The 576,716-nt window shown below is 42.4% G+C and overlaps 3 protein-coding genes and 5 long non-coding RNA genes across 11 annotated transcripts; 5 read left to right on the top strand and 3 right to left on the bottom strand.

The window, feature by feature from the left end:
* Positions 1-5,400: 5,400 nt before the first annotated feature.
* Positions 5,401-11,603, top strand: LOC111097582. The gene is made up of 5 exons (XR_005365134.1): positions 5,401-5,495; positions 7,586-7,710; positions 8,234-8,353; positions 9,013-9,144; positions 11,534-11,603. It is a non-coding gene; the product is annotated as an uncharacterized LOC111097582 (long non-coding RNA).
* Positions 11,604-14,644: 3,041 nt separating this feature from the next.
* LOC119873583 lies at positions 14,645-132,849 on the bottom strand. The gene is made up of 3 exons (XR_005365327.1): positions 132,798-132,849; positions 101,379-101,430; positions 14,645-14,758 (listed from the first exon to the last, which is right to left on the bottom strand). It is a non-coding gene; the product is annotated as an uncharacterized LOC119873583 (long non-coding RNA).
* Positions 83,349-86,794, top strand: AVPR1A (arginine vasopressin receptor 1A). The gene is made up of 2 exons (NM_001198658.1): positions 83,349-84,306; positions 86,508-86,794. The coding sequence occupies exons 1-2, from the start codon at positions 83,349-83,351 to the stop codon at positions 86,792-86,794; spliced, it is 1,245 nt and encodes a 414-aa protein (NP_001185587.1).
* Positions 132,850-246,043: 113,194 nt separating the features above from the next.
* LOC111097817 lies at positions 246,044-280,270 on the top strand. The gene is made up of 5 exons (XR_005365133.1): positions 246,044-246,089; positions 247,412-247,570; positions 255,020-255,138; positions 277,477-277,572; positions 280,135-280,270. It is a non-coding gene; the product is annotated as an uncharacterized LOC111097817 (long non-coding RNA).
* A 1,327-nt stretch (positions 280,271-281,597) lies between these two features.
* PPM1H (protein phosphatase, Mg2+/Mn2+ dependent 1H) lies at positions 281,598-535,476 on the top strand. 3 transcript variants are annotated; one of them, XM_038549879.1, is made up of 10 exons: positions 281,603-281,897; positions 378,247-378,412; positions 400,564-400,908; positions 410,408-410,520; positions 449,972-450,056; positions 466,505-466,623; positions 489,528-489,591; positions 492,357-492,464; positions 510,435-510,586; positions 524,811-525,544. In XM_038549879.1, the coding sequence occupies exons 1-10, from the start codon at positions 281,656-281,658 to the stop codon at positions 524,851-524,853; spliced, it is 1,437 nt and encodes a 478-aa protein (XP_038405807.1). In that variant the 5' UTR covers positions 281,603-281,655; the 3' UTR covers positions 524,854-525,544. The 3 variants fall into 3 exon arrangements, with proteins under 3 accessions (XP_038405806.1, XP_038405807.1, XP_038405805.1); XM_038549877.1 differs by lacking the exon at positions 524,811-525,544 and adding an exon at positions 530,855-535,476 and having other exon boundaries at positions 281,608-281,897; XM_038549878.1 differs by lacking the exons at positions 510,435-510,586; positions 524,811-525,544 and adding an exon at positions 493,068-493,304 and having other exon boundaries at positions 281,598-281,897.
* On the bottom strand, positions 496,943-512,704 carry LOC119873582. The gene is made up of 3 exons (XR_005365326.1): positions 512,542-512,704; positions 500,240-501,922; positions 496,943-497,600 (listed from the first exon to the last, which is right to left on the bottom strand). It is a non-coding gene; the product is annotated as an uncharacterized LOC119873582 (long non-coding RNA).
* A 9,787-nt stretch (positions 535,477-545,263) lies between the features above and the next one.
* LOC111097581 lies at positions 545,264-552,405 on the bottom strand. Of its 2 annotated transcripts, XR_005365325.1 has the most exons (6): positions 551,726-552,405; positions 551,181-551,330; positions 550,961-551,081; positions 550,241-550,408; positions 547,404-547,556; positions 545,264-546,710 (listed from the first exon to the last, which is right to left on the bottom strand). It is a non-coding gene; the product is annotated as an uncharacterized LOC111097581 (long non-coding RNA). The 2 variants fall into 2 exon arrangements; XR_005365324.1 differs by having other exon boundaries at positions 545,264-547,556.
* A 20,504-nt stretch (positions 552,406-572,909) lies between these two features.
* Positions 572,910-575,766, top strand: LOC119873560 (translation initiation factor IF-2-like). The gene is made up of 3 exons (XM_038549563.1): positions 572,910-573,080; positions 573,200-573,551; positions 573,731-575,766. The coding sequence occupies exons 1-3, from the start codon at positions 572,910-572,912 to the stop codon at positions 574,006-574,008; spliced, it is 801 nt and encodes a 266-aa protein (XP_038405491.1). The 3' UTR covers positions 574,009-575,766.
* Positions 575,767-576,716: the final 950 nt, after the last annotated feature.

Here is a 576,716-nt window from a genome sequence, read left to right as displayed (position 1 = left end):
AGCTTGTCTTCTGGTTTGTTTTGGCTCCTCTGTGGCACTCCTCTTTATATCCCAGGTTGATGCATCAGGAATGTTATGCAGTCAATGTAACATAAGTCATTCAGCTTGAAGAAACTGATTACCTACCATCAAATTTTGTAGTCAGGCTGGCAGGGTAATGTGGGGTATGCTCAGACAGTGGCTAAGTCTCGTCTGGACTTCTAGACTCCAGTGTTGTCATAAGCATGAAGTAGCCTGTGTCTATCTACCTGATAGTAAGAAAACTGGGGAACGCTCGAGGGAGTCCTGGAAAGAGCTCACTGTGGGCCTCATTGACTTCCACAATCACAGCAATATCACTTTGCTGCTGTCTGTTGATAATGTCATTTTTAAATGTTAAGTATTAAGCACTTGGTGCTCCATGACATGTGGTGTTTTGCAGCCCAGAGGATTTATTTGCTCAAGCTCATCATAACATATTGCAGACAAGGCAGTAAGTTATTCCTTTTTATTATGTAATTAAAATATTCACATGGCTAAAAATTTTTAAACAGCTTAAAACAATATATAATGAGAAATGAGTCTCCCTTGTACCTATTTTGAAATTTCCTACGTAACAGGCATAGATAGATAGATGAGTAGATATAGCCACATCTGTAAATATGCATAATAAATCTTATTCATACAAAGGGATATTCTAAAACCATTAAAAAGAATAAAGTTGATCTTTAGATGCTGACATGTAAATTGTATCTAAGAAATATTAGTATAATGTAGAAATGTTTCTTTCACCTAATTATATTTTTTTTACAAATTCCTATGTATAAGTATACTCTATTTTTTAAAAGATTTATTTATTTATTTGAGAGAGAGAGAGAAAACGCACAGGGGTGGGGGGTGGGGCAAAGGGCTAGGGAGAGAGAGTCCCAAGCACACTCCAGCTGAGTGCAGAACCCCACACGGGGCTCCATCTCAACACCCTGAGATCACGACCCTGAGCTGAAACCAAGAGTCAGATGCTTAACTGACTGCACCTCCCAGGAGCCACTCTTATTTAACCAATTTTATTTTGATGAGCATTCAGGTCTTCCCAATATTCTACAGTTAACCTTTTTGTACAGTATCTTCATACTCCATAGGTTATAGGTTTCTGGAAGCTGAGTTACTAGATCTCAGAGCAGAGGTCTTTTGCTCTCTATAAAGAGATCCTATGAATAGTGTATGACTAGGTCTGATTCCGTACATCTTGCTGGCAATTGATATTATCAAATGTTTTCATTTTTATGAAAACACATTACTTACTAGTATTTTTTAACAAATATGTTTGAGAAACATCTATTTATCCACCACTTGTATTTGTTTGGTGTGAACTCACCTTTTGCCCATTTATCCATCTGGTTGTAATTTTTGACTGATTTATAACGCACTTTCATATGTTAAGGAAATTTACTGCAGTTGAGGAAGCTAATACTAAAAAGTTTTTTCCCCTTTATGGTTATACTTAGTTTATGGCATTTTTCCCCCTAAGGATCAAGAATAAAATTTTAATTTATCAGGTGGTCAAATCTGTCCATCTTATTTTCTGTGATTTCTAAGTTTTTATGTCTTGCTCAGAAAGACCTTCTCCAATCGAGCATTATGAAAATATTTGCCTGTTTTAATGACTTTATAACTTTGTATTTCTTATTTAATATTTGAGTCATCTGGAAAATGTTATGTGTAAGGAGTTTGGATCAGTTTTACTTTCCTAATGGCTAGCCTCTTGCTCCCACAACCTTTATTGACTATTTTATCTGATAGAGCATTGATATGAGGTTCCACCCTTATCATATACTAAATTCTAAAATGAATTTGTTTTCATTTCTGAACTTTCTATTTTATTCCATTGATCAAATTAATTTACATGAACTTGAACAAAATATTTTCCAAAGAACACTTGAATGTCCTTTATATCTCTGGCTATTTCATTTATCTATTGCTATGTAATAAGTCATTTCAAAGCTTAATGGCTTAAAACCATAGTTTATTATATATCATGAGTCTGTGGGTTGGCAATCTGGGGGTCTTTCCTGGGATCATTCTTGTGGCTGTAGTCATCTGACAGCTCAACAGGGAGTGGAGGTTCCAGATGGATGCACTCACACATCTGGTGATTAGTGCTGGGTATCTGCTGAAAAATCATGGTTCATTCTCCTCTCATGGCTTTTGATCCCCCAAAAGGTTATTCTAAATTTCCTCATATCCCGGTAGTCTCAGAGTTCCAAGAACAAGCCACAAAGCACAAGCACTTATCAGGTTTCTGATCTCCCCACACTTCCCACCACACACATTTACCAATGTTCCATTGGATAGAACCATGTCACATGGCCTAACTCAAGGCCATGTTTGCCAGGTTGGCAAAAGTGTCTAAGAATTTGTGGACTTTTAATCATCAAACTGACCACTAACTCAATTTCATTTCTAATTTTGTATATTTTTGCTTTCTTTCCCTTATTCTCATTGAGATTGCTTGCAGTTTATATATTTTATTGTCTCAGGGATTCTCTCTCCAGACAACTACCTTGGGTAAATTTGTTCAGTCTAAATTTGTGTGTGTGTCTGCATGAAATGTATATGCATTTTTCTTATTACATATTTATATATTTTATTTATGTGAAATTATATGTAATATAATATATATATTCTCCCCCTTAAGAGCATTGCCTTGGCTTGATTTTTATTGGTCTTACTTTCATTATCCTTATTTTCTAAATATTCTGCTATTGCAATTCTGATTTTATGTTTTGCATTGCATTAGATAAAGAAACTCAGTTTTTGCATATTTATTATGTTTTTATGATCAGAGACTGAACTTTGTAATAGATTGAAATTCTAGCAATTGTTAAGCTATTAATTATGGTCTAATTTATGACCCATTTTTATAAATTGGAAACAATGAATAACAAAGGGCTATTCTATATTTTTAGGTGATAGCCTTTAATGCGTGTGCATATTTCATTGATAAGGGAAACTTTCTAGTACATATGTGTATATAAATATGTTTGCCTATGTGATGTTTTTACTGTTTTGATATTTTAGAGATACAAACATGAATAATTCATAATTCATAAGGGAATTTGTATACATATAATATTGGTCATAAACTAGTCCACAAAGATTCCTCAATTTCTAAATTTAAATTCAATACAAAGTATAACTTCTGATTTTAATTAACAAGTAATAATAAAAATACAATACAAAAAAATCCCTTTCTTAAATAATGTCATTCAAAATGGAAGTCAAAGGCAGCCTGGGTGGCTCAGCGGTTTAGCGCCTGCCTCCAGCCCAGGGTGTGATCCTGGAGACCTGGGATCGAGTCCCACATCAGGATCCCTGCATGGAGCCTGCTTCTCCCTCTGCCTGTGTCTCTGCCTCTCTCTGTCTCTCATGAATAAATAACTAAAATCTTTAAAAAAAAAAAATGGAAGTCAAAATTGAAATTGTAGAATATTTAGAAAACAATGGGAATGAAAATAGAATGAATAGGATATGCATATATCCATGTCCAAACACATATATATTTACACACATATATATGATACATATGTATATCATGTCATTAATTTTGTCATATGGATTCTTTATGTCTTTGCTTATGTTTAATTTGTATATCTATTCATTCTAGTATTTCCTGCAGCATTTGCCTTAATAATTTTGATACGTCATTTCATAAACACTAAGATTTAATCTTCACTTTAGATTGTACTCTTTTTCATAATAAAATTCCTTTTTTCGTCTTCTTTACTGCTTTTTGCCTTGGACTCAAAGTTTTCTGATGTTAATATCATCTCTTTTTCTGGCAGGGGGTTGAGGGCAATTTCCTGGTACGTGATCACTCTGATATTTATTTATTTATTTATTTATTTATTTATTTATTTATTTATTTATTTGAGGTAGGAAGAGGGAGAGAGAAAATCATAAGCAGCCTCCATGCCCAGGGCAGAGCTGATGCAGGGCACAATCTCACAACCCTTAGATCATGACCTGAGGTGAAATCAAACATTGGTCGCTTAACTGACTGACCCACCTAGGCATCTCTGCTGTGATATTCTTTATCAGAGAAATTCAAAAACTTAATTTATTGACTTTGGCTCTCATTCATTTGTTCCAGAGCATGAGCCACCTATGGCAAATTTCTTTTTGTTGCTTGGGGCGTGTTTTCCTCCCACTGGAGTCTTCACCCATCCTTTTCTTGGTATGTTTTCTCCTTTTTTTGTATCTTCACAATTTTGATGATGCAACTCAGCAGTGGTTTGATAGAAAACCTTGGTGAAAATTGAGACACCATAGAAAAATTTGAAACTTGATTATTTTTTCTTCTCTTAGTCCAAGTCTATGTTAGAAGTACTCTGATGTATAGTACCCGGTGCTTACTGTTACCTTAGCATTTATGTTATTATAATTACTTCGTCTGTATTTCTCATTAAATCATTGCTAATTGGAGAATAGTTCCAATACTGCATTACAGTTACTCCAGGGGCTTACTGAAAATAAAGATGGTTGGGTCCCTCCTCACATCTATAGAATCTACCACAGCTATATCTATAGAATCTCCACATCTATAGAGTGGAGCTCAAGCATCTGTATTTTATTTTATTTTATTTTATTTTATTTATTTTATTTATTTTATTTTATTAAGATTTTATTTATTTATTCATGAGAGACACACACGGAGAGAGAGAGAGAGGCAGAGACACAGGCAGAGGGAGAAGCAGGCTCCATACAGGGAGCCCGATGTGGGACTCGATCCCAAAACTTCAGGATCATGCCCTGGGCCGAAGGCAGGCGCTAAACTGTTGAGCCACCCAGGGATTCCCCAGCGTCTGTATTTTAAATCCAAGTCTTAGTAAGCCCTTTTGCATAAACTCTGAGGTTCTTGGAGTTATCCTGATCCTCATGATATCCCTAGACTTTAATATAGTGCCAAACGTTAGAGTAGGGGGTCAAAATATCAGTACAGAATAAAGAAGCAAATGAATAAAGATGTTATGGATTACATGTACCTTCCTTACAGGATATATGTTAGCCAGAGAAGGTGACAAAGGTAGTTAAATTTCAGTTTTCTCTTTTTACCTTTGCCTAGCCTTGGAAGCAGTGTAATGTTTTATGAAGTCTTCCCATGAGTTTTTTCTCTGGTTTTATCATCATCAGGATCCTAAAGAATTATTTCAATGAAATGTACGAAAATGTTTCATGCAATGAAAACCCTGTACTGAAATCACTTGACTCAGAATGTCATTTAGTGATTGATAACTATTTGGCTATAGAAGGAGCATCATCAGCAATCCATCACTGAAAAATTCTGACAGACTTTGCCTTTAGTTGGAACAGATAGGAGAGGATTGCAACAACCATAATATTGTGAAATCCACTGGCACTGGTCTTTCAGACACACGTAGAAATCTCCTTTCTATCTCCTACTCTCTGAAACTCTACCTTTTCAGGAACTGTAATGATGAGACCCTGAGATTACACATGTAAGTAATTAAACATTGGGCATGTACTCATAAATTACAATTATTATTTTTCAAATTATAAATAAGTTGGGAACAAAATAGGAATAAATAATTATGTCCAGGAGGCACTGTAGTTTGATAATCGTAGCTATAGGCAAAGATGATTTCAGTGTTAAATATTAGGTTTATTATGCAGAAAAATGTTTTGACTTATCGAATGAGCACTTGGAAAAGTGGGTAAAACTATATAATACAATATAAATCCAAACTTACCAATCAAAACATGTTTAATTAAAAGGGTTCTGGGAATTAGCATGAAGTCCTCTCCAAATGCCTGAGTGGTGATCATAGAGGAAGAGGGGGTGTTGCCTAATTTGGCAGAAGATTCTGTTCTCTTCAACAAGAACGGTCAGCACATCAATCAAAACAATTGATAGGATGTGTTGAAAATTCAGAAGCATAGGACCGTAAAAGTCCTATTGGCTTAAGCAAATATATGCCAGCGAAGACCTCATATAAGAGCTGAGAGAGAAACAAGCTCCACATCAACATGGAGACAAGATTCTGCTGTCTTTATTTTAGTTTGGCTGAAAATCTGGTTCCTGGCTACCGTTACCCTATGCAATAAATACCAGAATCAAAAATAAAATTTGGGAATAACTTTGATGGGTTGTGTGATGAAATGACACACAATAACATCTTGTTAGATGTTTCATAACATCTAACAAGACTTTTTAAACTATGGCCAAATCTGCCTAAGTGATCTTTTTTGAAATTTAGCCTTATAAATATCACATCTTCAAAATCTCTATTGGATAAGCTTTGACCAATCTGACCTCCTCTTCAGGTTTCAACCCAAAGCAACTATATAGCTCATGTTTAGTAGATAATCACTTTTATTTTCTCGAGGAGAAACAAATATTTTTAGGTTTTTTTTGTTGAATTCATAGAGGCTAGATCAGATATTTTCTTCTACTATGTGGATTTCCATTCCCTCAGTGAATATAAGCTAGCAATATGTTGGTCACTCTTTCACATGCCTGCTATGTTCTGTAAAGCTATTCTGACTTTTCACTTTCCATTTCCATTTATTTTAGAATGTATATCAATTCTGTGGGGGAATATCCCCAAAGAGGACTTACTTTCTTTCCTCTTTCCCTCCCCACCCCACCCAATAGTTTAAATGCAAAAATGGCTTCTAAACCAAGCACAGCAACAAATAAATATATTCTTTCAATAAAGCATCACATTTCTTTCTCAAACACACAGATTTTCGCGAGGCCTGAAGTTCATCAACTTGATTAAAATGTACATTGTGTCTTAATATTTAGGCCACAGAATAATCATTAAGATTCAGAATGTTTTAGCACCACTGAATCCATACCCCTTCAGGTCCAAGTTTATTCTAAAATAAATTGTGATGTAGAACAATTTTCAATTCACAGGGCCTAAAATCACGATTATTTATAGCACTCATTATTTGCTATTTCATAATAATCACAGTGCCATTTGTTGAGTAAAAGCACCATAATAAATTCTTTACACACACCATCTCATTTTTTATTGTCTTACCTTCTTTTATCTCAGCACTAAGCAGAGACACTTGAACAAATGGATATAGTGTGAGTGCATGAATTAAGACATATAAACTTGATTTCAGATTGTTTATAATTATGAAGATGAAACTAACGGCAGATTTTTCTTCTGAAACTATCAGTTGGCTTTTATGAAGCATTTATTAACAGCAGGTACTGTTGACTACCCAAGACAAGACATGCTTTGTCTTGTTTCATCTTCAGAATAACCTTACTAGGTAGATACCATTATCATGATCCCTTCTTGCAAGATCCAGGAGGTAGAGACACAATGTAGCTGTAGGATTAAGCAGTTTGCCCATGGGCATAACATTCAAGTGTAGTAAAATAGGAGTACAAACCATGTGACCTAGCACAGAGAATACAGTTTAACCCAAATGCACTACCGTGCCTCCCAGTGGCAACGTTGGTGGGATTTACATGATGAACACAACTCCCTGATGCCAACACCTACTATCCCCAGGCCCAGTGAGAAGGAAAGGAATGATACCCTCGCCCAACCCTCTCTCATCCCAGCAGGTTGGCAGTGCTGCCAGTAGAGAAGAGGAGGGAAGTATGTCAAAGCACTCCCTGAAGCCCTGAGAAAACTGGACCCTGGCCCATCCGAGCGGAAAAGCAATCAGCAATAGTTGTAGAATCTGGTATGTGCACATGTGTTTTCCTTTTATAGAACTGCCCCAGATTGAAAACAAGCCCATTTAAAAGAGGTTACTTGGGGTCGTCATGATTCTTCATAAGGTTGGCTAGGCGTTCAGAGACTAGGCTGACCAGAGAAAAGTGACTCCAAATCTTTTTGAAACATGCCACTACAACATTTACATCCTGACACTTAAATACAGTACTAGAAAATACATTTAAACCACTGTGTTATAATTAAGTTGCTGATTCACATTTAAGGTCTATGGCATCAACTAATTTAGAGTACAGTCAGGGGAGAAGGCCTCAGTATAAAGAGGTGACCGCAAGGGAAACCCAAGGATATTTTTCCCTTGGGTCCCTTTAGCAAAATATTTCTTTTGTGTTTTTAATTATCCAAAACAGAAATTCCTCAGAAAGAGAAAAATACAAAGAAACAACTTCTATACAGGAGTCATAAGCTAATTTATCCTTCATTAATCAAGAATCATTTATTTACACCTTTTGACCTAATAATTCCACTTTTAGGATCTTTCAGGATTATCATTTAGATCGCCAGTCATAAAGATTTGTATTCTGACATTGAATTGTAATCCAGATTTTGTAACTCTGTGGGAGAGAGGACTGTTTCTGATTCTTTCTTTTGAGGTAAGTATTTGGTGTTATTCACTGTGGCACTATTTGTAATAGAAAAAAATTAATGATAGAGAAAATTTTAGTAAATTATAGTCATTTATACAATGAAGTATTCTACAGCAATAATACATCATGCTATCAATGACTAGGGGCAACAGGAAGTGTTTCTGATATTATACCAAAGTGAAAAAAAGATATACAGTATGATCTCAATTTTGTAAGAGAAAATTATATATGCATCAAAAAGGACTAAAAAGAACATATATTAAAATGTGATATTGGATATCTCTAGGTAATGAGCTTATGGGTGATTTCTTTTTCTTATACTTTTCAGTCTAAATCAATTTTTTTACAATGATGATATATTATTTTTCATTTTTACCAGAATCAAAATCAAGAGAGTCATTTAGTTTATTTTAGGGAAAAAGGAAAATCATTTGCTTAATTCCCTCAATTTTGAATACTTCTTTCCCAGTGGGAAAAAAAATGGTCTTAATGTAAAGTCCATATTTGCATTATGAATATGAAATTATTCCCAATTATTTACTCCTTAAAATAAGGTCTTCCAAGTAACATACAATCATGAAGTAAAACCAGTTGTTGAGAAGTTAACTGGGTTGTTTTCACAATAATGCAGAAAAGTAAATATTGTTATTTGCTTCATGTTACAGAAAAGGAAACTAAGGCACAGAGAGACTCAGTAATTTGACCATGGCTAGCAACTTGTAGATCTGGGGTTGAACCTAAGTACCCCCTTCACAGACTGCCACAGGAGATGTGAGAACCGACCCAAAGTTTTAACTGTATGCCAATGCTTTCACGTGAACTTTCAAAATATGCAAGTGAATAAATTATATACACGATCCTTTAATTTGGGCTAGAGTAAATAATGATTGAAACATTGTGTAATTATATAAATATTATGAGTTCCTGCTTCGAAAATATTTCACAATTTATCATCTGAGTAAAGTATGTCGACTTAATGATTTTGAATTTCTGATGTTTTCTCATTCCAATTTTCTTTGATTAATTCTGAGTTTATTGATAGAACATAAAACATGTAAGGCATAATCAATATGCAATGATTTTTTAAAACCTTGATTATGAATAATTAAATTGGGTTAGAGTGGATTCTGAGGATGCTGTGTACATGTATATTGCCAGTGGGAATAAAAGTGGAGGATAGCTTCTGAAATGTTAGAGGAGTATGATACAATTTGCAAAAAAAAAAAAAAGGATGAGTTTCAAGTTCAAGCTGTGCTCAAGAAGGATATTATTGACACTGAATACCAAATAGTGACTAATTCTCTATCATTTTGGTCAGTTCTGGAATGCAACATATACGATTTTTTTTTTTTGCACATTTGCTTTCCTGATTTGGATTTTCTAAGACTAATCTAAGTCAGAATTTCTATTTCTTCGGCCAGATAAACTGATGGTAAGGTGAAGCAGTCCCACTCTTTTTAAGAGGAAGCAATCACCTAGGTATTTACACTGTAGATACCATCAATCTGTGTCTTAGGACTCAGGATATGTGTGCTCTCTACACTAAACCATGCTACACATGACTGAACTGGAAGGAGAGCTAATCCTTGATAACCTAACTGACTGAAACTGACATATTGGAACAGATGGAACAAAAGTAGCAATTCTTTTGATTGTAGAAATCTACTCTCAATCTTTTTTCCACCCCAACACACCAAGGGATATGACACATCTCACTGTTACCAGTGGGTCACTAGAGCACAGATCTCATGAGGGATAAGGGAAAATAATAGGTATATATAATCCTGAAGGGAAGATATATGTGTTTTTAAAATCCCATCAAAGAGGGGCAACTGGGTGGCTCAGTCTGTTAAACATCATACTCTTGATTTTGGCTGAAGTCATGATCTCAGGGTCCTGAGATTAAGCCCAGCCACTCAGGGAGTCTGCTGGAGGATTCTCTCTGCCCCTCTGCCCCTTCCCACCACTTGTACCCAGAGGCATGCTGTCTCTCTCTCTCTCTCCCTCTCTCAAATAAATAAATAAATAAATAAATAAATAAATAAATAAATAAATCTTTAAAAAATAATAAAATAAAATATGATCAAAGGGATTTGGATCAACCACCTAGCTCATCTTAGAAAATGACTCAGTGATAAAGCAATTTCTAAGGAGCTAAATTCCGCACATTCAGTGAACATTCTATAAATATTCATCACAGATAATGAGGACCGTTATTATTGTCACTAATAACAGTTACTGCATTCTCTAGATTTTTTTTAAAATGTAGTACCATAATCATTCTGAAGAATTGTGCCCCTGTTTATGCTAAAGATTAGTTTTTATTTTTAAGTGTACGAGGGCCTTATAAAATAAGAACCTTTAAAACTATTAAAAGATCATTTTTATTTCATCTTGTTGAATTCCTGCCTCTACTAGAGATCTAGAGACACAAACACTGTTTTTCAAATACTCAACAGGCATCACCAAAGAAAATTGTTAGTTCAGGCTGCTATAAAAAAATACCATAGACTGAGTGGCTAAACAACACACGTATTTCTCACAGTTCTGGAAGCTGGCAAGTCCAATACCAAGATGCGGGCCAACTATTTCCTGGTTAAGGGCCTTTCCTGGCTTTCAGAGAGCCACCTTCTTGCTGTTTCTCATTAGGCAGAGAGAGGGCGCTGGTCTCCCTGTTCTTAGAAGTACGCTAATGCCATGATGGGGGAACCACTGTACTGACCTCAAATAAAACTAATTGCCTCTCAAAGGCCCCACCTTGAAATACCATCACACTGGGATTAGGGCTTCAACATGAATTTTGTGGGGGGACACAAACATTGAGTCTACAGCAACAATAATATACAAAATTCAATCATAACACTAATAGTAATACATTATTTGCCCATAAAATGTCATGGATAAAGAAGCTTGCTTCTATTTGTAACTCTGTCTTAGTTTCTTCTCTCATTTGTGATAGCATTTTTCATAATGCCCCAACTAGGGAGTATGAAAGGAGGAAAAACTCCTAAAGAAGGATATTCACCCAAGGCACCTGGGTGGCTCAGTGGTTGAGCGTCCCTCTGCCTATGCCTCTGCCTCTCTCTGTGTCTCTCATGAATAAATAAATAAAATCTTTTTTTTTTACAAAAGAAAGATATGCACAATTAGAGGTATTATAATACACTCTGGTTTGATTCTAACCAGGTCCTTGGAGTCTTGGAGCTCTACATTATGGAGGAGACAGCCTTTTCAATGAGGTCCTTTGGAAATTCAAGTAAGTAAATGACTTAAAATTAAGTCTATCTAAGGTGGACTACATTTACATAATTCTGAAGGACTTTTTCTCATTAATTGAAATTCTCTCTTGTCCATTCTTCCTCCCTCCTTCTCTTTCTCTTCTCTTTTTTTTTTCTTTTTACTTTTACTTTTTTGGAAATGATAGAACTGATGTGTTTGGTAGAAGTGAATACTGTCTCTCCAGGATAAAATGGTGGTGGCATCCAAAGATATATTAGCTAGCAATACTACAATTTTCAGAAGGAAACACAAAGGAGTTACTTCAATTTAATTGCTTTATCAAAAGATAATTCCTGCTTCTTATTGTCTCAAATAGGCCCTAAGCAGTTCCTATTAAGAACAGGTAAAACCAAAGGATGTGCGCAGTGAGACACATGACCATGAAACCTAATGTTTTGTAAACTGAGCAGAGAGGTTTCCAAGCACCTCAATTAGTTCTCCCCCAAGAGTAGCATAATGTTCAAAATCATTGCAAATGCTCATCAGACTAAAATGAGAGAACAGTAGAGAAAAATCTAATTGCTTCAGTCTATCTAACATTTTAGTTTCTCTATAAAGAGATGAAAAGAATATGCATATGTAATTTTAGGATATCCTCAGGGACATTTTGTTTTTGGACTGATGTTAGCTCACTCAGACCACATACAAAAACTTTCCTACATAAGACTTGAGAGACTCAACAAAAGGTTAATTAGCGGAGACAAATGCTGTAACTTCAAACAACAGGTGACTTGTGCTCAGGTGTCTGGTCTGTTATAGGAGCCCTTATTTTCTACCTAGATTTTTTCTTCATCATAATTAGAAAAATTACTTATGATATCATTGTGAAATTATGGGAGAATTAAGTATCTTTGATACTCTACAGGACGTTGTGTGTGATCCTAAATTTTCTAATTGATGGCTACATTGTAATTCCCTAACTCTACTTAAATAATTCACTGAAACTATAAATCCTGTTCCTTATATATAAAGAAATAATCATAGATCAAAACCAAACGTACATAATTCTTCTTGTTCTATTACGTTTTCCATATAGGCTCATACTTAATTTTCCTAGTTTTTCTAAGCTGTCTCCTTAACATTTATTGAGTGATTTGATAGAAGTTCTTTTTATCTCTATTACTAAACTAAATGGCAGAGCAGCGAGATGGAAGAAACCTGAGATCTTTCCAGCCCCAGATGTCCACCTCCCCTTTGACTGTTTTAGAAAAGAGAAAAATAATTCCTCCCCTGTGTAAGCCACTGTTCTCTGAGGCTCTTTGTTATAATGACTTACCATGTACTCTAACCCTCACGGGGGAGGATTTTTACAAAATTCTCTCATTCTGTTTCAGTTTCTGAATGTCTCCTATTCTTGTTGGGTACTGGGTATAAAATGGTGACCAAATCTAATCTCAGTCATCGTAAAACTTAGAGAACAATGGAGGAGAAGCACATTATACAAATAACCACGCAAATAAACATAGAACTACAAACTGTGACAAGTTCCATCATTTAGGGACATTCAGGACAAGAAAAGTCCCCTTGCATGGGATGACTTCCAAAATACTTGAAATCTCAAATTCTCACTGCTTCTTACATAGAAACAATTATTTCTAGCATTCCTCTCACGATGGGTTTTGGAGTTTCTTTATAATTCTGAGTCATTACGCTAAACTTACCCCCTTCTTGATATTCAGTGACTCAAATGGCATTTATCAATTCAGATGTGATCCACCAAGAACAGAGTTTGAGTCCGTATTAGTTTTCTATGGCTGCTACAACTAATTACCACAAATGTAGTAGCTTAAAACAATGCAAATTTATTTTCTCTTTTGAAAGTCCAGAATGAGTCTTATGGGGCTGAAATCAAGGTGCTACAGGATTGGTTCCCTCTGGAGTCTCTAGGGGAGAACTTGTGTTCTTGCCTTTTCTAGCTTCTAGAAGCCATGACATTCCTAGGCCAGAGGCCCCTTCCTTTTGTCGTCACATTTCTTCCACCCTCCACCCCGCCCCGCCCCTTCACTTCACATTTTCCTTCTTCTGCAGTCACACCTCCAACTCTCTCCTTGTAAGAAGACTTCTTATAAAAATTATAGTTTAGGCCTACCTGAGGAATCCGGGATAATCTCTGCATCTCAAGATCCTTAATTTAATTGTATCTACAATGATCCTTTTGCTATGTAAGATAATATTAATATTCATCGGTTCCAGGCATTAGGACTTGAATATCTCTGGAAGCCATTATGCAGCTGAGCATATACTCATACTCCAGGCTACAATTAAATTTATTAGCAGAGAAAACTTCAAAATTATTCATACACATTAACAGGCATCTGGCTTTCCCTGTACTTATGTACTTAGGTTTTTAGTACTCAAGTGAAAGACCAGATATTCAGTATCCTTATTAAATTCTGTCTGTGGAATTTAACCCATGGACTTTTCGAATCCACACTCTTTCATATGGCATATTTAACAATCAATCCACTTCATCTCCAAAGTATCAAAGGATTTCAACCCAAGTTGATTTTGTTTGCTTTTAAAAGTCTGATACAACAAAGTTTCAGTATATGCAGGCAGGGGAGTATCAGAGGTCAACAGCCCTGAGACCAAGGCTGAGGAAAACAATAAAGCTAGCAGGAATGCTACTAAAGAGAGTTGCACAAAGTCCCTTCACAGTCGCCCCAGACCACTGTTCTCCTTGGTGTTGGCATCATGGGACTCCAATCCAGTGTGTGGGCCATGGATATGGAAACCATTTCTCAGTAGGGATAGCTAAGGCCAATGATTTCAGGACTTCAGTTACAGCAGAATTTGGTGTAAGACTGAGGGCATAGGCGATAGAGTTCAACCTTCTCAGGGCAGAGAGCTAGCAAAATCCAAAAGATGAGCCCACCTGACTGAGGTTCAGACTAGAGTTTCTAGCCCAGGGAAGAAGGGTACTCACCAGAAAACCAAGACAGAAGTCCAGTCGTGTTACTGAGCCAACATGGAAGGAGGCTGCAGCTCAGCCAGTAGGCAAATGCTCTACTGTGTCACTTACCAGGCAGGGGTGATGAAGGCCGTTTCAAGATTCCACTCTTCGATATGCTGGTCAGGCCTGAATCAGAAATCAGGGGACTGAGACTCCGGGTTGGAAGTCTTGGAGAGTGTCTGGGGAAGAGAGGGATGCACCCATTACAGAATTTCAGCCCTACAAGACGTGTGGAAAAGGTGCTAGTTCATTACCTTTACTCTTTAAAATGTATCTACCCTTGCTCCAACCTCTTTATCAGAGTTGGAAAATTGCCCTCTGCCCCTTAAGGGCAACACTCTGGCAAAGTATTTAAGATGCTCCGGGAATAACAACTAAGATGCACCTAGGGTGTGTAGTACTCTTCTAAGTGCTTTGAAGTATGGTAACCTATTTAATCCTCACAACCCACAAGGACTTATTTTACAGATGAAGAAATTGAAGCATGAAGAGATTAAGTAACTGGATCAAGGTTACGTAGCCACTAAAGCTTTAAACACGGGCACTTCCCTCCGGGCCATACTTGTAGCCATCAAAATATGCCACCTCTTTTGCACAATTGCTTCTTGGCACCCCTTGCCTTGTGCATGACCAAAGCCCAATAAATATCTGCTGGATTGGCAGACAAATGAGGATGGATGCCTTACTGAATGAATAGATGAAAGAAACCCCAGCTTGGAGAATTCAAGCTTTATTTGATCAAGAAGACCTCCTGAGAATCTTCCTATTAAGCATGCCTCCATAAAGCAGAATAGTGGCACCTCAACCCGTCTTTGCTGTTTATTACCAAATGCTTTCTGTGAAGCTTCCACAACTAAAATAGGACCAATTGGCTAAATACCACAAATAATATATGCAACTCTTTTTTTTAATTTAGAAGTGAAAGGGAACATTAGAATAAATGGAAAAAGAATGTTCTGAGCCAAACATAGAAAATTGCCTACACTCTTCCATTATTCTGTTTTTATGTGTCAGAAATAGTTCTTTAAATACTCGTTATTCATGTTTCTAGCAAAAAACAGAGTGTTACATTCTGACTTGAATGAAAGATTGGAGGAGGCTTTGTCATCAACATCCTCCCTGCTGGCATAATTATTTTCTTCATTACATTGTAGAATTAAGTCAAGATTATAAGTGATTTATTTTTCTGGCATTTTATTTTATTTTTTTTATTTTTTTATTTTTAGAATTTCTGGCATTTTATAACACTTGGTGATAGACAGTTCTCCTACTATTTTTACTTATCTTATTTTGGCATTTTGATTTTTCTGGTTGAGTTGATTGAGCATAATTCTATTAGAAGTGTTCTCAACAAATAAAGAATTTTCCCCAGGTATCTTTTGTACTCTAATGCTCTAAGAACACATTTCCATCTAAAGTAACAATTCTCATCCCAACAAATATTATCCAAATGGGCCGGAGTGAAAAATATCTTTCTAATTCTTCTGAATCAAAATCCTTTTTTATGTAATGTGGGAAAGAAAACATATAGGGCAAAAAAAAAATCAGACATTTCCTTAAGCATTTAGGTTTTCATCCAAGGATTGTTAGCCTAATCACATAGCATGGCAGAGTGTTTGAACATATTTAAATCTTATAATGCAGTAGATTTTCAAATAATTGAAGGCTGTACGGTGCCCTTGATAAAAGTTACTTTGTACAGAGACCGTGTGGATTGACTTTCGAGAAATTATTTGCTTGTTTTGTGGCTTTTGGCTTCCAGCCCGCTTAGCTTAGGCCTTGTCTGGTCATCTGGCCATATTTTCACAACAACTCAAGTGATAGGATCTTTTCCAGTATCATTTGCAATGCCTTGCAGCTGTCCTTGTTGCCTGGCTATTTACCCAGACAGAGAGCAAAGGGCAAATTGTTTTTTTCAATTGAACTCAAGCAAAAAACACAAAAATTTTCTTTATTTTTAGTTTCCAGTCCCACCTAGGTCATATGTAGATTTCTTTTTTACCATCTCTTCAACAACTAATGGCTTGATGCCCTGATCTCTACGTCAAGGTGGTCTTCTATAGTCATTCTTCCAATTATTCATTCACTAACTTGTTCATTCAAAAAAAATTTCATTGAGTGCCTAACATGTGTCTAGTTCTACAACATACAAGTAAATAATTATTGGTCATTGCCCTTGAAGACTTGACAGCCTAGTAGAAATGAGAGATGTGTAAACAGGCATCAGAATGTCATGTGCAAAGTGCCAAGTGGTATTAGAGAGGTAAGTAGGAGTGTTGCGGGATCTCAGATGAGAGAACAGTGGGGACCGTGGAGGCATTGGGAGGGAGGACTAGGAACATATTTTGATTTGGGGGAACTTTTCAATGGTTTTGATTCATTTCCATCATCATTATATTATGTATGAGGCAACATATGCTAGAAAGAGAGCAGACTCGAAACCCAGTTCTGCCCCCTACTACTTTATGTCTTTAACAAATTACTTAACCCTTCCATGCCTGGTGCATTAGAGCTTTATCAGGATTGGATAGTGGCTGACCCACTTCCAAAGCCTCTTTCTATTTACGAGAATGTTCTCATTGCCTAAGTCTTGGTGTTGGTCAACTTGTGCAAATAAATAAATAAATAAATAAATAAATAAATAAATAAATAAATAAATAAATAAATAAAATAATAAACAAGACAATGATACTTGCTCTCCTCACACTCCTGGCAACTCTACTCAGCCAATCCTCAACCGCTGAGCCACCCATGAGTCCCAAGTTTGATAAATTCTTTATAGGTTTTGGATGCTAACCCTTTTAAAATATATATATAAATTTATTTTTTATTGGTGTTCACTTTGCCAACATATAGCATAACACCCAGTGCTCATCCCGTCAAGTGCCCACCTCAGTGCCCATCACCCAGTCATTCCCACCCCCCACCCACCTCCCCTACCCTAGTTCATTTCTCAGAGTTAGGAGTCTCTCATGTTCTGTCTCCCTTTCTGATATTTCCCACTCATTTTTTCTCCTTTCCCCTTTATTCCCTTTCACTATTTTTTATATTCCCCAAATGAATGAGCCCATATAATGTTTGTCCTTCTCCGACTGACTTACTTCACTCAGCATAATACCCTCCAGGTCCATCCACATCGAAGCAAATGGTGGGTATTTGTCATTTCTAATGACATCCAACAAGGCTTTTCTTAGTGGTTCCTGCCACCCAGCCTTCAATGGAGCTCATTTTTAGGACCTGATTCTCTAGCTTTCCTCACATACTTCCAATAAATTCCTTTTCTGATTAAGTTAGCCAGGGTTCCTTTCTGTTGCTTGCTACCAAGAATGCTGGGTAAAACGCTCAGTTAATGCCTCAGTTAAGGCTTTGTTCATTCATGGTTTTGTTGATGAATTAAAATGAGAAAGTGGGTGAAGTCCATAATGCAAAGTATCTGGTACATGATGGATTCGTTATCAGTGTTGGATTCTTAAGCTGTTTGAATCTTGAGCCAGAGTAACCTGACAATCATATCGCCAAGGCTTCTCAATAGGTACTGGATAGTGGGGATCAAAATACTACTTCACTGGTAATTGTACCTAATAATAATCAATGTAGAGCTTTGGTGGAGCTGGTTTAGAGCATATGACTTTAGCTTTGAGTGGTAAAAGACTGTTTCACATTTTTGAAGCCCAAACTCAAATTTAGAAACCTTCCAATATCCTGGTTGACTATAGGTTATAAAAATATTACCATCTTTCTCAGACAGGGAAGAGACAGAGACCCCCGTGCACTTATATGTGGTGTGAAGACATCCACTAGTGAATGTAAGTGTGTACATCTCTCTCTCTTTGAACTCCCTTTTTGGACCTCAGGCATAAGGAGTTGAATTACTCACTACTCACCCACACACCACTGTTCCTAGCATAATATCATTTTAGCCTGAATGAGGCCCCTCTCCTGTTTCATTTTAATATAAATATCACCTTTGTTCTCAAGTATCGCTTCCTATTCCACCCATAAGCATGCTCTAAGATGATTGATATATGTCCTTTACATATCCTAGTAGACTATGTAGCTCTTGTTGGGTATGTGCTCAATGTACACAACATTGTTGAGCTATAAATCCCTTAGGTTTATAGAGATTTCTTAGGTTTCTTACTGTGTTAACACAAAACTTACTGGTTTTTTTTTTAAACCAGACAAGACTGTTTTAAAGATTGATTAGCTTGTTTGTGTGTTTGGTACTTCTCTTTTAACTACCGCATAATGCACCCCACAGTATGCATCTACCACATTCTGTTCATCCATATTGCCAAGGTGGGTGAAAACTACACTGCCTCCTATTCCTACTACCTCAAATATCACGAAGACAAACATTCTTGTATCTATATATGTATATGTATCTTGTATCTGTGTATATGGACCCGTGGAAGAGTTTCTCTGACCTACACCTCAAGGGGTTAATTTTTGGGCTATAGGGCATAAACATATTTATTTCTCCAATATTTATTTCCAGAATATCTATGACCATTTACACTTCTGCCAACAGGGCATGAGGGTTTCTATCTATACACATCTTGAACACTTAGTATCATGCACATTTTAATTTTTATCATACAAATGGGAGTAAAGTGGTATGTTATAAATATCTAAATATGTATTTTTCTGATTACTAATGAGTTTGAGCATCTGTTCATGTACATGTTAGCTATTTCCCCCTTGTAAAGTATTTCTTCATATCTTTTGTTCATTTTTCTATCTGCTCTCCTGTATATACATGGGACCATTAATAAGCTGTCTATTTTGTTCTGTTAGTTTGTCTTTTCCTAAATTAGTACTGTACTGCTTTTATTTCTATGACTTTGTACTGTCCCTTAAAGGGTAAACATCTCAACTTTGCTCTCTATTTTCAAAATTAACTTTTTATGAACCTTTATGCTTCCACATACTTTTTATTTTATTTTTTTTTAAATTTTTATTTATTTGTGATAGTCACAGAGAGAGAGAGAGAGAGAATGAGGCAGAGACACAGGCAGAGGGAGAAGCAGGCTCCATGCACCGGGAGCCTGACGTGGGATTCGATCCCGGGTCTCCAGGATCGCGCCCTGGGCCAAAGGCAGGCGCCAAACCGCTGCGCCACCCAGGGATCCCCCACATACTTTTTAGAATGAGTTTGTAGAACTCTTAATAAGTATGGTGGAAATTTATTGTGAGTGAATAGGTAATGACTTTTTAATATTAATTATTGAAAAAGTTAGAATTTTCTGTTTTTCTACAAATTTATATATTTCATCTGGGCTATACTATGTATTTGCAAATAGATGTCTATAATTTTCAATTAAGTTTTAGATATTTGTTTTGTCTAGTTATTTTATCCTTTCACACTGCATTTTTATTTACATTTTCTTTTTATATAATTTGTCTTGCAAGAGATTTATGCATTTTATTAATTCTTTCACAGAGTGATTTATGAAAAGCTTTATAATTTTTCCTCTAAGGACTACTCTAGCTCTTCTGCACAGTTTGACATGTACTATTTTGTCATTTGATTCTAAATATTCCATTAGTTCTCTAATGATTTCTTCTTTAACTCTAAGTTCCACAGTATTGTACTTTTTGTTTTCTGTAGTTTTTAGTTTTCAGAATGATTGGATTTTATTAGCCAGATTTTTGCTACTAAATTCTAATTTTGTTTAAAGATTTTATTTATTTATTCATGAGAGACACAGAGAGGGATTTTTTTTTTTAGGATTTTATTTATTTGTTCATAAGAGACACACAGAGAAAGGCAGAGACACAGGCAGAGGGAGAAGCAGGCTCCATGCAGGGAGCCCGATGCAGGACTTGATCCCCGGACTCCAGGATCACATCCTGGGCCAAAGGCAGACGCCAAACCACTAAGCCACCCAGGGATCCCCTAATTTTGTTGTCTTATAGTTAGAGGATATAATATCTATAATGTTAATTCTTTGGATATTATTGACAAATCTCTTGTGGCTTTGCTTATGATTTGTTCTTCACAATTGTTCCATTTTTGCACAAAACAAACACAAATTTATCAATGCCTATATAGATTTATTACTTCAAACTCAATGTATTATTCAAACATCTTGTCTTTGATTATATTTCATCTGATTGCTTATCAATTTCTAAGAGGAATTTGTTGAAACCTTAACTATAATTATTAATTCATCTCTTTCTCCTAGTAGCAATGACTTATGTATTTTAAGACTATGTTAATGATTTTATGTATTCTTATCCTTTTAACCATTTTTAATAACTTTGTTTCTTATAATTTTTTATTCTTGGATTTTACTTTGACACAAAATTGCTACTCATATTTTTGTGACATCCTCTTCCATTTATTATTCTAATGATCTGTCGCTTTTTGTTTTAAGTATGCATTATTACTGCCAGTCCTTTATTTTTTCTGATCTGAAACCCTCCGTATTTTATTTATTTTCTATTTCAAGTTCTTATTTAAATTCGAGTTAGTTAACAGATGGTAAAATTGGTTTCAGGTGTAAATAGTGATTCATCACTTACATATAACACCCAGTGCTCATTACAACAAGTGTCCTCCTTAATACCCATCATCCATTTAGCCCACCCCCCATCCACCTGTCTCCATCAACACTCAGTTTGTTCTCTATTGTTAAGAATCTCTTCTGGTTTGATTCCTTCTCTCTTTTTTTCCACCTTCCCCTATGTTCATCTGTTTTGTTTCTTAAATTTTACTTATGAGTGAAATTATATGGTATTTGTCTTTCTCTGACATGTTTAGCATCATGCTGTCTAACTCCATCTACATCATTGCAAATAGCAAGATTTCATTCTTTTTAATGGCTGAGTAATATTCCATCAATGAATGAAAGACCTAAGTGTGAGACAGGAAACCATAGAAATCCTAGAGGAAAACACAAGCAGCAATGTCTTTGACCTCAGCTGTAGCAACTTCTTACTAGACATGTTGCTGGAGGCAAGGGAAACAAAAGCAAAAATGAACTATTGGGACTTCATCAGATAAAAAGCTTCTACACAGCAAAAGAAACAATCAGCAAAACTAAAAGAGCAACCTGTGGAATGGGAGAGGATAGTTGCAAATGATACATCTGTTAAAGGGTTAGTATCCTGCTTTGTTAGTTTTCCCCATTCTCACTGGTGTGAGGTACGACCCAGCAATTGGACTGCTGGGGATTTACCCCAAAGATGCAGATGCAATGAAACACCGGGACACCTGTACCCCGATGTTTATACCAGCAATGTCCACAATAGCCAAACTGTGGAAGGAGCCTCGGCGTCCATCGAAAGATGATGGATAAAGAAGATGTGGTCTATGTATACAATGGAATATTCCTCAGCCATTAGAAATGACAAATACCCACTATTTGCTTCGACGTGGATGGACCTGGAGGGTATTATGCTGAGTGAAGTAAGTCAGTCGGAGAAGGACAAACATATGTTCTCATTCATTTGGGGAATATAAAAAATAGTGAAAGGGAATAAAGGGGAAAGGAGAAAAAATGAGTGGGAAATATCGGAAAGGGAGACAGAACATGAGAGACTCCTAACTCTGGGAAATGAACTAGGGAAGGGGAGGTGGGTGGGGGGTGGGAATGACTGGGTGACAGGCACTGAGGTGGGCACTTGACGGGATGAGAACTGGGTGTTATGCTATATGTTGGCAAAGTGAACACCAATAAAAAATAAATTTATATATATATTTTAAAAGGGTTAGCATCCAAAACCTATAAAGAATTTATCAAACTTGGGACTCCTGGGTGGCTCAGCGGTTGAGGATCTGCCTCCTTTGGCTCTGGTTGTGATCTCGGAGTCCAGGGATCAAGTCCCACATTGGGCTCCCTACAGGGAGCCTGTTCTGCCTCTCTCTGTGTCTCTCATGAATAAGTAAATAAAGTCTTTAAAAAATAATTCATCAAACTTGACACCCCAAAAATAAATAATCCAGATAAGAAATGGGCAGAAGATATGAATAGATATTTTTCCAAAGAAGACCTCAAAATGGTTAATAGACACATGAAAAGATGCTCAGCATCACTCATCATCAAGGAAATACAAATCAAAACCATGATGAAATACTATCTTACATCAGTCAGAATGACTAAAATTAACAACACAGGAAACAAGTGTTGGCGAGGATGTGGAGAAAGGGGAACCCTCTTACACTGTTGGTGGGAATGCCAGCTGGTGCAGCCACTCTGGAAAAACAGTATGGAGGTTCTTCAAAAAGTTAAAAATAGAACTACTCTATGACCCAGCAATTGCATCTAGGTATTTACCCAAATGATACAGAATACTGATTTGAAGGGGGACATTTACCCTGGTGTTTATAGCAGCATTATCAACAAATAGCCAAACTATGGAAAGAGCCCAAATATCCATCAGCTGATGAATGGATAAAGATGTGAGATATAGGGCAGCCCGGGTGGCTCAGCGGTTTAGCGCCGCCTTCAGCCCAGGGCGTGACCCTGGAGACCCCGGATCGAGTCCCACATCCGGCTGCCCGCAAGGAGCCTGCTTCTCCCTCTGCCTGTGTCTCTGCCTCTCTTTCTCTCTCTGTCTCTCATGAATAAATAAATAAAATCTTAAAAAAAAAGATGTGAAAAAAAAAGATGTGAGATATATATATATGGCATATATATGCAATAAATTGTACTCAGCCATCAAAAAGAAACACTGCGTTTTCAAACATTGTACATTTTTAGCATTATATCAGAACTTCTTTCTCTGTATTGTTTTCTATTTTCTACTTATCTGTGTTTTCTCCTTTTCTGCCTTCTTTTTCTTTTTTTTTTTTTTTTGGTAGGGGTAAAATTTTCTTCTACTTGTTTGAAGATTAACTTCTTAAACTTAATACTTTTATCATCCCCTCAAAGAAGACAAGTGATTTAGCATCCTCTCCATATCCTCAACCCCTTCTATCTCATTCCTTGTTCTGGAATGTCATGAATATACTCTGTGGTCCCCACTAATCTCCACTAAATTATTTATTCATCTTCTTTTTCCTATATATTACCCTGGATTAATGTATCTCTGCTGCTGCTCTACTTCCTACAAAAATGCTTTCATCTTTGCTTGGAAAACCTTCTTTTTATTTATTTATTTATTTTTTATTTTTTGGAAAACCTTCTGAGGCTTATGTATCTAAGAATATTTTTATAGTACTTCACATTTAAATTATTAAACTGGATATAAAATTCTATATTCAAAATTTTTCTTTTTCAGCACCTAGAAAATATTACTCCATTATCTTCTTTTTTCCTGTGTCTCTCTTCCAAAGTTTTATATTAATCTTATTTTGTTTCCTTTATAAATGTTTTGCTCTTTTCCTCTGGATGCTTTAAGAATGTTCTCTTGGATGTTTATAAATTTCATAATAATGTTTGTGTGAGGCATTCCTTTTTCTACCCTATTTGTTTCTAGATATATCTGGCTTTTAATTTCTTCTCATATTTCCTATATTATGATTTATACATCTTCATACTTCCTCTTTCGTCACCATGTTTGCTAACTCTTCTTTAAGGAAATATATTCTCTTTTTTCCTGTGACTGTTCTTTGAGAGAATTCTTTGACCAGCTCATAAGCATACTTAAATTATATTCTTTTTAATATTTAGCCCATCTTTTCAGCTGTTTATGTCTACTACAATGTTTTTCATACCCATTATTTCCAATAGGCTCTTCTTATAACTGCATGCTTCCGTGTCTCTTTTATCTCTTGGAGGAAATATTATGTTTATTTCAAATTCTCTTTAGTCTGTTTCATTAATCCTGCCTTATCTAACATCAAACATTAATTTTTTATCTCTTTTATAAAATATATGTTTTCCTCTTATGTCTGGTTATTATTCCTGAGAGTTCATTTTCTTCTGGGGTATCAGCCACTCAGGCTGACAGTGGAGCAGGAGAGCAAAGCACAGGCCCTGCTTACCCACTCCTGGGGACTTTAAGTGGCCAAAGAGGGAGGTGGTTTTCACCTCAGAAAACTATTCTATTCTTTTACCCACTCAACGCTCTTTTCCAAAATTCCAATGCCCTAACTGTAATGTGGCAAAAGGTAGAGTAAGGGGTGATATCAGGGGATTCAGGATCTGGATACGCATTTACATTCTCCAGTCAAGCCTCTGGAACCCTCCTATTAACCCCCCACAGCCCTAGGCAGCTGTTGTTTTTCTACCCCTCGTTGCAATGCTCCAAGTAATGATATGCTCAGAACCATGCAGAGATTCTGAACAAGAATCACTTTAAAGGCTTCCCCAGTACACCCTAGAACCATGGTGACCTCTTCTACCCCAGGCTGCCTTTCCTCCTCACCTACTAGGTCACAACTACTTTGTCTTTCTATTTTATCGTTGGCTTTACAAATTTACACAGATTTACTATGAAATCATCCTCTGATGTCAAGTAGGTAGGTTACCCAATACCCTCTCTACCTTTATTCTTCACCATCACTCTCTCCTCTACCCCCAAAGAAAACACACCCACACATAGGGACACAGTGGGATAGTGTTCTCCATCTAGAAAAACCAACCAAGTAGAAAAGCAAACAAACCAAAAAACCCAACAAACTCTGGTGGGGCAGAGGGAGGAAGTAAAATGTGAAAGATGTACACAAAGGAAGATGCAAGGATCTGTATCCCCTTGCAACTCAATGATTTTGTTTTACAGATTTCTACTTGGAGTAGATCCATTTTGACTATGGTTTTCAACCCCAGCTGTACATTATAATCATCTGTAGTCTCAAAAGTTTCCAAGGTAATTCTGATGTACAGACAGCATTTCAAATCACTTGCCTTATGGCAACCCAGTTATTCCTTATCTTCACCTTTAGTGTGCTGGACAAATAGAAGCTTTGGAAATTCCAAATTGGCTTCAACTGTACAGATAGAACACCACTATTGGCAATGTTACAAATTTGGGGATTTTAGAGGAATCAGATATGGCTGAGACACACAGGGTAAAAGTAAACAAATGCAAACTTCAAGAGAGCTGTCTAGCAAAGGTACTTTGGTGACAATAGCACATAGTAACAATTTATGGTAGGAAAATTTATAAGATGGTAAAAAATCCCAGTGATGTTAGAGGACATCCTTAAGTAATTGAGTAGCACTTTTAACAATCTGCCATTGAGACATGGAACATCATTAGAAAACTGAACTCATAGGCAATATTTACTCTCCCTGGCAAACAAAAACACATATTCATAATAAATGCATCCTTTTTTTTTTTCAGTCAAGAACAAAAAATACCAAAGGCAAGGACATATGATGGGGAAAAGATAATCTTTTCAACAAATGGTGCTAGGAACCCTGGACAGCTACATGCAAAAGAATGAGACTAGACTACTTTCTTACACCCTATGCAAAAATATAATCAAAATGAATAAAAGATGTAACTGTGAGATTTGAAACCATAAATCTTCTAAAAGAAAGGATAGGTGATAATCTGACATTAGCTTTAGCAATATTTTTCTAGAGATAGCTCCACAGGCAGGGGAAATAAAAGCAAAAATAAACTATTGAGATTACACCAAAAGAAGAAGCTTTTGCATAGCAAAGGAAACCATCAACAAAATAAAAAGGCTACAGAATGAGAGAAGACATTTGTAAATGGTATATCTGATAAGGGGTTAATATCCAAAATATTTAAAGAAATTATACAACGCAACAGCAAAAATAATAATAATCCATTAAAAATGGACAAAGAAACTGAATAGACATTTTTCCAAAGTAAACATACAGATGGCCAACAGACACATGAAAAGATGTTTAAACATCACCAATCATCAGGGAAATGCAAATCAACACTACAATGAGATATCACCTTATACTGTGAGAATGACTAGAACCAAAATGACAAGAAATAACAAGTGTTGACAAGGATGTGGAGAAAAAGCAACACTTGTGTACTGTTAATGAGAATGCAGATTAGCGCAGGCACTATGGAGAACAGTATGGAGGTTTCACAAAAATTAAAAATAGAAAAACCCTATGACCCAGTAATTCCACTAGTGGGTATTTACCCAAGGAAGATGAAATGCTAGTTTGAAAAGATGTATGCGCCCCTGTATGTATTGCAGCATTATTTACAGTAGTGAAGATATGGAAGCAACCTCAGTGTCCATCAATAGATGAATAAAGATGATGTGGCATATATATAAATAATGGAACACTACTTGGCCATGAATAAGAACAACATCTTGCCATTTGTGACAACATGGTTGGTCCTAGAGGGCACTATACTAAGTAAAATAAGTCATAGACAAATACCATATGATTTCACTTATATGTGGAATCCAAAAAACAAAACAAATGAACAAACAAAAAGCAGAACAGGTTCACAAATACAGAGAACAAACTGATGGTTGCTAGTGGGGCGTGGAGTAAGAAGATAGACGAAATGGAAGAAGGAGAATGAGAAGTATAGACCTCCAGTTATAGAATGAATAAAGGAATAAAAGACACAACATATGATATTGTAATAGAATTGTATAGTGACAGATGGTAGCTACACTTGTGGTGAGCACAGCGTAATGTATTGACATGTGGAATCACTATGTTGTACACCAGAAACTAATGTAACACTGTGTGTCAACTATACCTCAATTAAAAAATATATATATATATATAAATATCTGAGTTTCATTTACATCTCTTTGTCAATAAATATTTTCCGATAATAAAAATAAATCAAGTATTTTTTAAAAGAACAAAAATACTAATCTTTTTGGATCTATTAGTTCTATAAGGTGTTTTAAGTATCATTACATTAGGGATGCCTGGTGTTTTATTTTTAATCTACAGATAATACATATGGCAGTTTGGTCTATAATGTGAGGGTCACTATATTAAAGAAATGTCCTTTACATGATGTCAAAATGAATTGCCTAATATTGCATCAAAGAATGTCATCTGTGGAAACAACAAGTTTCTTAAAATATTTGTCTTGGTGGCTTAGAATGAATCCAGCTGAACAAAAGTAATTGGTTGCCTTCTAGATCTAGAAATTCATTTTGAGCTCTTTTATGAAAAAGTCAGCAAATATTTATTCTAAGCTTGTATGAACCTCTATGCTAGGAACTACCTGCCAGACATTAAACAGCTTTTAAAGTTGCTGCTCTTCCTATAATATGAATATAAGTATGCTGGTGGATTTTTTAGTTGTATTGGATTAACTCCCTTTTAGGTAAATATTCTGTTAATTCAAAGTTCACATTTCCTATCAAGGATTTTCTATTTTCTCAAAGAAACCCTTCCTCCTCCTCCTTCCCACAATGATGTCTGGGTTCAAAGGTTTAGGCTTTGGGGAAAAGGGACTTTCCTCCTTCTCTGCTAGTTCCCACTGGCTTCTGGTTAAGGTTTTATTAATCTCTCCTCGCCTCTCCAGAGACGCCTCGAAGGATCTCCTGCTAATGCTCTGTTGCTGATAGAGTCAACGTGTCTCCTCACTATATATGTGGTGAGGGAACCTAGCATCCTTGTTGACAAACTTTGTCACCATCATGGCTCTCCTTGGTGCTCAGGTGCTCTGAACCTCAGGCTCTTCCATCATCTGACCCTTGGCTTTGGCTGCCTGCATTCCCAGCCTCTGCCATCAGGTTACCTCATGTCTCTGCTATTGGAGCACACCACAGGGGCTGGCTCCCACCCATGTCATGCAGGAGCATTCGTGGGTCCTGTTTCTAAAGGCATGACAATTTACTAAAAGCCAGTTTGTAGAAAAACTTATTTGCATATTTTCTTAGATTTTTTTGACTGTTTTTATGCTTTTGTTGTTTCCATACCATGAAAGTATATTAATAAGTGTTTGCTTGGGCTCTGCCCAGGCCTTGCTTTCTAGCTGAAGACTGAGAAATAGGAGAGGTCTGGTGGAATGATGGTCAAACTGAAAGACATGAGAAAGGTACATTTAGAAAATGATGGGTATCTTTTTCTATTAACAGGAATATTATGAATACACACCCTCATGAGTACACTGATTTTTATGCACTTATAAGAATACCTTATAGCTTTTAAATATCTCAGAGCTTTTAAAATGCCATCAGATTTTCTGAATATCTTGGGATCCCTGGGTGGCTCAGCAGTTGAGTGTCTGCCTTTGACTCAGGGCGTGATCCTGGGGTCCCGGGATCGAGTCCCTCATCCAGCTCCTGCAGGGAGCCTGCTTCTCCCTCTGCCTATGTCTCTGCCTCTCTCTCTCTCTCTCTCTCTCCTCTCACATGAATAAATAAATAAAATCTTTAAAAAAGGGTTTTCTGAGTATCTCAAACTTATTTGATCTTGCAGAATTTTAAAAAGAACTATTGCTCTGTCAAATACACTTTAGGAAAACTTTCAGTGAATCTGAGTGATGAAGTTCCTTCTTTAGCATTGAGGTTTTTAATGAAAATTATAAAGCAATTTTCCCATTTGTATTCCTAAAAATTTACTTTCTTACAGTCAGAATGCCTCGTGGATTCAATGCTGACTAAAATCAACAAAAACTCTAATATTTATGTGGCTGCTCTCAATTCCGACACCACCACTCTGACCTGACATTCCATCACCATTAACTTTTCCTCTCAACACTAGTGCCCCACATGCTAATGCCTTTCTACAGCACTTCTCACGTTCAATAGTGAATTAAAAATATTATTGATTTGGTATTTGCCACACTGAGTTGGAAAGGCAACGTTTTATAAGAGGGAACCAAGATGCAGCCCGATAAGGTAATTAGCCAAAGTCACAATGCCCCTGTGTCAAAGGTAAAACTAGAGCCCAGGACTCTTGACTCCTCACCTGACCCACACCCATTCCTCCCTGCTTCTATTACACCTGGAGACACATGCCTTTGTATGACATTACTGTCACTGCATGTACAATAAACAGAATTAAGCCTTTAACTACACTTGCTGGGATATTGAAACAGAATTCTTATTTAATTAGTGAAGTAAATAATTTATATATCTTTATTTAGAATTCAAGTCTAATGGCAAATTGCCTAAATTGGTCATAGGATCAAATTAGTTACCACATGTTTTCTCAACTAATGCACTCAATTTATTTAGCAATTTTGAAAAACAAATGATATCTGAAACGATTATCTTGCCAATGAGAAAGCATAAAACTTTACTAAGCATCTAACCATATACTTACATATAAATACTGTCAATAATAATTAAGCTTAAAAAGGAGTATATTAATTCTCCTACAATAGGTCCTATATTGAATGAAAAGTCTAAATATTTTCTTTTTTTAAAATAAATTTATTTTTTATTGGTGTTCAACTTGTCAACAAACAGAATAACACCCAGTGCTCATCCCGTCAAGTACCCACCTCAGTGCCCGCCACCCAGTCACCCCCAGCCCCCCCGCCAACTCCCCTTCCACCACCCCTAGTTCGTTTCCCAGAGTTAGAAGTCTTTCATGTTCTGTCTCCCTTTCTGATATTTCCCACTTATTTTTTCTCCTTTCCCCTTTATTCCCTTTTACTATCTTTTACATTCCCCAAATGAATGAGACCACATAACTATACTCTGTGTAATTTAATCTTCTCTCAGAAAGAGATCCAGAGTTAACTCTCCCTTTATATTTTACATTATCCCCCAGCTGATTGTTTGTTTCATTACATTCTAATTTGGGTCTCAGAAGAAAAGGGAAAGTTATTACTATCTTTCTGAATAATCAACAGATATTTTCCCCCTATCTTTGTCTGCTCACACACAGCAATTATGGCCTAATAAAGCAATAAAAAGCATCTACAGTAGGGAGAAGTATCACATAGAAAAATAACTTGCCATCAACAATAGCTAAATTATGGAAAGAGCTCAAATTTCCATTGACTGGTGAATGGATAAGAAAATGTGTTCTATATCTACCATGGAATACTACTCTCAATCAAAAAGAATGAAATCTTGCCATTTGCAATGATGTGGATAGAGCTAGGAAGTATTATGCTAAGCAAAGTAAGTCAGTCAGAGAAAGACAAATACCATATGTTTTCACTCATATGTGCAATTTAAGAAACAAAATAATGGACATGGGAGGGAAAAAAGAGAGGGAAACTAAGAAACAGACTCTTAGCTATAGAGAACAAACTGGATTAGCAGAGGGGAGGTTGGTGGGGTCATTGGTGAAATAGGTGATGGGAACTAAGGAGGCCAATTGTTGTGATGAGTATTGGGTGCTACATGTGGGTGACGAATCATTAAATTCTACACCTGAAGCTAGCATTGCACTATATGTTAACTAACTAAAATTTAAATAAAAACTTGAAAAAGAAAAGAAAAAGAATTTGCGTTGACCTTATATGGCAACCTTTTGACCCCAAACATGGCATGATGGAATTATTTGCAGGAGTAACTCTAAATTAATTGTAGAACTAAAAAATTACCAACTATTTAACAAGATATATAGTAGAAGAAGGAACAAGTTGTATTGGCCATGTGAATCTAGAATCTAGGACCTGTACCATAATCTCAGTTCTATGGAGGAGGGGGATCAGTAAAGAGGATAGGGTTAAGGGAGAAATAGCAGTCTTCGGTTAACAGAACACCATAATGGATTCAGGATTTTTCCAACTTTGCCTTTTATCATTTGTGAGGTTTGAAAAAGAAGTCACATAGTCTAATGAGACCTGAGCTCCCTCATTTGTGAAGGAAGTGGCTCTTTCAGAAGGCTTCTATGAGCCTGTCCCCTGGTTCTGCTGCCCTGAGCCCCATATGCCTGGGGATAGGTCCTGGCATGGGTAGCCAAGAATAATCTTCACCCCAGGCAGCATAGATGTAAACTTCATCGTGCTAGCACTCCCAAGGTTATTCTCAAGACTGGAATTCTCCACCTCTCTTCTTCCTCACTATACTCCAGCCACCATCCTACCAGTCTGTCAGCAGTGCTCTCCTAATTAGTATCTCTGCACTCGTTTTCTTCCTCTTCCTCCATCCATTTCCACGTAAAGCCAGAGTACTCTTTTTAAAAGACACTTATTTTATTGCGTGCCTCCCTTATTAAAGTTCCTTCAACCTCTTCCCTTTCTTGTAGGTGAAACCCAATATATATATTTTATGTAGGCTCTGTACACAGTGTTGTAACATTGTATGTAGGCTCCACACCTAGTGTGGAGCCCAACACATGGCTCAAATTCACAACCCTTGAATGCTTAACTGAACCCCCCAAGCACCCCAAAACCCAATATTTTTAATGTGACCTATGAGACTGCATGATTTGCTCCTCCTAGCGCTCCAGCCTCATCCTGATATAGAGCTGTAGTCATACTGGCTTTCTTTTTATTCCTCAAAAATAATCCTTCCCCTTTCCTTTCTCAAGAATTTCCACTGCCTGTTCTCTCTTCCCTACTTAATGTCTGTCTTCCAAGCTGGAGGCTTCCTGATGGCTGGACCTGCTATAACCCCCAGCTTCTAACATAGTATTTTGAACATGGTAAGTATCAGTAAAACTTTTCTGGATAAATTGTTAACAAAGTTACGTTGGCTATTATGTAGTTTTAACTCTGTGCCTAAATTATTTTTTTTTAAGATTTTATTTACTTATTCATGAGAGACACACACACAGAGAGGCAGAGACATAGGCAGAGGAAGAAGCAGGCTTCATACAGGGATCCCCTTACCGGTATCCCAATGTGGGACTCGATCCCCGGACCTTGGATCATGCCCTGAGCCAAAGGCAGGTGCTCAACCACTGAGCTACCCAAGCATCCCAAATCTGTGCCTAAATTCTGATGAGTGTCTCTTTCCTGTGACTGACTTTGTGTCTTGATAACTTTTCTAGTTCTCTGCTTACATTCGTCATCACAATTCCTTGCTCTTGCATAGAAGTAAAACAAAACAAAACAAAAGTTGGATAAAAATAATGAACTTTTTTCCCTTTACAATACAGAGGATTCATTTCACAATAGGATTTATAAGAGTTCTCCAAATGTAATTTATGTATTTGATTTAAGTTCTTTCATTTTTCCAAAATCCAATTTACACAATATTCTTTGGAAACAAATCCTGCATGTTTGATCTAGAAAGTCCATCTGTGTTCCTCAGTTTCAAATAAAGGAATCAATGCCCATACAGGTCTAGAGGGTTGGTGGTTTGCCTGAGGTTGCCTTGGGTTATAACCAATGGGCAGTGTACTAAGAAAAAGCAATATTATATTCAGAAAAAAATTGCAGAGGGGCGCCTGGGTGGCTCAGTGGTTGAGCGTCTGCCTTTGGCTCAGGGTGTGGTCCCAGAGTCCCAGAATGGAGTACCACATCAGGCTCCTCTTGGGGGGCCTGCTTCTCCCTCGGCCTGTGTCTCTGCCTCTTTCTCTGGGTCTCTCATGAATAAATAAATAAAATCTTTTTAAAAAATTACAGAGATGTTATATTTAGTGCATATGCTTAATCCATGAATTCCTCTTGCAAATAATTTACTAGAGTTGACAGACACAAGCACAACCTGTACAGTTCGCATAAAAGGCCAGTACTGAATAGATGCTCGTTGATAAAAAGAAGTGAAAAGTTGGGAGCTGAGAGGGAAGTGTTAGTTTGTAGAATAGCCTAGAGTTTTCCCAAACCAGTTTAACTTATAAGCAGAACATGACAAGACTGGTGGGGGAAAATGCCTACCAAGGGGGAATAACTGTTGTTAACATTTAAGACTAATCATTCATTCATTCATTCATTCATTCATTCATTCATTTATAAGATTTATTCACTTATTTGAGAGAGAGTGTGTGGGTGAGCAGGGCTCGGGTGTGAAGGGGGAGAGAGGGGCAAAGGGAGAGAACCCCCAGGCAGACTCTCCACTGAGAGAGTGAGTGTGAGCTCCACGAGCTCAGAGTGGCACACAACAGGGGGGCTTGATCTTACCACCCATGACCTGAGCTGAAACCAAGAGGTGGATGCCCAATAGACTGAGCCACCAGGCTAATCATTTTAAATATGAAACTTGGAGGAATCTTTTCCCTCATTTATTAACCACTAAGCTAAATTAGGTACATTTTTCTTTCCATAAAGAGTTTTAGAAAAGATGTAAAACAAACATAATAAGCCTCATCTCCAAGTAAGTATAAAAATATCCCCCAAAGCTGGGCAGCCCAGTGACTCAGTGGTTTTAGCATTGCCTTCAGCCGAGGGTGTGATCCTGGGGTCCCAGGATCAAGTCCCACGTCAGGTTCCCTGCATGGAGCTTGCTTCTCCCTCTGCCTGTGTCTCTGCCTGTCTCTCTCTCTCTCTCTTGTTTCTCATGAACAAATAAAATCTTAAAAAAAAATTCCCCAAAGTTGATATTTCTTACATTATATTCTAACTAGAAAGCTCTCTTTGCCTCCATCAGTTCTACCCTCTTAATCTCATCTCATATTTGTTCCACATCCCAAGTCTTTACTTATAATTCAGACAACTGTAATTATTATTTTATTATTACTATTATACATTTATTTATATAAAAGTGCTTATTACCCACTGACAAATTTTAAAAATTGTTTATCTTCTAAAGTGCTATTCCCTAATTACACTAGACTGATAGGCCTTATTCTCTTAATTGTTAGAGAAAAAGGGCAACACTACTGTTTTTTTTTTATATTCTCCACAGTGTCAAGAACAGAGGGTCTGCATAAAGATTTACGAATCCAATTAATCAAATGACAGCATAGCTGGGAGTGTGATATACATATATATATTTATATATATATATAATTATAATATATATTTATACTATATATATATATATATATATATTTAGAGGGGTGAGGAGCAGAGGGAGAGAGAGAATATTAAGCAGGTTCACACCCAGCATGGAGCCCAGTGCAAGGCTCCATCTCACAACCTTGAAATCATGACCTGAGCCAAAATCAAAAGTCAGACACTTAGCCAACTGAGCTCCCCAGGCACCCTTGGAAGTGTGGTATTCTCTATGTGGGAATAACACAGCTGAAATTGCTTTAGAAAAGTATTAATGAGACAAATGGCCATCATTGGACATGACCAGAGTTAAGATGCTTGGGTTAACGCATATTCCAAGAAGTGATGTGCATGTACTTTCTTATGAAAAACCAAAATGTTCAGTGATCGATATGAAGCTTCCTCCTCACATTTATACTAATACAAACTATGAATACACGTAAATTCCTTCACAACTCAACCATGATTTGGGTTGTTTCGATCATTATTGTATAAAACTAATTGCTGTAAACATTTTCTTTTGCTCACAATTTTGCGGGATAGGAATACTGCAATGGCTCAGCTTTGTCTCAAATCCATGTGGTGTTGCCAGGAGTGGCTGGAGCTTGAAGATCCCACCACATACAGGATGTTTTCTTCACCCACACGTTTGGTGCCTTGGTGCTCCTTGGCCTCTCCTCCACATGACATCTCATCCTCTAGGGGTTCCCTATATACCCGGCTTCTCACAGCATGGCAGTCTCAGGGTAGTTAGATCTCTTATAGAGTAGCTAGCTTTCAAGAGTGTTCCAAGAAAGAGGAAGTAGGAACTGTCAGTCTCTTCAGCTTTGGGCCTGAAATTGAACAGTATCACTTCAGCTGTATTGTTTGGTCAAGATAGTCATGGAGCTTGCCCAAATTCAAGTAGAGGGGTCATATACCCTACCTTTCAATGGCAGGAAAATAAAAACAATCATGTCCTTTAAAAATCTACCACATAAGTTTACCATTTTCTTGTAAAATTAGGCTTCTGTGTAGAAACTGTCAACTTGTTTAAGATAAACCACATGAGTTTCTGGGCACATTTTGATCTTCACAAATGAACACTCATAGTCAATTTAAATGAATTCCCTGGGCTAACACGCAAAACATTTAGAACTGCTTTGGAGTAGATAAAACCAAGAGATGCCTCTTCTGTGTTGTTCCATCTCCCCCTCAACACATCAGTTTTTCCTGTGTCTTTCTGTTATGTAACCCAGATTTATAAGACGGAATCCATAGTCTTTCAGAAATGGACATCAGAGGTTCAGAATCCCCTGAAATTGTAACAAAACTTTGTGTATATGTAATTTTCAAGGAAAAGACTTACTGTTTGGTCAACCTCTTAGAACTTTTTTCATTCACCAAAAATGTTAAGAACCACTCTGCTAGAGGATTCTGCATTAGTTTTTCCCTCTTTAACTTTCTATTTTTGGAATGTATTCATTGTCAGTTGAAGACTTAGCTGGGAATGAGTCTGGAAGTGGAAGATTCTAAGGAAACTTCTTGATGTAAAACTTCTTGATGTAAAAAACTTCTCTGTGCTACTGCTTGGAAACACTGCCCAACACGCATTGGACTTTGCATCAGCAAGAAATACATGTTTGTGTGAAGCCACGGAGATGTCTGGGTATTCGAGTATAGGGAATAACTTATTTTACCCTAACATGTTGGTTAGTTACAGGAGTTCCCTATTTTTGTTGTTGTTGTTGTGGAATTTGAATAAAGGGCAAAAAGAAAACTAAAAACATATATCCAAAAGTTTGCAATAATATACATAATGAAGATGGGATATAGAGAAAAGAAAAAAAAAGGTTTTAGGGGCTAAGTTCAAGGCTTTGTTAAATGAAATGTTCAAGAGCACCTGAGCATGCAATTATTTGGAAAAAGGAGTAGTGTTTCTATAGAGATTGAATTAGACTCTTTGTTCTTTAAGTTGCAGAGACAAAATTAGAATTTCTGTTTAATTTTGACTGATAGACTGATTTTCTTTGAAAATAGTCCCATAGAATGCATAGAATAAACCATATAAGCTGCCAACTTACACATGCTGTAATGTTTGTCTATGTGTCTTCAATGTATTGCTTTTGTGATTAAAAAAAATTAGATGTTTTCAATGGTGCTTTCAAATAGAGCACTATTTTGGTTTTCTTACTCTCCAATTCTTCATTCCCTCTGAAAGAAGAAAGTCCTACGAGTAGGCAACCAATATCTAGAAAGCTATCTGCACAGACAAGTGTCAACTTCCTATTTTGCATCCTCCCGAGGAGTTTCAAAGAAGAATATTAAAGGCAGAGTTATGCATTCTGGCTCTGTTTTATGTCATTTATAATCTAAACATTCATAGCATCAAGAGTACAAAAAATTCCAGTAAAGGTAGATCTCATTTTGAGCTCAGAAAGGTGAAAAAGGAAGTAATTGATGATAGACATTAATGGTGCTCCACAATTCATGTGGCTCCTTTTTCTTCTCAGGGTATGCAGAAATCTCACTTTCTTATCCTCTTAGATTAGGCATGGCTAACCATGTGGCTAGCTACAGTCAACAAAATGTCAGTAAAAGTGATGTGTGTTGCTTCTGGGAAAAATTATGTAAGACTTGATTCATCTTCCCTTCTTCACTTTGCTGCAGTGACTGGTGACATTCCAGATCACAGAGCTCTTATCATCTGGGTCCCTGAATGAGGAACACATGGAGCAAAGCCTCAACTACCCATGACAGATAGTAGCATGAATAAAAATAAATTTGGATTGCTTTTAATCCCCCAATATTTGTAGGTTATTTGTTGCTTTAGCATAACTTGACTGATCCTGACTGATACATAAACAATGAGGATGGGAAAAGAGTTGACCTTATTTTAAAGTAGAGAATTGGAAGGACACATTCTTGTATTGAAAGCACCATCCTGTGTCTGATATAATACAAGGTCTTTACATTCTTATGAAATTGGTATTAGCATCCCTATTTTACAAAAAGTTTAAGGTCCTGTTAAAAAATCATTCAACCACTGCTGGGTGGCTCTGCAGTTTAGTACCTGCCTTTGGTCCAGGGCATGATCCTGGCATCCTGGGATCAAGTCCCACATTGGGATCCCTGCATGGAGCCTGCTTCTCCCTCTGCCTGTGTCTCTGCCTCTCTCTCTCTCTCTTCTCTCTCTCTATCTCTCTGTGTGTCTCTCATGAATAAATAAATAAAAATCTTTTTTAAAAAAATCATTCAACCAGAAAAAGGATTCAAAGAAGATCTCTGTGAATTTTAAAAAACCAGGTATAATTAGCTAACTAGCTGGTGATGCCAAGAGAGAAGTTATGAAAAAGTTCAAACCTTTTAGGTATCTAGTAATTCTAAAAAGGGAAGCCTATTTAAAGTGAGCTAAAATTCAATTTCTTTAAAAAAAAATTTCTCCATGGATCCAAGAAAGGATCTAAAATGGAAGATAGCCAGTAAGTCAGGAAGCAAATGGGACACACAGTAAATGAAATCACATTACGTGGGAAAACTCCAAAAGGAAAAAAAAATTAAAGAATTTTTCTATAGAAAATTCAAAATAAAATTGTCTCCTTCCTTTACAACAACCACTTCAAATTCTTTCCCAGTAGGGGCAGCACTTTCACAAGACCAATGGGTCTGAAGACAAGGGGACAGGAACAAGCAGCACTTGAACATTCCATCGTGCAACCTTTTCTTGAAATCCTGTAGCAGCCAATCCATAAACTTACTGAGATTGGTTAAAAGTTCATGAAGTGCTACTATGAAAGGAGGCCTGACATCACATGGCAAAGCTGACTAAATACTTAGGAAACAGAGAGGGGAGAGAGGATTTTTTAAATAAGGACTTTACAATAAGAAATGGGATTTTCCAGTGTCTTTAATCACCAGGCAAAACATAGAGAGACATGGTATATGAAAGTTTATGTTGTGCAGACTAGTTTTTATTGCATAAACAGAAGGAATCAAACAAAAATAGTCACAGCCCAAAGCCCAGGGGGGCCATTATAACTGAAGGAGCTCACGGCTGATTCTTAAGAAACAGCAGTGGCAGCCCTAGCAGAGGGGGGCATAAAAAAAGTAAGAGCTGTTCCATCAGTGGCAAAATTCAGAAGCATTAGGATTTCTGTTTTTGAGTGTGTGATATAATGAGGGTAAATTAATACCCTCTACACCTCTTTTATTTGATCAGAAAATGGTGGGCTTTTTACTTTAACATGTATATTTCTATGGAAAAGATGGATTTAAGTATCTAAGAACGAATTCTCCCCCTTTCTACTCTTCTATACCTTGAGTAAATGTTACCTGTCTGGCCTCTGAAGGCATTGTTCTGCTGTACACAAAAATTAAAAATATATTTAATTAAAATAGAGTCTTCAATCAGAATGGTACCTCCCCAACATACTAGCTGGGGGGGGGGGCAAGGGGAGGGGGGAGTAGAAGAAAGAGAAACAAAATGAATAGCAATAGATCAGTAAATATATCTTTACTCTGGCTTGTTCTGTGCTTCAGATTTACTAAAACCTCCCAAAATAAGGAACTCTTATATGTTGGATGTTCATTTAAATGCTTCAGAAAAAAGATTCTTTTTAGGAATTTCAGATGTCAGGGAAAAGGGTGACTATACTTTTTCTTTTTTAATGTTGGGTTGCTTTTAACTAAAAGTAAATTTTCTGAAAGCCTGCAGTACAGGCTTTTAAAGTTTCTGGTAATTTGCTTAGCACTACATGCACAAGATGAAGGGTTGAAAATATTCCCTTGAAACTGCATATCTTGAAAGAGCAGACTCCTCCTTCAGGGGAGAGTGTGGGAGGAGTTTCAGAAATATTTCAGAGTCATTTTCAAGCTACTCAGGACCTCATCATACTGTTTCTCTTTCTGAAGTTCCCCAGAATTTCTCCTATGCCAGCTCAGCTTCCCCCCAAGGAAATCACTGTCCTAAAGCAACTGCTACTAATGGGTAAATAAATGTCAGTTCTCATGGTGCTTTGGGGGTGAAGAAAAGCTGCTAACCACTGGGTTATGCTACCTCATAAAATGTATTAGAATATCTAAAACATTATCAAAGAGAGGCCTTTCTGTGGTTCTTAACAAGAAACACTTGGAAAGTATAACCTCATTTATAAGAGCTTATACTCTTCATTCATTTCATTAGACATCTTAAGATAGGATTATTTTTAAATTTTATCCTTTGAGAGAGTTCAATTTATTATTATTATTTTTAAAGATTTTATTTCTTTATTCATGAGAGACATACAGAGGGGCAGAGACACAGGCAGAGGGAGAAGCAGGCTCCCCATGAGGAGCCCAATGCGGGACTTGATCCCAGGACCCCGGGATCACGCCCTGAGCCAAAGGTAGACGCTCAACCACTGAGCCACCCGGGTGCCTGAGTTCAATTTACTATTTGCAGTAAGAATATTAATACTCTCAGATATCTGGATTTAAAGGCAAAGAAGGGCGAGGGGCCAAGCAGAAACGTTCATTTTCTTGTACGACACATATCAACAGAGTTTTCCTACAACTCACATGAAGTTCCAAGGAGTTTTGAGATCCATTTAAAGCAACAATTGGAAGGAACTGCATTAATGTTATCTCATATCTTGAAAAGCAATGATGCATCCAGAGGTACTTGAAATATCAACCGGTGTGTTTATTACTTTCACAAATTCCTAGCTTTCCCAAGTTGCCCAGCAGCCCCCTGCTCCTGTGGTAGAGAGCAGTCATCCACTGCTCTGAACACATGTGGAAGAGGTAATGGGAGGAAAGACCAGGAGAATCTTGCCATTTGCAATGACATGGGTGGAGATAGAGAGTATCATGCTAAGTGGATAAGTCAGTCAGAAAAAGACAAATACCATATGATTTCACTTACATGTGGAATTTAAGAGACCCAACAAATGAGCAAAGAGAAAAAAAAGACACAAAACAAGAAATGAACTCTTAACTATGGAGAAGAAACTGATGATGACCAGAGGGGAGGTAGTGGGGAGGATGGAGGGAATAAATGATGGATATTAAGGAGGGCACTTGTGGTGAGCACTGGGTAATGTATAAAACTGTTGAATCACTATATTGTATACCTGAAGCTAATAGAACACTGTATGTTAACTACACTGGAATTAAAATTTTAATTAAAAAAAAAAAAGAAAGACCAGGGGAGGTGCAAACCCCTCCTGAGACAAAACATCACTTGGCTTAGAACTTTAAAATAACAGCTAGGCTCATAGCAGATAAACAGTATAAAATCCAAAGAATATTTCATTTGCAAATGCCAGGATCTTGAAAAAGAAGAGGTTTTTAGGTTTACTTTTAAGAGCAAAGCCTGCCTGGGATAGGAAATAGAGCTTACCATGCCTTGAATCACAGGGTGGAAAAGGATTCTGGCTGTAGGACTGGAGAAGAATTTTTCCACCCCATAAGGACACTTCTAGATAGCAGGGAGGAGTTTGGAAAGACTTCGGAGAAAAGATCCAGACACTTGGACCTTAGCGTGGGGCCCTCTTTTTATGCCCACCGCATTTTAAGTTTGGAATCACAAGGAGGAGGAGATAGAAACTCCTAGATATATTTGGAAATTCTAAAGTAGAAGAACATTGCATCTGATTTCAAGCTTGGAATTCTGGAAGGAAAAGTCCTTAAGGAGTATCAATAGACATTACTCAGGGTTGTAGACATGGGTAGACATCAATAGACATTACCCAGGGTGGAAGCAATAGAGTGTACATGATACTACAGTGTTTATAAGCAGAAAGAATCTGTGACAGCCCACTGGGCTTACCTCCCTATGAACATAGAGGAAATAAAAAGAGATTTTTGAGTGCCCAAGGCAGGAAAGAAGTAGCTTAGGACTTACAGGAAACTTAGCAGTCAGTCTTCATGATGAAGGGTAGGGAACCCCGAAGTAGAGACTGAAGGGTAGGCAGTCAAGCTGAGGACAGGTGATGGATCTGAGTCTAGAAGGAGGAATCATATCAGCAAGAAAGGAGAGGAACCAAAGCAAAGGGAAGCTCCGAGTGTTCCTCCTTCACCCCATTCCTGGAGCTATCACCATGCCTTGCCTCCAGCAGGAGAACAGAGGACCAGCTAGAAAAGCCACAGACCTCAGCATGGGATGGTAGCAAAGATAGGAGTCATATCCCCAAGATATGGGGGTTTAGCAACCATGAGGTTGCTAAAGTATTCGTGTTTAAAAGATAAAATCATGAGCCTCAGGCAAATGTAAAATGAACATTAATAAGTTTGTTCAACTTATTAATTGATAGAACTGGGAAGATGATAAAATCTGTTCAGAGTAGAATTTGAAGAAGAGTACTACATAGGCAGTTAGGAATGTTGAACTGAATTTGCTAGTAGATGCAAGATTGATTATTAACCTCTAGGACCATAAAACACAGTGACTGGAGTTATCCTTTTTTATAAGGTAGAAATCAACTACAATTCTATTGGGCAAAATTCATTTTCATTGTTAAGGACAAGGATCACTTGCATTACTATCAGTTTCCAACAAGGTGATTTTTGCTTTTTACTTTAGCATTAAGTAAAATCACTTTTGTTAGAAATATTGTCTATTTCGTGGATGAAACTGGAAGGTATTATGCTGAGTGAAATAAGTCAATCGGAGAAGGACAAACATTATATGGTCTCATTCATTTGGGGAACATAAAAAATAGTGAAAGGGAATAAAGGGGAAAGGAGGAAAAATCAGTGGGAAATATCAGAAAGGGAGACAGAACATGAGAGATTCCTAACTCTGGGAAAAGAACTAGGGAGGGTGGGAGGGGGGTGGGGATGACTGGGTGATGGGCACTGATGGGGGCACTTGATGGGATGAGCACTGGGTGTTATTCTATATGTTGGCAAATTGAACACCAGTAAAAAATAAATTTATATATAAAAATAAATAAATAATAAATAAATGAAATATTGTCAATTTTACAGAAAGAAAGTATATATTAAGGATAAAATCGTCAAGGAATTTTATGATTTTCTTCCCTTGGTGTGACTTTTTGCATGGCAATGGGGAAGTTCTGAGGCTTTAGGGGACTAGCCACTCCTTTTAAGTTTTTATTTAAATTCCAGTTAGTTAACATAGAGTGTAATATTAATTTCAGGTGTGTAATTTGGTGATTCGATACTTCCATACAACACCCAGAAGTCATCACAAGTGCCCTCCTTAATGCACATCATCTGTTTAACCCACCTCCCTACCCACTTCAGCTCTGGTAACCATCTGTTCTCCATAGTAACCATCTGTTTCGTGGTTTGCCTCTCTCTTTTTAACTCCATGATCATTTGTTTTGTTTCTTAAATTCCACATATAAGTGAGATCATGTGATATTTGTTTTTCTCAGACTGACTTATTTCCCTTAGCATAATATTCTCTAGCTCCATCTATGTCACTGCAAAGCTGAGATTTTATTCTTTTTTACTGAGTAATATTCCACTGTATATATGTAAATCACTTCTTTATGCATTCATCAGTCAATCAACATTTGAGCTCTTTCCATAGTTTGGCTATTGTGGATAATGCTGCTATAAACATCAGGGTGTATGTGTCCCTTCAAATTAGTATTTTTGTATTCTTGGGGTAAAAATACCCAGGAGTGTAATTGCTAGCCTGTAGGGCCATTCTATTTTTAAATTTTTGAGCATCATCCATACTGTTTTCCAGAGTGGCTGCACCAGTTTGCATTGCCATCAACAGTGCAAGAGAGTTACCCGTTTTCCACATCCTTGCCAATACCTGTTGTTTCTTGTGTTGTTGATTTTAGCCATTCTGACTGACCGGTGTGAAGTGATATCTCATTGTAGTTTTGGTTTGTATTTCCCTCATGATGAGTGATGTTAAATATTTTTTCATGTGTCTGTTGGCCATCTGGATGTCTTCCTTGGAATATGTCTATTCATATCTTTTGACCATTTGTTCATTGGATTAGTTGGTTTTTTTTTTGAGTGTTGATTTTTATAAGTTCTTTTTTTTTATAAGTTCTTTATATATTTTGGATACTAACCTTTTATCTGATAGGTCATTTGCAAATTCTTCTTCCATTCTGTAGGTTGCCTTTTAGTTTTGTTGATTTTTTTTCCTTCCCCATGCAGAAGCTTTTTATTTTGATGAAGTCCCAATAGCCTATTTTTTTAAAATTTATTTTTTATTGGTGTTCAATTTACTAACATACAGAATAACCCCCAGTGCCCGTCACCCATTCACTCCCACTCCCCGCCCTCCTCCCCTTCTACCACCCCTAGTTCGTTTCCCAGAGTTAGCAGTCTTTACGTTCTGTCTCCCTTTCTGATATTTCCCACACATTTCTTCTCCCTTCCCTTATATTCCCTTTCACTATTATTTATATTCCCCAAATGAATGAGAACATATAATGTTTGTCCTTCTCCGACTGACTTATTTCACTCAGCATAATACCCTCCAGTTCCATCCACGTTGAAGCAAATGGTGGGTATTTGTCGTTTCTAATGGCTGAGGAATATTCCATTGTATACATAAACCACATCTTCTTTATCCATTCATCTTTCGATGGACACCGAGGCTCCTTCCACAGTTTGGCTATCGTGGCCATTGCTGCTATAAACAGTTCCTATTTTTGTTTCTATTTCCCTTGCCTCAGGAGACATATCTAGTAAGAAGTCCTATGGCCAATGTCAAAAAGGCTACTGCCTGTGTTCTCCTCTAGGATTTTGATAGTTTCTCATCTAATATTTAGGTCTTTAATCCATTTTGAATTTATTTTTGTGTATGGTGTAAAAAAAGTGGTCTAATTTCACTCATTTGCATTTTGCTGTCCAGGTTTCTCAACACCATTTGTTAAAAAAGGCTGTCTTTTTTTCTATTGAATATTCCTTTCTGCTTGTTGAAATTAATTAACCATATAGTTGGGGGCTCATCTCTGGGTTTTCTGTTCTGTTCCAGTGATCTATGTGTCTATCTCTGTGCCAGTACCATACTGTCTTGATCAGCTTTGAAATACAGCTTGAAGTCTGAAATTATGATGCCTCCAGCTTTTCTTTTCTTTTCCAAGGTTGGTTTGTCTATTCGAGGTTCTTTTTTCCATACAAATTTTAGAGTTGTTTTTTTCTAGCTCTGTGAAAAAATGCTGATGGTGTTTTGATATGGATATTAAATGTGTATATTGCCTTGGATAATATAGACATTTTAACAATATTTGTTCTTCCAAAACCATGAGCATGACTGTTTTCTCATTCCTTTGTGTCATGTTCAATTTCTTTCATCAGTGTTTTATACTTTTCAGAGTACAGGCCTTTTACCTCTTTAGTTAGGTGTATTCCAGGTAGCTTATGGTTTTTGGTGTAGTTGTAAATGGGACTGATTGCTTGATTTCTCTTTCTGCTGCTTCATTATTGGTTTATAGAAATGCAACAGATTTCTGTACATTGATTTTGCATCCTGTGACTTTACTGAATTCATTTTATCACTTTTGGCAATTTCTTGGTGGAGTATTTTGGGTTTTCTATATAAAGTATCATGTCATCTGCACATAGCGAAAGTGTTGCTTCTTCTTGCTGGTTTGGATGCATTTTATTTCTTTCTGTTGTCTGATTGCTGTGGCTAGAACTTCCAATGCTATGTAACATAACAGGGGTGAGAGTGGACATTCTTGCCTTGCTCCTGACCAAGGAAGAAAAGCTCTCACTTTCTCCCCATTGAGGATGATATAGTTGTGCGTTTTTTGTATACAGACATTATTATGTTGACTTATATTTCTTCTAATCCTATTTTGTTGAGGGTTTTTATCATCAATGATGTTGACTTTGTCAATGCTTTCTCTGCATCCATTGAACGGATCATATGCTTCATATCCTTTCTTTTACTGATGTGGTGTCATGTTGACTGATTTGCAAATCCTGAACCACACATGAAGCCCAGAAATAAGTCCCACTTGATTGCAGTGAATGATTATCGTAAGGTACTGTTGGATTTGGTTTGCTAATATTCTATGGAGAATTTTTCATCCATGTTCATCAGGGATATTGGCCTGTAGTTTTCCTTTTTAGTGGAGTCTTTATCTGGTATCAGGGTAATGCTGGCCTCAAAGATTGAATTTGGAAGTTTTCCATTGTTTTCTATTTTTTGGAACAATTTAAGAAGAATAGGTATTAACTCTTCTTTAAGTGGTTGGTAGAATTTCCCTGGAAGCCATCTGGCTCTAGACTTTTGTTTGTTGGGAGATTTTTTTATTACTGATTCCATTTCTTTGCTGGTTATGAGTCTTTTCAAGTTTTCTATTTCTTCCTGTTTCAGTCTAGAAATTTATCTGCTTCTTCCAGGTTGTCCAATTTGTTAGCATATAGTTTTCCATAACATTCTCTTATATTAAATATCTGTGGTATGTGTTGTTACTTCTCTCTCCTCTGTGATTTTACTTATTTGGATCCTTTCTCTTTCATTTTGATAAGCCTGGCTAGGGCTTTATCAATTTTTTTTTCCCAAAGCCCCAGCTCCTGGTTTCATTGATCTGTTCTCTTGTGGTTTTAGTTTCTATATCATTTATATCTGCTCTAATCTTTATTATTTCCTTCCTTCTGCTGGCTCTAAGCTTCATGTATTGTTCCTTTTCTAGCTCCTTTAGGTATAAGTCTAAGTCATTTATTTAAGATTTTTCTTGCTTCCTAACGTAGGCCTGTATTGTTATAGACTTCCCTCTTAGGACCACTTTTGCTGCATCCCAAAGGTTTTGGACCACTGTGTTTTCATTTACATTTATTTCCATGTATTTTTTTAAATTTCTTCATTAATTTCCTGGTTGACCCATTCATTTTCTTAGTAGCATGTTGTTTAACCTTCATGTATTTGTGGTGTTTCCAAATTTTTTCTTGTGGTTGACTTCAAGTTTCATAGCATTGTAGTCAGAAAATATGCATGGTATGATCTCAACCTTTTTGTACTAGTTGAGGACTGATTTATGGCTGAGTATGTGATTTATTCTGGAAAATGTCCCATGTACACTTGAAAAGAATGTACATTCTGCTCTTTTAGGATGGAATGTTCTGAATATATCTGTGAAGTCCATCTGGTTCAGTGTGTCATTCAAAGCCATTGTTTCCATGTTGACGGTCTGTTTAGATGATCTGTCCATTGATGTAAGTGGGGTGGTAAATCCCTTGCTATTTTTGTATTATTAGTTATTAGTTCTTTTATGTTTGTTATTAATTGATTTATATATTTGGGTGCTCCCGTGTTGGGTGCATAAATATTTACAATTGTTATATCTGCTTGTTGGATTATGCCCTTTATTATAATATAGTGCCCTTTTTCATATTTTGTTACAATCTTTGGTATAAAGCGTAGTTGTCTGATAGAAGTACTGTTCCTCTGGCTTTCTTTCAACATCCATTTGCATGGTAAATATTTCTCCATCCCCTCACTTTCAATCTGCGGGTGTTGTAAAGCCTAAAGTGAATCTCTTGTAGGTAGCATATAGATGGGTCTTATTATTTTTTATCCATTCTAATGGATAAAAACACAAACATATCCTGTGTCTTTTGATTGGAGTGTTTAGTCCATTTACATTCCAAGTAATTATTGAAAGATGTGTATTTAGTACCATCATATTACTTGTTAAGTGGTTGTTTCTGGAGATTTTCTGTTCCTTTCTAGTCTTTGTCACTTTTGGTCTTTCCTTTGCACTCAAAGAGTCCCCTTTAATATTTCTGGCAGGGCTGGTTTAGTGGTCATGAACTTTAGTTTTTGTTGGTCTGAAAAACTCTTTATCTGTTCTATTCTGAATGACAGACTTGCTGGATAGAGTATCCTTGACTGCAGACTTTTCCCATTCAGCACTTTGAATATATCATGCCACTCTCTTCTGGCTTGCCAAGTTTCTGTTGAGAAATCTGCAGCTAGTTTTATGGGTCTTCTCTTTTAAGTTAAGGACTTCTTTGATCTTGCTGCTTTTAAGATTTTTTATTTATCATTATATTTTGCAAATTTAATTATAATATGTCTTGGTGTTGGCATGCTTTTGTTGATTTTGATCAGAGCTCTCTGTGCTTCCTGGAACTGGATGTCTGTTTCCTTATCCAAATTAGGGAAGTTTTTAGCTATTATTTCCTCAAATAAATTTTCTGCCCCCTTTTATCTTCTTCTGGAACTCCTATTATACAAATGTTATTACATTTGATGGAGTCAGAGTTCCCTAAATCTATTCTCATATTCCATAATTCTTCTGTCTTTTGTTCAGCTTCATTATTTTCCATTAGTCTGTCTTCTGTGTCACTTTTTTGTTCCTCTGCTTCTTCCAGCCTTGTGTTCATTGCATCAAGCCTGTTTCCTATCTCAATTGTTGCATTTTTTCATTTGTGACTGATTCTATTTTAACTCTTTTATCTTTGTGGTAAGGGCCTCCCTGTTGTCTTCCACTATTTTCTCAAGTCTAGCTTGTATCCTTATAATTGTTGCTTTCAATTCTCCATCAGACATGTTACTTATATTTGTTTTGTTTAGATCTTTGGCCTTGTTCTTTCATTTGGGATGAATTCTTCCATCAAGGCAAGAAGTTTCTGCCTCCTTCTCTGTGTTAGAAAAGCCTATTAGGTTTCCTGCTCCTGCTTTCTGTAGGAGAGATCATATAGTACCCAGGGAGCATCTCTGGTGTGTGCTGCATGCACTCTGCTGTTGTATTTTGATTGCTCTATATCCTTCATCTACAGAGGCTCTCTTTGCCTGCATTGGGTAGTTTTTGGTCCTTGGCCTGAATGTGATGATTTTAACGGGGTGTTCTCTGGTCTTCTTATTAACTAAGACCTGATACTACTTTCATTAGAACTGAAACCCCATAAAACTCTCTGGTCAGGAGACATGGTATGGGCAGGGGTTTGTGCTGGTCTTCTGGAGAAGAGCCCACTGTGCTGAGACTGAGGCAAGCTTGACCAAGGACAGTCACACCAGTGTGCAGGGGTGTGGGACATGGTATAAGTAGGTTAGGCAGCCAGTGTTGGCACTGTGCTGTTTATTTCAAGTGGCTCTGTGTTTATGCTGAGGGGCAGGAAAGGGAAATGGTGCCAGGCAGCTCCTTTGTCCCTGAGGCATTTCTATGAATGTTGCCTCTCAGGGAAGCATTCCGTGAAGAGCAAATAATCTCCCCTTATATGTCTCAGGTGTTTTTCTGTCTGCTTCTAGGTTGTTTGCTGGCCTCCTGTCCAGGAGCAGTGCAGTGCTCCACCCCAGACCCACCCCAGCCCCACACCACCTCCCACACACACCTTGGCTCTATTCCAGCCAAGCCTGCTGACTTTTTAAAACTCCAGACTTTAGGAATGCAGTGTGGATAGGTATGGACAGGTGCTTGTGCTGGTCTTCTGGGGTAGGGACCCACCATGCTGGGACTGAAGCAAGCTTGACTGAGAAGGGCAGTCATGCCAGAGAGCAGAGGTATGGGACTTTTGCCACTTCTTTTCTTACTTTTCTTACCTTAACTCTCACTCATGTGGCTGCAGATGCTTGAAGTCCTCCTAACATATAATAAAGGTTTTCTTTCCATGTTCAAATTCAATATGATTCAAATGCAAATACTCACAGGAGTAAATTAAATATTTAATTTCCTATTATGGTACAAATGACTCCAAGCTATAAAAGAGGCTAGTCAATAGAAAATTGATTTAAGGTGTACACAATAACAATGCCTACCATTTTACAAAAAGCACATTCAGGAATTCCTTTTCCCTATTTTTTAAGTCTTGGACAAATTTTCCTGACAGCCTGTATCATGCCTCTCTTGAAGCCAGCAGGAACTTGATAGATAGTTTTCCACTTATTCAGAAAAGTACAAAAAGCCCCAAGGACATTAGATTGTCCCAAGCAGAAATGGTGAAGAAAAAAATGTGGGTACAGATGGGGATGATGAGGCACTGGACTATGAAACCGAATTTGAAACTAGAATCAACTGTGCTATCTAGGATTAGTCACGTTGTTTCTCACCTTCAGTACATAAGCTATTTGAGAGCTAAGTGATGCCCAGCTATATCAGGATAGAGATAATTACATTCCTCTAGTGTGTCCATGAGGTGACAGGATTGTGGCTGTCCCCTTAGTGTGATTCTCTCTTTCTGAAGGGAAGAGAAATATAAATTACTTGTCTCACCCCTTCTGAGATCTTTCTATTTCGTATATCTCTCCCTGCCCCACCCCACACACAGAGTGCCCCCTGCCCCTGGGGCTGCACATCTTAGCCATATCCTCTCATCTAAGACTTATCAGTTATACTGATACATAAGCAAACTAATATTTTTTCCCATATATCTGACTCTTGTTCTTATATCTCAATTACTTCTGAAGACAAAGGAAGTAGAAAAGTATTGTTTAATTATCTCCTAAAACCTAAACAATTACATTTTTACTTAGCCAAGTTTGAGACTGAAAAACTCAAAGAAAAAGATTTTGATACAAGAATTCCAGTATTTAATTAATAACTGGAAGACAGAAGATCCACAGGAAAAAAAAAAAAAAAGCAAAAAGCAAAAAAGTATCCTCCTAAATGTCAGATTCCCCCAAATATTTTCTGTTATTATTTTGTCTTCTCTGGCATTTCATAATTACAACCACCTTTTTAGAAAATCCCTCCTTATTTAGTTTCCTCAGCATGGAAAAAAAAAGGGAAAGAAATAATAAAATATTTATTTTATAGAATTTATTTAGAACTGAAGAATACAAACATATTAAAATGGACTCTATCTTCATGGGCTTCCATGTCATACAGGATGATACAGGAAATAGATGTATAATAAATAAGATTTTATAATAAATGTGGGCCATTAAAGTGATAAGAGAAGGCTAATTTTGTTCTTGTTTTTCTTAGTTTTATATGAATTTCTTCTAATTTAATTTTTCCAGGAAAAACATTGAATGTACATATAAAACTAGGTTTAAAAACAGTGGGAGCATCGTGACAGAGAAAAAGCAATATAAAATGCAAATAATATCTATCCTGTTGTTCTGAGACTCATATCAAATAACGTATCTTTAATCTTTTAAAATAAAAGGTAAAGGGGCGCCTGGATTGCTCAGTGGTTGAGTGTCTGCCTTCTGCTCAGGTTGTGATCCCGGAGTCCTGGGATCGAGTCCCACCTCAGGCTCCCTGTAGGGAGCCTGCTTCTCCCTCTGCCTGTGTCTCTGCCCCTGTGTGTGTCTCTCACTAATAAATAAATAAAATATTTTTTAAAAATAAAATAAAAGGTAAAAGTTGATAAAAGGTTATAAACAATTGGCCTATTTTCAAATGATATTACAATTAACTATTAACATTAAGCCACTGCCAATATGTATAGTACTTCAAGTTAACTTACAAAATTATAGTTAATAAAAATATTTTTTACATTTCATAGTGAAAACATATATTCTTGTATATATGTATTGATTTGAAAAGTAAATTATAGAATCTTAGATCACATATACGCTCTTTGTTCATTTACTTGTTCATGGACAATTATATTTCAAAATACTTGTTATTTTGGACTTGCCAATTATTTTTTCCAATTATTGTTTAAGTCAGATTTTTTTCAGTGGTTCAGATACTTGTTTTGCAAAATTATATTTTCCTCTAAGCCACATCACTGAGCTTACAAATTACATTTTAACTAATATTTTTAAATTAGTTAATTTGTTTGATTAAAATAAAGTAATAAAACAAATGTTTTTTTAAGTACTAGTTTTGTTTTCTAATGTGACTATAGTGTACTGGAATATATCCTTATTACCAAAAGTGATTGCCAAACCCAGGATATTCTCTCATGAAGCACTATTCTGGGGTTTTGCAAAGGCAATATGAAATTTATAAGATTGAAATTTTGTAAGATCTTGTGTAGCCTGTTTCTAGAGTTGCCTGGCTTAGTTGGCCAATATATGGGTTTTTGCACTGAATATCCCAGTCAGATCAGAAGGAACTAGAAGGTGAAGCCTAAATTTGCCCACACAGGGCAGATAAAACAGTTTTTGTCAATAATTGTTAAGAGATGTAAGAAAGCATCTCTTTTGAAGCCCAGGAAATAGAATCTCAAGAGGTCTTCAGATAATCAAGAGTTACTGCTGAAATCAAAAGCCTCTTAAAAAAAACTTTTAAAAAGCCTCTTGCTCTCTCAGCCCTGTCTAATTATGAAGACAAATGGACTCTGTGACAGCTATTGCAAGAACATGGCAATAGAAAAAATGTTTTCTACCTAGACCAGGCTATTGTAAGGCAGACAGCAAACATGAAGAGAGTATTACATTAGAAACAGTTAGTGGAGAGCTTAGTCTTAGAAGAAAGAAAATCCACAATTAAAATCTGACCAGGGCCACTACTAGCTCTGTGGTAATTTATTTAATGTCTAGACCCCACAATCTCATTTGTAAAATGATGGTTAACCCATCTATTTGCATTTGTGAGGATTAAATAAGATAATGTATACAAATGTACACTTCGGCTACTTACAGTCAGTAAATACCATGTATTATTTTTACTATATAATTTCTAAGCGCTCAAAGAACAGAAGGGTAAAGCCAATCATTTCAACTGCCGATCAAGCTTTCAGGTCCTCTAGATATGGTATCTATACCATGGGTATCATTTTTATTTATTATAAATAAAAGATTATCCAAGGGTCCAGAAACCTAAGTGTACACCATTTACACAAATAGGACAACTACAAGATAAATTATAATTATATATAATTCACCAGAGAATCTTTTTAGATCCAAAAGTAACAAGTATGAGCTGGAAAGTAGGGTAATTGTCCCCTACTACTGATCAAAAAATTAACCGGATTAACCTTGGTATGAAGAATCAGGTTTGACAACAGCCCAATTTGGCAGGTTGAGTTCATGCTATTCAAAATATGGCATCACCTGGATAGGCAAACTGGATTTATTTCGTGTGCCATTTCCATGCAATTTAGAGTGGCTTCCTTGCATGCTGCATTGAGACAGATACACAGTTTGGGTCTGAGGTCAGTGGAAAGCGGGTAAGCATCCCACAGTAGTGTGTCCTTTGGGCAAAGAACAGAGATGTGGCACCTAAATACCAACTGTTTGACATCTCAGTTCTAGGCTATGTTTGGAAAGAGGAGACACAGCAAGATGACTTAATCATCAGGTTATCTGCAATAGTAACTTAGAGGTAGAAGATGCTAATGAAGTATCAGCAAAGGTAGCTGGACAAATTTTCATCCAAAACTGAAGATATGTTTGAGATTGTATGACTTAATCTAGGACCTATAGGTATATTTTAAATTCAATCACCTGGAGAGACCAAAGAATTAGCAGGTTGCCACCAAAGAAAAGAAAATCAAGAAATAATTAGTTCCATGGGCCTGCCAAACAAAAAGCAAAATAAAACAAAACATATTATGTATAATAGTTTATAGAAAAAAAATAATTCCAAATATGAGGAACCTTAAATTGAAAGCCACAGGGGGAAAAAAAGGATATCCCTAATAAAGTTGATGACTGAGAGAAAAGAATTTCCAAAATGCAGTTGATTTTCAAAGGAGTTGCTTCTCAAAGGTCAATTCTAAATATCTCTGTTCTGATGTGAAAAATAATAAGCATTTATTTAATGGTGTTTAGAAATTCTCTTGATCAAGCTAACTGGTGGTCATAAAAAAAAGGATGCTGTTTCATATTCCAGAATGTTGCTAGAAACAGGATGCAAACATAATTAGAAACAAATTTCTCCAAGTCAGAGCAATTTAGAGTGAAGTAACAGAACCCTAGCTTCTGGTCTTCTTCTATGCCTTCTTCTGTGAAAATTTTTCAAGAGGTTCATTAGCAACTGGTTTACAACAAATATATAGAGATGATGCATGAGCATACTCTTCTGAGACTGAATTTCCAAACAATCTTCTCTTCTTACATGTAGCAAGTTATTAGAAATTTTGTCAAAAATCCAAAGTACTCTTCATAAAAAGACTGGGCAATATCAGGAAAATCTAGTCTGGTGGAATGTTTTTCCAAAATTGGCTTGATGGCTTTGTAATATAGCAGAAGGTATATTACATGATTTTTGAGCTAAATTCATAAAAGGCATAACATTTTATAAAAGTTACTGCTTGATTCTATTGGGACATTTATTCTTGGAATCAAATCAAGCCACCATGTTGGCTAAGTAAGTGAGGCTTCAGATAATTCTAGTTCCTATTTGTCAATTACCACAGCCTTCAAGTTTTTTCAGCTAAGACTGCAGCATTGTGGAGGAATGACAAGCCATTTTTGCTGTTTCCAATTTCCTAAACAAAATCTGTAAACATAACGAAATGGTTGGTGTTTTACAACACTGGGTCTAGGTGGTTGAAGTAACCAGGACAGATTTGGGCACCTGGAAGATTGACTAGTGCTTTGAGAGTGAGCCTCTGGGGGAACCTGGAAGAGCCCAGAAGGCAACAGAAGCCTGAAGAACCTTAATGGGGCTGTCAGTGAGAGCTCACAGGAAAGTCAGGAAAATGCTCTTGGAAGCTGGAGGAAAGGACAGTATGTAGTAGGAGGAAATTTGGCAACATTAGTATCTGAAGTATCATTAAAAATGAGAAAGAGTCCTAATAAATGTAATTATCTAGTGAAGAGAAGGCATTTCCAAGTAGAATGTCAAAAGTGGAACCAGGCTCTTTCTCATTACCTATATGACGAGAGAGAGATGAGCTAAAGAATAAATGATTAAATACAGAATGAGATTCCAAGATCTTTGTTAAGACCTCAGAAAAGTTTAAGGCAGTTTTTTTTAAAGATTTCATTTATTTATTCATGATAGACATAGAGACAGACAGACAGACAGACAGAGACACAGGCAGAGGGAGAAGCAGGCTCCATGCCAGGATCCTGGGACTCCAGGATGGCGCCCTGGGCCAAAGGCAGACACCAACCTGCTGAGCCACCCAGGGATCCCCCTTAAGGCAGTTTTAAACCTTTTCATCCTTAACCTTCTTAAAATAGTCCATTTGGGGACATCTGGGTGGCTCAGTCAGGCAACCAACTCTTGCTTACGGCTCTAGTCATGATCTCAGGAAGTCATGATCTCAGGAAGTCGTGATCTCAGAGCTGTAGGATCAAGCCCTGAGTTAGACTCCATGTTCAGCCCAGAGTCTGTTTGAGATTCTCTCCTTCCTTCCCTTTTATCCCTCCCCCTGATCTCTCTCTCTCTAAAGTAAATATTTTTAAACAATAAAATAAATAAAATAGTCCTTTTAACTATCTTAAGTATGTGCTTCTTAGATCTTTGCATTGAACAATAGAGCTTTTAAAACTCTTAAGACCATTAATGTAAAGAGATTTCTTATTCCCTCAATATTTGTGGTGGTAACACTTACCTAAAGGAATAAACTATAAATGAATATACTGGCAATCCATAGATTATTAAAGGAACTGGTTCAGGATACCTGGTTCAGCCACCCAGGTATGGCTCAGGGGTTGAGCAACTGCCTTTGACTCAGGACGTGATCCTGGGGTCTGACGATCCAGTCCAGCATCAGGCTCCCCACGAGAAGCCTGCTTCTTCCTCTGCCTATGTCTCTGCCTCTCTCTGTCTCTTGTGAATAAATAAATAAAAATATTTTTTATTTATTTTTTTTAATTTTTTTATTTATTTATGATAGTCACACAGAGAGAGAGAGAGAGGCAGAGACACAGGCAGAGGGAGAAGCAGGCTCCATGCACCGGGAGCCCGACGTGGGATTCGATCCCGGGTCTCCAGGATCGCGCCCTGGACCAAAGGCAGGCGCTAAACCACTGCGCGACCCAGGGATCCCTAAAAATATTTTTTAAAAAAGAAATTGGGTCAACTTAGATTATAAGGGATAGAGATTGTACAAAATGAGAAGTCTTTGGATCTCTAAACTATTATGGGCAGAAAGAAGATAAGGAAACTAGTCAGGTATAAACACAGTCCCCTTTTTATGGAAGAGGAATAGTGACTCAAAGTACAGAAATACTTTGAGGGAAGAGAGTCCAGAGACATGGAGAATAACTCCTAGGAATTAGCACTGAGCCCTAATCAAGGAATTGGCTATATGTACCTAGCTGAATTTCAGAATTGCTATGGATCTGTGACTTTTGCGTGCTTCCTATTTTTTGACTCTTTTAGTATTGGAATATCTACAGCTTCTCTCACACCATTGTGGGGTTAGGAAGTATGCATGGAAAGGGTAGAGATTCAGATAACTTATCTCTTTAGTTCAAAGGTCTTTAGATCAAGTGGACCAGTAATCAAGAGGCTGTGCCCAAGGAACCAATCTAAGGAGGGCTCATTTAGATATTTAGGACCTGATATAGATGACAAATGCTGAATTCAGCCTGATGCCATGATGGGATGAGAGAGATCTGGGGCCTTGGGGAAAGAGAGAAGTATATTTAAATGTGAGAGAGGTGTAGCATGTTTTCCAAAGATAGCCTCAATAATATCTTCTATCCCCTTTGTTCACCTTTGACACCCTCCCATCCAGAGGTAAAGCTATGTTCCCTCTTTCCCTATTAAGATGGGCTTATGACTAAAGCACAAATGACATAATGTGACTTTTGAGGCCAGGCCAGAAAAAACAAAAAGCTTCCCCATGGTTTTCTTGAGGCATTTGCTTTTTCAATCCAGTCACACTGCTGTGAGGAAGATCAACTACATGGACAGGCCATGGATAGAATAGGTCCCATCAGATGGACATCATCAACCCCCATGAGTGAGTGAGTCTTTAGATGATTCCAGTGCCCAGCCTTAGAGACTTCCTAGCCGAGATCTCAGACATTGTGGAACAGAGATAAACCATGTGCACTTTGTCCTTTTTGAGTTCCTGGCCCACAGAATCCAAGAGCAAGACAAAATGGTTGCTGTTTTACATCACAAAATTGGGCAATTGTTATGCAGTGAATGCAACTGGAAGTCAGTTTTGCATGGAGTCTTATAAGCAGTTTTCATGGGAAAAGCATTCATTTCCTTGGGAAATGTTTTAAACTTTATGTGTATTCTAGGAAATCTAAGGGATTTTTTAAAAATATGTTTTGCATCAATATTAAAAGGGATGTATAACTGTCTGATGGGAGCTGGGGCAGACATCTTCAACCTTCCTATTACTGTCACTTTCATCACATGCCTCCTGCCTGCCTTTTTGAACAGAAAGCAAAAACAAATTTTTTTTGAGAAAGAGAGCACAAGATGAGGTGGTGGCAGAGGAGGGGGAGAGAGAATCTTAAGCAGGCTCATAGAGCCTGATGCGAGGCTCAATCTCATAACAAGGAGATCTTGACCTGAGCCAAAACCAAGAGTGGACACTTAGCAGACTAAGCCACCTAGTCTTCCCAAATAGAAAGCAAATTTTTAAAAAATTAAAATTAGAAAGGGGCACCTAGATGTCTGACTCTGTTAAGCATCTCACTCTTGGGTTACAGGATTGTGAGATCAGGCCCCCTCTTGGCTCCTTACTGAGAGCAGAGTCTGCTTGAGATTCTCTGCCTCTCCCTCTCCCTCTGCCCCTCCCCTCATTCTCTCTCATAAATAAATTAATTGATTAATTAATTGATTAATAAAATCTTTTTTAAAAAGTAAGAAAAAATAAAAGACACATAAAAATAGTTAAATATTTAAGTACTAAAACATTAAGAAATGCATAAACAGAAGATAATAGCCTTAATAGTAATAGCTAATAATAGATAAGAGAACTCAGAAAGCTATGGAAAGAATGGGCTGTAGAAACAGAGAGACCTGGAATTAAATTTGTACTCTTTCTGTCATTCATCAGTTTCATGATTTTTGTCACACCACTAAATATGTCATTGAGTCTTAGTTTCCACACTTACAAAATGGCAATAATATCTGCCTTGCAGGTGATTGCAAGAATTAAAAAAAATATCTAATCTGTTTATGGCACCTACACAGTATCTGGTACAGAGCATCCTATAAATAACATTGGCCACTACAATGACATATGAACTAGAAGTCTTTTCCTTTGTAACTACAGCCATGAAAATGAGGTGTTAGAAGTGCCCACCTGGAGTCTCAGACTGCCCCGCTATGCACCAATTCTAAATCTCAGTTAATATGGTTATTTCATAATTTTGCACAGATATAGGTCATTTTGCATAAAAACCTACCTATTGCACAGGGCGGTGGTGAAGACAGAACATAGAAATTTGTGTGGAAAGCACTTTGTGAATTATGAAATACTAAAAAACTCAGGTATTATTCTTTTTTTATCCTTATTAGTCTTTAGACCAGTATTGAGACAGCCTATTACTTTTCAGTTTTTGCCTGTTTTCTAATATAGAAGTTCTCACACACATGAAAAATAATTTTGTGAGATTAAAAAGCATGGGAATGGAAGTTTGTGCATTCTCTTATAAATGTAATTTATTTAAGCAAATGGGGCTCTTAGCTGATTTCCCCCTGTGACGTCAGTGATAGGTGATGTTTCTAAAATGTTTTACTTCATTGTGGCTTGAACCATTTTACCAGCATCTTCAACAAATTAACACTTTTATCAGAATATCTGTTATTAATTAAATACTGTACCTGGTTTCTCCTTACTTCAGTTTGTAATTGAATCTCACATAGTAGCAATAGCTACCAAAGCAAGAAATTGTACATAATTTCTCTAAAACCTGTCAATTATACCAAAAAATAGAGTTCCAAAGTTCAGGGAAGTTGTTGGTATTCATGACAGGTCTTCAAGCAAAATCAAAGTATTCCATCCTTGGATAATCCACAAATAACTAAAGAAAATTGTTATATTAATTATTTCCCTTTTGAACCTCTCAAAACCTCAATCCCCACAAGAAAAAATAAATCCCAAAATTATAAATAAAAATTTTAACAATATTTTTTCCTGGTGTATATCATTTTTAATCATAATAGGAATTTTATAATCTATATCATATTACAACACGCCTTTTTGCTTGCCAGAATGCCAGTTCTTTTAGGTGTTTCTTAACCAAAAATAAATCAATTTAATAAGCAAAAATGTTTATTTAATGCCAATACGCTAAATGGTATTGCTATCCAAATTCTTTGTAATATCTGATTACTAGCAGTATAATATTTTCATTTAGATTGTTGATCAAGAGGATTGTTGATTGTTGAAATAGAGGATGGGGAATCCCTGGGTGGCTCAGCAGTTAAGCACCTGCCTTTGGCCCAGGGCGCAATTCTGGAGTCCCGGGATCGAGTCCCACATCAGGCTCCAGGCATGGAGCCTGCTTCTCCCTCCTCCTGTGTCTCTGCCACTCTTTCTCTCTCTCTATGTCTATCAAAAATAAATAAATAAATCTTAAAAAAAAAAGAAATAGAGGATGCTCATGGTCTGGGTGAGATGTGTTGCAGCCAGGACTAGATGCCAATTAACACGGGGTTTGGGCTCTTTCCCAGGAACAGAATGCAGAACCCTCTAAGGGATGAGCCTCACCTATGAACATCTCATTCTGATATTCAGATTCTGATCTAGCCCGTTGTCTCCTCAGAGAAACAATGCCTCTGCCTCCCTGTCATTTCCTACACTAACCCCAATAGATATGAAGTAGAAAGGGCACCAATTCAGTGAACACATAAACCTGGATCAGAGAGACAAACTTGTCTCTAACTTTGTATTATCTTGGGCAAGTCCTTTAACAACTAAGCCTCAATTTTCTTATCTGTTAAAATGGGGATAATAATAATAACCTAAATATTTATGCATGGGGAAGCATAAATAATGATATATGTTTTCAAGCACAGCAGACCATGGTGTCCTAGGTGTTAGATAGTGAAAAAGCACATTTCCTTTGTATAAATATGTAACAGGGGGGCTTGTTTCCATGATGAAAATAAACATCCCAAACTATGTTGAATGGAATCCTATGCCCATCTTAAATTTATTCTCCCCTTAGTTTTACTAAACTCTGGATCTTTCTACAAAGTTGATGTCATTATTATTAAAAGTGATTCAGAGGCTAAATAGAATAAAAATATCTCTGATCCCTATTTCAATCTCTTAAAATCCAAGGATTTTATCATGTAGGCCAATAGTTTTCAGCCTGAGGTGATTCTGCTGCACAGGAGGGCCTTTGGTAATACCTGGAGACAATTTTGTGGGTCACAACAGAGAGAATACCTCTGGCATCTGGTGGGGAGAGGCCAGGCATGACACTAAACATCCTCCAGTGCAAAGAACAGTTCCCCAAATAATGAATTATATGGCCACAGTTTTGATTGTGCCAAGTTTGGAAAATACACTATAAACCATTTCCATTAATTCACTCAACAAGTAATTATTAAACAACTCTGGTATACCAGACACTATGCTGTATGCCAAGATAAACTGAAAAGAGAGAAAGAGATCCTGAATTTAGAGTTCACGTAGTGGGGAAGAAGGACAATTAAATAAGCAGTTAAACATTGAATATGGGAATATATTTTGATAAGTGAGAATAAGAACCACATGTCTAGAAAAAATTATGGTCTTACAGCCATAACATAAAACCATAGGAGTGGTTATTGTAAACTTTTATAATCAATGACAATTCCATAAACACATAAGCAAGTAAATCCAGAACCAGTTTTAAACCTACCTAACTGATGAGTGACTACTCACTTCAGTGAACATGCCTCTAAAAACCAACCAGTGAGTGATAGCTCATGTTTTCAAAGTCAGCAACCAGGTGAACTCATGCCAGGGAACTAACTTCTAAAGTTAATACCAACCCACTACTGCCTCTGTAGCCAACCAAAATACAAACAAAACATGTATCTAAATCTTATGCCAATCCACTTCTGATTCTGTAGCCAATTCAAAATATTCTTCTGCATCTAGTTCAAATCTAATGTCCAAAGCTTAGGGAAGATATTAGAAGTTGTGCTAAATCCTCAAAAAAAAAAAAATCAAAGTATTGTACCACTGAAAATAAACCCATAACTTCAAATCTTTCCTGTATTAATCACATCCCTTCTGAGCCTCCAAAAGCACTTCTTAGTGAAAAAAATATAAAAAAAAAAATCATGGCTAAACAGACACATGAGAAAATGCTCAACAACACTCGGCATCAGGGAAACACAAACCACAATGAGATACCACCTCACACCAGTCAGAATGGCTAAAATTAAGAAGTCAGGAAATGACAGATGTTGGCAAGGATGCAGAGAAAGGGGAACCCTCTTACACTGTTGGGGAGAATGCAAACTGGTGCAGCCACTCTGGAAAACAGTATGGAGTTTCCTCAAAAAGTTGAAAATAGAGCTACCCTATGACCAACAATCACATCGCTAGGTATTTATCCCAAAAACACAAATGTAGTGATCCAAAGGGACACCTGTACCCCAATGTTTATAGCAGCAATGTCCAACAATAGCCAAACGATAGAAAGAGCCCAGATGTTCATCAACAGACGAATGGTTAAATAAGTAGTATGGAATACTACTCAGCCTTCAAAAAATGAAATCTTGCCATTTGCAATGATGTGGATGGAACTAGAGGGTACTATGCTGGGTGAAAGAAGTCAATCAGAGAAAGACAATTATCATATGATCTCACTCTTACGTGGAACTTAAACAAAACAGGATCATGGGGAAGGGAAGGAAAAATAAAACAAAATGAACTCAGGGAGCCAAACCATAAAAGACACTTAATCATCAAAAACAAATTGAGGTTTACTGGAGGGAAGGGGAAGTGGGATAACTGGGTGATGGACATTAAGAAGGGCACATGATAAAATGAGCACTGGGTATTAGATAAGACTGATGAATCACTGAACTCTACCACTGAAACTAATGATATACTATATGTTAATTAATTGAATTTAAATTTTAAAAAAGAAAGAAAAATTACGGCTAGAACTATGTTAACTATGTTAACAATGTTTTCTTCTAGGTTCAATTTCTTTTTAACCCAAGACCCTTTGTTAAACCTGAAATACCCCCCACTACTCCAGCCTTTCCCTTATAACCCAATTCTGGTATCTAACACTGTCATACACAACACAACACACATGAGGCCAGTTGAAAACTTCAGTTCTAGGGATGCCTGGGTGGCTCAGTGGTTGCATTCGGCTTCGGCTCAGGTTGTGATCCCAGGATCTGGGATCAAGTCCCACATCCGGCTCCTGCGAAGAGCCTGCTTCTCCCTCTGCCTATGTCTCTGCCTCTCTCTCTCTCTCTCTCTATCTCTATCTCTATCTCTGTGTGTGTCTCTCATAAATAAATATTTTTAAAAAGAAAAGAAAACTTCAGTTCTTGAAAGATTGGTCATCACTACACTATGTAAAAAATGAATGAGGAAAAGGAGGTTGATGAGTGGAGTCAACTGTGAGAGAGTTTAACAGATAGTCCAGATGAAAGAGGACTCTGGGACACCTGGGTGGTTCAGTGGTTAAGCAGCTGCCTCTGGCTCAGCTCATGATCCCTGGGTCCTGGGATGGAGTCCCTCATTGGGCTCCCCACAGGGAGCCTGCTTCTCCCTCTGCCTGTGTCTCTGTCTCTCTCTGTGTGTCTCTCATGAATAAATAAATAAAATCTTAAAAAGAACATGGAAACCTCAACATAGAAGTACATGCACTCAGCGTCAACACCACTTAATGATTTACTTCATAAAGGAATAGAGAGTTGGGAGGAGTAAAGGAATGACCACATGACTCCCATGTGGGCCTCTGGGTTGTACCACTCACTGGGGAGCCAAATATAGAAGAAAGAGGGTATTTGAGGAAAAGATGAGAACAGTTTCAGATACATTAAATTTGAGTGTTCTGAAGGACAAAATAGAGATATAAGGTCAGAGGGTGAATATTTAAATATGATTCAAGAAAAAAGTCTGGGCTAAAGACATATTTGGGAGCTTTCACATATAGATTGTAATTGAAGCCATAAGACCAAATACGCTGGCCAGGAGACCAGGATTACCCAGGTAATCCTCTGCATTTGTGCTTTAAAAGCTGTGGCATAAGGATGATCATTATGACCGGCATATCAAGATAAGTAAAAGGTATTGGACTTAAAATGATGAAAAAAATATGACTGGACAGGACCAGAGTCCTTTTCTTTTAATTGAAGCTGACAAGGGACTTTGCCAATTCCCAAGCAAAGAAGGACCTGGAATTAATATAAAGAAATCCTAAATATCCTTTTTAGTCAACTTGTATATATCTAATTTAAACCAAATCAATCAATACTTATTTCATGCATAAACTATGGTTTACCTATTTCAAACTGGGAATTTCTTTTTGAGCAATAAGTATCTTGACCATATTTCCAAAATTTCATTCTACATTTTTCCTCCAAAGAACTGCTGGAGCTCTAAAGAATTTCACATGAAATCCAAAGATATGCCTTCTGCCTAATTAGAGGTCACTGCTAAGAAGCAGCCACTTAATTATTTCTGTGTCTTTTGTAAAATGTTGAAAATATTACCTGCTCTGTCATCCATGTTTCTTATGCAATGAGCAATTGTGAGAAATTCCTCTTTACCCCTACACTTTTATCCAGGGATGATTGTATCTCTGCATGTTAAGAAATAGTAGCCCTATAGATATTTATAAGACATGACTGAAATAATAATAGCTACATTTTATTAACAACTTACTAAAGGATAAAATACATTACTCCACTCAATCATGAAGACAGACACAGGTAAAGAACTTAGGGCTCACAGAGTTAAAGAATTTGCCAAAGTCATAGAACTTGGAAATGGTGGTGTTTTTTACTATTAAGGCGTATGACTACTATAAGGATCATACTCCAGCCTCTTATTAGCTGTGTGGGTGTGGGTGTAGGTGTGTGGTTGTGACCTTGGGTAAGTGTTTATCTGTGTTTCAATATTCTCATCTATAAAATGGAAAAACTAATGCTACATACATCATATGGCTTTTGTGGAGTTTAAAATGGTTAATTCATATAAAGAATGTATACTAATTTCGGCAATATGAATGTTGAATAAAGCTATGATGATGATGATGATGATGATGATGATGATGATGATGATTTCATTAGACTTCCTGACTTTCTTCTAGTTGATCCTAAGTAATGGCTGAGTCCCTAACTGAACTGATGAGGAGGAGGATAATAGTGATAATACTAATAGCCACATTAATAAGGACCTACCATACTCTAGTCAGCCTGTTAGATACTTTGCATTAGATATCTGTTTCTCCACAGAAACTCTGTGCCCGATGTCAGCATTTTGCCCCATTCACTCAATCCTCAGGAAAATCCACACTGATTCTCACTTTCATTATTTCACCAAATCAGCTTTTATATAGGTCATCAATGATCTGCCTAATACTAAATCCAAAGAGCATTCACCGTCCTAATCATGATCTCTCTGTAGCACATAATATTTGAAAACTCCATCCTTGAAATCTGCCTTATTCTTTAATTTTGTAACACCACACTCTCCCATATAAAGTCACTCTTTAATCTCCTTTCCTGGCTCAATAATGTTATGCATTTGTTTCATGAATATAAAGAATGAAAATACATCGTTCTCCATCTGTGTTACTATCTTTTCCACACAATTTGCTCTGTCCTCTAAAGAACTGTAAAATTTAAAAGTTCAGAAAAAAATTACTGTCTAGATACTGAAACTAGAAAAGATATTTCAAATAAAATGTTCCAAGTGGCTCTTCATAAGTAAAAATAATACCATTTCAAAATACATAAAGCAAAAACTGATAGAACCACAAGGATAAATAGACAGATCCACAATTGCAGCAAGAGATCTCAATATATCTTTCTCATAATGGATGGAACAGACTTGAACACTTTAAGTCGCTGTAACCTGATTGACATGTATAGAACAGTGTACCCAACAACAACAGAGCGTATGCTTTCCAACTACAAGCAGAATATTTACCAATATAAATTCTCCTGAACTGTAAAATGATTTTAAGAAATTCAAAACATTCAAAGTATGTTCCAGAACCAAAGTGGAATTAGATTAGAAATTAATAACAGAAAGATCTCTGGAAAATCCTCAAGTATTTCAAAATTAAGCAACATAGTTCTAAATAACAATGCGCTATTTGTTTTTGAAGGAATCAAAAAGAGAATGAGAAAGTATATTTCGAACTGCAAGAAAATTAAAATACAAGATTTGTGAGATGCCACTACGGTAGTACACAGGGTTTAAATTTAGAACATTAGATGCCTACATAAGAAAAGAAAAACGGTCTCATACTGATGATAAAAGCTTCCAATTTGTGAAAAGCAAAGTAAAAGCTTACTTACTCTAAACAAAAGGAAAAAAGTCAGCAAAAGTAAGGAAACAATAAATACCAGAGGAATACTTAGAGAAATATTCAACAGAAAACAGGACAAATAATGTAGAAAATCAATAGAAAAAAAAATTGGTTGTGGTAGAAAGAATTCTGAGATGGTCCACCAAGATTCAGTGCCCTGGTCTACACGGTCTTCAAAATCCCCTCTCCTTGACTGTGGGCAGGAAAGATGAATAGGATAGAGTATCTCTCCCAAGATTATGTTACATTTATAGCAAAAGAGATTTTGCAAGTATAATTAAGCTGCCTAATCAGTTGACTTTGAGTTAATCAAAAAGGCAGTAAAAGTCAGGTGATCCCTTAAAAGGGCTAAGCAGCAGGAACAGGCATCCTCATGCTGGTTGAAGAGGATGCCATATGGCAAGATTCTGGGGAGGCCTGTAGGAACTGAGAACAGTCCCTTGGCTAACAACTAACAAGAAAATGGGTATCTCAGTCATACAGCCATAAGGAGATGAGTTCTGCCAATAGCCAGTCAGCTTGGAAGGGATCCCAAGCTTCAGATGACCTCAGAGTCCTGGCCAACACCTTGATTTCAACCAGATGACCGAGCTGTATCATGCTCAGATTTCTGACCCAAAGAAAAAAGAAGATACTGAATTTGTGTTGCTTTAGACCACTAAGTTTATGGTCATTTGTTATGAGACAACTAATACAATGGATCTTTGAGAAGACCAATAAAATTGATGAACCCCTAGTCAGAATGATCAGGAAAAAAGATAAAATGCAAATTAAGAATATCATAATTTTAAAAAGAGAATATCATGAATAAGAAGGGTACAATCACTTAAAATTCTACAGATAATTAAAGGATAGTAAGGGGATATTATAAATAACTGTATGCCAATAAACTCAACAACTTCGACAAAATGGAAAAATTCCTTTCAAGCACTATGAAAGCTCACCAAAGGAAAAATAGATAATTGATAGACCTATATCTATTAAATAAATTGAATTAATAAAAGAATAAATTGAGAATTTCTCAATTTATAAAGGAATATGTGTTTTGGTACCCACATATTTCTCAATTTTTCTACTTTTTTCTACTCTAAAACCTTTTTCTACTCTAAACAGCATCGGATAAATCTCTTGAAGTGTTAATGTAGACTCCCTCTGTCAAACCTCTATATCTTCTCCTATACGGGGAGTGGCTCTTTGACCATTCTATTTATTCTATGGTAATTGATCTCTTTATATTTTCTCTCTCTTCAGGAGTCAGTTTTGGTAAACTATATTTTCCTTAAGATTATCCAATTTTTCCATGTTTTCAGATATGTTTATATAGATTTGAAAAACTTGACATACTTAAGAAATTAAAAGAAGTAGCTTATGATTCCTTTGGTTACCTAAATATCGACATTACTTTTTCTTATTTTCCTCATTTACATTTTTTCTTTTTCTAAAGTTAGTCAAAGTGTGTCTATTTTATCTCTCCTCCCCACCACAACAGCTATTTTTAGATTTAATTCTTATTATTTTTTGTTTTAATTTACTTACTTTCCATTTTTGAAATCATTGTCCTAATTTCTACTTTCTTTACATTTATATTTTTTTTCTTATAACTTTGGTGGTTAAGGTTTAATTCATTGATTTTTTTCTTCTTGCTTATTAAAACAAATGTTTAATGGTACAAATTATCCTCTGAATATTTCCTTAGCTATATATATTATGTATAATATATAAATATATTTTTATTATATGGAAACTAAATATAGATAATATATCAAAAATGTTATGTGTGACTATCATATTATATTATATATAAACATATTACTTTTATGTATAATTTCAAAATATATAGTCAATAAACAAATAATTATTAAATGTATATAGCTAAACTTGTGCAGTCACTCTGGAAAACAGCATAGAGGTTTCTCAAAAAGTTTAAAATAGAGCTACCCTATGATCTAGCAATTGCACTGCTAGGTATTTACCCAAAAGATACAAAAATCCAAAGGGATACATGCACCCTGATGTTTATAGCAGCATTATCTACAATAGCTAAATTATGAAAACAGTCCAAGCATCCATCAGCTGATGAATGGATAAAGAAGATGTGTATATATGTGTGTGTGTGTGTGTGTGTGTGTGTGTGTGTGTGTGTATAGGAATGGAATATTGCTTAACCATAAAAAGAATGAAATCTTGCCATTTGCAACAACATGGATGGATCTAAAGAGTATTATACTAAGAGAAATAAGTCAATCAGAGAAAGACAAATATGATATGATTTCACTCGCATGTGGACTTTAAGAAACAAAACAAATGAGCAAAGGAAAGAGAGAGGCAAACCAAAAAACAGACTCTTAAATATAGAGAACAAACTGATGGTTACTAGAAGAGAGGTGAGTGAGGAGATGGGTAAAATAGTTTATGGGGATTAAGGAGTACACTTATGCTGAACACTGGGTAATGTATGGAATTGTTGAATCATTATATTGTACACCTGAAACTAATATAACACTGTATGTTGAATATATTAGAATTAAAATAAAATAAAATAAAATGAAATTTTAAAAGAATGAAATCTTGTGGTTTGTAAAAATACGGATTGAGGTAGAGAATATCATGCTAAGTGAAATAAGTCAGAGAAACAAATACTTCACTCGTATATGGAATTTAAGAAACAAAACAAATGAACAAAGAGTGGCAGGGAGAGAGAAGCAAACCAAGAAACAGACTCTTAACTACAGAGAACAACTGATGGTTACTAGAGGGGAGGTGGGTGGGGAGATAGAGGAAATATTGGGGGATTTAAAAAGTTGGGGATTAAATGTTGGGGATTAAAAAGTACACTTACCATGATGAAAAAATAAAATAAAATGATTTTTAAAATTCTCTTCCAGTGGTGATAACCAGGTGAAAAGTGTGTCAAGAAACTTCTTGTTTTAGAAAAGTTTCAGCTAATATAGTCGCCAATACACTTATAAATTCCCTTTAAAATACCCATGTAGATCGGGGCACTTGCGTGGCTGAGTTGGCTAACCATCTGACTCTTGGTTTTGACTCAGGCGGTGACCTGAGGGTCCTGAGATCAAGCCCTGTGTTGGGGTCAGCACTCAATAAGGAGTCTGCTTGAGATTCTCTCTCTCCCTCTCCCTCTGCCCCTCTTTCACCCCCTAACTAAATAAATAAATCTTAAAAAAATAAAAATAAAAAAGAGATAGCCAAATAAAAATCAATCACCAGTCAAAAGGTAGTAATAAGAAATATACAAAAGAAGAAATATAATAAGTTAGAAATATTTGAAAATATACCTAACCTCACCAGAAGCCAAAGAATATAAATTAAACTTAAAAGCATATTAAATGATGAGGCCAATGATAAACTGGGGAAAACATCATAAATATATAAAGATCTTAGAAATTAAAAAGAAAACTAGGAATACTATAAGGGATATGCAAAAATGTGAATAGCTAATTTGCAAAAGAGAAAATATAGTTAGATATTTATGAAAATATTTAACCTCATTTTTAATCAAGTTAACACACATTAAAATAATTAAGTATTTATTCATCTATCATCTTTGGACAGATTTTCTTTTTAATGAAGAGATTCCATGCCCAGAAAGCAGTGGAAAATGGTCTTTCTCATGAATTGCTGATTAAGTTAAATTATGATATGCTGTATAATTAGGCTGCTGATAATAAGATCAAATTTTATATAACCTTTGATTCACTAACTCTAGTTACAGAAATTTAACCTTAGGAAATAAACATGAGTGTGAGTATAGAAGTATCTTTAAGCAACATTGTGTGTCATGGGTGAGGATGGGGAGAAGGCTGGTGAAAAATCTATCAGGTCAAAACTTTGTCCCCCTAAACATGAGAAATATATAAAATAAATAAATGAGGTGTGTCATAGGATGGTTCAGGACTATCAAGCCATGAAATTCACAGTATAAAAGAATACTCAATGACATGGAAAAAAGTTCATATGTGTTCTGAATTTGAAAAATCAGGTTATAATATATATAAGATAGCCTAATTCAAGTTTTAAAAAATATGAACACACACTGAGAAGCATAAGCAAATGATAACTGTGATTATCTATAGATGCTGAGAGTGGTAAGAAAGATTTATAATTTTCTTTATATTGCTCCATTTTCAAATTTTTATAAAAAACAATTGTTCTAAGCAGAAAATACAGCTTTTACCATTATAAATGAATGCAACAGCTACTTTTTCTTCTTCCCTTTACTCATAACCATATTAAAAGTAATGTTAAAGAGGTGTTCCAGATTTTTTTTTCTGCTTAGGTTTTCTATGTTGAGTGCATCAAGTTATCACTCCATTATGGGAAAATAAATCCATACAGGATTTGTTTGTGTGAAGTGAAGTAGCTATCTATAATCCTATATGACAGTGAGAAATTCTCATGGAAAGAATAGTTAAATTCTTGAGAATATGGACTGGCTTTTCAAATACAAAGTTAAACAGAGATTTGGGGAAGCATGAAGGTCTTCTCTTTACGTTAGCTACATATGAATTCTTCCTTTTAATACTGTATTCTATGTAGGAATGAATAAAGAACATCAGATATCCATTCGGCTGCAGGTACTTAGGAAATTGCAATGATGATGTATTCATAGCTGTTTTATCTCCTTGACTTACCATGTAATCAGAGAACATTTCCAGATCAAAGTCTATCTGAGAACACTGAGATAAAGCCCCAAATATTTCAAGCCTATTTTATTTTACATCCATACATTAAATATATTTAGAGAAAACAATCCTTAGAAATTTGCACATACATATTGAGGTTACGATCCAAACAGATTTGACCATTTCTCAGGCAATAGGTCTGCTTCATCCAGAGATAAATTAATTGTAAATATGTAATTATCACCATGAAAATCCTAAGACAAAATAAAGTGCAACAAACTCCATATTAATCACAGTCTTCCATGGTGATAGGAAAAGAAGCTTTTAGAAAACCTGAAGCCATTTGGCAAGTGTGTGTGAGAAGGCAGACAGATGAGGCAGGAGAGTGGATAAAGGATAGGAAGAGAACCAAATTGTCAAAAGCGGCTACTGTTAAACCTCAAGAAAGAAGAAAGAGAAGCCAGAAAAGTATTTTAAAATTTATTTTACAAAAAAAGTATTCACAGTAGATAAGAAGATAACAATATGATCACAATTCTTGATGTCAGCACCCTTCAAAAAAATATAAATCCCCAGAAAAATAAATGAAAACAATTGCATTTACAATTTCACCTAAAAGAATAAAATACCTAGAAATAAATTTAACCAAGAAGGTGACAGTACCTGTACTCCAGAAACTATAAAACAGTAATGAAAGAAATTGAAGATGGCACAAATGGAAAGATATTCCATGCTAATGGATTGAAACAGTATCACTATAGTGTCCATACTATCAAAATACTTTGGTATTTGCTAAACAAAAGCAATCTACAGGTTTAATACACTTCCTATTAAAATGCTAACAGTGTTTTTCACACAACTAGAAAAAAAATAATACTAAAATTTGTGTGGAACCACTAAGGACCCTAAATAGCCAGAGTATTCTTGAGAAAGAACAAAGGAGGGGTATCACAATCCCTGATTTCAAGACATACTACAAAGCTGTAATAAAAACAGCATGGCAGATATCTTCTCCCATTCTGTAGGTTGTCTTTTAGTTTTGTTGACTGTATCCTTTGCTGTGCAAAAGCTTCTTATCTTGATGAAGTCCCAATAGTTCATTTTTGCTTTTGTTTCTTTTGCCTTCGTGGATGTATCTTGCAAGAAGTTACTGTGGCCGAGTTCAAAAAGGGTGTTGCCTGTGTTCTTCTCTAGGATTTTGATGGAATCTTGTCTCACATTTAGATCTTTCATCCATTTTGAGTTTATCTTTGTGTATGGTGCAAGGGAGTGGTCTAGTTTCATTCTTCTGCATGTGGATGTCCAATTTTCCCAGCACCATTTATTGAAGAGACTATCTTTCTTCCGATGGATAGTCTTTCCTCCTTTATCAAATATTAGTTGACCATAAAGTTCAGGGTCCACTTCTGGGTTCTCTATTCTGTTCCATTGATCTATGTGTCTGTTTTTGGAGAAGATATTTGCAAATGACATATCAGATAAAGGGCTAGTTTCCAAGATCTATAAAGAACTTATTAAACTCAACACCAAAGAAACAAACAATCCAATCATGAAATGGGCAAAAGACATGAACAGAAATCTCACAGAGGAAGACATAGACATGGCCAACATGCACATGAGAAAATGCTCTGCATCACTTGCCATCAGGGAAATACAAATCAAAACCACAATGAGACCCCACCTCACACCAGTGAGAATGGGGCAAATGAACAAGGCAGGAAACAACAAATATTGGAGAGGATGCGGAGAAAAGGGAACCCTCTTACACTGTTGGTGGGAATGTGAACTGGTGCAGCCACTCTGGAAAACTGTGTGGAGGTTCCTCAAAGAGTTAAAAATAGACCTGCCCTACAACCCAGCAATTGCACTGTTGGGGATTTACCCCAAAGATTCAGATGCAATGAAACGCTGGGACACCTGCACCCCGATGTTTATAGCAGCAATGGCCACAATAGCCAAACTGTTGAAGGAGCCTCAGTGTCCATCGAAAGATGAATGGATAAAGAAGATGTGGTTTATGTATACAATGGAATATTCCTCAGCCATTAGAAACGACAAATACCCACCATTTGCTTCAACGTGGATGGAACTGGAGGGTATTATGCTGAGTGAAGTAAGTCAGTCGGAGAAGGACAAACATTATATGTTCTCATTCATTTGGGGAATATAAATAATAGTGAAAGGGAATATAAGGGAAGGGAGAAGAAATGTGTGGGAAATATCAGAAAGGGAGACAGAACGTAAAGACTGCTAACTCAGGGAAACGAACTAGGGGTGGTAGAAGGGGAGGAGGGCAGGGGGTGGGAGTGAATGGGTGACGGGCACTGGGGGTTATTCTGTATGTTGGTAAATTGAACACCACTAAAAAATAAATTAAAAAATAAAAAATAAAATAAAAACAGCATGGTACTGGCACAAAAACAGACATCTAGGTCAATGGAACAGAATAGAGAGCCCAGAAATAAACCCACAATTATGTGGTTAATTACTCTTTGACAAAGGAAGCAAGAATATGCAATGGGAAAATATCTCTTCAATAAATGGTGCTGGGAAAACTGGACAGCTACATGTAAAAGAATGAAACTGAAACACTTTCTAATACCATACACAAAAATAAACTCAAAATGAATAAAAGACCTAACTGTATGGGACGCCTGGGTGGCTCAGTGGTTAAGGGCCTGCCTTCAGCCCAGCGCCTGATCCTGGAGACCCCGGGATCTCCCCACAGGGAGCCTGCTTCTCCCTCTGCCTGTGTCTCTGCCTCTCTCTCTCTCTGTGTCTCTCATGAATAAATATATTAAATCTTAAAAAAAAAAAAAGGACTAACTGTAAAAACCATAAAAATCCTTGAGGAGAACAGAGGCAGTAATTTCTTTGACGTCAGCCATAGCAACATTTCTCTAGATGTGTCTCCTAAGCCAAGGTAAGCAAAAGCAAAAATAAAACATTGAGATTACATTTTAAAATGATTTTTGCACAGAAAAGGAAACCATCAACAAAACAAAAAGACACCTTACATAATGGGAGTAGATATTTGCAAATGATATGTCTGATAAGGGGTTAATACTCAAATTACATAAAGAACTTATACAACTCAACACCAAAAAAAAAAAAAAAAAAGCCCTCCAAGAAACCAATAATCTGATTAAAGGTAGGCAGAGGACCTGAATAGATAATTTTTCCAAAGAATACATACAGATGGCCAAAAGACACATGAAAAGATGTTCCACATCACTAATCATCATGGAAATGCAAATCAATACCACAATGAGATATCACCTTATACCCATCAGAATGACCAAAAAAAAAAAAAAAAAAAGACAAGAAATAATGAGTGTTGGTAAGAATGTGGAAAGGAGGAACCTCATGCACTGTTGGTGGGAATGTAAATTGGTACAGGCACTGTGGGAAACAACATGCAGGCTCCACAAAAAAAAAAAAATTAAAAAAAATTTTTAAAAACAAATACCATATGACCCAGTAATTCCACTACTAGGTATTTACCCAAAGAAAATGAAAGCACTAATTCAGAAAGATACATGCTCCCCTATGTTTATTGAAGCATTATTTACAATAGCCAAGATACGGAAGCAAACTAAGAGTCCATTGATAGACAAATGGATGAGGGAGATGTGGAGTACACACACACACACACACACACACACACACACACACACTGGAATATTACACAGCTATATAAAGGAGAGGATGATGCCATTTGCATCATTTGCCTATGGATGGACCTAGAGGGTATTATGCCAAGTGAAACAAGTCATACCGAGAAAGACAAATATCATATGATTTCATTCATGTGTGAAATTTAAGAAACAAAACAAATGAATAGAACAGAGCTTTAAACACAGAACAAATTGGCAGTTGACAGAGGGGATATGGGGTGGCATGGGTGACATAGGTGATGGGAATTAAGAGTACACTTACCTTGATGAGCACTGAGTAATGTATAGAATTACCGAATCACTATACTGTACACTTGAAACTAATATAACATTGCATGTTAACTATGTTGGAATTTTTTAAAATGCAAACCTTTTCTCATGTGAAAAAGGGAGTTATGGATACAAGGGGCAGACTCAATGATCCAGCTTGCTAAAAGAATATCTTTTTTTAAAAAAAGATTTTATTTATTCATAAGAAACACACACACAGAGAGAGGCAGAGACACAGGCAGAGGGAGAAGCAAGGTCCTTGCTTCCGGGTAAATTTTTGTTCTTAATAACTGATTTTTATTAGTATTTTATACAGCAAGCTATATTTCTCAATTCAATGTTAATCCTTTTTTATTTATTTAAAATTGGTGCCTAACATTACTTTAGTTTTGGGTGTACAACATAGTAATCTGATCTTTTAAGTCGTTACCATCTATCACCATACAATTGCCCCCTTGATTCATTTCACCCACCCCACCAATCCCCTTCCCTGATGATAACCAAAATCTGTTCTCTGTATCTATGAGTTTTTCTTTTGTTTTTAACATTCCACAAGTAAAATCATAAGATATTTGTCTTTGACTTATTTCGCTTATCATAATTCCCTTAAGTTTCATCCATGCTATCACAAATAGCAAGTTATCATTCTTTTTATTGGATGAGTAGTATTCCATTATATATATATGTATATATATGTTATATTCCATTATATATGTACCATATATATACACACACTATATATGTACACACACTATATATATGTGTGTATATATATGGTATATATATATATCCATTGGTGAACGTTCAGGTTGTTTCCATGTCTTGGCTATTGTAAATAATGCAATGAACATTGGGTGCATATTTCTTTTCAAGTTAGTGTTTTAATTTTCTTTGGATAAATACTCAGGAGTGGTATAGCTGTATCATTTGATAGTTCTATCTTTAATATTTTGAGAAGCCATCATACTGTTTTCCATAGTGGTTGTACCAATTTGCATTCCCATAAACAGTATGAGAGTTCCCTTCTCTCCACATCCTCTCCAACATTTATGATTTCTTGTCTTTTTGATACTAGCCATTCTAAAAATGTGAGGTGAAATCTCATTGTGGCTTTGACTTGCCATTTCCCTGATACTGTGTTGTTGAACATTTTCTCATGTGTCTGGTGGCCATCTGTATGTCTTCTTTGGCAAAATGTCTGTTTAGATCCTCTGCCCATTTTTTTTTAATTTAAATTCAATTAGCCAACATAGAGTATATAGTTTCAGATGTAGTGTTCAATAATTTATCAGTTGTGTATTATACCCAGTGTTCATCATATCACGTGCCCTCCTTCATAGCCATTTTATGTTTTTGCCATTGAGTTGAGTTCTTTACATAATTTGAGTATTAATTTCTTATCGGATATATGATTTTGCAAATATTTTCTCCCATTCAGTAGGTTGCCTATTCATTTTGTCGATGATTTCCTTTGGTGTGCAGAAGCTTTTTAGTTTGATTAGTTCCATTTGTTTATTTTTGGCTTGTGTTGTCTTTGGTTTTGGAGTCCAATCCAAAAATTCAATGCCAAGACAGATGTTAAGAAGTTTAGGGCCTATGTTTTCATCCAGGAGTTTTATGACTTTAAGACTGCCTAAGTTTTCTTACAATAGTTTTATAGTATCAAGTTTTACATTCAATTCTTTAATCCATTTTAATTCATTTTTTGTGTATGGGGTATGATAGTAGTCTGATTTTAATTTTTTGCATGTGGCTGTCCAGTATTCCCAGCACCTTTTCTTGCAGGAACTGTCTTTTCCTCATTGTATATTCTGGACTCCTTTGTCACAAATGGACTAATAGGTTTATTTCTGGGCTTTCTGGGCTATTCCATTGATCCAAGTGTCTGTTTTTATGCTAGTACTACACTATTTTTTGATTAATATAGCTTTGTATTATAGTTTGAATCCAAGAGCATGATACATCCAGCTTTTTCTTTCTCAAGATTGCTTTGGCTATTAATCTTTTGTGGTTCCATATACATTTCGGAATTATTCACTCTACTTCTGTGAAAAATATCCTTTTAGCAGGAATTGCCCTGCATCTGTAGATTGCTTTAAGTGATGAGGACTTTTCAATGATTAATTCTTCCAGTCCAAGAGCATGGCATATTTTTCCATTTATTTGTGTCTTTTTTGATGTTTCTTATCAGTATCTTATAGTTTTTAAAGTGAGGTCTTTTACTTTAGTTAAATTTATTTCTAGGTATTTTATTATTTTTGAAGCATTTTTAAGTGGAACTGTTTTCTTTATTTGTTTCTGATAGTTCATTATTAATGTATAGAAATGCAACAGATTTCTGCATGGCAATTCTGTATCTTGTAACTTTACTGAATTCATTAATTCTAACAGTTCTTCAGCAGTCTTCAAGGTTTTCTATATATATTATCTTATCATCTGAAAATAGTGACAATTTTGATGACTTTTAATTTTCTTCTTGTCTAATTACTGTGTGTAGAATTTCCAATATTATGTTGAATAAAAATGGGACAAGTGGGCATCCTTGTCCTGTTTCTGATCCTAGAGGGAAAGTTTTTAGCTTTTCACCATTGAGTATAAATTTGTCATATATGGCCTTTATTATACTGAAGAACAGTCTCTCTATATCTACTTTTATTGAGGATTTTTATCATAAATGCATGTTGAATTTTCTTAAATGCTTTTTCTGCATCTATTAAAATGATCATATGATTTTACCCTTCATCCTGTTAATGTGGTATATCACATTGATAGACTTGTGAATGTTGAACCATCCTTATATCCATGGAATAAGTGTACATATTTAATGTGTACATATTTCTTATATACTGTTGAATTTATTTTGTTAATATTTTGTTGAGGATTTTTGCATCTATGGTTATCAGGAATATTGGCCTATAATTTTCTTTCTTCCTTTTTGTGTGTGTGTGCGTGCACACATGTGTGAGTGTCTGTCCTGGCCTGGTTTGTGGTGTTTGGTAATGCTGACATTATAAAATGAGTTTTGAAGTATTCCCTCCTCTTTAGTTCTTTGGGAAGAGTTTAAGGAGGCTAGGTATTTAATCTTCTTGGACTGTTTGGTAGAATTCACCAGTGAAACTGCCTGGTCCTGGATTTGTGCTTATTGGGAGATTTTTGATTACTGAATCACTATCCATACCAGTAATCAGTCTATTCAGATTTTCTATTTCTTCCTGATTTGGTTTTGGAAGATTGTATGTTTCTAGGAATTTATGCATTTCTTCCAGATTGTCCAGTCTGTTGGCATGTAGTTGCTTATAGTAATTTCTTATAATCCTTTGTATTTCTGTGGTGTCAGTTGTAACTAACTTCTCCTCTTTCATTTCTGATTTTGTTTATTTGAGCCCTCTATCTTTTTTCTTTGTGAGTCTAGCTAAAGATTTGTCAATTTTGTTCAGTTTTTCAAAGAACCAGCTCTTAATTCCATTGATCTTTTCTGTAATCTTTTTAGTCTATATTTCATTTATTTCTGTTCTTGTCTTTATTATTTCCTTCCTTCTACTACCTCTGGGCTTCATTTGTTCTTTTTCTAATTCTTTTAGGTATAACCTTAAGTTGTTTACTTGAGATTTTTCTTGTTTCCTGAGGCAGCCCTGCATTGCTATAAACTTTCCTCTTAGAACTGCTTTTGCTGCATCTCATAGATTTTGAGCAGTTGTATTTCCATTTTCACTTGTTTCAAGGCATTTTTTCATTTCCCTTTTGATTTCTTCATTGCCTCATTGGTTGTTCAGTAGCAAGTTGTTTAATTTCCACATGCTGGCATTTTTTCCCAGCATTCTTCATGTAATTGATTTCTAATTTCATCCCACATGATCAGGAAAGATGCTTGATATAATTTCAATCTTCTTAAATATATTGAGACCTTTTTGTAGCCTGACATATGACCTATTCTGGAGAATTTTCCACGTCCCCTGAAGAAGATAGTGTATTCTGGTTTGTTTGTTTTGTTTTTGTTTTTGTTTTAGATGGAATGCCCTGCAGATATTTCTTAACTCCATCTGGTTTAATGTGTTGTTTAAGGCCAATGTTTCCTTACTAATTTTTTTTCTGGATGATCTATTCATTGAAATAAGTGAAGTATTAAGGTCCCCTATTATTGTACTGCTGTTACTGCTGTTTCTCCCCTTAAGTCTGTTAAAATTTTCTTTATAGATTTAGGTGCTCCTGTGTTGGGCGCATAAATATTTATGAATGTTATCTCCTTCTGTTGGATGGACCCCTTTATTATTATGTAATGTCCTTCCTTGCCTTCATTACAGTTCTGTTTTAAGTCTATTTTGCCTGTTATAACTACATCAGCTTTCCTTTTGTTTCCATTTGCGTGGAACAACTTTTTCCATCCCTTCACTTTCAGTTTTTGTGTGTTCTTAGATTTGAAGCGAGTTTCTTACAGACAACATATAGATGGGTCTTGTTTTTTAATCCATTCATCTATTCTATGTGCTTTGGGGAATTTAGTCCATTTACATTTAAAGTAATTATTGATAGGTATGTACTTATTGCCATTTTGTTCATCATTTTCTGGCTGCCTTTGTAATTGTCTTTATTCCTTTCTTTTTTTGCTCTCTTCATTTGTGATTTGGTGACTTTCTTTAGTACTATGTTTGGATGCCTTTCTCATTATCTTTTGTGTGTCTACTATAGGTTTTTGCTTTGTGATTAGCCTGAAATTCACATGTAACAGCCTATATGTAACTATAGGCTATGTAACCACATATGTAACCAACAACTATGTTAACCATATTTTTACTTCCCTCCCCTGCAACATGTCACACTTTGATGTTGCATTTCACTCTTTCTATTTTGTGTATCTCTTAACTGATTATTGTAGTTATTGTAATTTTAGCACTTTCATCTTCTAGTCTTCATACTGGCTTTTTAAGGGCTTATTCCACCATCTTTACTATATGTTTGTCTTTACCAGTGAGATTTTTTCCTTTTATATCTTCTTGTTAATGGTTAGTACTTTGTCTTTTGAGCTTAAAGAAATCTCTCTAACACTAGTTGTTAGGACCAGTTTAGTAGTGATGAACTGTTTTGGATTTGGCTGGGCTAGAAAACTCTTAATCTCTCCTTCAGAGTATTCTTGGTTGGGAGTTTTTTCCTCTCAGCAATTTGAATATATCATGATGTTGCACTGGATATGTTTTAAAATCAAATATACACTAACCTGTTCAGGATTTGTGAAACAGAATTCTGACTAGAGCTATTTAAGAGCTTTCCAGATATAATGCTAGCTCTCATCTTCATGAAGATATTAGAGAGATGTAGGTGCTCCAAGATGCTTTCTTAAGAACTCTTCCCTAATTTATCCAGTCACAAGTACTTTTTAAGTTTCACATTCCTTCAGCACTCAAACATCAGTTTCCATTGCAATGTTTGTTAATTCTTTCTTCAAATATATTAAGTGCTTGTAATGTGCATGAAAGGCAGTAGGGCATACAGGTTAGAAACAATGCCTTGACTTCAAATAGATGATGTATGATTCAGCTCAGCCACATAGAGCTTTGTAACTTTGGCTAAGTTGCTTCACTTCTCTAACCTTTGTTTTATTCATCTGTAAAGTGAGATAATAATGTGTATTCCTATATACAGTATCTTTTAATTATTATTTTAAAGATTAAATGAAATAAGGAATTTAAAGCTCTTAGCTCTTGAGTCAAGAGCTAAGGTAAATGCTCATATTATCTATTACTACTTCCACTACTATGACTACTACCTTATACTTGGTTTACTGAAGAGGAAACCAAAGATATAGAATGACCCTATAGGTGCCAACCCTATAGAATCTCCTAGTCTTAAAGGAGAACATATCATACACCAATGAAATGCTAAGTGACCAAATGAGTATGCTATATAAGTCTTTAAAATCCAGGAACATAAGACGCACAGATGGCAGCACCGTATAGTGATTAATATTGTAAACAATGCTGGAATCAATTGCTTCTGTTTATTTTTTTTAAGGGATTTTATTTATTTACTCATGAGAGACATAGAGAGAGAGGCAGAGACACAGGAAGAGGGAGAAGCAGGCTCCATGCAGGGAGCTGGATGTGAGACTCGATCCTGGGACTCCAAGATCTTGCCCTGAGCCTAAGGCAGACGTTTAACCTCTGAGCCACCCAGGTGTCCCAATTGCTTCTGTTTAATTGCTGGTTCTATTAATGACCAGATGTGTCACCGAAGTCTGATTATTTATGCTTTCTGTCCTTCAGTTTGTTTAAATGTAAAATGAAATAAGAGTACATCCCACATAGGGTCATTGAGAAGATTAAATGAATGAATACTTAAATGAAGAAATAAAGAAAGCATTTTGACAGTGCCTGGCACAAAGTATTTAGTAAATGTTAGTGGCCATTACATACTTCTTTGTATCCAGCTCAAGACTTAGCATAGTGATGTGCCAAAGATATTTGTTGGTTTGCTAGAGGTAATGGTATAAATACCAGACCATAGCCCTGTAACTATAATGCCATTAATTTATAATTGAAGAGGAAGGAGTCACTGTGGACTACAGAAGTAAAATGGGTGCTCCTGAAGACAATCTCTTCTGTTTTCTCACTAAGAAAAAGGAAAAAAAACTTCGACAGTTTAAGGAGAGAAGAGAGGACATATGAATAACAGCTATAAAGCAGTACATAACGTAGTATGATATATTAAATGTGGCCCATTATATTGGGTATCCCTGCCTCTAGTAGAGTAGCTTAAACTTGACTCAAACCCCCAACTTCTTGACTTGACTAAGTCCAGTGGTGGTCTCCAAGCATTCTGGAACTCCAAGTACCTTTATTCAGTGTTATTCAAACTGTAGCCACTGATACGTGTTAATCACTGTTCCTTGAGGAAACAAAAGGATGTGGGTTTTCCATGGTTAAATAAGTTGAGGAAACATTGATGAAGTTTAACAGATTACTCAGAGTTTCTTTTAACGTATACACAGCATTTCCCCAATGTATTTGACCATGGAACTCTTTTCTCACAGAAAACCTATCAATATCTTCTATTGCACATAAAGAAGTTGGAGATACACTGCCTTAATTGGAAGGAAAAAACTTACTGGCAAAATAACAGGTAATATGGAGGATATTTACATATTTGAAAAAAGGAAGAATTAATGTTTTGAATACCTATGACATGCCAGAAATGTAAATAACCAGTTATATAATCCTTGCATTATATTGTATCTGCATTATATTTTATCACCAAGATTTTATGGATGAAGATTTTAAAACTCAAAAATTAAAACTAAGTCACACAGCTAGTAAGTAAAGGAGGTAGCTCCTTCCATTGATTAAAGTACCTAGCATCTGGGTACTTTGAGCACCTAGAATTGCACGCTGGGTGAAAGGAAGGCTGACAAATAAAAGAGAAAGATTACTCCAGGGTATGTATGCACACCTTTCACTTTGTCATCATTTCACTCCCCAAGTATGTTAACCAAAATCTACTTAGTGTAAGACAGAAAAAGTAGTAAGCCTTAATAATATAAGAAGTTCAGAGTAAATGCAAATTGCTCTAAGAAAAAGCACCAGATGCCACAGAAAATATCGATTATGTTCTTTTCACATTTTAGGACCAAAATTCCTTTAACCTTCACTGAAAAGATTTCACAGCAGGTCCAGTGAGGTACATGAATAGTGAGTCTTTATTTCAGTGGTCCTGGTTTCCTTTGAATATGGAACCAGTAAAATTAAGACAGACACAGTTTTTAAACTACACGGGTTAAGAAAGGTACTGGGTTCTGGAATCCACATTGAAAATTTTTTCCATACGTGTCCTGGTATATATATTCTATACATATGCATAATCAGTATTGTTGTTCACTGAATATCATGTAACTATGCCCCTCAGGTGCAACCCAACAAGTTATTTTTATAAATTGGATATATTCATACATTATATTTTTATAAATTGGATACAGTTTCCTTATTGGTTCAAAAGGACTGACACAGATGAATGATTTCCTCAAAGACCATCACACTATCTTTCTGAAATAAGCCCAAAGACTTTAATTACCCTGAACTGCAGATTTTCTCCCCTCAGAAAACCTAAAAGCTCAAAGGTATAGAGCCAAGAGCCATGAAATTGCTGGGTTCTGGCCACCTTGGCAATACCCAGGGACACCGGGGTCAGACAACCTTATTTCTCATGAGGAGTACTAGGAATATAATTTGTGACTTAAAAGGAAGCTCATCTCTCCGAGTCGGTGACTGTTACCCATTGCTTGGAGGATTTTCCAGAAAGTTGGCCTGAAAACCTCTGACTCATTGCCATTTCTGAACTTGTTAAAAAAAAATCTTTTGCCTCCTAGGTTATCTTAGAGAAAAGGGGACAGATTTGCCTGCAGATTTGAGAGCATTTCCCCACAACAACCTTATCAGCAGGTAAGGCAGGTACTTCTACTGCCACGTCTAAGCTGTGTAAACTGAGGCTCACACAGCCACAGTGAAGCAAGACTCCAGGGACCGAGTCCAGCACTCCTAATGTGACAACCTTGGCAATGGACACGCATCATAAACTGGAGGGCAAAGTTGGAATCATCACGGAGAACTGCACCTCGGAAGACCTTCTGGTTTCTTTGTCTACATTTCACTAATTTTTTTTTTTCTGAGACAATCACACTTATACCACAGTTGCAAAAACATTAATTTTCTTTTTTTATTTTTATAAATTTATTTTTTATTGGTGTTCAATTTGCCAACATATAGAATAACACCCAGTGCTCATCCCGTCAAGTGCCCCCCTCAGTGCCCGTCACCCAGTCACCCCCACCCCCCACCCGCCTCCCCTTCCACCACCCCTAGTTCGTTTCTCAGAGTTAGGAGTCTTTATGTTCTGTCTCCCTTTCTGATATGATATTTCCCACACATTTCTTCTCCCTTCCCTTCTATTCCCTTTCACTATTTTTCATATTCCCCAAATGAATGAGAACATATAATGTTTGTCCTTCTCCGATTGACTTCTTTCACTCAACATTAATTTTCTAATCAAAAAAGTCATGGGCGTATATAAAGCGTTTTGTTCCCCCCCCCCCCACCCCTTGGTTAAATGAATTGAAAACAGCTCCCCGTCGCTGTCGTTCGAAAAAAACCTTCACCCAAGTTCAGGACGCGGAGCTCGGGCGGAGGGATTCCCGCGGGGCGCGGGACGCGGGCCCTGCACCTGCCGCGGGCGGTCGCCGTCTACCTGCTAGTTAACAGGTACCCGTGTCGCTTCCTGCAAAGCGCGGGGGCTACATCCTTCTCGCTCCCTGGCTCCCGTGCCCTGCACCGTGCCGGCCGGGCCGCATCAGGCCGCCGCTCCCGGTCCATCCAAGGGGAGGTCCCCACGACCCAGCAGTGACCCGACCAAGTCCCCACAGCCCGCGGTGGCCCCCTTTGCGCCCATCCCCTGTGGGATCGGGCTTTGTCCGGAGGAGGTCCCAGGAATGCAGTTCAGGGAAGCTCTCTAGGCACCCCGCGCACCCCCAGGGAGCCAGGAGAGCTTTAACCTGCAGTGGAGACGCGCACCGCAGCCGCCCTCCCACCCCGGGGGGCCGCTTCGGAGACCTGCGCGCGGCCTTCAGGGCCTCAGACGTGGGCTGGAGGTAACAAAGAGCAGGGTGACCTTTAAGTCACCCAGTTGTTACCCTCCGGGGGGGGGCAGGGGTGGGGAGATGGGGACCCGAGGGGGAGGGGGCGCTGGCTAGCTGCAGGGGTGCAAACCGCAGCGGGAGGAGGCGGGGGTCGCGCTCCAGGTTCCCGCGCAAGGGCGCGCGCCCCGGGGGCGGCCTCGGGGTTGCAGGGGACCAACCCCGCTGCTGCGTCTGCTGGGATGACCACCGGGCTTAAGGTGGCTGTGGCCGCGGCCCCGGGGCAAACAGCGCCAAGGCACGTCCAGCTCTCCGAGTCCCGGCGAGAGGAGCGCGGGAAGGCGCCGGCACCCCGCCCCCCGCCCCCCAGCCCCACCCCCGCGGCGGTGATGCACTGAGGACAAATCACCGACGTCGAGAGGCCGGGGGAGGAGGGGGGGACAAAAAGAGGGAGGAAGAAAGCCCCCAGGAGCGGGGAGGCGAACGGGAGACGGCGGGCACCGAGCAGCCTCCGGCCGCTGGGGCGCTGGAGGGGGAGCGCTTTCCGGGGAAACCGAGGCCGCGAGCACCGAGGGTTCGCAGCGCGCCTCCCCCGCGTCCTCCGAGTCGAGGGGAAGCCGGGCGCGGAACGGGGCCTCCAGGCGACCGAGCGCAGCCCCGCGGGCGCTGGGACAGCGGACCCGGCAGAGCGCAGCGGCCTCCGCCCGGCCGAGCGGGCGCTGCAGCCGCGGCATGCGCATCCCCGGGGGCCCCGGCGCCCCGTCCGCCGGCAACTCCAGCCGCTGGTGGCCTGCGTCCGGCCGCGGAGCCAACGCGAGCGGGGACGCGGGGGCGCTGGCGGACGGCGGCGGGCCCCCGAGGGACGCGCGCAACGAGGAGCTGGCCAAGCTGGAGATCGCCGTGCTGGCCGTGACCTTCGTGGTGGCCGTGCTGGGCAACAGCAGCGTGCTGGTGGCGCTGCACCGCACGCCCCGCAAGACGTCCCGCATGCACCTGTTCATCCGCCACCTGAGCCTGGCCGACCTGGCCGTCGCCTTCTTCCAGGTGCTGCCGCAGATGTGCTGGGACATCACCTACCGCTTCCGCGGGCCCGACGGCCTGTGCCGCGTGGTGAAGCACCTGCAGGTGTTCGGCATGTTCGTGTCGCCCTACATGCTGGTGGTCATGACCGCCGACCGCTACATCGCCGTGTGCCACCCGCTGAAGACGCTGCAGCAGCCCACGCGCCGCTCGCGCCTCATGATCGCCGCCGCCTGGGTGCTGAGCTTGGTGCTCAGCACGCCGCAGTACTTGGTCTTCTCCATGGTGGAGGTGAACAACGTCACCAAGGCCAACGACTGCTGGGCCACCTTCATCCAGCCGTGGGGGCCCCGCGCCTACGTGACCTGGATGACGGCTGGCATCTTCGTGGCGCCCGTGGTGCTCCTGGCCACCTGCTACGGCTGCATCTGCTCGCACATCTGGCGCAGCGTCCGCGGCAGGACGGCCCTGCGCGCGGGGGCGGCGGCGGGCGCGGTCCCGAGGGGCGTCCTGCGGGCGCCAGGGGCCAGCAGCGTGAAGACCATTTCCCGCGCCAAGATGCGCACCGTGAAGATGACTTTCGTGATCGTGACCGTGTACATCGTTTGCTGGGCGCCCTTCTTCATCCTCCAGATGTGGTCCGTCTGGGACGACGGGTTTGTTTGGATCGGTAGGTGCAGGGGGGCTGGGGGGGCGGGAGGAGAGCGCAGGTCCCCCGGGGCCCGCGCTGCTAAACTTCTGCGGGGGCCCCGGGGGACGCCTTGGGCGACATGAACCCAAAACGCAGTTTCTGGGCGTCTCCACCCGCGGACGTTTGGATTCAGCAGATCCAGAACCAGGCCCAGGAATCTGCTTTTGCAGCTTGCAAGGATCCCAAGACGAATCCAGAAGCTGCGCCCTAGGGTCAGCCTGGCGACCGCAAAGGTGCCCGCCCGGTGACTTCTTGCTGCATCTCTAACCGCGGCGCGCTCACACCCTGCGGTCAAGTCTACCGGATACACTGTAGCAACTACTTTCTGCTAGTTTGTTAAAAGTATCACAATCAATACAAAAATTTTGTAGAAATGCGCCCCCCCCCAAAGGACAAGGATAAACGGACCTATTTTCCTGAAGATTCTTAAGTCAATAATTCTAATTTAGTATTTACTAGGTTTACAAGGTTCCATTTCTTATAATCTTTTCCTTTTTCTTTTTTTTTTTTTCTAAAAATTACTGCAAGATTTTTTTTTCTGGTATTTTAAAGCAGGACTATTGCCAGATTTTTTTTCTGGTATTTTAAAGCAGGATTATTGATAAACTCTAAGTTGGATAAACTAATTAATTTGTCTTTCAGCACTAACTTAACCATACAGCTACAGCCTCCGCACCCAGCTCTTGCAGTAGCCTGTGGAGAATGTCCTCTATACCGACTAGTTTGTTTGATTTTCACTCCTCCACAAACTGAAAAAACGAACTTCACAAGAAACCTACCCCCCCCCCAAAAAAATAAAACATTTAATGTTGAGTCTTGAAAAAAGGCATTTCCTTTTAGTAAGAAAAAAAAAAAAAACTTTTCAAATAAGATACATTACAGGAATGTTACCCAGTGGCTGTAGCTGGGAAATAGGTATCTGGAAAGAACTGTCTCCTTTTGTTGTTTGGGATTGGAGTAGGGGGTATAGGTGATATACTTTGGAAGTTACATCTGCAAATAAAACATTTGAAAGTGAATTTATTTCAAACAAATAAAAATACTCGAATGGCTATAATATTACTGATAATAAAGAATACAACATAAATGATATACTTTTGGTTTACCATTTCCTGTCTTGCTTGATCTTAGCCTCCTAACATTACCAATCAAATAAAAAAAACTCAGTCTAATTATTCCTTTATAAGGATTTAGATATAATTTCTAAAAACTTCTCTACTTGTGCCTAAGTATGCTGATGAGTTTCATTCTTTTTGAATACAGCCTTAGCCATGGACCATGATCACCATTAATAGTAGCATGTTAGCACAGAGTATGATGAAATAACCTGCAACTTATTGTAGCATAGCAAGAGTGAGAAGATTCAAGTTTATATTTAATAATCATGTAAAAGTTAGCACTTGCTGATTATTCTTTAGAAAAAGTATATTATCAGTGTTATAGTTCTGTAAAAGCTTATAATATTGACACAGTTTACCAGTGCAAACCAGCATAAAATATATCAAAAACTTGTTGGAATTTCCTAATTCAGCTGTTCTTAATATAATTTAATTGTCCAAACCACAAAATTGGTTTTCTTTTAACATCAAAAGGAGCCACAGAAAAGTAACCAAAAAAGACAAAACCCAGCTCCACTAACAAATAATGCATCCTTCGGGGACCTATTACTATGACCCTCTCATGTATAGTTTTATTACAGAATATGTTTAATAGTAAAAAATCTAAAACCACTAAACATGGTCCATATTGTCATACTTTTATTTTAGTTGTTAGGATGAATAGACAGTTTTGTATATGTGGCTATAGACTTTTGGAATTTCATTGAATTTCAGCCATTCTGTAAGCACTGTGTCCGTTACCACATACTAGTGCTAGTATATAGAATACAAAAATCCTAAAAATAAATTATCTGATATTCTTAACTTTTTGAAAGTCCCATTCATTCCGCTGAAATATTTTTAAGTGGCTTAAGATATTTGAATTGATGTCAATGCATCTTGCTTATGAAAATATTTGACAGCCAGCAATTTCCGTACATTGGTAAACAATATACTTCATTTTCTATATCAACCCTTTTTTTTTTTGCCCCTTTTAAGAATCCATAGAAAAATGAGTTTATCCGGTGCACATTTCCTTGCTTGTGACTGTTTAAATAATCTCCGCTTATGTTTTTCGTACAGAATCAGAAAACCCAGCCATCACCATCACGGCATTACTGGCTTCCCTGAACAGTTGCTGCAATCCCTGGATCTACATGTTTTTCAGTGGCCATCTCCTGCAAGACTGTGTGCAGAGCTTCCCATGCTGCCAAAACATGAAGCAAACATTCAACAAAGTAGATTCTGACAGTGTGAGCAGAAGACAGACTTCCTATACTAACAACCGAAGCCCGACAAACAGTATGGGCACATGGAAGGACTCCCCTAAAACTTCCAAGTCCGTCAAATTCATTCCTGTTTCAACCTGAACCCACATTCACACAGCCCACCTCTTGTAAAGAAAGGACTTTGGGGTCCACTGGCTGAATCCAGCTAGAAATCATGAGAAGAAATGAACTTATAGGTGATAAGTGTAAAGCGATTTGGTGAGGACAAAGACTGTATTTCTAGTTGCATTTTCACATTGCCTGGACCAAAAGTTATGAAATGTTTTATATGTGATGTTAATAAAACAAACAAACCTGCCACACTAAAGTTTGCAGGCCGAATTCCCAGAAATATAATAGAAGTTATATTTCTAAAGGAAAAATCATCACCACCCTGGCTTTACATTCTGTTGTTGGTTTCCTTTCGTTTCTTTTATTATGGACATAACTAAGGCCTGATTGGTTTAGAAGTCATACGGTGTAGGGGCCTTTTTTTCTGAACAAAGTGAGCTCATCGGCAGTCTTAGTGTTTGAAAGGAATTAGAAGACATTTCAGAGAAATTGTTTTCATCCAGTAAGAGTCAGTTTCTGCATCTGAAAATGCAGCCTCACACAGTGTCCTGGAGATGGGAAGGTGCCTTGCACAGGCATGAGTACTTGGGGCGTACGGAGCAGGGATGCCTGGTTCACAGCAGCAAGAGGAAAGTTCTGTTCAATGCTGTAAATCACCTCAATTTCTAAATGGTAACTTTAGAACTGGCGGTTCCCTCATGTTTTACCAATTGTAGAAAGCACAATTATTATGATGCTAAAGGTTAGAGAAAATACGGTCAAATGGCCAACAAAACCGCTGTTCTCCCACCGCAAGGCCATTTGAAAGTCAGATTTGTACAGGGAAAGTCAGATTTGTACCAGGAATATTCGATTTTATTAGAAGAGTAGAAATGGGTTATCCAAGATAACTATGTAGACTTTCTCTAGAACACTGTAAACATGTTTTGACTAGTGTTATAAACTATCCTGTGTCACGCTGGTTCATGTGTGGGGTGTCCAGATATATAAATAAAAGAGTCTTCTAAAGAGTGACTCCAGATTGAGACACTTGGGTGCCTCAGTTGGTTAAAGGCCTGACTCTTGGTTTCAGCTCGGGTCATGACCTCGGGGTCCTGAGATCAAGCCCTGCGTGGGGCTACTTGCTCAGCATAGAGTCTGCTTGTCCCTCTCCCTCTGCTCTGCTCTCTTGAATAAACAAATAATCTTTTTTTAAAAAGTGACAGGATATAGAATGCCCTCTCATTCTTAATTGAAAATAATTTAGTCCTTCTTTCTGTCTCCTATCCATTTAACAGTTACATAGCAGCCAGAGGCATGGCTGGGTAGGAGGAGGGTAGGATATTGGGGGGGAAAAAAACTATTGGGCACTAGTATGGCTTTTTGCTACTAATGCATGACATTGGCAAATTACTTAAAGACAAAAATAAAATAAAATTTAAAAAATTACTTAAAGACACATAAAGCCTTCATTTCTTTGGCTGTACAATGAGGTTGATAACTCTTCACAGGATTGTTGTGAGAACCAGATGAAATCAAGGGTGTGAAAAAATCTTCATGAACTGTCGAGCGCTCTACGAATGTACCAGTTACTTTTATTATAGTCTTATGATAGTCTTAAAGTATAGACTTTATTATAGTCTTCAGAATCGCACAGCTTTTTCCTGTTTACTTTCCATTAACCAGAATTTGTTGGTTTCATGTCTGGGATACAGAATCCTAAAATTTAAATATAGCTCTGCTGATTCACTGGAAAGCATTGCCAGCGGCCATGAAGCCGGCCTCCTGCCTAACCACAATTTTCCAATTTAAAGATAGAACTTACTTTCCTGTAAATGCAGGTAAATCAGAGCCAGCTGAGAGTATCAATTTCTTTTATTTCTAAACAGAGATAAATTACAGCACTACTTGGCTGTTCTGACTGCATTTTTCATTAATGGAACCCAAAGTTTTTTTTTCTGAGCTATGCTCTCTGGCCCTTCTTCTTAGAGATCATGCAATGATTTGAGGATACATCATGAACGTTTTGCATCCCTTCGAGGAAGCAATAGTTATTTTAACAGCATTACTGTAGTTTTGTTTTGTTTTGTTTTACTTTGTAGATAAGAAGCTGAGGACTGGATGGCACTGTGAGAACCTAGGAGCTTCAATTTCACTCCTCTTCATTCCTTTGCCTTTCCAAATTCTCAGGCTCCGCTATTCCCTGGATTGACATGCCTAAAAAAAGTTTGCGAATGTTTTATAGAAATTAGGCCCGTAGGTTTTAGAATTCTGCTTTTTAAAAATAGCAAATATGTTTCTTAAAGGGCACCAGTCAAATTAATCAGTTCTTCATTATTTGGGTCATAGCAGCATCTCAGTAACCCTGCCCTTGTGCCTCTGTCAGCCCTTGTGGCAACTTGTCCTCAACACTTCAAAACTAAAGCCCTTTCAGTTGGTACAAAGGTGAGCCCATCCAGTTCCAAAATAATAACCTGTGGTTTTTGTACTGATTGTTTCAAAATGTTGACACATACATTCAGGTAGAAGTATTCAGTTTGAATCTTATTTGTAGGAACATCTCTCAAATAAGGTACATATCCACCTACCCAGCTGTGTTCTCTCCTTTTAAGTGCATCAGGAGGCAAGATAATACTAAAAGGTAGTGGGAAACCCCAAGAGATCCAAGTGCTATTTCTGCACTAGGCAAATAGATGGTCTTATTCTCTGTGATTTAGGCTGAGAATCTTAACCTAGCTAGGTGCTAAACGTCCTTAATGTTACATACCTGGAATGGCATTTATATGTCCCAACACAATATTCCAAATTGGAAGAGTCCTGTGTATTTCAGAAGAAAGGAAACTTTAGATGGCTGGGAAGGAAAGATTCCTCTTTCTTGAGAGAGGAGAAGATCTGAGATATTATGCCCAGTGAAGGCTTGCAATCAAGGATAAATGTGTTATGTCACCTAATTTTATTTTGCAGAATTATCTGCGGGAACACTCTGCAAATATACAATATTACTGCATCTGTGTGTGGGTATGGGGGATGTAATTAATAAGCAATTCACTGGTAGGGAGAAACTGGTGGTGGTGTCTATTGGGCATTTGAGAACCAATAATTGTTGATGAAAAAGGAACATTTAAAAATATGTATTAAGTGATTGATTTGGGTTAATTTGGGACAGGATTTTTAAAGTGTAAAAGTAATTGTGAAGGAAATCAGTGAAATTCTTTGGTTAAATATATACTCGCTCTACATACAGAATTTCTATCATCATCAAAGGAGTCTTACATCATAAATAAGGGAAGGGTGTGGTTTTTAAAGGGAGGAAAAAACTCAAATAGACTTAATAAGATCCAGTATCCTCCTACACTTACTACAGTTCTTAGAATGGACAACAAACACAACCTTAATCTATTATCTAATTAATCAAATTAAGTTTAAGTTTTCCAGACTCAAAAAACTGCATTTTTGCAATGCAATTTGATACTTGAAGCTTTAAATTATAGCTTCAGAGTTTGATTTTACCACTAAGGCATAATTAGAGCCATCTAGGAAGCAATTGAGCCTAATCTTTCACTCCAAATATCAGTTTAGGCTCCTTTAAAACTGACGTAATGGGAATCCCTGGGTGGTTCAGCGGTTTAGTGCCTGCCTTCGGCCCAAGGCGTGATCCTGGAGACCCAGGATCGAGTCCCATGTCAGGCTCCGTGCATGGAGCCTGCTTCTCCCTCTGCCTGTGTCTGTGCCTCTCTCTCTCTCTCTCTGTGTCTCTCATGAATAAAAAAATAAAATCTTTACAATAAAATAAAATAAAACTGACGTAATCTGGGCCCTTATGGACTTTCACACTGGAAGCTACACTTGTATTTAGAGTAAGCCCAGGGCAGAGCCATCTGGGAGGTACAGAAACAGTCACTGTATCTCTGTCCTCTCCCACCCTGTGGCCCCCTTTACCACTCAGTGCCGTTTACCAACACTTGGAATCATGAGTAACACAGGACAATACATATGAGAGAATGAACCTTTATTACAACTTGACCTCAGCCAATTGGAAGAAAAATGTGAAGACTATCATAGAAGAGTTATTTCCTTTAAGTCCTCAGGACAGACTAAACAGGTTGAATCACACAAATTGTGTAATCCTACTTCATGCACAGACATTTTAAGAATACTGTTCTAACTCAGTTTTTAATTAAATTATCATGAATGAAACAATATATACGGCCCATAGCATGTCAGCATCAAAAATGCTGAAGGTCATAGATTAAATGCCATTCTTTTTTCTTACTGTATATACTTTTATATCACGTCTTTTTACACTGATTTGTATTCTAAATAAAAACAAAATGTTGGGATGCCTCGGTGGATCAGCGGTTGGACACCTGCCTTCAGTTGAGGTCGTGATCCCGGGATCTGGGATCCAGTCCCGCACCAGGCTCCCTGCATGGAGCCTGCTTCTCCCTCTGCCTATGTCTCTCTCTCTCTCTCTCTCCCCGTGCCTCTCATGAATAAATAAATAAATCTTTAAAAAAAATGTTGAGTGAATTAAATGTTTTTGTGTTCTAAATCTGAGAATAAATCTGATAGTAATATCATAATTGACAGTTATTAATAAATAGTATAAAATAATTATATATAGTATATATTATTAACATAAAATTATTATTATAACAAATTCACCAAGAATTAATATATTCCATTTTTGAAACTGTTTTTCAAATGTTATATATCTCCTAGTTTATTATGCTATATAGAAGAATTTTGATGTGTTTTCTTGAGGTAATTATATGATTCTGGTTTCGAGGGATGTTGAAATTGCTTGCGATTGTATCTTGATAGTCCTTTACAGGAAAGAAATGGCTTGCCACATTACATTGAAATAACTAGTGTACTTATCCCCTAATTTTATGGTGTTTTGGCTTGAGTCTATAAATAAAAATATCAAATTTATTTGAAATAATTCTTTTACAATATAGTTTAATAATGAAAAAATTGGGGATCCCTGGGTGGCTCAGCGGTTGGGCGTCTGCCTTTGGCTCAGGGCATGATCCAAATTCATGAATCGAGTCCTGAGTCGGGCTCCCTGCATGGAGCCTGTTTCTCCCTCTGCCTATGTCTCTGCTTCTCTCTGTGTCTCTCATGAATAAATAAATAAAATATTTTTAAAATAATAATGAAAAAATTTCAATTTTGCTGATTTTGAAAAAAACAAAGTAAGATCTGTTTTATAGCTTGTAGCTATTGATAAGTTTATATTTCAGCACAAAACCATTCATGTTTATATTATTTGACTACAGCAAGAACAGGTAAAATTTTGTAACTGCTTTTTCAATAAATTATAATCATGAAAGCACATAATTTTTATTACAGTCTGCACTGACAACAAAAATAATTGAGTTAGCTGAGGTCTTGTGTGTTGTCTCAACCCAAAAATGTCATCTCTACTTGTTTCTAAAGTTGGTAAGACTGACTTCTGGCCCCAAAGATCAAGACTCTTCCCATTTACAAGTCTTTAAAATTGAAATTCTTTACCCTGTGGATTCATAAACTCAAATCACACTAACTTGCAACTTATGCTGTTACATTTCTTTTTCTTTTACAAGTTAAACCCTAATGGCATAGTCTAAAAGGCTTATTTTGGGTTTGGCTTAAACTCTAGAAGCAGTGAATGCCCAGAATGGAAGAAAGGGAATTTGAAGTCTCTATTTTAAAATACTGTTATTTTAAAACTGTTATTTTAAAAGACTTATAAATGCTTAAGAATAAACTGATTTCTGCCAAAGCATATTTCCATAAGATCCTATGAATCAGGTAAATTTGAAATAATAGCTCCATTGTATAGCAGAAGACACTCATAAAGAAATATGTCTTTACAAACATTATATGGTCTCATTCATTTGGGGAATATAAAAAATAGTGAAAGGGAATAAAGGGGGAAGGAGAAAAAATGAGTGGGAAATATCAGAAATGGAGACAGAACATGAGAGACTCCTAATTCTGGGAAACGAACTAGGGGTGGTGGAAAGGGAGGTGGGTAGGAAGTGGGGGTGACTGGGTGACGGGCACTGAGGCAGGCACTTGACGGGATGAGCAGTGGGTGTTATTCTATATGCTGGCAAATTGAACACCAATAAAAAATAAATTTATAAAAAAAAGAAATATATCTTAAAAATTTTTAATTCATTCATTCGTTTTCTACCTTTCTATCTTCTTAATCTTTAGAGTTGTGTTTCTTCCCTACTGCTTTTCAAGGTATGTCCTCTTCATCTTTACATCTTCATATAATAGATACTTTCTATAGTAGCTGCTTAATTAATGTAGATATTTTAAGTGTACATATATATTTGTATACAATAAATACACATAACTACAATAAATACCATCTACATTATACATATGGTAATCCACATGTTAAATATGTTAAACATTTAGGTGTTTAAAAGTGAAAAGCTTTAATTACAAGAAAGAGCCTTGTGTCGTGAAATAGTACTCTAAACGGGGAATCAGAAGTCTCAGTTTTTCTACCACTGATAGCTGATTCATCTTTGGAAAATAATTTTGATAAATCTGGACATCCTAAGTGATATCGTATTGGTTGAAAAAAATGAATTTATAGATTCAAATCAAAACGTAAAAGGATCTTAATAGAAAGGCTTTGTCAGCACCACAATAAAGGGCACTTGTCCCTAGGTTAGTACCTATATCACCCTGTAGGAATTCAGCAGAACTTAAGTCAAAGTGTATATTTATTTCCCTGCTCAAAGCCTAGCTTCCATGGTTTACCAAAGTTTCCGTGTTTTGACCACAACTGCACCCCACAAACTTGTGGTACCTAAGTATCCGCTGCCTATATGGATGCTTCAAACCATTAGTTTTCTGTGCTCACTCTTTGCTTTAGTATCCAAATAAAATGTTTCACTCTCATCGCACAAAATGTTTCACTCTCATTGCACACGCTGTACACTCTGTGCCTTTCTCTAGATCTAAGTGGAAGCCTGAGAATTATCATGAATCTCTGCTGCTGTTGAACTCCCAGTCCACAGCTCCTTAGTTTACTTCTCAGGACTCCTTTTTTCTTTACTCATTCCCCTCTCCACCTTTCTTCTAGCATCTTCCCTATAAGCGCTTGGCTGCCCTACATGATGGGGTTCCCCTGAAGGATGGGGTTAACATAGGACTTACAATATGCCTCAGAACAGACTGTGATTCATATTCACTGTCCTGAAGTTCAATGACCTTTCCTTCTTTAATCATTCTTCCCTTTGGCATCTTGCTGGCTGCCATCTTGCTTAAGCCTCATCTCTCTACCAAGACCCCAAACCCCTATTTCCCCAACTGCTAGAAATGAAAATTTTTTCCATTTTAGTTTGTAGAACTATTTACATTTATTTGACTAAAGCACTCTTACTCAGACTATGCCTTTCCAGACAGTGCATTGTCTTTAAGGGGTTTTCTCAAGCAAAAGAGCTATTCTCATTCCTTAAGAAATGTTGTTTTTTTCTAGATCAAAGAGCTCAAACTATACTGAGCTTCTAAAATAACTTTTTTCTTCCCTTCTTCACTACTTGTAACATAGGATGCATAAATAATTCAGACTGCCCTTTTTATACACTTGTGTAACTTTTGCACAATTGCTATTTCTTCTTGTCGAGTAGCCCTCTAGTCCCATAGGTGCACAGTTACAAGGTCATCTCAAAATATTGTACCAGATACTCATCTCATAGATTCTTAGAGGGAAGCCAACCTAGATGCTTGAGTTCTCTATTTCTTCCTGATTATTGCATGTGTATTTTTGTTCATGTGCAAATTCTATCACATTGTTTTCCACAGCAACCAAGCAATAAGCAACTACACCGGCTAATGTTTATATGTATATATCATATATACGTACATATAATACGTACTTCATATATGCTACGCAAAGTTAATAGGTTTTATTTTTTTAGCAGTTTTAGATGGATAGCAAAAATTGAGTGGAAGACGCAGAGATTTCCCATATACCTCTCCCCATATATTCACAGCCTCTTCCATTATCAACATCCCTTTTGTTACAATTGATGAACCTACATTGACACATCATTATCACGCAGAGTCCATTGTTTACATTAGAGTAAACACTGCACTCTCGGTCTAGTAAATTCTGTGGCTTTGGACAAATGTAAAATGATATGTATCCATCATCATAGTATCATACAGAGTAGTTCCACTGCCCTAAAGACCCTCTGTGCTCTCTGCTATTCATCCAGCCTCCCCTTCCAGCCCCTGGAAACCACTGATCATTTTACTATCTTTATAGTTCTGTGTGTTATATTTTAATATCCTCTGTGCCCTTAATGCCCTCGCCTAGATCGTTGCTTCAGTTCGCTCAATTATTCTTTTCTTATAAAAACAATATCACATTGGGACGCCTGGGTGGCTCAGTGGTTGAGCGTCTGCCTTCAGCTCAGGGCATGATCCTGGGGTCCCGGGATCAAGTCCCGCTTGGGGCTCCCTGCGTGGAGCCTGCTTCTCCCTCTGCCTGTGTCTCTGCCTCTCTCTCTGCCTGTGTCTCTGCCTCTCTCTGTGGGTCTCTCATGAATAAATAAATAAAATCTTTAAAACAAAAACAACACAGTATCACACAAAACAGATTCAAAAATGACTCTAAATTATTTTAAAACGAATGACAACAAACAAAAGTCTTGCCACAGTGAGTGCAGACATTTGTCAAAATCTCTGTTAGAGGAATTTATACCCTCTGCTCTTTCTTCTTTCTCTCCACCTTCTAGCTGCCTTAAATCATCTTCCATTTACCAATTTCTACTTTCAGCTATGGCTCAACTTTTAAGCACTAGACCAAATTGTCCAAATGAACAAAACTCTTCCACATTTGAATTTAAGTAACGCATCTTGCTCCTCAGGTCCTGTTGCCCATCAATGAGAAATCCGAGGCCCAGAATATGAAAAAAAATGTTTACTCTTAGGGAGGACTTGAAAGCAGCAAAAAAAAAAAAAAAAAAAAAAAAAAAAAAGCCTATAAACAGTGAGAGCCTTTAGGAATTCAAAGACTATATTTGGAGATAACAAAGAGCTCAGATAACCTTCTTATCCAGCTCTACTTTTAAAGAAAACATAAAATGTTGTTTTGAGGGTATTTCAACTGATAGTTAGCTTTCAACTGCTTCATTTTGTAGAAACAACATTCACTAAGGCATCCAGATGATTTGCCCAACCCCTGATCAAAAACAGTGAAGAAGGGAATCCCTGGGTGGCTCAGCAGTTCAGCGCCTGCCTGTGGCCCAGGGCCTGATCCTGGAGACCTGGGATGGAGTCCTGTGTCGGGCTCCCAGCATGGAGCCTGCTTCTCCCTCTGCCTATGTCTCTGCATCTCTCTCTTTCATTCTCTCTCTCTCTCTCCTCTCTCTCTCTCGAATAAATAAATAAAAAAAAAACACAGTGAATAAATAATGGTTAAGATGCTTGGGATGGAAACAGGGACCCTAATGATAAAGACAGAAGAGGAAAGTCGACAATTTGCAAGTTTTCATAAATACGTATAAATATCCTTTTCCTCCCATTTCTATTTTAAGTTACAATATATCAGGTAAAATTCTGAAGGAATTCTAATAACAGTTTAGATGACTATAAAAATCAACCTCTGGGGATTTTTTTAAAGTGGTTTACTTGCCTAAGCAAAACTGGGAATTTCCTTAAGCAAATACATCAATTATTCAATAAAGAAAGGAATATATATATTTTAATCTTTAATATATATGAAGAAATCTTTAATATGTATGAAGAAATCTTTACTATATAGTCAAGGGGTGACGACATACATAGCGTGGGAATGAATGTTTTGAGTGAATGAGATACTGTTTGGTGTCAAACATGGGTTAAGTATGTCCGAGTTAATTGGTCCCCAAAGCATTTAGTGCCTCTCCTGTTTGTGTTATGGGAGTATGAAGCTGTCATTTCAAGACCTGCACTGACATCCCAAGAGATATTAAAAGTTCAGGATCTTAAGAAAATAAAATGCTAATATGATTTATAGTTTCATTAAGAAAAGGAGCTACTAACATTAGCTTTACCATTCCAATTCTATTAATGAACTTGTCTGTAGAAATTAGAAGTGTATGACCAGGTCAGTACTTCTATCGGTAAATGAATCATTAGGGAGGGTCTTAAGAATTTTTTTCTGATATTTTAGGTTTAATTGGGTGTTCTTTTTCTCTCTTACTCAGACACAGAAAATGTATCTCTGAACATTTCAGAAAGAAGAGGGAAATGACTCCTCATCAGCTGTAACATCTTTTTGTTTTAAAGATTTTATTTATTTATTCATGAGAGACAGAGAGAGAAAGGCAGAGACATAGGCAGAGGCTGAGCCTGATGCAGAACTCAATCCCAGGACCCCGGGATCATGAGCCAAAGGCAGATGCTCAACCACTGAACCACCCAGGTGCCCCAGCTGTAACATCTTTGACCTTGGAAAAGGTCCCTATTTGTAGGCACCTTGCATATGCCTTTCCCATTTACCTGTCCAGGTTTGAGTTGAGTTGGGGGCAGGTTGCTGGAGTTTAAAACAAGTCTCTACATTAGAATATTTCATTTCTTAATCTGAGAACTCTTTCTCTTTCCTCGTAACTGGCATCGGGCATTGATGTCATCACATTATGCTGGCCTGTCTCATCCTATAATGCAGTCCTGCCTTGTACTCTTAGCTTCTGACACCCATTGGCTCCAGCCCACCTGCACCTAAAGATCAACTCTTTCCATCTTGTCCTTTTATTTTTTTTTCATCTTTTTTTTTTTCATCTTGTCCTTTTAACACTGACTCACAGAATTCTCATCAGCCCATCTGTCTCTGCATCCTTGTTTCTCAGACCAGTGCTTCTCAAACTTTTAGTGTAAATAACCTGGGGATCTTACTCAAATGTAGATTCTGATCCAGCAGATTCTGACTACTAGGGACTGGTTGTAAGATTCTAGATTTCCAACATCTCCCCAGGGATGGCAAGGCTGCTGGTCTGTGCACTACTCTTTGAGTTAGCAAGGCCTTATGGGGGTGGTGGGGCTTCTTTCTACATGGCAACGAGAAGTATCATGTAACCATTTTCAAGGTTTCATTCTAGATCAGTCCAGTATCTCGAGTACGTAGCCTCTGAAATGGTAAGCTAAAAATCAAATGATCTAGTCTGGTCAAATGGGAAATGGTTTCTGAGGTTCCTTACCCTGCTCCTAGGGATTTCCATTTGTAGCTACCAGATTCTAGATTGAGAATGCAGAAAAAGAGAATGGATCTGGAAACTCCACGCCTAGAATAAAAGTAATCTTAGAAAAAGAGGAGACTCCCAGGTGCCTGACTGGTTCAGTCAGAGGAGCATGTGATCTCACAGTTGTAAGTTTGAGCCCCATGTTGGGTGCAGAGTTTACTGAAAAATAAAGTCATTAGGGCAGCCTGGGTGGCTCAGCGGTTTAACGCTGCCTTCAGCCCAGGGCCTGATCCTGGAGACCCGGGATCGAGTCCCACATCGGGCTCCCTGTATGGAGCCTGCTTCTCCCTCTGCCTGTGTCTCTGCCTCTCTCTCTCTCTCTCTCACATAAATAAATAAAATATTTTTTAAAAATATATAAAGTCATTAGAAAGAAAGAAAGAAAAGAAAAGAAAAAAGAAAAGAAAAGAAAAAAAGGAAAGAAAGAAAAGAAAAGAAAAAGAGAGCACTCCATATTTCTGATAAAACAAAAAGAACACTGCCCTCCAGTATAGAAGATTTTCCTTACCTAACTACTCTGTGATCACAATCTATCTCATATAGGCTAATCCCCTAGGACCTTATGTTTTTAAGAAAGATACTGGAGTGTTAGATCTTTCCCCACAGGCAAGATGATTGAGCTGTCCTCCCAAAGCACCTGGGCGTAGTCATTTCATAGTAGCACCACTGATCCATTGAAAATGTTCTATCTGATAACAGCCCATCTTTACTATGTTTGTACTGTTTATTCTTTTCCATTCCATTTTTTCCTATTTTAACAATGTGATAACATATAATTTTAAAAATCAGATGATACAAAGATGTTGAAAAGTAATACAGTTTCCCAGGGATAAATACTTCCATACTTTCAAATGATATACTTATTTTTAAATTTGTAGATTTAAATAAATAAAGTTATTTATTGACTTTCTGTTATGGAGAGATTCAGCACACACACCCTTGATCCTTCCTCTTCCAGCTTCCCAATATAATTATACCAATATATTAGTTATTTCAATAATCAGTCTTATACCATTATGATGTAGGAAATAAGACTACAAAGTCAGAACTTATACAGAAGATGATAACTGTTTATAAGAACTCCATTGGAGAAGAAAGTATGGACATTATCATGAGCCAGCATCTGAGCACCTGCATTCTTAGGCTCCATAACACATATAAATTGCAGGCTTTTTTTTTTTTTTTTTTTAACGTGAAGACAACCTAACACCCTAAGATCCCCTCCAAGCACTGGCTTATAGTAAGCAGAGCTGGAGAATCCAGCTAGGGAAAAGGAGACTTCTTAGTCCTCTAATTAGACCCTATCCTATAAATAATGAATTCAAAAAGACTTAAAAGAGGTGCTAAATGTATATATCTGAATGAGGTCACAGCATTCGTCCAATAAAACACTTAGTATACACAGAAAGTCACAGTGCTCATCCAGGGAAGTAAAACATTAAGCATCTGCTTGATAATAAAAATTTGAACTTTTTTCTCCAATTATTGACAGGCAGCACTCATTCTTTACTTGAGAGTCTAATACCTTCATGAAATAGAATATAGACCTAGAGAAAAACTTAAAAATAACTATTATTTATTGCTCATTTTCTAAATCTGATAGATATTATCCTAAATATTACCCTCATAGTTTTATCCTTAATACTTAGGAAAAGCTTATTATTTAGATTAGGAAACAGAGATTCAGAGCAATGTGCCAAAGATCATAAAAGTACCAAATGCAGAGCAAGAATTTAAAACCAGGCTTACGTGACTTCTTGCTTGTACCAGTGACAGTATCCTATTTCAGAGGAATGGGCAGTGTCCTATTAGTGTCTCTAGCTTCTCTTTATGTGTCATTTCCCTCTCTTCTACCACAAACGTGCTCAAATAAACAATTATGCAATTAATCACACCTCAATATAGGTCACCTTTCCAATGAAGTGTTAACATGTTAATAATTTTCCTTATGAATGAAATGGATGGTCTTTCCCCCTATTAAAATTATCTAAGGCCTTGGGGCACCTGGGAGGCTCAGTCGGTTGGACATCTGCCTTTGGCTCAGGTCATGATCTCGAGTCCTGGGATGGAACCCTGAGAAGGGCTCCCTGCTCAGTGGGGAGTCTGCTTCTCCCTCTGTCCCTCCCCCTGCTTGTGTGTGCTCTCTTTTTTTTTCTCTTTTTCTCAAATAAAATCTTTTAAAAAAATTTAAGTTATCTAAGCTATTAGCAGACTAGATAAACTTTTATTTTTGTATTTCTGAAGTCATTCCACCCATGTATCAATCTAATCCCTGAACAGAGTTAAATAGAAATTTGACTTTATTGAGGAAGTTCCCCTGTTCTCAGAAGTTCTATAAAAACATTCCATGCCTCTTCATATTTTAATATTGTTAACTGCAAATGCATGAAACACTGTCTTCATATAATGACAACATCCATTCACTTTATAAACATTGATTGACCCTTAACCAGGATATTGGAGAGTTTTCTAGGCACTACAGGTCTATTAGTGAACAAGACAATGAGGAAGCAAAAGAAATGTGTCAAATGAAAATAAGTGCCATGAAGAAAAATGATACAAAGAGAATGGATAGTGAGCAACTAGGAGCACAGGGACCATTTATATGGCATGATGGGGAAAAGCTCTTGCATAAGATGTTATTTTAAGCAGAGAGGCCTAAAGACAAGGGAGAGAGTCTTGAGGACATCTAAAGGATGAACGTTGTAGGTAGAGAAAGCAACAGAGACAAAGTCATCCACACAAGAGAACCATCATCATCAAGGTGCAGGAGGCTATAGTGAGATGAGTGAGGTAGAGAGTAGCACAGGATTTGACCTCAGTAATGAAGCTGCAGAGACTTCACTGGAAACACTATCCTAGTCTGTCTCTCAAATGCTTTCCATTTCATACTAAATTTCCAAATAGAGACAGTCATTAAGACCAATGAGAATTACTATTATTACTATTGCTATTTAATGTTGCCCTAAAAGTCCTCAAAAAGCAATATGAACTACAAACAAAGGCACAAATATAGAAGATATAGGATTACCATAATTTACATGGAACGTGATTATGTAGTACAAAACCCAAAGAAACCCATTGCAAAGCTACTGAAATTAATACAAGACTATTAGACAAAAGCAGAGAGTATTTTTTATATGATCAGTGATCATAGAGACAATATACTGAAAAAAGAAACCCCTTCATAATATCTACTATCTGGAAATAAACAACACAAAATGTTGGAACCTCTATAAAATTATAAAGTTCTAATGAGATATATAAAAGAAAGTTTAAATCAACAAATGGAATATATGTTTGAATATCAAGACAGTAGAAGATACTGCTTTTCTTAGTGTATAGCTTTAATGGAATTCCAACAATAAAAATCACTTATAATATTTTTTGAGCCTTACCAAATGTTTGAGAGTTGTCCAGGGCCCATGAAAATGTTAACAGCACTCATACCTAGGGAATGGAAGAAGGGGAAAGCAAGAGTGAAGAAGAATATGGGTTTTCAGTTTTTCTTATTTATATTTCAATAATGTTTCCATTTTTTACAATATTATAATTTAAAAATTAACAAAAATACCTCCCTATCCTGACATTTATTTCAAGGCCACTGATAGAAGATAACAAATGTGAGCCCTTACCAAAGTTCTGGAGTGAGGAGAATCTTTTAATTCTAGAAATATTACGAGAAAAACCATAAGGTAAAAAATGAATAGTTTTGACTGTAAGTAGCTCTAAATTTCCTTGTAGTGCCTTTAAAAAACAGCATATTAAGGCATATTTAAACATATTATGATCTCTAACTTTCATGTCTGGAATTTTTCTATGTAGCCCTGAAATATGCTAAGAAGACAGACAGAGGTAAGACCAAAGAGTATTTGTAAGAAACAGAAAAGCAACATCACGTATATGTCCCTTAGATCTGCTCAGAACAAACCTAAGGCCAAAAAATATTTACATAGTCCTGTGATTTCATCTGGTCATGTGGTTAAAAGGTACAGCTCATGGGGTATTAGGAGAAACAGCTATTTTTTAAACATGGAAAAGAAGTTTTACTTTTAGGCAGTGTCTTAACCTGTCTGGGCAGCTGTGATACTACCACCGAGTTAATAGCTTATAAACGAGAAATTTCTTATAATTCTGGGTCAAGGCACCTGCAGGTTCAGTGTGTTGGTGGCAACCCACTTCCTGAATCACAGATTGCTGTTTTGCTATAGCTTCACATGATGGAACGGGCAAGGGATTTCTCTGGGGCCTCTTTCAAAAGAGCACTAATCTCATTCAAGAGACTCCATTCTCATAATCTGATCACCTCCCAAAGGTCCCACTTCCAAATATCATCACTTTGGGGATTAGGTTTTGACCAACAAATTCTGGGGGAACATAAACATTTCAGTTAAAAGACAAACATATTCTGTTAAAATCCATACCTAAAATTATATTTAGCTGTTACCTATTTACCTATGCTATCCTCTCAAATCTGATGGGCTATGAAGCTGCACTGTAGTCTGAATGACAGCCTTGCATTAGAAGGTTCTTTGAGTCTATCCAGAAAATTAAAGGTACATGAGCCAGACCTCATCTAAAACTGAAATCTAATTTACTTAAATAAAAACAGTTGTACTGGCAAAAGAACCTTTATCTTTCTGCTTGTTTTCAACATAACTGCACATTGAGAAAATATTTTTTTATGATCTTAGCATTTTTAAGTAGGGTCCATCTGAAGGTAATATATGAAATAAGAATTCAAAATGTAGCTGACTGAGGTGGGCACTTGACGGGATGAGCACTGTGTGTTATTCTGTATGTTGGCAAATTGAACACCAATAAAAAATAAATTTATTTTAAAAAGTAGCTGAAATTTTTTAATTTGAGGGCATTTAAATATTATATCGCATGTATTTTTAGAGTGTTTAAATTTGAACTTTTCCTTTGAATAACATAAACTTTTTCCTATAAAAATTATTTCTAAATACAATTTTATAGAATTCATTTGACATTTGGCAATTTTCCCCAAAAAAATGTTCAGGCCTCGGCTGTCGGATCAGACTCCCTGGCCATTAACCAATCCCACCCCAGGCCTGGCACAAATTGAACATGTCCCAAATGACACTGTGATTTGGGTTTTACCCCAACAGGAGCCAGATCCACTGCATCTAGGCTATATCTTCTGGCCTTGTGTCTACCTATATCAAGCCTAAATTGATTTTGAACTTCTATAATGTTGTTTTGAGATTTTTTTCCTCAGGTCTGCCTCATCATTAGACCAGAGGTTATCAACATTATATACACATTTAGATCATCTGGGGACCTACAAAAAGTAATACACTCCACTCTAAAACAGAATGATGTCAGAATCTCAGAAGAGGAGCCTGGGCATTGATATCTTTGGGAACTTCAAATATAAAACCCAGGGCTGAAAAACAAGTGCCCCAGACTATGAGATCCTCAAGAACTGAAGCTCTCAGAGTCGTCATTTATTAAGCACTGCCAGCCCCCTGGCCTGGAATAGGCTCTAAATAATGACTGGTTAATAAATGAACGAATCAATCAATAGAGTGGTTAATAGACTGACCACTAAGAGAAGATCAAATGAATGTGTAATATTTCCCTCTTTCCAACCTTCAGTCTTGAAGGAAGCAGAGTGATCTTTCTTCCCTCCTGTATAATAACCTGGCTGGGAAATGATCCTAATGAGATTTTGCATTTACTCTGATGTCTTACAGTCTTGAATTGCCAAAATGTTAGAAGTCGGAAGTCGGAAATGTGGTTTCCTCCCAGCCATCTGCTTGGCATTTTTCTAAGGCTCCCTAGATCTCTTACATGTCTCTCTCTCCAGGTAGAAGTCACCAGCACTTCCCAACACTGCTACTGCTGCCAGCCTTTATTGCTTCCCTGCTTTGAATTGGACCAGTCAGAGGCTCAATATTTCCACATAGCACAGTAGCTATTTGTGGAGAAAGTTACTTCGTGGGTACCCAGACTGCTGCCTCAGGACCCAAGATCCCAAGATCAGGTTCATTTCTCTTGGGTATATACTGTATGTGGGATTTCTTTATATCATAGAGTGGAGGTATCTTAGCTTTTCTAGATACTACTATACAGGTTTCCAAAGTGGTTATACCAATTTATGCTCTCTCAGCAAAAGTATGGGAATTTCATTTGCTTTGCATCCTCTCCAACACTTGGTCCTATAAATTTCAATCTCATCCTCTTTCCTCCCCCTTCTCTCTCCCTTTTGTTAACTGATTTGAGGGATCCCTGGGTGGCGCAGCGGTTTGGCGCCTGCCTTTGGCCCAGGGCGCGATCCTGGAGACCCGGGATCGAATCCCACATCGGGTTCCCGGTGCATGGAGCCTGCTTCTCCCTCGGCCTATGTCTCTGCCTCTCTCTCTCTCTCTCTCTCTCTCTCTCTCTCTCTGTGACTATCATAAATTAAAAAAAATAAAAATAAAATAACTGATTTGAAAAAACATTATTCAGTTTCCATGGTCTGGATGTGATCTCTGGAATTAATACACATAAATAAAACATTGACTGTGGCATTAAATAGTGTAATATGTGGACATACAAACAGGCATGTGATATCTAGGCAATATGGTAAATTACAAAAGAAAAGCTTATAGAGGAAATGTAGAAAGCACAAGGAGGGGGCATGAAATCAATCATCACAGATAATTTTCTAGATTATTTGAATTGTGCTAAGCATAAGATAGAATTTTATCAAATTCTGTGTTTTTTTTCCTGAAGACCAAACCAACTCCAACCCACACTTCCATCATAAAAAAGTGGAGGTTACATGTGATAGTAATGGGTGGAAAGAATCACCGATGGGACAATATCCTTTACCTTTACCTGAACTACACTTGTAAACTTTCATCTAGCCCAGAATGCAGACAAAGACTTCAGTAATACAATTATAAATTGATAGGAGGAAAAATATTTAATTAAACATTTCATTCTCTCTATTCAACCCTCACCCAACAAGTCCACTGATGATTTTTCAAGTTTAGTAGAGACTGCCACCAGCTGTTATAGCAGGTACTAGAACAGAAGATAAACTCTGGGGATAGGCAGAGAAGAGATTATGCCAGAGAAAACCCAGAGAGGAAATATCCAACCAATGCAATTCAATTTTCCAAGCCAAGTGCATTTCTGACTTGTTCTGTTTCACACCCTCTACCCCCCAAAAAAATGTGTTCTAGATGACAGCCTTGTAAAGAGAGTGTGAAAATGAACTCGGCTCTCCCATGATATCCATATGTCATCAGCCCTAGGATATAGCAAGGTCGGTATAGAGGAAACCCCTTTCTCTCTCTTGGGTTGGATCTAAGCACTCAGATGTTGGATTTCTGCTGGCCTACCCACAGGGATCTCAAAGTTCTCCTTTGTCCTCTTCTTTGACATCAGATGCAGAGCTCTCCCATTTACATGAGGTCTCTTGTCTTCCCACACTTAGCATCTTCCTTTCATAATCCATACTGTCTGCTGCTCAAATACTGGTCTACAAAAGTACACTTTAAAAAAAAAAGTACATTTTTAGTCAAATATTTACAATTCCCTTTAGGCTCTCAAATTAGCCTGAAATTTGGCATTCCATGTCCTTGAAATCAAGAAACCAAGATTAATAAAGAATAAGATACTGACTGTGAGCCTAAAGTGAGTCCAGCAGAATCTTAGAGAAGAGATTTTCATCTTTACCTTTTAGGAAAGAATATTGATAATATTGTCCTAGACACAAAAGGTAGGATCAAAAACAGTTGCCTAGGCCAGTTAAAGAGTCTATTCTAGGTGAGAAAACTACTTAAAAACCAGTTTGTTGGGACACCTGGATGGCTCAGTGGTTGAGCATCTGCTTTTGGCTCAGGTCATGATCCTGGGGTCCTAGGATTGAGTCCCACATCGGACTCCCTACAGGGAACCTGCTTCTCCCTCTGACTGTGTCTGTGTGTGTGTGTGTGTGTGTGTGTGTGTGTGTGTCTATCATGAATAAATAAATAAAATCTTTTTTTAAAAAAAAACTAACCAGTTTGTTTGAAATGCACTGTGGATATCATTATGCATGACCCTGACCCTATACATTCATTATGAATGATAAAAACAAATTTTCAGTATCTTTAGCAAAACTTTCTCCATACCTAGGAAAGCTTTGCCTGCTCACAATCCCACAAGCTCATGTTATTTGTTATGTGATGGATTTAACCAGTGATGCTCCTGCTTCCCCAGGTTTTCTAAGACAAATATCATCCTCTAGGATCCCTGGGGTTGCATTCTGTGTTGTACCTCTTACTTCGCCCTTTCTTTTCATACCATCTGCAAGCAGTCGTCCAGCTCTGCAAACTACCAGTCCCATGTTTTTGCAGGTGTTTTCCTTCCTTCCTACATCACTGCCAACACCTAAACAAGCCTTCTCGCAGCTCTTTACTAGAGAACACAAATAATCCTGAACTCGGACCTGAAGAGGCATCAACTTTTCTCTGTATGATGTTGACCCAGTCACTATCATTCCCAAGTTCCCTCACCTTTAATATGAGATTAATAATACATGCTCATGGTATTAATAGGCTTGGAATCAAATATTTACATTTCTAAGAAATCACCCACATAGCCTCTTTCACAGAATAATAGTATACACACAGCAAGCTCTGTTACTTGTGCTCTTCTTACATCAGCTTCATCTTCCTGTTTCTCCTATCTTCCTTTCCTAATCCAGGCCGCCCACTGCTCAAAAACCTCATATTCCAAAAATATTCCTGTAATTATATTGCTTTGCAGCTCACAAATTTGCAATGACTCTCTCTGACTCCCAAGTTAAGCCCTAATTATCTCCACGGCATTGAATGCCCTTCAACTCAGCGACCTGGAATTAGCACAGATGAATAAAACATTGACGTGACTTTAAAACTAGAGGAATTAAAAAATAAATAAATAAATAAAACTAGAGGAATTACATGGGTATACGAGCAAAAACTGTAATATTCATGTAATAGGGTAAACTATGAGGCAAGAATATAGAGGGAAGCCCAAACAGGATGCATGGAGTCAAACATGGAAGAGTCAAATATTAAAGAAGCATTCTGGAAGCCATAGGACTAAACTTGAGTTGTGAAGGGTGAGCAAAAATTGACAAAATAAAGACAGGTAAGAAGGACAGTCAATTAGTCACAGTCTGTTCAAACTCAGTTCTAGTTCTCAATATGAGAAAATATTTACTAATTATATCCTACATTCCTAGAACACTCTAGCTAATGTTCTTTCTTATTTCAATCCCATGGTTTACACATCCAAGCCCAAGAGTCACGTCACCATAGTTTTCTCAGGCTAAATGCTCTTTGCCTTGACCTCTCCTTTACTCTGATGGCCATCCGTGCTTAGGGGCAGCATATGTTCATGTGGTCTTAGGCTGGCCTATAGACGGTCACAGGCTAGCTTTCCAGTTGTTTCACGTTATTAAAACAAGTCTCCTTTATGCATTGTTTTAAGTCATTGGTTTATTAAATGTTTCTTTGACCATATGGAGAAGAGACAGATAAAAAGTCTTTGAGGTTCTTGTGCAAAAGAAAGGAAGAAAGAGGAGGAAAATATTTTATATAACTTGGAAAATTATAATGCTGTTATCCATAACAACCATTAGCATACAATGTCTGGGGATTAAAAGTTACATTCCACAGGAGGTAACATTAAATTTTAGAAGTCTACATATTTCCAAAAGTTTTATTTTATATATATATATATTTTTTTAGATTTTTTAATTTATTTATTAGAGACACAGAGAGAGAAAGATACAGGCAGAGGGAGAAGCAGGTTCCATGCCTGACGTGGGACTCGATCCCGGGTCTCCAGGATCACGCCCTAGGCTGAAGGTGGCGCTAAACCGCTAAGCCACCGGGGCTTCCCCAAAAGTTTTATTTTTTTACATAGACAGCCTTGCAAAGACATTTTCGTGATTAGTTAATAAGGCTGAAGACTTTATTATTAGAATAAAACTAAATGAAAAAAAAAGAATAAAACTAAATGGCACTCCCATTGTGCCAACAGTCTCTCTGTCCACCTTACTATCTGCAGTTCCCTTCACTAAGTACTAGTCTTATAGTTCTGAGTCAGGACTAAGGAAAAGCTACCACTTAGTAAAGATAAGAAAATAACATAAATCAATCTAATGATAGAGCAAGACCATACCAGAGTTCATTTTTCATTCTTGCATTTTAAAGCAGTGCTGGGCTTGCCTGGCTGTGTATTGAATGAAGAAATTAAGACAAAAACCCAACTCAAAAAAATGCAATTTCCATTCCTTAGGAAAATTTCGTTATCAAGGCTGGACTTAAGAGAATAGTCCCCAGCTGTCATCTTCACAGGGTAGCAGAATAAAGCCTTGTGCACATAACAGGCCGAGTCCCTCCATCTCAGGAAAGATGGCCCCTCCACCTGGTCTGTCCATTGAGTCTTGGCCACTGAGAAATAAGGGATGCGTTTGTGACTTTCTAGAAACGATAAGGGAAATGAAGGAGCAGAAACTCTGTCCTGTGCGATCTCTTGCTTCCCATTTTCAAATTTAGTTGTTTAATAACATCATGCTTGGAGCCACCCTAGACACCTTCAGACCATTGGTCCCCTAGGGCCAAGAGAATGCAGGGACACCAGTCTAGACCTCTGAAAACCGGTGAGTGCTCAAACCACTCCTGGCGCGGCCTACCTCCGGACGTCATGTGATGTGAGAAAGGTAAAATTCTCCTCTCTTAGCTTAAGCAATTACATATTGAGGGTCTTTCACTTACTATGCATTGGTCAAATGTACTTGTACTTGACAAATCCGATTTTTTTGAGAAAATAATTTTTGCACTTTTATTAGAATTATTCACAAATGTGAGCACTGAGTAATGTATAGAACTGTTGAGTCATTATATTGTATACCTGGAACTAATATAACACTGCATGTGAATTATACTTAAATTTTAAAAATAAATTAAAGAAAAAGAATTGTTCACAAATATGAATGGCCATGCATTATCAAGTGTAGGGTCTGACCTAGACAATAGTGTCAATTAATGGAGCGTGTTTTGGCTCACCCTTTGCCTCTCAGAAATCTTACTCCCAGGTACCTCAACTATGATACACTCCTGGGGCTTCCATCCCAAACAGTACATGGGGCATTAGCCAGCAAATTTCTCCATGAACATTGTGGCATATGCTAGACTCATATACCACAATAATGATAAAGCAATAAGAGTAACCTGTACTGAAATTTTCCAGGTATCAAGCACATACGTGCACTGTCTCATTTCACTCTCTTAGCAACCATACAAGGTGGGCACCATAATTAGCTGCTCTTGCTGATGAAAAAAAAAAGTGAGGATTTAGAACAATAAAGAACTTTCCTAAAATCTCACAGACAGTCACTGGTATAGCAGAGAATGAAATGCAGGTCAGCCTTACACCAAGTTCATAATCCCACCACTATGGAGTATCACCTCTATCTGAGATAGAATGTGGATCTGTCAGGGGAATTCCTAGTCTACACCAATTACTCTGTTGATTGAATCAGTGCAAAATGATTTACAGGTTTATCTTCTGGTAATTGAACAATTTGCTTATATTCTATTCACTGTGACATTTTCCTTTTACACTAAGATTTTTCCAAGCCTTAGAAATAAATCTACACAGTGAAGTTTAGGAAGGGAAATATATATATACACATATATAAAATAAAAATAAAAATAATAAAATATATATAAATGTATATATATTTCTTATTCATACTCCATTTTATTTTCTAAACGATTTATGCCTGCTCAGATAAATCCATATACCACAAAAGAATTTTTTAATGATGGTGAAATCATTTCATAAATAGAATACAGCCGGGCGTGAGATCAGCCACAGGAACATGTCCCACGCCATCCTGTACGGTTGACGGAAGTGTGCCTCACTTTCTCAGTTTCCTGGCAAAGGGGGAATGTGATCAGTTACAAGAGGCATAATGTTCATAAGCCAAACCAAACCTGCCATTCCTGAGAACAGCTTGTCTTGACAGGGAGGACTGAGAAAATTATCTTCCAGCATCTTCCAAAACAGAAATAGTGCATCTGAGCACTGAGGGAGAAACACAACATATTTCAATACTCTAATGTTTTCTTCCCGAGTACTATGTTTTCAAAGAAAATCATGCCCAATTTCAAGTATTTACAAAAAATTGGACTTTGTAAATCATTTCACTAGTCTTAGAATAATTCCAATAAGGAATTTTGAAGTATATTTTGCTTGCAGGGTAAAATTTGAATCACTGATACATTCGTATTTGGGGGGAAAGTATAGATCTGGGTTAAATTTCGATATTCTGTGTTATGCAGTACTGACTTCCAGAGGAAAAAAATCACTACACTAGTTGTAATAACAGTGTGATGTTTCAGAGCTCACGTTTAGGTTAAGACAGAGCTAGGTTTAAATTTACTAATAGCAAGTATTTACTAATATTACTAATATTTTACTAATAGCATGATATTTGGATGAGTTCTTATTTCATCTTTCTGAATTTTGGTTCCTTGTTTATGTGTGGGTAGATAGATAAGTAAGTGACTAGGTGGGAAAATGAATGAATGGCTGGCTTATTACCATATAATCCAAGCTAATAAAATGCAGTGAAGAAGAGATAGGAAAGAACTATTCATTGTAACTACATTCCAGGGTATATTTTTAAGAAGTCTTGCCAGAGTAGAAAATAATAATTTTTATTTTTTATCTAAATCAGGTAAAGAAAAAAAAAGTTGGGGTGGAGTTTTGTGGTTCAAGGCAGACAAATCTAAGGTTATGAAAATAAATGAATGTTTTTTAAAGCAATCTGCACATTACTAACTAACTTAGCCTGTATAGTTCTCAATTCATCACAGCCCAATGGTTAATGAGGAAGGTTCTGGAATTTCTTCTCCCCGGACAATTTCAAAACTTTTTGCCATCAAGTAAATCCAGGAACACACATTAGTTTTTGTTCAGTTGGTTTCACAAGTTTGTTTTGTTCTTGCTATGTCCCTTTCTGAACCTATGATTTTGTAATCATATTTTAAAAAGTAAATCTGTGTCTACAGTTTACACAGTTATGAGGAGAGAGTGTTAGTGTTTGGCACTGTGATTACCAGTTAATTTTGTAAAGGCATGTGAAACATGATTTTTGCTGCCTGTGTGACTAATATATAACCTTGACTCAATTTCTTCGTTTCCACCTGAGCAATTTAAAGTGGTTTAATACCTCAGAATTTAATAAAATTTTAACTTTCTTCTAGGGCCTAGCTTTCAAAAGATGGCAGCACAATTATTTCAAGGTGGGCAGAGATGGAGACAATCCCATGTCACTTGTGATGAGTTTAAATTAGCTAATCACAACTGATTTTCCAACTAGCTGGAAAATTTGGAGCAACCCAGTACAAAGTTATCAGAGTTTTAACAAGGAACTAGAGGAAATTCCAAAGATGTAGAAGTCAGTTTCCTTTTTAAGATATTTATTACTTGTGCTGCTTTATTTTTAGAACATGATTAGGGCATTCAAGTTTAAAGGTGAATTGGATGAGGTAAAATAATTGCAATGAACTGCAGAGACTTTAAGTCTCTTTCCACAGTTGATACCACTCTAGAAAAGTGGGCAGACTATTTTTTAAGTTAATAAACTGAAGAGGTTGCTATGACTGGCAACTTTTTTTTAAAGATTTTATTTATTCACGAGAGACACACAGAGAGAGGCAGAGACTCAGGCAGAGGGAGAAGCAGGTTCCATGCAAGGAGCTCCATGTGGGACTCGATCCCAGGACCCCAGAATCACGACCTGAGCCCAACGCAGATGCTCAACTGCTGAGCCAGCCAGGAATCTTGACTGGCAACTTTTAAAAGCAAACCTCAAAGGATATAATTCTTTCCATAAAGACAAGAAAATGTGTGTTCATGTTTCTGTGAGTGTGTGTGTGTGTGTGTGTGTGTGTGAGAGAGAGAGAGAGAGAGAGAGAGAGAGAGAGAGAGAGACGAGCACAGAGTACGAACATGTGTGTGTTGGTGAGAGGGGGAGATCATCCCTACCCATTCTTCCCTCTTTTCTGTAATCTTAGCAATCAGGAAGAAATACAGGATGTGATGGAAGCAACTTAGAGATTTTTTTTTAAGTTTTTTTTGTAATTTTTTATTTATTTATGATAGTCACAGAGAGAGAGAGAGAGGCAGAGACATAGGCAGAGGGAGAAGCAGGCTCCATGCACTGGGAGCCCGATGTGGGATTCGATCCCGGGTCTCCAGAATCGCGCCCTGGGCCAAAGGCGGGCGCCAAACCGCTGCGCCACCCAGGGATCCCCAACTTAGAGATATTTTTAAGAAAGTCTTAAAAATCTACAAGTAAGCCCCAATCTGCCATCTAGAAACCTCCCTCCTAGGGCTTCTCTAGTAAGGAGTAGCTTTTTCTGTTCAGCTGAGCACTTGCTGACCTATTCGATTATTCTTCTGATATCTTATTGGGATAGCTGACAAGCTATTTCCAAGTTTGTGCTGTGATTCATTGAGAGCATTTATCATGCCCTTAACTCCTCAGTTTGCCTCCAAATTATCCCTAGAAGTGTTTTACAGGCAAGAAAAGATTCCATTTAAGAAGCAAAGGGATGTAGCCGCAATGTTAAATAAAAAAGAAAGTTTGGGAATACTATGAACATTACAATTCCTACTCTACATTGTTCATACTTCTATACACACACACACACACACACACACAGAGAGAGAGAGAGAGAGAGAGAGCAAAAGAAATCCTGGGGAGGAAAAAACCACAACAGCATTTCCAAAACTTGTTCCATGGAAAACCAATTCTTCAGTATGCCAAATGGTGCTTTTCTTTCTTTTTTTTTTTAAAGTTGACTAAACATTATGAAATTTTCACATTTTTAAAAAAGTTAAACAGGTTTCTTTACTGCAGGGCTGTCTCAAGCTGCAATATGATTGCAAAACTCCTATAATAAAATATGTGGTTGTAGAGGGGTAACTCCAGTATCCATTAAAATAAAGAATTTTCTAGAATACAACCTAAGGTATGACACCAAGCTTCCAAGCTTCCACTCTAAGGGAAAACATCTTCTCATTTTTTTCTGGATTTCTCCCTACTCCCTGAGCTGGGGTAGAATTTTGGAATTTCAGGCAGTCTTAAGGCATGTGTGTAGGGATGGGATATGGCTGGTGTTGCTGAATGATGGGACCCAGCCTCACTCCCATCCCCAGGTCATTGATACACACCAGTTGACATTGAATTATGGATCACTGTTTTCTTTTGCTCCTCGAAGAATGCTTACAAGGCCCAGTTGAGGGCCAGGAATATTTCATAAAACTGTCCAAGTTTCCTCCTGCCAAGGTATGTCAAGAATCATTTCTCAGATCTTCTGACTCCCTTTCCATTTCCTCTGCCCAACTTGGGTAAATCCCTTTCTTAACTGGCCTGGAGGCAGAGGTTAGAAGGATAACCATAGAACCCGTACTCTCAGTGGAATCCTGGAAGCAGATCAGCTCATGAGAGCCCACTGGTAAATATTCAGGAATTTTGCAATCACATAGATTTGATGTTAGTAGCTTGATATTGGCCATGGTGGAAATATTTACACCATGGTAATCTACAAAAGCCACAAGGCAGGACTTCCTGTCCTTCTTCCATAGAGAGCTCATTGCTAAATATTTGTCTTCACTCCCCTGTACTCTTCTCCTTTCTTCTTCCCCCTTTGAGCTTCTGGCCAAACACTTAAAAGATGTGTAGACTCGTAATTTTTGTCCTACCTGATCCCCCACCATCACCAAGTCAGCAAAGTACAAAGTTGTTTCTTGCTTAAATCGGTGGAAGAAGAGAGTCTGGGTGGCTCAGTGTGTTAAGCATCAGCCTTCAGCTCATGTCATGATGCCAGAGTCCCCAATTCATTGAGCCCCATATCAGGCTCCCTCCTCAGCTGGGAGCCTGCTTCTCCCTCTCCCTCTGCCTGCCGCTCCCCCTGCATGTGGTGTCTCTCTCTCTCTCTCTCTGTCTTCTCTCTCTCCCCCCATCATAAATAGAAAAATCAATCAATATAAATAAATAAATAAATAAATAATAAATAAATAAATAAATAAATAAATAAATAAAATCACTCTTCAAAAAATAGGTAAATAAATGGTAGAAGAAATGGGAGAAGAGGGAAAGATAGGAAAAACGATAAATACAAGTTACTACTTCCAGCTACATGGTAATTCCTGACTTTATCTGACCAAGGAGCCTAATTTTCTCAGAGAATGCTTTACTTTAGTAATTGATGGTGGGAGGGAGAGAATCTTAATTTAGAAAAAAATGGTTAAAATTGCATATGCCCACAGATCGTTCAAAATTATAGAGAATATTTAATATGTCTATTCAATTGGTAAAGAGAATTCTGCAAATCTACACGTTACTCTCTCAGTCCAATTTTTGGTTGTAATGAAAATAGCAGGAACCAATAAAGATAACACTGCACTTAATTCTTTTTCTAACATCTCAACACAGTGGAGTGTTAATACTCCTATTAATACTCACTCAACAAACAAACTTTAAGTTACTACTGTATTCTAGGCAGTGTTCTAAACACCGAGAATACAACAATAAACAAAACTGATAAACAGATATTCCTAAAGAGATGTTCTTTCTACAAGACTAAAAAGTTTTCAACCCTATTCTCCTCTCCTCCTTCCATTCTCTCCTTATACAGGCTCATGTGGTGGGAGTACATACAAGCTTTCTAGCCAATCATGTGTCTTACACAGCACTCATTTCATCATTGAAAAGTAATATTCCCATCCCTAACAAACCTGACATCAAAAAGATATGGATGGATCTTCAATGCATAACACTACACAAAAGAAGCCAGTTGGGATGGAGGATACTGCATGATTCCAATTATGTGGCATTCTGGAAAAGGCAAAACTATTAGAGCAAAGGTAAAAAAAAAAAAATCAGTGCTTGCCAGGGATTTGGGCATGAGAAAAAGAATGGAATAGGTAAACACAGGGGTTGCTTTAGGATAGTCAAAGTATTCTCTATAATATAATATTATAGAGAATACTGTAATGTTGGACATAAGTCATTATACATTTGTCAAAACTCATAAAACTTATAGGACAAACATTGAACCCTAGTATGCAATTTTGAAAAAAATCGTGTAGAAGGTTGGGGGATCCCAGGATGGAATGCAAAATGTAACAAGACAATCTAATTTTGTTACGAATGTATGAAACAACCTCACCAAAGGGGGTGGGAGAAAATGCTAACCTCAGTAACTTTGGAGGTGAATGGAGTCTGTAATATGAAAGGCAAAGGCAACTGCCTTTGTATGTATGTATGTATGTGTATGTGTATGTGTATTCATGTATACTCATAAGAGTATACATGAATTGATAAAGTTGTTTCCGATGGGAATATAGGTTAACAATTCTGAGAATTGTTGAGAATATATACTGAGATTGAACATAAAAGTGGATGGCAGACTGTGGGAGCCAGGTTTCTCACTATTGGAGTAGGAATTTACAGACAGGCAGGAGAGAGGGCCACAGTGATCTATGTGGTGAGAGTTGAAGTTGGAGACATCAGTATGAATTCATGTTTATCTTTTTTTAAGATTTTATTTATTTATTCATGAGAGATGCAGAGAGAAGCAGAGACATAGACCGAGTGAGAAGCAGGGACCCTGATATAGGATCCAGGGATCACAATCTGAGCTGAAGGTAAATGCTCAACCACTGAGCCACCCCAGTGCCCCAAATGCATGCTTATCTTAATATTGCTACAGATATTTTCATGTAGAAACATGTATATACACAGGTTAGCATACACATACTCTTGTTCCGTCAACTGGGAGGGCCTAGAAGCAATGACATGCCCGAAGTAGCAAATACACCAACACCTAGATCTATGTATCTCATACCATTCTCCAAAGGAGAGAAAAAAAAAAAAAAAGGCAACTAGCTCCCAGGAAAAATGCCTAATTCTAAGGATTTGGGCAAGAAAAAGAATGATAAGCCTGGAGCATGTCGTAGTACCAGGAAATTAAGAAGTGTTAAGAAAAAATAAATAAAAAGGAAAATAAAAAACTTCAACCTATACTGACAAGGGAATGTTAAAGGGACACAGAAAAGTAACAAAATACATGGTTATTGAATTATAGGCCAAAATATGAAATAATATTCGTGAGTCTGTACTAACATAAATCAACGACTGAATAAATAAATAGGGGAGAAGAGACAAATCTCCCATGCAGAGGGTACTGTACCTTCAGAGAGATGAAGCGCAATGCTTCCCTCCTCCAGTGTGGCCTACACATAGTGACTTCCTTCCAAAGAGTACAGGGTGGAAGGGGAGAAAAGAGCCAGGTGTACTGTATAGAGTGGACTGTTTACCATTATTTATATAAAAGAAGTTATGCTGTTTACATTATACAACAAATTTTATATGAAAGGAACCACAATGAAAATCAAAGGAAAACTGTACGCTCTGGTTGGAAACTTTAGTCAACGTTGTTCCACATTTCAGAAAATTACTTCCACAATGGTGGCACCATTCATTATTTTTAGGCACTAATACCATATACCTTCAGTTTGATTCTGTAGCTGATACTCATATGGATATGAACAAATTTTTAGCCCACACTCTGTAATATCAACTGTAATTTTTAAATTTTAATAATATTTTATTGAAAACTGAAAATGAGTTTTATGGTTTCAACCACAAATCAGCATTTATTGATATGTCTATTGTGCCAACATATTTTTCTAATGAAGATATGAAAGAGTCCAGATAAAGTAATCTGTTTTTCAAGGTCTTGGAAGAAAAATAAAGGGGCACTGGGGTGGCCCAATGGGTTAAGCATCTGACTCTTGATTTCAGCTCAGGTTGTGATCTCAGGGTTGTGAGATGGAACCTCACATGGGGCTCTGTGCTCAGAGCGGAGTCTGCTGAAGTTTCTCTCCCTCTCCCTCTGTGCACCGCCCCTCCCCGGCCCCCACACTCACGCATGCATGCTCTCTCAAATAAATAAATAAATCATTTTTAAAAAGAAAAGAGAAATATCTTGTTTCTTTTAGAATAATACAATGACAAAATGTAGTAAGCCATAAAATGTTAAAGAAAAATAATCTTAACAGTTATACAACGGGATATGGTTTCACAAAAAGAATACAAATGAAAGCATTTCTTTAATTTTGTTGAGCAATACTATTGTTTTGAAAATAATAAGATATGAGAAATATCAAGAATCAGCTGTGTAATTAATAGCAATTGGGCAAATTTGATTTCCAAATGGATAAAGTAGGATGAGGTTTTATTGCTTGCATATATAAGCATCACATGAAATAAAAAGTCATAGGGAAAATGTCATTTTCAAAATTATGGACCTTAGCTAGAGAGGGGTTGTCAATATTAAAACACTTAAAACTATCTTATGAAAAAAATTCCCTTTTTCCAACTTCATTACTGTGTAAAAAGATGCACAACTATAGCTGGCTGGCTTTATAAAAAAAGTAACACCAAATATTTTAGCATTTAATTACACATTCATCAACAAAGCTCAATGGGCAGGAATTTTTGTGAAAGAATGAAGGAATATTGTTAGAAGTGCTACCAAACTAAGAACAATGCCTTGATTCATAGATTATTTTATAAACCAATAAACCATTGGTAACAAAGAAGAGCTTTATTATTATCCTACACATGGAACTAAAATGGCTTTACACAGAGAATTGTTTAATAAAATTTTCTTCGTTAGTAGATGCTACCAGAAACTTTTTACTTCAAAGAATCAAAAATTAAACACTAAATAATGTATTACTAAATTACATGGTAAATTTTTTAGATAGATTTGAAAAAGTAAATGATTTACTTAAGCTGCAAGACTGGAAGAATTAAAGTAGAAGGATCATCATGATATGTATTAAGAAACATATTTTAAAATAATCTTGATTATTTTTAATCACTGACTATTTTCAGTTGTTCTGCAACAGTTGAAGAACAGCAGGCTTAAAGAAACTGATTTGTAAATACTACTCTTATTTGGATACTATTTTTAAAGGATAATGATTAGATTTAAAGATCTCTGTGATGTCACAACCCCTCATTGCATCATCAGTTCTTTGAAAAGGATTTGGAACACCTTAGCCAACTCTTATGTACAATTTTTTTGGGGGAAAGAGGCTGAAATACTTGTTTTAGCATCTCATGCTTCGCATTCAGCGTGGCAACTTCAAAGATAATGTAACCATTTACAAATATGCAACGTGCCATGTTGCCAAAAACATTTAAAATGCAGAGATCTCCTATGATTTTATTAATAAAGATTACTTCAAAAACACTTCACTTTATTATAATACTATATATTTTGAAAATTTTATAAAGGAATAATATGTTATAAAACTTCTATCTTGAAAGTATTTATTAAATTTGGGGGCTGTTGCTGTTGCTGGTTTTTTTTTTATCTTACTCTAAAGGACTATTACACAAATTTTCTATAGTCTCTTTTCTAATTTTCAAGCCAATCTCTATGCACCATCACCTTTGAAGGATTTGGTTGCTGAGATCTTTTTTGAAGACTAGCGACAGAAAAAAATTTGGGCACTGGAGGCGGGCCTGGGTGGCTCAGTTGGTTAAGCATCAGTCTCTTGATTTCAGTTCAGGTCATGATGTCAGTGTCCTGGGATCGATCCCATCAGGCTCTGTGCTCAGCAAGGAGTCTGCTTGAGATTTTCTGTCTCCCTCTCCCTCTCGCTCTGCTCCTGCTCTCTCTCTCTCTCTCTCTCTCTCTCTCTCTCTCTCTCAGATAAATAAATAAATATTTTTAAAATTTTTTTTTAATGTGGACACTGTGTTTGACTGCAGACCCTGACCCCTTCTATACCAGCCCTAGTAGTTTATCCAACCCCCTCCAATATTTCTCCATGCCCCTCTGGGTGTAAGAAAATAGTCAGAGAGAGGATAGTAGAGGGAAGGGAGAAGTCAAGTTGCCTGACAGTATTCAGGGCCAACTTGAGATCAGTGCAATGAAATGAAGCTGACACTACTTCTCATGATTATGTGCTTTTTCCCACCCACAGTCAGCTGCTCACATCTAGGCAGAGTCAGGAGAGAGCTGGATTTAACCAGAGTTTGGATTTGGCTGAAGTATAACCTTGGAAGAGTAGGTCAGGGGAATTGAGTCTGTGCACAACAGATCACAGTGAATGTAATAACTGTAATCACTGCTTACAGATGATGCCATCGCTGTCCTTGCATCTGTCCATGGCCAGAATCAACATTAGTTTCAGAGGATTTATGTCTATGCCCCTGAAACAGAAGTCATCCTTCCACTTTTAAAATTAAATATCCCTTTTTGTAGGAAGGAAAGGAGGAAAGTGGTGCTTGTGTTAGCAGTGAGCACGGATTTGTTTGTATTCTTTATGTAATTTACATAAATAAACTTTTACAAATAAATCTCACATGTAATTCACATAAAAATAAGATTTTTATTGCAAAGTCCTTTTTTTAGATGAGAATTGAGTCACATAAAGTAACAGGCCCATTAGTCAAGGTGACTTGACCGCTCTGTAGCAAGCTTCTTGGCAGAGAGGGGCAAGGAGTCAGTGCCGGAAGTCAATGGAAACCCCAGTCCCATCCCTTGTTTCACAAAACCCCTATTTGTTTTTAATTTCAAAGTAAATAAGTCAATTAAACAGGCCAAGATAATGTCACCTTTTATGTTTGAGAACAATGCTGCTGTAAATCATGTTGTTTAAGGTCATCCCAATGGTTAGATTGTTGCCCAGTTTTTATTTAGTGTCCCATTTGCCCCTCATCGGCAGTTTCCAGTAATAAGACACGGCATTTACTCTTTAAATGAGACACCTGTTGGTGTCAACTCCTCAAGAAAGACACTAGTCAATCCAATGGCAACATAAGCACAGAATGAAAAACACTTTAATCTATCAAGTGGGGAAGGGAACTCAATTGTATTACTCAAAAAGAATTTCAGTTTTCAGATTAAATCTACTAATGCACAAAAGAGAAAAATAAAAAAGGTTGTAAAATCTGAAGGGACCTATGATCTTTTAACAATTGAAAGAGAGATAGCTCAAAGGAAATCATCAGTAAGGACTGGATAAAAGGAGGATTTACAGTTTCACTCAGAATTTCAGCACAGGCATTTGCCAAAAACAAAAATCTCTCCTAGGAAAAAAATGAAAGTATATCAGAACAAAATATTCAGGTGGTTCCTAAAAGTGGTATTAGATAACTATTTAAAATTGAACTTACTAGTGACTTCAGTCAAATACCTAATCACATATTTTTACTTTTTTCCCTTTGAAATACTCCTGCCAGGGAAGATAGTACTATTCCAGATATATGGATTGGCTAAAATACTTTAGAACAAGGATTGGCTAACCCACCTCGTCTTTCATATGACCTGTGAACTAGTTTTTACAGTTTTAAATGTTTTCAACAATTTCTTTAAGAAATTTTTGTGACACGTGGAAATCATATAAAATTAGACATTGGTGCCCATCAGAGAAGTTTTATTAGAACACATGTTTATACATGTCACACGGCACAGACCAGCAAATGCTTTCCTCAAAGGGTGAGACAAGAAATAGGTTAGGCTTTCCAAGGCATACTATCCCTGGCACAACTATCTGCCCTTGTAGCATAAAGGCAGATGTAGACAACACAGAAATGAATGGGTGGGGCTGTTTGCCAGGATAACCAACTGGATTTACAAAAGCAGATGGCGAGCAGAATTTGTCCTATGGGCCTGTTTGCCAACTCCTGGTCTACACCTACTTTTGCACTACCATTGGTGTAGTTTAGTAGGCGCAGCAGAGACCATATGGCCTGCAAAACCTGAAATTTTCTATCTGGCCTTTTAAGGGAAAAGTCTGTCAACCCCTATCCTAGAATATAAGGGAGATCGGGGACCTTGTCTTTCTGGCCTATGACAATATTCCCAGAATTTAGACCAGTCCCTGGCACATAGTAGGCACTTGTAATTACTTGGTAAGTGAATGAACAAATGACTGGAGGAACAAATACACATGAACTTGATGTGCCTGAAAACTTACTGTCCCATCATGCAGCCCATTCCTTTCTGGAACAGCCCAGTGTACTGCTCTGTAGTGAAGTTGAAATGTGTGTCTAACTTCCACCCAAGAGCCCAATTATGGATCCCTTCATTACTTATAAAATCCTAGTCTGTCTGAATGGATAAAGAAGATGTGGTCTATGTATACAGTGGAATATTCCTCAGCCATTAAAAACGACAAATACCCACCATTTGCTTCGACGTGGATGGAACTGGAGGGTATTATGCTGAGTGAAATAAGTCAATCGGAGAAGGACAAACATTATATGGTCTCATTCATTTGGGGAATATAAAAAATAGTGAAAGGGAATAAAGGGGAAAGGAGAAAAAATGAGTGGGAAATATCAGAAAGGGAGACAGAACTCTAGGAACAGAACAAGGGGTGGGGGAAAGGGAGGTGGGTGGGGGTGGGGGTGACGGGCACTGAGGGGGGCACTTGATGGGATGAGCACTGGGTGTTATTCTATATGTTGGCAAATTGAACACCAATAAAAATAAATTAACAATAAGTAAATAAATAAATAAATAAATAAATAAAATCAATTTAGAGAAGAAAGGAAAAAAAAATCCTAATCTGTCTTCTACCTGCAACTTCTTCAAATATTTGAAGATGATTTTCACATCCCTTAACTGTCTCTTTAGACTGAATTATCTAAAGAGTATCTGTAAGGCGCCATCCCACGATATGATTTTTGAGTTCCTTAGAAGACCAGGGCCCCCAGTGAAGATTAATAATCCACAAATGCCTTGTTTTCAAAAACCGAACCATGAGATTAGGAACAAAGGGTCAGTGCAGCCAAAATCTGCTCATGTGCTACTTTGTCACTGCCATGCACGTGGCAACCTTATTCCTCTTCAAATGCCCAGTAAATGATTTGCCATGAGTTTTAAAGGATTTTTTTAAAGATTTTATTTATTTATTCATGAGAGACCCAGAGAGAGAGGCAGAGACACAGGCAGAAGGAGAAGCAGGCTCCATGCAGGGAGCCCAACGTGGGACTCGATCCCAGGACCCCAGGGTCACGACCTGAGCTAAAGGCAAACGCTCAACCATGAGCCACCCAGGCGTCCCTAAAGTATTCTCATCACACAAAGAGCTTACCACACACACATTAGAGAACTCCTCATCTCAGTTTTATTATTTTTATCCTATCTAAAAAGTTATCTATAAACCATAGATACAAAATTATGCTTAAATAACTGATTTTATTCAGCAAATTTGTTTCTTAAACAAGTCATGTGCACTTAAAATGTGACAAATAGCAAATAAGGATAACTTTTGGTTATCCTTAATTTTCTCATTAGCATTCGTACAAGAACCACTTCTTACAGAAACGCGTTATGCACCCTGTGGTTGCCTTGGTTTTAGTTCCAGTCTTTAGAAACACTCAGCCTATTTTTAGTTGCATTCCAGATCCTATAGCTACATTCAGGGGCTTACTTCCTCATTTATATCACTCTCCTAATCTCCTCTCCCCCGAGGCTCTCCCATGACCGAGGACAATTTTAAGCCACTGTGCTCTGTCCTATTACAGTGAATTGAGACAGATAATAGCATTTCTTTCTTTTTTTTTTTTTTTTTGATAATAGCATTTCTAAGATAATGAGACATCTGTAATATAATTTTGCTGTTAATCAATGTATCTTTTACAGCAGATGGGCCATTATGCAATATAATTAACCAAGACATATTGAAAAACCCAAATATCACTCTCTCACCTAGAGAGCTAGAGGGAATTGCAGGAGATTGTTTGACTCTAATGGAATCTGATGGACCCCAACTATAGTCTCTGGGCCCCTCGTAAACAGAGATTCTCATAGTTTGATTCTACTTCCAGGAGAGGATGCTCAAGCGTTTTTCAGGTTCTCTTCCTCTACTGGGAGAGAAGCAAAGAGGGCATTTACCCTGAATGGCTTTGATCTTGGAAACTCATTAAGAAGTGCTCTACAGAGGGACACCTGGGTGCCTCAGTGGTTGAGCATCTGTCTTTGGCTCAGAGCGTGATCCCAGGGTCCCAGGGTCGAGTCCCACATCAGGCTCCCCTCGAGGAACCTGCTTCTCCCTCTGCCTGTGTCTCTGGCTCTTCCTGTGTGTCTCTCATGGATAAACAAATCTTTAAAAAAAGAAGAAGAAGATAAAGAGCTCTACGGAAATAGACTGCAGGGCTAGTGATTATGTTCCCACTTCCCTCACTTAGAAACACTTTCCCAAAAACTCAAGAAAAACAGATTGCAGCTTCAGGCCACTAGCGAGAGTGGTGGGAAGAATGAAGACATTGGATGGAGAAACACCTGAAGCTGAACCCTCCGTCTGCCACTTGCTAGCTCTGCCAACATCTGGGGAAGTTTCTGTGTTACTCTGGGTCTCAGCTGCTGCTTCTGACACAGGACCACCTACCTTGCAGGGCTACTGTGAGGATAAAGTGACGGAAGCTTGTAAGACACCTGATTCACCCAACACAGGTGCCCAGCAAGTGTCAGTTCCCTTCATTGCCAACGAATGTGGAATGATCCCCTTCTCTGGGTTCTACTGAGAACAAAAATAAAGAATAGGGAGAGGCTTCCTAAGACATAGGATTTTCTGTGCTAATATCTTGAGTAAACCAGGACACATTATTCAAAGGGCTGCATTTGGGGGCGCCTGAGTGGCTCAGTCGGTTAAGCATCTGCTCAGGTCATGATCAGCTCAGGTCATGATCTCAGGGTCCTGGGATTGAGTCCTGTATCTGGCTCCCTGCTCAGCGGGAAGTCTGCTCTTCCCTCTCCCTCTGCAGCTCCCCCTGCTTGTGCTCTCTCTCTAATTAATAAATAAAACCAAATGAATGAGAACATATAATGTTTGTCCTTCTCCGACTGACTTACTTCACTCAGCATAATACCCTCCAGTTCCATCCACGTTGAAGCAAATCGTGGGTATTTGTCATTTCTAATGGCTGAGGAATATTCCATTGTATACATAAACCACATCTTCTTTATCCATTCATCTTTCGTTGGACACCAAGGCTCCTTCCACAGTTTGGCTATCGTGGCCATTGCTGCTATAAACATCGGGGTGCAGGTGTCCCGGCGTTTCATTGAATTTGTATCTTTGGGGTAAATCCCCAACAGTGCAATTGCTGGGTCGTAGGGCAGGTCTATTTTTAACTCTTTGAGGAACCTCCACACAGTTTTCCAGAGTGGCTGCACCAGGTCACATTCCCACCAACAGTGTAAGAGGGTTCCCTTTTCTCCGCATCCTCTCCAACATTTGTGTTCTCATTCATTTGGGGAATATAAATAATAGTGAAAGGGAATAGAAGGGAAGGGAGAAGAAATGTGTGGGAAATATCAGAAAGGGAGACAGAACGTAAAGACTGCTAACTCTGGGAAACGAACTAGGGGTGGTAGAAGGGGAGGAGGGCGGGGGGTGGAAGTGAATGGGTGACGGGCACTGGGGGTTATTCTGTATGTTAGTAAATTGAACACCAATAAAAATAAATCTAAATAAATAAATAAATAAATAAATAAATAAATAAATAAAACCTTAAAAAAAAAAAAAAAGACAAAGGCCACGTGTGATAAACTATTCCAAGTTTTAAATACAGGACTATTTGTTCCTTCCTGATGTTGTGAATAATGCTTTCTGTTGGCCTGTGGAGTAGAGTTGAAAACTAAGTATTCATTATTCTGATCATTTGATTTTGATCTCACTTAATAGAAGATGATAACTGCTTTTAGAGTAGTGATTCTTAATGGGGGGCAGTTTTGCCTCCCAGGGCACATTGGGTAATTCTGGAAACATTTTGTTATCACAACTAGGAGAGTGGGAGGGGGTGACTGGCACTGAGTGTGTAGAAGCTAGGGATGCTGAACAGGCAACAGTGCATAGGACAGCCCTTCGTCTCCCCTCCCCCCCCCACCCAACACAACAAAAGAATTAGGTACTCCAAACACCACTAGCACCAAGGCTGAGAAACCTCCTTTCTTCAGGCTAAATAACCCCATCCCCTTCACATTTCTTCGTAAATATACATACAGAGAGCTCATACACAAAAAACTAACGTGGTATGCCCCCACATCTCCCACCATCAGCACTTCACTTTCCTACAGCTCAGTGATTGCGATAACATATGCGTGTTTTAGAATTTGCAAAGTGCTTATATGCAATATCTCACTTAACTCTGACAACAACATCGCGAGCAATCTATGATTAAGAATTCTCAGTATACAGATGTAGAGACCTTTTATCCAAGACCATACTTTTAAGGACTGAGCAAGGTTCAAATCAGACTTTTGACCCTAAATCTCACATGCTTTCCGCTGCCTCCTGCCTCACTTGGCCTCATTCTGAGCAATGCTATTCTCAGTGGGAAAGACCCACAAAGGCAATGGATCCCCACAGAGGATGCAAATGAAAATCACCCAGGGAGATTTTTAAAACACAGGCTGATGGCCCATAAAATCTATTGTTATCTGAATCCCTAAGGACAGTGCCAAGACTTGTATATTTCCCAAGAGCACCCCACGCGTGTTATTTCTTGTGTGTTTTCTTGTTCTGAACACAAATCAAGTAATAATAATCCAGGAGCATTTGTGTGTTAGCATTCCATAACCCCCACCGCCACAAAGAAAGTGAATTTCTAATGGCAATTCAGACATCAGGGAGCCTTGAGTATGGTGGAAATAGTTTTGTGTTAGTCAAGGTTTTTGACTACTCCAAATTGACTGCTATTTTACCTACTTTTCAGACTTTTTTTTTATTCTAGGCCAAAACAATTTTTTAAATGGGGCTATATTTGTTGTTTTTTTCTGCATATCAACTATATCTTTCACATAACATTATACACAATAAATTTCATAACAAGAAACCTAATACATTAAAAAGCAAGACGCTGGTAAGAAAAGTCCATTAAAGGCCCAATTAACATGGAAGGTGGCGGGATGGTTATTCTACAGCTCCTGTGTCTGTACTTCAGGTCCCTCCAGGACCACTTGTCACTTTTCAATTTCATTTACGTGGCTAACTCACACGTGGCCCTCTACCTGGTCTTTTTTTCTTTTTAAATCATAATCCCCCCCAAATGGCCAAATTTAGGTTTATAATGGTCTCTACAGATTGCTTATTCAATATTCAAGTACCTTGTTACACAGTATTCTTTCTGTGATCCAGCAGCATGGGCAATCCCTGAGCACCTGTCAGAAATGCAGAATCTACATTTTTTTAAAGATTTTATTTATTTGTTCATGAGAGACACAGATTGGGGCAGAGACATAGGCAGAGGGAGAAGCAGGCTCCCTGTGGTCCCTGCAGGACCCTGGGCTCACCACCTGAGCCAAAGGCAGATACTCAACCACTGAGTCACCCAAGTGCCTCAGAATCTACACTTTAACACAGTCACTAGGGATGTACATTCAAGTCAGAGGAGCACTGTTCTAGTGGGTTTTCAGTCCATGGAAAGGGGCTTCCCTAATCCACTCATGCTAATTCTAATAGCTCAACTATTCTGAATCAGAAACCCTGGGGGTGGGGCCCAGCACTCTGTTTTAAGAAGCCCTTCGAATGATTCTTGCTGGATATGGTAATGGTGAAGCTGGTACTCCACAAGAGGAGAAGAGGACAAGGCTTGGAAGAGGTTTTATTATCCTCACAGATCCCATACAGAGCCACCGCACACCATGCAGGGTCACAGGGGAAAAGACTAGGTGGTCAGGAGGCAGGTAAAATATATGATTCATGCCTTTTTAAAGAATAAAAATGTATTTAGCAGAATATATTTTTCAAAATATTTCCCACTCCACATATTCTTCTCCATGGTGACCTTGTCATCTCCCAATTAAAGATGGCATCTAATTACCCTCTTTTGACATTGGACATTGGGGCTGGACATTGTAATTTGTTTGACCAATAGACCATCATGGAAGTAATATTCTTGGACTTCCAACACTAGTTCATAAAAAGCTTGGAGGTTCTGCTTGAGCCTCATGAAATGCTCTGTTCTAAGCCACTTCCCACTTGAATCAGAGCCACCGTGCTGGGAGAAGCCCAAGTGACACAGAGAGGCTATATGTAGGTTCTCTGGTTCACAGCCTCAGTTGAGCTCCCAGCTAACACCACCATCAGCATTCTCAACCACATGCAGGAGTCAACTGAGATCACTGGCCCAGCATAGTCTTAGGGTGACTGCAGCCCCAGCTGACATCTGACTGTAACTGCATGAGTGACTCCAAGTGAAACCTTGCCAGCTCAGCCCAGTCCATCCACAGAACTAAGAGAGTATATATAGCCCCTGACTTTTGAGGTGCTTTTGAGCAACAATAACTATCTGGAACAATGGAATGTAAGAAAATATCTCCAAATGGAAAAAAGTGTGGTATTAGTGAGTTAATAGTAAATAAGAGTTGATTGAAAGGGTACAGGGTAGGCAGAGAGCAGGGAAGATCAGGAGCACAAAAGAAGAAAATAAAAGCATTTAAACAATGTCAGAACAGGAATATATTGTCTCCTTTAGAGAATCAATGAGATATATGGCCATTACAAGTTCAAGTTAAGTTTAGAAGGACAAAAAGTACATAAGTCTAGTCTGTAGTAAACCTATTTGCTGATAGTAAATTGTCTGAAATTACCAGAAAACCAGATATTTAAGAATAAAGAAATGTTAAGAATGCAGTTGAAAAAGAAAATATTTTCTAAGTAAAATTATGAGTAGACAAATGAATATTTCTATTCCTACAGAGCTCTACCTACTTTGAAACCTGGAGCATGGGGGATCCCTGGGTGGGTCAGCGGTTTGGCGTCTGCCCATGGCCCAGGGCGTGATCCTGGAGTCCCGGGACCAAGTCCCACATCGGGCTCCTTGCATGGAGCCTCCTTCTCCCTCTACCTGTATCTCTGCCCCTCTCTCTCTCTCTCTCTCTCTCTCTCTCATAAATAAATAAAATCTTAAAAAAAATAAACCTGGAGTAAAGATTCTGTGACCATAAATACTGCATCAGAAAATTAGTGAAGACCATACAGCCCCTTTGGCAATGATTTCTAGAGGACAGTTTTCCAGGTGGACAGGTAAACAAGAACATTTCCAAATGTCAGTTCTTTACTCCGCTGGATAAATACAGCACTGTATCAGAAACTCAAGCTGTGACCCTCTCTTTTCATATTTAGTATTCTTTCAAAAAAATAATGATTCTGAAATTGGATTTGGATGACAATTGCTTTTGAATCAAAACACACACAAAAAAGAATATTGCACAGTGTATTCTTGTCCCAATTTTTATCATGAAACACTGATTCCATAGTGGTTTTCACCATCAAAATATAATTTTATTACATTAGAGCCAACTTGCAAAACATATAAAGCACAGATGAATGTTATTTCAAGGTGCCATTTCGTGATCCAACTTCCCTTTTCCAATTCTTGAATTAATCTCCAAACACTGGTCCACGTATAACAATTGTTTGGCACACATGCTGCTACTCTCCTCTATCTGTGTTAGGAATCACTAATCAATTTTGGCTTTTCTTCTCTCTAAGCAGGGCACAACCTCAGAATTCTTCTCAACACACAATGACCCAGGCTACTACCAGTCAATCAGAAGAAAACTTTTTGTTTCCTTGAATTTCCCACCTTGATGTTGAATCAGGATAATTATCTCTCTATATATAACTATATTTATCTTCATTACTAGCTTTCTAAATTTGGTGGGAAGAAGAAGAAGAGAATCTCCTTACTGACTATATGCTGTGAGATATTATTTTATAGAAAGAATTTTTGTTTTGTATAATAACTGATTTCCCTTTTAAAAACTGCAAACTCTCATGTTACCATATATCATGTGATCCGGACCCCATGGCAGTTAAGATCAAAATGGTGATTCTTCATAACAAACATCAGAAATGTTCTTATTTTTAAATTTTTTTCAACTCATGTAAAAAAGATTGCTGGAGAATTTCTGGAGGATTTCTGGAGAATTTGAAAAATAATAATAAATATTACTTTTTAGAGACATGCATTAACTGGCACTGTACTGTCTAGAACTTCCATGGCAAGAGTCTGGGATGATTTTTCAACCCATAGAATCCATCCAGAGAGCTACACAAGTCTGTCACTAGGGTCAGCTCATAACCCTAGTTGAGTAAATAGGTATATTCAAAGTGGACCTGGGCAAATTAATCAATACAGGGCAAAAAGTAGCCATTTTTTTTTCAGTTATTATTTTTAAGGTACTTTGCTAGTCATCATGGAGAATAGGAGGTATTAAAGTGAGTTTTTCACTACTTTAGTTGGTAATAAATTGAAGAAGTTAAACAATTATCTAAGCAGCATGGTGATAAATAGTATAAGCCCAGGGGCCCCAGTTATTTTCCACAAGGACTGAATTTTTACCTTCTGAAAGTCTCAAGAGAAGCCAAGAGTGATGACAAGAGCCCTGGTACTCGCAACCTACAAGGTCAATGTGTTTCAAATATAGAATCTGTCTGGACCAAGGGAGAGAACATAGAAGACTCCTAACTCTGGGAAACGAAGTAGGGGTGGTGGAAGGGGAGGAGGGCTGGGGGGTGGGGGTGACTGGGTGGCGGGCACTGAGAGGGGGCACTTGACGGGATGAGCACTAGGTATTATTCTGTATGTTGGCAAATTGAACACCAATAAAAAATAAATTTATTATTTAAAAAAAAGAATCTGTCTGGATTGCTACTAAACTCTACTTGGACAAGAGTGAGGTGACTGAGCATCTCTAAGCATTAGTTTTCTCATTGGTAAAATTGAAATAATATTAATAGTCACCTCATAGGACTGCTACAAGATGAACTATGATAGGGGAGCCTGGCTGGCTCAGTCAGTAGAGCATGCAACTCTTAATCTTAGAGTTGTAGGTTTGAGCTCCACATTGGTGTAGAGATTACTTAAAAATTAAAAAATATATATAAAGATGAAATAAGATAATGTATGAAAGAGGTTAGCATGGAGCCCATCATGGAGTGGGTGCTCAATAAATGTTTTATTATCATATCAGCATTATACTGCCAGATGCTCCAGCAAATTGCACATGTTGAAATGGGAATGTCATGGAGGACAGTATTCTTACAACTGTAATTGGTTTGGAGGTTGACCTCTCAGCTGTTTGATAATCATCTATAGATAGTCAATTCCATAAATGTAGACAAAAACCAATGTGACCTGATGTAATCAAGAGCAGTTTTATGCTGGAAATAGCACTTTCACTGTGCCTTAACTAATGTGTAGACACAGGATAGGTAGAGAAGAAAATACAAGCAAGAATACCTTGGGGTACAAGGTGTCTGGAAAACAGGTCATGCATTTGTAACTCCAGAACCTTCTGGAGCCATCAGAGTGAAAAAGGCTTGGGTGAGTTGCCCTGGCTGCTGCCAACACCTATCTGGCCCACAGCAGAAGAGGCAATCAAAGAGCATACGGGGGCAGAGGGGGTTTGGATCATTACAATACATAAGTGACTTGGCACATAGGCAATAGGCCTTCAACCTTAGTTACACACTCTTGAGAGTGTGTGAGCTCAAAATACGAAACAATGAGCAAATCTAAAAATCAACATTCACTAAGAATCTACCAAGGAAGAGACCAAGAAAAATAAAACATACTCCATTCACTCAAGTTTTCTACAATCTACTTAGAGGCCCAATATACAGGTGCACAAGGTGGCACCCAGATTTTGTTACCAGGTAAAAGTGCAATAAAAATTCAGGAAGGAAAGAAATTATCCCAGGCTGGGGTAGTCATTGGAGGATCCATAGAAAAGGTAGGATTTCAGGTGTGCCAGGAAGGAATACACTAGGCTTTGTTTAGGCCAAAAGGAAAGCCAGTTTGGTGCAGGCACAGGTATAGTGTATCAGTAAGAAATGCAGCTTCAATGTCACAGAAGGTAAAGGCAGGAGAGCTATCAGATAGAAGACAGCATAAATGAGGGGAGGGAAGTATAAAGAATCTGAAGGAAAAACCAACTCATGTCTAGATGCTTTATAGGAACCATCTCATTTAACTTAAAAAAATTCTGGGATGTCTGGGTGGCTCAGTGGTTGAGCATCTGCCTTTGGCTGGGGGTGTGATCCCAGAGTTCCGGGCTCCTTGTGGGGAGCCTGCTTCTCCCTCTGCCTATGTCTCTGCCTCTCTCTCTCTGTCTCTCATGAATAAATAAATAAAATCTTTTTAAAAATAATAACTTACTAAAATTCTGTGAAATAGCATCATTTGGGGCTCTCTAAGAATACCCTCAGATTCAACCACATATAAACCACATCATTAGTTTAAACTACCTGGTGTGGCTCAAAGCCTCAGGTAAACAAAAAGGCTTTTAATAAGCAGGATTTTCTGGGGCACTTGGGTGGCTCAGTGGTTGAGCGTCTGCCTTTGGCTCAGGTCATGATCCCAGGGTCCTGGGATCGAGTCCTGCATTGGGCTCCCCGCATAGAGTCCGCTTCTCCCTCTGCCTATGTCTCTGCCTCTCTCTGTGTGTCTGTCAGGATTAAATAAGAAAAAAAATTTTAAGTAAGCAGGATTTTCTAAGAGCCTAGAGATTATTTCTAAGAGGTCAGGCAAGGGCCCCACCTTTCTCTGAAATGTTCAGGGTTTGGACAATGTAAACCTGTTGAGCTAATCCTTCCCTGAACAAATAGATATTATCTTATAGTTAAGCAAATGGATTCTCTGAAAGGTTAGGTTACTTTTGCAATATCTAGTGGATATAAATCTGTACCCAGGATTCAAGTCTACTTTTGTTTGGATCCAAAATCTGCCCTTTCCACTATAACACACTGCTTCCTCCACAGGACACTGAAAGTCAAACAGGTAATCAGATATACTTCTGAAAAAATCCTGGTGTCAATACAATTCTAAAGCAAGGAAATGGCACATGGAAATCAGCGTTCTATGAGGGCTTCAGAGGTACTCTTCAACACTAAGGGGGAAAAATGATTTGCAAAAGGGAAGAGGAAAAACAGTTACCAGCTAAGAGATGTTTGCAGCAATCCAGGTATACCAAAGAAGGGATATGCAAGACATTTCCAAGAAAAGAAATCACAGGGCTTCGCTAAAGACTGGATACTGGGATTTGCCATGACACGGATGCAGCTAGAGTGGATGATGCTTAGTGAAACAAGTCAGAGAAAAACATATACCATATGATTTTGCTCATATGCGGAATTTAAGAAATAAAACAGATGAACTTTGGGGAAAGGGGACAAAAAGAGAAGGAAGCAAACCATAGAGGACAAACTGAGGGCTGCTGGAGGGGAGGTTGGTGGGGAATGGGTTAAACGGGTGATGAGCATTAAGACTTATTCCTCAGCCCTAAAGGTAAGATACTGGAGGAGACATTCACCAATGACCAAGGCACTGGTAGTGTTATTTCCATGTGAAAAAAAATGTTCTAATTCATAGCAATCCTGAAACCCAGTACAGAAAATAAAATCAACCACAGGAGGTTGCACATCTATTAAATTATAAAACTATATTCTTTCCTCATCCTTCTCTGGCAGGGTCACATCTCAGAATGAAGTCAGTGGTAGGCAGTAGTAGTAGTAGTGACACTTCTAGGTGAGTGACTATTTTTGCGTTGAAGCACGTTGTACAGTGATCTAAGGAACCCAAGTTATTCTGGAATAAAAAATACAACTTCGACCCAATCTGTTTACATAGGAGGAGATAGTTTGCAGCCAGGAAATGCCCCTATTAGACACCCCCTTGCTTTCTCTGCCAGGCTAGTCATTACCTTGCTCTGCGGCATCCTGCGCAGTGATCTGAGGGCTCTCGCTGAAGAAAATCTCTGACTTATAAATCTATAAATATGGGACCAGAGAGTTTATCATATCCAGGAAATGTCATGAGAGTAGTTATTACAGGAACTATTGGCCCTCTGGGAAATTGCAGGATTTCTTGGATTCAATTTCTGAATATGAGCCAGAGACAGATCCAAACCAAGCAATATGGATTGGTGACTAGAGAAAGACTCACTAACCCTTCTTCCCTGAGAATATTTTTACCAAAAGGCCCCAATGATTTTGATGATTTGTCTTACCACGTATAGTTCAGTTTCTTAAATACAGAGCATAGCAATTACCCTGTTCTACCGAACACATCACTGAAAGTGAGTCAGAATTCACATTCTTCTGCAACAACCCCTGCAAGATAAGATGTAGATTTTAAGGGTCTGCCTGCTTATTCCTTCTACCTCCTTCCTGGTCCTACCCCCCAGACGCACCATGAGTCAAGCCACTAAAAACTCCGTCGTCTCATTTGAGTCCTTGCACAAGCTGTTCCCATTGCCTGGAGTGTCTTGGCAGGCCTCCAGCTTTTTTGAGAGGCTAATTCTTACTCATCCTTCAGAATTTCGCTCAGAGCCACTGCTCCAGACTGTCTTCTCTGGGCTCCCAGCTCCCATCTGAGAGGTCATTCCCCTTCTGTGCTCTCCAGGCAATCTGTGCTCACCTCTCCCACAGCACTGATACTGAACCAGCCCCATGTCCAGTACTACCACCAGACCATGATTTCTCTGAAATGAACCATGGTATCTACTCCTCTGAGGTCCCCAGGATACCATACAGGTAATATTTAGCACCTAACAGTCGCTAATAAGGGCTATGAAATGAATATATGGATACATACAATTCAATACCTTTAAAGCCACAATCTGTTACTGGAAAATATTGGGAGCCCAAATAGACACGTCATAATGAGGTGGGATCCAAGTACCATATTGGCTTCTACGAAAGATTTCTCTGCTTCCAATCTTGTCCTCACCATCCATTTGGACTCTGCCACAGAATACTCTCTCTGAACAAAAGCCATCCTGTGCATGGTCCTTCATGATCTGGCCTGGATTACTTTTCTGGTTTTGCCCCTCCCCCGATATCCCACTATGGCCTTATTAGTCCACTTGCAGTTCTCAGGGCACATCATGACCGCTCCTTCACAGTGCCCACTCACAGGAAGCACTTGGTCATGGTTTGTTTAACAAGGAGAGAAGGCCAAGCATGTTGTAACGTACTAAAGCTCATAGATTGCAACCGAGGGGGAAAATCTTAGCTACATTTGGGTTTAATAACGTACTATATACTAGGCACTGAGTTAAGTACCATGATAACAAAGGTGAATAAAGCATGTTCCCTGTCCTCACAGAATTTACTGAATAATGGGGTAAAAAAGACACATAAATGGATCATTTATTTTTAATGATGAATGCAATAAAATAAATTGACTATAATAAAATTATGCACAGTTCAGAAAAGACTTCATAGAGAAGAAGATTCTTGGGCAAGTCTTGAAGGATGAATAAGTCTATCAGTTTAAGAAAGGGTGCCTCAGAGGGCACTTGGGTGGCTCAGCTGGTTAAGCATCTGACTCTTAATTTCAGCTCAGGTCATGATCTCAGGGTCCTGGGATTGAGCCCCACGTTGGGCTCCATGCAGAGCGTGGAGCCTACTTAAGACTCTCTTTCTCCCTCTCCTTCTACCCCTCCCTCAACTCGTGTGCTTTTTCTGTCTATATTAAAAAAAAAGAAAGAAAGAAAGAAAGAAAGAAAGAAAGAAAGAAAGAAAGAAAGAAAGAAAGAAAGAAAGAAAGAAAGAAAGAAAGGTGTCTCAGGCAAAAGCAATCAAAGGCATAGGGCCATGAAACAATATGGCATAAAAGCTATGAGTGACATAAGCAAAGGATGATGGTGGCCTGAACTAGAGCAATTGTAACAGACATGGAGGGGAAGGGATCATTTCAGGAAGTAGATATAAACAGCATCCTTGCTGATGATAGAATGGTGAGGGGTGGAGGGGGAAAAGTAGCAAGATGGTGGAGAAGGAGCAGGTATGGAGTGGGGTGGGAGAGGAAAAGAATTCCAGTTCCAACATGTAGACTTCAGATGCCTGGGAGACATCAAGTCACCATGAGCAGTAGATAGTTGATATCCAAGCAGACATGCTGCTGGCAATTTGCTATACAACCCAGGTTCTTATCATCAGAGTAAGAAACCTAAAGTGGTAAGAGGAAATGAGACTGCTCCGGAGAGCACATACAGAAGCAGCAGCAAAGACCCAAAGACACAGCTCCGAGTCACAGAGAAAAGCAAAGAAGGACCAGCCCAGGAAGACAATCGAAGGAAGTAGGAAGAAACTGCATGACCAGAGGTGACCAGTTCATGAAAGTCAAGGGCATAGACTTCAAAGAAAAAGAAACCAAGAGTGAAAATTGCAGTAGAGTAGTCCAAAAAAGATAAGAACAAGAAAATAATCACAGGGCTTGGCAAGGTGAATGCCATTGGGCTGATGCTTATGTTGGAAGAGTCGGTGGAATGATGGGGGCTGATGCCAAATTGCAGGTGAGGAAGGGGAGGCAGTGTGCGCACGATGACCCTGAAGGACGCCTGAATGGGATAAGAAGAAAAGAAATAGGGTAATAGGGGAGGTGGGCAGGCAGGTGGGTCCTGCCGGTGGTGCTTCTGTGGTCACGGGGAAAATTATATTAGGAAGGAGTGATGAGAATATGGGGACCTGGGGAGGTCCCTAAAATGCCCTAAAAATGCCCTCCCTAAAAATGCCCTCCTCGCTGCCTTGTATTCCATATCCTACGTGCCCCCTCAGTCTCAGCCCCGTGCCCAACACACAGGCGTCCGATGTCTGCTCGGTGGGCAGGTGAGCCATGAAGCAATATCCCCCAGGGAGCCCGCAGAAAGCGATCAAGGGACTAGTGGGAGACACTCAACCACAAGAGAGACACTTAATTCTCTGAAACAGAAAGATATGAAGGAAAATAGATTTTCATGCCAGAACTTTCTTACATTAATTTTGTGGACTGGCAAATACAAGTATTTGAAATCTGCTAATTAATTGTCAGGAGTTACTATTTTATTTACTGTTTCAGGATTTCTCAAATAGACATTTTCAGGATGGTAAAATATATTCTTCCCAGACTTCTGGTCTATTTTTCTAGCATATCATTCCGTAAAAAACATTAAGCCCCTTACGAACATGAACCTTGACTTTTTTTTTTTTTAAGATTTTACTTTTAAGTAATCTCTACATCTGACATGGGGCTTGAACTCACAACACCAAGATCCACAGTCACATGCTCCACCCACTGAACCTGCCAGGAACCTCTTCAGACTTAATTTTTTTTTTTTTTTTGAGTTCTGGCTTGCAACAACACTAAGAGGCAGGTACAGAGAGTTCCCACTTACTCCCTACACAATATACATATCCCACCTCCCCCAATTACCAACATCACCAGAATAGAACTTTTTTTTTTTTTCAGAATGGAACATTTTTAAACTAAGAATGCAGCTACACTGACACATCTTAATCACCCAAAGTCCATAGTTTACACTAGGGTTTGCTCTTGGTGGTGTACATTCTAGGAGTTTGGACAAATGTATAAGGACGTGTTCCATTGTTATAATATCACACAGAGTATTTTCACTGCCCTAAAAATCCTCTGTGCTGTTTATTCATTAATCTCCCTCTCCCCTCCCAGCAACTATTAATCGTCTTACTATATCCATAGTTCTGCCTTTTCCAGAATGTTCTATCGTTGGAATTCTAAAGCTTGTTATTTTTTCAAATTGGCTTCTTTCACGTAAGAACATGCATGTAAGGGACGCCTCAGTGGCTCAGCTGATTGGGTGTCTGACTCGATTTTGGCTCATGATCTCAGGGTCATGGGACTGAGCCCTAGTTAGGCTCTGCACTGAATGGTGAGAGTGGAGCCTGCTTGAAATTCTCTCCCTCCCTCCCACTCTGTCCCTGTCCCCAGCTTGTGCATTCTCTCTAATAATAATAATAATAATAATAATAATAATAATAATAAATAATATATGCATTTAAGTTTCCTCCATGTCTTTTCATAGCTTGATAGCTTGACTTTTGTTATCCCTTACAACACTTAGTCTCCTATACTGAATAAATGCTTCATGAATTTATTAATTAAATATTACTACAGTCAGAGTCAATGTGATCATATTGGTTTCAGAACTCTGGTAAAGTGGACTATATACTTCATATAGGAACTTCAAACGTCAGGACTATGTATAGGTTCGATAAGTCAGGAAGTCGTCAAAACATCACAGACGTGACTATGTAACACATTTGATACACATTTGCCTCAAAATGGTCATTGAATGAACTGAAAATGCTTCTGGAAAACACCTACATTTCTTCTCTTTCAGGTGCTCCACTACTAGCATTCAGGGCATGGCACCAAGAGAAAATGTTTTCAACTTTCTCAAATCTCTTACCATCCCCAGACCACAGCCCCCCTCCATGTGCCAAAACTTTCTGCCTCAAACTTTCTCCCACCTGCAGTCACCGAGCCAACATCTACTCATCCTTCAAGATCTGGTACCAATGTCACCTTATTTATAAAGCCCTTCCGAGCTCTGTGTCTCACCCTTCAGTGGCGATTCCTTTATTATGACCCTAATCTGTTGCATTATCATTATTAATCAGATGAGTTCAACCAAGTATTCCTTTTCATGTTTATACGCCAAATACCTGCTACACACAGTGGCTTGGTCCAAGGTGGGAGCTGTAGATGTGGCAAAAAGTGGTTGACTTTAGGTTATATTTTGAGGATAAAGCCAATAGGATATGATGATGTCAACTGGACGTGGTGCATAAAAGAAAGAGGAGCCAAGGCTGGCACTAAGGTTTTTACCTTGAGTGTCTAGAAGTGTGGAGTTCCTATTACCTGACATGGGGAAGACTATGGGAATAGCAGGGCAGGCATTCAGTTTTAAGTTGAGATGTCCAGTAAGCACCCAAGCGGAGAGGCAGTTGGATATATGAGTTGAAGGGGAAAGGTCTGTGCTCTATCAGCTTGGAAGTCGTCAGTATATAAATGTTATTTAAAGCCATAAGCGTAGGTGAAATCTCCAAGGCGTAAATATAAGTAAGCAAGAGAAGAGGCCCAAGGACTGAGTTGACACTCCAGCTCCAACATGGGTATTTTGACAGTCTCAAGTAGTGGCTTATGCAGCAGAAGATAAAGTTGGGGGAAACCAGGAGCGCAATGCTTGGTGTCCTGAAAATTACATAGGGAAATATTTCAAGGGGGAGAGTGTGATCTATCCCGGGGAGGTTCACTGGCTTTAGGAAAGCGGAGGTCACTGATACTCTTGGTTAAAAGGTTTCTGGAGTCATGGAAGTGGAAGCCTCATCAAAGTAAGGGCAGATGGCAGGAGGAGGAGAAGCCTCTGAGATACCATTATGCGGACAACTCTTTAAAGGAGTTTGGGTGTAAAGATGAGCAGAGAAATGACAGTAACTAGAGAGGAATCACCAAAGGTTTTAATTGGTTTTGGTATTTAAGGATGATTCCTATTGCAGAATGCTTAGTATTAATAAGAATGATCTAGCAGATAGGGGGAGAATTGATGAAGCATTAAGAAGAACCCGAATGAAGGGGTGCCTGAGTGGCTCAGTTGGGATCCAACTCTTGGTCTCAGCTCAGGTCATGATCTCAGGGTCATGGGATTGAGCTCCGAGTGAGGCTCCATGCTTCGCTTAGAGCCTGCCTAAGACTCTCTCTCTCCTCTCCCTCCACCCCTCCCCTTGCCCCCACTCTCATGCTATCTTTTGCGCTCTCTCTCTCTCTCAAAAAAAAAAAATCTTAAAAAAAAAGAAACCCTAAATGAAGTTCTAACTAATTACAGGGTAATTAATAGCCAGTGTCTTTGAGCAGCTGAGGATTGATGGGGATCCAGGAGACAAGTGAAGGGACAAGGCTTAGGGATGCAGACAGTAGCAGGACGGAGAGCAGGATGTGGGCAGGTGGGGATAGGTGAAGAAATTCTCTAATTCCTCCTATTTACTTAGTCAATAGGAAGCAGGGTCATCAGATGAGAGTGAGATGGAGGAGGTGATAAAAGTTTGAAGAGAGAGACAATGTGAAATAATTTTCTAAGACAATATTTCTCGGACTTTTTTTTTTTAAGCAGGCTCTACACCCAACGTGGAGCCCAGTGTGGGGCTTGGACTCACAACCCTGAGATCAAGAACCTGGGCTGAGATCAAAGTCGGATGCTTAGTCAGCTGAGCCACCCAGGCACCTCTTGAATTTTTTTCAATGCCAAGTACATTTACACCTCAGCCCAGCACACATGCACATGTAAATGTACCTATGACGAGGGATGAAGTAAGGGGATTGATTATAGGATGTCGAAGCTTGGAATCCAGGCCAGGTATGGCTGTCAAGTGAGGTCACGAGGGAGAGTGAGAGAAGGAGAAAAGCTGGTCAGGTCAGGGGCCTGAAGGTCTGGAGGGGTTGGAGAAGTGAAGACAGCGTCAGAGAGACGGAGCTAGAGAAACAGGCCATGGTGGGAGGGAAGAGGGTGCTTGAAAGTGACGTTAAGGGAGGAAAGTCATTTTTGGCCAACGCAGGGGCCAGTGTGACCGTGGGAGTGACGACTGAGGTACCGATAAAGGACAAGATCCCAGGAGAAAAGGAGTTTACGGAAGCAAGAGCATGGTGTGTTGAAAGAATCATTTATCTGGATACTGAAATAACCAAAATTTGTTACAGGAGTTTTAAGAAGATGATGGCAGTGAGCCAGGAGCTAAAAATATTCAAGAAACAAGGAGGAGGGACAGAAGTCAACGATGAGGCAAGCAGGGGTTGCAGAACAGTCTGATGACAAGGAGTTCAAGCTGGAGTTTTCAGGAGGCAGGAGACTGGTTGGCATGGTGATGGGGGGCCAGAGAGGCCTCCTGGGCCCCTGGCGAGAGGGCCTGGGAGGGAAACTGAGACAGGCAGGGAAGCAGGGTCCTCAGCTCTCCACTGAGCAAAAAAGTAAAAAGAATACTCAGAGGAGTGGACAGCCTATGAATTTTGCAGATGACAGCCCTTGAGCACAGCAACGTTTTCCAAAGTGGGAAGGGGCGAGAAGTGGGCCTGGCTCGCAGCCGTACAGAACCATACGACCATGAGCATCTAGATCAGTGGCTCAGGAAAGAAAGCCGAATAAATCAAACAACTTCATCCAAATACGCTGCACGTACATGAACGCCAGTCCTTTCTAACCACATGATAGAGAAAATTGCTTCGATTCTCTCTTTTCCTTTAGAAGCTGTCAGCACGGTTGACAGTTACATGACATTCTTTACCACCTCTGGCCTCTCATTCTCTTTTAAACAGATTTTTCTCATTCTTTAACACTCTCAGCTCTGTACTCAGAAATAAATGCACTGGATTTAACAATTTAGCTAAATTTCACAGAGGGGAAAACTTTTCACTTAATATTAGCTCAAAAACCAAATATCAATGTCAATGTGAGACAAGATTCCATCAAAATCCTAGAGGCGAACACAGGCAACACCCTTTTTGAACTCGGCCACAGTAACTTCTTGCAAGATCCATCCATGAAGGCAAGAGAAACAAAAGCAAAAATCAACTATTGGGACTTCATCAAAATAAGAAGCTCCTGCACAGCAAAAGATACTGTCAACAAAACTCAAAGACAACCTACAAAATGGGAGAAGAGATTTGCAAATGACGTATCAGATAAAGGGCTAGTATCCAAGATCTATAAAGAACTTATTAAACTCAACACCAAAGAAACAAACAATCCAATCCTGAAATTGGCAAAAAAAAAAAAAAAAAGAACAGAAATCTCACAGAGGAAGACATAGACTTGGCCCACAAGCACTTGAGGAAATGCTCCGCATCACTGGCCATCAGGGAAATACAAATCAAAACCACAATGAGATACCACCTCACACCAGTGGGAATGGGGAAAATTAACAAGGCAGGAAACCACAAATGTTGGAGAGGATGTGGAGAAAAGGGAACCCTCTTACACTGTTGGTGGGAATGTGACCTGGTGCAGCCACTCGGGAAAACTGTGTGGAGGTTCCTCAAAGAGTTAAAAATAGACCTGCCCTACGACCCAGCAATTGCACTGTTGGGGATTTACCCCAAAGATTCAGATGCAATGAAACGCCGGGACACCTGCACCCCGATGTTTATAGCAGCAATGGCCACAATAGCCAAACTGTGGAAGGAGACTCGGTGTCCACGGAAAGATGAATGGATAAAGAAGATGTGGTTTATGTATACAATGGAATATTCCTCAGCCATTAGACACGACAAATACCCACCATTTGCTTCTACGTGGATGGAACTGGAGGGTATTATGCTGAGTGAAGTAAGTCAGTCGGAGAAGGACAAACATTATATGGTCCCATTCATTTGGGGAATATAGATAATAGTGAAAGGGAATATAAGGGAAGGGAGAAGAAATGTGTGGGAAATATCAGAAAGGGAGACAGACCATAAAGACTCCTAACTCTGGGAAACGAACTAGGGGTGGTGGAAGGGGAGGAGGGCGGGGGGTGGGGGTGAATGGGTGACGGGCACTGAGGGGGGCACTTGATGGGATGAGCACTGGGTGTTATTCTATATGTTGGCAAATTGAACACCAATAAAAAATAAATTTATAAAAAAAGAAAAAGATATCAATTCTCTATCAGAAAGTTGTTAATCAGAGGCGCCTGAGTGGCTCAGTGGGCCAAGTGTCTGCCCTCGGCCCAGGTTATGATCCCAGGGCCCTGGGGTCGTTGGTGGGTCACCTGTTTGTCCCTCTCACTCTGCCTCTGCCTGTCGCTCCCCCTGCTTGTGCTCTCTCGCTCTCTCTCTCACTCTCTCTCTCTCTCTCTGTCAAATACATAAATAAAATCTTTTTTTAAAAAAGTTAAACACAAATAAATATTAAATGAAAAAGGCTGAAGTTTGGCACCAATTAATATACTTCAAAGAAAACCTAAATTTATTACAGAGCTCGGGCAGAACCACCTCAAATTCATGCAAGGATATGGCTCATTCATCAAAAAGTTCCAATTTTTGTCATATACAAAATGCAACGTGGGCCCCACCCACTGGACACTTCATGTTACTGCAACGTTGCCCTTCAGCGCAAGGGCGAAAGTTCTCATTCATTCTATATTATTATTTATTGGCAAATGTTCTTTATTGTCTTCTCTAGGCCAGGGACGTTTCCAGATCTTTACAATAGTAAAGACAAAAGACAGAAATCTCTGTCTCCGCGAAGACTATACTTCGTATATGTACTTAGTGTATGATGTGTCTTGTTTTGTCCACCACAATAAACTACTGGCCAAATCTGTTAAATGGGTACCCTGGATAAGGCCGAAGCCTAAGACCTTAAGAATTTGATGAATAAAAGCCAAAATAGCCTTTTAATTAAAAGTTACCAAAAGTTGTCGCTGTTCTGAAATGGAAACATTAATTCACCTCTAAGGCAAAGTGTTCCCTATGGCAACAAAAACACACATTCTGTGTTATCTACTGTCCTCTTCCATTCTTTTTACACAGTTTTATGAACTGACCATATATTCATCATATTTAAATTTTAGTTATTTTCGGGATCCCTGGGTGGCTCAGCGGTTGGGCGTCTGCCTTTGGCCCAGGGGGTGATTCTGGGGTCCTGGGATCGAGTCCCACATCGGGCTCCCTTCATGGAGCCTGCTTCTCCCTCTGCCTGGGTCTCTGCCTCTCTCTGTGTGTCTCTCATGAATAAATAAATAAAATATTTTTTTAAATTTTAGTTATTTTCACTTTTCAAAAATGGTATCATGGTTTATGTGATTGGGGATGGCTTCTTTCCTCATCTCATATTACATTGCTAAATTTACTTATGGTGCAAATGTACCACGGCTCATTTATCCACTCCTCCACTGAGAGCATTTACATTCTTTCCAGGTTTTTCTCTGCCGTAGCTAGTAGTGCCATGGACATGCTGTACATGTTCCCAGGTGTATGCACAGGAGAGATTCTCTTAGCTATATAACTAAAGTGGAATTGCCTGGGTCATGGGGTGTGTAAACGTCCAACAATTGGAGATAATGACAAGCTCTCGTTTGAAGTGACAGCAACAAATTACACGCCCTCCAGAGATTCATAATGGATCATTTGAAACTGAAGCCTTGATATTTCCAGATTTTTATTTGGGCAGTTAACCAGACGCAAAATGGTGCCTCACGGTGGTCCTGATGGGCACCATGAAGGATGCCCAATACGTAGGTCATCGTGGCTTCATTAGCCACATAAATATGCTTTTTTTTTTTTAACCCACTGGTATTTTTTAATAGCACACTAACCATACACAATCAACAAATGGGAGAAAATCACAAGCTTCTTAAACCTTTGCTTTTATGCTTTTCCTCCTTGCTGTGTCAGGTGTGTTCCCTGTCTATCTCCGGAGCCGTGTCAACAGTTAGGGGTTGCGAGGACCTTGGTTTCACCCACACACAGGAGGGGAAATCAGAGAGAAACAGGAGCCATCAGTTGGGGGGCAGCGACCCGGCTTCTCTGCACCTGTGGGCCCTGCACAGGCAGGCGCGTCTCTAATTCATCATCTAATTCATCATCCACGATTTCTGCCCTAGTCCTTAGGGACCAGGGGCCTTCACCGCCCGGCCTCTTCGCAGCTGCACCCACATAACTCCTGGACGCCCAGGTCACCTCCCCACAGAACCACACGTCCTAAGGGCCCTTGGGGTTTGCATCTTCTCCACTGGCTTCAGGACCAATGCCAACATCTGGGCTGCGCTGTGCCAGACCCACAGGTGACCTGGAGGACAGCGCGCCTCCTGGCATCCACCAGGATGACTGTCGCCACCCCTTCTGCTCCTTTGGCCAGGAGGACCAGAGCGCTTTTCGAAGCCATTTGTTTTTTGGGTTTTTTTTTTTAAGATTTTATTTATTTATTCATGAGAGACAGAGAGAGAGAGGCAGAGACACAGGCAGAGGCAGAAGAAGGGTCCACACAGGGAGCCCCATGCGGGACTCGATCCTGGGACCCCAGGATCAAGACAGATGCTCCACCGCTGAACCACCCAGCTGGCTCATGATATATGCTTTTCCTTTGTATCCATAGGAGCCCCCAATGTACTCTTTTAATTCTTTATTTTAAAATAATTTAAACTTACAGGAAAGTCGAGAGAAAAATACAAAGTATTTCTATACATACCCTTCACCCACCGGGTAGCTGTTAACACTCTATCACCTTCGCCTTACTCTCATTTTCTTCTTTCTCTCCTCCTGTCTGTGTGTGCAGACGTGATTTTTTTTTCTTCGAACCATCTCAGAGAGTAACTTTCAACCATGACACCTGTTACTCATCAATACTTGAGTATGTATTTCCCGAAATCAAAGATAGTCTCCCACACAGCGAATGCAACCGCGGAGACCAAGGGAGTAGCATTCTATAGCACCACCGCCAAATTCACACGCTCCATTCAAACTTTGCTGCTGCTCAAGTTTCTTTCATGCTGCATGTAGTTGTCATGCCTCTTTGGCTTCCAATCTGGAACAGTTACTGGGTCACTTGTCTTTCATGACCTTGACATTTCTGAGAAATACAGGCCGGTTACTTTGTAGAATATCCCGCATTTCAAATTTGTCTGGTGTTTCCTCATAATCGCCTCTAGGTTATGCCTTTGGGGCCAGAAGACCATCGAAGTGATCTGGGTCCTTCTCAGCGCAGCCCATCTGGAGGCATGTGATGTTGATTTGTCCCGTGACTGGTGAAGTTAACTTTTATTAACTGATTAATTTGGTGTCTGCCAGATTTCTCTCTCATAAATTTACATAATAAATATTCTGAATTGACAATAATATCTAAATAATCAGTATTTGAGGGTACTTTGATACTACCCTCAAATGTCTACCCCATGCCTATCCCTGTGCTGTCACCCCAATGCCTTAATCATGGCTTCCCATTAAGTTCTGATACCTGATACTTCAGAAGTATCTTGGCCATTTTTGACCCTTTTCTCTCCCACCTAAATTGTAAAATTAGCTTAGCAACCTCCATGATTTTGATTGTAATTGCTTTGACTTCGTAATTCAAGTTGCAGAGTATTGGCATCTTTATTATGTTGTCTTCTTTCCTTATGGGAAGGATAAGTCTCTCCATTTATTCAAGTTCTCTTTTACGTCTCTTAATAAAGTTTTATAATTTTCCCCATGGAAATGCTTCAAAGCATTTGAACAAGTTAGAGCTGAGATTTGGACCAAAAAAAAAGATATAAAAGTATAATCTTCACCTCAGACTGGAGTTCAGTCTAGATTGAACTGGGCTCAGTTCAGTTCAACTTGGAATACTGAAGTCACATCTGTACATGATGAATATTTAAGATTGATGGTGAAATATGTTTGGCTTTAGATACTTCAAATAGAATGGAAGTATCCACCACTTCCTTCTCCACTCCTGACCTGAGACCAGTGTTCAGCCCTCCCTCTTGAGAAATCAGTAGATGCTACTGTGAAGAGACAGATTGTTAAGATACAGTAGAAACCCAAGAAAGAAAAAGGACCTAGGGCCAGAATTCTGTTATCTTAAGAGAAAGATTGCTGCTCTGTGGGGAAAGGTGGCAGCATTGAGCAATGAAGGAAATTATGAGGGGGATTGTGGGAGATCTTCAGGAAACTAGGCAACATCTGGAAGGAAAGTTCCTTGAGTAAGGATTAAGAAAGTGATGGATGACTGTTCCATAAATAGGCCATTGTCACCAACCCACCCATTGTAAATTACCACTCAGAGGGGTGTCCCTATCAGACCAAGAGATCATAAGGCAAAACCCCCTGGTTTCTACTACTGACATCAAAGCCCACCTCACTTTCCTCAGTTCTGGTACAGCTCCTTCCCCAAACACATAAATAACCAAAAATCAAAAATTATTCTTCTAGCCTGAAATTTTGAAAGTAGCCACTAGTTTTCCACTATAGCCACTAAAATTCAGCAACGCATGCTTGTCTTTAAATAGACTCCATGCTGGATCTCACGACCCTGAGATCAAGACCTGAGCTGAGATCAAGAGTCAGATGCTTAACTGACCAAGCCATCCAGGTACCCCAAAATGTCAAATTTTAAGTCATGTAACTTCCTGATGAACTTTTCAACATAATTTAGCCAAAAAACATATTCCAGGGAATTAAATGCGTTGACCAATTACATAAACCAATTAAAGACTGCTGGCCAAAATGATGGTCTGCTTTAGAGTGGTATGTAGGTCATTTCCTATGACAGAAATGAGATGCAGAACTAGTTTCCATGGAGGCAAATTCATGACAGCTCTCCTACAGGTCTCCACCACGGTTATTACCCACATTCTGCCAGTAACTCACTTTGTAACCTGTGGAAGAATGTGATTCACTAATGTGTTTAGATTTAGAAACTGCCAGATAAGTTTTTATTTAACTTAAGCTTATCAAGCACAGCTACAATATGGAGATTATTGCAACCGTCCTAGCCATCAGAAGTCAAAGCAAGACATTATAGTCAGTGGAAGAAAAATTGTGATTCAAGTCAAGAGAGGAAAAAATTAAAAAAAAAAATCCCAGTGAATTCAATCTGAGTGAAGATCTGAAATGATTGACAATGAGTCCAACTGATGAAATATTTCCACCTTCTGGTTGTCAAATTTTATGACAATTTACTTTTTCTTTTCTTTTTTTTTTTTTTACAGAATGTGACATCCATAAATTCAAAGAAATTAAAATTTGTATTTTTGAACTCGTAAGAATAAAGCTGCATACACATGACGATTCTTATCTCCTGGAACCATGGGTGAGAAAGCTCAGAATATGTCACACACAGTAATCTGACTTGAGACTTTTGTCTTTAGCTTAATAAGTTCAGCTAATAGCCCTTGTAAATCACTCTTCACACACACACACACACACACACACACACACACATTTAAACATTTCAGGGCTTAGAAAGTATCCTATATATACCAAATGTGGATAAACTTGGATAAGCAAAGATTGTTTCCTTTTCATTTATCCAACGGCACTTTCCCTCCTGTGGGCAATTTATAATTCTGATTTCATATATTCCATCTTCAGAGCCTTCCTTTTGCTCTTCAAGGAAACAACAGACAAAAATGTCCTCTGGCCTCCATCTTCCCAGTGAACCACCACATTCTTTCTTCCATGTTTGCCATCTTGAGCAGGTTCATAGGAAAAAGAGCAGTGACAAGCTGGGATCAAAACCCAGCTCCACTGCGTCTTAGCTGAGTGACTTGGTGCCTGTACCTCATTTTTCTGTCTATCCATCTTTCAGAGCCATTGTGTGGATTTAAAAATAATATGTGTATAGGGGATCCCTGGGTAGCTCAGCAGTTTAGTGCCTGCCTTCAGCACAGGGCCTGATCCTGGGGTCCCGGGATCAAGTCCCACATCAGGCTCCCTGCATGGAACCTGCTTCTCCCTCTGCCTGTGTCTCTGCCTCTCTCTCTCTGTCTCTGTGTGTGTCTCTCTCATCAATAAATAAATAAATTAAATATTTTTAAAAAATAAAATAAAATACGTGTATAGTAACTGACTCATAATAACACCAGGAAAGTACAGCTAATCTCTTCTTCACACGAGTGCTGTCCTCCACGAATATAATGCTATCCCTCTGCAGCTACATTTTTTTCTTTGCTAATCAATTTGGCCTTTCCTTCTGTCACATTTGCTTTCACAGCCCATTGATATCTACTGTGTGACCAAATGTGTCATGCGGCTCTTTGATTTATTTTTTAAACTAGTAAATCTCTGTAACTGTTTTATATATGACCTGAATTTTAATGCCACATCATTATTTGAGATAAGCACATGAGGAAGAAGCCATCCTGGAGGTCCCCACATGAGCCAAAACATTCGTAGAGGTAGGGGCAGGGAATGGGAAAGGGGCATTATGGAGTAGAATGCAGGGGCCTCTGAGGAAGTGCTGGGAAGAGAAGAGCCCAGTCCAACAATGAAAAGAAGAATCGGGAGTCCAAGAGTACGGGGCTCCTTTCTTTGCTCTGCTCTCCCCATACCACTTGACCCTAAGAATTCATCTTCCTTCTTCAAGCCTGTTATCTTACCTATAGACATGTTATAAAAACTACAAAAACACCCACCTCCTGGGTTCATTGTGAGGACAGGATAACATGTCAGACATTTAGCTGAGACACTCAAAAAAAAAAAAAATGGTAGTGGTAGCAGCAGTATTCATCTCTACGATGCTAAAGGGTGTAGATCATATTTTCAGTTTGTTTTGCTCTGTCCTTTCATTGAGACACGGGGGATGGTGAGATGTGCTGTGTGAGGCAGGCAAAACACATTCTGTTACGGGTGCTTGCTATTAATTGAGAATATTCAGTTCTACTGTAACAAGAGAAAGCAAGGATGGACAAGACTCCTATGACGTACTAAATAACACCAGCAAGTAAGCAAGTGGCTTGTGAGACGTGAGTGGAATTCAAAAGATGTACTGTTAAGTGTCGATCCTTGGCCATCGGGAAGACATGTTCAAGACAGAATGAATGAAATATATGATTTTTTTAAAAGAACGATCAAGAATGTTTACTCATAAAGAGAAAATGATGGAAGGACCACAGCAAAAGTTACAAACCAAACCCCCTTCAGGCTGACAGACATCATCTCTAAACTGGGCAGCCACTGGGGTCCCATTCTGGCTTTGCATCTACTCTGTCCAAGAGAGAAAGGTCACAGCTGCTCAGCAAACAGAGGAGTGAGCTACACCTGAGACCAGCCACCCTTGCCCCTGTGCCAACAAGTGTTGACTCCAGACACTGTAAGCTTGCCAAGTCTCCTTGTTCATACTCAGCTCCAGTCTTTGGAACCACGCCACCATGAGGAAAAAATTAATGCAACAGTTAAGAGGAAGCAGTGGGCAAAAGGAAAGAGAGAAGGATAAGGAAAGAGAGAGGTCATAGAAACAACTGTGTCACACACACTTCCTCCACTGGAGGAGCCTGGGTGGCTCAGATGGTTAAGCATCTGACTCTTGATCTCAGCTCAGGTCTCAGTCTCAGGATCATGAGTTCAAGCTCCAGATTGGGCCCCATATTGGACTCCGCACTGTATGTGGGGCCTACTTAGATAGATAGATAGATAGATAGATAGATAGATAGATAGATAAATGGAAACACAGAATTCAGTTGTGCGGTCCTTCCACTCCATCCTAGGTGTAACCTTATCCCAGATCTCTTTTCCCTTGCTACTGGGTTTATGTTTTATATTGATCCAACAAACCATGTGATGTGAACATCTCAAATTGGTCTGTGAGACTTGCTGCTATGATCTCTGGGATGGCTTGCCTGGAGTGCACTAGGAGTCTAGCATTGCATCAAAGTCATTTCCCATACAACATATTTTTGCTTGGCACCACAATTTCTTTTGCTATAAAAACCGGCTGATATTCTTCTACAAATCCATCAAGTTGCTATTATTCTGAACACGAGAGCAATAAAAACTTCTCCCCTGCATTTTTCTGGTGAAAGAAGTGTGCTACCTCGTTTATGTTTGAAGAACTAGTAATTTCATATGAAATTGCAGCTTTTCCTTCCAAGTGATTGTTACTAGCTACATTCCCTGCTGTTACCTGATCTCTTTTTATCATCATGGAGTTTGGGGTTGTTTGTGCTTTTTTAAACTAATTGTCGGCACACCAGTAGTGGCCATTAACCTCACGGGATAGAGACACAGCCTCCCCAGAAAAAAGCAGCAGAAACTCAAGCTCCTATGGACAATGGCCAGAGCTGGTGCCTGGAGATCACTCATCTGTCCAGTCACATTCTTTGCCTCTCCTCCTCCTTCCTTTTTAGCTTCTTGCATTTTTTACTACCACCTTCTATTTCCCATCTCAGGAACCACATGTAAGTCCACTTAGGGCTCTACTCTGAATCATTTCTCTGCTCTAAAAATTTAGGGTTTTTTCACTAGACCAAGTTTGTGTCCTGGGCTTCTCAGAAAATGAGATCTTCCCTGGGAGATGCCTCAGTCCTTTGTGCACAGGAGCCCCTACCAGACCCACCCCACTAATGACTCAGGCATGTTTATACTAATCGGAATCCCACCAGTAGACCAGTCTTACCCCAAGCTCCGACCTCTTACTAGATGTACATAAAACCATGTATTAATACCCAGGGGGAAACCTTATGAAAGGGTTATTCTGTTTGAGAAGGAAATTTTGGCCATTTTACCTCCATGTCCTTCTTCAGGGTCCCAGGCTCCTACTCCTGGCTCTCCCAGGCAACGTGCACCATCTTGTGTTTCCTTCAATAGAGCCTGACAACGTCAGTTTCTTCAGAATGAAATAGCTACACACATTTTAAAAAGAGAAATCCTTCTCTTGCTAATATTGCCTGCCAGGAAGAGATGAGGGAGAAAAGCCAGTCATCTCACAATCAAGCTTAAGTATAAAGAATCTAGGTTGACGGTTCTTGTACAAATGTAAAGACAAAACTCTCAAAAAAAAGGGGGGGGGGTCATGCCCAGGTGGCTCAGTCGGTTGAGCCTCTACTCTTGATTTCAGCTCAGGTCATGCATGATCTCAGGGGTGTGGGATCGAGCCACCATCAGGCTCCTCACTGGGCATGGAGCCTGCTTAAGTTTCTCTCTCTCCTTTTCCCTTGGCCCCTCCCCCCTCCTCTTGCTCTAAAAAATAAAATAAATAAAATAAAATAAAGCTTTATACTTCCATCGCTCTGCATCAAGCAAACAAGCAACCAACCGATTAATCGACAAGCAAACACTCTGGCAAACAATAAAGGGCATTTACTAGATCATGAACCTGAGAAGTGCAGAGGGAAGGCACTGGATCTGGTCTCATAAGGCTCTGGCTCCATGTTTCCACACTCCTTGGGGTTCTCTTCTCTCTTCTTCATACTGACTCCGTCTTCAGGCTAGCTGCTCTCAGGACCAGATGGCTGTCTGCAGCAACCAGAGCTGCAAGCCACCTTGTTCACATCAGGAAGAGGAACCCTGCTTCTTGGGACAAAAGTTCTGAGCTTCACACAGATTGGGCCACCCTCTGACCAGGATAAAACCCATGGCATTGGTTGGCTTCAACCAGGAGTCCTTCACCAATCCTGGTGGCATGGGAGATGAGATTGTCTGCTAGGGATGGGCAATTGGAGGTGGGGCCCATTGCACCAAAACAACAGGGCTGCTACCCAAGAGAGAACAGCAGCTTCCAGAAGAAAAAATTGGAATACCATTAGAAGGATAAAAGAAAGGAAACTTATGGGCGTATAGGCAACAAACGGTGTGCTGTGCCCACAAGGTAAAAAAAAAATCTTTCAAGGCCTACAGGTGCTCCATATATCTCTAATAAACGTGTTGTCTCGTGAAATATTATCAGCTAATTTACCCCAAGTCCATTATGTGCTTCCGGAAAGTTACTGCGATTGAAAGTCACTTATCTCCTGTTGCCTTATGGCAACACCAAGCGTTTCAATATGATAAGAGGGAGTCATTTCAGGGAGATTAACACAATTCCGCTTCCTGCTCCCCAAATGCGAACTGTTAAGAATGATTATTTAATGTTTTGCTTTAACTACTGGCTGTTGACTTCAAAGACCTGTCACTCACTCAAGAACGAGGTATTTCAGCAACCTTCAATACCTTTCTCACTTAATCTTATTCCCATGCTGTGTTCCTATCAAAGTCCATTTCCTGCTGTAACACCACATGACGCAGCCTTCCAGAAGTCAAGTCCTTCTGTGAGTGTTTTCCGCACGTCCAGCATGCTTTTTGTCAGGGCCAAGTAGAATCAAGACTCAGGGGAGACGGCCTTGTATTGTTTTACAAAGATGTGTTCAACACATCTTTCCCAGCAGTCCTCGGGGGGCTCTGCTGTATCTTTCTCCAGCTCCCCAGCCAAGGGTCTCAGTATTTTCATTCGTAAGACTACTTTCTGCTGAGTTATGATGCACGGTTAGGTCAGAATATTTGCAATTTGAATTCTAGTTCCTTGACTGATTTACCATGTGCACACGTAGCAAAACTTCTTTTCCCAGACAGCACACAAACTTTAGGGTGTGGTTTGTGCTTTGGTGGTAAAAGCAATGTGATGTCGCCACTAGTTCCAATCAGATATGTGGTTAGAACCTGTTTTCTCTCAGGTGGCAGAAGGGTTAGGATTGCCCTGGCAACCAAGACCTGTTGGAACTGTGACATCTGACCAGAGCTGACTGCTAATTTCAATTTCTTGCAAGAGCTGGGATCAGGGAAGAGGGGGACAAGGGATAGAAGATGTGTGTTAAGATGTGCCCAAGATTTGTTTTGGTCAGGAATGTAAGAGACAACTATTCTTGTCTTGGAGACAACTATTCTTAAAAAAAAAAAAAAAAAAAAAAAAAGCTTATCACTTACAATTCCCACGGTGAGGGGCATGCCATGCCACCCAGGGCCATATGGGTTAATAGCAGGGTGAGTCGGGAGGCAGAGAGAGTGAGGGGAAAGCATGGCCCGGAGCATTTACCGTAGTTTCTACAGGAAGGAATGGGCAATGCGAGGTAGGCAAGTTTGAGCAAGCTTAGGTTTAGACGGTTTGATCATTTCACTGGGTTCTGGGCTATGGGCTGGTGTCTAGTTGTGGTAGCTGGCACAGAGGTGATTTAGGGCAGGGAAAATATTGGCTTGACCTGTGAGAGTTAAATAAAGGAAGTGACTGGTGGTATTGCCTTTGGATTGGCTGGCTTGCCTGGGAGGGGCAGTCTCTTTAGGATTAGCAAGACCCCAAGATGTCAAGCATCATAAAATACAGAAATTTTTTATTATTTTTATTATTTTTTAAGATTGTATTTATTTACTTGAGAGAGAGAGAGCATGAGCATGGTGAGGGGCAGGGGGAGAAGCAGGCTCCCCATTGAGCAGGGAGCCCAACATGGGCCAATCCCAGCACTCCAGGATCATGATCTCAGCCAAAGGCAGACATTTCACTGACTAAGCCACCCAGGCGCCCCAAAACACAGAAAAAAATTTAAAAACATGATTAACACAGTGAGGAGAAAGGAGAAGACTTCAGTGTTTGCACTGATTTTATAGGGAACCAGGGCAAGCCTCGCACATGAGTCACATCTGTCCTGGCCCATCGCTGGGCTTTCATAATGTCCTTCCTACTCGCCTGCTCATTCAACACCCACCCCACGCTACCTGGCTCCCCGCCGGGCGCCTCTCCTGAAGAACATCTGCTCACACCCAGCCTGAAGCTCAGGCCTGTGGAGGTTTTTTCCAAAATGGTGTGAAAAGCAACTGATCCTACAGGAAGGCAACTTTGTCATCTTCCTCCATCTCTCTGCCTGTTGTCCCAAACAGAGATAAGTAGGAGGACAACACTCTGGGTGCCAGGGATGTGGAATGGAACACGATGCTGACAGTCGGCCCTCTCCCTCATTCTTGTTTCCAGTCGCCAAGTCCTGCTGATTTTATCTTGGGAATATATTTTAATGATGAATATTTATCCAATAGTGTCTTGTTCCCCATCATCCCTGCTGCTCCAGCCCTAAGTCAGCCCCTCATTATCTTTCATGTATGTGGTATCTCACCCTATCAGATGGGGGCCCCTAAAATGTGGGGCTCTGACCTCATCGGGTGGAAGCCAGTGACAGGAGTGGGTGTAAGGATTCACCTGGGGCAGAACAAAGGAGATAGAAGTTTATTGAATACACTGCACAGGAGCTGTGGGCAGGACAGCAAACGAGAGGCTGTCTGCAAGGAGGTGGTAGGTGAGGGGAACCTGGGGGGGGCTCAGTGGTTGAGCCTCTGCCTTCAGCTCAGGGCTTGATCCCAGGGTCCTGGGATCGAGTCTCGCATCAGTTTCTCCACAGGGGGCCTGCTTTCTCCCTCTGCCTGTGTCTCTGCCTCTCTCTGTGTCTCTCATGAATACATAAAATCTTTTTTAAAATATAAATAAAGGGAGAAGGTGAGAAGGTATGGGGACATATGGAATTCTCCTGTTTTTTGGTAACTGTGCCTGGTTGCCAGTAGCCCATTGGTTAGTTAGGGCCTACGGATATTTTGAGAAGGGTCTCCTGATGGGCCTGTCCGTATTGGGCCAAGGAGTTAGGGTCACTGTGGGCCCTCTTGCCTTGACCAAGTTTCCATTGCTCAAGCCTGTTGCCTAAAAGTGGCCTCTACAACTTAGATTAGGGCATTAACCTCATAAATAGTCTTCCCACTTCTGGTTTTGACTCCCTTGGTTCCTCTCTCCACACAGCTGACAAAATTGTTTATAATGTAAATTGAGCTCCGGAGTCCCATGGCTAAGTCCTGTCAAGGGTCCCTTGTCTTCAGTAATGGTTCTCAGACCATTACTTGCAGATGGGGATAGTTGGTTTTTTTTTTTTTTAATATTAGAAACTTCCAGGGATCCCTGGGTGGCCCAGTGGTTTAGTGTCTGCCTTGGTTCAGCCCAGGGCATGACCCTGGAGTCCCAGGATCAATCGAGTCCCACATCGGGCTCCCTGCATGGAATCTGCTTCTCCCTCTGCCGGTGTCTCTGCCTCTCTCTCTGTGTGTGTCTCATGAATAAATAAATAAAATCTTTAAAAAAAAAAAAAAAAAGAAAGAAAGAAAGAAACTGCCAAATGAAGATGCCAAATTTACCAGCTAATGAAAGACTAAAAAAAAAAAAAAAAAAAATCTAACACAATCCTTTGATAAAAGAAAAAGATCATTTAAAACTACACATACAATGTAATCTCAGAAAAACAGAGTCATTTCCATGGACTAAATTCAGCCCTGTGAAAGAACTCTCTATACATCCTCAAAGCAGTGAGAATTTTGCCCCATGTGGGCTCCAGTCTGCAGCTTCCCACAGTGGGCCAGGCCTCCTGTGAGCAGGCCCCAAGCACCACTCTAGCCTTATCCTTCCCAGTCTGAGCTCCAGCAACTACTCTTCACTGCTCATGGTTCACCCACCACCACCACCTACCCCTTGGCTTAAGCCACCTCCGTGGGTTGTGCCTGGATGGCCTCCCACTGCCACCCCTCCTTGCGTGGCTGACTTTGTGCAGCCTGCAGCACTCCAAAATTGAGCTCCGTCCTTAACAGCCACTTTCTTACTCCTCACATACTCATGTCCTCATCCCTAGAGACGAGTTTAATTCAGTAAAATCCTGTGCATATCAGTAACATGAATAATTCTGAGTATATTTATCTATCTGGGGCCTTGCATAATTATCTGCCTTTCACCTTGCTTCCTCTAGATGGTGGTTCTAGAAGCCAGTGGTCCGTCATGGTGTATTTTCACTCTTCCATCTGCAGTATCTAGCGCAGTGACCCTCAGAACCACATGGGCATTCACAAATGTCTCCTCACTTAAAAAAAAAAAAAGTAAATAAACACATAGCTCTATTTCGAAGCAATATATGATGATGAGAAATCTGAGAAGCCATTTTTAATTCTTCAGCAGAAAGATAATATATAAACGAAGTTCCATTGGTCATATTTCTAGTTCAGCCTTCTTTAGGTGGGTGACACCACCTTCCAAAAGTAGGATACATGCCTTGCTTTGTTTTTCCCCCACATCTCACCTTATTAACTCGAGAGGTCAATCAATCCTCTACTTCAGTGGGGAAGTCGTGTTTATTGTTCTAAGACTTTCACAGTCAAAAAAAAAAAAAAAAACAGATGTGAAACCCATTTTTTGTTGTTGTGTTAATGCATGCCTCAGTGCAATGCTTATCCCCAAAGAAAGTGTCTTTAAAAACGATTAAGTGACCACAGGACACATAACATTTCTTCGGTGGTTTACTGTTAAAACATGTGTGCATGTTGCTGGGAACATTCCTGATTCTGCCTCAGAGCTCTCATGTGAAGCTGGGGATTTGCAGCCCTGGAAGCAGGGTGGGAGCAAGCAAAGGCCCCAACAAGGACTGCACCCCGGCTCTTCCGTGCCTCCAAGTATGGGCCACACCTCAGGAGGTGACTGGAGGCAAGGCCCCCCGACCCGACAGCTTGAGTTTCAAACCTGCATTCCTCACCTGCTGGCCAAGTGACCTTGGACGTTGTACTTCAATTACATCTTCCTCAAAAGTCTTATCTGGAAAATGGGGGACAAATCAGAACGCCGTTCCTAAGGTTGTTGTGAGGATGAAATGACATAATCTGGGCCACCTGGGGGGCTCAGCAGTTGAGCGTCTGTCTTTGGCACAGACGTGATCCAGGATCCAGGATCTAGTCCCATGTCGGGCTCCCTGCAGGGAGCCTGCTTCTCCCTCTGCCTGTGTCTCTGCCTCTCTCTCTCTCTCTCTCTCTGTCTCTGTCTCTCTCTCTCTGTCTCTCATGAATAAATAAATAAAATCTTTAAAAAAAATGAAATGACATAATCTATCTGAAGTGCTTGGCTCTCAAATGCATTACACTTTTACTTGCTGTCCTCCGGCCTCCCCATGGGGACCCCAGCCTCCCGAAGAATGCCACCTGCCACAAACAAATGAAGTGCACTGGCCACTTAGTTCTCCCGAAATTGCCCAGTTTCTCCCACTGCTCTAACTCCCTGACAGCTTATCCCCTCGCCCCCTAGAGCCCTCCAGGTACCACGGTCTCCAGGCACTGTCACCCACCAGTGTCACAGTGGAGCCCCTTCGGTGCCAAAGCTGATTTGGGAAAGCGACACGAAGTACCAAGACATCGATCCCGGTGCCTTAGGGTCTAGTGGAGTTTTTGTAAAATAGCTCCTGCCGATTTTACGGATGATACACCATCATCACTGGATCCCACCCAGTCTATAAGGACAGAACTGAAGAAACAACGATACCTTCTTTCTAGGTCAAGCTACAAGTACTAAGGGGTAAACTCACTCCTAGGACATTTTTTAATTCCTCAAAAAAAATTGGGTGCACTTTTCTGGACAGACCTCCCATAGCTGAACTCAACTCCTACTGAAGACATCTCTACTCAAGAGGGAAGGTTTTCCCTCGCTATGAGGACAGCCTGCAGCTCTTTCTGGATCATTCCAAGGCAAACTCCTTAAAGTACTTGGCAGATCCCTATCTTCAAAGAATTATAGTAGAGACCAGTGGGAAGCTTCTGAGTTTGTAGTTTGGAAACAAAATTCATTTCCCCAGTGAAAGTGGTGGAAGAGGTGACTACTATCTCTCATATCCTAATTCCTTGGTGAGTGCTCTTAAGGTCTGGGCCAAGCTCCTTGGTGGAAAAGGAAGAAGAGAAAAGAAGGAGTCATACCTCCTATCACGTGGATATTATTTATTCCAGGAAAGGCCCCAGTCCTGTGCAGGGTGCTTCCCACTCATCACAGAACCCTCGTACTCTCTCAGCCCCTCACCCCTGGAGAAGGTATCCCATGGCTTTTCACCATTACTGATATTGGGGAAACCAGAGAAAAGGATAATGTTTGCATATACTTTTATTTTTTTTGTTTGTTTTTTCCCATATACTTTTAAAGACACACAGTATGACTTGCCACTGATATTCCCTAGAGAGTCGGTACACACAGATCTAAATCTTTTTTCTCACTACACAACGCTGTCTTTATTAGCTTTCTCACAGACTTTGTCTTCACTCACCTTCACTAGTCTGGGAAATATGGTTCCAAATCTCTCTCCTTTGGATAAAGAGGATCCTTGCCAAAGTATCTCCTATCTTTCATTTTTACCTAAATTCAGGGCAAATAGAAATATAGGCTAAGACTAAGGTAAACGAAAACTAGTCTTAAATTTCAGAGAAAATTCCAAACAACTGTTCCACAAGTACCTTCCTTTATCACAGTATTTCTTCACCAAGGTCACAAGCCCCTGGGTGGCACATGGGTCTCTGGCAGAGCTGAAAGGGAGGATACCATCAAAGATGAGTTCAGTGTTGCTCTCCTGCTGCTGCTAAAACTGCTAGGAATGAGGAGGATGATATTGAGCCCACGTGCCTCACATTGTTTTATATCCTCCCATGAGTCGGAGTAGATACTCACTATTCCCTTCATTTTTCAGAATAAACAAAATCCTAATCCAAAGTGATAAGTGGTGAAACCATGAGTCAGATGCTGTGTTCACTCACCCGTGGGCTGCTGTCTGACTTGATGATAAAACCAGTCTGCCAATGAAAGGAAGAGAGCAGAGGTTGAGGACAGTCTGCTCTCTCTTGCTACTCTCTTGCCTTCTCTCCAATACGTCCTGACATTGCCTACGGTAGCAGCCAGCTCTAATTAGAATGCTGTGGAATAAAACACCATAAACTCAGTAGCTTAAAACAGCAATCACATGCATGTGTGTGCAGGTCAACTGGGGTCAGCTGATGCGAGCTGTGTTTGATGGGTCTTCATTCCAAGTGCAAGTAGGGTCCAGCTCTGTCCCATTCATTTTTCCCAGGCCCGAGGGGCCAGCAGGCATATATTCTCTTCATGGCATTGACATGAGTAGCAGAAGGCAAGCCTAACCCCATATGCCTATTTCAAGCCTCTGCTGGCCTCACCTCTGCTGACACCCCATTGGCTGAAACAAATCTCATGGCCAAGCCTAGATTCAAGCAGAGAAGCAGAGTTGGTTCACCATGAGGTCATAGCAAGCACTGTAGGATACCAATAGAGATGAAGGATTCTAATCAATAATTTAATCTACATACCTAGACAAAGATGCCAACAAAGAATTGACCAAAGGTTTGGTTCCAAGATCTGTAGCAGCAAGGAGCAAGACTTAAGTGGCTGAGAAAGATGGAACGGGAAATCTCTAGAAAAGCAAGAAAATCTCAAGAAAAGAAAGGGAATAACCGTTGGATCACTGGGCTTGCTCTGCAATTGACTTATCACGACACAAGTACTTAACTTCTAATACAAAAGCCTGGCAAGCCTGGCCATCGCAGAAGTTCCAGACACATCTAGCAAGAGCCAGAACTGCTCACTGTCACAAACAGAAAGTGGGAGACAAAGAAAATGCTTTCCCAATTTCTCCATTTCTTCATCGTTTGTGTTCTTTAGGGTGGATTAGCTCTCAAGATATGCAGCTCAAGTGAAGCACCGCTGAAGTGTGACATGTTAGATCCCAACAACTTGCAAAAGGCAGGCTTTGTTGCTTTCCAGAAACAACAACAACAAAAAAGCAACCTTACATTTCCCTGTTACTATATAAAAATGTCAGCTGGATGAGACCATGGGCATTCATCAGTTTAAAGGAATAACAATAAATTCAAGAAACTTCAGTGGTTTCATACAAAACATCAAATGTAGCCAAGCATGAAACACTATTTTGTTTTCTCTTACAATGTTTATGATGATACTGTGGGCGTGGCCCATAATGTTTCTCTGAAACTTAACTGTAAACTGTTTTCTATTTGACAAGCAAATATTTAATTACTTATTTAAAGTACATGTTGCCCCAGGTATTCAGTGGACAGCTTATGAGAATTACAGATGTTAGCAAAAGAGTTGCATACTCTGTCTGCTATCCCAAGATATAATTTCATAGTAAAAGTGATTGGGATAAAAACTTGGGTTTTTACAGAGGCAATGTGGTTTTCTAGAAAGAAGTCTGGTCCCCACTGTGCCATTAAACTAGCTCTACCTAGGGCAATTCATGTATATAGAATTGAAGGCTTTTAGCAACCTGGCACCCAAGAGTTTCTCAATAAGTATTTTCAACTTCTCATTTTTACACTTAGTTCCAGCCCTCTTCCCTTCTCCTCTTCCTGCCTTTTTCATTCCATCACTTTGCAGAGCAATTAATCAATTACTCTTTTTTTAAGATTTTATGTATTTATTTGAGAGGGAGAGAGAGCATGAGCTGGGGAGGAGCAGAGGGCAGGGGAGAAAATATCTCCAGCAGACACCCTGCTGAGCATGGGGCTCTCTCTGAGGGCTCAGTCTCAAGACCGTAAGATCATGACCTGAGCCAAATCAAGATCAGGTGCTTGAGCAACTGAGCCACCTAGAAGCCTCACAACTAATTAAATTCTTTGCAGAGTACACCTTGGATAGTCTTACTCTTCACTATGAAAGGATCCTCTAGGGCATTTTCCAAAACAAAGTAACAACTCTCTTGATACCTGGTGTTGGTGCATTTCCCTGGTATATTAATATATTGCTAATAGAGTAGCAAATTTCTCTTCCACTTATATCAGTCTAATTATAATAGGCTTTGAATGAGCTTATTGAATAAATGACAAATAATTTTTGCTTTTATACCTATAACATTTTGACCACTAGTCTGACTTAAAATTCTTACATATCTCTTACCCTCTGAAGAATCTGTGGGAAAAATTGAGCTCAGAGAAGTTGTTGGTTGTCAACCCAGGACTACCGCTTTTCTGCAATACAGAAGATAACCTAACATTTCCCAAAGTTACTTTCCCCCTATTTTGAGGATTTGCCAGTGAGACTTGGAAGGCAGAAGAAAAAGAGAAGACATTATCTGCTAGAAGTAGTTGCAGTCTGATGCATAGACCAGGGATCAGCAAACTTTTTCTGTGGCAGACAAGACAGTAAATATTTCAGCCTTTACAGGTCATACCGTCTCTGTCACAACTACTAAAATCTGCCATTGTAATGCAAAACAACATATGAGTAAGTATATATGCAATATATAAACAAGTAAGTATAGCTATGTTCCAATAAACCTTTATTTGTGGATATTGAAATTTGAATACCATGTAATCATCACACCACAAAATATTACTCTGTTTTTGTTTTTGTCAACCATTTAAAAGTGTAATTCCATTCTTAGTTCACACACTGTTCAAAAACAGGCGGCAGGCCAGATTTTTCCCAAGGGCCATAGTTTGGCAACCTCTCCCATGGAGGGTTAGCAGATATGATGCACAGTGACTGCTGAGTGAGCTCTGAAGACCCACCCGCTTTAGTGTTTCGGGATGAGAAATGGCTTCTCTGATTCTGATCCCCCAGCCTTTCCCATGGTTTACAAATCCTTAATTCCCTGGATTAAAACCCTTCAAGCTTGAAATATACAGAGTGACTTCTGTTTTAATGACCAAGCTCTGGCTCTTAAGACATTTCACATTGGGAGCAGTTTCCAGTTTTTTTCAGGAAAGCAGAACCAAGAAAATTTAGACTCTGTTCTATGATGTGAATGAAGTTAAAGGAAGTAGTAACCTCATTGCTAGAACAAAATGTGACTTTTTGGTGTACAGCATGCAGTAGTAGATAATTCCTTAACTTTCCACTGCCAATTGCCTGGTATTATGTGCCTATAGGAAGCTAAGTACTACTACTACTACTACTACTACTACTACTAATAATAATAATAATAATGATAATAACAAAAAAACAAAACAAAACAAAAAAACCCACATGACTGTTGCAATAGAATGTTCTAGTAAAAATTTGATGACAAAGACCATGGAGCTGATTAGATCTATTAACACTGCAGCTTGCAGAAGGAAAGTCTTCAAAATTCTCAACTATAGTCAGAAAACCAAAAAGTCTTCAAGACTATCCTAAAAGAACCTTTTATTTCATGTCACAGCAGGGTTGAAATATCTGAAAATCAAAACCAAAAAGTGATCCTATAGTTGGCTGGATGACAATAAAAGTTGAATTCACAGTGACCTTGGTTGAGTCTGAAAGAATAGGGCCAGAAGAATTGGGACGGGGCGCTTGGGAAGATTCCAGAGGAAAGGAGAGGCCACTATTCTCTAGGGGAAGTTGTAGGGCTGAGCAGATGGCGGGTGAGAAGCACACAGCACTGTCTTCCATGCTCTTGAGGACCACTCACTTCAACGTTGGCTGAGATCGTTGGCAGGCGGCCTCTCGACTTGCCCTGTCCTATCCCATCTGACAGGTGGGAAACCTCTAACTCCCTATATTAAAATACAAAGAACAACTTCCATTTTCTTGAGTGAATGCTGACTGATACAGTGACTAAACATCAGTGATCCAAAATACTAGGAAATTTGTTAATGTGACACTTTGCTTCTCAGAACTGTGCAGACAAGAAAAAGTAAGCAGTGTTCCCAAAGCCAGTAGGAATGGGTAGATATTGATGTTTCCAGCCATGGGCACTGGATAACACGTGAGAACCTGTGTATGTGTGCGGGCAGATACCAAGGAAAGAAATTTTCTCTTAATTAAGAGCTTTTAAGGCTTTTCACTTTGTATCTCAAGCCCTATCCCAATGCCTAGTACACTTCAGCACTCAATAAATGTTTATGTAGCATTTTGATTTGCCTGGGCACCATGAATCCCTCCCCACCCAACTGTTATTAACAATTTAATAGCCAACAATTAGCATTAACATTATTTATTCATGAGAGACACAGAGAGAGAGAGACAGAGACACAGGCAGAGGGAGAAGCAGGCTCCATGCAGGGAGCCCAACATGGGACTCAATCCCGGGTCCCCAGGATCACGCCCTAGGCCGAAGTCAGGCGCCAAACTGCTGAGCCACCCACAGATCCCCTGGATAGCTTTTGAATCTAGTAGATTTTTGAGGAAGGCATGCATAACATAGAATTTAGCTATATGTATCCAAATTTTGGGAGAGAGTTTTATTGAATATTTTTAAATTACATTTGTAAACTGCTATATGAAGTGTATTTCAGTAGCACATTTGGAGTCATAAAGTTATTTTACATATCTACCAAAAAAAGCCTCTCCTTGTGATCTTTTGATGCTAATATAGTTCAAGAAAGGATATATAAAAGAAAAATATTTTATCAATCAGCATTTCTGGGTACACAAATATAAACATCTTATGGAAATGAACTAACAAACTTCAGAACTTTTAGCCAATAGAGCACTTAGAAAAAGTTCAACAAAATAGTGGAAAAAGCAAAATAAATCCAGCATGTCCTAAAAGATAAAATAAAACTAAATTTGATCTGTTTATTTCTTTCTGAAGGTGACATTGACCATTTAATCTCAATATTCTGAATTTATTTCCATTGAGAGTAGAAACTTTGAACGTAGGAACTTGGCCTACTTCACCACTTTACTCAGTACCTTGAATATTTGATGTAAGCAAAGCCCTAAGCAAATATACTTTGACCATAGCATGGATAGATGAATGATTTTCTTAATTCTTTTAAGATTTTATTTATTTATTCATGAGAGATACAGAGAGAGAGAGAGGCAGAGACACAGGCAGAGGGAGAAGCAGGCTCCATACAGGGAGCCCGACATGGGACTGATCCCGGGTCCCCAGGATCCCACCCTGGACTGAAGGCGGCGCTAAACCGCTGAGCCACTGGAGCTGCCCAATAAATGATTTTTCTATCTTTTGTTTTACGTGCTTTTCTTCTACTCCACCCCCACTCACTAAAGACTGCATTAAAAAAAATTAAGAATTTCATGTCTGCTCCAGTTACCATTAGCAACCTCTCAAACCATACAGCTAATGCTTGTCCAACATCAGCCCTTGAATAACCTTCTTACATACACAGCAAAGTGCACCTGTGGTCTTTGCAAGCTCCCTAGTTTCTCCTTCCCGTGCCTTCCATCCCTACGACCAACATACCCCATGTCTCAGTAAACATCACCACAGTCCACCAACTATCTCCATAATCCTTTTTTATATCTTTTTCCTTACTCCCTACATCCAGCCACTACCAAGTCCCATAAATTTTATTTCCAAAATTCTTCTCCAGTCCATCTACCTGTTCCTATTTCCATTGTCATTAATCCAAGCCATTCCATCTCCATATGAACCTGACAAAAGGTTTTTAACTCATCTCCAGGCATTCCAACATGGCTCCTCCAAATCATTTTTGTAACTCAGCCAGAGAGATCTTTTTAAAACACTACATCAAGACTGCCTCCTCTTTAAAGTATTTCAGTAAGTATGTGCAGAAAAGGGAATCCTTGTGTCCTGTTGGTGGGAATACAAATCGGTACAGCCACTATGGAAAACAGACTGGATGTTCCTCAAAAAAATAAAAATAGAACTACCATAGGATCCAGAAATCTGACTTCTGGGTATTTATCCCAAGGAAATGAAAATAGGATTTTTTTTTAAAGATTTTATTTATTTATTCATGAGAGACACACACAGAGAGAGAGGCAGAGACACAGGCAGAGGGAGAAGCAGGCTCCATGCAGGGAGCCCGACGTGGGACTCGATCCCAAGTCTCCAGGATCACACCCCGGGCTGAAGGCAGCACTAAACCACTGAGCCACCGGGGGTGCCTGAAAATCAGATTTTGAAGAGCTATCTGTCCTCCCAGGTTCACCATAGCATTATTCACAATAGCCAACATATGAAAACAACGTAAGTGCTATCAATGGATGAATAGATGATGATACGGTGTGTATATATAGACACCATGGGATTATTATTCAGCCATGAGAAAGAAGGGAATCCTGCCATTTGCAACAACATGAATGGGCCTTGAGGGCATTACACTAAATGAAATAAGCCAGAAAAGATAAATATTGCACGTATCACTTATATATGGAATTTTGAAGAAGAAGAAAGAAGAAAGAAGAAAGAAGAAAGAAGAAAGAAGAAAGAAGAAGAAAGGGGGGCACCCGGGTGGCTCAGTCAGTTAAGCATCCAACTCTTGGTTTTGGCTCAGGTCATGATCTCAAGGTCGAGAGATGGAGCCCAGGTCGGACTCCACACTCAGCAGGGAGTTGGCTTGGAATTCTTCCTCCCTCTCCCTCTGCCCCTGCCCTCACCCACATGTGTGCGCACATTTTTCCCTCTCCTAAATAAATACATAAATATTAAAAAAAAAAAAAAAAGGTAAAACTCTTAGAATCAGAGAGCAGAAAAGTAGTGCCAAAAGCTGGGAAATGGGGAGATAGGGAGAGGCTGATAAAAGGGTACACACTTTGAGCTATAGGATGAATAAGGTCTGAGGATCTTATGAAAAGCTTATAGTAGATAATGCTGTGTTATATAATTTGCTAAGAAGAGAATATAAATTTTTTCTCTAAAAAATAAAGTACGTGAGGTGCTGGATGTGTTAATTAACTAGATGAGGGGATCCTTTCACAACACAGATCAAATTATCATGATGTACACTTTAAATATCTTACCGCATTATTTATCAATCGTACCTATATAAAACTGAAAAGAATAAAATATAGCTTTCCTCGTGGAAATACACACACACACACCTTTCAAAGTCTCACTTCTCTATGGCTGACCTGTGCCCACCTCTTTTTGTGTCACCACAGAGATCTGGGATTGAACCCAAGGACATTTAGATAGCTTTAAGGCTGCAGCCTGGCCAGACAGAAAGACTGAGAAGCAGGCAATAAGTAGATTAGTTTAATTCAATCAAGGGGTAAACTAACCTGAGTTTGATTTTCAGACTCAAATCAGATAGAATTAAGATAACATTCGATGTGAATCTGGGACATGTACATCGTGAGAACACACTGCCTGCGGAAGGCATGGAACTGAAAAGATAAAAATCTCATACTGGTTAGTGGCAAGGAGAGAACCATACCTAAGACCAAGCCAAAAATTCTCTGGCCAATCAGCAGCCTCACCGAGCTGGGATTTTTTTTTTTTTTTTTTAACCTGAATTTGCTTGAGAAGATAACCTCCATATTGTTGGAGTGGTAGAGATGTTTCCCTGAAGGGCCAGGGCCACCACATGCAACCGTGCTGAATGCCCACGGCCCAACTCTACAGTCTCCCTTCTTCGTGGTTGTTGCTATGAATGTTGCCCCCAGAGTTCTCCCGGGAACCCTGTGTGCAGCCCCAGGTAGCAGTCTTCATGAGTAAATGTATTTTACCTCCAGAAAGAATTCTCATACTTTTGTATTAGGTCCAAGAATAAATATTTGTAAGCAATCGTTTTGACTTGGTATGGTTACTTTTTAAAGTGTTTTAATATTGAAGAAAAGTTGGCATATTAGGATATCTAAAAGATTAGATTTATAAATCAGTAGGAAATAGCTAGCACACTCAAACTGGGAAAATCTGAGCAAAGCTTTAACAAAGATATTAAAAAGGGATAAATAATACTCTTCAGCTAGTGACAGTGACAGTTGCCTCTCTAGGCCTGAAGGGCATTGGGGTCATCACCTGAACTTAGAGGCAGAGAGAGCGGTGTGCTATTGTCATTTTGAACCCAATTGTTCCGTCAGTGCCTCCTGACTTCTCTAACGTCAGCCCTTCCAAGAAGTTTATTCCCTGTGTTGAATCTCTTTCTGCTTAAGAGACCTAGGCTGGTATTTGAAGTGCCTGCACTAAACCAGGACTGGCACAGATACCGAAAGCAGTTGCAGGGGATAGACCCTCAGGGATAGAAAGGTATAACTGCTGATCTGATCTGATTGCACGGAAGACAGGGATTATCTGGAGACTATAAAAAATGGGACACGTATAGTTCATGTGGTAGCAAAATGATTGCTTTACACTGTCACCTGTGATTTCTTAAAATGAAGTGCCTACGGCAGGCAACGCTTTACCAGATTGTTTGGCAGTTAAAGGGGGTTTCTACGCCCTACAATGAAAGGCTTAGAAAAAGATTTTTAATTTCCAGTTAATGTTTTTAACTTTCATTTTAAAACATGGTCAGGAAACCAGGAATCTCCTTTGTCTGTCTGAACAAATCTCTTCTATCTTTAAACCAGAGGGGTCACCTACTTGAAAATCAATTAGCATATGATCCTGAGGAGTAGAGAATTACAATTTCAGTTTCATTCAGAGACTCATCAGGCTCTTCATGTGAAGGTTAGGATATTAATTGGAAAGGCTGAGACTTAAGAACTGGAACATGGAAAAAAAAAAAAAAAAAGAACTGGAACAGGATGACTGGAAGGATTTAGATGACTCTGAACTCTCCAAACCTACTAAATCCCCTTTAGCAGTTGCCTCTGTTACCAACTGCTGCATAACAGGCCACCCTACAACTTAGTGATTTAAAATAACTAACATTTATTATCTCACAGCTTCTGGGGGTCACGCATGTGGGCCCAGCAGAGCTGAGGGTCTCCCCCAGGCTGCTATCCACCTGTAGCTGGGGCTCTAGTCATCTTAGGTCCTCGCGGGTGAAGGATCCACTCTCAAGCTCACTCACATGACTATTAGAAAGCCTCAGGCTCTCACTGGCTGTTCGCCAGAGACAGACTTCTCACCACAGGGGCCTTTCCAACAAGCAGCTCACAGCATGACAACTGGCTTCCCTCAGAGCAAGCGACCAAGAGCAAGAAGGGATGCCCAAGACAGAAATCATAATCTCTTTGTATCCTAATCTCAAAAGTGGCAAGTGATATTCCATTACTTTTCCCATATTTCATTGTAAAAACCTACTACACTCACCCACATACAAGGAGAGGATTACACAGGGTGTGACACCAAGGGACAGAACACGCTCGGGCCGCTCCTAAGGCTGCCTACCTCAGCAGGCCAAGTCTCTCTTCTCTTAGCTACAGTTACTCCTGCCCTGTATGAAGACTTTGTAACGACCTCATGTGACACAGTAGTAAGTTAACTTTCCAAAGGGGTAACTGCTCATCTCAGGCCCCTCTCCTTTTGCCCCCCTTATTTGCCCAGACAATGGCATGAGCTCCTACCAGTTCCCGAGAACTGACTGTGTTCATCTCTCCCCAAATCCAAGTACAGAGACTTCAGGCTAATGTTTTGGAAATGGCCATGGTGAGTGCTTCCACCACCGGCAAATGCTATAAATCAGGCTTTTCTGAGAGCTGATTTGCTAGCACGCTACTGGCCCCAGACCTACAGATAAAGCCAGGTTCTAGCACACCTTCAAAGGAGAAGTACAGGCTTGGATGCTGGGGAGACAGGGCCAAACTAATTGTAATATTGTGCTATATATATTTGCAGAAATCATGGTACAATGTGTGGGAATGAATATAAGGCTGCTAGAAGAAAGCCTTTGGATCGGCCCAATGTTCCTTTGTGATTGCACTGACCAGATTCCAACTGGATGCGCCTGGTTAAACAGCAGATGTGCTAAAAAGAGAAAGTGGAGTTGGTTTGCTGAAAACTGCACTCGATGGAGCCCTAAACTAAATCGAATGTACAATCAGCGAAATTCCGAATGTGGGGAACTCTATTGGTAAAACCACCCGAGTTCTTTAGAGAAGAAGTTAAAAGAAAAATAAAGGAACGGAAGATAAATAATATAGAAGAAAATGAAAAGCCAATCAAACCAAAATTATGGGCCAGACTAACCTGCAACATTAGGGATGCACCTTTGGGAATTAAAATTCTGAAGAAACACAAGGACATAATCACTGTGAAAATCAAAATTAGCAAGTTGCTTACAGGGTGAACCAGGAGGTCGAGGTTGGAAAGATAGGAAAGTTGACGTCTTGACGGGAAGTGATGGTTACTGAGGTGTTTATAATAATTAGGCTGTAATTATACTTCAGTGTTCTGTGTCATTTTCAGCATTTGTGTTTTATTTTAACAACTTGAAAAGCTAACTAATATAGATATGTGAGTATTGACTGGAAAGAGCCACTCATTGAACAACTATTTGTTGAGCACTCCCAGGGAGGGATGATAGCAGAATGAGACAAAATCTCCGCCTTCACAGATCTTAGTTTCTAATGAGAGAGACAATAGACAAAAGAGAAGATAAGGTGAAGACAATGAAGCAGATAAGGAGGCTGGAGAGTGATGGAGGCTGTATCATAGATAAGGTCACGAGGAGGCCTAGGTCCATGGCATCTGGACAGAGACCCGAGGAAGAAAGGAAGGACGCTCTCAGAGAGGTGGGAGACCATTTAGGCAATGGGACCAGGAAGGCCCCAAGTGGGGGGTGCAATGAGCATGTTCAGGGAGTAGCAGGGAGGCCAGGGAAGAGTAAAGGAAGAGTAAAGAGGAGAAAGGAGGGGTAAAGAGGAGTCAGGGAAAAGTCCTAGAAGAGTGAAAGAGGAGAAAGGAGAGGAGGCCAGGTCCAGAGGTTCCCTAAGGCCAGATCTTACAAGGTCTTAAGGCCAACTGAGTATTGGATGCAGATTTCAAAGCAGTAATGAGTCCATTTTGGGAAGATATGGTATAAATTCATTTTTAAAGTATATACTTGTTTCTATGAAACATGCATTTAAAAAATAACAACATCATCTCAACTCCATTATCACCTATTCCCCTTCTAGTAAATTCACAGAACAGTGGAGCTAACATAGGACAAGTTTCTTGTGCACAAAAAAAAAAAAAAAAGAAAAGAAATCACTACTGCATCTTAGGCTAGCAACAGTGTCTGCTGAGATTTGCAAACAGCCTCCCAGCTATCTTCACCAACCAGAGAACTGTGGCCTCCTCACTCTACTCCCTAAAACAAGTGTCTTTGACCATGGATTTTTTTTTTTTTTTAACCAACTCTATTGGAAACATAGATTGGTTGGGGCTAGTTCATTTCTTTTTACATATTCAATGGAACCCTATTTAAATTAAAACAGATGAGATTGCAAGTAAAAAGTAAGAGTATCTTAACAAAATATGGTAGCAAACACAGGGAAAGAAATTATCAAAGTGGCTTTTGTATTAATTTCTTCTGTCAAGTTTTAAGAGTAAAATGGATGCTCTGTCACAAATTGACCTAAGCCAATTCAGGCCGTCTATAATCGTCACCTTCTCTTTGATGACTCTTGATGCCTCCAAAGACTGAAATAAAAGCTATAGATCTCCTGCCTCGTGACCTTCCTGCTAGATACACAATGAGCAAAATTTGTACTGAATTCTGCTCCACATACAAACATTTATTGCCAGATTGTCAAACGCGGTTCACACAAGAGCTAAAATATCTGTCTAATATTTCTGGCCAACCGCCTATCTCAAACACCACTAATTCTCCAGAGAAGCATTGCTCCAGATATCTCTTATGCTAATTAACAAACTCTACTGCAGATTTAGATAGCAATGTTTGAAATGCTGCAGTCATTTCTTTAGTGTGGATTCCTGAATAGTCTTTCAAATGCTAATTTAACCATTCATGGAGTGTGGATTCTGATTAGAAATACTCTGAATGCTCCAATCACTCCTAGGGTGTAGATTAAACTGGCACACACTATGACATTACTCTGACTTACACTGTGAAGCATTTTTAAATGAATTATCATCGATTTCACAGAGCCTCAGCCTACACTGATCTAGACAAAAGTCAGCTTGGGAAAAGGAAGGTTGACTAGATGACACCTGTGGTCGCCCTCTTTTCGGCCATTCTTTACTGCCTTCCAATAAACATTTGGGCAGTTTCCAGAGAGAGCTTTATACTGTCACCATGTGCATCATGATCAACATAGCAGTTTTGAGTCTGGCCATTAGAGGGTAGTAAATGCCTGCTTATTCAATATTTCCCATTTGAAATCCTGTTTTTAGAAGGAGAGGTAATTAATTACATGCAGCTTAGAGGTTTTTCCCATTTTACTTTTACTTTAAAGCAGTAAAAGAACAATTTTTTAAAGGTTTTATTCATTTTTCATGAGAGACACAGAGAGAGAGAGGCAGAGACACAGGCAGAGAGAGAAGCAGGCTACACGCAAGGAGCACAATGTGGGACTCAATCCTGGGTCTCTAGGATCACGCCCTGAGCCAAAGGCAGATGTGCAACCACTGAGCCACCCATGAGTCCCAGAAGTAACAATTTTCTAAAAAAAACTAAAGAATCTTTGATCCACAGGCAGAAGACCCTTTCCACACTTTGACTTTTCATTTTATTTTATATATATATAATGCCTTCAATATATTTACCTTCTCTAAACTCCATCGGAGATTACCTTATATCTTTATTACACCACACATGCACATATATGTATGTATATATATATAAATATATAACTTGAAATGAAAGTTTCTCCATAAATTCTAATAGAGTAAACTAGGATTTAAAGCAAGGATCCAACATCATTATTTCCATTTGGAGGGGGGAAAAGGAAAAGAACTTCAAACTAAAGCTGTGTGTGTGTGTGTGTGTGTGTGTGTGTGTGTGTGTGTGTCACACTAAAGCTTTTAAAAGACTGTAGATTTCTAAACTAAAATATAATTCCAATTATTCATATACATTACAGTAAGTTTCCAACTTTTTAAAAAAGATTTTATTTATTTGTCTGAGAGAGAGAGAAAGAGCAGGAGCAGGAAGAGGGGTCCAGGGAGAGGGAGGAGCTGACTCCCTCCCGAGCACAGAGCCAGATCCCAGGACCCTGAGATCATGACCTGAGCGGAAGGCAGATGCTTAACTGAGCCCCCCAGGTGCCCCCGTAGGTTCCCAATTTTTAATTATTTGAACCTCACAATGATTTTTGAGGTATTGTTACCTGAGTTTTACAGACTTGGAAAGCAACCCATATAACAGCTGTTATACATGCAAGCAGATGGAACTATCCTGAGGTCCAAAGTCTAGCTTGTAATCCATACCCCTCAATATATTTACCTTCTCTAAACTCCATCGGAGATTACCTTATATCTTTATTACACCACACACACACACTTATTTATGCCTTTTTCTCCAATAACAAGGATATTGTAAGTTCTTTTGGGGCAGGAATCCTGTTCCATCTGTATCAAGCCACAATGACTTGAATATAGTTCATCAAGAAATTGAATTTGCTACCTAAATAACTAAATTGAATTTGCCTGGTCTCCTGGTCTTCCCATAAACTCCTAGGACACATACATACACAGTGGTGGGCATTAGCTCCAACCTGGAGAAACCCTTGATTGCACTGTAAGACTGAACGACATCAGAGAAGCCCACCTACTCTATTTTGGACACAATCAGGTAATTTCATTCATTGGAACAGACCTTCCAAACAGATTGATTTTGTCCTCTAGGAGCAAAAACATATAAGCCCACATCTCTAATGTACAGAGTGTATTCATTAATTATAAATATGCATATCTATTGCATTTATATACATTTCAAAATATACTCAAAAGAGAAAAATAAATATGACATAAAAATATATTTAGGTAATTATATATTCCATTTCCTTTATACTGGCACAAAAATATTTTTTACCTCCCTATATATTATAATATTTTATAATACCAATATGATTTGACTCTCACCTCCATGTTTATAAACTACAAATATTTTTAAAACACTTCAAAACATACACACAAAAACAGAATTTTTAAATGAGTGAAAGATGAATAAAATATTTTAAACTATTTTGTGTCTTTTTTTTTTAAGATGTTATTTATTTACTTGACAGAAAGAGAGGGAGAGAGAGAGTGAACACAAGCAGCAGGATCAGCAGGGAGAGGGAGAAGCCTCCCACCCATGCGGGGCTCCATCCCAGGACACTGAGACTGTAACCTGAGCTGAAGGCAGATGCTTAACCAGCTGAGCCACCCAGGCATCCCTGTATCTTCTTTTTAATGCTACAAAAACATTTTTTTATTCTTGCATGTCTCAGCTTACTGCAATTCAGAGATTTGCATTTATTTGGATACTTGGTTTTAATGGCTATAGAAGCTAGAAGAGTAACTCCATAAAAACATGTCATAATATTTACATCCATCCATATTTGAAATAATGTGTAACAACTTTGCATTTTATTATGTGAGGCTATATTGTCAGCTTTTAATCTCATATTGTGAAGAAAAGTTCACACCAATAAAAAAATGTCAGCACTGCCATTTTCTTGTAGATCACTTTTGCTTGCATTATTATCATTTCTTACATTCTTTGAAAGAATCTCTAAGCCACCGGTCCATTGGGAAAGATTATTCTACATAAGCAAGGTAAAATAACACCTAATTCCCCGGCACTGTCATATGTCCCAAAGCACTGAAAGTGTAGACAGGAAGACCGCCACTGCTAGCCCCTTCCCATGACTTCCACACTGCTCTAAAAGTACCCCATCTACCTCCATAATCTGTGGCCATATGACATGAGAACTGAACCAAGTGAACATCATTCTATATAATTAATATTCCAAATGCTTAAATCCCTTCCTATAACTGTCTTTTTTGAGAGAGAGAAAGAGAGAGAGCAAGAGAGCACTAGCCAGGGCAGGGGCATTGGGAATAAGGGCAGAGGGAGAAAGGGAGAGAGAATCCCAAGCAGACTCCATGTCCAGCATGGAGCCTGACCTAGGGCTGGATATCATGACCTTGAGATCATGACCTGAGCCAAAATCAAGAATCAGGTGCTTAACTGACTAAGCCACCCAGGAACCCTAAATGCCTTCCTATGATTTTAGAAAAAATAAAGAATAAACAATTTCTTTTCATATCCCAATGAATCATTTTGTCCACAATTAAGGCTGACACCCCTCTCCCCCATCTGTCCTCTGCTTTGGTGATCACTGCTAGAAAAGGGGTCCAATTAAATACAGGAACTCCACAACATGGTCTCGCGGACCCAAAACAGAACCAGGTCAACTGGAGGTTTAAAAAAATAAAAGTCACTATTTGTTTTCTATTGCTGCATAACAATAGTACAGCAAACTTAGTGGCTTGGAACAACACACAAGTATTATCTAATTCTTCCTGGGATAGGAATATGGGCATGGTTTAGCTTAAAGTCCTCTGTTTAGGGTTTGACAAGGTTGCAAATGAGGTTCTGGCCAGGGCTGTGTTCTCATCTCATCTGGAGTTTAGGCTGTGGAAGGATCCACCTCCCCACCCACATGGTTATTGACAGGTCTCTGTGATTGTAGGACTGAGAGCTTTAGCGTTTGCTGACTGCTGGCCAGAGGCTGCTGTCAGCTCTGAGAACCTGCCCATGGTGTCTTGCCACACGAGATCCCTCAACATGGCTATTTCTTCCTCACAGCCATAGAGGGAAAGAATCTAGCAAGACCAGAGCTACAAATTTATGTAACTAATCACAGGATCATTAACTCATAATAACATACCCCTATTACCTTTGCCCCATCACTTAAAAGCAAGTCACACAAGTATGTCCAAACTCAAGAGGAGGGGAACCATACAAGTACGTGAATACTAGGAAGTGGGGATCGTGAGACTACCTTCAGGCTCTGTCTTGCTACGTCAGTATTTGCTATCAAAGAGGAAAAGATGCAAAAACAAATATCAAAAATTACTAGTTTTTTCTTATGAGCTAAAACGTAGAATCTACATCTTTGTTAAAGAATTACCAGCGGAAGCATTTGTCAATTATGTACACTTTAGAAGGCTAGTGTTTCACAGTTTTCTCAGAGCAGGTATTCTATTGGCATCCAAGCACAACCTCCTACTTTCTCTGTGCTGTATTTCCCAGAACCCTTCACAGGATTCTGGGTTAAATCTCATCAATGGGAGGTACTCAGTGAAGGTTTGGAAGGCAGAAGGAAGACAGACCCATCCTTGCTCCTAAGCTATGTGGGCAAATATCCTATAGCCGAGAGATTTAGCCGCAGCCTCAAACATTTCATTCATGTTCCCAGAGAGGGGATCATCCTGAGTTCATTCCCGCAATTCCTGCAACTTCCTGAGTCACTGAAAGTTAGTGGTCCGTGTGAGCGTTGATGTCTGCTTTCCCTTACTTTCTCTTCTGCTCTTTTTGCAAATATCTACTTACCTGAATTCAATACTTCCTACTGGAATCTGCACGATAATTTCTGTTTTCCTGACTGGGCCCTAACTCTACCTAAAGTTCCTTTGAAGGATCACCATGTAGAATCTTCTCTAACCCAGTCATAAATATTGTCATCTGTTTAGTGTTTGCCTTTCTAGACCATACACGCACACATACATATGCATGCACACATGAAAAAATATCTGGTATTGCACAGTATTTTTTTTTCTAATGCACAATGTTATTGTGAGTGTTCTGGTCATCTGTTAGTATGTAACAAACATACAAAAACTTAGTGGCATAAAATAGCTAACATTTACTATGCTCGCAGCTCTGTAAGTCAGAAATTAGGGCAGGGCACAGCAGAAATAATTCCTCTCTGTTCCACATGTCTGAGGTCTAAGCTAGGGTGGCTTAAAAGGCTAGGGATGGCTGCGACAGTTTGACTGGGCCATATGTCTGGGACCTTGGTTCTTCTCTCCATGGCATCCGCTGAGATAATGAGGTCCAAGATGGCAGCTCCACGCACATATCTTGTCTCAGCTGGCCTGGTTGGAATGGTGGGAACAGTCAGGCTGGCAGGCATCTTCCTCTCTCGATGCACACCATTCTCAGGACAACTGCACTTCTTACACAGTGGAGGACTTCTCTCCAGAGCAAGACTTGCAATAACTCCTTCTAAGAGACCCAAGAGGAAGCCGTAAAGCTTCTTATAACCTAACCTCAGTAGTCCCAGAATCATTTCTGCCCCATTCCAATTATCAAGGAAGTCATTTAAACCAGCCCAAATTCAAGAGGAGGGCAAGGCAAGACTCAGTCTCCTATTGGAGTAATGGTAAGTAAATACAGAAGGAAGAAATTGACGATGCCACCATGAATACAAGTTACCACAGTGAATAGTATCCCATAACTAGGTTTTTATTTTTATTTTTTAATATTTTATTGATTCATTCATGAGAGACACAGAGAGAGGCAGAGACCAGGCAGAGGGAGAAGCAGGATCCCTGCAGGGAGCCCTATGCGGGACTTGATCCCAGGATCCCAGGATCACGCCCTGAGCCAAAGGCAGATGCTCAACTGCTGAGCCACCCAGGTGCCCCAGCGGAGATTTTTTTTTTAAAGATTTTATTTATTTATATGAGAGAAAGAGCACACGTGCACACAAGCTGGGGCAGGGGCATAGGGGGAGGAAGAAACAGATTTTCCACTGATCAGGGAGCCTGATGTGAGACTTGATCAGGGGACCTCAGGATCAGGACCTGAGCCAAAGACAGACACTCAACCACTGAGTCACCCAGGCATCCCTGTAACTAGGTTTTTAACTCAGCATTAAGTCTGGAGAGCTACTCAAGTTAGTTCATGTAGATCTACTTCATTCCTTCTAATTGTTGCCTAATATTTACTAAGACTATATTATAATTTATCTAGATACTTCCTCCTTTAGGGATATTTAGGTGCTTCCCATTGTTTCTATTTTAAATCATTCAAACATACTTATTTTTGTTTATGTTCCAGTATTTCTAAGGTTAATACTGAGAAGTGGAATTACAGTTTTAGCATCATAGGATATAACATATTAAATAGATACTATCGACTTGCTCTCTAAACTGGTTCATCCAGTTTATATTCTCCCATGAATGCCTGACAGTACTAGTTTCCCTAGCAGTCACTTGATACTATCACACTTTTTAATGTGTGCCGGTTTGGTGGAAAATGATGGATGTCTCACTCTTTTATTAATTCTTATTTCTCGGATATTATGAATGCGTACTACTGGGTTTGTTCTTCTGCGAGTTGCCCATTCAGATCTTTTACCGATTTTTGCATCATAATTTTTTTAATATTTCTATTTATCTATAGAAATCATTTGTCTTTTCTATTCTAATTTTCTTTATCTTACCTATTCAGGGAAGGTTTTATTGAAAGTCCTGGCTATAGGAGCAGAGCTCAAATGAAGAGGAAGGCTTAGAGCTGTGAGGTACAGGGTCGAGTCACTGTTCTACTTCATAATTGAGCTGAAAGTTGTATTCCAGACTGAACCAGAGTTCTAAAGACTCCCCAGGAAAAACCCCATTCTTGAAGTTACAAGTTATGCTCTTGACAGTGTTTCTTAACATGTGGTTCTCAACCAATGACCTCAGAATCACCCACATGCTTATTTAAAATATAGATTCCTGGGCAATGCCCTAGATCAGCTTCCTCAGAATTTCATTAGGGGGGTTCTAATAGTTGTCTGCATTTTTAGCTAGCTACTTACTACTACTCACCACTAAAGTTTGAAAATTACTACTCTAAGAACAGGCCAGAAAGTTATTCTAAAATTGGGGGAGAGTGAGAGGCAGGATAATATGCCACCTCTTGGTTTGCTGTGGAAAGAAACCACATTATTCTAGAATCTGAGAGCTAGCAGCATCTTGGAGGGTCACCAAATCCAGTGGTTTAAACCTTCTTGGTGTCAGCACCACCAGCAGAGATTACCTACATCACTTAAGTCAGAATCTCTGGAGGTTGGGTCAAACATCAGCATTTGTAAAGAGCTCTGTTCTGTGTCAAGTCCCCAGAGTCCAGAACCACTAGCCTAATCTAAACTCCTCACTTTATAGAAAAGGAAACTCAGGCCAGTGAGTTTACATCATTTGTCTAGGGTCTCCCAGATGCTAGTGGCCTTACCTTTCTGATCAGTGCTCTCTCCATTATTTGAGTTCCTCTAGAAGGGCAAGCGTTAGCTAGAAAGGGTTAATGCTGGAACTACTTTGCGAGTAGAGTGTTTTCATAATATTGGCAAATGTTCTTTTCTAAAAATTGATTCTGTACTTAGGTCTGTATTTCTATAAGAACTAAGACGAAAAGCTGCCAGACCTTTGACTACAGCAGTATTATTGCAGCAACCACAGCAAAATTAAACATAAAGGTCTTCTCATTATGTACTTTTTTTTCAAGTGGTTTTAAAAACCACGCATTATCCATCTATACATGAGTAACTTGAATATTTGTACTTTTTTAAAAAAAATAGCTTTACTTTTTTACAGCCTCAAACTAATGTGTTCTCAGACACAGGAAGTAATATAAAATGTAATCATTCCAATTTTCATTCATCCTTGCTGGGTTTTTTTTCATTTTTTACTCTCTCATTTCCCTGTGCTCTTATGTATGTTACAAGTTACCTTTAAAATCCAAGGAGTCAAGGTTCTAGTCCTTACTATGCTCTAGTCGTGGCATATAAGACAATTCATTTAATGTTCTCATCTTCTTTTTCTATTCTACAAGATGGATAAGATAATCCATGCGCTGTTTATTTCACAGGCTCATAAGAATTGTCAAAATACTTTACAAACATAAGCATTTAGAAATATGATCTATCACTATCACGATGTAGTTGTGATAACATGCCTTGGCAGACCCAAGTGTAAGACATGTCCCTTAGAAGCCACATCCAGGGACACCTGGGTGGCTCAGTGGTTGAGCATCTGCCTTCAGCCCAGGGAGTGAGCCCCGGCTCCTAGGATCAAGTCCCACATCAGGCTACTCACATGGAGCCTGCTTCTTCTTCTGCCTGTCTCTGCCTCTCATGAATGAATGAAGGAATGAATGAATGAATGAATAAAATCTTAAGGAGAAAAAAAAAAGAAGCCACATCCAAAGGAGCTTCCTGAAATTGTATGCTTCAGGAAATGTGTTTAGCTTCAACTATAAGGTAACTCAAAGCCATAATTATAGACAGGCTATGCAAAACTGGGAAAACAAAGTTCTCAAAGGAGTTAAAATGTCTTTTTGTTGCCGGTCCATGTCTAAATAACTCCTTTCTCAAGTTCTATACCTTGGTCCCAGATCTTATTGGCCCCAATTTTTCTTTCTCTAACTCTGCCTTATTGCCCCTTTTTCTGTTTTTTTCAATCCTATCCTTCCCTACACACACAAAAACACTGTCCAAAAAATGTTTCATCAATACCCAAGACACTTAATTTAAAATGTTTTCATTGGACAACAAAATGGCTTTTATCAATAGGGTATTATTCCCATATATGGCAAGAACTCCTGTGGCTAGGATAGGAAGGAAAAGTACATACTATAATATAATATAATATTATATTATATTATATATTTATTATCTAGTATAAATAATATATTTATATATATATCATATTATAAAGTGTCTGAACTTACAGTAAATGGGAAGAAACCATGTAAAGAAGACAATATCACTTATCCAGAGGTAATCATGTTTAATATTTTCAGATATTTTCTTCCAGTATTTCTTCTATACAAATTAACAAATATACTTGCATAGGTTTCAAAATTGAGACAAAGTTGTTCATGCAATCTTAAATCCTCATTGTTTTATGATGTTATCATGAATACTGTTTCGTGTCCTTAATTATTCTTCATAATAATTTTTAATGATTTTATCTTATTTCATTGTATAGAAGAACCATTATGTAATTATTTACTCTCTTATTGTTAGATGCATTAGCATAATAAGAATTCTCATTTATTGAACAATTCAATTGTGACTGTAATTATGGCAAGATTTTATCTAAATTTTTTAATGGGTTTTATTTTATAGCAATTTTAGGTTCACCACAGAACTGAGAGGAAGGTACAGAGAGTTCTCATATATCCCCTGCTGCTGTATATGAACAGCCTCCCCCACATCAAAAGCCAGCCCTGCAGTGGTACCTGTGTTACAGCTGATGAACACACATTGACACATCACAGTCATTCAAAGTCCACAGTTTATATTTCTGCTCAGTCTTGGTGAGGTAAATTTTATGGGTTTAGATAAACGTATAATGACATGTACCTACCATTGTAATTTCACATAAGGTAGTTTCACTCCCCTAAAAATCCTGTGTTCCACTTACTTAGCTCCTCCTCCTGCTAACACCTGGCAACCACTGATCTTTTTACTGTCTCCATAGTTTTACCTTGTCATATAGTTGGAAGCATATGGAACACAGCCTTTTTAGATTGGCTTCTTTCACGTAATAATATGCATTTATGTTTCCCCCACATCTTTTCATAACTTGATAGCTCTTTTTTTTTAGCACTGAATAGAATTCCATTTTGGATATAAACCACAATTTATACATTTATTTATTGAAGACGTCTTGGTTGCTTCCAAGTTTGGGCAATTATGAATAGCCACATGCCGGTTTTTGTATAGACAAATGTCTCCAACTCCTTTGAGTAAATGTCAAGAAGAACTGCTGGCTCATATGGTAAGAGTATGTTTAGTTTTGTTTGAAACCACCCACTGTCTCTTCCAAATCCACTATACCATTTTGCAATCCTGCTAGCAATCAGCAAGAGTGCCTGTTGCTCCACTTCCTCATCAGCATTTGGTGTTGTCAGTGTTCTAGAATTTAACCATTCTAATAGGAATGCACTGATATCTCATTGTTTTAATTTGCATTTTCCTAACATACAATGTGGAAAATCTTTACATAGGCTTATTTGTCATCTGTATATCTTCTTTGGTGAGTGTCTGCTTAAGCCTTCAATGTATTTTTAAATCAGGTTGATTGGTTTCTTACTATTGAGCTTTAAGAGTTCTTTATATATTTTTGAATACTAGTTCTGTATCAGCTATGTCTTTTGAAAATATTTTTTCTTAGTCTGTAGCTTGTCTTCTCATTCTCTTGACATTGTCTTTCACAGGGCTAAAGTTTTCCATCTTAATGAAGTAAAGCTTCACAATGATTTCTTTCACTGTGTCTTTGGTATTTTGTCTAAAAAGTACGGACACATCCAAGGTCCTTTAAGTTTTCTCCTGTGTTATTTTATGGGTGTTTTATAGTTTTGCATTTTACATTTAGGTCAATGATCCATTTTTGAGTTAATTTTTGTGAAGGGTGTAAGGTCTGGATCCAGATTCACTTTTTTTGTATGTAGATTTCTAGCATGATTTATTACCATTGGCTGAAAAGACTATCTTTGCTCCATTGTATTGCCTTTATTCCTTGGCAACAATTGGTTGACTATATTTATATGGGTCTCTTTCTGGAATTTCTGTTCTGTTCCATTTATCTATTTGTCTATTCTTTCACCAGTACTATACTGTCTTGATTACTAGCTTTAAGTAAGTCTTAAAGTAGGGTAGTGTCAATCCTCCAACTGTGTTTTTTGCCTTTGATTTTGTGTTGGCTATTTTGGGTCTTTTGACCCTCCATGGGAACCTTAGAATCAGTGTGGCTATATCCACCAAACAACTTACTGAGATTTTGATTGAGATTGCATTGAATCTGTGGATCAAGTTGAGAAGAACTGAGACCTTGACAATATTGCATTTTCCTGTCCGTGGACAGGAAATATCTCACCATTTATTTACTTCTTCTTTGATCTTGTACCTAAAGTTTTGTAACTTTCCTCACATAGATCTTAAACATGTTTTGTTAGATTTATACCTAGGTATTTTATTTTGGGGGGGTGCTAAGGTAAATGGTATTGTGGTTGGTTTGGATATTTTTAAAGACTTTATCCATTTATTTGAGAGGGAGAGAGAAAGAGTGAGCATGAATGTGGAAAGGGGCAGAAGGAGAGGGAGAGGGACAAGCAGACTCCCAGCAGAGTGGGAAGCCCTATGAGGGGCCCGATTCCAGGATCCAGAAATCATGACCTGAGCCAAAATCAGACATTTAACCAATTGAGTCACCCAGGTGTCCCTGATACTGTGTTTTTAACTTCAAATCCCACTTGTTCATTGTTGGTATGTAGGAAAGCAATTATTTTTATAATTAATTTTGTATCTTGCAACCTTGATATGAGTGCTTATTAGTTCCATGAGTGTTTTTGTCAATTATTTTGGATTTTCTACATAAAAGACCATCCCATCTTTGAACAAAAACAGTTTTATTTTTTCCTTGCTTTCCAATCTATCTCTTTTTCTTGTCTTATTGAATCAGCCTGGACCTCTATCTAGTATAATGATGAAAGGCAATGGTGGGAAGAACATCTTTGCCTTGTTGCTGACCTCAGTTGAAAAGCTAAGATTTCTGACCATTAAGTGTGATATTAGCTATGTTTTTTTTGTGGGTAATTCTTTATCACATTAAGGAGGTTTCCCTCTATTCCTATTTTACTGAGTGTTTTTTTTTTATCATAAGTGGGTATTAGATTTTATCAAATGCATTTTCTGTATCTACTGATATGACCATGTAATATTTTTCTTCTTTGACCTGTTGATGTGATGAATTATATTAGTTGATTTTCAAATGCTGAACCAGCCTTGCATACCTGAGAGCTGGCCTTGTTAAGAAGAGCAGAATGATCTGGCACATTCCAAAATGGTTTCTCTCTCCCCTCCCCCTGCACCCCACCAGAAGCATGAGGGGATTTTTCTTGGATATTCACTGTGAGAACAAAGTTGAACGCTTGGAAGCAAAACTCACAAAAGGTGTAAGATGCTCAATGACTGAGCCCCCCCAGAGTTTCTTAACTCTCCGAATTTTCTACAGAGACTCCAGAATTCATCAATTACAGTGCTGATTTTCCCATTCTGGTGCTGGCTTCCTCAGAGTTTTCTGCTTGTGGGTTTCTGCTCTGAAAGGTTGTGATTCTCTCTATTCACTTGTCTCTCCAAGCTTGGAAGCAGAGGTTTGCCCTGTGACCTTAACTTTTGTTATGAATCTAAAAAAAATTATTGATTTTTAGATTTTCAATTTTTACTTGCTGGTACGATGGAGTGCCAACTCCCAAGCTTCCTACATACTAGATTGGAAACCAAAAGTCCTGAACATTTATATAATTTTTAAATTCCAACTAGGTTGAATCATATAAAATATCCAGTATTTGATGGGTTTTGACCTACAAAAGTGGCAATTTCATATGATTCAACCTCATAAATATTACTAATAGTATATGAATACTAAGTTTCAGAGATTAATTACCTGCCCATATTATACAGCATATGGAAAGGCTAAGATTGAACCCACATCCACTTGATTCCAAGGTCCTAATCTTAACCACCACCATTTTATATGATTATATTTGGGTTGTTATACTTATATTTTTAAAACAAATCCTCTCCTTTCTGTATAAATTAACACATCTCCTTCGAATTGAAAATAATGTTGTTTTTACTTCTTTATGTTATATAATACCCTGATGATCAAAAAGAATCATTATTTTCCTATTTGCTTGTGTAACCTCTTTCTTTTTAAACAATTAATTAAGCAAATTGAGCTACTTCAAAGACTAACCATGGAAACATCGCAGAGCACTTCACTTTCCTTAGGTTGAAGATATTCTCTCTTATTCATTTATTTTCTGACTCAACATTTCTGATTGCCTTCTTTGAGTCAGTTATTTTTACTAAATAATGTTATAGGACTAGGTATATTTCCACACAGTCTTCCTACATGTAGACAAGGCCAGAGGAAGGAAACTCACTCAGTAAACACGTACTCTGTGTCATTCATAATGGGAAAAACACTTCACACATTGATTTATTACACTCCCACTGTAATCCTAAGGATTAAAAATTATTATCTCCATTTTGTTAAGGAGAAAATGGAAAATTAATGAACTTGTTTGTGAGTACAGAGAACAAGATGTAGCTAGAGTTTTAATCCAAGTCAGATGCCTGAGTAGATATTGATTTTGTACAAAAAGGTTGGACAGTAATATCCATCTCTAGAGGTAAATAGAAACCAAAACATGTATGTTGAGTTTCAGGTATCTTCTAAATACATCTTAAATGTCCTGAGTTTTTGCTCAGGTGCTTCCTTCTGCACAGTAAAATGCCTTCTACATGAACTCATGCTTTTGTCCGTGGGTTTCCCTAATTCTGTTGCTAGACTGTAACTTTAGGCAAGCCACTTAATTCACTAAGCTTTAACTTTCTCATCTACAAAATTAGATCCATTTAAGTTTTAAAACTCTACAAGTCTATGTATAAGATTCAAGAAAACCACTATCCATCAGACAAAAAGAAAAAGGTGTAACTACATTAGCAGTTTTATAAATTACAGAAACTCCTTATGTAAAAAAAACCCATATATTATTATATTATATAATATTATATATATTATATTATATTCACTGAATATAATTGTTTGCATGGTCATCTGCAAATATATAAAGTCAAAGTGAAATAAAATGAAATTTGGGGTGCCTGAGTGGCTCAGTCAGTTAAGCATCTGCCTTTGGCTTAGGTCATGATCCCAAAGTCCTGGGATCAAATCTCACATCAGTACCCCCGCTCAGCAGGGAGGCTGCTTCTCCCTCTCTCTCTCTGCTGCTCTCCCTGCTTGTGCTCTCTCACTCTCTCTTTTTCAATCTCTCTCTCAAATAAATAAAATCTTTTTAAAAAGAAATAAAATGAAATTTATAACTTACAAATAAAAAATATATTGTATATCTATAAGGAAAAACCTATATCAGGTTTTGTTTTGTTTTGGTTTGGTTTTTCTTGCTTTTTTGGGAGAGTTGTTTTTGTTTTATTTGGGTAAGTGTTTCATTTGTGTTTGAGGGGGGCCTTTGTTTCTGGTTTTATTTGAAGAAATGTTTCATATCCAAGAAAGAGCACTGACCTTGGAGGCAGATAGACCTAAGCTCTGAAATGAAATTCAGTCTATTTCTTACTCTCATATGATCCATGAGAATCCATTTTGTTCAATGTGCTTTTTAAAACAACAAAAAATAACCTAGAATAAGTGGATAAACTCCTATAAGCTAACAATTTACCAGGACTGAATCATAAGAGATATAAAATTTGTACAGACCAGCTACTAGTAAGGAGATTGAATCAGTAATAAAAAAAAATAAAAATTTCCAAAAAAAAAAGTACAGGACCAGATGGCTTCAGTGGTGAATTCTACCAAACATCCAAAGAAATAATTCTAATCCTTCTCAAACTCTTCCAAACATAGAAGAGGAGGTAACAATTCCAAAGTCACTTTATAAGGCCAACATTGCCCTGATATCAAAGTCAGACCAAGACCCTACAAGAAAAAAAAATTTAGAGGCACCTGGATGGCTCAGTTGGTTGAGCATCCAACTCTTGATTTCAGCTCAAGTCATGATCTTAGATGAGATCCAGCCCAGCATCAAGAGTGGAGTCAGCTCGAGATTCTCTCCCTTTCCTTCCCCTCTGCACCTCCTCCCACTTGTGTGTGCCCTCTCTCTCAAATAAATAGATAGATAGATAGATAGATAGATAGATAGATAGATAGATAGATAGATAAATAAATAAATAAAATCTTTAAAAAAGAAAAAATTATAGGACAATGTTCCTGATGAGCACGGATATAAAAATCCTCAACAAAACGTTAGCAAATTGAATTCAACTGTACAATAAAAGGATCATACACCATGATCAAGTGAGGTTGACTCCACGGATGCAAGAATGGTTCAATATCTGTAAATCAGTGTAAGAGATCACATTAACAAAATGAAGGATAGAAATCACGTAATCACCTCAGTAGATGCAGAAAAAGAATTTGACAGGGCAGCCCAGGTGGCTCAGTGGTTTAGTGCAGCCCTCAGCCCAGGACCTGAACCTGGAGACCCAGGATTGAGTCCCACATCAGGCTCCCTGCATGGAGCCTGCCTCTCCCTCTGCCTGTGTCTCTGCCTCTCTCTCTCACTCTGTCTCTCATGAATAAATAAATAAAATATTTTTTTAAAAAAGAAAAAGAATTTGACAAAATTCAACATGCTTTCATAATCAAGCTCAAAAATTAGGTATATAAAGAATACCTTGATACCTCAACATAATAAAGACCATATATGGCAAGCCCAAAACTAATATCATTCTCAATGGTGAAAAGCTGAAAACTTTTCCTCTAATAACAGGAACAAGACAAGGATGCCCACTTTCACCACTTTCATTCAACAGAGTAAAAATCCAAGCCATAGCAATTAGGCAAGAAAAAGAAATAAAAAGTATCTAATCAGAAAGTAAGAAGTAAAACTGTTTTTTTGCAGATGACATGATAGTACACACAGGAAACCTCAAAGGTCCACCCAAACACTGTTAGAACTAATGAATTCACGAAGTTGGATGACACAAGATCAATATACAAAAATCAACTGTCTCAGTTGTGTTTCCATAAACTAACAATGAACTACTGGAAAGAGAAATTAAGAAAACAATCCCATTTACAATTACATCAAAAAGAATAAAATACCTAGGAATAAATTTAACCAAGTTAGGTGAAAGGTCTACACTATAAGCTACAAAACACTAGTGAAAGAACTTGAGAAGGCACAAATAAATGGGAAGATATCCTGTATACACAGATAAGAAGAGTTAATATTGTTAAAATATCCGTACTACCCAAAGTGATATACGGATTCAATGCAATCCCTATTAAACTATTAAACTTCCAGTGGCATTTTTCACAGAAGTAGAAAAAAATAATTTGAAAAGTTATATGGAACTACAAAAGAACCCAAATAACCACAACAATTCTGAGCTAAAAGAACAAAGCTGGAGGCATCATACTTCCTGGTTTCAAAACTATATTACAAACCTACAGCAATCAAAAAACATCATGGTGCTGGCATAAAAACACACATGGATCAATGGAACATAATAGAGAGCCCAGAAATAAGCAAGGCAATGGACAAAGAAAACCATTGTGCACTATTGGGAATTTCCGTAAACCATTATAGAAAACAGTGTGAAGGTTCCTCAAGAAATTAAAAGTAGAATTATCATATAATCTAGCCTTCCCACTTCGGGGCTTATATCCAGAGTAAATGAAACCATTATCTCAAAGAGATATCTGCACTCCCATGTTCATTGCAGCATCATGACAGCCAAGGCATAAAACTAAGGATTCATTGACAGATGAATGGATAAAGAAAATATATATATATATATATACACACACACACACACAATGTTACATATATGTTTCATATATATAAATGTATTATATATAATATACATTATATATAGTTATATGTTATATAATATATAGTTATATAGTTATATATGTATATATAACATATATAATGTTATATATATGTTATATAATGTTATATAATGTTATATATATATATATATATATATATATATATGACTATTATAGTCCACACAATGGACTATTATTCAGCCATAAAAAGAAGGAACCCTATTTGCAAAAACCTGGATAAACCTGTAGAGCATTATGCTAAGTAAAATAAACCAGATATAAAAAGAGAAATACTGCATGATATCACTTAGATGTGGAATCTGAAACAAACCAGAAAGTCAAACTCATAAAAACAGAGTAGTGGAGAGGGCACTGTCATTGGAGTTACACAGACCAGCATTCCTATCCTGGTTCTGTCACCTAATTACTGCTTAGCTTCATTGAACTTTCATATCCTCTTCTGTCAAACTGGGATAATATCTATTCTACAGGATGATGGTTGCCAAGGGCTGGGGGTGTGTTAGGGGGAGGTGGGAGAAATGGGGAAATGTTGATTGAAGGGTACAAACTTGGGGCACCTGGGTGGCTCAGGTCATGATCCTGGAGTGGGATCAAGCCCTGCATTGAGCTCCCTAATCAGTGGGGAGTCTGCTTCTCCCTCTCCCCCTGCCCCTCCACCCTGCTCATGTTCTCTCCATCACTCTCTGTCTCGCTAACAAGCAAAATCTTTTTTTTTAATGGTACAAACTTCATTTATAAAATGAACGAAGTCCAAGGATCTAATGTATAACATGGCAACCATAGTTGATAACACTGTATTGTTTAATTGAAATTTGCTGAGGGTAAAACTTAAGCATTCTCAACAAAACAAAACAAAACAAAAACAAAAAAAAAATTAGTATGTGAGGTGATGAATGTGTTACTGGGAATTCCTTCACAATGTGTACTTATTATTGCATTGTACATTTTAAATATCATTTTATTCACCAGTTACACCTCAATAAGGCTGGATATATATATATCCATATATATTTTGAAATATCTGGAGTTGTCCTTTTTTTTAAGATTTAGTTTTTAAGTAATCTCTTACTTAAAGGTGAGGCTGGAACTTAAAACCTCAAGATCAAGAGTCACATGCTCCACCAATTAAGCCAGCCAGACACCTCTGGAGTTGCCTTTTATGTTTTTAATATTTTATTTATTTATTCATGAGAGACACAGAGAGAGAGGGGCAGGGACACAGGCAGAGAGAGAAGCAGGCTCCATGCAGGGAGCCCAACGTGGGACTCGATCCCGGGACTCCAGGATCAGGCCCTGGGCCCACGGCAGGCGCTCAACCGCTGAGCCACCCGGGCATCCCTGGAGTTGTTTTTTAAGTAAACCACTTATTTTTTAATAGCTATGGAAAAGTAAAATTTGAGAGGTGTACCTTTACCCCCAAAAAAGATGATTATTGGCTTGTTTTATTATACCTTTTGTTAATCACAGCACTGAGTCTTAGAGGGAATCTATATGCTTTCGAGATTTCTGTTTCTCCCTAAGGTAACAAAAGGGTGTGGATACCCAGGAAAACTATCTTCCCGTCATGAAAGAAAGAAAGAAGGAAAGAAAGGAAAGAAAGGAAAGAAAGGAAAGAAAGGAAAGAAAGGAAAGAAAGGAAGGAAGGAAGGAAGGAAGGAAGGAAGGAAGGAAGGAAGGAAGGAAGAAAGAAAGAAAGAAAGAAAGAAAGAAAGAAAGAAAGAAAGAAAGAAAGAAAGAAAGAAAGAAAGAAAGAAAAATAAAAGCCTCCTGTTGCAAATAAACGTTCTCTCAGAAAAGCCTCCAGCTAACTCCACTATCAGCTGCTACCTAAATATCTATAGGAAGGAAGCCACTTTACCTTAAGAATCAATTGAAAAGAAGGTTGAAGAAGATGGAAAAAGGAGCCTGCTTTCATGTTAGAATATTGCCTCTTAAATAAAAGAATACATGTTACAAAAGGGATGTGGTGCTTGAGTATTTGATCTCTTAACCTTCTGACATTTCATATTGAAGAAATAAAATTGATGCCACGGGAGTGTGGCTCAGCTAAGAGTCGTAATGATGGGGAGCCAAATGGAAACTGTGCAGTATTTATTAGGAGGAAAGTAACAGGATAAAAGAGAAGCTGAATATGACAGTATTTTAAAAGCACAGTTCTTAAAAAAAAAAAAAAAGATTTAAAAGGCCTAACATCACGGTGGGATTGCATCAAATCCCCTGTACGGTCATTACATCAAGCTGCAATAAAAAGCTGACCTTCTTTCTTGTTGGATGAGGTTATGCATGTTCAGGCTGTTTAATCAACTGGACATATAACCAAGAAGTAGACACTTGCTATTATGAATAAGAAAGAAAGTTGTAAAGAAGGATCCTTGCAAAACCACCATGACAGAGGAGAATAGGGTTAGCCTATTTCCAAAAAGCCTCTGGTGGCTGCCGCAGCAGTTTAGCACCGCCTGCAGCCCAGGGCATGATCCTGGAGTCCCGGGATCGAGTCCCACGTCAGGCTCTCTGCACGGAGCCTGCTTCTCCCTCTGCCTGTGTCTCTGCCTCTCTCTCTCTCTCTCTCTCTCTCTCTCTCTCTCTCTCTGTGTGTCTCTATGAAGAAAAAATAAATAAAATCTTTAAAAAAAAAAAAAAAAAAAAAGGAAATGGACTTGGCCTATGGTCTGTAGTGGCTGCTCATCTACAGTGAGAAGCATTCAGGAAATTTGATGTTCCCGAATTGTTTGGTAGGTCATAACTGCCTATTTTTATGATGCAGTCCATTCTAGTGAACGTAGGGACTCCCATTGAAAATCTTAAGGAAAAAAAAAAAAAAAAAAAAAAAAAAAAAAAAAAGAAAATCTTAAGGATTTCTCACAAAAGGTAAGTAATAAAGAAAAAGCATACTGATTTGAGACATTGGCATTTGAACCATCTTAAGAATGGCTAACAGACTAGAACCAGCAAAGTGATAGGAATTACATGAGGAATAGGTGACACCTAAAGGAGCATCCAGGGATCAAAACTGCAGAGAAACGAAAAAGCATCTGAAAGGCATCAGAGGCCTTTCCAGGAACCCTTCACCTGAATCGCCTGCCTCCTGAGGAGCAGCGTGGCCTAGTGGAAAGGACGCTGTCATTGGAGTTATGCGGGCCTGGGTTCCCATTCTGGTTCTGCCATTTAATTACTGCTTAACTTCACTGAACTTTCATTTCCTCTTCTGTCAAACTGGGATAATACATCTATTCTACAGGATGGTTCTATTAACTGACGCAGCAACCATGGGTAAAGTACTTACCATGTAGTCCATGCCCAGGAAAGGTTAGTGGTATTATTAGAAGCAATGAATCATAGACTCATGAGATGTTTATGCTGGAGGCATCCTTGATGATCATTTAATGGAACAACATCCTTTTCTAGAGCAAGCTGAGGTCTGGGGAGAGGTTTAAAGACTTGGCCCTACCACTCCTGAGTTTCAGTGGTGTTCAAACCACTCCTCAGAGCCCTTGCAGATCCACAAAGTCTGCGTGGTGGTTGTAGCAGAGTCCACGAGGGGCCTTCCCACGCCCACACAGCGTGCATGCACACACGCGTACGTGCACACATGCCCACACCCCCCTCTAAGGCTGCCTCAGTGTCATGACCACTCAGGAACACATCTGCCTCCACTGGTATTATGATGGGGACACCAGAGCCAAAAACTTATCTGCCAGGAGAGAGAACACCAACATTCTGTGAGGGCCTCAGAGACAGAGGAGGCTGAAGTAGTACCCTCACTGACCCTGGGCACCAGATCCGCTCCATGAAACAGGCCTGGGAGGGAGAGTGCAGGAAACATGCTTCTTGGATTGAACCAGCAAGTGTAGCCCAAGCCATGTTCTAAATAAAGCCAACGGCCTAAATGAAAACGTCATCTTTACTCTGTTAGTCAAGGTTCTCCAGAGAAACAGAACCAGTAGGATGCACAGAGAGAGATTTATTTTAAGGAATTGGTTCATGTGACTGGGGGTGCTACCCTGCAGGGCAGACCAGCAGGCTGGAAATTCCAGAAAGAGTCGATGTTGCATGATGAGTCCAAAGGCAGTCTGGAGGCAAAATTCCTCCCTCCTCTGAAGACCTCTGTCTCAAAGCCTCTTAAGGCCTTCGACTAATTAGATGAGGCCCACCCATGTTACGGGAAATATTGTGCTTTACTGAAGGTCAACTTACTTATTTTTTCTTTAAAGATTATTTATTTATTTATTCATTCATTCATTAATTCATTCATTCATGAGAGACACACAGAAAGAGGCAGAGACCCAGACAGAGGGAGAAGCAGGCTCCCCATAGGGAGCCCAACACAGGACTCAATCCCGGGATCCCGGCACCACCACCTGAGCCAAAAGCAGATGCTCAACCACTGAGCCACCCAGTGCCCCCAAGGTCAACCGATTTAATGTCAATCATATCTAAAAAAAAACACTTCCCTTCACAGCAACATTTTATGTTCAACCAAACACTGGGTCCCAATAGCCTGGCCAACTTGACAGGTAAAATTAACCATCAATTTACCATGTGAAGAGAGATGACATCTCGGGGGGTTTTTGTAGGCTTTTGTGTTTTTAAATATTATTTCCCTGTGCATGCTAGGGTTTTTTTTGTTTGTTTTTGGTCCTAACTCATACCTGTTAATGCAGCATTTGAATTTCTTCACCAGTTAGTTGTTGTCACATAAATAGACCATCCCCCAAAACGGTGGCTGAAAGCATCAACCATTTATATAATTCACAGTTCTGTGGATCAGTCTTTAGATTGGGCTTAACTGGGCAGTTCCAGTCTTGGGCGGATTTACTCGCATGTGTGTGGTCAGGTGCTGGGTCAGCCGAGTGCCTGTTGACCTAGGATGACCTCAACTGGGGTGGCCCATCTCTGCTCCACATGACCGCTTATCCTCAGACTAACTCGGGCAGTTTACACACAGGAGCCAATGGTCTCGAAAGACAACAAAAACCCTGCAAGGGCCTCTTGAGGCCTCAGCTTGCAAAGGCTGTAGAGTAGAGTTACCACAAAGAGACATTACAGAGGGCACAGCTATAGGAATAATTGTAGTCATTTTTGATTTTGAGCAATCTTCCAGAGTTCCCCTCAAGTGCAGACCATCGAGTAGCCTGCCAATGCCTGACACAAAATACAGGGTCAGTGAATACATTCTCCTTTCCCAGTCCTTTCAGTCATCATTTTGAAGCAATTCAAGTTTTTACAAATACAGGCAGGCTATCATTTCTTTTTTTCCCCAAGTTTCAGATATTTATTAATCAGTGTGATAGGCACCTTCCTCCTGTGCTGTTCTCAGCACTGGCAATCCTAGGAAGGTAGGAGTAGAAAGGAAGTTGAGAGACACTTGGTTTATATTTCCCAATCCAAAGTATGATGATCACTGGATATATTTTATAAAGGTGAATATTTCCCTCTTGAAGAATACAGGTTCTTATACATACTCATTCCTAGGCAGCTGAATGCCTTGTAAAACAACGACAACAAAAAAAATTACTGCTATTCCTCTAAATCATTATTTCTCTTTTTTTCATCTTTATCCTTCCCTGCGGAGGCTTTTTAGATATTTTTTTCCTATTCATCACCCTCATGAACGTGTACTACTACAGATATACTGTACATCTATGCTTTATACATAAAAATAATAAGGTATTTTTTTGCCTCAAATTCACCATCTAAGTTTCATCCTATTGGGGATGAGATCACCCTCATTGGAAATACTACCTAAAGTTCTCACAGAAGTTTCTTCTCCAATCCTCAGGCACCTCTGCCATCCCCACCACACCCCCAGAATCAAGCCAGGATGGGCCTCTATCAGCTTTAATCATAAGACAGGGGCTGCTGACACCAGTGCATTTGTCTTCACATGACAAACAATAAAAACAGGAAGATAGGACAAAAAAGTCAAGTGGAATTTCATAAATAAGGTCTTAACTGACAGGAACAAGTCAAAGGGGGGGGGGGAATCACCAGTCATGAGTGACTGTCCATGAATCAGTGTCCAGAATTATCAAGGCCCTAAACAAAACCCATACTTACCTTTAAGGAAATTGAAGGTGTGAAGAGCAAAGGAAATAGCTTTCAAGCCAACACTGTTCCACATTTTCTGATCCTTTTTTTTTTTTTTTTTTGGTGTGTGTGAGCATGTGTGCGCATGCTTGCAGATTTGCATTATAAAGCAATGAAGCAAAATTTAGATATTAGTATTTCCTCCTGATGAGTATTTAGAATCCTTCTAGTATCTTTTATTTTATTAACCTTAGTCAATAATATGCTCCAGTCAATCTAATTTCCAGAAGCAATGTTTTTGTCGATCTGCAAGCTTATTAACTTTTTTATTACTTTACGAGATCTCTAAAACTGATTGTTTAGGAAATAACATAATGAGCAAAACCTCCAAGGATGTGCTAAATTTGCACTTGACATTTAATCAATGTATCTATATGTATACATTTGAAAATTAATTATACCATAACATAATTTTAAAAAATAAATCTAACCATAGGTAATTAGTGTGCTCATTACTAATGAGTTAAGCACCTTCCCAGGTCAAGTTTCAAGGAAATTATTTGTATACTGGCTTTTGGTAAAGTATGATCATCTGTTGGGTTAGACATTATTTTCTCTTATTCTGGCGTTTTAACCTGAATTGAATTCTTGCTGAATTTTCCCAGCAACAAATCTTGTTAGGAATTAAATCTAAAGAAGAAGGACAAAGGTAGATCTAGTGGATGTGAATTATATCCTTAGGCCACTGAATAACATGATTGTCTGTACCTTCAAAGACTGAGAATCCTAAACCAGGAGCCTGGGATTTCCTGGTTAGGCAGGATTAGGTAAACTGCCCTGAATTTCTTGAAGCATGAAGTTCTCAGTTCTCAGTTTGATTCCCCAGTTCTTTGGGCGAGAGTAAGTGAGGTGTTTGGTATATCCATTGTGAAGCCTGTGCTTCACTGGGCTTTAAGCAATGACTGATACAGGATCAAAAATGGTTGCAATTTCAAAAGCAAAAGGAACAAAGAAACTGGGACTCATATCAGTGATAGGTATAGAATTTGTTACCATATTTCTAAAGGCAACATTATCAAAAGCCTAATGTGTGTGTTCCCCATGATCCAGCAAATAGATTTCAGAAAAAATTTTTAAAAGATTTTATTTCAGAGAGAGGTAGAGTGAGAGAGCACAAGCAGGGAGAGCGGCAGAGGGAGAGGGAGAAGCAGGCTCCCTGCTGAGCAGGTCCAGGATTGATCCCAGGACCCTGAGATCATGACCTGAGCCGAGGCAGACACTTAATCAGTTGAGCCACTCAGGTGTCCCCAGAAATTTATTCTAATGAACAATGAATATGACTAAAAAATTAACTATAATGATAATAATTATAGTTTTATTTATAATGATTTCTTTTATTGTAAGCTCCTGTCTCACTATAGAGAAATAGTAAATAAACAAGGGTAGATCCAAACATTTCCGTATGAAAACATAGATAACAAGACTCTATTAAAATATCAATTATAAGTGAAATAATCCAGTTCCAAAAAGACAAATACTGTAGGATTCGGCTTCCACGAGGTACCTAGACTCATCAAACGCATGGAGACCGAAAGTAGAAGGATGGTTGCCAGGGGTAGTGGTACTTGAGGGGGAGTTAGCATCTAATGGACATGAAGTTTCCATTAGGAAAGATGAAAAAAGTTCTGGACATTGGTTTCACAACAATGTGAATGTACTTAACACTATTTAACTGTACACTTAAAGATGGTTAAGATGGTAAATTTTATATTATGTATATTTTGCCACAATTAAAATTTTATATATTGAAAATGTGAGTAGTTTTCCTTCATTTTGTATTTTCTAAGTATTTTCTATAAATGAATTTTCTTATAAGACGGACCTAATTAATATGAAAAAAAGAAAACCCATTTTATCTTTAGTTAATATATTTTTAAAAATATTATTCAGGACGCCTAGGTGGCTCATGGTTGAGCATCTGCCTTTGGCTCGGGTTGTGGTCCTGGGGTCCCAGGATAGAGTCCCGCATCAGGCTTCCCTGCATGGAACCTACTTCTCCCTCTGCCTGTGTCTCTGCCTCCCTCTCTGTGTCTCTCATGAATAAATAAACTAATTAAAATCTTTTAAAATAAAATTATTCGTTGTGGGGCTCCTGGGTGGCTCAGCTGGTTAAGCAGTTTCCATGATCTCAGAGTCCTGGGATCGAGTCCCACATCGGATGCTCTGCTCAGCAGGTAGTCTGCTTCTCCCTCTCCCTCTGCCCATCCCCCTACCCATGCCTGCTTGCTCTTTCTCTCTTCCCCCAAATAAATAAAATCTTAAAAAAATATTATTCTTAGTGGCTAATAACTTTGTATGACAATAAAGAGGGATTTTGGTCATTGTCCCAGAACATATTTTGTCTAGAATGCTCTCCCTGCCACATGTCCCCATACTTGTCTACAGAAGACATATATACTCTTCAAGACCCAATTTGCTTCCATCTTCCCTAAGAAATCTTCCGATATGACCTCAGTGAGAAGCCATTCTTATCCTCATAGCATCCATAATAACAGTAATAATAATGTCATTAGGGGCCTAATATGTAACTCACACTAAGATTAACATATTATTTCACCTCCTAATAATTATAATTAGGTAGGTGTTATCATCCCCCTTATACAGATGAGGAAACTAAGAAACAGACACAAAAACCTTGAATTGTAAAAGAGATGATGGCCCAGGTCCATCTGCTCCAGAACCCACAGCCCTACACTCCCCCTCCCTCTCCTATCTTGCAAGACTATGAAGAACGCTGTGATGACTTCACTTACTTTGTGGAACAGAATTTTCAACCAATATTCAGCAGGAAAATATTTTTCAAATATTTTTTTCCTTTCTCCCAGTATTTCCCATCACATTTGCAGAGATACCAGATTCTAAGCCCCTTGCCACTGGGGAGAGAGACGATCAATCCAAAGTAGGACATGGCTAAAGAGACTCTTTCTGAGAACTGCAGAATAGACAAGATGGTTCCATCAGGCTTCATGAGAAACAACAGACTTTCCCTCTGTCAACACCCCCAAACCCCCCCTCACTTATTCTTTATAAAGGGAGAGAAGGTGCATCAGGCGAGAAGCAGGGAGAGCTATGACCTAGGTGGGTATCTGCAAGAGGGGACCTACATCCCACCTCCCAGGTTGGAGCTGGGTGAATGAGAGCTCTTGATGCCTAAGTAGACGTGGATCACAGGATTTCAGAAAAGTTACTGTGCCCCAGAGGGTAATGAATACCTTGATTTTAGCACTAAAGGAGAGAGATGTGGTCCTGATGGACTCAGAGAAGTGAGTGACCAATATGCAACCAATCCCATGCCTTGGGTTGGGTACATAGGACAACTACCTGTGGCCTTGTGGTAGGAGGCAGTCATGGGACAGTATACCTTACCCTTGTTTTCTGAGCGTCATTAAAATTCAGTACTATTATATATTGTCTGGGATTTGCTTCAAAACAATCTAGGGTTGTGGGGCTATAGGTGAAACAAAAAGTTACAATCATTGCAACTGGGAGAAGAATATTTGGGGGTTCACTGCTCTCTATTATTCCATATGTTGAAAGGTTTTCATAATTTTTTAAAATTTAACTTTAAGATTTCTAATAATATCTCAAAGATCTTAAAAGAAAGATGCCAGCAATGTAGTTTCATTCCAACTACAATTACAGAGGGTCCCCAACTTGTAAGGGTCCAACTAACAAGGGCTGGACTTAATGATTTTTCAACTTTACAAAGATAAAAAAGCAACAGGCATTCAGTGGAAACTGGATTTTGAATTTTTAATTTTGATCCTTTCCCAGGCTAATAATAGGTAGCATGATACTCTCGTGATGTTGGGCAGTGGCAGCGTGCCACAGCTCCCAGTCAGCCATCAAATCATGAGGGTAAACGATGGATACATTTGCAACCCTTCTGTCCCCATATGGCCATTCTGTTTTTCACTTTCATCATAGTGTTCAATAAATTACATGTGCTATTCAACCCTTATTATAAAATAGGCTTTGCGTTAGACAATTTCACCCAAATGTAGGCTAATATGTGTTCTGAGCACATTTAAGGTAGGTGAGGCTAAGCTACGCTGTTCACTAAGTTAGGTGGATTCAATGTGATTATTTTCAGTTTACCACAGGTTTACTGGGACATAATCCCATTATAAGTTGAGAAAGATCTGCATTTTGTGCTTGTCTGCCCTACACCAGTTGAGTTACTCTGAGCCCCATACTCTTCTAAGGAAGGCCACGCCAGCCTGGATCAATGCAAAGACTGATGGGACAATGGATGTTTCAATGATGCCTGCATGATATTGAGAATTCATTTCTTCTCCCTTCTCTCCTTTCAATGCTTTGGGCCTTACATAAACCCTTGGAATTTATTAGATTTAATCCCAGGAGGAAGGTAGGAGCCACAGATCAACTGAGATTGTGTTTCTACAGAATGGAAAAAGAATTAAAGGGAAATAGAGCTATATTTCTTATACCTGAGACTTCAGAAATTCTCACTTGCTACAAATATATCCAGGGTGCCCCCTACATCCTGTCACTGCATAATAAGTCTGCCAATGTCTGCTTCCACTGGTTCCAACAAAACATTTTGCCATACTTCATATCCAGATGAAGTGAGTGGCATATGCCCCAAAGGGGTTTAATGTTGGTAAGTATTCTTAGTTGCTGGAAGTTTTCTTTTAGGGTTTAATCTCCACTAAACAAACCCCACACATCTTGTTATGATGTTGGTTTTACCTTTGTCACCAGACTGTTCTCCACATGAGCTTAAATGTTTGAGCCTTACTTGCAGAATTGTGTGATGCAATCGGATCACACAATAATTTGAATTTAACTGTATCCTTTGCTGCGCAAAAGCTTCTTATCTTGATGAAGTCCCAATAGTTCATTTTTGCTTTTGTTTCTTTTGCCTTCGTGGATGTATCTTGCAAGAAGTTACTGTGGCCGAGTTCAAAAAGGGTGTTGCCTGTGTTCTCCTCTAGGATTTTGATGGAATCTTGTCTCATATTTAGATCTTTGATCCATTTTGAGTTTATCTTTGTGTCTGGTGAAAGAGAGTGGTCTAGTTTCATTCTTCTGCATGTGGATGTCCAATTTTCCCAGCACCATCTATTGAAGAGACTGTCTTTTTTCCAAGGTAATAGAGGGGAAGGGAGAAGAAATGGGTGGGAAATATCAGAAAGGGAGACAGAACATGGAAGACTCCTAACTCTGGGAAACGAACTAGGGGTGCCGGAAGGGGAGAAGGGCGGGGGGTGGGGGTGACTGGGTGGCGGGCACTGAGGGGGGCACTTGACGGGATGAGCACTGGGTGTTATTTTGTATGTTGGCAAATTGAACACCAATAAAAAATAATTATTAAAAAATAAATAAAAATAAAAACTACGATTTCTTGGCAAAAAAAAAATGAATTTAAGCACCAATTAGATTTCGAGATGAAAGAATTGGTTTTAGGTCTATCCTTTAAAAGATGAGTGGGTCATTTTCACCTGGGCATCCCAGATTCTAAATGCTTAACTGCACTTGATAGATGTCAGATCAATGCTAGCTACCCTGTAACAGAGGGTTACAGGGCAGCCTGAGGCAACAGGCCACATATTTGGGGCCCCCGACAGCTGTCACACCTGCCAAAACACAGTGGAAGAAGAGCTACTTTCCTTGACAGAATGGGGCCTACCATCTTCCCAGTGTTTTGGGGGTGCCCACTAGGAACCAAGACAACATCCCCCTTTCCAGTGTGTGCAACTGCTGGTATCTGAGGGTGAGAAACTATATATAACCCTTTACTCCCACTGCTATCTTTTTTCTCGTTTCCTCCCTACCAAGTCTACAGGGAAGAAGAGGCAATAGTAAAACTTGCTTTTGTGTTGCCCGTAACCTGTGAAATCTGTGATGCCCACCATTTTTCACAGGAAGATAGACCTGCTTCTGGTCTCATTCTTGAACTCTGACCAAACACAGACAGACCTAGTTGTGTCTTCAGTAGTGCTGCACTCATCCACATGTACATCTACTTACTCTCCATGTGAACCATAAATTGTATTTATGACTTTTGTCTGCCAAGGTTGGGACTTTCATCTTTCTCCAGTGAACAAAATAAAGCTGATTGGTAATAGGATTTTGTGGCTATGAAGATAGGATTTGGAATCATGCCAACCTGAACAAAATGAACTCCCATTCTACTGCTTTCCAGCTCTGTGACCCTTGATAGATTTCTACTTAGCCTGGCTTTGGTTTCTCCATAAATAAGACAGCAGACTACCCACATTATCATAAGCATATTTTGAGTACTGGGTGTCTAGTATAGAGCAAGTGCTTAATAAATGCTAGCTCTAAGAAATAAATGTACCCAGAAAGGTAAAGATGTCAAACCAAGATAAAAAACCCCACATCTAAAGACATAGTCAAAAACAAACAAACCCACAAAATGGAACGGAAGCTCTTCTGTGGAAAAATATACGTGCTTTGTATCATTCCTGACTGACCAAGAATGAAGCAGCCCTAGAGAGACAGCAGAGTGGGGAGCCACAGCTAGCACCAGAGTTGAAGGTCAGGGCAAGTGAAGCCATACAGGACCAATCAAAAAAGATATGCTCTTTTTTTTATAAAAATGTAGAAGACCACCAATAATGTTGGATTGGCCAGTGTGTGTGTGTGTGTGTGTGTGTGTGTGTGCATGTTAAGCTAAAATGAGTTGCATACTATTCTGATTGCTTTATATATATAACGCATCCAACCTTCAACTAAAAAAACACTGCCAGGGGCACCTGGGTGGCTCAGTGGGTGAGCATCTGCCTTTGGGTCAGGTTATGATTCAGGGGTCCTGGGACTGAGTCCCACACCGGGCTCACTGCAGGGAGCCTGCTTCTCCCTCTGCCTATGTCTCTGCCTCTCTCTGTGTCTCTCATGAATAAATAAAATCTTTTTTTAAATAAATTAATTTTTTTTTAATTAAAAATACTGTCAGCATCGCCATCCTCAAACAGTGGGAATTGGGATACAAACCCATGAAGTCCAGTTCTTGAACTCATATACCTAAAGCCTGTGTTATGTGGCTTCTTGTTTCAGGGGTTTGCCTTGTAACTTGGAAGCTCCCAAACCTCATGTGTCAACCCAGCCTTATTCATCCAGAAAAATTAATCACAAGCTGGGAACCTGGCTTATGCCTCAGTAATACAAATTTAGAAGACAAAATGACCTGGCCACCCCATACACCACTATCGGTATCCTTAATCACTTTTGCTCTAGAGGCCAATGACATCATCTAGATGGTGACACAGGGGAAGACATGGAGCCTGAGGCAACAGTCACAGAACTATTTCCAGCCTGGAAGAAGTACAGGGGCCCCTCTTCCACTCTCAAACTTTTATCAGCTGACAAAAGCTACATTCTCTGTCTCCAAAGAAGAAACAGAGCTATTGAATTCCAACCCCGGTATCTTTTAGATGGAAATGTTGAAGTATTCTGCTTTCTTTGAAAATTTCTGGTTGAAGTATCTGGAGTCTCTTCTCTTTCAATTACTGAATAGTGTATGTCTGACTTGTCTTTTTACTCAAAAACCAAGGCCTATTTGCCAGCTTCCATTTAGGCACAAAATGCACTAGTCCTCCAGTTTCAGTTGGAAGAAAAGGCAGATGGGAACAACCGTTTGTTAAGCAACAACATTTTTATTTCCTCTTAAGCATGCATCCTGATGCTATAGTATGAGTAACAACAAATTCTCATTGTAGAAAAAAACAGTCTTATCTAATTAATAAGTTAATATCTTATCTAATTAATAAGCTAAATAATAAGTTATTATTGACTCTTTTGCCAGTAATTTCCTATAGTAAATTTTTGCAGAGAGAATAGATTCTGGTGTCAAACCCTGGCCCTACTACACATCAGTAATACATAATGCATGACATTAGGTGAGCTTCTACTAGGAAGTTCCAGTTTTCCCATCTGTAAAATGAGGTCTTGATGATAAAGAGTGCTCTTAATGCATAAGGTTTGAGTGAGAACAAACAAGATCTTCCATGTATGTGGCCTAACACAATGTCTGCCAAATGCAGGTGCTTGATATATATCAGCAATTATGATTAATCGTTTGAGAAAAATTACAAAAAGAATTCTGGTTTTATTTCTTTTTCAGCTAAATCTACCATAGATGCTTTGAGATGTTTAGTGTGTGTTTCCTCTATTCGGACTTCTCTTTTGTTGATAATATCTTCTCACTCTAAAATTCATAGTCTTATTCATTACTGAAGGTGTGATTTGTCTGCAGATTTTATATAATAATTGATAAAATAGGACCTTTAGTAACTAAAGTAATATGATGAATTAAATTTTCTCATCAGGAAAACATTATTTCTCTATCTCAAACAGATAAAACAAGACATATCAGTTACACTTTTAACACCTACTTTTAGTTTTCTGATAATAATACATATTCTATTTTCCACATTTGTCTATCAACTCAGAAACGGAATTACATAAATATTTTGAAGAAACTACTAAACACATGCTGGGTTTTTATTAATACTAATTCAGGAGCCTACAAATTGCCCATCACTGCCCCAGATGCTACAAATACAAATCTTCAAAGAATCAGAGACAAGTCAGTAGATATTTATGATAGGGAGCAAGCAGTGATACATAAAAAAATTATACAAAATTCAGAATTCATAAACTGAAGAACCCATAAACTTTATGAATGCAGATGACACAAAGCTCAGAACTGAGACTTGAGGAAAGAAAAAAGGAGAGGTTGAAGGGCAGGAGATAAAAAGGAAGTGGGGAAAACACTACATGCAAAGGCATGGAAGTGTTAGAGAAGTAGTATGAGACCAGAGGTAACAACTTAATCCACAGCAGAAACACATGTGGTCGACCAGAAGACCATCCTGTGGAGAGTCACATGGTAACACTCCTCAACACCTATCCCTCCCTAAACCCTGCCTTTAGTACTAGGACCTTGTCCTGCTTCTGGTACAGAGGTGTTAAACATTCTTTCTCATTAGTAATAGTTGAGTAAGGGACAGGCAGGGCTCGGGAGGGAGAGATAGAGAGGGGCCTATGTGATCAGGCTCATAGAAACCCCCAAAATACTGAAGTGTAAGGAAACCATAGGTAAGAGAACAAGCCAGACCACCCTGCCCTAGGTGGGGGTAGGGAGGGTATCTTTTTTATGACAGTCATCTGTGACCAACAAAGAATAATCAGACCCCAAAGAAGAAGTAAGTCATTAAAGATGTTATCACCAGTCCTTACTCAAACCAAGATATCACAACAATGATAGGGCCACAAGCTCCCTGGTCAGTTCTAAATAAAAGACTGTCAGCAGAGGCCCACATTGGCAGCTCTGCCGGGACCCCTCTCACTTCTGAGAGTTTTCTCTGTATCCTCACTTAATGAACTTCTATCACTTTACTCACTCTCCTTTTCTGTGAGATTCATTCTTCAACTCCATGAGACAAGAACCACTTCAAGTGGGTGAAGTGCATGGAGAACGATCTTGTTCACTTGAACGTTCCAGTGAATTTCAGTTTATTAAAATAAATTTCTGTGTGTTGGTTTGTTCAACACTTTGGGATCAAAAGAATACATACATATAATAATAAGTGCACCTTTTCCAAGAATAAGTGATCTATTCAACTGGAGGTAGTAGGAAAAGTAGGGTCTTACAAAATACAGTGAAGAGTATGAGGACACTTCCAGAAAGGATAGAGCTCCAGCTGGACCAACAACAGGGATATTGAGCTAGTCCATTGCCTTTTTTGTACTTCAATTTCCTCTCCTAAAATTATCTATAATTTGAGATGTGGCTGTCACCTTTCCTCAAGTGAGGGTGATAACACCAAAAGAATCTCCTCAGTTTTGATGGGTTATTTTTTTTTAACTCTCAAAATGAAATATAGATCTATCTTCAAGTATAGATAGAGTAGACATCAGAAAGTGCACATCAGAACATTGAAAACATCGGAAAGCCAAAGGATAACGTACCCAAACGTGTAAAAAGAAACTATGTGGGGCGGTTAGGTTTTTAAGCACAAACATTCTGAATAAGAATGAATAATTTAGTGGCAAAAAAATATGAATAAATGAACAAATAAGCTCTTCCTATTCCTGACATTAGTAAAGTGTCATTTCTCAACCCTCCTTTCCAGGCATTCTCTCTTTTTTTTTTTTTTTAAGATTTATTTATTTATGATAGACATAGAGAGAGAGAGAGGCAGAGACACAGGAGGAGGGAGAAGCAGGCTCCATGCTGGGAGCCTGACATGGGACTCGATCCCGGGACTCCAGGATCGGGCCCTGGGCCAAAGGCAGGCGCTAAACTGCTGAGCCACCCAGGGATCCCCCCTTTCCAGGCATTCTGAAAAATGTAACCTGTAAGATGCTAACCGTACTGCTAAGCTGATTGCAGTGGTGGTGAAGGAGCCAAGAAAAATAAGCAAATAAAATAACTGCTTGAGTTATGAGGCTTTACCCTCATGAGTAGGATTAGTGCCCTTATAATAAAAGAAGCTCAAAAGAGATGCCTCACCCCTTCCACCCTGAGGAGACACGAGAGGTTGGCAGTCTGCATCGCAGAGGAGGGCCCTCCCCACACCCTGACCGAGCTAGCAGCCTGATCTTGGACTTGCAGCCTGCAGAACCGTGAGAAATAAATTTCTGTTGTTTATAAGCCACTCAGTCTCGGGTGTTTTGTTTAAGCAGCTCAGTCTTTTGTACATGGTACATTTCTTTTAGCATGCTGCTTTTGAGACTGTCACATTGTTGCAAGCAGCAGGAGTTTGCTTCTTTTTACTGATGAACAGTGTTCCCCTGCATAGGTTTACCTACATTGTGTTGCTCCATTTACCAATTGGTGGGCATTCAGGTGTTAGCAGTTCAGGACTATGATGAATAATAGTGCGATGAAGGTTCACATCCCCGTGTATGTGTAGACATATGTTTTCAATTCTCTTAGGTAAATGCCTGTGAGGGGAAAAGCTGGATTACACAGTAGGTGTATGTTTAGCCTTCTCAGAAACTGCTGAGCTTTTCTGAATTGACTTCTAATTCAGCATATTTTAATTGCACGGATCCCTTCTTTATTATCTTTGCTTATAAACCAAATTCTACAGTTGGAGCTTTGCTCTGTAGTCTGCAATTTTTCTGAGAATCTTCTTAGTCTCCCTCTTTCTCTCTCACACACATCCATGCATGGACGCACACATACCTCAGAGCCCAGCAAAATCTCTTTAAGTGTCTCTGCCCTTGATTTGAGGTCTTACAGCCAGGCTGAGCAGTGGGAAAACCAAAATGTATTAAATTTAGCCAATGAGTATAATTGACAGTTTTTCACTTATGTGATTAGCTTCCTTTCCAAAGTCAGCCCTAGGACAAAGAACGAAATGTCCTTCTGGACAAACAAGCAAAAAGGCCAACAATCTACATGAAAATGGAAGATGGCCTAAAGCAGCTTAGGCTTAAGTGACCCTTAAAATCATACCAGAGAAGGAACTATCTTTTCAAGGGGAGAGAAAAACAAAACAACAGAAGAATTCTCCCTCAGGAGAAAATACACAGTAAATACTTTAGTGTATTTTACAAAGTCCCTGCATAACTGATTATCAGTCCCCCGAAAAACCTTCTGGTAGTCTCTTCAGGGAGACATGAAAAAGAATATTTGTACTGACAAGCATTCCTCAGAAAGCATTCATCAGAGAATGGATTCCTTGTGTTTTAAGAAATGCTTGTTTCTTTATATAATAATAAATATAGTGATTTTAACCATAGTCTCTTATAAAAAGGCTTTGCTCTGGTGGGGGGGGAGGTAAAAACGGGGAGATACAAGTCCATATCTGCAAATTCATAACAGTTTATTAAAGCTTTCTTTTAAATCAATCTGTAAGGTTGATTTGTCACACCATAAAATACAGCTGGGAATAACAAACAGAGAAGGAAAACAATGCTTTAAAAAGAATTAGCAAAACCGACATCCAGTCTCATTCTCCTACTTCACCTTAAGCCTGCTCTTCACCCCTCGTTCTGTTAAAGAGGATCATCACTTTGTGTCACTTTAAAAAGCCACAGTCTTCCCTAGGCCAGAAATCATATATGCTAATAAAAATCACTTCTGTTACTGAGAGGATTTAGAACTACGCCAAGTTTTCAATTCGTATCCAGGAACAAAACGATGCCTGACTTCTCTGGTTGGGTATCTTTTAAAGAGTCATTTAAATCCTAGAGATAATGTTAACAGCACAATTGTACTAAATTTATCCACAATAAGAAAACTTTGAAAAATGTCCTTGGTGTGCATTTTAGGGAAGGTAGCCAGCCAACTGTCCCCCTCCCTTGCTTCAGGCCCATTGCTCTTTGTCAGCAGGGGCTCCACATGTCCCTTCAGTTGAACAAATGGCTTGGTGTGGTCTATGAGTGGGATGGTTTGGCCTGACCCCACTCTACTCACCCAGCTCTCATGGCCAACTTCAGGGATTTACAGAATTCAGTTACAATTCCTTAAAATTTGTATAGACATCACCAACTGTTAACCTTTAAAGTAAAACTGCCAGTTATTTTACCAGTAATAGATGGGTTTACTGGAGAATGAAAGGGAACTGCAATCCAGGACAAAGAAAGTGTGGCAAAACCACAGGCAAGACCAGGGAACAAAGGAGAAGCGTGTTTTTTTAAGGAGAAAGGGGGTCAACTGGGAAGGCTGTTATGAACTAAATAAAAATCCACTGGAGGAAATTGGGAGCTCCAAGTGTGATGGCTTCTCATTGGCAGAGCTGTTGCCCACGTAGATGAGAAAAGAGTCTCTTCTTCCAGATGGAACGTAGTATCCATGTGCAAGATCAAGTCCAGGAAAGGTCAAATCAAATCAATTGCTGCAATTGTGCGGCTGCGCATGACAGCTACCCCTCCAGAACCTCCACTTTAACAAGGTTTCCCATTTCTAATCTTCACATAACAAATAAGTCAGACTTTTTCTTTCAAGTCAAATTGTATACCTCACACTAGAAGTTCTTCTGAATTCAGATTATATTCAAGTCAAGATTTAGAAATATACTTTGGAAGGCTTGCCTCTTCCTCAGCTATCATTTTATAGAATATACCCATGTTTATAGGGGCTGTGGCTGTATTACTGCCCCATGACCTCATTAGACCCTAGCCCCAGCTCCATCTCCAGAATACTGGACCAAATTGGACACTTGACTAAGGGAAGTAAATTCATTGGCTGAATGTAACCATATGATTCCTCTCTGGAGAATTTGAATCAAGAAGCAAAATGACTATTGCCAAATAGTGAAGAGGATGTGGTACATACACACACACACACACACACACACACATATACATACACAATGGAATATTACTCAGCCATCAAAAATAATGAAATCTTGCCATTTGCAACAATGTAGATGGAACTAGACAGTATTATGGAAAGTAAAATAAGTCAGAGAAAGACAAATATCAGATGATTTCACTCATATGTGGAATTTAAGAAACAAACCAAATGAACATAGGAGAAGGGAAGGAAAAACAAAATAAGACAAAATCAGAGAGGGAGACTAACCATAAGAGACTCTTAACTATAGGAAACAAACAGGGTTGCTGGAGGGGAGGTGGATAGGGGGACGGGGTAACTGGGTGATGGCCATTAAGGAGAGCATGTGATGGAATGAGCACTGAGTGTTATATGCAACTGATGAATCACTAAATTCTACCTCTGAAACTAATAATATACTATATGTTAATTAAATTGAATTTAAATTAAAAAAAATGTTTTTAAACCATCTGGGTTCTCTAAATTTAGAGTTAGTTCCCTAGCATAACCCACTGCAAATGCAGGCATAATTTGACTCCCATTTCATCACTCTATGGGAACTGAGGCTCAGGGAACCAGCACAAAAACACCATGGCTATGAGTGATAAACCATTCTTTGTCCCTGGCCCAAAGTCTGTTGTCTTCTACTAGCATCCACAAAATGGTAGCAGGTTAACTTGCAAGTAGGGTAAACTCTCCAACCCTTCACAGTAATTAACACTTCCTTTTCTCCAGGTAGGAACTTCTACCCTGGGAAAGGTTTAGATGGTAGCCTTTTCATTAGTTCTTTCCACCTCCCCTCCTCACTGGCTGCTTTCTAGTTTCTAAAGGGTTTGGGGAGTGGGCGGTGGGCAGTGGGCGGACAGAGAGGCAAAAGTAGAGTAGATTCTTACCTATCACTGTCAAAAGCTGGTTTCTCCCTCCTTGGGAGCCTGACATATATTTCCATGACTTTTGTTGCATTCTTTAAAGATTCCATTACTAGCCATCACTTCCTAAAGTTCCTCTAACTCAGATGACTGCATCTCTCAACAGGATGACCCCATTATTCCTTTCACATCCCACAAAATCCTATGATCCATCTTTAGCTTCTATCTGCTGCAACCCAATCTCCCATTTGATGGCCCTTCTAAGATGTGTGGATTTTTCCACACCACCAAGCAAGTAACTCAATTCTAACACTATCCATTTGGAAATAGAGTCAGATCTCACAGTCAGATCTCACAGATCTCACATCTCCCAGAAGATGTTCCCCACTCCCCATTCCAGACACCAGTTCCAAGACCAGGTTGTCACCTGTGCTTCTGACCAACCAGCTATAAATTAGCTCTTCAGGCTCAGTTAAGTTGCTACAGCAATTCACAGAACTAAGAGAAACATTTTATGTACTAGATTACTGGTTTACTATAAAAGGATATAGCTCAGAAACAACCAGAGGGAAGAGATGCATAGGGCAAGTTATATGGGAAAGGGCACAGAGCTTCCATGCTCTCTGAGTATGCCACTCTACCAACACGTCCACGTATTCCCCAGACTGGGAGTTCCCTAAAAACCTTTCTTTTTGTGTTTTCGTAGAGGCTTTATTGCATAGGCAAGATTGATTAAACCACTGGCTACCAGCGATTTAACTAAATCTCCAACTCCTTTCTCCTCCCCAGAGGTGGTGGTCATGGGTGGCCTGAGAGTTCTAGCCCTCTAATCACATTACTGGTTCTCCAGGCAACCAGCCTCCATCCTTAGGTAACCTGGGATCTTTCCCAAAGTCACTTCATTAACATAACAAGGAATGGGGCAATGACCAAATATATAGAGAGATATATAGATATATTCTTATTATAAATCACAATATCACAACCCTGTTAAACAGAATCTGATCGAACATCATTTTGCCTCTCTTGTGTGTATGATCCACTTCTAATGCTCAGGAGGCACCTGAGCATCTTTACCCTGGCAAATTTAGGGAGTACAGACTAACTGCAAAGCAGCCTCCTCTCAATCTGCTCTGGCATGAGTCAGCTCAGACATAAATGCTCAGGGGCTGCTCTCAGTTAATCCTGTTGAAACCCCCCTTGGAGGTGGGCAGGGGGTGGGGGTGACTGGGTGACGGGCACTGAGGTGGGCACTTGATGGGATGAGCACTGGGTGTTATTCTATATGTTGGCAAATTGAACACCAATAAAAAATAAATTTATAAAAAAGAAACCCCTCTTTCCTAGGCTCGAAGGGTGAGTCATATACCACCTACCTCTATCTACTCTTTGAGGGGAGGGAGGAACAAAACACACAGCAAAGCTCTAAGAAATACTTTTCATAAATTCTACCTCCTTAATCTTAACCTTTAAATCTTCTAGTGTTTGGAATTTCCATGGTAACATACTGCCATATTTATAACTCATCTTTTCATTTGACCCAGGGTTAGTGGGTTTCTGATAACTAAATGGTCCTTAAAGGAGGGATCAGCTATGATAGTTTAATATCTTGATTTCTGTTTTCCTAAACAGTAGGATTGATTTTGAGATGACACCCCAAGCACTTTAACCTGGACTTTCATGTAGTTTTTCTTCATTTCATGAAGTACTGTTCAAGGAAAGTTGTTCTGCACCCAATTTCAATGTGGGTATGGGGGGTGGGGGGCCGTCCTCCATACCTCCAAGCAATTTTCCAACACTACGTGAGTATCATACAATTCAACTCAATTCTGACACTCTCTACTTGGAGACAACAAATTAAATAACCTAGATGAAAAGGATAAGTTCCAAGGAAGACACAAACTGTTGAAATTGACTCAAGAAAAAAACAGAACATCTGAAGTGACCCTTAACAAGTAAAGAGACTAAATTAGTAATCAAAAAACTTACCACAAACAAAAGCCCAGGGCCATTTGGCTTCACAAGTGAATTCTATCACACCTTCTTTTTTCAAGTTTTTATTTAAATTCTAGTTAGTTAACATATAGTGTAATATTGATTTCAGGAGTAGAATTTAGTGATTCATCACTTACATAGAACACCCAGTGCTCACCACCACAACTATCAAACTTTTAAGGATCAACAAACACCAGTCCTTTACAAATTCTTCCAAAAAGAGGGAACACTTCTCAACTCACTCAAAATTACCCTAATACCAAAATCAAACACATCACAAGAGATGAAAAGCACAGACCAATCTCCCCTATGAATATAGATGCAAAAATCCTTAACAAATCACTAGCAAACTGAACCTAGCAATATGTCAACAGAATTACATACTATGATGTATTAAGAAAGTCCTTTTATCCTGAGCTTTGACATCTGAAGCCTTGCTAAGTCTGGAGAGACTGCTCCCACCAGGGCTAGCCAAATCCTAGAGAGAGTAAGCAACTCATTGCTAGTGCTCCTTCATATACAAACCAACCAATCCAGATCCCTAAACTTCAACCATCTCCTATATCAGGCTCCTACAGATCTCTCAGACTTGGTGCCACTATTCTTCCACTATAATCATCAGAACCACATACCAGACAACTAGAGGCAGCTCCCACATCACAGAACTCCTTGAAATTATTCAAACTAACCAGCCCTAAGCCTACTTACCCTGCTTTGCCCATTCCTTCCCACAATACAATAAAGACTCTTGCTCACCTTTTCCCCAATCCTACTGATCATAGTGCTTCTCCCATGTTTCCTCTCAACCCTCATTACACAGCATGCCCCCTATTCTTGGGAACTGTGAGTTATAAACTGTGTTTTCAATGACAACCATATCTGATCTGTTTGCCTCACCTCATCCTATTACAGCTAATAAATTAGCTTAGCAAGGTTGCAGGTTACAAGATCAATATATAAAAATCAATTGTGCTTTTATACATTAACAATGAACAATGCAAAAATGAAATTCACATGGGACTCATATGGAAATGCAGGAACCCAGAATAGCACAAAACAATCTTAGAAAAGAAAAACAAAATTAGACAACTTGCATATCATGGTTTCAAAAATTATTACAAAGCTAAAAGAAGCAAAACTACGTGGCCCTGGAAAAAGCATAGGGATATAGATCAATGGATTAGAATGGAGCATCCAGAAAAAAAAATCCATATATTTGTGGGCAATTGATTTTGACAAGTGTGCCAAGCAAATTCAATCAGGGGAAAGAATAGTCTTTGCAGCAAACAATGCTGGGGAGATTTGATATCTGCATGTAAAAGGAAAAAAAATGTATTTGGATCCCTACCTCATACCATAATCAAACACTAATTTAAAATAGATCAAAGACTAAATTAACAAGCATTAGAAAAAAATTGTGTAAATTGTCATGATCTTCTAACAGGCAATGGTTTCTTAGAACACTAAAAGCACAATCAAAAGAAAGAAAGAAGAAAAAATAGATTAAGTAGGACTTCACAAAAATGTAAAACTTTTTGTTTCAAAGGGCACTATCAGGAAAGTGAAACGACAATTCATAGAAGAAAATATTTGCAAATCCTCTACCTGATGGGGGTCTAGTATCTAAAATATATACAGAACACTCACAATATAGCAACAAAAAGCAAATAACTCATTTTAGAAATGGGCAAAAAATATGAATTAGCCATCCTGCCAAAGAAGATATTCAAATGATAAATAAGCACTAAAAACATGATCAACATCATTCATATTTAGGGAAATGCAAATTAAAACCATATTGAGAGGCCATGTCACACCCACTATAATGGTTATAATAAAAAGACAAATAGGGGTGTCTGGGTGGCTCAGTTGATTAAGCGTTTGCCTTCAGCTCAGGTCATGATCCCAGGGTCCTGCTCAGCAGGGAGTCTGCATCACCTCTCCCTCTGCCCCACTCTCTCTCTGACTTGTGCTATTTCTCTCTCAAATAAATAAATAAAATCAAAAGAAAGAAGAAAGAAAAAGAAAGAAAGAAAGAAAGAAAGAAGAAAGAAAAAGAAAGAAAGAAAGAAAGAAAGAAAGAAAGAAAGAAAGAAAGAAAGAAAGAAAGAAAGAAAGAAAGAAAAGAAAGAACGAACATGTTGCTGAGAGGAGTGTGGAGATATTGGAACCCTCATATATTTCTGATGGGAATTTTTTTTTTATTTTTTACTTTAATTCCAGTATAGGTAACAGTGTTAACAGTATTGTATTAGTTTATACTACACTATATATAGTATACCTGAAACTAATAGTGATTCTATACATTAGTAATGTGTGTATATACACACATTACACACACACACACACACCGTGATTCAAGAATTTTATACATTACTCAGTATTCACCCTAAGTGTACTGTTAACCCCCTTCACCTATTTTATGCATCCCTCACCCACCTCCACTCTGGCAACAATCAGTTTGTTCTCTATACTTAAGAGTCTTTTTTTTTGGTTTGTCTCTTTTTCATTTGTTCATTTGTTTCTCAAATTCCACAGATGAGTGAAGTCATATGCTATGTTTCTTTCTCTGACTTATTTCACTTAGCATTATGTTTTCTAGATCCAATCATGTTGCAAATAACAAGATTTCATTCTTTTTTATGGCTTAGTAATATTTCTTTGTGTATATATGCCACGTCGGCTTTATCCATTCATCTGTTGATGGGTGCTTGGTCTGCTTTCATAACATGGCTATTATAAATAATGCTGCAATAAACACAGGGGTGTGTATTTCTTTTTGAATTAATGTCTCCACATTTTGGGGGTAAATGCTGAGTAGAATCACTGGATCATGTGGTAATTCTATTTTTTCTTTTTGAGGTATCTCCATATGTTTTCCACAGTTGCTGCACCAGTTTGTATTCCCATCAACAGTGTATGAGGATTCCGTCCTTCTCCACATCTGCAACACTTGTTTTTTTTGTGCTTTTTGAGTCTAGCCATTCTGACAAGTGTGCGGTGATATCTCTTTATGGCTTTGATTTGCATTTCCCTAGTGATGTTCAGCATCTTTCCATGTGTTTGTTGGCTTTCTGCATGTCATCTTTGGAGAAATGTCTGTGCATGTCTTGTGCCCATTTTTTAATTGTATTATTTGATTTTTTGGTGCTCATTTATAGAAGTTCTTTATGTATCTTCAATACTAACCCTTTGTTGGATATGTCACTTGCAAATATCCTCCCATTCAGTAGGTTGTCTTTTTAGTTTTGTTGATTGTTTCTTTTGCTATGCACAATCATTTTATTTTGATGTGGTCCCAGTTTATTTTTACTTCTGTTTCCCTTGCCTCAGGAAACATATCTAGAAAAATGTTGCTGTGTCCAATGTCAGAGAAATTACTGCCTGTGCTCTCTTCTAGGATTTTTATGGTTTCAGGTCTCACATCTAGGTCTCTAATCCATGCTGAGTCTTGTATGTATGTATGTATGAGGCTCCACCCCTAGCATGGAGCCTTAATGCAGGGCTTGAACTTATGACCCTGAGACCATGTCATCTGCAAATAGTGAAAGTTTTATTTCTTCCTTACCAATTTAGATGTCTTTTTAAAATTTTTGTTGTCTGACCTCTGTGGCTAGGACTTCCAGTGCTATATTGAATAAAAGTGGTGAGAGTGGACATCTTTGTCTTGTTCCTGATCTTAGGAGAAAAGGTCTCAGTTTTTTACCATTGAGTATGATGTTAGCTATGAGTTTTTCATAGATAGCCTTTATTATTTTGAAGTATGTTCCCTCTAAATCTGCTATATTGATGGGTTTGATCATGAATTGATGTTGTGCTTTGTCAAATTCGTTTTCTGCATTTATAGAAATGATCATATAGTTTTTATCCTTTCTCTGTTGCTGTGATGTATCATCACAAAATGTTTTGTGATGATCACAACATGATTTGTGAATATTGAGCCACACTTGCATCCTGGAAATAAATATCACTTGATTATGATGAATGATTTTTTTTTTTTTATGTACTGTGGGACTTGGTTTGCTAACATTTTGTTGAGGATGTTTGCATCTGTGTTCATCAGGATATTGGCTTGTAGTTCTTGCTCTCTTTCTCTGTAGCATCTGGTTTGGGTATCAAGATAATGCTGGCCTTACAGAATGAATTTTGAAGCTTTCCTTCATCTCCTATTTTTTGGAATAGTTTGAGAAAAATTGGTATTAACTCTTCTTTAAATGCTTGGTAGAATTTGCCTGTGAAGCCATCTTGGGAGTTCTTGATACTGATTCAATTTCATTGCTGGTAATTGATCTCTTCAAATATTCTATTTCTTCCTGATTCAGTTTTGGAGGTGATATGTTTCTAAGAACTTAATCATTTCTTCTAGGTTTTCCAATTTTTTAGCATATAACTTGTCATAATTTCATAATATCTATTTTGTTTATTTCTGCTCCAATCTTTATTATTTCCTTCATTCTACTGGTTTGGGGTTTTGCCTGTACTTTTTTTTCTAGCTCCTTTAGGCTTGAGTTTAGGTTGTTTGAGATTTTTCTTACTTCTTGAGGTAGGCCTGTATTACTATAAACTTCCCTCTGAGAATTGCTTTTGCTGCATTCCACAGATTTTGCATTGTTGTGTTTTCCTTTTCATTTGTCTCCAGGTATTTTTTAAAAATTTCTCTTTATTAGTTGACCTATTCATTGTTAAATAGCATGTTACTTCACCTCCATGTGCTTGTGGTCTTTCCAGATTTTTTCTTATGATTGAGGTCTAGTCTCATAGAGGTCAGAAAAGATGTATGGTAGGACTTCAATCTTTTTTCATTTGTTGAGACTTGTTTTGGGGTCTCATATGTGATCTATTCTGAAAATGTTCCATGTGCATTTGAAAAGAATGTGTATTCTTTTGGGATAGCTGTTTTCAGATAGAATGTTCTAAGTATACCTGTTAGATTCATCTGGTCCAATGTGTCATTCAAAGCCATTGTTTCCTTATTGATTTTCTGTTTGCATGATCTATCCGTTGGTGTAGGTGGGGTGTTAAAATTCCTTACTATTGTTGTATTACTATGGATTACTTTCTTTAGGTTTGTTTTTATCTGCTTTATGTATTTGGGTGCTTTCATATTGGGTTTATAAATATTTACAATTCATATATCTTCTTGTTGGATCATTCCTTTAATAATTATATGTTGTCCTTCTTTGTTTCTTGTTACAGTCTTTATTTTAAAGTCTATTTTGTCTGATATAATATTGCTACCCCAGATTTCTTTTCACTTCCATCTGCATGATAAATTCTTTTTCATCTCTTCACTTTCAATCTGCTTGTGTCTTCAGGTCTGGAATGAATCTCTTGTAGGTAGCATATAAATGGTCTTGCTTTTTTATCTATTTCATTAGTCTATGTCTTTTGATTGGAGAGTTTAGTCCATTTACATTCAAAGTAATGATTGATAGGTATGTACTTATTGCTATTTTGTTATTTGTTTTATGGTTGTTTCTGTAATTCTTCTCTGTTCCTTTCTTCTCTTGCTCACCAGTTTGCTGGCTTTCTTCAGTGATATACTGGATTCTTTTATTTTTTGCATATCTGGCACTATTTTTTGATATTTGGTTACCATTAAGTTTGTATTATAATATCTTATGCATATAGCAATCTTTGTTAAGTTAATGGTCACTTAAATTTGAACCCATTCTTTACTCCTTTCCCCTCTCCCTTGTTTTTATAATGTCATACTTTATATCTTTTCATTTTGTGAATCCCTTGACTGATTTTTTAAAAAGATTTTAATTATTTGAGAAAGAGAGAGAGTGAGCAAGCAGGGGGAGTAGCAGAGAGAGGACAAGCACACTGCCTGCTGACTGTGGAACCTGATGCAGAGCCCAATCCCAGAACCCCAAGATCATGACCAGAGTCAAAACTGAGTCAGATATTTAACCCACTGAATCATCCTGGTACCCCTTCCTTGACTGGTTTTATAGATATACTTACTTTTACTGCTTTTATGCTTCCTACTTTTATTGTTCCTGCTTATGGTCTTTCTTTTCCATTCAAAGAATCTCCTTTAATATGTTTTATATGACTAGTTGAGTGGTCATGAGTTCCTTTAACTTTTGTTTGTGCGGGCAACCCTTTATATCTCCTTCTATTCTGAATGATAGCCTTGCTGAATAATCTTAGCTGCAGGGTTCTTTTTCTTTCAGCCCTTGGGATTTATCATGCCACTTTTTTTCTGCCTGCAAGTTTCTGCTGAAAAATCAGCTGATAGCCTTAGGGGTTTTCCTTGTATGTAACTGTTTTCTCTTGCTGCTTTAAAAATTCTTTATCACTACTTTTTGCTTTACTTTTTACTTTAATTACTATATGTCTTGGTGTGGACCTCCTTGTGTTGATTTTCTTGGGGGAGGGGGGGTCCCTGTGCCTGTGGGTATGGATTTTTATTTCCTTCCACAGATTTGAGAAATTGTCAACTATTATTTATGGGCTCCAGCCAAAGGTGTATTTCAGGGAGCACATCCACAAAAGAACGTGCAGGTGAGGTGGGCAGTGTTAGCAAGGTTTGTGCAGATCTGCTGTGGGAGGCAACCTGGAGCTGAGGCCTGGCTGGAGGGAGCATGTCCACAGGAGATCATGAGGGCAGGGTGTGCTGTAGCAAGTCACGGTAGAGCACTGGTGCTGGGCTGGTTCCCACAAATATACATGTATCTAGGTGAGGCACCAGGAAAAGGAGATGGTGCCCACCAGTTCTTTTGTTCTTAGAGAAGTCTCCCAACAGTCTCTGCCTTCTCTAGGATATGCACTGAAATTAGTAAACAAATCTCTGATATATCAGGCATTTTTCAAGCTGCTGTTTCTAGGCTATATCTCCATGGGGTTGTTTGTTGTGTTGTCTCTTTAAAAGGAGGGACTTGGTTTCCTCTCACACTCTTAGCTCTCCCAGAGCTGAGCCCACTGATTTTTAATTTTCCAAGGGGTAAGCCCCACTGAGTGTAAGAATTTATAAAATAATGCCTCTCTGACTTTTCAAAGCCATATGTTATAGGCATTTGTCTTCCCCAGGAGGGCTCCATGGTGTGAGAGTGTGTTTCTCTCCCTTCTCCATCCTCAAGTCACCCTTCTCTCCCAGAGATAGTCTCATGGGTCCCTTTAGGTGCCAACTGCACCTCTGCCCTTCTTACCCTCTTCAATGCAGCCTATTTTCTACATTTAGCTATGGAGAGCCTGTTATGTTTGTCTTTGGGTCATTTTCTGGGTTCTTTACACTGATGTGAGCATTATCTAGTTGTATCTTCCATCTTCCCTGGAAGTTTTCTAAAGGGATTTTAAATGGTGTAGCCACTTTAAAATACAGTCTGCCAGTTTCTCAAATAGTTAAACATACAGTTTCCATATGACTCAGCATTTCCACTCCTAGGTAAATACTCCAGAGAATTTAACAGTCTAGTATTAAAGTTACATTGGATTTGGAATATGAATGAGGGAACTTCAACCTTTTTTTTTTTTTAAGATTTGGGAAAATTCAACTGACATAAAAACTGTGCTTTATGGTTAGGTAAAACTCAGTGGTAAATATGGTCCTGATGATTTTTCCAAGGGTAACTGCAAGAAAAGCATTCAACAAAATTCAAAATCCATTTATGATAAAAACTCACGGTGAACTAGGAATACAAGGGAACTCCCTCAATCTGATAAAAGGATTTCTAACTCTGTTTGTGGAATATTTAAAGCAGTTTGCAAAAGATTGGTAACAAAGGTAAATTGCTCACTCTCACTAGTGAGTTTAGTAAAGTTGCCAAATACAGCCAAATACAGTGTCAATATGCAATCAATTGCATTATATATTATCAGCAAGAAAATAAAAAAACAATTTTTAAGCAATGTCATTTATAATAGCATCAAAAAGCATGAAATACTTAGGAATAAGTTCAACAAAAGTTGTGTAACTCTCTTACATTGGAAATTACAAAACACTGTTCAGAGATATTAAAGAAAATGTAAAGAAAGAGATATATCACAATAAAGAATTAGAAAATTCAGTTGTTAAGATGTCCATTCTCTTCAAATAGATCTATAGATCCAACACAACAACAATTCAGCTGTCTTTTTTAAAATATAAATTAGTGAGCTGACTATAAACTTAAATGGAAAAGCAAAGGACTTAAATTGCTAAAAACAATACTACAAAAGAATAAAATTGGAAAATTCACACCATCTGACCTTAAGGCTCTCTAAAAACTATAACACTTGAGACAGTATTATATTGACATAACAATGGACAAATGGATTAAAGGAACAGAATAAAGAGTTCAGCATGACTCATATTACATGGTCAATTGAGTTTTAACAAAGGCAATTCAATTGGGGAAAAAAAAAATCTTTTCAAAAAATGATACTGGATCAAGTCAATACCCAAGTGGAAAAAACTAGATGTCAATACAGTCTTCTTCAGTATAAAAATACAATAAGGGATGGAAAACAGATCTCATGTACAAGCTAAAACTAAAAAAGAAAAAAAAAATCCTTGTATTACAAAATAACAAACCTGACTAGCAACTATTTCTTATGTTGGACAGAAAGCATGAACCATAAAAGAAAAATGGGAAAAAAATGGACTTCTTTAAAATTAAAAAAGATCTGCTCTTCAAAAGACACTGTAAGGAAAATGAAAAGCCAATCCATAGACTAGAAGTAAATATTTGCAATATATCTACAAAGATCTTGTATTCAAAATATATAAAGTATCCCTGCAACTCTATAATAAGTAGCAATCCAATAAAGAATATATGGCTAAAATATTTTAATAGACCTTTCATCAAAGAATACATGCAAATATCAAATAATTACATCAAAAGGTGCTTAACATAATTAGAATGAAAGAAATGAAAATTAAAATGGAGACAAAATTCTAGCCATTTACACTGGTTAAAATTATAAAGGCTGATAACCCCAAGTGTTGAGAAATATGTAAAGTAATTATAAGTCTAATACATTAATGGTGGAAATGTTTTGGAAAATATTTTGGCAGTTTCTTATAAGATTAAACATATACTTCCTAAATGATGCCACAATTCCACCTCTAGGTACTTATCCAAGAAAAATGGAACATATGTTCATTAAAAAGATATATATGCAAATGTTTATAGCAGCTTTATTTAAAAAGCAAAAACTAGAAACAACCCAGATATTCATCAACAAACTACAGTGTATTCATATAGAATACTATTCAGCAACAAAAGAGAACGTTTTATAGGTGTGCACAATTATATGTGTAAATCTCAAAGTATGCTAAGTGAAAGAAGCCAGACAAAAAATAGTACATATATTATGGTCATTCATCTAAATCTGTACAGTGATTAAAAGCAGATTTCTAAAAAAAAAAAAAAAAGCAGAGTTCTGAGGAAATTTCCCTGAGGAGGGAATGAGAGGTGGGGATTGAATGGAAAAAGACACAACAGGTTATGGGAATGTTTTATATTTTGGAGTAATGGGCGTTCTTTACATTTTGATCATGATCCTAGTTACATGGGTGTATGTACTTGTTGGATTTCATTGAACAATGGACTGAAATCTCTGCACTTTACTGTACATACATTATAATAAAGTTAATGAATGAGATACTCTACACCTACTCAAAGGCTAAAATCAAGCAGATCGACAACAGTAAGTTTTGATGAGGATGTGATGTTAAACAGCTGTTAATGGAGAGAGTACATTGGTGGCGGGAGTGTAAAATGACACAATCACTTTGTAAAACTGTCAATTTCTTACAAAGTTAAACATATTCTTTTCCCATAACCCAGGTATTCCACTCCTAAGTATTTTCTCTGGCCACAGAAAGAGTTGCACATGAATATCCACAGCAGCATTAAACATAATGAAACATAAACATAATGAAACATAGCCACAAACTGAAACAACTCAAAAGTCATTCAACACATGATGGAATAAATAAAAGCTATATATCCATCCAACGGAATACTGCTCAGCAATATAAAGGAACAAACTGATAAATATAACAACATAAATGGCTCTCCACATGGAGCAAAAGAAGCCTGACACACAAAAATTATATACTGTGTTTTGTCAATTATACAAAGTTCAAGAATAAGCACTACTGGGGTGCCTGGGTGGCTCAGTTGGTTAAGCATCTCCCTTTGGCTTAGCTCATGATCCCAGGATCCTGGGATCAAGCCTTGCGTTGGGCCTCTTGGTTAACTTCCCCTCCCCCTGCTCACACATGCTCTCTCTTTCTCTCTCTCTCAAATAAATAAGTAAAATCTTTTTTTTTTTTTTTCATTTTTTAAAGAAGAACTACTACTAACTCTATGGTGCTGCAAATAAGAGCAATAGTTACCTTTGTGATGATGATTCACTGGCAGAGGCACAAGAGAATCTTCTGAAGGGATAGTAATGCTCTGCATCTTGACAGGGGTTTAAGATCTGTCCATTTTAGAGTAAGTATATTATACTTCAACTTTAAAAAGAAAAACAAAAAAACAAAATCTCAGCCATGAACCTTTCTGATCCTGTTCAGTCTCTTCCATAGCCCAATCTTAAGGCAGCACATAAAACAATACCTAAAATAAAAGGGAAAAGATACATGTACTTGGCTGGGAAGACTTATTAACATAAATATCACCTCTTATACAAATAATACTAAGTTGAATACATTGTCAATTAAAATCTCAATAGAGTTTTATTATGGCTATTTCGTTTTGATTTGGAACTGAAGGAAAATGCCTCCCCCCTCCTCAAAATAAAGGAAAATAGAAAAAGAAAACCAATGGAGACTTTAAGAAACATCAAGCAGATCATAAAATCTTTATAATCAAAATACATTAGCATAGAAACTGACAAAGATCGGTGCTACCAACCAGAATATATTTTCCATTCTCCCTTATAGTTAGGGGTGGCCATGCTTTTGAACTCTGGCTTATGAGATGAGCATGGAAATGCAGCTTGTCACCTCCAAGCTTGACCCATAAAATTCTCACGTGCTTGGTTTCCATGTACTTTTCCATTTGTGGCTTACAAGAATAGTGATAACTACCCAGGCTTGGGAGCCTCATGAAGATGGAGAGGCCACAAGATGCAAGAAGTCTAGGTCTTTGAATCACTGGTTGGAAGAGGCAACCTAGGAGAGTCCCACCTAGAAACACCCTCAATGGACAGTTTTTACAAAAAGAAAATAATCTTTTCTAACGTCAAATCACTGATATTGGGGCAAGATTTATGTGTTATAGCAATTAGTGATGAAGATACAAATTCAACTCAGAATCAAGGGTAGAGTATACAGTTAATTTTGGCTGTTTAACTGTCTGGCCATTAAGGAGAAATAATGTTAGACCCTTATATGACGCATAGTAATGAATTACAGGTAAAGAGCTGTTTTCTCAAAATAGAACATGTCTTGTGATAGCTCTTGGTAGATACATATACAAACAATGGTTAACTTCTAAGCAAGATTGGAAACTCTGAAGCTCTTTTAAGTGTGGTCATTTAAAATCAATATAAGCATATTTAAACTGTGATGTTACAAGAACTGGAGACCAGGTCATATTTTATGGCACTGCAACTTCTTCCTCTTTGCCCAGATCACTCACTCTGGGGGAGGTTAGTTGCCTTATTGTGGGCGGCCCTATAAAGAAGCCCACCTGGTCGGGAACTGAAGCCTTCCGCCCACAGCCATTCATAGGTATGGACAGGAGCAGGCAATAGATACTCTTCTTTACTCACTTTCCATACATTAGTTCATTTAATTCTTATCCTCTTTGAAGTGGGCTTTATGACCTTCATGTTATAGGTAAGAAAACTGGGTCACAGAAAATTTATTAAACTTTGTTAAGGTCACACCACCCAGTGATGGCGCTGGGCTGAGAATAGAGGATGTTGCCTCTTGAATGTAGGCTCTTAATTACACACGTTGCTAGGTGGGAGCAGAGGGCCGGATAGCTGGAGGGCAAAGGGAGAGGACTATAATTGTATTTTTTTAATTGGCTTATCTTACACAAAGAGACGATTGTCTTAATTATAACTAATTCACTGCAGTCCCTAATTTTGTTAATATTTCCTTCATTCAACAAATATTTAATGAGCATCTACTCTAGGCCAGGCAGTACACTAGATGCAGCGGTAAACAGCAGCGAGGATGTGGCCTGGATCGACTCAAAACATTGACAGTAGTAAGAGATGGAGATCCTCTTTCATCACCAACTTTCCTCAGTTCCTCATAATAAACCTTTTCACCCAGCTAGGGTAAAACAGCATAGGTGGACCTAGCGTTACCTGCATAGACTCAAGTGACCCCAAAATCTAATCCAAAAGGGAGTAAAACCAAGAAGCAAATAATTTTTGATTTGTAAGTCTTTTTGAGATTTCTAAGGCCCAGTACGCGATCACAGCTTGGGCCACAGCAGAAAAGAGAAGTCCTATATATCCTCTGATCCAGGATTTAAGTGATTTGTTTTTCTACACAGAAACTAAATCCATAAATGCACAAATCCGTGCCAATTCCCCTTGGATGGAGCCCTCCTGCAGTGTTATTTGTCAGGGTCAGAGATTGGTCAGAGAGACTTTTCAGAACCACTTTTCAAACTACTTTATACATTGAAGGCAATTATATTAACAAAGTATTCGTCGAAAGACTGTCTCAGAATACCAAGTGCTGACTTTGTGAAAACCCTCTCAATAGGATCCCTTTGTGGAAGCCAAAATATGCCAAGTAAGGGAGCATTTGGTTACTACAGACTCACAGGAACAAACTGTGCTGGTATTCATTCCTATTTCATAAACTACCTTAAAAATAGCATAGGATAACATCTTAGGGAGTTTTGTCTATGGAAAGTACATGAAGGCAAAATAAGGTCACTAAGCGCCTCTCGACAGGAGCAGACAAGAGAGAAACAAGATGCTGACGCCTACTGGGCAGGGCCTTTCCTGTGTTCAGTTTTGTGATTCTGGAGTATCTTGCAAAAAAACCAACAAAAAGGGATGCCCGGTGGCTCAGTGGTTGAACATCTGCCTTTGGCTCAGGTCGTGATCACAGGGTCCTGGGATCGAGGCCCACATGGGTCTCCCCACAGGGAGCCTGCTTCTCCCTGTCCCTGTGTCTCTGCCTCTCTCTCTCTCTCTCTCTCTCTCTCTCTCTCTCTCTCGTGTGTGTCTCTCATGAATAAAATCTTTAAACAACAACAAAAAAGAAGACCTAGAACTTTCCTCTGAAGCAGCACCTAGCACAATGAATAGTATTCATGAATGAATCACTTTCCAACTCCATCTCCTACGATTTACCCTCTTTCTCCTTAAAATCCAGTCATGCTGGCTTTTTGCCTTTCTTGTTCCTATCTCAGGGCCTTGGTGCTTGCAGACTTCTCCACCAGGAATCTGTCCTGGGTTTTCCCAGGAGGCTTCCCTGGGAAAGGGAGGCTTCACATATTTCATGTTTTAAAGATTCCTTCCCTGGCTACCTTCTCCAAAGGAACCCCATCCTCCGGACTCATCAGATTCTCTCCCTTTTCTTTGTTGTATTTCCTGTAGCAGGTGCCACTCTCCAGTATCCTCCCCTTCACTTATTTTTCACTAGCGCCTAGCACCGTGCCCAGCACGTAATAGGCACTCAACTAACATGTGTTAAATGGTTGAGAGAGGATGAGAGAACACAAACCCAGGAAGACTGCCAACTCCCATTCCAGCTCAAGTTAGACACTCCCGTTGGGTTTTCCTCAAAAAATCCACCAAAACCCCTAGTAGAGATTCAGAAATCTTCCTTTTTTTAGATGGTTTATTAGGTGACCAAGTCAGGCTGGGTAATTCCATTTGACAATCATAAGGCCAACAGCAGCTTTTTGCCACCAGAGTTTATTTCCTGCCCAATCTGGGTCAAGGATCAAAAACCAGAAGAAAAGGTGAGAGAGGCCCACTCATTAAGTCAACAGTGCTGGTTGTATTTCTATGGTGTCTCTCGTTCATTCATGCTGTGGACAAGCCACTGAGATATTTCATTGCTTTGGTCTCTTCTTCTCTGGAGGACTCACATGGCTAGTAGGAGGATTCAGGACATCACGTTGCTATAATACCCACAAAGCGCCACGGAAATTTATCAAAAACATCATTAAAATGCAAGTTCCTTCTCGCCTTGCTTTTCTTTTCCTTTCTAAGCCAGGGTCCAGGATTTCATCTCCTCCCTCCCACGAATTACAGAAAGTCACTACCATTGGGTAACTGCAAGCTGAATGGGCCTTTCAGGTACGTGCCTGTTTTGCAAAGTCCTGCTCTCCACTCTCTTGGCAGAGTCTGAAGACCCAGATGCTCCGCTGATCAACACGGTGGTGACAGTGGCTCTGACAGTCTTCTTCCTTTAGTGTCATTGTTGTGGGAATCATCAGGCCACACCGGGGAGGCCAACTGAATTCCACACATTCACACTGCAATTATACACACCCTCCTGATGACTTTGCTCTTATTATTTTTATCATTTGGGGAATCATCCAAGTCTTTTACAAAAATATTTTAAGTGTATCTGCTGATGCACACGCCCCCAGAGATTTTTCTTTTCTCTCTGCTCTCTGCCACCTCCGCATCATTTTGCTTATTTATCAAAACAAGGGGGGTTATGTGCCAAAAGGTTTACAGTGTGCTAAAGCTCTGATAACCTCTGTGTGGCTGCTCATGGTAGCTGCATGGAGACAGGGCCTCCACCTCCCCCCACGTGGAACTGTCAACACAGATGCAAAGAAAATTTAGGCTACCAAAAGCTGATGGGGAGGGCTGGAGTCTGTGCTTCCTGGACAGGTCATGGAGTTGCAGCAACAACCACATCACCACCCTGCAGAAGGAAAAGGGTGGGGTCATCTATCTGTTGGTTTGTGCCCAGATCTGGTGTCCTGGATGCTGAACGCCTACTCTGGTCTTTAGCACATACACTTAGAGCTCTTCGTTTCTCAAACCTGCCACATGCCTTTCCTGATTTAGGGCTGTCAACTAAGTTTATTCTGTTTGCCTAGAACTCTGTTCCCTCAAATCTTTAAAAACTCAATTCCTGGTCATCCTTTGGTGTAGATGAAAAACAATTTTCTTGGGCAGAAGTCTCCCCAGTCGTCTGGAGCCGATCAATAGGTTAGTCAGGAAGTGTTGGTTGCAAGCAACAGAATACAAGAATTTAACAACAAGAATTCATTTTTCCTCATCGAACAGGAGCTCTATAGGCATTTAGTTCTGGATGGACTCCTAGGGTCAAAGTTACATTCGAATGCTGAGTGGGCTTTCTGCCATTTTTTCTGAATTTTCCCTCATAGTCACAAGATACCTACCCACAGCTCCAAGCATCATGTCCTTATACATCAATGTCTAAAGTAAGAAAGAAGAGAAGGGTTTTCTCCTCAAATGCTTCTCTTTTTATCAGGACAGAAAATATTTCCTAAAAGTGCACCTACGCCAACAAACTTCCATTCAGATAACATTGGGTAGAATTTATTCATGTGCCCGTACTCTATATGGTGATGGTGGGGGATAGGGGGTGGCAGTTTCAACTTCTAAAGTAGGAGAATTTTGTTGGCAAAGGAGGACTATGGAGTAGTCAACAATATCCCCGCAGCAGTCTTCCATCTCTATGTTTTCATAGCACTCTGCACCTTTCCTTACCTCATAACAATTGTTATTATGTAATTACCCCTCTGAAACAAACCCTATGAGAGTAAGAATCTTACTTATCTATCATCATACTCCCATTTCCCAGCATAATACAGTCTCCAGGTTCAGTTACATAATATGTGGGGCTCCTTACAGAATGATAAGCAGGGCTTCTTGTTTAAAAAGTAGGACAAATGTACAAACTATACTATTAAAGAATTAAATATTAAAATATAAAGTATTTTTCTTCTATGTTCTCTTGACTGGTCGTGGTGGTTTTTTTTTTTTTTTTTTTGCTACTTAATCTTGTTCAAAATTTTAATTTTAATTTATCACCATGATCTATACCACTCATTTTTATAGTGTATGTTGCCAGGTTCAAATGCAAATATACTTACATTAACTCATATATGGAATCATCAAAATTACAGTTTGTACTTCATAACTCGCACATGCAGATGATATTTTTACCATCCGAGAAGTGCTCCACACAACTAAGTCAACTATTTTAATTCACTTTTTTATATATGCACATTCTATCAACACTGTCTACCCGCAGCTTACTAATGAGTACGGACGGCTGAAAGGAAAAGGAATTGTCTTTCCCTTTCTATATCATCATTTTCAGCAAAACAAAGCTAAGAAAGAATATGATAAGGTTCCTTGATAGTCCTTTTATTAGATACCAATATTCATCTCAGTTTGTAGCAAGTTCCAATTTGGATGGAAAGTGTGGCCTTTGGGGGCTATCACTACCCCTCCATACTTAGTCTTCAGTGTAACATGATTTTCTTCTACTTGTTTGAGTCTCACTGAATTCCCACCCATCATGGGTTCCTGGAACCTTTGTCCTCATCGTGACCATCACAAATGCTATGCGGGAGTGGGACAGCAAAGAACAAGGTATACATACTGAGAATAAGATACACATGTGTGTGTATCTCCTCTGCTCATGATCCATTCTCCCATCAGACTTTCACTTAAAAATCATATGCTCAACCATAAAATTATTAAGAACTTCAAGATGGTGACAGCAAAGCATTAAAGCAAGCAGAGAGTCATTTTGAGCATGGGACTCTCTATGACCACACAGGTCACATGTCCATGAAGCTAGTCTATCTGGCTCATCTAGGTGCTCAATAAATAATGCATGAATGAGTGAGTGAGTGAGTGAGTGAGTGCATCTCTTTGACCTGTTTTCTGATCATTTCCATAGGTTTCTGACAATTCCTCTGAATGAGATCCTCAGGCTCTTAAAGCCTTTCCCTGGTCATTGTACTAAGTTCTGATGGAAGGCATGTGAGGCTCTTGGTAGCTCAAGCATGTAGGGACATCCCAAAGGAAGGGTGAAATGTTAGGTGTTGAAAGAATAAGATGTGCCTGCTGTATAACAATTCTCAGAATAGATGCATTATTCCAGTTTTCACATTCTCCTAGAAGCTTGTTGGCTTGACCACTTCAAAAGATTATGAAACTCTAAGTCAGAATGTATAATTTAATATCAAAAAGAAATATAACCTTGATATCAAAAAAGACGATTCCTCTATTTAAAAACTTCCAACTATATAAAGTCCTTGCAAAATTAAGTTCTTACGTTGGCATTCAAACCAGTTACAATATTGCCCCAATTCATCCTAGTGAGCTTACTTCCCACCAGTTTCAATGCAGCAATCCATCTTAAGTACCCACTGCCCCACTAAATATTACTCATGCTGCCTGGATATTTGAACTTCCTCCATCTCCCGTGCCACAGGTTCTCCATGAAATTGCTATGGACTCTCTGCACCTACCTATGATCTATATCAGCAGTGCCTCACTTTGGCCTTCCCTATTCTACTGAGAACACTTAACATACATGTTCATTTTTTAAAATAAATAGGTTAGATTACTATCTTTTCCCAGGGTTTGAATTGGATACCTACCTGTATATCTCCTTGTGAAAGGTTTTTTTTTCTTTTCTCAGTATCTACAGTTCTGCATTAACCTTTCAAAAGAATCTTTTATTCTTTCTGCTTTCTGTGCAAAAACAAACAAACAAACAAACAAACAAACAAAAAAAAAAAAACAACTCCCTACTGTGAACTGCCAAGCCTCACCCCTGAAAGTATGACTCTCACAAGAAATTCTTTGGCTTCAACCTGTTTGAGAACTAATAAACTCTCCAGATTTGAAAGGGAATAATTTCTTTCCACAAAAAAACAAAACAAAACCAAAAAACTGTTTAACCCACTGAAGGATATTAAATGGTAGTTTAAATTTCTAGGCATGTGTGCAAAAGCTATACTTCGCTGTTTTCCAAATACTGAATTTTACTTCACACCACAGTGTTTACAATATACTCCTAATCTAATTTAAAAACGACTCCCTTGACTTTAAACTTCTTGGAAGAGTTGCTTCCAGTCACAATTTCCACTCCACATTCTTCACCTACTACAATATGCTATAGCCTGCTCCACCCACAAAAACTTCTACTGTGATCTCTGTAGATCCTTCTCCATTCTTTTTCATCAGCTATCAACACAACTGCCCACTTCATCCTTCATGAAATACCTCCTTTTCTTGTTTTCCATGATATCACTTTCCTACTTTTCTCTCACTGAGCTGCTCCTTTTCAGACATCTCTGCTGACTATTCCTTTACTTTCCATCCTCTAAATATTGGAGTGGGCTAGGGCTACATCCCAAACCCCCTTGGATCTCACCCAATCTAATGGTTCAAATTACATCTATAAGATGATAAAAGCCAAATCAAACCTCTAGGTTTGTCTTGGTCTTGAAATGTAACTCTGTGGACTTATATATCCAATGGCCTACTTGAATCTTCACTTACATTTCTCAGAAATAACATGGCCAGAACAACTCAACCCCAAAACCCCTCCCCGATCTGATTTTCCCACAGCTTTACCAAAAGGCACCTCCAACCATCTAGTTTCTCCAACCAAAAGTCTACAACTTAAATTTAAGGCCTTTCTCTCCTTCATCTTCTACATCCAGTCTATGCGGCAGCCCTGTCCTCTCTCTCTTTAAATCATATCCAGAACCACCTACTTCTCTGCTTCTCTCCTAAACCACATTCCCTGTGTAAGTCACAATCACCTCTCACCTGAACTTACAGCAATGCTTTCTTGAACCACCTTCCTGCCTCCCTTGTATACCTTTCTCTCTTATGAGATATTCTCCATATTTCCTTTTAAAAATGTATGATCTTAAAAAAAAAAAAAAAAAATGTATGATCTTGAGGCAGCCCCGGTGGTGCAGCGGTTTAGCGCCGCCTGCAGCCTGGGGTGTGATCCTGGAGACCCAGGATGGAGTCCCATATCGGGCTTCCTGCATGGAGGCTGCTTCTCCCTCTGCCTGTGTCTCTGCCTCTCTCTTCGCTCTCTCTGAATGAATAAATAAACAAATCTTTTTAAAAAAAGTATGATCTTTTAAAATGTACATCAATACATGATCTTTTAAAAATGTGTATCAGATCCAGTCACCCTCTATCCTAATGGTAACTGAAAACCCCTGGATGGCTTTCAATCACATTTATTTTTATTTTTTAAAGATCTTTATTTATTCATGAGAGACACAGAGAGGGGGAGAGAGAGGCAGAGACACAGGCAGAGGAAGAAGCAGGCTCCATGCAGGGAGCCCAACATGGGACTCAATCCTGGATCTCCAGGACCAGGCCCTTGGCCGAAGGCGGCGCTAAACCATGGAGCCACCCAGTCTGCCCCCTCAATCACATTTAGGATAAAACCTGAACTCCTAGCCCCAGTTGGCAAAACCCTCCATGATTTGCTTCCTCTCATCTCTGACTACTCTCCCCTCATCCACCCCATTCCAATCATAGAAATATTCCTCAAACACACTGAGATTATTCTAGTCCAAGAGCCTTTATGCCAGTTTTTCCTTCTGCTTGGCATATCCTCCCAATTGTTCTTTGCATAACTGCATGTTTCTTGTCATTTAGCTTGAGTTCTCCTCCTTCAGGGGAACTTTCCTGACCATTTAATCTACAGTAGCCCCTGCCTACTAATCTTTCCATCCCATCACTCTGCCACTTATCCTATCCCATTTTTTCCTTCCTCCTTTCCTTTCTTTCTCTCCCTTCTTTACTCATTTCTGTACTTCCACCCAAAACTTGTTGCAGAGTATAAACTCCATATGAGCAGAGTCCTTGTATGTCTTGATTACCACTACCTAGATAGCCCTTAAACTGTCCAGAGGACATAGCAGAAACACAGGGTTAATACATTTGTGTCCCTTTACACCCATGTGCACGCGCACGCGCACACACACACACTCTCTCTCTCTCTCTCTCTCTACTGGACTAACAGGATATACATGAGTCATGATTCAGCTATTACAGAGCAGATAAGTTAAGATAAGGCTTCAGAACTCAGGGCTGTAGAAACCAACCTGATGGGCAACCTCTCTGAGCCATCTAAGTCTAAGACAAATCCAGCAAGGGAAGGGAACATGTGATCATAGACTCCAAGAATGCAGTAGGCAGACATAGGGGCTGCCTTCCAACAAAAGCAGAAGTCATCATACTAGGGGCATTCTATACTAGGGAGAGAGGGAGAAGCAGGGTGGTAAGGAAGTGTCTGAATCTCACCTCAACACCACTCCACCCTGACCTGAAACTAGGTCATGTCATGTATTAAAGTCAACAGCTCTGACCATTATCAATCTGCTTTTCATTTTTTCATTCTCCTCTTATTTGAAACTTTAATAGAGTAGCATAAAAGAAGAGAGATTTATTCCCAGTCAAGCAATGACTGGAAAGAATTCAGAAATACCAAGAGTCAAGCAGGTAGGCAATATCAGAAAACACAAAAGCAGGAAAAATGATGTAAGAAAATATATTCAATATAGATTTCTTATAGATTTCTTTTCAACACTTTGAACCCATTAAATCTTGGGTCTTTTAAATTGTTCTCTTAGAACAGTATTTGAGGAGCATCGATCAGTTCTCCTCTTCAACTCCTGAAGCAGATAAGCACATCGCTCCTATTAAAAGAATCATTTTAGATATAGATTAAAGTCTTTCAGAAAATATGAGGTTAAGTCTCAGATAAGCTCTTCCTTTATTCCAATAGCTCAGGGGATATTTTCTGAAATGTTTTACTTATACTGTCTTATCAGATGCTCCAGGAAAAAAAGAGAGAGACCAGTTTTAAACAGTATTAAATATTTGAAAACTAAGTAAGCTTGCCAGTTTCTCATAATTTTTAAGTTGATAAAGAGTAAATAAGGACACTACTGAATATGAAAACTATTATTTTCTGAAGTTTTATTTTTTTATAAAATGCAAACACTCTAACCTTATACTTGTATTTTCCTCATAAATTCATTGACTTAAAATATGCTTCTAGAAAAGGGCAGCATTTTAGCAAAATGACCAATAACAAAAAAGAAGTGAGGCACCTGGCTGGCTTAGTTAATGTAGCATGCACCTCTTGATCTTGGAGTAGTGAGTTCAAGCCCCACATTGGGTGTAGAGATTTCTTAAAAATAAAATATTAAAAAGAATAATGATAAAAAAGAAGCATATTTATGGACATACTTGTACATTTCCATTCTTTTTAATTTGAGTCATTAAAATAAACACCTAAATATAAGAAGCAATGGTCAGTTTTTTAATAAAGAATACAAAGGAGGGGATCCCTGGGTGGCGCCATGGTTTGGCGCCTGCCTTTGGCCCAGGGCGCGATCCTGGAGACCCGGGATTGAATCCCACATCGGGCTCCCGGTGCATGGAGCCTGCTTCTCCTTCTGCCTGTGTCTCTGCCTCTCTTTCTCTCTCTCTGTGACTATCATAAATAAATTAAAAAAAAAAAGAATACAAAGGAATTCCAATAAATGATAGTGAACATCTAGTTTGACAAAAGCGAAACCTTTTAGTATCTATTCACTGTGTTATACTATTTTTCTCTTTCACTCTATCTGTATTTCTGTCATCTCTAAATAGATAATTATACCTATTCTGGAAATAAAGGCCAGATGTACTGGTGATATTAATATAAATTATTATTTTTCCCAGAATCCTCAATATTTAGAATGTTAATTAGCATATTTACATTCACCCAGGGGAAGGAATAAATATTTGGTTTGGATAGACTTTTTGTTTTTCTTTGCTTTCATTCTTATGGCTTTAACACAGGTGGAACAAAAACAGAATTGCTGTTTGTGAAGGGATCATCTGTTCCTCGTGTTTACTCCTCACCTTTAAAGTATAATCCAATCTTGCAGCCTCACAGCTTGTTATTGTGGAAACAGTTCTGATTTGGCCTCCTGATGTGTCATAAAACTACACTTTGTGCTGCACTAGGTCATATTTTTTAAAAGGTGGGAGGCATTATCTTTTTATAAGAGGTACTGCAAATGGAGAAATATGGCACACATAAGATTTACCTTGTGTAAGTCTTTTGGAGAAGATAGTAAATCATGCTAGACAGGAACTATGGAGTAATAGAGAACATGTAAGAGGATCATTATGGGTTAATCAGTGGAGAGTCATCCTAATTGTAGAGGATTCCACGTTATATTAATAATTGCAGGGGAAAGTCCTTCTTTTAAGATTTTATTTATTTATTTATTTGAGAGACAGAGAGCAAGAAAGAGAGCAAATGAGCAGGGGGAGGGAGAGAGGGAGAAGCAGACTCCCTGCTCAGCATGGGCTTGATCTGGGACCCTGAGATCGTAACCTGAGCTGAAGGCAGCCGCTTACCTGCTGATGGAGCCACCGAGGTGCCCCCTGTGGGGAAAAGTCTTTTAAAAGGAAGAGTTAGGGGGTCAAAAGAAGTCATCAAGATGAGAATGTCTGCAGCTAGACGGAGTTATAGCCTGGAGAGCCGGAAGCAGCTGTGAGATTGTATCGCAGAAAACTATATAGCAGAGTGGTGAAGGGTCCTTGTTCTAGACTAGAGTCAGAGAGCCTACATTGGAATCATGATCCGACAATTTTAGCTCTGTGAACTTGCCCAACCTATTAATCTCCCTGTCTTGTTCCTCCTCTGTATAAAAGGTATAATTAGACCTATGACATAGGTATAGGCTGTCAAGAGGGTTAATTAAGCTAAGGTATATAACGTGTCTAACAATGCCTGCCGTAGAGTAAGTAGTCCATAAATGTTATGATCTAGCCATAAATAAAGTCTACAAGACCCAGAGCAGTCATATGGTTTTTCCAAGTAACTGGTTAAAATATGTGTCCTTGACCCTGGGTTTCCACTCCTACAGGGTGGGATATACAAAGATTTGTTAAGACATACTCCCTGAAATTAAGGAGCTAGAGAATAGGGATGGTGTAACTGGGAAGAGTAAAGACTTTTGTTATAGAAACTAGGTTACAATTCCAGAACTGCTCCATAAAGCTATATGACCTGGGCGATATAAACTGGATTTTTCATAGTTTCAGCTTCTTTATTCATAAACTCTTTGAATAAGTTACTCTATGTCTCACATGCATATGGTGGCAGACACATTGTTAAGTAAGTCTTTGATGCATGATTTCTATGGTATAGAAGTAAAAATAAAATGGACTTTTCACATTAGGACAGTTACCTTTCATTTCTCCTCATCCCAAAAGGTGGGGGGAGGGGGGATTATGAGACATGCGGCCTGCCCACAACAATAAGGTTAATTTAAGCTTCGTTTTGAGACTATTTTCAGGATTGTAAAATCCCCTGAAGTAATAGGAAGTAGTCTCAGATGTCACAAAACAATGACCAGGACACACCAACCTCATATAAAGAGGCCTTTCTCAGAGAATGGAAGGGGAAAACCAGCCCAACATGTTGAACAAACACTGCCTTGCATGCAGCCTCTATTTGGCACCTGTACCTCACCTCTACCTCCAAGCGCCTCTTGGCAGGAGCTCCACAGCAAATGTCAAAGCTCTGTTATAGGGAAGTGGGTAGCAGTAAGATTTTAGATAAAGACTCAAAATACAAAACCCAAAAGAATTACTGAATAGTGATCCACTAGTTTGCAATTATCCATGGTAACTGGGAAATACATTGGCAAGTGACATTCAGATATAATTAGAAAAACCTTCAGTGTCAGTTATCCCCTTCTCCCCTCGAACATGTATAAGTGTTGCTAACAAGAAAAAAGTGCCGATTTTGGCTTTCACCTCCATTGTCATAGGCAAAAATTCAGTGAGTGGCAACAAGCAGAGAGCATGACTCGCAGAGAGCATGACTAAGTGCCCAGACTCAAGTCAGCACAACACTGGGGGTAACGGCTATATGTCGTAATTGGTCAGCTCGCTAACCAGAAAAGAGAAGATGACCCACAGAAGCTCAATCAGAATATCATTCTAGAGAGCAACTGCTCTTACTCTATCCTTTACATTTTGACCCATAAAGCATTTCTGGCTCTGTCCATTCTGCTCCCCACCCTACCACACCACCCTCAGCCCCACCCCAGGGCTCCAAAGGGTTTCTTAGAAACTATACCTCACATTAATGATGCTTATTTTTCACAACAGAAATCCAGATGAGCTGGAAATAATCCAGCACAGCTACTTTTCCAGCAACTGTAAGGGGCTCAGTATTTAACAGCTGTCGATAGCTCCCAGGAAGCAGTGCGTTAAGCCAATACTGTGGTACTTGACCCATTTCCCATTATTGCCAAGAGAAGTCATCCATCATTCCTTCACCTCACTAATGCCACCCTTACCTCTCACATAGCTAGTTTTCCTGGTCAGTGTTTATCCTCTTTAAGCCTGGATTCTGATCTCTACTATACTTAATCCTTAAAGGATTTTCAATTTATAAAGTGAAAGATTTCCAAATATCCACTGAAAAGAGGAAGATAATTAAAGGGAACTCACAAACCACAGGGCAAGTCATAAGTAGCATGCATCCTAGGCCTTCAAGGTACCCGGGTCATTTCCCTCTCTCAGGCTGAGGAAGGAGATACAGGGGAAAGCATATGGGTGGACTCATGGTCATCTAATAAAAGAAATTGAACAGCAAAACTAGTGAGCCATGGAATTTATGTATACTCTAAAATGAAAGGAACCTCAAAGATATTTTGAGTTGGAGAGATATAATGGGACAGGACCTCAAAAGTGTTTTGGTGGATTTCAGAATTTTGAAATTGTGCATGTGTGCATGTGTGTTGGAGACCTTGAACTTTATGTCTCCTTTTTGATGGATTATTCTAAAAATGCAGGGTCTTTATGTTTGAATGGTGACTAAGTATTGGCAGAGACTCAAAAAGCAAAGGCCTTCAATTTATAGGATTTTATTTCTAAGAAGCAAACGTGAAGTAGGTTATTTTGGGAATCGAGTCTGAGCAATTTTAATGTGGCATTGAAAAAGCTACAAAAGGAGAGCCTGGGTGGTTCAGACAATTAGGCATCTGACTCTTGATTTTGGCTCAGGTCATGATCTCAGGGTCATGAGATCAAGCCCCACATCAGGCTCTGCACTCAGTGTGGAGTCTGTTTAAGATTCTCTCTCTCCCTCGGCCCCCTCCCCAGCTCATGCTCTCTAAAATAAATAAATAAAATCATTTGGGGTATTTTTTAAGCTATATAAGGTTTTAAAGTTAGTATTTTCTATTTTTAAATATTCTTTTGCATTTTAGCTTTGACTACTACTTGTATTATCTGCCTACCAAGTAAACCACAAGTTTAAGAAGAAGTTAAACAATGTTTGTAGCCCTCAAAGATATCTCTAAGCAATTGCATTACCTCGTTTTCAAACATAGTGTGTTTGTGTACACATGTTCTGATATGCTATTAGCCCTTCCTAGGAACACGGACTTGGGTCTCTAAATATTACACCTGAACATACCATCCTGAGAGGCACGGTTGACTCATAGTTTTTCTTTTTTTTTTTTTTATTCCCCCTGCTTGGCATTATGACTGTTGAGTAAATATTTACTGGATACTGAAACTAAAGTCAGTGCTGAAAAGCCTGTAGATGTCTGTGATTCTTGGAGATCCGCTTCTGTGTGTTGCTTTCTCTTAAAGAGGACACTAGTGCTTCTATCTCATGAAGAAGTCACTGCTCGTGACCATTGCTTTCCAGCTACAGTTGGGTTGCTTTAAGCTGTGCTTCCCTACCTTTTAAACCATTTTTACCTTCTTGGCTTTCAATGCCTTGAACTCATGGCAGGACCAGTAAGAAAGAAACCTGGGGACAAATTATACCAATACATGACTGCCCACCCTTAGCTTAGGGGTTGAAATATATACAAACTTCAAAGGGAATAGAGATAAGGAGGGAAAGTTTAGGGGAGAACCCAGGATAGAAGCATGAGGATGAGGGGCATATGGAATTGAGGGTGGCGTACGGTTCCTAAGGTGGAACTAGCATGATAAATCCAACCCAAAAAAGTTCATGAGGCATTTTATGTACATTATGTCACAGCAGTTGAGTGAAGTAGATAATATTTTTATCTGAGGGATGAGAAAAGGGGCTCAGAGAGGTTGGGTGATCTGTCCAACAGCTAGTACACACGCAGTAGATTATAGAACTTCTAACATCATTTTCATCGGACCAGGCCCACCACTTTTCCCCTGACCAACCTTCTAGACCATTCCTTTGCCCTCATGTATGTAGACTCCACAATTAATATATTCAACTAATATATTCAACTACTTAATAACGGATAAATATAATCACGGGAGGAGAAACTTTCTAGGTATCAAGCAAACTATCATTACTTGTTTTTCTCAACTATAAATTGTACATATGAACAATAAGCTCTGAGAGATAAGTAGGGTGTTAATACGTTGAGATCTCTTACAATGTCTATATAAATTGTTCGGAAGACAAACAACAAGAGCAGCAGCAACAATGATGCAGCCCAATTGCAAAGCCTCATCTGCATGCTTCAGACTCTACAGGAACCAGGACTCTCCTTGTTTTACCAATGAGAAGACGGAGGCACATCGAGTTTGCTAACCTGCTAGTCATAGGTGGTGGCACCTGGAGCACCTTGGTTCTGAGTCCTCTCTGGGCCAATGTGCCATATAACTTTAGGTATGGGTTTTGAAATAAATCAGCTCTAGGTGATTTTATTATCAGTTCAATGACTTTCCCTGTATATATTTTATTATGAATTTATTCCATTTTATATTATGCTTTTGAAGTTTTAATTGGTAAATTCTTGAAAAAATGACATCATTTTCATGACATCCCAAGAGTGTCACTTCCCTAATGATACTTAAAAATATTCATTGTAGGGCACCTCGGTGGCTCAGCGGTTAAGCACCTACCTTTAGCTCAGGTCATGATCCTGGGGACCTGGGATCAAGTCCCATATCGGGCTCCCCACAGGAAGCTTGCTTCTCCCTCTGCCTCAGTCTCTGCCTCTCTTTCTGTGCCTCTCATGAATAAATAAAATCCAATGAATACATATTTTTTAAAGATTTTATGTCTTTTCTTTCAGTTGCTAAAGTAAACATGACCCCAGTGTAAAAAGGAAACTAAAACATTACAGAAATATATGAGAGTTACAGTCCTGTGTAAATTCAGCCCCTCCCACACCACCAATAATCACTATTAACACCATCAACTCACTTAAAAGCATCTCAATTGTAATGAGCTCACTTAAACCTTGAGTCCCAGCAATGACAGAAGGTAGGCAGCACCCAGATGAAGTCCGTCAGTGCAGTGAGTAGGTCACCAAAAGCTTTTTTTCACTTCCATCCCTCAGCCTGTCCCAGGGTCCCCTGTGTGGCCTCCCGCTCAGGCTCAGGTAACAGGGGTGCCAGGGAACTTCCAGTGGTGGCTTTAATGACACAGACAGGAGAAAGAAAGGAGGCCAACGCAGGGCAGCTAAGGGGAGTAAAAGAAAGAGGAAAACGCAGGCAGACCTAGATGCTCTGATGCTCATCAGAGAGATCCAGAAACCATTCTCTTGTTGCTGGTCAACTGGCTCTGAAGACAACTGCAGAGGGGCAACTCGGTCATCTTTAGGCAAGGTTAAATTTATGCAACACATTTTAATCATCACCTACTCATCTATGCCAGGCACCGTGCTAGGTGCTGGGAACAGAAACAGAGCCGTGTAGACATGCGTCCTGACACATGATGCTTATGACACACTAGTGCAGAGAGATGTTCATTAATCACATTAATATAATGTCAAATTCAAACTGTGGTAGCTGTTAGGAAGGAACATCATATAATAATATTTGTAAAGGAACTCGTGTAGATGACTAAATCACTGTGTGCTACGAGTTGGGGGAAGTTCATTGTGACTTTAAAGACGAAGCTCACATCAGTTCTTTCCATGATTCAGGGAGGAAAGGGGAAAGCAGTGATCTCGTGATGCATGCAGTCCAGTTCGAGAAAAACCCGCCAGCTGTGTGACAGACTTAATTTTATGGATCCAGGGCCAAAAGCAATGCTGGGCACCGTTGTATTTGCCCAGCTTCCAGCTGCAGCTTTTGGTACTGATAAAGAGAGATGCAGAGAGGGATCAAAGGGTGGAAATCGCATGCAGCAAATAAGGTTTCCAACTGGCAAGTTAAGAGGCAGATGTGTTTTGCATAACATCAGAGAACAAGACCAAGCTGCTAGTACCGAAACAAGAGTTCTAGAAAGTGGTTGCTGCTATCAAAAACAAAGATAATAACAATGTGATATTCACAGCTTAGATCTGATAGAAAGAAATTTATGGAAGAGTGGTGGGCAAAATGGCCAACAATAAATCAAGTTCTCAAAATCCTATCAGGTGTTTACCTCTGCCCTAAAGAGAAAGAGCTTTCCAACAATAACTAAGAATCTATCAGTAACTGCTCACTTGGTTTGCTACAGGAAAATAAAAAGATTTCTATGTACTGAAATATTCACTGCAAAGAAAGGTCTTTGGCCTTATTTCAGAGTTTCCAGCTCTCTCCCTGGTGGAGACCTTGCTGCTTCTTTTTTTTTTTTTCATCTTCTTCCTTTTTCTTTCCCCATTTTGGCCTCCTTCCCCTTGCTCTAAATATCCATGAACACTAGAAATAAAATGTAAAGACATTTGATCTAGCTTTTTAAATGCATACTAAAATTTTAGATTTTTAAAGAGACCTAATTGCAAACTTGGGACTTGTTCATTCTGCTAATTTTTTAACAGGTGTGGAGATTGAGTCTCACGGGAATTACCAACCATCACCCAACTAAAGGAGTAAGAGCAGAATTTAAAAATAATCTAAACTTTAAAAAAATAATCTAAAATTGTTTTTAAAATCTAAAATTTTTATCTCCCCATGATATTTGCATTCCCTATTACTATGGGTAAATTATCCAATAAATACTGATTGGTACCTGGATAACTGTACAAGATTTGACATGGGACAGACCGTAAGTTTACTGGAGCTTAAGAAGGAGATCACTGAGTGGTCACGGAAAGGGGAGGCCTAGAGGGAGCAGGAAGAGATGAGAAAGATAACACAGTCAGCTCAAGAGAGTAAGGCTGTGCCTCTCTTTCACTGATCTGGGCTGTACAGCACACATATTCTAGCATGCAGTACACTTTTAATCCATGTTGTTTGAATGGATAAACAGACAATGAAGAGATTGAGCATGAAAAAAAACCACACGATATCAGCAGAGTCAGGGAGTTGGGAATGTGCATCCTATTTAGGAGAATTGCAAATAGACCAATGCAGTACAGAGCTGGAATAAAGATAGTGGGAGGGAAGCTGGAAACATTGGTGCCCTTCCTCTGTTCGGAAGTATGGAGTATCCTTGTTTGGCTTCTATTACACATTGCACGATGAATGATGTTTTACTCGTCTGTCCTCCCCTCTACAAGATGAGAAAACTTTGCTTTGAAGGCAAGGACCATGATCTCCATCTGCATGCCCAAAGTTTAGCACAGGGAATGGGCCAGCAAAATGTCAACTTATATTGAATGAATGAATTCATGAATCAGTTTATATTATCTTGTATAATGCTCACAATAATGGTGCACTTGATGTCAGTCTAAGCAGTTTGGATCTCATCTTAAAGGCAACGAGTAGTCAATATGTTTGTTCGGTTGGTGCATAATAGGACGTAAATGCTAAGGATCGAAAGGCTAATGTCATCCTGTAGGTAAGAGTTGGTGGGCTGGAATGATGGCAGTGGACTTGGACAGGAGCAAACCCATGAATGCAAAAAATATTACATATAACCCCAAATATGCATTGAAATGGATACCATGCTCCAAAAACCATTAATATTCTTGTTCTATTTATGTTTCCAGATACCACCTACGTTATAAAAATAGTCCATCTATTTTGAGTTCAAAATATTCTTGGCTCTTACTTTTTATTGTCTAAAAACTTTTACTTTCTGTATAATTATCTAGGGCATTTTTAAACCATGTTCCCTCATATCCTTGAAATCTGACAAGTACACCACAATTTTGTTTAGAAGAACAAAGAAAAGAACCTTACTACTTAACTTGATAATTTCCATTGATTCTGTCAACAGGACCTTCAACAGACAATGAGAAAACAGTAAATCAGGTCAACATTGTTTTTTAGAGTTCCAGCCTTAATTCATCTTAAAATTTTGATATAGAAATAAAAGAATGCTGCGCCACCCAGGGATCCCAAGAATGCTATTTTAAAATAGTATTTAGACACAGATCACAAACATCCAGTTTTTTTTTTAAGAGCCTTAATTGGAGTGGGTTTTTAAGGGCTTACACAATATTTATTTTGCCCTTGACTAGAAGTATTTCCATGACACAACAACCATCTGGTTCTAAAGCAAATCTAAATGCAATTATCAAGGTTTAGAGAACAAAAATTATGTAAAACTATTGATCTTTTGTATACGTGGTACTTTCCAGAGTTAATACGTTCTAGTTGACATGTTTGGAGTTAACATGCTCCTAATACTTATCAAGCATTGAGAATAAAGAGCTTTTCTTGCCAGCTAATATTTATTAAGCATTTATTTATATGCCAGGGAGTGAATTAAACATTTTATGTAATTAATTGTATTTAATCTCAGAATGCCTTTGTGAAATCAGCATTATGATCCCCATTCTGTAGGTGGAAAATGAGGCTTGACAAAAATCAAGGGACTTGCCTAAAGTCACACACCTATAGCTGATGCAGACAGCATGGGATAGAACATGAAGCTAAGAACCCAAAAACCTGAGTTAGAATAGGGTTCCACTCATAACAGCTGTGGGTCCCTGGCCAATTCACTCACTTCCTGAGTCTTGGCTTTATTTTAAAACTGCAGACAATATAGAATAGTGGTTAGAGCATGAACTGTGGAGCCAGACTGCCTGGGTCTGAATCCAAGTGCTACCATTTATCGATTGTGTAACCTTGGATAACCTAACCCCATACTTGAATTTCCTCACCTGTAGAAGGTGGATAATGATGATATTAATAAAAACTACCTCAAAGGACTGATATATAATTAAATGAGTTAATAAAATGCTTAGGACTGTGTGCCTGGCATATATATATATATATTTATATTTATATTTATATTTATATATTTATTTATTTATATATAAATATATTTATATAAAATAAAAATGAAATTCTGAAAAAAACTAGCTAGCTTATTTGGGCATTATCTAACACTTATAGGCATTTAACAATTTCCACAAAGCGTTGATAGCAGTATGGCTTTTACTCATGTCTTTTATTACGTCTTGATTTCATTGTCATTGAATCTTAATGTTAACTTTTCTGACTCATATTCAATGAATATTTATTGCTATGGTGCTTTCATGTTTCCTTTATGTATTTTATAGCAATCCTGGGAGGTATAGGTCTATATATATAGATACATATATTGTGTGTGTATGTGTGTGTGTGTGTGTGTGTGTGTGTGTGTGTGTGTGGTACTGGCTGTCTGATTCTGAAGGCAGAGGTCAGCTCAGTCTGACAATGGGTGATTTGGCACTCAGTGCACAGATACTCAGATTTCCACATAGATATGGTAAACTGACAGAGCACCTGGGTCCTTCTAAATCTTCAGGATCCAGATGTTGCCTCATTTCCATTTCTCCCACATGGGGGAATATATCTCCAGAACACTGAGAATGAAGAATAGGATCCTTCCCCAGAAAATAGGATCCCAGAGGTATGCATCTCATATGTGGAATTTGTGTGCAGTTGCTAGTAATAGAGGTTCAGAAAACTGTGGCTTAAACTACTTCCTGGCAAGGAGTCCAGAGGTAGCCCTCCAGGGCAGATACTACAGGATCATTAAGTCCTCAGGGACTCATCTGCTTAACTGTGCTAAGTGTGGAGAGAAAGAACTATGAGTATATTGGGAGTCATCAGTGAGAGAACCCCAGATTCAAGCTTCAACCATCTTCAATCCTTCAACTTTGGCTTATTAGCTCAGGTGAGGTCCAAAGGGTTCATATCAAAATGGGGCTTTGAGCATCTCCTGGATTTATTCCACTAGGACAGTTTATTCTAGTCCAAACTCTGAGCATTCAACAAAAATAAGCTTGCAAAATCAAGAGACCTGCTGAAACTAATAGTTGACAGCTTCCTCTTGCTATAGCTCTTTGAAGTCTGCTTAAATTTAGTAATGAAGTTTCAGTAGTTGCCAAGCTAAGGATGAGGCCCTAGAATTTAATAGTGGAATAAAGGCTTCAATTTATTGATCACAAGCTTCTGTGTGCCTGACACTTTAGATGCTTTAGTTCTAACATTGAATGTTTACAACAGCTCTGCAAGGTAGGAATGATTCATTCCATTTTCTAGATTAAGAAAATTAGATTCAGAGAGGTTAAATGATGAATCCCAAATCACAGTGCTAATAAACACTAGAATCATTATTCAGATCTAGTCTTTAGTTTAAAATGTGTGTGGAGACGTTTCCTATTACTTGCCAGGATATCAAGATGCCACTCCTTGCCTTCCTAGTTGAACCTCTGCCATCAGAAGGCTAATGCCACCCCTGAATTCTCTTTCATATCTTAATCTAAAGGATGGATCTAGAGACAGATCCAGTATCATTTCAAGCATTTTGTTTATTCGTGCTTATCTACCTAGCACAAATACATATACAAAAGCTAATCTGCGAGATGCCTGGGTGGATCAGCGGTTGAGCATCTGCCTTTGGCTCAGGGAATGATCCTGGAGTCCCAGGATCGAGTCCCACATCAGGGTCCCTGCAGGGAGCCTGCTTCTCCCTCTGCCTGTGTCTCTGCCTCTCTGTGTCTCTCATGAATAAATAAATAAAATCTTAAAAAAAAAAAAGCTAATCTGTTGGCACCAAGTCCTTATGCTTTCCTTGGCTATATATTCCTTATATCAATCTACTTAGTTCATACTCAAGCATAGAAAAATCCCTTCACCAAGTTGAAAGGAAGTCTGCTACCTAGAGAAAAAAAGTCACTAATAATAATATATTATTATTTATATTATCTATATTTGTATTATATTACTAATAGGGTTTCAATGTCAGAGCACTCAGTGCATTCATTCAGTAAGCATGTAGGAAGACTGGCCTCCCTAGGTGAGGTGAAAGAACCACCTGTGGCTACAGGAGGGGCTGGGGCTTAGCTAGAAACCTGGCCTGGTAAGAGTCTTGGGCATCCTAAACATGTCTAGGTCCAGATGAAATAAAAACAACAGGAATAAACTAGGGCTTGGGCAAGTATCACTGCTGAACAAACTGGTGGGAAGAAGAGGCAACCAGATGCTAAGTCTTAACCACCCAAAGGCAAGGAAGAAACAGGATGACAGGCAGGGTCAGGAAGGGCTTTGTGGTGGGGAATTGGAGCATCTACTTAAGAACACCTCCCCCCTTGCCTTGGGTTCTCACTTCAGGGACTAGATAGATGTTCTTGACTTATTTTCCTTGCATCCTCTGTCTTGTCCTTCTATACCAATGCTTCAAGAAGATTGATTTTTTTTAAAGCTTAACCAGTCACTTATGCATTTTTATTTGGTAATGTTTCTATCAGTACAGTACACTAAAACTAAATTTTGGAGACCCTGGATATCATTAGTTTGGATACCTTTAGTTTATTATAAAAGAGAGACAAAAAATTATTTACATGATGAAAGACTTCGCAACTCCACTGGAATGGGCAGCTTCACTTGATGCCATTTCAATAATGATTTATTTCAATCTATATACTTTCTGAGTCTCTAAATAATAATCCTTATAATGTAGAACTATTTTGGTGCCTCCATATTCTGAAAGAAAAACTTTATCTTCAACTTTCATGCTAACTGGTTGAATCCTTCCACTCTTTCCTCTAGAGCCTGATCCAATAGCTATTACTGTTACTTGCAATACTTTGCCTTGAGATTTTTCTGGAAGCATAATGCTTGGTTATAGGTTCAGCTGCACTCAGTTAAAGAGGGGAAGAAACTTTCTAAACACCTGTCCTGTTGTGGCTCCAGCACCCCCTCACCCAGTTGGTACTTGCTCTGATGCTCTGGAGCTGCTGCAGCAGGAGACCTGCAGTCCAACCCCTCGGCCATGTCAACCAAGACTGATTAATGGCTCTCCTAATTTCCAGCTCCTCCTTCTGCACCTTTGCTTCCTCAGCTTCTCCTTCCATTACGTAGGTTCTAAATCCTGTAACACATCTCTCATTCCATGGTGGTTGTGCTTCACTGACTAGTAAATGTCTTTCAGTCTGAATGGGCCCTCGTTCATCTAGGAAGTAGCTATGAACCAGGTCTGTCTCAGCATCCCTCCTATATCCATAGGGAGGAAGGAAAATGCAGATGGCTGGAAAGAAGCTGAATTTCCCAAGTCACTGAAGTAGATATTCTTGGAGTCATCCTCTAGCACACATAGAACTCCCACAATAGAGTATTCTAACTTTATTTCACTCCTTGCCTTTCCTAGGTCCCTTGACTCTCCTACGCTGGATAAACAGAATCCGCCTTGATTTTCTCCAGCAAGCAAGCACAGGCATGTAAAGTTTGAAGAAGAGAAATGCTCTAATGGCAAGGGAGAGTGTTAAAATAAGAAGAAAATTGGTAGTTTACTTGTCAGGACTCATTGCAAGTAATACTAAGTGACCCAATTCAAGTTAAATTAAACAAAATTGGTAATTTATTATTTAATAAATTTGGCAAATCTAATGGTGATCCTACTTGAAGCCTTGCTGGAACTGGGGGTTCGGTCTCTTGTCATTTCTTTTTTTTTTTTTTTTTTCTTCAGAGAGAGAGGGATAGCAGGGGTGGGGGCAGAGAGAGAGGGAGAGAGAAAATCTTAAGCAGTCTCCACATCCAGCATGGAACCCGACGTGAAGCTCACTCTTATGACCCCAAGATCATGACCTGAGCTGAAATCAAGATTTGGGCACTTAACAGTCTGAGCCACCCAGGCATTCCTCTCATCATTTCTTGATATTGTTTCTTGAGAAGAATTGGCTTAACTCTCAAGTAGGCATTCTCATGGTGGTGGAAAAGATGGTTATGGATACATATCCTATAACTTAACTGCTACTATATATAAAAAAAAGAATCCAGCTGGCTTTGACATAAACATTCAAAGAATGACTTTGATTGATATAGGTTGGGTTTCATGCAAGTTGCTAAAACACTCATCCAGGCTCATAAAAGTGGGGTATATTTTTTGGCTAAAACTGATTCATGCATGATATTTGCCAGAGTTATGCTAAACTTCCACAGTAAAAAAGATTCAGAAATAATTCAGTGCCTTCAAGAATATAGAGATACATACTTCACTCTCATGTTTCAGCCTGATGTGATATTCCACATCAGAGGCACTCTGCTCCATGGAGTCATTCAGGGATCTAAGTTTCTTTTATTTTGTTTCTCCACTAGCTCCTAGAGTGTGCATGATCAAACCTGAGTGACAAGCACATCCATGTTCCAGCTTCTGGGAAGGGGAACAAGAGCATGGAAGAAGCATGCTCCTATCTTCAGGCCTTAGCTCAGAATTTGTATGCCCCACTTTTGCCCACAATCCATTGGTACAACTTTAGTTGTATGGCCACTCCTAAAGGCAAGAGAAGCAGGGAAATGCAGTCTAGCTATGTGCCCAGAAAGAAAGTGAAAATGCACAATGACAGTCTTTACCACAGGGCCCAACTGTGGCTAGGAAGAGGAGATGTCACATTCAATCTATATAGAATAAATTCTTCCATGGAAAAGAAGATTCTGATAGAATAAAAGGAATAGTTGTTGTTCAGGGGAAAACAAAAACAAAAACCGATGTCCCCTACAGATAGGTATTAGAATGGTGCATCTAAGGACATGCTGAAGCCCAGCGTGATCAAATGAGCAGGTGCTGGAGTCCGGCAATATCTAGCGAACCAGAAGAGCATTTTTGAAGGTATATGCCACAGAACCCATGTAGAACAGCAGTAAAGCATTCTGTTATTCTTAAAAAAGAAGACTTCTGGTCAACTGAGTTTGGAAAACACTGGGTTAGGCAAAGCAAAGCAAATCTCTTGACTGTAAAAGTTCTGAGTGTTTAATATGCTAATCTCCAAGTTGACGACATTTGCCAAGTTCATGAGAGCTCATGGAGGATGTCAAGGGACTATTTATTGTCCTGAGGAACAAACTATAGGAAAGTCTGCAGCAGTGTCAGCACTTTAGGGCCTAGGGCAGGACCACCCCTACAAGGTTGGTCTGCAAGGGCAGCAAGCCTCAGGGTGCCTGGAGAACTTTCTCTTTAACCATTGAAAAATTAGTATCTGAGGTCAGCCCGGGTGGCCCAGTGGTTTAGTGCCGCCTTCAGCCCGGGGTGTGATCCTGGAGACCTGGGATCGAGTCCCACATCAGGCTCCCTGCATGGAGCCTGCTTCTCCCTCTGCTTGTGTCTCTGCCTCTCCCTTTCTCTGTGTGTCTATCATGAATAAATAAATATCTTAAAAAAAAGAAAAAAGAAAAAGAAAAATTACTATCTGAATTGAAGTTTACACTCTAAGTATAAAACACTGGATTTCAAAGACTTAGTACCAAAAAAAACAAACAAACAAAAAAACAAAGAAAAACAAAGACTTAGCACCAAAAAAGTATACAATACCTTATTAATTTTTTTATTGATTGCATGTTGAAATAAAAATGTTTTAGGTATATCGGTTTAAATAAAATTATTAAAATTAATCTTTTTTAATATTTTATTTATTTATTCATGAGAGACACAGAGAGAGAGAAAGAGGCAGAGACAGAGGGAGAAGCAGGCTCCATGCAGGGAGCCTGATGTGGGACTCGATCCCGGGTCTCCAGGATCAGGCCCTAGGCTGAAGGCGGTGCCAAACCGCTGAGCCACCCGGGCTGCCCTAAAATTAATCTTATTGGGGCTTTTTTACTTATTTTATTGGGACTACTAGAAAATGTAGTTTCATATGTAGCTCACATTACATTTCTGTGCTGCTTTAACATCTTATAAGATCAATCCCCAAAACCAGACTTCCCCGGGTAATTATGTTTTCAGATGCCCTCCAGAGTATTATAATAAAGCAAGCATAACAGCAGGCTTTGGGGAAGAGTTAAAAAAAAAAAAAAAAAGGAAAGCCAATTAGAAAATCCATTAATTAGCATACTTCTGAACTTAAGGCATTTGTTTGAATCCATTTTGCCTCTGCCTTCCTCATATAAATTAGTATCTGTCAATAAAAGCTAATGGGTTTGAACTTTACAAGAATGCATAAAATTTGCATGCTTGTGACTTTTCTAATGGTAAGACAAGATCAAACAAATTTTCACCCAAAGAAAGGCAGCTAAATCAAGATCTAAAATACTTATTAAGTTAGAAAGTGATTGCCCGTCAGGCTAAATCTCCAAACAGCCCTTTATTTATTCTGCTTATTTCTATATTTAGACATCAGCCACATCTTATCTTTAGCTTTAGCAATTACAATAATTCAAGAAAGAAATCAAGGAGGTTGGAGAGGTATATTTTGTATAAAGTTTACTTGTGAGCCTGACATTAAATATAATAAGTATGTGTTGAGGAACTGCTCTGTGCCAACATTTTTGGAACCTTCTAGGGTAAATGCACCCCTGTGCCTGTGTGCATGCTTGTATTTGTAGCCATGTGTGTGGTACATGGTTCAGTCCCTTCTTCATCACTAGCTGATTGGACAAGAGTTTACATCTGACCAAAGCTATACCAATCAGAATCTCTTCTTGGAATTTAGAATTGGAACATAGAAGCTGGACTTCACTTGGTTTCGGATGAGTGCTAGAGCTAGGAAACCAGGCAAAGCAGAAGCTGGGATGAACAGGTGCAGCCCATAGCATCCTAAAGTAATCTACAATAACATCAAGGGAAAAGAATGAAAATGTGCCAAAAGGAGAGCCAAGATATCAAATATCCTAGGAAACATAGAGAAAATTGGGATTTGAACGATTTTTTTTTTAGTTCTTGGGGTCCCAGTGTCTTATGACATCTCTCTATAATTATTACTCTACGATTATTCAGGTTACCTTCAGACATTCAATAACTTCCTACTTATTCATTCATTCATTCATTTTTTGTTTCTGACCTAAACTAGTTCATATGAGTTTCTGTCTTAAGAACAAAACTGATCCTTGCTTTAGTTAGCCAAACATTGGGACTTGCTGTGCATTATGAAATTATTTAATAGGAAATTAGTGAATGCATTAATTATAGAATATAAATAAATATTAATAAAATGATATAATACAGTACCCTCAAAGAAAAAGCTGAGTGATTACCTAGAATATTTTCTATTAAATTCAAACAAATATATTGGTAGTCCTGCAACTCCTATTAATATATTAAAAGTAGTGACAGGAGGAAATTTAAAAAAAAAAAAAACAGTAGGAAAAAAGTAAAAGAGGAAGAAACAAGTCAGCTCTTGACTTTTTTAAGCTTTTTCCTTCCTCAATGTCTACTCCTCACCCTTTGTTTTCATAAGATCCTCCAACAAAAACCAAACTAGATAAGGATCTGAGATGTAGGAATGTATGAATTAGACAGCTGTAAGCATCTAATAAGAGCCCAACATTATGTAAGTTTGTTGGGAGAATCAGCAGGAAAAAAGCACTGAAACCGACAGGGAGGGGCTACAATTAAGGTAACACCAACAACAGAGTCATTACTTGGACCTCAAAAATTAATTTCCTTGCATCAGAGTCTCAGAAAAAGGTTAGGTGTGATAGTATTCTTCACTAGAGCGAGGAGAAATGTGTACTCCAGATAGAATCAGATCCATAACAAATGGAATATGTGGGGGCATCTGGGTGGCTCCGTCGGTTAAGCCTTCAGCTTAGGTCATGATCCCAGGATGCTGGGATTAAGCCCCAGTCAGCTCCCTGCTCAGCAAGGAAAGAGGCCCAGGGAGTGGATGGTTGCTCAAAAGGATCATCTAGTCCAACTCATTAATTTTAAAGACTAAGTTACTAAGGCCAGAGAAGTTCTATAATTTGATCAATGCCACACAGCTAGTAGCAGAGTTATGACTAAGATCCAAAGGTTTAATTTCTCAGTAGGGGGCTTTCCACATATAAATTCTTTCCAATTCTGCACATACCAACATTTTCACTATCCCCAAAAATAGACCAGAGACTTTTATCTCTCCAGGTATAGAGAGAACTAAAGAAAAAAAAAAAATAAAAGATTTGAAGATTGGATTGGTCAAAGGAAGTTTCATCAAGAAAATGGAATTAGATCTGAATTTTTGAAAAATAAGTATGCTTTAAGAAGAAAAAAGAAGGGAACAGATTCCCACTGAGAATGGAGGTATGGAAGCACATGTCTTGCAACAGGATGAAGGTGGGGGGGGTGGGGAGAGAGACAGAGAGAAAGGGCGCTGCTACAGTCTTAGCCTTCATGTTACAAATGATGCTAAGAACTCCTCTTCATGGGTATTCTCTACCAACCTCCACCCATATAGCTCAATAACCATTTATTTTGACTACTTGAGAGGCAGAAATACCAGTGATTCACATTGCTTGACCACCAAAATCTAGTCAGAATTTTAAGAAATGGAAACTTTGCCCCATAGGAGTCTTGTTGAAATGCAGTAATGTTGCATGCTTTTCATAGTCTTCATATTTTAAGAGCCTCAGAAAATGATTCATAACCCAATAGTTTGTACTGATGTTTGGCATCTTCTAGAACCACAACTCCCTATCTGGTCTTTTCTCCTCTCTCTGGCTGCTCTGTCCCTTTATTCTTCTCAAACATTTTCCTAAAGAAGTAATTCAGATATTTTCCCCTCTTTCTTTCTAAAAATAGTTATGCTTTATCAAAGTAATATGTGGACATCATTTTAAGTGTCAAACAGTAAAACTGGGACGATAATGATAAACAGCAGTCCCCCACCTCACACCCTCCCACACACGTCCTGCTTCGCTCACACTCAAAACCTAATTTCCCCTTTTGAAGCATAAAAACAGCACCTTCGAAGGAGTGATGTGCATAGACATTGGAATAAGACACTAGTAGCTTTTCCTGCTTTACGAATTTTCTCTTTACCACGTATCACTGTCCAACACACTAAATATTATACTTTGTTATGTTTATTTTTGGTCTTTCTCCTTAAAATGGAAGCTCCATCACAGCAAGGATTGTCGGTTTTGGATTTCTGCTGTTTCTCAGGTGCTCAGAGCAGTGCCTACATACAGAGGAACTGAGTATCGGTAGAGGTCATATGTTACAGTTCTCTGTGTTGTAAGACTGAGAGACTGTGCACAAAAACCCTGAGGTTGTCCGTGTTGAATGGTGAGTCCTGATCTAGAACATGAGTCCTAAATCCCAAAGCTATTCCCCCTCCTTCCACTGTACTGGGATATTTTCCACCATTTGGTTTAGAAATTTCAACATAAATATCATTTAACAACAGGAGAAATCAGCTGTAGTCAGAAAATGAGTAACATTTTCCCTCACATTGGCCCTGTTCATACACTTAAATTGGTGTTTCCTACTTGTACAATTGTATTAAAAGAAACACACGGGATGATCACATTATATGTGATCAACATTATATGTAAGAACAGAAATTGGGAAATCCCAAATGTTCATCAATAGAAGACTGCTGGGGCACGTGGGTGGCTCAGCCGGTTAAGCATCCCTGACTCTAGGCTTTGGCTCAAGTCATGATCTCAGGGTCATGAGATCCCAGCCCCACATGGGATCCCTCTCCCCTCCCTCTCACTCCCCCTTTGCCCACTCATGCATGCATGATTGAGTGCACACTCTCTCTCTCTCAAATAAATGAATAAATAAAGTCTTTTAAAAAGATATAGAAGAATAGTTAAATTCTTGGTGTGTGTCCAATGGTTATAGTTCAGCAGATGTGAAAAAGATCTATGCATAAGGACTGACTCGGAAAGCACATCTCTACAATATAGATAGATCATGCTCTACAATTTCTTATCCACAATTCCAAAATCCAAAACATTCTAGAAACTAAGTTTGTTTTTGTTTTTTAACTTCAGTGGCAAAACCAAACCAATCGTAAACTCACTTGACAGCAAATATTTACCTGTCCTGACATGAAAATAGGTAAGACTTAATTGATCTCATACAGCATGAATAGAATATTCAGACCTTCCAGTGCAAAACACAATTTAACGTGTTTGTTATGAAGTATTGCCTCCGATCACACCAGCTACGTGATACTCGGTGTGCATACCACACCACTACTCTAAAATCCAAAAGATTCTGAACTCAAATTCAGATGACCCAAAGGCTCTCAATGAGGAATATGGCCTATACTAAGTGAACAAACAAGATGCAGACTAGTGTCTGTGGGATGATCCAATATGTGTAAGTTAAAAAAACCCACACAATGGTTTATGCCTGGAAATTCTGAAAAGAGTACATATTTGGAATAAAAAAAGGAATGCACATTGATTCTGCCTAAGGAATGGGACAGAAGGAAGCGCTAAGTGACTCTACCATAATAACCGACTCATCTCCTGGGGCTGGTGCAGGAGGGAGCTCCTAGGTCTTTCTCTGCAGCACAGCCTCGAGATGATTCTACACCAAGCACCCTGCATCCCTGTGCGAGTCCACTGAAGTTTGCATGCTGTAGTGACGGCAGCTGATGACCCATCTTAAGTCCCATCCCTGGGGGTGGGGGCAGGGTGGAAAGTGAGATGAAATCTCCTTTGACTGGCAATACAGATGGCATCTCCTCAAAGGAGGCAGTGCTGAGACTCTCACAGGGGGAGGGGAATGATCTTCTGGGCAGACAACTAATGTTGTCAGCAGCACAAGGAACAGGACCTGACCTGACCTGACTGTAGATGTGCACTAGCTACATGCCTCCTAGTAACTGAGTCAATGTCGTAAACCCCTGGGCCCTGTGCTCTCCTGCGGAAGGAGAGAGACCTCTATGTTCTCACAGCCCTAACAATTCGCTGACGGACACAATAGCTCTCAGACTCGAAAGTGCATACAAGTCACCAAGGGATCTTGTATAAAATACAGATTCTGATTCAGCAGGTCTGGAGTGGCCTGTACAAGCTCCCAGGTGATGCCAGAGTTGCTGGTCAACCAGACCACACTTTGAGTAGCAAGCAAGGTCCCAGCACACTGCTCTGGCTTGCCGATTAGAAGATGTTAAGACAAAGTTAGGAAAATTTGAGGCTTGAATTACTTGATAGTGATCTGCTGACCAAAACTTCCTTTGTGGCACAGTTTATTGCACACGTTGAAAGTATAGATACAGCCAGTAATGGAGTCTGTCCTTTGTGAAGGCAAGCAGCCTTCGATTTAAGTAATAATCTAATCATTAATCAATAAACCAAGAGTTTTCCATATATTAATACTCCAAAGTATATAACCTAAAAGCTTTACCATGAAATATATTAGGTACTTAAGAAACAAATGATTCTAACTTTGGCTTAGAGCTGGTATAAACAATAATCACTTTTCAAGGTTTTCATGATTCATCTAAACTTCAGAGACTTTTTTTTTGAGATGCAGACCAATCCATTGTTTGATAATACCAGGCCATTAACCAACAGCATTTAGCTTGGGAGGCCCCTGAGGAAGACCTAAATGTTCATATATGGCTGTTCAGATGGGTTTCAATAAATAATTATAATGCAACTAAGGGACCTAAAAGTGACTTGAATACAGAACTAAAAGAATCACAATCAGTTTGTTTATCTAAGGTTGTGCCTACTTTAAGAAACCAAATCCCCTCTGATAGGTTTATTGGTGTTTAGTCTACATTAGGTATAATTTTAGAAGTCAAGTACTCTCACGCCAGACATTTTCCAAATTACACTTTCAGACTAGAAGCCACATCAGAAACCTGAGTTGATTGCGACATTAATTACCCCCCAATCAAACACTCCCCCCTCTGCCAGTTTTCTTCCATTCTGTGTCCTCTCACTAGCATTAAACTGCCATGCCTTGGGGACACAGGAGGCTGGGAGAGCCAAATAAGATAATTACCTGAAAATTATTGAATAGGATAGTGTTCTGGACATTTCAAGTTATAATTCCCTTCAAAGACATGAAGCAGTTGGGAAAAAAATGTTTTAAATCCTCACAAGGCAGCATTTTGTCCTAAGCACATAGCTTAAAACCTCAGGCACCCTGGGATCTTAGACAGTGAGGGCCAAGAAATAACTATAAGGGAAGGGCTTCTAAGTAATAAGACAAAAATAAATAAATGAATAAATATTTAATATGACAAGTGGTAACAAGGAACATCTGGAAGCACTCAGCCCAGCAGGCAGGCAAGCTTTTCCCACTTAAAGCCAGGGAGTGGACAAATTCTCATTGGTTACAGCAGGCCTTTCCAGAAAGCTATCATCGTATGGATGGCAATCCAGTGGAGTTGGTCTAGAGAAGAAGTGTACCCCCTGTGGGTGAAGAGTGGACACTTGAGATTTACTCAGAAACTTTCAAGTATATAATTGTTAACTATAATCACAATGCTATGCATTAGATCCCCAGAACTTACTCGTCTTCTAACTGGACGTCTAGACCTTTTTTTTGACCAACATCTCTCCCCTTCCCCCTTCCGTGGCCTCTGGTCATCACCATTCAACCCTGTTTCTATGAGCTCAACTTTTCGACTTTTCTAGATTCCACATATAAGCGGTATCATAAGATTTTTGTCTCTCTCTGATGTTCCACTAAGCCAAACTCCCTCAAGATCCACCTATGTTGCTACAACTGCCTGGGTTTCCTTCTCTCTCATAGTTGAATAATATTCCACTGTGTACGAATTCTACATCTTTTCCCACTCAATCAAAAGTGAGTAAGAAAATAAATCTTAGGGCAGCCCGGGTGGCTCAGCGGTTTGGCACCACTTTCAGCCCAAGGTCTGATCCTGGAGTTCCAGGATCGAGTCCCACGTCGGGCTCCCTGCCTGTCTCTGCCTCTTCCTCTGTGTCTCTCATGAATAAATAAATACAATCTTTAAAAAAAAGAAAAGAAAAGCAATCTTAAATGCTCCCACCACAAAAAAAAAAAAAAAAAAAAAACAGTAATTATGGGACGTGAGGGAAGGAAGCGTTAGCCAATGGCCTAGTGTGTCAGACTGAATCCTCAGGAGCCTCCTGGGTGAAATCTGAAACTGGCCCCAAGCACGCAGGGCAAAGAGGGACCAGACTGGCAGGTGGCAGGTGTACCAAGCAAGGGAACTTACACACACAACTTGTCTTGGGCCACAGAGATGAGTAGATCTCCCCACTGCTCCCCAGCATCTGAGACATTGATGCAGAGGCCTGAACAGGGCCCAGCCCATGTCCATGCAGGTAGTCCCAACAACGCGTTGGCCTCTCCAGGCTTCCTTCTTGCAAGCTGCTCCAGGTGGGCCGGAAGGTACCTTCCAAGGAACGGCCTATCCCCTGCGCCCAACTCCAAGGTCAAGCGGGGTCACGTCCTCCCGATGACCCGCCAGCACAGGGTAATCCCTCTGTGATAGCCAAGTGTAGCAAATCCTCACGTGGGACACCTTAAACTGACACCACCTTATACGTTCAGTACATCTCAGGGGGAAAGCTGGGGGAAAAGGTGTTCAGTGAAGACACACATTTTGCCAACCATGATTCCCATCTCTAGGTAGATTATTCTCTATAAACTAGAGGAACTCTAACATATATGCCTAAGGGAACGTGCACAAGGAAGTTTACCGAAGCTTTCTTTTCAACGGCGAAGTATTGAACTTGACTTTACAACCTATAAACGGAAGATGTATTAAAAATCTAAGGTATATGCATGTAATGGCAAGAAGCTATTTAGTAGGTAGAACTAAATACAGGCACGTGACTACGTGTAGGTGAATCTTCAAAACAATTGGGGGGGAGCGAGTTACACAGTATGCCTTCCATTACGGTAAACACCCAAACCACCCAAATCACCATCATCTGTTGATGAACACACCCAGGTGTGGTGAGTGGGGAAAACAAGGCTGGAACGAGGGCTGGTCAATCCAAGCACAGCTGTTAATTCTGTAGAGGGAAGTGGTGGGTTGCATCAGTAAGGGTGCTCAGGTAGTTACAGCATTCAACTACGGTGTCATTATGGATTTTAAAATTGAAAGATCAAAGACAAATATGTCAACACATTAGCATTTTAGGCCTGGGTCTGCTAGGCTCTCACCCCATTTTTATCCTTCACTTTCAGCCTTTAAGATCTGCTGCAATAACAAGGGAACCCGTTATTAGGAGCTCTGGGCAGCTCCTCTACTATTCCCTCTGTGGCAACTTGGGTTGATTGGTTGGTTGGTTTTTGATGTGGTTAAGAAAACTGAAAGTCACCATGGGGAACTTTATTTTTATTTTTTATTGGAGTTCAATTTGCCGACATGTAGCATATCACCCAGTGCTCATCCCGCCAAGTGCCCCCCTCAGTGCCGGTCACCCAGTCTCCCCAACCCCCTGCCCACCTCCCCTTCCACTACTCCTTGTTCATTTCCCAGAGTTAGGAGTATCTCATGTTCTGTCTCCCTTTCTGATATTTCCCACTCATTTTTTCTCCTTTCCCCTTTATTCCCTTTCACTATTTTTTATATTCCCCGAATGAATGACACCATATAATGTTTGTCCTTCTCCGATGGACTTACTTCACTCAGCATAATCCCCTCCAGTTCCATCCACGTCGAATCAAATGGTGGGTATTCATCTCTTCTGATGGCTGAGGAACATTCCATTGTATACATAGACCACAGCTTCTTTATCCATCATCTGTCGATGGACACCGAGGCTCCTTCCACAGTGTGGCTATTGTGGACATTGCAGCTATAAACATCGGGGTGCAGGTGTCCTGGCGTTTCACTGCATCTGTATCTTTGGGGTGACTTTTAAAAAAGAGAAAGAGTGGACAGACATCAAGGAATGCAAATATTGGAGAAATGCCACCTTAGAGGAGCTTCCCATATAATTAGACCAGATGCCTCAAATCTGCTTGGAGGGGAAACTTCTAGGTCACAATGAGACTATCCAAACCTACTGGAACCTTAGATAAGAACCGGAAAAAGCTTCAGTGGTATAATGTACTTTATTTAGTAACCTGGATATAAAATGTATATTGAAGAGAGTTAAGAATAGATGCTTCTACAAGAACATGACTGAAGGACGGAAGTGTCATTTAACGCTAAAAGGTTTAATTATAGGGCTATGGGGGGGAGCAGGGGGGGTTTAGTAGCTTCTAGCTTTATCGTGAAGAAACACAGTATTGTTTTTAATTTTCTTTGTTCTCCCTTAAAAACACAGAGAATTTGCATTTCGATTTAACAGTAGTTGGCAGTATTATTATTAGGTCTAGGACATTCCTGCAAGGACAGTTTTGGCGACCGCGGGCTACAAAGGTAAAATCTGCTTTGAAATCAGATTTGTAGTCGAATATTACATCTACCACTTTGCTTGCATGACCTTGGTATAATCTTTAATTTCTCGGAGTCTTACTTTCTCATCTATTTAAGTGGCATGCTTACTTAGCTAATTTTTTCCCACAATGCTGTTATCGGATTAAATAAGGTAATTATGTAAAGTGCCTGGTGCAGGAGGTATGATCTGTTCTTAATAAATGGTAAGTACTTTTGTTATTATTGACAAGAAGCAGGTGGAAATCTTTCCCGAATATCACACAGTATTACAATTCCTGGGAAAAGAAAAGTCAGTCAAATCTTTAAGTTGTGTGATGCAAAACTAGTCTGACTACATTTTTTCCTGAATTACTTCATTTTAATGCAGTTTACTGCATTTTGTTGTTAAATAGGAAGAACCTGTGTCCGTGGATATGTTAAAATCAGCCTGATGATGATAAACTCATCGAAAGCTCATCTCATCACCTCAACTCGTCAGAGTGGCTAAAATTCACAACACAAGAATCAACAGGTGAGGATGGAGAAAGGGGAACCGTCTTGCACTTTTGGTGGGGAATGCACGCTGGTGCAGCCACTGTGGAAAACAGTGTGGAGGTTCCTCAAAAGGTTAAAAGTAGAAGTACCCTAGGATCTAGCAATCGCACTACTATTTACCCAAAGAATATAAAAATACTACTTCAGAGGGATACTGGCACCCTGGTATTTAATTGCAGCATTTTCTACAATAGCCAAATTTTTGGAAGCAGCCCAAGTGTCCATTGATTGATGAATGGATAAAGAAGATGTAGTGTGTATAAACATAGAGTGTGTGTGTGTATATAGTGTGTGTGTATATATATAGTGTATATTTATAATGTGTATACACACACACACTGGAATATTACTCAGCCATGAAAAGAATGAAATCTTTCCATTTGCAACAACATGGGTAGAGCTAGAGAGTATTATGCTAAATACAATAGAGAAAGATAAATGCCATATGATCTCACTCCTTTGTGGAATTTAAGAAGCAAAACAAATGAGCAAAGGGAGAAAGAGGGGCAAACCAAGAAAGGTTAACTATACAAAACACACTGATGGTCACCAGAGGGGAGGCAGGTTGGGGGCATGGGGGAAATAGGTGATGGGGATTAAGGAGGGCACTTGTGATGAACACCAGGTGTTGTATGTAGGTATTGAATCACTAAATTGTACACCTGAAACTAATATTACACTGTGTTAACTGGACTTTAAAACTTAAAAAAAAAATGCATCTCGTATTTTGATTTGATACAAGGAGCTTAAAAACTGTTAGTCAATGTTAATTGAACTACTCTAGACATCAGGAAAATGCCTAGCCCTCATGGTCATAGGGAAACTGCTGAACTATTATGGAGTCCAAATATTTAGCAGTAAATCTTTACTTATTCCCCAGAAGGTGTGTGGCATTTTACCAGGCATTTCAGAGAACTATTAAAGAAGAGTCATGGTTTATGTCTTAAAGGAGTTTAAAATTCTTTTAACTACCTTTTTGAGGTATAATTGTCATTCAATAAACTGCATATATTTAAAGTGCACAATTTGAAATTTTTTTCATATTTTATTTATTTATTTAATCATGAGAGACCCAGAGGAGAAGCAGAGACAGAGGCAGAGGGAGAAGCAGGTTCCAGGGAGCCAGACACGGGACTTGATCCCGGGACTCCAGGATCATGCCCTGGGCCAAAGGCAGACGCCCAACTGCTGAGCCACCCAGGCACCCCTGAAAATTTTGACACAGGTTTTATACCTGTGAAACCATCTCCAGAACTGAGACACTGAACATGTATTTCACCACCAAGAAATTTTTGTCCTGTCCCTTTGTAATTCCTCTGTACTTCCCTGGTTCTCGGCAACCATTGTTCTGTTTTTTTTTTTCTTTCTTTCTTTTTAAAATATTTTATTTATTTACTCATGAAAGACACAGAGAGAGGGGCAGAGACACAGGCAGAGGGAGAAGCAGGCTCCCTGCAGGGAGCCTAATGGGGGACTTGATCCCAGAATCCCAGGATCACAACCTGAGCCAAAGATAGATGCTCAACCACTGAGCCATCCAGGTACCCCAATTGCTTTGTTTTCTGTCACTATAGATGAGTTTGAATTCCCTAAAGTTTTAGGAAATAAGAATTGTGCAAAAATGCACTCTTTTCAGGGGATCCCTGGGTGGCTCAGTGGTTGGGTGCCTGCCTTTGGCCCAGGGTGTGATCCTGGAGACCCGGGATTGAGTCCCACGTCCGGTTCCTGGCCTGGAGCCGGCTTCTCTCTCTGCCTGCCTCTCTCTCTCTCATGAATAAAATCTTTAAAAAAATAAAAAAATGCACTCTTTTCCTCCAGGCTTATTTCATTTGCATAAACATTGTTAGATTGATTCATGTTGTTTCATGTATCAGTAACTCAGTAATTCATTGTTTATTGCTGAGTAGTAGTCTAGCTCACAGCTTTACCATAACTTGCTTATTCATTCACCCTGTTGATCACATTTGAGCTGAAGTCACTTAGGGGCTATTATCAACAAGGTGCCCAAAGCGCGCTTCTGCCTTCTGTGTCTCTTGGGTTCTATCTCCTTGACACAATGCTTTTACACTAGGAAGACCCTAACCCAAAACTAATTAACCGTCTCTTCGTTTTTATTTTTCAATTCATGAGAGACACACAGAGAGAGGCAGAGACATAGGCAGAGAGAGAAGCAGGCTCCCTGCGGGAAGCTTGATGCAGGGCTCAATCCCAGGACCCCACGATCACGACCTGAGCCAAAGGCAGACACTCAATCACTGAGCCACCCAGGTGCTCCTAACCCTCATTCAATGAAGCATAGCAACCCTCATTCAATGAAGATTTCTGGGGGTGAGATTTCGGCAGTGATTATAAATTGTGGAGATAATGTATGGAGAGGGTCACACTGTGCCCTAAAGTGCCTTCCTCCAAATCGATGGCTTAATCTTCCCTCTCTTTTTTCCATCTCTGTTCATCTCCACTGTGCCCTTTCTTCTTCTCGGCTACTGAACCATGAGCTTCATTTTTTCTCCATTGTGCTAGGCAGCTTCACCTTCCTCTGAGACCCGGGGGACAGTTGACACCCCAGCCATCGGCAAACTCATCTTATACCCTAACCATATATCAAAACATGTTCCCAGGCAGCTCTGGTGGCTCAGTGGTTTAATGCCACCTTCAGCCCAGGGCCTGATCCTGGAGACCTGGGACTGAGTCCCATGTCGGGTTCCCTGCATGGAGCCCGCTTCTCTCTCTGCATCTGTGTGTGTGTGTGTGTGTGTGTGTGTGTGTGTGTGTGTCACTCATGAATGGATAAGTAAAAATCTTAAAAAAACAATCTGATTTCCTTAAAAAAAAAAAAAACAAACTATTCCCTAATATGGAGTTTTTACCGTCAGAGGAATTTCAATCTAATTGCTAAGGTAATACCATTGACTCCTTGTACGTTTACTTGAAGCTGCAAGGAAAGATGTAAGATGATGTGAGGTTGCTCAGATTGAAGAAGGTAAAACCTGGGGAAGATTTCCCTGAGCCCAAGTGCCACTGGCCAATAGATCAGACTCTGTCCTGCCTGGAGACCTCCCAGCTGATTGCTGTTACCACGCCTTTCTCTCCCACCACGACTGAGAAAGATATGGAGGCCTCTTGAATGTCTTTGTCAGCACAGATGTCCCTGTAGCATGCTCCCCTTCTCCTCATGGAGAATCACATGGTTTTAAATTTTAAGTGGTCAAGTCAATTAACCTAAAGTTAGTCTAAGAGGACAAATAGTAAAAAGCTCTGGAATATGAGGGTTTGATAATGGGAAAAGGAAAGCTTTGGGCAGAAGCCCAAACTGAGTCCAAGGCCTGGGGAAAAAGCAAGCCAATTATAGATGTTTCGGTGCTCAGGGAGATTAAGAAAGTTGGGCAACAGGTTCCAGGAGCAGGAGGCGCTAAGAAAAGAAGGTGTTGGGTGGCAGGAATATAGTCACTAATAAGCTCAGGTTTAAGGCATGGAAACATGGTAATGGAAACTAGTGTTCAAGATAGGTACTGAGTAAAAAAAAAAAAAAAAGGATAGGTACTGAGTAACCAGGAAACATACCTGGAATCATTTTTTGGTGATCTCACACCAGAGTTCACCCCCTAACTCATTAGCCTGCTTCTACTCCCATCTTCCTAAGCCAGAGTGATCCTTTTAAAACGTCAGACATAATAGCCCTCTGCTCAAAATTCTCGAGTGGCTGCCAATTTTATCCCAAGTGAAAACCAGAGTCCTTATCATGGTCAAAAGGCTCTATAGGATCCGTCCTCCATGCCCCAGTGGCCAGCCACATTGACCTTTTTACTCAACAAACACATTCTTGATGTAGAGACTTTAATTATTCCTTCTGGCCAACATGTTCTTTACCCAAATAAACTCTCTCAAGGGCTTCAAATCTTTGCTCATATATCACCTTCTCAGTGAGGTCCACCATGACCAATCTATTTAAGATCACAGCCTACCTTTCTTTATGCCCATACACTCTACTTTCCCTCCTCTGTACTTTTCATATTTATCATCTTCCTACATAGTCTATAATTTCTGATTATGTTGAAGTAAAATCATTTTAATTCATTTAACCTGTCTTCAAAAACATAGCTTTCAACTTTTACCCTTATTGTTATTACTCTGTGAACCCTGTGAAGTTAGTTCTCCCACAGTCCTTACAGAAAAATGTGAAGCTCGTGGCTAAATATTGGAGACAGACGAGTAAAATAACCCTTCTCAATCAGGCAGGCTATTTTGAATAAAAGCATTCAGTTCTCACATGCTGGGGAATAAAAGCATGGAACACCTACCTTTGTTAGATACTGAAGCTACCTTAGGTTAGCATCATCCTGGTTTCCACATTTTAGAATTCCCAGTCCCTCTGGCTGGGAAAGGATCAAGAAAAGAGTACATTTCTTGGAATCTATAGTCGATAACAACATTGTATGACAAATGCTGGATCCAGATTCCCCCCCCCCCAAAATGGCTTTCCTAAGAGTGTCTGCTCAATAGTGATTTCACAGGATATTAACAGATGTTTCTCAGGGAAAAAGGGGGAGAAGTGGTTCTTCAGTCGATTTAAGAAATTATACAGTCAACTTTAAGCAGATTTCTTTACTGCAAGCTTTTTGGCGATTGCATTCGCTGATATGTAACTGTGAATATCCCAGTGGATGGCATAATATACAACTTTTCCTAAACTCACTAGACCAAAGAAGCCCTCTTGGAAAGAGTACCTTGAGACACCTATTTTATTCATTCAACCAAAATTTATTGAGCACCTACCATGTGCACACATTGCAAGCACCTGGGATTCAGTGCCATCCAGGACACACACAGTACCTGAATTTACGTGGGATTTACAGTCTAGTAGAGAAGACGCACATGAAATGAATATTTGAAAGTTGATGAATGTAATGAAGGTAAAATACAGGCTGCTGTAAAAACATGTAAGAGAGAATGGTGTTTAGTAAAATGAAATGTGAGAAAACCTGACCTAATAGTTTTCATGAATAAATCTTATCCTTAGATGATTAATCACAAATTGTTTATCATTTATTGTGTATGTTACACTATACTGAGTGATATTGGGAAATACAGGTGCGTAAGACATAAACGTTTCTTTAAAAAAACTTTGTTAGCTGAAGAACAATAAAAATTTAAAAAAATAAGCAATGCATGACAGAATAAAATTACATGTAAATTTGAAAGGTTCAGATATACATTAAAATGCTACCTATCTTTCAAAGATAATTATCATAGCTTTGGAAAGCCTTCCCCTACCTTCGAACAGCTACTCCAACTTAGGCTGATTTTTCCAGTACTTTTCACACAATGCCTCATAGGATAGTGATTTGTGTGTCTATCTACCAGACTCGAGTTAACTTTGTGGCACAGACACTGGGTCTTTTACATCCTTGCATTCCTCACAGTGCACAGTCTCTGTGGGAACCAGCAAGGTATAATGGTTAAGATCAAAGGCTTTGGAGTCCTATCAACTGGTTGAATTCTGGTGTTGGTTTGAAACCTCAGGAGCTTCCCAGGTGAAATATGAAACTTGCTCCCATACAATGAAGGCAACGAGAGACAAAAGAAAGAGGTAGACCACTCCAGGTTAGCAGGTGGCAGGTTTAACAAAGGAACTTACATATGACACTTGTCTTGGGCGGCCACAAGACAAGTAGGCCTCCGTACCTACCTACCAAATCTTAAGAGTTTATATAGGGCCTTAAGTGGGTTCAGTTTTGTAGATAATCCAGATGGTCTCCACAACACATTACTCTCTCACTGTGCATTTTTGAAATGAGCATTTTCTCTCACTGAGCATTTTGAAATGCTCTCAGGCTAAGGAGAGCAGTACCTATATTCCATGTCCTCTCAATGACCTCTTCCAACACCTGGCTCTGGCATTTGTTGGCTGTATGACTATGCAAGACTCTTCATTCTTTGAGCCTTGATTTTCTTGTCTATAAAATGGAGATAATAATACCCATATCGACCTAGTCATGTAATTGTTTTAGCAGAGATGAGATATATAAAATAAGTTAGTGCCTGACATAGAAAGTACTCCGTAATAATATTGTTATCACATCTATTATTGCACAGTACCCTGAGAGAAGTGCTTAGGCAATCTAGATGTTGAGAGAAAGGGCAAAGCAGGTCAGGCATTGGAGGACGTGGCCCAGGGTCTCACCTATTTCTCATGAAGTTCCAGTACAAAGACAGGATACTGTCTACTGCGGATTGAGGCCAGGGGACAGCAAGGTGGGATAAATGATGTTGAACAGACATGGAAAAGCCAGATGGTGGAGGTAGAGAGGACTTGAAATCATGCCTGAAAGCTTCAGATTTGATTTAAAAGCAGTAGATAAAACTAAAGACTAATGGGGCACCCGGGTGGCTCAGTGGTTGAGCGTCTGCCTTTGTTTGGCTCAGGTCATGGGCCACGGGGTCCTAGAATCGAGTCCCACATCAGGCTCCCCACAGGGGATGTCTCTCTCTCTGCCTATGTCTCTGCCTCTCTCTCTGTCTTTCATGAATAAATAGATAAAATCTTTAAAGAGAAAAACAAAGACTAATAAAGAAATTGTTTTCAGGAAAGATTAACTTGCCAACCATGATAAATAGGAACTAGATGGAAAGAACCAGCATCTAAGAGACCAGGAATGACAGCCATGTGAAATAATAAGGTTGGCAGATCTAACAAAAGAGTGTTGCATGCTTTTTTACACTGTGATAATTCATCAAGTGAACCAGGACCTGGATAAATGTGGAACTGGGGAGAAATTGCAATGTATGTTCAAGGTTAGTTCATTGCCATGACCTGAAATGCCTAAACCATAATTCTGAGCAAATGAATTCCATGATGGCATGGGGCTTATCATTAACCACCAAATACTACCTCAAGAAACCATGCTTTTCCTTAAGAAATTAACAATTTCAGGGGATCCCTGGGTGGCTCAGTGGTTTAGTGCCTGCCTTCGGCCCAGGCCGTGATCCTGGAGACCCGGGATCGAGTCCCACATCAGGCTTCCTGCATGAAGCCTACTTCTCCCTCTGCCTATGTCTCTGCCTCTCTCTCTCTCTCTCTGTCTGTCTCTCATGAATAAATAAATAAAATCTTTAAAAGAAATTAACAATTTCATCACATAATTAATTTAGTCACCAAACATAGATATCATTTACATAGGAAATTTCCGTGGCTTTTTAACAGGGAACTTGAATTAAATACATCATGGGAAAAGCAGATGAGAAAAGAGTTTGCTCATATTTCTCTAAAGAATTTTTTTTTGGTTTTTTGTTTGTTTTTTGAGAGAGAGAGAGAGAGAGCTTATATGCATGCACATGTGCAGGTAGCAGGGGAAGGGCAGAGGGATGGGGAGAGAATCTTACACAGGCTCCATGCCCAGTGCAGAACCAGGCACAAGGTTCAATCTCATGACCCTTGGATCATAATCCTGAGATCATCACCTGAGCTGAAATCAAGGTTGGACACTCAACCTACTGACCCACCCAGGAGCCCCATTCTAATGAATTTCTCATGAGTTATTTTCAATCTTGCATTTATTTTACAGAAGAAAAAATACTAAAAATAGCTACATGAGAACATACTGTTATAATTGGCCATTTTAAAAGATTTACCTTCTTGAAATAATAAAATACTCACTTTGACCTTGCTCTAAGCTAATGACTCTGAATCAAGATAGAAATTTGAAGGTACATTGTTTGATCTTTTTTCAAGTACTGTGGTTAAGGTCATGGGAACATTGCATCCCTTTCCATTCTCCTTCTTCTCCACTCACTAATCTGGGGAGATTTGTTCTTAAAGTTCTTAATTAGATTATCATTAAAAAAAAAGATTATAATATTCTTTCCCATAGAAATAAGGCTACAGATAAATATGTATACTTAAAGTAGTATTAGTTCTATACACTGGATATTTAATTTCCAGGCTAGACCACAAAAAGTAGTCTAATCATAATATACATAGTATATTACAAATTAATTTTTGACACACAATCTGTTCATAATTTCAAGGCTCTCTAAACAGTGAAAAATCGAGCCATCAACTAGGCAATCACTGTCAGAATGACATGTGGATTCACAGCAGCAAAATGTATACCTGGCCTCCTAACCTTGTATGGCAGATTTCTAGAAATCATAGATTCGCAGGATTTTAGAGCTGGAGATATTTTCAGAATCACCCAAGCCGCTTCCTCATTTTACATCTGAAGAAAACAAGGCCAAAATGGTGAGATGATTTGTGCAGGGTCACTTAACTGATTAGTAAGCAAGTTAGGACTTATAAAGAGCAAATTTTGTGAACCCTGTTTTCAGCTGAGAAAATGCTGAACAAAAATTGATTCATTCCTTTATTTTTCATTCATACATTGAACAACCATTTGCTACATGCATCAAATGTGCAGAATGTTCTATTAGCTGATAAGGTAATTTTAAATATTAATTGGCTTTGGGCACCTGGGTGGCTCAGTCAACTAAGCCTCCAACTCTTGGTTTCAGCTCAGATCATGATCTCAGGGTCGTGAGATTGAGACCTGAGTCAGGCTCTGCACTCAGCATGGAGCCTGCTTGAGATTCTCTCTCTCTCTCTGCTCTCTTCCCTACTCTCTCTCTCAAATAAATAAATAAATCTTTATCAAAAGAATATGAACTGACTTTTGCTCTTAACTAGCTGAGTTTTAATTGGCTATAGTTAAATTTAGAAAGATTTTAAAAAATATTTTATTTATTTATTCATGAGAGACAGAGAGAGAAAGAGAGGCAGAGACACAAGCAGAGGAAGAAGGAAGCTCCATGCAGGGAGCCTAATGTGGAACTCGATCCTGGGATGCCAGGATCATGCCCCAAGCCACCCAGATGTCCCAAATTTAGAAAATTAAACACGAGAGTTACATAGTCAAATTATGTCAGTATACACGATTAAACGTGAATTAAGTTAGACAGGTAATGTGTTAGGAGTTGAGGATGGAGAGGTCAGAGTGGATTTAAGGTGTCAAGAAAGGCTACATAAAAAATAAATTTAATCTACCCATCTGTCCATTCTATTTACATATCCAGTACTCTATTTCCTATATACCAAAGCGAACCCTGGGAATATAAGGATGAAAGGCAATGCCCTTGTTCTCCAAGATTCACAGTCTAGTGGGGAAGAAAAAGAGGGCAAGAAACAATAGGTAGAAGGTTCACATGGAATGTTTGTATATAGAAATACTTATGTTTATTATATTAAATATAAGCAGAGGCAGAATTGGGATTAGAAAGGCAAACAAAACAACTGAGGCACAAAATTTAAGGAAGGACTCACTCTCAAGCCATTGCAAGTACAGAATCAGCTCTTGCACAGACCTGAGAGAGAGCGTCCCCTTAAATTTTGCACCCTGAGCACCTTACTGCCTCACCTTTGTGCTGGCTTACTAGTACTATTTAGTCATCAAACAAAGTGGCAGAATGAGGGCACCTGGATGGCTCAGTGGTTGATCATCTGCCTTTAGCTCAGGTCATGATCTCAGGGTCCTGGATTTGAGCCCTGTGTCAGGCTCCCACAAGGAGCCTCTGCCTGTGTCTCTGCTGCTCTTTCTGTGTCACTCATGAATAAACAATCTTAAAGCACACACAAAGTGGCAGGATGGTATAAACAATGATAAAAAAAACAAAAAACAGAAAACCTTGAATAAAGTCTGAATAAAATCCACCACTAATTACTATGCAATCTTAATTAAGTTTTTCGTATCTCTGGACCTCACCTTTCTCCTCTGCAAAATCTAGGGGTTGACCTAGATTAGTGCTTTTTAGACTGTGACGTGTGCAGTGCATAGAGTCTTCAGAAATGACCCAGGTGAGGAAGGCCTGGCTAAGTAGGGCTCTACATCCCTTACCCTGACTTTAACCAGATTAGCCATATTAATTGCTTTTATTAAAGATGATTCTTACACATTCATTTTTTAAAGGTTTAAATAATTTAAAAGAATTAACCAGAAAAATCAAACATCAGGTTGACCCTAGATGATCTCTAATACCTTTAACAGTTGTCCATTTACCTTTTTATGAGGAATCTCATTCTGCCAAGGTCCAGTGAGAGCAGTTATAACTATAGTTTTAATGACCAGTGGTAGTAGTATCCAAGGGCATTGATCTCTTGTGGTCCTGTGGGGATTATATAAGTCTAATTGTTCCCCTTATGAAGGGTTCAATGACTCTTGATGAATTGGGTGGAGAAGAAGAAATGAGAGATAGGCAGAAAACTAGACCAATTTGATGTTAATCTAGGGGTGCAGTGGAAGTTAACATCTATGAGTCTAATGATGCTTTGGAGTTGAAACCAGGAGGTACTGATACAATCAAGTGTCATGATGCCTCATGAAGGCCATAGTACTTTCTATTTCCCCTTCAGAAACACCACTTAGTCAATGATTGGTCACAAATTGTCACATGTGTGGTGCTTATTGAACAAATCCTGGGCTAACTTTGTGATTAACAGCTAACTATATTATTTGTTCCATTCCAAGAAATTTCTTAGTGATCTCTAAAGACCTGTGAGTCTTCATAAGCATTCTAAAACAATAATCAGGGGATCCCTGGGTGGCTCAGCGGTTTGGCGCCTGCCTTTGGCCCAGGGTGCGACCCTGGAGCCCCGGGATCGAGTCCCACATCAGGCTCCCGGCATGGAGCCTGCTTCTCCCTCCTCCTGTGTCTCTGCCCTCCCCCTCTCTCTCTATCATAAATAAATAAATGAAAAAAAAAATAAAACAATAATCACCGGAAGAGGTCTAGTGGGAGAAAGGAAGAAAAAGCACAGCAGTCTGGCTCATTTCTGTGAGGTGGCACAGTTACTTAAGTAGTCATTGGGAATGTGAGTAAAGAGCATAGCCATAATCTAATTGTATGAAACCAGGATGAGTCATCTCATGCTCCAAATGGTAACTACAAAGGATGACTTTTGTACACCTTGCTTTAGGAACATCAGAGAAAAATCTGTATTGATAATAAACCTCAGCCCTGTGCCCAAATTGGGAAAGGTGCCTCAAAAAGAGAATGAAGAGAGAGTAAGGTCCTAGGGAAGTCCAATTAAGGAAACCTACTTCCCCTTCCTGTCAGCGCTGTGAAGACATCATCTCAGTTAATACAACAATATTAGCTGGACTTTATTAGTCCTAAATGTGCTTAAAGAAACCAAGTTTCAAAGAAATTAAGTAAGTTGCCCAGGTCATAAAGATAATAATAAAAAGAAGTGTTGGTCTTCAAACCAAGGTTTTCCAAAAAAGATTGTTTCTCCAATATAATCCCAAAGAGGTGAAGGAAGTAGTACAGAGATTAATCATTTCCACGGTTAGTCTACTGTAGGGGAGTCACAACTCCCCAAAAAGCACAAGATGAGAGACCAGGGCGTATTGAGGAAAAAGTCAGAAGCTTGTGAAAACCTATTCAGTCACATAAGAGTTCTCTAAGTCAAAGGTAAGGGAGGAGGAGAGGGAAATGAGAATGTGATAAAGCTGACACACAGTTTCCTATAGCTTCTGAAGAGTTGGGGCACGCTTGTTTCGTTCACCATTGTACATTCCAGCACCCAGCACAATGCCTGATGTTGAGTTAATAAATATCAAAGGAAAGCTAAGGAGCTGGGACACCTGGGTGCCTCAGTGGTTTAGTGCCTGCCTTTGGCCCAGGGCATGATCCCAGGTTTCTGGGATCGAGTCCCACGTCGGGCTCCCTGCAGGGCCTGCTTCTCCCTCTGCCTGTGTCTCCCTCTCTCTCTGTGTCTCTTATAATAAATGAATACAATCTTTTTTTTTTTTTTTTTAAAAAAGGAAAGTTGAGGAGATAGACGCATGTACCATCCCAAGCCTGTGATAAGTACACATATCTACACATATAGCTACCACATGTGTGAAGGAAAAATGTATGCCTCTGCTGGGAAAGGGCCACATTCATAAAGCTTCTGCATTTATTGCAAAGCCAACTTTACTCATGGACTGAAGAAGTAATTGCCTGTTGGATGTGTTTCAATTACAAGGTTTCTCCTGACATGGGAGAGACTCTCTTCCTGCAAAGTAAAATCCCTGCCTCTATATTTGCTTATTTCCAGTAAATTTCAAGGTAAATATAACAGGAAATTAGAATATTATTTTCTTTCTTTTTTTAAGATCTTATTTATTTATTCATGAGAGACACACAGAGAGAGGCAGAGACACAGGCAGAGGGAGAAGCAGACTCCTCACAGGGAACCCGATGTGGGACTTGATCCCAGGACCCCGGGATCACAACCTGAGCCGAAGGCAGACGCTCAACCGCTGAGCCACCCAGGTGTCCCTGAATGAGATTATTTTCTAACTTGGTTTTGAATGTCTCTCATATAAGCACGGAATAAACACGTGTCAAGATTTATTTAACTCATTGGTGAGAGAGTTAGAAGGATATTAATGCTGGGTCAATGAGCATTTGAGAAACAATATTTATAGGAAGTGAGTGAGGATAGGATATTAGAAGACTGAGAGATTAGAAACTAAAATGGCTAAACTCCTACAGGGCAATAAAAATCATAATCTTTGAATCTGTTTTTCCTATCAGATGGAAATCATTTGTATCTCTACTGAGCAAAAATCTAAAAGTGAACAAGTGTTATCGCAAAGTATGGGCCCTAATCAACAATAGGGAACAACGGCATGCTCCCCTAGAAAAGGAAGTAATCCTTGTCTGAGCCTGTGAGACAACACTCAGGTGTGATAGAGAGAGAGCAGATAACCACCCTCTTGCCTTTTGTTCCAAGTTTGTAATAATTTGTCTTAATAAAGATTGGGGAAAATTATCTCCCTTCTATCCCCAGTTTTAAAGGGCTGTGAGAAACAAAAATAAGGTTGCATTTTGATCATGACCTGGGGGATATGGTTGTCCCACATACCAGATACATATTTTCAGCTCTGAGAATGTGGCTCATAATTTTCTGTCCTGCTCAGAATAGCAGAGATTTGGTGACCCAGTTCGTCATCAGGGTGCAAGACTCAGATGACTGGGCTCGGAGAAGAGGAAGGAAGAGTTGAGACAAAGGTCTGAATAAACAAGGAAGCAGGAGAGGGCAAGAGCTTGGGAAAGACTGGTCTCCAAATGCAGGGTTTGGGGATGGTCCCTGGGGATAGAAGTGGGTACGATTAGGGGGAAAGCATAGAGGACAAACTTGCTTATCTATGGCACATTTGTTTCTGGCATTCTCCAAAGCAAAGATAGGATTTGTTTGTTCTCAACTGTACCTGACGTTAAGATTTTATTATTATTTTCTATGTGACCCAAAAATCTTTCCCTGAAAGAAAAACAGACATACTGTCTACTTGGCCAAAACATTAATACATATTTAGTTTAATCTAGTCATTGACAGTAAACTTCAGTGAAATAAACCAGGGTGCTGTAATCACTGTTCTTTGTAATTTAAGATAGCCAAATGTTTTACAACAATCAGAATTATATTTTTGTTCCTCATTATTGACAGACGACACATGCCAGTAACTCCTCTACAGAGTGTTCTGACATTATGCAAATGTTTGTGGACCCAATTCAAAAGAACACCATGGTTATTTAAGAGGGTGATACTATCTCCCTTGGTCACACATAGCACTTTTTAAAATTCTAACAAAGTGGCAGACCGGAGCCAGAATTGCCTTTGTTTTGTTTCTGTAGAAAAATGGGTCTACCCCACAGAGTCGTTGTTGGGCTATCATGGTTCATGCTCTTTCCTTGAATATGGCCCTGAAGAGTTAACTGCTGCTTCTGTGCTCGGCCACCATCCTGTAATCTGGCCTTGGATTTGGGCAGCTGACAAAGCAGTGGAGTCTTCCTTAGGGACCCCAAGCTAAAACAAAGAAGCAGATATGTGTTCCCAAAGAAAGATGCTTTTGCTAAGAAAGAGGTAGGACAGAGATGGGATTAGTAGAAAACAGAGGAAAGGAAAACCCAACACTATCCCTCAAGACAAAGAATGAACAAAATCACTCCAGGAAGCATTGGAGTAGGAGAGAACAATCTTAGAATGGTGATCTTTTCTAACACAGAGGATAATCAGAACACAATTCAAAAAATAAAAGAAAATCTCATTCATTTTTTTTACTAAAATCATGGAAAAACAATCAGTCTTGCTTGATAAATGGAAAATTTTAAAGAATTTGTAAAAGGAAAAGCAATGAACATTACAGGACACTAGACAAAAGAATTCCTTCAAATTACAGAAAAAGGAGGTTTTAAAAAAGACTATTTGAGAGAGAGAGCAAGCACAGGAGCGGGGTGGGGGAGGGGGTAAGGTCAGAGGGAGAGGAACAGAGGGAGAGGGAGAAGCATACTCCCACTGGGCAGGAGCCCCACTTGGGGCTCAATCCCAGGACCCCGGGATCATGACCTGAGCTGAAGGCAGAAGCTTAACTGACTGAGCCACCTGGGTGCCCCTAAAGGGGCCCTTTTAAAATTCAGTACTCAGGTGTTTATTTTAAAAAAACAGTAAATGGTGGCAAAAAAATGTGTTCATTTTTTCAAAAGCCCTTCATCTTTCCATACCACGTATAATGAGAATGATGACTTAAAAATAACGACTCAAGTCTTTGAGTTAATATTTGCTCTGATTTTTTCCCACCAGAGAATTGTTTTGGTGAATAATATCCTTGGTCTTTCATATTTGCCAGGTACTGATCTTTCACTAATGATGAGAATATTTAAAAAAAAAAAAAAAAGGCTAACAACAAATGTTTTGATTCCCAATTAAATGTACTCTGTACTAAGAGATGAAAATCAGGGACCTCTAGGTATGTATAACCCCAAATCAGTTGTACATGCCTTTGGAATGAATTTTTTACTTTTCTATGAATCTAGTTCAAGTACGGAGTTAGAATCTTTCAACTAAACAAGTGGAGTAACACTGAAGCCTCAAGAGAGAATCTTGGTCCACTTCATTCATTGCTTCAGACTTAGAGCAGCAAGGCTACCCCTCTCTGAACTCCCTTTCTAGAACACACCTTTCGTGGAGTGAGATGAAGGAGAAAGATGGTAGGAATTAACTAATTTGTTGAAAAGGCTTCTCTGGGTAGCTGCGACAGGGGCAAAAAGAAAAGGTAGTACTCATTACTGGATGGAAATGTGGATCTGGGACATAGTAAATGAACTTCTTAACTTTCACATTTTTAATGTCCAGCTCCTGCTATGATGCATTCAGATTAAAACACACACACACACACACACACACATACACACAAGAAAAGCAGTGAGAATATCAACAGAGGATTTAAAAGTCATCTGTCATTTCCCTGTGGAAAAATAGTAGTGATATTTTTGCATTCCTGTGGAACTCTCTTCAGCAGAAAAATGAGGAATGAGTGTTATCTTTGATTGCATAATTGATATTTGTCTTATCTACTCTTTTTGTTGTTTGTGAAGTATCCAGAGGCTAGAAACAAGGTCTTAATTGACTTTCACACATGGAGTTCTCACTCAAAATTATAGCCACCATTTATTAAATGCCTACTATGTGCTAGGTACATGGTAGGCACTTTAAATATGTTATTCTAGAATATCTCAAAGATTTAAAAAATTCTGAATTATTCTACAAAGTTCCAATACCTAATGCTGATGAGCCTCATTGTCAGTCACAGTATTGTATGTGCTCTGACACATATAAGCAGTAATTGCTAGTAAGCTTCTTCACATTTCTCATCCTACTACATTAAAGAACAACCCAAATTAGTCCTATTTTTTAAAGATTTTATTTATTATTTATTATTTATTTATTTGAGAGAGAAAAAGAGCACGAACAGGGGGGAGGGGCGGAGGGAGAAGAAGGTAGAGAAGCAGATTCTCCAATGAGCAGGGAGCCCGACATAGGGCTCAATCCCAGGACCCCGAGATCATGACCTAAGCTGAAGACAAACACCCGACTGAGCTAACCAGGTAGTTTTTTAAAAAGCTAAGTTTTAACTGTCATGCTTTGCCACCTTTGGTAACTTCTGAAAATATTTTTCTATTGATCGTTTTCAAGAACAAAAGCAAAACACTGGAAACAAAAATTTACTGGGAAAGAACAAATTGGTGAGATAAGATAGTTATTTTCAGATAGAAAACATTGATGTATGGTATCCATGAAAAACCACCGTATTAATGAAAACTGATTCTGAATTTCAAATAGAAAAAAACTAGTAACAGACATTTCCTACATATTTATTAATGCTTTAATAGAAAGATCAAAGACATGAAGTATAGGGGCATTTGAAATACTTTCATATGCAAATTTAGAACACAGTTTTGTTTTCTAGAGGTATTAAACATAATGCTTTTCAATGTATGAATCACCTGACTTGTATAATGAGGACATTTATATTAAATCTGGTAACTTCTGGACATCAAAATTAGGATGCTATGGACACCAACCTAGGTTTAAGAACCTTTCAGCTCTATCCTCTTTTATTCTGGAAAATACTACTAAAATCCCTGTGATATGGCCTTTAAATGAGACACTTCTTCTTGTCATTCCTTCTTTACCATAATTATTTATTCATTCATGTATTCAACCTTTAATATATATAATGTATGGTAAATAACATAGATGTAAAGAGGAAAAAGAAACAGCCCCCTTTTTTCAGTTATCTTACATTGCAAGAGTCAGATAATTTTTTTAAAAGATTGGTTTATTTATTTTGAGAGAGAGAGAGTGCACAGAGGGGATGGGAGCAGAGGGAGAGCATCCTTGAGCAGACTCCCCTCTGAGAGCAAAGCCTGACACAGGGCTGGATCCCACAACCCTGAGACCATGACCTGAGCCAAAATCAACAGTCAGCTTAGCCACCAAGGCACCCCAGGAATCAGATAATTTGAACACAATGCGATATTCTATAACCAGGGATAGAGTTATGTACAGGAGCTTTGGGAGTATAGAGAAGGAAGCTCTTAACCACTAAAGTGATGTAGGAACATGAAAAAATAGGAGCTAACCACTGGATGTGGGTGGGCAGGGCAGGAAGAAGGGCTTGGAGCATTTCAGGCCAAAGAATACAACCTGTCCAGGTGGGGTGAGGACCATCAGATTCTAGAAATGACAAGTAAGGCTGAAGCAAAGGGTTGTTGGAATGCACACAAGACTGACCTGTGAGTAGAAAGGTAATCAGGATCACATCATGAAGGCTCATGGTGAGGAGTCTAAACAAATGGCCAACTGAAGAGTTTAGAAGTGCCAGGCAACATCGCTAGGGCCTGGGTTTCGAAAGCTCCTTTTGGCTGCCATGTGGAAGACAGCACCTCACACGCACCAGCAGGAATCTGCTGTGGGAGTCTGGGTATGAAATAATGAAGACCTGAGCAAAATTAGTCGTTGTGGAATAGTCAGGGGGAGACAGACTCAGGAGGTACTTGGAAGACAGGATCAACAAACTGATTGACACACTGATAGGGGAGGATGAGAGGGAAGGAATAGAGGAACCTCCCAGATGTCTAGACAGGGTAGGTGTATCCTGGTGTCATTAGCTGACACTGTAGTCTCAGAAGAAGGAGAAGCAGAGTCAGGGGAAGATAATGAATCTTATTTGTGATATATTGAATTTGAGGTGTCTGGGAGATACACAAGTGGAGAATTCTAAGTCCCATTAAAACCCTGTGAGTCCTCAGGCATTGAAAGATTGTATCTCCTGCCCAATCCCAGCAGTTAAACCAGAAACAACCCAAAACCATACAGCAAGTACCAGGAAGGCCAAAAATGTTTTATTTTTTTCTAATAAGGACTTTTCAAAAAACATTACCAAAATATAGATTTCAAAAAATATGTTATATATATATATTTATTTCTCTAAAATTTATATTTTTATAAATGTGCTTACCTATATAAATATATTCATATCTTACTTTTTTTTCTGCCTCTGCTTGGCACAAGACAGAGACATGTGCATAAACAGACTGCCTGTTGGGTACTCCAGCCTGGGAGATGACGGGGACAGTGGTCAATCCTACTTCTTTCTCTACAGCTTCCCATGTGCTGAAGAATTCATATATCTGCCCCCAGCAAATGTACGTAGGGTTTTACACTAACATAAGCCTATAGAAATCAAACAGAAAAGGACAGTTCATAGGCATCTGAATAAATCTAGTTCAGAGCTTTTATGCCAACTCTTACTTTCCTTTTTTTTTTTTTTTAATTTTGAGAGAAAAAGAGCAGAGGGCAGAGCAGAGGGAGAGTGAGATAATCTCCAGTAGATTCCATGCTGAGCTCAGAGCCCAAAGTGGGGCTTGATCTCATGACCCTGAGATCACAACCTGAGCCAAAAACCAAGGGTCGGATGCTTAACTGACTGAGCCACCCAGGTACTGCTCTATTTTCTTTTTTTCTTTTCTTTCTTTTTTTTTTTTTTTTACTGCTCTATTTTCTTATTTGATATGTTCCCTGCACGTCCATGTCTGCCTGTCCATTAAGTAAATAGCACACATTTACCCATGTCAGAGTTTCTCAATTTTTAAAAAATATTCATTTATTTATTTTAGAGAGAGAGAGAGCATGCACGAGCAGAGGGCAGGGCAGACAATCTCAAGCAGACTCCCCACTGGGTGGAGAGCCTGACTAGGGACTCGATGCGTGACCCTGAGATCATGCATGACCTGAGCTGAAACCAAGAGCCAGACACTTAACCGACTGTCACCCAGGTGCCCCTCAAATGGCTTTTATGAGAAACCCCTGGTGGGTTTATTCAACTAGATTGTTGGGCCCCACTCCCAGGGGTTCTGAGTCACTAGATCTGGGATGGGGCCAGAGAATGTACTGTTCTAACAGGTGATCCTGCTGCTGCTAGTTCAGTGCAATCTGATAAGCGAATTTTTTTTCACAGTTGAAGCAATTAGAGGAGAACTGAGACAAGAAATTAATTTTTAAAATTCACCAAAATAGACAAAAGGAAGAACTTGCTGAAAGCAGGGTGTGTTCATGATGAAAGCATCATCAGGGTAACTGGGGTGGGATGGGATCTTGCTTTTGAATAAAATATGAGATTATTTGCCATGACATTCCACTTTATTTTAGCCTAAAAAGTCTACTTTGATTCAAAATGCAGTTGATGATAAAAAGGACAAAGCAACTAATTCTGCATTTCCAGACATCGGAAATAGCTGTCACATGTACTTGCATAGAACAAGAATGATCTTTTGAGAGAATAAAAGTAACTTGAGTTTATAGTTCTTAGTCAAGAAGCTGTCTTTAGTTGCTTGATTTCTGAATTTTTGCAAACGACATGCCCTTCTTTGAGCAAACGCCAATTTTCCCACCCAGTAAACAATCTTCATTGGCTACTTTGGCCACTATTATCTTGTAAAAATAATCCTAATAGGCAGGAATTTTAAAATTGCAAGAAAGCAGGGAATAAATCATATTTGAAAAGAGAAATGTATATGGCAAGGTTTAGAAACAGATTGGTAATATTTCAAATTTTTAAAAAGATATTTTCAGTTGAATAGAATTTAGAATTTTTATACAACCTTAGTATGACCCAGGCAACTCCCAACTTAGAAATGAGCTCTGTCTAGAAGTGTTAAATTACTGTACACCGGAAACTAACATAACACTGCACATTAACTAATTAGAAAGAAAATAAAAACTTGAAAAAAAAATAAAAACCTTCCTGGGAAGTCATTTGTTTAGAAGTTGGAACCATTTCCAAATAACATTATTATACTTATGACATTCTTATTTAAGGTTGCTAAGGGGTTTTATGTGCAAATGCAAAGAAAATTTACAAAATCCTCAAGATAACTGAAATACCAGATCGTTGTGCAGAAAAGGTAGAAAAAAATCATTTATTTTTTATTATTTTTTTAGATTTTTAAATTTTTTTTTTTTATTTATGATAGTCAGAGAGAGAGAGACAGAGAGAGAGAGAGAGAGAGAGAGAGGCAGAGACACAGGCAGAGGGAGAAGCAGGCTCCATGCAGGGAGCTGGACACGGGCCTCGATCCAGGGTCTCCAGGATCACGCCCTGGGCTGAAGGCAGGCGCTCAACCACTGAGCCACCCAGGGATTCCCCCCAAAATGTCATTTATAAAATAAACTTTCTATTTGTTGGAATGTCAAAGAAAGTACTCAATGGAACAGGGTGTCTTCATTCCTAGCTGTGTGGTCTTGAGCAAATCATTTATCTTTTCCCAGCCTCAGTTTTGTGGATTGTAAGTGGTAGCCTTGGTTGAGAGCATTAGAAACAACGTTTAACTTATAATGTCGGCTGAGAGCATTGGAAACAATGTGTATCAACCCCCCTCTCCCAGTTGGATACACTGATGCTGTCAGTACAGTAGATCCCCCTTATCCAAGGGGGATATGACATCCCAAGACCCCAGTGGATGCCTGAGACTGTGGATAGTACCTAACCCTATACTTACTATATTTTCCCCTATACACATATACATATGATAATGTTTAATTTATGAATTAGATTCAGTGAGAGATTAACAATAAGAATAGTAAAGTAGAATAATCATAACATAATGTAGGGGCACCTGGGTGGCTCAGTCGGCTCAGCATCTGCCTTCAGCTCAGGTCCCGGTCTCAGGGTCCTGGGATCCACTCCGAGTGGAATCAGGCTCCCTGCTCGGTGGGAAGACTGCTTCTCCCTCTCCCTTTGCTCCTCCTCCCTGCTCATTCTTTCTCTCTCGAATACATGAATAAAATCTTTTCAAAAGCAATATACTGTAATAAAGGTTATGAAAATGTGGTCTCTCTCTCAAGATATCTGGTTGTACTGTACTCACTCTTCTTGTGATGGTGGGAGATAGTCAAATGCCCATGTGATAAGATGAAGTGGGGCGAATGATTCTGATGTTGTGACACTGCATTGGGCTGCTACTGACCTTAAGATTCGTCAGAAGGAGGATCATTTGCTTCCAGATCAGTGTTGACTGTGGGGTAATTAAGCCTCAGAGAGCAAAGCTGCAGATGAAGGAGACTAGTACACCACTTATTACACTTTTATTAACCACCCATTCTTTACCGGGAAGAACTCTAGCAGGTTTCCTATTATTCCATTTAATCATCAAAATGATCCTAGGAGGTAGGTATAGCTATTTTCATTGTTGTAAGTAGGAAAAAGAAAAGGGAAAAGGTTTACATTTTTAATATTAAAAACTAGTACCTAAGGAAAAAAGATACATTTAACTAGAGGAGGGTGATAACCCTGGAATTAACTGTATCATATTTATAACTATTATCTCACTGATTCTTGCAGCTACTCCGTGAGATTGGAGTGACTATTTTTTCCATTTTATAAGTATTCTGATAATCAGCACATTTCAGAGTCTAATCTATAGTAGGTAATACGGCTTGAAGACTCATGTGGAAGAGACACAGGTTGATACAATATTGGTGGCCCTTACAAAGCAACGGTTTCAGTGTAGGATAATATGGTCAAGGGATAGAATAGCCTATAGAAGGGGGTCGTGGGAAAGTAATAAGAAAGGTCAGCTGTAATCCGTTGATTGAATGTACCACATGTTCTGAAAACAGATGGGTGTAATCTAGGGAACTTCTGGATTTGATGGATGTAAAAATTGCAAATGCTTTATCATTCTGTACTCAAAGATCAGCTATAAATTTCTTGGTTCCTAAGGAAATTGTTATTTATAAATAAATAGTCTCAGGGATCCCTGAATGGCTCAGCAGTTTAGTGCCTGCCTTCAGCCCAGGGCATGATCCTGGGGTCCAGGGATCAAGTCCTGCATCGGGCTCCCTGCATGGAGCCTGCTTCTCCCTCTGCCTGTGTCTCTGCCTCTCTCTGCGTGTGTGTCTGTCATGAATAAATAAATTTAAAAATCTTATAAAATAAAATATTAAAAGAAATAAAATGTTTTCATTTAATGAAAAAATAAAACATCAGGGATTTTCAGACAATTTACCAACCGAACCCTAGCACTTGTTAGGCATTAGGCCAGGTACTGGAAATATAAAGATAATAAGAATGTTCTTGCACTGCAGGCCTTCACTTCCTCATGAGAAGACATCGGTAAACTGCCAATTACAACACAAGGAGATTAGCACCATGAGGGAGGCATGAATCTACAGCTGTGAGAGATAGTCCTGGAAAGGCAGGATTCATCCTTCATCTGGCCTGACTTCCAAAGTGTTTGCTTTTTACTTGAATCAAAATGATTAAAAAAAACTTTTTTTTTTGTTCCTGCAGACCCCTTACCCAGCCTCCCCTAATGTTGACATCAAAACTAAGAAATTCACACTGTCACAGAACTGTAGTGGTGTGTCTCCTTTGTCTGTAGTCTGATGGTTTCTCAGTCTTTCCTGTTTTTGTTTTGTTTTGTTTTGTTTTAGGACCTTGACAACTTTTGAAGATACATAATGAGGTGAAGGATTTGGGGAAGCATACCACATAAGGGATGTGCCCTTTTCACTGCATGCTGACAGCAGGTACAGGTCATTAATAGTTCTCACTACTGGTGATATTAACTTGGACCACTTGTTTTACATTATGTCCGCCAGGTTATTCTACTGTAAGGTGTTGTTTTTCCTTTTGTAATTAAATATTTAAGGAACCTGTGATGTTTTCATTGAAGAAATTATCCAGATCTTTTTTTTCCCCTTGAAAACAGTCTTATTGATGGCACATTGTGTGGTCAAAGCTATGGTATTAGAGGCTTAGAAATGAGACTGTATTTATATGAAGAGCAACCAAGTATAAGGTCCATGTATCTATCCCCTAAATGAATGTTCTGTTAAAGTCTTCAAACCCCCATTTTCCAGGGGGAAAGAAACTATGAAAGAGACAAGTGAAGCATATCTATTGATGATTGGGACGTACATATAGTGTGTATCATTGAGGGTCTCTCAATTCCTGTTTACGACATCACTTGAATTCAGGCAATCACTAATCTAAAGCTGGGAGCACAGATACTCCCAAATTTGAATTTGTAATAGGTACGAAAGGCATTTTTTTTCCCCCTGGGGCTGCCCTAAATTAAGAGGAAAATATTTCTCTGGAAAATCCTGTGATGCGACACTGGTCTTAGAGGTAGGTATAAAGACAGATTTATTAGTGATGAACTCTTACACTATAAAAATATTCAAAGAAAAAAATATTCAGGGTCCTGGGATCAAGTCCCTACAGGGAGCCTGCTTCTCCCTCTGCCTATGTCTCTGCCTCTCTTTGTCTCATGAATAAATAAAATCTTTTTTTTTTAAAGAAATATTCAAAGGAGAACAGGTATGAAAGTCTGCTTGCCTGTGTTTTTGCAGAACTAGCCTTGCAAAGCTAAAGATATATCAACACTTTCCCATGACAGACAATACTCAGGTGATAGAGAAACAAGAATTCTCTACAAAACTTTGGTTCACAAATCTGGCTAATATTACCAAATTCAATCATACCGTATATCCTATTTGAGAAAAGTTTTGGAAACACAGGGAAAATATTAACAGTAGTGATCCCCTGGGGAAATTTTTGGCGTCTTTTAGTTTTTCATTTATAGTTCTGTACTATTGGATTTTTTTTTATTGACTTTGATCAGGTCTTAGTCTAAACTGAGAATTAGGAAAAAATTTAAAATATTTATTCATGAGAGACAGAAAGAGAGAGGCAGAGACACAGGTAGAGGGAGAAACAAGCTCCATGCAGGAAGCCTGATGCTGGACTTGATCCCGGGTCTCCAGAATCACACCCTGGGCTGGAGGCAGCGCTAAACCACTGAGCCACCCGGGCTGCCCTAAAATCCTATATTTAGTAAATAGTAAGGCTTGCTGTAAGTGAAATGAAGGTCAGAACACAGTAAATTAGTCTCAATAGGGGTTACTGACATATCCAAAGACATTGATAAAGGGAATTGTTCTACGACAAAAGCTTGAGAAAGTGATTCTAAGTTTATGTGGGACTCAGTGGGTGCCCGAGTATGTGGTTGGTTATTTAGCCACTACCTAGATTTTTCCATTTAGAAGTTTATAGTTTAACAAAGCGAGGGTTTGAGAAGCCCTTTGTTGTTCATTTAGATTTTGCATTATTTAGAATCTTGCCCCAAATTTTAAAATTAGAGAAAGGGGTGCATGATCAAATTATTTTTCTGTTCTGTGAAAAGTAATAAACACCTATTAACAGGAAGAGTATCTCACTGAACATTTCCAAGTTTTTTTTTTTTTTTTTTTTTTACATAATTATTTCCTATAAACCGGAGAACCTATTTATGGAAAAGCCAAAGGGGAAAGTGCCTTAAAAAATATTACAGATATTAAATAGGGGGTCGGTGAGGTTTACCCAGGCCTCACCTAAGAGCAAAAATTCCAATGCCTCTTCAGAGGATTAGGTTCCCCCCAAACACCTGGGCCCCTCCTCCCCACTTCGCACTCAGAAGAATGAAGGCCTGTATTCCCTCCCGGACTCTGAGTGAGCCGGTCAGTGTGTGTAACTCCACTAGTAACACAGAATCCTGGCAAATTAAATGGTAGGTAAACACGGGAACAGGATACAGAACAAGTAAACACGAACAGGATACAGCTTTCTTGCAAAAAAAAAAAAAAATTAAGCCAATATTTAACAAATGTTACCCCTGATGAAACACATTTCATCAGTTGGCCTTTCAGACATTTTTTTAACATTTTTCTGTTTAAGAAAATAACCTACATTAAGCGTCTTAGGAGTAAACAGGGTCGGGATCCCTGGGTGGCGCAGCGGTTTGGCACCTGCCTTTGGCCCAGGGCGCGATCCTGGAGACCCAGGATCGAATCCCACATCAGGCTCCCGGTGCATGGAGCCTGCTTCTCCCTCTGCCTGTGTCTCTGCCTCTCTCTCTCTCTCTCTGTGACTATCATAAATAAATAAAAATTAAAAAAAAAAAAAAAAAGGAGTAAACAGGGTCAGCTTTGCAAAGATACTTTTGTTGCTATGCTGGAGCAACATGTTTGTGCACATTTATTACAGTTAAGTTCCAGGTACAACAGGGCTTGCAACGGATTTCTTAGAGACCTTTTTTCCTTTTTCCTTAGAGAACTTTTGCATATGTGCTGCCGAAGCGAGCACTCTTAGAGACCTTTGGAAGCGTATCCTGGGTTCGAAACGGGGCTGGCTCCACAGATAATGGTGCGTGTGGCGGTAAAAGTTGAAAGAGTAATTCTAGAAATGCCCAGGGAAACAGCTGTTAATAATTCCCCCGTAGCCCCTGTGGGCTTTTTGTCGTTTAGTGGAAGCTTCAGAAAGTCGCGCCAGGTGTGTTTCTCACTTCCACCGCCTTCCCTCCCGGAGTCCACCTGTCTCCGCCTTTCCCCTCGCGCTCGCGGTATTTCCGTCCCGCGAGGGCCGAGGCCGGTGCGCATGGGCGCGTGGGCTCTCCGGCGGGCGCGGCCCCGCGCGACCCCCGCCGCACCTGTGCGCGGCCCCCCGTGACCCCCCCGTGCACCTGTGCGCGGCCCCCCGTGACCCCCCCGTGCACCTGTGCGCGGCCCCGAGTGATCCCCACGTCGCACCTGTGCGCGGCCCCGCCGCACCTGTGCGCAGCCCAGCGCGAACCCCGCTGCACCAGTGCGCGGCCCCGCGTGCCCCCCAGCCGCACCTGTGCGCGGCCCCCCGTGACCCTCGCCGCACCTGTGCGCGGCCCCCACCGCACCTGTGCGCGGCCCCGCGCGACCCCCGCCGCACCTGTGCGCGGCCCCCCGTGACCCCCCCGTGCACCTGTGCGCGGCCCCCCGTGACCCCCCCGTGCACCTGTGCGCGGCCCCGAGTGATCCCCACGTCGCACCTGTGCGCGGCCCCGCCGCACCTGTGCGCAGCCCAGCGCGAACCCCGCTGCACCAGTGCGCGGCCCCCGCGTGCCCCCCAGCCGCACCTGTGCGCGGCCCCCCGTGACCCTCGCCGCACCTGTGCGCGGCCCCCACCGCACCTGTGCGCGGCCCCGCGCGACCCCCGCCGCACCTGTGCGCGGCTCCCTGTGACCCCCGGCGCACCTGTGCGCGGCCCCGCGCGACCCCCGGCGCACCTGTGCGCGGCCCCGCGCGACCCCCCGCCGCACCTGTGCGCGGCCCCGCCCCGCGGCGCCCCCGAGGTCGCGGCCCGCGTGCGAGGCGAGCGCCGCGGGCCGGCAGGGGAGGGGCCGCCCCGGCCTTCCGAACCCGGCGGCCCGCTCGTCACGTGACTGGACGGCGGCGGCGGCGGCGGCAGCGGCAGCAGCGCCGCTCGCCGGGCGGGCTCAGTTCCGCTCGCGCGGGAGCCGAGCGCGGAGGGCGGGGGAGGGCCCTGCGGCCGCCGCGGTCGCCCAGCGGCTCCCGGAGCGCGCGGCGCGTCCCCCCGGCCCGGCCGGGCCGCTCCATGCCGCTCGGCGGCGGAAGTGCGGCGGGGGGCGGCGGCGGCGGCGGCGGCTCGGAGCGCGGGAGGCCGCGGCCCGGGCCCCTGCGGCACTAGCTCCGGGCGCCGCGCCCCAGCGGCCGCCGCAGCCTGCATGCCCCGCGCTGCGCCTCGTCGGGCCCCGCCGCCGCCTCCCGCTCGCACGCGCCGCCGCCGGGCGCCGGAGTAATATGCTCACTCGGGTGAAGTCCGCCGTGGCCAATTTCATGGGCGGCATCATGGCTGGCAGCTCGGGCTCCGAGCACGGCGGCGGCGGCGGCGGCTCGGACCTGCCGCTGCGCTTCCCCTACGGGCGGCCGGAGTTCCTGGGGCTGTCTCAGGACGAGGTGGAGTGCAGCGCCGACCACATCGCCCGCCCCATCCTCATCCTCAAGGAGACCCGGCGGCTGCCCTGGGCCACCGGCTACGCAGAGTGAGTGCGGCGACCCCGGCGGCGCCCTCCCCGCGCGGCTGCAGCCCCCCGGCCCCCTCCCCCTCCCACCCCTCCCCGGCCCCGGGGCCCTCCGGGGGCCGCCGGCGTCCAGGCCGCGGCGGGGGCCTCGCTACGCACCCGGGCAATTCCGCTCCTTGCCCCCGCCCCCGCCCCAAGGACGCGGCGGCTCCGGCCGACCGTGGGAACGCCGGGGTCGCAGCGGCCCGCGGGCCCCGGGGCTGTGCCGCTGGGAGGAAAGTGCGTAGGACAGCCCTGCTCAAGTTCGGAGCGCGGCGGCGACTCTGGTCCCCGCGCCCACCCCACCCCCACCCCAGCATCCGCGCCTCCGCGTGAAGTTTGTGGGGTCGAGCCGGGAGGAGCCGTCGCGGCGCTTGGGGCTGGGGGGGGGGCGTGGGGCGCGTCCGCGCGCGGGGGCGCACCTTTCAGAAGGGCGCGGGGTCCCTAACTCAGCCTCGGCCGCCTGGCGTCTCCCTGGGCGGGTAGCAACCCCAGCGCGGTCCGCAGGCGCCAGTCCTCTAACCCCCCAGCCCCCGGGCAGGGGGAACCTATTTCAGGGCTCTAACGGCAGCGTTTTGGTAATCAGCTTTGGCGATTAAGCGAGCGTTGGAGTGATTTACTATTTCAGGAAGTGACTCGGTTGGGTTGACGACCTGGGGAGGAATGGGGGGACGGAGGGAGGATTTTAACACCCCCCCCCCCCCAGCTACTCCTCCATTGACTATTAAGGAGCATCTTACGAATGGTAGGGTCGGTGGTAATTTTCGCCCTACGCCGCGTTACCAAACTGGGACATTCTGAGGGTGGGATTCAGGGGACGCGAGATCGGGCTTGATCACCGCCCGGCGGCCGCCCCAGCGCACGCCCGCCGCGCGCCCCGCACACCTGGCGGTTCTCCTCCGGCCGCTCGGCCCGCGGGTCTGGGCCCGCCCCCGGCCCTGAGCGGCCTCGCTCGCTGATTGGCCGGCCCGGGAGCCAATCCCCGCTCCGGACGCCGCGGCGCCGCGAGGCTGACCCGGGCCTGGAGGCCCGGATCCCCGGGGCCCGTGTGCTCCCCGGAGCGCGGGTTCGGGCCCCCGGCCCGGTGGGCGCGCTCCCCAGGCCCTCCCTTCCCCCTCTCTGACCACGTCTCCGTGGGTTTTCATAGAGATCGCGAGTTAAGTGGGGCTGGGCGACGGGCGTGGGAAAAATGGGGAGAAAACACGTGAGAAGGCTGGGTGCTTGGCAGCGAGAATTAACCGCAGGACCCGCGCGGCCGAGACTCCGGTGCGGGGCGCGGGGTGCGAAGTTGAAGCTGGACTTCAGGAGACCGGCCGGCCGCTGCGGGGAGAAAGTGCCTGCCCCAGACACAGCATGCACCGGTTCTTGGATGAAACTGTTAAAACAATTTTTGTTTAAAAGCTCATTTAGACGCATTGGAAGCAAAAACAGCTGGGAGGTCTACTCAGATTGCGTAGGTGGGGGCCCTTGTGCCTGCCAAAAGAACCCCGAACTACCTGGCTAGTTGTCACCTGGGTGGGCTTCCCAGGCCAGGGGCACCTGTCCGAGGGGCAGAATGACAAGCGGACAAATGGTGAGAAAGTTCTGGGAAGTAGGAAGGAAGATGTTAAAACACGTGTGGAAGCTACATGGGTGCAAGGAAAGGAGGGCCTCAAACAGGAAGAAAAGGAAAGAGGACTAAAACAAGCAGTTTCAGAATGTTTGGATCCTTTGGCAGGCACATGATGTGCCAAGGACTGTAAAAAAAAAAAAAAAAAAAATCTATATATAGGAATCTGAAATGAGACCGGTAGCTGGGATAGATGGGACTCAGGGGCTCTATCTCCTCCTAGGTGGGCCTCCATTTCCTTATCTCTAAGAAGTTCACCTTTTTCTAGGCCCCGACATGGGAAATGTTCAACTTGAAGGTTACAAAGGCCACTGTAAAATGTTTAATTTTAAAAATTAGTTATAAAAGTAGTACATGATGGGGGAAACAAAGGCAAAAGAAAAAAATGTCCTTGCTGCCCACAGCCCATTGTTAAGTCCTTGAAACAGGCAGAGTGACCTTCCTCTAGAAACTCAACTGCCTCCATGTCAACACTTTCCTAAGGGCAAGAGGCAATGGTAGGCCATCCTCCCAGGATCCTGTATGTCTACTTTAACTTAAAGGAATTTCCAAAGAAATTTTTATTAATCTCTACTCCCCAATATCTACGTTGGCAATCATCCCCCAAGCGTATGGCCCCCTGATGTAGATCTAAAGGTTCTCATGACTAAGGTTTTATCAGACAGTAATGAATGACTTTTATCTAATGAAAGCTAGCCCCCCTCAAGGTCCTGGAAACCTTGCTTCCAACATTCTTTAGAGATTTACTCTAACCCCCTCCCAACTTGAAAGTATATAATCGCCACACCTCACAACCCCAGTGCAGCTTTAATAAAACCACCTTTTTGCACCCAAGATGTTTCTTTTTTTTTTTTTTTTTTTTAAAGATTTTATTTACTTATTCATGAGAGGCAGAGAGAGAGAGAGAGGCAGAGACACAGGCAGAGGGAGAAGCAGGCTCCATGCAGGGAGCCCGACGTGGGACTTGATCCCAGGTCTCCAGGATCAGGCCCTGGGCCGAAGGCCGCCCTAAACCACTGAACCACCTGGGCTGCCCCCAAGATGTTTCAAGAATTCTTCATTGGCCATCAGTTCTGGAACCCAGCATTTCCTACATCAGTATATACTTGTGAATTCAAGCAAAGACCTGTACGTATATAAATGGAGGCACCCACCTCCCCCAACACACACATACTCCCTAGGGGTAACGACTGTAATGTAGTGTTTGGTGTGTGTGCCTTTCGAGACTTATTTGGATGCACTTATAAATATGTATCATGGTTTTTTTTTTTTTTCTCCTCAAGATAGGCTCTTACTAAGTATGTAATTCTATGGCATTTTCAGAAAACACTATGTCTTGGACTTTATTCCAAGTCAATACATATAGAATTACCTCATTCTTTAAAAATATACTTAGTACTAATAAGAGCTAACAAAGTTGGTGCTTACTGTTTAGTGCTTTTACTTTGTCCAGATTTGTATCCCATTTGATTCTCACAACAACCCTTTAAAGTAGGCAGCAACATTTGCATTTGCTATAAAATAGAATGTGTATATTAAAAATAGGATACAGAGGCACTGAATGGTTAAGCAACTTTCCTAGAGTCCTGCCACCTTAGCAGGGTCTGTATTTGAACCCAAGCATGATTCCAGAGCCCACACCACCAAACTGCCTTCTTACAGTGTAATAAATTATGGTGCATTCGTCTGCACCCAGGATGAACCCCCGATGTTGTCCTGCCACCACCCTCTGTCAGATGTACTGTACCGCTTCCTCAAACCTTGAACTATACTTACTCTTCCTGCAAAAACACATCCTGAATGGTCAAAATGGCTGAAATAGGGAAGGGGAGAGAAGGAACCTTGGGGCTAGGATCAGAGGCTGCTGCTAATCCTGCCCTTTGCCTACAGTATCTCCTGGAAGGAGGAATTCCCTTTGTTTTAGAAGGTACCTGAGAGGGGTGGAATTGGTGGGAAGATTGCTCAGGGTGTGGGGATAAGGAGGATTTTAGCAAGTTAAGGAGAATCAGAAGTGGTTTGCTTACTTTTCTGGAAAGTGAGCTACTTTCTGTGCCTTCCCCAGAGGAAGAATTGGCATCATTTGGTGAATGAGGACTTAGAAGGGAGTTGAACTCTGGTGCTGACCTTTTGGGTGACAGAAAAATTAAGGAGAAAAATTTTTTTTTTTAGCCTCTTATTGTTAATCCTTTTCAAAGAGAGATTCTTTATAGGTTATAGACCTGGAGAGAATTAGCCTAAGCTTGTAAGAATGGAGGATCCAGAAACTGAAGACCCTCCACTCATTAATTCCGAATTTATTGGCATTGTGCTGAGTAGAATTTCCTGGCTCCTCAAAAAGCTTTCTTTTGTGGCTGAGAGTTTAAGGGCCATCTGCTAGGTTGTAAGGTTCTGTAAAGCATTACAGTTATAGATAACATCCACAGGGCTAAAAAGCTTTAAAAAAAAACAAAAACAAACCTGCATTAGCAAGCTTTATCTTTTAGTTTGGCTTTGAAATTGTGGACTTAGACTGTTAGGACTGTTCAGAGAGAGGTCATGGAAAACAACAGTCTGACCCAGAGACCCCACAGGGCAGCTACTTCCTTTGTCTCTCCACAACTGTAAATACCCGCAAATGTTCCCTGTGCTTCAGGGACCTGGGAGTTGGTTCAGTTTTTATTGGGTTGGGAGCCCATTTGACCTCTTGCCCGGTTTCTCCAACCTTTCTCTCACCAGTAGTCAGCTGGACTTAGAGATACAAGTAGATGTGGAGTTTGTGCCCAAAACGGGAGTGGTGGAAAATACCAGAGAACATGTAATAGTCCGTAGGAAAGCATCATACTCACATTCTTGTCAGTGAAAAATTTTTGCCTGTGCAGAAAGAAGTAATTACAGCAGAATTTTTCTTAGGTTATTGCTATAACTATATGATTCTTTTTTTCCCCTAGTACTTTTCTTATGAACGTGACCAGACATGGGTACAAAAAGTTACCTTTATGTTCTTTGTGTCTCACAAATTTCAAAATTGTGGTGAAATAACCTTGTTTACATCCAACAAATAGCCCACAAGTATTTAGATTTGTTCTACAATCTGTAGACTGTTCTGTCTCCCCAGCTATTGGCATTAACAATTACCAATAAATCACATCGGTTAGCTGTGCAGTTGTGATGACAGAGAAACCACTATTTCTCTCTTGACCCAAAGCTCAGAAATCCTCTGGCCTTTCTTTTTCCCTTCTAAGCTCCTGGAGCACACTTGCCCCTCTTGCACCTCTTAGCAGAGCTCCTGCCTGGGAACTTCCTGTTTAACTTTTGCAACAGAAGAATCTTGAGTTCTCCACTTCTTGTATAAAGATAAAAAGAAATGAATTGTGGAAGGAGGTGTCCCGTTTCACAAACTTCTCCATAGCATTTATTTGCAGGTGACTTAAAGTTCAAATACATGTATATATGCAGACACACACTTATATAGACGTATACACACCACATTTTCTTTATCCATTTATCCTTCAGTGGGCACTTGGATTGTTTCCATGTCTTGACTACTGTAAAAATGCTGCAATGAACATGAGGGCACAGGTATCTTTGAGTTAGTGTTTTCGTTTCCTTTGGATAGATACCTAGAAGTGAAATTGCTGGATTATATGGTAGTTGGATTTTAATCTTTTGAGGAACCTCCTACTATTTCCCATAACGTCCAAATTTACATTCCCACCAACAGTGCACAAGAGTTCCCCCTTTTCCCCCACATTCTAACTAATGCTTGTTATTTCTTGTTCTTTTGGTAATAGCCATTCTAACAGGTGTAAGTTGATATCTCATTGTGGTTTTAGTTTGCATATCCCTGAGGATTAGCGATGGTGGGTACTTTTTCACATTCCTGTTGGCTAGCTGTGTGTCTTCTTTGGAAAAGTCTATTCAGATTTGCTGCCCATTTAAAATATCAGACTTTTTTTTTCAGTTGGATGAGTTTTTTTTTTTTAATCTGTTTATTTTGGATATTGACACCTTATCCGGGATATGGTTTGTAAATATTTTCCTCCATTCAGTAGGTTGCCTTTTTATTTTACTGATGGTTTCCTTTGCTGTGCAGAAGCTTTTTAATTTGTATAGTCTCACTTGATTGTTTTTGTTTTTGTTGCCTTTGCTTTTGGTGTCATACCAAAGGATTGTTGTCACTTCTTGGCAACAAGACTCACGTTAAGAAACTTACCACCTATGTTTTTTTCTTCTGGGAATTTTATGGTTTCAGCTAGCATTCAAGTCCTTGATCCATGTTGTTTGTGTATGGTGTAAGATAGTAGTCCAGTTTCATTGTTTTGCATATGGTGGTTGTTTTTCCCATATCACTTCTTGAAGAGGCTGACCTTTCCCCCATTGTTTATTCTTATCTCCATCATAAATTAATTGGCCATATATGAGTGGGTTTATTTCTGGGCTCTCTGTTCCATTTATCTGTGTGTCTGTTTTTATGACAATATTTTAATTACTATATTACTATTTTAATTACTATACTTTATAATGCAGTTTGAAATCTGGAAGCGTGATGCCTCCGGTTTTGTTCTTGCTCAAGATTTATTTGGCCGTTTGAGGTCTTTTGTGGCTCCATACATATTTTAGCATTGTTCTAACTCTGTGAAAAATGCTATTGGTATTTTTATACAGAGATTATATTGAATCTATGGATTGCTCTGGGTACTCTGGACATTTTAACAGTATTTTTCCAATCAGTGAGCCTGGCTTTGTATTTTCCGTTTGTATTTTCTTTGCTTTCGTCAATGTCTTACAGTTTTCATTGATAGGTTTTTTTTTACTTCTTTAGTTAAATTATTTCTAGGTATTTTATTCTTTTTGGTATAGTTGTAAATTGAATTGTTTTTTTTTAACTTCTCTTTCTGATCATTGTTAGTGGATAGAAACACAACTGATTTTTGTATATTGATGTGTCTTGTAACTTTACTGCCTGTGTTTATTTTTATTTTATTTTTTTTAAGATTTTACTTATTCATGAGAAAGAGAGAAGGGCAGAGACACAGGCAGAGGGAGAAGCAGGCTCCACGCAGGGGGCCTAATGTGGGACTCGATCCTGGGACCCCAGGATCATGCGCTTGGCTGAAGGTGGCGCTAAACTGCTGAGCCACCTGGGCTGCCCGCATGTGTTTATTCTAACAGTTTTTTTAGTGGAGTCTTAAGAGATTTCTATTTATGTCATCTTCAAATAGTGGCAGTTTTATGTCTTCTTTTCTGATTGAGATGCCCTTCCTTTCTTCCTTTCTCTTCTAGCTTTCTTTTCTTTCTGCCTAAATGTTCTCGCTAGGACTTCAGGTACTATGTTAAATAAAAGTAATGAGAGTAGACACCCTTGTCTTTTTTTTTTTTTTAAGATTTTATTTATTCATGAGAGACACAGGCAGAGACATAGGTAGAGGGAGAAGTGGGCTCCATGCAGGGAGCCTGATGTGGGACTCCATCCCAGATCCTGGGTCACACCCTGAGCTGAAGGCAGATGCCCAACCACTGAGCCACCAAGGGATTCCCACCCCCCCCCCCTTTTTTTTTTTTTTTTTAAGATTTTGATACCCTTGTCTTGTTCCTGATCTTAGAGGATGAACTTTCAGGTTAGCACCAGTGGGTATGATATTAGCTGTGGGCTTGTCATATATGGACTTTATTACATTGAGATAAATTCCCTCTATACCTACTTTGTTGAGAAGTGTTTTTTTTTTAATCATAAATGCCTGTTGAAAATTGTCAAGTCCTTTTTCTGCATCTCTTTGTATGATCATATGATTTTATCCTTCATTTTGTTGTGTATTAATTGATTTGTATTGAACCATCCTTGCATCCCTGGAATAAATCTCATAGTGCCTGATTCTTTTAATGGTTGTTGAATTCAGTTAGCTGATATTTTGTTGAGTTTTGCATCTATGTTCATCAGGAATATTGGCCTATAATTTCCTTTTCTAGTGGTGCCCTTATCCAATCTTGGTATCAGGGTAATGCTGGCTTTGTAAAATGTTTTGGAAGCATTCCTTCTTCTGTTATTTGGAGGTTTGAAAGGAAGGACAAATTATTTTTAAAGGCAGATATCTTTGGGATTCCTGATTGGCTCAGCGGTTGAGCGTCTGCCTTTGACTTAGGTCATGATCCCAGGGTCCTGGGATTGAGTTCCACATCAGGCTCCCCACAGGGAGCCTGCTTCTCCCTCTGCCTGTGTCTCTCATGAATAAATAAATAGAATCTTAAAAAAAAAGTTATCTTTTAATTCTAGATGTTTGGTTGTTATAGTTGTCTTCATAGTTTTCTCTGATTTGTCTAATTTGAACAGATGATTGATTCCCCCCTCCCTTAAATTTATTTTTGAATTATTTTTTCTCTTCCAGGAAATAAACACTGTTCATCTGCTTCCATTCTTTCATTCAATCAATGAAATTATTGTATTCCTACTATGTCTCAGGTATTGATCCTGTTCTGGGCCCATACTATAACATATAGTTCTTGTTCTCAAGAAAATTTTATTTTGGGACCCCTGGGTGGCTCAGCGATTAAGCGTCTGCCTTTGGCCCAGGGCGATCTCGGAGTCCCTGGACGAGTCCCACATTGGGCTCCCTGCATGGAGGCTGCTTCTCCCTCCCTCTGCCTGTGTCTCTGCCCCCGCCCCCCACCCCCGTGTGTGTGTGTGTGTGTGTGTGTGTGTGTGTGTGTGTGTGTGTCGTGAATGAATAAATAAAATCTTTAAAAAAGAGAAAATAATTTTTCTGTCAATAGTCTTTCCCCTTTTAGTATCATTCTTTGAAATTAAAGCGAAATCATGGATTAATAAAGTTGAAAGAGGCCAGCATTGGGGAAGGGGGTGCAGGGAGGGTGTTTGTTTTATTTTTAATGTCTAACTGCTTCTAGGCAATTTTAAATCTCGGCCTCTAAGTCATAATGCTGAAGTAAACTGTTCTTTCCAGCAAGCATAGTGATTAGCTGTCAAGTTCTCTGTACCTGAAGAACCCAAGACCTATATACATATCTGTATAAAGGCATGAGTAAAGAAAGAATTATTCTAACGCTTGTTAATATGGTAAAGAAGACTTTATTCAAGACTATGGCAATGGGCATTTTAATAGGAGAAAGAAATTAGACTCCAAATAAAGTTGGGAATTTACAGCCAGTGAGCAGAATAAGGATATGAGTGGATGGAAAATTACTAAGAGGAGACCTCACAGGTAGGGAGATTCTTGCTGAAGGCAGGTCAAGGGCTTAGACATGAAGGTAGAGAAGGAAACTGATCAGATTTGATTGCTAAGTGGTGACCTAAAGCACCAAATCTATTATCAGCTATTGCCAATTTTTCATGAAATAATATTTAAAAATCAGAACTGTAGGGACACCTGCGTGGCTCAGCTGGTTGGACGTGCCTTCAGCTCAGGTCTTGATCCTAGAGTCCTGTGACTGGACTCAGGGTCTGGCTCTCTGCTCAGCAGGGAATCTGCTTCCTCTCCCTCTACTCCTCCCCCTGCTCTTGTTCTCTCTCTCTCTCTCTCTCTCTCTCTCAAAAATGAATAAAAATAATAAAAACCAGAAGTGTAGAGGCAAATAATCTCATCCAAAAAGCAGTTTTTAGTTTTTTGAAAATGAAATGCTATGATTTTGCTATTTTTCTAGTTTTTCACAGACCCATAAAACTACATATTTTTTCTGCCCTAGAGGATTCCTAAGGCCCTTTCCAGTTTTAAACTTTGAGAGTTCCTGGGGTTAGGCTAAGAACCAGTGTCTTTCCTTCTAGGCTGAGATCTTTCCACTGGGGCCTACTGTCTTTTTTATTGTGGTTACAGTTTCAAATTATCTTTCCCCAGCACTTTATTATGAAAATCTTCAAACAGAAAAGTTGAAGCCATTATACTCTTAGCACCCATATGGCCACTATCCAGATTCTACTATGTACATATTGCTAATATTTGCTTAGTCACTTGCCTAGCCATCAGTCTATTAGTGTGTTTTTTTTAAGTGTTATTTTTAAGTGTAGCCAGTGTAGCCCAGTGGCTTTGATTTATGGTATTGAGGTATTTTCCACAGTAAATAAAAAATGCGGATTAGTAGCTACGATGGTCTCCTTTGAGAAAACCACTAAACGACTGGGTCCTCATCCAAGCCAGGGGAGCCAACCCAGATTTCACTTTTAGTCCATTGGCACCCTGCAAATGATCCCTCAGTCCATACGCTTGTCATAACTTAGCATTCACATAACTGAAAGCTTCAGGTGGGGTCAAACAAAAAATTAGAAATAGATGACCTCTTTGTGTTTCTGTTTAATTAAAGCGGTAGGAACTTTAAAACTCCAGTCACTCCTCCCGTCACCTGCTGGTAGCCAGGCAGGTGACTACTGAGAGGAGTAGTCTGTTTTGTTAAGACTTCAGAATGTGTTGCCTGAAAATTGCTGCTGATGAATAAAGACACCATTGTGCCGATTTCCTTCCTTCTGAGGTACATAATGTCCACGAGGAGGCTTAGGGAAATCGGAGTACCTGCCTCATTGCTCTTTTTCTGGCGTGGGCAGATCAAGATCAGTTGGATCTTCTGGAATGTGAATCATAGTGCTTTCTTTGTTACACTGCTTCTGACTTAGCTTTCTCTGCATGGCTATAAAATTTAAGCGCTTACCTACCTGTATTTTCTGTGTGGACTTTATGCTTCGTTATTTATAAGAGAGAATAATGATGCCACTGGTTACATCTGTAGAGCCCTGGATGCACAATTAAGGCCCTGCCATGCACACTTAAATGTAAGCATCTGCTCTCCATGTAGAATAAAAGAGGAAGATGAGGCCCAGAGAGAACGTAAGTTCCTTCAGAATCTCACGCAGTCCCACGACCCTGGTGACTGTGATGGAATCACTGAACCTGATCATTGACTGTGAAGTTAGCCGTCGATAAAAAGACATCTTGTTCCTATAAACAAGATGTCACAGAAGAGTGTAATATATTTTATTACTAAAGGAAATTAGGAAGCCTTAATCTCCAGGTGGCGTTAAGTTGACGAAGGACATGTTAGCACATCAAATTTTATATAAGAGGATGCTTTTCAAAGCTTTAAAAAATAATTGTTGGGGATCCCTGGGCGCCTCAGTGGTGAGCGCCTGCCTTTGGCCTGGGGCGTGATCCTGGAGACTGGGGATCGCGTCCCCTATTGGGCTCCCTGCATGGAGCCTGCTTCTCCCTCTGCCTGTGTTGTGTCTCTGCTTCTCTCTCTGTGTGTCTGTCTCATAAATAAATAAAAATCTTAAAAAAAAAAATAGTTGAGTGTAATAGGCTTTCTTAGCATAGGTACATGTCCTGAGACCAACAGTCCAGATCTTGCCAAATTACCATCTTAACTCTAAAGTGCCTTTTTTTTTTCATGTTTCAATATTTTTGGAAACCCTGTAAGCCTTAAAACCAGTCTGTACATATTATCTGGTGGCATTTTTCTAAAGTTAATAAATCCTGTGTTGTGCTATGAACACTTAGAAGTGGGTAATGCACTGAGGAATTCTGAATGGGCACGAATCATGAACTAGGTTTTATAAGAGATATCCTCTTAATATTTACTTTGGGGAGTCCTATTCCCCAAGCCCTTGGCTGAAGCGTAATCAAGTTTTGGTGGGAAATTTTCAAGTTAGTGGACTTAGGAGGCCAGGGAGGCTAGCGGCACCAGTGTAGTATCTGTGTGCTGATCCTCAGCTCCATGGGTGCGTGCAGAGACTGGAGTGCACACACCAGTGACTTGCACAAGTCAGACCTAATGCAACCTTGCTGGATGGGGAGTGTCATTAATCACACGGGGCCGTGGGGCAGACGGAAATTATTTGCCACACTGAGAGGACCAAAGTGGTGTGGGTACTCTACTCTCCTCGCAGTAAGTTGACAAATAGACATTCAAGCTATTTAAAAAAGGTGCCTCTTTACCATATGACCTTTTTCCTGTAAGTATGAGAAGAAAAAAAAAATCTCAAGTGATAAATTGATTTTTTTTAAAAAAATAAAAATGCTAAAATAAAAATTAAAAAATAAAAATGCTGTGGATTATTGAATTACTGTATGTAAGTGATCTGCTGTGGTATGCTGGTAGCCATTCTCTGCCTTTTCAATGTTGACAAATTATGTGTAGAACACACAGCCAAAAGAAAATGTTCAGTAGGAAGCAAATTTTAAGGTACAGTGAATGTGAATAGTACATAAGAGGATGTGAGGGGTGGGAGGGAACCCAACTGATATTACCGTAGAAAGAACTATATTAAGAGGATTTTTTTTTTAACATAAAAGAGGAAATAACTACATTTTGTTGCCAATAAGTAGCCTATGAGGATATACTCTAAAATATATGTTTGGGCCAAAACAGCAGTTTTATCAGCCTTTTAGATGGCGTTCACCCTGTGAAGTAGGGTGTAGAGCCACGGAGCCAGACACACGGCCTCTTGGCACCCTTCCCTGTGATTATTACTAATGGGGCCATGCTGCCCTGTTGTTAGAACCAGGTGTCCAGAGCTGGGCCGGTGATTGAGTGCAGCCACAAATGGGCAGAAAAGAGTTGGCACCTCGCTCGACAGCAGCTGGTGTTTAATTTTTAAAATATCCAGGTGTCAGATGGGAATTACATGGGACCATAGTTGAAGCCCTGCCTCTCCTGCCCCCATGCTCCAGGTTATCCAGTCAGTGCTGACCGAGGCCACCTGGCCCTGGCCCGCCTCTTAGAGCGCAGGATGCCCTGCTTTGCCACCTGCAGAGGCACCACAGGGGGTCACTGAGCTCTGGTGTAGCTGGGGTTGCCCTCCACCTCTGGTTCCCCACCTTCTCACTGTCACGGACGCTTCCATTTATTTATCTTCAGATGTATCCCTTTGTGAAGGATTTTAACCAGACACATCATATCTTCTAAATCAGCAAGAAGGGTGGCTGTGATGGCAGTCACACTGAACTGGTGCCATTTGGCCCGAAGCAAAGGATCAACTTTGTTTGGGTTAATGTGTAAGTCCTTATTGCTCTCAGTCTATTTTTCATTAGCTTCTTTTTCCTTTAATACTTAAAATAGTTTAGGTTTCGTTTTGCTGCCTTCCCAGATCCTTGGAGCCTGGACCACAGGCTGAAACCCTTTGGCTTCTGCACCAGCCCTGGGTTTTCAGCCAGGTGTGCTCAGATTCAGGTCAGGATCGTTTTTGTTTGGGATTCAAATGTGTAACACCTTCCTTGAGCATGTCATTTCAAAGTCCCTGATGTCCTTTCCCTTGTTGAAAACTATGTTGTAATAGTTTTCTTGGCTCGCAAAGTGCTGCAAGTTGCCTGAGAGGCCTGATACTTGTCAGCTGCAAGTTTAATTAAACTCGTGCTGAGAATATTATCCTTCTTTTCCAGCAGAGTTTTGACCCTTGGGCACATTTTATCTTGCAGAAAATTTCTATCTTCCACTATGAGTGAGAAGAATTTAAAAACATCTTTAGCTGTCTATTAAACCTGTTAAGATGGAGAAAGGCATTGATTAGTCGGGAACACAATTTTTTTTTAAAATAACACTTTTTTCCCCTCATTGCAGCATTGATATGCATTCATTGCAGCCCTTTCAAATTCTCATGAGTACAGTGAAGAATATGGAAATTATCCATAAATTCTACACTCATAATTCAATTGATAATTTGTGTATATCTCACAGTACATTTGTATTTATAAAACGAGATAATTCTACATGCAGATTAGTTGTTTTTTCACTGCAAATAAAGTGACTATCCATGCAAGCAAATATACTGTCATCTATTTTTTTTCATACTGTCATCTTTAATCACTGCATTGTATCCCATATATGATTTTAACATAGATTTTTTTTTTTTAAACTATTAGGCATCCTGGTATAACATCCTTTTGGATAAGTCTTTGTTAAGCCATAATTTGAAAGGTGACATTTTTCTGGGGAAAATGTTCAAAATGGACTGTCAGGTATTTCTAGTGATGTTATTTAACAGTTTGAAAGGATCAATGTTTCGATTGAAAATTGTATTTGAGAAATGTTATATACTTTACTTTAAAATACTTTACCTACAAAAAAAAAAATACCTAAGTAGTGTTTTTGTAAGCCAGGCTTACTGATTTAAGAAACACTATTGTTGCTTTTTCACATTTAGGATTGATTTTTAGAAAAATGACCCTTAAGGACTGGTTTAAGACCCTACGCTGAAGAATTGCATGATGATTCTGTCTTCAGAGCTAAAATCACTCATTGACTGTCTTGCCTTTGAGAGATCATCGGTGACATCTCTTGGTGTCACTTGATTGCTTTAACTTTTAATGAGTAATCTTGAGGGAGTGTGGGCATTATCATATACATTTTATTTTCTCTAGTACTAAATATGGAGTCCTATACATTAATGCTCAAATATTATGTTGACCTGACATAGTGGACATCATCAATATGGTTCCTCTAGTTTCAAATGAAGGAAAGTTCACTACTGTACCATATAGGCTAATTTCAAATCGTGTACTCAACTCCTGAGGACACAGGAGATAACACAGTACTTGAAAATTTCAGATAGTCATCTGCTCAAATGTTTGTCGGAGGCATTGTATGGTATTCTCTGCATCTGGACTGTCCTGCAGGGAAACAAGGGAAAAACATCTAGCTTTCTGACTCTACTCTGAAAGTAAGTAGTAGAAACCAATCCTGCTGGAAAAAGTAGACTTGGTATAGATGAATGGGCAGCTGGTGATGGGAAGTCCATTTGTCTGGATGTTTTCAGAAACCCACTGACATTTCTGAATATCATCAGTGCTTTCTCTGCCCTGATCTCTTCAGCTTTTTTTCTCTACCTCACTCTCTTTACTTTGTAGTATTTTTGGTATATTCATATGGCCACTGCTCATGAATCTCTGTGCACAAGCTAAGGCATTATTGACTTAGGCATAGTCAAATTTAATTCATCTCTGGAATGGATAATTTATGCTAAAACTTGCACTTTCCTTTTGAATCAAAAACTCAGTCACTCTAGATAATTGGCCCATTTCCATCTCTAACTTCAGCCAGTAGCTTCTTATTTAAAGTCATGTACACATCGATGTGCACTAGGTAGGATAAAGAGATTCTGTATTAGACCTTAATTTCATTAATTTCTGTTCCTGTATTGGTTCTTCAACTGAGCCTAAAGAGCTTTTGTTTTTGTCAGCTATATAGAAAAATGATATTTACTGTATGGGAAATTAAAACCGAGAAAATGTAAAAATATTTATAATTTCAGTTCATTTTTAGTGAAAACCCTATTTTCTAAAACAAAAGCCAATTTAGTAAGAAGAGTGATAGCCACCTACGCTTGCTAATTTCTTTAGTATTTGGCTTAAGACAGGTGGATTCTGACCTGCTTCTGCGTTTCATCTCTTGTACTATCGCACAAGTAAACTCCACTTGTACTCGATGAAGGAAGGCGAGTGGGAAAGGAGAGGAGCACCATCGCATTTTGGTGAAAATTGTTTTGACCTCGGGTTTCCCTTGAGAGGATCTGGAGACTCCAGCCATCCCTGAGAACTGCTGGTGGGGAGTGTAGTCAGCATAACTGTCTCTGTTATTTGTTGAACTGTATCTTACTGATGGAGAAACTTAGCCTACTTTCAGAAAGTTAGAGTTGGAACATAGTTCTTCCACTTTGGACATAAGTGGACATACTGATTCTGAGGTCCACTTTTCCACACTCTGGTATTTCTTCCAGACATGCAGAGTACTTGTGAGGTGTGTACTCCTCTACTCCTGAGGGCCTGTAGGTCGTGTATGTTTGGGCTGCGTTTAAGACTGATGAACAGGGCCCCTGGGTGGCTCGGTGGTTGAGTGTCTGCTTTTGACTCAGGGTGTGATCCCGGGATCTAGTCCCACATCAGGCTCCCTGCATGGAGCCTGCTTCTCTCTCTGACTGTGTCTCTGCCTCTCTCTCTCTGTCTCTCATGAATAAATAAATAAAATCTTAAAAAAAAGAGACTGATGGACATTTGAGGATTGTGTTACTCATCTTTAGCATAATAAAAACTGTAGGGGCCAGAATCCACTATAAAATAGAAATCTTAGGTAAAATACAAATCTTAGGTTGATGGCAGTTCTGGGATTATTTAGTAAGGAGCATAGCAGTGGGTTTGTTTTTGTCTCTTTTTGTTTGTTTTTCTTGTATCATTGCCATACGTTTACTGTATAGTTCACACGGGTAAAGGAGCCAAAGATACGGAGGGTTTAACCTTAAGTGGCATACGCTGTCATTGGGAAGATAAACTCATGAAAAGATGAAAATCTAACCGTAGTGTGGCAGGGGAGTGTGTGTGCTGGGAGGAGATTAGTATCTCCAAGAGGCAGCTTTAGATCGTCTTGGCTCTTCTCCTAACCAGCTTGTGGCTCCAACACGCTGGTTCACTTTTTTTGCCTTCAGTTGGCTTATTTATAAAGTTAGGTCATTGCCCGGGTTCTTTCTGGCGCTGAGGTGCTGAGAGAGTAAGTAGTAGCATAACAGTAGTTGTGGGTGCTACGTAGTTAATTTTGAGTGACTTATATATAGGATCCTCATACACAATTCATAAAAAGGAATGCTTTGTCATCGGCCTCATTTGCTTTGTCTTAAATCTCTGAAGGATCTGTTGGCGGAATAAGCATTTTAGCAAAAGGTGGAAGTGAACTGAAAACTTAATTACATTTGACTTTATGACACAAACTTATAAATCTAACACAAATGGTAAAACAAAGAAGATATAATGGTAAGTAAGCCTCTCGTCTGGGGAGTTGCCTGCCCTCCCCTGTGCAATGCTGTTAAAGGAATGAGCACTAAGCATAGATGATAACATTGTTTCTAGAAAAAAAAAATCTACATATACTTAAATAGCCTGTCGTGGATTAGAAGGGATTATAATTTTAGGGGTTTTTTTCCCCTCAAATTCTTTTACAGTAATGTTGCAGTTACTGTATCTGCCCAGAAAAGTTATGATTTGAAGTGATTGCAGGGAGAACTATTTCGAAATTTTATCAGTGAATCAGGTAAAATTATGGTGGTGAGGATTCCATCATAATTGGTTCCCCTTGCTTCCACTCTGTCCTTTTGGGGCATGATTCAGTTACAGCCAAACTATAATTTGTAAAGTATGTAGATGTCTGAGTAGAGTCTATAAAAAGTTCTTTTTAATGTGAAATTGGTTGAAATCTCTGGATCCTTCCAGTAAAAAAAAAAAATGGAATGAAGATCACAACCAGTTTTTAATTTAGTCTGTCTGCTAGCCCCATGTTGCCTTAGGGTGGGTGACCTGAGGACATCACCGAGGTTCTCAGAATTGTGTGCTGTCGCTTGGTGCAGAGCTAATGTCCTTTGCTTTGGCAGTTAAATTGCTGTGGAAAGCAGCTCTCCACTTGATGTAATTTTAATCAATACTTTGTACTTCTTTGTGGCCCTGTAGCTACTGGATCACTCTATTCTGCTCAGCATCTCTGACCTAAGAGTGAAGGGCACAGTGTCTTGCTTGAAGCTTGGTTTTGAAAACTCACGTAGGTCAAATTATATCTTAAAAGTACTGGGAAGCTTGCTATTTGAAATATGTCACTGCACGGAAATCTTTCCTGCATGTTGAGAGTAGTTCTGTGAATTAGTCTTGGTTCCTTGTGAACTGAACTTCATGCTACATTTCTCTCAAGTGGAGGATGCCTAGTGGTATGTGCATCAAACATTAACCAGTAGCTAGCTGGCATCAGTAGCTTCTTGAAGGTTATCGGGGATACATGGCTAAGGATGGGTGGTTAGAACTCGGCCTACCTTGGCTTCCTCCCTAAAGTTCTTTTTGATACCCTTCTAGGATCTACTTATTTCGCTTCTTGCATCTTTATTCACACCAGAACTGCTTGAGCTTCATTTCTACTAAGATCATTGCAATTAAAATAGGAACTCTTCAAAACCGTGTGCTTCACTAATCTCCTCACAAAAAAAAATGTATGCTCTCAGTGTTTGAACTTAAATTACATATCCTTTTCCTGAGATACATTTATTGTTGCCGTATCTCAAATCTGTGATTTGCCTCACCTGTAAAGTTAATTGTACAGTTTTATAAGAAACTAGTTATTTTATTCAGGAAAGCTACTAGTTGGTTAGGTACTTGTAGGTTGAAGGGAGAGCCGTCTTCATCTCGTTCCGTGTGGCATTCAAGCCTTTGGAGTATGGTGGAGGACAGACACCGAAAGCAAAACAAAAAATGTTTAGATTGTGTCATGTTAGTAGTTTGATTGTTAAAATTACATTTATTAAAATCTCGGGGTGCCTGGCTGGTTCAGTTCAGCGTGTGAATCTTGATTTCGGCTCAGGTCATGATCTCAGGGCTGTGAGATCTGCATTGGGGTACCAGGCTCCGTGCTCAGTGGGGAGTGTGCTTGAGATCCTCTTTCCCTTCTTCCTTCCCCCACTGCTCATCCCCACGCTTGCTCATTCTCTCTCTCAAATCTTTTAAAAGTCTCATCAACAATGGCCATTTTTAAGAAGTCATGCTGAGTACGAGTAAAGCGGACTTTCAGCTAACTTGGTAAAAAGCAGTTAATTTCAATTTTCAGTCAGATAACATTTATTCAATTTCCACAGAATATAAGGCTTTCAAGGTCAAAAAAATGCATTTCCTATCTTTAAGAATTTCACGGTTAGCAAGGGAGGTATTGTGTGCAAAGCTATAATACAGTGATCTGCTGTGATAAAGGAAGTGATGAAATGCAGTGGGAGCCCAGCAAGTCAGAAAGGGGGTTCGGGAGAAGGGGATGGGGGTTAGCAAAGCTGACATTGATGGAGCCCTGGGGTGCCAGGTGGAGGAGGCATACTAGAGAGACAACAGCGTGAGTACGCACATGTGGTATGAAAGTGACATTTCTGGGAATTCACATCTTTTATGACTGTTTGTAGGTATTCATTTGTAGAGGCTCCTCAGGAAAATCCCTCACCTGGAACCTGGACCGCCTGGCACTAGACAAATAATGGTTCTCCCTTCTTATGGAAAGAGTGGGTACCGGTAAAATTTTGATGCTCTTTAGACCTGCCAAGCATGGCTTCTGGAAGCCTCCCTGTAAGATTTGTGCTTTCCTTCATTATGGTCAAAGGAAGCTATCTGAATGATGCCTTTGTACTTAGGGATCCTGCTGGGCTACTCTTGGGATGCTCTACCTTTTGTATTGAGGGGTGGAGGGTAAATGAGGGGCACTGCTTCTCAAGTAAGACCTGGTGGAATGAATGGAGGTCTAAGGTGAATTCACTGTGGACCACAACTTTGCTACAGGGAAGGATATAATGAGAAGGGATATATTCCCTCGTTTGCTGGTAGGACCACCTGGATGTGTTCTGCAGAAGCTCAGTGCAGTCTGTGGTTCAATCACCAAGGAAGTAGAACTAGTTCTGGAGAGCTCCTGAGGGTGCTGCCTTCAGGCACAGAGTTGCAGACACTGCTGATGGGGCCTGCCTTTGACAAGATGTAAAGGGCCACTGGAACCCTAAACCAGTTTTTCTTTTGTCCTGGGATTTCTGATTGGTGGCAATTAAAATTAAAGTTATTCCAGGAAGACTTCTTCTTTTTTCTTTCTTTCTTTTTTTTTTTTTTTTTTTGCCAGGCTTTTAAAAAAAAAAAAATGCAGCGAGGGCAGGGTTTAGAAAGTAGATGGGAATGGAGATTGTGAAGGCCCTTGTATATTGTGATCAGGAACTTTGCATATATATATATACACGTATATATATATGCAGTGAACAATCACAAGGGATTTTTTAAAATTAAAAATTTATTTATTCATGAGAGACAAAGAGACCTAGGCAGAGGGAGAAGCAGGCTCTCTGAGGGGAAACTGATGCGGGACTCGATCCCAGGACCCCAGGATCACTCCCTAAGCCAAGGGCAGATGCTCGACCACTGAGCCACCCAGGTGTCCCACCAGGGATTATTTTTTAGTAGGTGTTAGGGATGACATGAGATTTATACTTGGGGGAAAAAATTGGCAGGCCTAGAGAGGCATGGTGAGCATGAGGTGTGATGTTGAGATGAAAGAAGAGGCGACAGCTGGAAGGCTTCTAGATGTAAAACTGGCAGGTTGTGGGGGCTGGACAGGGAATGAGGAGGAGGGATGTGGTGAAGACCTGGAGTGCTGCAGCACTTACTCTTCTCTCATGGCTTCCACTTTTCTGCTCCCTTTTCAGGTGAGTGAGCCCATACTACTAGTTCTGGTCAATGTGTTGTGAGCAGAAGTGAGGTGTCACTTTGAGGCTGAAGCGTTTCACTGTCCTTAATGAGGAGGCTGTGTGTCTCAGGTGGTTCAGCCAGAGGTTGGTGGGGCCTCTGTCAAGAGAGTCCTTGGTGGGGCTGGGCAGTGGGGGTAGCGTGTAGAATTGTTTATGTCTTCCTTGATCAACATTTTTGGGATAAAGCCGCTAAGATTTGGAGAATATTTATTACTGCAATGTACCCAAGTCTGTCCCAATATGGTGGTGGTACTTTGGAGCATACGTTTATGGATGGAACCTGCAGCGGAAAAGTGGATTTTACTTACTGTGTTCTGTTTTGTATTTGATAGGTGCCACCAGAGAAAAAAATCCTGCAGCCATGCTGGGTTAGAGTCAAGCAGGTTTCTTTGCAGGGTTTTTTAGAGGTTTTAATCCACTGAGGTAAATTTTGAAACTCCAGCCTGAGGGAGATGATGAATTGCTTCCTAAGCCTACGCTGTCTACAAACTCCTTCATTTCCCTCTCCTTTTTTGGTGAATGCACTTAATGACATTTTGAAGAACACAGTTAAGGAAACAGCAGATGACACAGTTGTAATGGTCTAGGTGTGAACTAATTGTATAAACCAAGAAGAATCCTTGAATGGAAAGGAAGGACTTGAAGGGACATTTGAAGGAAGGATGGACAGGAGAGGACTGACTGGATATTTAGAGGAAGAGTAAGGAGGTTATGTTGTTTCAGTTACACCAACTCCTTTCCAGTTGATGCCTTAGCAGCCTCTTCAGTGCCTTTCCAGACCTTTCGTTCCATTCCTCAAATTATCAGTCCTATTCCTGACCCCCTTTGTGTTGGCGGAGGGTCTTCCCTCCTCTCCTTACTGAATCTCTCTCCAGCCCAAGCCCCTTTTCCAGTCCACCTTGGGATGTCTTCATCGTCATGCTCTCTCAGGTGGAGAAATGTTTTGCCAAAAGTGTTAACATCCACCCTCCCCTGTCGCGTACGTTTGTACCTTGTCTTCCATTTCCCCCGTTTGTTACCTGTTTTCCTTTCCATTGCTACTCTTTGTCTAGAGATATGTCAAGTCGTTGCTGTTGGGTCAAACAGCATAGTCTTTCCAGGCTGCATCACCCCTTCGGGTCACTGGGCGTACTGTTGCTCTCTCTCTTCTGTAATGCCTCTATTTCCTTTCTTACAGAAACATACATTGGCATGCCTCCTCTGTGCCAAGAACCCTTCTGAGCACCAGGGACCCAAAGACAAATAGTCTTCTTCCAACCGGATGACACGTTCAACTGAACAAGCCACCGCAGTGGGTTGTGCCAGGCGTCATGACAGAGGTGCCGTACAGGGCATCCTAGGGGGAGACCAGGAGCAAAGAGCTGGGCTGGGGATGTCAGAGAAGGCTTCCCACAGGAGGTGAGGCTGGAACTGAACCTTCAAGAAGTCAGCCAGCCGGTGGAGGGGCTGAAGAGAACAGGTGTGGGTGAATGGAAAGGTCAGAGTAGGGTGCACTTTCAGCAACAGTGGGTGGTCTCCGTGCGGTGCTGCTGCTGCACTGCTGCTGAGGAAGATGGTCAGCGGAGGTCGCCAGTGACATTCTGGGTTCAGATGGTCACTTTAGAAATTCGTTCACTTTCCACATTTTCACTGGAGCAGTAACTGTTGCTGTTCACTCTCTGGTCATTGAATGCTTGTATCTCTTAACTTCAGGAGAACCCTTCCTTCTGGTCCTTTTTCTAGTCATGCTCCATTTTCTTAGAAATCTCCCTTAAAAATACTGGTGGTGTTCCTAAGCTTTCCAGAACCAGATCTGCACCCCCCTCCCCTGCTTTTCACCCTGTTAGCAGTTTTATCCATACCCACCTTCTTTGGAATTTGGGTACATCTTCCTTCCTTCTCTCCTGAACTCATGGCGTGCTCCTCTGCTGTGGTCATCCCTTCACTGTGCCTGCCTATATCGTATGCTTTGCATGAATCTGAATCTGTTTGAAATGTGAGTGTGAATTATGAGAGTTCTAAAGGACGTGGTGGGTGCTCCCTGCCCATGTATCATTCACGAGCTAATGGTTTCTGACAGCACCAGGTGGAAGCAGTTGGATAATGCGGAGACCTCACTGTGCCCAATACCTGTGAACAGCTGGGAAACAAATCTGCTTTTAGTTTCTAGAGCTACACTGGTCTGTTAATGAAATTCTGTTATGTAGGTTTTCTGGGAACATAGGTGTGTTCTTGTCCAATTACATTATGGTGGATTTTTTTTCTTGGTGAGTTGCTATACAGTGAAGAATAACCTGCGTTTGTCTTGTTATCTTTGTTGAAGCAAGAAATTGAGTCTGAATATTGGATCTTTCCAATATTACTTTCTGTAATGCCATAGGTAGGATGTTTACATTTCTGCCAGACTTCCCGTGGTGGTCACTGATGCCGTCCACCGCTTGTTTCCAGTTCTCCTCCTGGGCACACGGCTGTTCACTATCTTCCCTTCCTTGCTTCTGTCGTTCTAGATTGTGGAGGCTCTGTCCTCCCCGTTGAGAAGACATGGAGTCATTATGAAATGAACCTGTGGAGTGTGTGAGAAAACTTTGTTACTGCCTAATAATACAGCCCATTCTTGCGAATGTACTTGGCGAGTTTTGCAGCATTTGGAAAATTAGTTACTGGTTGCCTGGATTATGAAAGTGGTTCTAAATTTTCTTAATATCTCAGGCAGTAGGGACTGTGAAGAAATAATTTTCTGAGTAAATGACTGAGCTCTCTAGCTCACTAAGTTGGTTTTACTATAATGTTTGAATTTCTAATTAGAGTCCTCTAATATAATCACCATTTTGTGGCATTACAGGCTCCCAAGAGTATTACAAAATAGATGTTATCCTTTCCTTTTTTTTACTGAAAAGAGGGAACAGGTGAGCAACTCAAAGATTTAATAAGGATAGTCAACAGATGTTGCCAGGTGCTGTGGGAGACTTTGGGATTAAAGAGTAACCAAAATAAAACATGGGACTTCTAGAATTTAATTTAGCAGAGGAGATAAAGTATTAGGAGATACATGCTATTATAGGGGAAAGCTTAGGGTGTTATGGGTGTTAAGGAAAGATTGCCTAACCTAAGTTGTGGTGTTGGGAATTCCTGGGTAGGTGACTTTTGTTCATTTATTCAGCAGATTTGTTAGATGCCTCCTCCATGCCAGGTAATGTGATAGATTTTGGGCACACGGTAAAAAAGAAAAGCATGATCCCTGCTCTTGCAGAGCTGGTAGTCAAAGCTGAGACTGAGGGAGGAGTGATGATTAGTGGGGATTAGCCAGTGCATTCCCTGAGAGTGGAAACCTATGTGCAAAGACCTAAAAGTAAGTAAATGCTGAGGTCCAGAGGATGAATGCCTTTGCACAGTAACTCCAAACACGCAGAATGCGAAACTTAGGTATTGAGAATCAGTAAATGAATTGGATGAGATAAAAATACATTTCCTGGAAGTAGAATATATTATGAAAAAGAAGTCCCCAAACTTAATAGATTTTGAATGCTACATTTCATTAAGAAACTTGTTAAATGTGTCTTTTGGTAGAATAAAAACTATTACCTACTAGGGTTTAAAAGTTTGGCAAACTAGTAGGGTTTTACAGCTTGTAATAGTGTCAGGTGCGGGGAGAGAAGTCAAGGACTGTGCCAGAGCTTGTGGCCTGAGAAACTGAGTGGATAAACGGTGGCTCCATTTTCCAGGGTTTAAGTCAGCAGGGCCTGGCAGAGAGACTGGTGTAGTGTTCAAAGAAATGGGCTCCAGAGCCCCTTGGCCCAAGTTCCAATCCGAATCTGCTCCCTCTAGCTTCTAGCTGCTCCTAATAGTAGTTTCCACATCTGGGAGCCAGGGATTAGTCCTAACTCCTAGGGTGTCTATGATGATTAAACTAATGTGAGAAAAAGAAAACATGTTGAGTAGTTATTTGAAAGTACGTGTTGAATATATACTTTTCCTGGAAGCTCTTTCCGGTCAGGGTCTGCATCTGTTTTCCTTACTGCTCTAGTCCCAGCCCTTTACAGGCACATTAGTGCAGCAAATCTCACAATAAGGAAATATGGGCATCCTGTAGCAGAGGAAAAATGATTTTCCCTCCACCCTTCTCGGTTCTTGGCTGAGACATACCCCTGTAATAAAAGATTAACAGGAGAACAGCAGAAGTTTAATAATACATATACATACTTGCATACATGGGAGATGGCTAGGATAACTGAGTAACTCCCTGAAATGGCCAAAACTATCACCTGAAGTACCTTTTTCAGCTAAACACAAAAGACAGTGTTGGGGGAGGGGCCAGTTATAGGAGGTTCCCTGCTGAATGGTGGTTATGCAGATTTAAATCCTGGCCTTTTCCGTTGATAAGAGTTTCCAGGGATTTAGTCATCCTCCTGTTCTAGCTAGAGAGGGAGACATCCTTACAAATGGAGATTTTTCTTATAAATGTAAATGACTTTCATGAAAAGAAACCTAGGTTTTCAGAACCTCTTTTGGGTTTGCTGTTACTTAGAAGTAACCGGCTCAAGATAACCTTTATGCCAAAGAGGCAGATTTTGGGGAGGCATATTCTATTCCCCTTCAGTTCCAGAGTAATTGAATTGCCTAAAATCAAAGGGTCAAGAAATAGATGGCTGGAAGTTCCTGCATCTGGCTGCAGAGCCACCTCCCTGCTGGCCACCACTCTGGCTTGGTGGTTAAGTGTCAGGTGGGTCAATTCTGTGTCCTCTGCTTGGCTGGAATATTTAAGGCAGAGAAGTCACGTCTTGAAGCTTAATAAAGCTAAATCTTTGTTAAGTAATGCTTAATGTATTTGTTTTCTAGGGCTGCTGTAAAAATTTACCACAAACTAGGTAGCTGAAGACCACAAATCAATTTTCCCACAGTTCTGGAGGCAGGGAGTCTGAAATCAAGGTGTTGGCAGGACTGAACTCCTGAAGGCTCCAGTGGAGGACTGATTCTTTGCCCCTCTTAGGTTCTTCATGTTACTGCTGGCCTGCCTGGGCTTGCGATTACATCATGCCCGTGCTCTGCCTCTGGGGTCACATGTCTTCTGCCTGGGTCAAATCTCCCTCGGTCTCACCCTAATAAAGACACTTGTCATTGGATTTAGGATTGTATAAAATCAATGGGTCAGGATCTTGAGGTGTTTGTTTTAGCAGCAGCAAAAAAAAAAAAACAAAACAGGCAAGATATTTTGGGTTTGAGTTTTTGTTTGGGCTGGGATGTTTATAGTATTGAATTTAGGGAGTTTACAGGTTTAGCATTAATTTTTGCCGTGGTTTCCATTAGCACTTCAATTTTCAGTCTTTTTGACTTGAACTCTGAGATACATTCTTAAATTGTGCTTTTTATTATCAGTTTTGTTCTATTGGCTCTGCCTTTTTACCCATGGTTAAAATACACTTATGCACCCTTGTAAAATGTGACATTTTAATAACAACCATCATTTATTGAAGAAGCCTGTATTCCATGGGCAGATCGTTAGGATTCTCTTTGATTTGTATGTGAGACTATATCTTTGTTCTTTGTTCATCTTTTCTGTCTTCTGGGGTGGTTTCTCAAGGTTATCTCCTGGGCTACTAATTTAGTTTTTTGTGGTATTTCCTTCCGAAAATGAAGGCTGTAATTTCAGCAATTGCATTAAATTTTTTGTTCATTCTCGTGTCATAGAAGCCATACTTTTTTTTTTTTTTTTTTTTTTGGCCTAAAAACAAGAATCAGAATATTTTTTTCAAATTGGCTTTGGTTTCATCAACTTTTTGGGGAAGTGTGGGAGTAAAAAGAGGATATTTCTCAAAGTTTTGTTTGTAATTATCCTTGTGTAGTATGAGTAAAAGCAAAGCAAGTCCATTTGGTGATTCTTTTCCTATGTTGTGAGTGGGGCTATTGCTAGTCCATATGCAAGCCTGACTTCATGAGTGAATGACTCGTGTGTAGAATAGTCTGTGCGTAAAGACTCATCACTGTCTTGAAATTTTTACAAATTTTGAACAGAGGACCCCACGTTTTCATTTTGCACTGGGTCTTATGAATAATGTAACCATTTCTGGCTATGTGGTACCTATGTCTGAATTTAAAAAAATTTTTTTTAAAGATTTTTATTCATGAGAGACAGAGAGGCAGAGAAGCAGGCTCCAGGCAGGGAGCCTAATGTGTGGGACTCCATCCCCGAGACTCCAGGATCACGCCCCGAGCCAGGATCACGCCCTGAGCCAGAGGAAGATGCCAAACCACTGAGTCACCCAGGTGCCCCCTATGTTTGAATTTTAAAGAGGAACCCATTCCTCCAGGTGGATGCAGCCACTCTGTGATGCCCACCTTGGCCCCCAGCCAGCATGTTGGTGTAGTGACTACTACCTACCCAGCCTTATGTGGCATTCTGGATAGTTAGTCTCTGTTTGCGTATATTTAGAATAGTAAATGACTTTTGATTAGTAGAAACATCCTTTTCTTGCCATTTCAGATAATTTTTTTTCAGATAGGCTTTTTAAAATAAAAATTAGCAAGACTCCATTTCTCATGAGCTGTTACATGTGCACGATCGTATTGAAGCAAATCAATAAGCAAATTGTCCTCTACTTGTCCTCAACACTTATTTTTCTCTTATGTACAATATTTTGAAATAAATGGAATGTTAATTTCTGCCTCAAGCTTTTAAAAATGATCTCAATCAATTAATGTTGCACTAACAGCCTCAGAGGCTGGTGTTAAAGCTGTGACACTCTGCCCTGATTGAAGGTAGCGAGCGCATTGTGAGGACCATCATGAAGGGGGAGTGCTTCCTCTGTCAGCTGCTGGGAGCTGGGTGTTGTCAGCACCCTTTCCAGACCTGAAACTGAAGGGCAGCGTGGTGTGGAGAGCTCATCACACCGGCTGGCGGGTAGAAAACTGAGAACGGGCCTCGGTGCTCCTTGTTGGTATAGGTGTGCTTTCAGATTTTCCACGGGGAGCCCTCCGGAAGGGGTGATCCATCCGGCCCCTAACATGAGAAATATTTATTGGATAAATAGGAGAATTTGACCAGAGCCTTTTTACGGTGCTTTTTTGGAATCTCCGAGTCCAGGTTTTTGACTGGGCGGGGCAGAGAGCCCCAAGGGCACAGGGCATGGAGCTGCGGGGGAGCCTGCAGGCCTTGTCCCCCCCCCCCCCCCCCCCCCCCCCCGCACCCTCCGTTGTTCTGGTGACCTTGGGCGATGGGCTCATTTCCTCCGAACTCCAGTTTCTCCATCTGTAGAAGTCCAGTGATGGTCTCCAGCCGACTGGAGTCCTGGTGATAAAGGGATATGATAACGGGGGTTTCCCCACCGGGTGTTAGGCAGGTGTGTGTGTGTGTGTGGGGGGGCTCAGCGAATGTTCCCCGCCCCCTTGTCTTCCATCCTGCCACGGATACGGGGAGGGCCAGGAGAGAGGGTCGCAGGAGGAGTGCCATCCAGCCTTTCTAAAGAAAAACCTTTCCTTTGTAAGGAGAGCAGTTGCCAAGGACCAACAGAGACCTGCAGGTTCGAGATCGGTATTGGTGTCCCCCTTCCTCCTGGAGAAGTGGGTCAGTGGAATCTTAGGAGCCCTGCTCCCTCCATTCGCCCTCTTCCACATCTAGAACTTCACCGTTGTTTTTAATTACTCTAGGCAGGGATCCCTGGGTGGCGCAGCGGTTTAGTGCCTGCCTTTGGTCCAGGGGCACGGTCCTGGAGACCCGGGATTGTCCTGCATGGAGCCTGCTTCTCCCTCTGCCTGTGTCTCTGCCTCTCTCTCTCTCTGTGTGACTATCATGAATAAATAAATACAATCTTAAAAAAAAATAATTACTCTAGGCACATTAGCATGCCTAGTGCTTTCAGATTCATTTATTTCAAAAGAGAGAAGGAATTTATTGTTATGCTATACATGTCTGATTACATTTATGCAACAAACTGACGCGGAGTCTGCTGTGATTAATTTCCAATTATTCCCATGTCCTACTTTTAATAGACAAACCAGGGAAGGAGAGCGATTATCAACTGTGCAGCATTTCTTTCTCGTGTCTTTTTCTATTGTTGCCTTTATCTTTTGTTTCCCTTGGGGTCATTGTGAGGGAAGAAGTGGACTACTGTGTTTCTCGGTAGTCTTTCATGTGGAGAAGTACAGTTTACACCCTCCGGATATTCTGTTGGTGACCCACTTTTCATGTTTACTGTCCAAGGGTTTTTGTTCAGGGGGAGAAGCTCCCTCTATTTTGTGTACTTAGTGCTTAGGCTATTAAACTGAAGTCAAAAATCAATTTCTTAAACAATTCCATCACTTAAACATGATTATAGACTGAGATTTCGTTTAATATTTTAGACTGCGGTGATTCTTTTGAGTACTCCAAACACTGTAAACGGCACACAAAGATCTGTTGATTAAGAAACCTGTAACCCACCTGAACCCCCGTGGCACTGGCATTTTAGAATCGGTTTATTTATAGTTCTTAAGCTTGTTTACTTTCCGAGGTATGTGACCAGAGATATTTTGATAACTTCTAGTGTTACAACAATATTCATTTTTATTCTTCCCTCGGGATACAATAATACAGCAGTACGTTTCCACAATTACAGAGCCAAATAGTCTGAGCAGCAGAGAAGACAGGATCTAGTTATCAGCCAATTGATTTTTGGTCATCTCTACATTCATCAAATCCAAGCCACTGGTCATTGGGCTAGGCCTCGTTTTATATTTGCCTGGCACTTGTACCTATAAGATTTCAGAGCTGTGCTTTCCATACAGGTTCTAGTTTTTTGCAGCATGATGCTTCCCTCCGGAATGTTTTATTCTCCACATTTTGCGTGGCTGGTAGTTCATAGACCATTGCCCTGTCACCTGGATGTTTGGTCTCTTCGCATCATTGGAAGCTTACATTTTAGTACTATTTTGCTCCAATTAGTAGGTCCATTCGAGGGTATCCTCTCCTAGGATATGAGGAATGAAGTCAGCAGTTCGTGCACCTCTTAGAACATGTAGCTAATTCATCATCTTGACACATTGTTCGGTTTTCTTTCCCCCTAAGGTCTTCCTGTTGTTCTTCTACTCTACCTTGGCTCCCACTAGCATTACTAAGGTCCTTGCACTCACCCATCTCTACTTAAGGAAGTATTTAGTGGATGAAGCAAAACACCCAATACACTTCCATTTACTAAAATTAACAAAACGACTGATAAATTCTTCTCCCTTCTTTGCGTGATAATGACTCCATGTGTGTTTTAGATCGACTCTTCTTGTTTGGGTATCATTCCGGAGTCCTGTCTTTCACATTTGGATTGCTTTAAGACCTTCGATGCCTGTGTTTTCCCATATTAGCTGGTGATTTGTCTTTTCAACCCTACCCATGGCCACCTTGAATGCCTTCTATCTTTTTGGCAGTCACAAGTTGGGCCTTGGCCATCCTTATTTTTTTCCTGCCCCAAGATACATAATTGTTTACTCTCAAAGAAACCCTGGTTTGTTTCTTTGGAGAGTAGTTGGAGACCAAAATTTGGGTGCTGGTTTCATTTAACAAGTACTTATATGAGGTTCACTATGGGCCAGGGATTATTCTAAGCTATTGACATATTATCTATTTATTTTAACAATCCTATGAATATGGGCACTATTGTCCTCAGTAGATGCGGAAACTGAAGCTCAGAATAGATACATAACTTGTCCAGGGTCTTAGAACTAGTAAGTCACAAAGTCAGAATTTGAAACCAGGGAGTGGGACGCCTGAGAGTCTGCCTTTGGCTGAGGGCGTGATCCTGGAGTCCCGGAATCGGGATCGAGTCCCGCATAGGGCTTCCTGCATGGAGCCTGCTTCTCCCTCTGCCTGTGTCTCTGCCTTTCTCTGTGTGTCTCATGAATAAATAAATAAAATCTTTAAAAACAAAACCTAGTTCCTAAGTGATTTTTGTTGTTGTTGTTAAGTATTCAATTTTTTTAAACTCTGCACCTCTCTCCTTTCCTTCCTGCTTCACTGCAATGACAACTGGGCACAGTGCTGGATTTGAAAATCTTCAGTGAGGCTGATTGTTAGTATTTTTTTTTTTCTGCCATTGGAGGGGTTGGAGTGGATGGGTATGCTCTATCAGTTTCCTCTTCTACTGGATCTAAAGGAGCATGGACAGAGCCCTTATCCTTGGTAGTTAAGTAACACCTGGCTCCCAGGCCTAGTGACTTAACCAGAGTCCATTTAATCCACCATTGTTATTCTACCCCTTTCTTCAAATGTCAGAAAAGCACTAAAATATGGAGGATGAGATTGCATCAGGGATGAAAGTCTTAAAATAATTTTTCAGGGTATTTCTGGACCATACGTGTGCTTGACTTCCTGTTGCTTTGTCTTTAGCCAAGCTCTGTGTTCTCCTTTTAGAGTATTTGCCACTGACATGCTTCCACCCCTTCACCAGCTGTTTTTGTCTCATTCTTAAAACACTGAAGAGGCTTTCAAACTTGAGGTTGATGGAGGCATCTCTAAAGAAATGAATCTTACTAGTCAATTCAAAATGGAGGAACTGGGAATCTGATGGTGTCTGAAATTCAGTGGCCATAAAGCTTGACTCTTGCCAGTATATTGTCAGTTTGTCCATGTGTTATTCAGGAAGGGGTGGCCAGTAGCCTTTAGAGTTACTTTACAAAGTGAAATATCCATGATGGGTAGTACGGTTGTGTCCCCCCAAATCCACCATTTTGGTTGCAAAAAAAATGGTCAAATATTTAGTCTCATAGGATTAGTTCCGTCTGCTTGATGGGAATATACTTCTGTGGCCATAGGAAATAGGACTGTACCGTTGTGTCTAAACTGTGGCTGGATGTCTCTAATCATGAGTGGGTCCGTCACCTAGAGTGGTTCTTCACGGATACCATCCACACTATCATTCTACCGCTCTTAGGAGTAACAATAGGGATCCTTGGGTGGCGCAGCGGTTTGGCGCCTGCCTTTGGCCCAGGGCGCGATCCTGGAGACCCGGGATCGAATCCCACATCGGGCTCCCGGTGCATGGAGCCTGCTTCTCCCTCTGCCTATGTCTCTGCCTCTCTCTCTCTCTCTCTCTCTCTCTCTCTCTCTCTCTCTCTCTATCATAAATAAATAAAAAATTAAAAAAAAAAAAAAGGAGTAACAATAATTATTGTAGTCATGAGAGCCTTGACCAGTATTGAGTCCTTCCTGTGTGTCAGATACTTGGCTATAACATGTACTATCCTAATTAATCCTTAAAGTAAATTTATCATGATGGTAGTGTTACTATGTAGATGAAGAATTGATTCTTAGAGGCTAAAGGACTTCTCCAAGGCCTCAGCCAACAAGGGAAGAGTCAGGATTCTGACCCAGGTAGGATGCTACCAGGGTCAGGTGCCCCGTTAGCTTTGCCTCATTAGACTATGTCACAGAGGGCTGGAAATGATGCCGTCCCCTTTGTTGGGGAAATATTCTAGTGTTGGGCAGTTAAAAAACAGTGCCAGAATATTTCTGCTTTGTACATTTTTAAAAATCTTAAACTTTTGTAAAAAAGCATTTTTTTCCCCCTTTTCTTTTTTAAAAATTTTTAAGTAGGTTCCATGCCCAAGATGGGGCTTGAACTCACAACCCCCCAGACTGAGTCGCATGTTCTACTGATAGAGCCAGTCTGGTGCCCCTGTGTATTGATTATTCATCCCTCTGAACTGGTTTGAGAGGAGCCTTCTAATGTCAACAAACTGCGGAACAGTTACATTACTTCTCATCTGCTTTCTTTTTATTATCGCATTTTCTGCTAATCTTAGACACTTGTGTTAGAATCTATAGCTTACAGAACTTTCCCCTGCTTGCCTCAGTTTGGAACCAAAACCTCTTGTACTCGTGCCTTCAGCTTTGAGGGTGAGGCTTTCGGGAGCCAATGGGATGCCTAGATCAGAAGATGTGTCCTCTCAAGCCCACCTGGCTGGGACTTGCTACCATGGTACCCTACAACGTGTTGATAGTCTTTAATTGGAGAGCACACATAGTCAGGGTTCCCTTTACCTGGTAGGAATGTGGAGACAGCTCTGTTCTCTTAATTCAGCTTGATCACCTTAACATCAATTTTGCGTGTACCTATACGGTTGCACTTTTGTTGAGGCAACTTTGATAAAGACACGTATATAGTTTTAGAGCAAGTACCCCTGGCAGCTCCTGGCAGCGCTGAGACATAATTGCGCCCAAAAGGCCTGTGTTGCCTGAGGGCACAGACTGTCACAGCTTCCCTGGCGGGCTGCGGATTTTATCTGTCAAGTGGCAAGGTCTTTATGAAGCTAGACAGTGGGTTCCGTTATTAATGTTCCTTAGTCTTTTCCTCTAATTCAGGTAATTTAAAAATAGAAATAGGAGAGCTGTTTGGATTTGGTTGCTAATGACTGTCGGTTTTTTCTTTTTTTGTTTTTCATTATAAATGTTAAACTCCCCTCCTAAGGGTTTTGAAAACGCGGCTTTGGAGGCTTGGCTAGGACCTCTAGGGACACATGGTGCCAGGGATGAGGATGTTCGCCTTCCACGGAGGCTCTCCGCTGCGCTTGGGGGCAGCATGCTTGTAGGACAGGAGCTCTGCTCTGCTCCGCGCCAACCACCTGTCGCAGGGGAAAAAAAAAAAAAAAAAAAAAAAGAAAATCCAGTTGTGTGGACAGGGAGGTGGATGAGCCTGATGTTTCATAGCTTCCCACCTCCCTCGTGTTGTGTAGACGTGGGATTTTCACGCGCCTTGAGGAAACCGAGGAGCCTGTCCAGGGTGTCGGTACTGGGGGTGGGAGGACAAAGGCCAGAGGCTGGGCCGGAGCGGCTGGGGGCCCAGGGCGACTTGGAGGTGGCCTCACTGCCCCTTGCAGCCCTGCCTCTCTCCCAGCAGACCCGAGAGCCGGGGGGCGTTGATGGGCCGTGGAGGGACGTGCTGGCCACGCAGCTGATGCTCGGGAGCCTCGCTCCCTGCCTGGCCCCCCTGCCTGGCCCCCCTGCCTGCCCCTCCGGCCTGGCCCCCCTGCCTGGCCCCTCCGCCCTGGCCCTCCTGCCTGCCCCTCCGGCCTGGCCCCCCTGCCTGGCCCCCCTGCCTGGCCCCTCTGCCCTGGCCCTCCTGCCTGGCCCCCCTGCCTGGCCCCCCTGCCTGCCCCTCACGGCCTCCGCGTGCTTCTTCCTCAGCCCCTTGAGGAAGTGGGTCGTCAGCGAAGCCGAATGACTTACCAGAGTGGCAGCATCGGGGCCACACCTGCATCCTTTGTGTCCTGCCGTGTCCTGTCCTGTCCTGCCGACCCTCCGGGTGGCTGTGCATACTTTATGGGGCTACCGGGGGCAGGGTTCTTGGAGCTTTGGGGGCTCCCTGGGTGCATCTGGTTGTGTTGCTTTACCTACAGGTAAGGCTGTCGGCCTGTCCCCACACTCCCTGTGGTCAGTGGCAGGTGTCCCTGCGCGGGTCCTTCTGCACTTCGGTATTTTAGTGTACAGTAGAGATGAGGCCTTTTTATTTTATTTTTTTTATTTTTTTAATTTATTTTTTATTGGTGTTCAATTTGCCAACATATATAATAACCCCCAGTGCTCATCCCGTCAAGTGCCCCCCTCAGTGCCCGTCACCTCCCCCCGCCCTCCTCCCCTTCCCCCACCCGTAGTTCGTTTCCCAGAGTCAGGAGTCTCTCATGTTCTGTCTCCCTTTCTGATATTTCCCATTTTTTTTCCTCTCCTTTAGATGAGGCCTTTTTAAAGGGAAGGGTGCACCCTCAAGATTTGTCTATCGCCCTCCTGCAAACTCCTCATCTCTCCATCCATCTACGTTCTAATGTCCGTTGTGTTGGGGTCTTTTGATCCTCAGTTGTCAGGGGCACCGGTTACCTCCTGTTGCACGGGGCTTCCTGTTGTGCAGTGATAGCCCGTAAGCAAACACCTAAGTGCACCGGGAAAGTTTCACGGGAAAGAATACGGTCTTTTGTGGCCACCACCGTGATCCTTTAACATACATGCTCAACTATCCGATGTGCTGTGTGGCCTGACTTCTAAATTAAGGAACGAGAACATTAGTTACGGCGTGATTTGCTGCTAAAAGGTGACCTCTATCCCTGCTCCACAGGCTGATGGTCTGGGTGGGGTTTACCCCTCGGCGCGGTCAACAGGTCAACATGCACTGCACATGCTCGTCAGAATCTCGACGGACACGAAGCCTTTTCGCGGCCTCTGAATTGTCTTCGACCTCTGAAGTCGAAGGTCAGCTCTCACGTCCCTTCCCCTTTAGTAGGAAGGAAGGGAAGGGCTCTCCTGTGTGTTCATGTGGGCAAACTTCAAGCTACATAACCTGAGACGGTGAATTAAGTTTGTGTGAGTTACTCGGGCGCTCAGCCACACGTTGCAGGAAGTTGTTTGGAGAAATGTGGGTTGATCATTACCAAATACATTTTTACTTCTGACTGGCTGCATTTTTGAAGCTTCCTTGTAAGTTCTCCCATTTTCTAAATTTGGAAAAATCTGCGTATTTGAGCCTTGAAAAAGACAGTCTCTTAGCAACATGTAAGGACAAAGAGGATCAAATTAAGTTAATAAGTATGCTATGATTTGTGTATGTGCTGTTTTGAAAACCACCACAAAGGGAGACATTTTTTAAGCCGTTTTATGATATTTGATAAATTTTAAAGTAACAGAAACAGAAGTGGTGTGTTTTTAACTCCTCCTTGCCTTTTTTTTTCCCCTGTATCTCCTCACACTTTGTTTTTGCCCACTTGGAGAGCATAAGTGGGCATTCATAATTAAGAATGAATCAAAACTGTCTGCGTGGAGGACTTTCTGCTCCATACTTAATTAACTTAGAAAACATTGCCTTGATAAGCAGATCAATTTTAAAGAGAAAATAGAGTTTATTTTCATTTCCGACATCTATAATATTTAATCAACCTTGGAAGCATCTTGTGTCCATTATAAATCCATAGATAAGGAAATGCAGAAGTGGCCTGTTCCCATTTAAGGCTAATTATGTGCTACACAGTGTAGCTCTTTTGCTTGTGGGGAATAGTGGGTTGAAGCAGCAGGGGGAGACTTACAGTGAGGCTATTTGCTAGGCTGGGCAATCCAGCAGGGACCCAGGCTGTTTTGCCACGATCTATTAATGACAGCAAACCACAAGGCCAATCTAGATTTAAGAGGGTTGTGAGGAAATGAATATCTCTTGATCAGAGGATTGGCATGCAGACACAAGGAAGAAAGCATTTTCTGGTGTTCATCTTTGGAAATGATTCTTCACATAGGAGTATTCACTTATGCCTCAGACACTGTTCCACTGATTCTGAGGTATACGTTTCTCATGTTTTAATATCTCTGAAATCAGGATGTCATCTTAACACCACTGGCTAGATAGCACTGATGCATTGTTGTCATCCAGGATCGTGCAGATGTGGACATAGCAACTGTGTTCATATTGTTGGTAATACACAGGTCCAAGTTAATTTCATATGAAAGATACTCAGAAATATTAAATCCTGATTCATGGGGCTCCTGGGTGGCTCAGTGGGTTGTGTCCAACTCTTGGCTTTTGGCTCCAGTCATGATCTCGGGTTATGGGATTGAGCCCTAGGTTGGGCTCTGTGCTCAGTGTGGAGTCTGTTTGGGATTCTTTCCCTCCTTCTTATGCTCCCGTGTGCACTTTCTCTCTCTCTCTCTCTCTCTTTCTCTCAAATAAACAATCGTTAAAAAAAAATCACAATTCAACACTAAAATAAGTATTGCACATAAAAAGTCATAAAAACACAGGAACACGATGTAAATTTAGTATTAGTGAAGCAAATTTTTATTGGAGGAATAAGCATGGTTAGTTACCATTGTTTTGCAAATAACCAAGAGTTTTGGGGGACTTGAGACAGAAGAGAAGTAGCTGAAGCTGTGTTACAGAGTTACAGCAAAAGTATTGCCTTCTAGGTGATAAATTAGGCAATTTGAGAATAGGAGAAATCAGTAATCCCATCCTTCAACTAGAGGAAAGGTATTTCAAAGCAATAAGCGCCTGCTGTGTCCAATTCATAAGTTGTACAGGACTGTTGTTGAGGCGTAGGACACCAATTAATCAAACTTTCTGCCAACCTAGAACTGTAACTGCTTATTTTCTGGTGACTTGTGATTTGGGGGAAAATTGAGTTTAGACAGGTAGGAAGTGATGATAGAACTCAAGCATTCTTGAAAAGGCTCTGAGATTTTTCTGGGATGTTAAAAGTGCTGAAGAGATCAAGCATGGGCTATGAAAAACAGTTATTGCTGTGATATTTCCCACAATTGCCAATGGCTGGAAGTTGCGACTATAACTTAATCATAAGCTGTGAAACAATTCCCAAGGAAGAGTTCTCTAGAGACATTAGAACCTTCTTTTGTGACACCTGGTAAGAACGAAAAGTACCAGCCTTAAATCAGGCATATTGAATGTCTGGCTGCCGAAAGGATGTCTCAGAGACAACAGTAGAGTATCAGATGGAAAAAATATGGACATCAACTGAGTTAAAGTGACCCAAAAAGTCAAAGTTGGCCTGTGAACATGTGTTAGGAATAGCTTAACCAGTATATTTTCTTTTTTTTTTTTAAATATAGGTGTATGAGAGAGAGAAGAGAAATATAATTATCTAAAAGCTTTTGCAATAATTATAGTTCTAAGTGACAAGAAAGCATTCTGTTTTAGTTTACTTGGTGGCATTTTTTTTCTTAGTGTGCAAACAGATGGCACATTGCATCTTAGGCCCCATAGATATGTGCTGGGCACTGCGCCTAAAGTTGCTGCTTTCATGGAGTTTCCAGTTTAGGTGTTCAACATGCATTTCAAAATGCACTCTCTCAGAGTGTATAATAAGAACAGATTAAGCACTTACATCCCTTCTATGAAAAAGTAAGCTCCGAATTCCAAACAGCTAAGTCTTTAAGAAATTGTTAGGTTTATCTTGCCTTTTCATACGTGTAGATCATCTATCCCCGGCTAATCAGTAAGTGCTGAGTATATTGTGTAGTTTCCATGAATAACTATTGAAAGATTTCAAGGTAAGGTGAAGCCTTACCTTGTTGGCTATTTACCTTTCAGGGACTGCTGAAAATTCATCCTCCTTGTTTTTATAACAATACCCGTAGGAGGTAAATGTCCAAGAAACTTGATATTTTTTTTTTAAAGCAAACTTTTATTGATTGATTTTATTCATGAGAGACCGAGAGAGGAGAAGCAGCCTACCCGTGGGGACCCTGATGTGAGACTCGATCCCAGGACCACAACCTGAGCTAAAGGCAGACGCTCAACACTGAGCCACCCAGGAGCCCCGCAAACATTATTTTTAAGAGCAGTTTTCAGTTCACCACAAAACTGAGAGGAAGGTAGAGATTTCCCATGAACTCTCTGCCCCAACCATGCACAGCCTCCCCTATTCTTAACATCTCCCACCAGAGTGGGACATCTGTTATAACTGATGAACTTAACATGGCATTGTCACCCCGAAAGTCCGTAGTTTGTTGGTATTGTACATTCTGTGAGTTTTGACAAGTGTATCATGTATTCACCATTAAAGTATCCTACAGAATAGTTTCGCTACCCCAAAAACCCTCTGTGTTCCACCAATTCATCCCTCCCCCAACCCGTGGCGACCACTGATCTTACTGTCTTTCTTCATAGTTTTGCCTTTTCTTAATGTCATATAGTTGGACTGACCCAAAGATACTCAGGTCGGCTGCTTTTACTTAATAATAAGTGTTTAAGTTCCTCTATATCGTTTCACAGTTTGAGAGCTCATTTCTTTATAGCACTGAGTAATACTCCATCATTATGTATGTGCCACCATTAACTCCTCACTACACAAGAACATGGTAGTTGCTTCTGTGTTTTGGCACTTACAGATAAATCCACCGCAAGCATCATGTGCAGGTTTCTGGTTGCGCCTAAGTTCTCAACTACACTGGGTACCAAGGATTGTGATTATTGGATCATATGATAAGAGTATGTTTAGTTTTGTAACTAGATACCCAACTGGCTACCAAAGTGGTTGTACCATTTTGCATTTCCACCAGCAATGAGTAGAGTTCCTGTTGCTTTCCAGCCTCACCAGTGTTCGGTGTTGTCAGTGTTCTGGATTTTGGCCATTCCAGTAAGCGCTTACTGGTATCTTCATTGTTTTAATTTCCATTTCCCTGATGACACATGATGGGGAACAGTTTTTCTTATGCTTACTTGCCATCTGTTTATCTTCTTTGGTGAGTTGTCTATTGTGGTCTTTGGCCCATTTTTAGAATCAGATTGTTTTTATTATATATATGAAAATAAATATTTAATACTATCTTTGTTAGGGAGTTTTAAGTGTTCCTTGTATATTTTGAATGATAGATGTCTCTACAGATACATCTTTTGCAGATATTTTTTCCCATTCTGTGGCTTGTCTTCTCATTGACTTGACTATGTCTTTTGCAGAGCAAAAATTTTAAATTTTAATAAAGTCCAGCTTACCAATTCTTTCATGGATCATGACTTTGGGTTTATATCTAAGAAGTCATCACCAAACTCAATGTCATCTACATTTTTTTCCTCTGTTACTTCTAGGAGTTTTATAGTTTTGTATTTTACATTTAGGTCTGTGATCCATTTTGAGTTAATTTTTGTGTAGGATGTAAGCTCTGGCTCTAGATTCATTTTTTGCAGGGAGATGTGAAGTTGTTCTAGCACCATTTGTTGAAAAGACCATTTTTGTTCCATTGTGTCACCTTTGTTCCTTTGTCAAAAATCAGTTGATTATGTCGGTCTACATCTGTCTGCCTATTCTGTTCCATTGATCTACTTTTTGTTCTTTCTCCAATACCACGTTATCTTGACTGTTGTAGCTTTTTAGTAGGTCTTGAAGTTGGATGGTGTCAGTCTTGCAACTTTGTTCTTCTACTTCAATATTATGTTGGCTGCTCTGGGTCTTTTGCATGAACTTTAGAATCAGTTTGGCTGATGCTGATAAAATAACTTGCTAGGATTTGGATTGAGATTGCATTGAATCTATAGATCAAGTCAGGAAGAATTTATATCTTGACAACAATGAGTCTTCAATATTGAGAACATTGTGATCTTGAAATTTTGAAATTCTAGCTCCGGAATGGATGTAGGTTAAGACTGTATATGGCCAGGCATACACCTGTCAGCAGTTGGCACCATCGTTCTAAAGAGGCGTTGCTAGAGCTTCTGGGCAGTTTAGTTTGAAAACCATGGGCATAGGTTAGTCCAAACCCTCTTTCATATCATATTCAACCTCCTGAAATTCTGCATTAGCATTTAAGCATATGGGCTCTGGAATCTTTTTGTGGGTTTCTAATCCTGGCTGTATCCACTTGCATCGCTTGTAAGATTTTAGGTAAGTAATGTTTTAGTTGTGAAGTGGCATTAATTGTGGGAATTAAATGAAATAATAAGTGCCTCAAAAATTGTGAGTCCTGATTCTACTTATATTTCATTCTCTTCTCTCTCTACCCTTCTTTGGATTCCCTCTAGCTTGCCTTTGAAACTGCTTTTCATAACCTCCCTGTTGACTTCCATGTTGCGAAAACAGCAGTCCCTACATGACTGGCTTAACAGTACGTGGCTCAGTGGCTTACTCCCTCCTTGAAACCTTCTGTTCTTGTGTTGGCTTCTCCAGTAATATCCTCCTAATTTTCTTCTCCCTCACTGAGATGTTGCTTCAAAAATTTTCTTTGCTGGCTCTTCCTCTTTTGATCAACCAGAGCTGGGTTCTAGGTTCTAGTCCTTCTACTCCATTGTCTCTAGATGCCGTTCATATGAATGTTGTGAACGTTGGCTGATGACTGCCAACTCTCTCCAGGCCGGAGCCCCAGATCCTTAAAGAAACAACCTCTTGACAACCACTGGCTTCCTCCTCATGGGTAGAACTCTTGGTTTCAGTGCCTTTGTTCCCTTTTTCCTAAACCCTGTCCCTCCTTCCATTTTATAAATATCAGTAAATGGCACGCCATTTGCCTGGGTAATCAAGTCAAACACTGAGGCATTGCGCTCTATTCTTTCCCTCACCACTCTCCCCCTACTAGCACATTCTTTTGGCTCTACATCTATAATAAATCCCATCCTCATCCCCTTCTCTCCATCTTCACTGTGCTTGACTTCCTTCTTCTGGACTCCTAATAGAACTTCCTACTTGTTTTCCTGCAACTACTCAAACCACCTTTTCTTCATTCTGTTCTCAGATCATTACAAATGTTAATTAGATTGTGTCATCCCATCAGTGGCTTCCAGGCTTCCTGTATGGAGCCTGACCCGCCTTAGAGGCTGACTGGCTCCAGTCACACTGGTTTCTGAAGGGAGGGAAAATTTCTTCTCTACTGTCAGATCTTCTAGCTAGACTAGACTTGAATTTACACAAGACAGATGAATCTCAGATGGGAGATTAATTTCCTGCTTTCTGGGGAGACAGAGGAGGAAGGCCTGAGTGCCCTACTTGCATAGGTTGTCTCTTAAGTAACTTTTAGTTAAAATAATCAGTATACCGGGCACCTGGGTGGCTCAGTTGGTTAAATGTCTGCTTTTGGCTCAGGTCATGATCCCAGGGTTCTGGGATCGAGTCCCACATGGGGCTTTCCCCCCTGCTTGTGATCTCGTGATCTCTCTCTCTCTCCCCCCCCAAATTAATAAATAAAATCTTTAAAAAAATGAAATAATATACCAAAGTGACCCATCTTGGGCTTGCTTGCCTTGGGTCCCCACATCTCCTTTCTGTTTCTTGACTACACTAAACCTACTTCCGCTTCGGGATTCTCTGGTATCCCCTCTAGCCTGGAGCACTGTCCTCACCTTTGTGTTAAAAAACAAAATTCAACTGAGTACATTTTGAAGATCTTTTGGGATTTATTCAGTGATTCATGAATTGGCAGCCTCCTACCTGGCAGATAGAAAGGAGCCCCAAAGAGCTGTATAAAATGGAAGACTTTTATGGGTAGAAGGGGGCCAGACAAGGAAGTTACTGTCAAATAGTGAATTGTTGCAGGCAAGGCCACCTTCCTTCACAGAGGTGGCAGGGGTCCTGTCAAGCGGCTTACTTCACTTGTGCTGATCAGGTGATTTGAGATTGACTGGTTTAAGATTCCACTCTTCCACTCTTGGGAGAGGTTGTAACTTGGTTTGGTGGCATGCACATAGCACAAGTGACTTTATTTTTAACAATTCCCCACTTTTGATCAGATGCTCAGCTTCACTGAGAGAGGTGATAAAAATTTAAAGCATGGGCACCCCTCCCAGCTGTCATTCTGAAGCTCTCATGGTTTTTGGTGATCCTCTCTGGTATTCACAGGTCATGACTTGAGGTCCACTTTGGCTGTTTTCTTCATTCCTTTTCTGACTTTCCAGTGTTGGGGGACCATATACTTGGTAGTTAGTGGCTGTAAACATGCATTTAAAGCATTTGAGAGAGTACATGTGCAAGGGAGACTACTGTGACTGTTCTAAGCTGGATAATTCCCGTTGTCTGGAGTGCACTTTGGAGTCATGGTTCCCAAGACTCAAGCCAATAAAAATCATAGAAGCCAGAAAAAGATCTTGTTGAAGGAGTCCCCCTCCCCCACTTTTAAAAAAAATATTTACTCGAGAATGTGCGGTAGGGAGGGGCAGAGGGAGAGATAGAATCTCAAGCAGACTCCCCACTGAGTGCAGAGCCCTACTGGAGTCTTGATCCCATGAGATCTTGACCTGAGCCAAAACCACGAGTTGGACACTCAATCAACCAAGACACCAGGCACCCCAGGAGTCGCTTTCTTAAGCCAAGTGGCTTGTTCAGTGACCTTAGGTAAATAGCTGAGTTTCAACTTCTCCAAAAGTGTTAATCCAGGTACAGCAAGCGGTGTTGGCCACAGATATCCTTTGGCTAAAAGATAATCAGGGGCTATCCTTTTGTCAAGAACAACTTTGGCCAAAGAGGGTAAAGATTTTTGTTGAACGGTTACTGCTTTAGCATAGATTCTGCAGTATTTTCAAGAGTTGAGATGTTCCTGATAAAAGCCTCATTTGTACTCCTAACCAGAGAAGTAGGGAATCTACCAAAGGGAGCTGACTTTTGAATCATGAATATCTCCTGGTAATTCCCATTTTAGTCTGTGGCTTGGGACAACTAGAAAGGTAACAGCCACGGAAGCCAGTAAAATCTAGGAATTAGCAGACCACACAGGTAGTTTTATTCTCATTACCCTTGCATTATGTCCCTTTTTTTGTGTGAAATCTTGAGACAAGATTCTCTAGGTTAGGGGTTGGTAACCAGAGACAGGGAAACAGAACCTTAAGTAAGGCTAGGGAGCCTGATACAGTAGAGAGGGGGCTGAGCTTATTCCAGAGAAACTGAGACATTGAAAATCAGGGAGAAGTATGTCATGTGCCAAATCCGATAGAATCACCAGTATCAAGGTCAGGAACTGCCGAAACAGGGTTTGTTGTGGTTTTGACTTGAAGGAGCACATTGACATTTAGAAAGGGGAAGGTCAACCCACCAGTAGATTGGAGGTGAAAGGGACAGGAAGAGCAGACTGACTACCGGGAAGTGACTAGCTGAACCAGAAACAAGGAAGATGGACTCTACAGGGGCGCAGAGGCCTAAGTGGCAGGGGCGCCACTGAACTGGCCTAAGATTGAGAGACTCAGTACCGAGGCTGTATATAAGGACCATGGCTCGATATGGCAACTTCCTCATTTGAAGATTATAAAATCCCAAATACTCTGTGACAACTATTTTGAAAGATTTTTTATGATGAAATATTTGTGATGAGCTTTTGCTTTCCTTAATTTGTCACTAATGGTAAAATGTTTGGGGATGAACATTTAGAAATCTGGTGAATTAATTCTTGTCCCCTCCCCCCCCATTTTATTGACTGTTCTAGTAACATATTTTATTCTTTCATCTATTTTTAGATTTAAATTCAATTAATTAACATATAATATGGGGCCCATATAATACCCAGTGGGGCCCAAGGGTAGCTCATCCAGTTAAGCATCTATCTTCAGCTCAGTTCACAATCTCAGTCCTGGGATCGAGCCCTGCATTGGGTTCCCTGCTCAGCAGGGAGTCTGCTTCTCCCTCTGCCCTTCCCCCCTGCTCATGTTCTCTCTCTCTTTCTCTTTCAAATATATAAAATCTCAAATAAAAAAATAATGTATTATTAGTTTCAGAGGTAGAGGCCAGTGATTCATCAGTCTTACATAATACCCAGTGCTCATTGTATCACGTGTCCTCCTTAATGTCCATCACCCAGTCACCCTGTCTTGCTGCCCCTACACCTGGTCCAGCAACTCAGTTTCCTATAATTGTCTCTTATGGTTTGTCATGCTCTGATCTCATCTTGTTTCATTTTTTTCCTCTCTTCCCTTATGATCCTTTATTTTGTTTCATAAATTCCACATATGAGTGAGATATGATAATTGTCTTTCTCTGATTGACTTATTTCACTTAGCATAATACTCTCCAGTTCCAACCACATCATTGCAAATGGCAAGATTTCAGGTTTTTTTGATGGCTGAATAATATTCCTGTGTGTGTGTGTGTGTGTGTGTGTGTGTCTATCTCACATCATCTTTAACCATTCATCTGTCAATGGACATCTGAGTTCTTTCCATAGTTTTTCTATTGTGGACATTGCTGCTATAAACATTGGGGTGCAGGTGCCCCTTCAGATTGCTACATTTGTATCTTTGAGGTAAACACCTGATAGTGCAATTGCTGGGTCATAGGGTAGCTCTATTTTCAACTTTTTCAGGAAATTCCATACTGTTTTACAAACTGGCTGTACTTTCCACCAACAGTATTAGAGGATTCTCGTTTCTCCACATCCTCAACCACCATCTGTCATTTCCTGACTTGTTCATTTTAGCCAATTCTTACTGGTGTGAGGTGGTATCTCGTGGTTTTGATTTGTATTTCCCCAATGCTGGGTGATGCATTTTTTCATGTGTCTTTTGGCCACTTGTATGTCTTTGGAGAAATGTCTGTTCATGTCTTTTGCCCATTCTTGATGGGATTGGGTGTTGAGTATGACAAGTTCTCTTTTTTTAAGATTTTATTTATTCATTAGAGAGAGACACAGAGAGGCAGAGACACAGGCAGAGAGAGAAGCAGGCTCCCTGCAGACAGCCCGATGTGGGACTCGATCCTGGGACTCCAGGATCACAATCTAAGCTGAAGGCAGATGCTCAACCACTGAGCCACCCAAGTGTCCTGAGTTTGATAAGTTCTTTATAGATTTTTGGATACTAACCCTTTATCTGATGTGTCACTAGCAAATATCCTCTCCCATTCCGTTGGTTGTCTTTTGGTTTTGTCGAGTGTTTCCTTTGCTGTGCAAAAGCTTTTTTATCTTGATGAAGTCCCAGTAGTTCATTTTTGTCTTTGTTTCCCTTGCCTTTGGAGATGTGTCTAGTAAGAAATTGCTGTGGCCGAGATCATAGAGGTTGTTGACTGTTTTCTTCTCTAGGATTTTGATGGCTTCCTGTCTTACATTTAGGTCTTTTATCCATTTTAAGTCTATTTTTTTGTGTAAGATGTAAGGGAATGGTCTAGTTTCATTCTTCTGCATCTTGCTGTCCAATTTTCCCAATAGTATTTGTTGAAGAGACTTTTATCCAGTGGATATTCTTTCCCGCTTTGTTGAAGATTAGTTGACCATAGAGTAGAGGATCGATTTCTGGGTTCTCTTTTATGTTCCATTGATGTGTGTGTCTGTTTTTGTGCCAGAGCCATACTGTCTTGATGATTACAGCTTCATAATAGAGTTTGAAGTCTGGAATTGTGATGCCACCAGTTTTGGTTTTCTTTTCCACATTCCTCTGGCTATTCAGAGACTTTTCTGGTTCCATACAAATTTTAGGATTATTTGTTTTGGCTCTGTGAAAAAAGTTGATGTATTTTGATAGGGATTGCCTTAAATGTCTGGATTGCTCTAGGTAGCATGGACATTTTAACAATATTTTTTTTCCAATCCATGAGTATGGAATATATTTCCATTTCTTTGTGTCTTCCTCAATTTTTCATGAGTGTTCTATAGTTTTCTGAGAACAGATCTTTGCCTCTTTGGTTAGGTTTATTCATGGGTATCTTACGGGTTTTGGTGCAATGGTAAATGGGAACAACTCCTTAATTTCTCTTTCTTCTGTTTCATTGTTAGTGTATAGAAAGGAAATTGATTTCTGTGCATTGATTTTTATAGCCTGCCTCTTTGCTGAATTCCTTTGCAATTTTGGGGTGGAGTCTCTTGGGTTTTCCACATGCAGTATCATGTCATCTGCAAAGACTGAGACTTTGACTTTGCTGATTTGGATGCCTTTTATTTCTTTTTGTTGTCTGATTGCTGAGGCTAGACTTCTAGTACTATTTTGAGCAGCAGTGGTGATAGTGCACATCCCTGTTGTGTTTCTGACCTTAGAGGAAAGCTCTCAGTTTTTCCCTTTGAGAATGATATTTGCTGTGGGCTTTTTGTAGATGGCTTTTATATCAAGGTATGTTCCCTCCATCCCTTCCATCTTCACAGTGAAGAGTATTAAGAAAGGAAGTTGTCCTTTGTCAGATGCTTTTTCTGTATCTATTGAGAGGATCATATGTTTCTTATACTTTCTTTTATTAATGTGGTATATATCACATTGATTCGCAGATGTTGAACTACACTTGGAGCCCAGGTATAAATCCCACTTGGTCATGGTGAATAATCCCTTTAATGTACTGTTGGCTTCTATTGGCCAGGATCTTGGTGAGAATTTTGGTATCCATATTCATCAGGAATATTGGTCTGTAATTCTCCTTTTCGGTGGGGTTTTTGTCTGGTTTTGGGATCAAGGTAATGCTGGCCTCATAGAGTTTGGCAGTTTTCCTTCCATTTTTTGTTCTGAAACAGCTTCAGAAGAATAGGTATTAATTTCTCTTTAAATGTTTGGTAGACTTCCCCTGGGAAGCCATCTGGCTATGGACTCTTGTTTGTTGAGAGCTTTTTGATTACTGCTTCAATTTCCTTGTTGATTATGGGTCTGTTCAGGTTTTCTATTTCTTTTTATTCCAGGTTTGGTAGTTTATATGTCTCTAAGAATGCATCCATTTCTTCCAGATTGCCCAATTTGTTGGCAAAAAATGGTGCATAACATGTTCTTATAATTAGATTTCTTCCATGTTGGTTGTGATCCCTCCTCTTTCATTCATGATTTTATTTATTTGGGTCCTTTCTCTTTTCTTTTTGATAAGTCTGTCCAGGGGTTTATCGATCTTATTCTTTCAAAGAACCAGTTTTTGTTTCATTGATCTGTTCTTTTTCTTTCTATTTCATTAATTTCTGTTCCAATCTTTGTTAGTTCTCCTCTTCTGCTGGGTTTAGGTTTTTCTTTGCTGTTCTTTCTCCAGCTTCTTTAGGTGTAAGGTTAGATTGTGTATATCTGAGACCTTGTTTCTTGAGAAAGGCCTTGGGACCGCCTTTGATGCATCCCAAAGGTTTTGAACAACTGTGTTTTCATTTTATTTTTTCCACAAATTTTTAAAATTCTGCTTTAATTTCCTGATTCACCTAATCATTCTCTAGTAGGATGCTCTTTAGCCTCTATGCATTTGAGTTCTTTCCAAATTTCCTCTTGTGATTGAGTTCCAGTTTCAAAGCATTTTGGTCTGAAAATACACAAGGAATGATCTCAGTCTTTTGGTACTGCCTGAGACCTGATTTGTGACCCAGTATGTGATTTATTCTGAAGAATGTTTCATGTGCAGTTGAGAAGAATATGGATTCTATTGCTTTAGGATGGAATGCTCTGAATATATCTGTTAAATCCATCTGGCCCAGTGTGTCATTTCAAAAGCTTCATTTCCCTGTTGATCTTCTGCTTAGATGATCTGTCCATTGCAGTGAGAGGGGTGTTAAAGTCCCCAACTATAATTGTATTATTATCTATGTGTTTAAAAATTTTTTTTTAAAGATTTTATTTATTTATTCATGAGAGACACAGGCAGAGGGAGAAGCAGGCTCCATGCAGGGAGCCCGACGTGGGACTCGATTCTAGGTCTCCAGGATCATGCCCTGGGCTAAAGGCAGGTGCTAAACCGCTGAGCCACCCAGGGATCCCATGTGTCTCGTTTTAAGTTGTTTGTAACAGTGTGTCACTTTGTGGTCATCTGTTGGTTATGTAGGAATAGGAAACAAATATAGCACCACACTGTTAAGTATTGGCTTCCTTTGGATTTCGCCTTTTTTCCACTGATGTCCTTTTTCTGTTCCAGGATCCAGCCAGAACTTGTGATATCTGAATGCTTTCATTCCTAATGAGTCAACATGATGAAGTTATACCTGATAGTTCATGATAAGCAGTCAGCTTGTGCAAATCAGATGTCTGTAAGGGAATTCATTTCACTAATTTGGGGGAAGGGGTGTCATCTGAATGTTTGAGTTCAAGATTTATTTATTTATTTTTTTTTTTTTTAAGATTTTATTTATTCTTTTGAGATAGAGCATGGGTGGGGGAGCAGAGGGAGAGGAAGAAGCTGGCTCCTGCTCAGCAGAGCTTAAATCCAGGACCCCAGGATCATGAGCTGAGACAAAGGCAGACACTTAACTGACTGAGCCACCCAGGTGCCCCCCACCTCCTTCTTTTTAAAGGAGTTCAAGTTTGTCATGTTAACACTGTGTTTGGCTTGAGCCGCTCTAGGGCTCGGTGTTGGTTAGTTTGTCTGTGTTAGGTCCCATCTCTGTCTCAGGAGCCTCCACAGCTGAGATGTCGTGTATGCACAGAGGCTGCAGTAGGATACTGAGAATCTACAAAATGGCCTTAGACCTTGTTTTCCTTTTACCTCTTCTATCTGCACAAGATGCAGCTGTTGAGAAGGGTGCAGTGATGTGAAGAAATGCCTCCTATCTGGTCTAATTCTTGACCTGTAAATTGTTGATCTGAGGGCTGGCGAGATACTTTAAAATGCTCAAACTGCCATATAATCATGCCTGTGACCCCATACCCGGGGCATTCATTTCACAGATGACAGGGTCTACACTGTTAGGTCAAAGATGTACAAGGGGTTTTGTTGTTGCCACGATTGGAATTGAGGCCTTCTCATTCCTAGTACATTCTCACTGTCAGCAACGTAGTCTTTTCAAACATGGTTTGTTGTCCTGCTCATGTCCCAGATCAGGGGCGGGGCTTAGGTGCTGTTCCCGTGGAATTTGCCCAAGAAATGCCCAAGTTGTGCCCTGCCAATCCTCCATGCCCCACTGTGAGGCTCTGGGGAGCCTTTCCACAACAGGGATCAGAGCGCCACCTTATTGGAAGCTTCACAAGCATCTAGCACCCCCATGTTGAGTCAGGGTAAAGGCTGCTACTTCCAGTTCAAAAGTTGGGACAAGCCTAGGTGGGTGTGACTGTGGGAGAGCCCTCAAGTGGATCCATTTACCCAGCCTCGTGGAACCAGAGGTATTGAGATGGGGACAGCATTGGTTCAGTTGGGAGGCATGAGGTCCTGCTTCATAGGACTCATTGATCCCATGACTGGTAATGGTGGCCCGGCTTGTCATGTGTTTGGAGGGAACACAATAGCAGGGTCTCCTCCTCCTTGGCTTGTCTGGGAGGGGAGTTGGAAGTAGGCAGAGGTGAGCCTGATGGATGAAGAGACGTGAATAGTAGAAGTTCCTTTTCTTTTGTGCTACCAGGCTGAGGGCTAAGGGTTGGATGTTAAAAACAGTTCCCAACTTCAAGGTGGGTAAGTTTTAGTGAGGTCACTCATAGAAATAAATATAATAGAGATTTTTTTTTGAGATTTTTATTTATTTATTCATGACAGAGAGAGAGGCAGAGACACAGGCAGAGGGAGAAGCAGGCTCCATGCAGGGAGTCTGATGTGGGTCTCGATCCTGGGACTCCAGGATCACGCCCTGGGCAAAAGGCAGGCCCCAACACTGAGCTACCCAGGGATCCCCCAATACAGAGATTTTTTGATGAGGGATTAAGTGAAGAATCCCACAGAGGAGACATTCAGGCTGTTTCAGAGGGTAAATAGGTATTTGCCAAGCAGATGGAGCTGGAGAATGTCAGGGTAGGGGTGGAGGGTGGGCATGCCAAGCTGTAGAAGTCCCATGTGCAAAGGCCCTGAGGTGTGACACTGCACAGGGGGGTGGGAGGGTTGGGATGTGTGAGGAAGAGTTCAGGAAATTGTCCAGGGTTTCTGAAGAACTTTTTGTAAAAGTTTAAGCTATCTGTACACCCAACATGGGGCTTGAACTCACAACCCTGAGATCAAGAGCTGCGTGCAGTACTGAGCCAGCCGAGTGCCCCTATTTCTGAAGAACTTTTAAATAGAAGTGACACCAAACTTGTATTTCTAAAGTCAGACTTTTTTCCTATTATAAAAATAACTCGAGCCAGAAAAAAACCGTAAAGAAGAATTATTTGCTTTCAGTTTGGGTTTGCTTGTCCTCTTGGCTCCGATACTACCCTGCAGTGCCTTGGGGCCAGGCATTGGTTGCCTCACCCAGCTCTGGCACCTGTTCTGCCTCTCACCACACAAGACTGGCAGTGCGCTGTTAATTAATCTAGATGGAAAGCCCTCCTAAAGTGGCAAGAACCAGGACTGTCCGATTTACTCCAAATTATAGCAGGGCACCCGGCACCTAGTAGGTCTGAAATGAAATGTAGAGTTTTAAGATGCAGAGATAACTGCTGTAGACAGCTTCCCTCATTGTGTATATTGAGCATTTTCTAGTATTTGATCCATTTTGTTTCTTTTTGAGAAATGTTATTTGTCAGATACTTGTCTCATAGGATGTCATGTTTATTTGCATTTTTAGAACTATAACTGTGGTCATCTAGAACCGTGCTATCAAATACAGTGGCTACTAGCCACAGGTAGCTATTTATACTTAAATGTAAATTAACTAAAATTAAAATGTCATGTGATTTTGCTCACATCCGGAATTTAAGAAACAAAACTAACTGGCAAAGAGAAGACGAAAAGAGACAAGCCAAGAAACAAACTTGTAACTGTTGAGAATAAACTGATGATTACCAGAGTGGGGAGGTGGGTGGGAGATGGATGAGCTATGTGATGAGAAGTAAGGAGGGCACGTGTTGTGATGAGCACTGGGTGTTGTGTGGAATTGTTGAATCACTGTAATGTAAGCCTGAAACTAATATTACACTCTGTGTTAACTGGAATTTATTTTTTTAAAGATTTTATTTATTCATGAGAGACTGTCAGAGACCTAGGCAGAGAGAGAAGCAGGCTCCATGCAGGGAACCCAACGTGGGACTCGATCCCAGGATCACACCCTGGGCCAAAAGAAGATGCTCAATTGCTGAGCCACCCAGGCATCCCTAAGTTAACTGGAATTTAAGTAAAAACTTAAAAAAGTAACACATGAAATAAAATGTCAGTACCCCAGGCTCACTAGCTATATTTCGGCTCATACCCAAATACGACTAGTGGCTATTGCATTGGACAGTGCAAGTCTAGAATATTTCCGTCACCTCCAGTTTCTTTTGGGCAGAGCTGTGCTGGAGGGTGGATTGGCTGGGAGAGAAACTGGAGGCAGGTAGACCAGTTAGGTGGTCTTCACATTTTGCCAGGCAAGAGATGAACAGCTTGAACCAGGTGGTGACAGCGTCCAAGGAGAAGGGAGGACTGAATCAGAGAACTGTGGAGGAGATAGAATGACCTTGGTTCAGGGTAAGGTGAGAGGGCAGGAAGAGGACACCTTGATGATCAGAGTTCCACTAGAGCAGCAGATGGAGCCGGTAGGAAGGAGGTAGGTGTCTACATACGTAGGGAGGGACTTCATGTAAGGGATTGGCTTATGCACCTGAGGGCTGGCGAGGCAAGCTAGGGTCCCGGTAGGTGCCATCCTGCCGCCTCTTTCCCCCCACTTCTCCTCTCTCCTCTCTCCTCTTCACCCTGCACTCCCCTGCCCCCCAATGTCTTCTCTCCTTCCCTCTTGCTCCTCCTCTCCTCTTTCCCTCCTTCCCTCTCCTAACTTTCTGCCCTCCTACCTTTCCTTTCCTCTTTTTCCTCTCTGTGCCTTTCACTGATTAAGTCAGCTCCCTCAGGATAACCTCCTTTAAAGTCAGCTGATGAGGGACTTTAATTACTTCTGCAAAATCCCTTCACAGCAGCAGTAAACTAGCATTGGAGGGGCACCTGGGTGGCTCAGTTGGTTTGAATGCCTGACTCTTGATTTCTGCTCAGGAAATGATCTCAGGATCCTGTGATCAAGCCCTGCCCCGCCCCCAGGCTCCATGCTTGAGATTCTCTCTCTGCCCCCTCTCCCCACTCATGGACTCATGTGCACTCTCTTTATCAAATCTTAAAAAAAAAAAATTAGCATTGGAATCGTTTGGGGGGAGGGTATATATGTCCTAGAAGCTGTGTGCCCCCTCAATCCTCCAGCCCTCAGGAGAGACTCTGCCTTGTAGCCCACCTGACCCAGGAACATACTAGAAAGGAAATTCTGGGGAATATGGTTTACCCAGTTTCCCAACCCAGGCAACTGGGTGAAGCCTTGTGTTAGATTAACTAAGATCAGGATTGTAAGGGGAAGATTGAGGTGGAGAATAGCTGATGAATTCAGCTGTGGCCTGCTGGGGTTGTGAAATGCTTGTGGATCATCTGTTCTCATAAATCTGGGTCCAGGAATTTAAGAGCGCTCTGGGCTGGAGACGCAGATGGTGGAGCCTCAACCAGGCATGGTAGTTAGAACCGAGGGACTGCACTACCCGGGTGGGGACAGCAGGAAGAGTGCCTGGAACAGGGAATGTTTGCACCCAGAGGGGCGGGGGTGGGGTGGGGAGTGGAGCCAAGACAGAGGCTGAGCTGGAAACGGTCCAGGGTGAAGCTGAGTAAGGACGAGTGAAAGGGCCTAGTGGGCAGAAGCCTGCAGAGTGGTGCAGTGTTCCCTTCCGTCCCCTGGTGGAGATCCCATGAGGCTGACTTTACAGCTGATCCAGGATCTGAGGAGGAGGAGAAAGAGGAGGAGGACCTGGCAGCAAGGGAACTGGGAGTGCTAATGTCAGAGGGTGCCCCCTGGAGTGCACCAAGCCTGCCTTTTCTGTGCTGCTTCCAGGTGAGAGATTGCAAACTCACATGCCCACCGGGCTCTGGCAGAGAGGAGAAGCCCCTAATCCAAACGTGGGCCTCAGGAGGCTTCACAGAAAAAAGAACACAAGTCGAGATCTCCCAGATGGTAGGAATTAGCCAAATGAAAAGTGGACCTGATACCCTGCCTCCCCAGTCATCCTGGTCATACCTGATGTTTACAAATTCTTTAAAAAACAAACAAACACCTTAGTGTTTTACAGCTAGTCTGCTCCCTACTGGGAGGATGTCTCTTTTGTACTTAATCTTTTGTACTTAATCTAAATTCTATCAGATATGTGTGTATCTGTGTATAATTTCGTATGTGTAAAATTGTTCCATTTTAACCTCTTTTTCCTCTCCTTTTATCAATGAGGATGCTTAAGTAAGATTGATTTTATTCTCTAAGGGTCTTTTCACATAAGCTTTGCATATTAAAGACCTGCAGTAAAAAAAAGCTTTACAGACCCCTACGCAGACGTGGACATCAGGCCTCTAGTGCAGATGCTCTCCACCCTGGCTGCCCTTTGAGGTGTTGCTCAGAAATTTGTCCTCACTGTCCTTTGAGGTGTTGCTCAGAAATTTGCAAGATGGGATCACACCCGCCAGGGAGTCTAATCTAATCGATCTGCAAAGAAGCCTGGCCATCAATACCATTTTTAAGGACCACAGAATATGGTAGGGTGCAACCAGGATTGAACCCCCAATTTAATCATAGCATTTATATGTTTTTTTTTTAATTTTTATTTATTTATGATAGTCACAGAGAGAGAGAGAGAGGCAGAGACACAGGCAGAGGGAGAAGCAGGCTCCATGCACCGGGAGCCAGATGTGGGATTCGATCCCGGGTCTCCAGGATCGCGCCCTGGGCCAAAGGCAGGCGCCAAACCGCTGCGCCACCCAGGGATCCCCATTTATATGTATTTTATGTAGAAGGCGAGAAGACCCTTCACAGCCTACTGAGGAAGATAGGGCAGGACACAGTGAAAGAAGTACTTCCTAGGTAGTGAGACACTAGTCCATTTTCCTTCCCTGCCCCGCCAGGAGGGCAAGAGGTTAGTACAAGTGAACTAGATCAAACCTATATATTGCGGTCTGACTTGTGTACTAAAGGTCTGCGTCCATCAGAGCAGAACCAACTTGCCGTCGCAGGTGACGGGAATCAGAAAATAGTCTTATCACAGATACCTTTAAAGTGATGGTTTCCAGTTTTTTATTTTATTCTAAGCAGCAGGAACATTATTTCAAAACAAGTCTTTCTTGAAACTCCACCCTCTGCCCTCCAGCCACCACCCTTCCCTGAGACCCTTAGGAACACGAAGCTTCCTTAAAACCTAGTTTAAAAACCAAAGCATCAAATGTTACAGCTACTTCTGTCTTGAGTACAAGCTAAACTAAGCAAAAATAGCATCAAATTGAAACCAGCTGTTCCATAACGAGCATCTAACCGTGGTCTATTATTTCCTTTCGAGGTTTCCCCTGTGCTAGAGCCCTGAGTAGAGTATCTTTCCATCTCAACAGTGTGTGACACCCTGATGGGCTAGAGGAGGGGAGGAAGAGCATTTTCCTCCTTTCAGCATAGTGTTTTAAAAAAGGAAATAGCTACTGGGAAGTAAATAAAATTTAGTTTTTGATCTTGAAAATGAATCCATCAGACATACTCCTTCCTTCCTCACCTTTTGAAATGTCTGAGCTAGTGTCCCTGCAAAGACAAAATAATAAACATGTCGTCTTAACCAGGAACTTAATGCCTAATAGACCATTAACCATTCCTGTGTGTTCGGTGTGTTCTGTGCAGTTTCACCCTACAGGGATGTGGGTGTGAATCGTTCCTTCCGCTTTGGTGGCTGTAACAGGTACAGGAGCAGATAGAGGGTTTTAAGGTCATGGGTCTGGGACTGGACCTCTGCTGGGTCGCTTATTAGCAATGTAACCTTGAGCAAATTCTTAATAAAGACACTTGCTTCGTCTCAAAATGGAAATAATCATATATATCTCATGGGTGATTGGGAAAGATGAGGGGGACAGTCCATGTAGACATTAGCAAAACGCCTGGTGCATGGGAAGCTCAACTGATAGTAGTTACTGTTACTCTACAGTACCTGGGAACAAAATGCTTTCTGTCCTAGGAGCTTAAATTTAGGGGAGCTGAGCAGCTGGAAATTATTCATTCATGCAGACTTTATTGATAGCCTGCTCTAGTGCAAGTTCTTGTCGAGGAACTGGAAATGCGAGAGACGGAATGATAGCATTGCCAAAGAAGCCTTCGTTCTACCGGAATGGATGCCCAGGGAGAGTGAAAGAGGGTGGGGTGCGTTAGCATGGGGGAGGGAGCTTGTGAACCGAGCCCCTCAACAGGGTGTTGGGAAAGAGGCAGGAAAGACATTTCAGACTGTCAGGTGTGTCCAAGGCTAACAAGTGGTCAGAGTTCATGAAAGGAAAAATCTAAGAACACATCGGTAGTGTGAGGGATGAGGTTGGTGAAGCAGCTTGGGCAGTCGTAGAAGCTGAGCTGAGAACTCTGCTGACAGCGTTGGCTGCCCCAGAGGTGAGGGGGGCAGCCTAGTCCCCACTGCATGAGGATGTGCTGATAGGACTTCCAGTCTGTGTTCCATCCAGGAAGCCCGCTTCATCTGCGGACACAACAGCCATAAGAACAGCCCATAATAGCAGGCTGCTCACACAGTGTGTTAAGTCCGGGGAGGAAGACACTGCCAAGATTTAAAAAGACTTGGCCAAGAATACGCCTCCAGAATGATTCTCTCAGACTGAGCATAAACTATATTTCTAATCAGAGCAAAATATATACGTAGTTGAGGTCAGGGAACACCATTCGCCTGTTTCTAAGAGACTGCAAGAAATAAGCTGGGCAACAGCATGTTTGGAGGAGCAAAAAGAATTGAAACTTTTCCTCAGGACGGGCATGAGGGTTGACTCAAGCTTGTCCAGATCCTATGCTGAAGGCAGCTGTAGCATGTGCTAAAGAAATGGTAGGTGACGGTTGCATCATGGGACTTGATGACTGTAGGCAACTGGGGACTAGTCCTGAAACTTACACAACAGAGCATCCGATTCTGATCAGGGTTTTCTATATTATTCCTGTCAAGCGGCAACCCCCCACCCCCACCCCACACACGCACAAACCCTGTGAACCCTCAATGACCGTGAACTCTGATTTGAAGGCAATCTTGTTTCACCCTTGGATAGCTGGCTTCTGTTCTTGGAACTAGCTCTACCTTGTGAAGACCTACAGGTGAAGGCTACATGCACCTGTCTCATAGCATATTGTTCCAAGACAGCTGTCTTGCCTACTCACGTTGTCTTTTTCCTGAGTTAATTCTCCTGGAACGTAGTTTTAGGTCATTTTACCCTCTTGATCACTTAACACTGTATATTTTTTTGTACTCCTTTCATTGTTTTAGTTCAGGCTGCTGTAACAAAAACACCATAAAGTGGATGGCTTAAGGAACAAAAATGTATTTATCATAGTTCAGGAGGCCATGAAGTCCAAGATCAAGGCTCAAGCAGTTTGAGTGTTGTTGAAGTCCCACTTCCTGGTTCATAGAGGACTCTTTTCCTTCTCTCCCTGCAAGAAGAAAGGGATGTCTTTTATAAAGGCACTAAACCCATTCATGAGGCTTGAACTTCATGACCTAATCACTGCTCAAGGGCCCTGCCACCAAAATACCGTCACACTGAGAGGTTAGGATTTCAATATATGAATTTTGAGGGGACACAACCTACTCCTTAACAGCGGCAGAAAGCACTGAATGCATCATTCACCAAGTGGCCCTGTTTGCCTTGAGTAGAGCAAGATTGTGGATCAGCACCTTCGTCTTTCTAAATTGTGTCTCGGTCAGTGGAGCCCAAGGTGGAAGCATATTAAGGTTGCTTATTTGCTAAAACCTGCAGAGGTGGTTCTGTTGTTGTTGTTTGATTAAGTAGCATCTTCTAAGTTTCTACTCTCCTACTCTCCTACTCTCCTACTCTTTGCTTTTAACAACCCAAGTTCAGACCTTTTTTTATTCCCTGTGTTATTTCTCCAGCTTGTAAAGGTCACTGATTCCTGATTCAGGGAGATAGGAAATCTAACCCTCACCTCTACTTTTTCCCAATGTGATAAACTAGCCTGTGTGTTGCCGTTCAAGTCAGAGATCATGTCTGTCCGGCTCAGCGAAGAGGTCTCAGGCAGGACATGAGTCAGCCCCCGCCCCACCCCAAGGTGGGCGCTCCTTGGCATGCTTTGAACATGCTTATTATTCATTCTTCAAATTGTTCTGCCTCGATTTACAGTTAGTAAGAATATCATGGGTACCTTCTCAGGGACCTTAGTAAAGGCCAGTTTCCCTGATTTTTTTTTCCTTAACATTTCACCAACGTGGAATAGCAATAAACTTTTCCAACTTTTCAAAACTTTTTCAACTTTTTTGAAATAAAGGGTAAAACCATGCCAGGTGACTTGACCTCCTTTTGAACCAGCTAGCTGGGCTTTTACAATCTTTTTACAATCTTGGATTTTCATTCTCCCTTTTGAATACTCATTTGTTTTTGTTTTTTTGTTTTTTTTTTTATCATTTGTTTTCTATCTGAAGAAAATTTCCTTAAAAAAGCCAAGTTATAAGTTCTATGAACCCCAAACCCCAGAAAAAGCCCTTCCTTAATTTGCTGTATAAAAATATTTGTGGTATTTTAACAAAAGAGCCTGCCCCGAAAAGCCCAATTTTGTTGTCTATAAAATCCCTTTAATCTCCATTTCACTTTGACCTTTAGATTCCTGACTAAGCATGCCTGTCCATCCCTTCTAGTCTCCCTAAATGCTTATCCTCCAAGGTGCATAAGCAACCTTCCATAAAATCACTCACTTCTCATTCATGATTTTGGAGGGTTGTCTAATTAGGGCTTCTAGGCTTCATGAACAGTCTTCTCTTTTAGAATTTCCTGCTCTAGAGTCTTAGCTATGTTGTCTGAGAACTTCCAACCTTGTCTTTGCTCCTTCTTGGGTATATGGCCCAAAATGGCTGCCTCCAAGCAAGAAAAAATAAGATCTCTTCCAGGCTTGAATCTTATGTGTAGGTTAAATAAAAGAAAGTCTCGCAATGCTTGGGTGCTGCATCACCGTCCCCTGTCCTGAGGGCGGTGCCTGTAGAAACTTGGCTGTGACCAATAGGACTCTTATATTTTGCAAAAGACAGCTATCAGAATAGTTGAGACTTGGCTGTGAGCTTTTGTGATCCTCCCCTACTCCCACATATTCTCATCTCTGTGCTCATCATGCAGAAATCCAAGGGTGACTGTTCAAGTGTTATACAATTCGATATTGGGACTGAAAAATGGCAAGGCAGTTTATTTTTCATTCTCAAATTGACATAAAGCTCAGAAAGCTACAAAAATGTGTTTGTGCTATTCTTAACATAATGCCACCTTAATTTTCTTTGAAAGGAAAGGACATGCAAAAGCATGCCTGTGTGGATGAGAATATTTATCAGTTTTGGTCTTGGATTTTCCTAAATAGGGAATATAGTCTGACCTTAGAAAAATGGTTCTCAAGCAGTCTTGAGTCAGCTAGGTCCCAAGTGTTAGTAACATTTTAGAAAGGTTATTGCAGTGGTGTTGGAGGAGTGCCTTCCATATTGGGCTCAAAGTAATTTGGAGACAGCTGCCCCAGCCAGTAGAACTTGACCTTTCTCTTCACTTCAGGTTCTAGCCTTGCTTTTAAAATTTATTTGAGGTTAAGATGTTAAAGGTGTACCCATGGACTTTTAGAGCTCCAGTTCCCTGGTTCTTTGAGTTTGCCCAACCAGTCTTCATTCTCATTTCATGGTCCTTCCTCTCCATCTATGTTGCCACCACCCTGTACCAGCCACTATCTAGCCATGATCTAAGTGCTGTCCCCACTGTCTATTCTTGTGTCCCTCCAATTCACTTTGTAGACTGGATGGCAGCCAAAATAACCTTCTAAAAACACAAGTCAGAGCACAGCATCCCCTTATAGTCCTGTAGTGAGTGCCTCTTACATTTTGGATAAAAACCAAAATTCTTTACAGTCTGCAGTGAGCACATGATCTGCCTCTGGAATAGTCTCCCAGCGCATGGTCCATCTTCCAAGATATTCTTGGCCTCAGGGCCTTTGCACATGTTTTCCTCTGCCTGCTTGCCGCTGTAAGAACCACTCTTCTCCCTCCTTCCTCACCTGGCTGATTTCATACCTCAACTTAAATGTAACTTCCTCAGAGAAGTTTTCTCTGACATTCTTACCCAGGTTAGGACTCTTTGTTACCTTCTCTCATAGTTCTGGGTTATTTTCCTTCTGAGCAATTACAATTTGTAATTATTTGTTATTAAATCTGTGTCCTCATAAACTGAAGTTTATGGGACTAGAGACTACGTTTTTTGTTTTCCACTCTAGCCCCACAACCTTTTACACATCCTGATGTATACGGTGTACTTAAATATTTGTTGAGTGAATATGTAGATGAATAGATTCGCGCTATGTCCATTTTCTATCTTACCATCTATCTTTTAAAGGAGAAAGTGCTCTACCATTGAATCAATAAAAAGAAGTGGATTCTAGACCTTGTTCTGTCGTTTAGCAGCTTTGTCTAACCTCTCAAGCTCCCTCCATCCCAGTTGCCTTAGGTTTAAGTTGGGGATCATGACCTTGACCTACCTACATTGAGGGGATGTTGTAAAGATCAAATGAGTCACTTTGTAGCCTTAAGTTCTTGGGAACCCATGGTAGCGTACCTTTGTTCTTAATGCCATTGCCTTGTTAATGACTAGCAGAGGATAATGGGATCTGAGGGACCTGGAGCTGGGCCTACGCAAAAGCTTGGGAAATGAGCGGACGCCAGGCACAGAAAGTGTGAATGTGTGTGGTTGGGGATGTGCAGAGCTGCATGGGGACATCCAGCCAGGATCTGTGCTAACGCCTCCTGTGGCAGACACATGCCACGTAAGAAGGGTGCTAATGCTTAGTCTTCCCAATTTCCACACCATTTCCCCTGGGGATCCACATGCCATAGTGGAAAGACAACTGAATTCAGAGAGAGACATCTTGAAATAGAGTTCTAACCCTGACACCAACCAGGTCTGTTGTTTTAGAAACATACTGCAACCCTGTTTCATTGTTTCTTTACTATAAAATAGATTGGCAAGAAAAATATTAACTATTTTTATTTCTTAGATCATTTTGTTCTCAGGAAAGACCGAATGAAATAATGTATGTAAATATTCTTTGGAAACGTGTAAGGTATGATATGCCGAAAGTAGTGTTTAAATTCAAAATTGTGGGGCGGCCCGGGTGGCTCAGCAATTTAGCGCTGCCTTCAGCCCAGGGCCTGATCCTGGAGACCCGGGATCGAGTCCCATGTCAGGCTCCCTGCATGGAGCCTGTTTCTCCCTCTGCCTGTGTCTCTGCCTCTCTCTCTCTCTCTCCTCTCTGTGTATTCTCATGAATAAATAAAATCTTAAAAAAAATAAATTCAAAATAGTGGAAAAATTTAATAACTGCTTAAAGTGCCTCCTTTCACATACTTTGTACATACATTTCTAGGCAGTATATTTTAGTTGAGTAATTTCATTTGTGTAGGGTACTTATGAATGCAGTGACTATTTTGTGGATTTGTAGACTCCTTTGGGCAAACATTTTCCATGTCTTCTGATTGGTCTAAGGGCAGTATATTTTGGTCAACATTTGCTAGCTAGAGAGCAACTCTCAACTGTTTTTGCATGTTGACTGACTACTAAAATGTATGCAAATGTAATTATTTTTTTTCGACACAGAAATCATGTAGGGCATTAAAAAATATCTGATAGATTGAGCTGGGATATGTGTCTGCAGCTAATACCATTTTAGTAGTCTACCCATTGATATCAATTCATTTTAAACTATACCAAAAATTTAGTGGCAGTATCTTAGTAAAAAGATACCATCATATTTAATCTTAAGTCATTTATAAAATTCTTGATTTCAGAATAAATAAAATATTAAAATAAGGTCTTAGAATCCAAAAGGTGCCTCATCCTGTTGCCTGTCCAGCTGGTATTGTGTCTTAGTGACTTGGGAGTTGAGAGCAGGCTGTAATGCAGCATCTGGAACCATGGGCATTTCTCTTAGCACACCTGTGTTGGTGGTACCATGTCCTAATTGCTTTTGATGTCGTCATCCTTCTGTCTCGTAATGAATTAAAACGGCCTCCTTAGATGTGGGGGTTCTTAGGCTAGAGCAGAAAATCATTGAGGTTGTGTTGTCCCAATTAACATGTTTATACTTCATTTCAGAAATTCTCATGAGATTGCAAAAGCTGCACATCAGCTTATGAAGAAACATTTGGCAGGAAGCTAAATGCTGCATTTATTTCCACAGATCTAAGTTTTAAAACCTTAGTAAGAGCTTCTGGTATGATTTTGCAAATTTGGAAGTTATTATTCTGTGCTCCATGGTGGAAGTTACAGATGCCCACAGGTCTGCCGTATGTCAGCCATAAGTTCTCTTGTTTTTTTTTAAATTGAGATATAACTCACATACCATAAATTCATCCCTTTAAAATGCACAATTAAAAAAAAATGCACAATTCAGTGGTTTTCACTGTATTTGCAAGGTTGTACAAATAGCACAATTATTTAATTTCAGTGACTTCTCATTGCCTCAAAAAGGCAACAATGATTCCTCGTACTCCCCAGCCCCTGACAACCACTAATCTACTTGCTGTCTCTATGAATTTGCCTATTCTGGACTTTCTATAAATGGAATCACACAATAGATGGTCTTTGTATCTGACCTCTTTCAGCATGTGATTTTCAAGGTTTGTCCATGTTGTAATATGTGTCAGTACATACTTCTTTTTATGGCCAAGTAAGACTCTTTTTAAAAATTTTATTTATTTTAGAGAGAGAGAGAGAGAGAATCCCAGCAGAATTTGTGCTACACACAGACCCGGTATAGGGTTGGATCCTATGACCCTGAGGTACCACTGGAGCCAAAACCAAGAGTGGGACACTCAACTGACTGCCCCACCCAGGTGCCCCTGGCCAAGTGATATTCTATGGTATGGATATACCACATTTTGTTTTTCTGTTCATCAGTTGATGGATATTTGGGTTGTTTCTACTTTTTGACTATTATGAATAATGATGTCATGAGCATCTGTATGTAAGTTTTTGCATGAACGTGTATTTTCAGCTTTCTTGATCATATACTTAGGAGTAGAACTGCAGGATCTTATGGTAACTCTATTTAACTTTTTTTTTTCTATTTAACTTTTTTAGGAGCTGCCAAAGTGTTTTCCAAAGCGACTGTACCATTTTATATTCCCACCAGCGTGTATGTTGTTCCACATTCTTGCCAACACTTGTTGGTTGGTTGGTTGGTTGGTTGGTTAGTTATTGGTAATAACTGTCTTAGCGAATGTGAAGTACTATTTTGTTGTGGGTTTGATTTGCATTTCCCTAATGATTAAATGTTGGGTACTTTTTCATGTGCTTATGGGCCATTTGTGTGCTTCTTAGGAGGAATGTCTATTCAAATCCTTTTCTATATGTTCTTTTTCTCCTCATATGTTCTTTAAGACCCTACTTTTGACATTAAGGCCCTGAGTGTTCCTCAGCTTAAGAAACAACCTGTCATCCCTCCATATCCCTACCTGCCATATTCACAGAACCACACTGTCCAACTGCCAAAGCCAGGAACTTGGAAATCGTCTCTTCTTACCCATTCAGCACGTGTCATCTGTTTACATCCTGTAGATTCTTCTTTTTTTCTCCACTGCTGCTGTTACCATCTTGCCTTAGTCTCTCAACCCCAAACTGAAATGACCTCCTCACTGGTCTCCTTAGCTACAGCCTATCCCTCATCTCTCTTCTATGTTGCTTGTGACAAATCTGATTACTGAAAACTTCCAGGGTCCCCCAAATCCTGTAGGCTCATGGCCAGACCTGAAGTTTACCTAGGCTCCTTCCCTTTCATTAGTTTGGAATTTTTTCAGTACTGTTCAAGATTGACTTTGTCTTTGAATGCCCTCCCAAACTCCAGGTATCTCCAGTCTTGGTTTTATTTCCTTTCATCTCGTTCCATAATACCTTGCCTATATTTTTGTGATAACATTTATCTCACAGCATTGTGTAGTCATTGTGGGTTCTTGTTTTGTAAGTTTGTTTTGTTTTTCCCTCTCCTCCCTCAATGCTTTTATAATTTCTGGGGTAAAGTAACCCTGAAATATTTGTTCAGCACATCTTCACTGAGCATCCATGATGAGCTAGGCCCTCTGCTGATCGAGGGAGAGGGCTTACTGGAAGGGGGTGCATGGGACAGTTTTGGTGGGGGAGGTGTGACAGAACGGTTTTGTGACTTGACTGTGGTTATGGTTACATGATTATTTGTGTTTGTTAACAATCACAAAAATATTCAAAGGGAGAATGTTACTGTATGTAAATTATACATTAGTAGAAATTTGGAGAAAAGAGAAGTAGTGGGAGAAAGGGATAAAGATAAATTATATGAATTCAAGATGAAGCATAAAGCCATGAAAGGAGGATGTAGCAGCTGAGAAGAAGTGTACAGTTTGGACATGAGATCATGAAATCCTTTAGTCACCTCCTTTGGAAAGTTTTTCCAGAATACCTCTAATTTTTTTTTATGGCACCTTTCACATCGGCTGTTGTACTTACTACATTGTATTCTAATTATCTGGCATTCAGGGTATCTAGTCATGGTCTTCAGGTGAATGAGTGAGAAGTGAGGTATCCTCAGGAACTCATTGGACTTTCAGGGCATTTTATGAAAATGCACAAAAAGCTCTTTGCCCAGCGTTTGCCCAGCGTGGGCACTCATGCATATGGAAATAGCCATTTCCTGCTGTGATTTTTCATCATTTCTGGAGTGATTTCTTTTTCCCACATTTGCACCCCCCATACCCCCAGGTATTCATCTTCTGGTAATACGTGCACTGTGTATGATAAGGTCTTCCATGGAAGCGTGAATATTGTTTAAAAGTTAAAATTCAAGCTCATTATCTGTTGAGATTAGTTACTACAGAAATAGTAAATGTTTGACAAGTGGTTAATAAGTTGGTGTCCAGTGCTTGTCAACCTGGTTTTTAAAATTCAGCCATGGGTTTGTTTTGGAGGGAGTGGGTAAGAGTGGAGGTAGGACTGTATCACATAGCCCGGGTTCCCTTTTACTGCCAGAGTGGTGAGAAGTCAGTATGGCCACCAAGGCAGGAAGTGCTTCACTGATGGCAGTGGCAGGAAGCAGGTACCTGCTTGGGACCTACATGTTCTACAAGTTCAGATGTTATGTCATCATTAGAGGGAATATAATACAAAAATGCCTTAATTTCTAGATTCTGTTAAGGGAGTGTATAGTGAGCAGAGGTCCATGATCTCATATAAGATATCTCTTAGAAGAAATTTGATTGGGCTGCCTGGGTGGCTCAGTGGTTGAGTGTCTGCCTTCAGCTCAGGTCATGGTCCCAGGGTCCTGGGATCAAGTCCCACATCGGCCTCCTCACAGGGAGCCTGCTTCTCCCTCTGCCTCTCTGCCTCTTTGTCTCTCATGAATGAAATAAATAAAATCTTAATAAAAAAAAAAAAAGAAAAGAAATTTGATTGAGCTGTTCTTGGTATTAAGGCAAAAAATCCAGCCTTGGTATCATGCAGGTTTAGGTAAACTAGGGCATAAGGGGTCATCATTTATTTGGCAACCTATGCTGCTTAATCTTGACCTTGCCAGAGTCCCACGGTTCTATTGCTCCTTAGAAGTGGTGAGAAACCAAAACCATAACGGCCAAACCAGAACCAGCCCCTCCCTTGGAATGGCCCTGGAATGTAATATGGGCACATTACACAAGTATGTTGGAGCCCAGGGAAAAGTAGCGTGTTTTGCTTCTAATGCTGCCCTTTGGACATCATAAGCAAATTCCAGAAGAATGTTTGCTTCCGTTACTGGATGAATTTACTCATAAGACCTTTCCGGAAGGGGAAGCTGGTTTAAAGTAATTGTATCAGCTATAATGATGTCATAGAATGTTTTGTTTCCCTGTGTTATATTTAGCACTATAATGTCTGTGGGAGGAGGCAGGAAGGTAAATTCAGGAGCAAGATAAGAGGGGCCAAACAATCCAAGGGAAAAGCTAAGGATAAAAAGTTTGAAGGCTCCTTGATCTGGTGTAAAATAGAATTTTCACCACTGCTAATGTGTGGTAAATGACTGATTATCAGATGTGAGCACTGTGGAGATAAAGGCATCAGAGTTAGGATTTAGCATTAAATTAGCACAGACAGATGAAGAGTCTAAGCCAGACTGAATGCTCCAAAGCATTCAGAGCCTGTATTAATAATCAACCCTTCGTAATCAAGAGGCACAGAACAAATTATCATGCTCTGCATTAAGTTGTGTGAGCAGTTCAGGATCAACTCTGCTCTTCTGGTGCATTTTTCTGGGCTGTGAATGAGCCACAGGCAAGGCTGGAACAGGAGGTATTTCTTGAAAAAACATTTGTGGAATGCCCATGGTCTGTGCAGCCCTGAGGTTGGGGGTGGCGGAAACTTGGGGGCGGGGGAACAGCAGAGCAGGGTAATACTGGTTTGGACTGGCCTCAAAGGAGCTTCTTCATAGAGGTGGGTGCCAGGGACTCCATCCTGAAGGATGGCACGGGGAAAGAAGAGTGCTGGGTTACTTATTGCTGTGCAACAGACCACTAGGCTTCGTGGCCTAGAACAAACGTCTATTATCTATAATCAGACATGTTTCTGTAGGTCAGGAATGGGGAACAGCTTATCTGGGTGGCTCTGGCTGAGTCTCATGAGTTTACCTTGTAGATATTTGCCATCACCAAAGATAATCTGGAGGTTTGCCTGGGGCTGGAGGGTCTGTTTCAAGGATGGCTCACTCATACACTTGGCAAGTTTGTGCCAGTCCTTAGAGGGAAACCTCTGTTCTTTGCTGCATGTCCTCCACACGCAGCAGCTAGCTTCTCCAGAGCAAATGGTCCAAAAGAAAGAGCAAGGAGGAAGCCTCAATGTCTTTTTAAAAAGTAAGCTCTGTGCCCCCCCCCCCCATGGGGCTTGAACGCACGACCCCGAGATCAAGAGTTGCATGCTCTACCGACTGAACCAGCCAGTCACCCCTGCCTTGATGTCTTTTACTACTTTTTCATAGACCATTATTTCTACCACATTCCCTATGTTAGAAGAGTCATTGAGTCTAGGCCATGCTCAGGAGGGAGGAAATTAGGCTCCACTTTTTAGAGGTAAGGATGTTGAGCAATTCGTGAACAAATTAAAAAATCCTCAGAGATGTTGAGTGTGGACGCCAGGAAGCAGGGCGGCGGAGGGGTGGGGGTGGGTGGTGTACATTCTGGTACTGCAGACTAGCTTGCTGGAGGGACTGGGCGGGCCATTAACATCCCAGTGGGGTAGGTACAACCAGCAGGACAGGGTCAGGGAGCCTTGCTGGGATCAAAAGACACAGGAAGAAGAAAGTAAGAGGAAGCTTTATGTGAGTCTTGTGACTTTTCTTCTCAGCAGTTCCGTATTCCAGTGACACCCCCCCCCCGCCCCCTATTCTGAGTCTTTGGAAGGAGACACTTGGAATTCACCATAGACTTTGGCTTCTGTAAACACACACTGAAATAGGGTCTTGTGCAGAATTAAGTGTTTAGGAGATTTGTAAAATAAACTGGGGCCTAATAGTCCTAACTTCTCTGCTGAATCCTCTTCTGTTCCTCCTGTGAAACAGTTACTCCTGGTCAAGAATAAGTTGAGTGTTCAGTTGAACTTTATAGGGAATCTGGAAAGATGCTTTTTTTATATTTATCTTTAACCAGACAGAGAAGCCTATTAGAAGTGAGGCCTTTAATAGGAAGAGAGGGAACAAATAATAACGGGCCAGAATGAGTAAGTAATCCAGAGGAACGCAGTAGGGATTCGAAGGAGGGTGAGATCCACGAGGGAAGCCCCTGGAGCAGAGGTTAAAACTAGAAGCTGAACCCTACACGGTGTGTGGTTTGACTAGAGCAGTGGAGGAGTGGAGGGCATGAAGGTGGGATGGGGAAGGGAGAGGACCTACCTGAATAAATGTGTCTCAGGGTGGCACTTGCGGGGTGACAGGGAGCCCGCTGGCGTGGCAGGTTATTCAGGGGAGCAGATGAGATTGGATGAGGTCCTTTTGAAGAGCTCACACCACACCAGGCACTTGTCGGGCTCCTAAATAAACTGAGAAGATGGGCTGAGCCCCTAGGAATGGCTTCTTGACAGACCTCACTAGTGACAGACCAACTTAATTGGAAAAAATGAACAAAAGGAAAAACAATCGTCCACAAGATTTGGCCTTTCAGCTGGACATTCTTCCCCTCTGCTGACAAAAGGCCGTTTATCTGCACTAATAATGAGTTGTCCTCTTTCTGAAATAGGAGCTTCACGTTGCCAGATACTTTGTATGTTACTGGTAGCTCATCACGTCCCATTATGGGTGTTCAAATTATCATCTTAAAGTGTAGCCCTTAAAATAAACCTAAAATATTACTTTGAGGCTTCTTAGACCGAGAAATTATTTCTAAGACTCATGTAGTAGGTTGGGGGGACAGCTTACTCCCATTTGTGCCTTATAGGCTTAACTTCCCTGAGTGCACATTCAAAGCATCCTTCTCAGTACAGCATGGTTATTTTACCCAAATTGCAGGAGCGTATAGAAATGTGTTCCACTGTGATGTGATGATTCCAGTTGTAGAAAGGGTTACTTTAAGAATTTTTTTCTTAATAGGCAAGGAAGAGTTCAGGGCTTAAAGAGAGCCTTAAATTTGCACAATTAATTTTTCCTACATGAATTTCAATAAGAATTTTTTTTCATGTAATTTTAAGTATCTCTTGTTGCAAAATAAAAATAAATTGGTTAATCGAAACTGACAAGAATGATTCTAAATATCATTGGACAAGTTCTGAGTAGCTTATACAACCAGACAAAACCATCAATATTTATGGCAAATCCTAGTTGTGTATGTGAGAATGTTAGCAAAGCAAGCAGCCACTCTGGGTTTGTATTATCTTATTTCTTCAAGTGAAATGTCTATTTTATTCATGTATGTGTGTGTATACATAGATACTCTTTTTTGTTTTTCTTTTATCAATATCGGTACGTATCTTACAAGTCCTGTACCAGTTTTGAACAATAACACCATATCCAACTTACTTTTTTTCTTCATATTCAACTTTCTCGATGCAGACTTGTTCTGTAGAAGAAATGCCCACTTCTTTTATTGCCTGTGGGCCAGGGTTTCTGAACCTTGGCACTTTTCACATTTTGGGTGGGATAATTCTTTTTTTTTCTAGAGAGTTGCCCTGTGCATTGTAGGATGTTCAATAGCATCTCAGACCTTTACCCTTTAGATGCCAGGAGAATCTCCCTTGCTTGGTTGCTACACCAGAATATCTCCAGACATTGCCAAACGTCCCCTGCAATAGAGCTACTACTCCAAACTAAGTCAGTGCTGAAGGGGAGTGTAAGTGGAAAGGAAAATGTGATTATAACATTGTGTATGAATGGAGCAAGAAAAGATCCTTGTGTTCCAAAATTAGGTGTATTGTCAATTTTTTTTAAAGAAGTTTTATTAAGTAAGTAATCTCTACACTCCAAGATTGAGCCACATGCTTACTGAGCCAGCCAGGTGCGTCTGTTCTGTCCATTTTTATTAGGAGCCTCAATAGGGGAGAAAGCTTTGGGGAAGAGTTTAGGATCCCTGAATTCTGCTGTTTGGCAATGACCTATGTTGTCTTCTAGGGCTCTGTTTCTTATGTCTGTCAAAGCAGAGAGTATTGTTAAACCTTTTTCCAACTTTAACATTAATTCTGCTTCTTTCCCCAAATCTCCATTCTCAGCTCTTCCTTTTTGTTCACTTTGATTAAAGCCATGGCTTAAAGCAACAGTAACAGCAATCCTCCAGTGCCATATTAATTTTTTACTAAACAAATGTAAAACTTTCCAAATTTCAGTTTGTTGAAAATGGCAATGGCACTTCTTTTTTCTTTTTAAGATTGTATTTATTTGAGGCAGAAAGAGAGAATAAGCAGGAGTGGGGTAAGGGGCAGAGAGAGAAGCAGGCTCTCCACTGAGCAGAGAGCCCCACTCGGGGTTCGATCCCAAGACCCTCAGATCATGACCTGAGCCGAAGGCAGATGCTTAACTGACTGAGCCACTCAGATGCCCCTCTGAGAAAAGGAATGAATTGAATAAGCAACTTAGCCATAGAGCCAGAACCCCCACCCCTCACAGTTTAGATGATTATCTCTGAAGAGGAATATTTGGTTTCTAAAGCCCACATATATGAGTAACAGAGTGGTTGGAGTTGTAATTATTTTCATTTAGACAGCTCTGTAGGTAGAATTCATTTTGTATATTAGAATTCCAGTGGATTTAAGCCTTCGAGTAATTCTTAGGGTTGTATGATACTATTTTTTTAAAGATTTTATTTATTCATGAAAGACAGAGAGAGAGAGAGAGAGAGGGGCAGAAACACAGGCAGAGGGAGAAGCACTCCCCATGCAGGGAGCCCGACGTGGGACTCGATCCCAGGACTCCAGGATCATGCCCTGGGCCCAAGGCAGGTGCTAAATCGCTGGAGCCACCCAGGGATTCCCCCCGTATGATACTATTCTATCTTGGAGAACAAAATTTCTTTATTAAGAAAATGATTAAATTTTCACTAAAGCACTTTAAAAAGATTGAAACGTGTTAAACAACAACAGATGAATTGGTGCTTTACTGTACTTCCACCTTTTATATAGGAGAAAATGACATCTCTGACTAACGGGTTTTCTTAGCAAACTTTTTAAAGTTGACTATTCCGTGAGTCAGACATTTCTAAAGAAAATATTGAAGTGACTGATTTTTCTTTTACTACCACCAGATTGACTTCATCAGGAAAGGTAACTGTCTGTACATCAAGCTCGCCAAGGTTTTTTTTTACATTTCTTTTTATTGTAAGTTCTTTTCACTTTTGCCCTTACATAAATGATGTTTTAAGAGGCATGAGTTGTTGCATCGAAAGCAGTCTTTGAAAGAGACCTGAAGATCATATATCATTCATGTTTCTGAAAGCCTTGAAGTATAAGGTTCAGAAGTATTCACGGGAATTCACTACTGTCAGACGTTCAAGCTTATTTAGAGTCAGTGCATTCATATACAGTCAGAAGCCTGTATATCTGTGCTTTTGCACAAAAACCTCTCAGGAAGGTCTTCTCAGACCAGAGGAGTCCCTGGAGTCCCTGACTTTCCTGGGAGCAGCATTTATGACTGCAGGCATCTTGCATCCTAGCTCTGATCTCTTGATCTGCCTTATTGCCAGGGATTCTAAGATTTCATCCTTCTTAGCTAGTAGTGCGCTTGCTCTCTAGGGCTTTCATGATCTCTGTGCTCTTACGTTTCCAGGTAAGCTCCAGAGCAGGGTTCCTCTGCAGTTGGGTAAGGCAACAAATGAAGACGTAGGTGACCCATGAACCAAGCTTTCTCGTAAGTGAGTTCTATTTGGCCCCCACAGTGTTTTCAAATGTAGAAATTTTCCACAATATAGAGTCTTGGCTTCTATTCAAACACCAGGTGACTTGACAGTACTGAGCCATATTCCCATAATCAGCTGGAGCTGGGTTCAGGCTATGCTCATGCTGTCCCCTTTGCTGCACGCATCACCGGAACCCCAGATAGAACGTTCTTGCCAGGAGGCATTTGGGCCGAGGCTCTACGGTCATTGAGACCTTCCTTCCATGAAGTCTCAGCAGTGAGGGTTCACTTCCTCATCCACTTGTTTCTGCACAACCATATATGGTTTCTCTTCGGGAACTAAAGAAGCGACTCCTGGGAGTGAAGCAGAAGTTAGGTGTTGTAATGCACGAGGTGTGTAACGCGCAGGAGAGAAAGAAGACGACTTGCAGACAAAGTTGTCACAGAGTCTATACAGCAAGAAACAATTTAAGAACTAGAGACGAGGAAGGAACAAATGCCAGTGGCAGCTGTTGTCAAGTCCCCGTCTGAAGGTTTTGTAGCCTAAGAGGAGAGTGAGATTGTCCAGTTACAGGGTCCGTGGCTTGAAACCTGTCATTTGTTGGAGTGTTTTATTTCAGCGCCTCATGATGCCAGTGGGCATCGAGTGGGAGACGGCTGCCTCCCCAGGCACCTGTCAAGGTCCTCCCCACCCCCAATCCTCTTGGATGCTTGGAGGGACGGTGGTCACTGTAGTCCCAGCTCACAGAGGAGAGAAATGAGGCTCCTGGCTTTGTTTTGCTAGTAAGGGGACCCGGTGGGCTCTTAACCCGGTCTGGTTTGGATTTTTACCTTGATGCTGTTTTCTGCAAACATGTCAGGAAGTTTCCACGCCGCTTGCTTCATGCTTGTTGTTGTTGCAGTAGGTAGACCCGGGAGGGGGTTTTCTTATCTGGAGAGATGGAGGGGTCACAGCCCCCAGGATGTAGGAGTGCTGGCCACGGGGACAGACGTGGAAGGTGCTGGTAAATGACCAAGCACTAACTACCCAGAAGAGGCGGTCCAGCCCGTTAGCCCACCCCGTGTCCACACCCGCAGCAGGTCAGGGCACTGTGGGTCGGATGCGGGGAGTGGCCCTTTGGGAGGCGGAGGCTGTGGTTCTGCTGTGACCCTTAGGTGGGGCAGGAGCGGTGGGAGGCTGTTGCCCGTGCCCGCCGGGCCCAGGAACAGCGCTAGGCCAGGATCCAGGACTTGATAATCGGGGTTATTGCCTCGTGACCTTGGACAGCTTGGACCATTTTTTGTACTAATGCCTCTTCACCTGCTGAAAGCTGAAAACGTTCACCCAAATCGTCTCCAAAGTCCCAGCTCTGATTTTCCACGATCGTCAGGTGAAGTGACATCGACCTGTGTACCTGTTCTGTTTCCCATTCCTTTCCCCCCAACCCCCCAAATAATCTTTATCCAGGTTTTTAGCCTTGTAAGGAATACTTCCAAAAATCTCGGTTGTTGGTTCCTTTCACCGCTCCCGCCCCACCTGGGCAGAGGACCACCTGCACCCTCCCATGCAGCCTCTTGTGTCCCTGAAGATCTGTTAGCATGGGCTTTATGCCTTTAAAAATCTGTGCTGCTGATTTTTTAACATCATTTAAGACTCAGAGAACCCTACTGAGGAAATCCTAGCTCGAGGCCCGACAGCAACAACCAAGGCAGACTTTGTCTTCTGGGATTTGAAGGGCCCAGTGCCCAGGCTGGGTGTTGGGCAATAGCTTTGTTCCTCTTCATTCAGGTAATCCGCTTGCTGACTTCAGATTTTTGAGTGCAGAGTGCTGATGGCTTTTCATATGGGGTTGTTCCACAAGACAGCGGTTCGCATTTGGAAGAGGAGTGAGGCCAGCCCTTGGCCAACCGATGTGAGTGAGAAGCTACTGAGAGTTCTGATTGCTGGCTACAGTTGTGAAAGAACCATCTTTCTGCCATTTGCTCAGTTAACTTCCTCCAAAATGTGACCCGTGCTGTTATTAAAGATAACGTATCCTGCTGTTTAAAATGCAAGTCACGGCAGGGTGTTTTTTTTTTTTTTTTTTTTTTTAATTTATTTATTTATTTATTTATTTATTTATTTATTTATTTATTTATTTATTTATTTATTTATTTATGGTTCTTTTTAAATAGAAGTTTGAGTGTCTTGGTCTACCTGTGGAGGAGGGAGGAGGACAGAAATTTGAACAAATGACTGATTTCATAGCTAGTGATAAAACTGTGACCTGTATGTATTCAGAGATCTGACCTTGCTTTTTATAGATAGACTCCCATCTCGCTGCATGACCCGCCCCCCCGACACACACACACACACACCCGAGTTTTCTAGATGAATGTTAATGAGGAACTGGAATTGAAGATCACATGCTTTGGGGAAGCCTGTTTTCTAATTAAATCACTTCCTTCAGAGAAACCTTCAGTATCTCTTCCAGGGATATATTTCCAACTATGAAAATTACCAGCATGTTGCTACTAACTCATCTTTGGGATTTATAGAATTTTAAATAATTTGCGTTTGTATGTAATTTGAGGGTAAATAGCAAATACGGTACCTTTGTGTGACATGAAATCTTTAAGCTGGCTTTTAAGTTATATTCTCCTTGAAATGCTATTTTAAAGTTTTGGGGGTTTTTTTATTCCTATCCTGCTCATCTTCTCTATCTGGCAGAGCATGAAGAATATTTAAAGTTCTTCTCAAAGCTTTGAATTATAAGTAGTTAAATTATAAAGGTGTTATTGCTAGGCAATAAAACTGTCCACAAGATTGAAGTATATGGTAATATTTACCTTTCTCCCCTTACTTGTTCAAGACCTTAGAAGATTTAGATTAACAGCATTTCACTTTTCCTTTCAAATGAGTAATAGATACAGAGCCCAATAAGACTATAAAGCAGTTTTAAAAAATTTGATTGATTGACTAACTGATTGAGGGGTGGGCAGAGGGAGAGGAGAAATAGAACCTCCAGCGGACTCCCTGCTGAGGATGGACCCCCCCCCCCCAGTGTCCCTAGCTGAAATCAAGAGTGACCGAGCCCCCCAGGCCACCCCTAGGGGGTAGCTTTTAAATCTTGGTGGACCTGGCTGGAAACCAGAGGGGAGTGGGCCACCGGCGAGATTGCTTATCCACCAGCGGCTGCTAAAAAGCAAACTTTAATAAGGTATATTGTATAGTCAGTTACTGAAAACAATTAGAAAAAAAAGAAAGGTTTTCCTCTTGACACTTATACGTGCTGGGGCTGATAAATGAGCACAAGTTTGCCAACTGTGCAAGAAACTCCAGGGATGGGCCTACCAGTCACCGTTGGTGCCTCTAATAACCACAAGATAGATTTGTTTGTGCACGTGTGCCAGTCTCTGGGCTGCACCTTAAGGATAGCACAGAGATGAATAATACCGAGTCCTTACTCTTTAGGCTCTTGTCGCTCTAATAGGGTAGAAAGATACCTTGAGAATGTAATTATAATAGGTGGTCTCTGGCAGCCCCTGAAAGAGTCGAAAAAAATCAATGGAAAGTAGCCATTGATTCCACAGAGAGCTTCTCTGGGACTAATTGAACAAGAACTGGGAAAATGGTTTTTAAAGTGGTTTTGAGTCTGCCCTGAAGAAAGTTGGAGAGCACTGAAAATGCTCAGGGATTCTATCATTATGACCCTTTTATTTATTACATGGAGCATGTGAAGTGGACTTGATTACCAAGTGTTCCTATTGCCAAAACGCTGAGCTTTTTAGTATTAAAACATACCAGGTATTCTTTTATGTCTCAGTGGGGGTGGTAAAACCCTTATTAAAGATTGCAAAAACGGATTCTCGAGGGACAAAAAAGTTTTTGTTGTTACAGTGGCTTGTGACCCTCCAAAGCGCAAGTCTTCCTGAAAAATCTTTTTCCTTAGTATGTAGTTTCTCTTCTTAGGAAGAATTTAAATTTAGTTTTTCCCTTAGAGCAGCACTTGTGAAAAGATTGAGAAACACTACTTTAGAGAATTGTTACCTCTCGTGGTTACCCAATAAATGGCACATCACTTAAAAAAACATCCCTAATGTCATGACAAATATACTGTGGTTTTACATATGAAACAGTTTCTCTTCACTCTAACATCACTTTTATTACCATAAAATATTTGATGTAACGCAAATTCTGTTGAATAAAAACGGTGCCCTGGTGAATGTGGTATAAAATATTCTACAAAGGCTACTGATAAACATAGGTAAATCTATCCATTAGGATATGTGCTTCATCCTTGCAAAGGGAGGACAGTCACAGAACTGTTTCTATCTGTGATGCCTGAACATATGACATAATTTTGGAAGAGTAAAAACTTCTCAAATGTGGGAACTTAGGGATTGACTGCTCATTGTACTTTTTTATTTTAATAATTAATTCAGAAGGTGGATAGAATTCTCTTCCATGATGGTAATGGTTCATTTGGGGACGTATAGCAAATGTGTACCGGGCTTATTTTAAAGAAAGGTCAGATTGCAGCCAGAAAAGCAGCCCTGGCAAATGGATGAGGGTGTATACATTGAATAGTCATTGTTAACACTTTATGCAAAGTGCCTTACTGGGTACATGCCTGCCCTGGTGAAACCCTCAGGATCTAAGCATGCATTCAGGGAAGAACAGTAAGATATAACATGCACAACGTAATAAATGTTTTGTATAAGGTTCAGAGGGGTCATGGGCAAAAGTATAGGGAGCAAGTAGCGGTTGAGGAGGAACTTCAAATTGGCAGCAACACAAAATGAGTTTGGACTTTAGCATGAGGGACTTTAATAAAAGCTTCACAGGCCATGAACATTCTGCTCAGACCCCAAAATGGCGGTAGCTGTGCCATTGGGGCATCATGATAAAGGTTTCAAGAGGGTCTTAAATTTTGGAGTCACTTGGAAAAGGCTGCGAGGTTCTTTTTATGAACAGATTTTATCTCTCTGTGATGATTTATAGTCTTACTATAGAATAAGTATAATAATTTTTAAAGACAAATAGGATCATTTGGCCAACCTGCTAAAACCAGTCAACCAGATGCTATACTTTCCCCCATCACCCCTCTGAACCTTACACAAAACATCTATTGCATTGCGTCTTACTGTTCGTATCTGAATGCATGCTTCCACTCAACACCAACCACTGCTCTTCTCACGTTTGCTCTTAATTGAACCAAGAGGAGATTACGCATTGCAGCCAAGATGCCTTGTGACCACTAAAAGGAGTTTGTATTGTATATATTTAGTTTTTGAAAGCAGTAGCACTCCTTCTTTCCTGTATATGTTAAGCGTTTGTGTGCTGTCTTTGCACCAAACCTTTTGGTAGGTGCTAGAGGTGCTGTAGTAAATAAGACACTTCCTCCCCTTCTCTAACCCTGTTACCCCTCCTCTTGTCCTATGCATGCATATGTACAACCGCACACAACTCATATCTTCATTGGAGGTGGAGGCAGAAGGGATTATATGGTTCTAGAAGACTACCCCACGTGTTCGAGGGGGGGTAGTATCATAAATTGCTCTAATGATCACATAGACACATCAGATTTATGTGTAGCCAGTTTAAGAAAACACAACGTAATTCTTAAGTCATTTAATATCTTAGCCTAGCTGTGGAGGCAAAATAGATTATTATAAAATAACCATGCATATAATAACCTATAAAATTCTAGGATCTCTTCAGCTCTTGGGATGTCCAGGCCATTACTTGATAAAGGTATTAGTATACTTTCTAAAGTATAATATTGGGTGCAGTGCCAGATACAATGCCAGATCCTATTTGGTATCAGTTCATTTAAAAATCGGCAAAGCCCCCCCCTCTTGAAAAGGGATTCTGGGACATTCCTGCATCCAAGCAAGATGGGGTAACAAGGATTGGGTTTGCCCTACTCCCTGAGACATACCAACGAAAGACAAACCAAATCTATGAAACAGTAGCTTTAGGAATACTGGGCATCAGGCAACCAAAGTTTCCAATTACTTGAGAGATGGAAAGCAAATGAAGTGAGCCCTACAATTGTCTCAACTTTGAGAGAGGGGGAACCCTGGTGGAATCAAATAATCTCCCTGAGTTGAAGAGCTGCAGAGAGGTTGAGAAGACCAAGGAGGCTCGATTTCACAGAAGAGCACACTGAAGAGGAGATAGCTGCATAAAGAGAGTGTTCCAGGTATCTGTGGGGAGTCCTTGTCAAGTATTCCAGAGTTCTGACCAACTTAACTCGTGTGAGGAAACTAGCGGAGTCTGGAGAAGAAGCCATTTGAAAGGGTTAGAGCCACAGTGTCTAGTGCTCACTCAGAGCCAAGAATAGAGCCTGTTCCCATCAGCCAGACTGGAGAACCTCCCCCTCCCTGGGGCATGAGATAGGGTCTTGATTTCAATAGAGGAATACTTAGCCCTGGATTAAACACCATCTAGTCTAGCCTAACACATCTTAAAATGAAAACTCAAAAGGATCAGAACTTTAACAAGTAACAATGCCCAAGAATATCTGTAGGTACAGAAGAATATCCAGTGCCCCGCAAGGTAAAATTCAGTGTCTACAATCCAATTACAAATGGCTAGGACATGCAAAGAAAGTACAGTGCAGTTATTAACTTTTATTTGACAGTCCCTCAGAGGCTCAGAGGTAAAATAGCTTAGATACTTCCCATGGAAAAGTCTTTTAACTTCCAAACTATATCTGGAAGGTTGGATTCTTACAGCTTTGAAACCCCAGGGATCCAAGGATTGGCTACAATGTAAACTACTGTCCTTTTGAATGCTGGGTCTTAATAAGTCATCATCTTTTCCCCCTGCTACTTAAAACCCTTGCACTTTTGCCACCACAATGTTCAAAGTCTGACCTGATTCTTAGACTTTGTGCCATGACAACCCATTTCTGCCCATTACCTCAGGGATGATCCCGACTGGATCATCTGGATCTCTAAGGTATCGTTTTTGTAATTTCTCCCTTCCCCAGCCTCAGATCCAGTAGTTTGTTGGACATTTTAATATCTTTGCCAATTTCCAACTCAAAAAAAAAAAAATCACAAGTCTCTGTTACGGTACCAGGATTTTACATGAAGAGCAATGGACTTTGGGGAACATGACCAGCCATCCTGGTTTACAGGCATTGAGGAGGTAATATTTGAGTGCTAAAAAGCCAGGACAGCTGGCCACTCTAAGTTGAGGCCTACTTAATCTACTCATGATCTGAATTGATGTGTTCTTCACCTTGTGGGGAAACTTTTCAGGAGCATCCTAACACGATGACTTTTGTTGACCTTTCTTCTACCTTGGACTCTGGACAGTGACTGGTTTAGATGAATCTCTTATTTGTTCAGCAGATGCCTAATCTCTGAAGCTTATGCAGAGCCTGCACTGTGATGAGGGTCAGGATCCGAGGAATTGTCCCTTACCCTTATAAGATTTTGGTCTATCCTCCCAAAATAGACATACTTTTAAAGTTGTAAATGCATACTGCATTTACCTCATCCGGCCTTCCAGAAGAGCAACTTTTACCTATTTCGGATGGATATAAAAGAATTTAGGAGGCATAACAACTCATTGCCTCTTAGATAAGCTTCCACATGATACTGGGGATTTCATGACTTTGACTTAGAATGAGTCTACCTTAAAAATAAGTGGGTCATCATTGAGGCACCTGGGTGGCTTGGTCAGTTAAGCCTCTGTGTTCAGCTCAGGTCATGGTCCCAGGGTCATGGGATCAAGCCCCAAATCATGCTCCCTGCTGAGCAGGGAGGCTGCTTCCACCTATTTCTCCACCCATGGAGCACATGGGTGTTCTCCCTCTCTTCTCTCTCTCTCTCTCTCTCTCAAAAATCTTTAAAAAAAAATAGTGCATCATCATAATGTTTCTATAATACAGTGTGCCAGGCTTTCACAGGTGGTTATAGAACTCATTTAATTTTCATAATACTGAGGTGAAGTCCTAAATTATCCTCCTTTTTAGGTGGAGAAGCTGTAAGTAACTTGTCCAAGGTCATCCCTCTCCCCACTTCTGCTTTATGTATTAAAAGTGGTATCTGGATAAGACAAAAATTGTAAAGCTTGTGGAGAATGATCAAAGTTTGGAATACACTGCTTTTTGGCATTGAGTTTTAGGATCTTCTAGAATGTACATCATTCTCGGGTTGCAGCATACTAGAATTTAATACTCTGGGCAGATGGAAGGGGTGTGGCCATTCAGTAGGGTAAGAGTTGCTTGAACTGTCCAGTTTTTCCAGAAGTCTGTTACTTCTCCTGCACTATGTGTACTTGCCACATATTACACTAAGCATTACGTGGCTCAGCTTCCCCCACCCCACCACCCAAATTGAGTTATAAATACCTGGTTTCTTTCAGTATACAAAAATCAGTTTTAGCCGAGGATGCAGAGAAAGGGGAACCCTCTAACACTGTTGGTGGGAATGCAAACTGGGGCAGCCACTCTGGAAAACAGAATGGAGGATCCTCCAAAAGTTAAAAATAGAGCTACCCTGTGACCCAGCAATTGCAGTACTTGGTGTTTATCCAAAGGATAGAAACACAGTGATTCAAAAGGGGGGTGGGGGGAAGGTTCCAGAATCAAGTGCACACCAATGTTTATAGCAGTTATTCCATAATAGACAAACTATGGAAAGAGCCTAGATGTCCATCAACCATTCAGTTGAATGGTTAAAGAAGATGTAGTATATATACAATGGAATATTATTCAGCCCTCAAAAAAAAAGGAATCTTAACATTTGCAACAGCCTGGATGGAATTAGTGGGTATTATGCTAAGGGAATAAGTCAGAGACAAATATCAGATGATTTCACTCACAATGGAATATAAGAAACAGATGAACATAGGGAAAGGGAGGGAAAAATAAAATAAGATTAAATCAGAGAGGGAGAAAAACCATGAGTCTCTTAACTCTAGGAAACAAACTGAGGGTTGCTGGAAGGAGGGGGTGATGGGCATTAAGGAAGGCACATGATGTCATGAGCACTAAGTGTTCTAGAAGACTGATGAATAAACTCTTTGAAAATTTTTTACATCAGTTTTACCTCTATATATGAGCAAACAAAATGAAATTTTTGTTGCTGACTTGTTCATTTTTGTTGCTCAGCTTTTATTAAAAGCCGTCTTAGACCAAATGACTATTCCAAACTAAATTTGAATGACATGCAGCCTGTCCATTTCTGTAAATACTCTGAATTTTGTTCTTACTCCTCCTACCCACCTTCCACTCCCCCAACTAAGTTTCTCAGTACACTTGATTCTGGAACCTCCCCCCCACCCCCCTTTAGGTTAGACAGACGGTAGAAGCAGTAGCCTCTCTTTTCCCTGCATTTATGTGGGAGAGAAGATGAAGATGATCCCTTTACCAGTGAGTCTTCCCCACAGGCAGAGCCTTGGGAACAGAGATTTCCATCTGAAGCAGCTGTAGTTGCCCTCCAGAACTACTAACCTTGACCTGTGGGTGATGGAAAATTATCATATAGTATGTGAAGTGATACTTAGGCGCCATGTGCACATCCTTTTGCTAATTATCTTTCACCTAAGGGTTTAGCATAGGTTTGTGATCTTTGCCCAAACCAAATATTTCATTGGGGATTGTCAAATGACTGTTTTCTAATTATGTACTGTATAGCTTTTTTCTGTAGAGAGGATTCTTCTTTAATAACTGGAGATGAACTACTATTCTTTCATGTACACACACACACAGGATCATCATTTAATGTGTTCCCTTGATTTATAATCAGTTTTCAGAATAAGTAGCCAGCATGGCAGTCACTCCCAGTGGTAGTGAGTTAGGTTTTTTTAAATTCTTTTATCACTATGGATTTAAGGATTTGGTTTCCTCTATATAAAAATTTGTTTATTTTTGATGCTCAAATTTTCTCCGCTCCTGTGTCCTTCTGAAATGCCTATTATCTTTGAGTGCTTCTTTACTTTCTGGCTCAACCTAGGGCTTTCACTGTGTCTTACTGGGAACCAGCCACTTTCCCAAGGAGGCCTGTTATCTTTCACTGTGGAATGGTGCTTGGAATACTCCTACTCCGGTGGTGTCGTTGCTTCCGGGCCCTTTGAGGGGACAGAGTTATGAAATCTGTTTTTCAGCAATTGAATTCCTATTGATATTTCCAATTTCAATATAATGTTATAAGGTTTTTCTCATATGTATTGCCTTCCATTACAAATCTTAGGACTTGATAACATTGATGCTTCCTAGATCCTAATAACACATGTAACATAGTTTCAAATTTTTAATACCCGTATTTCTGCTGAACAAATTTTAAGATTTTTCTGCAGTATTTTTCTCTTTAGATTATATCCCACAGTTGTTCAGAAGTCACTTGCAATAACCTGTGTGATTAGATTACCAATTTAATATACTGTTTGAGTTTGTTTTCAGCTATAGGGTTTGCATTTTTTTCATTTTTGATTTAATTTTCAAAAGTCAAAAGTTTTTTTTTTTCAAAAGTTTTTTTTTAGAAAGGTATACACACTTAGAAGAGTCTCAGTTGCATTCCTTTCTTCACCCCTTCCTTCCACACATAACCCTTATAGGTATCGGGTTTTATTAGTTTCTAGTTTATTCTTTCAATGTTTTTGTGTGTGTGTTCTTGTTTTCTCTTAAGAGAAAGACTGTATAATATTGCTTTCTTCCATTTACTATTATCCTGGAGATCACAGTAGTGAGATTTTTTTAAAAAGAGCAAAAACTTCTGTTTGTGAAATGATAAACAAGCTGCTTACCAGAAGCTTTCTGAATTTAAAAAGAATAATATGAAAGTTTAATATTGTAAATTATCACTGAATCATTGACTACAAAAGCACATTAGATTTTTGAAGTATTATATAGTGTTGGAGTTTGGAGCTAATTAAAAAGGTGTCAGTTATTGTTCAGTGACCCTCTAAATTGCTATATGTTTTTAGGAACTTGTAAGGGGCTTCTTAGCAGTTGTTTAACTGTGTCACCTTTGGATTACAGCTAAAGTCTGTTGATGGACAGGTGGATGCTACTATAAGGCTTTTTTCCGCACTTATTTATAAAAACATGCAGACAAGTGAAATACTTCTCTGCAAACTAGTACATTCAATCTTTGTGCATTTTATCATCCTAAAATTGTGTCTGGGGGTGGGGAATATTTTAGTACTTTGGATTCTTACTGTGGCCACTAATAACTTCTTAATTACCAGATACTTGAACTATTCCTGGCATCTGACACTTTTCTTTTTTAAACTTTCCCCTCCTTGGCTTCTGTGATACTAGTGGAGCCCATGTTTTCCCTCGGAATCTGTGAATTTATCAGCTGCCTTTCCCTACATTGTAGAGTGTTGCAGATTTAGACCTTGGAATCTGATGGGGATCTGAGTCTGGCTTTACCACTTGGGACTGTTTGAACCTGGGCTAGTCAGCTTTCTGGATTCAATTTTTATAAAATGGGACAAATAATACCTCTCCTATCTATCATTGGGAGGTTCAAAAGAAATTATGTACAATTAAATTATAAAGTACTAATTAGTGTTACATTAGTCTTTTTTCTTAATAAGTATCTTGTAGTTAATAATGTGGAATATGGACAATGTATATTGTGTATCTATTGGTAGGTATATTACGTTTGATAGGAGGATACTTGCCCCAGGTGATAATTCACCTTTGATGTAGTAAACAATCAGAATTCCCTTCTCTGTATTACAGCCACTCCCAGCACTGGGAACAAGCCTCCTGTGTACTCCTTTCCCAGCCCCCACCTCCTCTTACTGATTGCCTTTTATTGCCAACCCATTTCCTGACATGACTTTCAGGTGTGGTGAACACAACCACCACTAATCAAACTTCCTTCCCATTAGCTAATGATCCCATAGAGCCCTGCCCGGACTCTCATTCTCAATTCCTTCATGGAGCCCCCCAACCCCACCCCACCCCCCACCCCGCCGCCTGCAAAGTCAAGCGCCTGCCACTCTGCCTCCATGCCTCACTGGGATTTGCCTTTCTGTCTCTAGAAGCCTCTTGAACTTCTGACTCTAGCGGACTAGCCATCACCAGTGGCTTGTAAACTAGGGGTATCATATACTATTCTTCAGCTCACTGGCATGAGGGTGCCTCATTCCCTCCTCTAAGGGAATTCCAGTCCCTGGCTGGAATCAGAGGGAGTGTGTTTCATCTAAGCCAGTGCTACTTAGTGTCATCAGTAAACCAAAAGTGTCACTACCACTTGGGAGCCTTTCTCAGGTTTTGCCTTCCATCTACTGAGATTGGAATTCTAAATGTACTTATCCATAGAAAGAGTGTCATAAATTGTATTTATAGTCATTCAGCATTGTGCTTTATTAGGTTATGGTCTAGTAAAATTTCCGGGTAAGCCTGTAAATGGATCTCATGTTTTAGTCAAAATGTATATGAGATTGATCAGTCATCTTATTCATAAACTTTTGTACTATAACAGTTTGGGAATGCATTAGTAAGTTAGTGTTTTGAAAACATAGAATGTAAGAATTCTCTTTACTACTTTTATTTACTGATTAATTCATGCTTCCTGTCAATGCAGAAAGGATAGCTTGCAACCACCTTACAAACATAGGCAGTTTAGAAACACAATGAGATGGAAATTACCTTTATGGGCCTTTTTAGGAAGAAAAATTCTTCCTCCTGATTTCCTTCCTCATGCTCCAGGTTCTGCTATTAAAATTCATTCTAGCCAGTTAGAGCCTATTTCTTGTTACAGCCAGGATTCTGGAACAATGAGATCTATTTTAATCTCTAGACTGAAATGCAGTTGGGAAGGTCATCAGTTAACCTCATTTTGAATCTGGAATTTCCAAAAATTTGAGACTTAAATAAGTCCCTCTGTATCCCAGGCTCGTGATTGGGAGTAGTGATTAGCTCTCAGTTGCTAAATTTCTAATAATGGAATATTCCACTGTCTTCTGACAGCTTCAGAAATAGTTCTCTATATTAGTTTAGCATTTATTCGTAGAATACAGTTAAAAATCTTCCCAGTAACTTGGATTGGCCCAATTAATAACAAGTTAAGGATATTCAGGTACTAAATATGCCTGACCGGTGGTTCTCAGAAGTGTATCTCAGTGCCTATTTTTGGTCGTAATTGTCAAAATTTTCTACTTAAAAAAATTTTTTTTTCTCTTTTACTACTTAGGACAGGGACCTAGAGATTCATGAGCTATGATAAGACTTTTAATCTCAAATTACTCTCTCCTGATGTCCACAAACCTTTCATTCAGTAGATATTTGCCTGCTTTATATCAGGCCTTGTGTACATCTCTGAGAATACAGAGTCAAATAAAATTCTATTTCTGTCTTCATGGTATTTACTTAATACTACCGTAATAGTACCAAAGAGTTTGTATGAGACTTGGGTTTTGTTAGACTTCTTAACTTTTAACTGACAGCCACCTAATGGGAATTTATTGTAGGATGTTGGGGTTACTCAGATATTCTAAGGATAACTGGGGTCTTGGGAACAGCTGTACCTAGGGACTTTAACTCCACTGAGATTCTCTATTTTAATCTGTATTCTTAGGTTTATTTATTTGAGAGAGAACAAGTGAACTTATGTGAGAACCTGGAGGATGGAGAGAATCTCCAGCAGACTCTGTGCTGAGCTCAGAGCCCATGGTGGGGGCAGTGCCCAATCCCAGGACCCCGAGATCATGTCCTGAAAGGAAACCAAGAGTCAGATGCTCAACTGACTGAGCCACCCAGGCACCCCTGCAACCTGTATTCTTACATGATCTGTTTCATATCTCTTTTGTGTCTCTTCTTGCTCTCTTCCCCCATCTTTTCCTCTCTCATTTTCCATGGAAGGTGCCTTACTGGCTCAACTAGCACCACCTGGTTAGCCCTGGACCCATCAGCTATGGCCAAGGACAACTGTGAGCGGATTGAAGGAGGGCAGGAGGGAAAGACAATGTCCCGAAGAAAGAGGGTCTGTGTCGTCCAGGTCTTTGTGAAGCACTTTACATTCATTCATATTCTTAATTTACACAGTAGCCTAATTTTTTAGCTAAAGTAACTGAGTTTTAGAAAAGTCAATTAACTTACCAAGTCACACAGCTAGTAAATGGCAGAGCTAGGAAAGCAGTCCAAACTTCTGGTAACTTCCATTAGTGTAACAACTGCTCTACTTAGTGGTTACATTGCAGTGTAAAGAGGTACATGTCATCCTTAGGATGAGGTGGTGGTCAAAATGAATGTTGAAGAACAAGGGGGCATTTGTCAGACAAGAGAAAGTTAAGATTGTCCTAGACAGAGAGAAAGGCATATGTCAGGGAATTGCAGAGTAGCAACACTGCTCTCTGTAGACCAATGGCTGTGTTTTGTGGCTGAGAATAAGGAGATGGGAAGAGAGCAGTGGGGAGGAGAATGAGAATATGGATAATGGCCAAATCATGAAGACCCTTGTGTGGCAAGCTAAGGAGTATGCATTGTCCCCTAAAATCTTCAGAGTCCATTCGAAAGAATTGGAACATGGGAGAGACATGGCCGTAGTCATAGCTGAGAAAGGTCAGTGTGGCTGAGCTGTGCCGGATTCCTCGGGGGAGGGGACATCCAGTTGTTAGGTTTTTCTGATGGAACTTGGCCTAAACTAAGTACGAGTTGTGGCATACAAGTGAGGGACTAGATGTGGGCAAGAGTAAGAAGTTAGGATGACAGGGATGTTCCTTGGAATTCTGATCCACGAAGGCAGGAACGACAGAAGGAGGATCGCATTTGAGGCGGAGGTAGATGAAGGAAAGAGAAACCGAGTGCAGGTCTGGGCAGCTTGAATGTGTGCAACATGCAAATGTGGAGATCCCAGAAGGCGTCCAGAAATACAGGTCAGACACCCCAGAGATCTATGCTGTAGGTGTGAGTGTGGCAGTGCTTAGTGTCTGGATCTTAAACGAAGCCTTGGGAGTAGAGAAGATCTCCCAGGGAAGGCTTGGTAGAAAAAAAAAAAAGCAAGTCAAATGGGAGCCCCAAGGAAGAGCAACATTTGAGGCTCATTTGCACACTCCCACATCAAAGGCTAGTTGGGGATAGGAAGTTTCAGTTCATCACATTTCTGCTCGCCAGATGGCTAGAGACGTGCCATATGTCAACTATGGTTTACCAGGTATCGCGGGATTGTCTTAGACAAGTACCACTCCAGAGCTGTGTTCCATAATAAATTAATTTTAGCTCTGAAAGCAGGTTAGATTCTACATTAACTGGAGTTGGGAGTGGAGACAGCTAATAGACTCAGTAGTTGGGAAAGAAGCCTTAGAACCCTCTCATTCAGTTCACAGATCCTCCGAAGGTCCCTGAAAGGTTGTCAGCCAGGGGTTGGACATTTCCAGTGCCGGGAATTTCTGCCTTCTGACATAACTCACTGCATTGCTGGGCAGCTTTGCACTGATGGTGTCAGGATTGCCTTTGTACCACTTCCAAGCCTTCCCCCCTGCCTTTGACCTCTGGAATTTCCCTCCTGCACAGCAGTTTCAGTGTCGAGAGAGCCGTCCTGGCCTGTCAAGGCCACCTGGGTCAGGCCTTACTTTTGATAGAGCGCTTCTCTTAAGCATGTACTTGGTTATAAGGCAGAGACCAGCAGTGGAGTTAGGATTTCACCTAGAGACGCAGGTCGTTCTGTATTAACGGCCACTTGGTTGCAGATTTGGGGGGCTCGCCTACATGTCCTGCTCCCAAGTTCATTAGCACTTATACTTAAATACACTTTTTGTTTGGAACATTGGGTTATTTTCCTTGAAGCCCCAATAAAAATGTTTTAAGCTCTAAGAAACAAATAGGCTTAGAATTCACTTGTTATCCTAGTAACCACCTTCCCAGCCCCGCCCTCCTTGGGATGTTATGGAAAATTAAGTTCATTTGTTCATTCAGCTAACGTTTATTGAGTGCCTACTCTCTGCTCTGTGACTTGAGATATAGGGGAAAACAACTAGAATCAACATATGGCATTATGGAGCGTACCTCTCTCTAATTGAAATATACTGGTGGCCCACCTTGTCCTTTTTATTTAAGGATGATGCTGGGCATCCAATTTAAAATAGTTTACATCCTCGTCAGTGCATTTGTTTCCTTCAAGGCCTTGGTAAAGTCTCCTTGTACTTTCAGGGCGCCTGGGTGGCTCATTTGGTTAAGCATCTTCCTTGGCTCAGGTCATGATCTCAGGACCCTGGGATCAAGCCCTCTGCTCAGCAGGAACCCTGCTTCTCCCTCTCCCTCTGCCTGCTGCTCGGCCTGCTTGTGCACTCGCTCTTTCTCTGTCAAATAATCTTTAAAAAAGCAAAGTCTCATTGCACTTTTTAGAAAGCTTTTTGAGGGTGTAGAGATCAGTGTGTCTAAAATGAAACCCCTCTTGACCCTTCTGAGGCCTCAAGGTTTAAACATTTTTTCCCTTGTAAATTAGGGAGCGTTGAAATGTTAATGGACTTGCCTTGACTGTAGGCACAAAGGTAAAAATATTTGACCAGACAACAACCAGCTTCCAAAGGGCTATTTTTTGTATACAGGCTTTCTGGAAACAAAAGAGACTTTCTCCGCAATTTGTTAAGATAGGGATGAAGATTTTCCAAATCAGATTATTTTCAAGTAAAGTAAAGTGTTTTGGGTTTCTTTTTTTAAATAATAACTTAAGTAACGAGTGGGGAAATTAATGATTACTGTATACTATATTAATGTATTTTTGCAGTAATTCTGTGCTTGCCCCAGAAAAAGTATATTGATGTGCTGAAACCATGTGACATGTCACAATTGCTTCTTGTTGTGCAACTAATTATAAGAGCTTCATTTGTGTGAACACAATATATCATTTAAAACCTCAGTTGCTAGGAGAAAATGCCAGAACAGCTTGTTCAGGACGTTTAACTGAATCCTTTTGCATAGGATATTGATGGAGCCAATAAAAGAGGGATAATGACACCACCCTTCTCGTGTGTGGGGTTACAAGTATTAACCAAGTTCTTAGATGTAAAGCTCTTAAACAGCTGTTTTCTGACAGTCCCACAACCACACTAAGAGACAAGTACTGCTCATTGTCCCCTCTTAACTGATGAAAAGCAGAGGCATAGGGAGATAAAATGAAAGTCACACAATTACTTTTACTGGCTGAGCTAGAATTCAGACCTGGGGAATCTGGTTCCATAGTCTCTCGGCACTTAACTGCCCCCAATTTTGTAGCAGGTAAAAAACCTGTCTGTTGCCCTTCTTGGCGTTTCCTGCTCTGTTGTGTGTCAAGGCAGCTCAGCCCCTGCATTTGAGGATAGGTGGATGAGTGGCCTTCCCCTCTCATATAAGAGCACATTTTTAAAAGATCTTTTCTAAAACCAGGACTCAGAACTCTCAAGTTAGAGTTTCATCCTCCTTACCACCAAACAACCCTCTTCTGTATAAAATTATTGTTTTTGTGTTGCCTTAAGGAACACAGGGGAGCTCTGGATTGTCCAGAACTTTATCCCAGAGCAAGGGAAAAGTCAAGATTGTATCAAGTTTTTGAGGAAACTGCTGATTAAAAAGTTATGTATGTATTTTGATGTCTGTTGAGATTATTTTTATCTTTGGGTTTCACTTTGTCAAGTTCAGCCTTGTTGAGATTCACATTTTTAAATTACACATTTGAGATCGACTTTCATTTTGTTTGGAAAAAAAATGCATTTCTCTGACATTGCTGATAGTTCTGATATATCTGTTGAATAAAGAAAGGAAACTTTATCTTTGGAAATGGAGTAGCTTCAAGCATGGTTTGTTTTTTTTTTTTTTTTTTTTTTTTTTGCCAACGAAAACTTATCCAAGTAATATTGTTCTAAACTGGTTGTATTTAATGCAAAACCTCCAAACCTGATGTCCGTTTTGGGTAGGTTTTATTTTCATTTCGCTTGGCCCCAGCAGAGCAGCACTATTGCCTTGAATGGGAATTTGCTCCAGCATCTGACAGGGTGCAGACTTCCTTATTTAAATGCAGAAGTTGGACTTTGATGATATTAATGGTGTTGCCAAAAAGGCCTATAAAACATGCTCAGGAAAGGAAATGCCCAACAACAGGTTTCTGGTTTTTGTCTTTGCTTTGTTGAAAGTTCATTTTTATACAGCCAGTATGACGAAGAAAACATTGATATGCATGTAGGGAGTTGTATGTGACAACGCCATAGCTTCTTTTGATCTTGAGTGTTTGTTTTTTAATCTTTGGTTATTTATTTAGATGGGTGAGGGAGATAGGCACTAACGATGGTTCCCCAGTGCTCGCAGCAAAGTATATCCAAAGCTAATGTTACTAATAACGCCAAGACGCACGTTAAATTCTATCCAAATCGGGGCAGCTGGGTGGTTCAGTGGTTGAGTGTCTGCCTTTTGCTCAGGTCGTGGTCCCGGGGTCCTGGTATCAAGTTCTGCATCAGGCTCTTCACGGGGTGTCTGCTTCTCCCTCTGCCTACGTCTCTGCCCCTCTCTCTCTCTCTCTCTCTCTCTGTGTACCTCTCATGAATAAATAAAATCTTAAAAAAAAATTATATCCAAATCGATAGCTCTCTGCTTCACTTCTGTTATTACATGTAATAACACAAAATTGTCTGTAGTCGACTATTTTTGACCTACAACGATTTTAGAGCATTCAATCGAATAGTTAGGTTCAGGAGTCAGCACACATTTTCTGTAAGGGTAAAGATAGTAAATAATATATGTCGGCATTGCAAGTAGTCTCTGTTGAAACTATGAACTGCCATCGTATCTGGAAACCACAATTAACAATACATGAATGAACATGGATGCATTCCAAAAAAACTTTATTGGCAGTGAAATTTGAATTTCATATAATTTTTACAGGTCACAAAATATTCTTTTGAATCCCCCCCCCCCCCGCCCCCGATATGCATAACAATGTAAAAACCGTTCTTAGCTTGGGTCCATACAAAAACAAGCAGTGGCCCAGGTTTGGCCCACAAGCCATAGTTGGCTGACCCCTGGTTAAGTCAGAGTGGGCTCCCACTGCTTTTCTAATTTCTGGTACCAAGAATATTTTGTTTACTGAACTAAAAGCAATTTCATTATCTCCTCTAGCATCCCCAGTGCCCAAGGCTTGTTTCAACCTTCTCCTCTCCGTTCTTAATCAGTGTACCTCGTCTGTTCATTCAGCCAGTGGAAACCTGAGAGTCCTCCTCTTTGCTCCTTTCTCCTCCATGACCTGTGAACAACAGGTCTTCCTGGGAATTCTCGGTTCTTTCACCTCTGAAATCCTCACTTACTTCTACCCAGCACCAGTGCTTGGTTCATGACCTCTTTGTCACCTGGACTATTATAAGAGACCCTGGTGATAACTTCGCCTTTGTAAGATAAAGTTCCATAGACTCTCATGGTCTAGTTCTGGTGTAGCTCCCTCACCAAACCTATACTTGGGTCACACCCAAACTCTCTTTATAAAGCCCACGTCACTCTGCTTTCCCCAGGCTGTTCCTCCGTCTTTTCTCTGATTGTTGATGCTCTCCTTCATTCCACAGTAGATATTTTTTAAGTAATATTTTTCAGTCAGTATACTGTGTGTCTGATAATTGTCTTGCTTTACTTATGAAGGCCCAGGGAGCTGGGTGCAGAGTTGTGGAATCAAATGCCTTGGGGCCAGGCTGGTTACTTAAATGGCACAAGTAGAGTGAGGTCTGGGGTGAGCTAGGGAGGATATGTCCTTCTCTGATTGTTGCCACAGGAGACTGTGACAGGTATATAATCTGATGCACTGTTTTTCAAGAGAAATAGGAAAGTGAAGATTTTAATGTAAATATCCCAATTTTTCAATGTTGGCAACTAGCTCACTTTTTCAAAGATTTTATTTATTTGAGAGACACAGAAAGAGTGCACGCATGAGCAGGGCAGAGAGGGAGAAGCAGGCTCCCCGTTGAGCAAGAAGCCTGACCCAGGGCTAGATCCCAGGACCCCAGGATCATGACCCTAACCAAAGGCAGCCGCTTAACCAATTGAGCTACCCAGGCGCCCCTACTAGTTCACTTTTTAAAAAATATTTTGTGGGCAAAAATTTTAAAACCATAACCTCTTGGGGGGGCTGAATGTGGTTCCTAAGATCCCAGTTAGCATCCCTTGATTGGTCAAATCACTTCATTTCCCATGACAGGGCTTGGGAACCAGAGATGTAAGGCTGCCTGATGGAGATGATGTACTTGTATGTGCTCTTTTCCCCACTTCTTTTTTTTTTTTTTTTTAAATTTTATTTATTTATTCATGAGAGACACAGAGAGGCAGAGACACAGGCAGAGGGAGAAGCAGGCTCCATGTCGGGAGCCCCATGCAGGGAGCCCGATGTGGGACTCGATCCCAGGACACCGGGATCACACCTTGAGCCAAAGGCAGATGCTCAACCACTGAGCCCCCAGGCGCTCTTCCTGCCTCTGTTTACCTTCTTGACCATGCTGCCTCCTCCATGTGTTGGTACTTAATCACCTTCCAAAAGGAGAGCACCTACCACCCTCAGAGAATTGCACTCTTGCCATCCTTTTTCCTCCCTGGTAACACCTGACTGTTAACTGAATGGGCTGTGATGACCTCCCGTTTTCCCTCCTACCCGGAGGTGGCCGAGCCTGTGTGGGAGAAGATATTATTCTTAATGGATGTTATCAAAGGCTTAGCTTCCTGGTCAGAGCCATGGTTTTCTAGTATACCAAGAATGAGAGGTTACTAACTCCCTTGGAGCTAGGAATTAAGTTGCCCTTCTAATTCCACCTTATTTGGGAGTCAGTAACCACTTGAGAGAGTAACACGAAACATTGCCTAGGAGCTTACTTAGAAAAGAGAATTTTAATAATCGATAGCTGTATTTGGTTTTCCATAAATGATTCATTTCCATTCCCTCCCCCCTATAGCCTTTTGCTGTCTGCTTCTCAATTATATATGAATCAGCAGTATCTTGCTTCACCTGATGGCCTTTATAAACCTCTTCCTTCTTAGGCAGTGTAATTACTGCCGGCTTAGCAGTATTAACACTAGTGTAAACTTTTTAGTCTGAACTGTTCAGGCCTTTATTTCCCTTAAAAACAATAATAATAACAATAATAATAACAATGGAAACGACCAAATTCTGTATTTGGTCTTCTTCTGTGGGGTCTGCAACCTGAGCTCTTGCATCTAGGAGGCTGGGAATCCACAAATGGCATCTGTGGGCAGATCTGGATGGCAGTCTAGAAACAGCATAGTCATGGCTGGGAGTGCTTTCCTCTCCTCTGTACAGAACACTGTCACATGGGGCTCCCGTGTTGCAATATTTTTGAGAAGAGGACTCAGAGGAGCAGATGGCCTTGCTCAAGGTCCCTGTTCTGAGATGTGTCATGCGATGCCACTTGAAGGTTCTGGATTCATGGAGGTGGCTATGTGTCCTTGAGGCAGGCAGAGGGATACAACTGGGGAGGGGAGGGGAGAGTCCCTCAGACTTTCACAACTGGATAAAGTCTCTTAGGCCCAATGGAAGCAGCAGCTAGCTTTGTATTTGATCTAATATTAATAAATAATATATACTGAGTTCTCACTATGTGCCAGACACTGTTAAATACTTTCCGTGCTGGGGCATTTAATTCTCGTGCTCCGCTATGATCAGAGATGACTATTATCCCCATTTTAGAGAGAGAAAGTCACTTACCCAAGAACACACAGCTAGAACTAGTAATTAGCAGAGACCCAGTTTGGAGTAGGTCTCTCTTAGCCAATGTCCTTGTTGTAATGTCTCATGAATGAAGGATCAGGGAGGAGGTTGGTAGTGAAGCAGTTGACGGCTGTCAGGTACTCGCACAGAAAGTGGTGCGTGGTATCCTTCAAAGAGAATGTCAGCTGTGACCGCCCTCAGTTGATTGTCATCATAAATCCTTTTGAAGATGGTTCCATTGCTTGTCCTCTGGGCCTGTGTCCTTTGTGACAGGCCTCACTACGTGAGTGCACTTGAGAGTACTTACTTGTCGGAATTTAGTAATAGGGACCTGTTCTCTGTGTCACATTAGCAGATAAGGGTCATCGTCGTCAAGATTTTGAGCAGCTGTTAAAGCAGATAATGTGATAATTTAACAGCTGCAATTAAACCAGGACTTTGCTGCTGAAATTCAGTTGAGTCTTTAAAAATCTGTGACTAGAATACTTCACAGACGGAAAGAAGGAAAACAGATTTCTTAAGCAAGTGATATCAGCCCCGAATGAGTCGTTGGCTCTTTTTAAATAGGTTCTACTCTTGCTGTGGTTCATGGTCACATTCATGCCTGGCCCTAGCTTCAAGCTGTATGTGACACGCACATGGGATCTTGACTTCCAGGCCCTTAAATTCTGGGTTCACCTGTTTTTACAAGGGGGAGAAATCTAGGTGTTTTGGTTCTATTGAAGGTAGACAAAGTCCTAAAATGAATTTAACGTAGTCATATGTCTCTCTCCCGGGGCAAATGGGCCTTGGTCTTCTAAGAAATGAAGGAACTGGGCGTAAACTCTTCACAATGAAGACGCAGTAGCCATTCTTCCTGTCATCCTCTAACAATTCTCCTGCTTGAATTTTAATCCTAACTTCAAAATTTTCCAATTCTGTAGAGATGACTAGAAATTCCTCCTCCCCAGCACACACATAACTCAGCAACTCCCGGAAGTTAATCCAAGAGATGCTGCTCAAGAAGCGAAGTCTATACAAGTTAAGTGAGTTGGCTGAACATTTTGCCATCACTGGCTGTGATTTAACCTTTAAAAAGATCAGTAGTGGCCAATTCACAGAGCCGACAAGAAGCTTAACTGAGTTAATTACTATATGGAAGATGCTAGCCACAGTCCCTGGCACATAGTGCATTCTCAGCAAATGTAAGATATTATCATTACTCCACATCTCGGAAGTAACAGAGTTGGTTTCTGTTTTTCGTTCACTCATTCAGCAAACATTTGTTGAGCACCTGCTGTGTGCTGTGGTCTATGTAGGGAGGGAGCCCCTGTTCTTAATTGTTATGCTTTATTGCCTCCAATTCCAAGGAAGATATTTTCCCTCTTTGTAGGAAATTAGAAAATAATGTCACTAAAGATAGGCCACTTACATGGTCCATCAGCGTCTTGTTTTTAAATATTCAAAATTAGCATCATGCTAAGATAAAGAATGCACATCTTATACTCATTCCTCTTGATCTCAACATAGTGCTGACTTTATGCTGGAGCAGAAGACGAGAAGTGAGCGTGGCTACTCCTACAGCTGCTTAGATTAAATCAAATGGTTGACTCTATTAATAGCATGATGCTCCTCTGCTCTCAGAAAGAAAGTTTTTCTCAGTTTACTTTTAAAGGAATTAAAGATTTCATTTCATTTAGTAAACAAATCATTTGCCTTTGAAGAACAAAATAATATATTTAAGTTGATAGAGACCAAGCTTTTTTAAAGCCAAAGTAAGTCAAGAAAAACAGGGCTTTCTACTAAAGCTGTGTGGAGTAGGGAATTTAAAATAATGTAAAATATGGGACAAGAATTGTGATTTTTTTTTTTTTAAGGCAATGGCTTTAAATTAATGTGACTTAAACATCTGAATAATAATCAGATATCTTACCAAACAGGCTTCCCAAGGGTTGGGGCTGCTGTCTTCCTACGAGGTCAGCATGTCTGACTTTCTGATATTTCAGTAGTGTCATTCACCAGCTGTATTCAACATGAAATGGCCAAGTAAGGCCACCAGTGTTGTTCTGTCACAGTTCTCTGGCTGTGATGAGTCATTGCAGCACAGCCCTCTGAACCAAGGGCCGATAAGAATCGATACACAATAGGAAAATAAAACAACCGAGAGCTGAAGCAGAAATTGCTGGGAGCTCGGAAGTATGTTCGCATCCCTGCCATATTTAGCTGCATGACCTTGTGCATGTCAGAGTTTTCCAGGGCCCCAGGCTTCTCATGCATGAAAGAAAGTTTCTAAGGTTTCTTGAAGTTAGGTCAACTTTGGAGTTTAACACCCACTAAGAGGAGAGAGAAAGCCCTTTCAGGTGACCGCAATTCAGGATTTATGTAATTATAGTAGCTTTGTTGACTGGTGGAAAACAGCAGTGGCAGATGAGTCAGCCTGGATGTAGCTATTGGAGACCAGTGATGCTTTTTTTGTTACAAAAAGACTTGACTACAGCATAAGTTTAGGTGCCAGCGGTCAGGGTGATGCCAAGTTCCAGAAATAGCAGCTTAGGATATTGTGCAGAGGACAGTATGGAGGGGACGGTTATCACGAATTGGTTTTCCCAGCCAAACCTCCACTTCCGCTTTCCATAGGGAAGCCGGTCATGTGAGAGACATGGGAAGTGTAATGTCCCCATCCAGCGAACAGTCTGCCCCACACATGCTGACTGCGGAGAGGCAGGTGGTGCTTCAGACTTCCTTCCTCTGCCTGGTTTGCTTCTCCAAGGGCGGATGCAAGAGGGAAACTCCAGACAGATGCATGTTCTGCACCAGGTGTGCCAGCTGCAAACCACTGGACTAAACATGGGCCCCTCTCAAGATGGGCAGATCTGAACTGTCCATCCCTCATCCTCCCTCTGGGCCCTTTCTCCAATCGGTACACGAGGGGAGCATATTCCCATTTCTGTCAGGCCTGGACCTGGGTTCCCGTAATCAGCTTATTCTGTGCCTCCACACACGGTTCAGCTTGGCCCACCACAGACAGGTGCAAGTCCCCATGTGTAATAGGAAGACGTTGGGTTGCGGTGTGTGTGGGGGTCACGGTAGGCCTCATTCTGCATCCTAGCTGCACCGCTTCCTGGCTGTGAAACCTGGAGTCATTCCTTTAGCCCAGGTGGTAAGCATGGTGGTATTAATAGTCTTCAGGCAGGTAGCCACACTGTACTTTAAACCATATGAAATTACATTTTCACCGAAACTGCATCCAAACATCTCCTTGAAGGAGAGAGACTGAAGTTGAGGCAGAGAACTAAGCCCTGATCTCTCCCAGCCCCATCCCTCCGTCAGCAAGAGCGAGTCCTAAACACAAGAGGCAGATGTGACTTCTCGAGAGATCACAAGGATCCCCACCTCCTTGCATAGGCCCCTAGGACAATGAGTTTCGAACTCTGTAAGCAGCAATCTATTTTTTTAAAAATCTTACACAGAAGCATAGTATGTAAGATGATTTGTAAAAGTAGGCATTTGTTTTTATTTATTTTTTTTATGATAGTCACACACACACACACACACACACACAGAGAGAGAAAGAGAGAGAGAGGGGCAGAGACACAGGCAGAGGGAGAAGCAGGCTCCACGCACCGGGAGCCTGACGTGGGATTCGATCCCGGGTCTCCAGGACCGCACCCTGGTCCAAAGGCAGGCGATAAACCGCTGTGCCACCCAGGGATCCCGGCATTTGTTTATAAACATATGCCTAGGTTGAAATTTATAACGAAGCCAGTAAGGATCGTGGAGCAGTTGTGATCAACCCAGAAATTTGAAACATTTGAAATTTGAAAAATTCTCCTTCCAATCAAGGGGATGCCAGTCAATTAAAGAGAAAAGACAGAGGCTTCTTATGCCAGAGCTGCCCAGATATATAGGCCATGAGCATTTCTGTGTTCACATGTAACAGATGGGAATGAACTTCTAAATTATTGCATTTTTTCCCCAAATACTGTACATTTAAAAAATAAATTTGAAGTAAATGTCAAAACATCCAAAACATGTCCATAGACTCCTAAGGTTTGACAGAAGGATGAACGAAATACACTCCCTTAGATCTTGGGGACACTCTCATCCCTGTCTACTGTTTCCCGTTCGGTTGTGGCAAATGTGCATTGACTTATGGACATTGATGCAGTTTTCAATACTGAAAGCCATTTTATAGAAAAAAATTTGAATGAGGCCTGCAGCCTGACGATATTTCATCAGTGTCAGTGGCTTGTTTCGATACTATACTGTAGGTATGTAAAATAATACTGCTGGGGGAAGGGTGCATGAAGCTTTCTGTACTGTTTTTGCAATTTACTGAGTCTGTAATTATTTCAGAATTGAAAAGTTAAAAAAAAAATATTTGGAAAGGATTATCTTCTACTTAGGAGGGAGTACAGCCTGATTGATCAGAGTGGTGTCACATCACACCGAGCGTGGATTTCCAGCTGTCTCACCTAAAAAGAAAGCATCTTTTCTTTCTCTGCCACTGCGTTCTGGACCCTCCCCGCACACACTCATTCTGTCATCTACTGTGACACTGTTGAGGTTTTGAAAAGAAAACACAGCCAATGGCAAATTAAAGAAAGCGCTCTTTTGGGAAATCTATTTTAGCTGCTAATTAATTACTTAGTAAGAAAATGATACTGAAACCCAAGAGGTCAGCCTGCAGTCACCCGATACAGGAAAGGCATATGAATGATGTGGCATGTTCTTCTAATGCAGTCCTATGCCTGAAACATTTAGTAATTAGGCCAAAGCACTATCCACATGCTAGAGTATCCTGTGCCCACACGTCCAAGTCAGAGTGCCCCGTAGCCTAATGTAATGGTGTCATGTGACGAGTATTGTCATACAGGAGAAAGAATGAAGGATTAAAGATAATTTAAAAAGAATACACCTTTGATCCACTCACTTCTCTGTGTGTGAAGTCAAAGTGGACATGGCGGTAGTGAACTGTGGTTCTCTGTTCTCGTGGATTTTACAGTGTGCTGTAAATTACTGTACTGCCTTGTTCTTTGATAAGATTGATGGTGGGTTTTGCTCTTTGTCACTTGGAGAAACACAACAGAATCCCCCCAGCCTGCCCGTCGATCTTTATCGTAATTGCCAAAAGAGTGATTGTCTCCTGTGTTTTGACCAAAATGGATTGATGGGGTTGCTCACAGCGGTCAGACACCTGGGAAGCTGAGCTGGGCCCGAAACAGTGCCTTGGTAAATGTTTTAACGTGTGCTGATATAATTTCATTTTGGAAAAATTAATTTACCGGGGAACATAAAATACCAAGGCCAGAGGGTCCTGCGTGCTAGGTTGGGCTTTAGTTTTGTGCCACTTGTGGAGACTGGCTCGGCTGACCCTTGAGACTGAGCTCTGAGCTTTCCAGAAATCACTGCCTGACCCCTCTTCTGGCTTTTTCTGCAGGGTTATTAATGCCGGGAAGAGCACGCACAACGAAGACCAAGCCAGCTGTGAGGTACTCACTGTGAAGAAGAAGGCAGGGGCCATTACCTCAACCCCGAACAGGAACTCGGCTAAGAGGCGGTCGTCCCTTCCCAATGGGGAGGGGCTGCAACTGAAGGAGAACTCGGTAAGACCGCCCCCCCTTGGCCCCCAGTTCTCGGTGAGAGGAACAGGGGCACTTTGGCCCCACTGTGAGGAGCTAGAGCTGAATCCCAGTGTCGCCAGAGTTAGTGGAGCAGTGGGGCTGTACACGGGGTATCACACAGTCACAGCTTAAGGTGACACGTGTGTGAAGAGCTGGTGTTTATTAGGCTCTTCATACCTAGAGTAAATAAAACACCCACATCGTATATAGGCTTTATGGCAAAATACAGTGTTTATAACGTCAGGTGGTTGTAAAGGAGCCCGTTTAAGATTTTTGTGAAGGGGATGGTCTCCGGAAGCTTCTTGTGAGGGACGGACATAACGCTAGCCATTGGCTGACAGCCCTGCCATGGCTTTGCCCCTTTCTTCCCCTCTGCCCGATGCTCTTGCAAATTAAATACTGTTTCAGTTGGCCCATAGCCCTTGCATCCCATGGGGCAGCCCTGCAGACTCCATGCCCTGTTGACAAACCACAGAGCACTTCTCCTCTCTTCGGCTTCTGGAGAATAAAGCAGATGCCCTCAGAAAGTTCTGAAGAAACACTCAGAAAGGTATAGGGAAGAATCGGTACTCTGTCCACCACATTTTATTCAGCTTACAGAAAGGAAACCTTGAATGAGATGACCCAAATGTGACTCTTTATTCTAATAATCTTGAGGCTATTTTTGTATATACATTTTAATAGGATTATACAGGATCCAGGAACCTTTTCTTGGTGTAAGAAATAGTATCTCACTGCATTTATTTTTTTTAAGATTTTATTTATTTATTTATTTATTTATTTATTTATTTATTTATTTATTTATTTATGAGAGACACAGAGAGAGAGAGAGAGAGAGAGAGAGAGGCAGAGACACAGGCAGAGGAAGAAGCAGGCTCCATGCAGGGAGCCCGACATGGGACTCAATCCCGGGTCTCCAGGATCAGGCCCTGGGCTCAAGGCGGCGCTAAACCAATGAGCCACCAGGGCTGCACCCTCTCTGCATTTATGCGTAGGGATAAGACTCCTGATTTATTTTGTTATACTAGTTCAGCTTTGAGTTAGAAACACAGTGACCTATGGAGACTCATCGGTTGGACTTGTGTTCAAGGCTGCAGGAAGCATTGACAGGGCTTTTCCCAAAGAGCCAGAGTCAGAGCTCAGATGGGCAGTACAGAATAATAACAGTAAAGTACCCAGGCTCTGGAGCAGTGGGTTCCAGAGCAATCCATCACAGTCCATCATTTATTAAACTATTTAATATTAGGATAGTCATTTATTCTTTGAGCTTTATTTTCCTATAAAAAGAGTAATAGTAATTATTACCAAGTATGGTAGAAAAAGACTGGTTGGAAGTGTGCAATCCGTTGTCAGTGGGAATGTTGAGCCAGTGTCTTATTTAATAAATCCGTGATAAATGTGAGCAAATTCTTATCCTAGAGTTAGTCTCACTCAAGGGATTCTCTGTGAATAATGTCCATTGAATTTTGTTTATCCATTTATAAATCGGAGATCACACAATTTTCCTTCATACCTATCTGACAGGATTGTTTTGAGGATGGAGTTACTATGAAAAAGGGCTCAGAAAATGTGACATACTAAGGATGATTAGATCTGGGCACAGTGACCTACTATTGCTCTTTCCCCTGCCACTGGGATATGAAGTGATTTCTGTAAAAATTAGTCAGCATTGACATTTGGCCCAAGGCCAGCTGATGATGTCATTTTTCCTTGTTTCTAAATTCCTCCAAGAAATGGAGCCAGGCGTAACTTTTTAACTTCCTTTCCTTAAGAACAATGAAACCGGGGGCACCTGGGTGGTTCTGTCAGTTAAGGGTCCGCTCCTGGTTTCTGCTCAGGTCCTGATCTCAGGGTCCTGGGGTCGGGCCCCGTGTTGGGCTCCCCACTGACCATAGAGCCTGTTAAAGATTCTCCCTCTCCCTCTGTATATACACTTTTATAGGATTATAAAGGATCCCTTTTCATCCTCTCATAAATAAATAAATCTTTTAAAAAAGAGAGAAAGAAAAAGAACCGTGAAACCAGTGCATAAGTACTTCAGGATGGAGCCTTGAACCTCCCCTGTGCTGGTTCTGAAACCCTGTGGGCTCCTGGCTCCAGGAGGTAGCAACCGTGCCAAGCAGCATGGACGCATCCCATCCCACCATTTGCTGCTTCAGCCGCAGCCACCTCACTTCTATCTGCCTTACATATTTGGCTTTTTATGAGAGTTTAAGGCAAGACCTGTGCTGCCTTTTTTTAATTGTGGGAAATTAGATATAACATAAAACTTGCCATTTTAACCAATTTTTAGGTGTATAGTTTAGTGGCATCAGACACATTCTTACTGTAATTCCATCCATCTCCTGGGACTTTTTCTGAAATTGAAACTCTGTACCCATTAAACCCCTAACCCTCCCCTCCGTTCCTCCCTACTCCCAGCTCCTGGCAGCTACTATTCTACTTTTTCTCTAAATTTGACTACTCTAGGCACCTCATATGAATGGAATCATATAATATTTGTCATTTTGTGTCAGGTTTATTTGACTTACATTATGCCTTCAAGGTTCATCCATGTTGTAGAATGTATCAAAATTTCATTCTTTATTAAGACTGAATAATATTCCGTTCTGTATACACACCATTTTGTTTATCAGTTTGTCCATCGGTGGACACTTGCTTTTCTATCTTCTGGCTCTTTGGGTATTGTGAATAATACTGCTATAAACATGGGTCTGCAGATACCTGTCTCTGATTTAAATTTTTTTGGATTTATGTATGGCCAGAGTGGAAGTGTGCTGGATGATACAGTAATTCTGTTTAATTTTTTGAGGAGCTACCATACTGTTTTCTACAGCAGCTGCACCATCTTACATTACAACCAGCAATGCACTTAAAATATATATAGCTTCTTAAAAGAAACATCAGGTGTTCTTTATTCAGTATTTATTTATTCTATATTTGACTCCTTTGCCTGTTTTTAAATTAGGATGCTGTTTTGTTGTTTGCACTGCTTTTTAAAAGCTCGAAAACCATGACTTGCTGTGCCAGGTAAACCACTGAGCGCTTGCTGTGTATCAGGAACTAGATGCCAAGGATTCAGGGAATAAAATTGACAAAAGTCCTTATGTACAGAGAACTTGTATCCCTTGAGGGAGACAAACAATTAAAATGTATCCCGCGGCGGATAATAAATGCCATGGAGAAGAAAAAGCAGAGATGCAGGAATGTAGGAAATGTGAGATGCATGGGTATTAAAGAAAGTGCCACTGAGAAGATGGTGTTTGGGCACAGACTGGAAAGTGCAGCTATTTGGAAGAACTTTTCTGACATCCTAGACAACTGCAAGGATCCTGAGGCAGGAACAGGCCCGGTGTTTTCCGAATCAGCCAAGAGGCCCGTGTGGCTGGAGCAGAGAGTGAAGTGTGAATCGCAGGAGATGTTGTCAGAAAGGCAGTGAGAGTGGGGTAGGGTCATCTGGCAGGACCTGGAGGGCTGTTATCAGGACTCCGGCTTCTGCTCTGAATGAGCAATTTGCCAGCAGGGCATACTGGATGTACTGCTTAAAAGGAGCCATTGACTTTTCCCATTTAGAAGACATCCCTTAATTCAAAGATGGTGGTGCTTAGAAAGGGGAGTGACAGTCTAGGGCGCAGCACAAACCTGTCACCTGCAGGAGACAAGGTAGATCTGCCCCTCCTCTCTCTGTGAGTCTGATCCTTCACTGCCTTGAGGGTAAGGAGATGAACTCAGTACAGTTCCAGTCCTCCTAGAGCTGAGTTGACAAGAGACAAAGAGCCAATAACCAGCAGCAAAACAATGGAGTGAGTTTTGAGAGAAAAATTTTATTTTATTTTTTAGTTTTTAAAGTTTTATTTATTTGAGAGAACGCGCTCATGCGAAAGATAGACGTTTAACCGACTGAGCCACCCATGCCTCTAGGAGAAAGATTTTTAAAATCCAGGTTGTTTATAAGCTTAACTCAGATGAGTTAAGAGAGGTGAGGGAATGGGTCAGATTAGGGAATGCTTCCTGGAGAAAGCAACATTAAAGCCATCATTTAAAAAAAAAAAAGTGAATGGGGGGGGGCACCTGGTTGATTCCCATCGGTTAGGCACCCAACTCCCCATCTCAGCTCAAGTAGGGAATGCTTCCTGGAGAAAGCAACATTAAAGCCATCATTAAAAAAAAAAAAAAGTGAATGGGGGGGGGCACCTGGTTGATTCCCATCGGTTAGGCACCCAACTCCCCATCTCAGCTCAAGTCTTGATCTCAGGATCATGAGTTCAGGCCCTGCACTGGGCTTCATGCTGGGTGTGGAGCCTACTTAAAAATAAAGCAAAGGAAAAAGTTAATAGAAATTAACCAAGCAAATAAGAAAAAGAGGAGATCCTGACATAAGGAACATGCATATGCGAAGCCAGGTTAGTGTGAAAGCACATGACGCGTGTCTTCTAGTGTCTTGGGGCACCTGTAGTCACTTGGAGGGTGATAAGACAAAAATAAGCAAGCAGGTTTCATACACAAGAGCCATTTAATGCCCTAATAAGATGGAACTTTAACCAAATGATATTAGGGTATAATGAAATCCAGATCTGCTGAAATCCAGCAGGGAGGCTGACTTGGAAAGGCTTGGGGGGCAAACCTAGAGATTGGACACCTCAGAAGGAGACTGGCTCATGCAGAAATATAAGTGAGAAATGATGAAAGCTTGAAATAAGACTGATTGGAGCAAGAGGCAGGCTCAGGAGAGATGAGGTGAGATGAGGTCCCCTCACTGTTGAGGGGACCAGATGACGACCTGCATGGGAGGAAGAGGTTAAAAGGGCAGGTTTCAGCCTTTGGGTGCTGGTCTCTGAAAGTGGACCACTGGCTCAGGCATAGGTTGAAAGGTGAGAGGATGGGCAGAAACGGTGAGGATTCTGACCTTCCAGGTGGAAGTGTTTCGTAGGAAGTTAGAAATAAGGGTTCGGAGCTCAGGAGCACATGTTAGGGAGGATTAGATTTAAGGAGCTTTCAACCCAAAGACATTTCAAGGAGGGAGCTGCAAGGAGGGGAAATAGTTATGCCAGGGGCCACAGAGAGATGAGGTCAAGAAAGATAATGATAAAAATGGCAAATACCATCAGAGGCCAGAAATGGGACAAAAGGATAAATTACAGCATCATTATTTGCACACGTAGAGTTGATAGGCATGAAGGTTGGCACAAAGGAAGTACATGGGCTTTCTCCAGCATGTGATGTATGTGATTAATTTCTCCCTCCTTGGGGCACCTGGATGGCCCAGTCAGACATCTGACTCTTGATTCTGACTCAGGTCATGGTCTCCGGGTCATGGAATGGAGCCCCATGTCGGGCTCTGTGCTCAGCACATAGTCGGCTTGTCCCTCTCCCTCTTCTCCTCCCCTTGCTCATGCATGCTCTTTCTCTCTCAAATAAATAAAATCTTTTTTTTTTTAATTTATTTATGATAGTCACACACACACAGAGAGAGAGAGAGGCAGAGACACAGGCAGAGGGAGAAGCAGGCTCCATGCACCGGGAGCCCGACGTGGGATTCGATCTCGGGTCTCCAGGATCGCACGTTGGGCCAAAGGCAGGCGCCAAAACGCTGCGCCACCCAGGGATCCCTAAATAAAATCTTTTTTAAAAAAAATTTCTCCCTCCTTTCTTGACCTCTCATTCCCAGTCAACTTAGTAAACACAAGTATTTCCAGAAAACCTCTTCCATGTATAATAATCACCTTCATCTTACTTGAAGATGGAAGAAAACCTAAAACGTCCTGAAGTTTTTATATGTGATGGCATTTCTTATAACCAGGGGCATCTGGGTAGCAAAAAAGATGGGATTTTTCTTCCTGTGGAAAATTATTAGTTGGTACAGAGATTCTAAGGCAACTTTTATCCATCTCTCATGCCAGCTCCTAGAGAATTATCCTATTAGGACAAGTAATCTTTTTAGCCAAAAGAGTCAAATTAATCCTCCTGTTTTAGGGCAGCCCCGGTGGCGCAGCGGTTTGGCGCCGCCTGCAGCCTGGGGTGTGATCCTGGAGACCCCAGGATCGAGTCGCACATCGGGCTTCCTGCATGGAGCCTGCGTCTCCCTCTCCCTGTGTCTCTGCCTCTCTCTCTGTGTCTATGAATAAATAAATAAAATCTTTAAAGAAAAAAAATCCTCCTGTTTTAAAACAAACTCTTTAAAAAAAAATTAGTGGGTAAAAATAATATAAACTGTTCTGTCTTCCTGGCTCTGTGAGGCATTTACTGAAGGAGTGTTCTTGTGTTCTTTCCTGTAGTACTTGCTGAGTTCTGACCAAAAAAATAAATAAATCAATCACAAGCTAATTTCAGATTCCATCTACATATAAAAGGAAAACATCAGGGGCTAAAGAAGCAATGTTTGAAGGAAGTCATAAAACTTAAAAGAGATACAAATAAAAATTTCGAAGTGTTCGGCACCATAGTATTTTAGCCTAAAGAAATGGAAAAGGAAAGGAAAATGAATTGCTGTGTTCTCCCTTATGAAAATAGTAACAGATCTAGGTGGTGGTTGGTTTTTTTTAATTAGAATTTAGTGATCTAGTGAAATGAATATTTTTTTGAGAAGTAAGGAAGAGAAATTTTGATGTCGCTGGTGAGGAGGATATAAAGGAGGAAATGTTCTATGTCAAGTTCAGGGTGGAATGTTCCCGTGTCTGCCTCCCATCAGCCGGTTTACATGTGAGGAGCCGTGATCCCTCAAGCAGGCTGGCATGAAACAGGTACTCTGCGGCAACGTGCACGGCTCCTGACATTTCCTGTGCCTCGGATTATTTGGGGACACCAGATGGGTGGCTAGGAAAGAGGGGTTGTAAAACGCTAGCACTTCCCAAAGGTACTCCCAAGCACTTTCTCTTAGGAAAGATGCTATAAGCTTGTTGAGGGCAACACCCTATCCAGCAGCCTCCTACCTGCCTCCCACTTAAAGCATTTTATTTAATTAAAGAAAAAAAATTTTAATTTTATTTATTCATGAGAGACCCAGAGAGAGAGACAGAGACTCAGGCAGAGGGAGAAGCAGGCTCCATGCAGGGAGCCCGACGTGGGACTCAGTCCCAGACCCAGGATCACGCCCTGGGCCGAAAGCAGACGCTCAACCGCTGAGCCACCCAGGCATCCCTGAAAGCATTTTAATTAAAGACATCAAGATTTATAGGAACCTAGTCACCGTTGTTAGGTTTTCTCTGCTTTGGGAGATTTGAAGTAGCCTTTATCCACCACACCGAGTGTCCTCTGTAAGGGAAAACCTCACTTTTCCAAAGCCTTTGGCTTTTCAGTTCCCATGTACCTGGTCCCTCTGGGAGTGAGGTAAACAGAGGACAACACCAGCTGACTTTTCAGCGGAGGAGAAAACGTCCCCCTCCAAAGGGCACCGCAGAGCCTTTGTATTAAGAGCAGGTGCTCCTGTCTCTAGGTTGCGTGGCTGAGGGGTGGGAGGTGGGCCGTGGAGGCCAGCACCCGGACGTTCCCCCCGCATCTGACTGCCTTTCCCGGCTTGGGAACAGATTGTTTCTGGCCTAAGACTAGACGTGGCCACCTGCCTCCCAGGCCTTTTTCCTTAGGAGCACAGCACCCTTCTGTTGTCTGATTTAGTCAAAACACATCAAAGTATGTGGTTGCAGTGTCCGTTGGTTCAGTGTCTGGTTACGGTAACAGGAGGCGGCTGTGTCCACACGTGGCCGGGCGCAGCAGGCGCCGAAGGCTGATGGCCTTCCTCAGAGGAGGGTAGCGCGGCCCTGGGCCTCCGCCTCCGGCCTCCCGAGTGCGAGGGGAGCAGGGGAGCGGGAGCAGACGGCTGGGGAGAGGTGAAAGGGAAACGGGAAGCGCTCTTTCTACTCTTTGAACAGAAGATGTGCCATTCTTTTCAGCTGTTTCCTCTCAGAAGGGCTCGCCCCCCGCCCCTCACTCCTGAACATTAAATGAAGGTCGCTCTTGGTTCCACAGTGGCAGCCCTTCTGGAATGTTCGGCCTTCATTAGGCAGTCTGCTTCCCGCAGTCATGTCAGCTATGAAAACAAGAGGGGGAGCCTTTTATTTTTCTCATTGTATGTGTCCCTCTAAATCCTCCCTCTAGTTAAGGTCTTTGTTTTGTGCAAGAATCCATAACCTTTCTATTTATTTCCTTAGATTTTCTGAAGCAAGAGTGCAGTGGTTTCTCTCAAAACTCGCGTCCCTTGGTTCCAGGGCCTCGGACTCTTGCGAGTGATGACGAAGGGTGACTTGAGAACCAGGCCGATGCCAGAGTGACTTTGCAGTGCCCTCCTCAGTGGCGTTGGCTTTCTCGGTGGGCACCGGGCTGGACGGAGGTGTCCACAGTAGCAGGGCGTGCAGCTCCAGCTTGGCTTCACAATCGGTTTTTCCCACTGGGGCACACCCTAAGGCTAAAGGAAAAGAAGCGGTGCTAAGATGGAACTTTTTCCTTGTTTCCCTTGTAATCTGATTTCCCCACAGCTTAGACACGGAGAACATTGTCGAGAGTGATAGCCTCTAGAGACTTTGTCTTCTTCCTTTTTAAATATAATACTCAGCCTTCACGTGCCAGACACAATACGGATCTGTCCGTCACCCAGTATTGATTCACTTAACCTGACACTGTATGGAAGAATGTCCCATCATTATCTTTATTTTACTGACGAGATTGAGGCACGTGCCTGTGAAGTGTGGAGCTTGGGATCAACCGAGGCAGTCTGGCCTCTTGTGACATGCTGCCTCTTTACCCATTAGCTGCAGGGAAATGTGGCAGACAAATGTGTTTGGAAAAGGCTGAAATAAAGGAGGAATAACTCCTCTTTGTGCTGCCGAAGCAGGCACAAAGGAGGAATAACTCCTAATGTAATTTCAGTATGATTTGATGCTAAATAGTATCTCATTTCTATTATGATTTCTCTTTTGACTTAGGAATTGTTTTTTTTTTTTTTTAAGATTTTATTTATTTGAGAGATTGGCAGGGAGAGGAAGAAGCAGACCCCACCCCCACCCCCAGCTGAGCAGGGAGCCCGACAGGGGGCTCCATCCCAGGACCCTGGGGTCATGACCTTGAGCCTAAGGCAGATGCTTAACCGACTGAGCCACCGAGGCGCCCCTGATTCAGGAGTTATTAGGCACTTTGTCCTGTCGGCTCAGAAACTGGACTCAGGTGAAGAACAGAATGGAAATGAAATTGTTTATCACCTTAGTGTTCTCAGAGTCCACTTTTTCTTGCTAACTTATCGAAAAACTTGTTTGCATTGAAACCAAGGCAAGAAGAAAAAGCCTTCTGATTGAATAATACTGTGTGTCTAAGTTTAAATCCTCTCACCGCCACTTACTAGATATTAGTTACCTTGTGCAAATGAGTCCAAATCTCAATGCCTCAGTTTCATCATCTCTGAATTGGGGATAATAGCTCCTAGCTCATAGCGCTGTTTGGACTAAATGAGTTAAAAATACAACAGTGCTTAAAATAGTGCCTCTCATGTCGTAAGTGTTCAATTAATATTATCTGTTGCTGTTCTAATAGTGTTGCAGTTGCATTTCAGTATTATTTCACATGCTTTTACTGTAACCTCCTTTTTTTTTTTTTTTGAGAAAGAATGGGGGTGGAGAGGGATAGAGAGAATCTCTATTCAGTGCAGAGCCCAACATCACAACCCTGAGAGCATGACCTGAGCCAAAATCAAGAGTTGAATGCTCAATCACTGAGCTACTCAGGCACTCCTTATTGTAATCTAATTTAGGGGGAGTTTTTGATATGTAAAGTAATAGTTTGAGAACACCCCTGAGCTAATTTTTGAGTCTAGAATAAACCACACGCAATTTAGCCCAAACTGTCACAAACATTATATTTCCTCTCTCTCAGAAATTAGAATTTATTTAATAATGTTTTTAAGATGAGATAGAATGAAAAAAATAAAATGGGGCAGAACGACTGAAATACAAAAAGAAATAGGAAGTGTTTGTGAGGATGTGGAAAAGGAAAAAAAAAACCTTATGTACTGTTGGTAGGAATGAAAATTGGCGCAGTCACTCTGGAAGACAGTGTAGAGGTTCCTCAAAAAATTAAAAATTAAATTACCATATGATCCAATAATTTCACTTTATTTACTCCGAGAAAATGAAGTCATGAATTTGAAAAGATGTATGTACCCCTGTGTTTATTGCAGTTTATTTACAATAGCCAAGTTATGGAAGCAGCCCAAGTATTTATCAATAAGAATAGAAAAAGAAGATGTAGTATGTGTGCGTGTATATATATATATGTGTGTGTGTGTGTGAATATTACTCAGTCTTACCATTTGCAACAGCATGGATGAACCTAGAGGGTATAATGCTAAGTGAAATAAGTCAGAGCAAGACAAATATCCTATGATTTCACTCATATGGAATTTAAGAACCCAAACAAATGAACAACCAAAAAAGACAGACTCTTAAGTACAGAGAACAAACTGGTGGTTGCCAGGGGATAGGTGAGAGAGATAAAGGGGACTAAGAGTACACTTATCATGATGAGCACTGAGTAATGTATAGGATTGTTGCATCACTACATTGTGCACCTGAAATGAATATAACACTGTACATTAATTATACATGAATACATTTTTTAAAAGATTTTATTTATTAATGAGAGAGAGAGAGGCAGAGACACAGGCAGAGGGAGAAGTAGGCTCCATGCAGGGAGCCCAACGTGGGACTCGATCCTGGATCTCCAGGATCACGCCCAGGGCAAAGGCACGCTAAACCGCTGAGCCACCCGGGCTGCCCCGAATAAATTTTTTTAATGAAAAAATTTTTTAAATAAAAATTTAATAAGGAAACTAAATTGCCATCTAAAAACAAAAACCAAACTACTAAATGTGCCCCACATCTTATTATTTCATAAAGCAGAGGAATTGAAACAAAAAATTCTGCATTTCATATAGTCAGATCCTGAGAAGGAAGCAGTCCTCATTTTTATGCCTATGAAATTAAGCATTCTTTTCTACTGGAGAACAAAACATCTTAATAATTTATTTAAAAAGAGATATGGTGGGATCCCTGGGTGGCGCAGCGGTTTAGCGCCTGCCTTTGGCCCAGGGTGTGATCCTGGAGACCCGGGATCAAATCCCACATCGGGCTCCTGGTGCATGGAGCCTGCTTCTCCCTCTGCCTATGTCTCCGCCTCTCTCTCTCTCTCTCTCTCTCTCTCTCTCTCTCTCTGTGTGACTATCATAAATAAATAAAAAATTTAAATAAATAAAAATAAATAAAAATAAAAAGAGATATGGTAAAAAAAAAAAAAAAAAAAGTACACTGCAAGGGCATTGATGCCAAGTGCACAGCATTGGGGATGGGCCCTAGGGATGACTTTAATGAAGTTACTCAAATTTCCTGCGTCTGCTTTGTCATTGCCTTACTTTTCTCCCCATTCTGTGTTACCCTGAGGATCAGAGCTGGAGATTTCAATCAAGTGCTGTGGATGAAATGCCTAAAACAGATCCTCCAGATTCTGAATTATCATCTTCATTGTGTGGTACCTTGAAAACTGGCCAGAAACTATGGAAATCAAGCGGTATAGTAGCTTAGAGTGGGGAGTCAGAAGACTGGCAACTGTGTCATTGCCTAATGGGAAATCAGTGGTTCTTTTTCTTTGGCAGTGAGGAAGGAGGGAGGCAAGAACATCCTGTGCTCATAGGAAGCCTTTTGTAAAAACAACCATGGAACTTAACTCAAAGTAAAATTTCCACCTTTGTGGTACTCTCTTTGTGTTACTGAAAACGAAATCCCCTCCGTAGATTTCTAAATTCCAGCACCATTTGGTGTATGATAAGGGAAGATGAGTGTCAAATGAGCTGAATTACCTGTATCTTCAGGGAACACAGCTAAGAGGACAACCACTTATTTCCATTTTTCTATGAGTAGCAATCTCCAAACCATGTGTATGAGTACGTACCCTCAACGTATTTGTTCATTTCATAATATACAACTCTACTACTATATGGCCATATTTTTTATGTGTATTTAGTGATTATAAAAATATATTAGTTTAAAAATAATTTGAAGGCAATAAAGATGAAAAGGAAACATTTTAAAATAATCACCATTAACAGTCATGCGATTTTTATTATATGTCAGGCATTGTTCTAAATATTTTTCCCACAGTAACTCATTTTTTGTCTTGCCAACTGCAGAGACTTCATGTTCCCATCAGCTAATACCTCAAGGCAGAAGTCATCATTCACAGTAGCAGCTCCAGTTCCATATTTCAGCTGTCCCTTTTAGCATTTCTGCTACTTTTGATTAGAACGATTATTCCTGTTGTCAGGTATGACTAGATTGTCATTACTTGGAGTCGGATGTGCCCGCTGTGATGTATTCTCATTTGCTCACGTGTGTTCTATCAGCAGTTTCAGTGCATGGATTTTTTAAACACCTGTTGTCCACGTTGTAAGGGATGATCTAGTTAAAAATTTAGTAGTGTGATGCACAAGACCACTTAGTTGGGGACACACGTTATGGAGCAAAGAGTTGCACAATGTGCCAAAGCCAGCGGGTGCATCAGAACATCAGGGTTCCCTGCTTGACGTGGAGCCGGCTGGCTTACATACCACGTGAGGGCGCCAGTGTCAGTTCCTAAGAGAAACAACTAGCAAAGCTTCATTTCTTCTCCAGCTCTAGAAGAAACGTGAAAGAATTTATCATTTTCCTCTTATGTGCTGATGGATCATTTTTTAACTCACCACCACCCCCACCCCACCCCAAGCTTTGTGTGCTTTCTGGTGGAGGATGGGGTGACCAAGGGGGCTTGCACACCCATAGAGCTCTGTGCAGTGAGAGAACAGAGAGGCCTGGCCTCTTGACACTGGCACAGATGTGTCAGGCCTCACTCCCTGGTCTTCTTTGTGTTTCCTGCCTCTCATATCCCAGCACTTCTGTCAAGCTCCACAGGAAACATCTGAGGTTTTGTCTAGAATCTCCCTTTTTTTTTTTTTTTTTTGGTCAGCACGCCATAAGAGGGGCTACCTCACTGCCTCCCAGATGGCTCACAAAGGCTCTTGCCTGTGGGTTCCCCAGAGTTGAGGTGCACATAATGTGGCTCCTTTTTTTGACAGAGCGCAGCGTAGGCTACCGATTTTTGATGCCCCTGATTAGCTGTGCTGTAATTATAGCAGAAGCTGGATGGATGCAAGCCGCTTGTATCAAGAATTATGTCAGGAGCTGGTTCAGGGGATAAATCTCTGTTTGGAGCAGTTTTATATTTGTTAAAAGGCCCAAGGGACCCTTCCCAGTCCAAAGCTCTTATTTAAGTTCTGGCATTAGAGATGATCATGGAAATGGGAAAAAGAAAATAAGCAAATATTATTAAAAATTAGGCTCTACGACTTTTGAAAAAGAAAGATGTAATATCGGGCCTACTTCAGAGAAATCCTGAAAGAGAAACTATGAACTTTAAGTTCCCAACCTGTCACCCTCTGAAATCTTCTTTTATCTGGCTGCAGATGTATTCCTGAAAAGGGATGGCCGTGTGTGTATTGTAAGGTACACACAGGTCTGTCTGTCTGTCTTTCTCTTTATCTCTTTCTTTCAAATCAGAATGCAATAAGAAAACTGCTTCAGCATTATTCTTTTTGTAAGACATAAGTGATGGCTGCCAAATTGAAGTGTGCGGTAAGTCAGGAAAGGGTTCAGTATTGCTTTTCCTAAAACAGAGTGCATGTTTAACTCCTGTTCGTCTGGAGCAAAAACAAGGTAAACATTTGTTAAAATATAACAGTAATGTGAAATTCATTATGTCAAGAGCATGTTACTCCAGATTTGAGGGGGTTGATTTTTCAGGTTTAGAACTTTGCATCCTGGGATGGTTGCCCCAGCAATGTTTTCTGATCCTACCAGAGATTAATGCAGGGCCAGTGTCAGAAGTTTTGTTGATCAGCTGGTGGCCCAAGATACGATGCAGTCATGAATCAGCGACAAGGTGAAATAAGGCTGGAGTGCTAAAGGCTACAGGGTGACAGAAGCCAGGGAGGCAATGACACAGAGTTGTATGTATTGGGAAATTGGAAAGATCTCTTAACTTGGAATCTGAAGGACCAGGTTCAAATCCTGGTGTCACCACATAGCGGGAGTTACTTAACTGTGCCCTGGTTAAATCACGGGCAAAATGGGATGGTGATGCCCATTTTGTGGCGGTGTGGCGGAGAGTAAACCCGGTAGGTGATCAGTAGGTGTCCTTAGACGTCTCCTAGGGGAAGTGATTCAGGAAGAAGAGACATAAAGGGAGCTGGACAGTGGAGGAACGTGAGCACCCCGTCTGGCAGGGTCAAAAGTAGGGAGCCGCCGTGGATGGCTTGCTCTCCCTGCCTGCTCATCGTTCCCCCGGACCATTTAACAGTGAGTGTGAGTAATTGCTCTCCTAGTTTTTTTGTTCTTTGGTATGCTGGACACTGCTACCCATTTTATTATATAAAAAATTAATATGTCTCATTAACCTTTTGAATGTGCACTGTTATGAATTTCAGCATATGTATAGATTCGTGTAATCCCACCAGTCAGGATACAACATTCCCATCACTAAGACCCCTTCCTCATGGCATCTCTTGATGGCCCCACTCTTTCCCTGTCCACCCGCCCCGCCTCCTATAACCCACGATGGCCTGAACATTTAATACATGTTACCTGCTCCTGTGGCACCACACACGTCCCCTCTCTAGCACACCTGTTCACGTTCCGGATTCTTAGGCTCAAGAGTTGGGAACATGGTTTTTTTCTTCCTCTCTCCCACCTCCCCAGTACCCAGCATGAGCCTGGCACATAGCAGACTCTGAGACGTGTGTTAAAAGAATGAATCGTTACTCTCTGTGTCCTAGTCTCATCTTGGTCTGTAAATAAGGAAACAGGTGAGAGGAGTTAGGAAAGGTGCCCAAGATCACATCATAGTAAGTTCACGAACCCAGGTTGCTCTCGATTTGACGGCTGTGCTCTTCCTCTGCCAAGACCTATCACCACAGATAGGATTTGTGTTAACTCATTTGCAGGTGCATACATGAATTATCCAACTTTTCAAAGCACCATTGTATGTTGGTATATTTGCACCAGTGACAAAGTTAGCCTTGGACTGTTAGTGTAAACCGCAAAACCCTGTGTATTTACCATATAAGCTCAGAATGCTGTTCTCTGAGCTGATACCAAACTAAGGAGGCATTCCTTCCTTCTAACGTGACTAACCACGTGGGGGGTGTGCGGTGGCTTCGGCTGTGGGAGGATGTGTGTGGTGGGGTGGGCAGAGGATGTTGAAAGGAGCCACAGCCTTCTCTTCCCTCTTTTGGGGCCTTGGCTTGAGCCAAGCAGGTGGAGAACACAGCTCTCCACGTTCCCACGTGCGTGTCTAGCCTTTCGGGCACTGGTTCAAAGGATAGAGCGATAGCAGATTGTACAACCAATCCAGCAGCGCATGGGGGCTGAAGAAACTGTGTGGTTTCCAGCAGTTCAGTCCGCCAGAGAGAGGAATATGGTGCCTGTTGGGGTTTTTTGTTTTTTAATCTTCCTGGGAGGGCGGGGGCGGGGAGGAGTCTCCATAGCTTAGAAGAGAATAGTATGTGTTTCAAACTGGTCCTGTAGGGCCACAAGGCTCAGCTGGTCCCTTTGGTTTCCTTGAAGCAACTGTGAGGTTCCCACAGCCCTGCATCCAGGCTGCCTAGGTCAGGAGCACTGACAAAGAGCGAGAGAGGGCACAGGGGAAGGAGTAGCAACTAGAGCATGCAGGACCCGTAAGCCACGTGAGGATCCAGGAGACCCAGGGCAGTAGGGAGTCCTTGAAGGTCCTCTTCTGTGCAGTGATGAAATAGATGTGTGTTTGCGATTAAATTGAAGATGTGAGACACTTTAAAAGCATCCTGTTTATACTCCTTGGGATCTTTCAGACCTCCCCCGACATGATTGTAGGCCCTTGATCCTGGTGTGACGTTCAGGAATTCGTTCTTTCCTCCAGGTTCTCAGATCCAACTTTATACATCAAACCAGACATTCCTACCTGATGGCATTTGATGGCATTGTTTTGAATAGAGAATGGGGTCCTTGGGTCTTTTTCGAAAGGAGTGTATGGCACATCCTGTTTGCTCATGCCACTTTCAGAAGTAGATTTGTATTCTTTGTTATGCTCTTGGTTCCATTTCTTTTTTTTTTTTATTTTTTTTTAAAGATTTTATTTATTTATTCATGAGAGACAGAGAAAGAGAGAGAGAGAGGCAGAGACACAGGCAGAGGGAGAAGCAGGCTCCATGCAGGGAGCTCGACGTGGGACTTGATCCCGGGACTCCAGGATCGCGCCCTGGGCTGCATGTGGTGCTAAACTACTGGGCCACCGGGGCCGCCCCTCTTGGTTCCATTTCAAGCACCATATGGCCCATTCCAGCCTCATGCCGTTCTTTGAAATGTGTTGTGAGGTTGTTAGTCTCCTCTCTAGGCCCACGAATCCCATCCTGACCGAGGCCCTCTTCGCCTCAGGACACTTCTCTGCAAGCCTCTCAAATTCTAGTGCTTCCTTCTTGCAGCACAGTGCGTGATGCCATGGGATTGGCACTTCTTAAGCCTGGCCGTCACCTTGTTCTTCTGTGCAGAGGCGTTTCAAATTCAAGAGCCCAGAATCTCACTCCAAGCTGACTTAGCCCTCGAGGTTGGTCTTCCTCAGGCCACCGTCCACAGGGGCCATATACAATCCCCTTTTCACCTGCACTGCCTATTAGTTGCCCACCCCTTTTCCAAAATATTCTTTCAGTTTACCACTGCCCAACCAGGTCACCAGACACGCACAATTTGATGAGTGCTGCAGTAGGAGTGGGGGCCTCCAGGAGGAGGTGATATTTAAGACGAGGGCTAGGTGAGGGGGTAGTAGTGCTCTGTGATGAGCTACAAGTGCCACCCATGGTTTGGTGAGTGGGATTTGGAGGGACGGGCTGTGAGGGGAGAGTCGGAGACTACTTCAGAGATTACAAACGTAGCCCAGGCTATGAAGGAGGAGGAGGTTAAGCTGGTAAAGGAAATAGGGTCAGATTTTGTGTTTTAGAAAAAAATCACTCTGGTAACAACTCCGGTGGCCGAGAGGAGAAGCAGAGGTGAGTGGCACGTGGGCAAGAGAGCAACGTTCCCTCCTGGGCCGGCGCAAGGGTACTGAGCTCGGCAGGGTTGGGCGGCCCGAGCATGGAGCCTGCTCCCAGCTCCCAGCTGCATCCCTCAGTAGGTGCTAACCTCCAGCAGTTGGACTCTCTGGTCCTCCCCTATAGGGTGCGCGTCGTAGCCGTACCTCATAGGGTGGCTCTTCTCAGGATGGACTGTTGTGGGACCAACCGAGCTAATGTTTACAAAGCATTTTGGATACCGCCTGGCTCTGCAAGGCTTATTAAGTGACGGGAAGGGTGCCGTAGCCCCGTAACTCGATGTCTCTGTGACTTTATGGTCCCTTAGACCTTAAGAGCTGAGTGGCCATCTAAAGCCTGAGGGAGGGCCCCCTTGGTGGTTGCAGTTTCCCCAATAACACATCACTCACCCCAAGTTCCCTGCCATAGGAGGACACTCAAGATTCTGAAATCTCTTGATGAATTTGGTTTTACCTAGTTCAAAAGCTGTCAAAATGTGTTAGAAACAGTTGAAGTAATAGTCAAAGGGACTTATTAATCATTCAAACACCGCCCCCCCCCCCCCCCCCCCCCCCCGTCCTCTTTTCTAAGGTACCACTTCGGAAACAAGAAACAGTTTGGACACTGCTGTTCTGGTCAAGTCAGGGAGATGTAAGTGACTCACCCAAGGTCACACAGAGAGCTGATGGCAGATTTTTTTTTTTAAAGATTTATTTATTTATTTATTTATTCGTGAGAGAGAGAGAGAGGGCGGGGGGGGGGGGCAGAGACAGAAGCAGGCTCCATGCAGGGAGCCCAACGCGGGACTTCATCCCGGGACTCCAGGATCATGCCCTGGGCGGAAGGCAGGTGCTAAACTGCTGAGCCACCCAGGGATCCCCCCTGATGGCAGATTTGAGGCTGGAACTGCTTAGTGGCTCCGTCCCTCCCTATTAGATCAGAGGCTCTCAATTTTGGCAGCTCTTGAGACTCCCCTGCGGAGCTTAAAATAGATCAGTGATAGGACCCCACCTTTAGAGATAGTGACTGATGGTGTGACAGTGAAGCCCTGCATCAGACGGCGCTAGATTTATTCAGTCTTTAGTGACAAACTTTCTTTATGTAAAAACTCTTACACATTTGAGCTGTGAAAATTATTAATTGCATTTTTAAAAATAACTGTACCAGCGTTTCTAGCATAGCCATGCAAAGGTGTTCTCAAAAGCAGGGTGTTAATAAAAACCATTTCATTTCCAAAAAAAAAAAGGCAGGGTGTTGCCCCTCTGGGCTCTGCTTCACTAGTCCCCCACCCCCCTTCCCGCCCCCAGGTTTTCTCTTGACTGCTTAAAAATTGCCCAGATATTTTATCAGAGGATTGTTGCAGTGCCTTCAGAATGCTTTGCCTCATTGAAGGAAATGGTTGGATTGCTCGTCAGAAAAATGCCAGAGTTGCTTTTTAAAAAAATGTAGTAGCATCGCGTTGCAGTGAGGCTCCTTATTTCACGGGGTTTGATCTTCTTTGATTCAAATCATGGTTCTGGAAACAAGATACGTTAGGTGTAACAGAATCTGTGCCCAGACACGGACACAGCCGCACAATTGCTCCTATTCCATCCCTCACCTGCCCCTGCCACAGCTTCCTTAAAGGTGTTTACTGGGTTTCCATTTAAATCAACTGCAGAAGGACTGGGTGTGCGGGTTTTATTCAGGCAGCCTTGGGGCCTTTGGGGAATTGGATGTTGTAAGCAAGAAATCCTTTTCTGTTGCCCCTTTTCCCTAGTTGTAGGAATGTAATACGGCAACGCGTGCTTCACTAATGGGGCAAGTAACCAGAGCTAGTGGTGAGTAAAAATCACGCTATCATTGCAAAGTAATGATGAGCATAAACAATCCTGCAGGCTGTGTGGAATGACAGTGCATCATTTCCATTTGTGAGCAAGTCAGAGGAACTGCTAATCCCACTGTGCTTGGTTGCCTTGCATTGATAATAATAGGAAATGCTAAATTTCAGAGGTTGGTGAAAATAGAGATTCCTAGATTCAGCGAGTTCGATCCACAGATGCCCTAAATTAAGAACATTTTCCAAGGGGTTCAGTTTTATTTCTGGTTGATAACCACTTGTACCTACTTCTAATTCTTTGTGTGTGTGTGTGCATGCGCTCTTGCATTCCTTATCTCACACTCCTCCTTCCCTCCACGCATGCCCCAAGTCCCAGAATACTAGATAAACCGGTACGTCCTTTCATCGCCTTGTGCCCAGTCCTGTTACAGAGGCTAGCAACAGTGGCTTCTCAAAATGTCATGAGGCCCACGTGGCAGGGAGCCCCGAGGGCAGGCTGTTCAGGGCCTGTGCAGCACCCCAAGCAAGACAGCAGGGGCCCGGGCTCCTTCAGACTTCCCGACCCACTACACTGAGCTCTTAGCCCTTTTTGCAAGAGATTCATTACCTAGCGACTCCCTGGGTATAAATCACCATTTGAACCTCGTGAAACACCCCCATAAGGAGCCCTCGCCCGCTGTTTACTTAGTAGGCAACCGTGGCCCAGGGATGTCCCACTCCGGAGTGACCCACCCAGGGTCTAACGCCTGCACCACCTCCCTGATCTGGGCCCACCAAGATCACTCCCATGATCGGCAGTGAAGATGCCACTAGAACTAAACTCTTGTACCTTTGAAGTTCTTGTTTTTTCTACTGTCCTCTGAGTTCGAGTGCTTTTAGCTGTTCATAAGTGCTTGTTACTGTCTGAATTTGAATGTCTTTTTAGCGTGTTATTCAACACCTGGCAGACATCCTAACTTTTACTCTGTCCTAATCCCCACAGCATAGCCTGAGTGATCATTTAAAAACATAAATTAAGTTTGTCACCCCCACCTCAGTCAATAGCTTTTTGTTACTCTTAGGCTAAAGCCAAGATCCTTCATGTGTCCTGGAAGGATGGGGTACTCTGGCTCCCACATCCCTGCACAGCCTCATCTCTCCCCCCAACCCCACCTTTCCTGCATCACCCCTCTATTCAGTCATGTGGTTCAGTCTCCACTAACACATCATGCACCTTTCTACCACAGGGCCTTGGCATCTGCTCTTTCTACTGCCTGGTGGTCTCTCCTCATTATCTTGTGAACTTCCAAACAGCTACTAGGTTGCCTGCGTGTCCCCAGGTAAACTCCTCCAAGTGCCCCTCTGCAAGCTGGCCTTCTGGCATCAAGAACCTCTCCTTATAGCCCTGACCAGAATTGTGATCTTATGTTTGTTTGTGTGATTATTTCATCAGTATGTGTCTTCTCCACTGGATTAAGGTCAGACCATATTGGGGATGCCTGGGTGGTTCAGCGGTTGACGTCTGCCTTCAGCCCAGGGTGTGATCCCAGAGTCTTGGGACCGAGTCCTGCATCAGGCTCCCTGCATGGAGCCTGCTTCTCCCTCTGCCTTGTCTCTGCCTCTCTGTGTGTCTCTCATGAATAAATAAATAAAATCCTAAAAAATCAGACCATATCTGTTATCTCTTCCAGCCATTTTTTTTTATCCCCAGGATCCACTTTGCACCTGTCATATAGGGAATGCTCAGTATTTGTTCACTGAAAATCAACTTTTTTTCTCAGCACATGGCACAGAATTGAATAAAAGTGAAATTTAAAGGGCACAAATGGAGTAATGGCGTAGGTCACCATAACTGTACAGTACTTTCCAGCATCATTCTAAGGTAGAATAAAAGAATTTTATATAATGGCTTTTGCTAGCAAAGGATTCAGTATTCATTGCTGTGGGGTAGATATGCCAATAGTCAGAGGTGGGTGTTCTATGCACCCTACCTGTTTAACTACCTATGCATCTTACCTATGTAATTAATTAATGCAATTAATTTAAGCTCACAAGAGCTTAATGTGTATTTCAAACATAGTTCTTAAAAACATTGATTTGAAACAGTCTAGAAATAATTCAGAGACTAAATCCATACTAGATGAGGGTACACGGGAATGCGGAACTTTAGGGTAGGAAGAGGAAACAAAGATGCTGAGTACCAGCTGGGAAAGTGAGGGAGGCAGGAAATAAGAGAAAGAGATTTGAATTGGCTGCATCTTAGACTGGGTGTCGAAGGAAAACATGCTCTAAAAATACAGGATGTAGACCAAAGAGAGCGAAAGGGCTCTAAAGGGGGGAAATGGGCCTGCCGGTTTCCCCATGAAGAGCCTGCAGAAAGAGCGTAGCTTTCCCCAAGGACTCCAGGCCCCACGTGCTCTGGGGCTGCAGGAGGGAAGTGACCAGTTGGACGGCAAAGCTGGGCTCGGGAGGACTTAGCTGGTGGCACGGGGCCCTACCTCACCCCTCCACACAGCGAATCCCGGTAGATCTCGCCACCAGGGAGCAGCTGGGCTTGCAGGGCATCGTGGGCTCCTGGCCTGGGCTGAGAAGCACAGAGCGCTGCACCGCTGGGCCGGTGCGGGCAGCAGGGTCACTTCCCCTGGACTGGTGCAGGCAGCAGGGTCACCTCCCCGGGCAGGTGCGGACAGCAGGAACACCTCCCCGGGCTGGTGCGGACAGCAGGAACACCTCCCCGGGCTGGTGCAGATAGCAGGGTCACCTCCCCGGGCTGGTGCGGACAGCAGGGACACCTCCCCGGGCTGGTGCGGACAGCAGGGTCACCTCCCCGGGCTGGTGCGGACAGCAGGGTCACCTCCCCGGGCTGGTGCAGGCAGCAGGGTCACCTCCTTGGGCTGGTGCGGACAGCAGGGTCACCTCCCCGGGCTGGTATGGGCAGCAGGGACACCTCCCCCAGGCTGGCGGGAACAGCAGGGACACCTCCCCCCAGGCAGGTATAGGCAGCAGGGATACCTCTCTGGGCTGGTGTGGGCATCAGGGTCACCTCCCTGGGCTGGTGGGGACAGCAGGGACACAGCCTGAGCACCTGTGCCATGTTTGGACTCCACTGTTTGCCAGCCTGAGACCGGCCACCAAGCAGATGCGCTGAGCGCCCTGCCTCGCGGGGTGCATGGGACCCTGGGAAGTAACCAGCACGGTTCTCACCCCTTGTCGCCTCTCCCCCACCCCCAGGAATCGGAAGGCGTTTCCTGTCACTACTGGTCGCTGTTCGACGGTCACGCGGGCTCCGGGGCTGCCGTGGTGGCCTCCCGCCTGCTGCAGCAGCACGTCGCCGAGCAGCTGCAGGACATCGTGGAGATCCTCAAGAACTCTGCCGTCCTGCCACCCACCTGCCTGGGCGAGGAGCCCGAGGGCACCCCGGCCCACAGCCGTGCCCTGACCCGCGCCGCCTCGCTCCGCGGAGGGGTGGGCGCCCCCGGCTCCCCCGGCACCCCTCCCACACGCTTCTTCACCGAGAAGAAGATCCCGCACGAAAGCCTGGTCATCGGGGCCCTGGAGAGTGCCTTCAAGGAGATGGTAGGTGGGCGGGGGGGGGGGGAGACCCAGGGGTGGGAGGCCTCACCCAGGCCAGACCCGGGTCCCCTGCACTTGGGTGGCTGCGCTTGGCCTTCTCCCCTTGATAGCAGGCCTTCCGGCCTCAGCACAGGTTGGCCCAGAGTCCCCGGCCTGGGGCGCTGGCAAAAGTTAAAAAGATGAAAGTGGGGGGCGGGGGGCAGCCTTGAGGTACCAGGCCGTTTACACGTAGGCAGTCGTGCTTCCCCTTCTGCGGACTCTGATGCCAGCTGGTAGGCTGCCACTGCATCAAAAGGCGAGCGTCCTTGCCATCTGCACATGTGTACCATTCCAGGTGTTTGGGGGGAACAGAGCTTTGACCAAAGGGCCCAGAAATACCTTTCCTGCACAAATGTGCTCTGAGAACAGCTCTTACCACGATTGGCCATGTGGTTCTTAATGCTTGTTGCGGGGTGGGGGTGGGTACCTGCTGGAGGAGAATCGAGGGGCCAGTACCCGAAACCAATTGCTTTACTGGGGAGCAGGGATTTGTGTGTACATCGAGATTTGGACGTGTCTGGTCAAAGAACTGAGCCTCACCCCCTCTCAGCCTCCGCCCCGAGAACACGCATGCGATCAACGGCGCGCAGCTGCTCTCACCGCGTGCCCTGTCGCGCGGCCTGGCGAGGGCCACCCCCATACTACCCACTTCCCTCTCCGAGCTCCCACTCTGCTGAGGCAATTATTTTGGGTCGAGAGATCTTTTCCTTCCTGAGCACCAGCCTGCGCCCAAGTCATCGAGCAGGAGATATTTAAAGGTGTCACAAGGATGTGAGTAAAGCGAGCGTGCTGTATTGTTCTTAAAACCTGGGGATGCAGAAGTGACGAGCTGTTGTTAAAGGATCGAGTGGCTCGGAGCGGCCAGGAGCACCTCGGAGCACCTCCCCAGAGCGCAGTGTACACGGTGCCCGCTCCGGGATTAGGTTGCGTGCCCAGGGGACGGGAAGAGTGAATACTGTGGCTCGGCGCCCCACACCGTCTGATTAGCTTACGAGGCCAAATAGGTCATGTATTCGCACCTCGTATTTGCACCGTGCCCTCACCTTCACCCATCCCTTCTTAGGTCACCTTGTGTCTCTCCTTGTCACGTAGGTATTTACCCTTTGATGAGCCGGTGGTTTACAATGCACCTGTCTCAGGAGTGTTTGGTAGCCTTCAGTCCCAGGAAGAGCACCAGGAGGCTAGAGAAGAGCATTTAGGGAAAAAAAGGAATCAAGGCAGTAAAGTTGACTCCTACTCAGGATTCGTATAAAATCTCATTCTCCAGCTGTCCTAGAAGCTCTGAGGGGAGTGTTTCTCCACGCCGACGTTCAGAATGCTAAGTATTTAACTGAGGTAAAAACGTGGCAGCAGGCTATTCTTCTAATGGGAGAAAAAAAATCAGCTTCCACAGCAGGAGTGAGAAACAAAGGAAATTTTGGGTTTTTCGTTTCCTTCTGTGATTGCTTCTGCCCTGGGACATCTTTTACTTGGCCCTGCTGTATTCTCCGTTCTGTCCACTAGAGGCCAATGTCACCCTGAGGCAGGCAGGCCTCCACCGTGGTCGCCGGCTGTCCCCGCCCCTTAATGGCTGGGGCTCCCAACAACCACTATACTTGAAATGGAGGCTCATTCAGAAAAATACTTAGTAAGGGGCCTCATTCCTGTCTTTCAAATTTTCCCAGCTTTTAACAAGTCAATTCATTACCTGGCATTTTTACTTTGGAAACTTAGCAAAAAGATCATTTCACTTTCCTGTGTTTTTCGTTCAGTTGATGAATATTTGATCAGAACTAGCTCTACACCAGGTCTAATTGGGCAAAGAACATTGAGCAAACTAGGCAAAGACGAGTATTAAATGAGTAAAATACAAGCAGAAAGGGCCTTGAGTGGAGAAATGCAGGATGAGGTAGGAGCCCGATAAAGACACGAAGCCAGGGTTCCCTTGGGGAAGTGATGCTGGAGGAGATTATTTAGGAAGAAAGGAATCAAGGTAATAAAATTGACTCCTACTCAGGCTTCGTATAAAATCTCATTCCCTAGCTGTCAGAGACGCTCTGATGGGAATAAGTGTTTCTAGACATCAGTGTTCAGAATGCTAAATTTTTAATTCAGGTAAAAATGAGGCAATAAAAATAAAAAATTGTGGTAAAAATGAAGCAGACAAAACACAGGAGGCCATTTCCACGGACAGCTATATCAGAGAACCCAGATGGGCCTGAGGCAACAAGCTGATGTCGAGGGTAGGAATGATGGATGTAAGTTGAATTGGAGAGGTGTTCTGGAACCGGCCTGTGGATGACCTGGTGTGACATATTATGAAATTTTGGCTTTAAGCCATATCTAGTCTCCAGTTCATCCCAGCCTGCAGCTTCCTCTTTGACCAAAGGGCCCAGAAATACCTTTCCTGCACAAATCTGCTCTGAGAACAGCTCACTTCAGTTTTTCCCAGATTGTCTGGCTAGCCACCAGCACTCCAGAGGCCTACGTGGACTTTACACCGTGGGCCTGGCCTTATTAAATGAGAAGGTTCATCGTTCTTTGGTCCACGTGGTGCATGGTAGGGTGGCCCTGCCTTCTGCTCTGCTAGAGACTGAGCCAGTTGATGCCTGTTGGCCCAGAATAATTATTAATACGCGTCCCCTTTTACTCTCATAAATGTCCATATTTGGATAATGTCTTATGCTTACCCTAGTTACAGAGAGATGCTCTTTTTTTCTTTGCTTCATCAGAGACTTCGGGAGAAATCTACTCAGTGTCATAGAAATGTGCCTGCCTTAGACATTGAGTTATGGAGGGTGGGCTTTAGAACCCACAGCACAGAAATCATACAGTGCACCTTCAACTTAAGGCCATTGCCAACTCGTATAAGATACTTTTTCTCTGGACACCTGGTGGCTCAGTCGGTTAAGCATCTGCCTTCGGCTCGGGTCATAATCCCAGGGTCCTAGGATCGGGCCCCCACATCGGGCTCAGTGGGGAGCCTGCTTCTCCCTGTCCTCCCCACTTGTGTTTTTTCTATCTCTGTCTCTCTCTGTCAAATAAATATATAAAATCTTAAAAAAAAAAAACTTTTTATTTCCCCTTGCATTATTATATTTTTGAGAGTCAGTGCTTGGAAGCAAACTTTGGGGGGTTTTTTTGAAATGCCCACCCTACAGCTGATTTCCTTGTTGGCCCGGTCTTGCCGGTTTCTCCTCCTGCCTTTCAGAGTGGGGCACGTTTGGAATTTCCTGAGTATTCCTGAAGTTTTTCCTCACAGGAGCCAGCCACTTTCTGGCTTTCCTGTTTCTAGGTGTTCTTTAGGTATTGCAGGTTTGGGCTTATTCTGATCCTCTCTAGTAGAAAAATTCGGTGGTAAATGAGATTCCATTATTTCGGCTTTGCGGCTTTCTTACTTTCTCTCACACTTTTCGTGCCTAAGAATTCCCCAAGCCCAGCACCTAAAACTGAAATTTGCCTCCCTGATGACATCTTGGCAGCTACCCTCCCTGAGATGCAGAAGTAGCTTACAGTATCCTTAAAGGCGAAGCTTGCCTTTCCCTTGGGCTTTTGCTTTACGTACAGCAGCTTAGCATCCTCAGAATCACAGGTCTTGGGTCTCTCTCTCTCTCTCTCCCCCACAGTGTCCTCTATCACTAGTATTTATTGAGCCTCTGTTTTATGGCTAGCATTCTCCTAGGCACCATGGGGTCTAGAAATAAAGGGTTGGATTTTATGTCGGGGCGGGGGGACATTTGGAGTCACACGTTGTATGCATATTGAGATAGAGTATCTCCTTTATTTTGATATTCTAAGTCATGTTAAGCGGGGTAGAGAGAGATGCAGGTAGCTATCTGAAAGGGAGCATTGGTTAAAATGACGGAGAAACCCCACAGCAGAATAAACAGTACTTATTTCCAGGAAAAAGTAGGTACTGGTAGCAAAACACAGACTACCAGAAGCGGAGAAAAGGCTTTGAACCAGTGAGATGAGAGCAGTTTCATCAAACACTGTGAGGTTCTTTGAGGTCACTGCTTTTCCTTTCCTCTTTGATCCTCCAGTGCCTGCCACAGTGTGTGGCTTGTGGTGAAGGTGACCCCTGACCCCCGGCCTCTAATCCTGCCTGTGCTTTCTGTTGGGCCCCCTTTATTGTATCTCGTCTTGGATCTGCCTTCCCACTGAGCACCTGCATAGTCCTGTGTCCACCATGGAAAGGGAGCCACGGTTTCCTAAAGGACCAGGATCTCAGGAACTCCTGAACTGGTATCAGTTCTGCTTCCTCACGCGCTTTGTCACAGTGGCCACCTAGTTCAGCGGCTGGGTTTGTGTCCCCTGCGGTGTTAGGCTGTTGCTGGGCCTGGGATGATAGATGCGAAAGCGATAAATGTCCTCTCGGTCCTGGTGTCACGCGGCTCCTTGCCTCCCCACCCTCCCACGGCAGGGTCTCCTCGCCAGCATCTCCCGCTCTTGAGGGGGCTCGTGTCCACGGATGGACACAGGAGACCTCCTGGCTGCAGGAGACCGTTGCCTCCCTCGGAATTCCAGCCCAGTCTGCCCTGATTCGCCTCGTCACCTACCTCCTGTAGGATCTGAGTTCTGGACAAAGGCGGGAGAAATTTCAAACTTGTCTTTCCTTTTCAGCGTGGGTATAGGGTCATCACCACAGTGAAGAATATCTTAGAGGTCTGGTTGTTACGAAGGAAGAAGACAGCAGTGTTTTCACTCATTAAACTACCATACATCTTCTTGTTACTGAGCTAATGACTGGAAATAGCACTCAGCGTGGATTTATTGGTTAAAAAAATGTATGGTGACACTTCGGTGAAAAAGAGGATAAATGCAAAGCTTATTTGTAGTGCATGAATCCCAGTGTTTTCAAAAATCAGCATATTCATGGGACACTATGGACCTGCATGTCGGTCTGTGTTTAATGAAGCTAGTTTTGTTTTGTTTTCAGTGGAAGGGGGGGGTTCCCCCAAGAAGGAAGGAGCATGTGATTTTGCCAACAGCCGGCAGGTGGCAACACGAGGCAGGCCTGGTTTTCCTCCTTCCCCCGTTGCCTGGCTGACGGATTGGCTCGTTCTCAGAATTTTGGTACTGAGAAAAATCCGACCAAGGTACTGAAACCATGCAGAATCTTATTATCTGTGACTGACACTATTAGCAGAGTGCTCAGAGCCGTGTTTTAACTCATCTACGGCGAGCTGCCGAGCCCCGTGGACACTCCCCAGTGCTCACTCCCTTTCGTTGTCTCCTGCTGCTGCCTTTCTGCAACCTGACATTGGTAGGAAACAAAGAATGATTCTGGAGTTGCGTCATCTCTAGGGCTTTCCAACCAAATCACAACCCTCCTGAGCAGTATGTTTTCTTTCTTGCAGGCCTTTCCTGCTGAATTAGTCTCCTTTCACCTCTCTCTCTTCTTTCCCTTCATTGCCTTCCTTGAAACAAAAAGGAGCAAAATAAAAATCCCAAGTCTTTAAAAATTGGGTCCATTCTTAGGATTTAGAGATAAAAATCTGGCTTCAATGTAGTATTTAGACACACAGTACAGGATAAATCAGTGCTGCTAAATAGAAGATGGCCTTGAGAGACCTCAGAGGACTCTTGACTGAGCAGATAAAACAATTACCTTGTTAATATTATGAGGTGTTGGTCCTTTTAGATCATACTTGAAAAGGAATGACAGTAAATGCATGTGTTTTGCTGTACGTTACTCTAGACTTATGTCTTGGGGTTTGTTGACAGATAAAATGGGCAAATTTTCCAAATTAGTCCTTGGTTAGTACAAAGCAGGGAGCAGTTTTTCCTGTTATTTCATTTATTTTTTGGAAATATACCCAAACTTGAGGGTTTATAAAATAATAATAACTATACATTTATATATATGTGTGTATGTGTATATGTGTGTGTGAGTGTAAAGTGTGAGAAGCTTAAGCTAATTGGAAAAGTTGAGGGTTTGAAGAAAACGAGTAGTTAATTCAGCAGTAAATATCTTTATTGACTTCATTTATCATGTTTGATCTGATAGTAAAAGAACCATGCAGATGGTCCTTTAATGTTCCTTTCAGTACTAAGATTTTGTGAAACATCTTTTAAAGAGGAGTAGGTGGTGTAGGAAAAAATAAATGTGCTATTTTGGCTTCTAGGGAGGGGAAGCAATTATTTTTAGACTATGTTCTAGTTACACCCAGTTTTAGAAGAAATGGAAGAGTGTATTTTAATGTCAGTGAATCCTTCAGGGGGATGAAGTCTATGGAAACACATCTTTCAAATCCTAGTCACTGTGATCCCAGAGAGCACATGTGTAATTAAAGTGCGTGTGCACACATACGGATCTGCACACACGTGCACGCACACACGCATATTGCCACACAAATGGTGGGGGGGTGAAAGCATGAGCATATTAGAGTTTCCCCAATAAAAAGTAGCTAGACGTTAGTCCACTGTTTAAGTGACAGTACTGCCAAATTTAGCACTCCTTCTGCTGAGGAAAGTACAGGGGGGACGTAGTTGGAATACAGGAAAAGATGAAAGAAATGATGAAATCAGAAAAAAATATTGAATCGCACTATTAATGTAATAGCAAGGGATTAATTGGGTGAGCTAACTGGAGCATCTCCCCCCAGACGAAAGGCAAATAGGAACTCTGCTGTAGCAGAAAATCATAGTGTCGTACGTACATTCTTACCTCGATTCTTCTTAAGAATTAAATAATCTTATAATCAGATTTCCTTGTGACGTTAGCCATGATACATAATGCACCTGTGATGCAGAATAGACTTGCCCGTCTGAGTCCCACCGGAAAGTCCTGCCACGGATGGTGCTTTCACGTGGATTCTGTGTATCACGGCATTTTCTTTTGGATCTCACCAGTGATTTAAGTCATTGAAGCATTGTTCACACGCCAGTCCATGTATAGCATGCAAGCCGTTGGATGCTCAAGGGATTTTTTTTTTTTTTAATAAAAATTGTCTTCCATTCAGACATTAGGTATTCAAACAAATGTTGATTGTGGCTATGAAAGGATACTTGCTGTTATCCCCAGCAATTCCTTCCAGTATATTCAGAAGAGTAGTGTAGTAGTAGCATGGAGCGTGGACTTGATGTACCGGTTTCTATATTAATTTGATGAAATATGTGTCTATCACGATATCAGCTTTATATTATTTAGATGCAACAGGAAGGGGATATATCCATCCACAAACTGCTTTGTGAATTGGGTTGTTGATCCTGGTTTTTGCACATTGTTTGGAGCTCGAACAGACCAAACTTCTGACAGCTTGACGTTTTCTTTCCACTTCCTCATGACAGTCTTTTTGGCTGATCTCCATGGCTCTCCTTCCGCCCCTCGAGGCTCCTGCCATCCCTGCACAGGTTCTGCTAACCAACCATTCATTGTTCTCAGTTGACTGCATCTGAAGCGAGACATGGGTTCCTACTTAATCATCATCTCCATGAGCATTTATTTGCATTGCAATCTTTTCCTTTGTGAATTACGAACAGGGGTCAGGGGTGAGGACATAATTTGGAAACTTGGGCCTTCTCTTCATCTGCCCAGTTAACAGGCATTTCTTCAGCTGTCTTTTTTTTTTTTTAACCTAGCCTGGTATTGGTGTTAAGGGTCGAGCAGGAGAGGTGTCTATTCTCAGTCATGAAGCTTCTGGGGCCTGGGAAGGATCTGGATGGGCAGCTAAGCCCCTCACACATAGCATCCAATTTAATCCTGACAATAGTCCTTTATGAAACTAACTGATACAGGGTTTGAGTCCAGTTTTTAAGTCCAGTGTAGTCTTCGAAGGCGGTCCTCACACTTGGCTCTGCAGGCCTTCGGTGTTCTTGCCTGCTCGCTCCCTTAATGCAGTTTTTCTTCACTTCCAAACTCCCGCACCCCGCATACACAGGTTCTTACCCCCGCCCCTCGCCCTTACCCAGTTGATCCCCCCGTCAGTTAGTTTCTCCCAGATCTTGTACTTTTTATCTACTGACTTTTTAACAGCACGCTGATCTTCATCTGTCTCCTTGGCTTAGGCTCTTCTCCTGTTGCCAGTTTCTCATTGGTGATTCATCTGACCTTGTATGACCACCTCCGGAGCCAAGCATTTGCTGATAAACGCTGGGCTACTTGGATTATCTCCTCCCTTCTCCAGGAGGAGGCTGGTTGAAGCAGCAGAGTGCTAACTCCGTGGGTTTCTAAGAACCACGAAGTGCCCTGGCCCTCGGGAGCATCCTGAGAATCAGCCAGGGCACCACTTCCTCACCAGCTTCCTTCTCCCTCCCTCCACCCTACCTGGCCTTTACTATGGAACATTTGGCATTATTTCAGCCAACATTCAGTGTCTTTTCCTAGCTCAGCTCACATTTTTCTGAGGTCACGGAACCTGTGCGTCTGTCACTGACACAGAATTTTGCAAAGACCTCTGTCTTGGATGATACATATCTGTCAGTGGAAGTCTTGGTCTGGTTTTAGTTTTCTTGGGAAGGCCTCATTAGGCGGCAGGTAATAATAAAGCTTTGGAGGAGGAGAATGAGCTTGAAATCCAAACTCCGGGGATCCCTGGGTGGCTCAGTGGTTTGGCGCCTGCCTTTGGCCCAGGGCGCAATCCTGGAGACCCGGGATCGAATCCCACATCGGGCTCCCTGCATGGAGCCTGCTTCTCCCTCTGCCTGTGTCTCTGCCTCAATCTCTCTCTCTTTCTCTCTCTCTCTCTCTCTCTCATGAATAAATAAATAAATCTTAAAAAAAAAAAAAAAAAGAAATCCAAACTCCAACCAGGTAAATAGGGGCAAGTTACCGCCCCCTCTTCTGCGTCCGAACGTTGAGGTTAATAACAGGATCGTAGGATCAGCTCAGATCTCTATGTACAGTGCTTCACGCCCTGCCTGACACAGAAGACGTGCTCAGTGAATATTGGATGCTGCTGTGATTGTGTCACTGTTGTGAATCAGTGGCTGTCGGAAGATGAAGTCAGATCAGAGCTTGGGAGCTTCTATCTTTGATTAATAAGACCCGGAGTTGACTCCCACCTGCTTTGAATAGAGGACACTGTCCTCCAAGTCACTCCTCTTAGCTCACTGTAAAAGTAACTGTTTATTGGAGACTTTAGGGTTAAAAACATTGCTCGGGTTCAAGTAGTTGTCATTTTCAGCCTATCGTAGTTCTCCTGTGGCAGCTCAAGCAGTCCACACAAAGACTAAATTTCCCACGAGTTATAATATTTATTGAACACAGTTGGCTTCCTTTTTCTCGCTTTTGTTCTGATTAGATCTGTTTGCCATCCCTTGTTCCCTATCTCTGGTCTGCAGATGGTCTAATAGACGACAGTTTTCTCTCGGTGTCCTCAGTGAGAAATGATCTTCAGGTGGTAGGAGAGCACTAAAGATTTTCTTGTCCCATCTTTGAAGCGCATTCAGACTCTGAGAGCTGTGTCAGGGGAGTGAGGCTAAGAAAGTCTTTGATACGAGTTCCTGTACAATCCAGCACTGACTTTGTTTTCTTCTCCAGGACCTACAAATAGAACGAGAGAGGAGTTCATATAATATATCTGGTGGCTGCACGGCGCTCATCGTGGTTTGCCTTTTGGGGAAGCTGTATGTGGCAAATGCTGGGGACAGCAGGTAAGCAGATTGTCTCTGACTCTTGCTGGTTTCATATGCCTTCAATAATTTTTTTTCTTTTTTCAAAGAATTAAATGATTGGCAATAAAATAATTCTGCTTGGGATGGGATATAGGAAAATATGATCGATCCTTCTACATCTGTATAAAATGCATTTAAGATGAATTATCAGGCTGGTATGAAAAGGTAAAGGCTGTCTTCTACTTGTCCCTGATAGCAGTTCACGTATAGACCTGTGATTAATACCTGTGGCGATCTAAACAGGTAGCATCCAAATGTTTTTTGACCCCAGAAAGCTTAGCAGAGACACACAACATGAGCATGAGAGGAGGGAGGAGAGGGATTTGAATGAAGTGGGTGTTTGGAAGGGACCCAGGAGGACTCCACAGCTGGTTCCACTTCTGCTCAGTGACTTTGCTCTGTCCCCTCCCAGAAGTCCAGGAGTTTCTCCTTTTATGCACAAGCCCTCTGAGGCTATATTCTCCTCTTTTCTGGGCTCAGCTGCAAGGAATTTTGGCCAAGAGATTATGGTTAACCCCTACTCTATCCAGCATTACTGAGAATAAGATAAACTTGGGTTTTATTTTAAATAACTGCTGCGTCCTCGCTTTAAATTCACGTGCAGGGAATTTAAAAATTACAGACTTTGTGGAAAGTGTTCTTATATGTATCACGTACTTCTCTGCCCCTTCAGTAATAACATATGTTAGCTTCTTGCTAAAGACTGACTCTTTGTGTTGAAAGCAATCAGAGTACTAGACTCTGTGCAAGATGTCCTCGGAGGACGAGTGATTTCCCTGTGCAGTCTTTGGTCTCAGGATGCCCCCATTCCTCAGTCATGTGCCCTCTTCCAACATCCCTGCTTGCCCAAGCCCGACCCCACTGCCCCCCCCCCCCCCCCCCCCCCCCGCTACCCTGTCAACATCAGGTCCTGGTGAAGAGGGACTCCCTCCAGCAGCAGAGGAATTTACCTTACTTTTACTTCCATTTACAAAGCTGGAGAGCTTCAGGACTCTTCATTTCCTCTAGTTTCATCATCCTCTCCTAGTCTTTCCACTGAATATTCCAGAGAGTAAGGGAGACTGGACTTCCAAGACAGCAGTATTTGGGGGTTTGACAATTGATGGTTTCTGAAGGTCTGTTTATTTTTAATATGCATGTGGGTTTCCATTAAACTCTATAAGATAATCTCCATTTCATCATAGCATTGTGCTGGGTAAATGGAAATATCTATAGGATACCATATGTATCTCATGGCTTCCATTCCTTAGTGTCCTGTCAGATTCCTAGCAGGGGACAGACTCCTGCTCAGGTGGGTCAACTGGATGAAGGAGTGAAAGGGAGCCCGCTAGGAGCACTGTGGCTCAGAAAGACATTTACTGCCTAAGGCCTGCAGGATGCAGGGAGGAATTGCTGCATCAGAGCCCAGGAGACGGGGTCACTGATGAGAGCCCTCACCAGAAATGGCAGGAGATGGGAGAGGTACTTTGACTTCTTTCTCTTCCCCCCCGCCAACCCCCGTCTGGCCAGGGCTTCCCATTGGACAAGCCCAGCTGGGAGCCAGGTGACAAGTAGCCCAGGGAGTAGTGGTCCCAGACGTCAGCCAGCCAGGGCACTTACACAGACCGAGACAGCATCTCTGGGGTCAGGTCGAGTGGAGGATGCTCAGCACATCTGCTGCTTCTCCTTTCCTTCTCCACCCCAGGGGTTGAGCGTCTCAAAAATGGAAATTCTCAATCTTCGGGCCTTTTAAGACAACATGCTGAGGAGCTGGCCTCGGCTTGTTGTTCTGTTCTGGATGCTGTTTGTTTGGAAATGGATGAGCAGATAAAGAAGTGATGGCCTTCCGCTCTGGGGGAGACTGAGTCAGTGATTGAGCTGTTGCACTCGTGTTCACCTTTGTCTTTATGTCTAGCTCCACGCCCTTTGAAATGAGTTTGCTTTGCCAGCCCTTCCAGTGATGAGGGAGGTAACAGAATGCCCTCGTCCCTGGGGACGGGGCCCACCCCTCATCCCAGGGAAGCACCTCTCACCAGATGATCTCAGACTCAGAAGGTGGCCCAGCTCCTGGGCCCAGAGTATCTTCATGTTGGATTATTCTTTTCATGGCTGCAAGTCCTCCCCCAGACCTTCTCCTCATTTTGAACATAGTTTTCTTCCAAGCTCTTTAACAGAGCCGCTTACCCAGCCAGCGCCTCCGTCCTACTTCCCAGAAGCTCCAGTGCCCTGTCCAGGACCTGCCAATCCTTTTCTGGGCTCTTACTCTCCTGTGCCCCACCCCCACCCCTCAACCCCTTCTGTTTCTAGACCAGATCTTGACCTCCTCATCTATAAAAATGGTGGTGGTGAAGTAAATAATTCCTGAAGTTTCTAGCATCCTATAGGTTATCCCATGAGGAGTGACACTTTTGGAACGTAAAGTGATGCTATACGTGTTGTTTTTTTTTTTTTTTTTTTGGTAATTTTTATCCTCCTTCGAGTTTTTGAAATATTACTGTGACACAGGTTCCTGTGTTTCTTTTTTTTTTTTTTTTTTTTTTAAAGATTTTATTTATTTATTCATGAGAGATACAGAGAGAGAGAGGGGGGCAGAGACACAGGCAGAGAGAGAAACAGGCTCCATGCACTGGGAGCCCGATGTGGGATTCGATCCCGGGTCTCCAGGATCGCGCCCTGGGCCAAATGCAGGCGCCAAACCGCTGCGCCACCCAGGGATCCCGGGTTCCTGTGTTTCTAAATGTTCATAAAAGTATGGTGTTTTACAAGGTTCTTCCCAATAACTTGAAATGCCTAATAAGTACTTTTATCCTTCTTGAACCTGTAAAGTGTGCACACACACAAATTATTCTATGATAAAATGGTATCTTTAAAAAACTAATAAGCTTAACTACATGTGTAGTGTTCCAGCTCTCGTGTCCAGATCTGAATTTGGGGTTTTATGGCTGATTGTTTGGGTTTGCTGTTCGTGTATGGGTCATGCGTCATATAGAAACCTAAGAGCACTAGGAGTTATTATTTGTATACATGATCTAAAGGATGGCTTATAGGGCACTTACTACGGTTCTGTTTTCGGCTCTTGTATGAACAACAGATTTTCAATATCCTCTTAAGTAGGCTCACTGCCTCGTTTATGTGCTAATACCATTTTATAGGTTATTTGAATTTACAAAAATAGTTACTCCCAAGAAATAGCAACAAAGTGAACTCTGATCAGACTTACATAAATGTAAGTCCATTATCACTTGTGGGCAAGTAGTTACCAATCTGAGGGTTGAATTTAACCAGATGATTAGAACTGATAGAGGTTTCTAGCAACAAGTCCCTGATTAATTAGATGCTGGGTTGGTTTATTATTATTATTATTATTATTGCCAGATACGGCTGCTGTATGTTTACTTTAAATCTTGACGATTTGGGGAGTGAAAGCAAATCTTTGTCTTGGGTCCACTGCCCCAGAATTACACTCAAGAGAGGCTTTGCAGTGGTTTGATTCAGAAGCTGCTGGCGATCGGGAACTAGTTGCTGGGCTGTACAGTGAGCTACGAACGATCTGATTCACCATCAGGCATGTGCCTGTTGGAAGTTGTATTCAGGAAGAGGTGCCTCAGGTTGTCTGTGGCTCAGTGGTTTTTGAGACAGTGGCTACCCTTGGTGTAGGATGGTCCACATTGATACCAGGTGCACAGTCCGGGACCGAGTTACCCTTCTCTCTTCAGCAGAGGTAATGACCCAAAGAGGAACATGCAATAACTACTTGACGCATGGCAGTTGCTTTATTTTTCCTAGGCAAAGGCAGCCAACTGAACACCTAGGGGATCTTAAGGGACCAGGAAAGAAGCAGATGGATGGGCGGGTTTTCATTTCAAGCAAAAAAGAACTGGTAGTATGCAAATATAATGCAAAGCAATATGCAAACTATCACCCATTGTGTTTGAGTCATTGGCTCCTTAGGGCTCTGAGCGATTCTTCAGTTGAGGAAGATGCTTTGACTTCATTTAGAAGATGATTTCATTTTATTTCTAGAGAGCTAAGACACTGAGGGAAGCAAAGCCGTTACCACTCATTTCAAACAGTGTCTCAAAGTTTGGCAACTGAGGCTACATGAACTCATTCAGATTAAAGAAAACCAATTAAGATTTGTTAACCTGATGATTCCACTCTTGCCAAATTTATAGTAAGAGAAGCAGTAAGACATCTAATAAACGCTCGGCACACATTTAATACTGTAACCTCACAGGGAGTCCTAATTTCTCTTAGTAATGGGGTGAGAAGTAGGCATTGTGAGTAGCAGGTAAGTACACTGAAGCACGGTGAGGCAAAGAGATTGGCCCAAGGTCCCACATCCCCCAAGGAGCGGGGCTGCCTGCCATCCAGCCCAAGACTCGAGTCAGAGCACTGTTTTCTTAATGAATGCACTGTACCCTGGGATTTCCCATCCCTGCTAATACTCACAAGGGTTTTTGTTTTTTTTGTTGTTGTTATTTTTCACATTTTCACATCTCTAAAATCAAGGGTTTCTAATTCACATTTTTTTCTTTGCTATTTGGATATAAAACGATGACATACTTTATGATCAGTGGCATCTTTGATTTCACCTAAAATGGTTTATGGGGCATAGCTGAGGGGATGGCTGCACTTAAAGCTATTTTAAATGCATCGCAGTAGTCAGGCAGATAAGCTTTGGGTGGTCCCATTCATTCATTCATTCATTAATACATGATACAAGGAATATTTTCTCAAAATGAGGGCTGCTACCCACTTCCAAAGGTCCCAGAGACCACTGTAAATTTTGTATTTTCATTTTGATGATAATCTATTGAAAGTAAGCATTTTCTGGATTGCCCGGCGGACCATCTTATAAAAGATGACTGCCATGAATTCAGACCCCCATTTTGTCATGTTGACGGTCCTCCTAGGAGATCAGGAAGGTCAGATGTGTTCATGATGTAGCTCTCTCTGCGGGAGTGAACAGGCATTCCACTAATTGTCCAGCCAGGATGTTTTTCTTTCATTTCTCTTTCCCTCATTTTCAAATATCCAGAATTACCACGCACCCCCGCCCCCCCCCACCCCGCCATGTAACTTAAAGCTTTCCATACCCATTCTGAAGTGAATTCTTCTGGCAAGTCTGAGTTTTCTTGAGGATAGGAAGTATCAGTATTAGACAAGCCTGATATTTCTAAATTCAAAACTAGTTACAGGGCAGCCCAGGTGGCTCAGCGGTTTAGCGCCACCTTCAGCCCAGGGCGTGATCCTGGAGACCCCGGATCGAGTCCCACATCAGGTTCCCTGCATGGAGCCTGCTTCTCCCTCTACCTCTGTCTCTGCCTCTCTCTGTGTGTGTGTATTTAAATAAATTAAAAAAAAAATCTTTAAAAAAAAATTAACAATTACACCTCGGTAGTGTTTCCTCTCGCAGCCTTCCCCCCTTTACTGGTGGTAAGACAATGAAACATTACCTAGCTTCCTCCAACCCTAGGGAACGTAAAGAACTATTTGTTCCTTTTTATGTTCATGGCCATAAATGCCCAGTACAGAACCTTCCTGAAACTACTTATTTTTTTATTATTTTTTATTTTTTTAAAGATGAAACTACTTATTAATAAGTGGTTCATCTATCCATACCTGCCAGTGACCTGCTACTTTGATGGTGGCCTTCCTCTGAGTTCAGAAATATATTTGATCTTCTTCCATTGACTACATTCAGTTCACCACACCTCTTCCTGTTTCACAGGTATATGAAAAACAGTATAGAGAGAAATGAAAATTAACCACCATTCTCTACTATGAAAGTTGAATTGTCATGTCTACCTTTTTACTACACAGCCCCCATCTTTTTAGTATATATTTACATTATCCCTTATCTATACCATAACCTGTAGAAGGTAATAGCAGAAAGAAAACGTTACTGTCAGATGTTCACAAATACACAGAGACTGGGGTGGCTCAAAACAGTCTCTACTTTTCCTATCAAGCCACTTACTGTCTACACAGAGGGTACCCAAGAGGCCCTTCTCCCTCTGGGTTTTCTTCCTGTCTCCTCCCTTTGGATTTTTTTTTAACCTGTCCCTGACATCCTTTGCCCCAAATCAGTGGTTCTCAAAGTATGGTGGTGCCCAAGCCAGCAGCAGCAGGTGGAACCTGACCTACTAAATCAGAACCCCAGTGGATGGGGCCCAGCAGTCTATTTTAGCAAGCCCTCCAGGTGATTCTGAAATACAGAGGAATCCCTGCTCTGAAGTCTACCGTTGGGCATCTGAGAGAGCTGGGAGGGAGTCACTGTGTCCTCAGGGTTTAAACATTATAGCTCTTCTGGCCTGAGGCTAAAGTGTCAACTCTGAAGGCCTCGAGACATCGTGCCATCCCTTGCTGCAGCCAGACCCGACCTGCAGGGATCTTCTATGGTGATGTTGCCCCTAATGCTCCTCGATGCTGCTGCCTGAGGGGAAGGGGCCTTGCCTGCCCCTCCGTTAGCTGGCTGCCATTTCCTTTTGCCAGCCTGATACCCTGGAACACAGGTCCTCTTCCTTGAAAAGTGCAAGTGAGAGGAAGGATTTCTTGCTTGATCCAGCTCCTGATTTCAGACTCCTGCTGACTGTTGGGTAGTTCTGAAGCCCCCGTCCCATCGTGCACCAGGCTAGGATTCCTGTCTCTGCACTGGGGCAGGCATGCCCCAGTGTGGAATTTTGGACTCTTACGGTTGGGCCCCTGGATGAGTGTACTTCTGGCTGTGGCTGCACCATCCCACCCATCAACTTTCCTCTACTCCCAGCACAAGGAGGTGCTGGGCGGGAAAGGCTCACGGTATTTGTAGAAATGGGATATTTGCACTTAGAAACACTAGAGTGGGGGCAGCCCGGGGGGGTCAGCAGTTTAGCGCCACCTTCGGCCCAAGACCTGATGCTGGAGACCCAGGATCGAGTCCCACATCGGGCTCCCTGCATGGAGCCTGCTTCTCCTTCTGCCTGTGTCTCTGCCTCTCTCTCTCTTTCATGAATAAATAAATAATATATTTAAAACAAACAAACAAAAAAAACACTAGCATGAAACAGTTGTGGTCAAGATGTGACTTTATGTATCCCTGATTGCTGGGAATGAAACAGTAGGTCACTGTCACCAGGGAACTTGCCACCATAGAATCCCAAGGCTGCATCTTTGGGCCACTTCAGCCATCACCAAGAGTCTTAGGGTTCAATCAGCTAAGTTACTGATCATGTAAAATCAGGAAAGATGAGCTAGCATGGTACAAAAAGACCTTTAGTACCTGGGAAAGTGGGCTAAAACTAACCAGTTGAAGTTGAACAACAGTGAAGGTAAAGTATGCTACCAGCTGAAGGAGGGAAAAAACTACCAGGATCCAAGAGCCCAAGCTTACCAGTGGCTCACATTTTTAAAAAATGTACTTAAGTGAACAATAAATTTAGTCTGGTCAGTAGTGTGGTGTAGACACCAGAACCTCATGTAATCCTGGGATGATGCCTTTGAGGTAGAAGGCAAAATAATACCTAATGGTTTTTGTTGGCTTATTTTGTCTCAGGCACTCTTTCTGGTTTCTAGGGCTTTCCGTGAATAACCTGATTAATCCTTACACCAACTCTTTTGGGGGAAGAACTATTATGAATCTTATTTTACACATGAAGTCTCTGAGTGACACAATTCAATATGCGCACGAATGAACAGGAACATTCCAAAGAGAGACCAGAGTGGTGAAGGGATTCAGAACCACATTTGAAGGGATGAGAGAAACCGAGATGAATGAGAGTTTTTTAGTCATGTGGAAAAGTAATTTGTGTTGGTGCAAGAGCTCCTTGGGTATTTGTGAGACATGGGGGAGAGCAGTGAGGGTTGTTCTCCGTGACTGGGGACAGCAGTGACAACCACAGGAGGACAGGGCAGTGGTTAGAAACAGGCTGGGACTGGCTGAGTTGAAATCTTGGCTCTGCCGCTTTTCATCGTCTGTGACATCGGGCCCATCTCCTGCTTCCCGTGCCTCAGTTTCGCTGCCTGTAAATGGAGATGATGGTCGCACCCACTTCCCAGGGAGTATTAGATGAGCAGATGCGAAGGAAGCGCTCACCTCGGAGACCGGTCCATGGTAGCCCCTCGGTAATATGAACTGCTTTATTGTCTTCGTGCTTGGTACACACTCGGCGAAAGCTGTACGCAGATGCAGCTGCCGTGGAAAATACTGGGTTCTCTCTTAGGGGAAATATTTGTGCATCAACTGTATCTCCACCTAGTAAAAATGTTGTACTAAGTAATTTGATTTTTCAGGGTCCCCGTTAAGCACCATGTTTTAGTGGCTTTGGGGGAATCTTTAAAATATTGTGATGTTTCCTTTTTCCTTTTCTATTAGAGAGAGGGAGGAGGCAAAGGGAGAGGGAGAGAGAGAATCTTAAGCAGGCTCCACACTCAGCGCAGACCCTGACACAGTGCTCGACCTCACAACCCCTGAGATCATGACCTGAGCCAAAATCAAGAGTTGGATGCTTAACTGACAGAGACCACCTAGGTGCCCCTCATTTTTCCGTCTCTTAAGAGATTAATGATCTCGTGATTCGTATAAGGAAAAGTACAGCTGTTCCCTGCTGTACAATGGTGTATCAGGTGGGCTAAGTGTGGAAACACAGATCTTCAAATTCACTAGTTTATAGAAGCAGTAGCTTTGTTTCTTGCAGGCATCTGGGGACCCGGGTGTAGGAGGCCCTGTCCTCTTTAACACTTGGCTTCCATGGTTTCTGGGGGCGCGTCTCCATCCAGTCAGCTGGAAAGGGACAAGTGTGTGGAGGGGGAGCAGCTTCTATTTCTATGGCCCTGGCTCAGAAGAGGCACCTATCAAATGTGCATGCTTGCCACTGGCTACGATTCAGATGTGTGCCACGCCAAGAAAACAAGGCTACTGGGACATGTAGTCTAAGTTGTTTTCCCAGGACCAAGGGAATTTACTCCGATGAACATCTGGCAGCTTCAGCCACCACTGGACATTGAGAACGGAACTCATGTTAGGTTCACGTAGTGACGGTGTCTTTGTTTTTGATACGTTTCCCCCATTGAGCTGGTGAAGCTGCAACTTGGATGTCATCATCTTTAATGCCCAAACACCAGTGATCTCTTCTGTTACTTTAATTTTGTCACTGTTAGTCTTAGAAGAGATGCAGTAAGTTCAGCTTAAATTGTCAGATAGCAAAGAACTAGCAGTCGCCCCGTGATCCACTTTCATCTCTGAGAGCATATTTGAATAATGAAAAAGCCTGCAAGTAAATGGCATACCGCGTATGTTTGTCTTTAGAAAGTTCGTCACAGGAAGCAATACTCATTTCGTGCTAAAGAAGAAAGATGACATTAACCAGGCAAGGGTAGGACTACCTGGTGTTTTAGCAAAACATGTTCTGTTTTTTTGAGATCATTTTTTAATTATCATAGTTATGTTGTAGAGATTTTTAAATGGCATACCAGTTCAGGTCCATAGTGCCACGAAGGAGGCTATTAATTTATCAGATGACTAACCCACGTCTTAGAGAGATCCCGTCCCTTGCCCAAAGTCAATCTGTTCATTGTGCGGCTAGAATTCAAACTCCAGCCCGTGAGTCCCAAGTGCGTGCACTTACCCACTACCCCGTTCTGAGTCCTGAATCATCCTCCCCTCAGATCCACCTGCACTTTAGCTGTGGGTCTCCTTTAGCCACTCCTTGAAAATGTTATTTTAGATTTATGTCTAATTTTTTATTTCACATTTTCTTTTTTCTTTTTCTTTTAATAACCCTCCTCCCTTTTATGTCACTAAGACAAATGAATGTTGAGTCAAACATCAGGGCCCCCAGTCTGAGGTATGAAGCTGAGTTGAATCAAGACCATAGCAGATCATGACCTGAGAAGAAACTCCTCCTCCTCCCTCCAGAGGAAGTGGGGCCGGCTGCTACTCTAGATCTCTGATGCACTGCAACCCTCTGTGAGGGGTTCTGGAAGAGGCATGAGTCAAAGAGAACCTGGAAGTGTGGAGCCAGTTGAGGGTAGAAACATGAAACTGGGGCAGCCTGGGTGGCTCAGTGGTTTAAGCACCTGCCTTTGGCCCAGGGCGTGATCCTGGAGTCCCGGGATCAAGTCCCATGTTGGGTTCCCTGCATGGAGCCTGCTTCTCCCTCTGCCTGTCTCTGCCTGTGTGTGTGTGTGTGTGTGTGTGTGTGTGTATCATGAATAGATAAATAAAAATCTTTAAAAAAAGAAACAAAAGAAACATGAAACTGATCCCAGGCAGTTTCCTTGGCCCCACCAACCAAGTGGCAGGAGTGCTGGTGGTGGCAGTGATGACAGCCGCAGGTGTCCTACCAACAGTGGTAGTGGTTACGGTAGCATTAGTGGGCATCGTGCTGGGGGACAGTGTTTAAAAACAGAGAGTGTATGGGCAGCCCGGGTGGCTCAGCAGTTTAGTGCCGCCTTCAGCTCAGGGCCTGATTCTGGAGACCCGGGATCAAGTCCCACGTCGGGCTCCCTGCATGGAGCCTGCTTCTCCCTCTGCCTATGTCTCTGCCTCTCTCTCTCTCTCTCTCTCTCTCTGTCATGAATAAATAAATAAAATCTTTAAAAATTAAAAAAAAAAAAAAACAGAGAGTGTACTCCTCAACTGGAGAGCAGTATGTGATACTGTGGGATAGGTGGTGCCCAGTGCCCAGGCCCCCAGGCAGCCACTAGCCTGTGAGCTGCTAGGTCAGTAGAGTAAGAAAGGAGTTAAGCTTTGAGAAACGCTCAGCCTTACTGCTCACTGGTACACAAAGTGCTGGGGTCCCTGAGTCAGGGCCTCTGAGGGCCTGAAGGTCAGCACTGAGCAGGAAACTCCCAGGAGCCCAGGTCATGGCCTCCCAGGAGGCTCAGAGCTGGGGAAGCCTCTGGAACAGGTTCTCAGGGGGCCGAGCCTCATCAGGGGTGGCAACTGAAAAGCTGCTCTGGGCTTGTGGTTTGAGGCATCTCATCTGTCTCTTGGCATCTAAGCTGATAAGACGGGGTTGGAAAATGGAGCCGGGCAGGGCAGCCTCTAGCCGGATGTGACTGGCTGGCCACAGAATATCCAAGCTGTGGACGACATCTCTGAGATCCATCAGTAAGATCTTTTTCAGCTCTACTTGCTTCCAAAGCCAGGGACCTGAGGCTCAGAGAGTGATGTGAATTTTGGACCATATCACAGTTTGGGACAAGCTTAGAGTTTACCTCCTGGTCTCCAGGCTCCCAACCCAGTGCTCTTTTTGCTACCGTCTCAGGGGGGCAACCAAGGGCGACGCCAAGCATCCGCACTCCAGAAACCTTGGTTTCTTCATTGCTTCGGGATTCTGTACTTAGACTTTTTTTATCTCAATAACATTAAAAAAAAAAATTCAACCAAGGAGAAAATGAAATATTCTTCAGAATGCCCTAAGGCAGGTGGTGGCTCAGCAGACTGTTAGTGGACAGGAATAGTGGGGCAGGAAGATTGTTCCCTGCTAGAAACAGCCCATGCCACTGAGCACACACCAAGCAAAATCTCGGAAGAGGAAGGAGGAGAAGGGAACCCGGGTTCTCCTTTCAGCTCTGCCGCTGGCTATCAGTGGGAACGTGAGAAAGGCAACTTCCGGTTCCTGATCAGTAAAAAGGGGATTGGGGCTAGGCCAGTGGTTCCCAGAGTGGTGACCTAAGAATCACCCGGAGGGCTTTCAGAAGAAAGGCTTCCAGAACACCTTCAACAATGCAGATTCGGTAAGCCTAAGAGAAGCCTGACAGTTTTTAGTTTTTTAGAAAGTCCCCCCAGGTGGGTATTAAATGAGAGTGTATATTAGGTGTTTATCTTCTGGGGCCGGTACAGAGTAAGCACTGAGTGCATCTTAGCTGTTGTCTGTATTAAAATAGCCAGAAATACTCAGTATTGGTTAAAAGTGCAGTTTCAAGCCAGGAGGCCCCGGGCTCGAATCCCAGGTCTCCATCACTGACTGTGTGACCTTGAGCAAGCCATTTAGCCCTTCTGTGTATCAGTTCCCACATCCACATAATAGAAACTTGAGGGGCACACGGGCGGCTCAGTGGTTGAGCATCTGCCTTTGGCTCGAGTCGTGATGATCCCGGGGTCCCGAGATCGAGTCCTGCATGTTCCCTGCAGGGAGCCTGCTTCTCCCTCTGCCTGTGTCTCTGCCTCTTTCTCTGTGTCTCTCATGAATAAATAAATAAAAATCTAAAAAAAAAAAAAAAGAAAGAAAAGAAACTTGAACCATCCCTATATCATAGAGTCACTGTGGGGATTAAATGAGTTAATTCAATTCAGAAAATACCTGCATGTCCCCGGTGTGCCAGACAGTATTGTGGGAACTAGATACACAGTTAATAATGGAAACAAAAAAAAAAAACAACCCTGTCCTCCCAGAGCCTGCATGTTCCTGGGGGGAGGCTGGCAATCAGTAAAATAAAGAAATAAAACACACAGTGTATGTAAAAGCATTCCTACATGCTGACTGAATGCATCTGAAGAATTCAGACGAGTGCCTTTCTGCCATATGGAAAGCATTTAATAAATGTTAGTTATTAATATTGATTATCAGTATATTATGATTACTGCTATTACTACTAGCACTATAAATAGAGTTTACCACTTTAGTATGTCTTAGATTATCACAAAAATATGCAAGGTAAAATACACTTTGCATTACAGTACAGATGACTTGAGTATGAAAGGGTACATTACCTCTGGGACTGATGCAAAAGCATGTGTTACGAACTTTTCAGATCACATTCCTGAGTACAATTCAGCTTACCCAACACTGCTGCCAGATGTTAGCTCTGGAGTCTAAAACTATATTCTTACCAGATTGGATCTGAACAACATGCTGAATTCAAGTCAGCACAAACTATAAGACCAGGGTGAGATGTGTGTTGAGGGGGTGTCTGCATGTTGTTTATAATTGTACTTTAGGTGCACTGGAGGCACGCTAGGCAGCTTCTAATATTCTTTCCAGCTCTCAAGCTTTGTGATTTTTTTTTTTTAACCTAGTATTTTGGCAAGCAGTGGTTGTCTCCAAGTAACACAGAAAAAGTCTTTTTTACTTTTTTTTTTTTTTTCTTCCCCCTCCCCAGCAAAGCCCTTTAAAAAGCCTCCAGGCTCTCAGGCATTCAACAAACAAAAAAGTAGTTTTTTTTCCTTGCAAGACTTAGCTGTGAAGTCAAGGTCATGCTTCCCAGGGAGCCAAGCAGCACAAGAAGCCCTCAATCATGCTGCTGGGCCCCCAGCCTGCCTGACCCTGGACGCTGGGCTGAGCTTGACCACCCAGCTCTTGGATCCTCGCTTCTCTCTTCCAGTGGCGTGCCAGGCAGTAAGGAGCCTTTCACGGTTGGAGCGTGGGACCTTCTTCCCTATCAGGTGCCATCAGACCTGCCTGCAGGAATTGGATTCATGCAGTAGATTTTCACACTGATTCATCTCTCTCCTTACCCCCTGCCCCCCACCAGAGTTTGGTTCTTTTCTGTGTCAAGGTTTATGTAGTCCCCCTCTCCCCCACGCCCTCAATCATGTGCTTTGTAAATCTGAGCCGCCGCGTCAGAGCCATAATTGCCACCAGCGACATAGGGTCGCCCTTCCAAACAGGCTGCTCCAGTTCTCAATTTCAGTCTTTCAAAAAAAAATGGCTAGATTGTATTCACTTTTTAGACCCTTCCTTTAAATGAAATCGTATAGCAAAGTCTCAGTTTGTGAAACCGGTAAGAGCACTCTGCAGACAGCTTAGCTGGGTTCTGGTCCTGGCTCTACCCTGGATAGGGCTGTGTGACCTTAACGTACCCAACCTCTCTGTGCCTTTGAGTCTTTATCAGTGAAATGGGGAGAATAAGATGCCTTATCTATAATAATGTTGGTAGGGGATTGTAAGTGTGTAAAATGCTAAGGGCAGTTCCTGGCATCTAGTAATTGTTCAATAAGCGTTTTTATTACTATAATAATGATAATTATTAACGCTATTATTATTCTTCATCTCAGTCACCTTGGGTTTTCTATGAAGTTTTTAAAAACCCCCGTACGTGCTTTCAGCACCATATTTTCACATAAGTGCTTTTGTCTATAGATGACATTGAATAAATGTCAAATAAAAAGACCTAACGAGCCAGCCTTCACGCTGGGCTCCAGAGTCGCTGAACTCAGTGATTCAGATGATGAGCAGTCTCTCAGGCGGGTGCAGTTTGTTCAAGCCATAAGACTGGCTTCTGGGTGGCTGCACAGCTGTACCCCTTGCCCTGCGCTTGAGCAGCAGGTGCTGCCTCACGAGGTACTGCCTTAGGCCCCGTCGGCACGTCGTGGCCGTTGTGATGCTGCCTCTCAGAAGGCTCAAGCGGTGTTCCACGGAAGAACACCCGCACGCACATATTTTCTCTTTTCCTGAACTTAGGCTCCTGTAGAGAACCTCCTCATTCCCATATAGTGTGGACTTAACGGCCGGAACCTTTGAGGCCACGTCAGAAAGAGCTAGACGCTGTCCTGTCGCAGGTCGCTGTGCTTTCTGTAGCGAACGTGTAATTAGGTGATGCGAAGGCATTCCTAACTATTTTCCTGCATTGTCAGCAGGCAGTCTTCTGGTCGACCTTTCTCTTCTCTTTTCTTCTCTCCTCTCCTCTTTTTAAGATTTATTTATTTATTAGAGAGAATGCAAGAGAGCCGGGGAGGCGGCCAGGGCCATAGGGAGAGAGTATCTCAAGCAGACTGCATACGGAGCTTGGAGCCTGACGTGGGGTTCGATCTCATGACCTGAGCCAAAACCAAGCGTTAGAGGCTTAACCGACTGTACCACCCCGGGGTCTTGACCTAATATTTCTATAAGAACTCTCAGGCCAGGGGATCCCTGGGTGGCTCAGCAGTTTTGCCGCCTGCCTTTGGCCCAGGGCATGATCCTGGAGTCCCGGGATCGGGTCCCGCGTCGTGATCCCGGCATGGAGCCTGCTTCTCCCTCTGCCTGTGTCTCTGCCCCCCCCCCCCCCCGTGTCTATCATAAATAAATAAAAATAAATCTTTTTAAAAAAAAAAAAAAAAAAGAACTCTCAGGCCAACCACGCTGGGAACATCCAGCGGTGCTTGGAAGAGAAACAGCACTCATGACTTTCCCAACATATCTGTGCGTGACATATGCAGTGTGGGCCCATGAGAACATGGGATGAGCTGCGCAAGGTAAGTATGTTCCAGGGCAGGCCTCTATGAAATCAGACTAGTGGGTTGACAGAGCCAGACAAACCCCAGCCACCTTTTCTTTTAGCATTTGGCATTTCACACAAGTTTACATGCTGCGTCTAGCATTGGGGGTACACTGGTTACTTCCACCACTGTTCTGGGTCCCATCTCCTCTCCAAACCAGACCCAGGGCTACGTTTCTGTCCTCCCCCACGGCCTTGACCCTGTCTCCACCACTTCCTTGGAATACAGTTCACTTCCCTACCTTACTCTACTTTTGGAAGAGCTGGCTGGCTTGCTCTCTAAACACTTTCCCCCTTCCTCCTGGGCACGGGGACTTACCTCGCCAGCCTTCTGCGTAGTTCGGTCTGGCTGCATGGTGATGTTTCCGTGGTAGTGGTGGCGGGGGCGGGGGGGTGGGGGAGGCGGTTGTGAGCAGAAGTGATGTGTGCCACTTCTCAGACCTGACCCACAAAAACCTCCTATATGCTGTAATGATTTAATTGCATCCCCTAAAAACGTACATCTGAGTCCTAAACCTGGAATCTATAAAGGTGACCTTATTTGAAAATGGGGTCTTCTCAGATGCAGTTAAGATACAAATTAAGATGAGATCATATTGGATGAGGGCAGGCCTTAAATCCAACGACTGGTTTTTCTTATAAGGCAATGAGAGGTTAGGGAGACACAGGGAAGATGACACATGAAGGGGGAGGCCAAGACTAGAGTTAAGGGCCACGAGTCAGGGAACGCCAAGGATTGCCAGGACCCACCAAAAGCTAGAAGAGGCAGTGAAGGATTCTCTTCTAGAGCCTTCAGAGGGAGCACGACCCTGCTGATACTTGCTTTCAGACTTTTAGCCTCTACAGTCGTAAGAGAGCCAATTTCTGTTACTTTAGGCCCCTGAGTCTGTGGTAGTTTATGCCAGTCCTAGGAAACTATTATGCACACCATCCTCTGTTTCTCCCCGTTCTGCCGATGAGGGGTTGGTCAACAAGGTTGGCCTGGGAAACGCGTGCTGAGGCAGGTGGGACACCTGGCCACCTAATTCCCTAGGACTCCCTCCCCCAACCTCCAGGTTTGCCAAGTGCACTTTTTGTTTCATATGTGAAGTAAGCATGTATCCCGCTAGGCCCCTGGGATCTGTAGGGTTCATCTGTTAGAGCAGCTGGTAGTGAGACCTTAACTAGAGCTCCTCCTTACAGACGGGGACTCAAGGCAGCTGCCCTAAACACCACTCAGTCTTCACCCCCTGGAAGCCACGTCTCCGGTGGCTTCCAGGATTTCACTCTCCGAGCCATGCTCTCTCTCCGGCCCCTGAAATGCAGCCCACACCACGGGGCGCCCTTCAGCCAGCCTCTGCACACCCCACACTCCGCCGGCCACCTCCTGCGCCTCCGTCTCCCGCTTCGCCCGGACGGGCCCAAAGCAGACTGTTCTCGAAGCACACCTATGAGAGCCTCCGTCTGGTCACCTCACCGTCCCTCGTCTCTGCAGGACGCCAGGGTCAGCCTTCTGACTTTGCTGAGACTTGGCGCCTCCTCTCCCCCCGTGTCCCCGAGCCTAGGCCGCTTTCCAGGCCCGCAGCTTGGCACGCGGCCTGTTGCTCTCCGTGTACTTGCTGGACGGCGTAACCAGGAACCGGTTGCCTTTCGGTGCTTTTGAAAGATCCTGCTGTGAGGAACGCTACAGGGAGGACTTGGAGTTCTCAGTTCCTCCAGGAATTCCCGGGTGCACCCCTGGATTGGGGCTGCCCCCACCCCCGGGACTCCCTTCAGTGCTTTTCTGTCTGAACTTCTGTCCTAAGGCTCGGAGCTGCCCTTGGTGCAGGTTCCTGGGCCCCGCTCTGGGCCGTGGGTGCTGCGGTTACCGCCGGGACCACCCCAACAGCCCGAGTCCTCTTTCCTAGCGCCGCGGGGAGCGTCTCCCTTCTGCGGGCATGTCAGGGAAAGGCCGGGGCGCAAGTGGAGCAGGGCGGTGTTTGCATGTTGGGCCCTGAGATGAGTAAACCGATTGGGGGGCGGGGGTTGTCTCTGCTGTTAGGAAGCATTTGTGACCCCTTCTAGGAACGTGGAGAGCCTTAACAGCACATGTTTTTTTGTATTAACTTAATTCCTAGGCGCCTCTGATCTTCCCTAGTTTTATTCTCCATGTGTATTTTATTTTTTATTTTATCTTCTCTTTGTGTCATGGCTCTTCAAATCCTTTCTGGAAGCAGGTAAGGTCTAAACACATCAGATATCCTGCAACCGTGTTCACACTTAAAATGTCCAAAATTAAAGGACTTTTCCCAGCCGATGCCTTTGTTTGTGTTCCCGGTTTCGAGGGGCCACTAGAGCACCCTGTGACCGTGGCTAGGAGCCTAGGCTACAGGGACGGCTCTTTCTCCTCTCCATCCCTGTGCGTCAGCAGCACTCGTGGCGGCCTCCGTCCAGGAGCCCCACGACGGCTCTCTGTGGGGATGGGCCCTCACTGGCTCCCATGCACTCAGGCCCCAGGCCTGCTGAAACTCGGGGGACCACGCTGCTGCCCCCCTGTTGAAAGCCTTTCTCGGACTTCTCCACAGAATCCAGTGCAGACTGTAACCTTTTTTGTCAGCCTGCCTTTGCCTCTGGCTCCCATCACTCCCTGCCCGCATACCGCCCGCCCTGGCAATTCCAGCCCATAAATACTCAACGCCCCCCACCAGAACTAAACTGTCCTCGGCCCCTTGTCTTTGCAGCAGACTATGCCCCCTTCCCTGTCTGTCCACCAACCCCCTGGCATGTCTTCTAGAAGACTCAACTTAGGTGTCACTGCTTGCCTGATGTCTTTCCTTGTGTCCCTTGTCCTTTTGCAGGCCAGAGACCCGTTCCCGGTGCCCTTCTGTGTCCCGGAGACCCCCCCCGAGACCTCCTCCTCTGTGCTGCTGCTTCACTTCTCATATTGCAGCATAATTGAGTGTCCCTCCTTCCCTCTCCTAACAAGCCAGAGCTCATTTGTGGCAGGAATCAAATCTTAGCTTCGTATCCCTTCAAAGCTCTTCCAGAAGCGGGCTCAAGTCTGCTTGGGCTCTCCGAAAAATTGCTTATAAATAGCATTGTCGTTTGAAAAGACCATAACCTCACTGAAACCCTTGTGGGCTTTATAATATTCTTTAAGGGAGCCAAGGCCAGTAGGTGCACCTGGGCTGGTTGGTGCACACGACATGGCACGTGCACAGGGACCCGGAATATGAAGGAGACAGTTAATTGCGGGGAAACGGTCCCTGGAACGTGGAGGCACCAGCTAAACCTGGCCTCAGCCCCACCGCCCCGGCTTCCCATCCAGCCTGACCCAAGTCCTGTCGGGTTCCCGACGACACTGCGAATACATCATTTCTCGTGATCTCCGTCACCCAACCCTCAGTCAGGACCAGCACCTTTCTCCCTTGAACTTCAGCGACAGGCTGCCGTGGACCCCCAGCAGCTCTGTCCTGCACCAGTCTGCCTTCCACACCCAGCCAGCGTGATCTGCTGTGTACAAGACGCATCCTCTGCTTTAAGCCTTAGGGCTCATCTCTGATCTTATATGACCTCCTCTGTACCCCCGCACCCTGTCAGGTCCTCCAACTGGCCCTGCACCCCCCTCTGGCACCCCCGCCCCATCTGGTCTTCCTCATGCATGCCCATCACACCCCTACCCTGAAGGCATGGCCCCCACGGTCGCTCCTGCCTGCACTGCTCCCCCGCTGCCTACCCCTGGCCACTTTCCACTTTCCACGTGGCTCCCCACAGCCAGTCCCTCCCAGCCTCGCCCTCCGGCGTGCCCCATCCCCTTCCTGCATGACCACTGCCCCTCCCCAGGCTGTAAGCTCTGTGCAGCAGACGGTTCCCTTGGGTGCCCTGCGGTCTGGGCCTGGCACAGGGGAAGCACTCAGGGAGTATCTGTTGAAAGAGAACAAGGGAGAGGAAGAAAGGTCTTAGAAGTTCTAATTTGATCAGTAAAAGTGTGGTGTTACTGGGGCTCTCATTCTGCTCCAGGTCACATGGGTTTAATTTCAGTCCATTGTTTATGGCTTAAAAAAAAAAATTCAAGCTTCTTTAGAGGCTGAGCCCTCCCTGTGTTCAGAATGTTTTGTTCAGTACAGCTATTACCCAAAGTTGAGACAGCTTTGCTTCAGATTGGTGGTTCAGCTCTGTCGAGCATCTGCAGCCATGGTCTCCTCTTCCTAATTTAGGGCATACCTAGATTTTCAGCACATGGTTTCCCCTCTCGGCAATATAGGACATAAGCCAGGGGACTTTGCTGTCCCCAGATGGTACCTCTCAACACACTGGCTCCAGAGTAAGTGATCTCTCTGGGTGCACACTCTCTCTTTTCTTCTGGGTCACTCCCATTTGTTCTCATTTCACTATTTTTGTCCCTGGTAATTGTCTGGAGGGAAATTCACCAGAGTTAGCATTTTTAATATTATTGGATTTTACAAAGGAAAGAAGGGAGAGGGTGGTCATTACTGGCATGGGGCAGAAACCCAGTGTAGGTAGGAAAGAAAGAAAGAGAGAGAGAGAGAAAGAGAAGAAAAGAAAAAGAAGGAAGAAAGAGAGATGCTGGATTAAGGTAGGAATTCACGATTGGGAAAAATCGTGGCCTTTCTTCGAGGGGAGCAGAATGCATCAGCGAGTGTCCCTAAATGTTCAAAAACAAACCGGAGTTTAGCTAGGAAGCGATGGTCCGACGAGGAGGGAGAAGCATAGCCTATCAAAGAAGGAACCTGAGGTGAAAGGTGGGATGGGTTCCAGTTTTGCCAAAGCCCCAACCTCCCTAGATCTCGCTCTCTTCGGCCCTAAAATGAAGGGATCAACCCGATAGGATTTCTAAGCCCAAAGACTTCATGAAGAAATGGCCTTCACTGCATCCCTGGCATGGTGTGCCCCTCTAGTTAATGGGTAACGATCTGCAGTAAGTTCTAGCATCACGTTAGTGACTTCAACTTCCTGTGTTCGACAAGCGTTCTCCCTAATGATCCCCCGAGAGAGCAGCTGAGGAGGCAGCGAGCTGGGGACTCGCAAGAGGCTGTGGCAGTTCCTGTCGTGCTTCCACCCGCTTTGTCGGGTGCACGGTTAGACTCCCAGCCTGGGAGCCGTCCAGCGCCGACGCTTGCTCTACATGGACGCGGGGCACCTCGGCAGGTGCACAGGCCTGGTCGCCCAGGCTACCCGGCGGCACTGCTTGAAGGGTTTGCATGGCAGGTCTGGCTGACATGCTGGGCTTCGAGCATAATCTCCAATCTGAGATTCCGCACTTACCCCTAGAACGATCACCTTTTTTTTTTTTTAAGATTTTATTTATTTATTCATGAGAGAGACAGAGAGAGAGAGAGAGAGAGGCAGAGACACAGGCAGAGGGAGAAGCAGGCTCCACGCAGGGAGCCCGACGTGGGACTCGATCCCAGGACTCCAGGACCACACCCTGGGCAGAAGGCAGGCACTAAACCGCTGAGCCACCCAGGAATCCCCGAACGATCACCTTTTTAATAAGAATTTTTTTAAGTCATTCCTGGACGTGGCCTGGCCCCACACAACCTTTCACAGGAGAGAGAACCCCACTTAGCTGCCAGATGGCTAAAGCTCTCTGGCGTCAGATACCCTTCTCTTTTCTCCACAGTTTAAAGGTATCAGTAACATCGAGCCAGCAAGGGAACAGAGATGGCACTTGTGTACACAGAAAGGTGAGAAGTTCAAAGCTTTGGCAAAGTGGCCGGTGCCCGGCTGCTCAAGGAGAAGGAACACCGGTGCGGGCAGGGAGCTGGGTTTGGGGTTAAGTGTCCCAGTAGGTTCCCTCACAGTCAGTCTCTGATGAACACGCATCATACATCATCATCTTCAGATTCCTGATGAGGACAATTTTAACTGCAAATAAATAAGCCACATAGATGGAGAAACCCCCACACGCGGGGGGTCCTCCCTTTGGTGAGAACACTGTAGGCCCCGATGAAATCACACTCAGATAGTTTTCATCTGTGGGCTTCATGGGGACGTCTGACGCCACCAGACCTCAAGGCAAAAAATAGATGCTCTTCAAAGACTCCGTAGCTCCCGAGAGTTACTCATGTGGAAAGCAAATGAATGATGTTGATGCTCATGAAAGCGATCTCACAGCTACAGCGGATGACTCTAAGTGGTCCCAGCCAAACATGAGAAAGTGTGAACTTTTTCATCTGTGATTGAAGGAACGTGATTGTAATTAGGATATAGAACTCTCGGATCCCAGGGCAGTTTGAAGCACTTAGCTTCAAGCACTGCAGTTAGCCTTTTGAACAGCAAACTCATGTTTCGAATTATAACAAATGGCTCTATTAATGCTCTCCCTAATTGCTTCTGAACCTCACTCTTGAATTGCACCAGGCAGAGGCTGTAAAGGTTTGCTTGCGGAAAGCTTCCATCTGCGTTTCTCCTTTGAGAGGTAGTTGTGAATGGGAGCAGCCAATGGGACTAGGGTGCCTGCGCTCTAAGAGCCTCTTGTTCCGAGGAGTGTGGGGCTTGGTGACCGATGCCAGACATTCGAAATGTAAATCTGAATAAGTCCATAGAAATCGAGACACGGAAGCATGGGATTTGATGGATTGTGTTTCTCCCGAGTGCTTTGTGGAGCAGCGTTGCAGTAGGAAGTGCCTCTCCAACAGGGTTATTGAAAGAACAAGCTTACAGCTTGAACCTTGCCCCCAGAAGAACACTCGACAATAGTGTCTCTATGATGACACGTTCCTGGTGGATTTTCTCAAGTGTGTTTTTCTTCCATTGAATTTACCTCTTATTATTTTTTTTTCCTTCTTCATTCCTGTGAGATATAGGAGCGTGACTATAGGTGTGTTTTTCTCTTACAGTTTGAGGGGAAGAGTTGCACTCTAAGTAACTAGTTTGTATAGAGCTGAAGATTTTTCTTTTCTTTTTTTCTTACCTGAAGATTTTTATTTTTTTTAATGCACTAGCCCGTAGTATAAATATTATTGTCTGTACATTCTGCTGTCAAAAATGGGAATGGTATTCCCACTCTTTCATGGAGGCTAAGTGGCTGAGTTTCTCCTTTTGACACTACGAATCCCAATGAAAACGTGAAGTGGTTTATCTGTTGAAAATGATGCTCCTTACTTTGTTGGTGACGTTGTTCCTCTTTTCCTTTACCCTCCCATCCACACTCTGAGAATTCACACTGGTAACTGAACTTTACCAGAGTGCGAGGGAGAGAGGGGAATACAGGCCTCATGGCAGAGGCACCTCACATGGATGGAATGATGCCGTTGTCAACACACTTAACCAAATGGTGCCCGTCAGCCCCTGTTTGGCCATCAGTCCCTCCTCTGGGCCTCCCTCCTGGGGTTGCTTTTTCTGATCATCCACCCTCTCCCTGACATCATTTTCCAGCTGGACCATCACAGCATCCAGTGTTCCTTGCAAACTCTGGAAGAGGAGATTGTTCTCCTTTGACCTCTTGGAGATACTCTTGGGCTTTGGCTAAGTCCTTACTGACATCCCAGCCATCTCTCCAGTTAGCTTACCTTGGTCCACCTGCTTCATGGTTCGATGTCCTGGTTTCTCTCTCCCTCTCACTTCTGCTGTTCCTGGAAGAGACTGTCCCATAGGTTTTTAGCTTTTCATGCGCCATCATCTCTTGTCCTACTGTCAGTCAGCTTCTCTGAAACTTGGTTGCCCACCCTCTTCTCATCTCCCCTCTCCTTTTTCCTTCTATTTCTCAGTAGATACTCTTCAGTGTCACCCAACCCAGCAGTGTCTCTGCATTCCCTGGCCTGGACTTCCTCTTTGTTATGACAGTCTTCTCCTTCAGGCATTTATTGTATATACATTTACCTCTTGAAACTTTTGTAAAAAACAAAAACCCAAGCAAAACTTTCTAGTATTACATAAGCAGCGTATGTCACTTGTGTCATTTTTAAAAGTAAGAATAAATAAGATGAAGAAAAGAGAGGCATATGCCGACCACCCAGGTATGATCCCTTAGTCTTCTACTTGTTGGTCCTTCAGGTATTAGGAGGCACCTATTGCAATCCGCCACAAATCTTGTTCAGAACAGACATCCCTGGTTTCCTTCATACATTCTTCAGGGAGCTAGTGGGGCGCCCCTCATCACCACTCTGGCCCTGCTCGTGTGATATTTCCCTATTCACATGTGACACCACCAGAACTGAGCTGACTTGTGCCCTGTGGAGCTGCTGGCTACCCCCCAATCAAGAGGGCATCCTTAAGCCCTCCCTACCCTTCCTGCCTGCAGAGCTGTGGTATGGTGATTCTCTAATGGACTGAAACTCTTTAAATTATGTGGACATTCCAATCATTTTTAATTTTCTTATTTTTATTTATACTACTTTCTGTTCTTCGTTGTCAACCAAAAGTATCAATTTGGATCTGAAGTCCAAATGGATACTCTGCCTGGAGCATTTCTTCTACTTGGACCAAAAAAGGGATGGGAAAGGGTTGGGAGTGACATGCTTTACTCTCTTAGAGGACCCAGGCAGACTACCAGTGGTCTGGGCTTTCCTTTATTAGCCCTCACAAGTCATTTCCTTATGGGCCTGCTCTAGAATCTTACTCCAGATTGATACCAAGCCACTCCTCCGCGGGTGACTGAATCCGTCGTCTCACTGAAAATCGGTCTTGATTTGCCTTGATTTGTCCAATCTCTAGGCACATTTCTTCACTGTACTTCCTCCCAGATCCCTAACAGAATTATGACAGCCTCATTTTTGAGAACTTTTGGGCTCAACATGTAATCTGTTGAAGCCAGAGGACTTGATCCCATTTATTGTGGCCAAGTCCCCATATGAAATGATTTCATCTATCTTGGGCTTTATTTTTGTTTGTTTGTTTGTTTGTTTGTGCTTTGTTTTTCTCAAGGCGATTTTCCCCTTCTCAGTCTGACAGGTAAAATAGCAATAAAATAGTACTTCTTCTGCTTTGTCATCTGTCAGCATCACACCCTTGCTCTCAAGCAGCCAATTAGCCTCTTCCTCAATTGCCTCCATTTTTCACATATAACTAAGGCCAGTTCTGTTGTCTTCACCATGTTCCATAAATATAAATTTTTCCGAGCTTTAGCTTTGTGAACACTTTTGATAGGTTAGTGGTACTGTCTACCCTTGGCCTTCGCATCAAAAGTAATGGCATCTTAAATTAACTCCATACCATTGGTCCAAATGTTTGCAAAGTGGCAAAAATGTAAAGTCCAGTATAGACTTCTTCACCTATAAATGTCTGAGAGATCTCCTGTTTGTGCAACGAGCACCATCAGGGTAGCTGTAGAGGGGCAACAGCATTCTACAGAGGTGCATTAAAACTCAATCTGGTTTTTGGGAAGCCCAGTGAGGAAGAAGAAGCTGCATGACCAAAACCTGGAAACTCTTAATTCTCAAGTTCTATCCTGGACCCTGCCTACCAATCCCAAAAAGGTGAATAAATAAATCTATGGACCGAGGATAAGATAGAGGAGCACATTCTATAAGTAATGAATGTTGGCCATAGGTCCCAGTGCAATCATGCCAAAGTCTTCTCTTGTTGAAGCTCGAGTCTGGTGTAGGGCTTAGGACTGGAGCAGCCTGTGTGCCTCTCTCCCCTGATCCTAGTGATAAGGGAAAGTCATTCCGGAAAGGCAGCAAATACAGAAATAAAACAAGAGCCAGAACAAGAAAACCCTCAAGCGTCCCGTCAGAACCAGCTGAAGGTAGCAGGAACACCGAGTTCTCTTGCCTGGAACACTATTTAGAGAAGAGGCAGGATGGAGAAAGCCAGAGAGCAGGGAACGGGAGAGAGCTTAGCTTTCCTCAAGGCCGCTTCCCCCCCCCCCCCCCCCCCCCCCCCGTGTCCACCCCCTTAATTGCTGCACTGTTGTGAATGAATGAGTGCATTTCAGGAAAGAAAATGGAGTCAGAGAGAGAGATGCACTATGTGGCTTTTTCCCCAAGAGTCTCAAATTTTACCTGACAAGACTTCTGGGAGTCGGGCACGAGGCTACCAAGAGCGAAGGCTACTGTGTCCCCAGGCTCAGTCAAGGACATCTATCCCTGGATCTAAATCGCACCTGATAGAAAAGTGAGGCGACATTAAGATACAATGGAATATTACTCAGCTATTAGAAATGACAAATACCCACCATTTGCTTCAACGTGGATGGAACTGGAGGGTATTATGCTGAGTGAAGTAAGTCAGTCGGAGAAGGACAAACATTATATGTTCTCATTCATTTGGGGAATATAAATAATAGTGAAAGGGAATAGAAGGGAAGGGAGAAGAAATGTGTGGGAAATATCAGAAAGGGAGACAGAACGTAAAGACTGCTAACTCTGGGAAACGAACTAGGGGTGGTGGAAGGGGAGGAGGGCGGGGAGTGGGGGTGAACGGGTGACGGGCACTGGGGGTTATTCTGTATGTTAGTAAATTGAACACCAATAAAAAATAAATTAAAAAAAAAAAGAGCTCTTCCTTCCCTGGTCCCATTTGAGAATTATTGCACAGATGTCCACTCTTGAAGAACAACAATCCATGTTGATATATAAAAGTTCAGAAAAGTCGTGTAACAAAGAAAGGTGTTTCCCAGACTCTTCAGAGCGTGAATTTTTTGGGTGATTCCTTACCATCATTCATAAGAGCGTTCGTTGCGTGGAGAACACTGTGGAGGCCAACTTCAGTTCATGGACTTATTCTGTGAAGAGTTCACTAGGTAAATGAGGGAATCGGCCTAACTTTGTATGTTCTCACTTCATATTTACACCCACCTTTTCTCTCTACATTCCCTGGAGCACCCGTTTTATTCCATAGTTTTGACTGCCATGTTAATATAACTGTTCCCAAGTGTGTTTTTCTAACGCTGACCTCATTCTTGACCACCACACCCACATTTCCAGCTGTGTACTTCCTAGTCCCTCTATCTGGGTATCAGGCACGTGCCCCGAGTTCAGCATGGAAAGTCAAAATGAAGTATCCTCTCAACCACAGTGACTTTTTTCCGGTCTCCCTCTCATTAATAATATCCTCACTCTCCAGTGACGAAGTTGGGAACCCCAGTGGATTTCCAGACCTTCTGTTTCCTTTACCCAGGAGAATGTACTCAAAAATTATGTCCATATGATAAATACAGATAGAATTTAAAAACTTAATGTATTTTGTCTCTGAGACTTCTATCTATTCCCATGGACATAGTCCAGACTCTCATTTTTCATTTGAACAATTGCAATAGCTTCAGGTAAATTATGGGGTAAGCAGAATTCTTGTAAGGAAAGGGAATTTGGCATGAGAACCTTTTATCTGTCTTTGTCAAGATAAAATCTTAAGTTACAGATATGCTTAGAAAAATGTTAAGGAGATTATGGCATTAATATTAATGAACAGGATGGGGTTTTAAAGCTAGTGATCAAGAGAAGTGGGAATGTTCCAGTGGTACTCTATCAATCTCCCTTGTTTGTTATGGAATTCTGGAGGTACCTGAGCACGTGCCTGGAAATTACAATGGGAAGTCAGCATACCACTCTACCACTAAAGCCTGAGTGAGGCCACCTAAGTCCAATTTGTTTTTTCATTTATACAGTTTCTTACAGTCACAACTGTGGACAGTTATTGTACAGAATAACGAAGTGCCAAGTAACGGTTTTAGTTTGTCTTGAGATATGCGAGTTTCCTTTAATGATTCAATCAGCATCATTAATAAACTATACTTAAGCAAAAAACCCAAAACCAAAAAAATTCCAAACTAAAAGTCTTTTGCACATAAACTCATCTAACCTGAAGAAAGTAGTATGGCCCCATTTTTCAAAGGGAGGAAGTGCAGTCACAGAGTGGCTGATTTTCCCAGCATAGCTAGTTCATAGCTTGAACTAGACTTTGGACTCCAAGCCCTGGGTTACTTTCCACTACCTTTCCACTGGCTCCCCAAACTTAACTGACGGTCACGTTCAGTGAATGGGAGATGGGCTTCCCAAGCCTCTGTTGTGTAAGGAACTGACATGGGGTAACTGTGAGCAAGTAGAACCAGAGAGGCCTTACAGGGAAGGCATCTAGCCTCTGTCCTAACCACAGGCCACCAGTAAGCCCACCTGCCCTGTGAGGTGAAGTCATGCAGCTTAATTTTGAATATGATCGATGGCAACAAGGGTGCCCCATTTATTTACACAGTATAGGTTGCAGGACCTTCTCAATACATTACATAGTGTAGAATGAATTGTTCACGGATCTGACTTTATCCTTACAGAGCCGATGCAGTTCTTAATTTATAGCACCATAAAGAAAAACAGTGAAGGATGCCTCAAGACTCTTGGCAGGCAAATATAGACAAAGCTCCCTCATGTCCTTTTGAATTCCAGGACTGGAGACTCATGGGCTTCGATCAGTGCATAACATGAAGATCTGAAAGCTCCTTTTCCTGTTTCCAACCATAGAATCTTACTGATTTGATTTAAATAGAATTTCCTCTTGTTTGCTTTATTCTGAGCATGAAGAACTGGTCACCCACCATTCTTTGAATAAAACCATTTCAAATTGTGTGAAGGAGAGTATGATCAAATCATTTCTCATTCTTTCCTTCAGGCTGAAATACCACAGTTGCTTTAATTTCCTTCAAAGCATCTATTTTCCACCCCTTGAGTTGTTTTTATTTCTCTTTTTGGGATTCTGTTCATTTGCTCCATTGCATTGCCTTTTTTAAGCAAAGAGGTCAGAACTGGACACAGCTCTAACCTGAGTGTGACTAATGCAGAGCATTTTGTAAGAAAGAGATTGCTTCCCGGACTCTACATGTCCTACCTGCCTTGGCACTTGAACAGTGAGCTATTGTTGTCATCGTTTATTTTTAAAAAAGGGAAGGGGATCCATCCTACTCCAAAAATGGCTACAATGGAGAAAAAAAATACATGCCTTTGGTGGCCTCACCCAGTCTCTAGCTACTTGCTATGGGGAGAAAAATGTGCTCATTTTGAGGCTTGAGAAGTGTTTATATACATTTGTACTGGGGGGCTGTTGCTGTTGATTATAGGTACTGACCCTGCACTTGAGAAGGATCATGTATATATATACCCTCTGATGCAAATGGAAAAAAGAACCATCAAATGTCCGACATGGGCTCTGAAATCCAAGCACAGAGGCAAAACTTTTCCAGCAAAGTGTTTTTTAAAACTGTGTAAAATGAGAAATGACTGTGGGATTTTTCACAAATAAGTTTAGTTTGAATCCTGTGGTCCTTGAAGAGAAAATTTTAAAAACCACCATCGGCAGCGTAAAATGGTGTAGCCACTTTGGAAAACCAATTGGCAGTTCCTCAAAAAACTAAACAGAGTTACAGTGTGACTCAGCAGTTCCACTCCTAGGCATGTAGCCAAGAGAATTAAAAGGATAATCCCACAAAAACTTGTAAATGAATGTTCATAGCAGTGTTAATCACAATAGCCAGGGTGGAAACCAACCAAATGTCTATCAGCTGACGAAGGCATAGACAAAATGTGGTCTATCTATACAGTGGAATAGTCATTTAGCCACAGAAAGGAATACAGTACTGATGCGTGCCACAAGGACAAACCTTGACAACATTAAGAGAAAGAAACTAGGCACGAGAGGCTGTATATTCTGATCCCATTAATATGACGTATCCAGAATAGGCAAATCTGTAGGAACAAAGTAGATTAGTGGTTGCCAGGGGTTGAGGGGAGGTGGGGGAGTGGGGAGTGACTGCTAATGGGTGCTGGTAGGGTAAGAGGTTCTTTCTGATGTGATGAGAATGTTCTGGAATTGGTTACAGTGATGGTTGAACAACCTGGTGAATTTACTAAAAATCACAGAATTGCACTCTAATTCGATGAATTTTTTTTGAAATGTGGATTATAGTTTTTAAAAAACAAAAGCAGAACAAATAATCCCATTTATAAATTCATTTATAAATTGACCCCTTGTCATATTTTTTTTTCCTTTTTAGAAATAATAAGCAGGGATCCCTGGGTGGCGCAGCGGTTTAGCGCCTGCCTTTGGCCCAGGGTGTGATCCTGGAGACCCGGGATCGAATCCCACGTCGGGCTCCCGGTACATGGAGCCTGCTTCTCCCTCTGCCTATGTCTCTGCCTCTCTCTCTCTCTCTCTGTGTGACTATCATAAATAAATAAAAATTAAAAAAAAAGAAATAAGCACCTCAGAAAGTTCTCTTTAATGACTATGAGGCTTTTACTTGGGAAAACGTGCTAGTGCCTTGGGTTTCTTGAATGTCGGTAGTAAAGCAAGATGTTTGCATACAGTGGCAGAATAAGGACACTGAGAAACTCTTCTGGGCAGTAGGAGTAGCGACTGGGCTGCTTGTGAGAAACCGGGAGCATCCGACTCATTTATTGCTCAGCAAATGGTCACTTATTTGTGCTGCTGCTTAACGATCAGTATTTTTTTTCTCTCCTGTCCATTTTTTTTTTTTTTTTTTTTTTGGTGAATATTTTTGCTGAGAAACTGAACCATGTGCTTGAGCCTCTGTTAGACGAATCATCAGTATTTGCAGCCTTTTTCTGTAGCGTCCATTCTGGAAACGGAATGGCTAGAAGCACACCCCAACTAATTCCAGGCTCGTGGGATTATTATTTTTCCCCCTTCAGCTACTTTCTGGCACCTCTAATTAGCCTCGACAGCCTGACTGTCCTCTGACGGTGGTGGCCCCTGCCTGTCCCATCAGCTACTCTGCTTTCTTTCCCATCGACACATTTCTGATACTTTTGAAGGAGACAGACGCTTCTGCTGCATCTGAACAGGACTCCCAAGGTCTGATGCTTTTTGACAAAATGGGTACCTCCTCCCTGTACTTGGGAATTGATATACACTGTCAAAAAGGGTTTTCCGAATGGTTTCTCTTTGTCACCTTGGATCAGATTTTCTCCTCCATCCTGGAAATGTGCAGTTTAATGTTGCGTTTCGAATCACTTTCAGCTGAAAAAGTGCGTAATGGAATCAGGGCATCCCATGAATACCCTTAGCAGCGTGGAAGATGCCTTTTGTTTGCAGCTCGTTGCTCCAACCATGCCTTTTGTTGCACTGGTGACAACAGTGGAATTACATTGGGGGGCTCGCTCGATAATGGGCTCCTTGTCCTTTATGATTTAAGAGATGCCCTAAGGGTGACTTCTCCCATCCTGGCACTTCGGAATTGGTTTATATTTATTAGAATCTGAACTCTGGCGGTTGCTACCTCCTGAGAAGAAAAGCAGTAACTGTACCAGTTTGTCCCTATTTCTCAGCCCCACGTACCTGAGGCTTATTTTCAGAATCGTTTAAATTTAGTTTTGAAAGGTGCCTGCGAATGGATCTGGTCCCATCTCTTCTTTTTATAGGCAAGGACACCAAGGCCTGGAGCCCAAGACGGGCATGAGGTGGGGGCTGGCACCTACAGATTCTGATTCCCAGGACGGTCCCAGCTTCCCGCCATACCACGTGGCCCCACTGCCACTGCTGATGCCCCTATGTGTGCATCCCTCCAACGCCATGGACTTCTCGGACGTGGGAGAGGGGTCAGCAATCAGCCACCGCCCCAGTATTTGTCATTTAGTGCTTTGGCTTTCACAGGATCACCTCCTGGGCAAACTGTCAGAACTTACAACAACCCGAGAGGCTAGGTGACAGTGCACCTATCTATGTGCCATTCAGTTAGCCGTAGTTGATAACACGCATGGGGCGTCCGTGCTGCAGGGCTGACCGACCTCTCAACCACGAGAGATTGGAACGAAGCTCTGTGCTATTGGGACTCTTCCAGACATGGGCCTCGGAGCCCTTTCTTTGCTGGCCTGCTGTTCCCAAGGCCCAGGGAGAGCAAGATGAGGCAACTTAGTGTCCGCTCTGGCTCCAGGAGTGAGCCTGACCCCTAACTTTTGGTTTGCTCGGAAGACTTTCCATGGCTCTTATTTCATGGAAACTGGACTGCTGGACACCGTTACCTGCTTTCTAAGTGCAGCAGCCCGGCAATTTTGTATTTTTTTTTCCATTTCTGCCCTGCAGAGTGTGCCGGTGTTCAGCTTAAAGGTGTGTGGGTGTGTGTGCACGTGTGTGCGCCCGCATATATGTGTACTCACGTATGGGTACATATATGTAAAGTCTGTATTTATAAATATAAACCTGTATGTATATATACATTTTTTCCCACTCTTCGAGCCACTTGCATAAAGCCTTCAATTGGGGCTATTTCATACTTATTAGTTGTCCTCCTACCATGTCTCCATGGCATCTGTTTGCAAAATCACTTACCTACGAGTTTGGGGGTTTTGATGGGCTTTGAGGCCAGAGGTTTTTACCTTGGGGAGGTAATCTCCCTGCCTGGCACAGCATGCACTCTTAGGCTTCCTGAGGGTTTCAGAAAGGGAGTGCTGACCAGGTTTCCTGCACCTGCCCTGCGATTCTCCAAACGTCATCTTCTTCTTAAAGTCATTTTTAAACAACGTTTTTATTTTATTTTTTTTTTTTTTTTAAGATTTTATTTATTCGTTCATAAGACACAGAGGCAGAGAGACACAGGCAGAGCGAGAAGCAGGCTCCATGCGGGGAGCCCGACATGGGACTCGATCCCAGGTCTCCAGGATCACGCCCTGGGCCGAAGGCGGTGCTGAACCACTGAGCCACGTGGGCTGCCCCTAAACAACGTTTTTAAATGTCTTAAAGACATCTTGGGGCTTAACCAGTTCTTATTTTTATAACAAAAGCCAGCCACTGGTTCCTCAGTTAGCGGCTCCTGACATGGCTACAGGATCCCTCTACAGTCGTGCCTGAGCTCTGTGACCTCTGACGTGCGACTGCGCCACTGGGCAGGGGTCTGTGGACCAGTGCTTGGGGCATACGGGGTTCACAAAAATTGGTAGTGGAACAAAGATGAATCTGTAGGACTTTAGGTCTTCTCTGAATATGTGGCCAAATCTGGGCAAACCAATTCCTCTTCAGACTTGACAAAAAGAACATCCATCCCCCGTAGCCGTCAAATAACGAAAAGCTATGTGAAGAAACGTGAACTCTCCCACTCGCATGCCCCTCCTCCTGCTTAATCAAACACGTGTTTACACTGCTGAGCAGCCAGGGGTCCTGTGGGCCCCTGTGGGTCCAGGTGGGCCAGTGAGGGCCTGAGCCTGACGGAAGGTAGCAGTCCACCTTGATTCACTTCCTGTGAACCTGCAGGCAAGAGGCAAAGAAAAAGCAAAGGGCCAGCTTCCCCGTGTTCCATTTCCACCCTCCCACCCCCGAAGGGCCCCTGCACCGTCAAGGGTCCATTGACAGGGAGCACAGACAGGAGGGAATCTTCTTACTGCTAAGGAGCTCTGGACAAAAGGCCTCTGCCTCTTAAACCAGGGGACGGGTCGTGGGGGGTGGGGGTGGAAAGGGGAGAGATTCTAGGCCAAAAAGCCCTTAGTGAGAATGGAGAGGACTGCCTTTGTATTGCCCCCACCCCCACCCCCGCCATGGCCGTGAGGGAGCACACCTGGCTTGGGCCTGGGGTCACAGTCCTCCCATATGGTGTATCCGTGTATGGCTTTCCTTTTTCAAAAATGGGATTATACTGCATATTCCTCAGAAACTTGCTTTTCTCACTTAGCAATCCATCATGGATATCTCTAGGTCAAGAAACGTACTTATCTCTCTCTCTCTCTCTCTCTCTCTCTCTTTTTTTAATGACCATATAATACCTTATGGATTACAAACCAATCTATTCAGTATCTCACCTTTTGATAGACGTTGAGACTGTTTCCAATCTTTGCTGCAACGAAGAATGTCAAGCACGATTTCTTGTTTGTATGTCCGAGGCTTCTGAGTTTTCTGTGTTTTTAGGTGGTAGTCCCAAAAGTAGGAGGACTGGACCATCGAACGCATCATTATAATAGATTTAAAAGGTATAACGGTTTACGCTCCCATTAATTATGAGATTGGCCTTTTTTCTTGCCCTATGAGAACTACTACCCGTTGTTAATTTTTTCAACAAACGTTTGCCAATCTGATGAGCAAAAGTTATATGTTATTTTTACTTTAATTTGCATTTTCCTGGACTAGTGAGATCGAGCATCTTTTCATGTGTTTATTGAACATTTGCATTTTCCCTTCTGTCAGTTGCCTAATCATATCTTTTACCCATTTTTTTTTTCCCTTTGCTTGTTTGTCAGATGTCTCTTGGAGAGTGTCAATCTTGCTTCTGAGGTGGGATTTCACAGGAGTTGGTGTGATCTCCTTAAGAGAAGTTGTGAAATCAAGCGAATATTTGAAACGAGCATCTCATTTGACCCCTTATTTTTCTCTTGACCGGTTAATGATTTGACTCACTTGGGGGACGCATGTAGGTCTTTTTGACGCCAAATTGTGATATTAGAGGATAGAAGTAGCAAGGTTTTCAAGAAATTGCTCTCTGAACTCAAAATTCTCATCAGTTAGCAATAAATTGCTTTTATCCTCTCATGTGGCTAATGTTTGGGGAGGGTGGGAGGCCATTTGAGAAACAATGAATGTCTTTGCTTTACCTTCTCTTCTCCCATCCTTGCAGTTGACTCCTAAGACCATCTTAGACCCTACCATTCACCTTAGTACAAATCAGGCTCCATCTTTTACGCTGGGCAAGAAATTCAAGTATGCAGATTTCATTTTTAGTCTCTGTGAACGAAAGGCTAGCCTTAACTTGGGGGAATATGCTCAGGAGCCACCTTTCTGGGGTAAGGGATATCAAGTAGGAAGTGGTGGCCAGTTGATTAAATTGCCCCAAGCCTAGGAACCTCCTCGCTTTATCTCTGGCTAATCTCTGAGTAAGTAAGTGGAATGACATCCAAAATCTGACCGTAGTCCTATCGACAGGTCCAGATCCAAAGGCCTAGCCGAAAGACCAGGGCGTATGCCTAATTCTCCTTGCTTCTTACTGCTGCCACAGCTTTTTTTGGGTTTTGTTTTAAATAATTTTCCTTTGGAAAAACAGCTCATAAAATAACAAAGTAGAAGATATGAAGTACACAAGAATCCCATGATGACAGAATGTAGCTTGAAAGCATTTCTCTAGTTTATTGGTTGTTTAGTGCAAGATTTGTCAGCCTTCACACGCACTCTATTCCCTTTGAAACCCATTCCCTCTCACTGCCCCACTCCAGATTGGAGACCAGCGCTCTGACACATTGATCCCAAGATCAGAGGGATGAAAGAGCGAAAGATCAAAAAGAAGCCAGGAAGCACATAGGAAGAGGCATCATGATTTAGGGACTGGAAAGTCTGACTGCCAAGCATGCTGTCATCTTTAATCCATGGGTGTCTCATAAAGGAAGAACTTGGTAGTTCAAACAGAAATGAAGACTGTTCTGTACATAGATGGATTTGATATAAATATCTGTTTAAGAAAGTAATTAGCTAGGGTTAGCCCAGCAGCGAATATTGGAATTGAATGCTGGTACCTCGTCACTGTGTGTGAATTTGAAATTTAAAAAAAACGAGAGTAAACACAGTGGTGGCTGCTGCCTTGGCTGTGTCCCCTCTCTCCTGCCCACTAAGGACAAGGGTTCTGCCTCAGTTGACTAAATCTCTCAAGTCACTTTGTTAGTGGCGACTTAGCCAGAATGACATCCTTTTACATTCATTGACTTTTTATAAAACCGATGAAAGGCGTGCAGGTGTTTGAGGGTCCAGACTCTTTACAGTTAAATAATTACAGGTAATAATGTTGTTACTAGGAAAAGTTTTATTCGAGGCCTTCACTCTGGGTGTATCTATTCATCCACCCAAGTGTGGCTTGCTCACTCTTTATCCATATAGTCATTTATCCATCAGCAGTTACTGTGTGTCTGTCACAGGCCTGAGATAAGGATTCAGGCTCTGGCTGGGAAATATCCTCAGGGAGTTAGAGAAGCCATGGGAGCAGTGGTGAGGGTTGGTAAGGACAATGCTGTGCAACACCATGGTATCACAGGGGCCTCACAGGTAACCCAGGAAGACAAGAGAAGGCACTCTCGGGGGGGGGGGGGGGGGGGGCTGACGGCCTTGTCACTAGGAATAGCTTGTCCAGAGGAAAGGAGAGGGAGATGTGCAAGAATAACAAAAGTGAGGCGAAAGCCAGAAATAGAGGCAAAACACAGATAACAATGGATTTTGGAAATGCTGGGGAGCCATGAGGGAGCTTTCAAAAGGGAATATGACTTGGTGAGAGTCACACTTTATTTTTTTATTATTTTTTTATGAGAGTCACACTTTAAAATCACCGTGGTGGGGCACCTGGGTGGCTCAGGCTTAAGCATCTGCCTTCGGCTCAGGTCACGAATCTAGGGTCCTGGGTCAGAGTCCCCACATCCAGCTCTCTGCTCAGTGGGGAGTCGGCTTCTCCCTCTCCCTCTGCTCCCCTCCTCTGCGTCAAATAAATAAATAAAATCTTTTAAAAATTAAGATAAAAAATCCACCATGGTGATCATGTACAGAGTCAGAGGAGGACAGAAGTGGGAGCAGCACAGAGCTCCTGAGTCATGTGGACAAGCTCTGATGGGGACTTGAACCAAGGCACAAAATGGTGAGAATCAAAGAAAGGAACAGATTCACATGCTGTTGAAGAAGTAGAATTTATAGGGTGTGGTGCCTTTTTGGATGGTAGGGTGAGAAACAGGAGCAGTCTGAGAAGATTCCCTGGTGTAGGATAGGTGAGTAGGTGGGAAGGAGTGCTTTTCCCTGAGATGGAGAATGCTAGAAGGGCAGATCTGGGGAGGGGGTAGATAAGATCATTAATTAAGTTTGAAACATGCTGAATCTCAGATGATGGTGATTATTCATGTGGAGATATCTGTTGGCGGTTGAGTGCCCCAGGCTGGAGCACAGCAGAGATGTATGGGCTGGAAAGGATATTTGGAGTCATTGGTATATGTAGTTGTTGAAGCCATTTATTCATTTAGAAAATATTAAGGGCATAGAGTGGGGCCAGCTTCATGGATGTGCAATTTATGGGTCACACAGGCCTCACTCTTGGAAGGGCCCCACATTGAGTCTAAAGCTTTGTTGTCACCATCTTAAAATTCTCATTAATTTCTAAACAAGAGGCCTTGCATTTTTATTTGGCACTGGGCCCTGGAAATTAGGTACCCAGTCCTGCTTATCGTACCTTGGCCCTGTGTACAGTAGCTACAGGGCTACAATGTTGACTAAGGCAGCCATGGTTCTTGCCTTAAGAACTCACAGGCAAGGATGTTAAGCCATCAATAGCAAAATGGGATGTGTTCTATATTAGGAGTGCCAGGCTAAAGGAGCATGTGGGGAGGCTGCTAAAGCTAATCTTGGAGCTTAAGGAGTTAGGACATGAGACTCCCCGGGAAGAAGAGTAGAGAGACAAAATGGTAGCCCATAACACCAAAGGAAGAATAGAGAAGGGAGCCTCCAGGACATAGGGAATCTAGGAGGAGGAGTGTCCCAGAAGCCAGGATCAGGAGAGACTGTTAAATGATGCCAAGCAGACTAGGAATGAGGTCATATCCAGTGGATATAGTAACAAAGAGGCCATTGGGTGATTCTTGACACAGTTGGATAGAGAGGGGGGCAAGAATGAATTTACTTTAAGGGATCAGTGGGAGGTGGGAAAGTACAGCCCCTAACTGTAGATTATTATCTTAATAGGAAAGCAAAGAAAACAGGCCCTGAAAGGTGGGTTTTGGATTAGGAGAGTATCCTTTTTGTTTGTCTGTTTGGTTTGGTTTGGTTTTAAACAAAGTGTTTTGAGCATAGGTCGGAACTATGGGCAGAGAGCCATAGGAAGGAGAAGTTGAGGATACAGAGGGGGAATAACTGACAGAGGGAAGCCCTGAAGTGGGGAGTGATGGATGGACTTACCCTGGTCAGGAAGAGAAGAGAACAAGGTAGCAGAGGGAGCAGGTGAATTTCTAGGTGAGGACCCTCTTGGCTCTCCGAAGTCAACGTCACTTCACTTACCCAAGTGAGCATCCGCTGCCTCTCACTTCCTGCCTCAATTTCAAGGGGAAAGCATCTCCTGAGTTACCTCTTCTCATATTCAACAAATATTTATGGAGCTCCTGCTGTGTGGCAGGCTAAGCATTTGGAATAGAAGAGCAAACTAATAGGACAAGGCCCTGATCTCACACGTAGGTCCCACAAGTGGATCTTCCACAGCCTGATGGTGCGGTGTTGGCTCCTCCCCGCACACCCTCCTCCTCTGTGGTCTCCAACACTGTCTTCTGTCCTCCTTACCTTCTTCCTTGGACTCATTTTCTTCCGCTTCCCTCTGAGATAGCCAGCGTTCCTAGTTGGAGCCTAGAAGCTGGAATTCAGGGACCATGTAGAAAAGGGGAAGGAGTTAAAACTAGCTTTAAGCAAAATTTTGAAATAGAAGGTTGCCTTTGGAATTTATTGCCTAATGGCTTTTGATCTTATTCCCCTGGTTCTCAGAGCCCTTCTTGCTACTTTGAGATTAAGCTCTAACCTAAACCTTCCTCTGAAGCTCTCTCTCTCCATCCTCCATCAAAACCCTACTCCCTTATTCTGGAGTTAGTTGTACCTGATAAGTTAGGACAAAGACCATTTGAATGAACACACTGATCTGTGAAAGGTGGGTATCACCTTTCTTGGGAGGGGGGATTGCATTTTACAAGTGACACTGGATTTTTAAGAAGGAGCTTTTAATCTGTCCTATTTTGGGCATCGTAATAAAAGAAACAATGTGAATATTACATCTTCTTCCCAGTCGGCTTCCCTCAAGTTTTCCATTTTCTCATAGCTTCCACTGGTTTCTTTTAGACCCATTAATTCTCTAAAGCCCCTGTGACTTTTTGTTGCCATCCCCTCCCTTACCTGCCCTCCCATTGGGCACAGGGTTAGGGCTTGGGGGAGAGGTTGGGACAACTGCAGCTACTTATAGGGACTGCTTCTGAGTTGGAGATCACCTCTGTGGTGGGGAGGGGTGCCTGGGGCCTCCTGGCACAAAGAATGCAGCTGACCCTGGAGTCAGTGAGGCATCCACCCAGAGCTGAGCTCATCGAGTATAGGTGTTTCCTATCCTCCTGGCTCTTCACAGAGAAGTGTGTTGGGTTCCAGGCCTCTGGCTCTCTGGTACCTGAGAGCTCTTGGGTTCCTATAGAATGCGTTTTGCAAGCCACTTCACCAGTTGATAGCTAGAAAGTGGTTGTCACGAACCACTTCAGAACAAGAAGATCTAGGAGTAGGAGGCTCCGTCTGGCATAGGCCTAGGGAAGGTCGCTCCATGGTTATCCATGCTGTGGTGTCTCCCTTAGGTATCTCCCTTAGGGAACTCTGTTCTCTCAAGTCCTGGAGTCAGTAGTAGCTCTTGGGCACATTTTTTGGAAGTGTGTGAATTTCCTAACCTTCAGGATGAGATGAGAGGCTTTTTTTTTTTTTTTCCTGGACCCAGGATAGTACCCTAGAAACTCAGGAGTCTAAGTCAGGTGTTCACAGATGGTAACATGCCTATGAATCACCTGGGGATCTTATTACAATGAAGATTCTGATACAGTAAGTCTGAGATGGAACCTGAGAGTCTGCATTTCTAATAAGATCCCAGGTGAGGCCAGTGCCACTGGCCCACAGACACTAAGAGTAACAAGGATCTGGAGCTCTCTATTATGTTAAACACTAGCCACTTGTGACTTTTTAAAGATAAATTAATTAAAATTAAATGAAACTAAAAATTCAGTTTCTCAGCTGCACTAAGCATAATTTAGAGGCTTGTTACCCACGCGTGGCTAGTGGCTGCCGTATTAGATTACACAGATTAAAGTATTTCCTTTATCATGGAGAGGTCTATTGGAGAGCACTAGTCTAGAGTAAGCCTTAATTTGCATCATTCACTTATTCATCCATTTATTCACTGAGCACCTGTTATGTGCCAAGTAGGATGGTTGGTGCTGGGCATTAACAGATGGTTCCGGTAAGCCAACTGGAATGTAATATTCTAAAAGTAAAGATACCTGTAATATGGTGAGGGAGCTACAGTTGGTAACAGTGAATGTTACCATGCAGGTTAGAGGAAAAGGTACCCCTTGGGCATTTCATGTGTGGGTTGTTTTTTTTGTTGTTGTTGTTTTTCTTTTTTTTTAGATTTTATTGAGAGGGAGAGAGCGTGCATGGGCAACTGTGTGCGAGTCAGAGGAGAGGGAGAATCATACACAGACTCTGCGCTGAGTGCAGAGCCTGATGCAAGGCTCAATCCCATGACCCTGAGATCACAACCTGAGCCAAAATCAGGAGTCTGAACCGATTGAGCCCCCCAGGCTCGGTGTGTTCTGAACCAGGCTACAGAGTGATCATAGAATTGAGGTACTTACAAGACTGGCTACTGACAATACCCTTTTTGCCATTTCAGGGCCATAATCATCAGAAACGGAGAAATCATCCCCATGTCTTCAGAATTTACCCCCGAGACTGAGCGCCAGCGACTTCAGTACCTGGTAAGAGTCCTGTCGGTTTGGCGGAGCGCCATGGCGTCGGGGATGGTGTCAGAGCTGTTCTGGAGGAACGTGTAGCTATTGACATGGGAGCAGGCTCACGGCAGTCAAACGACATATGGTATTAACTCCCCCACACACACCTTCTGGATCACACATCCTGGCTCCGTGTGTGACGACACACTCCACCTCCGTGAATTTATTATTATTGCGGCTGTTTCTCTCCCATCTGTAACCAATCGAAGACACGATGTGCTCGTTTCTTTTAATGGGTTGGTATGTACAATATGAAGTGGGGTGTTGAGTAACACAGATACCTTTCTTCCTTGGCCTGCTACTCACTCTAACTGAAAATGGGGGCTCAGGCCTGAGGAGCATGGCAGCCCGCGATCGTGCCGGCAGCCCCCCCAACTTCACACACAGATATGAAGTCTCAAGGGCCCTTTGGGAAAGATGCAGGTGTCAGAAAATCTGTTTCTATCCTGAAAATAAGTTCTCCGTGTAGATCACCCTCTTTGGAGTGAAATTTTGAGTGGGCTAGAGGAGGGCTGTTTGGTTTTTCAGATCTTGAGCATTTTTGCTTCGCCTAGAGATTTGAGTTTTCTGGAAAAGAGGATACACTTCCCTGCCCTCAAATTCTGGAGCTAGGGCATTTGGCTTAGAATCTCAATTCAGTGATGGTGGCAATCATGCCAGGTTACTTTGGACATCTTTGGGGACTGACAGCTTGGATCGTAGTTCTATGGATGAAATATTTTCATGCCAACTGGCTTTCTTTTAAGACAAGATAGCTATAGCAGCGATCCTCTGCTCTTAGGGAAAAATTGATCCGACTGACTCCAAAAGGACTTTGCTCCTGTCTTTGAATTTTGGTGTGTGTGAACAGCCAGGGTTTGATTATTTTGGCCGATTTAGAAAGTGGCTGTGCACTTCCCCTCAATTCCCGTGTCTGTTTAGCTTGTTTTACTCAATATCCAAGCTGTGTTGCTCTGGTACATAATGACAACAGGAATCCAAACCCGGTATAAAAACGTCTCTCCACTCTTCTACGAACTGTTGTTCGCTACCCTTTCTGCTGTTTCTTTTTCAAGTGAGTAACCTTGCAGCCACTCCTGGGAAGTCCAAGCTTCAGAGCTCTCACTCCTTTTGGCAGAGGCAGGGGGAGCGGTCCTGCGGCAGCCACAAAAGATGCTCATTCCAGTCTCAGCTCTGTAACTTGCTGGCTGAGTAACTTTGTGCGAGTCTCTTAACCTTTCCAGGCCTCGGCGTGTCAGTCACGCAGTGGGAAGCTAGACTGGGGAGTCACCACCAAGGACCTTCCAAGTAGAGTTCATGACGACTGCCTTCCTTGTCACCTGTCTGGCTTGTTCTAACCCATCTTCCGCAAAGCCACCCAAGTGATCTGATCATGGACTGTCACCCCCCTACCTAAAATCGTTTGGCTCCTCACAGTGTACAGAAAGCAGGCCCCACCACTCAGCAGACCCGGAATCAGGGTCCCCATCCACCTCCCCTGCATTGTTTGTCTGTTGCCCCTACCAATGCCACCACGCCTCTCAGCTGCAAGCAGAGAACCACCTTCCATTTCTGGGGCAACCTTGATCTCCCCGACTTCCATGCCTTTGGACATATGCTTGCCTGGATGGCCCGTCCCTGTCCTCTGCCATCCTTTGAGACCCCAGCATAAATGTGTCTTCCTCTAGGAAGCATAGGGCTTCCGCCAGGGCTGGGTGTCTGTCCCCCGTGCTCCCATGGAGGAAATGCCCTGTAGAAGCCTGAGGCATGGCTCTGAGCCCGTACTGTTGCTCTGCTGGTTGCTGTCTCTCTCTCCCCTTCCAGACTGAGTCCTGGAGGCAGGCTCCGTGCCCTAGTCCCTTCCCGTTGCCAGTACCCAGCACAGAGGAGATACTGAATCGGGATTTGTTGACTAACTGAAGGAAAGAACCAATATTTGTATTGACATCTGGATCATTCCCACACAGCACTCTCCCCTCCGCCGTCCCCTGAACCCTGTCACAGCCTTTCTGTGCCTCAGCCACACCCTGTCTTCATCACCTCCTGGCCCTTTGGTGAAAACTATGCCCTATTTTCCTGCTCAAGGCAATGGCAAACAGCAGGCTGACTTTTTTTTTTTTTGAAATAGTTTCACATCTTCATGTTACAAGAATGGTACAGAGAGCTCAAAACACTAACTTTTAGGGAGGGATGGCGATGCTGACATTTTATCAGTCTCCTAAATATTTCAATGGTTGGAGTGAGATGCGTGTTGCCTCTGATCTCAGCTTCGTCATGTAGGTGTCTGTGATTTCTACAAGGCCCCTCACTGATCCCAGCTTCATCACCAGTAACAGGCATAGAAATCCTTAGAAGACAGGGGTAAGGATTAAGTAGAAATTCTACGCAGACTCCTTTTGTGCACAGAGCAGTCATTTGATTATTGTTTGATGAATCAGCCTTGCCGCTTCAAATCCCCCTGGTCTGCTGCAAACCGCAGTGATTCTTCTTCCTTATTTTTAATTTGAGACTCCCTCCTTCTGCTCCTAAGACTGATGTGTATTTCCGTGTCACTCTGGAACAATCAGGGTGTACCCCCTTAGCCCACAGAACTGAGCCTAACAGCTGAATTTCTGAAAGGTAAGAAAGCCGTCCCCATTCTTCTTAATCCTTACTCCTAAATCACATGGGTTTCTCCAGTGTATAACTACTCTCCCCAGACCGCAGGAGAGGAAACGATCAGAACGTAAAATATCCTGGTTGTCCAGCTTCCTCTTCTGTCAGGAGTCTAGAAATGTAGGCTCTGAAGTGAACAAATCCGGTAATAATAATAATAATAATGGTCACATGACCTACGATGCAAATCCTTGTGGGGAAGTTTTTGAGAGAATTAGGGGACTCAGAGTGTAAAATAACCTTGTGGTGAAGCCTTTTTGGTAAAGTATTTGAGAGAGTTAGGCTTATAGCATAGAGTATTAAAAATCGTATCAATTGTGAGAGGAAGACAGTAGTGTGATGACTTGTCGCAGCCCAGCCCAGCGCAGCCCCGGCGGGAGCTGTGTGGCTCCAAGCCCCGCACACCACGTCTCCGAAGCTCTCCTAAGTGAAATGTGTAGGATCCCTCCCGAGAGAGATCCACTGTAGGTTCTGAGATCAAAATGAAAAGCAACCCCATGGTAGTATAAAACACAGTATATATCTCAAAATTTTAAGTGCATCTAATCCTATCAGCTCTTTTTTTTTTTCTGGAAGATCAGTTCCCTTGAACTAATAATGAAGCACTTCGGTGCCCTGGGGATTATCGTCTGTTCTGTGTGATCTGAATGAGTCCGTACACCACTGGACAGTTGACAGTGTAGTCCTTATTCTTAGGTCAAATTAAACTTTCTCTTTATGATGTGTGAAGAAACACTTATGATAGACTCACTATAAAACTTCCAGGTCCTGGGATCCCTGGGTGACTCAGCGGTTTGGTGCCTGCCTTTGGCCCAGGGCACGATCCTGGAGTCCCAGGATCGAGTCCTACGTCGGGCTCCCGGCATGGAGCCTACTTCTCCCTCCTCCTGTGTCTCTGCCCCTCTCTCTCTCTCTCTCTCTCTCTCTCTCTCTCTCTCTCATAAATAAATAAATAAATAAATAAATAAATAAATAAATAAATAAATAAATAAATAAATCTTAAAAAAAAAAAACTTCCAGGTCCTTAGAGACTTGACTTGAGCTTGTGTCTGCAGTCCGACTCGTAGAAACGGTTAACGGTTTTCCTGGCAATGGGGAAGATTGAGAGCCCATTGTACGTGAGCAGTCTAGATCCGCACGGACAGGGAATGTTCTTGGTATGCACGCCCTGGATGTTTGGGGATTACAAACCTGGAAGCGGATTACGAGATGATGGATGTGGCAGGCATGTTAATTTTGTTTGGTCTTGCAGCCTGCCCTCCGAGGGCCCTTCCTGCAGCTCTCCGGTAATGTGAACTTTGTTCCATAGATTCTTGGGCAGGATGATTAATCAAGCAGGCTTGAGGGTTTGACGTGTTTACACGGAACGCGACAGGTGTGTGATGAAGGGGTCAGGGGCTGCGGACCCCTGCCCCAGCAGCCGGGGAGAGCTGCTGCCCTACAGCCATGAATAAGCCTTGCCCTTCTGTCACTGTGCCTTTTAAAGCATTTTTTTTAATGTTTCCGGGATGATTGAAATAAAATATTTAAGGAGGTCTAGCACGCTAAACAGAATGTTCGGATGGAGTCAGGGTGCAGAGAGGAGGGAAAGCAGTCCGGGCATGGACATGTCTCAGCGGGATTTACTGCTTTGCTGCTGTGGCCTCCAGAAAGCCACCCCCACCTTTGCTTCAGGTGACAGCCAGAAATGGATCTCCCTCAGGGGGACCTCTGTAGCCCCCGAGGTGGGAGAGTGATGGCTCCCCCTCCCTTCTGCCTAGGCATATTTATAAACTCTGATTTGATTACGTTAAGATGTGCTGGTATCATCAAACCTTCAAGTAATGCACTTCTGTCCTTGTAGATAATCCAAGTCTGCAGCTGTTTTTCATCAAGGGCAATGTACAGAAGAGATGAAAGTGGGTTTCAGATACACATTTGATAACATACAAGTGCAACACCAGCTGAGGTGACTTCTTGTGGTGTCCTTGGAACTACCCCCAGCCTTCTACGCCGAGTGTGATTCTGTTTGCGTGGTATTTCCCTGGTGCTGGGTTTGGAAAGGTTTCAAGGTGGACAGTGTTGCACCTCTTGGCTTTTCGGATTTGTCATGCTCAAAAGTTAGCTCCCAAGAAGTATATTCCTTAACTCTGAACCTGCTTTTAAAACAGGATGCCAGGGGATCCCTGGGTGGCTTAGCGGTTTAGCGCCTGCCTTTGGCCCAGGGCGCGATCCTGAAGTCCCGGGATCAAGTCCCACGTCAGGCTCCCCGCATGGAGCCTGCTTCTCCCTCTGCCTGTGTCTCTGCCCCTCTCTCTCTCTCTCTCTCTCTCTCTCTCTCTGTCTATCGTAAATAAATAAATAAAATCTTTAAAATATGTATAAATAAATAAATAATAAAACAGGATGCAGTAGGGCTCCTGAGTGGCCCAACCCATTAAGCATCTGCCTTCAGCTCAGGTCGTGATCTCCCATTAAGCATCTTCTTCAACTCAGGGTCCTGGCATTGAGCCCTGGGTCGGGCCCCCTGCTCAGCGAGGAAGGAGCCTGCTTCTCCCTCTCTCTCTTTGCCTGCCGCTCCCTCTGCTTGCTCGCCCTCTCTCTCTCCCTGTTTCAAATAAATAAATAGAGTCTTTAAAAATAAAAAAAAAATTAAATGGATGTTTTGTTTATTCCAGTTTGGGAGGACTCAGAGGCTTGGTGTTGAGGTATTATTCCAAACCCGCTGTGCGGACCTAAGAAAATGAATTCTGCACAGCTAAACAAAACCATGAGAATGTATCCCTAACTCCTTTAATTCTTAAAAAAGCTCAGTCTTTCTGCACAGTTGCTACACACATACAGTCTTTAGGCTCTCTAAAACCCCTCTCTTGCAACATACTGAATAAAAAGTTGGACACATAAAGCCAGAGCCATCTGTCCATAGGGTCCCTTAAAAATTGATCTTAGTGTAAAGAAGCAAGACAGTGTCATGCATCCTTTAAAAATGTTACAGTTAAATATGCTCTGAAAGAGGTGTGTAGGGACGCCTGGGTGGCTCAGCAGTTGAGCGTCTGCCTTTGGCTCAGAACATGATCCTGGAGACCCAGGATCAAGTCCCACATTGGGCTCCCCGCAGGGAACATATTTCTCTCTCTGCCTGTGTCTCTGCCTCTGTGTGTGTGTGTGTGTGTGTGTGTGTGTGTCACGAATAAGTAAAAAAAATCTTAAAAAAAAAAAAAAAAAAGAGGTACGTAGCAGTCACTGAAGTTTACCAGGGCAAAAGTTAGCTGTGCATAAAAAGCTTTCTCTGTTCCAGTTCCTTCATTGGTGAAATCAGATAATTACAGGAGCTCCCGTGATTGGTATGAGGACTAATGAGTTAATATTTATAATGTGCTTACAGTAGTGCCTAGATCAGAGGCAAAAATAAAATCTCTTAGTTTCAAATCTAACTGTACATGAAGAACTTTTGTATGGCCGTCCTGCCATTGGGACTACTTCTGTGGCCTTTTATAAAATTTATAAATTCCATTTGCATATGCAAAGGGATTGAAGATATACAGGCACATTCTTTTTGCTGACATGAGTTGTTCTCTCTTCAAATGAATTCCTTTCCCAGATTTTTACTTGGGAGGAAAAAGCATTAAGCATATGAATATGGAAACTTTATATGTTTTATGTAAATGAATACTTTTTACCCCTTTTTCTATACATTAAACTGTTGTAGAGTTGACAAATCTAGGCAATTTTGTTTAATATATCCATTTGCATACCAGTTTCCATGTGGCTCCTTTATCGTAAGCTATAAATCTTACAATTTTAGAGTTATTTTAAGGGCATGCTTTTCTCTGGTTGATCAGTACAGTCCCATGTAGAAATTTAAATGTGAATCTTTCTTGACATCCATGTAAGCCAGACAGAATTTTATCAATATTCAATTTTATAATGGCATATATACATAAGCTTGGTTCCTGTTACTTTGGGATTTTAAAGGATAAATTAAGACAGAGAATTCTTTATGAAAGACTCCAACACATACATATTTAGATCTCAGCCATTTAACATTTTTCCCTTCACTTTTGTTTAACCCGAACCAAAATACTCTATTTCTGCACTGTAAGTCAGGCAGCCAGCCTTGGCTCTGGAGGAGCCATCTCGTTTGACCCACAGTGTGACCGTCAGTGACTTGGCTGATGTTAGTTTTTGTTTGTTTGTTTGTTTGTTTGTTTAAGGATTTTATTTATTGATTCATGAGAGAGGCAGAGACACAGGCAGAGGGAGAAGCAGGCTCCCTACAAGGAGCGCAATGAGGGACTCGATCCCAGGACCCCGGGGTCACACCCTGAGCCAAAGGCAGCCACTGAGCCACCCAGGCGTCCCTTGGCTGATGTTATTAATTTCATTTCATTCATGACTTTCTACCATGGAAAATCATCTTGAAATATAAAGCTTCCAATCCACCCCTCATATAATCTGACAAGCTTTTCCCCTCCTAAGGGCAAGAGAGAGGAGAGATTACTCAGGGTTTGTTGTTTTCCTTGTTTTAGGATTTGTGTTAAATACTGAAAATCCTCATTTTGATAATGTCCTTTCAAATATTGAGAGGTCTGAACATTTAAAAAATTAGCTCATAACAAAGTTTCCTAGGGGCACCTGGGTGGCTCAGTCGGTGGGGTGTCTGCTTTACTGTGTGTATATTATACTCCATCAAAAAGTTTTTTACCAGAAATACTTGCACTTTATTGAACTGGCTGTTCCCTTTTCAGAAGGAGCCTTCTCAGGGGCTCTGCAGGAGCCCACGCTGAGCGGGCTGGACAGGCCCCCAGGAAGGCACCCTGTTGCCACCTGTCGATTCTCTCTCTAGGGCAGCTGCAAAGCCCCTCTACTCCCATGCTGCCTCACACTTCCTCGCCTCTGCTCTTGCTGCTCTGGCCCCGGATGCCTTCCATGCCCAGCTTTTCAGATTCTCTCTGACCCACCCAGTGAGCACCCCACTCTATCCCATAGCCCCTGGGGATAGCTCCATTTCTGCCCATAAGCCTTCCTCAGTGTCCCCCACTAGTATATGAGCTCTGAACAAAGGAACCTCGTTTTTTGTTCTTTGAATCTCCCACCCCCAATACCTGGCACACAGGAGCTCATGTGTTCATGGCGTGCATTCCTTTGGCTGGATACCCCCAAACCTGGGATAATCCTCTCCTTGGCTGGCGCTACTTACTGGCAAGGTAACCACAAGACAGCAGAAGGAAATTTTATTAAAAGAAGTAAGCAAGGTGTGTTTCCCAGCAGGCGATTTTGAGTGACCTCAGGGCTCACTCCCTGAGTGTCCGCAGGAAGCGTGGTGCTCCGTCTTCTCTCGTTAACCCTTCATACATACCACTCTCTGGTCCTGGGTTCTGGCTTCCACTCGCTGGTCTCGCCCTGCCCTGCCAAGGCATCAGAGCTCTCATGCAGCCCTGGAGGGTGGAGCTCAGACCCGTGTGCTCCCAAGTGAGGCCGACCTGGGTTCAGGTTACCCGCCCACTCTGCTCTAATGGGAGGCTTCCTAGAAGGTTCTACAAGACATCTCTCCTTCAGACTTGTCCCCTCCTATTATGGCTGTATCCCTCTGTGACCCAGATTCCCACTGGGATGCTGTGGCTGTGTTTCTTCACAGTAAGTGCTTACTTCTGTCCCCTTGCAGCTGGTTTCTGCCCAAGACTAGAGGGGAAAGCATCCAGGACCCCTGATCCTCCTTCCCCATCTCTGGTGCTGCTGCCGCTTGGCACAGCAGGTTACTCCAGCATCATTCCCTAGATGAGCTGTCCTTGGCTCCGGCCAAGCATAACCAGGCCTAGAAGTTTATTCTCCTTAGCTGTCCAGACACTAAGTGGCAAGGATATGTCCTACCCTATTTCTAGCAAACCTGTGCTCTCCAGAGTCCTAAAGGACTTTGGTTTTGTCGCGGCGGTGGTTACCAAGCTTTCCTTCCAGGGGTCATTTGTAGCAACGCATGAACTCCACTGTACCTCCACCCCCTCCCCTCCCCTAGGAGCATTCTGTTACGCTGCCTTGTGGGAGAGCCTCAAATTGTAGGATTAAAATGGAGGTATAAAAAGTGGTCCTTTTTTTTACATGGAGCAGGCCAACACACTTTAAATTGGATTTTAGTATAAAATACATTTCTAGGTTTCCAGTCAGCATGCTTATTAAGTAGAGAAGAGACATGACATTATTTAAATGTTCTTAGGAATGTGAAATATCGTGAGGTTTTATTTTTATTTATTTATTTTTTTATAAGAGACTCTTTTTTTTTTTAATTTTTTTATTTATTTATGATAGTCGCACAGAGAGAGAGATAGAGAGGCAGAGACACAGGCAGAGGGAGAAGCAGGCTCCATGCACCGGGAGCCTGACGTGGGATTCGATCCCGGGTCTCCAGGATCACGCCCTGGGCCAAAGGCAGGCGCCAAACCGCTGTGCCACCCAGAGATCCCCTATCATGAGGTTTTAAATGCTATAACTGCACCCACACACGTGTGGTTTTATAAGAAGATATCTATCGAATTATAAAAAGTTTAACTAAATCCGAAATACGGTAATATGTGTCCAAGATTGTTTTTCTGTGCCATAGACCGGAGTTTCAATTTATTCAAAAAATGGAAAGCTATGTTGTATTGTTTTATAAAGTTTAATTACCAAACGTAATTGTGTAGAGCAGGTCAGAATGTTTTGTTGTCATTCTTCCAGCAAATACTTACTTGGAGTCTTCACTGTGTTAGGTGCTATGCTGGGGTCTGGTGTATAGCTAAGGTTTAATAATAATGAATGTATTTAAGTGTTGCCGGTACTACTTGCATCGCCATGCAGATGTTTTAACATATGTCCAAATACCGTCATCATAGAGAAAAAACTAAGATATATCCAGCATGTCAGAAAAACAAAGAATTAGGGAGAGTGTCCAGAATTTTTATTTTGTAGGGATCTTAATGTATTCTTGTTCTCTTGTCCTGGATTTTTATCCCATTAGGGCCCACATTTTTAATAGGCCAACATCCCTATGAAATGTCCCTTAGGAAAGGACAGTAGTCCTCTATACCTATTTATGAGCTGCCCAGGTATGAGCAGTAGAGTAAAACATGCCAGAATTATCTGAGAACCTTGTAAGTTTGGAAATCATTGGACTTTGTTGCTGAGAGGAACCTAACAAGTTCTTAAACCTACATTTTACGGTCTTTACACTTTGGGTATTTTGCTTCCATTGAATTCAAAGTAAAATCACTTTCAAGGCTCGAGATTCCAGAATGCTGATGTGAGTGATGCCTCTGGTGGGACAGGCCAGCTCTAACGAAGTAACACTAACCAGTTGTGTTACTTGAATGCTGCACAACATCTGAGAAGTTTTTCTGAGTTGCCTAGTTGTGGCCCACTCTGTTTCTGAGAATAAAATGTCTCTGCTGAGGAAAGCAGTGGGCTTCAGCGTCTCCTGCATTGGAGCTTGGTTGGTCCTTCCCAGTGATGTTAGCTCTCCCTCAAATTATTGGAATAACGAGGGACAGTGAAGCTCCTCTCAGCAATTTTCTGAATTTTTAGAACTTTAAAAACTAGGTTCTGTTATTGGGACTACATCAAAATAAAAAGCTGCACAGGGAACGAAACAGCAAAACAAAAAGGCAACCTACAGAATAGGAGAAGATGTTTGCAAGTGATGTATCCAGTAAAAGGTTAATATCCAAAATATATAAAGAACTTCTACAAGTCAGCACCCAAAAAAACCCCAAATAATCCAATTAAAAAATGGGCAGAAGACACAAACAGACGTTTTCTCCAAAGAAGACATACAGATCACCAAACAGACAAATGAAAAGATGCTCAACATCAACAAAGGATGCTCAACAAATGAAAAGATGCTCAACATCATCATCAGGGAAATGCAAATCAACACTACAATGAGATACCACCTCACGCTGTCAGAATGACTAAAATCAACAACACAAAGAAGAACAAGTATTGGTGAGGATGTAGAGAACCCTTTTCCACTGTTGGTGGGAATGCTGACTGGTGCAGCCACTCTGGAAAACAGTATGGAGGTTCTTCAAAATTAAAAATAGAGCTACCCCATGACCCAGTAATCACACTACTGGGTATTTACCCAAGGAATACAAGAACACTAAGTCAGAGGAATAGATGCACCTCTATGGAGAAGCATTACTTACAATAGCCAAATTATGGAAGCAGCCCAAGTGTCCAGTGATAGATGATGAATGGATAAAGAAGATGTGATACACACACACATGCGCGAATATTATGCAGCCATAAAAAGGAATGAAATCTTGCCATTTGCAATGACATGGATGAAGCTAGAAAGTATTATGCTAAGAATTTAAGAAACAAATGAGCAAAGGAAAAAAAGAGAAAAACCAATAAACTAACTATAGAGAACAAGCTGATGGTTACCAGAGGGGAGGTGGTTAGGGGGATTGAGGAGGGCACCTGTGATGAGCTCTGAGTACTATATAGAATTGCTGAATCACTATATTGTGCACCTGAAACTAATGTAACACTATATATTAATACTGGAATTAAGATAGAAACTTAAACTAAGCAAAAATAAAAAATAATGATTTTTAGGTTTTTTCAAATAGTAATCCATGTCAAACAGTAGAGTCATAAATACAGATACGTTAAAAAGAAACCCGTCATAATATTTTCTGACATTTAGATGACCGAGCATATGTACTTACACAAACACATACGTAGAAGATCACGTTTTGGACTGAGTGTGCCACTACCCCACCCCCCACCCCAATAAAACTATGTTGAAGCCGTACCACCCAGAGTGCTAAATTTGGAAACAGGACCTTTACAGAAGGAATTAAGGTTAAATGAGATCACAAGAGTAGGGTCTTCATCAGATAAGATTACTGTCCTGAGAAGAAGAGACCCCAGAGAGCTGATTATTGTCCCAAGAGAGACAGAGGAAAGCCCGTGTGAGATGCAGGAAGAAGCTGGAGTCTGCAAGCCAGGCTGTGAATCTGCTGGCCCCCTGATCTTGGACTTCCTAGCCTCCAGATAGTGTTCAAACCCCCAGGCTGTGGTACTTCAGTAGACCAGCCAACCTAATAACTAAGACGAAATACGTAAACTTTCATGAGTATTACAGGAAAAGATATGCAAATGAGCACAAGTATGTTTTCCTCTGAAAAACCAACAGGTATGTGTCCCATAGTTATTGCAGCATCTCATTTTTTATCAATCAACTACCTCTTTGCTCTACTTGTTGTACTTAGTTCTTGAGGTTTTTCTTGAGCACCAGTAACCCCATCCGGTCTGACAGATACAATAATAGCACGTATTGAAATTGCTGGTAAGAAGGGAACCTAAAATTAGGATACGGATGGTGATTTTTTAAAAATCTAAATAACAGGTCATAGGTACACATGGAATACAGGTAAATTCGATAGTGGGCATAATTGTGGCAGAAAATATGTCCTGTGTCATGTGCAATGTGCTGGGACAATTAGAGAAGAAAAAAAATAACCACGTAGATGTAGAGAAACCTAAGGTTTTAAGATCAGTATCAGTGGAGGATGAATATTACAGTATTTCTTCAGAGCTGAAAGGCACTTTCTTTTTCACCTTTTGACATATCTGAAGTCAGGATATTTTACAACTGATTGGTGCTGTCAGCCAAGTGGCAGGCATGACATGGATGTCCTCTCCTGGGCGTGTGCAGACATCAAAAGAGCAGCACCAGACTTGCAGAGTGGGCATCCAGCAGCTTAGAAGAAAACCCTGCAGACAAAAAGGAAGCACTCTTAAGCCTCTTTGGATTCTTGTGGTTGTGCAGAGGGGCTTGGAGGTGTCAATCTGACTTGTTGAGGCACATTCCTGAAGTGAGAGTTAGAAGTAAGCAAGCTCTAGATAATTGCAGCTGACTTAAGAACTTTGCACCCCTGGTTCTGAGGCTTGTAGTTCTTCGGTGGATTAAGGAAGGTTGCATCACCAGTGCTCCAATGAAACACAGGCTACTGCTGTGTGGAAAAATCATGAACATTAGGGACTCGGAGTTGAAAACGGATGAGCAGTTGGATTCTAAAGGTAAAAAACATTTTGGAAAACCTTAGCCAATATACTTCTTCACCTGTATATTCTTCTTAAATATCCCTCAGACTGATATATTTTTTAAAAATTCATCTAAGTCTGAAGGAGCTCATTCAAAAAGAACAAAATAAAAATTTGAAGTAGCAAGAAAGTACTAGACATAGTTTAATTGGCACCTTTTCCCCCTTTCTTAAGGGTAATAAAATAATGGCCCCTCTAATAAAGGGCGTCTTAGAATTGTTAAAACACATTAGCCTGTTGTCAGAATGGGGGGAAAGCAAGTGGTTTGAAACCCTGAAGGCCTCTGCACATGAAGCGGCTGCAGATGTCACCGAACCGTTGGACTTAAGGCCGCTCTGTGCTGCTCATCCTCGCAGGGAGAGGGCAGGTGGCCCCTGCAGAGAGCCAGCCGCTCGGGAGTCCCCAGCTGCTTTGCAGACGTCTGCCTCAGCAGGTCATCCAGCAATGCATACCACCCAGTGTGGACCCCCAAGAAGGATAAGGCGGTACCCAGTAACAGCACCGTCCAAGGGCCGCTCATCCTCTTAGCAAGGGGACAGAGTCCCTGGAAGGCTGCACATTTACTTACCCCTCTTGGTCACTTGCGTCTGTCAAGAAACATACTTAGAAATGGCCTTTGTTTTTTGTTTTTTTAAAGATTTTATTTATTCATGAGAGACAGAGAGAGGGGTAGAGACACAGGCAGAGGGAAAAGCAGGCCCCATGCAGGGAGCCCAATGTGGGACTCGACCCTGGGACCCCAGGATCACGCCCTGGGTAAAGGCAGACGCTCAACCGTTGAGCCACCTGGGCTGCCCTAGAAATGGCCTTTGGATCCTAACCTGTTCGTTAATATATATGTGTGCGTTCACCTGTATCTGTATACACACGTTCCCTTGTATGTATGTATGTGTCTCCTGTGTGGATCCGTGTACATGTGACACAACTTATGTGAGCTCATACCCACGTACACACACATGCTCACTGACATATATTGTTCGATGACCTGCTTTTTACAAATACATCCACTCTTTCCATGTCATTATGTCTTTTCTGTAGTGTCAGTATAAATGATACCTAGGATTCCTTTGCCTAGATTTTCACTCATTTATTTAATCTCTTCTACTCTTAAAGGATTTCTTCTAGCTACTTCAGGAACATCCTTATGACCAAGCTGTGTGCAGATCTGTAATTTTTGGTTCACTGGGTCCTCATAGGTACCTATTGGCAATCCAGACTTACCATGGTCCAGGAGCAACAGTTTCGTAGGCCTTTTGCCCATTTCTTGTTTTTTGTAAATGTATGAGCAGGTTAAAGGGTTGGAATGGGTATTATGGACATGATATTAAGCTCAGGCTCTGAATCCACCCAGGCCTGGCTGATAACCTTGGGCTGGGTGTTTTTAAGTTCTCTGGATCTGGTACACCTGGGTTGCTCAGCAGTTGGGCGTCTACCTTCGGCTCAGGGCATGATCCCAGGGTCCTGGGATCGAGTCCTGCATCAGGCTCCTTGTAGGAAGCCTGCTTCTCCCTCTGCCCATGTCTCTTCTTCTCTCTCTCTCTCTCTCTTTCTCTCTCATGAATAAATAAGTAAAAATCTTTAAAAAAAAAAATAGAAACTTTAAGTTCTCTGGATCTTCATTTCCTCATATGTAAATTGAGTCTATGACATGTGCTTTGTAGGATTGTTGAGGTCATAACAAGTATATCAAGTGCCTCGTATATGGTAACCCCTAAGTCAGTGTTTGACCAGCTTGGGGAGTTAGGTGTAGACATAAATGTCATGCTGATGGAGTCCCACGGTCCTAAGGGATGATAAAGGGTACATTGTAGATGCTGCTGCTCATTGACTATTTATGCCTCTGCTCCTTTGATCAGTACAGCTGGTGTCCTGGGTGTGTGACTCCTGTAGTCACACGGGGCCCTACACATGGTTCAGCGCTCTGCTGTTGCTGTCTAGAAAGTCTTAATTTTGAACAGTCTCCATATTTTCATTTTGCACTGGGCCCCACAGATTTTGTAGCCGGTTCCACGTTGTAAGGTTGTCAGGAGTGTGAAATGAGAGCTCACAAAGGACATATCATACTTAGGAGGTAATAGGGTTCAGTGATCATTAGATAGGTATAATAATTTTTTACGAGCATGGACAACTATGATAAGTGTGTTCATTTAATTATTGAAAGTGTGAGATAAAGAGACAATTAATCTCAGATAGATTAAGAAACTGAGGCTCCAGAAGCTTCATCACCAACTAAAATCATACAGCTTATCAATGCAGAACATGGATTCAAACCCAAGTCCACATCACCAAAGCCCATACCACTGACCTGCCCTAGTATTAGTTTTCTTCCCTCCCTCCCCCCCTCCCTCCCTCCTTCCTTCCTTCCTTCCTTCTCCGTAAAACTCAGTGTTTAAGTGTCCTTGATATTCATCAGCATCCCAACCCTCATCCCTCACAGAGGTTTCAGAGCCCCTCAAAGATGTTCTAGAATTCCTGCCAGACCTGGAAACTTTGGGGGCTACAGCAGACAGTAAAGATGCTTCCTCTTCTCAGTATTGTCCTGCCATGTCTCCAGACCTGCTCAGAATTCCATTATCTGGCCCAGTCTAGCCACCCTGGTGACAATTCAGCTTGCTTCCTTTGATTCCTAACACACTTACTTGGGATGACCAGTGTCCAACTAAGCCTCCAAACCACCATGAGAATCGCAGATCTGCCAGGGTCAGGTCCGGGAAAGAGGCTGGGGGAGATGCCTATTTCCAGTAGATGGAGGACATGGCCATCTGTCCTGTGGCAGGGATCCCTTGCTTTCCTACGGGGCCGGGTCATGATTTGCTCTGACCACTCTTCCTTTCCAAAAAAAAAAAAAAAAAAGAGGAGAGAGGGAGGGCGGAAGAGAAAGGATCCATTCCACCACGCTGCTAATAAGCAGGCGCACAGCTTGGTGGGGAAGCTTCAATGCAAGTTTGCTTATGGTGTGTGGCCCTGGAGCAGGGAAGTTCAGGCTTGAGCATTTCATCTCTTGGATAGCTGGATTCGAATTTCGAACGTGACAATGAGACTGTTTGTTGTTTCAAAGCAATTCCCTAAGTGGCTGTTTGCTCAAGACTTTTGTAGTGTGAACAGAGATTTGGGGGAGGGGAAGAAGCCATCTGCTCTGGAATCGTCTTCCAATTACATGATCAAATTACTGCAGAGCAAAATGGAGGGAGTCCAACAGAAAATTCCCGTCTGGTGTATCAGCCCCAACCTGCTCTCCTGGGCCATTGTGTCCATGTAGAGATTCCTAGGTGGGTTCCAAAGGCGAGGCCGTGGTCGCCGAGAGTGGGAGTGGGAGGACAGCAGACAGAGCCACGGAGGAGAGTCAGGGTGAGCTTTCTTGCTGCAACAACGTACCATTCAGGAAAATGAAATGATCTTGGGTTTGAATTAAAAAGTGAATTTTTGGAGAAACTGTTTCTTGTCCTTTTGGTGTCAGTGATCCCTATCTCTGATTGCAATTAATTTATCCTATGAAAATGAAATTGGTACATCCCTTTATAAGTGCAGTTGGTGATTATTTGCTAATACTCCACTTGTAGACTGGCCCATCTATTTATTTCCCTTCAAGTAGGAGAACAGTTTTCTTGTTTTTGAAATATGGACTCTCTTGATTTGCAAAACATTATTCGAGTCTTATTTTTCCTTCTAAAGATGTGTGTGTGGTTTTTTTCCCCCCCCCTTTCTTTTGCTATTAGGCATTCATGCAGCCTCACTTGCTGGGAAATGAGTTCACACATTTGGAGTTTCCAAGGAGAGTACAGAGAAAGGAACTTGGAAAGAAGATGCTCTACAGGGACTTTAATATGACAGGCTGGTAAGAACGTGCCTCCCTCTGCCTCGGCACTGCCACAGTGTGTCTGAGGGGAGCGTCACCACCCCCAAAAAGCCATTTACTCAGTTTGGATCAAATAGTGCAGCCGGAGACCTTGGGTTGGTGGTGTAGGAACAGGGGCTCTGGCCATTTCTGCTGTGTTTGCCGGGCGCCAATTCTCAAATCACGGTGTGGGTTTGCTTCTGTGCTTCTCTGAGGTCCTCTCTGGGGACACTGGACCCCGCGAAGTTGACATAATTCCTCACTTCGTATGAGCAAGCATTTTTGAGGCTTTTAAAACACTTTAGTTTTTAGGTCAGGGGACTCGAAGGAATGGGCTAACAGTTTATTGAGCCAGACTGGAATGGATTTGAATCCTAACTCCAATCTTTCTAAATAGGCAGAGTTGGGTAAACTACATAACCCCTAGGAGCCTAATTTTCCATGAATAAAGTGGAAAAAATCCTCCTTGAGGGGTCATTGTAAGGGCTAGAGGTAATGAACCATCTTCAGTATTTTTCCACGTTTACATGGAGCTAAGCATCTTGGCCAGGGGTGGTCTTACTCCCGCAACACACCTATGTAAGCACCAAGATCGTTTCTGTAGTGCATCAGTGGCTGACATTGACTAAGACCTCATCTGTTTCTCCTATATGAAAAGTAGGTACGATATAAAGTACATATCCGTCATAGGATTGACGTAAGGACAAGATGAGAAGTGTCTGGCGCAGAGAAGTGTCAGTAAAGATTTGCTGTTAGCCCGGAGGTACTGACCATTGAGCCTCCTGTCAGCCTGGAGGAAAGAAGGACGGGCCAGTAGACTCTTTCCTTGACATACATATCTCCAGCATGGGCAAAGGAGGAGTGGATTCCAGTATCTCTTCTTCATTGATCAAAATAGCTGTAACAGATGGTCTCAGCCCAAATTCTCATGGTAGTGACTTCTAGGCTGGGAATCTACTCCTAAATTCTTAAGGGAGCTTAAGGGAACAGTTGAGCTACCCAGGGAAGATGAGGGGCTGGTCTAGGGCACTTCCAGTTGTCCTTTACCATCCGAAAGAGAAGATTTTACCCACTCTCCACGCTTCTTCTAGTGCAGGGTCGGCAAACCATAGCCCCAAAGCCAAATTCCACCCACAGCCCCTTTCTGTAAGTAATTTTTTTGGTACAGCTGCATTCATTTATATACGTTTGATCTTGGCTACCGTCACTGTACACCAAGGTGGTTGGGTTAGTTGGAACTGAGACTGTATGACCCACAAAGCCTTTAAAATATTCATCCCCGTTTTAAAACAGGACTGGATTTGGCAGGAGGGGTTCACCCCCTTTCGGCTCTGAGGTTCTGGAGTTTTGGTGCCCTAGAATCATTACCCTTACCCGACTGGGTTTTCTTTGTAAGTTCATTTTTATTGAATCGGCAGTATCAGCACTCTTTACGGAGAAGGTTAAGGTGAGGGCTACCAGGGTTTGGAAAAGCGTGGTGGGGTTTAGTCTAGGTTTTGCAGAGTTTAGGATGTTGGAAGGAAAGGCGTCCCATGTCAGGAATCCCAGGGCTTGCAAACACATAAAAAGAGTGGACTTGAGAGACAATGAGGAATGGGGCCAAAAAGAAAGAGAGCGTCTATGGGAAATCAGACTGAGTTGGTATCAAGGGAACGTAATTGAGGATAAGGGAAGCCAGGCAGAGAAGTACATTTACTGTGGGAGGCTCTGGGTTGTGCTGGAGTGTTTCTGAGGAGAATGAATGATGAAAGCAATTCTGGGGAGGCAGTCCTAAGGAGTTTGAAGGAGAACGAAGAGAGAAAGCAGATTCAGGTACCCAGGAGAAAACCAGCAGAGAAATACGTACGTGAAGGGCCCGGGGTGGCTCAGTCGGTTAAGTGTCCAACTCTTGATCTCAGCTAAGTGTCTGACTCTTGATCTCGGCTCAGGTCATGATCTCAGGGTCCTGGAATCCAGCTCCCCGCTCAGCCGGGAGTCTGCTTCTCTCCCTCCGCCCCTCCCCGCTCTCTCTCGCTCTCATGGGATCATGACCTGAAGGCGTGATGAAGGCAGACGCTTAACTGACTGAGCAACCCAGGTGCCCCTAAATAAATCAATATAGAAAAGAAAAGAAAAGAAAAAAGGAAAACGTATGTGATGTCTCAGGGGCCAGATAGAGGGATGGAAGCAGAAAACAGAGGAGGGAAATGAACAAGAAACTAGATGATTTAGCCCAGGACTGAATGTGAGCGGGGTTAAGTCCTTAATTAATCCAGTTACCTGTTCAAATAGGTCCCTTCGGCTGGTCTGTAATCCCCGGGGAGGCGGGGGACAGTGCCTGGGCCGAGATTACTCCCTGGCAGAAAGGAGGGAAAAGGTGGGAGTGACTGCAGGTGAGGGGGGCGGGGCCGGGAAGGGTGGGAACAAGGAGCTTGCTGGCCTCTGAGATGGGTAAGCGTGAGGCACGGCTGTTGTGTGTTCTCTCTGTGCCAGAAGGCAAATTACATCTATGCAGTCAGAACACACTGGGTAAACAAATGGCTAAAGATTACCCCCATTTTATGATTTTTAAAATGTAGATAAGTTTGAGGACTAGATTACATCCAACTCTGTGCGTACACAGTCTCTTGCTCGCTCTTACACACACACACACACACACACACAGTGTTAGCATGATCCTAAGAAAATAAGCCTTTCCATAAATAAGCTGTGTGTAATGCATGGAACTCCACAGAAGGCCCCAAATAATTTAGGAGCCAGGACTGAGAACGGCTTCAGTCAGACGCGGTTTGCTGATTTGTCTCCGCACGGTTCCCTGCGTGGCTGTTGGCTCCAGCTGCGACGTGGCGCAGACGTCTCTGTGTCTCTCCGTGTATTTTCTATCTGTTCTTTTGTCTTGAAATTGACACTTAGGGAAAAGGAGGGATCTCCAGATCTTCCTGGAATGCATGGGGACGTGTAGAACCAAGCTAGACCTCTGCTTATGGAAACTCCCTCCCTCAACTCTAATGGATTCCTTTTTTTTAACCTCTCATGAGGAACCTCAGATCTAGCAGTTATCTTTGAGGACTTCAGACAAACACACCGTGCGATCATGCTTTGCTGCCTTTCCGAATTGTCTCTAGAAAGAGGAGAGCTGGCAAATCAATTCTGTAGAAAGGGACATGAATGAAGGTCTCATGAAGGCAGAGAAGGTGGCTCGTCTCCCACAAACGCCTTACATGACCACCAGGTTGTTGGGATTGGTTGAAGGTGGTCTGGTGAGTATTTGGGATGTGGCACGCCTGAGGACATGGGTCCTTGCCATGTCCCTTTATGTCTCTGGGCTTCAGCGTGAGCCTTGGCCCACATCCTTGTTTTTTGGAAGCCCTCCTGCAAATCAAGGGTTCGCCTAATTCGAAGCCCTATAATCCGTGTAGTAAATACCTAGTTGTGATGGAAAGGCTCTTCTCCCCCACGCAGCCCCGCTCCTCAGGGCAGCAGTGGGCCCACCTGATGCTTAGGCTGATGAGAGCCATCGGGGATTCCTCAGAGTGACTGGTCCTGGGAGCCAGGTGTGTGTCACAGACGAGAAGACCGGGGCAGCGAGGCCCCGTTTCAGTGCCCCGTAAGGTGGGAGAAGCTGGGATGTGAACCCACTGTTGGCCGGTGACTGTGCCGGGCCGCCCGATGCCGGAGGGCTCCTCTTCTCTGCGCCCGTTTTGCAGCGGAGCACGCTGAGCTCCAGGGAGTTGGCTCAGCTCTGCGGGCAGGGGGCCAGCCCGAGGCCTAGGTCACAGGGCTCCGAGCCCCGAGAGCTCTTCCTGCACATTCGGCAGCCCTGTTTCCTTCCAGGGTAAGGCGAGACGGAATCACCCAGCTTTGAGCGGGGACATAAAGCGAAGCAGCACCCCCCCCCCACCCCCCCCCCCCCCACCCCGGTCTGTGTCTGCTGACAGTCCTTTAAGCGAGGGGGGTGATGAGCGAAGCCTCAGGAGCTGCTGAGGCCCTGACCTCTGGTTCCTGCCGGAGGCTCCAGCTGCCCCTACGAGCCTGCGCGGCCTTCGGGGTGTCCAGGTGGCTGGGAGCCCCGGGAGCCAGGGCCGCCTGCTGTCGCCGGAGGAGCGTCTGCAGCGGGGGCAGCGCCAGCCGGGGCCCGGTGTCCTCACCAGCCAGGAGCCCGCCGCCTCCTGATGGGCCCGGGGGGCCCAGGGTTGTGGCCGCCAGGCCCCTCACGAGGCTGCCGGCGTCTCCCCTTCACCGCCTCGCGGCCTTGTCAGGGCCCCAGCGCCGGGGGGGTGGGGGGCCTGAGCTGCTGTCGCTGGAGTCCCTGCCCGGGTGCCAGGCCTGTGTTGGCTGCCGGAGCGCCAGGCCCGTGTCCCGACCCGCGGCCCCCGAGCCACCTCGGGCCTCAGTTGGCCGCGAGCACCTCTGTCGCCGGGTGGAAACCACAGCCCCCCACAGCTGCCTTGGTGGCACCAAGTCCTGCTGCCGGGCCTGCTGGCGACTTCGCCTTCTCACGTGGGATCAGCGTTGGTCGTGCGCTAGGTCCAGGCACGTGGGGGGGGGGGGGGGGGGGGGGAAGCAGGAGAACATTTGTGGAGGGGGGGCTGCAGCCACAGCCCTGGCGTCCGGCCACGTCCTCCAGCAGCTGTTCCTGGCCTGATGGGATTTGTACAGAGCCGGGGCCAGAGAGGAAGAGAAGTCCATCGTGTGAATGCGAGATTGCTTCCAGATGGTTCTGGTTATGAGTAAAGTACACCAGAATTCTTTCCTTAAGCAAAGCCTCTCTAACGTTTATGATGGTCTCATTTCAGAGAACAGCCTGGACCTGTAACCCGAGACGGCCTGGCTTAGTTAGTACAGAGTTTACAGCTTTGAGAGCGAGGCTCCCCGGGTGCTGGCCCTTGCTCTGCCAAGACCCTGGAGCCTTGGGCAAACCCTGGGCGCCTCGTTCTCTCATTTGCAAAATGCTTCCTTTGCCCCTCGCCGCGCCAGCCTCTGTGTCTGGTGGCGGTTGGGTTTTGCTCTGCTCTTCAGAGCTTCTGGAAGAGACCAATTCCATTAGAAAGCTTCCAGTGATGGTAACCTTTCATTTTGATCTTTCGCAGCCCTTAACTCTTTAGGACTCTAACTTGATGACACATCAGGGCAGTTTTCCCCTCCTGTATTTCCTTTAAAACTATGAGCAAATCAGAGATTTTTCCACTGGGAGCAGAGCGAGGTCAGCCACCATTTTCTCCTTTTCAGTACTCGCTATTTTTTGCTAAGGCCAAGGAAATACCGTTTCTGGTCTGAGTGCTCTCCAGCCCAGTAGCCACCAGCCACATGTGGCCATTTAAATTTATATTACTGGAAATTAAATAAAATTTTTAAAAAAATTCTTTCCCCAGGTCGCACTCGCTGCATCCCAATTGCTTGGTAGCCGACCGGGGCTCGTGGCCGCTGACCTGGACAGTGCAGACAGCACGGCCGGCATCACAGTTCCACGGACGGCCCTGCTCTCCAGGCGGTGGGAGGGGCGGGTCGAGTTGAGGGCAGGGGAGGACATGCAGGAAGCTGTCTGTAACTGAGCATCCCAATGGCAAGGGCTTCAAAAAAACAAAAAGGCCGCCGAGCACAGACAGGGCGAGTAAGCGGAATGGCACAGTCACATCTGGTGGCCTCTGGCCCCACTCCTAGCCTCGGAGTTGGCTTCACCCTTCAGAGGCATCAGTCACCGTATTCAGGGACAGCTCATGGCCAGTGGTCGCTCCGTGGCAAGCCTGCTGGCGAGCCTGAAGGAAGACCCGCTTCCTTTGCCCCCTGCTCAGTGGCCTGCCTCCCTCACCCCGGGCCTGCCATTGGCACTTCTGTTCCTCTTGCTTTTCCTTCTACGTCTTGCGGGGAGCATTTCAGACCCTGAGGATCCGATTTAAAAAGCAGCTTCACTTCCAGCCCTTTCTTTCCTTGCTGTTTGGGGGTGAACCTTATTCTCCATATGCATCCTGGAAGCCGACGTAGGGATGAGAGCCACAGCCCCACAGCACCGGGCTTCTTACCAGTAATCCAAACATTTCCTGGAAGGAAACTCACTGGAGGCAGCCCCAAGCATGGTCTGGAGCTCCTGGGTCGAGCTTTACAAATATTGTAGATGGGGCTTCTATCTTATTCTTTGCTGTTCTTTTCAGGGCCCTCCAACAGCACATTCAGGCAAGCTGACAGGGAAGTGGAGAAGCAGATTGAGAAATGCCACAGAATGCTTTATGAAGCCAACTGCAGAGCCGCGCCCGCATATGATATAAATTGATTTATTGAATCAAGCACAGAAGCCCTGTTAGAGAAACCCCAGACTCCATCCTCCGAGGACCACCTATTAAAGCAGCCCCGACTGACGCTCCTCATTAGCTTTTCCACTGATCCCCAGGCAGTTTTTAAAGGGACACTGTCCCTCTTTTGGGCCTGAATTTATACCTTGGCCATGCCTGTGGGTCTAATTAGCTCAGCATTATTAATCTTACTCAGAGAGCCTGCGTTTTCTACAACAGCCCGGCTCTTGAGTTTTAAAGAGTAATTGGAGATTTCAAACCCTGTCCTTTTCTCTCTTTTTGTTTTTAATTACTTTTAACCCAATCTTTGGAAACCTACCTGCAGGTGTCTCTTGACTAGCAAGCATTGTTGGAGCACCAAAGGATTTCTCAGTCCCGTCTTGGTGCAGATCCAGACATGACTATTGGGCCACAGACCTCACGGGGAGGCTTTTTAAACACACCCAAGAAATAGCACGTTTTAATTTTATAATTACTTCACAAGAAAGCGGGCCTTTCCCTAGTTAAACCTGGTATTAATTTCCTCCCAGCAACTTGTGTTTTCTAACTTAATGATCATGGGCCACCTTGGCAGCAGCCTGATTGCTGAAAGCAATCTGGAGATCTGACTTTGCAGAGAAAGGAGGGGCTTGGATGTCATTTTAGAGAGTTTTAACCCTACCAGTTGTCCAGGATGGGCATCGGCCGGGGCAGGGAACTGGCACCCGAAAAAGTCCTCATGTTCTAAGCTCCAGCGGAACCTGGAGCTGGAGTCGGAGTGGGTCACCCTCACATGGGGAAAGACCATTTCGGGGGCTCCCAGAGCCAAGATGATGAGTGGTTATTTGCGATGTGCATGTTCTGCATCTTTTCAGGATTTGCAGCTCTAGCTGCAGGAGCAGCAGGGAAGAAAGCCTGCCCTGCTATGTGCAGCACATCTCCTGACAGTGATAAATGACTGCTTGCCCCCCTCCTCCCTCCCCGCCACTCAGCCCACGAGGCCAGAGGAGGCTATGAGGTATTTACCAATGGTGGGAAGCCAAGACAGACGGGCATTGTCAGGCCACAGGGAGGAGAAAGAAAAGAGATGCCCAAGCTGGCTCCCTCCCTGTTGACCGTCCACGCACACACTCCTCTCTCTGCTCTAATGATAGGGGAAAATGTATCCTTCCCAAAGTGGCCGGCTGCTTCCAAGCCTTTCTTTCCCCTGAGGCCCTTGGCAGAGTCACAGCATTTGTCATCTACCCCTAAGTAGAGTGTACCTCCTTCCCTTCCCCAGTGACCACTGTCTGGGGCTATACGGTGCACGTGTGGTGGTGACTTAGCTCTCAGTCATCTGGGGAAGTTTTACGATGCCGAGTGCTTGCATAAATCCTTGTTACCATAGCCAGTGTCCTTTTAACCAAGGACCCCCAGAGCGGACAGGCACGTATCTTTGTACTTGGCAAACCTTCATTGTATACCTGCTGCACATTAGACACTGAGCTGTAGTTAAGAACAGGGATGTGGAGCCGGCCTTCCTGCCTGGGTCAGTCCCCAGGAATGGCTTGGGCAAATCACGTCACTTCGTTTGGTTTTCCCACGTGTAAGTGGGATTAATGACGGCACCTAATAGCAGGAGGTCACGAGTTAGTATGGCCATGTGCCCGCCACAAAGTCTGGCAATGAGCACTCTATGTGCCTAATAATATAATCACCAGATACAACGGAGAGTGAGGTGGTCTGTGAGGTCTGACCCTTGCCTCAAGAGGTTTATGACCTAATAGGTGTTGGGTTGCTTGTTTTTCAATAGGAGGCTGGGAACCCCAAAGTAAAAGGAAGGCAGTTTAGAGAAACAAGAGATGGAAGGAAGGTCAAGGTGTGCTGGCTACTTGCCTGGCAGGTCTGCCCCACGGCGGCTGTGCCAGGTGAGCTGTGGGCCAGGGGCAGAGACCCCCTCATGACAATCGAGAAACCTCTCTGCCCATGAGTGCTAAGGGGTGGGGTGTTTTCTGTTTCTTTTGTAGGTCATTTTGTTTGTTTTTAGTGTGTGTGTGGGGAGGGGGGTTGGTCTATGTATTGGCTCCACATCTGTTATTGAGTCCTGAGTGCTGTACCTTCTAAGGTGTCCTGTAGCCCTTCTGAGCCACACCCAAGGTCCTGGGGTACCAAAGCCCTCGGTAGCCAAAGCACGCCCTCACGGAGGAGGGCCCTTACCAGAAAGGACTCCGTTCACTTCATAGGGATGACCAGCTGGCCCAGGGACTGGCTTTCCGGACATTTATTGAGCAATGCCATTTTACCTATAAACCTGTTCTTAAATTCTCAAGATGGAGGGAAGTAGATGTGTTGGAGTTTGTGCGTAAGACAGAACATAGAGCTTATTTATAAGGGGGTTTGAAAAAATGGCCTCGTGGCCATGTTAGAGGGAGTGGTGGCTTTTAAGAGAGGGAGTTGGCCCTGGAAGGAAACTTCACGGGGAAGGCTGTGTTTGAACCAAAAGTCTGAAATATGAGAGGAGTTAGTTTTTGTTTTTAAGATTTTATTTATTTACTCATGAGAGACACAGAGATAATGGCAGGGACACAGAGGGAGAAGCAGGCCCCCTGAAGCAAGAGCCCAACGTGGGACTGGATCCCGGAACCCTGGGATCACGACCTGAGCCGCCACCCAGGCGCCCCTTAAAACTCCTATGAGAGGAGTTTTAAGAAAGTTGAGGGCCAAAGGGAAGGACCTTCTGAAGAGAAGGCATAGCACAAGAGGAAGCCCAGAGGTATGAAAATAAGGTGTGTTTGGGAATGTGGAAGCCAGAGGTAATACTCAAAATAGTTTCAGAGGTCAGCAGGGGGGGATAGGCTCCATAGGCTCCTGGAAGCCCCCTGCTGGACCAGCTCTTAACTCTTTAACACCACAGGGATTCCAGGGGAGGGTCCTGAGCACCAGACAAGGGCACCTGGGGGCTTTGGACAGTCATTATTTGCCAACCAGTATCGAAGTATTTCAGCATTTTATTTTTTTATATATTTTTTAAAAGCCATAGCATTATTAAAGAGCCATAGCATTATTATTTTTTTAAAGGACATTTTTTTTAAAGATTTTATTTATTTATTCATGAGAGACACACAGAGAGAGAGAGGCAGAGATACAGGCAGAGGGAGAAGTAGGCTCCATGCAGGGAGCCAGATGTGGGACTCGATCTGGGACTCCAGGATCAAGCCCTCGGCTGAAGGCAGGCACTAAACCACTGCGCCACCCAGGGATCCCTATTTCAGTGTTTTAAACCTCTGTATGTGCGTATGTTGGTGGCATCTGCTGGACACTGTCGGTGTCATGCAGAGGCAACAGAAGTGACATGCGGAGGCAAGCGAGAGGGTGTGGGGCAGCGGTGGGTAGGGAAGTGACCCCACGATCCAGGTAAGTGGATTTAAGTCAACTCAGGGGAGCTCTGATGCAGTGCTAAGGGTGGCAAGAATTAACATCTCCTTTTCCCAGAGCTCTGCACCTCTGTAGAGTAGGAGAATGACACACAGCAGGGCAGAAATATGGAGCGGACAGTATATTTAGAAGGACATATGGTCCGATCCTCAGCCTATTTATAAGATCTTGTTTTTAAGGAAATTCCAGAGAAGTGAGTGCTACAACACCCCACCCAATTTCCAGGTACTTAGCCACCCTGCCAAGGAAGCATTTTCCTGTGTCCAACGTACGTTCCTCCAGGGATAAAATTTCACCCTCGCCAGAGCTTGATAAGGTCTCTTCTTTTCCCTGCCACCCCTTCCCCGCCCAGGGGGTTTCAGAGCAGGAATGCTGGGAGTCCATTTGCCTTTTGCTCTTCACCTTACTGTTCTGGTAAAAGCAATGATAAGACTCTACCAAGCCTAGGACCAGATTCCACTAGGATCAAATCAGCTTCGTGGGTCACCCAGGTTAAATCGATGCAACACACCGTGCGAGGGAACTTAGGGACAGCACATGGGGCTTCATCTCTGTGGCGTGAGATGGATGTTGTAACCATTCCTCTTTCAGTAACGTGGGCGTTGTGTTGGGTCCTGGAGGCGGAAAGCAGATGAAAACAGCCCCCACTCTGAGGGTGCTTACCTACCGTCTAGTATAGGAGGAGGCCCCACCGGAAGTGACAGGCGAATATTTACACACAGTGAAGCTTTTGCATCTGGAGCGATTATTAAAAGCATTCCAGTATCCCTGAGGTCCTGGGATCTTTTTTTTTTTTTTTTTAAAAAAAAGCTCTCAGGCCATGATGATACATCCTTGAACGCTGGCTTTGGGCAGCCTTAGATACTCTTACCATGGCTGTGAGCAACCGCCTGCAGAGGTGATTGGTTAAGGAACAGCGGGCAGCCGGGGCTCTCTAGCAGGTTTGTGACTTCTGGCCCCTGGTTTTCCTCCTGCTGTTGCTTGGGAACGTCTTTGTCCCCTGTGTGGGCCCAGGGCCGTGCGCAGGAGGGGTCATGGACTAGACTAGCAGGGGAAGATGGGAGATGATCTCAAGCCCACTGGTGGCTGCAGTGGGTCAGAGTTGAGGGGAGCATCTCTTCTCCTTTCTGATGCTTGTGCCCAGAACCCGGATAGTCCAGGCCCCAGGCAGGCGGACAAGTACATGGAGTAGTTAGGAGACCATGCTTCCTGGGGATCTCACTTGCTAGTTTCTTATTCCTGTTCATCGTGAATGAACGATACTCCCTCCCTGGATTTGCCTCATCCTCTTGGACGGGCTTGGACCACCCTGTGAAAAACGGGGCCTCTCAGCGTGAAGACTTAGAGCCTGCAGTTTATTACCAACAGAACAATTTGGAAGCTAAACCTCAGGTTAGACTTAATTCTACACTGATCTTGAACATCCACCATATTGTCAGGAGAAGAAAAAGCCTACAAAGGTGGTGTGTTTAAACTTCTGTGTGACCTACCACTTTAAAAACCTGGAGGGTCAGGGGGGTAGACTTTTTTTAAAAATGTGTATGATTTACCCTTAATGATGAGGATTCGTAATTAAGCAATGCTGCTGGAAATCATGACATTTTATGGCATCCGCTGTATATTCCTAGCTCCTCAAGGATGGCAGAGAACCGTGGCGGAGAGCACGGTGCACTTTGGGGCAGACCTGGAAGTGAGCTTGACCTCTGTTTCCTAGTCATGTGACCTCCATTTTCTTCTTTGGGTTGATGTTAACATCTGTCTTACAAGCTTGTTTTCAGGGTTACATAAGGATTACATAAAAGTGCTTAGACTAATCCCCAAAAGAAAGCGAGCGTACAGTGATGGGGGTATTAGAACTTCCGTGAGTGTTAGGGCTGAGGTGGCAGCAGAGGACTTGACAGCTGTTGCCTTTACCATCCCTCATCTGAAACAATGGGGCCACCTTGACTTAGGAGCCAAGAGTGTGCTGTTCTTTCCGTCGTTGAGGATCAGCAGCCATTGCCCAGGCTTGTGCTTCTTACCCTGAGGCTCAAGTCATGTGAGGGTCAGCAGAAGATTCCAGAAGACTGAGGGTTTGTTTCAACTAGAGATTTTGGAGGTAGGGGAGGATGTTTCTCTGTGTTGAAATAGATGTCTCATATATGATTATTAGGCAAAATTCTTGTGGCTTTTTGGGATAAAACAGAAGACGTGAAAAAGCACTGATGCCTACTATGAGATACTTGAGCCCCCAGGTTATGTTACCAGTTCAAATACACTCGAATGGAAATACTGAAATGATATTAGCATAGGGTCGAGTCCCCGGTGCATGAGTGGTTTCCCCACGAGGACACCGCAGGACTTAGTGCTCCCGTGTACAAATATCCGTTTGTCCAAAGAGAGAAATGTTTGTGAGCTGGAGGAACTGACCTCTGCAGTAAAACCCTCTTTGCAGGGAACAATCTATCTGCCATTGTCTCTCCACGATTCGTGGATATGGGATCAGTTTTGGTTATTTCTTGATTTGTATATATTGACTTGGTTTCATACAATACAAAGGCCAATGTCAAAGAAATTCATGTTTGTCTCAGAATAAATGGTCCCCAAGAAAGCAGAAATCATTCCACCATGCGTGTGCTCATAAAATAAGGATCTGTGATTCATAACCTTTGGGAAATCTAAATGCTATTGATTAGAGTACAAAGCTTTCCTAGCCAAGTGCTAATGCAACCAAGTGGATACCGAATCAGAAATAATTTCTAAATCTGAAATTTCCCTAAAAGTCATCCAGAATGTTTTATCCTGAAATATTATCGGTTCTGTTTTATGTACACGGATGACCAATTTCATCTCCAAAAGACTGAGTCACAGCATCTTCTCCGTGAATCCTGTTCCACTCCTAACCTTGGGCCCGTGAGCTAAGAGACAACCCTGACTGTATCTGTGTTATTTAACTCCACATTCTCAGTGCTTGTGCTAGTGCCTGGCACTTAGCAGGTGCTCAGGAAACATTCCCGAATGATTCCAGTAGAGCTTACTGCTCTCATCTGGCCAAAGCCTGAGCTGCCGATTTGGTGCTACTAAGAGCAGGTTCTCTTCCTTCACGCAAATTTTCACCTCTGGGTAAGGACCCATTAGTGTGGCTGTGAAAGCAATTTAGTATGTGGAGATAAGCATTTTAAACAAATTAAGTAGCGTAAGGAGAAAAGGAAATCTTCGTGTGTATCACCCGGTAAGGATAAGTATTGTTTCCAAAATGTGTTTGTGTGTATCCTAGGCTAACAAGGTCTGCCTCCGGGGAGTCCCCTCCAGGGAGCAGAAGTGGGGACCAGAGACCTAGATGCTTCTGCCCACCATCCTCCATCCAAACCTGCTCGAAGCCTATAGACTTTGCCCCGAGCAAGCAGGCTAGTGTAAGGAGAGCAAGCTCTGAAGCCTTGTGCTACCCACCACAGACTTGGTGTTAGGAGGAGGAGTCCTTCAGCCAAATTCGAGGAACGGTTACTGCTTGCAGATTCTGGGCAGGATCTGGTGCAGGCACGCTGGTGATGCGGAGGGGAGAGGTAGGCCTTTCCCCTCGGGGTGTGGGTCTCTTAATCAGAGGATTACGTCAAGGGCAACTGCAAAGGCAGGAAGCAGAGTTTGGGCCCCATTATGGAGAAGGTTTTCTGGAGCCATGGCCAAAAGGGTCCCACTTTCATCTGTTTCTCTCGTCAGAGACAGCCGGACGTACACAAGCTAGGCAGCATTGCACCTCCACATTAGTGGCGCCAAATATCCAGGACGCTTTTACAATTCTGGCTTATTATTTAAGACCGAATCCAGACTGTTGTACTATGTTAGCATGAGAACGTCAACCCGTATGTAGTATATAGCTCAGGGCCTTGCAGGCCTCAAATAACTTCAATGATGCTCCAAGGACCAAAAGGAGAAAACAAGGTAGCATTTGTTTGTAGAGCCTTGGCCGCACAGGGAACTTTCCCAGGAACCAGTTGATGACCATTCCTAGCACAGGATCCAGGGACTCAAGGCATGACCCCATCCCCCAAAACGTAGGTTCACAAATCACGGAAGCCTGCTATGTGCTGGCAAGCCTGTGGCAGAGATGTTAAAGGATCCTCCTCAACCCTGCAACTGCCGGGTAGATGCGGGTGGTTTCTCAGCCTCTTCCAGTTCACCCTGCGCCCCAACGGCCACCTCTCATCCTTATTCCAGATTTCATTAGGCTTGCCTCAGATTCCTCCTCCCTGACAGTTTGGTGACATTTTTCCAGCATATTAAGATTTGATCCAAAGACAAATTTAAGAAACTAATGGGGGATTTCTTAACTAGGAGTCTTTGAAACCAGGAGGGAAAAAAAAAGGCCCCCTTGGAGGAAGATCTTAAAAAATAAGAGTAAGATGTAATAAAATATAAAATATTCTTGTGTTGCTTTCACGGAGACATGCAGATATTCACACAGTGAAGGCGGAGTGGGCTGCCCGTCGCAGGGCAGGAGCAGGAAGCGGCCTCCATTTACTGCTCTGTGGCTTTGGGTTTTGATTCCTTTGAAAATACAGATGGCTGGCAGGACAAAAGGAAGCATGAGGTGACTGCCAACTCTGTTGCTTTTTCCAGGAAGGTCTGGGCAGGGTGGGTGTGGAGAGAGGCCGGTCCGGGGAGAGCCTCTGTGGATTCCATGAATTGCTGAGTTGGGGTCGTGCCAAGCCCTTAAAAGCCATGAGTGGCATTTGGGCTCCAGGCATGTGTCTGCTCCTGACCAGCCAGGCCCAGGTGGTGGTTCATCCCGGCCTCCGGGGAGTCGAGCTTTTGTTGACATATGGCTGTAGGAAGCAGATGTGGGGACCAGAGACCTAGACGCTTCTGCCCACCATCCTCCATCCAAACCTGCTCAGGCCCTGTGCAGCGTGTCCGTGTCTGTCCAAGACTTGGTGTTCGCTATGAGCAAAAGGAGACTTCTTGTGCCTTTTACTTTGCTCCCAGAAGGGGCATTTCGGCTTGTCGCTCTGGGGGAGAAATGCTCCCTTTGTGCCTGTTTGAGGCCAACCTCAAAGCATCCCCTGTCGATTACGGGCTCTGAGGTTTCTGAGTCTCTGATCCTTCACCTTAGAGCAGAACAATGGACTTCTCTGAATACAGGTGCACAGACGCTGGCTTTTGTGCTTTGATATCCTCCGTAGCAGTAGGAAAAGCATGAATTGGGGCGGCCTGGGTGCTCAGCAAGAAGCGGTTTTCCTGCGGGGGTGTGCTCACCAGCTACTGCTCTGCGTCATAGTGAAGAAAGACCGAGACTGCCAAGGCCTTCACGGCCACAGTTGAGATAAAAAGCCTCTTATCCTTCACAAAGGACTTCTCAGCCGTATTTGCATTAATCTTTGCAGCCTTTCCTGCAGAATCCAGCTGAAGAAGCACATTTGGCGAGGTTGAGGGACTTTGCCAAGGTCACACAGCTAGTTCACTCGAGGACCGAGATGGGACTTCAAAACCTCTGACCCCAGGCCTGGTGTTCTTTCATATATCCCAGTAGAGGGAAGGGAGGATCTAGGAAGAGAGCCCCCCGGGGGAGGGACAGGCATCCCAGGCCATGGGGAGAGGTTAGCGAGTGGAAGAATGTGACCCACTGGTGTGTGTCACTGGGCTCCTACAAGCGGACTGTTGGGATTAGGCCGTCCCAGAGGGGGCACATTGTTCTTAAATGACTTTGAAGTGTCGCTAAGGGAATCAAGACTTAGGGAAATGAGTGGTATTTCTGTCCCTCAGTCTAATGAAAGGTCTTGATTTGGAAGAGAAAGAAGATCATGGGAAGTGATCTTGGTGGATGATGCCAAAGTGTGAACTTTGGGGTTCCTGGCCTTGTGGGTTAAGACATCCAAGTGGGGGCTCTAGCTTGGGAATGGAGCAATCTGGCAAAGACACAAAAGGATTTTCTCAATGGGAGACTTGCCTTAGCAAGTTAATATGGAAGACATGTGTCGAGGTAACACTATATACCCTGGAGAAACACGTAACAGCACAGCACCTGCCGTTCCGGAGGTGGAACTTAGGAATTGTCAGGAGAAAGTAATAGGCAAGAGGATCATAAATGCCATTTTTTATAGCTTTGTGACTCTGTACTACTATATATCGGTAGTAAAGGTGGACCTAAAATTCTAAAGTAAAGAAGTAAACACAAGTTCAGGGTATCACCGACAGGACTTGGCCCTGAATCTCAGCCATAAAAAAAGCTTACCAATTAAGGCAAAATGAATGGGGAAGCCAAGACTTTGTTATGTCTTTAGCTAGTATCTGCTTCACGTCCACGATGTGCCTGCACAGTCGTAGACAGGAGGATTTGGCCACGAATAAGGGGAAAGTGCCTGCCTTTGTTGGACTAATGTGCTGGGGCCAGGGGTCAGGGGACAAGAAACAAGTAAACACAAATCATATAAATAGGTAGTTTCAGACTGTGCTGTGCAAGCCCAGGGAGAGCTGAAGCGCGGTGGCCAGGAGCAGTCCAAGAAGGCTGAGCGGGCCCAGGAGCCAGGGGGGAGGCCCAGGGGAGGGCAGCCCCAGGCAGAGGGCCCACCGAGGCCCTGTAAAGAGACGGCAAGGAAACTACTAGCTTCGGGGAGCCTAGTGGAGGGCTCCTGCATGGCTCCATGCCTTCAGCTTGGCTCACGATCCCAGCGTCCTGGGATCAAGTCCCACATCGGGTTCCCTGCTCAGCAGGGAGTCGGCTTCCCCCTCTACTCGTCCCCTCTGCTTGTGCTTTCTCGTGCTCACTCTCTCTCAAATCAATAATTTTTTTTAAATCTCTTTTAAAAATTCTTTAAAAAAAAAAAAGTGGAAGGATAAAAGATGTCAGAGCAGCGTGCAAAGATCAGATCTCACAGGGCCTTATTGTTGGGGTCTATTTTCTATGGAAAGCCAATGGGGAATCTTAAGGTGAAGGGTGAGGATTGTGAATTAAGAGAGACATGGTGGTGGGAGATGGGCTAGCAGGCCGCCGCTCGGCCAGCCTGCAAACACAAGCAAACCTTTGTCTGGGAACAATGACAAAACTGACACTGAGACGAGAGGTGTTGTCCCAGAGGAGCCCTCGGAGGGACATAGGCGGGGCCGGCTGGGGCCTCGGGAGCGCTGGTGTCCCCAGCAGGTGTCTAGCAGTCGCAAGGGCCGCACGCAGCCAGCCAGGCGGGGGGCGCACCTGCCCTGGGTGAGGTGGGTGAGCAGCGGCAGCAGGAGATCCAGAAAGGAGATCCAGAAAGCAGTCGGGGGAAATCAGAAAGCCCTTTGCTTTTGTTTTTTGGTTTTTTGTTTGCTTGTTTTTTAATTTATTTTTTATTGGTGTTCAATTTGCCAACATATAGCATAACACCCAGTGCTCATCCCATCAAGTGCCCCCCTCAGTGCCCGGCACCCAGTCTTTGTTTTGTAAATCTGCGTAGGACAAGAAACCACAAGGAGGGATAGTGCCCCTGCCTGGGCGGCCTTCCTCGGTTTGCCCGCACCCTCAGATGCTTGCCGGCCCCGTTGCACCTTGGCACCTCCTTCATACCCGGGATGCCGCGGGTGGCAGGATGAAAATCCCTGTCCCCCCAGGACCTACGCGGGCCGGGGGTGCAGGGGAGCAACAGAGGAGACACACGGAAGGAAGGAAGGAAGGAAGGAAGGAAGGAAGGAAGGAAGGAAGGAAGGAAGGAAGGAAGGAAGGAAGGAGGAAGGAAGGAAGGAAGGAAGGAAGGAAGGAAGGAAGGAAGGAAGGAAGGAAGGAGGAGGAAGGAAGGAATGAATGAAGGAAGGAAGGACTTGAAGCAGTAAAGGCAGGAAGGAAATTGGAAGGACAATTCCTTCCTTCCTTCCTCTTCCTTCCTGCCTTCCTTCCCTTCCTCTTCCTTTCCTTCCTCCTTCCCCTTCCTTCCTTCTCCCTCCTTCCTTCCGTCCTTCTTCCTTCCTTCCTTCCTTCCTTCCTGCCTTCCTTCCTTCTCCTTCCCCTTCCTTCTTCCTTCCTCCTCCTTCTTCCTTCCTTCCCTGTCCTTCCTCTTCCTTCCTTCCTCCTTCCTTCCTTCCTTCCTTCTTCCTTCCTTCCTTCCCCCCTTCCTTCCTTCCTTCCTTCCTTAGCCTCAGAAGTCCAGGAAAGAACTTCCGGAAGCTTCCCGAGTTAGGGCAGGCAGGGAGCAGCGAAGGGGAGTAGGAAATGTCGGGGAGGCCCCCGATGTTAAAGTGCTTTCAGTGCTTGGCTTTTATTTAGAGGAGGCTGGGGAAACCGATGGGGGGTTAGAGTAAGGTAATGACGCTCCCTGACATTTTAAAATAATTACTCTGGTTGCTCTGAGAATACAGATAAAGGACAAAACTGAGCAGGTTCCAGCACCTTTCCTGCTGTCCCCCTGGTCCCAGCACCATCCACTGTCACCTAGGTAGATGCAATGGAGGAGGTGGTGGCAGCCAAGGCAGGGGACCTGATGGCATCTGGTGGGATGTCAGCCAACCAAACACTCAACTCCTGTGGTTTCTGTCCCCTTAGAGGGTCAAGCAGGGGAGGAGGTCTGGGCTGCCAGCAAGAGGTGTATTGGGAAGAGCTGTCCCAAGCGGAGGCTGCCTGGGGCATCTGTGCGGCCTGGATGACTTAGGGCTGCAGGACCCATGGGGACAGTGGCCAGAGGGCCCAGGGGGGTGGGGGAGCTCCAAGGAGAGGCTGTCCTTGCAGCAGAGCCCGTGTGACCAGGGGCCCGGGGAGCCACAGGACGGTCATCAGGAAGTAGGTTGGGAGTTACCAGGCCTGGATTCCAGAAGCATCCCCCACACAAATCAAATTACTGAGGATAACGTTGGGGAGAAGAGGGGGAAGCCGGCTGCGAACCCAGGCCGCGGCCATCAGGGGGGTTGGGAGAGCACCGTGCCGGTGGGGAGTCGAGCCAGGGGGTAGGGTGGCCCTGGGGGCAGCAAGCCTCCAGGAAGGGCAAGGGACGCCCCTCGGCCTTGGGAGTTGGGGGGCTTGGAACACGCCAGCGGCTGCAGGGGTGTCAGGATTCCCGGGGCTGTTCCCCCAGGTAGAAGCAGCTGGTGTCCCCAGGCACCCAGGACGGTGACTGCCAGCACCGTCCACCCGGGGCAGCCGCTGGGGACCCGCGTGACGGGTGTCGGCCCAGGAAGGGCACCCGCACTGCCGTGCAGCCCCGGGAACCAGCCGAGCCTCGCTCCTCGGCTTTGCAAAATCAGTGTCGCGGTGGAAAACCCTTACTTTCCAAAAACCTGTTTGATGGAAACAACTCCGCTTAATGAAACTGGCCTCTGCTTGGGGAAAGCCCTTGAATCCAGCTCTCTTTAAGCCTCGATTTTTTTTTTACCCCCCCCCCCATCCTTCCATCAGTTGGCCTCATAAATATTCATTAAGGATTGACCCCAAATTAGAGTAATTCTGAAAAATCTTTCGTAAGCCTTTCAGTTTCACTTTCTTGTTACAAGTAATTCTCTGAATATGCTCTCTGCATATGCACCGTGACGGTGTCGTGAAGACTAGGGAGGAATTGAGTTTTTGGAGTTTTTCAATTCAGTCAGGGTTTGTGAGCTCATGAGACCTGGTAGGAAGGCCTTGGTATTGTCTATAGTCATGCTCCCCAGTGCCCCCCCGCCCCGGGGGGCTCAGGCTTCGAACTGCCGTCCTTCCCTTGCGGCCCCGCGGCTGAGGAGGGCGGTGAGGCCCACAGCCTGACACGGGCTGTGATGCGGGATCAACAGCAGGCAGGCCTGCAAGTGGGTAGGAGCAGGGGAGGCAGGGCGCTGGGGGGCTCTGGCTGTGACCCTGGGTCCCGGGATCGAGTCCCACGTCGGGCTTCCTGCATGGAGCCTGCTTCTCCCTCTTCCTGTGTCTCTGCCTCTCTCTCTCTGTGTGTGTGTGTCTCCCGTAAATAAATAAATCAAAATCTTAAAAAAAAAAAAAAAAAGAGGGCAGCCCCAGTGGCTCAGTGGTTTAGCACCTGCCTTCGGCCTAGGGTGTGATCCTGGGGTCCCAGGATCGAGTCCCACGTCGGGCTCCCTGCATGGAGCCTGCTTCTGCCTCGGCCTCTCTCTCTGTGTCTCTCATGAATAAATAAATAAATCTTGAAAAGAAAAAAAAGAAAAGAAAAGAAAAGGAAAGAAAAACGGGAGGCCCCCGAGCTGCAAACCCATGCATGAGAGGCCCGCTGTCCTGGGGCGGGACCCTGTCGCACTCTGCAGCCTCCTGCACCCGCAGGCCCGAGGACGCCCACCGGTGCCTCCCTGCTCCCCATGCCGTCCCCTTTTGTTCTTTTGCTACCCCCCCCCCCAGAAAATTCCCTTCTGTCCTTTGCCAAAGACACCTGTTCTTCCTCCGGTGCCTGCTTTTCTCCCCGACAGGCAGGCAGACACGGTCTCATTTCAGATTTTCCAACCAGAGCGAGAAGCACCAGAGCCGAGCCCTGACGTCCCGATGCTTCGGTGTGTTGCTTCAGGCCGCTCAGGTGTGTGTGATCCCGGGAGAGTGACCTGCCCTCTCTGAGCCTCAGTCTCCTCCGGTCAGGTGGGCCACCCGAGCGCCACTTTCCGACTCAGCAGCCCGCCCCACGTGCGGCCCATAAGTCAGCACTGTGGTGGTGCTTTGTGGGATTTTTTTTTTTAACATACTTTTTTTTTAAGATTTATTTATTTATTATTCATAGAGAGAGGGGGGGTGCGGACAGAGACAAAGGAGGAGGGAAAAGCAGGCTCCATGCAGGGAGCCCAACATGGGACTCGATCCCGGGTCTCCAGGATCACACCCTGGGCCCAAGGCAGGTGCTAAACCGCTGAGCCACCCAGGGATCCCCGTTTTTGTGGTTTTTTAAAAAAATTTTTTATTGGAGTTCGATTTGCCAACATATAGCTTAACACCCAGTGCCCGTCACCCATCACCCCACACCCCGCCCACTATGCCATAGTGCTTTGAGGGAATTTATCCGGACTTGAGTCAAGCTACCAGTTCAAAGTCTTGAGGGCCTCATTCTGTCTCCGTGACGCCGGACCCCACGCGTGGCAGGAAGCCCCCGGCCTCTCCGTGATGCCTGGGCCCAGACGCCCAGGGGCCGAGGCGGGGCTCGCGCTTGCTCAGGGCCGTCCACCTTGCCGCCTGCCGGCACCGCCCGCGGGAGGCCGCTTCCCTGACCGAAGGCCAGCGACGGCAGGAGCAGAATAAGCCTTTTTCCAGAGTCGCCGTTGTTAGTTTTCCTATTTTTGTTGTTTTCAAAGATGAAAAACTAGCAACTAAAGTACGAGAGCCTGCGCTGGGCCCGTAGGTGACCAGGCCAAGGTGAGCGGGCATCTCTGAGAGCTGTGGAGAGCGGCTTGGCGGGGCCGGGGCTCTGTGCCCCGAGCCTCCGGGGACCTGCGGGGAGCTCGCGGGCTGCCCTCTCGGCCCGTCCCGGCCGAGCCCCGAGTAACTTCAGTCACCGATGCTGCAGCTTCTGCCTGCAGCCTCCCGTTTAATCCCCGACTCCTGTGGGGTCTTCAGAGCCCAGTCCCTCTCCGGCTGTGTCTCCCGTCCCCGCTTCTCGGAGTCTGGCCGTCCCCAAGCCCTGCTCCTGCCCACTGCTCTCGGGCCGTGTCCCCCCATCCATTGAGCCCCATAGTCGGTCACCTTGAGGGCTAAGCTAGTTGCCCGATTGATTTTGATTGTTACACAGAGAGGCAGAGACCCAGGCAGAGGGAGAAGCAGGCTCCATGCAGGGAGCCCGACGGGGGACTCGATCCCGGGTCCACAGGATCAGGCCCTGGGCCACCCAGGCTGCCCCAGGACAGTTCTTTTTCTGCGACTGGGATTCCTGGAGCACCTCGGGGCGCACGTGAGGGCGGTGCCAGCAGCTGGGCAAGCTCTCGGCGCGTGCCGGGCCCGAGCCACAGACCCCTGAGCTGGGCACGTTCACCAGGCCGCGCGGGTACGCCTCGGGTCTCCTCTCTGACAAATGAGGATCCTGAGGCCCAGGCAGGTTCACCCGGCCGCCCGAGGCCGAACACGGGCCCAGGCACATCCTGTGCCAAATCTTCACCAATCCCCTCGGGAGGGAACAGTTGACCTAAATAATTTCCCAGAAACTAAAGCTGGCCCTGCGTTAGCTTTCGGGTTGAACTCTCTTTGAACCGGGGCGCGTTCTTTCGTATACCAAGAGCTTCCGTCAACTTGATGGCAGGTTCACTTCCAAGGTACCTCCGTGTATCGCCGGGATTGGAAGCTCGTTACACAAATTAGTTTTCTCCATGTGCTCAGTGGACGTTATTTTAGAGAAGCACCTCGTTTCGAGCACCCCACCTAGTAGAAGCTACCCCAGGTTCTACTTGGTGCCCCTAATACTCCTTGGAGGTGGTTCTGGCCCCATCCTGCAGAGAGGGGAGCTCTGTGTCAAGGTTTGGGTATCTATGGAGCATTAGTGATCGGCATGACTACGTGAGCGCTTGCTAAGTGCCAGGCTCCGTGCCAAGTGCTTTACATCCTATGTGGCTCTCCTCATTTTACAGATGGGGAAACTGAGACCAGACAAGGTGGAGCTGCTTGCCCAGGGGTGGTACACTTAGACATCCAGTGCCCTGTTCCTTTGCTGCTTGCTTTTTAACTTCTCACGAGCAGAACTGCTGGACGTGGATTTCATTTCCTCCCTGGGGTTAGCCCGGGCTTAGCCGGGCCAGCCTCTGCTGTGGGTAGTGGCACCTGGGCAGCCACGTCCAGGATCAGCCACCGAAGCATAAACCGGCTTTTCCTCCCATGTATGTCGAAGGACCACTGAATAGCTGTTGCGAAACAAAGAACTTTCTGCCAACCTTGAATATCACAGCGAGGTCAAACAGGCTCCAAGTGCTCCTTCTCCAGCCATCGCAGCACAAGGCTGCTTGGGGGTAACAACCCCCGAAGGGCAGGCCTGGCTCGCGGAGCCCTTTCACGCCCCATCCGTCTTGGCCTTGGATCAATGGCAAGACCCTTGTCAGTGCTGCCGGGGCACTTCCTGGGGCGCAGGACAACACCCCACCGTCCCCCTTCCTGCTCCTTATGATCAGACCGCCTTATTCTGTCCCTCTGCGAGCAAGCACTGGGTTGACGGTTCCTGGCTTGTCGTTTTGCGTACACCCACGCGATTCCGAAGGAAGAGCACCTCGGGGAACAGAGGGTGGCAGCGCACTGCGTGACGGAGCGTCGGGGACCGTGGAGCACTCAGCCGCCGGTGTCAGGGCAGCGGGGCGCTAAGTGAGAGCAAACCTTTTTCTTTTTGTTTTTTTAAAATGTTGTCTATCCCCCTACAGGGCATACAAAACCATCGAGGATGATGACTTGAAGTTTCCCCTCATATACGGAGAAGGCAAGAAGGTAGGCTTGGCCCCCCCCTCCCCAGGACCGAGGGCACAAGGCCCCCCTCCCACAGCCTCGACAGCTGGAAGAATGAATATCACCTTCCTTCCTCCTGCCTCGACCAAGGGGCTGGGGGGGTGGGGGAGGCAATTGCTGAGCCCCAGGGTTGCAGGTGGGGTTTGTGCAAATGACATGCCACGTCCCGGAGTCCAGAGCTGAGCGTGACCGCAGGCCCGGGCATCACGCCCCCATGTTGGCCACGACAAGCCACGAGGCTACTATTAGCATCAGCCAGTGGCCGAGGCTCCGAGGCTGCGAGGTGACCTGCACGCACGCGTATGAGCGAGCACACGGGCCGCGGTTTGGGCTCAGTAGCTGTGATTGCCGTGCAAGGGGCCGGTAGGGAATGAAACCTGAGCTTCCGAGTAGGGATCATTTTTCAAAGGACCTTTGCCCGGTTCGTGGAAACCTCCCCATCCCGCCAGGAAGGGACGCTGTCCCAACTGTCGGTGTCCGGGGTGTCAGGGATGATGTGGCAACGCACACCCTCAGCCCAGCGACCTGGGCCTGCCGCTCTAGCCCCTGTGGGGCCGAGATCTCAGGACCACCCAGTGAGTCCCAGTAAGCCCAGAGCCACCTCCTGTGATCTTTGTACCCCTAGCACCTGCCCGCCGGTACCTGGCCCACACGGGCCCCCAGTAAATGCGGAAGTATTACTCGGACTTTTCGGCGGTGTCTAGTGTGCTTCCCCCGTGCCCGAGGGAGAGGGACTGATGGCCCTTAGAGGATGATCAGAGTAGGCCTGAAGGGCGCCAGGCCTTGCCCAGTGCAGCCCATGTCCGTGTCACGGGCACATCACGTTCCTCCGGCATTTCAGATGACTAGGGCTTGATGGGTCCGTGACGGGCAGCTGGCGACTTGTGTCACCGGACCTGAGGGCCTAGTTAAAAGCCACCGTGGCTCCAAGCTGTTCCAGGCTTGCTCCATGGTACAGCAGCACAGGATCCCCCGTCGGGGGATCCGGGATTTCTCGAGAAATGTTTACAGCCGCCACACTGTCGGTTCTGTCTCGATCCGTTCCAGGGGTGTTCTCTCTCCTGTCTGCACACACCTACCCAGAAGTTTCCTAAGACTTCCACAGCCGTTAACTTCTCATTCTATTCCTGCCAATGCTCTTCAGGATTTGTGTGGGTAACACCTACATACTTTGTAAACAAGTTCAGTAACTAGCAGAAACATCAGATTTCTTTGGACTAGAACGCCCACCTGTGCTTTTCCAGCCAGAGAAGCTGCCACTGCAGTGGGGAGAGCAGAAGGGCCGCAGGGGAGTCAGAGTTTTTGCGTCTAGAGTTGAACACTTGCTCGCTCGTAGGAGCCACCGCCGCTCCCCAGCACAGCCCCCAGCTGCGGCCCGCCTGACCAGGGGTCACCAGGCTTCACGTCACCTGCCTGCCTCTCACCCCCTTTGACACTTGCCTTTAAAAAAAAAAAAAATCTTTCAATGGTTTCATTTCTGCACACCTGCCTGTCTTCTCCAAAACGATCCAAACGAGCTCCAAAATCCATAGCCTTTTTTGGGAAAACAGGATAACGTTTTGGGTTGTAATGTTTTTTAGCATTTGTAAGTTACTCTTATGACCCAAAGAATAGAGTGAGGCTTCAGGCCCGGGTCTTGGCACCGTGACACTACCCTGGATACTTTGCTGACGATCTGGGGTGGGTGGGCCATTGGGCTCCATTCCACCCAGAAGGACTTCCACGCCACCCCTCTGAGCTTACCTGTCTCAGTGCCACCCATCCTTTTGCACAAACGTATGGTGGCACCACCTCCAGGAAACTTTCTCAGCAGAGTTTTTACCTCCTCTGATCTCCTCTAGCCCATGGCTGTTGTGCCTTTCAGCACTCGGCCACATGTTACATATCATCGGTGAGACGTGCACCCCTTATCTCCCCTCACAAGTTCCTTTATATCAGGGACAAGTCCTGGGGCGTTTGCCCCCACAGCATGTTTCTGCGCACAGTAGGCGCTCAGGGAATGTTTGGGTGAGTCAGATCGCAGTGGATATTTAGGAGATAGTTAGGCTGACTGGTTAGGCATCAGTATAATAGTACAATTTCCTTGATTTCCTTAAAGCATCAGGAAAACTAAACTGTTTAGAGAAAGCACAGGCGGTGAGGTCTCTGTGTAGTTATAACAAAGTGACATTTTGTTCCTTTCCCCCCAGAGGGAAGTTGTGGGGATGTTAGCAGGCCGGGCTGCAGAGCTGTAAAGGGTATCTTTTCTGTGGCCATGAAGTATATACTCCGTGAGCTCCGGGAGGGTGGGAGCTGCCCCTCCCTTTTTTACATCTTTTACTAGAGCCTCTCAGGGATGAGCTGATGTGGGGTGGGTGGATCACAGACGGACAGACGGATGGGTGATGGGTGTGTTGGATTTGATTTGAACCGATTGCAGTAGCTATAGACACGATACATGTGTTGGATTTGGTTTCCTGGTTACCCTTCCTTCTGGTCTCTACAAAAGAAAGCGGAGAAGAGACAGCAGCAAGCCGTTGAACTTAGGGTAATTGGTAGAAAACCCACTCCCTTAAGTACTTAAGTGATCTCGGTGAGCCCTTCCTTGGAAGCAGCTGCCCACGTGAGTTAGTAGCAAGGGGCACGGAGAGGCACAGAAGGAATTGGAAAATAAACGCTTCCTCTTAGCCTGTGGCAGCCACGTTTTGACGGGAAGGCTTCCTCTGTATGTGTGAGTGTTTCTGATGGCCCTCTGCTTATGCTCCTAGGCCCGGGTGATGGCAACTATTGGAGTGACCAGGGGACTTGGGGACCATGACCTGAAGGTGCACGACTCCAACATCTACATAAAACCATTCCTGTCTTCAGCTCCAGAGGTACCACGTGAGGTTTTTGTTTCTGTTTTGTGCAATGATATATTTTCTGCATTGTTCCTTCTGTGACTCGTGCCCCATAACCCGGCAGTAGCCAACTTGGGTCACATGTACGTCTACGGGGTTTCTTTCTCCCACTGTGTTCATTCTCACATTGACTCTCCTGGTTCCTACTGTCCCCACTCCCTCCCCAGATAGGTGCAGAGGCCCCTGGCGCTTCCCCGCCGCCGCCCAGGCCATTCCACATCATGTCATCAGGCAGGTGTTCCCAAACAGGTACTGACTCCTGTTGGCTCAGAAACCACAGCCCGTGGCTATGAGAACAACGCCCAGACTCCTTCAGCTGGCATTTAAGGCTTGTTAGAATTTGGTCGGACTTTCTAGACCAAAAGTTTGGCCCCTGTTCCCCCCGAGCAGGCCAGGAAGAACTTGCTGTGGCCTTCCTGCGCCTGACCTTGAGTTTCCCACAGCTCCTGACCACAATGCCTCTCCTCCCCGGCCCCAAACATCCAGATTATCAGTCTTTTCCCATCTAGGGTTAATCTCACACGCTTCTCCTGTGGAGACTTCCCTTCCCCACCAGAAGTAGCCTCTGTCTCTCCACAGATCCTCAGGTCTGGAAAATCCATCCCACTTTCTGTCTCATCGTGCGGTTGTTGGTGTAGATGCCTTATCCCCTCTCGCACCCTAATCGCCTGTATAACTCATAGCCTTCAGCTGGTGTTGAGAGAAGTTAACTGGAAAGACAAATCCTGTTTTTTGGTTGAAAAAAATGTTTTTCCTCACCTACAACTGATTGTCAGAAAAAAAAAAAAAACACTTTTCTGATGATATGGGAAACAATGTCCAGTTCTACTTCAGGGCGTATCTTTATTATTTATTTATTTATTTATTTTTAATATTTTATTTATTCATGAGAGACACAGAGGCGGGGGTGGGGGGGCGAGACACAGGCAGAGGGAGAAGCAGGCTCCACGCAGGGAGCCTGACATGGGACTTGATCCTGGGTCTCCAGGATCACGCCCTGGGCTGCAGGCGGCGCTAAACCGCTGGGCCACTGGGGCTGCCCCAGGGCATATCTTTAGTAAACGTTTTGCTTCTAAGTCGTAGAGGAATCTAAGTCATAGTGGGTTATGGGTATATTTTCTTTGACGTTAACGAGGAGGCTGGGCGTGGGTGGCAGCTAGTGTTGGCGATCCCCCCGGTGTGCCGGGGCTGGGCCTCTGCGTCGCTGACTTTTCCTTCGCGGCTGCAAGGTGGTGGCAGGTGCGCTAGGCATCGCATTTCCAGCAGAGGTGGGAAGGAGGAGGCGGGCAGCCCGTCTGGCCCAGCAGCTACTCACTTGCGTCTCACTGGCCAGAACTGTGTCACATGACCTCCGCTGGCTGCATGCCACAGGGGTTGAGGGAGAGAGCTTGACCTTTCCCCAGTTTGACGCCAGAGGGGAGCCAGGGACGGTGAGTCAGGAACCCATGGTGTTTGCATTCTGTGTAATTACCTTTTAAAGCAATGTCTTGCCCTGGAAATGCCCACAGCGTTTAAATAGAACTCCATGGGCAGGCCCTTCCCAAGGGTAGGTGCTGTTTTATCAAAGGCTCTTTTTGTTGGAGGGAACCCTGGCCCATTCAGGCTAACTCAAAGGAGGAGGTGTTTGCCGTAATCATCTTAGAAGAGGTATTCGTGGTGTGTGCAGGAGGCCCCCTGAACAGCCAGGTGCTGTGGCATCAAGGCCCCCCAGAGAGCCTCAACAGTGGGGGTCTGTTCCGTTCATGAAGGTGTTATGCCCAGACATGTTCCATACGTGTCTGCTACCCATCAGCCCAGTCTCACTCCCCCAATTCCGGGTTACCAGAGAGGAAGCTCATTGCTCCAGCTCGCTCTTTATACTAGGCCACAAGTGACTTCCCAGCCCATAAGCTGCCCCTTCAGCTTGTCCACTCCAGAGCCATCGAGGGGCCCACACAGCCGCCTAGGCCCACCCCATCGGCAGGCCGGTGAGCAGGGCAGGTGGTTCTTTAGGGTCTTTATTGCTGAGGCAGGCATTTAAAATACACGTGGCCAGGATCCCTGGGTGGCACAGCGGTTTAGCGCCTGACTTTGGCCCAGGGCGTGATCCTGGAGTCCCAGGATTGAGTCCTGCGTCGGGCTCCCGGCATGGAGCCTGCTTCTCCCTCTGCCTGTGTCTCTGCCTCTCTCTATCATAAATAAATAAGTCTTTGGGCAGCCCCCGTGGCGCAGCGGTTTAGCGCCGCCTGTAGCCCAGGGCATGATCCTGGAGACCCGGGATCGAGTCCCACATGGGGCTCCCTGCATGGAGCCTGCTTCTCCCTCTGCCTGTGTCTCTGCCTCTCTCTCTCTCTCTCTCTCTCTCTCTCTCTGTGTCTCTCTCATGAATAAATAAATAAAATCTTTAAAAATAAATAAATAAATAAATAAATAAATAAATAAATAAATAAATAAATAAATCTTTAAAAAAAAAATAAAATACACGTGGCCACGAGAGGTTGGGAAATCACGGAGGCAGAAAACTCTAGTAAATATAAGGCCTAGAGGACACACACGTTTTCTGATATTACCCAGAATTTCAAATGAGATCAGCTGGGTGGAAATAATAATTACCATTCGTCAGGTGGCTGTGGATGTCTCTCTTTGAGCCCTCACAGCAGTTCTGCGTGATGGGGGCCAGGACTACATACGGTGTCCCAGGTGCCCCAGAAGCTTATGGATCCCTGATCCCTCTATTCAGGGGATTCACAAATTAGTGCTGAAACTACTCTTGGCCAGAGGAAAGCAATAAGTCCTAGACCCATGAACTCTGTATTTTCCCCCTTGAGAGAGAGGCATTTATCAGACATTAAATGGTGCCATAGTCTTTCTACTTGCAAAAGGGACAGATGAAGTATGACTCATGTCCTTGGGGGGGGGGGGGGCTCAGCACTAATTAAACACTTTGCTTCTTAAAGCAGAGTGAAAACTTCCTTCTCGTCCCCTTCCACATACACCTATTTTTTTCTATATAAAGCGAGAATAAGTGTGGTTTGGTTTGAAGGAGAATGATTTCTATACAATTCGATTATAGATCTTCTGATCGCTCTATTAGCATGGCTCCAAAGAAGAGGCTCTCCTTGGGCGTGCATGGGAGATTCCCTGAGAACAGATGAGAGAGCCCAGTGGGATGATCAGAAGCCTTACGTCACCTCTCTAGAGTGATGCTGGTTTGCAGGGAATTGGGTTGGTTAGTGCAGCATTGGTGAGGGATTGGACAGGGTGTTTCTTTGGGTTTTTTTTCAGATTATATTTATTTATTCATGGAGACACAGAGAAAGAGTGAGGCAGAGACACAGGCAGAGAGAGAGAGAAGCAGGCTCCATGCAGGAAGCCAGACATGGGACTCGATCCCGGGTCTCCAGGATCACAACCTGGACTGAAGGCGGCGCTAAACCGCTGAGCCACCGGGGCTGCCCTGGACAGGGTGTTTAAAAGGGAACTGGCCACCTCTGGTAAAATGTAAGCACTCTTAGAAAAGGTGTAGAGTTCAATAAAGTGTGGCTTTTTTTAGTATATGTGCTGCCGAAGCGAGCACAATAAAGTGTAGTTTTTATAATAACAAGTGACATTTATCAACTGCTTAGTCTGGGCCAGACAACTTACTGTGTCCTTTATACTCAGTTTCTCCTCCTCCCAACTCTAGGAGGTACATATGCCTATTATACCCATTTTGCAGATTAGGAAACTGAGATGCAAAGAAGTGAAATAACTCCCCCCAGGGTTGTACAGTTATGAAATAACAAGATGGTACTCCTACCCGGGCCTGTCTAATTTGATCCGGGTCTGTCAGGGAGAAAAGCTGAGTTCAAAGAAATTTCTCTAGACGGTGTCTAAGGGACCCTCTGAATACAGGTTCACAGTGGCTCTGAAGAGGATCTTTGTCCTGGGACCTCAGTGGCTCACATTTCTCAGGGAAATACTGCTAACCTCAGCTACAGTTGTAAAAGAAAAATGATGGCGTAGTAGAAAAAGTAATTGGGAAAGACAGTAATAGGCTTCGGTGTGTGCCAACCTCGGCCAGACAGAGTTGTGCAAAATAAGATTGTGCACGTATAATTTAGCTTAATGGGTATGTAGCGTAGATCCCAAGATTCCTTTGCACGAGATTAAAATTGTTGTACATTTTAAATGCTTCCAGATGGAGAGGGCTTAGCCAGAACCAGGAAAGGGGGAGGGAGGTTGGAGAGAAGAGGAAGAGAAGCTGGAGTTGGCCACCATGGAGGGCTATGGAAGAAAGACCGGCACAGGGGGACCCCCTCGTCCCCAACCTCAGAGTAAAGACTCCTCTTCCTTGGGCGGTGGTGATAAAGGCAGACACCAGAGACATGGCTGGCGGGCTTCTTGCGGGGAGCTCAGGAAGCCAGGTGCATTTATCTAAACCATCCTTTCCTGCCTGCATCCCCTCACCTCCCACCCCACGCCTACCCTGGCTTTCCAACTGTGACTTCCTAAGAACATTCCCCTGCTCTGCTTCATCTTTGCCAAGCATGGATCTTTATTTCACATTTGGGTTCTAAATTTCAAATCCAGCTCAGTCTGGTAATTTTAACAGTCAGGGAGAAAATGCGAGTTAGTTCTAAGAAAAAAAAGGCTCCAAAATCTTCTTGGAAATCAGCATTGTTCCCTTCATCATTATAGCTCCTAATTCGATTTGATGAGCTAAATAAAAATAAGACAAAAACATGTGTATCAAATTTATGTAAAAAATGCTCAGGGGTTTAAAAATTAGAGAAGGGTTTCTAGCCAAACACATTTTCGGTTTCGCTGAACACAAGGCGCTGGAAAAATCTCGAGTTTGCCAAACCCAAAGAGAGGCCGCCAGGTTTGCTGAGCCTCCTTCCTATCTTCCAAGGTCTAAGGCAGGGATTTCTGGCCAAGAACTGAATTCCACAAGAGGCCCCCGCCAACCAAACGTTGGCCTGCCCGTCGAATGTGGAGGCGTTTGGACTCTCGTCTGGTCCACAGCACCATGTTTTCCCCGTGTCACAGGGTAAGATGCAGCCTCTCCCCACATAAGAGCAAGAGCCTCAGCCGGGTCTCCCATCTTCTTGCTCGGTGAAGCTCATCAACCTCCCTCCTCCTTCTGCTGTCCTGCAGGAGTTCAAGTAGAGAAGGAAAGGATCGGGGAACTCAGGCCCTGGAGCCCAGACTCTCCCCCTCTTCTCTTCCAGCATTTCTTCTCCCCGCCCCAATGCAGCACATTTCTTGGCACAGGTCTGCAGCCTAACCCTCCAGATGTTCTCTGCTCCGCACCCCTTTCCAACCCGTAACCGCGCCCCCCCTCCCCCAGAGCTAGGACTCCTCTTAATGTTCCTGGCTTTCTAGCCCATACTCCAAGACCACCTTTAGCCCCCTTTCGGACCCTTGGGAGAATGGGGTCTTCTTCTTTCTTGCAAAGCCAGCCCCTCCCTTGACTCTGCAGCCCCTCCTGCCCCTGCCAGACTGGGCCACAAGGAGCCCCCATGTTCTCCCAGATTCATTGTTCCTTTCCTTGATGTTCAAGATTCCTATTGGCTTTTTTTTTTTTTTTTTTGGTCACTTCAGCTGACTCATTTAGCTCATTCTCGCCTTTCTTCATCTCTTTTTTCTTTGATCTGAAACCGCCTTCTCTAAGAGAAGGAAGACCTTAGACTCTAGTATCTCAATGCCCCTGTGACCTGCACTACGTTAGCCTGCCTTTCCCTTCCCTCGGGTGAGGCAAAAAAGCCTCTGTTCACAAGGTGCTAGGAAAAGCAAGTGAGAACACATCTGGGAACTGTCTGGCACAAGGTCTGGTACATGGTCAGAAATGGTCAGGAAATGCTAGTCTTCCTTCCCCATCAGCTTCTGGAAGGCTTTACACTTGGGGCTTCCAGTATTCATTGCCATATGAAGAGAGAATGACTCTTTTATTTGGGCCTCCTCATTGTGTCCCCTGAAAACATGAACATTATTTAAGATCTCATAGTTGACATCTTAACATTTAAAGTCTCCTTATTCTTGGTAGCTTTTCCTACCCCAAGCCAAAGTCCCATTTTGGGAAAGGGCATGTTTTATTGTATTACATACTTTCTGCAGTCTGAACAATTCATTAAAAAAAAAAAATGGATGCATAACAACATGGGAAAAAAGCTGTATTATATTAAGTGAAACAATATGATTGTGTATACAAAGAGCATGATCATAAGTTAGTAAAAAGGTAATGCACGTGTATACAAATATACTGTGAAGGAAATTTAATAAAATGGAAGCAGTAAATATCTCTGGATGGTAGAGAAGGAAAATCTTATTTAAAAAAAGATTTTTTTTTTAACTTCCCTAGACCCCTCAAAAATACCTTAGGAGGTGGTTTGATATAGTACTTAGAAACTCAGATCAGTGTCTTGACTTCAAGCTCCATCTTCACTTAACTAGCAGGGTGACCTTGAGAAAGTTACTTTCCCTAAATCTCAGCTTCCCCCTCAATAGAAAGAGGACAATAGGGTTGTTACACTCGGGAACTTAATAGAACAAATTAAATTACATATATCAAGTACTTAGCCAGAACCTGGCGTAATAAATATTTGCTCCTAGCGCCTCTTCCAATTCCATCAAGACCACAAGATTTCATTGGCTCTTTACATAGAAATCATGAGTCCAATCACGTTTACTGAGCCAAAAACTAGGGAACGTGTCCTCAAAAGAATTAGAATTTTTGGGCAAGTTGGAATATGTGACTAGCAGAGGAATAATCAGCCATAAACCCCATAATTCCTGCTTCCTAAGAGGCCAGGGGAATTCTGAGAAAGGAAGGAGAATGATACCATGTGAAGTAGGAGGACAAGATAAGTAGGACAAGAAAAAAGAAGGAAGCAGGAGTGAGTCTGCTGTGAAGTAGAATTTGTCTTATGGGGTCACTGAGTTTGGAAGATGAGCTTGAAGGGCTATTAGCTATCATAAAGCTAATTACTGTGGAGGGCCTTGAACCGGACCCAAGGCAGTAGGTAAGGTCTTTAGCAAGGGGGGTAGCATGATAAATGTTGGGGTGGAAGCCTGGAAAGCACATACATGGCAGGCGGAGGGGTGGGGAGAAGCAGGCGGGGAGGCGGTTGTAGAACTGAAACTATGGCAGCGACTGGGAAAACGAAAACAAGGCCCATCTGAGCAACGCTTCAAAAAATGTAACAAGAACCAAAGGCAGACTAGATTCAGGGGATAAAGTGCAGTGAAACTCTAAAAATTAAAACTACACCACTTTCTAGCCTAGGAAAAGGGAAGGGTGTTGCTTGTTGGGATCTGAAGAAGAAAACTAACTGTGCACCTTTTTCCCTCGGAGTTTTCTGAAAGAATTAAAAACATAGACCACAGGTGCCTGGGATGAAAACAGCATGAGAGCTGGCACCAAGTAAGGCTAGAGATTAGAGTTCGGATTTAAGACCAAGGGGGCCTTCTTATTCTTCTGCTCCACCCAAATTAAATGTATGCCCGGGAGAGCCGTGCGCTCTGTTCTGTCCACCCCACAGGAAGTGGTCTTCCTGATATTTACCCACTGGAGGATAGGAGCAGAGGGAACCAGCACGGCCTGTGGAAGAGAGAAGCCAAGGAGAAGACTCCAGGAGGCTCAGGGTCCCATCCCATCTCCCCATCCACGGGGCGTGAGGTGCCTGGACATGACATATCCCAGTGCCTTGTGCCTCTCTGGACTGTGAAACAAACCACCTCGGAGCTTAGAGTCTTGACAGAACAGTGTATTATCTGTATCGAGATGTCACCTTTCCTGGTTCCATGAGTGGGCTGGGCTCAGCTGGGTGGTTGTCTCTGGGAGAGTCTCACAACGGCTCAGCTGGGTGGTTGTCTCTGGGAGTCTCTCACGACACACTTGGATATCAGCTGGGGCTGGAGTCATCTGAAGACCAGATGGGCAGGTAGTCCAGAATAGCTCACCCTCAGAGCTGGCAATTGTGACATCGGCCATCAGCTAAGAGATCAGCTGAGGCAGCTACATGATCAGCTGAGTAGCCTCTCCATGAGGTTTTGGCTTTTCATAGCCTGGCAGCTGGATTCGGAGAAAAAACATCTCAAGAGCCAGTGGTTCAAGAGTGCCAAGCGGAAGCTCTAAGGCCTTTTAGGACCTAGCCTCAGAGACCCCGGGTGGCTCAGTTGGTTAAGCATCTGACCCTTGATTTCAGCTCAGGACATGGTCTCAGGGGTGGAGACACCAAGCCCTGAGTTGGGCTCCACACTCAACAGGGAGTCTGCTTGAGATTCTCTCATTGGTGTCTGTGTGCGTATTCATAATTATTTCTGTATTATTTTTTTGTAAAGACAGCTGCTGGAATTGTGTACATTTCAGGCCTCACAAACTCTGGATACCCCTACAAAAGAAAAGTAATGAGTTCTGTCCAAGGATACTTGATACTCTAGAACAGTTGTATTTGGCAGTTTTCTTTTTCTAGTTTTATTGAAATACAGTTGACACGTAACATCGTATATACATTTGAGGTATACAGTGTGTTGATCTGATACCCTGTGTATATTGCAAAATGACTACCACCCTCGCTGTATCACACCATACAATTACTGCTTCTGTTTTGTGGTGAGAACACTTAAGCTTTTACCCTCTGGGCACCTTCTAAGTATCTAATACAGTATTATATATAGATGTGTGTATATTTTATATGTATTTTACAGCATCTACAGATTGTATATAACCATGCTGCAATGCTGCACTTTAGATCCCTAGTCTTATAACTGGAAGTCTGTGCCCTTCAACCAACATCTCGTGCATCTTTCTTTTCTGTTGGGGTGACGTATTCTTGGAGGCTGTATGCTCCCCTTTCATCACTACCATCACCACCACTTTGAAAATGGGGGAGGGGGGAAGCGGGGAATCACATTAATAGTGTGGAGAAGCTGCTTTTATGTGACCGTGGTGCCATCTGACCCCACATCTAGGAAAGATTTCGTGACTTAGCTTATCCTCCATCTGCATCTCTAACTCTCTGGGCTAGCTGTAAAAATCACTTGTATGCATATGCGTGACATTTTCTTGGCTTGTTTCCACTGGGAAGTGACTTGGGAGGTAACCAGCTATTTGAATAAAGCCAGAATTTGACATTTACTTGACACCAAAAAAATTTCGCCTGGCAACTCATAAAATATATGGTCACACAAAGGAGCCAACCTCTATATTGTGTCAAATATTTCTTCTCACTGGAATAATTTCCCTCTGATCCCCTTCTGAAAAATAAGAATTTCACTTGAACATTTCAGTTAAACATGCAGTACCTTTTTTTGCATTAATTTATTGTATTACACACAGAATAGCTTGAGAAGTTTGTTTGAAAATGCAAATCCCGGGGCACCTGGCTGGCTCAGTTGGTAGAGCATGAAACTCTCGATCCTCAGGGTCATGAGTGCGAGCTCTATGTTGGCCGTAGAGTTTATCTTAAAAACTAAAAATAAAAACAGACTTTATTATATATAAAGAAAATGAATGCTTGTGACCTCACTGACATAAAATGATGTCCACACCTCAGTGGCCGCTAAACCATTCAGCAGATGATAGGCAAGCATGACATCATCAGCTATAATATTTGAATACCAATCTTTTTTGTAAGAAAGGGAAGGAGAGTGAGGAGTAGGGGCAAAGGTAGAGGGAGAGAGAATCTTAAGATTAGCGCAGAGCCCAACATGGGGCTCAATCTCACAACCCTGAGATGGTGACCTGAGCCAAAATCAAGCATTGGACACTTAATCAACTGAGCCACCCAGGCACCCCTGAAGACCAGTCTTTAACATCTGTTTACATTTGGTTTATTACTTGAGAGTTCTTGGACCATGTGTGATGAGACTGGTATTTGAATAAAATAACATTTTTTAAAAATGCAAATCCCTGGAATCCACTTCCTGAAAATCTAAAGCATGAGTGCAGGTCCTAGGAGTTTTCACAATTTTAGACAATTCTGTAATAGAGAATCCAAAGACCAGTCTTTGAGAGGCACCTGACTGGCTCAGTCAGTAGAGCTCGTGACTCCTAATCTTGGGGTTTTAAGTTGGAGCCCTATGTCGGGTGTAGAGATTACTTAGAATCTCAAAAAAATCCCCATAAATTTTTGTTAAGATTTTATTTATTTATTCATGAGAGACACAGAGAGAGAGAGAGAGGCAGAGACACAGGCAGAGGGAGAAGCAGGCTCCATGCAAGGAGCCTGATGTGGGACTCGATCCCAGGCCTCCAGGATCACACCCTGAGCTGCAGACGGCACTAAACCGCTGCGCCACCGGGGCTGCCCCAAAAATCCCCATAAATCTAAGACCACTCTTGGAATAATACTGCCACAAGCCATTCCTCGCTGTGCTTCAGGAACTTCAATTCTTCATCCTAACATGGGTTTGTTCTCCATCCGTGTTCTAGTCCCAGACTGCACGATTCATTCTCACCGTGCACGTGGCTAGTGCCAGACTAGTAGGTGAGGGCCACCACACACCTCATTCTCCACTTGAGCACCAGTCTCCTGAGACCTGGGCTCCTTGCTTCAGAGTCACTGCAAGCTGTGGGACTGGCTTTGCCGCCCGGCAGGGGCCCCACAGCTTACCAGGCACGGTTGGGTCTTCTCTCCTAAGGCAAGATGCATAGTAACTTGCTCTCTTGCTCACTTGAGATCCTGCCATTGTGATAAAAAGGTCCTGTGAAGTAGTAACACGCTCGGGTTACGTGGTTATGTTAAGTCCCAATGGCCAGAAACAGCAACTACACAAGGAATAGTGGTCATTTCATTATTTATTCATCAGGTGATGACATAAGTTATCCTCTTAGCCAGGACGTTTTTAAGAGTCAGTATGGACACAATATTTATGCTGGGAAAACAGCACAATCCAAGACTATCTCATGCACATGGGGACGTGTGGTCACTCTGTGCCTCCTCCCTGGATTCGACATGACCCAGTCCACCTACACTGCACCCACAGTCTTTCACTCACAAGCTGGGGTTTCCTCTGACTTTGTAAGTGGGCATGTTAATGAATACAGATGTATTCCTCAAAGCATTGAGAAGCTAGATTCAAACCCATTGATTCACTGGTTCATTCAATGAGCCTTTGATCCAGTGGTGCCCAAGCCAGTGGAAGCCCAAAGGAAGGAGTCGATCATGGGAGTAGCCCAGCACGTAAAGGAAATTCCTTCCGATGGCCTATTGCCTCACTGAGCTGCAAAGTATTGGCCTCAAGAGGAGAAAATGGAAGCCGTACACTCTACTGGCCTGGCACCGGGTGCAGCTTCAGGCTCCCTACCTAATATTTTAGCTGGTGTAGAAACATTTTAGCTATTAAGTTGTATCCACCCTCCAAAGTCAAGTGTTTACTTTATCCGAAGGCAAAAGAGAAAGCAAACCCACAAGAATATCTGTGGTATATTTCAAATATAAAATTATACCCACAGCCCAAACAGCCGGCTCCTTTTGGGGAGCATGCGTAGCCAGCATATTTTTTTTTAATTTTTATTTATGATAGTCACACACACACACACAGAGAGAGAGAGAGAGGCAGAGACACAGGCAGAGACACAGGCAGAGGGAGAAGCAGGCTCCATGCACCGGGAGCCCGACGTGGGATTCGATCTCAGGTCTCCATGATCGCGCCCTGGGCCAAAGGCAGGCGCTAAACCTCTGCGCCACCCAGGGATCCACCAGCATATTTTTAATACTTAAATGTCCCTTGATGTGTTCACAGTCAGATGCCCTGAGATCATGTGGCCAGTCACATGCAGCCCTAACTCATCCTGTGATGGGAGGGTCCGAGAACAGTGATGCCATAAGCATCCCCAGTGGCCACCAAATCCTAAGCTTTCATTTCGCTAGGGAGACACTGAAGATATGAAAGGCCGTGCCTCATCACTCACCATTCCCCAGTGAAAATCCAGTACTGTAGCCAAACCAAACTATATAAAGCCACCCAAGCACACCAGCCCCCGTCAGCTCCCCAGGCTTTGGCCCCTGCCGTTCCCACCATGTGTAAGGCATATGATCCGGCTCCTTCTTTCAGACACTCCATGTGATGAATCACTACTTCTTTGCATATTCCCAGCAAGTAGTCAGTAGACTCTGAAAAATGTGAATGACCAAGGTGGTTTTGCCTACACTCTAAGGAGTGGAAGTGGGTCTCAGACCCAAGTCTTTTGCCACCAAATTCAGCGTGTGTTTCAGAATTGCAACAGAGAATCTGGACACTGTCTTGGGGGCCTGCCAGAATGCCAGCATGGAAATAATCTGCTTGGTTTACAGGACCACGAGGAAATATGCTGGAGTTTTCTTTCTGTTGTGGGGTAAGCGCCATATTCAGTGTTCTATAGGTTGAGCTGTTGGGTTGGCTCCGTGAGGTAGAGAGGATAAGACTTTGTATTCTCCTTATTTTGTACCACCCGTTGGCATCCTTCGTCTTGAGAACTCTCTGGCTTTTCTGCCAAGGACACTATTGACAGTCCCAACCACTGTTGTTTTAAATGCGATTGTCATGGAACCCCGAGGCCCCCAGCCCCCTCTTACTCCTCTCCTTCCACCAGCTGTCTTACTTTCCGGTGTACTGCCCTGAGGTCAGTGCCACAAAGAATAACACGTGCTACGTTAGATTTGTAGTTTCCTTCCACGTTATCCCATTTGATCTTTATAACAGCTTTGTGACAGAGGTAGAGCGGGTGCTATCACATTTTTTCCACTTTTTATAAAGATTCATTTTTTCACGAGAGACAGAGAGAGAGAGGCAGAGGCACAGGCAGAGGGAGAAGCAGGCTCCACGCAGGGCCCCCGGGGTGGGACTCGATCCGGGTCTCCAGGATCACGCCCTGGGCTGCAGGCGGGCGCTAAACCGCTAAACCACTGAGCCACTCGGGCGTCCCCTTTTCCCCCCCCCCCCCCCCCCAATTTTTAAACAATGGTTTTAGCGATGAGAAAATTGAGAGCAAAAGAAGATAAACCGTTTATCTCAAGTCTCGAAGCTGGGGAGAAGCAGAACCTGAAGTGAGGGCTTCTGGTGACGCACCGGGCTCCTGTGTCCCCAAGGCCAGGCCTGCGCCGCGGGAGCTCAGGGGCCCACGCTGAGGGCTTCCGAGGGACGGCGAAGGTTGGCGAATTCGCGGAGTTGATAAAGCCGTAGGAGCGGCCCGGGGCGGCCCGGAGAGGCCGCCGAGGCTTGGCAAACGGAAGAACTGATGGGGCCTTTCTGAGAAGCAGCCTCGAGAGCCGGGTCAGCCGACGCGCCCACGGCTCCGTTCGCCTCCAGCCGAGGCCCCTCAGGAACGGGGCGGACGCGGGGCGAGGAGGAGGCGAGGGGGAGGCGAGGCGGAGGCGGAGGTGAGGCGAGGCGAGGCGAGGCGGGTTCTGCGCAGGCGCGGAAGCAGCAGCCTGCGGCGGCGCCAGGGGTGGTCCCGGGTGAAAGGCCTGCTTGTGCCTGCCCCGAGCTCCGCGGCTCGGCGGCCCGGCTCCTCTGCTCCCTCCGTTCGCCGACGGGTTTGGTTCGCGGCTCCAGTGAGGACGGGGAAGAAAGGGGGAGCCCGCGGCTTCTGCTGGAAACCCGCGCCCTGTGCGGCGGAGCTGACGAGCTGCCTGCGCGGTCGCCGTGTGGGCGCGGCCTGGGAGCGGCCGGCGGCCCGGCCCTTTCTTCCCCGCGCGCTCGCTCCTCGCTGGCCCTTCCCCCGGCAGGCGTGCCCGGAGACCGGCCCTTCACGGCCAACACCTCCGCCGGGCCCGCGGGAGGGACGCCAAGGGCGTCGGGGCAGGTGGCAGGACCGGCCGCGCCCAGCGAGGCGGGCGCCTCCCTCGGTTGTCGGCCGAGACGTCGCGCCAGATGCGGAGCCGCGTGCTGCAGGGTCGGGAACGGGACCGCGGGGGCCGCGGAGACCTCGCCCCCCGCCCCGCCCACGCACGCACACGCACACGCGCGGGAATATGCCCGGGCTCAGAGCCGCAGTCCGAAGGCCAAGGTGGGCCCGAGCCCAAGTGTGTCCAGGGGACTCTCCAGCACGTGCCATGACCTGGCGGCAGAGACGCACAAGGGGCCCAGACGCGGCCGACGGGGAAGAGCCGGCGGGGCGGGCGGCGGAGCAGGCGCAGGAGCAGGCGCAGGAGCAGGCGCAGGAGCAGGCGCAGGAGCAGGCGCAGGAGCAGGAGCAGGCGCTGGCTCGGTCTTCCTCAGGATCGCGGGGGCAGGACGGGCCGCCGCACCCCGTCTACCACCACCTCCCGAGGAAGGACTGGGAGGCCCGAGGCGACCTGTGGGAAATCCCCCCTCGTTGAGCTCCTGTTCAAGCAGCGCCTCCCCCGCCCCCGCGGGCCTCCCCTGACCGTGTCTTCTGAAAGGACCCTCTTGTCATTCTTCTGACTCTGACCCTTCTTCAGCGCGCCTGTCCCCTTCCGACATCGGAGCGTGGGTCTCACCTGCTCGTGTAGAAGCTGTGAGGGGCGGGGGGCGCCCGGGGGCTCAGGCAGGGAAGCATCTGACTCTTGCTTGCGGCCTCGGGTCGCGATCGTGGGGTCATGAGATGAGAGCCCCGCGTTGGGGTCCACGCCGAGCGCCCCTCGCCCTCTGCCCCTCCCACCCCCCAAAGGCGTGGTGAGGGGCTTTGGTCCCTGTATCTGCGGTGCCTAGAAAAGTAGTGAACACATAGTAAGTGCCCAAGGAACACGTCGGCAAAGGCGCTTCCGGGAGGGCTTCCAGGGGCGCGGACGGATCCACCCTGGCGCCACCTCTCCGCCGCTCAAATTCTATTGCTTTCAAAAATACTTGGATCTCAAAGATTCCTGTGGCCTTTCTCTCCCTTCTTGGAAGCTGGGAGCCTGGGAAGGAGCCACAGGGAGCCCTGACCCTGCTCCCCTTCACGAGCCCCGCACATCTCTCCCCTCCTGGGGCCTGCAGACGCTCTCCTCCTGGTTCCCAGGCCTGGGGAGCCTCAGAACCATTAGTTTAATGGGAGGCTTCCTGGAACATCCAGAAGCTATTTACGCAATGGAAGAGGGAACTTGGGAGAGGTGAGTGGGGGAGTGTGGTCTGATTGAGGAAGGCCGGCAGCGGCTTCTGGGAGGGGAGGTCAGGACTCCCGAGCCCGCCCGAATCCTTTGAAGCCCTTGCCGTCCTGCCCTGCCGCCCAGTTTTTCTGAGAGCTTTTTCACAAAATGTTCTGCATCATAGGTTAATGTATAAGACACAAGCTGTAAGTGGAAAGTTGGCAGAGTCCTTTGGAAATTGGCTAAAGGGCAGGAAATAAAGGGTAGCAATAAAAACCTAAAAGGATGTTAATTGGGGAGTGCCTCAGGGAACGGGGTTGAGACCAGCTTTTTATTATTTACATTAAAAATACTTGAGAATGGTTTTGAAGGGAATTTTCGTGTTAGCTAATGAAACAGCCTCGAGAGCCGTGTGCGGAGATGTGAACAGTGGAGTTAGGGAAGGATTCCGTTTATGGAGGGAACCCAGGAGAGCATTCTCTAACGTGTACCAGTCCACACCCATTCTGTCCGCTACGTTTCCATCTGGGTAGTGGGCAGGATAACATGAGCTTAAACGACTCGAATCTCTACACATTTTTGGCCAGCAGGAAGCACGGGAAGAGATTCCCGCACCCTAAACCCGGGGTGGTCCTGAAATCTAATGGGATGTTGTCTTCAGACCTAGACATCTTTCTTTGAGAAGGAGCTAGAAGGCAGATGGAATCTCCTATTTAGCTGCAGGCGTAAGATTGGAACCGGAACACCTGACATCATCTCCCCACCTCCCATAGCACTTTCTATTCTGTGGAGCTCAGATTTTCACAAATATATTGCAGATACACCCCAATAAGAAGCGAGCAGTGGCTCTGCAGCAAAGTCTCTCGCATACTGCAAATCCCAGCACAGTGAGCCCGGGTGAACTTGGGAGCCCAGGGCCGACCTTGGCCGGCCTCTAAAGCCTGCCTCAGAGCATGCTGTGGGTCGGCCTCGGAGGCCGCCAAGCCCTGGATCCCCTTGTTTGCAAGCCTGGGCCAAGAGCACGGTCTTCAGCCTCGAGGCTCAGAGCGCGGTCCACCCTCAGGCCTCACAGGGAGTAAGCTAGCCGTGCAGCCTCTCCGGCCACACCCCAGAACTGAGTTAGAGCCTGCATTTTAGCAGGATCCCCAGCGGATTCCCAGGCACATTAGCATTCAAGAAGCATTGCTGTTAACACTTGTGACACCCAGGAATCACAAGAAAATTTTTAAAAGAGGATTTGGTTGCTAACCCTACAGTTTGAAAACGGGACCACAAGGGTCTGGTGGCCTGAGGGTAAAATTCTGGCCTTTGGGACATTCCAGTCTGCTGTAAACCTAAGATTCCCCTCGTTGTTTTCTTTGATTTGACCTCATACGGCACAGGGGCTTCTCTAGGAGGTAAACTTACCCTTGAAGTGAACGGACCTTTTGAGAAAAATGTTAAAAGCCCGTCCAGGGGGATGCCCCCGGGTGGCTAAGGGGTTGAGCGTCAGCTCAGGCCCGTGACCCCCTGGGGTCCTGGGATCGAGTCCCCACATGGAGCCTGCTTCTCCCTCTGCCTGTGTCTCCGCCTCCCTCTCTGTGTCTCTCATGAATAAATAAAAATCTCTTTTAAAAAGCCATTCCAGGATACCCCTTGAGTTCTCTTCCCCTGGGTGTAGGCCACGCCCTGGGCTGATAGCTAATTGTTCCCATCTAGTTAACAGGCCTCAGAGGCGTGGTACCTGGAGGCTGCTTTTCATTTGTGCTCATTTTCCAAGGGCTCTGGGTAGGTGTGTGGCATTTTGTCGGTTTCCGCTGCCGGGTGTAGGCTGTTAGCCCACAGGACCGCCCTGTGTCTGGGTGTCAGGGGCCTGAGGCAAACCTTTCTAAAAGGTAGGAAGCTTGGCTTTCAAAATGTGGATTTGAGCCTAGGTAGGCCTCTCTGAATTGAATTCTCTCTAGATTTGAGATGCCCTAACAGCGACTGTGTCGTGGGCCACAAACTCCTTCCTTTCCCTGCCCCTCCGCTTTCACCACCGCTTTCACTCAGACTTGCTTTTATTAGGATGGGAGAGAGAAATGAGAGAGCCTGAAGGCACCAGAAGATTGACAAAACTGACCCTGTCCTTAGCTCGTGACGTGAGGCACGCAGGGCTGGTTCTGCCAAATTAGGAGGGAAGAGCGATGAAATCCCAAACTCTTTTCCTGCCAGAGTTGGGTGACAGTGGAGTCGTGGCACAATCCAAATACCATTTCATTTTTATTCTTACTGGTTTCGTCAAAGTTGTTCTGTTAAATTCTCAAAGAATTTAGATGGATATTGAAATATCCAGGTCATTCCAGGTAGTAGAGATGAGGAAGGCTTCACATTTGCCAAAATCCACTTTGGAGATTCAGACTTAAGTGTGTGTTCTTTACAATTGAGCTAGATCGAGGCCCCTCAACTGTGAGTGTAGCATCTGAACCCTATCCTTACGTGAGAGGAGTCCTGCCCCTTGGGCCTCAAAGAGGTAAGCCGAAAGTAATTCAAGTGAGCCCATCAAATAGGTGTGTCTCCTTAGTCCTAGACAAATACATACGGAGCAACTGCTAAAGATCCGAGGCCGGCCTCATCTCCCCGCCAGACAGAGCCCAAGAGCAGGGAAATGTGCCATTCATCTTTCTCCTTAGAGCACCTGGCACAGGGTAGGCCCTTAGTATTTGTGGGATGGATGTGCGAAGAAAGGAAAGAGGCAAGCCTCTGACTGCTCTCCTGGCTAGCACCGTGTTGTCTAACTAGGTCTCCGGCATTACATTTTCAATTAATTCTTCCTTATCAGCTGTTTAACCCCTCCCCCCGCCCCCCCACCGTGCACAACCAAGAACCTTACAGTGCATATCTAAAAACCCCTAGGCTAAATGGGAAAAGAGAGAGGAATTCAGAGCTAATTTGTTACAGGAAATACTGTGCTCCCAAACCTCTTACATAGGAATATTCCCATTCTTCTCAGGTAAGAGTCTACGATCTCTCCAAATATGAGCATGGAGCGGATGATGTGCTGATCTTGGCCACTGATGGACTCTGGGATGTTTTATCCAATGAAGAAGTGGCGGAGGCTGTCACTCAGTTTCTTCCCAACTGTGACCCAGATGACCCTCACAGGTTTGTGCATTTCTATGATTGTAGGGTGGTTCCTCAAGCCAGTTTTTATGGTGTGAGGGAAATGAATTCTAATCTTTCCATTTTCATCATTCATGATTTGCTATAGAGCTGATATGGATGAATTAGGAATCAAACTGCAAAAGGGACAACAATTACTTATTAGAAGTACTCAGCCAAAAAAAAAAAAAAAAAATCCTCCTTAAGTTAAACCCAGATGCAAATGGTAAAGAATTTGACTTGTAGGATATTTTGGCAGCATGTTTTTCACAATCTTCATCATTCCAAAGTGAGAATAAGCCAATTTGTGATCCTCCTTATAATACCAAATGCTCCCAGCATTGATTTTTATCCATTGGGAAATGATTTCTTTTGTGAAACACTGGGAAAGGAGAGAAAGATTAGAAGAGGTTTTCTTTTGTAGCATAATGACAGTGTAAATATCCCGAACAACTCTAGGTGACTCTCAGAAATAAACAGGAATCCCCTAGGGAGAGAGGCAGGTTTCACTTAGAACACAAGGAAACAAGTCACCATGAGTAAAAGCCAGTAAAAACAGCAGAGAGTGAATTGGGACCTATAAATACTTCATTCTTGAATTTATCAGTCAAAAATAAAAATATTTTAACATTTCAGAAATGTTTTTTAAAATGTTAAAAATAGGAACAAGGACTAGAGACCATACATTGCACAGATTTTAAAAATAAGGAAGTAGAACTTCTGGAGATAACAAATATAAGAAATAAAAATTAGGGATGCCTGGGTGGCTCAGTGGTTGAGCGTCTGCCTTTGGCTCAGGGCATGATCCTAGAGTCCCAGGATCGAGTCCTGCGTCAGGCTTCCTGTATGGAGCCTGCTTCTCCACCATCTTCCTATGTCTCTGCCTGTCTTTCTGTGTCTCTCATGAATAAATAAATAAAATCTTAAAAAAAAAAGAATTAAAAATTCAGTGCTTTAAACAGATTAGAGACAGTTGAAGGGAACACTGGTGAACTGGAAAATTGATCTGAATAGTTAAGAATATGGCTGAGAGAGACAAAGAAGAGGAGAAATGTAAAATGAGATTACGAGACTAGGGGAATGGCCTAAAATGCTCTCACAGAATCCCAAAAGTAAATACTGCAGATGAGAAGAAGAAAAAGTTCCAGAATTGTTGAATGATAATAAACTGAAGTTCTAGAAAGACCAACAGATCTCAAGCAGAAGAAATGAAAATTATAAGTAGATATTTCATAATGAAACTAAAGAACTTCAAACAAACAAAAGAATAAAAGCAGCCAGAAAGAAGGCAAAACAGATCTATATAAATAGCATTTAGACTGAAAGCTGACTTTTCAGAAATAACAACAATATCCAAAGGATAGTGGAGTTCTATCTTTAGTTGTCTAAGAATATTTTATTAACATGAAAGTTTTTTTTAATATATATGAAAGAATTTTCATATGGAGTAAAAACATCATTAAAGAGGATAAATTACAGACATTCTCAGGCAAAACACAACCTGAGGAATTTTAATGCCAACGAAACTCCTCAGAAGAAAATTCTAAAGGATGTACTTAGATAAGGAAATGAAATGATCCCAGATGGAAGATCAGAGAAGTAAAATGGATTATTAAGCTGGGATCTTAGTAAATTTGTAGATACACTGGTATATAAAACAGAAACAAGGATGTCTAATGTGTGGTCCTAAAAATTCTAGAATCAAAATATTAACTAAAAACAGCACAATTGGCAGGGGGGGATAGCAAATCAGCTACAGTGTGTGGTGATTCTATCAGAAAAGAGGTTCTCTTAAAATATTTAGCTTTAGACTCTGTGTTTAAATAGCTAAGAAAACTACAAAACAAACAATATATAACTTTTAGACTAATCAAGGGAGAGAAAGCCTACATAGGTTCAGAAACCAAATTTCTAAACAATTTCTAAATCAAAAATATATAATAAAAATTAGAAATTACTTGCATTTGGGTGGGGCATGTCAGTGATGCAGTGGTTTGAGTGTCTGACTCTTGGTTTCGGCTCAGGCCATGACCTCAGGGTCACGGGATTGAGCCCCATGTTGAATTCCATGTCCATGCAGAGTCTGCTTAAAATTCTCTCTTCTTCTCCGCCTCTCACTTGTGCTCATGCTCTCTCTCACTCATTCTCTTTCTCTCTCAAATAAGTAAATAAATCTTAAAAAAAAAAAAAAGTAAAAGAAAAGAAATTACTTGGGTTTAAATAACAGGAAGAATACTACACATCAAAACTTTAAAGGCTAAATTTCAAGCCTTTTTTTTTTTTTTTTTTTTTGGTCTAATTCAATAAGCTATGCATAGATGAAGACTCCACTCACCCCTGACCTGAGCCATCTCCTCCACGTCATAAGATAGCTTTTTCCAAAACTCCCCACTGTATCACAAAGAACCCCTGGCCACAAGCTCTAGACTCCTTACCACAGAGAAACATTTTCTCAGAGAAGGACCCTGAGGGCTGACTTGTGTTATGGAGCTATTTCTGTCTATATTATCCACATAAACACGTACATAGACTTTTTATAACTTCTAGATTCTAGGAACCAAAGGATGGAGCTATCTACTCGTGGACCATGTGTTCTTTTCCTGAGTGCAGGCATTTAGTAAACACCTGTCCTAACCTAATTTTATTTTATTTTATTTTTTTTTTTTAATTTTTATTTATTTATGAGAGTCACACAGAGAGAGAGAGAGAGAGAGGCAGAGACATAGGCAGAGGGAGAAGCAGGCTCCATGCACCGGGAGCCCGACGTGGGATTCGATCCTGGGTCTCCAGGATCGCGCCCTGGGCCAAAGGCAGGCGCTAAACCACTGCGCCACCCAGGGATCCCCCTAACCTAATTTTAAAGTTCAGCTCTGCGGTCCTTATTTCAACAATAGCATCTAATTTAAGAAGTGAAAACAGCACAATAAACACAGGAGAAGCAGTGGAAGGAAAAAATTAGAGATGAGAAAATAGAGAACAAATATTCTATAAAAATAAATGGTAAATGAATTCAGTAAAGTTGCAGGATACAAAAACAGTATATAGCAATCTGTTGAGTTTCTCTACACTATTAACAAACTAGCAGAAAGAGAATGTAAGAAAACGGTCCCATTTACAATTGCATCAGAAAGAATAAAATACCTAGGAATAAATTTAACCAAGGAAGTGAAGACCTGTACTCTGCAAAATACAAGAGACACTGATGAAAGAAATTGAAGATGAAAAGAAACGGAAAACATTCCATGCTCATGGATTAGAAGAATAAATATTGTTAAAATGTCCATACTCCTCAAAGCAATCTACAGATTCAGTGCAATCTCCATCAAAATACCAAAAGCATTTTTCACAGAACTAGAAAAAATAGTCCCAAAATTTGTGTAGAACCACATAAAACCCTAAATTGCCAAAGCATTGTTGAGAAGGAAGAAAAAAGATATCACAATCCCAAATTTCAAGATGCACTACAGTGCTCGCTTCAACAGGACATATACTAAAAACAAGATGCACTACAAAGCTGTAGTAATCAAAATAGTATTGTCCTGACACAAGAATAGACAATTGGGTCAAGGAACAGAATAGAGAGCCTAGAAATAAGGCCACATATTAATTGGTCAATTAATCTACAAAGGAGGCAAGAATATACAATGGGGAAAAACCAGTCTCCTCAATAAATGATGTTGGGAAAACTGGACAGCTACATGTAGAAGAATGAGACTGGGCCACTTTCCTTATACCATACACAAAAATAAACTCAAAACAGATTAAAGACCTGAAACCATAAAACTCCTCAGAGAAAACATAGGCCATAAACTCTTGGCCTTAACAGTATTTTTCTAGATGTGTTTCCACAGACAAGGGAAACAAAAGCGAAAAAAAAAAAAGAAAGAAAGAAAGAAAGAAAAACCATTGGGACTACATCAAACTAAAAAGCTTTTGCACTGTGAAGGAAACCATCAACAAAATGAGAAGGCAACCTACCAAGTGGGAGGAGATTTTTGTAATATTTGGTATATCCAATAAAGGGTTCATATCCAAAATATATAATGAACTACCATAACTCAACATCCCAGGGGAATGAAAAACAATTAAAAATGGGCAGAGGGCCTGAATAGACTTTTTTCCAAAGAAGACATACAGATGGCCAACAGACACATGAAAAGAAGCCCAACATCAGTCACCATCAGGGAAATACACATCAAAACCACCACGAGATAACACCTCACATCAGTCAGAATTGCTAGTATCAAAAAGATAAATAACATGTTTGGCAAGGATGTGGAGAATAGAAATCCTCATGCACTATTGGTGGGAATATAAATTGGTGCGGCCACTATGGAAAACAATATGCAAGATTCTTCAAAAAGTTAAAGATAGAAACACTATATGAGGGGATCCCTGGGTGGCTCAGCGGTTTAGCGCCTGCCTTTGACCCAGAGCGTGATCCTGGAGACCCGGGATCAAGTCCCACATCGGGCTCCCGGTGCATGGAGCCTGCTTCTCCCTCTGCCTGTGTCTCTGCCTCTCTCTCTCTCTCTCTCTCTCTCTCTCTGTGTGTGTGTGACTATCATAAATAAATAAAAATTTTTAAAAAATCTTAAAAAGGAAAAAAAAAAAAGCAACACCATATGATCCAGTAATTCCACTTCTACATGTTTACCCAAAGAAAATGAAAACTCTAGATCAAAACGATATATTCATCCCTCTGTTTATTGCACCTTTATTTACAGTAGCCAAGATGTGGAGGCAACTTCAGTGTCCATTGGTGAATGAGTAAAGAATATGTGGTGTTGATATACACTGGAATATTACTCAGCCATAAAAAGGGAGGAGGAAATCTTGCCATTCTCAACAACATATGGACTGAAGGAATATGCTAAGTGAACTAAATCGAAGAAAGACAGATACCATATGATTTCACTTACATGTAGAATCTAAAAAACAAATGAACAAACAGAAACCGACTCAAAAATACAGGCAACAAACTGATAGTTGCCAGAGGGGATGGGAGATAGGAGGAATGGGTGAAGAGGATTGAGAGTTGCAAACTTCCAGTTATAAGATAGATCATGGGGAAGAAAAGTACAGTATAGACAGTGTAGTCGATAATATCATAAGAACTTTATGTGGTGACAGATTGTAACTACCCTTATGGTGAGCATCTCATGATATATAATTATCAAATCACTGTGTTGTACACCTAAGGCTAATATAATACTATATGTCCACTACACTTCAATTAAAATTTTTTAATGATAAAGCCAAAGTTTATTGTTTAAAGCAACTAACACATTAGAAAATGCAAATGAAAACCACAATGAGGGGGATCCCTGGGTGGCTCAGCGGTTTAGCGCCTGTGTTCAGCCCAGGGCATGATCCTGGAGTCCCAGGATCGAGTCCCACGTTGGGCTCGCTGCATGGAGCCTGCTTCTCCCTTCTCCCTCTGCCTGTGTCTCTGCCTCTCTCTCTCTCTCTCTCTCTCTCTCTCTGTCTCTCTCTGTCGCTCATGAATAAACAAAATCTTAAAAAAAAAAAAAAACCACAATGAGATATCATCTCACCCATCAGGATAGCTATTAAAAAATATATATATATATAAAAAAAAACAGAAAATAGCAAGTAGGTGAGAATGTGGAGAAATTGAAACCCTTGTGCATTACTGTTAAGAACGTAAAATGGGATAGCTGCTATGGAAACCAATATGGTGGTTCTTCAAAAAAAAAAAAATAAACATAATTATTGTATGACTCAATAATCCACTCCTGTCTATATACCCAAAAGAAGTGAAAACAGTTAAACAGATATTTGTACACTCATGTTCATAGCAGCAGTATTCCCAATAGCTAACACATAGAAGCAACCCATATGTCTCCCAGTGAATGAATGGATAAGGAAAACATGGCAGATAATGCAATGGAGTATTAATCAGCCTTCAAAAGGAATGAAATTCTCAGGCATGCGACAAAATGGGTGGTCGGTGTAGGCATCGTACCAAGTAAAATAACCAGTCACGTAACAACAAATATCGTATAATTCAATTTAATGGGGTGCTTAGAGTAATCAGATTCATAAATTCACAAAGTAAAATGGTTGTTGCCAGGGACTGGGGGGAGGGGAAGAAAAATATGTGTTTAACGGGTGCAACATTTCAATTTGGGAAAATGAAAATGTGAGGATAAATAGTGGTGATAGTTGTATAAAAATGTGAATGTACCAAGTGCCACTGAACTGTACACCTTTAAAATGGTTAAAGTGTTCAATTCTGTGTTATGTATATTTTACCACAAACAGTTTCTCAAATAAGCAAACTTGGAGAAAAAGCTAATAAATTAGATAAATTTCCCGTAAGACTAAATGAAAACAAGAAGGGTGACAAATACTATTTAAGAATAAAAAAACAGTAATATCTCAGACACAGCAGCAGTTAGATGTGACAATATTATGAAGATATACAAATTCTTTCATAGGTACGTTATAAAGATATCAATCTTTAGAGTCAGTACAGTTATAACCAAAGTTCCAGTGAGGTTTTCATGTAGCTTCATAAGGTCATTCTAAGATGTATATGGAAGAACAAAATGCCAGGAATGTTTGTGACATTTCTGTATGGGTCTTACCCTTCTAGATATTAAGATAAAATCAGAACAATTGAAACGGTGTAGAAAACATTAAAACTGAATCCCTTCTTCACACCATAGACTAAAATCAAGCCCCTGCAAATTACGACTTACATGCGAAAGGCAAAATAAATAAATACAACTTATAGAAAATTGTTTGGGAGAAATTGTCTTTATGATCTTAGCATAGAGAAGGATTTCTTAAAGAAGACCCAGAAAGCACAAACGATAAAAGATTGATAACCTTGACTGCATTAAAATTTGCAACTTTGGTTCTTCAAAAGACAACATAAAGAGTAAAATGACAAGCCATGAACTGGGAAAAGATTTTTGCAACTGGCATAAGTGAAGAGGGATTCATACCCATAAAATACAATGAACTCTCACAGGTCAATAAAGGAAACACAAACAACCCATTAGAAAAATGAGCAAGAGCCAAACAGTCATGACACAGAAGAACATTAATGTCCAATAAATAAATGCATTTTTAAAACACTCAAATGCAGTAAGCAGAGAGGTACAAATTAAAAACATGAGGTAACGGCAGATGGCCTTGTGAATTTGTAGACAGGCGGATGACATGTTGGCCTACCTGGGGGAGTCGGGCATTTGCCTGTCCTGTGACTCAGAAGTTCTTCTCTTGGGTCTGTGCCCTGGAGCACTGGTTCTGCAAGTGTAGTCCTTGGGTCACGTGGCATCGGCAGTATCAGAAAACTTGTTAGAAATGCAAATTCCCAGGCCCCATCCCAAATCTATCAGATAAAACTCCAGTGATGGGACCCAGCAGGTTGTGTTTTAACAGATCATTCAGGCGACCTGGTGCTGGTGAAATTCCAAATGAAAAGATAATCCACAGGGACGCCCGGGTAGCTCAGTGGTTGAGCGCCTGCCTTTGGCCCAGGGCGTGATCCCAGGGGTCTTGGGGTCAAGTCCCACGTTGGGCTCCCTGCAGGGAGCCTGCTTCTCCCTCTTCCTGTGTCTCTGCCTCTCTCTGTGTCTCTCATGAATAAATAAATAAAATCTTGAAAAGAAAAAAGATAACCCACAGAACTGTTTTTGTTACAAAAGCTGGGATCAACACACATGTCCAGTCACAGGATGGATAAACCAAGGGATGCTTCACAGCTCAAAAGGAACAAACCGAAGATGTGCTCGTTCGTGGGGAAGAATCTAGAAAAACGGGATGTTGAGTTTAATAAGGAAGTCACAGAAGAATACGCAGATGATGACTGCGTGAAGTAGAAGACTAGCCCTGTGTCATTTGGGTAAACAGATACTAAAGCTATTATAAAAAAGGCAAGAGACTTAACCCCAAGTTCAGGACTGTGGCTACGTTGGTAGAAGGGGTGGCGGGTAGGGAGGAAGGTCCGCACGTCGCTGCGTCTGCATGTGAACTGGGAGACACAGCTTGGCCTGGCGCTCCTCTGCTCAGAACCTTGTCGCGCTGCGAGTCCAGCTCCTGGTCCTGCCCCGTAGGCCTGGGCCTGGGCGAGCGTCCTTAGGCTGCCAACGCCTCCGGTCCCTCCTCTGCAAAGGGGGGGCTTCCCTGGGACAGCCCCAAACCCGAGGGCCAGCGGGCGGGTGCTGTTGCTGTTCTGTTCTGTGCCGTCTGTCTACACCTCGTATACCCCACAGCAGAAACTCCTCCTGCAGGAAAAACGTGAAGGCGGCGCTCTTTTGCCTCTTCCACTTGCTTGGTACCCAAGTGTTTGGATTCTTTTATTTGAGCTTAAATGCATTTTTCTCCCGTTGAGCTTTTAGTTTTCATGTGATGCTTTATATCCTGCTGGTTAGCAACGTTCTCGTTGGTTTTCTCTCCCGTGATTATTTTTATGAAGCCTCACAAAGCCAGCTGACAGGTGCTAGGGCCCAGGTGCCAAACTCGGTTTGAAAATCTCTCCGAGCTCACATGGGTTTGCTCACCAGCCAGCCCACCACTATCCACGACAACAGACCTGCCCTCCAGGGGCTGGTAACCTCTGGACAGTGTTGTCGCAGGGCAGGTGGGTACCGCCGGGGGCAGGTGGGTACCGCTGGGGGCAGGTGCATGCCGCTCAGGGCAGGTACGTGCAGCTCAGGGCAGATGCGTGCAGCTCAGGGCAGGTGGGTGCCGCTCAGCACAGGTGCGTGCTGCTTGCAGGTGTGTGCCACTCAGCACAGGTGGGTGCCGCTCAGCTGCAGGTGCATGCCGCTCGGGGCAGGTGGGTGCCGCTCGGGGCATGTGTGTGCCTCTCGGGGCAGGTGCGTGCCGCTCAGGGCAGGTGAGTGCTGCTCAGCGCAGTGGGTGCCTCTCAGGACAGGTGCGTGCCGCTCAGCGCAGGTGGGTGCTGCTCAGCTGCAGGTGCATGCCGCTTGGGGCAGGTGGGTGCCACTCAACACAGGTGGGTGCCGCTCGGGGCAGGTGTGTGCCTGTCAGGACAGGTGGGTGCCACTCGGGGCAGGTGCGTGCCGCTCAGCACAGGTGGGTGCCGCTTGGGGCATGTGTGTGCCTCTCAGAGCAGGTGCGTGCCGCTCAGGGCAGGTGGGTGCTGCTCAGCGCAGGTGGGTGCCTCTCAGGACAGGTGCGTGCCGCTCGGTGCAGGTGGGTGCCGCTCAGGGCAGGTGGGTGCTGCTCAGCGCAGGTGGGTGCCTCTCAGGGCAGGTGCATACCAGCCCAGGACAGGTGCGTGCTGCTCGCGCAGGCTCCTGGGTCTGTCAGGACTGCTACCTCCAGACGCAGGGCTTATGGCAATTTCGTGGGGGCAAACGGGGCAGGAAAGAAAAAGGGTTTGTGTCGCTTTTCGGGGGGAGATGACAAACCAAAGCCTAGGAGGGGACTCTGCGGCAGGGACGCAGCAAGCACCCGGAGCTGGGGTAGCTCAGCAGTCCCGCTGGCGAGGAAGGGAGGCAGCTGTGGCTGAGGGGACTGGCGGGTGGCGGAGGGCGCGCCAGGCCCAGCTTGCTCCTGGGGCGGGGAGGGGGCGGGAGGCACGCACTCCTGGCCGTGCCCGTGGGGCTGAAGGTCCACAAGGTCACGGACATGCAAGGGCATTGCGGTGTGAGCCGTTAAGAACCGGCGCCTAACCTAAGCTTCCTTCCCACGGCGGCTGCCTGATGCCTGGGGGCTCCGCAGTCCAGCGTCTGCCTGTGGCCCAGGCCGTGACCCCAGGGTCCCAGGATCGAGTCCCACATCGGGCTCCCTGCACGGAGCCTGCTTCTCCATCTGCCTGCGTCTCTGCCTCTCTCTCTCTCTGTGTCTCTCATGAATCAATAAATAAAATTTTATTTTATTTTTTTAATAAAATTTTAAAAATATGTATGAGTGGAAGTCCTCCAAATAAATTTTAATCTAAGTCATTCTGTCTGGGAGGAGAAGGAGCCACTTCCTAATTCCAGAGGCTCCGTGGCTCTTCCTTAGCCAGGAGGAATAATTTCTCCCCAGATAGAGGCCAGGACCAAAGGGGTACCTATGTAACCATGTTGGGGGGCTGGAGGGCTGGGGGTAGGGGTGGAGGGTTCCTGGGTCCAAACGTGACTCAGCTGCCCAAAGGAGGTCAGCCTGTTGTTTGATGGAACATGAGGAAGGACAGGTGTATCCCCAGGGCAGGCCACCCCCCAGCAAGGGGAGGCCACAGGGCAAATGAGAACAGCAGTGGTCCTTCATTCGAGGGTTTGAATGGGGCCGGTCTACTCTGAGTTCTGCGGATTTTGTACAAAAATTTCTTTTTGTCTAGAAATTTAGCAGAACAGAAAGGCTGACCATTAGCCCTGTGACAGGCAGGCCTTTGGGGTTTTGCCTTGGGATTATTCAACTTTTAAGGTTCCGTGTAGGTTGTTTCCTTTTCCTTTTCTTTTTAGCGACTGCCATCCTCAACAAGTGGCCAGCGTTGCCTTCCTGTGATGCTGTCCTTTCCCACCAAGGAATTCATAAATAGCACGTTCCCCTCTAGAGCGCAGAGGGAGGGAAGGGACGATTAGCATAACGATATGTTTGCAACTTTCTGACCCTGACCCCATCCTCTCAGGCAGAGATGGAGTAAAAATCAGCTGTATGAGTCTCTTGACTCCAGTGTATCTTCTGAAGTCCCTGTTGCTGTTTTGAACTGTCTCCACAGAAGAACCAGAAAATTAAAAGGAGGCTTCTTATGGACACGCCAGAAGGAGTGTGGCGGATTTCTCTTGCTTTTTCTTTTCTTCTTTCGAGTGGAGTTCGCCCTGAAGTATAGCAGAGTGGCGGGGCTGCGAGTCCCCTGTGGGGTTATGAATTGAACCGTTCATAGGAAATACGCCAAGCCAGGCCCTGAGTCGGGTAGTTGGAGTCATGGACAAGAACCTGTAGTTCTCTGTAAACCTGGCAGGGGCAAAAACAACAATACCAGGAAGAGTCTCTACTGAGGCCTAAACGTCTCACAAACTTGGAGACGGTGCTCGGAGAAAGGCCTGGAAGGGGTTTTCTGAGGCAAACTATCTGGGATTGACTTTGCCCCTCCATCAGGCTGCAGGTCTAGCAGTAGGTCTCCTGCGGACAGTATTCAACACGGAGGCAGGTGTGTCCACGTTCAGAGAAGATGCTTAGTGTTTTGTCCAAAGGTAACAAAGTGTCATTATGACTGAGGGGGAAGGACAAGGACAAAGCTGAGGGGAACCAGGGCCAAAGAACAGTAAACCAACCATGGAAGCAAGGCCTGCAGGCACATTCCAGATGCCCAGGCCAAACTCTGCGGGCCTTTGCCAGGCCTTCCCACCCCAAACCTCTCTGCGGAAACCTCCTTTTTGTGGAACTCCGGACACCATGTCCCTGTCCCCCTGCTGGGACACCCGAAGGGGCTCATTACGGGGTGTTCAATCTGTAAGTCCCAACACAGCGCCTCCCTAACAAGAGAGACCGCCTTGATGGGTCACAGCCCGGACGTCCTCCTCCACATCCACGCTCCCCGAGACTCGGTCTGTGGGCCTCGATGAGGAAGAGAGGAAGCAGCAAAACAGCCCCCAACACTGACCGCGGTGTTACCAGCGCAGCTATTGAGTGCGGGTTTGTGTTTCCTCGATAATAATGACATTTATTTTGGCAAAGGATGAAAGAAAGTTCTTCTTATGAAATCTTTCCGTGGATTAGCCGGACTGATCTCTCCCAGCACCACGTGGTTTGGAAAAACTATGACTCCGATGCAAAAAGGAAGGGTTCCCGTCACCACCGCCCCCCACTCCCCCCACAGCTATTACAGCTTGAGGAACAGAGCCGTGGGTGCGCGACCTGCTGCTGGGAGACTGGAGCAGATCTGCATTGTTGTTCCTGTTGCACAATCCAGCGTCCTTAGGCCCCGGGGACGTTGGCAGTCGGTCTGCGCTGCTGCCCACGGCGCCTCCGAACAGCCAGGCCCCTCTTTCCTCCCTCGCTGCCATCTACGGGGCAGCCGGGGCAGAGGCGTGGGGCCACTTAGTGGGACCATCAGGACATTTCAAGGGCTTGCCAGGGAAGATCGAGAAGGAAATGCTCTGTTGTTCCCCCTCACATTGAAAAGTTTGCCAGTGGGGATACAAGCAAAACTAAACACGCACCCCCTAAGAGACCAGGGAGTCGGTGCCAGGGCAGAGGGGGGATGAGGCCTGGCGGGTGTCCCCACCCTCTCCTGTGACTGTGGGCGGCTCTCCTCAGTCCCTGGCCCTCTGCCTGCGGGCACCTTAACCCCTGGGGTACACAGTGGCAGTGTCACAGTACCAGTGCCTCTGAATAGTCCATCAGACTGGGACCCCCGCACCCTGGGCCGGGGACAGAAGCTGTCATGAGTGGCTTCAGTGACCCCAGAGGCCGGTAAGGGACACGCGTGGTTCAGCTCCCAGCAGTGAGATGCCTCCTCCTGGGATGCGCTGCCCGGGGCCAAATCCAACAAAGAGCCCTCACCCCTACCCGCAGGCCGCTGTAGATGCCTGCCAATGTTCCAGAGCTTGGGAGAGCTTTTCTACCTCTTAAATTTCAGAGGCCTGCTCAGAATGCAAAGAAGATTCCTCCTCCTGTTCCCATCACACTCTATTACTGCTGGGCATCAGCAGATGGAGGCTGCCTTTTATATGCAAATATGGGGAACCCATTAATTCCCCAATTCCTGCCACCCACCTCCCTCCTGTGAGACCCTGATCTGCACCATCTAAATGGCAAATAGCAGTTCCCACCCAACGAGAACTATTAAGGCCTTAAAGGCACGGGCATAGCCTGAGGCCTGAAAAGGAGGCCGCTTCCACACCAGTGCTGATTCAGAGGTGGCCTCTGTTGGAAACCGGCTCCCTAAGCGGTGGACGCCGGAAGGCAAATCTCTTGGGGAAGAAAAAGACATCTTCTGTTCAGTGAGGGCAACGCGAGCGAGCGTGTAGTGACCCCTGACCAGGTGCCGGGACTGTGCGGAATGTTTTGTGGAAGGTTCTCACTCATTCCTTGCGGGGGCCTCCGAGGTCTCGCCCTGCCGTCATTCCAGATTTATAAGGAAAAAAAGAGGGGCTCCAAGAGGCCGAGGGATTTTCCAGAGTGCCCATGTGGGCTGTGGTCAAAACCAAGATTGCGCCCTCGGCCACCCACGCCCACACCCTGAGCCCCTCCGTATTCTCTGCTGAAGAGCTGAGACAAGTAGGAAAGGCCACAGATGCCTCAGAATCGCGGGGACAACAGACCATGGAGGATTTATGGGTCAGGGCCCTGTGAAAAGGGCTTCTGGCCTTCCCGTAGTTCTTCAGCCCTCTTCCTTTCTTTGTTTTCTTCCCTCCCCTGCTGTCCTTTCTCTGCCCCCCCCAACCCCCCCCCGGAGCCTGAGGAAGCCTCTGAGCCAAGCCCTGTGCCGTGTGCCAAGTGAGCTCCCTCCCTGGCAGCCATTCCTTTCAGCAGAGCTTTGCTGATCAATATTGAAAGCTTCGGCCCAGAAGAAAAATGTTCTCAAAATACAAACCTTGTCTCCCAGGGAGATTCTTAGAAGAGAGCGAGTGCTTCAGACTGCTCCGGCAGTTCTCTCCTGCGGTCTGACCAAGCATTCTGAATAAGGCGGTCGGGAATGGCCCTTCATCTGCTCCACTCCCAGCTTCCAGAACCACCAGGCCCCTCCGCCTGCTTCAGGCCGGCGTGCAGTGGAATTCATTTCCCTTCAGCGGCACCATATTCTTTGCTTCTCTCCTGTAGGTTTTGTTCTCCCATTTCCTGTTTTGACTCAGTCTGTGGCACGTGTCTGCCCTTGTGTTCAGTCTCTCTACCAAAATCTATAGAGTTCTCCTGTTTTACTGACACATTTAGCAATTTCTTTCATAGTCACCAAACCAGGTAGCCCTTGTCAGGTAGATATTAGACGAAAACCAAATGGGACTGGGGAGACCCGGTTCTTTCCCTCCAGAGAAAGTTGTCTCCTCTTGTACCACGTTGGATGCAAAGCAACCTTACAAATGGTTTCATGTCTGAGGCGAGTTGGCTCTCGAATATGGATGCCATATTCGATTTTGAAATGGCGACCAGCCTGGCCGAATATTGGAGCTAGGGCAAAACACCCTCTCCCAAGAGCCAGTTTCTGGGGTTGTCTTGAGTTGATCATTTACAAGGAAAGCTCCTGCAAGTGGCCTCATTTTACCTGAATGTTGTTTCTGACTTCATTTCAATACAGGATCTCCTGTAGCCTGAGGGAAATGTCAAGAAACTGGTCATAGAGTTCAGATGTACTGTTAAGTCACTGAATACAGCATCTAATCAGCCCCCTTCAGTTGTCTGCACAGGCTGCTCTTACAGAGAAGATACCACACTCACCAGAGAAGACTGGCAAAGAAGTCATGTGGAGGAAATCTGAGCTCCTGGCCAGTGTTGGAAGAAGTGGTCCTGGACATTCTCCCTAAGCCTCGCACTCAGGTTGGAGCCATCCGTCCCTGAAGCACAGGGATACACAGATGATGGCAAGAACCTGAAGTTCTTTGAGGAAGGGATATGGTTTGCTAGGCTCACCACACAGGAAGTGGGAAGTTAAACCTCACACCACCCCTGTGTTAGGAGAATCCTAACCCAAGAAATTACATGTTCTAGAAAAACCCATAGTGTTTCCTAGTAAAGGCAGATTTAAAAATCTCTCTGTAACATAGAGCACAGAGTAACCCACCCCTATTGAAGAGAAATTTATATCTTATCTTCAAACCCACTATGAGAAAGAATAATTAGATATAATGGAGCCTTCCTTCTTGTTCTCCAAAGAAAACCCAGTAGAATAAGTTGAAACTTTAAACATGTACAACTAGAACCACAAGGTAAGAAGAGGTAGATTTGGGAAACAACCAAATGGAATTCACAATGGGGAAAAGTATGTCACTGAAATAAAGTCACTACAGTTCACCCTTGAATAACATGGGTTTGGAACTGCATGAATCCACTTATACATGTATTTTTTGACATGGTACTGTAAATGTGCTTTCTCTTATGATTTTTAATAAAATTTTATGTAGCTTACTTTATTGTAAGAATACAATATATATAATAAGTACATAATACAAGTAATAATATGTATTAATTATTTATGTTATCAGATGTCTGGGTAACAATAGGCTATTAAGAGTTAAGTTTTCAGAGTCAAAAGTTACACTTGGATTTTTGACTGTGTGGTGGTTGGTGCCACTAACCTCTGTGTTGTTGAACAGTTTACTGAATGGATTGAAGAGCAAACCACTACAACAGGAATTAGTGAATTTAAATAAATCAGATAGAAAAAAATCCAGTAACGAAGTGGACATGAAGATAAAATGGAGAAGGTCTAATAGGAGAAAATATAAGAAGTAGAAGGCAAGCAATATTCAGAAAGTTCACAGTTGAAAGTTTTCCAGAATCAAAGAAGTATCTTCTCATTTGAAGGAGTAAAACACATTTTCAACCATGATAAATATAAAGGAATCCTCACTGTTATGTCTTGGTGTAACTTCCAACCATCAATAACAAAACAACAGTAAAAAACTTAAAAGGCTACCAATGAAAAAAATATTTCCTTATAAAGAGATGACTTCTCTACAAGAAGAGTCACAATAAACGAAATATTATCTCTAAACTGCAGAGGGAAAATAATGGTCAACCCAGGATTCTATACCCAATAAAGCTATCCTGCAAGATAAAAAGCAAAAGTAAAAGATCTTTGTGGTCCAAAGACAGGATGAGTATTTTTTTTTAAGATTTTATTTATTCATGAGAGACAGAGAGAGAGGCAGAGACACAGGCAGAGGGAGAAGCAGGCTCCCGGTGGGAAGCCCGACATGGGATTTTATCAATCAACCTGATAGAAAGCAAGAATGAAGAAAAACATAATAAAGAGAAAACACACAGGAAGTTTTATATTTGTTTACATGTGTGTATTAGTGATGTCAGATTAATAAGCTCAGATATCCATTTTTACAATAAATATAGTTTACATCTTAATAACTATGAGATTAGATTTTATTGTAATTAGCCATATACCACTAATGAAATACACTTTAAAATACAAAGTTTAAAAAAATAAGACCAGATGAATTTCACAGATATTTACAGAACTTTAAATCCAAACACAACTGAATACATATTCTTCTCGAGTGCACACAGAACTTTCTCCAGAATAGACCACATACTGGGTCACAAATCAGGTCTCAACCGAGACCAAAAGATTGGGATTGTCCCCTGCATATTTTCAGACCATAATGCTTTGAAACTAGAACTAAATCACAAGAAGAAATATGGAAGAAATTCAAACACGTGGAGGTTAAAGACCATCCTGCTGAAAGATGAAAGGGTCAACCAGGAAATTAAAGAAGAATTTAAAAGATTCATGGAAACTAATGAGAATGAAGATACAATCGTTCAAAATCCTTGGGATACAGCAAAAGCAGTCCTGAGAGGGAAATACATCGCAATACAAGCCTCCCTCAAAAAACTGGAAAAAACTCAAATATACAAGCTAACCTTGCACCTAAAGGAACTGGAGAAAGAATAGCAAATAGATCCTACACCCAGCAGAAGAAGAGAGTTAATAAAGATTGAAGCAGAACTCAATGAAATAGAGACCAGAAGAACTGTGGAACAGATCAACAAAACCAGGAGTTGGTTCTGTGAAAGAATTAATAAGATAGATAAGCCATTAGCCAGCCTTATTACAAAGTTTTAAAAAATAAAAAGAAAAATAAGTAGATAAATAATGGAGTGAAAGGAAAAATTTAAAAAAAAATAAAATTATTACTAAAGCTTAAGAAAAATGAAGTACAAAGTTTAGAAGTCCTACTCAGTCTTGTAGATTTTATCATTTAAAAATATCAGGATGAGGAGGTGACACTGAAAATGACTACCATTTCCTGCCTGAGAGACTGGGGATCACATTAACTAAGAATGATAGATGGGGAAAGTCCACCTTGGAGGTGAAAATAGTTAATATTTATTGACTTCTTCTTAAGCCTTCACTGGGGACTACCAACGAACTTAGGGAGCATCAGAAGAGTTTGTGTCGTGTGTCATGGAAGCCCCAGAAACGGGAGGACTTGAGTGTGTAGGTGGGTGAAAGCCTCCCCTCACCCATAAAAAAAGGAGCATTCAGGAAGACAGGAGCCGTCAAAGGCAAAGAAGGTGGTCAGTAGCGTCTGTGCTGGAGCAGGGCTGGGCTGAACGAGTACTGAGAAGAAGCTCTTAGGTCAAGGTGCAAGAGGCCAGCCTCGTAAGGTAGGGGAGCCTACTGGTGAGAGATTAAGGAGGAAAAAGGGAAGAAATTGAAGGAGCAAAAATGGATTTCTCTCTCAAGAAGTTTAGCACCTAAGGGAAGACAGAATGGATAGTAAAAAGAAATTCAGGCTCAAGGGAAGTTCTCTTGGAATAGGCAATAACCATTTTTAAGAATAAAACCTTAATTATCTAGAGCCCTCAGGGAATTGAGTTTCCTGGGTAACCGTCTTTTCTAGGTGACCTAATGCTGCTTTTTAAAATACCACTGCTAATTTTGACCATTTTTTAAATACCCAAACTCACCAGTAATGGCAACATCAGGGTGGTCCCTTGCCTTGAACTGAGGGTGCTCCTCTGTGGCTCTGTCTAACCTCGTTTGGATCTTTCTCATTGCCCCAAGGCTGCAGACCCGGAGAGGCCAAGGGAATGACTTGCCTCTTTCCAGGCTAGCCACAGGAGCTGGCTTGAGTTCTTGTGTCCGTTTTTTGACCTCTTGGTTTTTTTGAAACAATAAATATTAACTTATTTTCACCTCCAAGGTGGGACCTTCCCCATCTATCATCTTCTTTTTCTGTCAGCCACATTTTATCGTAACCTGACATAATTTTCTCCGTCTAGCGTGCTCTTGAGCTGAGTTCAGGTGTGTGCAGCTCTGACACAGGAAGAGCTATATTGACTCTGTATTGACTCAGCCCCGTTCCTTAACTTAAAAGGCTAAAGTTTGAGGGATGCCTGGGTGGTTCAGCGGTTCAGCTCAGGGTGTGATCCCAGGATCCTGAGATCGAGTCCTGCATCGGGGTCCACACAGGAAGCCTGCTTCTCCCTCCGCCTCTCTCTGTGTGTCTCTCATGAATAAATAAGTAAAATCTTAAAAAAAAAAAAAAAAAAAAGGGTGAAGTTTGGACCCTGGTCAATCACCAGGATAATAACATCCCTCTGATACTGTGGTAGCCTTTCCCTACATGGTTGTATGTCAGGTATACGATTTAACATAAACCCAAGGCTAATCTGGGGTGAGCATCTGAGAGAATCTTCTGAATATAGTATAAGCTACCGAATGTGCATTTTGGGAACGTTATGGGGCCGTTTAGCCAAAGGCCGCTCTGGGCTCCTTGCTGTTTATTTCCTGATCTCAGTGGGAGAACCCTCCGAAAGGGGCCTCATCCTCCCTCGAGTGCAACCTAAGAGCTTTCTGCCGCAAAGCTGATAATTCTCTCAGGACAGAAGAAGGTGTCTCTCCTACCCACCTACCACCCATCGTCCCGGAGGAAAGGCATTTATTTTGCATGAACTAAACAGCACTTCCTGTGCCTGCTGTAGTGTGTGCCGCGCTCCTCCCTGCTATCTGGGCTGCAAGTAGACTTGAGTCTCAAAGACTGGAATCTTAATCCTGAGATCATTTGCTACGAACCTTAGTCTTATTTTATTTTATTTTATTTTATTTTATTTTATTTTATTTTATTTTACTTTATTTTATTTTAGTATTTGTTTACTTGCCAATCTCTTTTAATATGAAACCCAGCAAATCCATAAGGGGTCTTACCAGAAGAAATAGAAGAGCCTCCTGGTGCTCTGAATTCCATAAAATCGCAGTCCTAAGGGCAAGGCAGAGACATTCCAAAGTAGGGAAAATCCACTAGTAATATCAGGGTGGTCTGTAGTTAAAGGCTTCCAAGAAGCATTCCTTATAGGGTGACATTTATTATCTTGGTGATTTATCAGAGTCTGGCTTTTAGCTTTTCAGATTCAGAAACTGGTTTAATCCACATACAAAGAACAGATTCATTGTCGGAGCTGGACTCACCCTAACCAAGCTTACAAGATTGATGTGGAAACCGAAATGCCAGTTGACGTTTATGTGGAGAACTATAACTGACTGATATTCTTACAGCACAATGACTGGCTCACCCTTTCCCTTTAGGCAGGCCTACACAAGGAGCCAGATCATAATCAGGTTATTTGGTGAACGTGAAATCAGAGTTAACGGTGAATCATGTTTAATGGCACAGGCTGAGAGAATAATTCATCCACGCTAAATATGGTCGTACCAGCGGAACTAAATCTCTTTGAAGTCTGTCAGCTAAGACTTTCTCTGCTCTGATCAGTATTTGGATAGACACCTGCCGATGTTTTGCCTCATTTTTTTAATGCCACACAGCCAACCCGGGCCCATACCCACCAAAATCCCCTCCCACACTGGTCGTTATATGTCAGTACTTTCCATTGGCTAATAGTGTAGTCATTCTTTTTCCTAAATGTAAATGTCTATGTGCAATCATATTTTCCAATTCTTGGAGGACCCCCACACACACACCTGCCGCTGTACCTAAATACCTATATTGATCAAGAGGAGAGTGTGGCATTGATAAGGGGGAGTGAATAGTTCATCCACACCAAGGCTTATCAGTCATTTCAAAAAACACCTTCACATTTTTACTGTACTCCCATGCGACGGGCACTATTGTATTTATTTAAATAAACTCACTTTTTAAAAAAAATAAATTCCCTTTTTAAAAATAATTCTATTTAAAAGATTGACCCCTACCATAAATAGAAAATGACTATCCTTTGTCCTAAAAAGAATGTGGCCACCAAAATAACACTGAAAACAAAAGCTCTTATGTTTCCCAAGTACTTTTTCCGCTAGCCATGGTTTGCAGTGCAAAGCTGTGAGCTGAGCAGATCCACGTTAAAGACAGCCTTACACCAAATAGAGACTCTTTCCTTGATATCCCCAAAAGCCTCAGAGGAGGACTCAACAGAATAATTTAGGAGGTTCTTTAAAGTATGGGGTGCCTTGTCCATCTACCACCTAAAAGCATAATCTCACATTAGGCATCCCACATTTTGGGAAAAGATGGCCTAGCCTTTTTGAGACTATAGGGGTATTTGAAAAGCATTTACGCAGCTGTAGTGATGCCTCCTTCTCAGCCGTGCTCGACTCCTGATTCTGCCTAATGCCGACTGATGGTCTCATTCCTACTTCTCTCTACACAGGTACACGCTGGCAGCTCAGGACCTGGTGATGCGTGCCCGCGGTGTCCTAAAGGACAGAGGATGGCGGATATCTAATGACCGACTGGGCTCAGGAGACGACATTTCTGTATATGTCATTCCTTTAATACATGGGAACAAACTTTCCTGAAAAACAGCCCAGGGGATTGGGAGGACAGCAGGGGAGAAAGCTGGGATACTCTTGGCAGGACGGGACTGGGAAGTACCCCGGCAGAGTTCCAGGTGATGCAGCCTCTTCCTAGCCCAGGTGGGGAGTGTGCTGCCGAGAGGCCTCTGACTGTACTTCTGGGGGACCCTTTGATTTCAGTTTCCTCTTTAGTAACAGGTCTGGATACTCAACAAGAGCAAAACATAAAGGCTGCTACCGAGAGTTGTGTTTCTTTTGGTTCCTTTAATAGGCCTCCAGGTAGTCACTGCCTGTTTGGGGCACACACATATTTATTTGGAATAGCTAGGCAGCCATTTTCAGGTGTAACTGGCGGAAGACGCTGGCCTGTCAAGCTGCCAGCTTCTCTACGGGTTCAAAGTGCTGCGTTGCAAAGTTGGGGATCATGCCTCAGAAAGTGTAAGCACCCCCCCTTCTAGTAAGCCTGAGATCTATTTCAGGGAACGCCATCTCTGTGTGTCTCTCTCTCTATTCTATCATGGTTATGGTGGGGTGAGGCAGGGATTTTTTTTTATTTCTCTTTGATATTTCTTGAATCTTAATTGTTTCCCTTCCATAAAACAGGCCTGGGACTTTCCAGCTCCTTGCTGAGGAACATTCATGTGTCAAAGTCCAGCCCAGGCTGTCCCTGTACCCAGTAGCCCACATCACCCAGGCAGCCTTCTGGAACAGTGCCCTGGCTGCCAGAGTTCTTGTCCTTGTTGTGTAACAGTTTGTCTTGAATTGCATTTTCTCACCAAATCAGTATGTTTTCCTGAAAATATGGGCGTTTCTTTGAACCAACGGTTCCTCTGTTGTCTTCAAGGGTCCCCTTTCATGGCTTGAGATTTCTCTGAGAATCTAGGTTTTCAAATCTGGAATGGTTGGCCCTCCCCACCTGCTGGGGGCCGTGGGGACACCCGTAAAGCAGTGTTTAAGAGATCAGTACAGGAAGCTCCATGTACCAGGCAGTTCGCCATACCTCACATGAAGACCCTTCCTTCATTTTGGATTCAGGTTCCATGGGCTGTGACAGCCCCCAAGGGCCGTGTATCAGTGTACTGTCAAGGAGCAATGGTCCCGCAGTCCCTCTCCTCTTCGAAGGGCAAGGCCCACTTAGAATAGCTGTTTGATAAAAGTGAATTTGAATTGGGTTGACAGGTCATTCTCATGCCGTGTGCCCCATGCCTTCCCCTTGGAATCACGCCCCAGCCACCCAACAGCTGAAACCCCAGTTCCCATTGTTGCTGCACTTCTGAGTGTTCCTCACAGGAGCTGCGGAAGCAGCGAACACCAAAACTACCTGTTGCCTCTCTACCACGAGGAATCACAAAGTAGATTTTTAGAAGGCACTTCCATCTCTTAGGCAGACTACGGTTCTGCACTGGGGGGCCTTACAGAGCAGCGTCCAATTACTGAGTCTTCCTGCACACGTCCTGTGGCATCATCACCACCTTGAGGATTTTGTGTAATTAGAGCATCCTTCCCACCCGATAAAGAAAAATGTCGTTGATGTGATTCCCAAAGCAGCTGGAGACCAATTCCAGTTCGCATGTTTGTTGAGTCCTTTCCCCGGACGAGAGGAGAGGGATCGTTCCTCCAGGATAGTTCATCACCTTCCCAGAGTTGTAGATATTTTATTAGGAAAGGCCTGGAGCCTCTCTACTCAGGTATGAATTCATTCCACAGTGTGGAAATGACGCGCTGCCTGGTAGGTGAAGTACTATGGGAACTTACCCACCAGCTATTTGCCAAAATGTCGCCTGGGAAGAATTGGACGACCACGCTGTCAGGGGTCACCTTCACCTGACAGCTTCCCTCCTCCTCCAGGAGATTTCAGCTACCCCAGATGTCTCTGCGGGGACAGGTTTGTGGTAAAGCATTTGCTTCTCTGGCGGAACACGATGCTGTGGGACAACACTCCGCCATTTTACAGCATCCTGGTCCCCTTCCTGCTCCTGCTCTGATGCAAAGTCACATACAAATTGAAAACCAGAATGTTTTCTGTGGAGGACCCTGAACTGCCTTCTTTGCGAAGCTGTCCTCACAGTCACCTCTTTCCCATGTTCCCGTTGCCTTTCATCTGGGCTTCTCTGTTGGTCCCTCCTTGAGCTTGTTCTACTTTGGTTTGAGCCACCAGAGTCTGACTTTGGGTATAGATGTCATGACAGCCTTCGACTCAATTCACCAGTTCATTTACTGCCAAGAAATGTCTCAGGAAAAATTCTGGAACCCCCCCCTTTTTTTTTTCAATTTATTCTAAAGTCTTGAGCATTCAAGTCCTGCTGGTTTTAGTTAGAAAGGTATCCAGGAATTCCTTTCAGAAGCCTCCTTGGTGGAAAGATGTTAGTAAAAAGCTGAAGCCCTGTTTCTGTTTGGGGGATGGGAGGAAAATTAGAAATGAGGCGAATAAATCATTTGGGGAAAGAGTGCTTTGTTAGTGCCCATAAAAGACCTACGCAGCGCTGATAAGCTCTGCAAATTGAGCTTACTCTGTTTGGCTTTACTTTGCACCCAGGAACCCAGGCCATCCCGTCCCAGAGCAGTAACTGTGTCTACATAACGGGGTCGGCCCTTGGAGCATTCCTGGAAAGGTCAAAAGGCAACACACTCAAAATTCTGAAGGACGCATTTACATGTGGTTCTGAAATCTTGGGCAGCTGACTTCTAGCCAACTCTGCTTGTCCTCATCGTCCCAGAGGAAGTCTTGTTTAATAAAAAGCGTTCGATTTCCTGGTCAGGACTTTATGGTTGTCCTGGGGCAGGGAGGTGGCCACTTCCTCTAATGAAAGGCTCTTTCCATTCTAAATCTCTGTTAGGCTGGACCCCACTCTTCCGAATATTTGGGGACGGTCTTTTCCTTAAAGAGAGCAAACTCCCACTCCGTGCACACCCTGCAGGTGACCACCTACCCTGGGTTCTCGTGACACCTGTGGTCATCAGAGCGGTGGCCGCAGTCACAGGTGGAGTGTACGTTCTGGGGTGGTCATCCTTCCCTAACTGCGGCTCTTGGGGCGGGAAGGGAGAGGGGGACATCGGGTGAGGCCGCCCACTCAGCTGTGGAATAGGACAAAACTACACCAAGTGGCGATGTCGGTTCCTTTCCCCAGCTTTGGGGAATTTAGGGTATTTGATTTTTTGAAATTCCTAGCAGCTCACCTCTATGGGGCCATGCGAAGTGAGCTGTGCTGTAGGTAGCTACTGGTGGACAGGGGGTGAGAGTCCCGGGACCCAGATTTAGCCTCAGATCTTGGCCATTCGGGCAGGATTTTTGGTATACCAAGAGCACTAGCATGGAAACATTTGGAAAAAAGACTCTCAGGTCTTTAAACTCCTGCTGCTCCTCTCCACGGCACCTCCTTCCTCGCCTGCCAATCGGGCTTTTTTCAACAAGGCCAAGGATGGCCAGTGGTTTCTTTCCACCACAGTTTGAGGATCTGACCTTTCCTTAAGTGACCCAGCAGCCCCACTCGTCTCAGAGGGAATATGTTAAACATTTATGAGCGTCTATTTTCTGTAAATTACTGCTTCTGGGACATTGGGAGAAAGCCGTGAAGAGTCATTGTCTATGCAAAGAACAATCAGGCTGACCCTAAAACTTACCAGACCTAAGAAAACAGGAGAAGAGTATCTGGCCACAGGATGGGATCTGACATTAGAAACTTGGATTTTTGAGGACTTCGCAATTGCAGAGAAGCGTTAGAGGCCACACAGGACACACAGCCCAGCACGCTGAGCAGACGTGGGCCGGGTGTGGGTGCTGTGGCCCATGTGCCCACTGGGATTTTTCAAAGGACACTACGTGAGCAGCCTCACTCGCCTCTTAGGCGAGCACCGTGGCACCTCTTTGTCAGATTTGAGTGGCAGTCTGCGCACTACTCCTCTTTCTAATCCATGATGTTACGTGTAAATAGCTTTAATTTTTCCTCTGCGTCTTAGATGAAGTCTTGTTCACGTAGCAACAGGTAGACAGTGACCAAATGAGGCTGTCAACGTGCTGTTGTTTTCTACCGCGACGTAGTTGAAGGAGAACCTTGTGCCCCCCACCCCCACCCCCTTCCGATCTTCCATGGGATTTTGTGTTTGGGGAGTCCTGAGGTCAGGCTCTTGTTTCTGTTTGCTTCCATTTTCTTGGTTTCTTCTGGAGACCCAGGGAAGCCCACTGTGGAGATCATCTGTAAAGGAACGCATCACGGTCTGGGTTTCCCAAAAAATGCCAGATGTACAGGGAATGACAGGAATCTGCCTGAGAATGGTTTCAGAACCATGTACCTTTATGCTTTGTGATTGTGACACCTTGACTTTCATAACCCCCCCCCCCCAAAATGAAAACTGTTTAGTAAAGGGGATCTATTTTGTGTGTTTTGAAACTTAGGTGCGATGTTCCCTGGAAAAAGCTAAAGAAATGTATATGCTCAATGACGTTTTAAAATAAAATACTATATATATGTATATAGGACACCTTTAGAAAAGTGTGTCATTTTTTTTTTTTAATTTGCTGTGAAGTTTCTTCATATCAGGTAATGGAGTGACAGGAGTGTCACGGCCTCATGGGGAGTTACAAACTGTGAACAGATTCAAAGACAATCAAAAGGGAATGGATGCCAACTCCATAAACCTTCACAAGAATAGCAGTAAAGGCTATCTATCCATTTCAACGATGCATCTAGAAGAAACACCCTGGATGTTACTACCAAGAATTGCTCCCAAGAGGTATTGTTTCTTTTTCTTTTTTATTGAGGTATAATTGATACACAATATCACATTAGCTTCTGATGTACAACAGAGTGATTCGATACACGAATACTTAGTGTATTATGTATCCGATACACGAATACACAGTGATTCGATATACAAATTGCAAAATGATCATCACAAAAATTCTGGTTACCATGCATTACATTCATATTAACAAAAGTATTTTTTTCTTATGATAAGAGGAAGCTTAGAAACTTTCAAATATGCAATACAATATTAATTATAGCCATCATGGGGTACATTACATCCACACGACTTAATTATTTTGTAACTGCAAACTTGTATCTTTTGACCCTCAGTCACCCATTTCTCTCACCCCTCACTCCTGTGTCTCCCACCCAGCAGGCTGTTCTCTGTGCCTGTGAATGTTTGGGGTTAATTTTTAATTTTTTAGATTCCGCATATAATGGAGATCATATGATATTTATCTTATTTCACTTATAATGTCCTTAAGGGCCATCTACATGGTCACAAATGGCAAGATTTCATTATATTTTATGACTGAACAGCCAGCGTGTATGTGTGTCCATTTTCCGTATCCATTCATTCGTTGATGGAGACTGTTTTTTCCATATCTTGTATATTGTAAATAATGTTGCAGTCATCATGGGGGTGCATATGTCTTTTTGAGTTAAGAGTTTTCATTTTCTTTGGATACATATCCAGAAGTGGGAATCATATGGTTGTTCCAATTTTATTTTTTTGATGATGCGCCATCCTGTTTTCCGTAGTGGTTGTGGCAATTTACAGTCCCACCAACAGCACACAGGGTCTCCTTTTCACTACATCCTTGCCAACACTTGTCATTTCTTGTCTTTTTTTATGAGAACCATTCTAACAAGTGTGAGGTGGTATCTTATGGTTTTGATTTACATTTCCCTGATGATTAGTGATGCTGGATATGTGTCTGTTGGCCATCTGTAGGTCTTCTTTGGAAAGACGTCTGTTCAGATCTTCTGCCCATTTTTTAATTGGGTTGTTTTGGGTTTTTCTTTTTTAACGTATGAGTTCTTAATATATCTTGGATATTAATCTCTTTTCAGATAAATGATTTGCAAATATTTTCTCCCATTCAGCAGGTTGCTTTTTCATTTTGTTGATGGTTTCTTTTGCTGTACAAAAGCTTTTTAGTTTGATATAATCACACTTGTTTATTTTGGCTGTCTGTTGATGCCTTTGCTTTTGGTGTCAAAAAAAAATCATTGCCAAGACCCAGGTCAAGGACCTTACTGCCTATGTTTTCTTTTAGGAGTTTTATGGTTTCAGCTTACATTCAAGTCTTTAATCCATTTTGAGTTAATATTTATGTATGGTGTAGAGGTCCAGTTTCATCCTTTTGCATGTGACTGTCCAGTTTCCCCAACACCATTTATCGAAGAGATTGCTCTTTCCCTATTGTATATCTTTGGCTCCTTTGTCATAAATTAACTGACCATGTATGTGTGGGTTTGTTTCTGGGCTCTCTATTCTGTTTTATTAATCTATGTGTCTGTCTTTTTATAAATACCATACTGTTTTCGTTACTATAGCTATAGCTTGTAATATAGTTTGAAATCAGGGAGCATGATGCCTTCAGCTTTGTTCTTTCTCAACATTGCTTTGGCTGTTTGGGGTCTCTCATGGTTCCATACAAATTTTAGGATTGTTTGTTCTATTTCTATGAAAAATGCTATTAGAATTTTGACAGGAATTGCACTGAATCTGTAGAATGCTTGAGGTAGTGTGGACATTTTAACAATACTGATTCTTCCAATCCATGAACATGGTACACCTTTCCATTTCTTTGTGTCATACTCATTTTCTTTCATCAGTGTCTTAAAATTTTCAGTGTATAGCCTTTTACCTCCTTGGTTAAGTTTATTGCTAGGAATCTTATGATTTTGATCTAATTTATAAATGGGATAGTTTTCTTAATTTCTCTTTCTGATTGCTTGTTATTGGTGTATAGAAATGCAAGAGATTTCTGTATATTGCTTTTGTATCCTGCAGCTTTACTGAATTCATTTATAAGCTCTAGCAGTTTTAAAGGGGACTCTTTGGGGGATTTTTTATTTTTTTATTTTTAAGATTTTATTTACTTATTCATGAGAGACACACAGAGAGAGAGAGAGAGAGGCAGAGACACAGGCAGAGGGAGAAGCAGTCTCAGTGCAGGGAGCCCGATGTGGGACTCAATCCTGAGACTCCAGGATCACACCCTGAGCCGAAGGCAGGTGCTCAACTGCTGAGCCACCCAGGCGGCCGGGATTTTTTATATATAATATCATATTATCTGCAAATAGTGATAGTTTTACCTTTTCCTTTATGATTGAATGCCTTTTACTTCTTTTTCTTGCTGAATTGCTCTGGTTAGCCTTCCAATACTATGCTGAATAAAAGTGACAAGAGTATGCATCTTTTTCTTATTCCTGGTTTTAGAAGAAAAGATTTCAGCTTTTTACCACTCAGGATGATGTTATCTGTGGGTGTGTCATATATGGCCTTTATTGTGTTGAGGTATGTTCCCTCTATAACCTTTTTGTTGAGAGTTTTTATAATAAAGAAATGTTAAGTTTTACCAAATGCTTTTTCTTCATCTACTGAGATGATCATATGTTTATTCTTTATTTTGTGAATATGATGTAGCACACTGTTTGCAGAAATTAAACAGTTCTTGTACCCCTGGAATAAATCCTATGTGATTAGGGTGAAGATCCTCTTAATGTATTGCTGAATTTGGTTTGCTATTGGCTTGTAATTTTCTTTTCTTGTGGTATCCTTGTCTGGTTTTGGTCAGGTAATGCTAGCCTCATAAAATTAGTTTGGAAATATTCTGTTCTCTTCTGTTCTCTGTTTTGTGGAAGAGTTTGAAAAGGATTGGTATTCCTATTTGAATCTCGGGCAGATTTCTACCCGTGAAGCCATCTGGTCCTGAACTTTTGTTTGTTGGGAGATTTTTGATTACTGAATCAGTCTCCTTGCTAGCAATCAGTCTCTTCAGCTTTTCTATTTCTTCATGATTCAGTCTCAGAAGGTTGTATGTTTTTAGAGACTTATCTGTTTCTTCTAGATTGTCCAATTTGTTGGCATGTAATTATTGGTAGTGTCTCTTATGATCCTTTGTATTTCTGTAGTATCAGTTGTAATGTCTCCTCTTTTGTTGCCAATTTTATTTATGAGTACTGGTCATTTTTTCTTGGTGAGTCTAGCTACAGGTTTGTCAATTTTGTTTATCTTTTCAAAGAACCAGCTCTTGGTTTCAGTGATCTTTTCTATTGTCCTTTTTGTCCCTATTTCATTTATTTCTGCTTTGATCTTCGTTATTTTCTCCCTTCTACTAACTTTGAACTTTGTTTACTTTCTGATTCCTTGAGTTGTATAATTATATTGAAATTTTTCTTATTTCTTGAGATAGGCATTTATTGCTATGAACCGCCCTCTTGGACTGCTTTTGCTGCAGCCTATAGGTTTTGGTATGTCTCAAGGTATTTTTTTATTTCCTCTTTGATTTCTTCATTGACCCACTGATTGTTCAGTAGCATAGTGTTTAATCTCTATATATTTGTGAATTTTCCAGTTTTCTTCTTATAACCAATTTCTAGTTTCATACCATTGTAGTCAGAAAATATGGTTGATACAATTTCATTTTTTTGTAAAGGTTTTATTTATTTATTCATGAGAGACAGAGAGAGAGAGAGAGAGGGGCAGAGACACAGGCAGAGGGAGAAGCAGGCTCCATGTAGGGAGCCCCATGTGGGACTCGATCCCGGGTCTCTAGGATCACGTCCTGGGCCAAAGGCAGGCACTAAACCGCTGAGCCACCCTGGGATTCCCGGTTTATATGATTTCAATCTTAAATTTGTTAAGCCTTGTTTTATGGCCTAACATATGACCTATCCTGGAGAATATTCCATGTGCTCTTGAGAAGAACTGTCTATTCTGTTGCTTTTGATTAGAATATTCTGTATAAATACCTCCTAGTTTCATCTGGTATAACCTGTCACTTAAGGCTGATGTTTCCTTATTGATTTTCTTTGTGAATGATCTACCCATTGGTGTAGGTACAGTATTAAAGTCCCTTATTATTATTGTATTGCTATTTCTGCCCTTAGGCCTCTCAATATTTGCTTTATTTAGGTGCTCTTATGTTGGATGTCTAAGTATTTACAAGTGTTATATCCCCTTGTTGACTGAGCCCTTCACCCCATGAGGTATTTTTGAGAGGGCTAGTGATTATATACTTGCTGAAGACTGTAAAAGTCAAGACTCTCCTTAGGCGCTTAAGCATTTTAAGTACTTACAAAGTGTTAGTAAAATGTTCCATCTTATAGAGAAAAGTTAACAGATGGGACAAGACAGCAAAGAATGCTAATTCTGCTTAGTTCTAGAGTCCAGGAAGTTAAAAGTAATCTAGAAAATAACACAATGTTAAAAATAACCTCTAAGTATTGATTCACAAAAGAAAGCTAAAAGTAGGCTTAGCTTATCTGAAGCTTAGTTTGGAAGAGCAGACTAGCTACAGAGCTCTTATATTAGAATAGTTTTATTGTAAAACCACCTCAGCTGGTTTCACCTTCACTTGTACCCTAATGCGAATGAGGCCTCCTCCTCCCCACTCAATAGTAGAAAGTCATGAAGAGTCAATCCCAAGATTAAATACCTAAAGGTTAACACATTTCTTTTCTGTGGAAGAAAAAGATGGAAGATGGAGGAGTCTTGTAGCATTCTCTCATGAGCAGTGCTTAGCTTATCAGATTAGCTCTTGAAAGCTGTGGTAGGTTGTCTCCAAAGATGGCTGCCAACAATGCCTCCTGCATCTGTTCACAAGTGCTCCTTTTCCCATCACGAGGTGGCATTTGTTTCCCTACCCCTTGCATCTGGGCTGGCTGGTGACTTGCCTTGATTAATAGAATGCAGAAGTGACATTCTGAGAATTCCAAATTTAGGTCTCTAGAGGCCTTATAGCACCTGCTTTCACTCTTGGAAGCCAGCCACACTGCAAATGTCAGACTAGATTACTGAGTGATGAGAGGCCACCAGGGAGATAACCAAAGTGCCCAGATGTTGGAAGTGAGGCCATCTCTCATCCCCAAATCCCTCTTGAGTCGCTCCAGGTGATGCCATAAGAGAGAGGCCTGGCTAGCTTTCAGCTGTGCAGGCCATTCCAGCTGAGGCCACAGACATCACAGAGCAGAGAGAAGCCATCCACACTGAGCCCTGCCTCAATTCCAAACCCACAAAAACATGAGCAAATAACATGGTTTTATTTTAGGCCATGTAAGACTTAGATATTTATTACACAGCAAGAGATAAGTGAAACAAGATATAGCGAGCCTGGCCAGGAGGGACGTGGGATAAGTTCGAAGTAAACAGCATTGAGAACAGACATTTGTAACTTGGGAAGTTCTCCTCCATATGGAAGCTGGTAGTGACTGAAATGAGGGAAACCAACTCCCAGCAATAATGACGGCTGTCCTGGGGCCCCCGTGAGATTTCTCCTCCACATCTATGTTTCTGCCTCTTCGTGCAGCTTACCATGATCATCACTAAGCCAGGAAAAGGTGGACTCCTGGGGCTATGAGCCTACAGGGGGGAAGGAAGGCCTTTAACCCCTCACTTAATGATAGGACCATCCCAACATCACCGTTTGTGACCTTTGGGAAAGTCAGGTGCTTCTTTTGTTCCCTAGACTGTGGCTTGAGAGCCATAGCAGAGGGAAAACAAGACAGTTTTTAAATTGTATGTGCATGTGTATTTTTTTTTTAATTCCCATCATTTAAAAATCCCCATGTGCAAAATATTTCCAAGTCGTTGCCATCCCAGTTTTTTCCTTCAATTCAATGTCAGGCCAAAGAGTGAGTTAAATATCCTAACAATTAGCCTGCATTTTTAATCACTTTTTCTATCATTAGAGCCCTGAAAAGACAGCTGCTTCTCAGTACAACTCCACATTTTTACTGTCTTGTCTTTCACTTCTGACGAGATTTTCCAGCCAGCTAACCTCTTTTGCTTTATTGATTCCACATAAGCTGCTTGCAAGAGATTCAGGGTGTGGATGAGCATGAGGTGGGGGCAGGGTGCTGTTTGACTGCCTTCCAGGCACCAGCGCTGGTCAATCTGATCATTTGCTGGTCCAAAGGGATATGGACAGGGCTTTGGAAGGTCTGAATGCAGACTGGAGGGTAGCACGTCTCTAAAAAAAGGGGAATATAAATCTGCACTGCGTCTTTTACCCTTTTGCAAAATTTTGATTTACAGCCGTCATCACCAAAAAGGTGAATGTAGACGAGCTCATTCAGAAGGCACTGCTATGAGGTGGGAGTGGGGTGGAGGGATGTTTGATACGAAGATGAGAGAAAAATGAGGTCATGGGAGCAAAATGTCCCAAACCAAGCCATCTCAGACCCTTTAAGCACTACTATTTTATGTCAGTAAACAGACGTCACTGATTTAAATGAAGGAATTATGGAACCTGAAAATAACAGTCTTAGCAGTTCTGAATTTGTGATTACTTCCTTGCTGAGTTGGGTCAGTGAGACAAAAGGGAAGTCTGGAGAACTACAAAATCTCTCTTCTGTGTCTTAGGTAAAAAAAAAAAAAAAAAAAAAAAAAAAAAATTGCAACTCCTGGAAGCCCTAATATAAATTAGAGGACATCTGGCCAGTCTGTCAAATGCACAGTAGAATTTGAAAATTAACTGCGGTTGTGCTCATACTTCCAAAACAGATAAGCGCTATCACTATTAGCATTATGTGTCTTAAAATACAATTCAAATAGACTCACTTATAGACGTTATAGTGTGTATCTGGGAATTACTTCAAACATCGACTGGCGGGGGTTGGTGGGCACTCAGAATGAGACAGGATTGGCCATGTTGAAGAAAGTTATGCAAACTTGGAAGTAAAAGGATGACTTGTGTGCCTTTTCAGTGTCTTTCCTAGATTATCATCTATGAGGCCCACCCAAGAAGTATTTAGTTCTTCGGTTAGGGTTCAGCAAACTTTTTCTTTGAAAGGCCATATAATAAATATTTTAGGCTTTATGGGCCATTTGGACTCTGTCACAACTACTCTGCTTTGTTGCATGAAAGTAGCCACAGACTGAACTGGGTTCTATTCTAAAGTGGTAAAAATTCAAACTTTATATTTTTTTAAAGATTTTGTTTATTTATTCATGAGACACACAGAGAGAGAGAAAGAGAGAGAGAGAGAGAGAGAGAGAGCCAGAGACACAGGCAGAGGGAGAAGCAGGCTCCCCAGGAGGAGTCCGATGCAGGACTTGATCACACCCTGAGCCGAAGGCAGACGCTCAACCACTGAGCCACTCAGGGGTCCCTCAAACTTTGTATCTTGATCAGAGGAATTAACTCATGAAAATACGGTCTGATCCTCTCTGGTGTGAAATGAATGAAAAAGTCCCACATTCATGGACGCTAATGGACGATCATTGAAAAACCAAGTGGATCAATAATCATTTATCTTATTTAGTTACAAACAGGATAATTTAGAAATGTGCCAGTTGTTTACTGCTAAGACAAGTTTTATATTCAACTTTTAGCCACGATGGTGGTGGAAGCATCAGGGTTGTGATACTGTATTTCTTCAGTACTAAGAGACCATCAATTATATAATCTGCCACCAATTCAAGGCATTTAAACATTTTGTTTTTAAATTTTTAAGGAGGAAGCTAACTTATGATTTACAATGCTCTAGCATAAGAGAAAACTAACACACTATTGTATATATGATATTCTTACTATTTATTAGGCCCCGTGCTAGCTACTTGAGATATGATTTCTTTTATCCCCCTCTCAGGTAAATATTGTCACATTTTACAAACAAGGAAATGATTTGATCCCATGTATGATCCAGAATCGACGTTGTGCAATTTCAGTCCTTTACAACTTACTGAGGTTTGTTTTATGACCTAATATGCACAGGATTCCCCCTCCCCCACCCCAAAATGGAGGGTCACTGTGAAACCTTTTGTGAGCTGAAATGGCATAAAGGAGCAATTACCATTAATTTAGACAAAAAAAATTTTGAGCATCCCCAGACCTCGTTTAGGCTTTTCTGATACTTTATGACACATCTTGCTAATGGATGCACAAAATAAATCAAACTGAAGAACAGATGCTCACAGACACAGTTCAGAGCTTTGGCAGCTTGGTGCTGAGATGCGGAGGATAGTTCCAGGGGAAGGAGCACCGTGGGGCCGCTCTTGCTGCTCAGGGTGTGCACATCCTCTATTGCTGTGAAACCAATGCTGAACACTCTTCTCACCTTTTCTTCATAAAAGTGGAAATCCTCTTTGATTTCATTCAGTTAGCAAAAGCAAGAGGCCTTTCACAATGAAGGCCTGATGGAGGTCCTTCATGAAAGCAAAGTGGCTTAAAACAAACTTTTGAGAAACAGGGGATACCTGTAGCCTTTCCTGGAGAATGTTCCATGTGTACATGAGAAGAATGTCTGTTTGGCTGCTGTTGGGTGCACTCTTTAGTTGTCTAGTAGATCTAGTTTATCCAGGGGCGCCTGGGGGGCTCAGCGGCTGAGCATCTGCCTAGGGCTCGGGTCGTGATCCCAGGGTCCTGGGATCGAGTCCCCTGGGATTGCTTCTCCCTCTGCCTGTATCTCTGCCTCTCTCTGTGTCTCTCCTGAATGAATGAATAAAATCTTAAAAAAGATCTAGTTCATCCATTGTTCAAGTTTTCTATTTCATTGTTGATCTTCTGCATTATCAAAAGTGGGTTATTAAAGTCACCAACTATTACTGAATTGTCTGCTTCCCTCTTTAATTTTACTAGTTTTTGCTTTGGGCTCTATTTTTAGGTACATATATAGTTTGTTTTTTTAGAGATTTTATTTATTCATTCATGAGACACCGAAAAAGAGAGAGAGAGGCAGAGACACAGGCAGAGAGAGAAGCAGACTCCCTGCGGGGAGCACAATGCAGGACTCGATCCCGGGACCTTGGGGTCATGACCTGAGCCAAAGGCAGATGCTCAACTACTGAGCCACCTGGGCGTCCTAGTACATATATGTTTATAATTATCTTTTCCTATTGGAGTGACCCTTTTCCATTATAAAATGTCTTCCCTTGTCTCTGGTAACAATTTTAAAGTATATATTGCTTGATATTTGTATAGCTCTTCTCTGGTTACTTCTTGCATAGTACATCCTTTTCCATCCTTTTATTGTGAGTCTATTTGTACCTTTGAATCTAAAGAGTGTGTATTGCAGGGATCCCTGGGTGGCACAGCGGTTTGGCGCCTGCCTTTGGCCCAGGGCGCGATCCTGGAGACCCGGGATCGAATCCCACGTCGGGCTCCCGGTGCATGGAGCCTGCTTCTCCCTCTGCCTGTGTCTCTGCGCCTCTCTCTCTCTCTCTGTGACTATCATAAATAAATAACAATTAAAAAAAAAAGTGTGTATTGCAGAGAAAATGTAGTCACCATGTTTGTTTGTTTGTTTTAAAGATTTTATTCTTCATTTATTTGAGGGAGAGACTGAGGGAGCAAGTGTGGGGAGAGGGGCAGAGAGAAAGGGAGAGGGACAAGCAGCCTCCCTGCTCTGATTGAGCCAATGTGGGGCTCAATCCCAGCACCTTGAGACCATGAGCCGAAGTTAGATGCTTAGCCAACTGAGCCACCCAGGTGCCCCAGTTACACCATATTTAGAAATTCATCCTGGCACTCTCTGCCTTTTGATTGGAATGTTTAATCCATATACATTTAATGTAATTACAGATTAGGTAGGATTTAGGCCTACTATTTTATTATTCATTTTCTATGTGTCTTACATCGCTTTTGTTCCTCTCTTTCGTAATTGCCGCCTTTTGCATTAAATAAGTTTGAGTACGCCCCTTTAATTCCTTTGTTGTTTCTCAACTATATTTTTAAAGTTATTTTCTTAGTGGTTTTCCAAAAGGTTACTATTAGCATGTTAAAACAATCTGGTTTAGATTAATACCTGATTAATTGCAATATTACACAAAACCATTGCTCCGATACATAGTTTCATTCTTTTTCTCTCTTTTGTGCTCTTGTCATACAAATTACATCTATATATAAGTAAACCTATCAGAAGTTTAATAAGTATTGTTTTATGCGGTTGTCTAAAATTATATGGAAGAGGTGTAAATAAAAATACATTTATACTTTTATAATTCTCATATATTTATTTTTACTGGTGTTCTTTATTCACGTGAATTCAAGTTCGAATCATCCTTTTATTTCAGTCTAAAGGAGTCCCTTTAGTATTTCATGCAAAACAGGTCTATTTGCAACAAATTCTCTCAGTTGTTTATCTGGGGATGTCTTTATTTTTTGAAGAACAGTTTGCTGGCTCTCAAGTTCTTGGCTAATAGGGTTTTTTCGTTTTTGTTTTTCTTCTGGCACTTTGAACGTGTCATCCATCCTACCACCTGGCCTGCATGGTTTCTGTTGGGATATTCAACTTGCTGAAGATCCCCTGTGATGAGTTTCCTTTCTCCTGCTGCTTTCCAAGTTGGCCATGTTGGGTCTACCTGTGGTCTCTGAGTTTTTCTTCCATGGAGTTCTTTGATCGTCTTTGATATGTAGGTTAATGTTTTCCATCAAAGTTGGAGCACACATTCAGTGTTCCGGAAAGTCCTGACAGTTCTACTTTAGCCTTTACTTCTTACTTCTGCAGAGCCTCAAGGTCAACTGGAGATAGAGGGCAAGCCTGGTCAGATCTCCTGGGCAGGTGTGCTGACCTGCATCTGTGCAAGGACTTCTCGGACTCCACTAACACACTAGAGCTTTTCAGTGTCCTCTGTGGACATCTCGTTCACCAGTTTTAACTTTTTTCAGTTAAAACCTTGGGTCTCTCGTGAGCCTTGACTGGTGTGACTGCCTTAGATAGTGATGATGCTAAACAGTTGTTGCTGATCGTTTTTAACAAGCCCATTCTGTTCGCTTCCTTGGCCACCACATATCTGGAGTGAGGGGTAAGGAAAGTGGTTAAGTCAAAATGCCACAAAGCTCCCTGTTCATACTGAGATTCAACTGTTTTTCTTGAATAAATACTCCCTGAATTGTTGCAGTCCTTTAGCTAATTTCCAGAACTTTGAAAAAGATGATTTTAACAATTTTTACCTGTGTTCTTTGATTGTTTGGCAGAGTGGAATTTCAAAAGTCTTACCCTACTATTCCAGAAGCATTTGTACAGATGAAGAAATAAAAGTTCAGGTAGATTAAATAGTTGCCTAAGGACACAGGAGCTAAGGAGCACCAAAGCCAGGATTTCAAATTCAAAATGTATATTTTATACTCCACTACCTCTTGCTCTAAGAGTTTCTAGAACTTCTCATTAGATAAGCAGGAGTTGCAAACCTCCACCACGAACGCGCTCACTTAGACGGCATTTCTCATAAAGCCCTTTCTCTTCAAACCTCCATTCCTGAACTTTGCCTGCGCCAGCGAGCCATGCTGTCTGCTGACCCACCATCATCATTTTCTATAAACTGTGTTTCTGTCACAGGCATTTTATTTCCCTCTCACTCTGGCTTTGACTCTTACTCGGCTGGAACTCTGTGCCAGCATCTCCTTCGCACTTACTGTAAAGGTGTCTCTTGGCAGGGGTTATTCACAGGAGGAAAGAGCACCAAGCTCAAATAGAAGGTCCCTACCGGGCGGAATGAGCGCGTGCTGCCCCAGGGCTACCAGCCCGGTGCCAGTGAGCAGCTGAGGAGCAGGTGCGAGCCACAGAACAAAATCATGCTCAGATTCCTCTTGAACTTGAAGTGTGCTTAAAACAGACCCCTGCATTCTTGAGCACTGACCTGTAATAAAAGTAATGGTAAACGGTAAATCTTTTACCAGGGGGCCCAGATGCACCATTTATTATAAAACCTGAAGTGTCAGGACGGAGAGGCATTTGCTGCAGTGGTGTCAATATTACTACAGCTCCCGACTTCTCTCTTTATGGGCTCAGTTGACCTGAAATAAGACCATTTCACATACTAACAGGGCATTTTTTGGTGACCTACTTGACCCTTGCCTCTGGGCTCAGCAATAAGAAGTGGTAAGATGACATTTTTTCACAGAACAAAACCCAAAGAATTCAAGTTTAAGGGAGCCTAAATCCAACAACACCTGGCCTTGGGCGTTTCATCAGTTAACACCTGTCTCCTCCTACAGGGGTCCTGTGCCCTAGCCACACAATAAAATCACCCGGGGGCTTAAAATTCCTATTGACAAGGCCCTACCTCAGACTAAGTGAGAATCAGGAGTGCCCAGGGAGGAACCCAGCCATAGTATTTTCAGAATGTTCTTCAGGTGACTGTGGGAACCACCGTGGAAAGATCCTAAGGATGCCACCCCCCCACCCCCACCCCCCGAACTAGAGCGGATTAGCAAATACAAACTACAGGATCCTATGTGAGTCTGATTTCAAATAAAGAATTAAAAAAAGAGGGCAGCCCGGGTGGCTCAGCGGTTTAGCGCTGCCTTCAGCCCAGGCCCTGATCCTGGAGACTCGGGATCGAGTCCCACATAAGGCTCCCTGCATGGGGCCTGCTTCTCCCTCTGCCTGTGTCTCTGCCTCTCTCTCTCTCTCTCTCTCTCTCTCTCTCTCTCTCTCTGTCATGAATAAATAAATAAAATCTTTAAAAAATTATTTTTCATTAAAAAAAGAAAGATAAAAAAAGAAAGATGTCCCATGCAATATTTGGGGCACAGCTAAATTATTTGCTGTTTATCTGAAATTCACATTTAGACGGGTGTCCTGTATCAGGAGACCCTACACAGAACAAAGCTGGAAATTAGAGGGGGCAAAAATAAAGCTCTTCCAGCAGAGACCTGTCACTGCTGGGTAGGTTCTTATCTCGAAAAAATGAGATGACCTGGAACATGACAAAAAGAAAAGTTGCTTGGCCAGGTCAAAGCCATCCGGAGAGAGTTTCCAAGTCAGGAGGAGGAGAGAGGGCCACAGGAATGTTCGGGGCAGGCTTCTTAGCGCCTGCCTTAGTTTGCGAGGCCTGCCCTAAAGCCCCACCACAGGCCGGGGGGGCTTCAACCACAGGCTTCTACTTCTTCCACGTGCTGGAGGCCAGGGGGCCAAGATCAAGGTGTTGGCAGGGCTGGTTTCTCCTGGGGCCTTCGCCCGTATCCCCACATAGTCCACGTTCCTGCGGCCCTGGGGCTCCCCCTGTGCCCCAGCGTCCTCCTGGAAGGACAGCAGAGGGGATCAGGCCCCACCTGAGCCCATTATACCTTCCTTACCTCTTCAAAGGGTCGCTCTCCAAATCCAGTCACGTTCTGAGGGGCGCGGCCTCCCCTCCCCCGCCCCATCCAGGAGCAAGGGGACCGCGCAGCCTGTGCCCAATGCTCCCTCTTTCCGTGGGTCCCTGTTAGGGACAAAACTAACACCCCCTGAAGGTCCTCGGGCCCTGGCCTCCCTGCAGGACTCCGCGGGCTGCGCCTCCAGCCCCGCGCCTCGTCCAGCCTCTGCCCGCGGCGGGTGGTGTCCCCGGGCCCGGTGTCCCCAACAAGGGCGCGGCCAGCCCGGGCCCCAGGGCGCAGAGGTCACGGCCGCACACACGGGCCCGCTCGGGGGGCGGCAGGTCCCCCCAGCCCTGCCCGCTCACGCAGAGCCACACTGGGGAGGCAGGGAGGCTGGGGAGACGCGGTCGGTGCCCAGGGCCGCAGACCGAGGTCAAAGTGCGTCGCTGCGGGTCTGTCCTGCTGGACGCGGACGGAGCGCACGAGGGGGCCAAGGCGGCCCCGGGGCGGGGGGGGGAGGCTCGTCCCTGCGCCCCGGAGCCTTTGTCCCCGCGCCCCCCGCCCCCGAGGGCTCCTTGATGTGGGGTAAATAAAACCCAGGCTGAGAAATGAGCTTTCCCGGCCCGCCTCGGCGGAGGAGGGCGGCGGGCGGCGCAGATGGAGCCCCCGGGGCCGCACCCCCCATCGTCTCAGCCTGCCGGGCCCCTAATTTACGGTCATCGGTCTAATGGCGTTACGGGGACTTAGGGGACCGCGGAGGAGCCGGCAAGCGCCCGAGATGATGGGTCCTGTGGGCCGTGTGCAGGTCGGGGTGGCCGCATCCATGCGGGGCGGGGCGGGGCGGGGGGTGGGGGGTGTCCCTAGCCGGGGCCAGGGAAGGCGGAGGCGGCCCGGCACCCGCTCCCGTGCACCGCCTCGGCCCAAACCGGAGGAACCCAGTGTCGTTCAGGAAGGCCGGGGCTGCACAGGCTGCACGTATCACTGGGAGCACCGCTGGGAGCACTAATGTGAGCACTACTGGGAGCACTTATGGGAGCACCGATGGGAGCTCCACTGGGAGCTCTGCTGGGAGCAGTGGTGGGAGCACTGATGGGAGCACCGGTGAGAGCACCGCTGGGAGCACACTCCCTGAAAGCACAGAGATCCTTTGATCCAACCAGTCCCCCCCACCCCCACCCCCGTACAGACATCAGCGCCTTGGGGGCAGAGGCACGGCGGAAGGACAGGGGGCTTTTCTGCTTACCATTGGGGTACCGGGGTCGGGCAGAATGCAGACACCGCTTACAGCTTCCAAGGGAAGGGGTGTCGGGGACTCACGGGGCGAACAAGCTTCAGAACACGCTTCGAACGACGTTATATTTGACAATCACCTGTGCGGGGTGTTGAGTTCTCTTCCAACACCCAGCTAGGCCTGGGGGAAAACAGGGTGAAATGAGAGCGGCTCTAACGCGTTACCTGTAAGTGACAGGATTAGGACAACCATCGCGCCTCCCCACCCAGCCCAGGGTTCGCGGGGAGCTCGCGTCTAAAGTATGTAATGAGCTCCTAAGTGGGTGGCCTTCAACACAGACACGTTCCCATACAGGGGTTCCTAAGGATTCCTTCCTCCCTGGGGTCTGACCCACAGGTAGAAAGATGAGGCCAAAACTCCAGGCCTCGCTCCCTCAGAGGGCAGGGATAGCAGCAGCAGGTCTCACTCCTGTTGTGCAAACCATGCGCCACCATGTCCCTCAGCCCACAGGCAGAGACAAACCTTAGTGTCCCCTGCGCCCTGCACAACGCCCGGCACATGCAGGTGCATATTTAATAAATGCAGTTTAATGAAACAATCCTTGGCCTTCTGACCTTAAAACAGACCTCTGTCCCAACCCCCAGTGATGCTTGTGCTTAGCCTGCGGCAGCAGCAGCCCCTGAAAGGCTCGTTAGGCCAGAATGCTGGGTCCCACCCCAGCGTCTCACTTACCAGGTCTGGGGCAGGCCCAGCTGCTGCTGCTGCTGCTCCTCGGCGGCCACGGACTGTCTTCAGGAGCAAAGACCCAAGGCTGCCCCCGCCACACACGCTTCCATAACCGTGCCCTGAAAGACTGCCCCAGAAGAGGCCATGAGAAAGAGCCGAGGCTAAAATCTTTGGCAGAGAGCTAAAATGGCCAAGAATGCTCTTAATCCAGTGCTCAGCAGCTCACCAGTTACATTGTTTGTCCAGTACTAGGACACGAAGGGACTCCAGAAGGCACTTCCACTGTCCATCCTCTTGGAAGATCACAGAGTCCAGCTGAGGAGGAAATCCTATGTACGTAAGAAGATACGTGGTATCCGCAAGCTCCGTGGGAATTCTAGAACGGAGAGAGTAAGGTCACCTAGGCTAGCAGCTCGCAGGGCCAGAAGCTTTACAGAAACTCTACGTCTGGGCCCCCAAGGGATGGTACTTGTTGCTATAAAACTACCCCCCCAAAACTAGGCGCTGAACAGTACTGTTGTCTCATGGTTCTGTCGGCTGACGGTAACTCACCTAGGTGGTCGGCGTGGGGTCGCCCATCCTGTCCCAGCCAGACTGGGTGCCCTCCCGGGGAGACGCGACAACCGGGGGACGGGGGGGCCCCAGGGTCCAAGGCGGGCCCGGGGCGGGTGCAAGGACAGGAAGCGCTGGGCGCCTCCGCAGATCGGGCCAGCCATGCAGGGGCTGGCACTTTCCTGTGCCTCGCTTGGGCTTTGTCATTCAGTCTCTTACAAACAGGGAAGAGATGAAGGTTGGGCTCACGGACTTCAGATATTTAGACGTTCAGAGCTCAATGCTGTGTCAACCTTCCACTGCTGCTGGAACGAGCTGGAATGGCCTAAAACAATATGAATCGTGCGCTCACAGTTCTGGAGGGAAGGGGTCCCAAATGAGTCTCCCCGGACTAGAGTCCAGGTGTCACTGGGCCTTTCTGAAGGCTCTAGGGCGGAATGCGGATCTCTGGCTTCTCCAGCGCCCAGAGGCCACCCCGACCCTGGGCTCCTAGCCCCTTTCAGCCTCAACAGAGGTGGGTCAAGTCCTCCCCCACATCCCATAACCCTGCTTCTGACTCCCGACCTTCGGGCCTCCTCCAACCCCTTGATTACACTGGGCCCACTGGAGAATCCAGGATAGTCACCCTATTTTTAGGCCATCTGATCGGCAACCTTTCCTCCATCTGTAACCCCAATTCCCTTTTACCATGTAGCCAATTCACAGATCCCAGGGACAGGGGTGTGGGCGCCATGGATGTGGCACACTTGGTCTGTTGACCAACGCGCCGTAGAACCTTGTTAAAGCTATGCTGTTACAAAATTTTCCCCAGTATTCTTGAAAACCAAGAACTCTACACGCCACTTATTTGTTTTCCCTCTTTTGGGTTTGCTGGAAATGGCAGTAACAATCTTGACCATCTGTCATTTACACAAGGGAAGATTTGTTATTGCTTTGGCTAAAAAGGCACCTGTCACAACAGCAATGCTGTCCACCTCGGCAGACGGCGCACCTCTCCCAGGAGCCGCAGCCTGCTATCCCCATGTGACCCCCCCACCTCTTCCGACCAGTGCCACTTGGTTCTCACTGGTCCTGTGTCCTGGCCGGGAAGCAGTCAAGAGGATCTGGTGCTCTAATGGGGGGATAACATACTGATCCACAGTCCTGGGGCGTCCAGCCATTTGTCTGGGTCAGTTTTTTAGTTTCTGTAGAACTGGGTGATATGTAAAATGACTCCTCACCATTTCTTTATCCATCCAAGCAATGTAACAGCGCTGCTGGTGCAGTTGCTAGCAAGCCAAAGGGCTGCCCTAGTTCCAGGAGGGCTAGACTTAAATCACCAAGAAAAGAATTGGATCGGCTTTTGTTTTTGACATCACAGTTAGGCATGGGAGATGATGAGTTAGAATTTCCAGAGAATAAGGAAATAATGCAGTTCTGCTTTTTAACTTTTTCTCGGTTATCTCATAATGTTCCTTTAAACCAGCAAGAGGATCACTCTGCCGATAACAAAAGGCCACTTTTTTTAAAGATGTATTTATTTTATAGAGTAGGTGAGCACAGGGGGAGGGGCAGAGGACGAGAGAAATTCAAGCAGACTCCCCAGTGAATGCAGAGCCTGATGCAGGGCTCAATCCCACAACCCCAGGATCACAACCTGACCCGAAACCTAGAGTCGGACGCTTAGGCAACTGCACCACCCAGGCACCCCAACAGAAACCCACTTTTAAAATGGTGACATGGCTACACAATTTCAGGAGCTTAGAGCAGCAAATGCTCTGTGTGTGAGAGAGAGAGGGAGAGAGAGAAAGGCAGAGACAGAGGTCAAGGTTGAGATTATAAGGGTGTATTAAGCATTTTTAATTTTTTTTTATTTTTAAATATTTATTCATGAGAGACACGGAGAGAGGCAGAAACACAGGCAGAGGGAGAAGCAGGCTCCCTGTGGTGGACCCCGATGCAGGACTCGATCCTGGGACCCCAGGATCATGCCCTAGGCCGAAGGCAGACGCTCAACCACTGAGCCACCCAAGGCCCCTGTATTAAGCATTGAAAAGAGACTTTTTAGACTCCCTCAAGTAGCTCCCACTCATGAACACCACCCTTGTGTCGGGACTTTGCTGGGCATTTTAGGTATCATCTGTGATCCTCAGAATGACCTTTCATGGCAGGTGTCATAAACAAGGAAACAGGATAAACGAGATTAAGAAAGTCACCTGAGGTCACGTAAATAGCATTGAGAGGAAATAACCCCTTGGCTCCTGGCTCTAAAGCCCCTGCTCTGTCTTGCACAGAATAACTCACTGCTGGATCATCTAAGCCTATCAGGTAAATGGTGGCAGTGGAAATATGTGCAGCTGCCTCTGCTGGGGCCCTGAGGTCATGAGATTTTGTTCATGCCTCTGTCATCACTGAACTCCATGACCCGCACTGACTCCCCCAATTTCCTGGTTAGAGGCCTGCGCAGAGTCCCATGACGAGTCAGCAGCAGAGTCCCATGACGAGTCAACTGTGAGGCTCCCCTGTTTCTGGTGCCACATCCCTTCTCTCCGAAGATGGCTGTACCTTACATAAGACACAATGAAGAAATGAGGCAGACGAAAAGAAGAAGTGAAGAAACTGAAGAAGAGAAAAATGAGAGCACATGTATTTGTGTAGGAAAGGAGTAGCTGCGCGTCGTAGAACACGCAAAGAGCCACACATATGGTGCAAAGGCGAAAGAGAATTGCTCCAAAAACACTTGGAAACTCTGATTTTACATTATTTACCAAATCCTCTTTACACTGCATCCTCAGAGGAGATGTATCTTTGAACTCAACTTCAATATCGACCAAAACAACTAAAAATGTCAATTAAAAACGAAGCCAAAACCAACAATGGCCCCAATAGTAGAGAAAATTTCTTTTGTGAATTAAGTTTCACTTAGTAATAAATTCATTCTTAAGGTCAGATTATTTCTTTCTTATTAAGGCCTTGGAAGCTTTTAGTTTACAGAAAGAGATTATTGTCGCTGGAATTCAGCTTTCCTGACAACTCAACATCATTTTAAAATCCAAAAATGCGTACGCACTGCAGTAAGAGACAGCGTCTACCGTTATGCAAAACCCTGCAGTGGGCAGCTCTGCTCATTGCCTAGGCCCCACACAGTGCCCAGCGCCAAAACCTTACACAGACCAGTCCTGCAGAATAAGGGGCTCTGATTGATTTTATCCCCAAAGAAGCTAGAACATTGGAAGAGTCCCATAGTGATACTCGGTAATACTGGTTAAATAACTATATATGCATGTGTGTGTATATATATTCACTGACCCACAGAATTACATGAGCACATGTATTTTCCAAGGCAAAACAATTCATGTAAAGCTGCCCTCTTTTCCAACACCCCCTTCCTTCAAAAATCCTTTTCCTGGGACGCCTGGGTGGCTCAGGGGTTGAGCATCTGCCTTCAGTTCAGGTCATGACCCCAGGATCCAGGATAGAGTCCCACATTGGGCTCCCTGCTTCTCCCTCTGCCTGTGTCTCTACCTCTGTGTCTCTCACGAATAAATAAAATCTTAAAAAAAATTTTCCTTTAGGTTCTCCTCTTGAGCAGTGCTACTGACGTTAGTTTTAATTAGATTAGAATCTTATTCAAAATGCCAGGGAAAAGGAGACCAGAAGTACATCTGACCTTGGCCCCAAAGCTTCACAGTTAGCCCCTAAGAGGAAAAGGAGCCAGGACAGATTTCAGCACCATTTCTATGCTGTATTATGTCCCTAAAAACGGCAGCTCTGCATTAGAAAGGAACATGAATGCCATGACCTTCAGGGTTCTTACCCAAACCAGTCAGAGGGCCTGCAAAAGTGTTTGAAATCCTCTGCTTACTACACAGGGTAAACATTGAAAGTTGCCATTACAATCACAGTAAAATTTTGGTGTTAGCACTTTAGCATGCTTCATCTTGACTTCCCAGTTACTCTGTAAGTTTTTGAAAAATTAAGATAGGCAAGTTCAGAGTCAGGATGATAGTAAGTGGTCAGAAAATGTCCAGAGCATATGGAGAGGCTAGGGCACTGGGGTGGAAAGCCCTCGTGAACGGAAATCAGCATAAGGGAGCTGGACACCACGAATAAAATAACTTCCTTGAGAGGAAAAAAGAATGCCAGGGGAAAACTAACATTTACCCAAAAAAGTATTACATACTAGGTAGGCCCTGTGTTAGGTACTTAGAATATACGAACATGAGATTCCACAGGAAGAATCTTTGTGTTTATTTTACAGCCATTCTAGTTACATTATATTTGTCTTGTCTTATCTTGTGATTTTAAAGTTACAAAAAAAGGGGCACCTGGGTGGCTCCGTGGTTGAGTGTCTGCCTTCGACCCAGGGCGTGATCCTGGGTCCTGGGATCGAGTCCTACATCCGGCTCCCTGCATGGAGCCTGCTTCTCCCTCTGCCTGTGTCTCTGCTTATCTCTCATGAATAAATAAATAAAATCTTTTTTCAAAAAAAAAAGTTACAGGAAGAAAAAGAAAGGGAAGGAAGGAAGGAAGGAAGGAAGGAAGGAAGGAAGGAAGGAAGGAAGGAAGGAAGGAAGGAAGGAAGGAAGGAAGGAAGGAAGGAAAAAAAAGAAAAAAGAAAAGAAAGGAAACCAATGAGAAAACTGCATTTTTCCTAGAGGAAAATACCATTCCTCTGGGTCTGAAAACCTGTGAGCTAGAGACACATATTATCTGTCCACACACAATAAATATGGTGGGGTAGGCACCAAATAACCACTATAAACACTCGCAATACAGAGCAAACGACAGGCATGCAGCCACCTGCAGCCCCAGCACACCCCACATGGGTGCACTTGGCAGTCCCATAAGCAGGCTTCTCTTCAACTGCCTACAGTGATTCTCCTCAGCTCCTGGCATCATCCTCTGGGATCTTAGTTCCGCTGAGTTATCCTTCCTATTCCAAAAAATATAGCCCATGTTTTAAGTTTAGTAGTTTCATCAGCCTGGTTTCTGCCTGTAAAAGTTCCAGGATCTAAAATCTTCTTTCCATTTCTCTTCCTAGTCCAAGCTGGTAGTATTTCTACAAGTATAATTTTCTTAAAAGCTTTGAAGGTTTCCTATGAATCTTATTATTTTATTGGCATTTACTTCATTAGACAAAAGCCACATCAACAAATCTTGGCTACCTTGGCCTCCCTGGAGAGCTCCTGAGCATCAGCGTCTTTAATATTAGAATTCTTATTGCTTAATGGAAAGGATCCTTTAGCTTTTCTTTTGGTGAGGATTCAGGAGACACCACCCTCAATCCTTCTGGAGTCTGGATTTTCCAGTCAAATCCCTGGCCTCATCTTTACCCCGGGAAGTTTTCATGACAGGACCACGATTTTGACTTTTTCCTCCCGTGGCCTTTTGTTAACTTCATGCATATCCTGTTGGGAGACACTGGTTGTATCTTCTAACCCAGTAAGTCCTGCCTCCTTTTTATTTCCTCTAAGTTTTGCATGAAAAGTCATTTCTTCTATAGCACACGAGAGGCTGTATTTTGAGACAGACAGCTACAAGAAAGCAGGTGAAACTTTCCATCCCTAGACTGAAAACTCTTCAGGCCGATCCATCAGTTCGTTGGGTCCATTTTCTAGTTCTACATTGTCACAGGCAACAGTTTTATTAACAGTGGCTTCTCTTTGAGCTTTAATAGTCTTTCCCTCACTTTCCTTTAAGCTCTACTGACAACCTCCAGAGCCACCACACTTTTGCTACTAAGGTCTTCAAGGCCCTTCCTACGTGTGCCAGCAGCTCAGCTTCAAAGCTGCCGCCATGGGTTTTAGATCATGTTAGGGTAATGCTCCATTTCCAGACTCCCCCAGTCATTTCTAGTCACCTGCTATGAAACAAATCACCACAAAACTTTGGCTTAAAACAATATTTTATCATCTCTTCCGGTTCTGTGACCCAACTGGGCTTAGCTGGGTGGTTCTCGCGTGGGTCGTCTTCAGAAGCTTGCTGGGAGCCGGTGCTGGAATCATCTGAGGCTGTGCTCGCTCCTATGTGTGGTGCCCGGGCAGGGAAGACTTAAATAACTGGGGGCAAGTCACCTGGAGTTCCTCAGACACCTCTCCCCATCTCCCTGTGCTCTCCCATGGTCTCTTGAGCATGGAAGCTTCAGGAGAGCTGCTCTTACTTAGCAGCTTGCAGCTTCAAAATGTGTCATGGCGGGCGAGGGAGAGAAAGGAAGGCAGATTTTGTATGTTTTATGATCCTATCTCAGGACCAGTGTCATTTCTGTCACATTCTATCTGTTGGGGCAGTCACAGAAGCCACCAAGATTCAAGGGAACAGAACATAGACTTTTCTTCCTTTCTTACCTAATATAGTGTATGATATACTTACGGGTTTTTTACATTTTAATTCCAGTATAGACACCAGTGTTATATTAGTTTCAAGTGTACAATTGAAACTCTGTACATTACTCAGTGCTCATCATGGTAACTGCACTCCATCTCCAACACCTATTTCCTCCATCCCCCCCAAAGACCTCCCCTCTGGTAACCTTGTTTCTTCTCTGTAATTAAACATAAACTATTTTTTAATGAGAAGTGTCAAACGATTTGCAGATTAGTTTTGCTTTGATTTTTAGAGAAAGTGAGGGGAGGGACAAAGGGAGGGGGAGAGAATCTCCAGCAGATTCTCTGAGCACGGAGCCCCATGGCAGGAGGGAGGGCTTGATCTCACAACCTTGACTGAGTGCATGACCCGAGCCAAAATCAAGAGTCAGATGCTTAACCAACTGAGCCCCCACCCCCACCCCCCTGCTGATATAATTTTTAAGATACCACAGTTGGAAAAAGGAAAAAGGACAGAAAGGAAGACAGGCTTATATGGCCCCAAATAGTTAGCAATCACAGTCACAAATCTGAATGATAATGGTCAAAAGCAGCTCAGGGGTCACATGCATTCAAATATATTATTCAAACTTTATATTCTCCACGAAAGACCTTTACCTTTCTTCATCTACTGAGAGAAAGAATACCAAATGCTCCATCAGGAAAGCTAAGTTCTAAAGCAGGGATCAGCAAACTCTGGCCTGCAGGCCAAATCTGGCCTATGGCCCTTCTGTATGCGCCATGAGCTAAGAATAAGTTTACTTTTTTTTTTTTTTTTTTTTTAAAGATTTTAAAGTAATTTGTACACCCAACATGGGACTCAAACTCACAATCCTGAGATCAAGAGTCATATGCTCCACCAATGGAGTCAGCCCGGTGCCCCTAATTTGACATTTGCAAAGAGGGAAAAAGAGAAGAAACAGCAGCATATGCAAATAGATACCATAGATGACTTGCTAAACCTAAAATATTTACTGTCTGTCCCGTGACAAAAACATTTGTTGGTTGCTCTTCTAAAGCACTTCGAAATGTGTCTTCAGATGATTACCACAGACAGAACAATCAACATACCTATGGGATGCTTTAGTTTTTTTCCTATAGGATGCTTTCAATATGTATATTTTCCATATTTCCCCATAACACAGTAGCTACTATAACACAGAACCTTATCCTATTATAATTATCCCTTTTCTAGTATATTCAATCTAGAATCTCTTTATCTCCTCTCATTTTTCCTCTATCCACCTACCAACATTCTCATCTCATAATAAACAATCCTTCCCCTACCACTCCCCTCAGGTTTTGTGAGTGTAATTTTCTTTTCCCCTTGTGTAACTTCCCTCTTCAAAAGCGACATGTGTTTCTTATTCCTAAATAATAGTTGAAAAGGCAACCTATTGAATGGGAGAAAATATTGGCAAATCATGTATTTGATAAGGTATTAATATCCAAAATAGGGGATCCCTGGGTGGCGCAGTGGTTTGGCACCTGCCTTTGGCCCAGGGCGCGATCCTGGAGACCCGGGATCGAATCCCACATCAGGCTCCCGGTGCATGGAGCCTGCTTCTCCCTCTGCCTGTGTCTCTGCCTCTCTCTCTCTCTCTCTGTGACTATCATAAACAATAATAATAATAATATCCAAAATATATAAAGAATTCATACAACTTAATAGCAAAAAAAAAAAAAAATCAAATTAAAAAAATGGCAAAGATGGGTTCCTGGGTGGCTGAGTCATTTGAGCATCTGACTCTTCTGCTCAGGTCATGATCTCAGAGGTCATATGACCAAGCCTTGCACTGGGCTCTGCACTCAATGGGGAATATGCTTAAGATTCTCTCTCTCTCCCTCTGCCCCCCCCTTCCCCTGCTCTTTGTCTCTAAAATAAGTTTTAAAAAATCTTCTTTAAAAATGGGCAAAGAAAGGATCCAAATAAAGACAGTTTTCCAATTAAGACAAACAGATAACAAACAGGTACATGAAAAGGTGCTCAACATCACTAACCGTCAGGGAACAAAAATCACAGTGAGATATCACCTCACAGCAGTCAGAATGGCCAGTACCAAGAAGATAAGAAATAACAAGTGTTGGTGAGAATGTGGAGAAAAGAGAACCCTCATGCACTATTAGTAAGAATGTAAATTGGTGCTGCCACTGTGAAAACAGTACGGAGTTCCTCAAAAAATTAAATATGGAACTACCGTGTGATCCAGCAATTCCACTTCTGGGTATTTAACTGAAGAAAACAAACACTAACTCAAAAAGACATATGCACCCTCATGTTCATGTACAGTGAACATGTAGCATTACTTACAATAGCCAAGACATGGAAACAATTTAAATGTTCATGGACAGATGAATGAAGAAAGGTGTATACACACACACACACACACATACACACACACACACAGAATTATTCAGCCATAAAAAATAATGAAGTCTTGCCACTTGTGACAACATAGATGGACCCTGAAGGCATTATAAGTAAAATAAGTCAGAGAAAGACAAATACTATATGATCTCATTTAAATGTGGAATCTATAAATTGACTTTTTAGGATGAATTCATAGATACAGAGAACAGACTGGTGGTTGCCAGAGGCAGAGGGTGGGTAACGGGTGAAACGGGTGAAGGGGGTCAAAAGGTACAGACATCCAGTTACAACAGAAGTAAGTCCTGGGAATGCAATGATGAATAGAATTAATACTGTATTGCATATTTGAAAGTTACTAGATAGTAAATCACACACACACAAAAAGATGTTACCTGTGTAGGGTGACAAATGTTAACTAGCACAGTGTGGTGATGATTTTGCGATTATACATACAGATCACTTATTAAATACCTGAAACTAATCTAATGCTATACATCAGATTATATCTCAAAACTAAAAAAAAAGAAAGAGAGAGAGTAGTAATAAATTCCTTCCTCGCGCAGGTCACTCATGATGCCACCCATTCTCTACTTCCAGCCGCTTTCTTTACACCACCACCCATGTCCTGGCCCGATTCCTGTAGAACGTCTACGTTAGACTATATGGTCCTTGAAAGTCTATGCCCTTTTGTGTAACTTTTCTCATGCCATTCTTATATCCAGAAATGCCCATTCCGTCATTCTTATCATCTTGAGAACATGCTTATTCCTGTGTCTTGTACTGATTCCTGCTCACGTCCCTGATCAGTGCTCTGCAGCCCAAGGCACCCCTGCCCCAGGGAGATCCAAACAGCATCTATTCTATTCTGCTTTGGTATTTACACACATCTATTTCCTCACCTAGGAAAGTTCCCTGAGGCCAGGACGTATTTCTTATTCATCTTGATACCTAATAAATATACAAATTTTAAAAAATGAGTGAGTGAATGATCCTAGCTCCTTTTTCATCTTTCCCGAAAGTCCCTCCTTTCCCCAAAATTCATCTAGGGGTTCAGCTCTGGTGTTCAACTTGATCTCATTCTCACTCTTAGGGCTTTTCTATGCCCAGAGCTCCTAAAACCTTGGAGGATTCAGCCAACATTCTTTCTGGCAATTTTATGGCCCTAGTTTCATTCAATTATTTTCTTAGCACTTCAAAACTCCACCTGTCCCCCAAGATGACTTTCCACGTAGCCTCACTCGAATGCGTGCCTTTCAACATAACTGCACACCACATATGCACCTGTAAGACCACCAGCTGCGTTTTCTTGCTCACCTTTTCTGATGTTAAAAATATACACGAAACCTGACATCACAACCACCTTTATACCTCCAACTGTTTTTTTTTATTTTTTTGGAAAAGGGGAATATTGTTTTTGCATAGTCACAAAAACACTGGGAAAAAGACACGGGGCGGGCAGGTTATGATGAAAGAAAAATGAACGTCGGACCCAAATGCCCAAAAGTCATTTTGGAACTTGCATACTAACGTTTGGGATAAAGTGTGTGATGTCTGTGGGAGTGGTGGACCTTTCTGCTTCTGGAATCTCTCTACTTATGGTATGACTCGATTACTAGAGAATGTCTAACTGTGGGAATGGTGGCTTTGATTCCCTAAAATAAAACAATAACAAGACGGGATCCCTGGGTGGCTAAGCAGTTTAGCGTCTGCCTGTGGCCCAGGGCGTGATCCTGGAGTCCCGGGATCGAGTCCCACATTGGGCTTCCCTGCACGGAGCCTGCTTCTCAACCTCTGCCTGTATCTCTGCCTCTCTCCCTCTCTCCGTGTCTCTTATGAATAAATAAAAATCTTTTTTAAAAAATGGTAACAAGAAAAAAGAAAAAAATGGTAATAAGAAACTCAAATGACAAGGAAGGGGTCATAACACAAAATCGGGTGGAGTTTAAGGAACAGTCAGTTTGAGCATAATGAACTCCATCGGGCTTAACCCTCACCAGCGGTTAGGGAAGGTATTAGTAGTTGTAACATCGATACACATAATAATTATTAATATTACTCAAAGACAACTGAAACCCCAGGGTTAAAATGGAAAATGCCCATGTCTGTAGTAGGTAAGGTCACGGATAATTTCAAAATCTAAAACTGAGTCCAGATAGTGGTTTGCTAAGTTTCCACAGAGAAAAAGGTACTAAGTTACAAGCCAGTAGGATGCATACTTGGAAATTAAAACTATTTAATATTGACAGTATTTCTAAATTGAAAGAATTATGACATCTATAATGCTTTAATGAGTTGTTTTCCTTCAATAATATTATTTATATACATGTGTGTATCCCTGGTACGTGGTGGGTGTTCAGTAACCTGATGATTTCTGTAATGGTAAAACACAAAACCATTGTTTCTTTTCGACCCAAAGCAAATAGTACAACTGACAACTTAACCTTTGCAGTGTGCTAATATATCCAAAGAATAGCACTATTTAGAGTATTACCTTAATAATATGGTTTAGGTAGAGGACAATCGACTACAGGTGATCCTTGAACACAGGTTTAAACTGCAAGTCCACTCATAGGTAGATTTTTTAAATATAAATACAGTACAGTAAACATATTTTCCCTTATGATTTTCTTAACATCTTCTTTTCCCTAGCTTACTTTAAGAATGCAGTATATAATACATATAACATACAAATATGTGTTAATTGACTGTTTATGTTATCAGGCTTCCAGGCAATAGCAGGCTATTGGTAGTTAAGCTTTGGGGAATCAAAAGTTATACATGGATTTCAGCTGCACGGGGGGTTGGCACCCCTAGCCCCCATGGTGATCAAGGGTCAACTATAACTACTAAAAGTTAACATGGCTTAGTGGGAACACTGTATACTATATATTGATAAAACATACATGTAGTAAAAATTAAGGAATAGTTTTTTTAAGTAGAGATACAAAAATCTAATAAATAAATGCTAGAACAATTATAGCTGATCATTTAAAATGGAACAAACTAATCTTAATGAAAGTTGAAGCCCCCCCAAAAAAGTATTTTCAAATCGTTTTAGCTTAGAATACTCGTTTTAGATTTTTTTTTTAACATTTTATTTATTTATTCATGAGAGACACAGAGAGAGGCAGAGACACAGGCAGGGGGAGAAGCAGGCTCCATGCGGGGAGCCTGATTGGGACTTGATCCCAGGACCCCAGGATCACGCCCTGGGCTGAAGGCAGATGCTGAACTGCTGAGCCACCCAGGCGTCCTAGAGATTTTTTTTTTTTTTTTCTCTTAAAGGATGCTATTAACACTACAAAAAGGCTACAGAACTGGCAAAATGCCAATATTTAAAAATGGGAAGTTTTTAAGATTAATAGGGTAACATTAGAGCAATTATTTTGTACATACAGAACACTTAATAGTGCAGGTTCTAAACACATCCCTTATCCTATTCCCATTAGAGAATTAAATTAAAATTAGAATTAAACAGATACACTTAAACAGTAGTATTCTTGCAGTGGGTGTGTGTGAACTTTCATTGTACAAGTCAACAAATTTGATCTGGATCATAAGGAAAATGGATTGATCCTGTGATAGAGTTCGAGGTGATATTTCAAAGCAGTCTGGGAGGATGCCCCCCCCAGAACACTTCATCCTATTAATTTTTGTGTGGAATGCTGGGAGTTCTCATTCTTCCCTTTGATTCTCTTTCAACTACAGAATTCTTTTTTTTCTCTTGTTCTGTTTCCTTGTTATTTTTTAGTTTTTTATTATGGAAACTTCCAAACATACAGAAAAGTAGAATTAGTATAAAGAACTGCTCTGTTGCAGTAAACTTCTGTGTATCAGCCTTAGTAATATTTTTCTGTATCTGTCTTCTCAGACAAGGGAAACCAAAGCAAAAATAAACAATCAGGACTTTCATCAAACTAAAAAGCTTTTGCACAGCAAAGGAAACCATCATCGAAACAAAACTGCAGCCTACTAAATGAGACGTGATATTTGCAAATGGTATATCTGATAAGGGGTTAATATCCAAGCTATATACCGAAATCATGCAACTCAGCATTAAAAAAACAAATAATCCAATTAAAAATGGACACAGGACTCAAACACACGTTTTTCCAAAGATGACATAAAGATGGCAGGCAGACGCATGAAAAGATGCTCACGTGAAAACATTACTCATCATCAGGGAAATTCAAGTCAAAACCACAATGAGATATCACCTCACATCTGTCAGAATGGCTATATCAAACAGACAAGAGATAAGTGTTAGTGAGGATGTACAGAAAAAGGAGCCTTCGTGCACTGTTGGTGGGAATACAAACTGGTGCAACTATTGTGGAAAAGCACAGGGAGGCTCTTCAAAAAATTAAAGACAAACACCAAATGATCCGGTAATCGCACTTCTGGCTATTTACCCAAGGAAAATAAAAACACTCACTCAAAAATATATGTTCACCCTTATGTTCACTGCATTATTCACAAAAGCCAAGCTATGCAAGCAGCCTGAGCGTCCATCAATAGGTGAATGGATAAGACAGATGTATGTCTACACAATGGACTACCACTCAGCCATCAGTCTTGCCATTCATGACAACATGGATGGACATAAAGGGAGTTATGCTAAGTGAACCACGTCACACAGAGAAAGACAAATATGTTTCACTTGAATGCGGGATCTAACAGCAAAAACAGATTGACAAATACGGAAAATGAGGGATTGCCAGAAAGGCGGGCGGGAGGGGGACTGGGAAAATGGGCAAAATAGATGAAGGGTAAGATTAAGAGGTACAAACTTCCAGTTATAGAATAAATAAGTCACGGGGATGAGAGGTATACAGCATAGTGACTAATACTGTAGTAACTTTGTGTGGTGACAGATGGCGACTACACCTACCGTGGTGAGCATTTCACAATGTATATAGTCGCCAGATCACTATGTTGTACACCTGCAACTAATATAATACTGTATGTCAACTACACTTCAGTTTAAAAAGAAATAAACCTCTCTGTCACCCAGGCTCAACAAACGCCAACACAAGGGCAAGCTTCTTTCACATATCCTCCCATCCATGTACATGCCTCCTGCAGACCATGGGTGAGTCTGAAGCATAAAGCAAATTCTATACATCATATCCCTTCACTGGTAAATTCTCTATATGCATATCCTAAAAGTAGCTTTTAAAAACACAACTAGGGGATCCCTGGGTGGCTCAGTGGTTTAGTGCCTGCCTTTGGCCCGGGGCATGATCCTGGAGCCCCAGGATCAAGTCCCACATCAGGCTCCCGGCATGGAGCCTGCTTCTCTTTCTGCCTCTCTCTCTCTCTCTCTCTCTCTCTCTCTCTCTCTCCCTGTGTCTATCATGAATAAATAAATAAAATCTTTAAAAAAATAAAAAATAAATAAAAACACAACTAGGATAATGTTATCAAATATTAACAGTTCTTTAACTTCAGATGATCGGTATTTAAATCACTACAGGAGACTTAGAAATATTTTTGTATTGATTAAATCAGAATCCAGATGAGTTCTGCACATTGCAAAGGACTGCTAGGTCTCTTGGTGAGTTTAACAGAAATGAAAACATGAACTCAAAAAGATATATGCACCCCATGTTCACTGTAACATTATTTACAATAGCCAAGATACGGACAAACCCAAGCATTGATCGGTACATGAACAGTTAAAGAAAACCTGATATATATGGATGTAATGGACTATTACTCCATCATAAAAAAAAGAAGGAAATCTTGCCATTTGCAACACCACCAACCTTAATGGCATTATGCTAAGTGAAGTAAGTCACTCAGGGAACGACATATATACAATATGATCTTGTTTATACGTGGAATCTTAAAACACACACACCCAAAAAAAACTGAGCTCACAGATCCAGAGAACAGATTGGAGGTTGACAGAGGTCAGGCACAGACAAAATGAGAGGAGAAGTCAAAAGTTACTTCCATCTATAAAATAAATAAGTCCCGAGGATGTAATGTACAGCACAGTGACTACAGTTAATCATGTATGCTGTGTTGTGTAATCGAAGTTGCTGAGAGTAAATCTTGTCACAAGAAAAAAAAATTTGTTTGTAGCTCTGCATAGTGAGGGATGTTAATAGACTTGTCCTGGTGTTTGCCACATACACAGATATGGAATCATGCTATATATCTGAAACTAATGTTATAGGTCAATTATACCTCAATTAAAAAAAAAAAAAGCAAACAAAATGGATTGAAAATACAAGGTGATACCTGAGCTAGTAGAATGAAGGACAGAGAAAAATGAAAGTCCTAACAGGAGAGGAAAACGGAGTCATAATTAAGAAGAAATATGTGGGAGGCTGGAAATCTCAGTCCAGCAGGTAATGACGTCAGCCCAGAAACTCTCATGTGTTCTCCAGAGAGCTGTCAGTTTCAGGTATGAAGGAATCCAATTCGCCACCAGTCCTCTCTTCACGTGGGATGTTTGAAGACATGCCCCTCAGTTCACAAAGATTGAGACTATAAAGAAAACTATCTGTGTGGGTAGAGGGAGGTGCAAGAAGAGGTGCATCAGGAATAATTTTTTTTAATATTTTATTTATTTATTCGTGAGAAACACAGAGAGAGAGGAAGAAGGGCAGACATAGGCAGAGGGAGAAGCAGGCTCCCTGCAGGGAGCCCGTCGTGAGACACATCGTGGGACTTGTTCCCGGGGCTCCAGGATCACGACCTGGACTGAAGGCAGCGCTAAACTGCTGAGCCACCAGGGCTGCCCTGCATCAGGAATAATAAAGTACACAGGCTCCTGATCCTCATCTTGCCTGTTTAAGCTCTCCTTGGTTTTGATGTGACATGATGTGAATCGTGTATTTCCTATGGTATAATGTATACAAGAGCCATGGTGATTTGCTACAAAGGTGATCTCAACAGTTTCAGAAAAAGGTTTTAACCTATAGGTTCTCCTTCCCTTTTTTCTTGAAAAACAATTTTTTTGGGGGGGAAGGGGGAGACCAGGTCATTTGTCATGGACAATTTATCGGTGTGTATTTTGCTAATTGCAAACCCTGTGATGATGTAAATGTTCCTCTGTCTTAAATTTCCTATTAATCAGCAGTCGGATCTAGAAGCTGAAGGAGAGTCAAGTTCAATTACCTGAATTTCACGGACAGTGTTCTGTGCTTCTACTCCAACACCGTGGGTGCAAAGGAGGTTAGGTGGAGACTGATCAGGGGGGTTCAGGTGCCGTCAGCCTGATCCGTGCTCCCCATCAGCATTGCCCTGAATAGCTTTCCCAGCCACTGGAGAAGCCTAGCTTGGTTCATTCGCCGCTGGGAAATGGTACCATCCTACTTGTATCATGCCACCTGCATCTGTAAGCTGGAATCATAGGAGAATGAGAAAATGTCCTTCGCAAGCATTTAGCTACCCTGAAGTATAGTTTGTGCAATGCAGGAGAAATACTTGATTCTTTCTCTCCTGCACTCGGTCCCTGCAAGGCTCATCATCAGCTGTCCCTGACCTGCACCATCACAACCACCCAACACCTCGGCTGCAGAGACAAGCATTCTCTGAGGCCGGCTCCACACTCTACTGGTAGTGCACTCTTGCTTCTTTGATCTCCTACAATGTTTGGAACATACATCCCCCAGTATGGGATACCTCAGGGCCCTGGAGAATTCTCAAAGACTGCAGAGCCAGACATTACATTTTCTGCTGCTCTGGTAAGACTGAATCTTTGTTTTTTTTTTTTTTAAACAAAGGTACAATTGCAACAAAAACTGAAGGGAAAAAATGGCTTTTATTTTTTTAAAAATATAACCACAATACCACTAGTGATTCTAGTGCAAGGGCTCTACAGTAGGTTCCCGAGTGGAACTCAAGTCGGAAAACAACCCCTGTGGCCCACTGGATAAGGTTCACAACATGTTACTATCATCAAAAGACTATCAGAAATTTCTGTTAGAATGTGCATTCCATCAAGGCCAAAGATTTGTTCATTTTAGCCTTCCGTGCAGCCCCACTGCCTGGTACACAGTAGGTACACGACATATTTGTTACATAACTAGAATGAATGGATTTACCTAGAAGTTACTTCTTCTGCATGACTTTCATTCACTAAAAAAGAAAGTAAAGGGAGATAGGATTCTTATTCTGACAAATCACCTGAAGTCTCATTAAATAGTATATAATGTTCCTCTAAAAACAGGAAAATATATCCCATTAGCTTATTTGTTTTTTTAAGAGTTTAGTCAGCTGTTTGTGCCGTCTAATCGGGTAACCTCAAGTTCATGTTACTACTATGACAATTAGCCCATTCCTTGTATCTACATGCTTTTCTGCTTACTAGGGGCTTTTAAATATACTACGTGCAACCAGCTGAATGAAACAGCAACCTCTGAATCTTAATACTTTTTTGTTATGTTCAAAGTGGTATGAAATGCACATAGTTGTGGCTTGTTACTCAACCAGAGAGCAGTGAGATTTTTCATCTATAAAACACAGCATTACAACTACACGAATTACCTAAATTACCAACGTCCACAGGCACTTCTTAGTCCTTAATTTATATGACTGTTCCGTGACATTTGACGCTATTTGGCCTCCCGAGAGACCTGGATCTGCGTGACAAAACACTCCCAATTTTATCATTATAGAAGTAACAGAATTTGAAACCTAACTAAAAGCAAATGGTGTCTTTTCAGAAAGTGGTGTTTGAGGTTGAAAAGGAGAACTAAGAATTTATCCTTTAAAACCAACACAAGACTTTTATCTTAGGTTTGCTCCTATTTGATATATAATTAAAGGCCAACTTTGTATCATTAGGTGTCAACAGTGTAGCGTAAAGGATCCTATTCAAATTGAGTAGCCGGAAAAGTGTGTAGGCACAATTCCATTACATCCGAACCAAACGGCACTTTTAAAAAAGATAACTGTAGGGATCCCTGGGTGGTACAGCGGTTTGGTGCCTGCCTTTGGCCCAGGGCACGATCCTGGAGACCCGGGATCGAAGCCCACATCGAGCTCCTGGTGCATGGAGCCTGCTTCTCCCTCTGCCTGTGTCTTTCCCTCCCTCCCTCCCTCCCTCTCTCTCTCTCTCTCTCTCTCTGTGACTATCATAAATAAAAATAAAATAAAAATAAAAAAGATAACTGTAAAATGAAAATTTAAACTAACCAAAAACATACACAACTCTCAACCTGACATAAGCAAGCAGACTACAAAGTAAAGCTAGTATTATTTCTCTTAAACTAATTCAGGGGACAGCCCCAGCATATTAGTAGCAGCCAAGGCTAAACTGAAGTGTCAGCCACCCAGAGGATCGCCCAGTACAACTGCTGTCACTCACCTCCAAGATCCCAATTCCACCTTGCCACCAGAGGCAATGAACTTAATCGAGAGCCTTCTCTAAGCTACGAGAGCCAGTCTAAGTGTGCAACAGGCCTCCACCTCCACTTTCCTGCCAGGTCTCAAAAGTGAACTAGGTCACCAATGCTTTTCCCACCCGTCCACGTCTTGATTAAGCACTTCATGTGGTATCTTTCTAACCGCCTGTTCCGTTGGGGATGCGACCTAGTCACACAATTTTTCTGCTTTCCCCATGATGCCCAACCAGGATGATTTAACAGAAACACTTAATGAATTGTATTAGACAATCGTTCAGGTGATTTTAATATTTTTGCCTTGATTGTCTAGGTAATCAACGGTTCCAGGGCTTTTTAGATTTTTACACAAATGGTCGTTGATTCTAACTTATTTTTGACGACGATGGTCCTACTTCCCTTTCATTGCAGAATTACAGAGAAGTATTCTCTTGTCACGTTTCTTTACGATGGAGAGGGTGGGGTGTACGAAGCGGTATGGAGAGAAAACACAAAGTCACAAAGAATTCTTGCAGCCGTCTTGGCACCTGGTTCCTATACACCGAAGAGCTAACTTCTGCTGTCAGGTTCCTCTGGCAACAACTCTTTTGGGGTTACTCCCCAAGACAGGGTCTTGAGTGCACCCTTGCTCATCAGTCTTGTCTACCTGCCCAAAAGTAATTTTATTTTTAAATGGCTTATTAACATAGTTTTTATATGTTAAGACTAGATCAGGAACTCTAACTCTGGGGCATTTGAAGCAAAACTGTTTCCAAAGACCCTTCTCCAGATGTGCCCTAAACAGTTAATACCCGTGCTTCCAATAATTGAGGGTGACATCAAGAGGTCATGACCGTACCCCAATCTTTCCTCTGGCAGAAACTTTGAGACCAGCACCCAAAGTAATGCCTTATTCTTTCCCATCTGTGGCCTTTGCTAATACAAATTACCAAAAGTGCTTGAAACCCAGGCCTTGAACGAAAAGCTCATTGTGCCAGATAAATGTCAGAAATACCGGACCTTGAGTTGTACTTATAAGAAGGCAAATTCATCTTGTAGGAAATTGTCACAAAGTCAAAACAGGTTCAACAGGCAATTTTTCTCTGGTGTGCAGAGGAACAGAAAAGCGAAAGGCGGATGGCGGGGTGGGAACACTGGAGGCTGCAGCGTGACCAGGACCGCGGCAGGACAGGTTCGTTGGCGGGAAGCAGGGGCTCCTCCCGGAATTCAGGCAACAAGAGACACGTATGGGGGGGGGTTCCCTCAGACAGCTGACGACCCCAAAGTGTCCCCATCATGTGGGCAATGCGGAGTCACGGCTGAAACGCAAAACAGAGGAGAGCCAGAGTACCCGGGCGGCAGGGCCGATCCAGAGTCCCGCCGACCGCCGCAGGAGCCGCCCCCTCTGGTCGCAGGCGGGGCACTGCTGACCCTCCAGGGCTGCCCCGGGGCGGGGAGGCGGCGGCCGGGCACGATTTTCTCCGTTTCCCCAGGAATCCCGAGGTGACGTGGCGCCCTGGCATTTAGCAGGGCCCTGAACTTGCAGTCCTCCGGCACCAGGGTCGCGGCGCCCGGCCGGCCGACGTCCGACCTCGGCTCCGCGCCCGCGCTCCAGCCCCGCGCCTGCGAGCGCACCGAGGGCTCCGTCGGGCGGCGGCCTTTCTCCTTAGAGCACCCCCCACACGGTTTTGTTTTTTTTTTTCTTAACGAATCACCTTTTTTCCCCCCAATGAAACATCAAAAAAATCGAACCGCAGGTTCTGTGACTGGTCCCATCCAAGACGCGCTCTGGAAAGTCAAAGGCAGCCTGGGGGGCGGGGGGGGGGGGGGGGCAGACGCCACCGCGCTCCACCGACCCGCCTCGCCTTCCCGCCCCCGCCCCGGGGCAGCCGGGGTCACCCGGGGTCGCCGCCCGGCCCCCGACACGCTGCCCTCCCGCAGCAGAACGGCCCAGACGGCGGGGGAGGAGGAAGGGGAGGAGGGGAGGAGGGGAGGGGAGGAGGGGAGGGGGCGGGGGAGGAGGGGAGGGGGCGGGGGAGGCGGGGAGGGCCCGACGCCGGACTCCAAGGGAGAAGGGGGAGGAAAGGAAAAAAAAAAAAAAAAAGCCACAGCACACCGGAGAGAGAATTTATTTGTCTCACACGTGGGGGGGGGGGGGGGAGGAAAGGAAAAAAAACCTCAAAAGTACAGTTCACCGCGGATTCCATGTTCTCATTCAAAGAGTTTCAAAGTTGAAAGAGAAACTTTTCATCGCTTCAAGTTCACATCCTCAGGGCCCCCGGCTGCTGAGGCGCGGACGCTACACTCCGGCCACCGCCGAGCGGAACCGCTCCCGAGCCGGGCCCCCGGCCCCCGGGCCCCCCGCCCAGCCCCGCCCCGCCCCGCCGGCCCCGACCCCGCGCCCCCCGCGGCCGCGCCCCCCACCGCCCACCGCCCACCGCCCGGCGCCCGAGTTCCCGCCGCGGCCCGCGGCACGTCACGCCCGGGCAGGCCCGGCTCGCAGCCCCGCCGCCCCGCAGGCCGCCCGCCCGCCCGCCGAGCTCCCGGCCGCGGCCGCCCCCGCCCCCGCGCCCCGCCACACAAAGGGGCGCCCGGCCATTGTCGTCCGCCGCGCCGAGCGTCACCAGCACTAGCAAGGCAGTAGCTTGCGCAGTTATCTCCACAGCGGGCAATGTCACAGCCCGACCAACAGCACAAACTACTACCTCAGCCAGGGCCCTGGTGTCGGGAGGCGGCGCGCCCGGCCGCCGCCAGCCGAGCGGCCGCCGCTCTCCTCCGTCCTTCCTCCGCCGCCACGTCGGCCCCGCCCAGCGCCGCGCGGCCGCGCCCCGGGAGCAGAGGCGGCGCTCGGCTCCGGGAGACCGTCCCCGCCGCCGCCGCCGCCGCCGCCGCCGCCGCCGCGCTCCCCGCTCCGCCCGGAAGTGCCCACATCCCGCCCGCCCCGGCCCGACGCGAGACGGGAACAAAAGCCCCGTAAAGCGGAGGCCGGGCCGGGCCGGGCGTCCGGGCGGCGGCGGCGGCGGCGGCGGCTCCGCGCGCGAGCACACGCGGCTGCTCCTGTGCGTGCGGCCGAACCATAGAGACCGCTTAAGGCGGCTCGCGCGCTACTCCCCACCACGTGACCGGCCCGCGCGGCCGCCCCCCGCGCCGCCATCTTACATCCGGGGCCCCGCCTCGGCGGCGTTCGACGTGCGGCCCCGAGGCCGCCCCCGGAGGGGGGACCCCAGGTCCACGTCACCGAGGCGCGGGGGCCGCGGGCCGCGCCCCCTCCCGCCCCGCCCCGCCCCGCAGCGAGCTTCGCGGGGCCGGGCGGCGCCCCCGGCTTCTCCCGGTGTCTGCCCGCAAGGAAAATGGCGGCCCTCCGCGCCGTCGAAGTGGACACGTCGCGCTGCGGCCCCAGCTCGGAGCTTCCGGCGCCTCCGCGCCCCGCGGCTGCCCCCGAGCCGCACGGTCCTTCGTGCGGGGGAAGCCGGCGGGGACGCGCGGCCCGGCCTGCGGCGCAGACTCCCGGGGCCGCTGGGGCAGGCAGGTGACTTCGCGCCTCGCGGAGGCGAAGCGAGATCGGCCCGGCGTGACGCAGAGCGCCCGGGTAAATGAGAGGCTCAGGGAAACCAGTAACGTGCCCGTGCTTGTGACTTAGGAACTGTTCGGGACTGGGGCTCGGCCGGTGGCCCTGCAGCGGGGCCCGCGGGGCGGGGGCGGGGCGGGGCGCGGCGCGCGTGCGCAGTCGGCTCCGCGGGGGCAGCGCGGCGGCCGGACGCCCGGGCGGGAAGGCGGCGCGGGGCCCGCTCCCGTGGGCCGCTCCCGTGGGCCGCTCCCGTGGGCCTCCTCGCGGGAGGAGCCAGAGCGTCTCTACCGCTTGAAGCTCGGTAGGATTCTGATAAAACTGCCAAGTGGCTGGCTGGACACCGTCCTTTCGTTGCGGTTCTGTACACAATTTCACGAAGAACTTGTTTTCAAATTACCACAAACCCCTCCTGACACGATTCGAAGTAAGTGAACATTTGTGTGTGATATGCAAATTCAGAAAATAAAAACACAGCGGACTGCCCAAGGCTTGCTGTAAGCGCTTTAAGGCAACTGCTGAAAGGTAGTTTGGGATGTCCCTGTGAAATCCCTCCAATTAATCCACTTAATGGATTTATTTTGTGTGTGCGTTTGTGTTTTTTAGGTATTTGTTTTTGTGCATGCACAGAACACACTTGCAGTGAAACCCTTTCCCTGACAAAAGCGGGAATTTGTGCGTCACAGTGCTGCTCACCAGAAGCCTGCAGACACGGGACCAACCGCGCGGCTCGGAGGCGGCCCACCTGGCCCTGCAGTGACGGGGGTGCCTGGCATCGGCCTCCACTTGGCGCGCGGGGCCACGTGATCCTGCCCTCAGACCACATGGCATCTGTCACAATATACAGGTTTTCAGCGGTCTGGTCGTCAGCATGGACACATTAGAATACAGTTTCCAACGTAGTCACTACCTACCTCAGCTGCACCCAGTTCCTTTCCACAATCCAACTGCTGCCGACAGCGCCGACACCAAGGTACTCCTCACCGAGACACAGCTCTTATCAGCCATCTCCGCTCCAGCCTCAAACACTCTTATCTTTGCCCAGTGTGACGGCCCTCAGCTTATCAGCCCTTCATCATGACCACACGGCAGGAAAACTGCAACAGCTTCCATCTGAGCTTTCCCTGCTCTGACCGCCCTCAACTCCATCCAGCTGTAACTGCAATTATCTTCTTTCGTTTCATAATTTACCCCCAAAAATAATCACTCCAAGCTCCTGCCAACTGAAATCTAGTCTGCTTAGCTCTCAAAGAATTTCGCCAAGGGGCCTCAGTCCCTCAACCTTGTTTCACACAACACACTGAAATGTACCTCATGTTTCACAGTATGCTTTGCTTATATTGTTTTTATCTGAAATAGCCCCCAGTATCTTTCGGACCCATGCAAAAATATACCTACCCATAAAGGCCCATTGAAAATCCTATCTCTGTCATCAAGCCTTTTCATTTTTTAAAAACTGATTTTCCTCCTGAATACTAACAGCAAGAATACCCTAAGCCACAGAAGACTAGGCCAAGGTTCCCTACTTTGTGATCCCAGAGATCTCTGCACTGGTCTTTCACAGTACTTTGCACACTTGTTAAAGATCTGTATTTCCCTCAAAACTAAATTCCATGAGGACACAGCCTAACTGAATGGCTAACAAATAGGAACTAAAATATCAAGGACACAAATACTTTATATACAGTCTTGTATTATTTTATGTATGTGGTTTCCTCAAGTAACTATAAGCACCTAAGAGCTTCCAGTGACTCTGTCATACAGAAAGGACAGTTATGAGCACACAGTAGTTTTTAATTAATACACAGTGGCTGTCCAATAAAAGGCAAAAAAAAAAAAAAGGGGGGGTGTGAGAAGGCATAGGTTTTCTGCTCATTTCTTGGATATTGTGTATCAAAACTGTATTTTATTTATGCAACACCAACCCTAGGTGACTGGCAGTGCTTTTTAACACAACTTTTTAAATCCTAATAACTCTTACCAGTTAAACTCTACTGTTAAGTCCAATTGACAGATGAGAAAACCAAAATACATTAATATACTCGCCTCAGGTCACACAGCTGGGATTTGAACTGAGGAAATCTGATCCCAGACTCTGGGCTCTTCATCGCTATGCTACTGCTTATGATATAACCTCTCATATAACAAACTGCAAATCAGTAAGATACCATCCTGGACCAATAATAAAAAAACAACGCAGCTCTAGCGGTCACAGCCTTTAGACAAATCTTTTTTCACAGTATTTGAAGTTCTTTGTTATGTCCCAATGCCTGTGCATAAAAATAATTGTCTAAAAAGTAGTTTAGATTTATTTTAGTAACTCTTGAATTGTAACGGAGAACATTTTTTAAGATGTGAAACTGGCATGTCGTGGAAAAAAACAGCTTTCGAAGCAAGACATGCTAATGCACAGCTTCTGTGTGACTCTAGGCGAGTCACTTCAGCCTTTAAACCTGGACTTCTTCCTCTGTAAAATGAGTATAATGCATAAAACTTTCTTTGTAGGCCTGCTGTGAGGATTAAAAGGAATGATATAGGTAAAGCCCTGACTGACATACCAGGTACTCCAGAAATGATTAAAGTGAGAAATTAGAAAATTTATTATAACTATACCTAATTGCTATAATAAATACTACAAAGACTTTTCAGTACCATACACTTACTACACAACTCAGGTTCTCGAAAATGAAATTTTAAAACAAGCTTTTTCTTTGAGAAGCAGAGTGGTTGTATGACATTGCTATAGATAGGTCATCTCAATATTAGCCTTACTAAATTAAAAATAGGAATTATTATAATACAAAATAAATGATTAAAAGGGTCTCATCCACATGAGGATTGTTTTTTACTTGATCTAGGATTTTTACACAAAGTTCTAAATCTACTTTCTTTACAAACAGCTGAGAAACACTTCCTAATGTTCTTCTGACTATTCTTTTAATTTTTATTTTACATATTGACAGTTTCAACAAAGCTCTCAAAACACATCTCCATTATTCTATTTTTAGAAAGTTTTTCCAAATTGACCATGTATATATAAGCCATCCTAAACATATTTGAATCATTATGCATGGAGTCTTTATCCAGAGCCAATTACGTTGAGTGTCTCTATTGTGTTGAACCTAATGGGGATGAGAAAGCAAACGCAAAGTGTATTGAAGAGGAAAATGAATCATTTATCGATCTGAAAGTAAATTGTCAAAGTAGTTATAATTTTAAGGTACAATGAGAAAACAGTGCTGGAAGATAATTAAAAACTTAGAATCGTGCTGAGTAGTAGCTGTAAAGCAAATTAAAAATCTATGTAATCACAGCTATAACCATGCAGTTTCTGTGAAAAATCTATCCTGGGCCACAAAGAAAACTTGGGTTTGAGGCCAAGAGACTTTCATGATTATAATATATAACTGATACATCTCAACAACATAAAAATTGTAAGGAGAAAGTATAACAACAGCAGTATTACTTTCAAGAACTGTGTTGGGAGCTAAAAAAGAATCTCACAAAATTAGATAAATATATCGAATCTGACATAAACACCATATGGTAACTGCCTAAGAGACAGGACTTGTATGTTATGTGTTAAAATCAT

The sequence above is a fragment of the Canis lupus genome, chromosome 10 (assembly GCF_011100685.1).
Source record: "Canis lupus familiaris isolate Mischka breed German Shepherd chromosome 10, alternate assembly UU_Cfam_GSD_1.0, whole genome shotgun sequence".
Lineage (NCBI taxonomy): Eukaryota > Metazoa > Chordata > Mammalia > Carnivora > Canidae > Canis > Canis lupus.
This window is presented reverse-complemented; position numbering and strand designations above follow the sequence as displayed.

What these genes read in the sequence shown, in the direction of transcription:
- AVPR1A (NM_001198658.1), top strand. Translation starts at nt 83,349, where the DNA reads ATGCGCATCCCCGGGGGCCCCGGCGCCCCGTCCGCCGGCAACTCCAGC. An exon ending in CGACGGGTTTGTTTGGATCG is followed by an intron (nt 84,307 to 86,507) that starts GTAGGTGCAGGG and finishes TTTTTCGTACAG; the next exon opens with AATCAGAAAACCCAGCCATC.
- PPM1H (XM_038549877.1), top strand. Translation starts at nt 281,656, where the DNA reads ATGCTCACTCGGGTGAAGTCCGCCGTGGCCAATTTCATGGGCGGCATC. An exon ending in AGAGTGCCTTCAAGGAGATG is followed by an intron (nt 400,909 to 410,407) that starts GTAGGTGGGCGG and finishes TTTCTTCTCCAG; the next exon opens with GACCTACAAATAGAACGAGA. An exon ending in GACCCAGATGACCCTCACAG is followed by an intron (nt 510,587 to 530,854) that starts GTTTGTGCATTT and finishes CTCTCTACACAG; the next exon opens with GTACACGCTGGCAGCTCAGG.
- LOC119873560 (XM_038549563.1), top strand. Translation starts at nt 572,910, where the DNA reads ATGGCGGCCCTCCGCGCCGTCGAAGTGGACACGTCGCGCTGCGGCCCC. An exon ending in AGACTCCCGGGGCCGCTGGG is followed by an intron (nt 573,081 to 573,199) that starts GCAGGCAGGTGA and finishes CTTGTGACTTAG; the next exon opens with GAACTGTTCGGGACTGGGGC. An exon ending in CCCTCCTGACACGATTCGAA is followed by an intron (nt 573,552 to 573,730) that starts GTAAGTGAACAT and finishes TGTGTTTTTTAG; the next exon opens with GTATTTGTTTTTGTGCATGC.